Source organism: Talpa occidentalis, unplaced genomic scaffold (genome assembly GCF_014898055.3).
Source record: "Talpa occidentalis isolate TD23 unplaced genomic scaffold, MPIMG_talOcc4v2.1 talOcc4.15, whole genome shotgun sequence".
NCBI lineage: Eukaryota > Metazoa > Chordata > Mammalia > Eulipotyphla > Talpidae > Talpa > Talpa occidentalis.
This window is the reverse complement of record NW_023601543.1, coordinates 2,776,291-3,344,547: the sequence shown is the minus strand read 5'-3', so window position 1 is coordinate 3,344,547 and position 568,257 is coordinate 2,776,291. Positions and strand designations below refer to the sequence as shown.

Here is a 568,257-nt window from a genome sequence, read left to right as displayed (position 1 = left end):
CACAATTTTGAAATGTCATTTTAATAGCAATTTATTTAGTGAATCAGAACAGTGGCACAGAGATGCCAGCTAGCTACACTGTTCTTCACTGTTGCGCTTGCAGTAAAAAGAGCCATTTCACATAAGAATGCCCTTGATGAATCATTAAAAAATTATTAATCGTATTAAATCTTGACCTTTGTCTTTTTAATATTCTGTGTGACAAAATGAGAAGTGCACATAAAAACTCTCCTGCACCCCAAAGTCCAGGGAGTCCCAACTCGGAACTCTGAGACAACTGGCTGCTTTTCTCCTGGAATCACACTTTTACTGGAAAGACTAATTCAGAGATAAACTATTGTTATTCAAATTTTAGTATTTAGGAGCCATTTTTAAAAAAATGTGAACTTATCTCTTCAAGAAAAACAACTCACAGTATCAATATTTATTCCCCATACTAAAATTCCAGCTCTACATTGGAAATTAGAATTTGGGAAAACTTGGATCTGCTACCTTGAATTTGACAGCTTCCAGCTACGGAAGGATTTTTCTAGTGAGCTGGCACTCTGACCCATTCAACCCAGCTGGTGATGGAAGCGAGGTGACAATGGGCTACACCTCAGGGGCTACAGGAGGGCAGAGAAAGGAGAGACGGTTTCCAATTGGGTAAATCTAGGGGGACTCTGCAAAGGGGGTGCATTTCAATCATATATACCACATTACTGGGCGGGGGATGTGGGCCCCAGCACTGCCGCAGTCTTCAGTAAACACCATGCTGCACTGGGCCAGGGCAACACTGGACCCCTCCAGCAGAGACCATCAGAAACACATCCAAGGTCAAAGAAATCAGGGCTATCGTGTGTTGTGATGAGGTCACCACATACTTGGGAGCCATGTGGTGTCACAGGTAGAGGGGGTAGGGAAATCTACATGATTTTGACTTACATTAGGCGATTTAGGGGAGGGTTCCAAGACGTAGGTTCTACTGTGGACTGGACACTGTCAGATAGTGGGGTAAGTCTATGGTCGGGTATATTAAGTTGTATCTAGAAGGGAGAGAAAAGATGAATGAAGAGTGTGATCATCTTGGCTAATGGGAAGTTTGGTCATTTTGGAGCCTGGACAGCATTCTGTTCTTCGCTGGTCTCCAGACTTGAATACAAGTGTCTTGAGCCATCAGCGTAACAGAAGGGCTCTGTCTGAGGTTGATGCTCAGTGACATTGTTTACAATTCGACAGAACACCAAGGTCTGGCTGTGAGCGCCACCCAGCTTCTGGATGTCAAGAGCTGCCTTTTTCTTTTAGCACTTACTTCTGCTCAGACGACTTGAGTGTGTGGGTTTGAGCTAGTCAAAGGCAAGTAGATGCTCTTACTGGGGCAATACATACAAGCATGCCAACCATTTAGAGAACGCCAGGTACCATAGTAAATACTTGGCTTGCTATGATTTATTTTACTCTCACATGACCAAGTGATCTCTGCCAAATATTATCCTTTCCACACTTTTGAAAATTACTGTGGAAAAAAGCACATAACAGAATATACCATCCTAACCATTTTCAGTTTTAACTATATGCACATCTATAGATACGACCTTTTCATCTTGCAAAATTGAGAGTCTCTAACCAGGGAAAACAACTCTTCCTTTTCCCTCTGCCTCCCCCTGGAAACCACCATTCTAAGAGTTTGACTGCCTTAGACACCTCACGGAAGTGGAATCATGAAGTGTTTGTCCTTATGTGACTATTACATACACTTAACATAATGCCTTCAAGGCTCCATGTTAGAGCAAATGACAGGATTTCCCCTTTTGAGACTGAATATAATTCTGTACTGGTCTATATCACGTTCTCTACTCATTCAATACTCAGTCGACACCTGCGTAGCCTTCATATCTTGACTATTGTGAGTAATGTGGCAATAAACATGGAGTTATTTCCATAATTTCTTTTGCTTCTTGTTTGTTATTTGTGTATTAAAAAAGCTATGGATTTTTGTATGTTGATTTTGTAGCCTGCCACTTAGCTTTATTCATTAGTTGTTTCTAGTAATTTTTTTTTTGATGGACTCTAGGCACTTACATATAACGTCATATTGTCTGCAAATAGTGAGTTTCACTTCTTGCTTCGATTCCCTTCATTTCCTGTTTGTCTAATAGCTCTGACCAAATCCTCTAGTACTAAGTTAAACAGAAGTGGTGACAATGAGCATCTTGTCTTGTGCTGGATATTATGGGGAAACCTTTCAGTTTTTCACGATGGAGAATTTTATCAACTGCTGGTTTGTAATTATGCCCTTTATTGTACCGAGATAGGTTCCTTCTATTCCCATCTTGTTTAGAGTTTTTATCACAAGTAGGCTTGAATCTTATCAAATGCTTTCTCTGCTTTTATTGATATTATATAATTTTTATCTTTACGTTTACTGTCTTACATTAACTGATTTACATATAGCAAGCCATCCTTGCCTCCCTGGGGTGAATCCCACTTCTTGTCTCTTTGTCACTAATTACTTTTATTGACTGAAAGTTTATCAGATATGACAATAGCAGTTTCTGCTTTTTTTTTTTTTTTTAGTCTTTTGACCATGATTTAAAATAAGCCAGAAAGAAAAAGAAAAATACCAGATGGTCTCACTCATAGCAGGAATTTAGAAAACCTAAATAAGAGACCAGGAAAAAGACTAATGATAATAAAGTAAAAATCAAAATCAACAAGCAACTATAAACCAGAGACACACTAGGGGGGAGGGGGAAGGAGTAGGATCAAAACAAGGGTGGTGGGAATTGTATGGGGATTGTAACCAAGATGAAAATGCATACATTGTGCAAAAATGAAAAATGATGTAAAAAATATAAAACAAAATAAAGTTATATATATATAATGTAAATGTAATAGAGATCAAAGGATATGAAGGGCAAAATAAGCACTTTTTGTCTTTTTAAAAGCAATTTGCGTGAGGTAGGCATTATCCATTGAAGTTTTGATAAAATTCATTTGTAAAGCCATCTGTCCTGGGCTTTTGTTTTCCAGAAGATTTTTGTCACTATTTCAATTTCTGTGTTTGTGATTGGCTTGTCCTTTACTCTTAGTAGATTGTGTTGATCTAGAAATGTATCCACTTCAAGTTTATTGAATTCATTGACATACAGTTGTTCATAATAATTTCTTATGATCCTTTGTATTTCTGTGCTGTGAAGATTTTTCCTCTTTGATTTGTGATTTGGTTTATTAATGTTTCTTCCTTTTTCCTTTTTTTTTTTTTTTGTTAGCCTAGCTAAGGGTTTATCTATTTTGTTTATCTTTTCTGAGAATGAGCTCTTAGTTTCACTGATTTTCTGTATAGTCTTTTTTATCTCTATTTCACTTATTTCCACTCTTATTTTTATTATATTTCTCCTTCTACTTCCTTGAGGTCTTATTTGTTACTCTTTTTCAAGCTGATTTAGATCTATCAGGTTGTTTATTTGGGATTTTCTTGCTTTTTAATCGGGTACTACAATTTCTTCACTGGTTTCCAGAGTTCTCATAAAGCCATCTTGGGTCATGTGTTTTTTGGTTGGTGTCTCTGCAGCGGGGCGAGGTCTGGGTTTTCTATTTCACCGTCTTCTTGAGCTTCTTGGTAGTGAACATGGAGATTTGGTGCCTTCCCTCACCCCTTCCCCGTGCATCTGTTCCATCGGCTTCTGATCTGTATCTTTGAGCATCCTTTGTGATAAATAGGCGCAATAGAGAGTAAATGGGCTTGCTGAGTTGTGTGCGTCCTTCCAGCAACTTAGCACATGAGGAGGTGCCGGGAGCCTCTGCTTCATAGCTCATTGGTCAGAAGCACAGGTAATACTCTGGGCTTGTGACAGGCACCTGGAGTCTAAAAAGGGGGTCAAGAAACCTCCAATTTGCAGTCAGTTGGTCACCCGGGACTTGTGACTGGCACCTGAAGTGAAGCACAGCCTTGGGAATCTGAGCCCTTAACCTGTGGAATCTGATTCTCTCTCCAGGTAGATGGTGGGAGCATTGAGTTCGCACACAGCCTACTGGAGCCTGAGAATTGCCTGTTGGTGTGGAGAGACCGCCACCAGCCTGTGTTGTAAACGTGTCTCAGGGCACAGCATTATGAATCACAATGTTCAGTTTAAAAATCACTTACTTGACAGGCACTTTGTAGCCTGGTTCCATCACTACCTGCCAATACAGAGTAGTCACATAGCTAGGAAATGGTATTTGTTTAAACTTATCAATTGGTATTATTATTATGAATAGCAGCAAAATAATTCACCTGTGATTCTACCAGTTAAGCAAATCAAAGAGGGTGCTGCAATCAAAAGACAATTTTTGTGCCCTAGGTATGCCACTCCCTAGCAAGTGATCTCTGCTCAGTTTCACTGAGCCTCGCTTGCACACATCTGCAGAAGGAGCATGATAATCATGACAACCTCCTGGGGTTATTGTGAGCATTAAATGAAATAATGTGCATAAAAGCAGCTCATAACTGTAATTTACTGGGTTCTTTCGTTATAATTATTTTTGTCTTTTATATTCTCTTCCAGCTCTTGTCCACAAGCATATAACCTTTTCCCAGCTGTGATAGTCACGCATACAAGTTTATTGCTTGCCCTTTGCTCTTATCATGGACTTGCTTGCTGGCTTCTCTATCATTACGACCATCATTCCTTAAGATAGCATGCCACATGAAGCACATGTCGCACCAAACCATTTCTCCAACATTGGTTGTTCGCTATGCTGGAAGCTTTGCTATAATAGATAACAATGAGCATCTTTTAATGGTTTGTATTTTTTTGAACATCCACAGGAAACTTTAAACTCAAGGTTTCATAAGGTCTAAAGAAGTTCCTCCTCCGAGAGTCTGATGGGCCCGGGTCAGGCGTGCTGCCAGCCAGGCTTTCATGAGCCAGAGTGCTGCAGCCACAAAGACAGCGCCTCAGGACCCATAAAGTGTGCTTTGTGCCCCTGTAAAGACAGGAGACAAAGACAGACAGGGGCCTGGGCAGAGATTGTTTTCAACATAACTGTGTGAATTGCTATGGGTATCGCTGGGAGCACTGATTTAGAGATGGGAGTAGGTGTAAATGCAACTTTCAAGTACCAAAAGCCAAAGTCCTTGCCCAAGGAGGTTACAATTCAAAACATTCTAATTGGACGTGGAAACAAAGAGCAAAGTGGTGCCAGCCAGTTCCAAGGAGTCTGAAGATAGAGTTGGCGCCAGTGAAGGTCCTGCCAGGAGGCAGGTCTGGGGCAGACCAGAGTCAGAGAAGCCATCAGAAGGAAAGGCAGCCAGAGCCAAGCGCCATTCGGGGGAAGGAGAGAGCAGGAGAGCAGAGGCACTGGGGTTCAGCAAGGGGGCTCAGGAGGCAACCACATGGCAACAGGCCTTTTCTAAACTGCCTCACAAGGAGAGGCCAGTAGATGGAGGGAACGGTCTCTCCTGATATTGGCGAAAAGAGCAGATGGTAGTTGGCTGCAGGAAGAGAACATGGGCCTAAAGGCTACAGGGGCCTTGAGTAAAGCCAGGATGAGATCAGAATGGGCCTGCCCCCTACTGTGCCACATGGAAAAGATGAAGGGGCCAAAGCAATGCCAGGCCAATCTGACGGCGTTACCTCCCAAATAAAACCATTCAAAACTGCCTTCTGCTCCTAGGATGCAGCACAATTCCACACCAAGTCTGTGGGAAGTGTCTTCTGGGCCCACAGACTTAAAAGGCCTGGAAGGCTCTGACCACCTCCCACCCTGCAGGCCTTATATCATCCCACCTCATTCGGGCCCTTAAAGGCACCATGTTGTTTCTCATACCCAAGCTTTCCCACATGCTGTTCTTTTTCTTTCAACACTCTCTTCCCAGTTCCCTCACCCAGCTAATTCCTGCTTGTTAACTTAAATGTCTCCTTCCCCAGGAAATGCAGGCTTGTGTACTCCTTGGTAGCCTGTGCATACTCTATAGCAGCATGTGCCCAACTCTTTAGTAACTGGGACTTTCTGTGAGCTCAAGTGGGCACACTCCACAACTATCTTGTTCACTATCGATTCACTAGTGCCTGGCACAGAATAGGTACTTGATAAACATTTTGCATAAAATAAACAGATGAAAGCAAACTGGTGGATTGCTTTCAGTCTACTTACCACTTGGTGAGTGCACACTCCGTGGCAAATTGAGTTCTAAGAGTGATGAGCCAAATAGGTAGATTTTCTGTCTCCATCTGAGCCCAAGGCCTAGTCTAGCAGTGGCACAACTAGGTACATAGAGAATGCTGGCGTAATAAGTACTCTGAGAGTGATACAGAGTACACTAGGGTTGGGGGGGATGCATGCTGAGGAGAAATAGATGGAAAGATTCCAAGGAGAGGAAAGGGTTGGAATTTAGCCTTGGAGGGCCAGTGAGACTTCAGCAGACAAAGGAGCAAGAATGATGTTTCTGGTAAGAGTGAGTCACTAAAGCAAAGTCATGGACTCAGAAAATAATGGCAGATGGTCAAGGGTCAGCAAGCAGGTTGTATGGGTGGCACTGTCAGAGAGAAGTAGTTTTGAATTGAGGTGAGAATGTAAAGTAGGCAACAGCCAAAGCACAGAGGGTTATATGTACCAAACCAAAGAAAATGGGCTTCATTCCATAGTCAATGGGGAGATACGACTAGAGTCGTGCTTTGGTAGATGCACAGGTGCCATGGGGCAATAGCCTGCATAACTGGGAGTCTTTAGTCTATGGGCACCACAGATGGGAGAAGATGGTAAAGAAAACCTTATTATCTGCACTCTAAAATTGTGGAACCTTTTATCAAATTGTAGAGGCAGCTAGAAGGACGTTGGTTGTATCCCGGAATATTCACGTGTGAAAGGTTAGTTTGGGGTCAAACCACTGATCCACATTTAGCTGACATACACCAAGCACCGAGAGCACCGTTGTGGAGGCACAGGTGAGAGCCACCAGGTGCAAGCAGCGCAGAGGGCAGGAAGACAGGTTAGATTTCAATTCCAAGTTTGCTGTGCATCTTGGGTTAACCCCTTTCTGGCCCCAGGGCTCTCTTTTCTCTGCTCAGCCTTTTGTTTTAACATCAGTCTTATGGGCAATGCGAACACACAGTAGAGTTCTGGGGGAGTGCCCACCTAGAGCCTTTGTGAAAATAACAAACAAAGCCATCTCTTCCACGAGGCACCTTACTTCGATAAGTTGGCAATGTGCTCCAAGAAATCCATAACTCTTGGCTGTGCACCAGTGGAGGGAGATGAGGCGTATGGCCTGCAGTGTGTGTGGCGAGCCTGGGCCCTCGGAGAGCTCACGACAGACATCAGAGCTGGAAAGGCCATCAGTCTGGCCCAGTGAGGCAAATCTGACTGGTCCAGGACCAGTGAAGAGGATGTGGCTTTTGAGATGAGTGAGGAAGAGCAGAAGAGTCTGTCATGAAGAACCAGAAGGGCTATCATCAGCACGCGGTAGTGATGCTCCTGCAGCGAAGGTCTCCAAGAGGATCCTGGCCAGGGACTATGGTTCCATGTGGGGCCAGGGCCAATTGCTACAGGAGGAGAAAAGGGATGTTGCTCTGTAATGACCCCTTTGTGGATGACGACAAGCCCTTGAACAGGTTCTCTCAGGCAAGACTTGACCAAGGTCATCTTGAAGGAGCCCTATATTGTGGGAGACACTTTTGACACCTCAGATGTCCAGAGAGAGAGCAACAGTGAAGTGTTGGCACAGGTCTCCCAGATCCTTGGAAGAAGTGGAGTTTTTCCTGCAGAAATGAAACCCTCATAGCACACGACGTGTACATTTAGGGGGGTTGACTTATTTACCATCAGCCAAAATATGGAATTAGCTCATCCGCAATGGCAGTTACATCCTGCCCTGTCCGATGCTTTAATAAATCGTCCCAGTCAAGGAGGCTGGAGGCAGTGGGGGAAGGGACCGCCGGCTTTTCCTAGTCTGGCATTCCACACGAACAATCCTTTTCCTTTCACGGCCTACGATGACCCCCTGAGACCATCTGCATGATCCTATGATTTCTAGTTTCAGGGGGACCGGCCCTGGGTTTGCTTTGGCTGGCCATGACAGGAAACTTTGGTTCACTTTTTTCTGGTTTCAAAATTTAAAGTCCTGGGAATGTTTTAGAAACAGGCCCCTGACCAGGACAATGTTTCCACTGTAAAGAACATAACAGGGACGATTCTCAGGAGCATAATCCTTCTCCTGGCCGAGCCACACTTTTAAAGAGAGCAAAAGAGACGGGGTTTGACTATTCATATTTCTAGCAATTCCCCTGCTGCCGAGAGAAATGTGAGCATGCGTGAAACACTCTCCTCTTGAGTTGACAATCCAGGAGCCCCAGAAAGATGCCATTTTCCTGCCAAAGAGTAAACCCACAAGCTGCTAGAAGGGAGGAGTAGGCGTGGGGCTGCCCTAGGATGACACAGGGGTGCTGGTAGCGATGGTCATGGCAAGGCCAAGGGGGTGTTTTGGGCACAGGGGCTGGGGGAAGACCTCCCTGCTGTAAGTCATAGTGATTCGTGTGGGAAAAGCAGGCAATGTGCAATGTGACCCGCGGCTCCCGCCAGGCGCTCGCCCGCAGCGGCCACTTCTCGCTCTGCGGTGCCAGGGAGCTCCTGGAAGCACAGTCCTGAGCAACGAGACAGATCCAAAAGACACGAAAGTGAAATCTCCTTGGCCTTCGCTGGTTCCTCTCGGGCAGGTGTTGCATTAGCTGAGTCGGAAGCTCCCTATTACGTCTTTGTATGTTCTTCTGCTCGGATGCTTGTCTTTTTTTTTTTTTAAACCAGTGAGCACCCCCGGTGCCAGGATCCGGAAGTGGGGCGGCTCCTCAGTGTCACGATCTTAGAGGGCATCCTTGTTAATTCCAAAAATTAATCAGCAAATCTTTTGTAGTGGCCTCGATAATTATTTCACAAATCAAATCTCTCTCATCTCATCTGAGAGCTGTATGCTTCTTTGCCCAGGCAAGGAAGACATGAGGGAGCTCCAGATGTCACTGCTGGCTTCCGGGCTTACAGTCAAAGTGAGACTGTTACCCCGCATCTCATGCATTTTTCAAAAAAGCTTAATTTTTTTGTGATACATTTAATGGAAATGAAGAGAATGAGATTAGCTTTAGCTTTTTCTCATGAAGTGAAAATCAAAGGAAAACATCAGAGTGCCCGTTGGCGCGAGCGGGCAAGCAAGAGAGAAAGAGGTCTTGCGCCTCAACCGAACCTTTGGTCATGGCAAGGTGGGCTGTGTTTGACATAGGTGGGTGGCGCTGATTGGTGCCAATGGCCAATGTATGGCACCCTTACCCAGAGGCAGCCTGACCCACGACACCCGCTCTCAAAGAGCTATTGGGGGCAACAGATGGCACATCACGCTCCAGGCACCTTCTGAAGTCTCCTGGGCAGTACGTGCTACACCGGGCACGCCTTACCCAGCCCTCTCAAGCTCTTTATGGAAACAACGGAGAAAAACAGAAGCAGAAACAGCCTCTAGCTGATGGTTCATAGTAACCCGATAAAGTAGACACAGTGATTGTTCCCACTCTCCAGTAAGGAAACTGAGGCGGGACAAGCAAGGACTGTCCCCAACAGCACACGGAAACGAGAAAGTCTGTGCTTTTAACTCAAAACCGTGGATGCCAGATTCCATGCTCTATATCTGCTCTTCCCAGAATTACTATGACCGAATTTTTGCAGTGGTATCATTGAATCGTACAGATAACACCCCTGGAAGAAATCACAAGAGATTATCTAACCCACCCATCTCTTCACAAGTGAGAACAGTGAAGTTCAAATTGGGTAAATTATTTGATCGAGGTCGCAGACAAAATGATTAGCGGAGCTGGAATGAGAGAAAAGTTGGCAGGCTCAGCCTGACCCTTCCTGCAAAACTAGCCCTGCTCCCCAGGGCCAGATCCCTCAGAGGGGGGAGAGAAGGAAGCAGCAGCCCAGCGCCACCGCCTGGCCCAGCGTGTCCTCGGCTGCGGGGGGTCTTGACCTATGAACTGGGAACCTGGATTAGACCAAAGTTACAGTGTCGGTGCGCTGACTTCTAAGTAGAATTTAGAATTTCCCCCAGTTAATGAATATAAGTAGTAAGCCCCGGGAACATTAGCAGTTCCTCTTATGTGTTACCAAGAGGTATTTGCAAATCACACCAGAGTTGTTAAAGATAGCTCAAAATATTATTTGTAAGAATGACTCTTAAACTATAGTCGTTGCTCATAACTCCTTGATAAATAAGTACACCTTTGTTTTATAAAACCGATTGTTTACAAAAATATTTTATACCTATATTTCCACATTACTGGTTTCCTTTGGTAACATTTTTTTTTTTTTTTTTTTTAGGCATTGAAAGACTGTCTTCTAATTTAGGCCTATCTCATATAGGCTGTTTTCTAATACTGGCTTCAGGAGACCACCCAGGGGGCCAGGGCACAATCCCGGTTAGGCCTTCCTGCCCCACCAGGCTGCCCTCCAGTTACGTGAGCAGTTCACGTAAACTCATCAGCACAGCAGTACGGCTCAGAGGGGTTCTGACCTAGCAGGCCATCCACAGGCTTGGCTCAAGGACCGAGCAGCAGCAATGTTAAAGGACCTGGAGCCGTGTCGTCAGTCAACACCCAAGCTCAACCCAAAGTTCAGTCCCTTCTAGAAACCGCACAGGCTGTTGGCTACATGATCCCCCGGGGCAGCAGCGGCACCGGCCAGTGTGTATGGGCTTCTGCCCCGTGCGTGGGCCAGGACCAAGCAAGTCTTGACTTTCCATTCTAGCAAGAACTGATTCGCCCTGGATTTGTACAAAAAGTGGCCGATTAAAATGCCTTGCAAACGCACAGCAAGGCACGTCCCGTAAACCCTTAGCACCAACGCTAGCCGTTGAGGGTGGGTGGAGAGCGCGCTGAACCCTGGGCCCTAGAGAACTTTCCTCACTGGGACCATCACCCTGTCCCTGACTGTCCCTCCCTTCCCCTCTGCCGAGTCTGTGCCTCTGCAATTGGCCACACCGGCAGGGAACAGGGAGCGTTGTCCTGAGATGAACTTGAAACTGTGAAATTGTGCTCTCTCGCTGACCTCTACTCATCATCCACTCACTTTCGATCCAAGAAGTAATACTTGGTTCGTGTATGCCATCACGTGTGGATTCCCACATCTGCAACTGCTCCAGGATCGTGTTTACGTACACTAGCTCCTCACCCGGACAGAAAACACTAATTTTCATGAGAGAAACGCCCACAGAGGCTAGGTGCAGCGAGCATCTCTGCAAAGCAAGGGAGCAGCCGCACGGAAGGCCCGGGACAGCGCCCCCTGCTGACACAGCGCTTCACAGCACCGGGTCAGTCAGCGCGGTTGTGGAGGGAGCAGTGTCTCCACTTGACCCAGACAAGGCAACAAGGCCATGCGCCTTGCCCAAGGTCACGCAGGCAGCCAGAAGCAGAGCGAGAGCTTGAACTCAGCCCTCCTCTCGCTCAGATTCTCCACATGACCGCAACAGCCCCATTTATTCGCGTGTTTGAGATGCTACTAGGTGAGAGGACAGCAGCAGCAGCGTCACCACTGATTGTCTGGGTCTTCCAATCCCCCAAATGCATGGCTAGTGACACCCCCCAAGGATGTACCCGGACATCAGTTCTTCCTGTGATTGAGTTTCAGCTTCATCCCCTTTCCCACTTGAACACAGATGGAGGCGCCCTAAGGAGCCTATGCAGGCCAAAGGGCAAGGAGAGAGCCTGCCCCAGCTACAAATCCCTTCAGAAGGCAGAGCACTGGCTCGTCCTCCCCACGGTGCTGATGTGGTTACACCCATCAGCACCGGAGAGCGGGCTCCCAGCCCAAGACTTCCGGGACACACCGTCACTGAGACCTCCGAGGGGCAGAGGTGACCGACCACACAGGATTGCAACTGTGCTTCCAGCTGACCCACCTGGAAGCAGAGAAATGAACAACAGACAAATTAAGGGACACGTCATCTAAAGGGCCCTACTGACGTTTCTGTCTGGATGTGACGACTGGGGTTCCCATAGCAGTCTAATGCCACCGACATCGGGAATACTCATCTGTGGGCGCCATCTTGATGGTCAGCTGACCATCTGCCACTGGGGGACACAACTGCCTAATTGCATCCTTCTCTGAATGTTTGCAGATGTGTTCTACACACACATAAGAGAGGGCCACTTGCGACCACGACCAAGAACCTCATCGCCGTGTTACCCAACCTTCCACAACAGCCGAGAGGAGACCCGTAAGTCAGCAGCTCTCCCCTAGATCTGCCTCCCCCCCACTAGGAGGGGAAGAAGAGTGAGAGAACAAGAGAACAAGCCGTGCTCCCCTCCAGGGGCCCAAGTCAGGTTTATGGGGTGCTCAGCCTCAATCAGGCTGACTTAGGGCAAGAGAAGTGGCCGCAAAGCATCCGGGTGGGAGGGCGGGAGAGGCTAGCATCTCCCCACGCGCTCAGTCCCGGCCCACCACGTGTACAGTGCAGCCGGGCCTGCAGAGCGCCTGCTTCCATTCACAGCGCGTCGCCCTGACGGGGTGTGACCATGGCTCCGAATCGCTAGCTCTCCCCAAACAGTTGCCTGGGAGCCAGTGATATTTACAAAGGCTGGCAAAGCCCAAAGTTTGACTATAACCATCTCCCCTGCCCTTTCATGGCTTCCAAGACAATGGGGGCGGGGGGGCTTCCCTTGCCTGTATCTCTCAAGGCCAGGATCAAGCTTACCTGCTGGTCAGATACTACTATCAAATCAGAGAATAAAGAAACACCCCAGCTGGGGGCCCATGGCAAGCGCACAGATCACCCTCCTTTATTCTGCGGAGGAGGAAGTAGAGGTCGCTGAGCAGCTTTGTCCAAGATCACACAGAAAGTCAGAGGTAGAACCCAGGTTAGGATGCAGGGCCCCTGGCCAAGGGGCCAGGGAACCACCTGCTGGACAATTGCTGTTTAATCGGAAATGCACGCAGAGGACCCCTCAGGTCAGGGGCATGCGCAATGGGTCCTTGACAGAGCTGAGACGTGGCACTTCCAGCTCCGCCCCCCTTTCAAACCTGTCCTGAGGAGCCCTCAGCTGCACCTCAATTCTGATTAATATTTGGCAGATGGAATTTCCTGTACCCACGTTGCCCCAAAGAGTTCTTCAAGTGAATGGCACAGGAAATATGCATAAAGTAAAGGCGGCTGTAGATGGCAGAGCCTCGTGGCAGGAAAGCCATAAACACTGAGAGCAAACAACCCTCCCTAGGTGTACATATAACACTCCTCTGGGAACACAGCCGAAGGAAGCGTGTTTCTGTAACGCAGAGTTAAAATCTAAATTACATTATTCTGATCTATACAAGTGTGGATAATAAATAACACATAAAATAAAACAGCACTTTATGGGGAAGACTCATCCTATATTTCAAGCATTTTCCCCGCTCTTAAATTCATTATTTAATATGGACACTTTCAGCCACAAAATTTCTAGAGTTTATTCAATATCTTTTATGTGCTTTACAAGGTCATTAGAGGATTTATTTGCTCTTTCCCTTACAGATTGGAAGGTGGGCAGTGATATATGAGGTTTCACATTTTATTTATTCACCAAACTGTTCCAGATGTGATCCCATCATTTATCCACTGACACATCAAACCTGCTGAGTGCCCCGCACACTGACCTCCTCCCCGTGCTCGCTTTCATGCTCTTAAAGTTACAGCACTTGCATGAGAAGACGAGAGGATTGCTATTTGGGGAGAGGCCGTGGCGGGAGGGAGGCGATCGAAGTTCAGTAATAAAAAATTTAATTGCTCGGCTACAATTTGAAAATGATATCCAGGTGGAAAGCTGACCCAGTATCACGTCCCCCAAACCACCGCTTCCTGCTCGCCCTCCAAACAGGCTGCGTGTCTCGGGCTGGGAACGTTCGGGATCTGAATAAACGGCACCGAGCAGGCCCTAAATCATTTCCCCTTCTCCTGGTGATTTGTCACCGTGATAAGCATTCTGAGGGTGATAGACCTTTTATTACTACACACTGGTAAGCAGGAAGGAGGCCGCGATGTATTCCTGGTGCTCTTTAGGGAAAATAATTACCCCATGCAGACATTTTTTTCAAAATATCGATTTAACAGAAAGAGTTATTTTTAAACCCAAGTGCTTATTTAGTGCAAAATATGAAACATGGCTACATCCGTGTCGGAGAGGGTAATGGTGACTCATTCCATGACACCCGCTGCCCCCGACATAACATCTGCTTGGGAGCAAAGAGAGGAAGGGGGCCCCCTGGGAGGAGCCCCTCCAGAATGCCGGCTGCACATACCTCGTGTGTCAGTGCTGACGTCACCCTCGACTACTTGAAGAGCAGTTTATGATTTGCCCAACAAGGTCATGAGCATTCAGAGCCCAGTGAGGTCTTTAAGGCTGATGTGATGAACCCCATGTTCTAGAAGAAGAGACTGGTGCCTTCATGTGAGGATGCAGAGAGCACAGAGGTGGACACAACTGCTTAGTTAGTGCGAATTCAAAACCGTGTCACGGACGGCACGGCAGCCAGGATTTCCAAATTTGGCAAAAACACAACAAAAGCGGCCTATTGCACAGGACACATTTATCTGTTGCTTATTTGAAATGCATCTTTAACTGGGCATTCCTCACCGTGTCTGGCGGCCTAGCCCTCTGGCCCCGCCCAAGGAGAAATGCGTAGGTGGGTGAAGAAAGTGTGGGCGACGTGCCCACAGTCCCATGGTGAGTCGCTGCAGAGTGGGGAATTCCAGGCACTTATCCGACTGCTTAGTGGAGCGAGTTTAACCTCTCGCCCTCTCCTCTCCCCCCTGCCACCTTCCACCTGGGGCCACAGAAGGACTGCAGCTCCCTCAGGCCAGCTCAAGTCAGCACAGGGAATGCAGTGTTCGGAGACCACCTCTGGCTGGCGTCCCCACACTTAATTCTGAGGGGTGAAATCTGGACACGACCCAACCCCACAGCCACGGAGCCCAAATGGATGGCTGTATGCTTCGTGTCGCTAACAAATACAGATATGCATGTTGAAATGATGTGATACCATTTTTTGCTCCAAGATTAGCAAAACACAACACCATATTCTACCAGGGGTTGAGGAAGGTGAGGAAAAGCAGCTTCTCCTATAGTGTTGGTGAGAGTGGAAATGGATGCCATCTTTGTCGGGACCTGTGTGGCACCCTCTAGAGTAATTTAAAGCCCATGTACCCTTTGACGCAACAATTAACTCGCTCATAATACCACCTAACCAGAGCTGCCCTCATCCTTGCTCTAGGCCCTGGCCCTCAGGCCTTCCTGGACAAAATCAACAGGATCTCGTTCGTACCATGAATACGCATCCCCATAGCACCAGGCACGGCGCCAAGTTCTCCACTCCCCTCAACTCATTTAATCCCATAAAGGCAATACTGGCACTAACCCCTTTCTGCTCAGATGGGAACTGAGGCTTGAAGAGATTCCACGAGATCACTGCAGAACACCCAACTTGCAAGCGGAGAAGCTGGCACTTGAACCCAAATCCATCTCACACTAAAGCCTGTGCTCCTTCACCTTTTTCCACAGAGCCGCAGCTGAAAGAGTGAGGCGGGGGGCGGGGGGTGCCTGGGGTGATGATGGACCCCCTCAGCAGAGCAGTAAATGTGCCTCTGCCTGCTTGAATTGTGTTATTTTTCTGTTGCGGGTCCACTGTTCAAACTTCAGAAACTACTTGCTAGCAGGCAGAAGGGGTCTGCCCAGAATTCAGGGTCCCACCTGGACCTTCTGGGGTGAAGTGGACGAAGGCATCACTAGTTTATTTCTGCTCACCCAGGGAATTCATTTCTTTAGTTTCAATCAAAATGTATAGCAGGTTTTTTTTTTTTTTTACTTCTGTAGTCATTTCCGCAAAAGCAAATGGCGACTGGATGGTGTAAATGGCAGCGGAGATATTTTGAAGAGCTGACACCACTGTGACATGATCAGGGAAAATCATTTAAAACATGTTCCAGTTATCTGATTAACCCTAACCGCAAGAAAAGTGCAACCTGTTGGGACAGTTTATTCTTTCGTAAAGCAAAAGATGAATAACTTTAATGAGCAAGAATAACTTTAATGAGCAAGCACTGAAACATGTCAACTCTCCTCCCAAGCAAAAAGAAAAATAAAGAGAAAAATGTCCTTGAGTGCTACAGCTTGCAAGGAAGACCCTGCACTAGGTCTATGCCCCCAAGACTGTCACAGCCCCCTCTGTCCTTGGAACTCAGAGACATGTGCCAAGACCAAAAATCAGAGCAACACGGTAGCACGCAAAGGACGTTGGGCTAGTGTTCATATTATAGGTTGACTGGTTGGATCTTGAGCGAGGGCCTTTACCAAACCTCAGTTTCCCAATCTGTAGCCTATGAGTAATGATGTGTGGCTTGCGCCACCTCATGGGGCCGTCAGTCTGTTAAAAGCAGAATTCACAGAGGTGAGGAAGTGCTGATAAAACTGAAAGCACAGCACGGGTGCCCGGACTTGGAGTAGCCGGGCTGTGCTGGAGAGGACAGTAAAGCTGGGTCTCAGGTCTGCACCGGCCTGAAAGAAAATCACCTCACCTGCAGGACCTCCTAGGTGGAAGGAGACTAGAAGGCCCAAGTGTGGCTACTACTCCATTGCAAATAGGTGCAAGACATGAGACATAGACCTTATAAAAATAGCAATTTCAACTTTGAACTCTTAAGTCCACAGAAATTTTTTCTGCAAGCAAAGGTCCTGGGTTTGCAGCTTTATAAGTGGAGGTGGCTCGCATGCGTGGGGGTGCGTGGAGGCGGCAGTGTCCAGTGTCGCTGCTCCTTCTCCATGGCCTCAGTCACTAAAGAGCCCCCAGAGGGCACCTCTTTCGATAAACTATACTCATTTTTTAACGCAAAAAAAATCCTCGAAATGTTGTGATCATTTGCTATTCTAACAACCTCACCTGTGGAGCCGCCTTTCTATGTACATTTCTCCACCATCAGTTTGTATTTCTTTCCCAGTAACCTGCTCCGGAGAGCAGTGTTCTTTGTAGCTGTCTGCTTTGTATTGATCTTTTCATTCATTTTCACTTGGGTTTGGGTAAAATAGAAGCATTTCTGCTTACATCTTTTTCTTCATCTGTCCGCAGGTGTTCACGCGTTTGCCGTCTCTATGACAATAGTTTTGGTCACTGTGCAGTCTTTTCACATCCATGTTGTTTCAGCGACCATTTACAAATGGTGTGCAAGCGCTCACTGAGTTCCCTGGATTCAGAAGGTCTTCTTTAGGAAGAATTTAAGTAACAAATCACTACTATACACACTGAAGAATATATGGATTCGCCTCTTACATTTGAATTTTTTGCTCTATGGATAATATAACGATGACTCTGCGTGCGCCCCACCACTGTCTAGCCAGGCGGTGAGATCACTGGGGGCTGTGTCCCTCTCGGGGCTGTTTGAGTGTCACATACGGCCATGAAAGGACTGTCTCTGGGGCTGTGCAGTGCTGCCCATGTGTGAACAATCATTTTCACCTGCACTGCTCTACAAGCAAGAAGGATCAAACTCCATTTCAGAAGGCCAAAATGGTGCCATCGTAACCCCACCCAGCAGTTAAAAACAGAAATGTGTATGGCCCTCTCAGAACACAGGTGCCGAGATCTGCAAAGGTTTCCCTTGCAGAGCCAGAGGTTGTTGATGAGGTTGACGACCCACCGAGCCATGTGAATGTGACCCAGCCTCCTTTACCCTATACTTGTGGTCCAGATCCATCTCACTTGAAGGCCCATCTCGCATGAGTGGCAATTCAGTGGCTCAAGAGTAACCTGAATCAGACAGTGACTAAGTTGATGGTCTTTTTCTGTTATGATGAAACGCCTTCTCAGCGACTGACACTCTGACACAGAAAGAATGATTCTCTAGGTGAAAAGCAAACGACCTGGAAAACCAGGGTGTAAGTGACTAACTCAACGTAGTCAAAGGTCAGAAAGTTCTCCTCATGCCAGCCAGCCTCCTACCTTCAAGAAGCCCCTTCACTGTAAGCTTTGTTTTCCAAGGACAAGTTATTGCAATATCCGGGTAAGAGACAAACAGGAGAGGAGCAAGATGAGAGCTACTGTGTCAAAAACAGTGGTTGGTTGGTTCGGGGGTCTCAGCCGCCATTTGCATGTTCAAAATTCAAGTAGCCCTGAGCATGTAATTCATTTGGTGGCAAAACCTGACCTAAAGTTGGGAAAGGAAGGATTATTTATCCTACAGGACATGAGCAATTACACATCTCACTGCAGAAGCACCATTTGTTGGGTTATGGGGCGCTGCCCTTGTGCTACTAATGCAGGATATGTCCAAGTATGTAAACATGTTAATGTTTCTAAATTTTGAAAATTTTAAAAATCTGCACCACAGCTGGCATCAAAGGTAAGGGGTGGTGGACATGCATAGCTCTTAAACCAGACTGCCTGGCTCTAATCCCAGCTCCACCACTTAAGAGCTGTTGACCGCTGGGAAGTTACTTCAGCTATCTAACCCCCGGTAGAAATGATGGCACCTACTTCATTGGGTTGTTGCAAAAATCAAGTGAGCAAATACACAGACAGCGGTCAGAAGGCACTCGATGTTTTGAATGAGGATTTGCAAATGATGGTATACACCTGGCCTCCCCAGGAAGCCATGCGACTGTGCCCTGAGAGCTGGCAGCCATTATCAAAGTGGTGATCCTTACAGGGTGACCCTAGTGTGGGAAGAGATCGAAGGGAGGCATTTACTGGTCTAACCACTGCCATCACCTAGGACTGTGTGATGTGTTCATTGGCATCTAGGCTTGACTCTACTACCCAGTCAGCTGTGACTGTGAGCCATTCGCCCTCTCTGAACTTAGAACGTGAAGGGGAACACTGGATGATCCTCGCTGCCCTCCGGCTTGAACACGCTGAGTCCAAGGGAACAGACCTCAGAGGAACAACTCTGATTGGGAACTGGGAAGCCTCTCACCTTCCTGGGGGCTGAAGCAATGCAACCCTTGTTTTTATAACCCAGAGCTGCATCCAGGGCCAGCACAGTGCAGCAGATGGACAGACCCAACTCCTAGATGTTTGTAATTGATCAAGACACACTATAATGAAGTAATTTTCTTGTCTTCATTCTCCATGTCAGCAGGGATCTGTCTGCCACGCAGGAAGGGTGACAGAGTAATCTGAGCTGCAGCTGAAAACCTGCTTTTTCTCCACAGTTATTTAGCCTGCCACGAGCTGCGGCAGGCAGCGGGACAGCGTCCAGACAAGCAGGGGAATTTGGCTGCTCTCAAAATATCATACAGGAACTTTAAAAATTGAACTGATTTATGCTTTGTAATGTTTTCAATAATGTGTAAATTAAGTTAGAATTTGAGTCTCGGCTAAAGGAGAAATGCTATATGTTACCAGCCACGAAAGGGCCAGGGAAAAATCTCATTGTATGATAATGTTCCCTCTGCTGTACCAAGAATTGTGCTTTGCATAAATAATGGGATCTGGGGAAGAATAGGCAACTTGCATTCCTTCCAGTATCAAAGAATGCTCAGAATTACCTGGAGATCAGAGAACTCCTTTGGGGCTTACAAATCTCTGGGCTGAGGCAGAGGCATTGCCATCGCAGACCTGGTTTGCTGGCTCTATGAGCTCAAGGTGCTGCCGCCGGCCCCTGACATAAGCCTCAGTCTGCTCCATAGAGGCCCAGGCACCCCAGGACCGCATCTGCCCTGATCCAGGCTCTTCGTTTGGAGACACAGCACGTTCCCAGTGGCAAACCTCTGTGGAAGATAATGGCCCCCATCCATGAGAGCCATGTTCAAGGTCAAGGCATGTGACACAGAAGCCCTCAAATGTCCTCCACACACCCTTTTTCTAAGCCAGGGACCAATTTTTTCCTCATGCTTTATTATCTGGCACATTTTTTACCTCAGAGATTTTGACAATAGCTAGGCTGGTGTCGAGCAAAAAACTCGACAAAGAGAAACCAGCTGCAGCTGAGGTTGAAACAGAGTCAGGACAGAAAAGCAAGGCAGAGCAGCAGATCTGGACACTGTAGCCCATTGGCTGGTGGACCCCTCTAAGCACAAGCCCTGCTGCCACCCAGAAACCCTGAACACATCACTGCAGGCCGCTCCATTTGCCGTCAGTCTAATCTCAGGCGAACGCCACTAACATCCCGAAGGGCTTTGTGCCTTGCTGGGCAAAATTGTCAGTGCAGCATCATCTGGCCCTGCAGGAACCTCCTACTGGGATCTATCCAACTTCTCAGAAGGCAAGAAGACTGATGTCTGTATTACCAAAAGCCTTCTGTAGAAGTTAGCCTTTTGGCTAGCTCTGAAGGGGACTGTCCATGTTGTTTCACACATGAAGGGGCCCAAGTGAATGCACAGGAGTGTTCCACACCACGCAGCTATCACATGGAAACTGAAATTGCCCAGATTCCTGCAGCTGTAGCTTGACATCACCATATTTAAGTGACAGGGGCAAAGGGAAGAGTGAGCATCACTCAGGACTTGACCCCCACTTCTGGGAAGGGGTCAGTGTGTTTCAGGTTGTTCGGAGGGTAGATGCATTAAGTGATCACTTTCTCTTTATTTGGAAAATAAGTATGGCCGACAAGACAAGTGTGAGTGCCGTGTTCACAAGGTGGGCATGTGATGGCTTCTTCCTTGTGTCAACTTGACTGGGTCAAGAAAGCTGGTTAGACATTATTTCTGGGTGTACCATGAAGCCAAAGAGGTGCATTGGCTGCAGGATGGGCCGGCAATGATGAAGCTGGGGAGAAGGTACCCGTGGCACGGATGGGCCAGAGGGAGTGGCTCTGCCCTGCGTGGGGCCAGTGGTGGGGTAAGCACACTCTGTACGGGAAGGTCAAGGTTGAATGAGCAAGCCCTTGCCAAGAAGTCCTTGCCTGGGGCCCTCAACCCACAGCAACCCTGGCAGACCATCCCAGCTGAGGCCCTGAGGCCCACACCCCACAGCTAGTGGCACGTTTGTACACACAAAGATCCTAGTCACACCACATCAGTCACCAGCTGCTATAGCAGCAACATTACTGGTCACACAAAGCTGGCATAAAGCATTTCTTTCTCCAGGAATTCATTTTTGTCTTCACAGAAAATCGTAGGCAGGTAAGGAGCTATTATCTTCATCTTATAGAGTGAGAGAAGTTTCTTACCTAGGGTTACCCAACCAGTCGAGGACAGAGGAAAGCAGCCGAGGCCCTAGTCTTGGACTATTCCACCAACCACATGTCCCTTCCAAGGACTTAGTGCCACAAAAGCAACCAGGTTCCCACAGGACCTCCAGATCCTACGCTGCTTTGCACCAAGGCCCGTCGTTTTCCAACAGGCCTGTAATTTAAAGAATGGATTCTGATGAGAAGTATCTGGAGCCTGATAAAGGCTAATTACAGTTAAGGAATATGAAAATTAGAAACGGGGAAGAAGATTGGCTTCTACTACTGCCTGGGCAGAATAATCAAGAAATTAGCAGAAAGTGATGGCGACCATAAAGAGGCACTAGAGGATAATTGAAGTATTAAAATTAAAGACATGCCGGCAAGTGGTCTATCCCGGGAGAATCCAGGCCATCTTCTTTGCTATCAGGACATAATACAACTGAAGAGATTTTCAACGAGGCAATGGGGGCTCCATAGAGGTATTGTCTCGTAGGCTGGGGCTGAGCGACGCTGGCTAATGGGCAGGCTTTTCTAGATGATGCCTAGAGACCCTGGCGGGGCCCCATCTTTTAGGGTTGCTCTGACAAAGGAGAGCAAATACCGATAAGATCAATCAGGAGAATGAAGGGCCTGAATTCACAGCATGGGGAAGGCTTAAGGACAGCCAGGGCTTAGCTGGTGAGACAAGGTCTCTAGATGGACACAGGATTTTCAGTTATTTTGCTGGAGCCATCACGAAGAGAAGGGGTTATGAGTGTCACTAGACTGTCAAAGAAAGAGCTAACCTACATGGAAAGCATTTTAAACCAAGTATTGTTGAGCTCCTTCCACCTGCCACACAGTGCGAAGTATATGTCCTCAGCACCATCGGGTGAAGTAGACCCAAGCCTGCAGAAGGAGGTCTCATTGGCCTTCTTTCACCATTGGTAGAACTGAGGCCCAGAGAGACAAGTGACTTGTCAAAAGTCAGATGAGGGAAGACTAAATCTTGACTCCAGTGCTGCCTGGACCATAGCCAGAACTCTTTCCCCTCTATCATACAGCTCTTAAATCATCACTCAGCATGGACAAATATGCTACAGTGGAATCCAATTCTCCCAAGGTGGTAAATTCTCTATCATTTGCGACAATCAAAAAAGCTGGATAAAAACTGTCAAGTATTCAGACATTACGCATGGGTTGGATCACATAACTGCTAATGTCCTTGCCAACACATAGTGGTTTGCACTTGGCCACCTCAAAAGCACATGTTAAGTGGGTGGGGTGCAGGTTGTAAATCTCTGCTTGATCCCTTGTAACTAGAAAGAGGAGAGATCAATGACTCACAAATGATTCCAAAGCCTTCTTTTAGTCTTCTAATCCAGAGGCCATTTAGTACCCACTTCATAAAGCCCACTGATTTGATAGTAGCCTTCTGGTTTTTGCCTGCTAAGGCAGGATAGAAAAAGTCCATAAAGAAAAAGAGGGACGGATGGCCCAACCTGGATACTCAGCTTAGCACTGAGAGCAATGGGGTTTGGGGGGAGTGAAATGGCCCACCTTGGCATAGGACTTATCAACGGTTTCACCAATTGAGCATTTCCCAGAAGGCACAGGATCTTAGTCTAGCCAATAAATCTTAATCTTCACCCTCAAGCTTCATAATAGGGTCCTTATGAAGAATGCCCTTTACTCAAAACCATCTGCCTCACCTTCCTGTCATCCTCCTGAGGAACTGGGCCCCAACATTCACATCTGATCTCTGGCCAACCTTACCTGTGTGAACTCTGAATGTGCTTGCTGAGTAAGCCTTACTGTGAAATCCGCAGCAAATTTCCTTTGGTGATGTGATCGAAGCAGCCACTCTTAACTAGTTAGCCTTGGAACTACAAGAATGGGTGGCGGTACAAGCAGTGTTTTATAAGTTGATACCTCACCAACTTGCCCAGAAGGACTTCAGGTAGCCAAACCATGGCACTATAGTGACAACACAACGAAACCAACAAGAGTAAAAATTAGAAAAGCCAAGCGATCCTGAGGAATTGAGGAGAGGACGATTATGCGGAAAAATCTGGGTCAGAGGTTACAAACTCAGATGCCTACAGGGACCAGGCATGTAGCATAAATATACAGATCAGACCAGGTTTGAGACAACAGGGAGAGAACTAAAGAGTCCATACACAGACAGACAGACATATATGTACATATCCCAAAGTCATGTTATAATTTTCAAACACAAAGCAAGCTGCACACATTTTGTCTTGAAGGCAGTATTTGGGCCCCAACCTGTGCCTCCCAATGCACATGGAGAAATGCCGTTACAAATGAACTATCACTTAACTCTGAGGGTCCTGGTAATCAGACAAAAATGGGCAGATGATGACCTAGAGTATCCTCAGCAGCTCACAAAAGCAAGCAGGCCAGTCTGTCAAGAAAGACAGTCTGCTTCTTATTTCAGAGCTCTAAGAAATATGTGTTGCCTGGGTCTTTGCTTAAGGGACCTTGCGCACTTAATGGATGGTATACTGTACAGGAGTTTTCTCCAAGTAACGTTCCTATGTTCCACATATGGTGTCTATTACGTGGACCCTCAGGAAAACCCAAGTGCATGATGTTAAGCGTTTGTTCTGGGAAGGCAATGCCACGGGGAACACAGTGATAGAGACCAAGTCTATAGCTTCCTGGAGTTCCTGTATGACATAGGAAGAAACTTTTGAAACTTTGGAGAAATTCCCTAAAACTGGCACTTTTGAATATCAGCATCCTCTGTGTTTTTGACAGAAACTGTAATGCAGATAATTAAAACTACAGGTCCTGAGAGACAGCCGGAAAGTAGGGGAGGCTCGCCCACATCAACGAAACAGGATCCATAGCCAGCTCAGCACGGAGGTAGCCAGAACCTCAGGTGCAGGCTGGGCCTGTGTTCGTCTCAACGGGTAGCTTCATTTGGGATGTGTCCTCTTTCCCGGGCAGCCTCTAGCTACAACACAAGTGCGTGTGCCAAAGACAGGGGGTGGTGAGCAGACCCATTCCCAGGGCTTTAAATATCAACTCATGGGCCTCCCCGGCGGCACAGTGGTTGAGCACTGAGCACTGCCTGCAGCCTCTGCAGCGCCAGTTTGATCCCCGGCCACCGGCGAGGGTCCCACATGGCGCGCAGACCTCTCCTGCCACCCGCTGTACCCCTCAGCAGTGTACTTCGTCGGTCTGCCTGTTCTGCTCCCTGCTCTGGCTCTGGTGAATTCTCTCACCCTCCCGCGCTTCTGACTGTACCCAGTGCATGTATAAATAAATAAATCTCAACTCAATGCTTGTGGCTTCCAAATTGCTCTCTCCAGCCTAGATGTCCCCCGAGCTGCAGACGGGTGGTGTCATACTGCTCTCTTCACACCTCCCCTTGGGTGTCTCATAAGTATCTTAAATCTCCACATGGCTAGAACAAAACTCTTGACTCGTTTTCTCCAAATTTGTTCCTCTTCCAGCCTTGTCCATCTCCGTGAACAGCACTGAGCAATCCCAGCTGCTCAGACCAGAAGTTTAGGGACTATGGTCTTGGGTTCCCACTGTTTGAGATCACACGAGGGCATAGAGGGCCCTGGAGTTCATGTTCTGGGTGGCCCCAGGGCCACTTTAATCACTTGTGTGACCCTGAGAGAGCTATTCAAAGACTCTATGACTCAGTTTCCTCATTTGCAAATTAAGAAGAATAATGCACTTATTTGATATGCTTTGGGGAGTACTGAATGATGTTGAGCACAGTGAGCTTTGGGGCCAGCGGCTGGCACTTAGTAGTACATGTTGTAAACGGTCACTGCTACACTTTTTCCTCCCACCCTGTATTCTAGTTCTTAGAATTCTTCTTCCTCTGTAAATTATAGATAATACGGTCTAAGTTATAGAGAGGTTTAGGATTAAATGAGCACATATAGCACTCAAAAGGCAGACCCACAGTAAGTACTAGGTTCTATTAGTGATAATTACTATTTTTGCTGAGTCACCCATTCACAAATTCACAAATTCACTCATTCACAAATTCACTCATTCACAAATTCTGCAAATACTTTTGGAGCATCTACTAAATTTCAGGCATGGTAATAGACGCTGGGCATAGAGTGATGATCAAGACAAAGATAATTGTCATCATGGGACTTTATTTCCAGCAAGGGCTTGGGAAGATGACAAATGTAGCAAATAACTCAATTGCATAGTAAGTGAGTTGGGCAAAAGTAGTATTGGGAAAAATAATGTAGGGAAGGAAAACAGGCATTTGGGGGAAGTGTGTAAGTTTAAACAGAATGGCCAGGAAGGCCTCGCAGAAAAGACAATTGAATAAAAACAAGAAGAAGAGGAGGAGGAGGAAACCAAGTGAAGAAAGAGGAACTCGGGTAGATGAGGGACCAGAATATGGAGGACCTTCTACGTCCTCCTGAGGACTTTAACTTTTACTCAGAGGGAGATGAGGAGTTATGAGAGAATAAACATGATATATTTTGAAAGGTTTCACTCATACATGCAAGATAAATAAACAAAGCAAATGAACAAACAAAACAAAACAAACTCTTAGACTATAAGAACAAAAGGTGGTTACCAGAAGCGGGGGAAAGCAGGTGGGTAAACGGGATTGTATGTATATGGAAAGGGATGGAAACTAGCCTTGTGATGATGGACATAATGTAGCATGTACAGATGTTGATTTATAATTTTGCATACCTGAAGCCTACATGACATCATGAACCAATGTTACTTCAGTCAAAATCTGCAAAACCAAGTTCACTCTCTCATCTATACTGAGACTAGAGTAAAGGGAGCTGGGGTAAGAATGGAAGCAGGGAGTCCAGCCAAGAGGCCATTGCAATGATGGCAGCTTGGAGCAGAGTGGTATGAATGGAGTTGATGAGAAGTGTTCAAAATCTGGATATATTGTGAAGGTAGAGCTCATAGGGTTTCATGAGCGACTATGTGGTACATTAAAAAAAATAGTCAAAGATGATTTCAAGTTTTGGAATCAGAAGGTCTGGTTTGAAATCCTAGATCCAAAACTTATCTTCTGTGCTTGAATCCAAGTGGCAAATTATAAACACTGAAACAGGGCCCCAAGTTCACCCAAAGCCCCACACGAGGAAAATAATCTTCTCCACCTGGAAGAGCTCTGTTTCTAAGGGATCAGGAACTACACAAGACATTAATAACAAAGATATCTGAAAAATCCTCACACTTCTAGAAATAAAATAATGTTATTTTAAAAATCCAATGGCTAAAGAGGAATTCTCAGTAAACATATATGTGTGTGTATGTGTGATATATATATGTGAGATATATATATATATATATATATATATATATATTAGCTGAATAAAAATACCACATGTCAAAACCTGGGCTGCTGCTAAAAGAGTGCATAGAGGATGTTTGTGGCATTTATTGCTTATTGTAGAAAAAAGAAAGATCCCAAATCAATAACCTCAGCTTCCATTTCAAGATAAAGAAAAAAGCAGAAGAAATAAAGATAAAAACATATATGCAGTTTAAAATTAACCATAGAGAAAAGTCAATTAAACCCAAAGTTTATGAAAAGGATCAATAAAATTGATGGCCCCCAAGACTTACAAAGAAAAAGGAGAGAAGGCTCATAATAGTATATATCAATTTTAGGAACAGAACAGGGGATACGCCTACAGACCTGTAGAGAAAATCGATCACATAAACAGCGCTAACAATATAGTCAACAACTTAGATGAAACGGGCCCATTCTTTCAAAACCACATCTACATAATCTAAATAGTTCTATAGCTACTAAAGAAATTCAATCTGTATTTTGAACACTTCCAAAAAAGAAATCAGTACTCCCAGAGGGATTCACTGGTGAATTCTATCAAACACTATTAGAAGATATGACCCGTTTAACATAATCTCTTCCCAAAATTGAAAGAGGAAGGGACACTTATTGTAATGAGCACAAAATCATGACACCAAAATCAAAGTATTTACAAGAAAATTACAGACCAATATTCCTCATGACTACAATGTTCCTCAACAAAATATCAGCAAATAAAATTCAACAATATATAAAAATAATAATGTCACAACCAAGTAGGATTTATCTTAGAATTTTAAGGTTAGTTTATATTCAATAATCAATGGATATAATCCACAATAATAATCTGAAGAAAAAACACATGATCTTTTCAACAAGTGCAGAAGAAGCATTTGACAAACTCCCATGTACAGTTATGACTAAAAAAACAACTTTCTCAACTGATAAGAACATCCGGAAAAAAAAAAAAACAACTCTACAACTAACAATGGTGAAAGAATGATTGGGAACAAGGCCAAAAGATCTGCTTTCACCAACCCTATTCAACATCATACTGAAAACCTTAGTACAATAAAGGGGGAAAATGAACTGAAAGACATGCAGACTGTAAAGGAAGAAATAAAATTATTCTTCTTAACAGATGCCATGACTACTCGTGTAGAAATGTTAAGGAATCTACAAAAATGTCTTCTAGAATAAGTGATTTAATCAAAGGCAGAAGATACAAGGTCAACACACAAGATCCCACCATATTTCCATATGCTAGCAATGAACATCTGGAAACCAAAATTTTGAAAGTATGCCATTTACGATGGTTTACAAAATGAAATACTTAGCTATAAATCTAACAAAATATGTACATGCTATCTATGCTAAAAATGACAAAATACAGACAAAAAATAAAAACAACCTAAACAAATGGAGAGGCAAACTGTGTTTATGGATTCAAAGACTCAGCATACTAACAACATCAATTCTTCCAAAATTGTTTGACAGATTTAATGCAATTCCGATAAAAATCCCAGCAGGATTTTTTTTTTAGATAAAACAAGCTGATTCTAGAACATATATGAAAAGGAAAGGGTACTAGAATAGTCAAAACAATTTTAAAACATTAAAGTTGGAAGACACACACTCCCCAATTTTACAACTTACTGTATAGCTACAGTAATCAAGACAGTGTGTTACTCATGGAGGGACAGATACAGAGATCACTAAAGAGAGTCCAGAAAACCATCCACACAGATGTGCCCAAGTGAATTTTTACAGAGGAATGATAGCTTTTTTAACAAATGGTATTGGAATATTTGGACATGCATAGGTAAAAAAAAAATCTAAAAAAAATCTTACTGTCCCTAACCTCAAATTTTATTTAAAAAAAATTAACTGAATCAAAAATTTAATTGCAAAATGTAATACTATAAAACAGTTAGAAGAGAACATGGAGGGAAGTTTCTGTCACCTGAAATTATGCAATGAGTTCCTAGACATGATTGAGCCATAAAGGAAAAATTCATTATTTGGACTTCATGAAAAAAAACCACTTTTGTTCCACAAAAGATACTGTACAAAAAGGGAAGTCCACCAAAAGACTTAGAAACAATATTCTTCAAATCACATATCTGACAACAGAAGATTTTTTTTTTTGCCTTTTCCTCAAACTTAACCTTTTATTCCAATACCATTTGATTTTGTTTTGTTTTTTGTTTTTTTTTTTAATAAATTTTATTGTTATATTCCCCATACAATTGCAGCCCCCCCATTCTGACCCCAATCCCTCCCCTCCCACCCCCGCCCCCCTAAAAGTGTCTCTGGTTCATAGTTTTTTGTTGATTTTGATTTTCACTTTCTTATAGTTATTCATTTTCCTGGTCCCTTATTTAAGTTTTCTAGATTACTGCTATGAGTGAGACCATCTGGTATTTTTCTTTTTCTTTTTGGCTTATTTCGCTGAGCATGATCCCTTCCAGCGCCATCCATGTTGCTGCAAATTGCATGTGTTTATCTTTTTTGAATGCTGAGTAATATTCCATGGTATATATGTACCACATCTTCTTGATCCAGTCATCTATTTTGGGCATTTGGGTTGTTTCCAAAGCTTAGCTATTGTAAACAGTGCTGCTATAAACATAGGGGTGCAGGTGTTCTTTGGAATTGATGTTTCTGTGTCCTTTGGGTAAATACCTAGGAGTGGAATTGCTGGATCATATGGAAGCTCCATGTTTAGTAGGTCCAGAAATCTCCATACAGCTTTCCACAGTGGTTGGACCAGTTTGCACTCCCACCAACAGTGCAGAAGAGTTCCTTTTTCTCCACACCCTCGCCAACATTTGTTGTTGCTAGTTTTTTTAATATGTGCCATTCTCACTGGTGTAAGATGGTATCTCATGGTAGTTTTGATTTGCATTTCCCTGATGACAAGTGATGTTGAACATTTTTTCATATGCCTGTTGGCCATTTGCATTTCCTCTTCAGAGAAGTTTCTTTTAAGCTCTTCTGCCCATTTTTTGACTGGATTATTTTCTTTGTTGTTGTTGAGTCTCATCAGCTCTTTGCAGATTTTTGTGATCCGTCCTTTATCATTAGTGTTGGGTGCAAAAATGTTCTCCCAGTTGGTGGGGTTTCTCTTTGTTTTTGTTATTGTCTCTTTTGCTGTGCAAAAGCTCTTTAATTTGATGTAGTCCCAGCTGTTTATCTTTGCCTTCACTATCACTGCTTTGGGTGATGTGTCTGTAAAGATGTCTTTGATGTGCAAATCACGTAGTGTTTCGCCTATATTTCCTTCTATATATTTTATGGTTTCAGGTCTTATGTCTAGTTCTTTAATCCATTTTGAGTTGATTTTTGTGTATGGTGTGAGGTGGTGGTCAAGCTTCATTCTTTTGCATGTAGCGACCCAGTTTTCCCAGCACCATTTATTGAACAAACTTTCTTTGCTCCAATGCATAGTCTTTGCTCCTTTGTCAAAGATTAGTTGACCATAAATCTGTGGGTTTATTTCTGGATTTTCTATTCGATTCCATTGGTCTGTATGTCTGTTCTTGTTCCAATACCATGCAGTTTTGATGATTATGGCTTTGTAGTATAGTTTGAAGTCTGGGAGTCTGATGCCTCCATTCCCTTCTTTTTTTTTCAGGAGAGCTTTGGCTATTCGGGGTTTTTGGTGATTCCATATGAATTTCATCAATAATTGTTCTATTTCTTTGAAGAATGACATTGAAATTTTGATTGGAATAGCATTGAATCTGTACATTGCTTTTGGTAGGATGGCCATTTTAATAATGTTTATTCTTCCAATCCATGAGCAGGGGATGTCTCTCCATTTCTTTGTGTCTTCTTCTATTTCTTTTAACAGTGTTTTATAGTTTTCTTTGTATAGGTCCTTTACCTCTTTTGTTAGATTTATTCCCAAATATTTGATTTTTTTTGTTTCAATAACAAAAGGGATGGTCTTTTTGATTTCTTCTTCTTCAGATTTATTGTTTGTGTATAGGAAGGCTACTGACTTTTGCGTGTTGATTTTGTATCCTGCCACTTTACTGAACTGATTGATGAGTTGAATTAGCTTTTCTGTGGAGTTTTTGGGGTTCTCTATGTATAATATCATATCGTCTGCAAATAGTGATAGTTTGACTTCTTCTTTTCCTATTTGGATTCCTTGGATGTCTTTCTCTTGACAACAGAAGATTTAAAAGAACATATGAAGAAGCAACAATAACTGAAGAAGAAATGGGTGAAAGAACTGAACAGACACCTCACCAAGAGGACAGACAGATGACAGATTTGCACAGGGAGAGATGTTCAGTATCACTGGCCATCAGGGAAATGTGAATTAAAACCACAATGAGATGTCATTACACACCTAACAGGATGTGTAGAGTAAAAACACTGACAAATTAAGTATTGATGAACATACTGGACAAAAGTGACTCCTTTGCCTTATTGGAGATGATTCAAATGGCAGTCACTCTGGAAAAGTTTGGCAGTTTTTAAGCAGGCTGAGCATGCACTAAAAATATGGCTCACTAATAGCACTCTTGGGCATTTCTCCCAGAGAAATTAAAAATTATGTCCACACAGAAAGCATATCTATGCTGAAAGCAGATTGTCTCTCAATAGTGAACTAAAAATTGTGGTACAGTGGAATACTACTCAGCAATAAAAAGAAATCAACTGTTGGTACAGGTGTCAACCTGGGTGAATCTTAAAGGCATCACTCATTTATATGACATTCTCCAAAAGGCAAAACATGAGTGATGGAGAACAACACACATGTGTCAAGTTCTAGGTTTGACTGATTACATAGATATATGCACCTCTGCTTACTATTGAACTATTAGCCTCTCAACAACAGCCATATTACATTTACCTTTAAACCTCCAACACCTTGCACTTGTAGGCACTTTTTAAACGTTGCTGGATGGAAAGGGACTGGCCTCCAAATTCACATATGGAGATGCAGGTGGCCAGATTCAGAAACAGAATCCAGGTCATGGCCCTTCACACCCACACCCCCTGTCCAGCTATCAGTGCCCAGTACATGTTCTCTAAGAAGATTAAGTACTCTCGCTTCCCCAATTTATGACTGCTGTGCACAAAAGCCAAGCTCAATGATAACGCCATCACAGAGCTAGGCTTGCTCTAAGTGTTTCAGAATCTTGACAAGCTAAGCTCTTGCTGAGATGGTTAAAGGGACTTTTATTTGTTCATCTGCCTCCTTGACTGGGAAATTTGTGGTAAATTGGCAAGGCATCCTCAACCATATTGCAAATATTTTTTAAAGAGCTGCCAGTGGCAATTTTCAGATGGGTATTCTATCATCTCATATTCTGATGATTTCAGGCCAAATCCTTAGCATAATTTTATAAAAGTCACAGAGTGTCAACTTTGTGAATCTTGGCAAGTCATGTGTTGTTTTCTCTTGGCTTATAAAGTTGGGACGCTTTATGCTTTTGTAAATCAAAAGCCAGGATTCTGCAGTTGTCCATTTGCTCATGTTTAAAAGATTGGTAACTGGTCGTTACACACACACATCACATCAGCATTTGTGGAGATGGTGGCAATCAGATTGTGGTCTTAACACGCCATATCAGACATCAAACTTCATTTGACTATCCAAACCAATTATATGCCCAATAAATTAAAATAGATTCTGGTTCTAGTCTTGTCTGTCGTAAACACAATCAAATGTTCTGAAGGCAAATCACACAAAATTGATTCAGCAAAATAAATCCTTTTGCAATTTAACATTACAAATTCATTATTTACTCACTTAAATAGCTAATCCAGTGGACAAGTGTCTCCACGGATGCACCCGTCAAGGCAATTAACCTGTTGCAGGTACTGTCCAGGAAATCCCACACTTCCACGTCCAGTCTGTGGTCAAAGGCTGAGGTGTATCTGAAGCTTGGTTGTGTCTCTGCCCACGCAGCCAGGCTGGCCAGGTGAGCACTCTGGGACAGTGTCACACACGCCACACCACAAGAGTGATGAACTGAATGAAATGGAGACTATACAAGCTCCCAGGCCATTTGGCAACCTGGCCTGGATCACCTGTCTTGCCTTACTAGCATCTTTAGCTCAGCGGTTCTCAGCCCTGGCTGCACATTAGAATCACTGGGGGAGCTTTTCCAACACACCCATGGCCAGAATCCCCCCAGAACAGTTCATGCTCAACCTCTGGAGGTGAGACCCAGGCATCCATGCAGTAAACCTCTCCAGAAGTTTCCAAGTGTGCAACCACACTTGAGAAGTGTTTCTCTAGATCAAACCACAATCACAGACACTCCAGCTCAGTCTTTGTGTCCCTGCTGTAACTTCAATTTTGTTTGTAACGTTGGGATTCAAGAAGAACTTGGTCCAAATGGATTGATGCTGTGGGAGGAGACTGTCCCTCCAAAGGAACATGCAGTGGCAGAACTGTCTGGGGAGGAGGGGAGAAATTTGTGGTCAAGGTCAGTCCCACAAGCTGTGCACACCTCTTAGGCACAGCTCCTTTCTGTCAGGTGTGGCACAGGAGGTAGGGGTGGGGATGGGCTGGCCTCCAAGTTACATCCTCAAAAATGCTAGGACTGTGGGTAAGTTCCGTGCGGGTATGTGTCTTGTGGGTCTTGGCGACATACCGAGCCCTGGACACACGGGGCCGGAGGTAACTCTATGTTGAATTTTTGAGGGTCTGGCAAACTGATTTCCACAGCTGACGCACATTTTACACTTCCATCAGCCATGTATGAGGGTCCCAGTTTTCCTACATCCTTACCAATATTCCTTTTTCCTTTTTAAAAAATATTATAGCTTTCCTAGTGAGTGCTAAGTAGTTTCAATTTGCATTTTCCTAATGATTAATGAGGTTGAGTATCTTTTCAAGTATTTCTTGGTCACTTGTATATCTCCTTTGAAGAAATGCCTATTAAGGTTCACATGTCCATTTATTAATTTGATTACTTATCTTTTTGTTGTTGAGTTCTATTCTGGATACAAATCCTTTATAAACACCTGCTTTTTAATTAGCTGTTTCTATTCTGTGGGTTGTCTTTTCATTTTCTTGATAATATACTTTGATACACATAAGTTTTATTCTAGATAAAGCCTAATTTATCTAGTTTCAAAATTTTGTTTCTTATACTTTTGGTGTCAAATCTGAGAAATCATCAACTAGTACAAAGTCATTAATATTTTCTCCCAAAACTTTTATACATTAGCTCTTACATTTAGATGTTTGATCCATTTTAAGAGAAATACAGGTACACATTCATGTTTTTGCCTGTGGATATCCAGCTATTTCATTTGTTGAAAAGACTTTTTCCACCACTGAATTTTCTTGCCTCCCTTGTGAAATAGCACACCTTCTGGACTCTCGATTCTATTCCATAGATCTGTATGTCTGTCCTTCTGCTAGTCACACGCTGTCTTGATTTGTAATAAGTTTGTATTGATTTGTGATAAGTTTTGAAACCAGGACATGTGAGTCCTCCAACTTTGGTACTCTTTCACAAAATTGCTTTGGTTATTGAGGGTCCCTTACATTTTTATATGAAGGTTATTATCAGTCAGTCCATTTCTGCAAAAACCACCAGTTTAATAGGGATCGCATTGAATTCATACATCAGCATGGATTCCATCCATCTTAAATATGCCATCTTAACACATTCACTCTTTCAATCCACAAATATTGGTTATCATTCCATTTATTTAGATCTTAAATCACTTTCAACAATGTTTTGTAGTTTCCAGTCAACAAGTCTTCTATTTCTTTGGTGTAATTTTTCTTAAGTATTTTATTCTTTTGTATGCTATTCTAAGTGAAATTATTTTCTTAATTTTATATTCAGATTGTTTATTACTCGTGTATAGAAATACAACTGATTTTTGTAAACTGTTCTGTATCCTACAACTCTGAATTCTCGTCTGAATTCCTTAGAATTTTCTACATAAGACCAAGTCATCCCCAAATGGAGATGTTTCCCATTTCTTCTTTCCAATCCATTAGTTTTCTATTTCTTCATCACCCTTAAATGTCATGGTTCTACTCAGATTTTCTATTTCTTCTAGGATCAGTTTGGACATTTTGTGTCTTTCTAGGAATTTGTCCATTTCACTAGGCTATTTAATTTGTGGATTTACATTGCCCACGCTTTCTGACAGAGTGATCCTTTAATCCTTTCTCATTATAAAATATCCTTCTTTGTCTCTAGTAACCACTTTATTCTTAAAGTCTATTTTTCTGTGATATTAGTATAACCACTCCAGGTCTTTTGCTTAAACTTTGCATAGTTTCTTTCCACCCTTTTACTTTCAACATATTTTTGCTTTTCTTTTTCCTTCTTTTATTATTGAAGTAACTGCTTCATTAAAAATCATCAAGTTTATACTATTTTTTTAAGATTTTATTTTTTTGTAGACGAACTGGGGTGTAGGTCAGAGGTGAGGGGGGTGAGATGATTCACTAGAAACAGAGTGGGGAGCAGAACAGGCAGACTGACTGAAATACACTGCTGAGGGGAGCAGCGGGGAGACAGGAGAGGTCTGCTGCACCATGTGGGTCAGGTCCCTGGCTGAGGATCAAACTCAGGCTGCAATGGCTGGTGATAGCTTGACAGCACTGAGACTTAACCCTTAGGCCACCAGGGAGGCCCAAGTTTATACTATTTTAAGTTCACCACTAAAAATCTAATTCCTTCACTATACAATTTGTGTTTTTAATCTAAAATCAGTCTCTTATTGAAAGTATACAATTGGATAACATTTTTAATACATTATGCTAATATCTCTCTTTTAATTGGAAAGTTTAATCTATTTGCATTCAATGTAAGTGCAAATAAAGAAGGTATTTCTGCATTTTGCTACTTAGTTTCTTGATGTCTTATATCTTTTTTTGCTCCTAATCTCCTCCATTAATGTCTTCTATTGTGGTTAAAAAAAAAAAAAGTATTTTCTAGTGCGCCATGTTATTTCCCTTGTCACTTCTTTTACTATGTTTCTCAGTTATTTCTTACTGTTTTCCCCATGAATTAAAAGTAACACTTTGGTTTAGAATCATTCTGTTGAAATTAATACCAATATACATCAATAGTATTCCAAAGCTTGCTCCTGTACGCCGTGAACTCTGCTGTGGAGAGACTTTGGGCCATTTATTCGGGCACTTGTCACCTCTGCAATTTTCCAGTTGTTAGTATGACTATTGATTACTTATGTCCCCCACAAGAATGCAAGATCCTTGATGACTGGGACCTTGTCTCTCTTTTCACTTCTGTGCCAGTGCCTGATACATCAAAACGATTCAACAAATATTTGTTAATGAATGAATACAGGAAGGAACAGACAACTTATCTTCCTTCTTGGTAAAGGCTGACCTTGGAATTAATCTCCATTTAAGAGGGTAAAGGATTACAAATACAGAGGACGGGTAAAAATAAGTAAGATGCTATGCAGTAAAGAGGGGTATGGAAAGAAAGACTAACACCAATCTGGGTCCAGATTGGTTTTGCCTGAACCACACAGGAGCAGAGGGAAATCTCTTCTGAGAAAAAGAATTCTGAATGCAGAGTAGCTAGGCCTCCTGCCCACTCGCACACATAGGCAAAAGCCACTAATTGCTGTCCTTTGATCTGGGTAAAAGCAGCTGAAATCTGCCAAGCCGCCCTTGCAGAGTCCTCAGATGAACCCCATCTGGAGCTGCAGCCTCTGACTTGGACACAGGGAGAGAACACGGATCTCTAGCTGCCGTGGAGGGAGTGGGGTGTTATGCCCTTAACGGTTTCCCAGGCAAATGGCAGTGCCACCTCCCCATCCACTTCTCTGGGTTCCAGGTACCCTACATGGCCTACTGCGATTGACCCAAATGGGAGCAGAGTCAGAAGAGCTCTAGCTTCAGGCTCCTTTGAGGCACAGAGAAGAGGAAACAGGACTCCCTTTGAGAGAGAAAAAGAAAGATAGGGGTGGAAGAGTCATATTAGGGGCTCCTTAAGGTCAGGAAATGCATCAGCAACATCCCCTCTGGCCATGCTGATCCATGAAAGGTATTTAGGAAATACCTGTGGCATCGAGGAGGTCAGGGCCTCTGTTCCAATGCCAGCTCTCCATCCTAGCAGGAGGCTGCAAAATGACCCATGGTCTGCTTACCATCCACCAAAGCTTCCTTCCCTCCCTCTCAGACCAAAGCTGGAGCTCAGGAGGACCACAGGGAACAGAGAAAGAGTAGACAGATTCAAGAAGCATTTTAGGAGACACATACAACATGACAGATGGGGACAGGAAACAGGGCTGAGTCTCTCCAGTCTTCAGGCCTGAAGGGAGACTGGGGTAGGGTGCAGCAGGGACAGCAAGTTCAGGCCAACAGGAGATCCCAGGAGGCTGGGGCCACCACTGGAGGCAGAGAAGGTGTGGTCTGGGTCACCTCTGTGGAGCACGAGCCAGCTGCCAGCAGTCAGAAGGTGTCAAGAATTTTCTAGAGGAATAGCTGCCTCCTGTGGCTAAGGAACGGGGCTACCAATCACACCATGCAGCTTCCATCCGGCCTGTTCCACTCCAGATGATCTAGAGCCAGCAAGGGGCCAAGACGGACATCTCTCAGGAGTCTTAGTTGGTGGAGATGCAGGCAGAGCAACAGTTCATCAGTGTGAGTGGGGGTGCGTGTGCTTGTGTGTGTGTGTACACTAAATTTTGTACGGTTCAAAGGAAGAAAACCATGAGCTGGAAGGTCTCCATAGCTCTCACGCTGTCGTGGCTCTCCACACACTCATTCCTCTCATCCACCAGCACATGTGTGCTTAGGCTTTGAGTGGCTTTCCTGAGACATGCCCCACCCCATCACAGCTCTGCCTGGGATCCTCTGCAGAAGACACAGCTGGGCGTGAGGGAGGACAGGGGCTGTTTGTAAAAATGGAAGTTGGATGTCATTATGGCCTCAAAATCAGTGGTAGGGAGGGAAAAGAAAGTCAGGGCAAAAGATGTGGGCAAACAACCTGCAGATCTGAGATTGTTTGTGGTCCCAGGGTTGAAAGTCAGACCCACAGAAATGTCCCACGCCCATGGGGTCTCCTGGTGCTGACAATGTCTTCTTCCAAATGCCTCCTTGCAAATCCCAACTCAAATGATAAAAAACAAAGCTGTCAACTCTGATATATTAGGAAGACAATTCAAGCAGCTGCTATTTGTACTTTATTTTTAGATATCTTTTTTTTTCCTTCAGACTGATCACAATTTCTATAATATTATTCCTTCTTCTAGGTCAAACAACATCTGTTGCATCAAAAAGAAAATAAACTAATTCACATTGTCAAGTTTACAACTTCCATTTTTATGGTGCCATGGCAATATCATGCAGTTATTTTATTTCTCCTCCGTAGAAGTCGTTACCATGCTGGTGTCAATACCCCATTGGTGAAGGGGTCCCCTGGAAGACTGTGACATATTGTTGAGCTTTTAGTGTCAATAATCCTTGAGCAGACTCAGGTACAATGCTTGAGCAACTCAAGCTACGATGGCACCGCAGGAGAAGTCCCTGCTTAGCACCAAGAAGGAACTCTGGATCTGCCCAGGGGTGCCTCCAGAATGTTCCCTCTCACCAAATTTGTGTTTCTCCCTGTCTTGGAATCTCTGATAAAAAAAAAAAAAAGAAACACAGAGGAATCATTCCTGCAGCTTGGGCCTTGCAATGAGGAAGGGATGCTATGAAAAGAAATGAATAGGCAACTGGTAGGTTAGTGAGCAGGTTACTATAGCTGAAAATTACCAAGGAATTGGCCCCTGTGGCCTTTGTCACACGCACACGTGCTGTTTGCTCCTTCGGCCTGGCAAGCGCTCCCTGTCCTAGCTAACAACTACTCACCCTTCAGATCTCAGCTCAGCTGCCATCGGCATCCTTGGTTCCATCCCTCACAGAACAGGGCAAACTCTCTAATTCCATACATCTTCATACACGAGCTTGTCTCCCCATTTCCCACAGCTGCAGTTTAGCTCGTGCTCGTGCGAGCTTTCACTTTCAGCCTTGCTCCCACGAAGCTGGCAGTTCTCGAGGGGAGGGTTCATGCCTGATTCGCTCCTCTCACTATGTCCCCGGCTCCCAGCGCCGTCCTTGACAAGCAGTTGATGTTCCTTAATCACTGGACGAAGCATCCACTTCCTGTGTTGATCAGGTCGGGGGGCACTCTGTGCGTGACATGTAACCCCAAATCTCAGTGGTTGAGCACAGCAAAGGTTTCTCGTTCTCGTCTAAATCAAATGTCCATTGGGCGCTTCTCAGTGGTGCTTCTTTTCCATGTGATGCTCCAGAGATCCGAGTTTCTCCCCTGGGTGAGGCTGCAGTCTCCGGGGAAGGCCACAGGCAATGTGGGCAGCTGCGCGGGAGATGTCATGTCCAGGTTTATGTCACTCTTGCCAGAACCTAGTCACATGTCCCACCATGACCACAAGGGTGTCTGGGAAATGCAGTCTTGCTGTGTGCCCACAGAGAAAACAGGATTGGCAAGTATCCAGTCGACCTTGGCCACATTTTCTGCGGTGACTTACGTCTTCCATGACCATGAGTATTGTGCTGCTCGGAGCTCGCCGGAGAAACAGAATAGGATGGATGGATGGGGGGAGGGACAGTGGAGGGGAAGGCAATCACGTGTCACACGATGACAGGAACATGTTCTGTGAAATGGTGAGAAACAACTTGGGGTGGGGGTGTTGTCTCTGTGAGGACCTTGAGTGCCCTCGCAACCTCAGCGGAGTGGCCCTTGCACACCCAGGCCATGTGCTCCAGCCTTTCACCCCCAGGCTGCAAGCCTGGCCAGCAGGTGACCATGCGGATGGCTGTGGACAGTTGCAGACAGTGGTGTTGGCGTGTCTACACAGACCCACACGTAGCGAAGGCCCAGCCACGGTGCGGTATGCCTGCCTTGAACTTGTTAATACCATGGCCTTCATTGCTTTTGTGTCCTGCTTGGCCTGAGTGCCAAGGTTTGAGGAGCGCAGCTCTGTAAACCCTGAGTGACTGTGTATTCTAGAAAGTGCCCAGCAGAGCTGTGTTTTACTCCACGGGACCCCGTGTGAGTTTACTCGGGCAGCCGTAGCCAAGTTCTGCGTCCTGGGTGCCACAAACAAGATTTGTTTTCTCAGAGTTCTGAGGTAAAAAGTCCGAAATCAGAGTGGCAGCAGGGCTGCTCCTTGGGAGGCCTCGCTCCTCAGGTTAGAGACGCCACCTGCTCCCGGCGTCCTCGCGATCACCTCTCTGCACGTGTGTGCCTTGATCTCTCTCCGTGCAAGGACACACGTCATACTGGGGTAGCACCTCATTTTCTCTTAATCGCCTCCTAAAAGGCTACGTCTCCCAACGGAGTCACACTCGGGGCCGTGGGGGCTGAGACTTAAATGCAACCTGGGGGAGCACCATTCAGCCCATAACAGACCCCAAAATAATCTGAACAGCAGGGACAGCCCAGCCCTGCCTGAAGAAAAACGATCGCCCACTGCGTTCACCGCAGGAAACTAACGCCTCGCCACCTCCACCGCTTGGCAGCTTTCAATCCAGAGCGTGCTGACTCGGGGAGCCCGAATGTGCCATCTCCTCCGTGCCCCCCAGGGCTGCTCGGCAAGCTTTTGAGAAAAATTACAATTACACACACACTTTCTGGGCTGAACCTGCCGCCCCCCTATTTGTTGTCTGGAAATGTGCCCTTTCCCCAGAACTCAGTTCAAACGCCAGGCTGGGCTGGGTTCCCGCGCCGCTCCTGCCCCGTGTTCTACGGCAGCCCGAGGGCAGCGCCCGGAACCCGGTCTCCCGGCACCCCCCCCCCCCCCCCCCGCCCCCGCCAGCAGGCAGCAGCTGCTGAGCGGAAACGGGCTGGGGAGCGCCAGCGTGACAATCGCAGGTATCCCGAGCCCCGAGCTCCGGTCTCGGCTCCGGGACGGCTTCAGGGAAATAAGGACGAGCTGTTTGGAGACTGTCTTCACGGGGCACGATGACGTCCCAGAGGTGGGAGTGTGTGGCCAGTGCCCGCCGGTGTCCGCTCCCCACCCCACCCCCAGCCTCCAAAAAAAAAAGAGAGAAGGAGCCGCAGCCTACGATTTGATATTTAGAATTCATTAGAGCCCCAAGTCCCACACCAGCCAGCAGGGTTCTTAATGAGGCCAAGGCATTCATCTTCTCCAGCCGGCTCCTCCAGGCGCCACGCAGCCCACACAGGAGCACGCCGGGCCTGCCGGTGCCCCAGGCGCCCCCGCGCCGCCTCCTCCAGCCCCCACGTCCCCCCAGAAGGTGATGAGCATAGGGATCGTTCTCACCACCTCCTAGATGAGTTTTCAGGGAGGCTGGGTCACTTTCTCAAGGTCACACCACTCGGAAGCACTGGAAACCGGATGTGAACTCAGCCGGCCTCTCCTCCGGCCCCCGCTTCTGCCAGGGCTGCTGTGCTGCAGGCCCAGAAAGGAGCGTGACCACGCCCACGTGGGGGGCCAAAGCGCAGAGCTCCCAGCTGGGCTTGTGGGGAAAAGGGGCCCATCAAACTGGATTATCAGAGGATCACAGAGCAGATTTTTCGTGTATGCCCGGCAGTGACGCTCATCTGTAATGTTACGTGGCTCTTTGTATCTGCCAAGCCAGCCCACGCCATGCTGGGCACCATCCTAACACAGCTGGCTGCACCCCTGGCCTTCTGACTGGCTCAGGGTCCTCCCTGTGCTGTCTAGCATCACCTACCTTCCACTGATAGGCTCCTAGCCTCCCAGTCACATGCTCCCCTCCTCCTGAACACTCCTGTCCCAGTGGGCACCCAGCCCCACAGAGTTGGCAGTTGCTGTGCTGCTCCTATCCAGCCCTTCCCCCCAGCCCTGCCCACCACCACAGTTCCCCCCACCAGACCACAACCCAAGTGCTTCTAGTCACCTCACCTGACCAAAGCACAGGTGTTCTCCTATGCGTAGCCCTCTGGAGACTCCCTAAGCCACTTAGTGTGGCCTTCAAAATCTTCTGTATTAAACTTCAACTTGACAATGCCATGGCCTCCCCCACCCCCCACCCCAGTTGACTATGACCCCTCAGCCCGAACCACATCAAAGAGGCCACGATTATGCTTTGGTTTGCTCTTCCTCTCCTGACTCTACCCCCTGCCATCCCCAGGTCCAGCCAAACCATAGCGACTGAGCAATGACGTAGCTCTGGCCTCGTCCTCGAGGCACACCGTGCAAGCAGAGCAACTGCCATGGGAAGGAACTGGCTTACTCTAAAGCTGATCGCACCGAGGTTTCCGCAAAAGCATCACACAACCAAGTTACACCTTTGACAAGTAAGGCAAAGCTTCACTGAGTGACCCTTGAGAAGGTTAGAGAGGGAAGGGGGACAAGAAGGAAAAACCTACCACAGCATGCAACAGATATCTCCACAGTTTTCTTTCCATTTCGCCACCCAAACCCACTCTCTGTGGTAACTGTTGATCCTACCTCCTTCTCCCTGATCTCAGAGTGGCTCTCCGCTGGCCTCAACGGTACTCCACCCTCGATCCTCCCATCTCCTGGGATTCTGCTTCATTTGTAAGGATTGCTGCAGGCTCTATGGGATGAAATCCTGGCCCTTCTCTTGGCTTCTGTAGTTATAGCTGCAGCCACTAGCTGCACGACAGAGTCTAAGAGAGGCCAATTTTTTTAGATGAATTATTCTCACTATGAAGTCAATGAAATGCCCTATTAAAACCTTCTGGTGGGGGCCTCCCTGGTGGTACAAGGGGTTAAGATTCAACTTATGAAGCAGTCCGCGGCCTCTGCAGCATGAGTTTGATCCCCGGCCGGCCAGGGAGCAACCCACATGGTGCAGCAGCAGACCTCTCCTGTCTCGCCCGCTGCTCCCCTCAGCAGTGTAATTCAGTCAATCCGCCTGTTCTGTTCCCTGCTTTGTCTCTGGTGAATCCTCTCACTACCCCCCACACCTCTGGCCTGTACCCCAGCTCTTGTATGCATAAATAAATAAATCTTAAAAAAAAAAACAACTACTGGACGTGTAGAGGAAAGTCCCCAAAGACGAAAAGGAGTAAGCTGGAATGAAGATGATATTGCCCCTCCATCTTCAGTAGCGCTCTCTCCTCCAAGGCCCCTTGCGGACAGTGGGCTCTTAGGTAGCCTCTTGGGAGGTCTTCATGCCCGCGTGTGCTCCCCTCCTCCGATGTCTGGGCTGGACTTAGTGACTCACTTATACTCAAAGAGAAGGGGCAGAAGTGATCGGATGTCACTTCTGAAGTGAGGTCAGTGAAAGACTCCAGCTTCCATGTCGGTCCTGCTCATTCTTGGGTTGTTCACCCCAGGGGAAGCCAGGTGCCAAGTCCGGGATGCAGCCCCCTGGAAGAGGTCCATGTGGGAAGAGGACGCCTCATGCTGGACGCCTCAGTCCAACCATCCGGCCGTGTCCTTAGGAGACCTTGAGTGAGAAGCCCCAGCTGAGCGCCACCCGGTTCCTGACCCCTACAAACTATGAGATAATAATTGTTTGTTGCTTCAAGCCACTTGTTGTGGGGCGATTTTGTTATGCAGCAGGAAGTAGCTAATGCACGGTCAAAACCCGTGCTTCTCTCTGACTCGGAGCGGCGCCCGTCTTCGGGAGCGCAGCAGCCAGCCAGGTGACCGCAACAGGCGCGCCGTCCTGCTTCACATCCAAATGCCACTTCATACCACTGCAGTCCAAGGCATGAAGCTGCTGGTCCCCAGAGGCGGCTGAGGGAGTTTATGGCTGTTACACATCCTGCTCCATGAATCCCAGACCCACATGCAAATGTGCAGCTCAACCTTTGATCAGCCATTTGATTTCCCTTTTAGTTAATGAAGTGAAAATACACCATTTTACACTAAGATCAAATGGCTAAAATGTTTCGCTCCGGTCCCCAGTTAGTTGTAATTAAAAATAGAACTAGAAGAACAAGAAGAGTCAGCCCTGCTCTCTGTGGGCTGAGGCACGGGAGGGGGAGCGTGCGGTCCTGAGTGGAATGGCGAGTGTGGGAGGGGAGAGCGGGGCGCCCCCCCATTCTACCTAACCTGGCAAACACCGTGCAGGGAAATGCTGCCCGTGCTCTGCGGGGAGGGGCGAGAGATGGCGCTCCCGCTTCTCACCACGACAGGCCACGGCGCTTCTTCACGTCAGGACTTGGGGGATACAGGTAGGTTTCCAGGGACACAGAAGTTCCTGGCATGGGACAAGAACTCGTGCATGAGAAAGCATGCATGTGGGTGATCCCAGTGGCCTTCGCAGCTCTCATGGATTCTGGCACAACTTGTCCCCAGCAGCCCAAGAACCCAGGCAGTCTCTGGAAAACTCCAACCCAGTTGACCACTGGCTCGGGAAGCGAGCCACTGAGTCACCGACAGCAATGACGGCGGAGGACCCCGGCCTTTCCCACCTGAAGCTGGCGCCTGGCTCTGTCCACCAGCCCCCTGGCTTCACTGCGTCTCCACCTCACACCCTAAATCCTGTGTGCACGTAGCCCCTAAAACTGCTCCAAGGACGGTGTTTACGGCGAGGGGTCCGTAGTCCCTCCTCCCACCAAAGCTTCGTGAGCGCCTGCTCGGGGTCGGATGCTGCACAAAGCGCAGGAGAAGAGAGATCCTGGCCCCGGCGCCCTCGGCCGTCCCCTGGGATCGCTCCCGTGACTCCCCTCTCCATGGTTGCCTGAGAACCTCATCCTTGTCCGGAGCCTTTGGCGAAAGTCCAGTCTCCTCGCCAGATGGATGGAAGTCAAGACGGAAGGCAGAGCTCACAGCTGGCCTTTCAGGGGGAGTGTGAGGGACACGGAGACGCGACCCAAAGTGCACACACTCTGCTAACGCACACGGCAGCCAGGGAGCCCCGGCGACACAGCCACACCGCACAGCCGCGGCGCTGGGCACGGCAAGGCGCGTGGGCACGGGGGAGGTGGGCGTGCGGGACGGGCCCACGCAGCTTGCCGGGAGGGCCCCACAGCTGTTCTGCTTGAAAACACCTCATTACCTGGGCACTTGCTAGGCACACAGAACCCCAGCCCAGCGCCCCAGATTCTGATTCAGTTGTGGGGGGAGGGCCCCGGGCAGCCGCATGTGTCGGTGGGTGGAGGGAGCACCCGCAGGATGGGATCGTGGGATTCAGCGGGAAAAGGAGGCACATGAGGTGGAAAGAGGGAGAGGGCCGGCTCAAGCTCACACAGCGCCCCAAGAGGGGGCCACCGCTCAGACGCTGGGCTCCTGCCTACCAGCTGGCACGCAGGCGATGCCAGCAAGACTCCACAAACAGGGCAGGCGCAGGAGAAAGTGCAACTGCATGAATGGTCTTTGCAGTGGCCCCTTCCCAGGCCGTCCCGGGCCTGCAGAATCCCGCCCTGAGGGTGGCCGCTTCACCCTGGTACTGTGCTAGGGGGCAGGGGCTGTCAAAGCCTCTGGAAAAGTAGGGTGCTGCTGGATCTCAACAACTAAAACAAAGGGCAACACAGAAAAGCAAGACCCATGTGGGGAAATCCCAGCTGGAAGCCCAAAATATGGTACCCAGGGATGCCCTTCCCCGGGTGAGGGTGATGGCACAGCCTTGCAGCTGGAATGGGGGGCTGCAAACCTGTGGGCACCAGATGGGCTCGTGGAGGAGCCTGGCTTGGGAGAGAAACTGGGCGTAGCTAGTGGCATTTCACAGGAGAGAGGCTTCAAAGACAGACTTACAAAGGGGCCAAGTGCTATTTTTAATTCAGCCCTCCCAGCATCTAACAGCCTCTCCCGTTACCCTCTGTCACCCACATATCTCAGATGCAGAATGTTGTCAGAGGCCTTTTAAAAATCTAAGCACATGGTAGGCCCTGGGTTCTTTTATCTGCCATGACAGGGAGGTCTTCAAAGAACCTGCGCAGGTTATTTTAAAATGACCTCTAGCTGGGAGCGCCTTTCCAGAGCGTGTGCACTTCAGTACTAGATGGGAGGGGAGGCCCGTGGAGGCCGGGCCAGCAGCCTCCACAGGCCAAGGACGGCGTGGGGGGCCTGCAGTGTTTGGGTGCTTGCTGGGGAGGCCCTGCCTCCACGCGGGGCTGATAGCAAATCCTCACCAGGCAGTGTTCTCGCCTCCGAGGTCAGCGGGAAGCAGGGGCCACCTTTGCCCCTACCCGGCCAACTCCTTCCTTGCTGGACACATGGAACCACTAGCCCAGCAGCAGCTGCCACAAACAATTGCTCAGCAAAGACACCAGCTGGGCCACAAGCCCACCATCTGCTCCTTCTAGGCTCTTCTTCCTGACTGGGAAGCAAGGGTTAATCAGTTCTCAAGCAGCTCAGGATTGAGCAAAAAGATGCTTTAGGCCACCTGAAGTCACCAACCTGCAGGGCTACCTGCAGGGCTCACCTCCCTCCTGGGCCAGGTGAAAGAAAGCATCTCCAGGCCAGTCAGTCTGGTGTCAGCTGTAGCAGCTGTCCCTGCTGGAATTTTCCCATCAGGCACTCTGCTCTACAAGGGGATAGGCTGAACTCCACTCCAGACCTCTCTGGCCTTCCCCAGCCAGCTCCATACATTGGGGTCTCATAGCCATCTCCCCAAGTCTCTCTAGGGCCTGCACCTTCGTGCCCTCTATATTACTGCATGTGTATGCACATTTGTCCATGTGTGGGCCTTGCCCAAAGTCCTCCAAATTGTGGGTGTCCAGAAACATGTGTGTCCCTGTTGCTGAGCAAATTCCTGATGCCCACGCCCACACACAGTAGGCCATGGTGTGGGCTCCCTGCTGACGGCCACATAGTGTTCCCTGGCAGGGGCGGGGGTGGGGGGCAGAGCAGGAAATGTGTGTCCACGTGCCTACGTGCCCAGGGCCAGCACAAGGTCTCAACCCAGACAGTGGCCCCAGGAGTAGGGAGGTTGGTGAAGACATTAAAAATAGACGGACCCTCTGGCCCAGCAATTCCATCCTAGGTCTCTACCAGAAGAAAGCAAAAGTACTAACTCAAGGGGACATCTGCCCACTGCGGTCACTGCAGCACCGAGGACAGCAGCCAAGCTACAAAACAACCTAAGTGCCCCATGACAGGTGAGCGGAGCCGGAGGATTCGGGGCAGACATGATGGAGTACTACTCAGCTATAAAAAATGATGAAGCCTTGCCATTTGTAACAACCTGGATGGAACTGGAGGCGACGGTGCTAAATGACACTGGTCAGAGGAGAAAGACAAGCACTCCTGTGTGGAAGACAAAGGAACAGACAATACGAAATCAAAATTAGTCCAAGAAGCCTCACTGGAGAACGGAGGCCCCCAGCGGGGGAGGGGGGCGTGGCCAGTGGTGAGCTAAATGGGGAGGGGCCGTGGGCCATAGTGGAGGACTAGGGGTGCCTTGGCGGTGGGTGTGAGGTGCTGACATACATCTGAGGAGGGGTGAACCTCTTGCTTGGATTCATATACAGCGTTATGAATGTTACCTCAATAAAAAAATAATACAATAAAAAAGAAAAATACATAAAGCCACTTATGACACACCAGAGAAAGCCGAGGCGAGGGGGCGTTTGGTGATGTGCCCACGAGGGTAGCAATAGGCACAGCTGGGCTGGAAGCCACATTCATGAGGAGTCCGTAGGTCCTCGGGGTAAATCGGGGAGTGGGCACCCAGCTGTGCCCGAGGCCTGCGCGCTCACACTGCCCCTCGAGTGCCCTTTAGTGGTGGCAACGGGTAAGGGAAGGGGCTCGGATCTCCAAAGCATCCCTCTGAAAATTTCAAGTAGAAGAAAGCGAGAGTAGGGGGTGAAAGTCACGAGACAGTCCCCCCAACCCAAGAGCGATTCTCAAACTGGGGTCCAAGGGTGGGCTTCGAGAAAGCTACACACCAGACACAGCCCAAACCACCTCCTGCGTGTAGGTCTGGGTGGGTCTCTTGGGAGAAAGCAGCTATAGCTTTGATTCCAAGGCGCCAAAAAGGGGAGCAGGGGACAGAGTAAGTGCTCAGGATGGCACCGCATGCCACTGGGCATTTGTCCTGAGCTCATGCTTCCCTATCGCTGCCTCGACAGGGCTGTCAGGCCCACTTCTGTGCGGATCAAATTCACAGAGAGACGGCCTTGGAATCGGACAAACTGCTGATGGCAGAACTGGCATACGCTACCTGTGTCACCGCAGCCCTGTTGCTTTCCCTGACGGAGCCTCAGCGGCCACACCTGTACAGTGGATATAACAGCAACAGAGGTGCCAGGAAAGTTCTGTGAGGCAAAGCATCGCTGCTGTCTCCCATGTGGCAGGCCTTAGGTAGCAGCTATTTTCCCTTCCTTTCTCCTCAGTGTAATTACAACCTTCTAAATATTCTTCAGAGTTGGAAGAATCTCAACTCTGAAATGTTTATTATTGCCATTGCTCTCATTTTTGGAGTGTCCTAAACTGTACTTACTCATTTGCTCGCAATCGCCCAGCGGGGAGGTGCTGTTTTCATCTCCGTGTTGCAAATGAAGCAGTGGAGGTGGGCACCCAGCTCGGCCAAGGTCACCGGTGAAGATGGGCCAAAGCTTGGATCCCACCCCCAAATGCTGGCCAGGCAGGTCCATGTAAGCTGTCACATGGGCTGGCTCTCATGACTTAGCATTAAGCGTGTAGGCTGGGCTTCCCACCTTGGCTCTGGCGAGGGCCTTCAGGGTCACAGCGAGACTACCGAGACCGCCCACTCCACCCCAGGCTAGACCCGACCCAGCCCACTGAGCTCAGGAAGTCAGACTCCGATCAATTCCTGCCATTACCACCTCTGCTCCACGCGTTCATGCATCTGGAAATCAGCCTGTGGCGTTATTCATCCATTTGATGTTCCTTTCTCCTTTGTCACTCAACCCCTTTCCTATTATCTGCTCTCCCTGAAGTCCTGGCATTTTCCCGAACGCCCACACTGGACCCTTGCTCTCGTCCTCTGCCGCCCCTGCTCCTGGGGCCTGGAAACCCGACTGCTCCATCTGTTCAAAGGCCGTGGCCTTGTCTGTCAAGACTTAGCTCATGGCAAAGCCTCTTCTGGCTGTCAACTGACCCAGAAGAAGTGACCTTACTCTCTCCTCTGTTGTCCCCATGGTGTCCTGAAGAGACTTTCTTTTTTTTTTTTTTTGGTGGGACCTTCGCCGGCGGCCGGGGAACAAACCAGCACTGCAGAGGCTGCGGGCAGCCTCGCAGCCCAGCGCTCAACCACTGCGCCTCCAGGGGAGGCCCTCCTGAAGAGACTTTCATGCGAGAGCAGCTAAAATATCAGAAGTGACACCCTGTATTTGTCTCCTCCATTCAACTCTGAGGTCCAGGAAACAGGACTTGCCTGCACTGCACCTGGCCGGCACCCTTAGGTACCAAACAAGCATCTGTTGACATGGTAGATGAGGAGGTGCAAGCCAGGACTGGCAGTGGGGAGGAGGGTGTGGTGGGCAGAGCCATTCATGAGTTAGGACTCTCACCCTGCAAGATGGTGGCCATCTTGTTCACAGCCTCACCTCCACTGCCTGCACTGAAGAATGCGCCTGTTCCGAAGCAAGCACTCGAAAAATATTCACAGCACAATCAAGTCCCCTTGATCCAGTGATCCCTGGCCTGGGCCCTGGCCTGACCCCAAGGAATGTTCTCTTCATCAGCCCAGGTCTCCTTGCTGGACCTCAAAGAATCCTGCCATGTGCTTGCTTACTTGAGCTATGGAAATCAAGGTGCTGGACATTTCCTCCTGAGAACCTTCCTGTGGTTTGTGCCTGGTCTTGAGCCAAGGAGCGATGATGTGCACGTGCGCCAGGGGCACATGTGCAGCTTGCAGCTGCTTGTGGGTAAGTGGATGCAGGACCCCCAGTAGGGAGGCCCAAAACATTTCTCTCCCCTAGAGAAAGAGGAGCAGAGGCCAGGACTGGCTCCCTGGAGCACCAGAGGAAGGAGATGTTCCCAGTTCGGGAGCTGCTTGGGTGGGGGTGGGCTGAGCTCCCTCATTCTCCTGTCATCCCAGGCTGGAATGCAGGCTCTGGAGGAAAACCTTCACCCAAAGCCAACTCAAGAGGTAGAAATAAGAGAGAGATGTTCCCCCAGAGGTGCTCTTAGGGACCTGGGGCCCAGGAGCAGGCTAAACTTTAAGGCAAGGCCCTCAGAGCACTTCAGCAAAGGAAGACAGCCCCATACTGAGAGCCCCAGCCACAGGAGGGGTCCTCCGGACAGAACACTGCTTTGTGGGGGCAGGGTGCAGACGCAGGGCAGTGAAGAGTGCGTCTCCTTGGCATCCAGGACTGCACCCATCCACACCCACAAGTCCCAGCCCAAGGGGCGCTTCATTCTAGGCCACGGCGACAGCCTGAACAGAGGCTTTGACAATGCCGAGGGCTAGCAGGAGGGGCTCCGTGGCCTGGAGGAACATAAAGGCAAGGGGGGAGGACTAGGTCCAAGGGGAGGGTGCACGCTTTCTCCTGAGGGTGATTTGAGGGGGCGGGGTGGAGTAGTGACGGAGCCCTGGCAGGCTGCACCTGGCCAGCTTAGCGTCTGTGGGGCTTGTGAAGCACGCCCTGTGGCAGCGTGGACAGCAAACTGGACAGAGGTAGCGGCGATGAACAGACCTTCCTCGACGGTCTTGTTGCTGAGGAAAAGTAGATGAGAACAGGGGAGCGGCGCGGGAGGCAGACTCAGCAGGAGGAAGGCAGTGGCAAGGGGTGGACAGCAGAGCTGGCTGCCGGGGAGATGGTGGGAGTCGCGCACGACACGCTTGATTAAAGAGACTTGAATGTGGGAGGCAGAGCCCAGTCAGAGGTGACTCAGGCTTCACAAAGAGCCAGGAACCGCCCTGGTGGGGAAGAGCGGAGCGGGCTGTTTCTGTGGGTGGAGACGCAGCAGCAGCGCCGAGGCCTGCTAGACCGGGGGTCCCGCCTGCGGCTGAGTGCGAACACCTGGCGGGCAGTGGGGGGCAGAGGTCAGCGCTGGAGACAGCGATGCGACACCGGCCGCCCGGGAGGACTCACCCTCAAGCCGGGCCAGGGCGGCGGCACTGACCCAGAACACGGAGGTTCAGACCGTCGGGCAACCTTGGCCTGCAGCTTGGCACCGGGCGTGTGCCGCGGGGCCTGGCGGCAGGGAGGTCTTCCCCTGGCGTTCCGCCTCCCGTCCGTGCGGCTGGAAGGAGGTGCGTTTAACTTGGGTTTGGAATATCAAATGTTTACATAACCGTTTATTCCATTAGTACATTCACTTCCCACTTCAGAACTAAATGTCTCTACTAATTAAATACATTTATTTTAACTGCAGAAGCATTTATTTCCAAAATAAGGACATGTTAATTATCTACAGAGTGAAATTAACCCCAGGATGCTAATCTATACGTTCATCTGCCGGGATATATATCACCCAGGATGCTGCTCGTGCCGCCAACGGCCCCCAGCTCTGCCCAACACCCTCCTCACACCTGGACCTGCAGCCTCCTGTTCGGCTCTCACTGAGCACACCGTGGCGGTGCAGAACGTGGAATTTTCGTATTACCTTCTCACGCCAGACCTAAGAAGGGGACAGACTAGAAGATTCACAAGCTTGTGCCAATAGAATTCAAGGGCATTTTTGCTGAGAGAGAAGGTAACTGTCTCCAATTACCCTGAGGAGTTTTTTGCTCATGTTTTATGAGAACTGACACCTTAATTCTCCTGTCGCTGACACTTCCTAGACACGGGTACATATCTGTAATTCTCATGATAAGTCATTAGTATTAATTAAGCCACATCAATAGCATAATTTAGCTAGTCAGTCAACATCTTCTGAGAGCTCACAGTGGGGGCAGCCCCAACTAAGAGCACTGGAAAGTTAATAAGGGAAGAAATGCAGCATGGGAAAGAGAGAGTGTTCTAGAAAGGGGCATTTTTGCATCCACAGGCATTGAGGAGAAACCTGACACCCATTTTTCCTCATCTGCAGCAAAGGGGCAGAACTTCACAGGGGATGGAAGGTGGATGGTTCTGCCGGGATTGGGCGACCCTGTGGGGCAATTTCTGCTCTTTGGTCCAACAAGCCTGGTCAGCCACAAGGGAAGGCGAGAGAGCCCTCTTAGCTGACAGGGCCCCTTCCTTCCTCCTTCCCTCCCACCCCGGCCCTCACCGCCCTTCCTCTCTCCTCTCCCGCTCTCTCTGTGGATTTGGCTGGATCCCAGCTGGACACATTTCTCCCTTCCCTCCACCTTTTCTTCCTTCCAGAACACTTACCGGGCACATCCTATGAGCCCAGCCCTGCTAAACGAACAAATGAAAGCTCAGCTCCTCACAAGGCGAGACGTTTATGAATAAATGAGCAAACTCTAGGTCCGATGACGAGACATGCTACACAGAAATATAAAGGATTAGGGCACTAGGTGCGAGAGCAGTGCTATACGAATACTCGCAGCAGCGAGACGCTTGCCGCCGAGGGGTTAGCAGGATGCACGCATCCAGGGAGGCACCGGAGACACCATAAGCCACTGCGGCCACACAGAGGGTAAGCGTCCGCTGGCCCGCAGCAATCTCCCAGGCCCTTTTTGTGTCTGCACCTCCAGTCTCCCCTGGGACGCCCAGAACATCGCAGGGATGGCATGGGTTGGGCCCAGGTGTTGGGTTCCAGAGCGGAACCTTCCCATAGAATGGCCGTGTGTCCGCTGACTGGACAGTCTCCAGGAGGCGGTGAGGGCCGCACAACAGAGGGTATGCCAGACTCAGCAGCTGTGCATGGAGTGATAGCAATGATTAGAATAAATTGTGGGCTTTTCAAACTGCTCGTTGGGTGCTGTTGGAACGACAGACCTCAAACACCCGAATGGCTTTCCCAGCAAGGACCGCGTGCCAGTGCCACAGAAAACAGACACTCACCATTTGCATTCCCCTGCAAGGTGGCCTCCTTGGGAACCCCCTGGCTCCTAGCAGAGGACAGAACAGGACCTGCAAGTCAGAGGAATGTTTCGACTCCCATACGTGAGACATAGGTGGGCTCCAAGTGAGTAAAAGAGGCTCAAACTGAACGGACCGCTGAGTGAGGACAGAGGACCAGCAGCAGCCTCTGAGTATCGACAGCTGTCCACTCACGCGAAAGGTGAGCTGATGGCATCGAAGCGCCTCGCCCTTCTCAGCGGCCATGGGCAGGGTTAATTAAATATGTGAATTATCTGGAAACCTCAAGTCTACATAGACTGCTGTTATATGTCAATGTGTTCATTTCTTTCTGCCCCGCTGCCCCCACAAGAATGAGTGCGCCACGATTGTTTTGTGTGCTTCTGTATCCCCAGCACCTGAATAAAGTCTGGCCCAGAATAGATACTCAACAAATATTTGTTGTATGAATGAATGACATAACTGTTTGCAGCCAGTCTCCGGGAGAACACGAGCTGCAGCCCCTTAAGGCACTAGGCTGCCTGGAGAGGGCTGTTTGTTTTCTTTTATACACTTTTGAGAGTTCTTTATATATTCTGGATATAAGTCCTTTGTCAGATATGTGCTCTGCAAATATTTTCTGTGCCTTGTGTTTTCATTCTTTTAACAGTAGCCTTTCAATATCCTTTCGGAGCAGAAATTCTTCATTTTGATGAAGTTTATCATGTGATTCATTTGGGGTTTGTGCTTTTGGCATCATATCTAAAACATCTTTGTCTAAGTCAAGGTCACAAAGATTTTCTCCTCTGTTTTCTTCTAGAAGTTTTATAGTTTTAGGTTTTACATTTAGGTTTGTGATCCATTTCAAGTTAATTTCCACTGATAGTGAGATTGTAGTAAATGTTCAGATTTTTGCATTTGAATATCCAATTGTTTCAGCACCATTTGTTGAAAAGATTATCCTTTCCCCACAAATGCAGCAATATTTTGTAACAAGACACTTTTGAAAGTAAAAATGGTCATCGATAGGGGACCAGTTAAATCAACTCCAGCACATCTATCCACTGGAAATTTGTGGCAGCATCAGAAACAATGAAACAGCTCTCTACACACTGATTTTGAACAATCTGTATGCTCTATTAAGTAAACACATAAAAATTTTAAATTAAAAGTACATTTCATTTGCATTTCCTTTTCAGTGAATTGACTGTTCATACCTTTTCATCTGATAACTATTCATTTGTCTGGCTCACGTGCCACACACTGTTGTAGGCACTGAGGACATGGCAGTGTGGAAACAGACAATAAACAAGTAGTGCACAGTACACTGTCTGGTTGGGGCTGTGGAGGGCCATGAAGCAGGGTAAGAAAGGCGGTAAGCATGCCATCGAAGGGCTACAATTTTAAATAGCATGGGCATGGGTGTCTTTACCACGAAGGTGATATTGGAGTCAAGTCTTAAAGGAGGTGAAGTGAGCCACGCAGACATCTGGGAAACAAGAATGACAGTCGTGGGGATAGCAGAGCCCTGAGGTGAGAGCTGTTGGAGGAAAGAGAAGAGGTCAGTGTGGCTGAGCAGAGTGAGCAAGTAGAGGGGAGCCAGAGGGCACAGTAGGGATTTTGGCTGAGACTCTGAGAAGGGGAGTAACTGGGGATTGTAGCAGAAGAGAGACAGGTTTAGCTTGTTGATTTGCTAAAACTCTTCACATATAAAAGAAATCATTTCTTCATCAGTCATATATTGTGAAGTTTGTTATCCCCCATTTATCATGTTTCAACTTTGCTTGTAATATTTTTCATGTGAGCCCTCCTTCTAGTTTCCCCTTCCCTCCACCTCTTCATTTTGTACAAGATGCTATTAGTCTTAGTTCTTTTAGTAGGTAACTTTGTATATTTAAATTCATTTGTGCCTTTTAAACTTTAACAGCCACCCTTCGAAAACATCTTTTGACCCTCTATGAAAAATAAGGAAGCCAGCTTGTGTTTACAGTCTCATGTTCTCTTCCCCTTTGCCCCTTAACTTTTGTGGCCCTGTTAGTATTTCTCCATTGTCGTGCTTGACTACATTTACATTTTGTCTTTTAATGGTAATTCCCATAATTGTTTTAACCTTTAACCATAGTTTTAGATATTTTTGCCACAGGTTTTCCCATTCATTTTATGGCTCAATTTCATTTTCTAGCTTCTTCAAAAAAGTGTTCACGGGAGTTATGCTCCCTCAATTCTTGCATACTTGGGAATATTCGCTGCTGCCATTATAGTTGAAAGGCAATTTAGCCAGGCGAGATTTACTGGGTCACGCTGTCTTTTCCCGAAGACTTTGTAAGCATTTCTCTACTATCTTCTAATTTCTGATTTTAAAATTACACCTTTGAATATTTTCTAAGGTTTTTAGGATTGTTCTGCAAGAAGAAAACATTTGTGTTTATGCTGGGTCTGCTTGACTCCCATATCCACAATTTGTCTCAATTTTTAAAAATTTCCATGTCATTGTGCTCAATTTTCTCAAGGCTACCACGTGTACCCTGTTGTCACCAGGGCTGACTATTACGTCAGCTCATCGTAGGATGATCCTGTATCATCAGTTACTGCTCTCTGCAAGGCAGCCCGTCTTCCCGTGATAATTTAGTATTGTTTCACTTTGTGTCCTAGAATCAGCCAGCTCAATTTTAATTTCCTTCTGTGCCTTTCTTGATTCCTTATACCTCTGCATTGAGCTTTTAATTCACCAAGGACTTCTTTTGTTAAGTTCTTTGCATTCTTAGACAAATATTTAGTCGTGATTTTCGGCAGCTCCACCTTGAAATGTCTGTACCAGGGAGGTGCTGCTATTTCCCACCATTCTGTGATATTTCTATATGGATCCCCTGGTTCATTTTTCATTATTCATCATCCTCCAGTGACTAGAAATCTTCTGGACTAGACATCTGAAGGGAACAATGAGGAAGAGGGGCCAGGGCAATGTTCTGGGTTAGCAGAAAATCTTGATTGCTAGTAAAGTCCGTTTTGATTCTGGTTCAGGGGGGAGATGGCAGGGTGGGTTTTGTTGGTGTGCTTTGTGTGTGCGCAGGGGGGGCAAGAGGTGCTTTAACCTGTCTTTCGTTCTTGCTCCCAAAGAATAGCCTCTACAGAACTGCTTAACACCCACCCGTTCTCCTCTACATGTGGCACATTTATGAAGATGGAGTAGCTGTGAGTTTTGTTTTATTGCTCAGTCCCACCTCCCCTGCCATTTTAAAGTATCCAAGGGGGTTCAGGAGGCCCTGCAGGCAAACATGCACCCAGGTCTTACTGTTCCAAGTAAAGGGCTGTTGGATTTCCGCTCAGTGTCAAGCAATTAATTTGGAGAATTTTGTGCTCTGCCAGCTCTCCCCAAGTTCTGGAATGGCATTTATTCTCTACTGGAGCCACGCCAATGTTCACTTGGGTGACATCCCACCTTAGTTCTGTGGGTCACAATTACAGGCGTTTCCTATTTTCAACAAGATTAGAGTTTTCATTTTTGTTCTTCATTTTATATATATACACACACATCTAATATACATACATACGTATGTATACATACAGACGTGTATATACTATTTCATTTCAGAGTGCAGTAAAGACAGTCTTACTCAAGTATCTTAAAATTAATGTCTGAGAAGAACTCAGAACACTCACTTACATCTGCTGTGTTATATGTGGTGTGGCAGAGACTGCTACCAGTTCACAAGAACCTATTTCCTCTTCTTGAATACACAAGAAAACTACATTTCCCAGCCTTGCTTGCAAGTATATGTCACCACACAATTGAGATTTAGCCAGTGGAATTTAAGCAGAAGCAAGGCATGGCAATGTTAAGCCTGGCCCATTTAAAACCCCAGCATGCACTCTTCTATGCTTTTCCCTGTCTGCCTATGTTGGAGATAACCAGGGTGACACTGAGCAGCCACACACTAAAGAAGACAGAGCCTCCTTCAACTTAGATCCCTAAATGACTAAGTATAATAGAGAGAGTCCCTGTCAATCTGGGATGGTCCTGTATTGTTACAAGAGCAAGAAATAAACTTCTACTGTCTTCAGGCATTGGATGTGTGGGTTTATTTATCACTGCACCCTAGCCTAGCCAAAAAATACAGTGGGGGGGGGGGAGGCAAGTCACTGGGGAAGTCTACTCAGTGTGTAGGTGACCTTAGGGATAAGTTATAAATGGTAAAGAAAGGGATCAGAACTGGTTGACCCAACAGACACCAGAGTAAGCTGAGATATGCTGCTAGAACATGCTATGGCCATGAAAGGGGGTTGACCATTCTGACAGAAAGGTTAAGAGCAAAGTACTCAGCCACTGGGATCTTGTGTCAAGGAGGATGGGAACCTCCCGTCTGTGAAATAGACAAAGGAACTGGAATAGGGCAACCATGGACGTAACCAATTGCCTATAGGGGAATTTAAAGGCAGAACTGCCTTAAACTGTTTCACACTGAAGGGACCTGCCAGCTGCTTAACAAACAGGACTGAGTCATTCCAACTTTTTGGAACCCAGACAGGAATTGAACCAGGGAGCCAATGAGTGGGAAGGCAAAGACCCTGCCCACAGATCAGACTTTCTGGACTAGTGTCTTCTCGCCAGCTCATGCCCTCAGGGAATGGAAAAAAGCGGCACCACTTTCAAGCCTCCCCCGCTCCACAAAGTGGTCTTGCATTCCAGACGAACTTCTCGCCCTACTTCGGCTTCTTTTCATGAGACACCCAGACCCTGAGCGTCTGGCAGACGTGAAACATTACACTAGCCACAGGAGCAGAAAAGACAAGGACCCCACACCAACGCTTGAGGAACACAAAGGGATGGCGCCTCCCCAAGGAGCTGGTGGTCTTGGCAGCGACTTTACCCCCCAGGCCAGATGGGCTGTGAAGCAGCAGCCACCTCAGGTGCATTTACTTGGGTGCTAATAAACATTCGGCTCAATGGTCCTTGTTTGTGGGGACCCCTCCCCAGTCTCTGTGCTTGATTTTGTATTTGTAATTTTGGATTCTTCTTTTCAAAGCGGCCCCCCAAATACATAAGCTTCAGGTGCCATAAAGCTGGATCAGAAATAGCTTCCAGGGCCCATGGGGTGCTGGAGCAGTCATGGTTAGATATTTAAATAAAAATGCAAAGAACCTGCAGGTCCTTCAGGCTGAAACCAAGGCTTCTCTGCTGGAGTGGGAACGCCAGAAAACAGAAAGCGGGGCATCTCCATCTGCTGGCCGGAGCGCAAAGCTGCAGCGCCCTGGCTGGACAGCAGACACCGGGCTTTGTTTCCCTTTAAGTGAATAAACAGAATCAATCACGCAAGAGCATATGGAATTAGGAAAATAGACACTCACAACACAGCCATCGCTTCCATTCTGAGGAACCGCTTCCCAGCCCCTCCTTCAGGCATAGTCATTGCACGGATAGAATGGTGTTCTGGAGGGTCCTGCTTTGGAGCAGGCATTTTCCCCAATCGTCGGCATTTTTCACGCTTCTACATCATCTTCGTAGCCAGCTGTTTACACTGCGGTACCATATACCACCGGTGATCAGTCCCGAGTGATTTCAGCAGTCCCCTTAGGTAACTTCCATATACCACTTTTACAAATAATGCTGCAGAGGCTCTTTTGAGTAGAGAACTTTGTGTTTCCCAGTGATTATTTAGGGAAAATGAGGGTGACCAAATCCAACTGCACTGCCCGGCTCCGGGAATGAGGGTTTCCCTGCACAGAGTGGCCTGGCCTCGGTCAGAGCCCAGCTTACACAGCAGGAAGAAATAAGTGAATGTGAGAGTGAATAAGTGAGTCTGTTGGTCAGTGAATGACATGCAAAGTAACACGGAGGCATTTGCTCCAATTTTCACAATCCCTGGAACATTCTAGAGTGTCAGTCTTACCACACTCTCATCTACATTAACAACTATCATTCAGAGGCTTTCGACCAGAAGGCTTTTGACATTCTGCTCTGGAATCTCTGAGTCCCAACTGCGTTAGCAATTTGCCTACTCAGTCAAATGTAGAATCAAGTGAATTATTTATAGCAATTTTGCTCCACATATTGAAAGGGCATCCTACTCTAATCAGTTACAAATTGCCATACATTGCTTTCCAAAAGGTAGACACAGGAAACCCAAAAATGGCCAAGCCCCTTTGCTAGGCACACCCACCGGCCGCCCATAAGCAGCCTGGCCAGGGCGGGCTGGCTGAGGGAGTGAGAAACAGGCAGGGGACTCGTGAACAGGCAGTGACTGGGAGATGGGGCCTGCGGTGGATTTATCCTGTGACCCTGAACAAGTCATGTCTCCTCCTTTTTTTTTTTAAGATTTTATTTATTTATTTATTTATTTATTTATTTATTTATTTATTTATTTATTTATTTATTTATACAAGCACTGGGTACAGTCAGAAGCGCGGGAGGGTGAGAGAATTCACCAGAGCCAGAGCGGGGAGCAGAGCAGGCAGAAGGACCGAAGTACACTGCTAAGGGGAGCAGCGGGCAGCAGGAGAGGTCTGCACGCCATGTGGGACCCTCCTCCGGTGGCCGGGGAGCAGCCAGGGATCGAACTGGCGCCGCAGAGACCGCGGGCAGCTTCGCAACCCAGCGCTCAACAGCTGCGCCACCGGGGAGGCCCATGTCTCCTCCCTTCTCACACTTCTAAACTGAAGGGGTAAAATGACTTGCTTTCTGAGGTCTTTCTAAAGCAAACCATCCCTATAAATATGACTGTAGAACTGTGGGGAAGGATGGGGAGGAGAGAACAAGGCATGTAGGGGGCCCAACAGGCTGTGGGGGAGGACTCTGGGTGCCCTGGTGGTGGGTGTGGTGTAGAGACACACATCTGAGGAGGTGAATCACCACCTCTGAATCATGTACAGTGTTGTAAACCAACCTTACCTCAATAATAAAAATAAGAAAACAAAAACCCAAAAGAACTTGGGTTCTGTATTAGCGTATAGTCACGCGCCGCATGTGCTACGCCCTATGGCCTCCATGTGCAGTAGGCCGAGCCGCCGAGCTTAGGGTAACTACACCCTTTGACATTCACACAATGACATCCCCTGACAATGCTATTTTCAATCAAATTGATATTTCAATGTCTTAGTAGTGTGGGCATATAAGGGGAAAGTTAAATTTTTAGATAAGTTGAGGTTTTATATACCTTAGGTTAATGGGCTTAATTTAGTTCTATGCATGAACGATTGTCTTTCTTACCTCCATGCCTCAGGAATTGTGGTAGCTTCAGTTCTGCAGACCCCAATCTTGATTTTACAGGACATTAGAAAGTACTTCCTTCTCAAAGTCTTCCAGAGCTCTTAGATTATTTTTCCTTATTTTTGTGTTTCTATTTTTCCCTGCGCATTTCTCTGTTTTTTATTTTCCCTCTATTTAATTACTGAGAACTTAGAAACACAATTGAGCTTTTAGTCTTTTTTTCTTACCCTCTCCTTTTCTCCCCACTGCCGAGAACAGCTTTTTGACTATAATGGGCTGGTATTTGTTAAAGAAATGTTTATTGTTTTAATTTTTTTTTATTTTTTACATCATTGGTCATTTTTAAACAATATTTGCTTCCCCCACCCCCTCAGGTGTAGTCCCCATAGAGTTTCCTTCACTAATACACCCGTGCACCATCACCTCAGTCCCCTGTGCTCCTCCCTCCCTCCCTCTGATCCCTCCCCTGCAGTATGTCTCTGATTCATAATAGTCCATTTTTGCTTTGTTGTGTTTTGTACTGTTATTACTTATTACTCTGATGTCTTATTTGGTTCCCCTCTATTCCTGCTATAAGTGAAACCATCTGATATTTTTCTTTTTCCTTCTGGTTTATTTCACTGAGCATAATTCCTTCTAGCTCCATCCATGTTGCTGCGAATGGCATGAGATTATCTTTTTTGATTGCTGAATAAAATTCCATTGTGTATATATGCCACATCTTCTTGATCAGTCATCTATTTTTGGGTATTTGGGTTGTTTCCAGGTTTTACCTATTGTAAATAGTGCTGCAATAAACATAGGTGTACAGACTTTCTTTTGAATCAATGTTTTTGTGTCCTTTGGGTAGATAGATCCCTAGGAGTGGAATTGCCAGGTCATCTGGTAGCTCCATTTTCAGTGGACTGAGGAACCTCCAGACAGCTTTGCATAGTGGTTGGACCCATTTGCACTTCCACCAGCAGCATAGGAGAGTTCCGTTTTCACCATATCCTCGCCAACATTTGTTGTTGCTTGTTTTTTTGATATGTGCCATTCTTACTGGTATAAGGTGGTATCTCAGTGTGGCTTTATAGTAACCGTACTATATAAGGTTACACAGGCTTGGACCTCGTGGAGATCCCCGGGCCTGTGAGGGCCCAGGGTACCCCCATTCCGGGCCAACCAATACAAGTTGAGACTTTAAGACTACCATCGCCAGCCCAGGAAGGAGGGTGCCCTCCCAGGAAAGCAAGTAGCTGAGAGCTGACGTAGGCCAAGGGGGCTGGTTCTACTCTGGGGCCACTCAGGAGTGTCCCCCTTCCTGCCAGACAGGGGGTGGGAAGTACAAAGCCATCAAGGGCCCCTCCATCTGCCGTAGCAAGGCTGCACATTTTCTAAGCCCCACGCTAGGCCAGGCCAGCACCTGGAGACCAGCAGGCATAGCAGGCCAGACGGGCTATTTGTGCCCAGGGAGCTCACAGGTCAGCGGAGAGATGGACCCACAGCTGAGTTAGAAATGTCCAATAGAATTGGTGAGTTCTCAAGACATTACAGGGACAGATTAATTTAGACAGGGCTGGGCAGGGGGAGGGCTGCTGCCAGGAACGGCTTCCTGAGGAGATGTCACCTGCTATGGGTCTTTAAGACAAGTTTCATTTTGACAGAAAGCCACAAGAAGGTTGGAGGTGGCATTGCTGGGCGGCGCAGCGAGAGCAAAGGGCCAGAGGTGGGAAAGCCCAGAGCACGCTCTAGTGACAGTGAAGAAGGTGGTTTGGCCAATATGCAGGACTCATGCACGGGACAGCCTCCCCACCAGCAGCAGACCTCCCTGCGAGCTGGGCGCCCACCGTGCGCGGCCCAGGCCAACAACAGGGCCAGCTGTGGAGCGTGGCTTCCTGGGCCCTAACTTTCCCCTCCCTGGGTGTCGTCCCAGGGCTGTGCCTGACAGAGGCTGAGGGCCAGTCGGGAGCCTCAGCCTTGTCTATCTGCTTTAAGAAGCCACACTGACATAGCAAGCTCTCCCAAGAGAGGGCAGGAGCGGGCCTGTCCCCCAGGAAAAGCAGGCTGCTGCACCCTGCCTCTTCTCACCAGGCAGCAGGGGCCTGGGGTCCCCAGTAGTCTCAGCCTGGTGCCCCTGCTGCCAGGCCTGATGCTTCCCATATGGTCAACTCAGATGTGCAGCACTTCTCGATTTTTATTATTTGCGCAATATAATCATTATGGCTCTCGTTACCCAAAATCATCTAAACACCCGTTTAAGAGTAATATAGAGCTCGTTTTTCTCTTTTATTGGATGAGATCATCTTTCTGGTTGGCTCTTCGGGTGCGAGGGCTGGGCAGCCTCATCACGCTCTGCCCTAGGCCCGCTGTTCTGCCAGGCGCCCCACAAATGTCACCCCTGCTGGCATCTAATGGCGGGGCCAGAGGCTCCGTGGGCACCTGGAATGTCCCCAGCCGGGGTCACAGTTTAGACTAGCGGGCCGCCTGGCTGAGCGCCTGCTTCAGAAATGGCCAACGGGATTCATCTCACTCTCATTCTGATGACTGGGCGTGTCTGTCTGGAGGGCGGTGTTGAGAGGGACCCTGAGGCAGCCACTGGACCCGGAGAGACCGGCTTTCAAGACCTGTGATTTTAGAAAGTATCGGCTTGCAGAAGGTGGAGGGAAGGGATGAACAGCAGCCACCACAGACGGAGCAGCTAGTGTGGGGCACAGCCCAGTCTTCTGGGGGAGCAGCACTCCAGAGAGGGCTGGGCCTCCAGCCGGGACCCCTTTTCTTCTGTTCCCTTCCCGGGCCACATAGGATTTGCTCAAAGGACCTGAGGCTCTGAGGTCTGCTTGAGCTTTGTCCTCCATGCCTAGGGAATGATTCCGGCCCAGCTTTTCCAGAGGAGGGCCCACAGCTCTGGCAGAGCCAGAGAAGCAAGAGCCGTCCCGGTCTTCCTCAAGCCCCATCCAAGCCCACTTGGTGGCTGCATTGACCTGAGCACCTGCTGCCAGTAATAGCACCTGGTGAGTCTATGAGTGACAGGCCCTGGATTCAGCCCTGATCGCATGTGACCTCACTGTGAGTCACCACCGCTGACACATCTGCCAACTCCGAGCACCCCTGGGCGGCGACCAGAATGCCACAGAACTCAACACACTAGGCCAAGGAACGTGCAGACCCCTGTTTTCAAGTGCCCATTAGGGCTGGGCATTCCCCACAGGAGACAGCAGCACCTGCCCTCAAAGGGGGTCTCTGGTTTTCAGTAACAGACTGTATTGTGGGTTCTAGAGGGAGGGATGGACAGGAGGAAAGAACAGGGCTGGGAACACAGCGGCCTGGGACCTCTGCGCCCCCTTCTTTATCTACTAGAATTTCACAAAAAGTAAAACGTCCACTCCCTAAAAATAAGGATAAACATTTTACCAATTAAAATAATATCTCACTTACAAAGTAGGAGGGGCATTGCCCTCGGTCACACAGCCAGTTCCTACTAAGCCCAGACTAGAACATTCTTCCTGAACCACACATTCCCAGCACACTGGCACAAGCCTATCCCAACCCTTGAGAGTTTTGCTGAAGGATAAGTGGTCATGTGACAGCTCAAGGTCACGTGGCAGAGGAGGAAGGCGAGTCTGCTAGTTACAGAAGCCGTCATGACAGAGCACCACGAACGGACCACGTCAACGGCGGGGATGTATTGCCCGGCAGTTCTGGAGGCCGGGGTCTAAGGTCAAGGTGTCAGCACATTTGGCTCCTTGGTCCGTAGAAGCGACATGGCAATATCGGCCTTCACCTGCATAGGGCCTTCTCCTCGTTCACGTGCGGACCCCTGTGTTCAATTCCCCCCTTTTGGAAGGTCACCGGTCATATTGGTTAGGGCTCCCCCCAATTCCTTTGTCTAAACATGACTCCACCTGCAAAGACTAGTTCCTAATAGAGGTGGTGGGGGCCAGGACTTCAACATAGCTACATGGAGGGACAAAATTCAACCCAAACAGCAAATGTAGTCACATGCAGGAAGTCAGCAATGAACAGTGTGAGGTCATGGGATCCCAAAAGGCTTTCTGCGGGCAGCCAGGGAGGGGGTGCTGGAAAGGGTGGGAAAGACTGTCTTAGCCTCTCTCAGCTGTTGGGGGAGAGAAGAAGAAATGTGCTTCCCTGTAAAGCACATGTGACTAGTATAGCTGCAGCAGCCCCGTGGCATATGCCCTAGGCTCTTAAGGCCCACCCCTCTTGCCCATGCAGTCATCAACTCCATAGGCAAGGGAGACAAAAGTAAAAAAAAAAAATCAATGGGATACATCAAACTAAAAAGCTTTCTTTTTTGCACAGAGGTAGAAACCACCACAAAAAAGAAAAAGAAAAAGAAAAGAAAAAGAAAATGTACAACTAAAAGAAGATATTGACTCATGATACATCCAACAAGAGGTTAATGTCCAAAATATATAAAGAGCTTGTTCAAATCAAGAACAAAAATTGAACAACCACTCAAAAAAGGGGCAGAGGATTTGAATAGAGACTTCTCCAAAGAAGATAGACGGCCGATAAGCACATGACAAAACATCTGTCATCCCTTATCATGAGGGAAATGCAAATCAAAACATCACCTCATACCTGTGAGAATGGCCCAGATCAAAAAGACTGGAATCAAGTGTTGGAGAGGGTGCGGCAAAAAAAGGAGCTCTCATTCACTGTCGGTAGGCATGTGGAATGTCAGCCCCTGTGGAAAAAGATATGGAAAGTCCTTAAAAATCTAAAATTGGAAATATCATATGGTCCAGCAATCTCTCTCCTACAGATTGAAAAAAAAAAAAAAAGATGTAACTGCATCACCAGGAACATAAAACCAGAAACCACCTCAGAGATATTAAACTTCCGCAGGCCCTTCCCCTGCACGAGAACAATCCAGGGACTTTAAGGGGCTGCAGAGGCTACGACTCTCCCTTCGGGGCTCTTTGGCTGTCCACAGAGTAATAGCAATCGAGTGTTTTTAAAGCCTGGTTTGCAGGTTTCATGCAATCCTATATGGAGACCCGGTGGCCCTGAGAGAAGAGACATCCCCAAGGGCACACGCTGAGCTAGAGACAGACCTGTCCCTCAACCCCAGTTTCCAGCATCTCATAACTCTGGCTTCATGGGGACCAGCAGACTCAGTTTTCTTTCCACCCTGTTCCTTCCTGCCAGCAGGCCAGCTTGCCCATCATGCTGGGGTAGTTTCCCCCCATGGCAGTAGCCCAAACTTCCTTGCTCCAAGAAGGGATTCCTGGTGGCAGGGCACAGGGTGGGACATTTCCAGTGTTATATTGAGGAAGTGCTGCCACCCACCCCACTGCTGCCACTTCCTACTTTGTTGGCAGATCTGGCCAGCTGGTAGGTAGGCCAAGAAGGAGCCATCAAGCATGTCTGCACCGATGAGGAGATCAGAGAGGCTCTGAATGAGGTCCGCGTGTCCCCCAGCAGCTGGGATGGGGTAGGGGGAGTAGGGGTCTTAGTCTTTTTACTCAACAGATGGTGAGGGAGCTGAATTTGGGACCCAGTGAGGAAGAAGCCATAGAGGGTGGTGGCTGAGCTCTTGAGTTGCCGAGAGCCTGGGGTGCAGTAGGGTAACCCAAGAGACACCTGACAAGGGGCACTCACTGACAGCCCCCAGGGGTGGCGTGTTCTCCACATGCACAGCCCCTACTTCCAGTTGCTGACCCCTGTGCCAAGATGCTTATCATTTAACCGTTTCACTAAACGGCAAACCTTGCACATTTTTTCTAGGTGAGACCACGACACACGATTTGTCAGGGGACACTTGCATTTGTCACCTTCCTAACTGCTGATGATTATCAAAAGCATTAGAATGGACCTAGAGTAGCTATTTCACCATTAACACAGAGCTCACATTTAAGTTGTTCTGGAATAAAGGAAATTGAGAGACCATTGAAATGTGTGGGGTCAAGCACCTAAGTGGGTGGCTGTTCCATTTTTTAAAGCTTCTAACAATCTGCATGTAAGAGATTTTATGCAATAAAATAAATTGAAAAAATGAAGGTGGGAATCATGTTTATCTTCCCTTCCTAAGCCATAGAATGTACCAGAGAGCTGAAATGTCACACTAGCACAATGCATTTTTATAAGCTACCTGTTTTCACACTGGTTTTTAAAGAACACCTCTCCTAGATCCAGCATCACAGATTCCTCAGGGTCAACCTCACTTTAAATCCTCACCAGAAAACACAATTGACCACCCGTTCATTGGCATTCTAGGAACAGTGTCAAGCTGTCCAGCAGGTCCACCCCCGGGCACCTTATACTTTATTATCTGTGCTCTTGGCAACAACCCAATTAGGCCGACACTGACACCATTTTACAAGGGGGACAGCTTATGCCCAGGGAAGTCACGTCACCGATCCCTGGTGGCGCAGTTAGTGAGGGACAGAGGCAGCATTTGAACCATGACCGTGGCCCCCTCTGCTGCTGCCTGTCCAATACGCAACCAGTAATGGCCACGCAGCGCTGGAGAGACCGCCCCAAGGGTTCCTTCGTAGGAGAGGAGGGTCCATTCTCACAGCCATCTCAGTTGTGCGACACCTCTCACACGTCATCCCATTTCTAGTCTCACTGAGAATGAGCCCGCACTGCCTCCCACGTGGGGGTCTGCTAGGCGCTGCTCGGCCTCCAGAAGCATTCTCGCCTCTGGGCGAACGTGTTGGGGTGCCTCGTACCAGGGAGAGCACAATATGTATCTCCCCAATGACTAAATAAGTGAGAGAAGGGGGAAAAATGAATGGATGAAGGGGCTATCAAAGGCCCCCTTACTTCCTATCCTGTGGTGGAAGTTTCTGGAGCTCTCTAGCGCTTCCCAGCTCATAGGCAACAGCATGAGCTGGCATAACAAAGAGGTCAGGGCAAGAGAATGCTGGAAACAGAGACAAGCAAGGAAAATTCAAGAGTCTTTTATGTGAAGACCAGCCCATTTGGGCCCTTGACGCCAGGCTCGGGTGCACCAGCAAGGCCTCTCTCCATTTGTCCTCTAGCTGGTGGCTTTCCCGATGTCTAATTACACAAAATCTTTCCTCTAGCTCGAAAAAGTCTACATAAAATTGTTCCCAGCTTGCACGCAGCCAAGAAACAACACGATGGGAGGGGGCAGGGGAGGGTTTCCACAGCGAGCCGGGTGAGACCTAAATGGGCTGAACGAGTTTTGGGGAGTATGCGGCGCGTGCGGGGCGGGCCCCCAGCCCTGAGGCCCTTGAGAGCAACAGCCTTGGTCGGCCCAGCTTGGCCGAGCGCATGAGTCGTCGTGACTCGGGCGCCACGGGGGAGGCCGCATGTTCTCCCGGCGGGAATGCAGAGCTGCGATTCTCTTTTCTCCCCGTGGGGATGAAACGTTTCGGGAAGAAATGGAAAACATCTGGAGAAAAACGCAGCCCGGTGGTGAACGTCAGATGCCATCCACCAGCTTAACGCCCCAGACACACTTTCTGCGGAGAACAACGCGCCCCTAATGCAATTAGAGGACCACGCGGCAGAGCCTCGAGAGCGGCGGGGTCTGGGCGTCTCCGCGAGTTCTGAGCGGCTGTGCACACTCCACTTTAACTTTCCACCAAGATTCCAGGAGTGTGACATCGGAGCCTATGAATTTAGATAGCTCATTGGTTGTGGGACACTGAGCACGCACGGGAATCAAGTGTGTTTGCCGAGCTCTCAAACACGAGGAGAGTCAGGGCGGAGACGCCCGTGTTCCTGCCCGCTGCAGACTCAGACACGGCGCTGAAGGTGTATCGCCGCCTCATCCACGGCCTTCAGACTTCACTCATTTGGCCAGAATGAGGGCTTGACTTTGGCTTCCTTTTTTTTAAAGGTGGTGCGTGACAAAAAAATGATGCTTTCCATTTGTAAAGCCCCGAACCTACGTGGGAACTTCCCGGCCAGCATGAGCTGTAGACAGTCGCACTGATGGGGCTCATTGCCCTTTGGAAATAATTCACTGCCTCCAGATTGATTCTCCTGGTGTTTTGTCTTTACACAACATTACTGTGTCTCACTCTAATTATTCAATGCTAAGTTCATACTCCGGAAGCAGGAGACGGTAGTCAGAGGAAATGGTGTTTGATTTGTTGCCATGGAAACGTCTTGCTGTAGATGGACTCTAATCCCATGACAACTCTCTCTCTTAAGAACCATTTTTTCTGACATAATAAAAATCTGATCAAGGTCAGATTTAATAACCATCTCAATTCCCCGACTTTCCCCTGTATTTGGTGTCAGAGAGGCATTTTTGACAAAGAGATGCTTAAAAGAACTTTCGCCGGCGTTCTGCCTGAAAGTGCTGCTTATGCCTCTCGACGTGTAAACCCGGCTCCATGTCATATTCATGTGCAGCCGCACCTTTTGTTATGGCAGAATTTCTGCATCAAACGAAAGCTACGTATAATTGTTTGCTCTGCGCTGGCAGATGTTAACATTTTGTGGTGCATTGTTCTTGCTAATCCATATATTAGGGGTATCAATAACGCTTATCGTTTGCCAACAAATGGTGTTTACAGTATTAACAAATGCCACGACCATTTATCTTTCAGTGGGCGTGGAATAAGTCTCTGAACCGATGGCTGTGCCAGCGTGCTGTTCGGTGAGACGGGAACGGCGCGGCGCCACGCAGAAATAAAACATCTTCCGTGGGAGGAACGCCCATGGCGACTTGCCTGCTCTGTGACCTCAACGAGGCCGCCTCTCCCAAGCCCTGTTGGCTCATCTGTCCAGAAGGCTGAGACCCTGATCTCACCAGCCCCATCCTGGGGCGTCTTAGGCTCCAGGCCTCCTGCCTGGCCCTTCCTCTTGAGAATTTCACTGCTCCGTAAGCCTATAATGGAATCTTTTGCACTCGAGAAGGACTTGTACTTGTACAGTACTTGTGCCGTCCCAGACGTCTTTAATTTGCTTCACTTGAGCCTTACACTCATGCCGTGAAGGCGAAAGATGGGATTTTAACTCCAGTTTATAGGCAGAGCCAGAAACTCAGAGAGGTTAAGCCACCTGCTGGGTACCACACAGCTTCTCTTTGCAGAAGCAGGTCTCAACCCGACTACTCTGTGCTGCCAAGAGTCAGGCTAGAAAAACTTTGCTCCAGAATTCAGATGCATTGCACAGCTTTCATGCTCAGGCTTTTGAATCTCCCCTCTGGCTCCTACCACTTATGTGTCCTGGGAGACCATCTAGCCCCTAACTCAGTTTCCTTCTGTGTAAGAAGGGGAAGCTGATATCCCTACCTCACCAAGCTGTCAAATGACTTAAAGGAGATCAGAGCCCAGCACACAGTAGGACACATGCAGCCAACGACTCCGAGTCTTCTCTTTCAGTTTAGAACATAGTAGGTGTTGCTGTCCCTGCGGCCACCCTCGCAGAGCTTCCTCTAAGCTTTCTCTAATGAACAGCCCAGAGCACCTCTCCCCAAGGTCTTGCCACAGTATCGTGCTGTTTCCTACTTTCCAATGTCACTTTGTAGCTGTCCTTCCTTCATCTTGCATGCCAGGCACCCTGTGGCCTCTCAAAGCTAGAGCACAGCTTTCCCAGCCTTTGTGTGCCCACCCCAGTCGGGACTTAGCCCACAGCGGGAACCAAATTAACAAAATAAGACAATGACATAAGTTGACTCACTACTGGAATCTTCGAATGGCCAGGCTGCTTAGACTTCTACTTGCAAAAGGTAAATCTGGAAGCGTGAGTACCCAAGGTACAGGGGTACAAACCATGCGATGTGACTACAAATCTTACAGGAAAACACCAAACATAAAATAAACCAGATGCCTCCGTGCTTAAATCACTCCATTCCTTGACAGTCATTCTGCAAACATGGTTCTGATCTCCCTTCAGACATTAAGGCCCCATGATTTGTGTGACAAATGTAGCAGATGCAAATATTTTTCTTGCCTACTTGCCTGCTTTCCTTCCACCAGCATCAAAGCTTGTTCCACAGGAATCTGTGAAAGTGGAGTCTCTAGGGGGAGAGGCACTGTAAGGCCAGGTCACCAGAGAGCCCATCCATCTGGACAGGGCTGGGGGCGGGGGATTCCTCCCGGAGGATTTGAGTTCTTTTGCAGTTCTGCAAATGACCGAATGTTCTGGTCTGGTGCAAGACTTGGCATGGCGCCAAAGGAAGAGGAATACATTTCCATTTCTTATGAAGAGCCAGGGTCTTCTCCTTGCTGATTACATTCGGTTGTTTCCAAATTAATTTTTATTTAGGGGTTGACCAGAGCCATGGGACACGGGACACCCAATTCTGACTCTGGAGTCCCCATGAACTGCCCATGCAAACACCTCCTTCCAGTTTCCCATTCCACCCCTTTCCAGCACACCCACCTCGCCAGGTGTGCACAGCATGAGATGGGCTTCGTGACCCCCACTGTGCCGCTAGCAGGGGCACGGGTCCCATTGGGGGCCGCAATTCACTGCTCTCCCAACTGCATTCTCAAGAAGTAGCAAACGTGGACTCATGCTTGGCCACTGCTCCTGTAGAACTCTCATTTTCATTTACAAAGAACCAAGGAAGAAATACATTCAACAAGAAATCAGGCATTTTACAGACCTGTGGCCGGGGGTGGGGGTGGGGGTGGGGGTTGTTCTCTGAATGTTAGTGCAAGATCGCCCTGACGTGCAAGCAAGATATTGAGTGGATTGAACTCTCATAAGTGGCCAATGATACCTTCCTCTCTGGTGAGGTTTGAAGTCACTGAGTGCAAGGTGGCCCGGGAGGCTCAGGTAACACGAGAGAGGAGTCGAGAGGCCAGATTCCTGTTTTCCCCCAGATACCAGTCAGCCGCGGCCTCCACCCCGCCGGGGATGATCTATTCTAAGTGGCAAGTCCGTTTGCAAAATACTATTAAAGCAGCCTCCAAGGCGGCCACGTCTCCGCTCCCTGTGCTCCCTGGTCACAACTGCAGCCTCCTCCATCTGTCACTCTCCTTCCCACTCGACCACCAGGGAGATCTCACGAAAGCAGAAATGTCTGGAAAATAAAATACACGTCTTACTGTTTCCCTGTCCTGCTTGATGTCCTCCATCAACCCTCTAGCTCTCAGAAGAAACCCTGAGTTCCGAACCAGCCTGCCTGCTCTGCCCACCAGCTCTGCTCCCTGCTGCTCCCCCTGCTCAGTCCTGCTCTTCTTCCATTTGCCAAGTCATGTCACCCTGACTCGGTTATTGAGTCATTTATTCATTCTCTTTCTCTATTGCTGCTACCCCCACCTCTGACAAAAAGAACTACTTGCATTCATCACATTCCATCTGCGGTGGACGGTCTGCAAGAATGGCTGCTCGTAATCTCCCGCACCCTGTGCACACATGCCATTCCTCTCAAAGTCGAGTTCATGCACCCTTCGCTTAAGTCTGGGTTAGCCTGTGACTTGCTTTCGCCAACAGAATGTGGTAAAGGTGACACTGTGTGACCTCCAGGCTTAGGCCTTGTTGTCACTCCTAGAATACCCTCCCCACCCTGTAAGGAAGCTCGCTCTGGGCAGTGTAACAGGATAACACGGCCAAGAGATAAACGGTCACCCCAGCACCCCAGGGGAGCCCAGCCCCCAGACAATCCACCTGTTAAATATGGCCACATGAGGGGGCCCAAGGCAAGTCTGCAAAAGAATCACAGCCAGGCACAGAATGTGAAAGGAAGACAATACACCTGGGCTGTGTAAGCCACGGGGTTGCAGGTACTTCGTGAGGCTGCAGTAATCGCTGAATTGTCATCTCCGTGCCTGGTAATTCTCCGCTGTGAAAATTATGATCCGGCCCCATCTTTGAAAAACATACAGGGTAGTTATTTTTACCTCTCTCACAGAGACAACAATTAAAGGAAAAGGAAACACTCTCTAATTATGAGGCTGTACATTGTCGCGGAATGTGCCAGAATCTGGGGTCACAGCCGAGCCCAGCTGTGCGACCCTTGGGAGTTCCTCTTCCTGTTCTGGCTCTCAGTTTGCTTCTAGGTTCAAGCTCTGGAGGACATGCCAGCCCCTGAGTTCACCCAAATGTGGCACGCGCTTGGGGGACCAGCTCAGGGTTTGGGAGGTTGTGACACAGTACGATAGCCAGAAGCCCCTCAGCCTATCGCAAATCACTTAACAAGCAGGTACCCGAGTGTCGGGCATTATGCCAGAGGTGGGCACCAGGACACAGCAGTGAGCGCTCGAGCGTCTTCTCACAGTAGGGGCACAGCTAGAGCGGGCTGGAGGCAGGGTAGGGGCCACAGACAACAGAAGTCCTACGAATTCTACCACACACCCCACCTGTGTGAGCTTGAGAAAAGCACACAGCCTCGGTGGGCCTCAGGCCCCCTGACCAGGCAAGTGTGGGAAAGAGTGGCCCTTCCAGCCTCCTGGGGGTGTGGCCAGACTCAGCTGAGACAATGGAAAGCTGCCGCCAGTAAGGGGCGTCCCTGCTGGCTCCTCGAGGACTGAGGTGTGTGGGCAGGTCTCCCAGAGAAGGTGAGACTTGGCCTGAATGCTCAGCACAAATTTCACCAGGTCAAAGGGAAAATAAGGGAGCTCCCTGGTGTCATAAAGTTCAATTCAAGCAAAGATAACCTTGCCTCTGTGAGCAAGGCAGGGACGGCCTGCAGAGTCAAGAGCAGATTATCAGCCAGCCAGCCAGGGCTGCAAAGACCACGAACCATCAAGTAGAGCTGCCAGACCTGCGTATGGCCCCAGCTTCTCGGTCCTGGACCCACCCTGTCAGAAAACCTTCCCAAAGAGGCATGGCAAGAGCCACAACTGGAAGGACCCATTGGAACATGCAGATTGGTTAGGGCAGATGTCGGGGTGCCTTCTATGGTCCAGGGGAGCTGCTGACAGGAGGGGTGGCGGCATGAAGGAGCAGGACCCTCTCCCGTAGCCCAAGCCCAGTACCTCCAGGAGGCTCGGTGTCGGCCTCCCAACCGGGGAGCTCACCGTTCTCATGGAAAGCCCACCAGGCTGGGAGCAGGAGATCCCGGTCCAGCCCTCGGTTTGGCTCCTCCAAGCTAGCGATCTTGGGTGGAGACAATGACCCTCCACACCCACAAGTCTCAGTTTCCTCATCTGTGTGATGGGGTAGATCTCCACCCCATCATAGTCCACAAGCCAATGTGAAGGCTGCAAAGTACTAGACAAATGGAAATGGTTTTTATTATTACATCAAGCCTTGGGATTTACACATTCACAGTCAGCTCTCAAGGTTGAAAATAAAGCTCAAAGGTCAAGTGCAATTCATTAAAACCTAGTTAGAGGACAAATTGTCTTTCATTCAAACATGTGATCCATTCTTTGAAAGTCTTTGTTTTAATTCAAAGCTGCCAGGATCTGTGGAGCAGCTGCTCTGTGCCGGCCTTCTGAGGAGCACACAGAGGAGAGGGCACTGTGCCTGCTTCCCCAAGCTCACAGTCCAAGGAGGACAGAAGCCACAAATAAACAAGAGCCAGAGCATGCTGGGGTGGGTGCAGTGTTAGGCCAGACGCCCCAGGCCACGGTTCCCTTGGGAGCAGTAGTTTCTTCCCATTGGAAAGAAGTCAAGAGAGTTCTCGAAGAAGAGCTTGAAGGTCTCAAAAAGGGAGCATGGGGGCTGGCAGAGATGGGGAACAAAAAGAGGACCAGCAGACAGAAGTGAAGTAGCAGAGGTAGGAGAGTGTGACCGAGTTCCAAGAGCCCCTCAGTCGGCCTGGCCGTGGCAGATGCAGCGTACCGGCAGCTGACGGAGTGAGGCCCGCCGCTGGGAGCCGGGACGACCAGACTGAGGAACTTGACCTCAAGTCAGTTCTCAGAGCAGAGCCGCATGTAGCCGAGGGCTGTGGGCTTTTGTTTTCTTCTGCTGCCTTCAGTGACTCCAAAGGCCTCCTGTGTCCCTGGCTACCCGAATACGGGACTGTGTGTCCTCTGTCTGGCCTCAGTCTGCAATCAGCTGACCTTTTCACTCAGCCGGCCTGTCTTCCGTTCCTTCCATTGTCACCTCTTCAGCACCCTGGCTGCTTTTTCATGTCAACTTGGTTAGGTTCAACTGCAGTTCCCAGTTATTCAAAAAAAAACCGCTACTATAGGTCCTAGAGTGAAGGGGATTTTGCAGGTGTGATTAACTTCCCTAATCAGAGGGTTTAAATTAATCCCAGGGAGATTATCCTGGGGGTACAAATCAACGCATGTTTCACCTTAAACACTGTGTGATAGGTCCACAACCATTCTCCATTAAAGATGGGGAAAAGTAATGTACATAAAATTGGTTTTAAAGATATGGAACATTTCACCCTTGCTTCCCCTTACAGATTCTCATAGATGATGAGAGCTTGCTATTTGTTTTATTAGCATCTAGAAATCTCCATTCCCCGTGCCACACACCAGAGCTCTGGGGACAGCAGGTATCATCCATGCACTCCAGGGACAGTCTCCAGGAGACCTGAAGGACAGAAGTGGGGGAAAATACATGGGACCCCAAGGGGGTCAGTTTCACTGAAAGGGCAGGTTCTCAGATGGAGCGCCATGGTGAGGAGGGAGAGGTGCCCCAAGCAGAGGAAGTCACCCAAGGAAAGACCCAGAGCCTAGCAGTGTTTTGAACTTGGGGTATTTCGTACTGGCTAGAATGTTGGGTGAGAGAGAAGGGCCAAGAGAAAAGTGTGGGACAGATCACTGAAGGCCCATCTGTACTGAGTTAAGGAGGTTGCCACTGAGTCAGTAACTAGAACGTTTTTGTTCTTGATTTTTACCACTTTCCCAACCTTTTTTTTTTTTTAATTTTATATATTTTTAAATCATTTTTTATCTTTGTACAATGTATGCATTTTCACCCTCCTTGTTTTGCTCCTACTCCCTTCTTCCCGCTCTGTAGTGTGTCTCTGGTTTATAGTTACCTATTGATTTTGATTTTACTTTATTATAAAATTAGCCTTTTTCCTGATCCCTTAATTAGGTTTTCTAAATTCTGCTATGAGTGAGACTATCCAGTATTTTTCTTTTTTCTTTCTGGCTTAGTGACTAGAAGTTTTTAACTCTGTACATGAGAGTCACTTGGGGACTTGTAGAAAATGACCAAGACCGTGGAGTCAGGGTCTGAGGTCTGGATGCAGACCAAGAGGGGCACAGGGCAGGGGGCACTGACAAACCGTGGTGAGTGCTCTGGTGGTGGATGTCACATCCATCAGACCCCAGAGGACATTCAGAGTCTTAACAGTCACTTCAGTGCCAACATTATCCATTAAAACCTTTTGAGGTGATGACTGATACTGAGTTAAAAATGCTAACCTGCTTCCTGCCCAAATTCTTTCCTGTGAAGTCATACCAATGCCGCAGGGATGCTCCCCTGTAATTCACCTCAATTGTGGACAGCCTTCACCCTCAACCTCACGAGCCTCTCATTTTTCCATCTTCCTACTTTGTTTGCCAGTACACACGGCAGAGGCCTTCTGTGAGCCCTCCTTCACCACAGCTCAGTCTTCAAGAAGCTGCTTTTGCTCCTTCCAGGAGGGTTGGGAAAAGTGGCTAAGAAGGCAGGACTTAGCCCAAGTTGCTCCAGGGAAGAGGGTGGCAAACTTGACTATGCTGGTCAATTCCTTATCATTGATAAGCAAACAAACCAAGCAACAATCTCATGTTTATGGTGTTTGTGATCCACTCACACACTGGTGCATCCCGTTGGCGCTGCTTCTCTGGAGACCCCAACTAGTGCGAAGACTACTGTCATATGGGGTCTCTTGCCCCTGCCCAGCAGCAGTGAAGGCTGCTCCCCACTCCCTGCCGAAGCCCTGTCTTGGAAGGCCAAGTGCAGAGCCAGGCCCCACCTACCCACTGGGTGTGACTGCCACCTGGGCCTCATCAGTGGAGGCTCAAAACACACTGAGCAGCTCTTTCATTCTAGGAAGTGGAGGCTCAAGGACAAGAAAGGTGTGCCCTGTGCTGGTCCATCAGATTGCCGTAACAAAATACCACAGCCTGGGTAGATTAAGCAATAGAAATATTTTGTCTCACAATTCTGGAAGCTGAAAGTCCAAGATCCAGGAACTGGCATGGTCAAGTTCTGATGGGAGCCCTCTTCCTGGTTTGCAGACGGCTGCCATCTTGCTATGTGCTCATGTGACCTTGCCTCAGTGTGTGCATGTGGAGAGAGAGCAACTCTCAGGCATCTCTTATGTCTCTCTGGGGTCCTTATTATAAGGACACTTCTTATATGGGTCTCACTCTCGTGACCTCCTCTAAACCTAATCACCTCCCAAATGCCCCATCTCCAAAGAGCAGCACGCTAGGGGTTGGGGCCTCAGCAAATGAGCTTGGGAGGGGCTGACACACTTCAGTCCATAGCATGTTCTGTTCTCAAGGAGCTCATAGCCCTTGGCCAGAGATAGATCATTAAAACAAGTGCGATGTGGTGTGGGGCATTCTGGAAGACAGGCAAGGTCAAAATACACAATTACACTGAGGTGCCATTTTTCACCTCCTAGATGGGTGGAAATCTCAGGAGACAGATGTCCAGCAAATCATACCACCAAACTATGCATAATTATGAGCCATGAGAAATGCTATGAAGGGGAGCCAGAGTGCTATTGTATGAGTGTCTCTGGGGGCAGAGACAAACGGAGTTCAGTTTGGACATGATAAGTTAGAGGGTCTGCGAGGCAGCGCCTGCGCTCTGTATTGTGAAGGGATTCTAGTAAGGAATCAAGTCCAACCACGAAGGAGACTTGCTCCTGTCCTGTAACTCTTAACTCCTCACTGCAAGGCGGGTAAGAAAAACATTTGCAAAGGATACAAAATGCCCTTGGGCAATGAGGGCTCCATTTTTTTTTTAAAGATTTATTTATTTATACAAGCACTGGGTACAGTCAGAAGCACAGGAGGGTGAGAGAATTCACCAGAGCCAGAGCAGGGAGCAGAACAGGTGGACTGACGAAGTACACTGCTGAGGGGAGCAGCGGGCGTGGCAGGAGAGGTCTGCGCTCCATGTGGGACCCTTGCTGGTGGCCGGGGATCGAACTGGTGCTGCAGAGGCTGCGGGCAGCTTCACAGCCCACCACTCAACGGCTGCACCACCAGGGAGGCCCAATGAGGACTCCATTTTATGATTTTATGGCTAACGAATCCAGGGCTGTTTTCAGGCTCATAGGCAAGGCTCTCTTGGACATAGCTTCTGAAACGTCTTCATTTATGGCTAGGAAATTCTCAGCCCAGAGACGAGATCTGCTCACGTGGCTGGTTCCTGAGACGTCACGCACTGAGGCTTCCTTCAGTTACTGCATGCACTTGAGCAAGCTCCTTAGGCCCCCTCTACTTCAGTTTCCTCCTCACTAAAGTCAGCAGGGGATGGCAACTACTCCATAGCCATGTTGTGCCACCACAGACGCCTGGGTGGCACCAGGATCTGTGTCCTCTAGCCAGTCACTCCTCGAAAAGTCAGCCAGCCTGCTAAGTAGTTTTTTTAATTATTTGTCATTTGACTCAACATTTCTACTTCCAAGAGTTCACGCTATTAGGTTACTTAGGAAAGTATACCCATTTACAAACACGAGCTCTCAATAGTATTATATTAAAAGGCTAATTAGTTAACTAAACTCTGGCATGTTTATGTGGTAAAATACAACTCAACACTAAAATTATGTTTTAAAAATATACTGTTTGTGACATAGTTAATAAAAAGGATATGATGGGACGTGACCCCAATCTCATGTCTGTATGGACATAAACACCTTGTACATCTTCGTGTGCATACAAAACGATCGGAAGAACATGCAAAGGAATCCAAGGAAGTAGGATTACTTGTGCTTCTTAAATGTTCTTATTCTTCCAAATTTTGTTCAGTGAGTTTGTACCCAGAAGCAGTAGCTATTCAGCTGAACTCCCGTCTCCCAGCCAGGGTGAACTCTCCCCCGAGGCAATCGATGTCGTAGGGAGACTAGTGGAATCTGACACTCCTAGAGGAGTTTCTCTTGTGCGACTAGGAAGGACACTGGAAGTGTGGGAGATTTTCCCAAAACAGAAGGTGGCCAATTCTATAAATCACAGTGCAGTTTAGTGGGTTTAGAACAAATCGAATAACTGCCTGTACACCCCAAATTTTAATGAACCCATGTTAGCTGGAAGGGGCCTCGGGTCTGTGTCATGTAGCCATTTCCAGGCTCGGAGGTAGACGGTGATGGCTGTAGGTGAAACTCACAGACAGCGCGATGCCGGGAGGCCGCCAGCCCGGCTGGGGAGTGTACGGGTGCATTTTTGGAAAGAGCTGCCCAATGGAACTCTGAAGGAGAACCCGAGTGAAGTCAGGGCAAGGCCTGCACTTGGGTCCAAAGACTCAGTGTCTTCAGGGAAGACGCGAATGAGTGGCCCTTATGAGGATGACACTGGCACCAGGCAGCCTGTCTCCTGGGCCCATGGGAGCTAAATGAAGGCAGCACATGGCTCAGAACACAGGAAGTGATGGTCCAGCTCAGCGTTGCCCTGAGGGCCCCACAGCCGAGAGGCCAAGGTCAAGACTGGGCAGCACCCCCTCCCGGAGGGGGCATAGAACCCCTGGACTTGGAACAGACAAACCTGCCATGAGTATTTTTGACTTAAAGATGTTTAGTCCACAGAACAGGTAGCTCAGGAGGGGCTCACGCACTGCATGCCTAAAGGGTTGCCTCAGGGAGTGGGGAGTGGGCTGGCACTGGGTGGTCCCCAAGGGGTTCCAACAGGGCTTGACAGAAGGGATGCCCTTGTAATACGGTATCTGTCCTTCAAGGGACTAACATGCTGAGGGTCACTTAGATAGCACTGAAATCACGTGGCTCTCGGCAGCATTCTGGGGAGCAATTTGCCTGCCAGCGGCCTGCATCCTACCCCGTCGTAGACCCCCTTGTCTAGACCATCTGTAATCCCCAAAACATGGTTGGAAGGAGCGCGCTATTCAAAGGAGCCTCACAAAGCCCTGCCTGTAGTTTTTCCCTAGTCCCCAGAGGTGGAGACATGACAAAGGATAAAGCAGATGGATTCTGGAACACCCAAGAAAGCAGTGCCCACGTCCAGAAGAGCAGCAGAGCGCAGGAAGCACCGCTTCGTAAGCTTTTGCTCAAGTGCACTCTGCATGATTTCTAAAGGTAACTGAAAATTGTTCCACAAAACATAGATGGTGTCAGGCCTGTCACTGGCACAAAATTCTCCACTAGCTCCTCACTGTCTGGAGCCCAGCGTGCACGTCCGCCATAGTCTGCTGCCACACCCACTGCCCCGAGCTCCAGCCCAAGCGCCCCCCCCCAACCCCACACACACATCTGTTTCTGGCACGGCAGCCCACAAGGCCCGTGCCCTGCTTCTCGCCCCCAGACTGATCCCCCATCTTCCTGAAGGCGGAGCCCACTCCTCAGAGATTCAGCCTGTGCCCCTTTGGGCCACTAACCAAGGGTACCAGGCAGCAAATGCTCCCTCCAGGAGGCTGGAGACCCCTCCAATTTGTATCTTGCTCCCCAACATAGACCCTGCTCGAGAGATGCCTGGCAGGGAGGGCACAGACGTGGCCATGTGGATACAGGGACGCGGGGAGGTCATTAAGTAGAATAATATTCCAGAAGGTGTGTGGACTGTTCTGTTCCCTATTATCCTGCTCACTTGTACCTTTCAGGTCCTTGACAATTTATGGTGCAGCCAAGTCCCATTAGAACAGGCCACAAGGTGTGGGAGTGGTGTCACTGCGCTGGAATCTGGGTTGTGGTAGCCAATGCCAAATGAAAGAGCTGCCGGCCGTGGGACTCTGGGGTTTCCATAAGGATGGAATTTGTCTTGTAATGTCATTAAGAGGAACAAGATCTGCCTAGTCTTGAGGCTGCCTGTGGAAAGAAGTGATAAATACCCACGCTAAACGTCTAGCTAGATTTTGTGAGAACCATGCTCTGCGTATGCAGTGAGGGGGTGCGTTCCGCAGCTGAGGAGGCCCGACCGATGGGAGTGTGGCCCCTGATCTCAGGCGCCAGAGCACCGGGCTACACGTGCAGCCCAGAGCCAGCGACTTTTCATGACGTCGCCCGCGATGCTGAGCACTGGCTCTCTATTTGTATTTTGTATATAAACAGGACGGCCCCTCGCCCATGACTCTGAGGAATCTTTGATAATTCACATGCGAAATTAAAGGCATCTTATTCATTCAGTTATTTATTATTCTCCGTAAAATGAGTTAGGAATTTGTCCCCGTGAATAATGTTAGCCATAATAGTTAATTTACTCCTATTCATTGGCAGTAATAAAAATGTACAAGGGGAGGCAGAAACATTATTATTTCTTGCTTGAAGTGTAATTTCATGTGGTGAGAGAAACATGTTAATATGCTGTAAAGCGCTACAGGAATTTAGTTCTCAAAGGAATGGCGGTATTAAATGTATTCTGACAAGAAGGGGCCTCGGAAGGGAAACATTTATCTTCATAAAGTCATTAAATTTACTGAGCAGCATCGCATTCTTCCTGCAATCTGCTCACTCCATTAAAGGCGAGGCTGTGGAACCAGCTTCGCCGCTCTCGGGGCCCTGCCACTCCAAACCGAGGAAGACCGGGGTTCGGCCCCCGAACAACAGGTTTCCTCCACAAAACCATCAAGCTCAAGTCCAGACGCACACATGGGGGCTCGGTTACCACTTTCCAACATAAATAAATGGGGTGCCGACAAGCTGCTTCCTTTCCCCACGGTCAGATGATTCTTCTTGTGTCTAAGAGATAACAGACTTTGCAAACCCGCCTGTTGGACAATTTCAAGAGGCTCTTGGCACAGGGGCGCTGTCCCATCCGCCCGAGATGGAGCCGGTCAGCTCACACAGGTGTGGCTCAGCGTGCTGGCGTGAACCGTTCTGCAGAGTGTGTGTGCGCGTGTCTGTTTCTTAACGGAGGTATCCGTATCCACATGCAATGTCGTGCATCAGTCTTCTTGAAAATCACAGAGGATGAGAGGGCTCTAGCCCGTTGGGCTTGTGTGTTCCCCTCGGCTTTCCATAAGTCAGTGTCTTCCATGAGCTAAAATCACAGAAGTGCAGGCAGAGCGCCAGGGCACCGCGCCAGCTCGCCAGCTCGGCCAGAGGGCAGGCACCGAAAACAAATCGAACTGTTTCCAATGGACTCCACGAGCATTTCCCGCTCGCCTGATACCTTTGCTTCCCAGCACTCTGCAAGTAGCTGCTGTTCTGGGAATGAGAACAACACCTACCTGCATTCGTGTTGAGAAAGAATGCCATTTCAGGGGCAGTTCTGGAGCGTGTGGGGGAACAGAGCACCAGATAATGAGAGCAAATTAAGAAGAGGTGCTATGGATAGTGACTTCAAAATCCCAGTGTCGGTTTCTCTAGAAAAGAAAATGGCTGTGACTGAACCAAGAGAGCCAAGCCTACCTCCACGCCGTGCCACCCATCACAGGTGGCAAGGAGAGTCGAGCCCTTGCTGGGTGACATAAAACCAGGTCATTGAAGGGCGCTGACTGCAAGCTGCAAGCGGTCAGTTCTGGTGCCCAGTTCATAGGTGGTGCCCAGTAGCAAATATTTGGTAAAGAAAAGAAGGAATAAACAGGAGTGTTGCTCGGTTTTGCTCTGGGGTTTGCCAGGCCAGAGGGATGCTTTCCTAACCCTGTCCTCCTGGGGGCATTGGCCTGTCCAAGGGAGACAGTATTTTGTTACGATGGATTTGGAAATGTTCGACCGAGTTGAAAATCTCTCCAGTGGCCAATTCCCAAAGACAAGTCTTTGTTGAGCACGTATCACGGGCTGATTATTTGACCTGTGTTTTTGCTGAGTCCTCAGGACACCTCATTGTACAGCCAAGGAATGTCCAAAAGGTTAATTTGCAGAAGGAACACAAGTAGCCAGTGGAAGAAAAGTACGTTCAGCTCATTCATTTACTTGACAGCTGACCAGTATGAGGCATCCACACACCAGGCCGTGGTTCTTGGCATGGGTTCATCAAGGAAAACAAGAAGAGAGTGGCTTCGACCTCCCTAAGGCCAGTGATCCCCAGGAGGAAACACATTTAACAGTTACTGACCCAATGAGGCCCATGACTGTCCCAGCACCAAGTGCCGGGGAGAGGCGCACAGTGCGATGGAACGAGCCTCGTCTTAAATGAGGCCACAGAGGCTTCCTTGACAAAGCGCCATTTGAGAGCTCTTAGGGGTCAGTGGCAATTCACCAGATAAAAACAGAAGAGGAGGCTATTCCACGCACAAGGGTCCTGCGCCAAGGAAGGCCCAGAAGCAGGAGGGAGTAAATATCTTCTGAAGATCCAAGAGACAGTGTGGGAAGGAAGGGCAGACAGTGGAGTGTGACCCCAGATGAGGCTGCCATCGGCAAAGGCCACCATGTAGCTGTGTTAAGGATTTGGGGGTGCGGCCTAGGAATAAAAAGCCATTCAATTATTTTAAACAAGGAAAAGGGGGCCTAGAAATCCTGCGTTATTCAGAGGCCACTATTGCCAGTGTCTGGAGAACAGATAGAAAGAGAGCATGCGGGAAGCTACACGGCATGCTAGAAATCCAAGGTTGATTGCAGGGGGTGAGGAGAGGTGGACATGGGAGGGAGAGGTGTAGGAGAAGGACTCGATGGGACTGGGTAGTAGATGGGCTGTAGGGACCCGGGGAAGAGGGGTGGCAAGGATGGCTCTCAGTTCCTGGATTGAGCTGAGTGAGGGGTATACTTTTCACCAGGCTAGAGCTTGGCAGAGGGGGGAGGACACGGTGTCTGGCTGGGACCTACTCCCACATGTCCCCGCCGGAATGCCCTTCCAACACAAACGCTGAGCACGTCCATCCTTGGCCTGACTATCTGCGTTCCTTGCAGGGTGAAATGTCATCCCCATCCAGGAAGACATCTGAACTGAACTGGTCGACGGAAGCTCAGATGGCATAACATCGAAGTTACAGAGCAAGAGCTTTTCTATAAATGGGATGCTGCGTTGCTAAGGCACCCCCATCATCACCAACAAGCAGCCCAGACCAGAGCAGCGTTCCTGTAGCTTTACCACCAGGTTTGGCACTGAAGCTCAGTTAATAGAGTATGCACAACAAGACGCCAGTGACAGGCCCGAGCGTTTATCTGAGCCTCAGACGGTCTGTTCAACGATTTTTTAAAAGATCTTTGAAACATTCAAGTGAATAGAGGCATTTCAGAATATCGGGCCTCCGAAACTGCTCTGGCTAACTGCCAGCCCATCTGGAGGCCCACAGACGAGAAGGCAGAAGAGGTTTGAAAAAACAGACTATGAAGGCTCCATGTTCACCAGTGCAATGAGTGTGAGAGGGCCCATGGAGAGAGCAGGCTATGGTCCTTCAAAGAGGTACTTGTTTCCATAAAATAAGATCATTTGTTTTTAGCACTATTTTATTCAGCATTGATCGATGAGTCAAGAATAGAATCAGGGCTGACTCTGAGCATAGATTTTATACTCAGTCAAATTCCTATGTACACAGCATATCTAAATAAATGATAATCATTTATTCAACACACATTTTGCATGAAAGCGTAAACCTAAATGTTCAACAGAATCTTCGTGTGTGAGCAACACGCGCAACACTGCACAGACCCTTCATGGACACAACCACCTGATGCCAGGTGAGGCTCTGTGCCCAGCTCTCACTCGTTGCCTCCAGACCTAGTTTGGCACCCTCTTGGACTGCTTTCTCTGACCCTTGGATTTGGCTTCCCACTTGCATCTTAATCCCAAATACCTTTCCAAGCTCAAAGTTCCACCTGATGGTAAAAGCAAGGCTTCCCCATAATCGTTGGCTTCCTAGAACTCTTCCAACAGGGCCACACCCAAGAACAAGGCCTTAGCAGTCCCCGCGGTGGCCCTTCAGTGCAGCACTACTTATCTAGTAGTGGGTGTCCATAAAACTGACCCGCCCGCAGACACACATGCCTCCCAATCACCTTTGTCACACATCACACATAGGGGAGGCTACTGGCATCTCTCAGATTAAGTTCCCCAGGGAGCAGGGTTGGTGAGGCACCATACTCTCACCAGCTAAGCTGGCTGGAGCCAGATGTCCTCAGGCACCAGGCCCACGGTAATTGCACTTGCTGGGCAGAGTCTTAGGAAGTGAAGAGGCGGTGGCTTGCAAAACAAGAAATATAAATGAGCAGTGAACAGGTTTAAATTAAGCTACATTAATAGTTAAAGAGCCAGAGCAATGCATAGAACATAGAAGTCACCTAAGTGCCCAGTGACAGAGGAATGGAGGAAGACGTGGACTATCCACACTGTGGAATGAATATTCAGCCATGAGGAAAAATGAAATCTGCCAGTTGCAGCAAAATGGAAGGGCCTTCAGGGGATTATGCAAAGAAAAGCCAGACAGAAAGATAAACACTGGATAATTTCACAGATATGAAGAATATAAGAAAACGAAGAGATGAACTGACAAAGCAATATAAAAATGAAGTAGTGGACATGGATAATCGAATTGAGGTTCTCAGAATGAAGAGGGTATTATGTGGGTAAAGGGTAAGGGGGGGTAAAGGAATGGTGGTGGGTACTTTGGTTTTGCTTATTTTCCTTCAAAACTAAGAAGAAAGAAAGGAAAAGCTAGAAATTAAGATGGGAAGTACCATTTTTCAAAGAAAAGCAAACACAACTAAAATATTTTCAATGCGCAGACATCTAGGGAAACTCTCACGAATACAGCTGGAGAGTGTGGAAACTGGCACATTCTTTCTGCAAAGAAATTTAGCAGGAAGTTCCAATAGCCCTCAAAATGCTCCTCCATTTGACCTGACAGCCTGACTTAGGAATCAAATCTAAGCTAAACAAATATCTACATGCAATGAAGTACATTGGGGCATTTTTCCTTAAAATATGGCAAGAGCCTAGACTCTCAACAATGGAAGATTAACGATGCTATCTCTCTACACAAGAAAAACTCTTTCATGATATGTGGAAATTCTCCTGACCAAGCAAGCAGGACACAGACCGGCTGTAACCACATTCTTCCACACATGTGCACACACGGGTGTGTACAAAACATGGGAAAGGCACCGTCATCACTCCTGCAGTGAGATCACGAGCAATTTCCATTCCTTCTTTACACTGGTCTTTAACACATTCTGTACGGTGAGCATAGACTGCTTTTTAAAAAGAAAAAATAATTCAAGTACATTTTGGTTTGCTGCTTGGTTATTCAGGGATGTTAAGAGAAATTCCAGAAACCCAGAAAAGGTGAGAATCCTTTAGAAAAAGTTTCCCTCTTCCTAGGGCATGATTGACAGAGGGTATGGAGTGTGGTTTGGCCTTGATTCCTCCTTCGTGATCACATCTTGTCTGGAGTCAGGGAGGAGAGGAAAAGAGGCTGCCCCAGCAGTGGCTGGTTGTACAGCAACCCTCTTGCCTTCTCCCAGCATCCACCACCTCCTGTCTGCTCAGTGCCTGTCCACCATCTTGGCACAAGGGGTGTTCCATGCGACCTGTTTGGCAGAATGCCAAACTAGGAAGCCTATTCTTGCCTTTGAGTTAGGTTATTAAGTCCTGTCTTTGTTCTGCTGTAGGGCTGGTGCTGGCCTCGGATCTGGGATGTTAGCTGGGTGTTAGCTCTGTGTTGTAGAGATCCAGGGAGCCTATGTCTTGAATGATGTCCCTTACTGTAAAGAGAACACTGTTTTGCTATAGATTCTCTCAGCGAAGAGGTGGCCATTTAACTAGTTGGTAAAGACCCACATTCTGTTTTCAAAATTAACTTTTTCATCTCTCCCAAGGAACCTTCTAGAACAGGCAAAACCTGGGGCCAGGCTGATACTAGGGTGAAGTGGGTGAGGCATCTAGTACCTTCTTGAATAAGATGTTCTAGGTGCTTCATTGTCACACCTCAGCCTAGCCCCTGCCCTGCACAAGGCATAAGAATTACATATATCCCTAACACCGAAGACCTAAAGGTTTCAAGTTAGAGAAAGTGTTGATAGAAGAGAGCCTTTTAATTCCTTTAAATCTTGGTGCATGAGCTATCTTAAGTCAGGCTTATAAAACATTCATTGTGCAATTCAACAATCCTGCATACTACAGGAATATCCACTGTTCAGGATACTTCCACCGGCCACCAGGCTGACTCCACAGGGGTCATGGCATAAAGAAAGATCGAGAAGTCATATTGTTTTGTGCGCCTCTCCCAGAACAGCTGGTACCAAAAGAGTGTGGCTAGTGCAAGACAGAAAAGGCTTGAGTGTCCCGAGTCACAAACTAACCTATGGAAAATTCTTTCCAATCTTACACATTTGAAAAGAGGAAGAGATCATTTTTCCTACATTTGACCAACAATATTACAATTTCAATGAATTGCCAACAGAGCTAAGAAGCTAGGATTAAAAAAACAGGGAGGGGTTTCAAAATTATCAACAAGATGAAATCAACTTAAGCCAGTAAGAAAAACTCTCTTCTGATTCCACAGAAGACATTACAAAGTGTCATATGCAGAAGTGATTAAAAATGTCAAGCACTTGCTTAAAATATTTGTTACATTTCTGGATTTTTGGATGTCTGCAGTATTTGCCAGTCTTCCACATTTGTGATTTCTGTGATTTATTTTGCCTTTCTCAATACATGCTGACTTTTGAACCTAATTTTGAATTTGTAGTTCTGGTTTCTTTTCTTAAAGAGGGTCACACAAATCTGGACCGCTTCTGATAGACGACGAAGGATGGTAGGGATTTGGATATTGCTGTATATATATATATATATATATATGTGTGTGTGTGTGTGTGTGTGTGTGTACGTATGTACGTATGTACGTATGTATGTATATACACATACATATATAGTGATTGGTGTAGATACTTAAAAATAACATTTCTAATAAAATAATGAGTCGTGTCTCAGTCACTCTCACCTGGGGAAGGCCTGCCTGGTGAGCCCCTCAGTCCTGAAGATGAGCCCCAAGAACATGGTCATCCCCACGGGAGTAACAGTGTCCTACCTCGCTGGCATCGGTTTCCAACTACACACACAAAGAATTTTCAACCCCTTCCCCTTGCATGTGGGTTCAAAGTGAAAATATTTATCGAGCAAGCAACGCTCCAGGTAACCTTGGGCTCAAGCCAGGCAAGAGGATGCTGGATAGAGGCCAGGGGGTGACAGGAACACAAGACAGGTGAGGTCACATCTGGAGAGCTCTGCGAAATCTTGAAAAATCAGGCCCATGAGGGCTGAGGTGAACAGATGCTACCCGCAGCAAGGGCTGAGATTTCAGGCCAGGTGACAGGGCTAGAGGGCCCGGGAAGCTTCATCCCTGCTCAGGGGACCCAGTGGATCTGCAGGAGAACGGGGCCAGATAGGCCTTGTGGTAAGGCATAGAAAGCGCAGCAGGACTGGACAAGTGTGGGCGCCTCTACGCAAGACAACCACTGCGAGGCTGGTAGAAACTGCACTGGCCCTAACTGCCTGCACCCCAGCTCCCCCAGACCGGCCCAAGAGAAGCAGCCTACAGTGTAACATCCAGCTCTGGAGACAGACAGCCTAAGGTCAGCTCTACCCTTGTAGCTGTGTGACCTGGAACCAATTATTTCATCTCTGTGCTTCTGTGTTCTCATCAGTACACTGGAGCTGATAATACCCACCTCAAGAGTTTCTGACGAGGATTTATTAAACTAATACCGGCTGTAACTAAGATTTACTCAGGATATACTCTGCACCAGGCACAGCACAAATGGCTGCATTGGTTTGCTTGCCACATTTAATCATAAAAACCATCTTAGGAACATTTCCTCATTATCCCCATTTTACAAAGGAGAAAACAAGCAGAGACACTGAGTGAGCTGCGCAAGAACACACAGCTACTCAAGCAGCAGCGCCCGTGTGTCTGGTCTCCTCCTCCTGCCTCTTACTATGAACACAGGCTACCGGTTTCTAGCTGCATGCGCAGAAGGCTAAATTATAACCATCACCCAGAACAGGAATGCTCTCAGCCTGGCTGGTGGGAATGTGAAGCAGAACCTCACCTTGGAAGAGTGATTTGACAGTATTCAGCAAAAATGTGTGGCGGGTTTACCTTTTGACCTGACACCACCAAATCTAGGAATCTGTCCCACAGATACACTGGCAAAAAATATGAAAACACGTATAAGACACAGATGGATAGTCACACATTAAAAGATGGAAAGATGAACTATAAAATTTTCAAGATGGTGCCTCTAAGGTGAAGAGGAAACAAGACAGAGGAGACAGGGAGCAACTCTAGACTTGCTGGACTTCATCTTGGGTCACCAATTTGGCTTTAGACCACGTGACCACATTACATAATCATAAAAGAACACTAAGAACAGTATAAGACGGCAACTGTCAAAGAGCAAAAGCAAAATGAACGAACCTAATTGTGTACACAGTCGGCGGTAGAGAACATCCCACTGACCGTGGCTCAGTAACTGGCCAGTAGACCCCGTGTGAAGTCGACTTGAAGGACAGGAGGAACTGCAAGGAGTTGTCCGTTGTTTACAGTAATTACAGCGTGGCAGTCATATCAGTGCTGCTATTCTGAGCCATTTCTGTTTACATGATGAGATAAACTGAATAACTATATGATATTTCAATTTTATTGTCCCCAGTCATATTGAAAACTGGGATTCTTGCTGTGGGAGTCAGGTAACATGGATGGAAAGCAGAAGACGAAGATACAGAACGTTGTGACATGCATGACACACCACCCACTGTCGTGCCGAGTTGCAATTGCAAGAATCAGTATGTACTCATGATATATTTTATCTTTAAAAATGTATTTCCTGGACCTCCCCAGTGGCACAGCAGTAGAGCGCTGGGTTGCGAAGCTGCCCGCAGCCTCTGCAGCGCCGGTTCGATCCTCGGCTGCTCCCCGGCCTCCGCGAGGGTCCCACATGGCGCGCAGACCTTTCCTGCCGCCCGCTGCTCCCCTCAGCAGTGTACTTCAGTCCTTCTGCCTGTTCTGCCCCCTGCTCTGGCTCTGGTGAATTCTCTCACCCTCCCGCACTTCTGACTGTACCCGGTGCTTGTGTAAATAAATAAATAAATCTTTTTAAAAAAATGTATTTCCTAGCTCTTCTGTTACAGGGCAGGGAGAGGGGCACCCCAGACCCCCCAAACCTACCTGCTCTAAATAGGTTCTGCCATCTGCCACATCAACACAAAACATATGAGACTTTAATGGGAAGGAACTTTAACACAATTAGGAAACAATACAGGAAAGGCAAAGAATATAGTTTCTAAATCAAGCACCCAAAGTTACCCATCCCCTCGTGGGTAAAAGTCCACCCAAGCAGGATTGGCCCAGAGCAAGGCCCCAAAGCCTGCCACAGGTCTAAGGCATCTTCCAGTGGGGACCCACAGAAAAGGATCAGAAACAACCAGACAAGTCTGGGAGGAAAAGAGCAAAATCAAAATCAAGATAAAAGCTGCCATTGTCCCCTCCCCACGGGTCTCACCCACATCTGTGTCACCCAGTCCATGACCAAAAGGCAAGCACAGTTTCTTCATGTGTCTCTCAGCTCCATGTGCCTCCTCCAAGTCTCCTTCTGGCTCCATCCTGCTTCCTTCCTTCCTCAGTCTCCTCTGCAGCTTCTTCTCCCTGCTCAGCTCCACCCTACCTTTGGGTGGGGCAGGAAACCTGGAACCTCCCCCTTTCCTGGGGACCCCCCTGTTATACTTCCACTGAAAAGCTCTAGAAACAGTAGCAATACACACCCTTAAAATGCAGATTATGGTCTTGAAATATCATTTCCCACTAAAATAAATAAGGGCTGCTTGGAAAAACAGTACAGAGCAGGAAAGGTACCAGGCGAGCTCTGGAGCAGAGAGTGAGGAAACGACCAAAGCTCACTGGGACTGCGGCAGGAGGACGCCAGAGCCAGGGCAGATCTCAAAGCCTGGACCACAAGGGACACCGGCCGACATGAGCTGCCAAAACCAGGAGGTAAGAATTGATCAAGGTTGAGGCTCAACTTGGAGACCTGATGAGTCTACCTCTGCCAGCCAAGGCCACTGGCAAGTTCCATCATCATCCCCAGGGACAACTGTGGCCCCAGAAGAGGACGTCTCATGGCACCTCAGGTTCCAGATCTCTCATGAATAGCTTCTCTAGAAGAGGAGGCTTGCTATTCTCCTGTAGCACCAGCTTCAGACAAACGACGAGCCGGGGTGAGACGAATTGATTGCAAGTTCCTCACACCCTTTCGGCACTAATCTTGGGTCCCTCAACATCCCAGGATGAGTCTCTCCTGTAAGCAAGGAAGCTGCTATGATTGCTAAGATCAGCCTCCTTGGCTCTCCTGCTCCAGGACCTGCCCTGCTGGGCCATCGGTGTCCTCTGGCCACCCTCACTTTTGCGGTCAGTGGCATCCAGCGTGTCAGCAGAAGTTCTTCTTCCTAAAACAATGAAGATAAACTTTCCTAAAAGAGCCCGTCCGTGCAGACTAATCTGAAACACAGCTTAATGCTGCTCTGAGTTTTTAATTATTGTGGCTGTCAGTTGATCTAAATATTTTAATGAATGGTTTTATTATGCTTCTGTCCTGAGGCTTGAAGCACAAAGCACATTGTAAAGCTCAGATGTTCTTGCAACTATATTTCTCCAGCATTGTAATAGTTCACAGAGAATGCCCCCACCGTGGTGACCTGCCACAGCACACGCTGAGCCATGACAGTGGCGCTACTTTCATGGAAAGAACTTTCGACTAGATCGCAGGAGTCCTGGCTTTAAATTCTGCAACTTGCCGGTTAGGGGAGCGTGGGCACGTGTCTGAACCACCGTGAGCCTGTCTCCTCATTTGTAACGTGGAGATGAGGAGCCTAAGCGAATGATGCTCTAGAATCAACGTGACTAACATGTGAACATACTTTCTAAACTCCAAAGGGCAAGGCAGATATAAGACTTACATGGCTTTGTCCAAGTGAGAAAATAGGCAGCTACGTGAGGAGACAAATCACCAGTATTTAATCCATAAAGACATGCGGACAGCATATCGGAGACTGAGGCAGAGCGCCTCACCCCTTACTTTTTAGGCCTGTTCGGGGCAGCTTTTGGAAGCGACACAGGGCAGATGCCGCACTCCCACAGGGCCTGCCCCAGAGACACACTCGCCACACTAGAAGGAGCTGGAATGCTCTGACCCTTTGCCCCATCCAAAGGACACTAAGCCTCCAGTTCTGGGGTCTCTGAACACTGCGACAACCCCGTCTAGACAGATGACATGGTGGCCTGACCTGCTCTGGAGCCCGTGGGCAGCCTCGAAGGCGTCGGACATCACCATCTTGGATGATGGGGTGGCCCACGTGGAAAATCCAGTTACTTTTATAGACTTCAAAGTCCTGCTCCTTTTCGTAGAATTTGGGCCCGGGTCTGGATGAGAGATGCGTAGTTTCTCCCTTCATTTTTAGAAAGACTTGTGATTGCAGCGGGAATGCTGCCGCTTGCCAGGCTTCTTACCCTCGTCAGTTTCATCCAGGCCTGGGCAGCTGTCTGGGCAGTCACAGCCAGACGCATTGACAGATGGGATTATAAGTAAAACTGAACCGGTTCCAGTTTGGGCGAACAACCAACCCAAGGAGTAGCCAAAGGGTCGCACTAGTTTCGGCACCGGGGGACAGGGCAAAGTTCAAGAAAGCCTGAGACAGCCGGTCCTCTGGAGGCGGATGAACAGAAGCCTCTGTGGGGCCCAGGGACCCAAGGGACCCTGAGGTTGTACACTTCTTCACAGGAAAGACTCCGTGTGGGAGTTGGCATAGGAGAGCTAGAACGACCCTTTCTCATGAGTCCAAAGGGCAGGTCTGTCAAGGAAAGAGCAAAGGAAAAGGACGCTTGCAAAGCGTGCGAATGAGTAGCTCTTAAAGCAGGAAGCTGCCTTTTGAAGGGGCAGGACCCGGAGAGAACCGGCACAGACTCAGGGTGCGGGCCCTAGGGCGAGGCCGGCACTTTGGCAGAGCAAGGGGCACCTAACATAGTGTTCTTAGGTCGAATTTCTTACTGTTCTTGGTGGAATTTCTCCCTTTGGAGTGATGCTGACTTCCTGAGAAGACTGTTAAGTGTTTTTACTCCACTTCCAGTTTCCAGCTTTGCCTGCGGATCTTCAACAACGGTGCGAGTCACCCCATCTATCTCCGCCTCAGGCTGGGCCAGGGGACAAGTCATCTAGAAACTGGAGTCCAGGGGTCCCAGCAGGGTGTCAGGAATGCAGCTGGAGCCAGTCAGTGCTTGAGCGAGAGGAAGGGGCACAGAGAAAGCAGCTCAGGGAGTTGTAACAGTTAATTCTCGAGAGGGAATACAATTCACTGGTCAGAGTTCATTCCTGCTTATTCCTAAAGTTTTGTTCTAAGCCTCCATCGCCTTGGTCTTTGCAGGGCTGGCTGTCAGCATTCAGTTCCTATGGCCTCTGCCCTGCTAGGTCCCGAGCCCCACTCCCTAATCATGTTCGAGGTTGGTGTTGGGCTTCCCATTGGCCTGACTTAGAGCGTCAACACACCTCAAAAATAAAATTACATGTAAAGGTATAAAAGGACAAAGAAATAACTACTGTGCGAGTAAAAGGGATTGGTACTATTACTCTCTAGGCAACAGAATTAAGCAGAACAGAGAGATATTAAATAAACAATATTACCCAACAATATAATTTACCCAAAAAAAATTGGTGTCAGCAACGGTAGACGCAGGACACGTGCGCAAGTTTCCTACTCTAGAATGAATGGAAATGATCACAAACCTCAGGACACCCCTCCAGCTCCCAATAATCAAGCTAGATACAGACCAGCTCAGCAACCCTGGCTGTCACAGCAGAAAGGGCTCCCGGAATGCTTGATGGCCCCGTCCACCATGTGACCTCAGCAACAGGCTCATGGCCCAGCCGCACAACTCCTACCCCAACCCAGCACCCGGTCCTCCCATAGCTGCTGAACAAGGCGCCTAGGACACTGGCCTCCCCAGGCAAAGACAGGATTCCTTCCAAAACTCTGTGTTCGGACTGTCCAGGGAAAGTGGCATGGAAGATGGAAGGCCTTAGGGAGTGAGCAGTGACAAAAACCTAAGTTTTGTGACCTTGGGCACATCATGTCCCATCTCTCAGAGCACAAGTATGCCTCTGTAATATGACAACATGGCTTAGCCAACAGGCTGTTGCCAGGGTTAAATGCATCCAGCAGAAGTGGGCACTCAAGAAACAAAAATTATTCTTGCTTTCACTCTGCATTGTAGTCAAGTTAGTCAAGGAAAAGTCTAGAAAGGGAGGCAAAGGGAAGCAATCAGTGAGTCTCTGAGGACTGAAAGGAAATTGCTTGGGTCTGCCCCTCCCCCCACCCCACCCCACCCCACCCCCTCACCCCTTGTCACACAACAACGCATGCTCACACCGGCCTCCCTGGGCTCGCCTGAGGCCCAAGCCAAGCCTCCCTTGGCCTCTCAAGCAGGTGAGGCTCCTAATTGCTCAAAACATCCCCACAGGAGACCAAGCAGAGGTTGAACTCCCCTTCCTGCTGGCCAGACCTGGAGCCTGCATCTCATTTGCATGCTAATTAACTTCGGTGGGAGACCTGTGGGATTTCAGATCCTTGTCGGAGTGGGTTTGCAAGGTATCCCCTGCTAGGTAGGAAAAATTCAACATGCAGCCAAAACGCAAGCTTTCAGCCCACTTGATTGGCTTCCTCCCTGGAGCTGCGCCAGAGAAGGGATGTGTCTGCTGCTGGGAGCCTGCGAGCACCACGGGGGAGTCTCCTGCAGGGACCCAGGTCAATGACCCAGGCCTCCGCTGTGAGTTCAGTGCTCTGCAGCCTCTAAGGCACATCCACTACCGTCATCAACTACCGGAATCCCTGTGAGGTTGGTATGAGTAGACCCATTTTACAGAACAGGCGACTCAGCAAACAGTGCACTCAGCAAAATCCATTCCTCTGCGGTCTCCTCACACACACGCCCTAGTGGTTTTCAAGCCCAAGTTCAAACACAAGTTTGGATTCCGAATTCCCCATTCTCTCGACCCCACTCCACTCACTGCCTCTAATGCCTTCCTTTATTCCTTACTGCTCGGCCAGCTGGTCATCTCGTCACCCCCCAGTTAAGACTCCTTTTCTGGGGCTCCTGCTCACCTAGTTTCAGAGCCACAGTGCAGCAAGCCCTCGGGCCAGAGAGACGAAAGCCTGCAACAGTAACCCTGCGGCTTCTGTTTTTAACAGTTTAATTTCAAAGGAAACGGACCTCACTTAACTAAATTTCCTTTTCTATTTTTTTCTAGCTATTAAAGAACTTGCATATCTAATAAATATTTAATAGGAATTCCCCTCCAGCTGAATTCAGGCCCCTCAGCATCTCATTACCATGTCTTAGAATAGTATCCTCATTGTCACTTGCTTAATTATGCTAAGAAAGAGTTGAATTGTGTGGCTGTTGGGATCAGAAAGCGATTAAATTCACTTGGCAAGACTTTGGATATCTCATTATGATCCTCATTTAGCACTTCTAATGGAGTTATTTTTTTCCCAATACTGACTTGGGAAAGGCATGCTCAGTGTAGCTAAGCATTTCCCTGAGCCTCGCACAACTTTGCACTGTGCCAGGAAAGATCAGAAGTTACTTCACACACCATTTGTGCGCTCAGGAACACCAGCCGCCCACGGAGTGACAGCAAAGCCCTGGAGAGAGCGTTGGGCAGTTCGGCTTGGAGAGACTTTTCAGAGGTTCCCTCTGACCCCCAAATCCCTTGTGCAGTAGTGTCATGAGGGGCTGGTCCTGGCCCTGCTTGGGTTTCTCCAGGGACAGGAAACTCACCTCTCCCCTTTAAGGAGACTCGTTTAAGGACTCAGGAAGTCCTTCCATGCGCTCAGCCCCTGGTCCTGTCCTGTACTCCGGGTTCTGCCTGTTTTGTCTTTTTTTTTTTTTTTGATAACAAAGAAATCTTATCTGTCTTTTATAAGACCCTTTGTCGACTTGGAGATCCCTCCCATGGCCCCTCTGAGTTTTCTCTCTCAATTCTCCACCCCCATCTCCTCCAATCTTCATGGAACGTGACTTCCAGTTCCTTTCTCATCCACATCACGTTCTCTCCTCCTTCCACCCTCTCTTCCCCTCTTCCTTCTTGACCTCAAACAAAAAGCCACCTGTTCCTTCACCAACAAAATGCGTTTATTTAGAAACTACAACAGAAAGGCAGTTTGGGAAGCGCAATTTCCTGGTGTGATATGTGTACTAGAACAAAAGCCCCAACTAACTTCTATAGATTCTAGATAGTGTTGTTGCAACCAGAGAGCCCACTGGAGGAAACTGAGTTTGCTGTGTGATGGCATTCTCTCACTGGCCGAGCTGCTGTGGTGCAAAGAAGAGCCTCCTTCCTTCCTCCACTGGGAAGCAGAAGCAACATCACTTCCTGTTGGAGATGCAAGGCATCTTGGGTCTCGTAGTTTCCTGACTGCATGCGCATGAGGACTTATTTAAATAGGGCATATTAATTCTCAGCCACTCTCTCATCACAGGGCCCCTAGGAAAACAGCTTGCCAACAGAAAGTTGTTTGAGGAATCAAGAGGCAAGGCTGTGGGTGTTTGGTTTCAGCTGCATCTGTCAGGGCCTCGGATGCCTCCTTAGGCACATGGGAAGTTGAACCAGGCCCCTTGGATCTCTCCTTAAGCCCTTAAAATACAAAGACTAACCTATATGTCCCTGCCATATAGATGTGCAAATGACATCCCAAGAGAGCCCTCACGCTCTGACTTGAGCACCCAACGTCCTTCAGCATCTTGCCTCAGGGGCAGCTCCTGCCACTTGGTCACCCCGGGCTCTGCCCCTGGGCTCCATTCAACAGTCTCTGCCTGACCCACTTCTTTCACCCTGGCCTCCCTCTTCCCTGGGTAATAATGACAGCGTGAAAACAACCCTAAGCTCTAAGTTCACTTAGTGCCATCTTAGATCCTGCTGCTGCTGCTTTCAGGAACATGAAATATTTTAACAGCTCTTCTTTTTTTTCACTTTTGTTATTTTATATATTTTTACATCATTTTTCATTTTTGCACAATGTATGTATTTTCATCTTGGTTATCGTCCCCATACAATTCCCACCCCCTTGCTCTGATCCTACTCCCTTCTCCCCCCGCCCCAGTGTGTCTCTGGTGTATAGTCGCTTGTAAATAGCTCTTCTGATCTGAATTGAGTCTTACTAACCAATGGCCCAAACCTCTTAAAACAGGCACAAGGGACAAGCACATGGCCCACAGACTGACACATTTGAAGAGTGACATTGGGTCAGACCCTTTCCCACAGGCTTGCCCGTCCCCACCTCACACTAACAAGGTGAGGCCCAGGGAGTGGGTGACGTGGAGATGGAAGGGCACCACCTGGGAGGCACAGACCAGGATTCCAGTTTGGGTGTTTTCTATGGGATTTGGCACCTTGGGCAGTACATGACCTTGATTAGGTGGATGACCTTGGACAAACCTTTTCCCCTTTCTAAACCTCAGTGTCTATAGCTGCAACATGGTGGAGACAGACTTGGAATGAAAGAAAGTCAAGAGGATAAGAAAGGAAGTTAATTGACAACATAGTGTTTAAGATGTGCCAGGCAATGTGCTAGACCCTCTACAGACACAAACTCATTCCATCTTCATCATGGTCCCCTGAGACCAATCCCATTATTAGTCTCATGTCACTGAAGAGCAAACTAAAGCCAGAGGGGTTAAGTAATTTGCCCGAGGTCATGAGCAGTGGAGCTGGGAATTAAACCCAGCTCATCTAGCTCCTGAATTTGGATGTGTAACCATGATGCTATGCTGAGGGACAAAGGCTATTTCCACTACCTGTGATTTAGAGATTGCTCACGGTCCTGGAATGATGTCCAGTGCTCTTTGCCCCTCCCAAAGCCTGGGAGAACCTGAAGCTCCTCAAGGCCTCAGGCAGATGGAAGGTCCGCACTCCATGTTTGATGCTCCCGTGTAGTCTGATAAGACACTGCCTTCAGGGGTCCAGGATATTGATTCCTCACAGCCAGGTCCTCATGATTATGGTTCCGTAATCAGTAACTACCTCAGCAAGCAGAACTTTGGGCTGTGGTTCATGGAGATGACAACTGATTGAGCTCAGTTTTCCTTCCGGAGGCCAGACTGGTGCCAGGTCCCTATCAGGGAGAAGCCCCAGGCCTCCCACACTTCCCAAAGCCTGGGCTTTGTCCTCAGAATGTGGCACCACAGTTTGAAGCTGTTGCTTGGCTTTCATATAACAACTGTCTGTCTTGGGAGATTAACGGACTTCATTTCCTTTTCCCTCATTTTATGCAGCCTACTTGGCTGACAGGGAGTTTTAATAACAAGAAAAGGAGTTAAAAACACCTTCTTGAAAGCAATACAGAGTTCCCTGCGTCCTCTGCAAGACATTTTCCAGAGCTCTCTCCTCCTCTCTCTCCCCTTCCCAGAGCAGGACTATAAAAGGCAGAGTGTCTTCTGTCAGAATTTGCAGCCTGGCAGATAATTCTCCTGAGACACACACCGAGTCACCCACTCGGAGCGTGCTCCCACCCCTGAAGCTTTAGGACATATTTCCCAGCCTTCTTTGAATTCTCATGTCTGAATACATTCAGGTAATAAAACTACCATAAAACTACAATGACATAGTTAAACAAAAATGCCTGATGGCTTTTTTTTTTTTTTTAAATCCTTCATCTCTGGGAAGGAGAAAGGTGGCGCAGACACTTTCATGAGGGCACCCCCCTTGGGAGCAGGTGCCGCCTACTTCTTGGGCCTCCCACCCAGGACAGATGATTTGAGTCCACAATGCTTCATCACTCAGGCTGCCGCTGTGAGCTGGCTCTGGGGGGGAGAGGCAAGCCTGCAAAGCAGCACATTCTCCTGCCTCACGCCCTTTGTCAGGTCGAAAGGAATGCACATGGCCAGAAATGCGCTTAGGGGCACAGGGCTGGGGAAATACCAGGAGGGAAGGAACGCTCTGGCCAGCTGGCAGGAGAGGGCGATGCTTGCAGTTGCAGGCTAGATAAATAGCCCCATCCAGCGGTCTCCGAGAACGCCCTCAGCTTGGGGCCCTTGACTGCGTTCAGTCAGGGAAATAATGGTTGGAAGAAAAATCACTAGTGACTGTTTCTGCAGGGCTGAGGGCACACTGCTGGCTGCCTCTGTGCTGCTGCCTCACTGACGCTGTGGAAGGCTCCCGTGAGGGAGGTGCTGCCGCCCTTCGTGTACAGATGAGGAAACCAAAGCTCAGAGAGGCAGTGACTTGGCAAGGCCCTAGTGGTGAGGTGGCAGAGCTGGGGTTCAAGCACCGTGACGCATTCTGAGGGAACTGTACGGAGGCATTGTGGGAAATATAGATCATCATTTTGACTGGCAGAAAGTGAAAGCCTTCCTGGGGTGAGAGATCTTTTAGCACACCCTGCCTGCCCACCTAAGGTCTCCGCTGAATGAGGAAGAAAATGCTTCCCAGGGCCTCCATGCAGTGACTATTCTTGGCAAGTATCCTTGGAGTTCCGGCTATTCTGTGACATGTTTCATTCTCTTGGTATTTTCCCAGGGGCCACAAGATAGCTCCTTGGCTCACCTCCATGACTCAGGAATCTTTTGACTACAAGTGATGGAAACCAAAATCACTCTGGCCTAACCCTCTCCCCAAGCCCATATTTTAGATTAAAAAACCCAGGCCCAAAAAGGGGAAGAATCCTTGGAAACAACCAGAACCAGGGATTCAAATACCATCAGATTGCTCACCCATGAGCATATGAAATGCACTTGTGAAATCTCTCTCCTCCCTCCTCCTCCTCCTCTCTCTCTCTTTCTCCCCCCCCCCACCAAAAAAACTTTACAATAGACAGCTTCAGGCCTAACTCTCTTGAGGTCAAATTCAAAACTCCTATAAAAGGGAGTTCATCCAGGTGTCACGTCTACACCATGGCAGTGTTGAGGGAAGTCACATGAAAGGAGACGGACTCAGGAAAGGTCACAAGCCCAGGACCCCGGAAGCCAGCGCCTCAGTTATGAATCAGCCACACCTAGGAGTGCCCACCTAGTCCAGTCAGCTACAGCTGGGAACAGTGAGTTTGTACTGAACATGTGTGACCAGAGTCTGCCCCTGTGCGCGTCTGAAGGTGGGATAAGCACTGTAGTTGAGCTACCCATGCAGTGCCAATGTCAGGCTGTCTCCTCTCTGCACCCTTCCAATCATACGCCTGCCCAGGGCGCTTTAGCAAAAATTGGCAAAATGGGCCCCTACCTCAAGACAGAGTCTTCCATCTGCCAGACAACCGTCCTAATGAACACAGCCATCTGATGCCAACAGTGTGGATGGTTTCCACTGAAATTTGGCACGCGCATTCAGTGCACGGCCTGCACGACTAGACTGAGAAGTCTTGCTCCTTCCAGGGCAGAATGAGCAACTTTTCTGTGCTCCCAAAGTGACGCTTCCGTCTGCCACAGCCCAGGTGCCAAGGTGTCCGGGGCAGGAAGCACGCCGTGATGGTTCGGAATGCCCTCTACAATGGAAGGCAGTCCACACTAGGGCCGAGGCAGTCTGTCAACTCTCAAGTTTGGCCGGTGAGCAGTTGGAGCAGATGGAAAACAGCAGGATCAGACAGTCCGCAGGCACAACCGAGGGCAATGAAGGCTTCTGCTGACATCAGCTCATGGTCAAAGGGGCCCAGAGCACCCCATGGTAGCAAATGGTTTTGATTTGTCAGGAGTAGGGTTACACTTGGAGAGCTACAACCCCGCTTCAAGAAAAGTCAAGAAGACTGAACTAAAATGTGCTGCTGCTCCAGCCTCAACATGCATTTTTCTTTATATTTTCCTGTCTCCTAACACAATAAAATAGCTTCCGCCTGACAGCCATCTTACTTAAATGAAAACATGATTTAATGGAATGACATTTTATGAGTCGTAAACCAAGCAAATATTTGACATGACATGGAACGCAGGGGAAGGAGAGGAAGGGCTGGGAAGACAAAAGAAGGCTGCTGCTGGGAGCACAGCCTCACTTCACGGTCATCACACCTCCACGGAGGGAGCCTGGCTGGTCTCGGGGTGCCGGGGAGGACGAGGGCACGCAGGACGGAGCAGGAGAGGGAAGACAGCCGCCGGCACAGCCAGGCAGTAAGCTCTGCTCAGAGGGGACAGCGGGCCTAGGGCCACCCAGAGAGCCGACAGCCACTAACCAGAGGACGTGGCATGGCCTTTCTCTCCGCAGCCCACACCCACAAGCTGGCTGCGTGCCCAGGCAGCACGGCCACCGCTTAAAGGGAGCTGGCCAGTCAGGGTGGCGCCCTGCCCCTCCAACATCAGGAATCATCTCAAATGAGACAGAAGAGTGACATCCCAAGTCACCTCCCCTTTGACATGGAAAGCGAGCCCCTTGATAGCCTATTCCTTTCACCCACAAACTGCTCAAACGACTCCAGAAACAGACCAAAGGGACTGCTGGGCTCATATCATAGAGACTGGCCCAGCACCAAGTGCCACCAACACGCCAGCCACCTACGGCCATTCACACAAGAGCTGAAGGTGGTGAAAAGCTAGGCCCAAGTGCCTTCCTTAAACGCGGGCTTAGGAAAAGTCAGCTCAGCAGGATAAGCACGGCAGGGTGGCAGCAGGGCCGGGGAGGGCGCCCTGTCACAGAAGCGCCCACCATGACTTTCAGAGTCAACCCAGCACATGCACGGTCGGGATCAGCCTTTCTTGCCAATACTTGTCCCTAACTTCCACAGGCGACCCCTCCAAAGTGCCCAAGTCACCTGTCTGTGACTCTTGTTGCTTTAGAAGATATAGAAGAGCCTTCCAAAGGCTTCCACGATGATGTCCCATTTCCACCCTGCCACTATGCCTGGAGCAAACTGAGGCAGGTCCCAGCGAGCCCACGGCCTCCAGCACAGACGGGCAGGACAGGCTGTCAGCAGACTTGACATTGGGGGTCCATTTCGTGGCCACAAAGTGGCTGCCATACCTCTAAAGAGGAAGTCTATGCCCTGCCTGAATCTCAGTTCCACAAAGAGTCAGAGTTGACAACTAATAATTAACAATGAAGTGTCTCCTGCCCATCCCGCAGACTGGCATTCACCTCTGAAATGATCAACGGTTACACTTCATGATCCCCACAGCTTCCAGTTTAGTGCCTGGGGCGACAGGGCAGATCCCCGCTCAGGACAACTTGGTCAGAGGGGGTGGGTCATGGGGCAGGCACAAGTGACAGCTTTCTAGAAGCAGGTTATAGAAGCTACCTGCAAAAGGAGTAGAAGTTCATGTTACAGAAACTGAGTTCTGAAGTTCATGGTCAGAAGTTCTTTCAGTCACCGCCTCCCCTGCTTTTCTCCTCAGTGCTGATCTCACCATCAGCTCAACTCCACCCAAACTTAGCGCACATCTTGCACATGTAAGCCCGGTGTCTCAGAGATGAACAGGCCCGGCGTCCCAGAGGGCTTGGCCCTTAGCCGGGTTGTGGTCAATGAAGCCACAGAAAATGGTCTCCCTGACTGTCACTGAGCCAGACAGCCCTAGAGACCTTTCGTATTCTCTCCTTTTAAGACATCACTCATCTTGCTGGAAGAGTTATAGACGCAACACACACATCTGGGTAGACCCACCGCACACCGTCCAGGTGACTGATACCCTGAGCTCCCGCCCTGCCCCGCATGGAACCTGGATTTTTCAGGATGGGAGAATGAGGTACTGGGGCCTTTTGTTCAAGTAACTGGGGAGATCCACCGACCATAGCACAGGGTTAAGACATGAACGGCGGCTTCCTGGGTAAGCCTTCCCTACCCGCTTTGGGAAGGTTAAAGGGCCGATGTGCCCCCAAAGCGGATCGCTCTGGAGGATGTTTGCTCCTAAACTGCATTCCCAGCCCCTCAAAAGTACCTGGCCGTGTATGAGGTGCCAGGAAATGTCTGTTACCTGAATGATCTGCTCGGCATCCTACTGTCACTGACATTCCAGAACCCTGTGGAATCATCTCCCCTGACTGCGAATTTACCCTCAGCTAGGCCATCGAATGACCAAATTCTCACTTCAATGGAGATTTTGTTTTAAACCAGGTGACAATCATTCAAGCTTCTCTTTTACTCCTGAAGGCTTTCTGCACCTCCCAGTGGCTCGGCCGAGTCCCCCGGGAGACGGACGCCTTCATGCAGACACTGCTGAGGCCTGTAAACTGAAGGCGAGCAGTAGAGAGGCAAACCTGGGTCCCGTAATCGCCAGGCCAAACAGCACATCACACAACCTCCCGCCAATTCATAGCAGGGAGGAGGAGCAGACAGAGGGATATCAGCGCTGTCAATCTAAAAGCACAGGTTTAAAATTAGTAAAGAGAAAAATATGTCAATCATGACTCAGGCAGCATCAACGGTTACTTTGCATGTTCTCTTCTCCACCGACTGCTTGAAATTCTTCATAGCAAACGTCTGCTGACAAAAATCAGCGCTAAGAGGGTCCGATGTGAATGAAGCAAAACAGAACAAAAACCTAGTCACAGAGGAAGAACCTGAAGGAGAGATTTAGCTCACAGGTTAAACGTGCACTTACAATGACCTTTACCTATTACCAGAAGAGTCTGGATTTATGGGGGAAGTATGGGCCCAAAAATAGTATAAAAAATCGTGAAAGAAGACCGTGGTAAAAGCTGCTGCTGAGGAAGGAGAACTCGGCAGTTTGATGAGACTCAGGTCATTCTTGAGGTCATTCTCCCACCTCTGTTCTCCAAGAGACACATGGAGGCTGAGGGTGCTGAGCCAGGCTGGGGGAGTCACAAGGCCAGACATGAGCCAAGGTGAGAGAGGACCATCCTTACCCGCCCAGGAGGAAATACACTGAGCACAAGCTGAGGCAATGCCAAAGGCTCCGGAGCTGCTCCACACACACACAAACACACAAACACACACACACACACACACACACACAGAGCTTTCTTCTCATTGGCAGAAGTGATATTGCCTTGGAACAGTCTATGAGTCTCAAGTGTGCGTGTCTACACTCATTTCTCCTGTCAGATGCAGCACAAGCATCTAGAATGGAAAGAAATCTGGGGGCTCTGTGTCAGTTCCACCAGGGACCCTGTGTGTTCTTTCTTGGGCAATCCAGTCCCTTTCTGACTTCAGTGTCCCTGAATGGATGCTACCGCACGTATGCAGACCACTGGTGACACGCTGGAGCAGGCTCAGGGCTGGGGAAACACAGGCAAAGCCCCACCTTGGCCTGAGCTGAGAAAAACTGGGGCTGCCTGCTCGCAGCAGAGCCCGAGCGAGGGTTCCCCATGTCTGACTGGCGATGGCCACAGGGCATGACCACCAGCGGCCCAAGCCAGCCCTGGCCTTGGAGACACTGGATGAGCCTGAGCAAGGTGCTCGTTATCCGAGCGACACAAAGACACCTCTGCCTCCCGACCCCAATATTCCAGCTGACAGGCCCTCTGTCACCCGCAGACAGCCTGTCAGCATTACATAATTAGGAAAAAGCTGTTTCTGCCAACATCAAGAAGGTCCGTTTCCCAGAGACAGCCTTCACACACGAGACAGAATTTCAAGTGAAACGATTTCAAATACCAGGATCCAGCTCTGTGGCGAGTCGTGTCCTTACAGCTTGGTCCTAGACGACGCAGCCGCCTCAGACGTGCTGTCCTTCTTCGCTACACAGAATTAGGCCTTCTTTTCCCAGCCCCGGGCCCATTCAACCCTTTAAAGTCAATGTGAGTGAAAAGACCCTTTTGCAAAGGAAAAAATGCTTAATGGAGACCAAGAATGACCTTACTTCCTGGACATGAAATTCCTCCAACTAATATGTGTGCACATGTTCTGACACTGAAAACTTTTTCAATAAACTGCAAGGCTTACTGGTAGAATATTGTTTAGTGGATTTTCTAGAGTCACCATTTTATTAAATAAATAAAAATAAATTTATTAAATAAAAATAAATCACGCATGAGAAGCAAATTATTAAAGGGAACGCGGTCGCTGAAATTGTGACAAGCTTCACCTGCTCCCTCAGGAGACCATTGCCACCCAGTCAGTGACACCTAAAGGCGCTCAAATGGGCACTGGGGACTTCAATGAAAACCAACAAAAGAGCCACAGTGCTTCCTGTCTTTCATTTTTGTTGTGGGACTCGTCATGCAAAGGCCTGAGGGTCACCAGTCAGAGGAGCCCTTCCTTTCCAGTGACGTCTACAGCCACGTGATTTTCCCTGCCAGCTCGAAATGATGACGCACCTTACCCTACGCACTCAACTCCTCGAGTACTAACTGGAGAAAGGAAGCGGAGCAAAGCCGAGCCAACATTACCCAGTCAGACTACGCACAGCCACCATCTTCTTTGTCACCCCACCTTTTCTTACAAGACTCATAGGTGAAGACGTGATCGCTGCCTCCACCAAGCTCTCCAAGTCAAACACCTGAAGGGCTTCGTTCCATTTTCTTCCTTGGCCATCATGCAGCCTACAAACCGGTGAGGCTTCATGCCAATGGAAGAGATGGCACCTTGGTGGGAAAAACTTGGACAAGCACATCTGCGGCATTTCTATTAGATGAACAATAGCTGCTCATTGAAGAAAATCTGGGGGTGAGACAATTGAGTTTCCATCATAAAATAACCTATGTTAGCACTGGCATATTTCTGCCTTTTTGATCCTAAAAGAGTGGCTTGGTTTTGTGTGGGTGTAACTGAGTCACATCTAGGATTGCATGTGCTACTCTCCTCACATACAATAAGCCTCTTCACATGTTCCAGTTCCCATCTCGAGAACATGCAGTGGATGTGAGAGACCAAAAGTGCTTAAGAACATGGGCTTTGGGGTCAAGATGGAGCTGGCGTCAGACTGCGGCTCCCACTGACCCGCTCTGTGGTCTTGCACACGGGATTCAACCTCTAAGCTTTTTCACTCCGATACAATGGGGGAGGGGGTGACAGCATAGGACCCATCACCAGGGTTGTTTTGATGCTTAACAAGATAAGTCATAAGGCACGAAGCATGGCGCTGGCAGTAACTCTTCAGTACATGTTAGCTGACATTATTATTACTGCCATTTTTAACTTATGCAGTCTTTTATTGCTGGCCATTGGACAGCTTCCAGATATACCATCTGGACAACGGTGCACTGTATGCATAGATTGTTTGAATTCTTTTCCTTCTGTTTTCCCAAAGTGAAATTCCTGGACATTCTACGGCTGTTGATGTGTATTGCCAAACGTGTCGCCTGGGGGATTTGGGCCCCACTAGAAATCAGTGTGTCTCAGTGTTAGGGGACCCTGAGGAGGCACATGCCATCAGTCCTCTTCAGATCACCAGTGGGAGACAGCTGCCCATATTGATGACCCTGGCCTTGTTTGAGCTGGGCCCTCCTAGACCACAGGGCAATGTGCATGTGAAGCAGTGAACAGGAAGCACTGAGGGTACCAACGTCATCCATGCCCACGGGCACTCAACTAGCTGCTCCCTGAAAGTCAGTGGCATGTCCTGTGGTGGCCTGAGCAGCAACACTCTGGGCATAACCCCTACTGCCCCCCACCTGGGGTGCTTTTCTACAACGTTGTGAGTGGCCACCTCCTTCTTACCCTTTATGTCTCAGCTTCTATGCCACCTTGTCTGAGAGGCACAGCATCCAGATTTGAGAAGCCACCTCACTCACAATTCTCTACAGATGTGCAAATCCATTTCCTTCAAGAACTCATCATGGCTTGGAACCGTCCTTGTTTGCTCACCTACTTATAATGCTTCTCTCCAGTTAGACTGTTGACCCATGAGGGGCAGCTTCAGTCTTGCTTACTTACGTCCTTAGTCCCCAGCTAGTTGAGGGCCTGACACAGAATGGGCCTTCATGGTGCCTATCTGCTGCTCTGAGCTAGACACTGGGGATGGCGAAACAAAGGCACATATAATGTCTGCCTCTAAGGATCATCCTGTCTTTCCACACAACCATCTAGGCAAGAACTAGGAAGCTCCAACCCAGGCGCGGCCTCTGCAATGCTGAAGAGGCCACCATGATCCGGAATCCACAGACAGAAATCCGTGTCCAGGAAGCTTGTCTCGCCCCCAACATGCTCACTCTCTTGGCATTTGTGTGGGCCTTGTCTCCTTACAAAGCCTTCAGAACCATATTCTTCAGGACACTCTTACAACCTCTCATAAGCCAAGAGCTGAAAGGGCTGGTGTGGCAGAGCAAGGATCATCCATGCCTGTGGAGGGCAGCAGAGGGCAATAGAGGGCAAGAGCCTCAGCTCTGGGCCCAGGTGCCAGTTGTGCCCTTTGTAATACAGGTAAGTCAGACCTGAGCTCCAGATATCCTCTGAAGAGTAGTGGGGAGTAGACTCTTCCCTGCTTCTTGGAAGGCTTCACCAATCATGTATGTAAAAGGCAAGAATGCAACAGGGAGGCCAGCTGGGGAGATGAGTAGCGCGTCAGCTCAGTGCCCCAAAAGGCTCCCTTGGCGGATGTTGATGGTGGAGGTACAGAGACAGCCGCACCCGCATCTACACCGACACTCCCCTGGCCAAGGAATGCCACTTGGGCCTCTTGAAAGAGCCCCCAAGTTGGACCTGCTCCTGAAGGTTCACCCAACAGCTCTAAGAAGCAACTCCTTGTATTCTTCGAGGTAAGTTTTCTCATCAAATAGGCAGTAATGCCACCACAGCCAGAAGGGACCTTTAATTGATAAATGTAAAAGCTGACAAACCACAAAAGCCCTATTCACCATGTCGGTCCTACCGAGGAAGTTGTGGTTCTGACAATTTCCCCGCCATGTACAGCTGCAACACTGGTTTACATTACTAATTACATGCAGTGTGTGTGTCTCGGGTTATAACAGATGGTGTTTGCGATGCATGCAAAAGCTTCAGATAGCCAAATGGTGCAACCATGGAGATTTTCCAAAAGGAAGACAAAAACAACAACAACACAACACTCCCACCAGTGAAAACCTGAAGAGTGTTTATATTACTTCCTGCTGTGGCAAAACAGAGAACACACGATCCCTGTGTCAGCGCCACTTGCCGCACCAACTGGGAGAAAATAGTCCAGTGCAAAGGGTGATGCCACCTGCAGGCCTGACCTGAGGGACACGCGCTCATCCTTCCTAGAAGAGCTGTTACTTCAAAGAGGCGAAAATACACAGCCAGGTGTCTCCATCCTGCCAGTCGGCCCAGTGCTCCCTTCACTCGTCAAGGTGGCCAAGTGTGTGAGTGCGCGTCTCTCCTGGGTAGTAAACTCTGCTCTAATAGAATAGCCAAGATTTCCTCCCTGCAGCTCACATAACCAGAACTATAACCTGGGGGTCATCACTTCAGCCCCTCACTTTCCAACTGAGGCACCTGCAGCCCACACGTAAGAGACTCAGTCAAGGTCACATGGCTACATGACCACACCCCAGCCCTCTGAACAGGTGCACCCCACCAGCTTCCTGACAACAGGATATTGAGCAGAGAGCAACATCCCTGGAGCAACTGTCCCCAATGTGGCTAAGATGTGTCTGGCACGTTCCACTACAGTTACTTCTTAGAGCAACCACGGTGGCTGACGGCCTTACAGCTACAAACTCATGCAGAAGGGATTGTGTTGTGCGAGCCTTGCTCCATTTCATACTTGGCCTCAAGCCCCCTATTCAAAGCATTACAACAGCCGCTCTCACAAATGCATCTACCCGGAAATCTGGCTTCTCCTCCTACACAAGTCCTAGAAAACCAGCAAAGAAAGCTTTTATTTGTTCACTGAGTTTGCACTTTCTTGCTTTATTTCAGGAAATGATGTTTCTGGAAGCACAAAGGAAGAGGTACAGGAACATAATGTCACCCATTAGACCCAGGGAAACACAGTTTTTACATATTTATAAATCCTTTCTGCACACTAATTGATTACTGAGCTTCTGGAGTAAGTGCTAACAGCCCAGATGGCAGTAATCTGAAGGAAGGGCCCTGGTGAATGACTTCAGGCCAAGCGATAATGGAGAGGGACCCACAGACCCACTGGGGTACACATGCAGATGGAAAGAGAAACTTCATTTTTGTGCATTTTTGCAACTATTTTCCCATTCAGAAGCCTTTGCCGAAGCAGCCTACTCGCCTGGTTACAGATCACCCTATTGCATGGACATGGCCCTCGGAGCTATTTAAGAAAACAAAAAAATAAAAGCGGTGCTTAATAAATTCCTGTTGGTCTGGGGATGGAGAACATCCTGACTCCTCCAGGGCTGGTTTCCTGCAGAGGGCAAGGCAGTGCCAGGGCAAACCCGTGACTCTGGCAGGTTCCCAGTGACGCCGGGCACATCGCCAGAGCCGCCCACCTGTGAAAGCCCCGCTGCGTTGGCCAGTGAGTGGAAGGACTAGAGTCGCACCACAATCTTCGGATACTAACGTCTGAGGCCCACCACACACCCAAGATACAAGCTGTAGATCTCTGCTCTCAAGACCCTTAATGAATATTGAACTCCCCTCAAGACAGATGGCAGCCAGCCACGCGAGAGAGGATGGCACGAGTCCTTGCCAAAGAAAGACTACAGATAAAGCAAGCACCTGGCTCCCCTTTTCCAGGACTGTCTTGACATTAAACACCATACTGGATAGTTTCTCTATAAACCCCTCAAATGTCCTGTAAATGCCAATATTTCAGCAAATGGTGACAGAATTGAGTCAGTAATCACATAACAAGTCACAGAGATCATAGATCATGTATCCTCAGTCCTCCATTGATAGTGACAATAAAATGTTCCAGATTTCAGAGAGACATTCCTCTTAGTTTGATTGTCTTCGATTATAAGCAGCTGCAAAGGATTCTGGGTGACAAGCAACCATGAGAATGCATTGTAAGGTTCATAGCACCATAGGAAAAAGAGAGTGCCAGGTTTATAACAGCCAGGAACCAGGGAGCACCTGAGGGTCTGGGGCCAGTCCGCAACTTCACCCAGGCGTAGAGTACCGCTGGGGTGCATTCACTCACCTAGCGCATTTTTACACATACCTGCATGCGCCAGGCACAGTTCTACACGCTAGGAACATGGCAGTAAACAGAACAGACAACATCCCCGTTCTCACTGAGTTTCCCTTCCAGTAGGGAAGGATAAGTTTTAAAAAGTAATTGTCATGACGGTGGTGGTGATAACTTCAACTTTTGAGCATGGGGTGACGCGCAGATCTTTCTCTTGTGGCTGTGGATGGCCTCTCAGCGCTGCTTTCTTGACCTTCAAAGCTTTGGCTTCAGCTTAAGCTTTACGAGGGGCTGGGGCTTCCTTCTTGACCTTCGGTGCCACATTCGTGAAAAGGGTTTGTGGGGCCTCCCCAGTGGCGCAGCGGTTGAGCGCTGGGTTGCGAAGCTGCCCGTGGCCTCTGCGGCGCCCGTTTGATCCCCGGCTGCTCCCCGGCCACGGGGCGAGGGTCCCACGTGGCGCGCAGACCTCTCCTGCCGCCCGCTGCTCCCCTCAGCAGTGTACTTCGGTTCTTCTGCCTGCTCTGCTCCCCGCTCTGGCTCTGGTGAATTCTCTCACCCTCCCGCGCTTCTGACTGTACCCAGTGCATGTATAAACAAAAAACAAACAAACAAACAAATAAATAAATAAAACATGCCTCTATAAAAAAAAAAAAAAAGAAAAAAAAAGAAAAGGGTTTGTGGTCTCTAACACTCATCTCCAGTAAGAGGAAACAAGATTCTTAGGAGAAATGGATGGTTCCAGGGATGAGTCAGGATAATATATAAGATGATTCTGGAGCCCCCTATAGTCCAGTAAGGAAGTGCTCAAAAACACAAGCCCCCTACATACCTGGATAGTGCTGTGTTACATGGTACATGCATCAAGTACAGGAGCTCCTAATAGCCAGAGATGGAATGATGTGAGCTGCAAAATAAATAACCTGACAGGTTATCATCTAAACTACGAAATAAATGTATGAGTCATATTGATAAAATGTACCTATCCTTGATATAAGGTGACGAAAATGGCTATTTAACTCTATGAACTTCCTCCCTAAAACCCATAACCTCAATGTAATCACAAGGAAAATATCAGACATTACACAATTGAGGGTCATTCTAGAAAATTCCTGATCAGTACTCCTCAGAACTGTCAAGGTCATCAAGAGTAAGGAAAGTTGGAGAAACTGCACTACAGCAGAAGAGCCTCCAGGGCATGGCATCTAAGTGTCCTAGGGCGGCCATCCCGGATGGGAGCCTGGAAGAGGAAAGCAGGCATTAGGGAAAAACAAAGTACGTGCCTGCGTACTAACGATGTAGCAGTGCTGGCTTGTTAACTGAGACAAATATACTGAACTCATGTCAAATGTCAGTAATATGGGAAACTGGCGGTGGGATAGAGAGAAACCTGTAGCATCATCGCAAATTTCCTGTAAAACTAAAATTATTCCAAAGTACAATTTCTTTGAAAAGGACATGATGTGCTCTTGGTGGTTCTGAAGTGCCGCCAGTTTAGAGAAGAACTAGATGAGCCTGAGGCTGCGGCCCATGTCTGGACATGTGCCAGGAACTACATGCTCATGGACAACGCCTATTGGTCCATATTTTATCTCACGAGATCATATTTCTTCAACATGTTTCCCCACTTAAGGGATGAAGAAAATATCATTTCACATTATCCTAGATTAAATGGTGCTGTTCAAAAGAGCTGTCTGTGATGACAAGGTTCTCTGTCTACATGGTCCTGCGTGGTAACCACTAGCTCCAGTTCCCAAGAAACATTTGAGGTGTGACTTGGATAACCAAAGAAGTGAACACTTCCTATGATTTAATTCAATTAATTCAAGTGTGCGTAGTAACCAGGCACTGCTGTCCACAGTGCTGGACAGCACTGCTCTGTCAAAACACGATCAGATCCCTAAGAAAAGATTTCTGAATGTTCCTTTTTTTGGATTTGAACTAATTTTTCTCTCACTTCCATTTTCCTTCCTGCCTGTGGGACTCTGCTGTCCGTACACAGGCATGTTTGCCTTAAAACAGCAATGCTGCTAAATGCTACTGTTCCCCCCACACTGGCAGCAGAAGATCGGCACCTTCCCTGCCCACCCCCACCAAGGCCTGCTGCAAGCAGCCATCATGCCCTTGGAGGAGAGCGTCTCCTCTGAGTCCTGATCCCCCTTTTTGGAGTATTTTGGTTCAGTCTGACTCTAATTTCTCAACTGCTCTCTCTGGAGTTACTTTCAAACTCCTGCAGAAGAAAGGCAGTCGGGGTCTCCTGGTGGAAGGCTGCGGATGTTCTGTTATTTGTCTCCGTTCAAAAAATAGCTTCTCCCCAACCCTCCCCCAGATTCACGAATTTCTACTATACCGCAGAGCTAATGACCACATTAAGCATTTGGAAGGTCTGCGTTATTGTATTGCAGATAGCTCAGCGGCAGAATACAATCACACTATAGATTGCTCACGCAGTCTGGGTGATGGGGAGAAACAAACATTCTGGAGGGCAGTATAGACTGAGCTTTATCACACACGACACCCCCGCCTGGCAGCTCCATATCCTGAACATTGAAAGCAAAAGCCAAAGGCAAGATTTTAAGAAATCCTGCTGCAGAACCAGGCCACATGCATGCTTTGTCGTTTACCCATCATGGACGAAGTTCAACTGTCTTTGCTCTTCAATAGATGTACGGTTTTGTGGTTTTAATCAAGCAAAAAGGTGAGAAGGCAACGCAAGTTTTCAAAAGGAGCGGTTTCAGTGGCCACAAGCTGTCCCCAGCTTATTGTGTAGATCAGGAAGATCCAAGTCATTGCGAACAATCAGCAGCAGACAGGAAATAGACATTCGCATTAGATGAGAGATGCAGGGCCTCCCGGGTGGCACAGCGGGTTGAGCACAGCTCTGTGAAGCTGTCCACAGCCTCTGCAGCCGGTTCAATTCCCGGCCTGCCAAGGAGATGCCCACATGGCGCAGCAGACCTCGCCTGTCTTGCCCGCTGCTCCCCTCAGCAGTGTATTTCAGTCCGTCTGCCTGTTCTGCTCCCTGCTCTGTCTCTGGTGAATCCTCTCACCCCTCCACCGCCACATCTCTGGTCTGTACCCCAGCTCTTGTATAAAAATCTTTTTTTTAAAAAAAGATGGGAGACGAACTTGTGAAGTGCCTGGTTTGCAGTATCTCTCTCCCTCTATTTTGCCACACCCCCAGGACTTAGTTCAGGGTCTGTGGTTTTAGGATTTTTTTTTTAAAGAACTTCATTGAGATATGATCTAATACCATACAATTCAGCCATTTTAAGTGCACAATTCAACAATATCCAGTAAATGCAGTTTTAGAACTTTTCTTTCACTGCAATGAGGTCTCTTGTGCCCAGTCACTACCTATTTCCCTCAACCTCCCTCCAAACTAAAACCACCATTGATCTGCTTTCTGTCTCTGTGGATCTGCCTGTTCTGGCCATTTCATGTCAACAGAATCCTCCCCGAAGTAGCATTTTGTGTCTGGCTCTTTTCACTTAGCAACGGGTTGTCAAGGTCCATCCATGATGGAACAGGTGTCAGGATTTCACAGCCAAACAATATCCCATTGTATGGCCAGACCACATTTTGTTCAGCCATTCATCCGTTGGTGGACATTTAAGTTGTTCCCAACTTTTGTTCACCATGAACAACCCTGCAATGGATAGCTACATACAGGTTTGTGTTTGAACAAATATTTTCAATTCTGTTGGGTCTACACCTAGGAGTGGACTTGCTCCATCATATGACAACTCTAAGTTTTTGGGAAATTGCCGAACCTTTTTCCAAAATGGTTACATCTTTTTACATTCCCACTGGCTACAGATGAGGGCTTCATCACTCCACATCCTCTCCAGCAGGTTATTCCCCATTTTTAAAATTATTTCATGCCTGAAAACTAGTGGGGATAAAGCATGCAAACTAGTGGGGATAAAGGTAGTGAACTGGTTTCACTGTTTTGATTACATTTCCCTGGTGATGACTGACGTTGAATACTTTTTCACGTCCTGGTCAGGCATTCCTAAGTATTCTATGTTGCAATTTTAATTGAACCAGTTGGGTTGTCTTCTTATTGAATTATCAGTGTTCTATTAATATTTATATTCTGAACACAAGTTGCCTAGCACACATATCTGCAAATATTATCTCCATTTCTCTAGGTTATCTTTTCATCGTCTTAATGTCTTTTGAAGAGCACAAGTTTTTAATTTTGATAACACAATGTATTACTTCTTTTACAGAATTGTCTTGGCAGTTGTGTTCTTTGCATTTCCATCTAAATTTCAGGATCAGTTTGTCAAAGTCTGCAAAAAAGTGTCATTAGTTTCTGTCAGTAATGTTTTATATCACCTACTAGATAATTCCTGTGCTTCTTTTGTTAAATGTACTCCTGAGAATTTTATTCTTTATAGTAGAAATGAAATTGTTCCTTTATTTCATTTTCAGACTGCTCATTAGTAGCATATAAAAACACAACTTTTTTTTTTTAAAGATTTACTTTATTTATACAAGAGCCGGGGTACAGGCCAGATGCGCGGGAGGGTGAGAGGATTCACCAGAGACAGAGCAGGGAACAGAACAGGCAGAGTGACTGAAATACACTGCTGAGGGGAGCAGCGGGCAAGACAGGAGAGGTCTGCACGCCATGTGGGTTGCTCCGAGGCCAGCAGGGATCAAACCGGCACTGCAGAGGCTGTGGACAGCTTCACAGAGCTGCGCTCAATCGCCTGCGCCACCAGGGAGGCCCCACAACTGCTACTTTTATGCTGAGTTCTCATCCTTGACCTTTACTGAACTCATTTGTAAGTCCTAATCATGTTTTGTGTGTGCCTTTTTCACAATCTTAAACAGAAAATGTTCAGTCTTACTATTAAGTATAATGTTAGTTGTGGGGGGGTTTAGAAGATTCCTCCTAATCCTATTTATTTTCAAATAATCATGTGCATTTTGATTTTCATACAGTTAACCAACTGCGCATTCTTGGAATAAATCCCACTTGGTCATGGTATTATAATTCTTTTTATATACTGATGAATTTGCTAATATCATGTTGAAGATGTTTCATCTATATTTATGAGGGCTATTGTTCTGTGGTTCCATTCCTTATCATTTCTTTGTTTGGCTTTGGTATCAGGATAAAACCGGACTTATAGAATGAGTTGGAAAGTGTTTTCCTCTTTTTCTACTTTTTGGGAAGAAGTTTTATTAACTCATCTTTAACTGATAGGTAGGATTTACCACTAAAGCCATCTGGGCCTACATTTTCTTTGATGGGCTTAAAAAAAATTTGACCAATATGATCTGTTTACTTACAGGCTTAGTCGCATTCTTATGTCCTCTTGAAAATGTCTTTGTACTGTATGTTTTTCTAGGGATTGTCTACTTCACTTAAATTATCTAGTTTGTGGCATTCTTTCATTCATAGTATGCTTTAGCATTCTTTTGATTTCTGTGCATTCATCCGGGTGCTCACACCAACTACTTGCATGTCTCTGGGGAGGAAGGGAGCTTGTGGAGGCTCTGGGAATGGGTGGGCAGCCATTGAGCAGTGAATTTCAGGTTCCTGGGTCTTTACTGTGTGGCCTATAAGGGAGCCAGGACTCTATGTGGTCATATCTCTTCGACTCCTCTGTCTCATCCGCAAAGTAGGGCCTTCTAGAGCACAAGGACCAAAGCAGGGGTTCTTCTGGCATGGGTCAAAGTGTGGCACGAAGCCTGCAAACTCCTCAAGCAGGGGTGGAGCTAGAGCCTGCGTTTCCTGGTCCCAGGGACGTGTCCATAGGAGGCCTGACTCCTCCCTGGACTCCCATCCAACCCTGAGAACAGAAACAGGCAGTCTGGGCAGTTTGTGGCAACAGGACGACCGATTAATCCAGCTCCATGAAGGCAAAGGGGAAAAACCACCTCGGAGGGATGACTCAGTCTTCGCCTTATAAACCTGGGCAACTACTTACCTCCACCTTCATATCTGCTCCTCCTCAATTAGATTTCAACCTGCATCCTGACCATCTCACCCACAGCTCTATGTTTTAACAGAGCCCTGTGGCTGGGGCAGTAGGGCACCCACTCTGGGGTAAGGACTTGCTGCTTCCAGGTCCTGCTCGCCATCTGCGTCCCAAGACGAGGCCCACTGAAATGCGCAGTGAGCGCCAAGGCCGCTGCTCAGTATCTCTTCCTTCAGCTGTACACAGGGCCCAATGTCCCTCCCAGAGCAGAGTTCCGGCACATTCTGGCCTTCACAATGAGCTGCCTGATTTGAGTGGAGACAGCAACTCTGTTTATTCATGCATGACCAAGCTGCGCATAGCGGGCGGGGGCCATGCAAAGCAGGAGACCTTCCGCTCTGGGCCACCTATGACTGAAGGTGCTTATGCATCGCAGCCCCCTGGGTGCAGGTAGGACACATGATACTCATTCACTCAGCACCGAAGGCTGGCCCAGCACACAAGACCAATGCAGCCGCAGCAATCTGTCATCTGTCACACACCTTCTTGTGTTGCCTTGCTCAGCTTGGCTGGAGCCTCTGAGCCATATCCAAGTAACCATTTCAATGAATACCATAGACATGGACCTCTGGTGTGGTGGGAGCTTATAAAGACAGATGCCTCTGAGAAAGGGATGGCAACCAGGTTTTCTGGGGGTTGGTGACACCAGGCAGCACCGGACAGATGGACACAAACTGGGAGGATTTGGAGGGAGAGAAGAATTGGAGTTGACCAGTGAACAGTGATCTGGACAGGGTCTCAGAAATGGAGAACAGGGAGCCGGAGGCTCCTTTAGCACTGCTAGGGGCAGCTTCACCACAGACGCGCAGGGAGAGGCTGGGCCTAAGTGTGAACGTGGAGGGAGAGAGGCGTGCTAGAGCACGGGCACCAGGAGCGTGCCTGGGCCCATTCATAGCACGGGCTCCTGTTTCTGGGCTCCCGGAAGCTCTAGCACTATGACTCCCCAGAACAATTATGTTAAATTCAAGCTCTGAGCTTCCAAATTTTTGCTCTTCTCAGCATTCTGCTCACCACCCATCTTCCTTTCCATCGCTGCGTTAAAAAAAAAAAAATAGCATATGGTGTTGGAAGTTTATTTTAGTATGTTTGGGGGGGTTTTGTAATTATTTGTTCATTTAACAAATACTTCCTGAGGTTTTACTATGTGTTAAGCCATATCCTGGGCGTTGGGACTGTCATAATGAACGGAATAAGTATACTCCCTGATGTCATGGATTTACAGGCCATCAGGGAGGAACGGGAAGGCAGAAGTGAACACAAGCATAGTAGAAATATCACCAAATAATGACAGTGACTATGATGACAAAGTCTATGAAGACTATGAAAGTGACTGTGTAGACAAAGTTGCAAAAGGGCAAGTGACTGGCGCGAGGGTGGGCAGAGACGCAGGCCTCAGAGCAGACACTTGAAGCCACCTTTGGAGTCTGCAGACAATTTACATGTGTGACATGAAGGTGTTGGCAGGGTCCAGCTACAGGCTGCTGGCATCCATTAGCTTGTGGCTGCACCACTCCAACCCTCAAACCTGCCACTTAAAACTTGCTCTGCTCCATCTTCATATCGGCGTCCCCTGTGTGTAAAGTCTACCTCTTCTAAAGACACACATTGGGCCTCCCCTGGTGGCGCAGCGGTTGAGCGCTGGGCTGCGAAGCTGCCCGCAGCCTCTGCAGTGCCGGTTCGATCCCCGGCCACCAGCGAGGGTCCCATATGGTGCGTAGACCTCTCCTGCCGCCCGCTGCTCCCCTCAGTCTGCCTGTTCTGTTCCCCGCTCTGGTGAAGTCTCTCACCCTCCCGCGCTTCTGACTGTACCCAGTGCTTGTATAAATAAATCTTTAAAAAAAAAAAAAGACACATGTGACTGTGTTGGAGCCCATGCAGATAATGCAGGATAACGTCCCCATCTCAGGATACTTAACTTGATCACATCTGCAAAGACCCTTTCTTTAAATAGGGTAACACTTAGAACTTCCAGGGATCAGAAACGCCATTTCTCAGCCTGACACGACATGACATGAGCATCTGAATTCATTAGAGAATTAATCACAAATGTTCTCAAAGACTTTTGTGAATTACTAGACACTTCTATTGTATTTGCCACATTTTAGTAAACTTTAATGGGTGTAAGGGGTATCTGGGCACCGAAGGATTTGCCGACTGATGTGTTGTCATTTTCCGGTCTAGTACGCGGTAGTAGAAGCTAGAAGCCACACTGCCAAGCAGCTATTTTGTCTTTTACAGCCAATTCTTTGTCTGGTGAAAAGCTTGTCACAAAAATATTGCAGTGGAGAACTATCGGTGAATCTGCCAGACCTGATGTGCCCTTATCCTGGCATCCATGAATTTTTTTCTAGGGGCAGCGGGGAGGGGCAGGGGGATTGCCAAGTATTGAGCAGGACCTATTAGGCATCCAATATGCCTCCCAATTCACAGAGGACAGGAATGCTACAAGTGGGGGAAGCAGGGAACAAGAGGCTGTTCTGTCTTTCCACAGGAACACTCCCTCGTTACCTAGAAGAGGTCTTGCCTCCTTATCAGCAAACAGGCAAAAAATGAAAAGACCATGAGCAGAGCTGGCCTGGCAGCAGGTGGAGGAGAAGAAACAGAACAGTCGAGACCCAAAGGAGCACAGCAGTCACTAAGTAGAGAATGTACGAATTGTACTGTGGAGCAGAGGAAATGCCCGGATGCATGCACGGAGCTGTCGAGGCTGGAGTGGATTTCCAGCTCTATTTATATGGAACTAAAGCTACAGTTGTTAGACATCAGCCTAGTTTGCATAAGCAGCTGACATTCCATTTACATCAGCAGTTACGCTGCCACTAGTTACTCTGACGTATGGCACGTCACAACTATCAGGCTTACTTTGACTTTTCATCCTAAAGTTTCCCTGAAAGCTTGTCTAGCACCTGTGGTTAGCTGATCTTTCACATTCCTCAGCAAGGTGGAATTAAGTTCTGCTTCCCCACGAAGTCACAAGATGTGGGTTCAAGTTCTAGCTCTCCGCTGACTCGCTGTAGAACCTGAACAGCAGGGTGGTGTCGGGTTCAGAAGCACACAGGTCTCGGGGAGGCTGAAGCACCCCAGACATCTCCAGAGAGAACGGGTAAGGCCACGCCTGCCTCTGCAAGCGCCGCCAACTGACTGGGGGTGGAGGGAGGTACTGCCCAGGCCACGTCTCAGCTGACCTGAGTTCTGCTACATGGCCAGGGCATCAACGGCCATAATCATCCCAGAATGACTGTAACAGATCCCATTCCTGGCGATTACTGTAGGTGGGAATGAGGAAAAGAGTTGTGATGAACGATAGCTTCTGTGTCGTTTCCAAGAAGCAGAAAATTGCCAAGCTGGACACACCAGAGCAATGGAAGATTCTGGAATGTATAATTTGAAAAGCAGGCCGAGGGCAAGACGATGACAGCCTCCGCGTCCTCCCTGCCCCTCCTTTCCTCTCTCCTGCTTGACCCCTGGGCCCAACGTCAGCAATCTCTTCCCTGGAAACTTAAAACTTTACCACAGCCATTTGTAGTGGGCTGCAGCAAGTATTAATTAGCAAAACCGTCCAGCCAAATGACCAGCTGAATGTGCTCCTGGGGTAGAGAGACTTTAAAGAGACTTGATTCTGTACTGGACAGTGGGGAAAGCACGGGCGTGGAGCCTGCTAAAGTCCGGCGAGAATCCCAGCTCAATGATTTCCTAATTATGTGATTTTGGGAAAATTGTTAACCTTTCTGGGCCCCATTTGCTCGTCTATAAAATCAGTCTCATAATAGCTACTCACTATGCTACGCGGTTTACATCGATTTTCTCTCTGAAACCTCACAGCAGCTGCTGGTTTTGTTGTGAGGATTAAGTGAGATGACTCCAGGAAGCAAGAGGTACAGAGGAGGGTGCTAAAGAAAATGGGGGCCAGTTATTACTGCGTCCACAGCTTTGTACCCCACACTGTAGAGGAAATCAAGGAGCAGCCGAACACTTACTGTGTGTTTCTTTGAAAAAAATGGAGGCAGAGTGTTCCAAGAAAGTTCGTGACTCAGTTACTCCATCTCTTTCTGCTTCTCTTCTTTTGGGGAGGCCGGGGTGGGGGGATTAAATACGCCTTCCAGCCAGATGAGCCCCAAGAGGTGTACGTTTCGCCCTATACTGCCTTGTTTAGACTCAAGACTACACACTGAAGCATAGTCTCCTGGGAGTGGGGGAGGACGTGCGGATGGTGTGGGGTGCAGTAGCAGGGGGTGTGGTGTGGGGAGGCGCATGAGCGGCTTTGCTGACAAGGCTGAATAGAAAGCAAAGCAAAGGCGGGAAAGCTGCGGAGCATTCAAGTGCTCTCTTTGAGAGCAGGCGGGGCTCTCATTCCCTCTGCAGACCCCTTACAGCATGGCCTCCCCCAAGTTGGCCACAGCCCGTAGGCAGCTGTCCCTTCACGACCCCTCCCACGACTTGTCTGTCACATGCTCCTTGCAGAATTTGCCAGGCCCTCATTCTTTGATCTTCTTGGTCTTCAACTTATTTCCTTGGCCTGGCAGAAGAGTCACATGCCCACTGAAATCCAGCTCCTCCTACAAGACGGAATGACCCCTCAAGGGATGGCATGAGGACTGAGAGGCAAGGCCACGTTCCGTGGCATATGGTGAAAATGGCAGCTCTTTATATGACGAGAGCTGACTCAGTCCCATCACAAATGCATGGTTAGTTTTTTAAGTAAAAAGAAGAGTGATATTTATGTTGCATGCATAAACCAATTATGAACATAAATCAATGAATAAAAAGTTATTACTGCACACCAGATGTCAGCTTATCACCAGATGCCAATATTTATACTTGATCTATATCCTACATATACCCTGTTGCACAGATTAACCTATAAACACCTTTGAATTATATGATGATTTATATAATTTATAGGTATATATGAGAAAACACAGTTAACCCTGGGAAAACGATACAAATGAGGCACTGCACAGCCTGAACAACAAAGGAATCCCAAAGAGGAATGTGGTGCCTACAAACATCAGTGACTTAAAGTGAGACACGCAGTGTATAGAGACCCCACACTGAGGTTTTAGGCCATGCCCAAAAGGAAATGCTGGCTCCAATTGCAAATAATAATAACAACAACAACAGCAACAACAATGCTTTTATTCACTTAATTTCACTTAGGCACTGTAGCGGGTGGAATAGTGCACTCCCACATACACACACAGCAAATTCATGAACATGAACTGGAACTTCAGACTATAACATGATTGGAAATAGAGACTTTGCAGTTATGATGAGTCAATGCAATCATTCTGGATTTAGGGTGAGCCCTGAAAGTAATGACTAGTGTCCTTGGAAGGAGAGAAGAGGACAGAGGATGCACAGGGAAAGCCGCGTGGAGCTGGGTGCAGAGGCGCAAGGGCTGCTGCACTGACAGGAGCCAGGAGAAACGCACGGCATGTGTCTCCCTTGGAGTCTCCAGAAGGAGGCCCTTGGGGACACCTTCACTTCATACCTCTGGCTTTTTGAACTGTGAGAATATAAATTTCTGTTGTTTTGAACCACCCAGTTTGTGATCATTTGTTACAACAGCCACAGGAAACAAACACAGCCAACCTTAACTTCAATATCAAAACCTGGCAAGACACCAAACACGAGAACCAAACTCTAATATATTTGAGACCATAGAAGCATAAAATCTAAATAACATATTAGCAAAGTAATTCCTGAAAATAATAAATATGAAAAGACTAGTTCGTTATGACTTGCCAGGTTTTATTTTAAGCACACATAGGTGTTTGATTATTAGAAACCCTATGAATAGCACTCATCACATCAGAATCGAAGCCATACGACTATCTTAATGGGTGTCAGGAGGGCATTTGTTAGAATCCACATGCATACTAATCACTGTTCTTAATAAAGTGTGCTAATAAAGACATTTCCTTACTCGGATACAATATGCATCGGAATGTGCGTGCCTCTCATGTGTGGCATCTTCTTCCTAACTCTAGCCACTAAGAGAACCGGAAGCCCCAATCCTGGTAGCAATGAACACACCTAGGGTCCAGACACTAATTGCTTTACACCATTCTCCTTGGAGAAATGGACAGGGAGGCAAAGGTACAAGATGAGCCTGAAGCATCTTGTACCAGAAAGTAGGAAATGCTCAAAGAATAAAATGATGGGGTCTCATCTAAGAAACTTAAAAGGTAGCAGGAAACTGACTTTTCCTCCCCTCCACCACTAGAAATACCCTATGAATTAGATAACTAAATGTGAAATGTTTAACCATTGGGAGTGAGACTGTATTGTACAAATCTGGGGGGCCACCCCTATGGGGCCCAGTAAGCAAGAGTGCAAAGGCATCTGCATAGACAAAGTCAGCGCTGGCTCCACCCTCTAAGCTCTGCAGGGACCTGTCACCTGGAGATAAACCAGTCTTTGCACCTATAAAGATTTTAACAATAGGTACCTACCATCAGCGGTCAACTCGGTCCCTAGCTCCCAGCAGCCCCTCCATTCAGGAAGTGTGGCTCATGGCATGCTGGGAGTTGTAATCAGATGTTGGCTACACAGAGATGAGGGCTGCAGTTCAGAGCGTCGCCTACCGAGCCCGGCCTACCTCCAACTTAAACACAGACAAGTCACAAGAAAGAAAGAGGGGGGAGAAGGGAAGTAGACAGGAAGACAGGCAGGGAGAGAGGGAGAGAAGAACACAGAGAAGGAAGGGAGAGAAAGAACTGTGACAGAGAAATGCACACAAAATGTTTTCATTTATAAAACTGGCAAAATCTGAGGAATTCTAAAATGTGAACATGGTGAGGATTCAGAGCTAAGGACACACCCATAATATATTGTGGATGATAAGCATGAATACAACTTTTCTGAACAGCAATTTGGCAATGTTACACAAGCCTTAAAGAAATTCATTCACATTATTCATAAGATAATTGGAAACTTCCAGTTATCCCAAGAATGTATGAGAAGTGTTCCCAAGAAAGTATGCATCATATATAGCAGTAGTTAAAGGAGCAAAATATTGAAAATGGTATAAATAGCCAACACTAAGTAAATGGCTAAATAAACCCTGGTCCAGGTGAAATAGCACACAGTCATCAAAAACTTTGACAAAAACATCAGAATGTCAAGAAAAATTCCCCTGAAATGCAATATATTGTTAAGTAAAATACAATATAAGGTAAAGTAATAAAAAGCATTCTATGAAAGAGTACTAAAATATAATCTCAACTTAAATATATAAATACCTCCACCATTTGGTTTACTTGAAATGACAAAGGCTATTTTAAATACAACCTGTTACGAGCAAAAAATTAAAAATCATCATTGAAATTCTGTCAAATTTTAATAATAGAAAATTCAAATGTGTGATTTGCAACCAAATATGTGCATATACATACATATAAATAATTTCATTCACTTACTCAATGAATATTTAGCAGGCACCGATTATGTGGCAGACATTTCTATGAGGCTGTGAAGAAACAGTCATGAGCAAGAATGAACCTGTCCTCAGGCCACTTACACTCTGCTGCAACAGATGTAGTCAACATATATGAGTGCGCCAATAAATAGGTAACTGGATTTCAGTAAGCGCCTGGCCTGAACGTGACAGGTTACTGTTACAGCACATAAAGGTGGGTGCCAAGCATACAAAAAGAAATAAAGGTTTGTTTTCCAAGATGTTAAGAGGAATTGTTATTTAATGGGGTCATTAGTATTCGTGAATTTGTTGTTTTCATCAGTTCTACTTTACTAAATTTCAGCAATGGACACATATTACTTTTACAATCAAAAAAGAATAAGACACTTAGAATACACTTCACCAAGGAGGTGAAAGATAGCAGCTCTCCATGGATGGATTAAAAGAATTAATATTGTTAAATTGGTCATACTAACCAAAGCAAACTACAGATGCAATGCAAACTCTATCAAAATTCCAACAGCACTTTTAACAGAAACAGAAACAGCAATCCTAAAATGTATGTGGAACCACAAAAGGCCTCACACAGCCAAAACAATTTTGAGCAAGAAGAACAAAGCTGGGGACATCTCGTCCTGATTTTATCATATTTATAAGCTACTTTACTCAAAACAGTATGCTACTGGCATGAAAACAAGACATATAAACCAGCGGAACAGAACAGAGAGCCTAGAAATAAATCCACAAATATACGATCAACTGATCTTTCACAGAGTGCCATGAATACATAATTGGGAAAGTATAGTCTCCTCAATAAATGGTGTTTGGAAAACACACAAAAGAATAGCTTCACACAAAAGAATGACATCACAGCCTCATCTTACACCAAACACAGAAATCAACTCAAAATGGATTTAAGATTAAACGTAAAACCTGAAGCTAAAACACCTAGAAGAAAATATAGAGGGAAGAGCTTTTGGAAATGGATCACAACAATGGTTTCTTGGATATGATACCAAAAACACAGGCAACAAAAGCAGAAATAAACAAATGGGGCTACATCAAACTAAAAAGCTTCTGCACAGCAAAGGAAACAATCAATAAAATGAAAAGACAACCTGCAGAATAGGAGAAAGCATTTGCAAATTGTGTATGTGACAAGAAGTCAACATCCAAAATATACAGACTTACAATTCAATGACAAAAAAAAAAAAAAACCCACACAAATGACTCAATCAAAAACTGGGCAAAGGAGTTAAACAGACACTTCTCCAAAGAAGACAAGGCCAACAGGTACATAAAATCTGCTCAACATCATTCATCATCAGGGAAATGCAAATCAAAACAAGGAGATGCCATCTCATACCTGTGAGAAAGGCCCGTATGAAACAAAAACAAGATGGCGCATGTTTTCAAGGATGTGGAGAAAAGGGAACGCACACTGCTTATGGGAATGTATGTTGGTACACCCACTGTGGAGAAAAGTATTGAGGAAAAAAGTATCCTCAATAAATCAAACAGAACAATCACATGATCCAGCAACCCCATGTCTGGATATGTATCCAAAAGAATGGAGATCAAGATTGCTAAGAGATATGTGCACTTCCATGCTCACCGGAGCATTAATCACAATAGCCAAGACACGGAAGCTACCTAACACCTCTAAGCAGATGAACAACGTGCAAAGACAACGTGCTTGGCTTCATCAGCGTAGGCTGCTGTGCCAGCACCACAGACCGGTTGGCTTAATCAGCAAACATTTATTTCTCACAGCTCCGAGGCCTGAAGTCCAAGATCAGGGTTCCATCAAGGTTGCATACTGGTGAGGCCCCTCTTCCAGGTTGCAGACAGTCAACTGCTCCTCAAGTCTTCAGGTGGCAGAAGGAGCAAGGGCGTTATATGGGGTCCTTTGTATGAGGGCCCTAAAGCCTCCATGAAGGCTCCACTCTGATGATCTGACTGGCTGCCAAGGGCCCCAATATCAGCACATTAGGGTTTAGATCTCAATGTATGAATGTCGAAGAGACAGAGATTTTCAGTGCAGAACAGTGGACATACAATGGGGTATTAGTCACTCATTAAAACGGAGACCATTTATAAGAAAATGGATGGGCAGTGATTTCGTCATGCTAGGCCAAATCAGCTCTGCACAGGACACATACTACATACCACGTGCAACGCGGGATCCAATAGTCAAGCCCACAGAGGCAGAGTACAATGGTGGCTGCCAGGGACGGAGGGAAGGAAACAATACCAGGCATTAGTCAAAAGATACAAGTTCTAGAGCTCTGTGGTAAGTGGCGCCTGCAGTTAACATACCACACTGTCTACTTAAAAGTTTGCTAAGAAGATATTACGCTAAATGTTATCATAAAGCATAATAATAAAGAAGGGGCTAGAAACCTCTCAAGGTGCTGGATATATTTATGGCATATATCGTGATACCAGGTTCACACATGCAGAGTTATCAAAAAGTCATCAAATTGTATACATTAATTATGTACAGCTTTCTGTATGTCAGTCATACCTCAATAAAGTGGTTTAGAAAAAAGAAACAGTAAATGTAAAAGAAAAACATAACAAAATTAAAATTAAATGTATATTTAAAATATTACTGCTTTGGGGCCTCCCCGGTGGCGCAGCGCTTGAGCACTGGGTTACGAAGCTGCCTGCAGCCTCTGCGGTGCCGGTTCGATTCCCGGCTGCTCCCTGGCCACCAGAGGAGGGTCCCGCCTGGCGCGCAGACCTCTCCTGCCGCCCGCTGCTCCCCTCAGCAGTGTACTTCGGTCCTTCTGCCTGCTCTGCTCCCAGCTCTGGCTCTGGTGAATCCTCTCACCCTCCTGCGCTTCTGACTGTACCCAGTGCATGTATAAACAAAACAAACAAACAAACAAATAAATAAATAAATAAAACATGCCTCTATTAAAAAAAAAATTTAAAAAAATAATAAAATAAAATATTACTGCTTTGTTTGCCAGTTCTCCAAAAGTCATACTAAGGGAAGAGTGACTTGTTTAAAAAGTATTTTCACATGTGCACATAGGGAAGGGCAAAAATGTAACCCCCCAAAAAATTAAAATAAAAATTAAAAAATAAATTCAAAGGTTACCATGTATGCCTCACTATCAGTAACAGCCTCATCCAAACCTCCTTCATCTTCTAGACTTTAAGTCACGGTGTAAATATCGCCACCATTTGACTAGCCTCAAATGCAAAATGAAAGTCTATTTTGAATATATTAAAACTTTTACAACATAATTGAAATGGAAATACTGTGATAATAACAAAAAGGGAAAAGTCAATTGTATGATTTGAAATCATCTTTGGAGGAAGCGCCAATCAGATGGAAAAGATCCAGAATGATTTGTGTATGGCAGTCCCTCCGCCATTTATAGGAGGTGCACCCAAAAGAGAAATCTGATAGACGCTGAACAGAAGAGAGGCCTGTTCAGATTCTGGTTCTCTTCCTGGGCATACACATGGTAAGACTGAAATTCGTCAACACATTTGTAGAATTTAACTTGAATCTTCCCATTGGCACTGGCCAGTGTTTGCTTTGGCCGATGAAACGTGCGAGGACAGGGAGCAGCGCACGCACGTGGCTGTGATCGCCGAAGGCTGTGGGAAGATGGCGCTCCCACTGAACGTCTCCGGGCATCAAACATGCAGCTGAGCCAGAGATCTGGGGGTTATTTGTACTTCAATCCAAATCCAGGTCATGTTAATCCATACTGTTATTAATCCAAGTTGTTAGTTATCCTGGATCAAATTTATTTCTAGCAAGGGGAATCAGTTACTGATATCTATCTGGTTACAACATGGAACCTGTGGTAACTTTGCTCCGCCAGTGAGTAAGAGTAGCTCATAATTAACAGTGCAGGCTTGAGAGCAGTGACTCTTTCTCATCGGTAGATTGCATAGGAAGAGCCACTGGTTCTCAGGGTTACGTAAGGACAGTGTGAAACAATGGAGGTCAGTGGCTGGAACATGGTGAATGTTCAGTAAATGACTATCAACATCATCATCTTTATTAGGAATTCTCAGTATGTATTTACAAACTTCCTTTTCACATACACTAAGACCAATTACTTCTTAACCTCATGGCTCCCATATATCAGAGATAAACTTTCTTTTGCATGTGAATATGCTATATTTATTGATTCCTCTGTCTCTCCTGAATGGAAGAAGGTACTGCGGGTAGAAATAAAATATCAGCTCCACTTGTACATATACCCAAGATCTTGTAAGTCATTACAATGTGTTTTTGAGAGTTGCCACTTCACTGCTCTATAAAAAGCTTCCTGGAAAAAGTATTAACAGATGGCCTCTTACTCTCTGAGACTGCTAGTAGCACGCCAGATGGCAACCCAAATGAGAAGATTCAACTTAAATTCTCCAAACTGAAGGAAATGTAACACTGGCTTTTCAATAGGTGTGCAGCATTAGAGGTAGCGAAGAAATGATCAGTAAAGAGAAAAACTCATTTTCTCTCCTTATTTCGATGTTGAATACAGTCTTCATTGTCTCACCAACTTGCCAGATAGTTCATAGAAAATGCTGGAAATGGTTGGCCCAACACAAACAGAAATTTTATTTGAAATGACTGACAGATTTATGAGGTGTAAGGCTAGTCCGAAGAATGAAAACACAAGGCAGTGCCCCAGGGACCCGTGCTCTGTGCACAGACACGCCTCTCGCTCCAGGACCAGTCATTGGTTTGCAACATTTTGCTCTTATTGTTGGAAATATTAGCTCAGCTCAACTGTCAAACTTTTGACAGGGAGGTAATAACTGCTCTAAGAGACTTACCATCTTTCCAGATGACTGACTCACAAACTGGTGAATAAGAGCCTGACCTGGCGGTATACAAATTGTATATATACATGGTGTGGATGTACAGTGTAGACGTAGATACAGGTGAGGACACAGATACAAACATACATCTCGTAGCTCCCGTATGAGGTGCCAGTTCTCCCAGGTAGCTTGTTGTTCTAAAACAGCCGGGCCCCTGAGTTCAACAGTCATTATGTTGGCTTAGGAAGGTGTCCTTCTACTGTCTTAGGTTACATAAGTCGATGAGGATGCTTTTGGATATCAGAGAACCCCCAAATATCAGTATTTCAAGAGGCCATGGACCACCCACCCAAAGTTGGCATTCATCTACTGCATTCTGCAGGCCACCTTGAATATTCAAATGTGGAAGCCACATTGTTCAGATGGGTTTTTGGCAAAGAGTCTGGAAATATGGTCTGTGGTATGAACACACATTAAAATAAGCATATATATTCTGCAAATCAGTTGCTTGGGAGAAATGGGGAATCACAGTCTCCCTGGCTATGTAAAAACCCTAGCAGGGGTTAAGCATGGGAATTTGTCAGGCCTCACCATCGCGGGGCTCTCCTGTCTCAAGCACAGCTCTGGTGCAGGGCTGGGGGAGAAAGAAAGGAAACTTGTCTGCCACAAACAACAGCAAATTTCCAGAAGCTCCTTCTAGTTTTCTTTCAAACTCCTAGTACCACAGGAGGCAGTGAAAATCACTCTGGCTACTGGCAGGAGAAAGGCCTAGTCAAATGTAGGTTTTTTAACATTTGACTTTTTCCATCACTGTCTGCTGTTTCAGTTGACCTGAGTATCTCCTTATTTCAGGCACCCCGAGGCAGTTCAAAACCTAAAACCAGATTCCACAGCTGGAGTTCTTAAGCTGGGTTCCATGTTATTTTAAGATTGGTCAATGAAGCAATCTTTTGAGCTTAAAAGTTTTAAGAAGTTCAATGAATTGAAATTGTGTGTATAAATATGTGTGCACGTGCCTATGAGCCCATGGGGGAGGCGAAGTAAACCAAAGGTCATTTCAGTGTCCCAAAGTGACCCATGACCCCAAAAAGCTTCAAAAGCACTTCTCTAGCTTCCCGACTGACTGGTGAGCGCTGGGGGGGAGGGAGGGGTGTAGGCCTGCTGCCCCCGCCCCCAGTGCCTGGCCCTGTGATTGTCTCCCTTTAGCTGTTCCTGAGTTGTATCCTTTATAATAAATCAGCAAGTGTAAGTGATAAAGAAAAAACAGCTCTCTAGAATGTAGTGACCCACGCCAGAAGCTGCCCTTGAGAAAGCCTGCCCAGCACACCCATCCGCCTGGACGGTATCATGCAGCCCTAGAGAGAGATGCTGGGGCCCAGGAGCGTGGCCACTTCTAGTATTCCTGAAGCATCTCAGAAAAGATCTTACCACCTCACTCCTCTCAGTTATCATCCAAACAAAAGCAGGAACACAATAGCAGTCGTGCAGGTAAAATAATTCCATTATTTGCTGCCAGTTCCTCGCCCCACAGGTAAATTTGTGTTTTCTGTCCTGCTGGGTTTTAGTGGGACTGACTCATCTTCCAGAAATGAGAGAAGACGTGTGGTAGAAGGCTAGTTTTTCTCAAACCAGAAAAGCCCAGGGTTTCTTGAGCAGACAACTGATGTATGAGGGCCCCGAAAGCCGCAACATGAACCTCATAGCAATTAGATGAACGCGCTCGCCAATTAACAGCAGAGAACAATGTATGAACCTGTGCACACACAGATGTCCTGTCAGACAAAGGAAGCTTTCTAGAAAGTCAAATGTACTGATAATAGCATCATGTATTTATCATGGTGGTGGATGCCGGCAAAACCCCACAGAGCAAGCCTTCCTCTTGGCCTCAGCGCTGGCTGCCGTCCAAACTTCACAGACTATAAACAATGAAAACTTTTCCATGAAGAACGTTAGGAGTGGAACACACTTGGGGTCCCCAACTTTCTGAGGAAGTGCTGCAGCCATAAGTCAAAGTAACATTTTCATCAGCCCAAGGTGGCAGGCAGGATAAATGACCTGGCCATGAATGCACACGTTGAGAGGGAGCGCTGAGGGGGCCCTCGGGAAATACCTGTGGAATGCTGACCGCCCTCTCAGCGGGCTTGGGCCAGAGAGGAGGCCCGTTGATGGTGTCGCCCCACGGTGGGAAGCCGAGCTCTGCAACCCTGTCTCACTCCAGTGGAACACAACGGCTTCATTGTCGACTTTCTGTTGAAACAAGTTTCTGCTTTTACCAGCAGCCTAATTCGGGGAATGTGCCGGCTGCCCTTTCTGTTCCAGGAAGCCCAGGTTGAAGATGACCCTGAGTCAGGTCACACACACACAAGTCTAAAGATGGCCGAGTCCAGATGACAATTTTCTCGGGCGCATTGCTGCCCCACTTTTTTTACGTTGTTTTCCTGAGGGATTGGCGTTTTCAAACTTTTGAAGATGTAAATTTGTAATGCGCGCACTGAAAAGTACTGTAACAATTCCTTTGAAAATCTAAAAGATACAAGTTTTTTTTTTACAGAAAATGCTTTCCCCTTGAAGGTAACTGGGTTGATTCCACCTCAGACTGGTTGCCACCAAACCTCATGACTAAGAATTTCTAAATATCAAAGTTTCTGGGCATCGAGGGGAAGAGAGAAAAAGCAGGGCTGTGAGGAGGTGGGGGTTCAGGGGGAGCAAGATAACCAGGACTTTCAGCAGCTGGGCCAATGAGGGTCCAGAACCCAAACAAAGAGGCCACTATTGCTGGGAGGCCCAGAACAGTGGTCTCAGAGCCACGAGGAGTTATGGAAATGAACTCTCCTCATTCTATTAGGAATCGGCCAAGAGCTGTGGTCCACGGCCAGTATCTGCTGGGTGTTCTTGGGATAAAGAAGGAAAAGGCACGACAGCCTCTTCAGGGCCCTGGTCTCTCACTCGGGAAGGGTGGAAAATTGGAGGTTCTTTCCCAGGCACCAAACGTCAGTGCCTCCTCAGCATTACAAATGGCAACATGTGGTAGAACAATCACTGGAATCACAAGCACATGATAGATGTGGCTATTATGACATAAGTGGCTGAAACCATGACCACATAACCACATTCAACCAGTGGACTGAGAGCAAATGCCTCCTTGTCTCTCCAGTTGTATGGGGCACGGTTCCTGAAAGATGGTGTCTGCGCAGCCAGTGCACAGGAGTGGCTTTTCAGTGACTAAAAGAATGAATAAAAGGCAAAGCACTACACAGGCATTGCAGGAAAAATAAGCAACTTCCTCTTATCCTCCACATGGAATCAACACTGCTGATTTTATCCCCTCACATTTTTAAAGCCATTCCTCCACCTCTCTGTCACCATCACCTCCGCCCTCTCACTAGCTCGAGTCTGGCTTCTTTGAGAGTCTCCTGACTGGACTCCCTTCTACTGATTTCAACTCCCCTTCCAATTTATGTTCCACCCTGCAGTCAAAGGGAGCTACTGAAAATTCCTACCTGGTCATCATGTCACCCTCCTCCATAAAACACCCCAATGGCGTCGTCACACTTTGGATAAAGACCAAACTCATTAGGGTGGTGTGGTCCGTTAAAGATACATGCAAGTTATTTGCTTAATCCACACCCCTCCCCACGTAGACTCTACTTCCCCTCCCCTTGATTCTCATTTCCCTTGACTTAACCTTTTTGGTTACCTTATCCCTCAAACTGAAATAACACAATTTATTTGTCACATGGGAGTCACGGTAGAGAATACCAAAGATCACGTAGATGAATGTGATTTTCCTTACAAATAGAACATTTTCTAATGAACTGTGGAGTATCTCCTCCAACATGTTCCATAGGGACCTCAAACTCAGTGCACTCAAAACATCATCATCTGGCCCCCTAAAGCTGCTCTTTCCTTTTTCTGTCTTAGAGAATGTCCCCACCATTCACCCAGTGACCCACAGTAAAAAAAAAAAAAAAAGACATAATTCTAGAATCTTCTTCCTGCTCTTCAGGCTGAGAAAAACCAATACACTCCATCCATAGCTGATAACTCTATCAGATCACTTGCCATAACAGGCTGTAGACAAAGGCACATTATGTAAGACTGACAACTCACTGCTCAGACATCTGGGGCTCCTGTGGATGAGATGGAGTCGACTAGGAAAACAGTGGACTATAAAGGAGAAAAAGGCAAATGAACCAAAAAAAAAAAAAAAAAACCCAGAAGAAAAGCATACCCTTCCATCCTGACAACAGAATAGTGGCTACTGGGGAAGGAGGCGGTGGGGGACCAGGGACCGGATAGAGGTGGTAGGTGTGGTGACTGGACATCAGGCAGTGGTTATGGGGTGATATGTAGTTGCTGAGGTGAGAAGCTGTACACCGGAAACCACACAGCATTGTCAACCGAGTTGACCTCAATGAAAAGAAGGAAAAAAGAAATTAGCAAGGATCCCAGTCCCAGGTGTGGCCCCAGATAGCCGAGCAGTTGGTCACTGCGTCTACTGTTTCTCTTTTTCCCCTATTTTATTTTTTATTGAAATAACAGCAGGATAACAGTATGTAATAAATGTGATATACACCATATTAAATGATCTAGGATTCTATTAGAAAAAAATTCATGAATTAATGCTGGTGTGGTGGAGGAGAAAGAGGGGCAGGGAGATCAGATCTGTACCCAACACTTGTCTGCAGCAGAGCTCCAAACCTCTGTCAAGACAGAAAAAAAACACTCAGATCCCTCATTTGAAAACACACATGCAAATAAAACATGGTATCTTCTTCCTCAAATGCTAAAGAAATGCTCTTTCCACCTTCCATTTCCACAGGGCAGAGATGTCAATTTTGGACTTTAACTTCTTCGGACTTTAATTTTTTTAAAAAGATTTATTTATTTATGCATACAAGAGCTGGGGTACGCACCAGAGGTGTGGGGTTGAGAGGATTCATGAGAGACAGAGTGGGAAACAGAACAGGCAGACTGACTGAAACACACTACTGAGGGGAGCAGTGGGCAAGACAGGAGAGGTCTGCTGCACCATGTGGGTAGCTCCCTGGCAGGGGATCAAACTCGTGCTACAGAGGCTACAGACAGCTCCATAGGATTTTAATTTTTAAAAACAAGAGGATATAATGTGGTTTTGTCTTCCAACACTTGGGTCGTCTGCGCAGGCCTCAGAAACATCTAAGTGTTTAAATATGGATGCGCTCGGCAGATTTTTCAAGTTTAAAATACACATTCTCCCCCGGGAAATGTTTCTGTATTTTTACTTTTCTATTTGTTATTGTGATAAAATACACGTAACATAAAACTTACTATCTCAGCTATTTCTGAGCACCTGGTTCTGTGGAATGAGGAGCGACCACACCACCGCACCCCCCCACCCAGAACTGTCCATCTTGGAAATGGAAGCTCTGTTCCCGTTCAACACACATGCCCCAAGACCCCGTCCTTCCTTTGTTTGTTTGGTTTTTATTAGATAGAAATCTCTCAGGTTTCTGTTTTTCATTTTTCTCTGAGGGAACATCAGTTGACAACACCGTACACGACTGAGAGGGTTAAGATCACACCCTTCAGTTTCCTTTTTTTAAAAAAAAATCTTCATTTTTTCCTCAAGCCCCAGCCTCTGGTAACCACCATGCTACCATGTTTCTATGATTTTGACTGTTTTTTCAGATTCCACATATAAATGAGATCATGTGACATTTGTCTTTCTGTCTGGCTTATGTCACTCAGCATAATGTCCTCCAGGGTCGGCATGTTGTCACAAACGGCAGGGTTTCCTTCTTTTTAAAGGCTGAATGATATTCCTCTGCATGTGCACACATGCGTGCGATCACATGCTTTAATCCATTCATTCAACAGACATTAGGTTGTTTCCACCCCTTGCTATTATGAGTAAGACTGCAATGAACACGGGGTGGCGCCATCTCTCAAGAGAGAGACCCCCCTCCTTCATCTGCACACCGCGCCAGGATCGCTGGGTCATGGGAGTTCTAGATGTCATTGTCTGATAACTCTCCTTACTGCTTTCCTAACCACAGTAACCGGCTTACCTCCCCACTGACGGGGCAATGGGTTCCCCGTTGTCCACATCCTGGGCCACTTGTTGGGGTTTGACTTTTTGATGATGGCCACCCTAACAGGTGTGATGTGGTGTCCCAATGTAGTTTGATTTGCATTTCCCTGATGACCCGTGATGGTGGGCTCCTTCCTGTCCACCTATTGGCTATTTGTATTTCTGGAAAAATGTCTATTGGGGTTCTTTGCCCATTTTCAATTAGGTGATTTATTTCTTTGCCATTGATTTGTATGGGTTTTGTACATATTTTAGATATTGACCCCTTTGGCCCCATGCCATCGCGGGACTTCAGTGGCAGCGTGAACAGCCGCCACCCAGTACTCAGTGTACCTACCGCTGCCCTGGTGAGAGTGAGAACAAATGTCCACATGGGACACGCCACCAGCCTGCGTCCCTGTGCGACCGTGAGAAGCAAAGCCCCTGCTGATCAGCAGTGGTGAAGTCGAGTGAATGAGAAATCGAACTCAGGTGTGTTACACCAGTAGCTGTACCACATTGTTGGTTACCATAACATCACCCAGCTCAGACTGACTATCCTTGAGAAGGGATTTTTTGGAAGGAAATGAGCACTGTCAATGTAACTTGCAGAGTCACACAATTGACTTCAGGAAATACTTTCCCTCAAGTGCTCTAGGAAAACCCATTTCCTTATCAACAATCGCCAAGCTGATCAAAAGTCACCATCATCCCTTCATGAAAGCAGTTCCCAAAGACACTTCCTGAACCTGGTGTGAGTGATTACCAATTTACTTTCTATCATTCACCAATTTGTAATAAATCTCAAGAAATATTTCTGCCACATTTCCTTAATTTGGGGACCAAATGTTTATTGAGCACCTACTACATTTCAGGCTGTCTGTAGTTATGTTGGGGTATCTGTTATGGGCAAGAAAGACAGGAGTCCTTCCTTCAGGAAGCTAGGAAATTTTGTCAAGGGAAAGAACTGGCTGCTTTGAGAGGATATAAGTTGGGACCTGGCCCACTCACAGCAGGCAGAGAAGACCTCCTGGGACGTACAACATTCTCAAAACCAGAAAGGTAAACTGGAATTGGGTTGACATGGTACCCACCAGGATGATCTTGATTAAATGTAATATTAAGAACTAGAGTATGTAGGTTAATTAAAAGTTGTAGCTTTGTAATTAAATAATTAATGATACCTCGTTTATAAGGACTAAAATTCTAGTGCTTTCATTTTCGTAGCTTCTCCATTGACAAATTCTCAGTGAGGGACACCGAGAAGGAATTATTCTGTTTTTGTGGACATTTCTGTGTCCACCCACATCGCTTTAGCCCCTACCATTTCCATGACTGGCCTAGCATCGGAGGCCAGTACCTAAGTCTCTGCCCACCGCTTTCTGACCTAGAGTGTCTGCTCATTCACCCCTGGGGCAGGACAACTTGGAGGTACCCAGTGTTCTCCTGAAGGATTAAGCCCTGCAGTCCCCAGCGGCAACTTTCTAGACGGATACATTCTTTTCGGTGGGCTTTCCCTCACGCCTCTCCAGGCGTTTCCTGAGACCGCCTTTGTCACGGCATTTTCCCAGCCAGCCTGGCTAGGCCATGGCGCCTGGCTGTTTGGACAAGCACCAGCCTCCATATTCTAGGAAGGTGTTTTTAGATGTCATTAACTTTTAAATCAGTGGACTTTGAGTGAAGCAGATCACTCTCCTTCTCGGGGGAGGCGACGGGGCTCATCCAATCGGTTGAAGGCCTCAAGAGAAAAAAACTGAGGGCCCCTAAAGAGGAAGGAATTTTGCTGCAGGCTTGAGCCCAACATCCCTCTTCCCTGGTTCTCCCTGCTGCTGGCTGCTCTGTCGATTTCTGACTTGCCCGCCCCCAAGTCCTTACCTCACAGGCCTTTCTCTCTCCCTCCATATACATATACATATACACTCCACACACGTATATACACACAAGTGTACACATACATGCCACATATGACTAAGCAACTTGTTCAAGTGACAAAACTACCTAGAGGCAGAGCTCAGACGAGAAGCCCTGTGTGGTCACTGACACTGTTACAGGATGAAGACGTAGGGAACCTGGCCTCGACCTCCCCTTCCTGGGTCCATGGCAGATCGCGAGAGCTGACTGTTCCAGGCTCGGCGGCACCCTCGGAAACTTTCTCTGCCCGCTGTATCTTGCCGTCAACAGGGCCTGGTGTGCACGAAGAGACCCAGAGCAGGCGTCTGGGGCAGCAGCCAGCGCTCATGCCCTGCCCCCGTGGCCTGGCCTGCTCCCCAAAGCTGCCACGCACTGTGCCTTCCAACCACTCTACCACAGGCACCCAGGCCAGATGACTGCAGGCCCTGCAGAGGCTCCCCCAGAAAAGCCACACCACAGAGCTCGGAGCAAGAACAGAAGTGTCGCACCCAGAGGCCAGGTCTGACGACCCACCCGCAGCTGAGCCTCCAGCATAAGAACAGGCCATGCTGTGCCCAGGACAGGGACAGAGGAAGGAACGGCACCTCTAGGCCCAGTGACCTTTAGGGGAACTGGCCAAAAAGCCAAGAAAAGCCATCAAATATTTGCCGAAGTACTTACGGATGCAGCAACTTCTGTTCTGCTCCAGAACCCAGGTCACCGCTGGGGTGTGCAGTTGCGCGAGATAAACTCGCAGAGCGGGCAAGCGTGGCAGGTAGGGGCAGCTGCGGGGGCTGTGGCCGGGACCCCTTCCAGCTCTCCCGACGCGGGGCGCTGGTCTGGGCAGCGCCGGGGCGGGCGGCCCGCACCAGGAGAGCCGCGCTGCGTACTCCGCCCGGGGCCGCAGCCCGCACAGGTGCAGCACGTCGAGCGCAAGGGAAGCAGGAAGGGGCACCAGGCTGCAAGTTAAGTGGAGAGGGTGGCGCAGACGGCGGAGCCCTCACGAGTGGAAATGCTTTAGCCAACAAGGCCCCTGCACCTCAACCGCGCCTCCGGCCTGCTGTCCTGTCAGGAGGGGGGCACAGGCAAGGCAAGGATGCTGGGAACTAGCAAAGCCTCTGTAGGGTAAGGTAAAAAAAAAGTATCCGGCTTTTCTGCCCTCCCGCCATCAGGATGGATGATGGACCCCTGCGGTCCTGAATGATGCCTGATGGCGGGCACCTGGAGCGGGGTGTGGGCATGTGTAGGTGGATACACCTGGGCTGAGAGACTGGGCTCACAAGGGCGGTGTCACGGGGCCGCCAGGAAGAACAGAGGAGAACGGAACAGCAGAGCGAAAGAACCAGCAGCGGAGAAGCAAGGCCACGAGAGAAGGCCGGGGAGCGCAGAAACACTGAGGACTTGCCAGGGGGCCGGGAGACCTGCCAGGCTCCCGGCCCCCTGACACCCCTGCCTGCCATGTACCTGGTAAATGCCAATAAAAGTCTGCAAGAGCTACTGAGGGCGCCAGGACTCCTCCTTTACCCGTCTGCAGAGGATCGTAGAGATCCCGCCCTGAGCCATGCTGCCACTACAGCCTCCCAGGCACCCAACTCCCTGTGGGAACAGTCGAGCTGCTCGGCTATGAGCACATATTGGCCAAGGTCACTTGGCTGAGGTCATGAGCAGTGAGCCAGGAGCCATCTGGACCGAGGACCAGGAGAGTGGGGTCCGAGTAGCAGCACTGCCGCCGACCCCCCGGGCGGCACTCTCAAGGTCAACAGCTGTCCGTGCAGTGGCACGAGCATCTTCCCGTGCGCCTGGTCTGAGCAGATCCTGAGGACAACCCAGGGAGGTGGGCAGGAGCAATCAGCCCTGGTACCCCTGAGGCGTCAGAGAGGTGACTGCCCTTACCTGAGGCCACACAGCTTGTCAGCGGCAAGTCCAAATTGACCCATCAGAATTGGGCCCACCCTCCGTGTGCCGTGGCTTCTCTCGTGAGTTCTCCAGCAGTATCACAGCGTGAGGCGAGAAATACTTCTCTCAAAATATTGAAAACAGGTCTGCCACGTGAGCCAGCAAGTGCACCCCACGAGCCTGCGGAAGGAGGCAAGAGCAGCCGTGGAGCTGGGCCCCGGCCCCCCGGGTTCCCCGCGGCACCATGTACACAGCGAGCTGTGGAGACAACCTACGCGCCCACCGCGGACGAGTAGATGAAGATCGGGTCGTCTATATAAAAAGATGAAATCTTGCCATTTGCCACGACCTGGGTGCAGCCGCAGGGGTGATGCTCCGTGACGTCAGTCAGGAGGAGAAGGACAAACACTGGATGGTTTTGCTCCCATGTGACATCTAGGAAAAGACAACCAAGGGACACAAAAAACTCAACCAAAGAAACCCCAGAAATGGGGACCAGCGAAACTGAGACCAGCAGCCGGGGAGGCGCAGGGGACGGCCAGGGGCCGCCCAGTGGGCTGCAGGGAGGATTGAGGGCATCTGGGGTGGGGGTGGTGCAGCAGAAACAGAAATGCGCTGGTCCCCCCGCATTCCAGGGCCTGGGGTGTCCCCGGTGGGAGTCTGCGGAGCCGAGCTGGGCTGTTGAGCCGGCCTGCGAGGAAAGTCCCAGAAGCCGGTGCACCGGCTTAGGGTTAGGGCCAGGGCAGGGGCCCAGAGGAGAAAAGCAGACGCTTCCAGGTGCTCCTGGGCAGTGAGCAAGCTCCTTCTTGGGCGCCGCGAAGGGCGCGGTCGTTCCCCATCCACACAGATGGCGCTGGTTACCCCCGCCCACCGCACACCTTGGAGGAAAACTCCAGCAGGCTTCAGCCCTGACCACCCGAACCCGGGGTGCCCCGGCCGCAGCCCACTGCTGGCATGCCCGAGCCCGCCTGCCCCAGCGCCCGGTGAAACAGGGCTTTGTGGTAAACCACGCGCGGTCGTTAGGCACAGCCCATGCCTTTGGGGGGCGCCTTTCCAGGAAGCAGGAGTTCCTGGCCCATGGGCAGCTCCCAGTGAAGCCGGCGTCCCGGGTTTCAGCAGGCCGCCCTAGGCCCCGCCACTCGGTGGCTGGCACCTGCCACCAGTACCGGCTGCTGGAGAAAACAGTGTCACAGCCTGTTTGGCAAAAGTATTTGGGGATAAAGGCTACAGGCTGCGACTGCGGCGTCTCTCCCTCCCGTGATGTTTCTGGGGGGCGTTTCCACCCTCGAGGAAGCGGGGAGGGGGCCTGGATGCACAAAGCAAGCGGTTAGCAAACACCCGCAGGGGACCGGAGACCGCGCTTCAGCTGCCCAGCCTTTTCTTCTCGTTAACTCATAGCGCTGTCTTTAAAATCCCGGAGTAGCCTTCGAGAACAGTCGGTGGGCGCGGGCGACGGTCCTTCCTTTGGGAGACGCCCGCTGCCCAGCTGGGCGGCCCCGCGCATTCTTGGTGCCACAGCGGCCTCCAGTGGCCGCCGGAGGAACCGCGCGCTGGGGCCGGGCCGGGCGAGAGGCGCGCCGAGCGCCGCCAGGGGGCGCGGTGCGGGTCGGAGCGTGGCCTGAGGCACAAGTCCGCGCGCCGCGGGGGAGCCGACGCCTTCCTTCCCGCCCCCCGCCCCCGGCTTCCCCGGGGCGGGCTCCCTTCGTCTTCCACGCCCACGTCCAACAGCTCTGCTGACCCGGCTTTACCGCTGCCCTCTTCCTAATGCACTGCGCTTTGTAAATGTTTTCCTTCGCCTGTCAAGCCCTGGTGATGGAAACAGCGAAAAGGAAAAACCTTCCAGCAGCATGAGCCGGTGTTGGGCCCCAGGTTGATTCTTAAGCCGCCCCTTGGCTCAGCTGACATGGAGCGCGGGGTGCGAGGCGTGTAGGGAAGGTCAAGGGCCTCCCGCCACGCCTTCCCTTGCCTTCTACCTGCAACCCCGCCAGCCTGCGTGTCCAGGACAGGCGGCACCGCCCACGCGCTGTTGAAAACACACGCTCCCCTCACCTTGCTCGTTGGCATGTGTGTGGCTCAGGACCATATTCTGGGGCACACTTTTCCTTGGCGTGCCGAGGCTGCTGTTTCAGCCACACACCCGCGCGCACGCACTGTGCCTTCCAGTTACAGACACAGGCGATTTTCCAAATGGGTGGTCGTCACCAGCCCTTTTCCTCTCACAAGCTCCACTTGGGCGGCTCCGCACTTGTTGGCTCATCTGTGCGTCACTTGGACTGAGATCCACCTCGTGGGTGGGGAGACCCAGGCCGGGTCACTGCCCGGAGAGCAGCCCTTGCAGGGCTGCTAGGGTGCTCCGCACTTGGGGGGCAGTAAGAGACATGGCGGACTTGGGTCTGAGCCTCTTTCAAAGACTTGGCTGGCTGTGAATCCTGGCGGCACGGCCTCTCCTCTGGGTGTCAGCGCCCCCTCGAGAAGGAGCTGTGTGCGGGTCCTCAGGCTCTGCTCTCTGGGCCTAACAATGGTGCCACTGTCTTCCCCAAACTCTTTGAACACATTCTCTTCATTCATTCACGTGGCAAACAAGCACGTGCCTACACTGTGCCCTGGGCCAGAAGCTCGGCACAGCAAGAAGAATAAGGCACCGTCTCTTCCTTAGAACTAGGTCAGCGAAAGTGACAGAAGTACCTGGCCCCTGGGCGCCCTGCCGATGGGAGCAAAACTTTGTGTAAGCTCTTTGGCAGCCAGCTGGGCGCCAGCTTCTGGCCACACACACTCGCTACCTGAGCCGGGAGCTCGAGCTGCTTGGCTGACACCCATGAACTTCAGCAGAAGAGCTGTAGGGATTGTTTTCTAGAGCAGCACCGAGTCACAGGGAAGGCTGCAGTGCTGGCCTCAAGAACAGGCCGGGACAGGGGCCCAGGCGGCGTGCCGCCACCACCCCACCAAAACCACAACACAGAAGGAGCCCGGCAACCATTCGGCCCTGGCCGCTGCCCGCCCGCCGTGCCCGGGAGGCTGGGGCGCCGTGCCTGGCCGCCGCCACTTCACAAAGTCGCAAAGGACGACGCCTGCTGGCTAGGTGAAGGTCACGGGTGTGCTCTTCAGCCCCAAGGACCCACTGGGAAAGCGAGCATCCGCTCACCCAAAATGCGAGCAGGGGGAGCGTCCTAGTGGCCGAAATCACGAGGGGCCTCGCCACGTGGCATGGCCTGGAAATTCCATTTCGACAACTGAACTCTTTGGCGGTGTGTCAATATTTACACAAGGCTGGAGGCCGCCAAAACATCGGCTTAGGGGAACCGCCAGTATAAGGGTTACACTGGGTGCCATGAACATGGGGGAGCTGTTACTGTGCGCTGGGCACGGGGCAGCAGCGGCACAAAAGCAGACTGTCCCGGGGGAACTCGCCAGGGAAAGAGACACAGTGAAGTCATTGCAGAAACAACGATGAGGTTCCACGTTGCTGAGGGGCGAGGACTGGAGAGGGCACCCTGCCGCCGCCCTCGTGGAAGGCCTCAGGGAGCAAGGCCCTGGAAGGGGGGGGGCAAGCTGGCCCTGAAGATGGAGCAGGGCCTGGGTCAAGCACATGGCATGCTGGTTGATGCCAAACCATGAAGCATCTACGCCAGCCTGTGCAGTGAGGTTCAAGGGTGTTCTGATGGGAAACCACAGAAATATGGAGGCAGGGGACATAGGAGCAGAGGGCAGGCGGGCAGGATCAGATTTGCGTTTTGTCAGGACCACGCTAGCCTGCCTGCAGGGAGAGTGGGAGCGCACTTAGCCAGGGGTGCCGTGCCCACGGACGGGATGCCGGCACAGAGGGGACAGGCGGGGACAGACTGGGTGGGCGAGGGCTGGACTGAAAGGGTTGAGGTCCAGGGCCTTGGGGGGTGTCTGCCTCCCATGCAGCGGCAGGGCGCTCCAGGGCCCGAGGCCAGCAGGGTCGGGAGTCGTGAAGGTCAAGGCTGAGAAAAGCAGCCATCTGCTGCTGGCCTTGGCAGGAACAGCCATACGTACTGGCTGTCTTGACAGAGGAAGGAAACGCAGAGGTCTCCGGAAACAGCGTCACATGCTCCCACGGAAATGCTTCCGGTGGATGTGTCACAGAACGTTGGCGCTGGGGAAGCCCTTCTAGAAGCAGGTTGTGCAGTAAGCTCTACAAAACCGAACAGACGTAGAACACAAGCCATGGCGTCTAGAGAGGGGCCAGGTCAACAGTGGTGTCACATTATTTGCTTTGCTTTGTTATTTTTTCCTATTTTTCTGTGAATATGTAAATATGTGCCAATAAGGGAGAAATGCAACATAATTTCTTTCGAAGACTTGACTCCTATAGGAGAGAGCACCCGTGGGAGCGTCTGTGGGTGGGAAGAAAGGAGAAATGCGATCAGGTGCCACTAGAGACGTGCTTGAAAATCTTTATTTGGAAACTCTTTGCCCTCAAAATAGCCAAGATATGTTCGAGGCCACGTGCCAAGCCGCCCGCCCTGCAGAGTCAGCAGCTGCCCTTCGCTGCGCTCCTGTGGCCGCGGACGTCTCAGAGACAACGGGGGTCCCACTGGCTCTTCCCGCCCAGAAAAATGGTCACCTCTGGCACCGCTGCCATTGGGCACACGCTGGGGGTGCTGTCGGGTCCTGTCCCCACTTGATGCCAGTAGCCCCACCCCAAGGTGTGACAACCAAAACTGACTCCAGGCTTTGCCGACTGCCCTCATTCAGAACCACCAGCCTGGGCCATGTGTACTGGCTCGCCTCGGTGACAGGACTCACCACACCTAGGAGAGGCGCTTCCACCCAACAGCCACAGTGAGAAAGTCCAGGCTTCCCAAGTGGCCATCTGTCTCCCTGCAGTGCCAGGCACTGGCTCAGCCCCGGGGTGCATTCCAGAGCACAGGCTTTCTCTCTGGCCTGTGACAGTTGGGCAGAGATTTCCAGAGAGTGCCCCCCGCCCCGAAACCACCTCTTACTGCTCCCAAGTCAAACACCCCTCCTCCAAGGGGCCCTCCCATCTGTGCACGGGACATCCCAGGTCCTCAGCGGGATGTGATCGAGCAGGAGCCAGCTGACCACCCTCCCCCTGCACGTCCATCGACGTGGCCCTGAGGCTATGTCACACTAAGTCCCTTTGCTGAGCTATTGACCGAAAGGCTCAAGGTCTACATATGTGACCCTGCTCCCTTGGGTCACCCCTCCCAGAGCCTCGGAGCTGAGGCCCTCCTGTGCAGCTACATGTATCCGTCTCCAACACATTCCCAAGACAGTGGGCACGGTGTTGGCGTCTGCGGATGGTCGGGACCCGATGAAAGAGAAAGTGATCCTCATTGTGCATGTCTCTGTCTGTGTGCCGCATGTCTCGTCACAATACATAAAGCAGCGAAGAAATACATCGGCCATCTTTTACCTGCTCACACTCACTCACTCCCCCAGCCTGTCCCCGTCCAACGGGAAATGTATGTTTTCCAACAGACTCACTTTTAGCGCGAGCGAGAGACGCGTGCCTCCCAAATCTGCATCCAAAGCCACGCAGGAGGAGAGGAAAGAGACAAGGCCCAACAAGGCCCTGTGAAGTCAGGTACTAAGGGGCAACTTTTCCCATCGGGACCCCAGGAACCCGCCCATTTGCTTTAAGAAAAAGAGTAGGGGGCCTCCCCGGTGGCGCAGCGGTTGAGCGCCGGGTTGCGAAGCTGCCCGCAGCCTCTGCAGCACCGGTTCGATCCCCAGCTGCTCCCCGGCCGCTCCCCGGCCACCGGAGGAGGGTCCCACATGGCGCACAGACCTCTCCTGCCGCCCGCTGCTCCCCTCAGCAGTGTACCTCGGTCCTTCTGCCTGCTCTGCTCCCCGCTCTGGCTCTGGTGAATTCTCTCACCCTCCCGCGCTTCTGACTGTACCCCGTGCTTGTATAAATAAATAAATAAATAAAAATAAAATAAATCTTAAAAAAAAAAAAGAAAAAGAGTAGGCCCTCCTTGAAGTAGGTGCTACCGTTTATCTGGGCTCCATAAACGGAGGCCCACGGGACTGGTCAGCCCACTTCCTCGCCCGTCTCCCTGGGGCTCTCTAACTGCAGGGTGGGCTGAGACGTGGCTCACCGGCCACTAGGGCTTTTCTACAGTCAGTCTGCTCCCTACCATCAAGAATTGGACTCCTGGGCCTCCCCGGTGGCGCAGCGGTTGAGCGCTGGGTTGCGAAGCTGCCCGCAGCCTCTGCAGCGCCGGTTCAATCCCCAGCTGCTCCCGGCCACTGGAGGAGGGTCCCACATGGTGCGCAGACCTCTCCTGCCGCCCGCTGCTCCCCTCAGCAGTGTACTTCGGTCCTTCTACCTGCTCTGCTCCCCGCTCTGGCTCTGGTGAATTCTCTCACCCTCCCGCGCTTCTGACTGTACCCAGTGCTTGTATAAATAAATAAACAAACAAACAAATAAATAAATCTTCAAAAAAAAAAAAAGAGTATCCTTCCTTTAAAAAAAAAAAAAAAAAAGAATTGGACTCCTTTGCTCCCCCACCCCCACCACCCCGAGATGCCAGCCCTGTTCTCCCACCGATGGGAACAGGTTGGGTCCCTTGCAGAGGCAAACCTCAACTGTGGGGTCGGGATCTGCCAAAGGGCTGCACCTGTTGTGAGGCAGCAGCAAGCAGCCCCGACACGGCACTGAGAACGGCCTACGTGACGATGGCGGCGAACTTCGCGATTCACTCACCCAGCAACTCAGGCCGCGCAATACAAACACAAGCGCCTTTCTCAATAGCGTGCAGGAGACGAATTCATAAAACCTGTTAAGTAAATAATAAGTTTTGAATATAAATCACCTGCAAAAGGTTCTCTTCCAAAGCACCCCGAAACGACAATGAATTCGGGCCGAGCTTCTGTAAATGTCAGCCTGGGGCAACTCTGATCTGTCTCACCTGCGTAAATCTCGGTCGTTGACTTTCGGGCAGGAAAAAGCCAAAGCAGTTGACCCGGAGCCTTCCGCCACTCTCCGTGCCCTTACTCTTGATCCCAGCAGGTGCCAGATAGCCTAGCACGAGTCCACGTTGGCTGCTGAAAGTGGGGTGCGGCGCCTCCCACCTGGCCCGTGCTCATCCAGAACCCACCCAGGCAGCCCGGAGTCGCCCTCGTCAGAGCCCGAGGGCCACGACAAGTGGCATCTGCCCACTGCTTGGGCAATGCATTGGCAGGGACACCAGAAGCAGCTTCAGGAGCCTGGGGCAGGGCGGGCTCTTACCCACTAGGGAACACCACGGCTCAGCGGAGAGCACGGACCGATGAGCGCCCCTCGGCTTCAGGTTCTCACGTGCAGAAGACAGAGACCACCCAGGAGAGCGAGAGGAACCAAGTGCCCCGGGGCAGGCAGGGAACCGGCTACAGCAGGCGCAGCCACCACAGGCCACAACTCCGGCCAAAGGAAGACAGTGGGCAGAGGGCCCGGGATGGCTGGATTCGATTTCAACCCAACCCTGGGCCTGGATCCAGGCTCCTCAGAGCTCTAACCTGCCAGGTGGACTTAGGCAAAGAAAAGGGAAACAAGCCCGCTTGGGAATGTGCACCCACATGGCTCCCATGGCGGGGTCCATGCCCTGGGGAACCTGGAGGGCGTCGGTGAGCAGCCCGAGGTAGGCACGAGGCGGCCTTCACCATCATTCAGAGAAAACAAACATGCCGTCTGCAGCCAGACCAGGGCTCGAGGCACCGTGCCTGCTCTCCCCTCACTTTTCAAGTCACTGAAGATGCATGTAGGCTGAGTTTATTCCGCAAATAATTGAAAGCAGAGATTGGAACAGATGTTTGCACACCCACGTCTCCACTCTAGTCAAAGTGTGGAAAGAACTCAAGTGTCCCTCAGGAGATGAGGGGGTAAGCAGAGCATGGCCGGCCATGGCGGGACTGCTGGCCAGTGTCTAAAGGGAAGCAAAATGTGGCACGAGCTGTAACCAGGACAAGCCCCGAGAACACCACGCACAGTGGAATGAGCCAATGGCCAAAAGGCGAACACGCTAAGTCCCACGGCAGCCAGCACAGCCAGAGACAGCAGGTGTCTGGGGGCAGCCAGGGCGGGGCAGTGGGGAGTTGCTGTTTGATGGATGCTGAGCCTCAGTTTTGCCAGATGAAGAAGTTCTGGGCGAGGGGGTGGTGAGCGCTGTAGACAGGGCGAATGGAGCTCCGCCCCAGCACTGCACACTGAACAATGGTCCAATGGTCAATTTATGGTGTGTGTCTCTTACCACGAGTTTGTAAACTGCTAAAGTGCAGTGTGTTACTTAATAAAAAAGCAGAGCGGAGGCAGGGAGGTGCAGCCGTTACAAGTGCTGACAGGACTGCCAGTCACACGAGAAGGATGCGAACGTCGCTGTATCGTAGGAGCAGCCACTGAGGAGGTACAGGTTAGGCTTCAGCTCTGGACCATACAAGGGCCCTTACAAAATAAGATGGCGAGGCACCGAGCCCAAGAAGAAAAATGCCCAGATCTGTGCCCATGTGCATGGGCAGAAGGTGAGCAGAAAGAAACACGCCGTGTCAGCAGTGGCTTTGTTCTGAAGTGCGGCTTCTCTTCCTCCTCCTCATCGCCTGTAATATGCAAGTATTTGCTGTGGTGACAGGTGGAGACACCGGTAAGTTGAGTATAAACCAAACCACAACAAAAGCAAAGGAAAGTGAGTATTTATTCAATTCCAAGTTTGACAAGAAAGGGGGGGTCACATGGAGTGTTTAGGCAGGGGGCCCATCAACACATTCACAATCACGGAGAGAAGAAAGACCAAGGTTTTGAAGCTCTAACAAGATACGGCACCCACCTACTGTGGCCAAGAGGATTGGGTTTATGGTTTTTTATGGTTTCATTTCTATATATGCCTGTTGGTTTTATTTTTTTAGTTTTACTACCCTAAGGCAGCACCAGTGTGGGGAGTCAAACAGAAAAGTTTTTGACAATTTGGCACTGAAAGGCTATCCTAAGGAATCAGCTGAAACAGAAAAATATTTTATGCACAAAGTTGTTCATCACAGAATTATTTGCAATACTGAAAATCTGTACGCAGTCGAAATTTCCAGTAACTGAAGAAAGGTTAAATTATGATAAAGCCACACAAGAAAATCTATCACCACCAGTATAAAGTACCTTTGCAAAAGTCTGTAATAACTGCATACAATGCTGGGGGGAGAACATAAAAGTGCGTGACAAAGCACATGGTGTGAACACGACAACAGACAGGAATTCACACCCCAAAAAAGACAAGATATTATGTGACTATCTCCAGGGTAGAGAACTGATCTGTCTTCTCACCCTTTACTGGGTTTCTCTTCCCATTTTTTTCATCATTACCATATTGATTTTCTATTCAGGAAAAGAGACTTGGCTTACGTCACGTGGCCACAAGGTCCTGGGGCGGCGCCTCGCACGACACTGTCTAGAGTCACAAACGCTTAGCCTCCGGGGGGAGGGGGCGGGGAGTGGGGTGTGAAGAATGGCCGTGACCGCGAACGGGTGAAGAAGAGGAGGGGACGGCCTAGGGGTGGGAGGGAGGACGGACTGGCCAGGAAAGCGAGGGACCAGCTACGCTGGTCAGCCGAGGAAAGGGGCTTTGTGGAGTCAGGGAAGACTCTGACTGCTCAGCGGAGGTCGTGTAGACCCAGTAGTAGGCACTGACGGTGTTGTCAAGGGCAGGATCGCAGAGGGATTCCAGGAAGACACGTGGATTCCTTAAGGGGCAGGGGAGGAAATCGGGGGGGCGGTCAGCTACGGGGGAAGAGGTACGAGGGACCATGGCGATGGAGAGGAGCAGGCGGAGGAGGAGGCCACAAGCCAGAGTGAGCTCCCTGCTGACCCTTAAACCCGACACACTTCGCGCCGCTCCGGACAAGTCTCTGTGGGCAGAGGCAGAGGAAACAGTGCACAGAACGGGCCGGTGCCAACGCGGGGGTGCCCGGCGCAGCGCCGGGCTGGGATCGCTAGTTTTGATGTCAAGGGAACTGTCCAAAGGAATCTGCTCAAGGGCAATGGGGAGGGCCACAGGCAGCGGCCTCTGCTGAAGGCTGTCCAGCTCAGGGGGTCGGAGACAGGTTATGCGAAGCGACAGAGATAACGAAGCTGCTCACTGCGCAGCTGTGTCGCCACAGCCCCTCTGCAGGCTAATGAGTAACAGTCTGTCAGCAATTGGGCTGAACTGAAATAATCTTTTAATATCTTGCCTTTTTCTGCTTACCATTTAACACATTGCAGTCACTTCATCCGATCTGCTGTATTTTTTTCCACAAACATTTACCTTTAAACACAGAAGCAGCACTGGACAGGACGACTAAACATCACTCACGCCGACACAGGACTACGTGCGTTTGGCAAGCGTGACGCTCCAGTGAGTGAGGGTCACAGACCGGCTTCAACAGGCTGTAAATGTGAGTCGTGAAGATTCCACCCCTTTAAGATGACACTGTCTAGGCTTGATCCTACCTTTCTGTTTATTTTCATATTTAGGAAACACAGAAGTACATTCCGGGGGGCTGGAAACTACCTAATATTACACTAATGAAAAATTTCACAACCCTGAACATAATTTAGAAGGCAACAAAAAGCAAAGCTGTCTTTGATCAGCAGTGACAAGCAGAGTATTTTTTGCTTCCTGGATACATGGTTGTCTGCAGCCAACCGTCCCTGAAGGAGAAGAATGCCGCCGCCGCGCAGTCAGGCCCGTGAGCAGTTCGCGCTGTGCGTGACTGCCTTTCCGTACATGGCCTCTGGATTCACTGTCATTATTTGCCACTAACTTAAAATCTCTGGAAACTTCTGGCCGAGTTTCCCACATGTCACGCCTGCCGTTTACTGAACATATTTATTGGACGGAGAAACCGCACATTCATCTTCTCAAGCAATTTTTTTTTTAGATTTTTGAAATGTTGAGGTCTTAGAAAAAAGTATCTTAGATGTTAGAAATAAAATTTAGACTTTTAAGGGCCTTGGCAGCTTGCATGATTGTTTGACTTTACATTTTAAAAAGAAACACGGATTACAGGTTGGCCTTGTATTTTGAATCTACTGGGCCAGAAATCATCACCAAAAGAACCAGGAACTTGGTGTCAAACCTCATTTGCTACGTGGTTACTTTCAGAACTGTACTAAACTCCACAAACACGGAGAGTATTTGCTGAGTATAGCGCTCCGTTTGCTCACGTAGGCTTGCTATCTCAAGAAAGGCAATGTCAGTTTGTTCGTCTGGTACTTACTCATGGTCAATAAGGGAGGGAGGGCTGTTCAAACGAGGGAGAGGCTCAGCCCAGCCCTACATCGGCCAATTGGAAACTAATCAAAAAGTAACTCAATCAAAGGTTCGGCTGTTGCACATCCTGAGGCCGACCCCCCGGGCGGCTTCTGAAACGGGTATTTACAGATCTTCAGCCTAACGCCTCCCACTGGCTGGAAGGGGCTCACCGTATCTGCCGTCTGCGAGGGACACTCAAGGCATCAGTGACGGGGGGAGGGCCCCCCTTGGGAGCCATTATATACATTGTGGTCCTGCCAAGGGTCGGAATCAACAAAATACAGTTCCCCTGCATGGACCTCAGAAAAGTTAGCCAGAAACTCACGGGGGTCGAAGCTAACCCACACGGTGTACCTGTAGTCTATCGTGCGGATGGAATAGCCCATGACCTTGATATCTTTTAAACTCGGCTTGTCCGAGTTCCACTGAGGAGAGTCCGCAGGCCGGGGGTACTGGCTGTAGGCGATCGACTCACGGGGACCACCCAAGAGCCCCGGCTCGACTTCCACACTGGACGATCGGAAATACTTCAGCAGGCTCTGGCCTTCTCTGCACAGCTCGACATGAAAGGAGGGCACAGGGCAGAGGGGCGGCACATGCAGCCCTGCGAGGCCTGCGAGTGTGGGGAAGAGAGCGACGAGTTCCACGGGGTCCAGGACTGACTGGCCTGTAACAGGAAGCCCCCCAACAGAACAGGTTACATCCTGGAAGCATCCTCCGGCCTGCACAGCTACTCTGTTTTTTCTCCTATGCTTAATGTTTGCACAAGAATTGAAGAGCAATGCCAACTGGGCACCTTGACCAATGGCAGGGTGCAAATCAAGATGTCTTCTGCCTGTTAGAACTCTCTGAAAGCATCTGCAACCTGGGAATACCAGTGTAATAGCTGGTTCATGCAAGGGTCGTGGATCAGGCCTGAAGCACTGAGTAAAATGTCTGTTCAGGACAGGGTACGCTGAGTGTCACAGCGTCACCCTGGCGATATCCCTTTTATGCACGTCTGCATTGGTCCATCTTTTTCTCTTCTGTGGAAACTACAGAGAACATCAAGCTCACGGCCCCGAGTTTTCTGAGCATGCGGGTCAGAGGCACGAAGTGTTCACCTCGCTGTACTAACATCGCCACCACCATCCAGCTCTCTGCATCTTGCAAAACCAAAACTCTGTGCCCATTAAACAACTGCTCCCCCGCCCCACTCCTCCCAGCCCCTGCATCCACCATTCCATTTTCTGTCTCTATGAATGTGACTGCTCCAAGGGCCTCCTGTACGTGGAATCACAGAGTATGTGTCCACAGAGTATGTGTCCAACTCTGGCCTATGTCACTCCACATGTCCTCAAGGCCCATCTCTGGTGTAGCAGCCTTAGAGTCTCCTTCCTTTTGAAGACTGAGTAATAGTCCATTCACTGCAGAGAAGGGCCCCATTTCTTATCCTTTCACCTGCCAACACACCCTCAGAGTGCCTGCACCTCCTGTTGATGGCAAATGCGCCGATACAATCACATAATACTGTTTTGGGTTTGAACACCTGCTTTCAGTTCTGTGGGGTCTACACCTCAGAGCGGAACTGCTGACACAGATGGTAATTCTACATCCCATGTTTTGAGGAAGCACGAAGCCACTGTGTGCAGCGGCCATGCTATTTTAGTTTCCACTTCTCCACATCCTGAGCAGCGCTTGATGCTCATCGTCGTCCAATGGCAGCATCTTACGGGGTGACATGCGCTGCCATCGTGGTCGATCCACCTCTCTTGTCCAAGTCCTGCCCTTTGCATTGATTCCTGGTCATATTTACCTTGGACTGAGACTGTCAATCTGGCCTTTCTGAAATCTTTGAAGGTTGGAATTTTATACAGCCCAGTTTTATTTCCTAGATGTTTGATTAGTAAGGGGGAAAAGAGGAAAGGTTTTAAGGAGATACCTTTACCAAGGCAACACCTGGCCAACAAGGCCACCACAGCCAGATGCTCAAGCCTGCAGCACGAATAACAGCAGAGGCCACCAGGAGTGCCCTCCATGATGTGGCCGGAGCCCCCAACCTCACAGGCAGCACGTGAATCAAAATTCACACTGACTCTAGCAACAAGAAAGCTGGCAGATAAATCCCCACTGACAGCCATGGTCCAAGACAGCGGGCCCGGAAGCTTGTGAAAAGATGAGGTGGGAGATGAGGGGACCCAGACAACATGTGGCCTTGTCCTAAGAGTGAGAAGGTAGTGAGGGAGGCACCAGAGCAGGCTGTGACAGGACCAAGCTCAAGTTTTAGAGGATCATTTGAGGAGGACTATCTCTAGGGGGTCAAGGGCACAAGCAAGGAGACTGTAGTGAGCTGCAGTAATCTAGCCAGAGAGGGAGCAGTGTGGCCCAGGGGGTGGCAGTGAGGGGTGAGGAGGAACCTGGACAGATCCTGACTGGAGAGTGCCAGGCTTGCTGACAGTGCATCACAGATGGAGTAGGGGAGACGGAAAGGGTGGGGGCAGCTCCAGACTGTGGCCTGAGGCCTGAGGAGGAAGTGTCAAAGGAAAGGCTCAGGGCATGAGACCAGAAATGCAGCAGGAGGTGTGTGAGACCAGCCACGTGGGCCAGGCTGCAGAAATCCAAGGCCAAAGTTCAGGGGAGGGACCTGAGCCAGAGGCAAAATTTGAAAACAGATGGCAGTGCGATTACATGGTTTTACACCAGGCTGAGCACCTCCCGAAGACATCTCCACACAGATACTCAAGCTGTCAGAAGGCGTCTCCAGTCACCAAATGGCTATAACCACGCTTCAAAACGGGTTAGCCTTTTATTAGTGATGTAGAAGACAGAGTTTACAGTGAACAAAAAGCAAAGGTGCAGAAATAAACTGGGCGCTGTAAAGCAAACTTAGATCCAGAAAGGCCAGAATGATGGGCCAGAACAAAGGATTTAAACAGGAATCAATGTAAGTGCAATACTCGACCCACGGCATGGTGGAACAGAAAGGCTGGAATCACCCTCTCCCTTTGCAACAAATATTAAAGAAGATGAGCATGTGCTCATAGGAAAATCCAGATGCTTCATTGCAGCTATACAGCCCCAGGAAGTCTGAGAACTACGGTTGGGGGCCACTGCAAGGGGAGCATTTCTACTGGGATCAGGAACAAGACAGGGATGTCCACTGTCACCATTATTATTCAACACCGTCCTGGAAGTCCTAGCCAAAGCAATTAGGCAAAAAAAGACATAAAAGGAACCCAAATTGGAAAAGAACAAGTGAAACTGTCACTATTTGCAACCGACATGCTAATATACTTAGAGAAACCAAAAGAGTCTACCAAAAAAAGCTTCTAGAAATAATAAATGAATACAGTAAAGTGGCAGGATATAAAACCAATACACAAAAATCAGTGGCATTTCTATATGTGAGCAATGTATCAGGAGAGAAATAAGGACTATAGTTCCATTTTAAATCACACCAAAAACATGAAACATCTGGAAATAAACAATGAAGGAGGTGAAGGACCTGTACAATGAAAACTATAAAACTGTTAAAGGAAATAAAACACAAAGAAATGGAAAGATATTCTGTGCTCATGAGTAGGAAGAATTAACATCATTAAAATGTTACAGTACCCAAAGCAATTTACAGATTTAATGCAATACCTATTAAACTATCTGTGTCTTTTTTTTAGGAAATGGAACAATTATCAAATTTATATGGAAGCACAAAAGGTCTGGAATGACTAAAATAATCTTCGAAGAAAATGGAGGCATCCTTCTTCCTGACTTCAAACAATATTGCACAGCAACAGTATGGTACTGGACCAAAAACAGAAACTCAGACCAATGAACAGAATTGAAAGCCCAGAGAGTCACGAAGAACCCACACAGGCCACCTGGGTGGAGGAGGGGAGCTTGTCCAGGAGTCTTTGCCAGAGGGCCTTGCTCACACTGGAGCTTTTGGGAAGACAGAGAGCAGGATAAGCAGCCTGCTTGAGAGCCCTTGAGAGGCAGGGCTGAAAGTCTGGAGATTTCATCTGCAGACAAGAGGGTTGTGGTCTTCAAACGCTGGAAGGACAGGCCCGGGAAGTCAAAGGAAACATGCCCTTGACTGTTGGGGAAGGCAGAAGTAGAGTGACTCGGTAACTTAAGGATCTGCTGACAATACCCGCTCACTTTTCCTCCCAGGCCCTCCTCGCTCTCGCACTGAAGCTCTGGTGGAGTGATGCAAGGGCACATGTGGAGGAGTGACCCTATACTCCCCAAATCATATAGTTGTATAAACGATTGACAAATCAACATTCTAGGAAGAAAATAAACTATTCTTAAATGGAAAAAAAATTCCCTGGTAAAATGCTAGACAAGTACACAGGAAACTTGTCTATAAATGGGCTGGTGGGTCATTCAAGAGTCTTTATGGGGCCTCCCCGGTGGCGCAGCAGTTGAGCGCTGGGCTGCGAAGCTGCCCGCAGCCTCTGCAGCGCCAGTTCCATCCCCGGCTGCAGGGCGAGGGTCCCACATGGCGCACAGACCTCTCCTGCCGCCCGCTGCTCCCCTCAGCAGTGTACTTCCGTCCTTCTGCCTGCTCTGCTCCCCGCTCTGGCTCTGGTGAATTCTCTCACCCTCCCGCGCTTCTGACTGTACCCAGTGCTTGTATAAACAAACAAATGAATCTTTAAGATAAAAAAAAAATTTAAGAAGAGTCTTTATAACAATCTCCAGATGCTCCTGTATAGTCTGGCTTTTATAACCACACATACTGATTTTGAAATTTTTAAAAACGAGTAATTTGTCAAAATGAGAATAATAAAAAAGATTTTATATATCTAGTGACCTGCTGGAGTGCTGAGCTGTCGAAAGGGCCACAGACTCCCTCGAAAAGTGCCGAGTTCCAGCCAGCAGTGTGCAGGGGAAGGAGCCGGGCTGAGCGGCCCAGCCTGAGCAGGCCCTCCCCACGCTGGGCTCGCACCTCTCCTCCGGCCTGCCCCTCCACCCTGCCACAGAGCCTGGGAGGCACCCAGGAAGATCCGGTCAGGGTTGGGGGATGGCCAACAGGGGCAGGAGGGCGGGCTGGTAGGCCCCAGGCTGCGGCCTGAGAACGTGGCTTCAACACCAACTGCTGCCATCAAGCGCTGTGACCACAGCGGCGTGCATACCTGGCTCCAGTAATTCCGAGGCGGGAGCAAAAGGGTCGACATAAGGGAACAGCCTCTGGCCTGCCTCTGGAAGTGGAGCCGTCCTTCCAGGCACGTAGAACATCAGGGGCACACGTGTGCTGACGTCAAAATTGCTGTATTTGGCCCATTCTCCATGTTCGCCTAGAGACCACCCTGGTGCAGAAAAGCATAACATAATGACTAAAAATGACGCACACCATGGCAGCCCACTCACCGTAGATGCCGTTTCGTGTCCTGTAGCTAAAACTCGTCCCCTGCAGGGAAGGCAGACTTCCTCTCGAATTGCCACAAAAAGGGTGCTTTCCCCTAAACACTACGTTTTTTTGAAGTAAGGCATTTGTCCTGAGAAAGGAAATCTTCAAAGGCAAAATAAATATCAAGTTCCCAAACTACAAGAAGTGATAAGAACTAACCCCGTGCGTTGAGGCTGGGTGCCAAGGCCCGTGGCCCACGCAGACCCGGGCCCCGTCATCACTGCCCTGTCCTGTGCCCGCCCATCTCCTGCCTCCAGTCCCACAGCTCAGGTTTTCGCCTTTGGGTGTGGGCTGTGAAGCTACACTGCCCACATTTCCAAAAAAAAAAAGACAGGGAGCTCTCGCCCGGTGTTTAAGACACGCCATAGAACAAAAACCCACGATGCCAGGTTCCCCGTCCTCGGCCTTCACTGAAAACCACCCTTACCACTAATTTCCAACACCCTTCACCAAAGACACAAGAAATACTCCAAGTTGGAAATTCACAAATCTTCGGATGTTTGCACACTCTTTTTTGATATAAAAAATGTAAAACACGGAGCATTTTGCGTTACAAAATAGCCAAAGCCACCAAAACCTGCCATGGCGGGTTCGAGAAGGCTTCCGTGGTCTGGCTGCGGAAGAGCCCTCTGGGAAGGGCCACCTGTAAGCAGGTGCACCTGCACGGAGCAAAGAAACCTTGCAAGTGGGTCCTGCCATCACAGGGCACAGCGGTCTGCACTGGCACAGGAGAATGGGCACCGAGCAGAAGGGTCACAGGGAGCGTCAGTTCATTGGGGGAGCAACAAAAAACTGGGACACCTCCAGGTATAACCAACTAACATGGGGGATTGTCTATGCTAAGTGGGAAGAACAAAACAGCACCTGCAGCACAATGGACACTGCCTTGTGCCAGGACTACACGACGCGACACACACAACAGGGCTGCATCACAAGTACAGGCTGGCGGCACCGCTAAGCCCTGGCCAAGTGGGACAAAGGGCAGGGGGCTCAGCCCCCCATCCCATGAGCTGCAGATTCCTTTTCCTCCCAACGAGAGCACACTCAGCTCTAACGTCGATGAGGGTATGGCGTCTGACAACAATGAGGAATCATTTCCCTGCTCCGGGTGTGGTAATGAGCATGTGGTTGTCCTTCAAAAGAGCCACATTTTTAAGATACTTTTTGGAAAACTGAACATTCTGTTTTCCTAAAAAAAAAAAAAAATTCAGGAGTAGCTCAGGATGAGATGAGCAAGACTGACTGGGGAGCTGGGAGACTGGGGGGCAGGGCAAGGAGTGGTATTTCGTTCTCTACTATTGAGCATATTTAAAAATTTTCAAATTAAAACTAATAAAGATATTTCCACTTTTGGAAAAAGGAGGACACAGCCCGAGGAGCGATGGGCAGTGGTAAAACCCGGGGTGTGGGCAGGGCGGTGGGGGAAGGGCATGGTGAAGGCTGAGGGCTGTGCTGACAGCCCTCCAACCCTGGAAATGGCTAGAAGCAGGGTTGAAAGGGGTTCCCCCACTAATGGAAGCTACTGCTGAGTTCACCATGAAAAAACAAGTCCCCATAAGGTTCTCCCCATCAGCATCCATCACCCATACATTTGAGGTGATCCTCAGACCCAGAGGCCTGGCCTCCAGGGGTAGGTCCCAGGGCTAACAGGGTCGTTGTAGTAGCACCCAAAGACCCCAGCCTCGCTGATCCCTAGGAGAGAAGACGCCTGTGTTTAAGAACGCAGAAAGGCTCTGAGGCTGGCAGGCGGTCCCCAACACTCACCGTGATCTGAGGTGAGCACGACCATGGTGCCAGTGGCCAGCTGCAGGTCGTCCAGGGCGCTCAAGAGGCGGCCGACCTGGGTATCCATGTATGAAACTGACGCAAAGTAGCTTTGGCGGATCTTCCGCTACAAATCCAAAACAGGTAACGAAGGTGACTGAGTTCAGTGGCTGAGCTGGCACATCCGCCATGTCCCCTGAGCAGCCCTCCCGGGCAGCCCCCGCTGATGCCTTCGATGGTCTTCTCCACCCGACCCCACTGCTCGCTGCCTCCCCACGCCTGCGCTCCTGTGCAACCCACACGGCCAGAAGTCCCGTTCTTCTTAAAGCAAATCAGTTTTCACTTTAGCACAGAGATCTCAGCAGACGCGGGGCGCCACTGTCCCCCTCCCAGCAGGGCGCGCAGGTCTTCCCAAGCAAGGGCCGGCCGGCACACGGAGCTCTGGTGTGAGTGGCCTAGGGCGCCCGGCATATTCCAGGGACTCAGGTCGCTGCGCTGGACACACACTTGTTTAAAGAACAAATCAAGCCACGCCTGCTGCAGTGGCTTAGGGAGGTGTGCTGAAGGAGCGAGGGGGCAGTGCGGATTTAAGGGGCTTAGGAGATCAAGTAGGAGAGGGGAGCAGGGAGGATGAGGACCACAAGAGCACGCCAGGTGTTTCACTTAGCTGAGGCAGGATCTCAAGGTGAAGCAGCAGCCAGAACAAGCCACACTTCGCTTTCTCCCCCAAGGTCAGGCCGGGTGAGGGGGAGCAGTCCGGGGAGAGGGCAGGGAGCAGGTGTACAGTCTGCAGTGAAGGGCTGGGAAGGAGGGAAGACCCCACTGCAGGGATGGGAAGGGGGCTCGGTTGGCCAAGTTCCTGCTGCTCTTCTGAGACCCAGGGGAAGCCTTGAGCCCGGCGCATGAGAGCGCACACACCCCACACGCGTGCACAGGTACAATTCCAGCTGTTGGTAAGGGAGGCTACCAATAGTAGTGCCCACTTACCACCTACTTGCTGGGTAGCAGCCGATCCTGCAAACCCCCCTATAAGGTAAGTGTCACCACTCCCATCTTACACACGACAACTCAGGCTCAGAGAAGTTAATTAACTTGCCCAGAGACACACAGCTGGCAAGGGGCACAGCCCAAGTGTACCTACATCCATCTTATGCAGTCCCCTCCCTCAGGCTGTCCCCCAGTCTTGGTTTCTGCAACAGGAAGTGTGGCTATAAGTTAAGACGGTGGGCAGAGGGGCAAAGGGGCTGGCAGGCAGTGGGGAGGCTGCAGAGCAGCCTCAGAGGGCAGATCAGAGCCCTGGGGTGGATGGGACTGGAGGTTGGCATGGGTAGCACGGGTTCCCTCTCAGGACTCAAAGCCAGAATGCCAGGAAGCAACACGACTGACCTGGGCATGACCTGGGGCCAGCCGCCGCCCCGCCCCGCCTGGGGTTCCCTCACCTGGACGACAAAAGCAGGTTCTGAGGGCACTGTAAAGAGCTCACAAAGCCGCAGCCTTTTGAGGGGCCATCACTAAGGAGGGGTCGCCCAATCACCCACTGTGCTTCATGCCAATGCAGGCTTGTGGGGATCCAGGGAGCACGCTTTGAAGACACTGCCCTCACCCTCACACTGCGGCCTGCCTGTCAGAATATTCACATGAATCACAGAGATGCAGGGCTCTAGGTGGAATATTCCTGAAGGAACATTATCAGGCAGAGTGGCTACTGAGTCAGTGTAACCATTCTTAACTGCTGAGGCTGCCCCGCCCCCATGTCGTGGCCATTGGACACCAGAGGTCTCAGCTGGACGGCCCTGTGTGGTACCCCGGCTCCGTCTGTGCCAAGGCCCTTCTAGTCAAGCTGTGCCCTAATTTCCCCAAGACGACCCCCTGCCCGGCACATCACCTGACACCCAGCACAGAGAAGGTTCTTAGTGAGACAGGATGGGCAGAGGGGTGACGGCAGAGGGGTGCCCACTGAGAAAAGCAGTGTTGGCTTTAGCACACAAGGGGCTGACGCCTCGCCCAGGTATGTCTCCCATACCTGAAAGTCCACGGGGACCGGGCCATAGGGCACACTGATGTTTAACGCTTGGACGTCCTCCCGCTCCCTGATGTCCATCCAGGGATTGTAGGCCACGGGAGGGAGGCCAGCAGGGACCTGGGGATCAGGAGCCAAGGGGATGTTCTCCAAGGGATACAGCTTCTGAAACTCCTTGGGGGAAGCACACAAAGCCACCACATTGTCACTCTTTACCACAGGTATTTGCCAGCACCTGACAGTCAGGCCTGAGGGCGAGATCAGAGACCAATGGTGTTGACACCATGTGACCTTGGACTCCTACAGATGGGGCAGTAAAGCTCTTTCTACAATCGAGCCCCCCGCCTCCTTGTCTGCACCTCCCTCTAAGAAAATGGGTGGAGGAGCTGTGGGTTCCAAAGTGACCCCTGGAGTGGGCAGTTCCCTGGGGGGATCCCCAGAGCTCAGCACAGTCCTCCTTGTGGCTGAGGGTGATGGTGGTGAAGGGACACCCAACACCATCAGCAAAGGAAAAAGGTGGGGTGGGGGGCAAAGTGTGTGGAGAAACCAGGCACAAGCTTCCAGAGTCTTCTCCCGGTGAAGTCACACAGAACGCGCTTCATTTCCGCAGCACTGGGTGGTATAATAACACTGGCTGGGAAGCTCATTAAAGCCCCAGCACCCAGGCTTTGGGCTGGGGATGGAGCTGAGGCACCCTGCCTGCACAGTCCCATATCCCAGACCCAGGCAGAAACTGAGGCTTGTGTGAACAAACAGTAAGGCATCGTGAGCCCCTCTCAGGCATTCTGAGAAAGGGGGCAACACTTTGAAGATCCAGGGACCAGCCAAGGGCCATCCTTGTGGGTAGGCCTTTCCGAAGGTCCTCCTCAGGCTGGCAAGGTCAACTTTTCTCTGCCCAAGAGGCAGGAGAAGCGAGTCTCCTCCACCACGGGGCTGGAGGCTCCTGCTGAGAAAGCGACAGCCTCTGGGCCATCGAAGCAAACACAGCACAGCAGGGCTGTGGTCTCTAAGGGAGAGGCTGCACAGGCCCAGGAAAGAAACACAACAGGGAAAAACCCCACGAGCTGTTCCAAAGGAAGAGGCTGCATGCTCTAAATGACAGCCCTCGAGCACAGGACCGGAAGTGCCAGCCAGCAGGACGAGGCCCAGTGTTAAGGGGTCTGACCCACAGGCCTTCCCACTGTACCCTAGAATCATATCCCAAGAACTACCTCTTCTTGCACACCTGGCCGGCCAGCTCTGCTCACTTCTCTGTGATGATCTCACCATCCCACCCAACATGAGCTCCCAGAGTTCAAGGACAGGAAATGCAACCCTCCAGGGAAGGGAAGTAGAAAGTCAAGCACTTCCCACAGGGTTCCACACATCCGAAACCTACCTCTTAGCCTCACCTCTGACTCCCATCTTCACATTGCTGGGCATGCTAGTGCCGCCAGGGATCCCTGGTGACGGCGCAGGGTGGGGTAGAAAGTGCCTACCTGCACGTCACAAGCCCTTCCTTCATCCAAGGCTGCAACTGTCATACTGTGCCAACTCTGCCCCCAGTCAGGGCCTCACCTTTGGGTACCTGAAGGGGATGTGCGGCTTATGGTATCCAACAGCCAAGAAGAAAGGCTCGGCCGATGTTTTCATCTTTGTCAGTAATTGTATGGCTTGCTCAGTGCTCTGTTTGTCAGGCAAGGTGCCCTCAGGCACATCTGCCACATCCACGGGGCAAAGCAGGTTGGCATGGAGTTCTCCATCTGGCCCCCGACATGTCTTGCAAAACAAAACATATAAAGTCAGCTTTTCAAGTGCAAGAAATGGAAGTCACGAAGGTCCCGTGGCAGACTCACTGTCCACGGCAGCAGTCACACCTCTCAGCCATCCAGGCTGGACGGGCACAGGGGAGGGGGACGAGACAGGCCCCGCTTCCGCTCCAGGCAGGGGCTGGAAATGCCCCAGCGCTTAGCTTCTGGCTGCTAATCCTGTCTCCAGACCAGAACCCATGAAAGGAAACCTAAGTAAACTGATAACAAACACTGGCTCCAATTCAACAGTAAATAGAACGAATAATCCAGTTTAAAAAATGGGCTGAGGCCCTGAATGAACATTTCAGCACAGGAGACATACAAACGGCCGGCACACGCGTGTGAAGATGCTCGCGCCACGGCTCAACACAGACACGCGCGCCACCCAATCGGCCCACGACCCACCTACCAGGCTATGATTTTAAAAAGTGGGAAAAAATATATTAACTTTCTTCACAGATTCCTTTTCTTCCCATGATGCTTTAAAATGGTAAGATCCCCACCAGAGCTGTGAGCACCTGGACATGTCCATCAGGCCCGAGGCAGACAGACGGACACACAGATGGACGGAAGGCACACCAGGGTCAAAAACGAGCCCTGCGAAGCTCCCCGCCTAACGCGCGGGCGGGAAGTTGCAGGGAACACCTCGCGAACTTTGTGTGCCTGACAGGAGAAGCACTTCTGCTCCCACTCACCTTGGTGTTTTCGTACTTCTCGGAGGAGGGGTGGTAAGGTGGGACTGACCAGCTGTACGGGGAATCGTCGCTGTGATTAGAAGATATTCCTGGGGGGAAGAAACGACATTAAGTGCGGCAGGACCCTCCCCATCCCAAGCTAAAACTGTAAACAATTTGGGGAAGCAGCATGGCCCCTCAGTTTCCTCATCTCCAGGCCAGATGCTGGGGAAGTCCCCACAGAAGCCACCTCTTCAGCTTCCCTCTGAGGACTGAGCATCTGGCCTCCAAGGAAAGTGATCAGCCAGCTGGGAAGGGTGGCACGACCCTGCAAAGCTGGGGCCGGGGCCTCACCCACCCGCTGAAGGAAGCAGCAGAGGCATGGGCACCGCTGTTGTGCCGGGCACCAACCTGGTGCCAACCAGATGCCAGACAAGTGAGCCAGGACTGAAATCTCGCCTGAGAACACCAAGTTCAGCGCTCATTCACAAAGAGAAACCCACCCCAGCCCATAGTTGACAAAGTATCTGGGAAGACAAAACAACATGTGGAAACAAGGAGGGACTGGCTGCCAGCTGCCGAGATGCTGGAGGAAATCCACGTGACAGCCTTCCTCTTGCTGAAACCGCTCAAAGCTCTTGGCCTCACTGCAAAAGCATGTTACTAAAAATCCACTAAGCTCAAAATTGGAAGCTCTCCAAACTGTACCAAATCAACTAGCCCATTCTATTTATTCCAGTCCTGCTACACACATCACATCCTTGGTTGTGACCAACGCAGCAGGCACCTGCCGGATGCAACCCAGGTGCTGGACCCAAATCAGAAGTTTTTGGCCGAGGATCTGCAGCAGTCTCGGGCCACTGTAGCTGATCTGAGGATCCATCCACAAGCTGACTAGGCCCCGGGACTCAGGAAAATGAGGGAAGCGGGCCTGTCTCGGGGATCCTGCACAGATTCTGCCAGCCATGTGTAATATAAGAACCCAGAGGCCCAAAACCTCAAGAGGAAGTTAGTGTCAATTCTTCCCAGTTAAAACAGTTTTAGAGAAAAAAGCTCCACCGTCAAGTGGATGAATGAGTGAATAAATCAGAGAGAGAAAACAGCAGAAGCACTGTGTAAGGGGGGCAGCGCCCAGGCACAGAGGTGACACAGGAACTGGTGAGGCCTGGCAGTGAGGGCTTCTAAAGTCACTGAGGCTGGCAAGGGATGTGAAGGGAAGTGCTGCCTCCAGGGCTGTGCTAGAGGAGCAGCAGCAGCAGGAGCATGTCACAGGCAGGGAGAGGCGCCCTGCACAGAAAAGCATGGGGTGCCGCTGAGGAGAGCCAGCAGGGGCGTCTGGGGCAGGCTTAGCCAGCACAGCTAGCGCAGAGGAGAGAGCAGAGGGGCCTACAGGCCTGGATTCAAATCTTTTTTTTTTAAAGATTTATTTATTTATACAAGCACTGGGTACAGTCAGAAGCGCGGGAGGGTGAGAGAATTCACCAGAGCCAGAGGGGAGAGCAGAGCAGGCAGAAGGACCAAAGTACACTGCTGAGGGGAGCAGCGGGCAACAGGAGAGGTCTGTCACGCCACGTGGGACCTTTGCCAGTGGCCGGGGATGGAACTGGCGCTGCAGAAGCTGCGGGCAGCTTTGCAGCCCAGCGTTCAACCGCTGCGCCACCCAGGAGGCCCCTAGATTCAAATCTTAGCACCGCTCCCTCAGCACCCGGGCCCCTGTAGCCAAGCCACTTGACCTCACCAAGTCTCAACTTCCGCCTCGGGAAATGAGTCGGAGAAGCAGCCACCTTGCTTGCTGTCGAAGGACTTAAGGAAGCGGGCAGCCCAGAGCAGGCACACCCCTGGTACTCAGTGGGGCCACTGTCAGCCACCACACACTGTTCCTACAAGCAGCGCAGGCGAAACCTCTGTTCTCCACTGAAGGCTGGGCCCGAGGAGCCTGCATGCGAAACCTAATCCTGGAGACGAAGGAGGCGACCCCACTAGCTCTGCTTGGCATCTCTTTCCGAAGCACGGTCCCCCTCTCCAGTAGCTACTCCTCTCTCCCAAACACTCCCCTCCAGGCAAGGGAGAGGCCAAGCTGTGGGAAGCGCCTCTGGAGGTGGTGGCGGCTGCACCACAGGATTCTGTTCAGATTCACCTTCAAAATGGACCCAACTCAGCCCAACAGAATGGGACCTCAGCGGGCCCCAGACGGTGGCGAGTGGCCGGTGTCACCGCTGGGCCCAGGGGGAGCTGCTGAACTGGTCAAGTCCTGAGGACAAGACTGACTGTCCCTACAGGGATCAGGTTTTCCTTTCTTTTTTCCCGAGACCCCTAGACCCTTCACAGACGCTGTGGCCACCGACAACACGACCAGCTGGCAGAGATGTTGGAATGCAAGGAAGACGCTCATGAACAAGGAACTCCGAGTCTCTAGCGGTGTCTGAGCAGTCTTCTCAAGCGATTTCAAGTTTGAGGGTTCTTGGCTCACTTCTAAATATTTCAAGAAACATACAGATTCAAACATAATTCATAAAGACTTTGAAGTCGCCACAAATAATTTTGAACATATTTTCCCTAATGACTCAAATTCCTCCCTTCTGCAATGCTCTAACTACCGCTGATGAAACTGTTTTACAGCCAGGATTCACCTCCTGAACCCCTGGACATGGAGACTCCCCAGGTAGCTGTTCAAGGCAGCTCTGATGCCAGCTTCCCAGAGCAGGCACCCAACGCGCAAAGCGGATGAACCATCTGCCCAAGGTCAGCCGCACAGCTAGGAAGTGGCAGAGCTGGAATGGAACCGAGGGACCCGGACTCCCCTGCTCCTGGTGCTGGGCACCCCAGCATATGTGTGACGGCAAAGGCCTGAAGGCAACGTGCACTACGGTGGCGCGTCTCCATGTGAGACTACCAGGCTGTCGCTCGACACGACCTCGCGTGGACAGTCGCTATACGGGAAAAGGTGGAACTGCACTCACCAGGAATCACCAATCAGAAAAAGAATATGCCCAGAATGGCGGGGGGCGGGGACACCCAAATACAGCACTCGGCAGGGTACTGCGATGACAAGTGCTTTCCATTCTTTAGTTTCTTCTTTTTTCCAACTTCGTGTCAATCGTGCAATTCTTCCATAAGTTAAAAAAAAAAAAAAGCTGCATGTTGGCTGTGCCTCAGCCTTCTCGCGTCGACAGGAAAGGCATGTGCCAGGCAGGTGCCCATGCTGGAGGTCGGTGCCAGCTCACGGTCCTCTCTCCGGAGCATGTGGGCAGCCCTCGCCAAACTGCAGCCCTTCACCAGAGAGCAGGGCTGCTGTGTGGATGGTGCTCAGATGTGCTAACCCAGTCCCCACTGGGCGCTGGGGAGCAGAGGGCCAGGCACGCAGCCAGATGCCCCCCAAGATTCCCTCCTCCTGGTGAGTGCCTTCCTTCTACCTGAGGAGCAAAGGGACCCAACAGCAGCAGCGCTCATTGCTGAGAGGGAGAGAAGTTGTCAGGCGCGCTCATGCCAGGTGAGAACGGGAAGCCAAGCACAAAATTCATATTTTGGACCAAGGCGGGAGCCACTCATGAGGGGCCCACCCAGCCCCAAGAGACCTCTGTCTAGCAGCACCAGCACCAGCCCCAGGAGGGGAGCCCCACGCCCAGGGTAAAGCAAGACAAAACCCAGATTCTGGGTATAGGCAGTACCAGGGTGAAAGACTTTTCCAACCGACATGGTCACGTAGCCGTTCTCCTTGAAGTACTGGGGGATGGTGGAGAAGTTCCCAGCGTGCACCCTCCAGTAGGAGTTGAAGTCATAGAGGCGGGTGGTATCAGGCCTCCTCCCAGTGAGGAAGGACACGCGGCTCGGGGCACACACCGCCTGCTGTCAGGGAGCAGAAGCAGAGGTAAGTGTCCTCAGAGGACAGCAAGCCTGGAGCTAATGGTAACCAGGCAACCACTGGAGTCCTTGGCAAATAGCTTGGCAGCTGAGTCATGCAGATCTCAGAGTCAAGTAAGGATTTGGGCCTAACCCACGCACCACAAATAAGGCTTCGGGGGCATAGGAAGGGAGGGATGGCGGGAGGAAACAGCCCCGCAAAGCAGTGGGGGGTTATGGCTGCTGCATGATGGCATCTCACAGGTGCACAAAACAGGCAGTGGGGGTGGGGGTAGCCCCATGAAGGGCTCGGGGAGGAGAGCCACCATGGCAAGTTGGCCAGCACGCCCTTCAGCTGGCAGAGCTGAGGGTGGCATTGTGTAGCCATCATTGCTTCTCACGCCAGAACATTCCCTCTTTGGGGCAAGAAGGTGGGCAGGGCCAGCCTAGGCACAGCCTCCGGCCAAGGAAGAGGGGCCCCTTTGCAGGCAGACACCTCCTCTGCCAGGAAAAACCCCGTTCTAACTGCCTCCTGCAGACAACATGCTTCCCTGGAAGTGAGATGGCAGGCACAAGCAGACCCAGGTAACAACAGCTGAAGGGACAGCCCCTCCCAGCCCCACCCTCAGTGCGCGAGCCACACAGCACTTCCACAGGACCCCACACCTACCTGGGCAAAGGCATTGTAGAAAAGAAGGCTGTGGGAGGCCAGCTGGTCAATGTTTGGGGACTTTGCAAGTCTGTCCCCATAACAGCCCAAGGAGGGGCGCAGGTCGTCCACGATGATTAGGAGGACATTCAGAGCATCTGCACAGGACAGTAGGGGCTGCAGCCAGGTCACCTGCACTGGCACTGAACCGCGCCCCTCCTGAGTGCTGGGGTCTGAAAGGCCCAGGCCTGGCCCCTGCACCTTGACAACCCCACCAGCCAAGCCTGGGAGGGGTGACCTGGGCTGTGCCCCTGGGTGGGGGTGCACAGAGGAAGCCGCAGTCCTGGGTGGCAGGGCTAGGCTTTGGCCAGGGTGTCAAGCTTGGAGGAGAGGGAGGGAGGAACAGGAGGGAGGGACTGGAAAAGAGGACGGGGGGGTGGCAGAGGGGAGGGAGAGGGAGAAGAGAGGGAAGAAATTTAGGGACAAAGGGGGAAGTGCGCACGGAGGCAGGGAAGGAAGGGTGGGGTGGGCCGGAGGGAAGGAAGAAAGGATGATGGGAGGGAGCGGAGGCTGGATGGGAGCAGGCTGGATGGGAGGAGGGCGGGAGCGAGGCGCGAAAGGGCGGTGTGGGCCGGGAACAAGGGAAGAAAGGAGAAGGCGCGGACGTGGGCGGCACCTGTGGTCCAGTTGCCCTGCGTCGCCGACTCGCGGGAGGCGTAGATGGAGCCCAGAACCACGCCGAACCAGAGGAGGCCCTGGCCCGGCAGCGGCATTTCTGCCTCCGCGCGGCCGCGCCGGGGCCACGGCGACAAGCTGCGGCGGAACGGCCACACGGCCGCCCGGCCCCGCGCTGCAAACGGGCGCGGACTGCGCCACGCAGCCCGCCCCTCTGGCTGGGCGCCCGCCCGAGCTCGACTGCGCCTGCGCGAGTCGGTCCCCGCCCCCGCCCGGGGGTGGGGCCAGCCGGAATCCGGGCCTACGGGGGCGGGGCCGCGGGGGGAGCGTATGGGCCTGCCCCGCCCCTCGGCCCCGCCCACCCGCCGAGCCGCTCCCTGCGAGCCCCGCCCAGGTGGGAACGTGGCGCAGGCGACTCGCAGTGGTCTCCGAGGCTTGGCGACGCCCCCACGGTCCAGAAAGACTAGCTGCCTAGTTGCCTTTGCTGGTGCTATGCCTTTCACCTGGAAGCCCTGCCCTCTCCCTCACCGTCCTTTAAAAGTCACACTCCCCTTGCTGACCAGCCCAAATGCCACCGCCTACCGCAATCTGAAAGGATCCTCTTTTTCCAAGCTGGTGGCGGCCCCGGAGTCCCTGTTCCAGGGGCTTGAGGGCAATAAAATCCAAACAAAGCTATAGAATGGCAGTGGGCACGCGACGTTTGGAGAAAAATAAAGGGGGGGGACGGAGATCGCTTGTTATTTTCTGTAGTCACCAGACAAGGCCTCACTGAGTACACTGACATTTCAACAAAAGCTTGAAGGAGAGACGGAAGGCTGGCACGTGGACAGCTGCAAGAAGGGTGCCCCCTCCTGGCCGAGGGTGAGGCCTGCAAGGAGACAGGTGAGGCTGCAGGGATGAGGGTCCTGACTGAGTTGGTCAGAATCCATCTGCCCAGGGCTGAATGTCGGGAAGGATCACACAGTAGCTCTCCACCTCCGACTCACCTCTACCCCCCAACAAAACAGCAAGACCAAGACTAGCCAAATGGAGATTTTTGCCTGCAGGGTGGTATTAATATTCACATTCCCTATGCCCCAGGCAACATGCTAATTTCGCTCCTCCCAGCAACACCATGAGCTAGGTGCTACTGTTACTCCCATTTTACAGATCCAGAACTAAAATTCAAAGAAGCTAAGTCATTTTGTTAGGGGGAAAACGCTGTCCTAAAGCTAATCCCATACAGGCTTTGTGGACGCCACCCCCACCCCAGGCCAAAGCCAAAGACACAGGGAACTCCAAATCCCATCACCACCAAAGGGAAGGTGGCTGGGACCTGAGGGTGTGGTTCAGCAGCCAGGTTGGTATAAAACCAGACACATGGGCTTTGGGGGATTCCCTTTTTTTGGCTCTCCACCAGCTCGCAGCGCTCGGCCAACTCTCGGAGCGCCTTTGGGTTTCCAGGTGGGCGGATCGGGTAGGACACATTAAAGACTTTATTTCCCTATTTTCTCCCTGAGTTGTACATTTTCCTTATTTCCTTTTCCCTTGTAAATAAACCTTTTATGAACCATTTGTGTGTGCCTGTAGTGGAGTATTAATAAGTCCCTTTTAAGCGCGCGGGTGAGGACCCACAGCCAGGCAACCCGTTCAATATCAGGGCTGCCCTATAACAATTTGGCCAAAAACACACAGCCAGGGAGCAGAGGAACAGGGGGTTCTGAGCAGTCCGCCTCCTCAGCAGGGAGGTACAAGCGTGGTCTTGGCTTGCAGGCCCAGCACATGTGGCTGTTCACACAGGAGCCCGGTTGGCATCCCCCTAGGCAGGGCCAGTGTCCCCCTGCACTCCCCAGACCAGAGCACATCGAGTCCCACAGGGTGGGCCAGCCCCATACAAGGGCCCAAGCAGCCAGGTTCCAGGCAGCCCCTCAGGTGTCCCTCTTCATCCCCACATTTCCTTGTACTGGTGGCTGCTCGGGATCTTGGTCCTTCCCTCCCAGAACTATGGCCTCAGGAGACTGAGCCAGGTCAGCAAGGACTCCAGAGGAAGCTTGAAAATTGCTCTTCTTATTTCCTTTTTCCTTGGCATCTGTAATCATTTCTCACAGCAGTAGGTGCCTCCTATGAACTTGCAAAATAAAAAAACTAGTCATATATTTGTCCTTATCAAAAAGCCATTAAGAAAAAATAATTTAGTAAACCCCAGGTTAGCCAAAGAGGGGAATGGGGCAGAAGGCACACCCTGCTCCTGCCTCTCCAGCTGCTGCGGTTCTCTTGTGGACATCTTTCAAGTGGGCCGGTGTTTCCAAGTACCGCCACATCCAGGCCAGGAGGAGGGAAGGGGGCTACATGACGGATAAAGAGGCTGAGCGGTCCTTGCCTGCCCACCCCCAGGGAACAGTCTGTGGGGAGGAGGGACAGCGTATAATCCCATCTCCATCATGCAGGTGAACTTCTGACTTCTGAAAGAAGAGTTTCTCCAGAGGAACAATCTGATGTGAAGACAAATTCGCTCCCTCCCACACGGATTCAAGCCTTCCCACCCCAGGGGCAGCAGGAGAGCCTGTTCTCCTGACAGATGATAGCAACTTGCATTTGAGTATGTGGACTCCTCTCTCTCTTACTGGGAGAGTTTAGGCTTGAATGAAGGTGACAGCATGGGCACAACCACCGTAAGGAGACCTCCCTTTGAATGTCTTCTAACCACTAGAACATGCTGCAAGTGAGGCAGGGTGTCATGCCTGCGATGACTACAGAGGAGTCCAGCTTGCTGGCACACAGTACAGAATATCTATCTCCTGCCCCTGGAGAGGGTCGCGCGGCAGGGAGACAGGGACAGCCTGAGGGTGGCCTCCAGCCACAGCCAAGAAGAAGCCCAAAACTTGGTCCTGGAAGCACAAGGAAATGGATGGCCCACAACAACGTAAACTCAAGCTCCAGAAAGGAATGCAGCCAACCTCTTCCCCCAGCCTGTGAGGTCTGAGCCAAAGACCAGCTAAGCCCCGGCTCCTGACCTCTGGAACTGAACTAATAAGCGCGTGTTGTTCTAAGCTGCTGAGCTGATGGTACAGCTGCACAGCGGGGCGTGTGCCTGCAGTAATTCAAAACCCCGATCTGCAGGAAAGTTCCTTCAGACTTCATGTCTGACATGCCCTGTGACTAACCACTGAACTTCAGCCAAGTCCACATTTCTGTGCCGCACCCTGCTTTTCAGCAATAAAATTTAACTCCTTTGTTCTCAACCCTGATCCCCAAAACCTATAGAACCTCATTCCTGTTCTTAATCAGGGAGGCAGATTTGAGTTTATCTCTTACTTCCTTGTCAATCGATTCACAAAACTGATTTCTTGAACACGTGGTGTCACGATCCGGTCTGTGCATGTCGGGTAGAGCCCCCATGGCTTGGTGATATTAGTAGCCATTTGACCTCAAGGTAAGACCCCTTCCTAGGGCCTCCCCGGTGCTGCAAGGGGTTATGTCTTGGCACTATCAAGCTGTCGGCAGCCACTGCAGCAGCACAAGTTCGATCCCCGGCCAGGGAGCTGACCCACAGGATGCAGCAGACCTCTCCTGTCTCCCTGCTGCTCCCCTCAGCAGTGTATTTCAGTAGATCTGCCTGTTCTGCTCCCCACTCTGTCTCTGGTGAATCTTCTCACCCTCCGCACCTCAGCCTACACCCCTGCTCTTGAATGTATAAATAAATAAATCTTAAAAAAAAAAAACCTTTCTAGATGACCCTAATAAAACTCAGGCAGATATGAATGTGGCTTGTTGTAGCTGTGAAGACTTTGCTGCCAGAAGAGTCTATGAGAGCAGTTTGAATTGTTCTACAGAAATCACACCCCTGAAGAATGATCCACCAGCTCCACCCAGGCATGTGATGGCTACATTATTCTAGAGTGAAAAGATGGCCTCTCTATCTAGCCATGGCCATGCTCAAAGAGCATGAGGGGAAATGCGAGTCCTCTGTGTCCCCACAAAGCCCAAGAGGCCATGGACACAGTTCAGACGGAACTCATGGGACAACCGCAGTGGCTGGAAAGAGGAAATGCAGACACGCAAGGAGGCAGTGATACAGAAGCGAGAGCGAGAGCTGAAGAGTGGCGGCGACGGACACGTAGTCCGTTTTAAGGAACATTTGCCAGAGGAACCCTAGATCTGAACAATTCCCACTACTGAAATGTAGAAGCTGATACTTCCTGCAAGTACTTAAACACCCCAGCAGCCCAGGGTGTGAAAGCGCCTCTTCAGCGTCACCTGCATCACAGTCATTTCAGCTCACGGAGTAGTTCTACGGGGGTGGCCTCGTTCACTACAACTCAAATATTTAGCTGAGAGCATCATAAAATGAAGCCTCCGATTCGCATGTCTAACATGTGAAGACTGGCACCACTCTGTACTGCAGTGCCCACAAGAGATTTCATGGAGCAGCCAGAGCCCCCATCTTTCCATATAAAAGACAGACAAGCAAATTTTAAATAAATTTCTAGAATATTAAAGAAATAATGATGGATTCCACATCCAGTTCAGGTGAATGAACCAGACACGCATTTTTTTGCTTCCTTGCTGGGTGGGCCCCTCGTGAGTCACTGCCACCTCGCTACAAAATGTGACTTCTGCACTGGCTTCCTGTTCTCAGCCCAAGTGAGACTGGCTGGGAGTTTCTCTCCTGCTCAGAAATGAGCGCTGGTGCTGTGGGGTCCCTTCGCTCCTCAGGTGGAAGGAAGGGCACTCACCAGGAGGAGGGACTGCTGGGAGGCACCTTGCTGTGTGCCTGGCCCTCTGCACCCAGGTCCCCGTGGTAAAGCGAAGCCAGAGTTGCCAGGCTACCATGCCCACCGAAGGGCTGCAGCCTAGTCTGTGGATTTGATAGAAAGAGGAATAGAAGCTGGTTTCTAAGTCTCACCTCCAGCGACCACAGCTTTGCCAGAAACAGATGTATCTGCACACACGGGTTTGCCTGGGATAAAATGCACAGCAATTATTCTTCAATAAAAGCAAGTTCATAGGTCCACAGCTTTGGACTGGATGGAAATGTGCACTTAATAAGCATCTCAAGTAGCTCCTAAGGCCCTTGGCTTCCCATGCTGCTTGCTGCTAGGCCTTTCTGACAGGGACAGGCGAGGCTCTGAGCTACCTGGCAAGGTCGTCGGCCTCGTGCCCCTCCTTGTCTCCAGATGGGCACTGCCAGCTCATGGTCTATGCTCTCCTCATCAAGACTGCCTAAACCTCCCTCCCCGGACTCAACACAGTCGAAGCCCCACACAACAGTCCACTGACAGCCACTGACATGTGCTGCGTGCCCCACTAGGGGCCCACAGGCTCACAGTGCGCAGCCACTACACCCCAGAGAGCAGGGCTGGCAGGCCTCCTGGGCCTTTGTGGGCACCCCAGACAGAGCTCTTAGGAGAGCACTGTGGACAAGAGCAGGTACCAGCCCTATTCTGGAGACCACAGGCCTCTTGAAGGCTGGGACTCCACTTCTGGCCTAAATGTTGCCCGCAGGCTGAGCTGGTGAGGGCTGGTGGGGCCATGTGAATTTTAAACGCTGGTAGAGCAGGCCATGGCAAGTAAAACCCACATTGATTGAGATGCCTTCTCACATCCACCCTTGGCAACTTTTTGTGTCTGTGGTTAGTTTTGTAATTCCGGATATTCAATGAATCTCTGCATGCACATATTTCTACCAAAATGGACTTCCATTTCCAGGACGATGGGGCGGAGGTGCCTTCATTGTTCTCCCCACTCAACAAATACCACACAGAACTCGAGATTGAAAGGTAGCAAGAAGGCAGACAGGGTAGGGACCTTGACACCTGAGGAGGTGAGGTTTCCGGGCTTTCACTCTTGCTGCCTCATATACCCCATGTGCTGAAGACCACGGCAACCTGGGAAGGTGCAGACAAAAGGAAAAAAGAAAGCAGCCAAGCTGGAGGACCAGGAAGGGAACATCCTAACAAGATGAACTTTTAGACACTTCTCAGGTCTACCCAGCCCAGTGCGCTAAAAAAGCTTTGACAACCACTTTCATCCACACCCCCAAAGGCCCAGGGCGAAGCTTAGCATGTCGCCCTCAATAAGCTTAGCATGTCACCCTCTATAAACTGTACACTCTGTGTCCACCAGGGTGGGGTCAGCAGGGATGTCCATCTCTACAAGCCCCTCTGATCCTCTGACCTCAGGACCACAGCAGCCCATGGGAGGGTGGGGCAAAAACGAGGCATCCCCAAGCTGCATCCAGGACGTGTGCGCATGAGCTTCTGAACCACTTGACAGGGGCATCCTCCAGCCAGATATCTTCTGATGCAGGTGCTCCATGGGGACTAAGGATTGAAAACCACTATTTTATACCAACTATCTCAGTTTTTAGATGACACCACGTAGCTCCTCCAAGAACCATGCAGGTCTTTGCCAAGATCACACTCCCTCAAAAACTGTCAGGGATCTTTGAAATTAAATAAACTCAGTGTTCGATCTCAATACTTATGATCCCTGAAATTTATGTGTTGAAATCCTCATGCCCAGAGGTGATATTATGGTGGGAGGGGGCTTTGGGAGGTACATACATCATGAGGGTGGACACCCCATAAATGGAACTAGGGCCCTGATGAAGAAGGCTCCAGACAGCTCCCCAGTCAATTAGGCTAAGTGATAACATAGGAACTATTTGACCCAGAAGAGCACCCCCATCCAACCACGCTGGCACCCAATCTCAGAACTTCCAGTTTCCAGAATTGAAAAATAAAATCCTGTGCTTTACACACCACACAGTCTGTGGTATTTTCTATAGCAGCTCCAAAGGACTAAACACACAGGATGAAAGACTCTTCAGAGTCAGCATTGCTAGAACATTCTCCGACCTGCAAATGCAGAAGCACAGAGCTGAGCCCCACCAGAAGGAGGCCGCTGAGCAAGGACATGCTCTGCAACCGCCCTGTGATGCCAGTGGCACTTGTACCCTCGGCTTACAAAAGAGGAGACAGACACACCAAGCCAGTCAATGCCAAGGGCACACAGAGAAAAGCTGACGGGAACCCCAGGGCCCCCAGCCTCCTCACCCAGGCTCTGGGTGCTCATCCCACAAGCTCGAAGTCACTGCTCGCCAGCCGCATTGTGTGCCCTATGCCCCGGCCCAGCCTGCCAGCAACCTGGAATCCGTCCACTCAGAGAAGGGGTTGCTTCCACCCTCAGGGCCTGCTGCATGCAAATGGCAAGCTCCCGGGCCAGTGCCAGGACGCCCCACAGGGGCCCTGCAGGAGGAAGACACCAACTGCGCATGTTAACAGGTTCCCTCTTGACGAGCAGGAGCATCAGGACCTGGGTTGGCTTCACTATGCATCCCCACCCATCTGCCAGCCCTTTGCCTCAGGAGGCTTGAAAGACCAAGAAGGCAGGAAGGGTCAGGGCAAGGAGAGAGAGAAGAGGGACTTTGCAGGGTATGGGCCTATTAGGCCTAGCACCTCTTTTCATGCGCCCCCACGCTGCTTGCAGCTTTCTGCCTTGGAAGGTACCCCCTGATCAGGCCCGTGATGCCCACCACCCCGAATTAAAGGGGAAGCTGCACGAGTGGCCAGCAGATGGCGCCGGTACACGCCGCAGACACAGAGCGGCCCCTCAGCTCCAGCATCTGCCCAGCGGGTGCCACATGCCAAGCCCGCCCTTCCTAGTCCTCCCATCTCCTGGTCTTCCCCACCTGCCGGCCTCCTTCAGGGCAGCTTGTCCACGGGCGTGGGCGGGAGTCACTGCCACACCCCTCCTGTCCCTGGATGCTCCCTGGGCTTGGCCACCAGGGAGCCCACCTGCAAAGCCACTTCCTCCAGGGGTCGGGACGGAGTCAGCTGACTCTCCCCAGGGCCACTATCCCGACTCCCCACAAGACCCGAGCTGCCATCCTCCATCCAGGCGCCCTTCTCAAGGCCTAGGAGGGGGACCCTCAGCACCAGCCTGGAGAACCAGGCGGCCTCCAGCAAAAGGCCCGCGGTGCAGGACAGCCAGGAAAGGACCAACCAAACCCAGGAGGCAATGCGCGCTTCTCAGGAAGAGAAGCAAGAGTTTGCCTGTAAAATCGGCCTCCTGAAACTCCAGGGCAGGTCTGGGCGGCCACAACCCCTGCCCAGCCCACTCCTGGGGCAGCCCCTGCCTCTGCCCTGCTGGGCACAGCCTCCGCCAACCTCCTCTGCCAGCCTCCGCTCCCAGCCTCCACTTCCAGCCTCCTCTGCCAGCCTCTGCCAGTCTCCACTCCCAGCCTCCTCTGCCAGCCTCAACTCCCAGCCTACACTTCCAGCCTCCTCTCCCAGCCTCCTCTGTCAGCCTCCTCGCTGCGCACAGGCACCTGCTCCCGCCTCAGCCCTTCTCTGGGTTCCCTGAATGGGTCTGGCCCTGTCAGGCCTCGCTCCTCCCACTGCCGCCTGAGGAGACCCTTTTTACGTTCAGACCCGCCTCACAGGACCCCTGGCCCTAAAGCCGCCCAGCCCCTTGGCCCTTCAGCGTCCCTTGCTGCCCACCTGGACCTTACCTCCTATGCCACGGTTCAGCCCCGCGGTTTCCAGCTCCTCCAGAAGATGAACTGCCGGCCCTGAGGACTGTGAGGTGCGCGTGCCCTCCAGGGGCCTCTGACAGGCCTGGCGCCCCTGACGGGACCGGCCAGGCCTGATGATGCTCCTGGACCCGGCTCTGCTTGCTTCCTGACCGCTCCCTTAGGGCACTTCTCCCCCTTGGCCCCCACGCGCCAAGCCCCCCCTCCAGTTTGCTTCCCAGAGGACCCAAGCTGCGGTGGCTTCGGGGCGTCAGGAGCAGGCGGTAGATGGGCCTGGGCAGCGCTGGGCCTGGCTACCCCGTTGGGAACCAGGGCCTTCCCGAGGGCCAGGGTGGCAGGTATTCCCGGGCCCGGGCCCCAGCCCCTGTGCCAGAACGGGGCTGGTGGGCGGGCAGCCCTCTCAGGCCGGGGGTGAGAGCTGCTGGGCGAGCCTTGTGGAAATGACCCCACAGGGCACTGGGAAGGGAAGGGGAGTCACTGCCTTGCCTAGATGACCTGCAGGGCAGGGTGGGGCGAATGCAGGCTGATTAACAAAGTGAAAACCAAGGGGACCCGACTGTCCTCGGTGACTGACAAGTAGCCTCACTGAGGCAGTGGACCAGGGTCACAGGCAGGATTTCCCGGGGTGGCTAAAGCAGAAACACCCTGAGAGCTCAAGCAGGGCGGGCCTGTCGCACCCACATCAGAAGCCCAGCGGGGAGAGAAACAAGGACCAGACACAGGGAGAGGGCCTGGGCACCACGGACTCCTCAGACAGGTCTCCACCCTCTGACGCAGCAGCCGCCGCCCGGGCGCCCCAGGGAGACCCAGAGCGCCCAGGCCCGGCCACTAGGGAGCAAGGCACCCCCCAGCTGCACTCCCAGCCTGGAGGTCGGGTAACCCCTTCCTGCTTTACCGCCCCTCCCAAAACTGAACCCAGGCTCCGCCACAGCCCCGCCCCCAGCCAGCTCAGAAGCTGCCCCGAGCCCGGCCCCAGCTCCTCTGAGCCTCTGGCGCTCCTGCCCCAGCCCGCGCCGAGCAGCTCCTAGATGCCCCTGGCCACGCCCCCAGCGGGCGCCCCGCCCCGCCCCAGAGCGCCCAGCCCCGCCCCCGACCGCCTCACAGCCCCGCCTCCTCGCCGAAGCTCCGCCCACGCTCGCCCCGCCCTCCCGGCCCCGCCGGCTGCCCGGCTCCTCCTTCGGGTCCCGCTCCTGGCCGGGCCGTGGCACCCTCGCCCCACCCCGTCAGGGTCGTTGCCCCTCAGCCTCTGCCAGGGCAACCCAGTCGCTTCTCCCGGGGCGCCGCGTGCGGGGTGACGTCATCACGTGGCTGCGTAGCCGCCGGGCGCCTGCCCGCGCAGCCGCCCAGCCGGCACGGTGGGGGTACGCCCCGCCCGCGCCGCGCCAGGTAGGGGCGTCCGTCCGTCCGTCCCTCCGTCCGTCCGTCCGTCCGGGCCGCGCGGCCGCCGCCGTGGTGAGGTGGCCGGAGCCTGGACCTCTGCCCGCCCGCGTCCCGGGGCGGCGGCGCCAGGGCACACACGCCTCGGCCGGCCGGGGGCGCCGTCCCCACGCCCACCTCTGGGCTCCTCGCTGGGGCCGGCAGGAGTGGCCGCGCCGGCCGCAGACGGGGGCACCGCAGCCTGGGGACGGGCCTGTCTGCGGCCGCCGCTGCGCAGGCTCAGCGCCGCCCCGCGCCCGCCCGGGGAGGCGGGAGGTGATCCCGGAGCCAGCGTCCTGCTCCTCTCCCCTCTCCAGCCTGGGGTCGGGCCCGGCTGCCTGCGGACGGTGGAGAGTGGCGCTGGGCGAGGGCTGGGGGGCGCGGGCACCACAGGGGCCCTGGAGGTCAAGGGGGGTCCCAGGGCCAGTCGGCAGACGGACCCCGAGGACGGGTGCTCCGCAGCCCCGGGTCCCGCCTGGGAGACCTGGGACCCTCCGAGCCTTCTTGGTGGCGCCTCAGGGAGCTGACATGGGGCCTGGGAGGAAGCCGAGCCCAGGATGTCCCTGTTGTGCCCGCAGACTGGGCGGGACAGCCGGGGCTCCCTCCTCCGCGGGCCTGGGGCTCGTGGCCTCTGTGGTCCCACGAACCCCAGGCTGTGCCGCCCGCGCCCTTCTCCAGCTGCCGCACCCCCTGGCGAGCGCCCCCAGATTCCTACAGAGGACAGAGTCAGCCCTGCGGCCAGCCCCGTCCACGGCGCTTGCCCCCTGACAGCCTGGTGACAGCGGAGCGGCCAGTGTGGCTCCCTCCACTGCCCAGGCCAGCGGGGTGTCCGGCACAGGGCCTGTCAGGTCCCCCGGCCGCGAGCTGGGGGCCACCGACAGGGGCGCGTTGGGGACCCTGTTGCTGTTTCCCTAGGCCACGTGAGGCCCCCCGGAGCCGCGGGGATGAAGTTCCACTGCCTGTCCTTCCGGCAGCCCTACGCGGGCTTCGTCCTCAATGGGGTCAAGACCCTGGAGACGCGCTGGCGTCCCCTGCTGAGCGGCCATGAGAACGGTACCATCGCCATCCACATTGCCCGCAGGGACTGGGCAGACGCTGCCTGGAGGGAGCTGCTGCTGGAGAGGCTGGGGATGACCCCCGCTCAGGTGCAGGACTTGCTTCGGGAAGGAGACAAGTTTGGCCGCGGAGTCATAGCTGGCAAGTGGCCCTCTGCCCAGCCCTGCCCACCCCTGCAGGGCGACCCCAGGGCCCTGCTCGGGAGTTTGGTGGCCCCTGGTCTTTGGCGCGGGCGGGGCGGGGCTTCCTTGAGAGCAGCTTCCAAGGAGTAGCCAGGGGCCCTGAGGGTGAGGGTGGAGGCCAAGGTTCCCACCCCTGCAAACATTTCCTTGTTGGGCCTCAGGTCCCCCTTGTGATCTGAGAGGCGGGGACCGTTCCCGCTGCATCTGTGCATACATGTGGGCTCCACCGTGTGCGTGTGTGTGCCACAGGCCGTGAGGGAGCACAGGCACGGCGCGGGGTGGGCTAGGGTGGCCTCAGACTCAGCCACCTGGCTGGCTTCACCTTGTCTGCCCGCCCTCCTGCCCGCGGGTCCTGGGAAGCCCCCCGGGGCCTTGGTGGAGGAGGTCTCTGTCAGTTCTGTCACCTGGGAAGTGCTGGGGGACAGGACGGCTCCCGGTGGTGGGGACCTCCGCCTGTGCCTGCTGCCCTCACCTGGCCTGACTTGCACCCGCCCGGGCCCAGGGTGGGTCGTGGAGGACAAGACCCTCTGCTCTTCTGTCTCGCCACCAGCCCGGCCTCGCACACGCCCCATCCCCTGGGAAAGGCTCACTGACAGGGACCACCATCACCCCGTGTCCCTCTGCTGGCCGCCTCTGGGTCCCCAGTGTGGTGACTTTGCAGCCCCTGGTTGGGGGGCTTGGTTTTCTGGGCGGGACAAACATGTGTGCGCCTCTGTTTTCGTGTGCAGGGCTCGTCGATGTCGGGGAGACTTGGCTGTGCCCAGAAAACTTGGCTCCCCCTGAGCTGCGGGAGCTGGAGAGTCAGGCCGTCCTGAGCGGCCTGGGGCAGAAGTACCTGACGGCGCTTTCCAACCCCCGTTGGTTGCTGGAGCCCATCCCGAGGCCCGGCGGGAAGGGCGTCTTCCAGGTGGACATCCCCGAGCACCTGGTCCCTGCTGGCCGCCGGGGTGGGAGGCCTGAGGAGAGGGCTCCTGAGAGGAAGCGACAGAGACTCAGCTGTCAAGCTGTCTCCATCAAGCGACAGAGACCCAGCCACCCGCCGTCGTTCTGAACCGTCTCCCGGCTGCAGAGAGCGCCCCGAGTGCTGGTCACGAGCCCAGCCCTGCACGGGGAGCAGGGCAGGGGACTGGGGAGCGGGCCCCCGGGTGAGCACCTTCCTGCGTCGTTGCCTGAGCTTCCCGGCCTGGGGCCTTTAGGAAGAGGCAGGACCAGTCCTCGTCCGGGTGTGGCCAGCAACTCTGGTCCCCGTCTCCGGGTGGTACCGACAGAGGCGTCTGGGAGAACTCCCAGGACCTCCGAGCGGCGGCAGAGGACCTGGCGGAGAGACTGGCAGCGCCGCTGAGCCAGGGCCTGAGGGACGGCCTGCATGGCCTCCTTCCTGATGGACAGGACGTCAGCTTGGAGCCAGAGCCCCCCTCCGTCCTCCTGACGCCGCTGTCGTCGGTGTGCCCTGCTTCCCGAAGCCTGAGTGTTCAGTGGGTCACACAGCAGCTTCCCGTCCGCGGGCAGGCCCCTCAGTACATCCCTGAGGTCCTTCCGGAGCCCGGTTTCTCCTGGTGCCGCCTCTGAGCACGATGGGCTTTCCCCCAGATGTTGCTGGTAGGGCTTTGCCCCAGATGTTGCCGTCTTCCGGGCAGGCGCAGTGGGCCTGCCTCCCACGCAGAAGGGAGACGCCACTTGGAGGCCGGCCTGCTCGCCAGCCCCTGGGTCTGGGGCTCGGGGTTCTGGACACCGCGGGGTGGCAAGTTCCTGGTATCCTGTCCGCTCCACCCCCCCCCCCCCCCCCGGCAGATGCTGCCGCTTGAGCATCTGTGAATGTGGAGCCCCCGCCCCCCCCAGCTCAGGAGCCAGGCTGCTCTGTTCAGTCAGCAGCCACAGCTCGGGGCCCGACCTCCTGGGCTGGCCTCCCTCCTCCCCGGCCAGACCCTGGGCCCGGGGCACGCGCCACCACCGCTCCAGCAAAGGACAGAGGGGCCGGCAGGTGTGTTGGGCCGGGCGCCGCCTCCCGGCCATCCCGGCCTGGGGCGTGTGTCGTACGAGCTGAGAAAGGCACAGACTCGCGGTCCTGCTGAATTTCTTTATTTCCTCCCTCAGACTTGCATTTCTTTATTAAAACTGAAAAGCTGCACCGTTACTGAGCGGCCGCCTGTACCGGTCAGCGGTGGCCGGGAGATCAGGGGTGCGGGTTGTCCTTGAACTGCTCGCAGAGCGTGCACTTGTAATCCGAGGGGCCCTCCTGCTCATCTTCCCCGTCGGGGTCCTCGTCGGGGGCCATGGCTGACAGCGCAGCCAGCAGGATGGAACAGCAGGTGTTGTACAGGGTCAGCACCGAGGCGTAGCTGGCGCGAGCCGGGGGGCTGCTGGGCAGTTCCCCCGCACCCTCCTGGCCAGCAGGCACCCGGGACGCAAACAGGACATTCCCGGACGTGCCCTCCCCGCGGGGGCCGCCTGGCTCTCCGGGGCAGCCACCTCCCCCGGGGCTCCCCGCCACGCCGCTCGTGGGCCAGGCGCCAGAGAAGAGCGTTGACGGGGCGCCCCCGGGCCCCTGGGCAGCTGGGGCCTCCTGGGTCTTCTTCCAGGCCTCTTTGTTGGCGTTGAGCTGAAGGAGTCTCGGGGAGCGTCTCGTGGCCACCTGCGAAATCTTCCTCCTCTTGGGCGCGGCCCCGCGGAGCCCCCGGTGAGCCATCCTTCCCGCGGGGCCGGCGCTCTCGAAGCTGTCCAGGAGCTCGGGCCTGCCTCTCAGGAAGCGGCTGTTGCTGTAGATCTGGGGAGAAAGGGCCCCTTTCGCCGCGAGCCCTGTCCGCCCCCGCCCGCCCCCGGCCCCTCCTGCGCTCCCCGGACGCGCGGGGGACCGAACCCGGGGCCGGGCGCCGCTGCGTTACCATCAGGCCCTTGTCCCTCAGCGAGCGGATTTTGCTGAATCCGTGCAGGTGCAGCTGCCGGATGAAGGTCTTCAAGCTGTCCGTCTCGAAGATTCTGTCCGGGCCGCTCCGCTGAAGCACCTCTGTCTGGAAGAAGCCCTCGTCGATGACCACGGCGTCTCCGGCGTCGTTCCACTGCACGGACGCCAGGCTGCTGTCCTCCACCATCATCCAGAGCTTCCTGGGGAAGGGGAGCCCCAGAACGTCCTCCCCCAGGCCGGCGGCGCCTGGGTTCGGGTCCTGGGGCTGGGGCGCACCTTGGGGCCCCGGATCCGGTCCCCGATCTGGGTGGCCGTCCTGCCCCGACGCCCGCCCCGGGTCCCCTTCTGGCTCGGGGTATGCTTGCGAGGGGACCGCCGCCGCCAGCCCCGCGGCCGCGGCCAAGGCCCGCTGCCCGTCGCGCGCCTCCTTGGCGCCCGAGCCAGCCATCGAGCTAGTCTCCTTGGGGGTGCGCGCCCCAGGATCCGCCCGCGGTCCTCGTGTGGGAATGCCCTCGGCCCGGGCGGCGTGCCCAATATATGCCGTCCGCAGAGTTCTAGAGTCTCCGTAGGGCAGCAACCGGCTGCGCGAGTCACCACCCCCTCTGCTGGCCATGTGACATCACAAAGGGGCTCCCGGCCATGTTGGAGAAGTCCATGGATCCTGGGGGGGGGGTGCCGCGCCCCCAGCTTCTCTGTCTTCCCAAGGTGTAGACGGTGGCATTGCGGTGCCTGCCCAAGTGCACTGGCGGGCACGCTGTTCCACGGGGCCGGGCCAGGAAGGGTTGAGAAAACAAGAGCCCGCGCCGCTCCCCCCCCCACACAGTCGGGGAGTCCCCGTGCCGGCCCCTGGTTTGCACAGGGGGACAGGGCCTGGCAAGTCCCACCTTGGGTGGCACGAGGACGGCGCGGGTCAGAGGGACCCTGGGTGCCAGTCGCTCCCGGAAGACGGTGGTCCCGGCTGGCTGGCCGGCCTAGTCGAGGTTGGCAGCCCACCCTCCACCCCCGCTGCTCACCGTGGTCTCTTCCAGCTGCTCCCGTGGCTGGTCCTGCTCAGGGGCCCAGACTCCTGTTCTCAGGCCCTGGTGCAAAACCCAAGTCCTCGCCATCTTTCCCATTAGGACAGGAGCCGACGATGGTTTATTGGGGCCACACGTTCTCCAGCTGCTGCAGACAACTGGGTCCTGCCCTTCACTCTGTTGGCCGGCGGGATGTGCACCGTGTGCCCCAACTCTCCCTGCCCCCTTGAACCCCTGGCTCCCTCTGCCCCCCTGGCTCAGGCCTCCTCCTGCTCCTTGCTCACAGCGTCTCCAGAGAAAGCGGGGACGCACCTGGGATCTACGCTGTCGATCTTGATCATAAGCTCCAGGACGTCCATCTTGTCAGTCTCAGCGTGAGCCCTGGGGCCCCGCAGGAACTCGCAGCGGGGGGGGGGGGGGTCACTAGCACACACCTGCCGGTACTTCAGGTACTGCTCCTGCACCCACACTTCCGCGAGGAGCTCCCTGGGCTCCCCAAGGATAAGGTGCGCCATCTCAGCACACACCCCCATCCCCCCTAGCACTCGCCAGATACTCTCCTCGGAGGCACCTCTGTCCTCCAGGAGGGTCTCGCCCAAGACAAACACCAGCAGGCCTGTCTTAGGTATGAGCTGCTCAGGGCTCAGCAGCCCATCGTAGGAGAGGCCCAGGGGGGTGGCCAGGACATGGGTGTCGCCACTGGGCTCTGCTTCGGTCACATCGATGCCGAAGACCCTCTGCAGGCACTCGCAGGCTTGGCTGAAGAGCACAGGGAAGTGCTCCTGGCCCTTACCAAGGACTTCCCTCAGCATTTCCCTCTGGCTGGTCGGCTCCTTGCTGCTCTACTGGAGCAAGAACCACACCAGCTCAGCCAACTTCTCCTGCAGTGCTGCGTTGGGGGGAGTGCGGGGGGCCGGGCTTCTGCTGACTCCTGGGAGCTGCCTGGCCCCTCTGCTTGTTGGGTAATGTCCTCCTCCGGGGTTATGTTGCACAGAGAGGCAAGACAGGCCCTGGAGGGGCGGCTGACACGGCAAGGGACCTGGGAAGCACTGGGCGTCACAAGAGCAGCCTGCTCTGGATTATCCTGGACAGGGTGGCAGTGGAAGGCAGAGGCAGACACGAAGGAGGCCACCTCTTCGTCTTCCCAGCCCCGGGCAGCGTTAGGACAGGGCCATCCTGCAGGCCATGAGCCTCACTGGGCCCCTGAACGTCTTCCTCGAGCTTCAAGGGCTCACTCTTCTGACCCAGAGACATGGTGACACCTGTGGGGAGTTGGCAGGACTGGGAACAGGAGGTGAGGGCAGTGCTGGAGGCGTCAGCTGAGAAACGCCCCCGGTGGCCGTGACAAAGGTGATTTACAGGCTCCTGTTTAGGGGTGCTCTTGGGCCTCACAGAGCTGGCCTCCTGGGTGTGACCCCCAAGAACCTGAAGGAGGGTGTGAGATGACTGCCCAGGGTGTGGCTGCCGCAGCCCCGACATTCAGGGCTGACAGTCGGGTGAGGTCAGGACCTGTGGGGTCCCCTCTTTCTGGGGTCTCAGGTTCCATTTGCACTCACTCTGGCCACACCTGCCCAAGGCTTCTAGGGTCCTAAAGGGGCCTCTAGGTTCCTGGGCCTCACCTGGAGCCCTGCCAGGCCTGACCTGCATCGAGGCCCTGAGACCAAAGCCCTTCCCTCCTGACCTCGGATCTGGAAGTGAGGAGGGCCCGGCCTGATAGCCCTGCCCAGGATTTCCAGGGCTGACAGGAGGGGCAACCCACACTTCCCTGAGCCCCCGTTCTGGTCTGGTCATTGAGATTCCCCGGGTCCTCACCTGGACTCTTGGCAGGACCTGGACTCCTCTCTGGTCACCAGATGTGGCTCCCTGGATGACTTGACGTCTCGGACCAACCAGGTCCTCTCCTCCCTGAGACCTGGAGAGGAACGTGAGGAGGATCCACATCCTCACCCCCACCCTACCCATGACCAGAAGAGACTGTCAGGGTGCAGCCCCTCTGTTCTGGGTTGGGGCGCCCTCAGTCCTGCTGTGGGTTAGTCATCTTTACTCCCATCAGGCCTGGCCTGCCTCCGGCCCCCATCTGGGATGACTTGATGCCCCCCCAAAGCAAGACCTCACCCCCTGAGGCCTCCCCACCTTCCCTCCCATGGTCTATGCGAGCCTGCACTCGGACAACCGCCTCTGGGTCCTTCCAGGCTGAGACAGGCCACAGCTGGACTCTGCGTGCTCCCGCCCTCTCTGGGGTGCGTGGTACCTCCCACTGCACCAAGGGGCTGTCCTCCTGAGGGGCCTCCCCTCCTCCCTCTGCCGGCCTGAGGCCACACTCCACACGCCAAGGCCCTTGACCACCAGCCCCCGCCCTCCCACATACACACCCTGAGGGAGAAGTCAGGAAACACTTCACTGCTCACCTGCCCTGGGGCCTCCCAGACCAAGAACAGGGGCAAAGGGGCTCTCTCTGTTGTGGGACCTCAGTCCTCACTCACTCTGGGTCCCACCTCCACTCCCCATAGGCCTACTGCCTCCCCTCTGCTGCCCCAAGTCCTTGTCCCTCAGCACCCCCAGCCTCCTTGAGATTTCCAGGGGGAGCTCAGAAGCCCCATTGGAGAGTAGCTCCAGAGCCTCCCAGTGCTGACACTGTTCGGGTCCTCTGTCCCTCAGTCCTCGCTGGGGTCCTCACCTTGACTTAGGAAGGACCTGACACCTCTCTGTGCTGACCAAAGGCTCCTTATTCCAGGTGCCCAGTCTCTCTCAGACAGACCCGGATGCAGAAGTCAGGATGCCACGTGCTCTCACCTCTTGCCACCCCAGGTCTGACAGCACTGCAGGTGTTGTGGGGTTCCCTCAGAACTAGGGTTCAGAGTCCCTCAGTCCTCCCACAGGATCCTCACCTTTATTCCTGGTGAAGTCCGTGCCCCACCCCACCCCCAACCTTGCTGACCTGAATTCTTGCTCTATTACGCCAAGCCCAGGATCTCACGGAGACCCGCATGCGGAGGTTAGGAAACAATGTGCTGGGTCCTCCCTCCCGGGGGTCTCCCAGCAATGGTGGCGGGGCCCGCTTGTGCGGGTTCCCTCCTTTCTGGGGCCCACTGGCCCTCTGTCCTCCCCGAGGATCCCCATCTTGACGAGCAGCAAGGTCTGGGCCCTCCACTCTGCGGACTCAAGTTTGCTCGTGTCACACCAGGTCCTTGAATCCCGCGACCCTGAGGACGTGGGGCCTGGGTTGCCGGGACAGTGCTCAGCCTGACCACGCGGCCTGCGGTCTCTCAGTCCTGACGCGGCTGCTGGACTGGATTCCGTGGGTCCCTCCAGTCTCCCTCTCCCTCTCACCTGAACTCAGGCAGGACTGGGTTCTCCCTCCACAGACCTGAATGTGCACCCCCTCAGAACGAGGCTGTGATTTCCCAGGCTCCCTGAGGAAATGTGGGGTACTCCTCTAACCACCCTGCATAGGCCCCTCAAGGATTTTATGGCGTGCATCGGTGGTCCCTTCAGTCCAACCTCAGGGTCCTCACCTTAACTTTGATGGGTCTGGGCTCTCCCTCACCAGCCAGAGTGTGCGCCCCGCAGAGCAAGGCCCTCACATCAGAATTCCAAGAGGAAGTTGGTGGGCGTCACATCCTCCCAGCGTTCTGGCCCCTCCCACCACCCTGTCTGTCTTGAAGTGGGGAGGTGGATCCCATAGTGGTCTCTCTATCCCCCTCGGTCTTCACCTCGATTTGGGCAGGGTGGACCCGTCCTCTGTCACCTGAGTGTGCCACACTCAGACCGAGGCTCTGACTCCCCGAGTTCCCTGAGTTAGAAGGGATGGTCCCCTCAGTCCTCCATCCAATCCTCACCATCATTTAGGCATGAGTGAGCTCTCCTCTGCGGGCGTGAGCGTGTACCTCTCAGAGCAAGGCCTCACTGCAGACCTCCGAGTGTCAGTTAGTGGACGTCACAGCCACTCATAGCTTCTGGCGCCCCCTGCCCCCCCACAATGGCTGTTGTGAGGGGCCGAGATGGATCCTGTGGGGTTTTCTCTTTCCCCCTTGACTCAGACAGGGCAGGCCTCCCCTCTGTCACCTGAGTGTGCGCCCCTCACCAAGGCTCTAACTCCCAAGGTTCCCTGAGGAGGTGGGGGAGGGGTGGGGGTGCTCATGCTGACCACCACGCCCAGCTTCCCTCAGCTATTCCGTAAGTTCACAGGTTACATGATTCCTCTTACAGGAAATGTCCAGAAATATGTACATCCATGGAACGGAAAGCCCGTCAGTGGTTGTCTGGGCTTAGGGAAAGGGAAATGAAGAACGGCTGGATAATGGGCATGGTGCTTCTCTGGGACACAATGAACATGTTCCAAAACTGATTGTGGTGACGGTCCATAATTCCCAGCCCCTGTGCCCTGTCTCTCAACTCTTCCAATCACCCTGGGGACCTCCCAGCAAAAATTGCTCTCTCTTGCTCTTTTTGCTCCTTTTGCACCTCAATCTCATACTCCTCTTCAGTCTGTATGTATTTTCTCTCTCTTATCTTCTAACTTCTTCATAGTGTTTGTTCCTTCTTAGCTCCACAGCCAGTTGAATCCAGGCTCATGTCCTCACTGCTCCACAGAACCAGCTCTCACCAAGATCACCAGTTTCCTCACATTGACAGGCAGTCACCTGTCAGTTCCTGTCAGATTCTACCCTCAGCAGCAGTGTCTTCTGTGTCCTTCTGACCTGCCCTGCAACTGTACGTTTTCTTCTCCTCCTCCTTCTCTGGTGTCCCTTTATTGATGGTGCTCCCTGGCTTTCTGTCCTCTATCCCGGACCCCATGTGGGTAATTGAAGGCCTCCCCTCCACACCACCAAGCCAGTCTAGCCGCTGGGAAGCTCCCTTTCACTGTGACATTTCATGCCTCAGGCTCAGTAGTTTGGAAGAAGAACAAAACCAAGGTCCTCATCTTCTTCCCTCCCTCCCAAACTCCTGTTCCTCTTACTTCCCGCCATTCCTTTGCTTTCTTTCCATCATGAATTCTATATCCAACATACTGCTCTTCTCTAGCCCCTCCTGCTTCCCCCTCTCAGTGTCTGAGTGGTGTTCTGATAGATGTTTAACATTTGCCTCAAAAGAAAAAAAAAACCCTCAATGAATTTTCAACACAGGAAAGTCTCTTCAACACATGGTGTCGAGAAAGCTGGATAGCCAAATGCAAAGAATGAAACTAGATCACCATCTCACATCATACACAAAATCAACTCAAAATGGGTCAAAGACTTGAATGTAAGACCTGAAACCATGAAAGTCCTAGAAGAAAACTTAGCTGGTCAGATCCTTGACATAGTTCTTAGTGATGCTTTTGGTAATCTTAACACTGAAAGCAAAAACAACAAAAGTTTAAATATGTCAAACTAAAAAGCCTCTACAACAAAGGAAACCATGAACAAAATGAAGAGGCAACCTATTGAATGGGAGGAAAAAATTGCAAATCATATGTCTGATTTGCATGTGATTAAGCACTTAAAGTGTTAATATCCAAAATATACAGAACTCATACAACTCAATAGCAAAGAGAAAAACTATCCAATTGAAAAATAGGCAGACCTGAGTAGATATTTTTTCCGCAGAAGACATACAGGTGGCCAGCAAGTATATGAAAAGATGCTCGACATTGCTCAGGAAAAATGCAGATCCAAACTGCAATGAGCTATGGCCACACACCTGTGAGAAGGGCCATGACTCCAAGGACCAGAAACCACGAGGGCTGGAGCGGGTGTGGAGGGGGGGCGCCCTCCTGCACTGCTGGTGGAAAAGTGAATGGTGCAGTCATCGTGGCGAGCAGCGTGGAGATTCTGCAAAAAATCAAAACGAGAAACCCCACACTATCCTGCAACCTCACTTCTGGGTATTTACCCCAAAGATACAAACCCATGAATTCAAAGAGGTAGAAGCACACCCATGTTTACTGCAGCATTGTTTATAAGAGCCAAGAGCTGCAAACATCCTCAGTGTGCGCTGGCAGAGGCATGGAGAAAGAAGATGTGGCAGAGACACACCATGGACTACTGCTCGGCTACGTGACGATGAGAGGCTGCCGTGTGCAACCTGGCGGGACCTGGAGGGGAGTCTGCTTCGTGAAGAAAAGCAAACGGAAAGACGAACATTATATGCGTTCACTCCTGTGCGGTATGTCGAGAATACAAACAAGTAAAATAAATAAAACAAAAATAAACTTTTGAATACGAAGACCAAACTGGTTAGCAGAAAGGAAGGGAGAAGGGGGGTGGCTCAATCTGGAGAGCAGGGACAATGGTGAGGCCAAGGACAGCGCTGGACTTTGAGTGGTGACTGAACGCGGTAGATACCAGGCCGGTCCTCAGCGACGCACACTGGAACATGAGACTCCCCAGTGCGATGCCCTTTCAGCAGAAATACAACAAAAACCAAGGGTACGGGCTAACAGGGCATTTTTTTTCCTGCAAATAATGTAAGTTTCAAACCAGTTTTACTGAGCGACACTTGACAAACAATAAACATCCCAAAATGTACCCTCTGATCGTCTCCCTGCAGGGTGACAGCACAGAGCCGCCCCCACACGGCCAGAGAGCACGGCCAGCGTCTCCACAAGGCCCTCCAAGGCCTTTGTCACTTGACCCCTTTGTCCCCCTCCCTGCACACCCTACTCAAGAAAACCACTGGTTTGCTTTCCGTCCTGGTAGACATGTGCATTTTAGAAGTTTTATACTGATACCTAGAAGCGCCATCGATACGACACGTAACAGGCGTATGTTCAAAGTTTCAAGAAACTGCCGAACTGGCTGTTTTCTCCAGTGCTCCGTGTCCTCAGCAGCGTGGGTCTCGCCGCTCTGTTCAAGGGAACCTCGCCGGTAGCTGCGTGGCGGCACACAACTGGGGACTTCAGGAATTTGCAAATATGTCTGCTCAGAACTTTTTTATTGAGTTGTTTGATTCCTTCTCATTCAGGCTTCAGAAGCTACTAGAGATTCCTGGCATAAGATTTTTATCATGCATGTGACTTGCAGATACATTCTCCAGTGTGTGGCTGATGTTGTAACGCTCTTAACAGGATCACTTCAAGAAAAGTTTGTCATTTTGATGGAGTCCAATTTATTGATCTTTTTGTTAATGGATGGTGACTTTTTTAGTTTATCTAGGAAACAAATGGCAGCTGCATGAATGATCAAAGATGGCCCCGTGCCCGGGGTGGTTATCCCCTATCCACCGTGCCAAACTAGAATTGTCGCACATCCAATTGCTTTCACTAGCATGCAAATCCACAAATTTTTAGCCATTCAGACGCTGCCTAATTTGCATATCCCCCAAAGTGCACCTCATACCTGACAACCACAGATCATACGAAACCTCTGCCCTTTGAGCTCTGGGACCCCAACTCTGCCTTGTTGATCAGCAACATCTCCCTCATATTAGAAGTCCCTTCTCCGGCATCCTCTATCTCCTGGGAAGACCCTGGCCTTATTTCCTTTCTGGGTGATGATCTGAGGCCTGTGTGTCTGGAGGTCTCTTGGGAGGCTGCTCACATGCAGCCCTATTCTAGAGCTGAGCATGGAGCTGGTGGCCTGTGACTGCCTGCGATGGGGGCCACTCCTCCTCTTCCAACCTGTCAATGCTCAAATGAACCACACTACCCGAGGGGGCCCAGATTTGCTCCTGAATATTCTCTAAGAGGCTTTATCATTTTGGTTTTGACATGCAGCTCTCTGGCCCACCGGTGTCGTTCATGGGGAGCAAGGTGTGGATGAAAACGCACGTTTCGCCTGTGGCTCTCCACCCAGTTGCTGAAAAGACAGTATTTTCACCTCTAATCTTTTGTATATTTGCAGTTCTGTGTATCTGCATCTATGTGACAGACTTTTCCTAGATGGTCCCTTCGTTCTACGAATACATCCCTACTGCACTCCGGCCCACACTGTCCACATTAGCGCCACCTTGTAAGTCTCCCACTTCCGTCACTCTTGAAAAGTTATTTTGTCCCTTCCAGGCCCTCTCATTTCCATGTGAAGGGGAACAACAGCCTCTCATTCGTTTTATTTTTTTTTTAAGGTTTTGTTTTAAGATTTATTTATTTATGCATACAAGAGCTGGGGCACAGGCCAGATGTGCGGGAGGGTGAGAGGAGTCACCAGAGACAGAGCGGGGAACAGAACAGGCAGACTGACCAAAATACACTGCTGAGGGGAGCAGCGGGCGAGACAGGAGAGGTCTGCTGCACCATGTGGGTCACCTCCCTGGCCGGCCAGGGATTGAACTCATGCTGCAGAGGCTTCGGATTGCTTCATAGTGCGGCGCTTAACAACTTGCGCCACCAGGGAGGCCCCCTGTCGTTCATTTTAAAAGAAAAAAGTCTTCTGGGGTTTCCATGGGGTTGCCTCACTCCATCAGTGAATTTGGGAGCAACAACATCTATGGGGTCTCTATACTCAGCACCAGGTTGCATTTCCCTTTGCTTAGGTCATCACGTGTTTATCTGCAATGTGTTCTAGACTTTGGTGTCCAAGGCTGTCCATTTTGCCGATTTACATTTCATGATGTCTAATCCTACCTTATTTTTTTTAAAGATTTATTTATTTATTTATACAAGCACTGGGTACAGTCAGAAGCGCGGGAGGGTGAGAAAATTCACCAGAGCCAGACCGGGGAGCAGAGCAGGCAGAAGGACCGAAGTACACTGCTGAGGGGAGCAGCAGGCGCAGCAGAAGAGGTCTGTCACGCCATGTGGGACCAGGGATCGAACTGGCGCTGCAGAGGCTGCAGGCAGCTTCACAGGCCAGCGCTCAACCGCTGTGCTGCCGGGGAGGCCCTCTTATCCTACTTTAAACTGCACTGTTTTCAGCTCAAGTTTCAGGCCGTTGTTGCTGGTACACGAAGTGTAATTTCCTTTTGCCTGTTGATCTTGACTCCTGAGATCTTGCTGATCTCACTTAATTTTAGGAGCATTTTCTGATGGGTAGAATTGTCTGAATAGACTCAAGGTGTGTGAATAAAGGCAGTTCTACTCCCTTTCCAATAGGGAGAACTTCCCCCCTCTGCTGCCCTGGGGAACCCATCAGTGCTAGACTGAAGATCCCTGCATTCAAACCCCAGCATCACTTGCAGCCTGCATGCCCTGCCTTGCCATGGGGCCCCTCTGCCAAGCCAGGCCGGACCCACAGCTGCTGGGCGGTCAGGAGCCCAGAGGCCAAGCCACCTCCTGCAAGTGGCAGAGGGCTATTCACTGCGCAGACAGCCAGGGCGGGATTTCGGGCTGGAGGGAGGGGGGCTGCTGGGGCAAGGAGGTGGGGGCACAGCGCTGGTGTGGTCCAGAGGTGACTGGTCTTCTCGGCGCCTAAAAGCAAGCTGTCGGCGGGGAACGAGGTGACGCAGAGACTCGACTGTGGCCACTTTACCCTGCGTTATGGAAGGTGAACATGGGTAAAGATAGGCCCCCCTTGGGCATGGGGAAGGGTGGGAAAGCAGAGGGGACCGCCCAGAAGGGTGTCTGCCAGGCCAGGCTGGCAGTGTGGCGTGTGACCCAGCAGAATTGACATGGGACATGAGGAGGGTGGCATGTCAGTTTAGAAGACTCTTGAGGGGTCGTCCCTGAAAGTCCCCTTTAAAGAGTCCCCCGAACCCCCCCCCCCCCGCTGTACCTCCCCACTGCGGGCCTGGCCAGCATCTCCCCTGCCCCATGACCTGGGGGATGGACCTTTATGAGGTCAGGGAGGGCCTTGCTGAGCAAACAAAGCCCAAGGGCGGAGCCCCTCACTGTCCAGGGCTGTACATAGAGAGGACGCCCAGGGGCCGGGGGGAGGCCCAGAGCAGACCCAGCGATGGCCAGAGCGAGCAGAGGGCCGCGCGCTCCCCGCGCTGCGAGGAAGCCCCGCCCGGGGCCGGCCAAGGCCCGGAGGAGGAGAAGGGCCCGCCGCCAGCCCCCGCGCCCACGCTCACCCAGGGGCAAGGCGAGCGGACCCCACCCCAGCCCCAGCCCCGCGCGCCGCCTGCCCCTGCCCTGCCCGGCCCGACCCGGCCCTGCTCTGCCCTGTCCAACCCCTGCCCGGTCCACCCCTTGCCCGGTCCACCCCTGCCCTGCCCCGCCCCGCAGCGCGTCCCGGGGCTCACCCGTGGTCTCCGCAGGGCGCCGAGAAGACCGGGGTCCTGCAGACGCCCCTTCCCGGGGCCCCAAGCAGGAAGGCCCGGGAGGACGCCCCGGGCCCCTCCGCGAGAACCCAGGAGGCCAGGCCCGCGCCAAGGCCCAGGCCCGAGTCCCGGCGGGAGCCGGGCCCCGACTCCCACAGCGACTAGAAGGGCGCTGCGGCCCGGGAGCCCCGAGGGCCATGGCCACGCGCCCCCGGGCCCCTGTCGCTCCAGAGTCCGAGCCCCGAGCGAGCGCCCTGCCCCGCGCAGCTCTGGGGACGAGCACAATAAAGTACCCGCCGTGGCACCTGCGTGTCTGCCGTGGTCTGACCGGGGGAGGGAGGCCGGCGCGGGGTGCGGGGTGCGGGGGGCGGGAGGGAGGGGGCGTCCTGGGGCGCTGGAGGTCAGACCAGAAGGTCCACGGTGGCCCCGACGCTGAGATGAGGACCGCGTGAGGCCGGAGCACTGGAGACAAAGGCCCCTTGGAGGGCAGGCGGGGAACGCTGTGTGTCCGGGGCGTGTGCAGGGGTGGGGGCCTCGCTGGGAGAGGCCGGGGCTGGCACGGCGCCCCCGAGAGACACAGAGTCATGGCTCCTGCACGCTGACCTCACAGTGGCGCCTGCCACACCCACCCCACCCTGTCAGCCCTTGAGGGTCCCCACGAGCAGGGAACCTCACCTTGCGAGAGCCCGCGAGGGCTCTGGAACTCTCCGGGAGTGCTGCTCGCACTCCCAGCCCGAGCAGAGCGGGCCAGGCTCCTGCGAAGAAAGGGAGGAGCCGGCTCCCGCCTGGGCGGCTGTGGCTCAGCCCAGGGGAGGCCCGAGGGGGCGGCACCCGCACAGTCATTTACTGCCACCTGCAACTGGGAGACAGGCTAGACTGCCACGCAGGGGTAGCAAAGGGTGCACAGAGCCCCTCCGTGCCCTTGGCCCAGCTCTCCCTGAAGCGGCAAACATCGCGCCAACCCGAGGCGCCGCGGCACAACGGAGATGGGGCTCTGGGGCGGCCAAGGTCCAGACCATTCTACCCCACACAGAGAGCACACCGTGCCCGGTCACAGACCCATCTGCCCGCACCCACCCGCCCCACTCAGTCCTGGCCACCACTGGTCGGGTCCTCATTTGCACAAACTGGCCGTTTCCTGGAAGCTCTACAGGTGGACTCCTGTGGCATGTGCGCCTCGGGGCCGGGCTTCCTTTGCACATAACTGTCCCGAGTCTCATCTAGGTCCTTGCGTGTCTCAGAGGTCAACGGTTTAATGGCTCAGTTGTGCCGCAAACCGTGGCGGCGTCACTGAGCAATGGGCTTCTTAGAGTACCGAGAGGGGACACCGCGGCCCCCCCAAACTTGCACACTCTCAGCGGGCTCCGCCATGTGCTGCGGCCATGCAAAGCATTCTCCCAGAGGGACGGCGCTTCAGCAGCACAGAGCACACAGAGACAGGAGAGGGCAATACCTTCCGGGTGAAACACCCCGGCACCCATCCCCTCGGGGGTAAGTGCCCAGCCGAGCAGGGTTGGCCCAAAGCAGGGCCGCTGAGGTCGGAAAGCCGCCACACGTGCATGGTGCCTTCTGGCGGGACCCACAGGACGGGACAGAACGGGCCAGGCACGTCTGGGACAGAAGGAGCAGAGCCAAACCTGTCTACCTGGCGGACAGCAGGAGGGCGGTGACATCACCCCGGGCGTGCACCGCAGCGCATGTGTGTATTTGAGGCTCAGCTCTTCAGCCACCATCACTGCGAGGCCATCAGGCGTCCAAAGTCGGGGCGTCTGCTGCTGAGGAGCCCCGGGGTGGGGCTCCTGCTCCGACGGCGCCCACCGTCCCGGCAGCCCCACCCGCGCCGTCCTGGGAGCAGCCTCTGCGGGGGCGAGGGAGTGAGGACTGGGGCTGCCGCCGCCCAGGGACCCACAGAACCCAGCTGCGCCCCATAACGGCTCTGAGGGGCCGGGGCGAGCGGTCTGAGGGATCACCCCCACCTGCTCAGAGGATTCGGGAGTCGGTCCTGGTCTGAGGGGCGCACGGTAAGGTCGGCGAACGCAGTACTGCCCCTGTGAGGATCGGAGGGAGGGTGGAAAGGGCCAGAGATGTGCCCCCATGAAACCTCCTGTGGGATCTGGACAGGGGGGCAGGGTTAGCACCCAGATTACCCTAACATGGGCCTGCTGGTTGTCGTCCTGGGCGTGATCCTCCTGGATGGCGACTGCGCCTCTAAGGAGCACATGTGGGAAGCTCTGAGTGTGATGAGGGTGTGTGTGGGGAGAGAGAACTTCATCTTCGGGGAGCCCAAGGAGCTCCTCAACAAAATGTGGGTGCAGGAGCAGTACCAGGAGTACCAAGAGGTGCACGGCAGTGATCCTACCCGCTACGATTTCCTGCGGGCCCTAGGGCTCACGCCACCAAGAGATGGAAGTCCTGGCACGGTTCCTCAAGATCAATACCTTAAATTCCAGTTCCTTCCTCTGCCTCAAGAGGCTGTGAGAGAAGGAAAGAAAGAAAGAAAGAAAGAAAGAAAGAGAGAAAGAGAGAAAGAGAGAAAGAGAGAAGAAGAAAGAGAGAAAAGAGAGAAAGAGAGAAAGAGAGAAAGAGAGAAAGAGAGAAGAGAGAAAGAGAGAAAGAGAGAAAGAGAAAGAAAGAAAAGAAAGAAAGAAAGAAAGAAAGAAAGAAAGAAAGAAAGAAAGAAAGAAAGAAAGAAAGAAAGAAAGAAAAGAGGCTGTGAGCAAGGAGCAGGAGGAGGCCTGAGCCAGGGGGGCAGAGGGAGCCAGGGATCTATGGGGGCCAGGGAGAGTTGGGGCACACGGTGCACAGATCCTCGCGTTCCCCCCCTCTGTGGTGACAGGAAATGGATGTCTGTTTTCTTTAGGAATTTTTCAGCTGTTGTTCCTTGGAGGAAGGTTTATTAGCTTCAGCGTCTCTGCTGTGAACGACCCTGATCACACGAGCTTGTGCTCCCCTGGTCTGAGGAGCGCACGGTCAGGTGGGCGAAGGCAGGACCTGCCCCTGTGAGGATCGGAGGGAGGACGAAGAGGCCAGATGCCCCCCCCATGAAACCTCCCGAGGGACCCGGACAGGGGGCAGGGTTAGCACCCAGCTCACCCCAGGCATCTCGGGGAGTTGGAGCCTTGGTTTCCGGGGTGCAGGCTCAAGTGTGCCAAGAGCCAGGCCGGCCCTGCCTGAGCCAAGGTGAGGGCCAGAACAGGGATGGAGAGACACCCCCCCACCCGGGATCTATCTCCGCCGCTCACGACACCCTTGCGGGGGGGCCCCCAGAAGCGCGCACCGGATGTGACGTCCACCGACTTCCGCTCGAGATTGAGGTGAGGGCCTGGGCCTGAGGGGCGCGCACTCACGTCGGCGGAGGGACAGCTCGGGCGTGCCTGAGTGAGGTGAGGCTCGGAGGGAGGGCCTAGGGCGCCCAGAGATGCTCCCCGGGAAATCCCTGAGGGACCCCGCAGGCTGGTCCCGGAGACCCCCCCCACCTCAGGGAACTTGGGGAGTCACAGCCTCGGTTTGAGGGGCGCAGGCTCAGGGCCGCGGAGGGAGAACCGGGTCCTGCCTGAGCGAGGTGGGACAGGGACATGCTACTGAGGGGCCCCGGACCCCGGAGCAGAGTCAGTCCTGGAGGCCCCAGGGCGGGGAGGGCGCGTGGCCTCCCCACTACCACAGCCGAGTCTGAGAGAAACCGGGGGGCGAGGGTTTTTTTTTTTTGGGGGGAGCAGGGACTCAGGTCCTGTCAGGAGGCAAGGGGTGGACCTTGAGGGTGGATTGAGGGACCCTGGACCCGAGAACCGAGGGGACCCTACAAAACCTTGCCAATGCTCAGAACTGGCTGTGAGGATTGGCCTGCAGGAGCGCATGGCGTCCAGACCACCACACCGGACTCTGAGTGAAACCAGGGGCTTTGCATGAGGAGCAGGGACTCAGTTCTGCAAAGGGAGGGTCCAGGTCCTGTCAGGAGGCAAAGTGAGAACCCTGAGGGACCCTGAACCTTGGAACTGAAGGAACCCTACAAAAGCTCGCCAGTGATTTTGAACGGGGGTGGGGGCGGGAGGACCACGTGGCGGCATGACTCCCGCATTCAGCTGTGAGAGACACTGGGTCTTGGTGTAAGGAGCAGGGTCTCAGTTCAGCAACGGGCGCGCTTAGGTTTTGTCAGGTTGCAAGGTGAGGACCTTGAGGGAGGATTGAGGGACCCTGTAACCTAGGACAGTGGGGAGCCCACAAAAGCTCGCCAGTGCTCAGAAGTGGGGGCGGGGGCGGGAGGACCACGTGGCGTCTTGACTTCCGTGTTGGCGTGTGCGAGAAACTGGGGTGCTCTGTATAAGGAGCAGGGTCTCAGGTCGGCAAGGGGAGGGCCCAGGTCTGTCAGGAGGCAAGGTGAGGACCTTGAGGAACCCTGAACCCTAGAACTGGGGGAACCCCACAAAAGCTCGCCAATGCTTCAGAATGAGGGGGGGGTAGAGGGAGGACCACGTGGCGTCTTGATTTCCGTGTTGGCGTGTGCGAGAAACTGGGGCCTCGATGTAAGTTTCAGGGTCTCAGGTTGGCAGAGGGAGGATCCAGTATCAAGTGAAAATCTTGAGGGAGAACTGAGGTGCAGTGGACCCCAGAACAGAATAAACCCTGGAGGCCCCAGGACGGGAATCGTGTGGTGGGGGGGTCCTGACTACTACAGCCGAGTCTGAGAGAAACCCCCCGGGGCCTGTGTGTAAGGAGCAGGGACACAGGTCCACAAAGGGAGGGTCCAGGTCCTGTCAGGAGGCAAAGTGAGAACCCTGAGGGACCCTGAACCCTGGAACTGAAGGAACCCTACAAAAGCTCGCCAGTGTTTTTGAACGGGGGTGGGGAGGGAGGAGCATGTGGCGTCCTGACTTCTGTGTTCCAGTGTGAGAGAAACTGGGCCTTGATATAAGGAGCAGGGACACAGGTCGGCAACAGGTGGGCCCAGGGCCTGTCAGGAGGCAAGGGGAGACTCCTGCGGGACCCTGAACCCTAGAAGTGAAGGAGCCCCATAAAAGCTCGCCAATGCTTCAAAACTGGGCCGGGGGGAGGAGGGCTGACTGCGCAGCATCCTGACTTTTGCCTCCTCGTCTGGCAGAAACTGGGGAGTTGTTATAAGGAGTAGGGCGCCAGGTCAGCAGAGGGACCGCCCAGGTCCTGCCAGAAATGAAGTGATGGCCTTTATGGAGGACTTCGATCCAGTGGACCCCAGAACAGAGTCCGTCCTGGAGGCCTCAGGGCGGGAGGACCCCCTGACGTCCAGTCTGCATCCGAGTTTGAGGGAAATGCGGGGTTTTGGTGAAGGGGCCGGGACTAGGGTCGGCAGAGGGAGACCCCAGGTCCAGTCACGAGTCAAGGCGAGACCCCTGAGAGAAGACTGAGGGACCCTGAACCCTAGAATTGAGGAGCCTCCACAAAAGCTCCTCGGCGGTCAGACCTGGGCGGTGGGGCAGAGAACCGACCACGTGGCGCCCTGACCTCCGCATCCATGTCTGAGAGAAACTGGGACCTTGGATCGGTAGCAGCCACGGGTCAGCAGAGAGAGCGCCGAGGTCATGTGGGAAGTGGCAGCGGGACTGAAGGAGTACGAGGAACCCTGCGCCTTAAAAATGCGGGGACCCTCTGAAGCTTGCCAATTCCGCCAGACCTCGGGGAGGGGGAGGGGTGAGCACTCGGGGTCCTGACTGCAGCATCCAGGTCTGTGAGGAGCAAGCTCCGGTCCGCAGAGAGGGCTCAGATCTGGTGAGCGCCAAGGTGGAGACCCCGAGTGAGGACTGCGTGTCCCAGGAATGCAGATGGGTGGGGGGCTCCAGAACAGACAGACACCGCAGAAGACGCCGCTGCTGTCAGGCCTGAGCTGCCCCAGGGCCAGAGGACCCCGTGTAGTGTTCCCTGACCAAAGCATTGGGTCTGAGGCTGGGGACTTTATAGAAGGAGCCAGGCATCACCTGGCCGAAGGACGCCCAGGTCCTGACAGGAAGCACGGTGAGGACCCTGACGGAGGGCAAAGGGGGCGGGCCCTGGGAGGCAGTGGACTGCTTGTCCACTCGGTGTCTGGTGGATTCAGCCTGGTCATCCTGAGGGAGGTGTGACTGAGGGAATCGTCCACCGCAGAACTGATGGGGCTCGGGCCCTGCTGTCAGTCTTGTGATAACCTGGGCAGGGGAGGCACGTGGGGTTCCTGCTCACATTTTTCTCCCAGCTCTCAGGGAGGTGAGGTACATACTCTTGGAGGAAAACACCCCATCAGTAAGTGAGCCGCATCTGGTGAGCAGGGATAGGAGTCCCAGGACCTGCAGAGAGTGAGGACTGAAGGGACCCCACCGCAGGACAGAGAGGTGCCCCAGTTTAAGCCTTTTCTGATCATGGGTGTGGTGGGCAGGGCCCTCAGGGAGGAAAGCACCCTGTCTGACATGATGTAAGAAGGTCATCCAGGGAGCCACCCTTATTTATGAGCTTGTCACCTGCGAGAGGAATCCCAGGTCCTTCCAGGAGTCCATATCAGGACCCTGGGATTGTCAATTCTCAGGACAAAGAGGGGGTCCAGGGAAATTTGGACTCTGCCCTCATTTCAGCCCTGGGAATACCAGGGCAGGGCTATCAGTTCGGGCCCTCCTCACTTCTAGATCCGAGGTCAGGAAGGAAGGCCTTGGTCTGAGGGTCTGGACTTGGGTCAGCTGAGGGATCCCAGGTCCTGGCAGGGTTCCACGTGAGGCGCCAGCACTGTCCCCATTCAGGACCCTGGAAGCCCAGGGCCGGTGTGGCCAGATGTGGGGCCCTTGTTGCTTCTGTTCCATCTCAGGAGTGTGGTCCTGTTCTCAGGGTTTTACCTCAGGCCCTCAGAGGAATGGCAGAAGAAAGATGAGGATACTGAGCGAGCATGAAGGAGACATCTCACCAGGAGGAAGGAGAGCCCATAGTTCTGGCACCACCCCAGAGTCAGCCCAGAACCTCAGGATGTGGAACCTGTACCCTGAAGGGCAGTGTCACCTCCTTCAGGCTCCTGGGGAACATTCCCAGAAGGACAGAACCTGTAAGACAAAGAGCACCTCTAATCAGGGACAAAGAGCACCTCTAATCAGCACCTCCACTCTGTCGGAGTCACCGAGGGTGCTTTTCTCAGCGGAGGCGGCTCACACTCACTCTCCTTCAGACTCTTGGGTCCTACCTGCCGGCTTTTGCTGACACTTCTTCCAACTCTCCACAGGTGTCATCATGTCTCTGTGCCAGAAGAGTGAGCTCTTGAATCTCGAGGAAGATATTCAGGAACCAAGAGAGGATGGTTCTTTCCTCCAGGTACCAGGAGATGATGGGTAGGTCAGATCCTCTTCCTCTTCCTCTACCTCCCCTTCCCCCTTGTCTTTCTCCAGGTCATGTCTGAGGAGGACGCCAGTGCTCCCAGTATCCCTCCTGGTGCCAACTCCTCCCCCAGAGCCATGGCTGCCTCACTGTGCAGCAGATCCGAGGCGGGTAACACCAGCAACCGGGAAGCAGAGGGACCGGGCAGCTCCCGGGAGCCAGCGCAAGCCCAGGCCCCCCCCCCAGCAGCACTGCAGGGGAAGATGGCTGCGTTGGTGGAGTTCCTGCTCCTCAAGTATCGTGCCAAGGAGCCGACCAGCAAGGCCGAGATGCTGAGGGAAGTCCTCGGTGATAACCAGGAGCACTTCTCTGGCATCTTCAGTGAAGCCTGCGATTGCCTACAGCTGGTCTTCGGCATCGATGTGACCGAAGCAGAGCCCAATGGCGACACCTATGTCCTGGCCGCCACCCTGGGCCTCTCCTACGATGGGCTGCTGAGCCCTGAGCAGCTCATACCCAAGACGGGCCTGCTGGTTGTCGTCCTGGGCGTGATCCTCTTGGATGGCGACCGCGCCTCTGAGGAGCACATGTGGGAAGCTCTGGGGGCGATGGGAGTGCATGCCGGGATGGAGCACTTCATCTTTGGGGAGCCCAGGGCGCTCCTCACGGAAGCATGGGTGCAGGAGCAGTACCTGGAGTACTGTCAGGTGCCCGGCAGTGATCCCGCCCGCTACGAGTTCCTGTGGGGCCCCAGGGCTCTTGCTGAGACCAGCAAGATGGACGTCCTGGATTTTATACTCAAGGTCAATAGGCGGCAACGCACTGGCTTCCTCGCTTTCTGAAGAGGTTGTGAGCAAGGAGGCCTGAGCCCGGGGGGCAGGGAGAGTTGGGGCACACGGTGCACAGATCCTCGCGTTCCCCCCTCTGTGGTGACAGGAAATGGATGTCTGTTTTCTTTAGGAATTTTTCAGCTGTTGTTCCTTGGAGGAAGGTTTATTAGCTTCAGCGTCTCTGCTGTGAACGACCCTGATCACACGAGCTTGTGCTCCCCCGGTCCGAGAGGACGCGCGTGACTGTTAGTTGGATGATGTTGTGGTGATTTCACTGGAGCAGGGAGCCGTGGGAGTGGGGCGCGCCTTGGCGGTGAAATGGTGGCATCGGAAGTTAGACAAGGAGAAGACACTGAGCATGTGGTTTGTACCCCTTCGCCGCTTACTCTGTAAAATAAAAAGCAGATGTGTCTGTGCTTTGCTCGGGTCATTCAAGAGGGAGAGATGAACGTGGTAAAGAAGCCCCTGCCCGTGGCCGGTCCTGCCCACGCCGGCCCCGAGCCTCTGCCCCTTGGAAGCACTAGGAACGTGGAAGGTCCTGGGGGGACACGAGGCGCACTGCACCCCACAGAGGGCAGGTGTAGGAGCTGCCGTCACAGGAGCAGGGTGGTGAGACGTCCCCCAAGAGACAGAGGCAGGAGGGCAGGGGCGGGGTCCCTGGGGAAAGAAGTCAGGGTAAAGGCCCCTCCCGGGGCAGCTTGTGCCTTGGGGCCTGCAGTCCTGTGGGGTGACTTGTCATGTGCGGGTGACTGCCATCATATGGGGGCGGGAGGCAGAGTCAGGTTTCCTTAGGGGAGAGAAACGCCTGGAATGGAAACATGATGGAAGCTGCCGCTCTTGTTGCAACCTGGGTCCACAGAGGGAGTCTCCCGTGTTGCTCTGGAAGGTGCGCAGGGCTCTTGTGGACACCGGAGAACGGGGGTTCTGTTGTAAACACTGTGTGCCCGACAGGATGAAATGAATTAAAATACTGCCTGGGAGCCAGAGAAGCTGCACAGAGCAGTGGAGTTGGTCTCTGGCATTCTGCAGGCTCTAGTTACACCCTGCTGGGGATGTGCCCCCGAATCCCCTAACATTGAATCATAAGTCCTCCAGGAGAGAAAGGCAGAGGTGATACTTCATTCAGTTTCTGAGTGAGCCGCAAATTCTCAGATCTCTGGAAACAATCATTTGCACAGGCCAGTGGTGGCGGCTGGGGCGCAGCACCACCAGACGCCTCCAGCAGTCACTGAGGTCCCTGGCCGTAGGGCGGGGGCCAGGTGTCTTCAGGCATCTCATGCTTTCCCGCAGGCCCGCACATGGTCAGACCCAAATCTGCCGTTCTGCAGCAGGAGCCAGAACACCTGTTGAAAATAAACTTCTTTCCAGGGCGCTGATTTTATAGTCACAGTTCCCTGAACTTGTCGCCGTGTTGGCTTGAGCTGTTCGAGGCTTTACTACCTGGAAGGGGAGGGCCGGTCCTCTTCTCTTGGTCGGGCCTGGGAAACTGAGGCCTCGTGTGAATGGTGTCCAGTGGAAGGCAGGCAGGTTGAACGCTGAGGGCCTGTTTCCAGGTAATGCCAGGCACAGTGGCATTGGGGTCTGGGTCATTGTGGGGGCTATCCAGGGCCCTGGAGTCTATCTTGGGTGAGCAACACCTTGGCCCCTTGGGCAGACCGTTGCATATTGGACATTACTGTCGAGCACATCTGCCCCAGCTAGACAAGCGCCCGGGGGGAACCATTGCACACGGGTTTAAGTTGAAGTGGTTTTCCAGCAGCAGCCCTTCTGTGGGACTCAAGATCAGCCAAACAGAGCCCCACCGGACGCTGGCCGTGCCTGTGACTGGGTGCGTGAATGGGTACGATTAGCCTCTTCCATGGGGACACTAGCTCTCTGCTCATCTGCCATTCACAGGGCGTGTGCCATTGTGGCAGTAGCACCACAAGCGATGGGGCCCAGGATTCAGGAACAGAGGCCACTGTCAGTCACGCCCAGAGGCCAGGCTCTGGCCTTTGACAAGACACGAAGGCCTTTCTGAAAGAGGGGATGGATTGTCCAAGGGTTGCAATGGAATGCACAAGCTGAGCCCCCACCAGGAACCTGCTTGTGCTGGGGCTTGGGGGTGCATTCCTCTCGCCCCACCCCCAGGAAGAGCTGCCTGAGCGAGGGCCACGCCAGGAGAGAAGCAGAGGCCACGCACATGTTTGTGCAGCAGACAACGGCTGTTTCCAGCACTTTTTATTGACGGCGCTCGGATGGCCGCGACCGCCGTCATCTGGGGTCATCGGCACGGTCCGCGGGCCCGTGGGGAGGCGGACGGTATGCGGGGAAATAACGGGGGCTGGGCCAGCAGAATGGACTCGGCAGATGAGGCACCGCCAAGCCGGGGCCGGCGGGCCCAGGAGACATGATAGGCATGGAGCCCAAGGGGTGGCACCACGTCAGCACGCTGGCCGTGGAGAGCTGAGAGGTGGGCGCGCTGAGGCCTCTGGGACGTCCCCCGGCCAGGCTCCCCACGGGCCAGTAAGGGCTGCTCTGCGGGGCGGGCAAGGTAAAGGGGACGAAGGGGCGCAGGTACAAAGGGGCGGCCTGTGCCCCAGCGGGCCGGGACCCCCGGCGCCCTGGTACTGGCCGGAGGCCCACGGGCCCACTGCAGCGATGGGCCGGGCGGCGGGCTGGGCCGGCCTCCCGGCAGCGGTCGGCAGGACGGGGTCCCTGCGGGCCGGGGCGGCAGCCGCGTCCAGTGGCAGCTCGGCGCGGGCGGGCGTCTGCAGACCTGCCGTCCGGGAGCCCGCGGCTTCGGGCCGCGCGGTGGCTGAGGTGGCGGCCAGGGCGAGCGGCGGGGCCTGCGGCGCGCCCTCCCTCTGCTTGAGCGCAGCCCGGCTGCGGGTCCTCCTCTGCATGCGCGCCAGGAGCTGGGGGCTGTCTCTCCGGAACAAGAGGCTGCAGTAGAACTGTAGCTGCGAGGCAGGGCGCCCCGGGGAGAAGAAACCGCCAGTCACACACCCGCGGCTGCCCCAGCCCCCGGCCTCTGGGCCCCTCGCTGCAGCCGGGGAAGCTGTCCCCTCCTCTGCCGCCTCCAGGTGCCCTAACTCGGGCCTCGCCCTTTCTCCTGGAAGGACAGACGGCCGGTGACGGGCCGCCCGGGGCGGAGGCGAGTCCGGAGAAAGGGGCTTGGCGGCGGCACGGGCAGAGGAGACGGGGCCCTCCCAGGCGGTGTCAGGCGGCCACCGCGGCAGGCACCCCTGGCCTCGAGTCACTGGCCCTGGGCCACCGGGGCCCTCCAGCTTGGGCGGCGGCCCGGGCACCCCACCTTCCACAGCTCCTGGGGCTCCCCCACGACTAGCCAGGGGACACATGGTCTCACAGGAGGGGACCTGGGGCTCCAGAGCCCCGGCTGTCCTCGGTCACCGAAAGCCCAGGGCACGTCTGTCCCCCAGCCGGACACCGGGACGCGGCGCGTGAAGGGCAGCCTGTCTTCCTGGAGACGCCATGGACGCGCGGGCTGTGCCGGTGGCGGGGCGTGGGTGACTCGCCTCCCACGGGCCCTGAAGCAGCAGCCCCGCAGCACACTCCCCCGGGGCCACGCGCGACGCTCGCACCCCCCAGCGCGCCTCCTGGAGGGGGGCCTCCCGCGCCCGTGGGCCTCCCTCCACAGCGGGCCCGTCCGCGCGGCCAGCGGCACTCAGGCTCCTGCTGGCACCGGGCGCCAGGCCCCACCGTGCCCTCAGGGAGCTCTAGTCACTCTCGGGGCGTCGGGAACTGGCACCCCGAGCCCCCGGTCCCAAGAGGGCTCCTGGCATCCCCTCCCCCGCCTCTCCCCCCCAGCCTACCTGCCACCCAGGCCCCCAGCTGAGCCCCTGCTCCTTCACCTTGCTCGGCTCATGGGAGGGCGCCTCCTCTGTGGAAACGTGGTCCAGGCAGACGGGGGTGGACTCGTCCTGCCATATTTTGCTGAACCCGTAGAGGTTCAGCTGGCGGAGGAAGCTCTTCATGCAGTCGGTCTCAAACACCTTGCTGGGCCCTTGCCTGTCCAGGATCTCCTTCTCGAACAGCTTCTGGTTGATGACAATGCAGGTCCCGCTGCTGTGCCAGCGGATGGACTCAAACTGAGGGCTGCTGACAATTTCCCACAGCTTTCGCGGGAAGGGCAGGGAGAGGAGCGAGCCCTGGGCCTCCGACAGCGTGACGCAGGCGGCCCGTGGCCGCTTGCACCCAGGCCGCGGGGTCACCAGCTGGGAGGCAACTGCCCCTGGCGGCGGGCCACCCTCAGGCCCCCCAGCCAGGGCCAGCTGGCGCCGGATGAGCGAGGGGTCCGGTGCAGTGGCTCCCCTCCACAGGCCAGGAGGGGCTGCCCTGGGCTCTGGGGGCAGAGGCCTCCATCCCAGGCCAGGGCTCTGGCCTCTGGGGGGGGTCTTCTCTGCCGCCATTCGGGCGGTGGCCGCCCTTCCTCCTTGTCCACGCGAGAGCCGGCGTGGCCAGTGCCACCCGCGCTGACAGTGCAGCGGCCACGGACGTCACACAGGGGCTCTGGTCCCAGGGGCTGACATCACAACGCCGCCAGCTGGTGAGGTCACAGAGGGCCCACAGAGGCCAGCCCTCTCAGTGACCCGTCGGGCCAGGCCACTTCTGACCCCGCAAGGTCGCTTCCCTGGCAACCATGACACTGCTGCAGGCCTTAAGGTCACATGCCCAGCACGGGGATGGGCTGGGGACCCTCGACTCTCTCGTCCTGAGGCCCCCACTGAGCTGCTGACCCCGGGCCACGCCCACCGTCAGTCCTTCGGCCTGGAGGGCCCAGACAAGACGGTGAGGCTTTTAGAATTGACGTCCAGGGCAGGGCGCGGGTGGCCACCTTTCCTGGGGACCCCCCCAACCAGAGAAGCTATGGCCCTGGCTCCCCCCCCCCTCCATTCCTGTCAGGCCTGTTCTGGCCAAGGGCTTGCCCTTGGAAGTGAGGGAGGTCTGAGGCTCTGAACAATCTCCAATGGGCGGTGGGGGGGTGCGGGCGGGAGGGGATGCTGAGCACGCCTCCCGAGTGTGCTGTGGGCGTGCATTGCTACCTGCAGGTGGTAGTGCCACCTTCATTTCAGGGTCAAGCCCTGACAGTGGGATGACTGGCATCTCAGCTGCAGGCCCGGCAGAATTTTTCTTGCCATGTTCTCTGGACAAGGGCAACAAAAAAGATAAACTCATGCCATTTGCAGCAACATGGATGGCGCTGGAAGGGATCATGCTCAGCGAAATAAACCAGAAAGAAAAAGGAAATACCGGATAATCTCACTCATAGCAGGAATCTAGACAACCTAAATAAGGGGCCAGGAAAAGGACTAATTATAATAAAGTAAAATTCAAAATCAACAAGCAACTATAAACCAGAGACACGCTACGGGGGGGTGGGGGGGCGGGGAGGAGGGATTAGGGTCAAAATAAGGGGGGTGGGAATTGTATGGGGAATATAACCAAGATGAAAACGCATACATTGTGCAAAAATAAAAAATGATGTAAAAAATAAATGAAATAAAATAAAAAATAAAGCATGTTCATGGGAAAAAAAAAAAAAAAGAATGCCTGTTTGGAGGCCGCGTGGCACTTTCTGTGAACTCAGACTGTCCTGAGAGAAACATCCCTGCGTCGGGGTCCACGCTCAAGGGCGCAGTGAGACCGTCCTCTTGGCACCCCTGGAGCCAGGGAGCTGAATCCCCCAGAGAACCCTGAGGCCCCTGCTGTCCTCCGAGGGTGGAGGGCCCACTGCTCAGAGTGGCCGCTGAGCTCCTGCGCCACGGGGCTGAGCAGCCTCAGGAGGAGGGGTGGCTTCTGGCTGCCTCTGGAGCCGCAGAGGCCTCGGACAGGGACACACCCGCAGGCACCTGCGTCCTCTCTAGGGGCCACCTGCCACTTGCCGTCATAGGCGCCCCTTTTCTAAGCCGTGTGCACAGATGGAACTGGCCTGGGCCCCGCGATCCTGCCTTCGGGGTGCAGGGCAGCTGTCAGTCTGTTTGGTGTTCCTTATGGGTTATTCTTTTTTCTCTTGATATTTTTTAATATTGTCAATCTCATTATTTCCCAACAGCTTTATTATTATGCATCTTGGTGCATGTCTGGCAGGTATTATTTTGTTTGGAACTCTTTGGGCCTCTTGGATCACAACTTCTGGTTCATTTCAAGATTGAGACAGTTTTCAGTAATTATTTCTTTTAATAGGTTTTCTATCCCTTTCTCTTTTGTCTTCTGGGATACTCAAGATTGGATAGTATTCTGTGTAAGCTGTCCCAGAGATATGTTACACTTTTTTCATTTTTTAATTGTCTTTTCTCTACCTTGTTCTTTTATGTTGCTCATCAGCCTCTTTTTTTTTAAGCCCTTTTGTTCTCTCCATTGCTTCTGTGTGTCTGCTGTTGAGGCCCTCAACTGTATTTTTCAAATCGGCTATACCGTTTCTTAACTCTATTACTTTGGAATGTAGCTGCCTCATGTCCTTAACTTTCTCCCCTTCCATTTTTATCATCTATTTTTTTTAAGTTCCCAGGGGCTTGAAAATTTAAGCAACAATATATATAATCATTGTACTGAATTATAAGCAACGGAATAAAGAATTTCAGTCTTCTAATTTTTTAACATGACACTCTCTCTTCACTTATTTTGGTCTTTAATTTTCTGAGCAATGTTTTTTAGTTTTAACAGAGGTCTTGAGAAGGTGAAGACTGTGTATGCCCCCCTCTCAGAAAACACTGGAGCACCTGAAGTCAGCTGTCTGGCTGTCCCATCTCAGCCTGGGAAGCCCTGGTCAGCGGTGGTCCAAGTGCAGGCTCCCATGGGCCACAGGCAAGAAGGTAGGGAAGCCGCAGGGAGTGAGCTCTTGCTCTGAGGGGATGTCAGCTCATTAGAGGTGGGGCAGGAGGCTGGGAAGGCCTGGTGGGAGTAAAGAGGACTACCCCACAGCAGGACTGAGGGGACCCCATGCCAGGACAGAGGGGCTACCCTGCTGATAGTCTATTCTGATCACGGGTGGGGTGGATGTGGCGCCTCCACATTTCCTCAGGACCTCAGGAGGAGAGGAGCTAGGTCCGACATGACAATGTCAGGTCATTGAGGGGGCCACATCTGGTCACCAGAGAGCAGAGCCCCAAGACCTGCCAGGACTGACAAAAGGACCCTCACGAGCACAGGGCAACAGTGGTTACCTCCACCAGCCCATGTTCCCAGCCTCCCTTGATCCCAGCCCTGGAAGGCAGGAGTAGCCACTGTGGCCTTGTCGTGCATCTGTCCCAGCAGGAGAGTTCTCACTGAGGTCAGATCGGCGGGGTCAGGCCAGGTGGCCTACTGAGACTGAATTCCACAAAACTCTGGAATCTTACCAGGAGGGGGACATGTTCACTTGAATTAAAAAAAAACCAAACTGCCACCGGTGATAGCATGGATGACCTTGAGGACATTATGTTAAATGAAATAAGTCAGACAGACCAAGTAAATTCTGTATATCACATATGTAGAATCCAAAAAAGCCAAACTCCGGGCCTCCCCGGTGGTGCAGCGGTGGAGCGCTGGGTTGCAAAGCTGCCTGCGGCCTCTGCGGCGCCGGTTCGATCCCCGGCTGCTCCCTGGCCACTGGAGGAGGGTCCCACATGGCGCGCAGACCTCTCCTGCCGCCCGCTGCTCCCCTCAGCAGTGTACTTCGGTCCTTCTGCCTGCTCTGCTCCCCGCTCTGGCTCTGGTGAATTCTCTCGCCCTCCCGCGCTTCTGACTGTACCCAGTGCATGTATAAGCAAAACAAACAAACAAATAAATAAATAAATAAAACATGCCTCTATAAAAAAAAAAACAAAACAAAAAAACAAAAAAGCCAAACTCCTACAAAGAGAGAGTAGTGTGGTGTCCAAGGGCGGGGATGGGGGATGGGGAGTTGTGGTAACACTATCAAAGTACCATTAGAAGATGAATAAGTTCTGCGGACCTAACGTACAGATTATAGCTGGGGAGCACTTTGGAGCCTCTAATATGAGCTACTAATCCCATTCATGAGGGTTCCACATTCATATTTAAGCCCCCCCCAAGGTTCCACTTTCTACTACTACCACAGTGGGCATTAAGCCTTCAGGGGACACAAACATTCAGACCATAGCAAAGGCTGTGTTCTGCTGAAAAGTGGAAGTAAGACTGAACATTAAAAAATATTTCCAGATGTAATTCCCTGAGTTTATAAGTCTGCAGAGAAAAACTTTGAATCACATCAGTGGATACAGAAGAAACTGTTGAAAGATACTCAACACAAATTCATGGTAAAAACTTTTAGCAAATAAGAGGCAAGTTCCCTTTCTTAAATTTGGCAGCAAATATACTGAAATGTGAGATGTTAGAAGTATTCTTCTCAGGGACAGTCACAGACATGCCCTCTCATCTGCTTTTCCAAGCTACACTGAAACAGAAAGAGCCGCGGATAGCAAAGTGAGTAAGTATGTAGACCGAAAAGAGAATATTTGATATTAGAATAGGATCCTCTTTCTAGCATAATCAAAGGAATGGGCTCATGGAATGGTCAAATGAAAGAGACTTCGAAAAATAGTGGGTAGAAAGTCACCACTACAAAATCACCGACTTCGCCATGCAATGGCAATAACATGTCATAGAGCGTACCCCCGTTCACAAGCGCACCAAAACGGAGAGCTGCCTAAGAAAAAACCTAACAAAAATGTACAAGGTCTTTATGGAGGCAATTGTGCCAACTTACTTACCTTCAGGTCAGAGAGTTCCCAAACAGAGCAGTGTCCCAGGGGGCCCAGAATGTTGTACAGATGCCAGTTCGCCCCTTTTACAGATTTACACATTTAGTGTCTTAAGCAGTCAGTCTTGGGCTTCTGTCTTCTGTTTCCAAAGTCAATCCTGGAAAACTATAGAAGAAAGAATGGAATTTTTTTAAAAATGTAAAAGATACAACCACCCGGGAGAAAGTGAAAAAATGCCTTGAGGTGGTACTAAGTTTGGGCCGTGGCAGTGGCAACCTGGGCGCGTGACGCGTACCCAGGATGCAGAGGACAAGAAGTATAGGAAGAGTGTAAGCTTCTGACCAACTTCATGATGGAAATGTAAGGCAGGAGTCCTGGGGTCGTATCACGAAAAGACAGGACAAGTGAGCCAGTGTAGGGCTCAAAATTCTGTGCTCATAAGCCCCTGAAATCACCTTTGTGGGTGAGGACTGACTTTTTTCAAAAGCATCAATTTATCTTAATTGGCATTCTTAATCTTGGTAGAAAATAAATAGGGCCTCCCTGGTGGCACAAAGGGTTAAGACGCAACCTATGAAGCTATCTGTAGCCTCTGCAGCATGAGCTCCATCCCCAGTCAGGGAGCTACCCACATGGCGCAGCACTCTCCTGTCTCCCTGCTGCTCTTCTCAGCAGTGTGTTTCAGTCAATCCGCCTGTTCTGCTCCCCACTCTGTCTGTGGTGAATCCTCTCGCACCCCGCATCTCTGACCTGTACCCCTAACCCTAAATAAAAAAAAGAAAGAATAGATTGGAGGAGTATCCAGCCGCAGAGTGAATCAAGTAGGGTAAGGATGGGCATGGTTTCCCGAGACTTGGTGAGATGTAAAACATATTTTTGATGTTGGATAGGAGAAATGTTGCATGATTGCCAAAGAGCAGGGCCTCCCCCGATGCGATGCTGCGCTCGGCGTTTTGGAACAATGTTTCCAAGGCCTTGGCAACGGGAAGTGCCGCCTCTGACGGCTGCCGCTCCTCTGCCCTCTGGTCGCAGCCCGGGCGGCCCCGCCCGCGTGGCAGCTACGACTGGACTCAGTCCGGGGCCCCAGTCCTTCCCCGCCCGGGTGAGTGCGCGGGGCTGGGCGGGAGGCAGCCTGCCGGGCTAAGGCTTACTCAAGGGCCGCAGCCAAGGGAGGGGGCCCCGAGTGAGGGCCAGGGGGGGCGCCGGCCCCAGCACACCCCAAGGGCCAGCTCCGGCCCTGCTTCTGGCCCGGGAGACCCTGAGAGCGCGTCAGCCGAGCGCCCTGTTTCTGCCTGGGGTTTTCCGCCCAGTCGGGCCTAGGCCTCGGGGGTGGGGGTGCTGGGGTGGAGTAGAAAGGCGTCCCGGGGACCTCGGGAGTCGAGGGAAGGAGCCTGTGCCGGCGCAGGCGGGACCCTGGGCCTCAGAACAGAGGGTCCTGAGCACCCCCCCCCCCCCGCCCCCTGGGTCACTCTGGAGGGTCCCGGGAAGACGCGGCCAGAGCCATGGCCGCAGCCGTGGGGGGGCGGGGCCCCCAGGAGGGGACGGCCTGGGCTGGGAGCTGCCGTCACACGGCAGAGGGGCGCCCAGGCCCGCCAGCGGGCGAGGGGAGGCCCGAGGGCCACCGAGCCTCCAGGACGCAGGCCCCGCGCCAGGCCCCGCGCCGCCCCTGCCGTCCGGGCCGGGAAGCCCCGCGCGGCGGCGCGGCCGGATGTCGCCTTCCCTCACTTCCGCCCGCCGGGCCCGGGGGTGCAACGTGGCTGGCTGGCGGCGCCCCCTCTCCGGCCCACGGGGGGCGGAGTCCGGGGCCTGCCCGGCCTGAAGGTAAGAAAGGCGCCTCGGCCGGGACGGAGGGGCTCCTGAGCCCCAGAACAGAGGAGGCCCCTCAGAAGCCCGTCCGACGTAGCTCCCCGAGGGGGGCTCCTCGCCTTTGCGCTCGGGAGGCCGAAGGCGGTGGGGTTTTACTCCGACGGACACGGAGTGAGGCCGGCAGAGGACACTCAGCGGAGGGAGGACACTCAGGAGTCAGGGAGTGGCCCATGAGGGAGGAATTCGCGGGGCTTCTGCTTCAGAAGAAGCGCCTCACAGAAACGGCCCCACTTCCGCCTGCAGCTCGGAGGCGCCAGGCTGCGCTGTCCAGAAGGCGCCCTCCGTTAGGCCGGGAGGGGTGTCTCAGGAGGCGAGAGCCTCGGATGGCTCAGCAAGGGGGCGCGGGCTCCCCAGACCTTGCCACCTGTTACCGCGAGAATCTGAGGGCGGCCGGGGTGACCCTGAACTCCAGAACGCAGCCAGCCCGTCTTCCCCCCGCCCGTGCTATCTGCTTTGGGAGCCCCTGAGCTTGTGTGGCCTGCGGTAACCCTCGCTTCTGTCTCAGGGGCCTCGGGGGCCAGGAGCCTGGTCTGAGGGGCAGCATTAGCCGAACAGAGGGTGGAGTCCAAGATCTTGCCAGAAGCCTGGGTGAGGACCCCGAGAGAGGCTTAAAGGTATCCCCACCCCAGAACACAGAGGGGGACCACCGAAATCCGCTCCTGCCTCTCTGGCAGAGACCCCAGGAAGGACTTTCAGTCCGAGGCACCCCTTCATTTCCTGGGGGGTGTCAGGGAAATCAAGTCTGAGAGGGCCGACTCAGGTCAGCCCAGCGAGGGTTGTGGGCCTTGCCAGGCACCAAGGTGAGCCCCCGGAGGTAAGACTCCACCCCCACCCACCCCAGAGAAATAAACCTTCTGGAAGGCCCTTGTTGGCCCTGTGAGGCTCCAAGGCATGGCCGCCCGCTGTGTTGAGGGCGTTTCCATTTGAGCTTTCTGGGGGGCAGGGCGGGAGGGCCGGGCACCGGCCCAAGAGAGGCAGCTCAGGGCCGCAGAGGGGGAGTCTCGGGACTCGGGGTATGGACGGAGGGGACTCCTCCCGACAGAGCAGCCGCAGGCTGAATCCCAACTCCGCTTTGCCACCTCGGTCAGCCACGAGAGGACGCGGAACAGGGTGGCAGCGCGCACCCTCCTTCCTCCACTGGTGGTTCATGACGCTTAGATTTTCATGTCAACGAAGGTGGCCCCAGCTCGCCAGAGGGAATTATTTTTGACCCTCTCAGGTAGCAAAGGTGGGACCAAGGGGACGCAACCATTCCAGGACACGTGACCTCCCAGAGTTCAGCCGCATCTTGCTGTCCCCTCTGGGACGCCCTGGGCAGGTGTGACCAGATGTGGGGCCCCCTCACCTCCTGCCGTCTAGTCTCAGGCTGTGCAGTCTTGATCTGAGAGTGTTGCGTCAGGCCAGCGGAGGGCTGGGGCCCAGGCCCTGCCAGGGGAAAGGTGAGAACCCTGAGTGAGCACAGAGAGCAGCACCCGCCCCAGAACAGGGGGACCTCGCAGAGCCTGGCCCATCCCTCCTGTCACCTCTGGAGGCCCAGACATGTGCTTGCTGCCTACATCCCGAGGTGCCTCTTCCTTTCTTCTCCCAGGGGCTCCAGGACCCTGGAGGTGAAGGCCGTGGTCTGAGGCACGCAGCTCAGGTGACAGCAGGTGAAGCCCAGACACCACCGGCGTCAAGGTGAGGTGCCCACCCAAAATGTAGATCTGTGAGTGCCCCCTGCTCAGAACAAAGAGGACCCCACATGTCCAGCCACTCCCCGCCCCACCCTGAGGAGGCGCCATCTCTCATCCTTACTTCTGAGAAGCTTTGGGCTGTTCGGTAGGGCATCGCCCTGTGAGGCCCAAGGGCACCCCTAACAGGAGGCCGTTAAGTCGCCTTTCGGGACCGCCAAGGGAGCGCTTCTCAGCCGGGGCTGCTCGTGTCCTCTCTCCCCCAGGCCCGTGGGACCCGTCGGTCCGCACGCCTGCCGGCTGCTCTGAGGCCACACGCGTCGTCATGCCTCGACCTTCGAAGCGACGGCGCTACCTGCTTGAGGAAGAGCAGTCCCAGAGCCAGGCCCAAGGCCTGGGGGGTGTGCAGGCTCCCGAGGCCGAGGAGGAGGAAGCGTCCTCCTCCTCCACCTGCTCCTCCTCGTTCCCGTCCTCCTCCTCTTCCTCGTGCTACCCTCTCTTCTCTAGCACCCCGGAGGAGATGAGTGCTCCTGGGACACCCAGTCCGTCCCAGAGCCCTCGTGGCGCCTGCCCCGCCACTGCCGCCGCGGCCTCTGCTCTGGAGAGCCCAGCCCAGGAGGTGAGCGCCGCCAGCCAAGGGGAGGAGGGTCCCAGCACCTCGGCGCAGGCCATGCAGGCCGCTGCGGCCACTTCCAAGGATGCGGTTGATGATGAGAAGGTGGCTGACCTGGTGCAGTTCCTGCTCCTCAAGTTTCGCACCCAGGAGCCGACCAGCCAGGCCGAGATGCTGAGGGAAATCCTCGGCGGCGACGAGGAGCACTTCCCTGACATCTTCAGCCACGCCTGCGAGTGCATGCAGCTGGTCTTCGGCCTTGACGTAAAGGAAGTGGACCCCCAAGACCACTCCTACGTCCTGGTCAACACCCTCGGCCTCAGCTATGACACGATGCTGTGTGTTGGGCAGAACGTGCCCAAGACGGGCATCCTGGTTCTTATTTTGAGCATAATCTTCATCGAGGGCAACAGTGCCCCTGAGGAGGAGATCTGGGGAGCCCTGGAGGTAATGGGGGTGTTTGCCGGGGTGGAGCACTTCATCTTTGGGGAACCCAGGGAGCTTCTCACCGAAGTGTGGGTGCAGGAGCGGTACCTGGAGTACCGGCAGGTGCCCGGCAGTGATCCCGCCCGCTACGAGTTCCTGTGGGGCCCCAGGGCTCACACGGAGACCACCAAGATGAAAGTCTTGGAGTTTTTAGCTAGAGTCAATGGGAGTGACCCCAGATCCTTCCCACTGTGGTATGAGGAGGCTTTGAGAGATCAGGAAGTGCGAGATCAGACCAGCATCGCCAGCCCCCCAGATGACCCCGCTGGCATGGCCGGTGCGAGTTCCAGTGCCGGCGCCAGTCCCTGTGCTGGGGCCAGTTCCAGTGCCAGCGCCCGTGCCCGTTCCAGTGCCAGGGCCAGTTCCAGTGCCGGGGCCAGCGGCTTCTCCTGGCCCCAGTGAGTGGGGAGCAGGTCCTCCACGGTGTGGCCCAACTCGACACAGAGGGTCAGCGAGGCTGAGTGAGCCGCGGGGAAGCGTCTTGGGGTTCCTGTTCCATAGGGGTGACTGAGAAATTTATCTTGAGGTTATTTTGTTTTGTATTTTAAAATGTTGTTACTTTTGCTAGAAAGCTGACTGGCTTCCGAACCTGCGTTTATGAGTGACATTGGTCACGCGTTTGTTGCTGCTAATACAGTTTGACTTCGGGAAACCTTCCATTTTATCTGTAGTCTGTGACAAAATAACAAGGCCTTGGATAGTCATTTCCTGGAGATGTGGACGATTTAGCTGTCATGGATGGGGTCTAGAAATAGAGGAATAAAACAGAAGAGAGTTAGTTCTTGGTCTCTTTCCTTTATGTCGTTCTGTAAAAGTAAAGAGCACATGTGTCTGTGCTTTGCTCGGGTCATTCAAGAGGGAGAGATGAACGTGGTAAAGAAGCCCTTGCTCGTGGCCGGTCCTGCCCACGCCGGCCCCGAGCCTCTGCTCCTTGGAAGCACTAGGAACATGGAACGTCCTGGGGGGACATAAGGCGCACTGCACCCCACAGAGGGCAGGTGTGGGAGCTGCCGTCCCAGGAGCAGGGTGGTGAGCCGTCCCTGTGGGGCAGAAGGCGCGGCGCAGGATCTCTCTGACCTCAGCAGACAGGTAGAGCAGAGAGTCCGAGGAGCCCTCGGTGGCTCTTTCAGGCTTTCATTCTGTTTACCAGGTACCCGGCAGGCATCGGGGCCGGGGCCCAGGAGGCTGGCAGGCCCCCTAGCCCCCAGCGAATCTTCACTTTTCTGGGCTCTACGGCGTTCTCTCGTGGCTTCTACTTCTCTGCTCCTTTCGCGCTCCACTGGCGTCCCCGTGACGCCGCCCTTATAAGCCCAGTCTCAGCCCAGGTGAATCCCACCTACGCATGCCCACGCCCTGCTCCAGGTGCCCGCCATCAGGCATGCATGCAGGAACGCAGGGATCCACCATCCGTCCTAATGGTGGGAGGGCAGAAAAGCCTGACACTTGACTTAGCCTACAGTCCCCCAAGAGACAGAGGCAGGAGGGCAGGGGCGGGGCCCTGGGGGAGAGAAGTCAGGGTAAAGGCCCCTCCCGGGGCAGCTTGGGGCCTTGGGGCCTGCAGTCCTCTGGCGGGTGACTGCCCTCATGTGGGGTGACTGCCGCCATGTGGGGGGAGGGGGAGGCTCTCAGATGCCGTGTCTTAGAGATGGAGCAAAACCTCCACAGAAAATCTCGGGCAGCTGCTTTAGGGCGGCGGGGGAATCTGCAGGCGGGGCGGGCCGTGACCGGGCCCCGCACCCTGGTCCAGAGGCGCTGCACAGCCCAGGAGCCCGGTGCTGTGACCCGTCCCCTGCCCGGGCTTCCTGAGAAACGGGGAATCGCCATGAGGGAGGCCCAGAAGTCACAGCCACGCACCCTTCCCCGGGCCTGGGAGAGCCGGAGCTGACGCCACAGCAGCGCGTGTTGAGTCGGTCCCCGGCATGTGATTTAGCTAACGCTAAGCAGTGCTCAGAGGGGGCGTGTGTGTGTGTGTGTGTGTGTGTGTGTGTGTGAAGGAAAGTGGTGGTTTGGGTGGGAGAGCAGCTGGGAGTGAGGGAGCTGGTCCTGGCCTCAAGTTCTGGGAAGTGTGAGATGCCCGCCGCGAGGGACGCCCCCACCTCCCCGTAAGTCCAGGAGCACCTGTGGGAAGGAGAAATCTCGGCGCGTTATGTCCGGGGCAGCATCCTGGACTGACTTGGAGCTCCGGAGCTGCGTCCCCTGAGAGGGCCGGGAGGGCTGGCAGGAAAGGCTCCCGAGGGGAGGGGCGCGGGCCCTTCAGAGGCCAGGCCGCGCGCGGGGGTCACCCGCAGGCCACGCAGCCCTGCCTGCCCCAGCACGGGCTCCCCCGCGTCGCGGAGGAAGAGTGGGAGGCCAAGGAGCAGCTGGTCGGCGTCGCGTGCCCAGGGAGGGGGGAGGCAGGAGCCCCACGCGAGCTCCCACCGGCCCCGGCCTGCCACCGACCTGGACGCGCCACCTCGCCTCCTTTCCCGCCCCGCCCCGGGCCCTCCGCTGCTGCCAGGCGCCTGGTCAGGGCCCCGGCACAGGGCTGCAGGCGGAGGGCGGCGACGCAGATCCAGCGCGGGGCTCCGTCGTCGGGGCTTCACCGGCCAGGACCCTCCCGCCCGAGTCCGGGCCCGCCGGGAGCTGAGTCTGCCCGGGGCCGGCATCTGCGGCCGGGCCCAGGACTTGCCCGAGCTCTGGCGTCCCTGCCCTGGCGTTCCCCAGCGCCCCCGGCCCAGCTCCGGCGCCTGCTGACCAGCGTGCCGCGCTGCTCCCCGGGAGCCTGGGGAGGGCCCGCCCGCCGCAGAAGCCCCTCGTGTCCCAGCCCCCAGCCCCCTCCGGGGCCCCGGCCTCTGAGCTCAGGGCGCAGTGTGGGCAGTTTCCTCGCCTTCCTGGGGCCCTGGGGCAGCGCTGCCCGCCCGCTCGCGCTCAGGAAGGGCCCCTGACCGTCCCCGAGCGGGGGGCTCGCTCCCCGACCTGCCCGGAGGCCGAGGCCAGGCCCGGGCTGGCGAGAGGAGAGAAGCCTCGCTGCAGCGGGCGGGCGAGCAGGCGGGAGGGCAGCTGCACCTGCTCTCTGGCGGAGCGCGGGGGTGAGCTCGTGCGGGGTGTGGGCCCCAGGCTGAGCGCCCAGGCGCTGGGTGCTTCGGGGCAGGGGTGGGCCCGGGCAGGGACGCCGCAGGGGCGCGCAGAGGCTCTGGTCAGGCCCCGGCCCCGGGCTGCGGCGGGGAGCCCGGCTGCTGCTCCCGAGCTCTGCACGCGTCTCCCGGCTCCAGCGCCCTGGGCCTCGCTCGGGCCAGCCCCGCTGAGCCTGCTCGGGTTCCTGCACCTGCCCGCCGGCCACCAGGCTCTGCTTGCGTGACAGTGCCCGTCTCAGAAGAGCTCGGCCCCTCCCGGGCCTGCGCCGGGGGCTTGAGAGCTGCTGAGGAGAGGTCTGCGGGCCATGTGGGACCCGCGCCTGGCAGCCGGGGATCGAACCGGCGCTGCAGAGGCTGCGGGCAGCTTTGCAACCCAGCGCTCAACCGCTGCGCCACCGGGGAGGCCCGAGGTTATGTTTTTAGGGAGATAGATCATTAAGCAATGCATCATTCTTGGATTTTCTGTCTCTCAATTGTTTTCAATTCCAAATAATCAGCACGCCACTTGGGCACAACCTAGGTGAGCTTGTCCTTGGTCCTGACCAATGTATTATATTAATAGAGTAAAGGACAAAAACATGATTACCTCAATAGATACAGAAAAAGCCTTTGGTGAAAGCCAACACCATTTTATGACAATTTGTTTTTTTCAACAAACTAGAGCAGAAGAAAACTTCCTTTCTCTGATAAGGACATCTATGAAAAACTTACAGCAAACATTATACCTAATACTACAGTGCACTGAACTATACAATTCAGATGCGTGAAGAGCAAATTTTCTGGGACATAAAATATGTGTTCATAGAGCTAGTAAGACATTGTTCGTCTTGGCTTCGTGGGTGTGTTTCTCATTGGGAGGGTGGGGGAGAGCAGCTGTCAGGGATTTATCCCTTGCCTGGGCTGGTGAACTTAGTCCAATCACCATCGAATTTTCTTTTCCCCACCTTAGTGGCTGCACTGATGTTCTTAGAACTTTAGAAATGGGAGGAGTGGCAAGTGACTCTCCCTGCCCCATCCACCCCCTCTCGTCCACAGGTATCCACCTCTGCTGGCCCTGGGAGAGCAAGGGCAAGGAAAAGTAGGGGGAGCATGGTGAGGGCAAGCAGGGAAGGAATGTGATCCTGTGGAGAAAAGAAAGATCTGGTGCTTTGGTCCCTGTCATAATGGTCGCCCGCATGTGCCATCAGGAGCTGCCGTGTCAAAATCTGGATATATGGCTGATCTTTTCAAAACATTGGAAGCACTGGCAACACTCGGCCCCTACCCAGCTCATTTTGCTCCTGCCCGTGAGGGTATCTGTGATCCTTTTGCCTGCCCTGGGCCCACGCACTTCAAGTTCTGGCCGCAGCTGACCCTGTCAGGAATTCCCGAATAGGACCGGTCTTCACGCATCTCTGGTTTCACCCACAATGACCTTCCCCTCTGTCCCCTGTTGCTGCTGTCTCCCATCTGCCACTGAAATGCATTCGCTCCCTTGCCTCTCCTGTTTCTCTTTGCAGCACCTCATTTGCACCTGTGCAAGAGAATCCCGTGCTAGAGAATCCCGTGCTGACCCTGCCTCGGGGCAGGGCCCACTACACTCTTTCCTGGCTCTCTTTCAGACAGCTGTACCCTCATCTGCCGTACCCCTCAGTACAGGGCACACAGTAGGTGCTTCATATTTGACATATTGGATTGTCCCAGTAGCCTGGTCTGAGACTGAAGAGGAGAAGTTGCTGTGACACGAGGAAAAGATTGAGTACAGAAAATCAAGATAAACGAATTCAGACAAGCTGTGAGAACCGAAGGAATTCCTCAGCAGAGACGGAGAAGCACTCACACTAGTACTGAGCCAAGCCCGGTCAGAGACACTCACTTTCACAGCTTAGAAATTGCTTTTGACACCCCTCAACATGGTCGGGGTGTTAGTTGTTCCAAAAATAAAGCTTTCCTGGCGGTGGCTGGTAACTGAGGTTGGCAGCTGTAGGAGCAGCAGGTGTCGTGACATGGCAGCCTGCATCTTCAAACCGTGTTTGAAATGTTCTCTGACATTTCCATCTGTAAAATGTCACTTCTCCGTCCCACTAGGCTAGGCCAGGCCACAGGTTGATGTGTGGAGTAGAGAAATCACAAATTATTAATTTGCCTGTTTCCACCTGATAAGCCACCTGGAGAGCAGGAGAAAAATCCATGCCAGAACCATGGGAGCGGGCTCCCCAAAAGGGTTCAGATAGGCTTTTTCTGTGATGTACAGGTGTAGGGTAAGGAAAAAATGCCAGGCTTTTCTGCCCTCCCGCCATCAGGATAGATGATGGATCCCTGCAGTCCTGAACGCACGCCTGATGGCGGGCACCGGGAACAGGGTGTGGGCATAGGTAGATGGGATTCACCTGGGCTAAGACTATGCTTTTAAGGGCGGTGTCACGGGTATGCCAGCAAAAGCTGAGAAGAAGCCAAGAAGGAACAGAAGCTGAGAGAGAGAGCGAGAGAGGGCCGGAGAGCCCAGATAGAGTGGAGACTTGCTGGGGGCTGGGAGGCCTGTCAGCCTCCCGGCCCCCCAGCACCCCTGCCTGCCGAGTACCGGGTAAATCCCAATAAAAGACCTGCAAAACCCCTGAGGGCTCCAGAAGTCCTCCTTTACCCGGTCTGCTGGATCCTAGAAAACCTGCACAGTGTCCTGTCCTGCCTCTACAGCAGGGCAGGCTTTTCTGGTGCGTGTCATCTTTGCTGAGTGGCACTAATGTCACTCAGGGCTTCAAGAGAAACTGTTAGCACAACCTCATAGAAAGAAAGAAGATTGCCTAGATTTAGGGTCTCCTCAAATAACCTTTTGTGGAAGAAAGCTATCTTAAGGCAGGGCCAGCATGTAGAGCATGTGGTGTAGCATCCCTGTCCTCACATGAGCACCTCTGCTGTCTCCCTGATGTTCTAGGCCCCATCCCATTCTCTGATGTAGGAGGTAAACCCTCTGTCTGCCATATTTACTTGAGCGTTACAGGCTTATGGATCCTCCACAGATAAACACTTTTGCTTTTCTACTCATCAGTCTGACAGAGTTTTGTTTGGTTAGAGAAAAACCTAGAGGGGGAATTTTGTCCTGCCACTGGTGCCCCGCAGTGGAGTGCAGAAACCAGCCTGGTGACTACTGACCCCACACAAGCAATTTCATGTCCTTCAGGGCAGGGGGACGGGTTGCTGCAGAGGAGGAAAAAGCGGTTAGTGTAGCCTGGCTTCCTCCAGGCAGATGCTGCGATGTTTCTTCAGAAGGGCAGGATTTGATCACAAGGCCCTGGCCAGGTACCCCGACACTAGGACACTAGGCTCCTCCCTCTCTTAAAGTTGACCTAAGGAGGGGGCCTCCCCTGGTGGCGCAGAAGGTTGATCGCTGGGCTGTGGTGAAGCTGCCCGCAGCCTCTGCAGCGCTGGTTCGATTCCCAGAGGGTTCCCACATGGCGCGCAGACCTCTCCTGCCGCCCGCCGCTCCCCTCAGCAGTGTGCTTCGGTCCTTCTGCCTGCTCTGCTCCCCGCTCTGGCGCTGGCGAATTCTCTCCCCCTCCTGGCTTCTGACTCTACCCAGTGCTTGTATAAATAAATAAATGTTTAAAAAAAAAAAGTTGACCTAAGGGATGGAGACAGGCAGCGAGGAACCAGGGGTCACCGCGTGCAGGAAAATGTTTGTGTGTAACGCGGAGGGGGGGGGCGGGGGCGGGGCTGGCATATGCTCTCCCCTGCAACGTGCTTTACCGAGGGGTCCCCACCGCTCCCCAGAGTTGGGTCCTCAAGGAGACCTGGGGCCACTCTGGAGGTGCCGCGCTGGTGCCGGGACGGTTGTCGCTCAGGCTTCAGCTCCCAAGGACAGAGCTTCCTGGCTGCGGCCCCCGCGAGGAGTCGCGCGCCGAGGGTCGCGGGCACGTCGGCTCCCGCGCACGGGCCAGCCCCGGCGGAGCGCTCCGGCGGCGGCGCACTGCGCAGGCGCGCCCTGCAAGTTTGCTCCCGGCCGGACTCCGCGCGGCGCGCAGGTGGCAGCCCGCGCCCCTCTGCTGGCGCTTCCTTCAGCCCCGCGGCGCCCTCGGCGGGACCATGCAGGCTGTGGTGTCCCCGGTGACCAAGGCCATCTTCGTGGCTTTGTTCCTCTTCGCCATCCTGCTCATCCTCTACGTGATCCTGTGGTACATCTGCCGGGACGTGGACAACGACTACATCTGAGGCAGGTAGAGCGCTGCCCGGCCCCGGGGATCCGTCCGCATCCGCGTCGGGATGGCTCGCGCGCGTTTGCTCTTGAACCTACGCTTCTTCCCAGGAGCCCACCGTGGGGAGGGGGACGGGGGCTGCTGCAGGGCGCCTTCCTTCCTGGCCCCGAAGTCCTCTCCCCTTGGCTCCCAGCTTCTCACTTCCCCGCCTCTACTCCTGCGCCCCCTCCCCCCTGTGCTTATCCAGGACCCCAGACCCTGCCCCCACCACCAGCACGCGTCCTGCCCAGCCCCTCCGCAGATCCAGATCCGCAGATCCGTGCAGGGGCCTCCCAATCCCCTGGCTCAGCACCCACTGCCCTTCCCTCGCTCTGCACCCCCTCTCCTGCAACCCGCTCCCTCCCAGGCCACATCCCTTTCCACACCCCTTGCCTCCCATTGCTCTTCCCCAAGCCAGTGCTCTCCACAGATCCCTCTCTCCAAGCCCCTTCTTCCCCTCTCTGGCCCAGAGGCCCTCTCCCCACCCACTTCTGCTCATCACCCCCTTCCCTCCACCATGACCAGGACCTGACCCCACTGCTCTTCTGAGCCCTGACCACATTTTCTCCAGGAGCCCGCTGCAGCCTGTCCCAGGCCCCTCCCCAGACCCTTCCCATGACCCTGTGCCTGTTCTGACCCTGGGCCCTCCCAGCCCCCCTCAGGCCTTCCTTAATTTCGTGTCCTGGGGGATCCTAGCCTATCCCCCCAACTCTGTCTCCCTGTCCTGGCTCCCCTCCCTAACTTCCAGCAGGTACCCCAGCCAGGCTTAGGGCACTGACCCCCGCCCCCCATCTGCCATTCAGAGTCCATGTCTGAGCAGCAGGTGTCTGCAGGACAGGAGGGACTTTTGGTGGCTACTGAGCCTCCTGTATCCCTGAAGGTGCCCCAGAACCCCCTTATCAGTTCATGGCATCCAAACACCTTCAGCCCTCCAAGAGGCAGGACTCCCGAGTGGCTTGGGCCTACAGATCAGCCCAAGAGTAACAATTTGCCATGACACACCTGTTCCCTGAGTCTCCTTGAATTAGATTTGTTCCCACAAAGAGGCCCCCCAGCATCGGGTGGGGCACTGCCCTGGCGATGAAAGGGTGCTGTGGATGAGCCTTTGGGCATGGAGCAGTAGAAACTGGGCCCCACATATCCAGCTTCCTCTGGTTTTCTCCTTTGGGTGTGGCAGGTCCTTCTGCGGTGAACGGCTAGTTGGGACTGGACCAGCACCTATCTGCCGCATCAGCCAGCGAGTTTGCTTCCGGGGGGCGCCGTGGTTATTGTGGGGGTGGGCAGTGCCATGGTAGAGCCTGAACCTATGGTGGAGCGCGGGCTTGACATGAGTTCACCCCCCAGATTCTCCCCCAGAGAGGTCAAGGGCATCCAGCAGTAGGAACAGCCCCCTGGGACGCAGAGCACCATCTCAAATGGACCATAGTAGAAGGTGTTGACGCAAGATGGGTGAGCCCGACTCACAAAGAGGGGTTTACGTTCCAGACCAGCTGCTTCAGGGCTCTGCCGCGGGGCAGATTACGCTCTGAGCATCTGTTAGTTCATCTGTAGAGTGATGTTGATGACTGTCGAACTCAGTGGGAGGAGCACATGAAAAGGTGTGTTTAACCTGATAAACGGTCTTCCGCGCAGCAAGTCCTGAAGTAGAGATGGCACTTATTTGTGGGCAAGCGGCCATCTTCTATGAACAACCTATTGTTTTACTTACCTGAGACCTGATTTATAGACAGTAAAATTCTCCGTATTTTAAATGTACAGTTCTGAGTTTTGACAGTGAGCTTTGTAACTACACCTCACTCAAGACATAAGTGCCTTCTCTTGGGAACCTATTATTACAAATATCTTCCTATTGAGGTCTTTAAATTTGAGAAAGCCAGCATCTAAAACTTGTTTTGCAAAACAAAAGAAATCCTCAGATTCTAAGGGGGCTGGGCGGAAGTGCACTGGCAGGGGCATCATAATCCAGCATGTGCAGAAGTCGAAATATAAAGCTGCAGGCCCGAAACTTAAAAAAAGGAATAGAAAGAAACAAAACAAATGAATGAACAAAACAACAGGAAAACAAACTCTGATTATGAGAAGACATGGTGTTCAGCAGAGGGGCGGGGCAGGGTGAGGGAGGTAGCTAAGGGGGTTGCAGTGTGGCCGTGGGTGGGGAGGATCTTTAGGTGGTGAGTGAGCCGTAGTGGATACAGACAGCGAATGTCACACTGGCCACCTGACACCTTCATGTTATAAGGCAGGTCACTTCAATACAAGTTAAAAAAGAGAAGTAAGTACAACATTCATTCATATTTATATTCACTTGTAAGTAGACTTGCATTATGTCATGTTTTTGAGGCTGGAGGTTTGTATGCACTGGGGTACTCCCCACCAAGATACTTCACTACTTTTCTTAATTTATTTATGCATACAAGAACTGGGGTACAGGCCACAGGTGTGGGGGGTGAGAGGACTCACCAGAGACAGAGTAGGGAGCAGAACAGGCAGACTGACCAAAGCACACTGCTGAGGGGAGCAGTGGGTGACACAGGAGAGGTCTGCTGCACCATGTGGGTTGCTCCCTGGCTGGCCGGGGATCGAACTCGTGCTGCAGAGGCTGCTGATAGCTTCATAGTGCTGAGACATAGCCCCTTGCACCACCAGGGAGGTCCCACTACTTTTTAATCAATTTACATTGTTTTTTTGACCTTACCCAAACAATAAATAACAACACTTTCTGGCAAAAAGAAAAATCATGCAGCCTGGAAGTGAGTAGAACAGTCTACCCCCAGCCCATTCTCCTCCCTGAAGACCACCACTGTGAAACATTTGGCCCTCTGCTTCCTGCCTCTATTTGCGCCTCTCTCTCTCTCTCATACACACACATACACACACTTTCACACACACAGTGCTGTTCGTTTCCTTCATATTAGTTGTGATTCTACTTTAGATTTCACAGGGCCAGGAGGGAATTCAGAAGCAGAGTGCAGGCCTCTTAAAGAAGCCCAGAGCTTTCTGCCCTGTCTTTTAGCATGCCCCAGGCACTGCTGGGAAGGGGTGCCTAGTCTGCGAGGAGCTGTTGTGAGCGCCAGATCCCCTGATGCGAGGTGTGACAGAAAGTGCAAAGACTATTTTTAAGAGTTAAGTGGAAAAGCACTGGGCATTTGCATCGAGGTCACAGGAGGTAAAAGGCCCACATTTCTGGGTGTTCCACTTCTTTGTCCACTTCTTGGGTGCCCAGCCCTCTAAGGATGGGAGCCAAAAAGGTCCCTGTTGCTGGGCCCCTGGAATGCTGGGTGGAGCGTCAGTATGTCTGCCCAGAGGTACTGCTCCTGTGGGCAGCTGGAGCTGAAGACCTCCTCTCCATGCCTAAAGAGAGCTCAGATCCTGTCTTTGATGGTCCTGTCAGTGCTTCTAGAAAGTTTCCCGTCAGCAGTGTGCAAGATTAGGAAGGTCTGAGAGTGGCGACCTGTTAGAAAGACAAGGAAGGATGAGCGGCATGGGAAGAAGGGGGAGGAGATATTCCAGGCTTGAACTGGGAGGGCTTGGTGACTGGAGGAGTGTGAAGGCACCATCACCAGGGTGGGTAGAGAAGAGGAGTGGGAGGGAAGCGGATACTGTGCTGCCCAGCCCCACCAAGCGGCAGTGACGTCATTAAAGTATCAGTGGCACCTGTTGGACATGGACAGTTTCCTGGGCTGGGATTCCAGGCCCTGCCTGACCTGAAAACACTGCTACCTGGATCTTTCTTTCCTCCCACCAACACCCTGATGTGGACAAATGTCTTCCCAGGGCCTGGATCACAGAAAGAGCTCAAAACATGGTAGCCGGTTTATCTCATGAGGCTCCGCTTGTGGCATGGGCCTCTCTAGAGGCCACTTGGCTTTCTTCTCAACATTGTGCCCTGCTCGCAATTCTTCCAGCCTCTCTAGAAACCTTCCTGCAGAGTTTTTCAGTCTTGTATCTTGAATATTCCTCAAGAGTATTTCTGCCCAACTCCTTCATAGCACCCATTCTTTCCCTCTGGCTCATATTTTCTTTTTCTTCTATCTTCTGTCATTCGCAGCATCTGCCTATTTGCTCCTTAATCCTTTGCGTTGAATGCCTCCACCATACAGAGAAATCTATGTTAATATCCTGGAAAGAATAGATAACAGTAAAATGTAGGAAAATAATAAGGAAGTGATGAGTTTTGTGTATTCATTAACTATGTAATTGTCTCCGTCAACTGTCATGGAACCTTGGTCCAGTAACATAAACTCACTGTTCCTTAGTTTATTTTTCAAATGGATCTAGTGATATTCCCAGAGCCTCTTGGACTTTCTGTGAGGAGTCCTGTTTTTTACCTTCTATTACCAAGCTTGCTTCCCCAGAGGTTGTTTTCTGGAGCTCAGATCTCTGGACCACTCTGATTCCTCTGATTCCTGGCTTCTAGATCCTTCACCAGGGCTAACCTAATATTGTCAGTATTTCAGCTTGTCTCCTCAGCCTCACACCTCTTCGTGTCACGGTTCCTTGGATTCTGATCAGAATTCTTAACACTCCCAGCATCCTGCAATAATCTTCACAAATATTTACAGTGGTGTTTGCCTCTAATCTTCTCACACTGTTCATTTTTTCATCCATTTGGTCAACAGACTCTTCCTAATTGTGGCTAGTCCACACCAGTCACTGTGTGCCAGGCACCGTGCTCAGTGCTTTACATGTTAATTCTTAGAGCATTCCCAGAAGGAATTTTTAAATTTTGGTAGAATTTACTGGAAAAGTTACCTGGTCCTGAGCTTTTCTTTGTGGGAAGGTTTCTTAATTATTAACTCAGTTATTTACTTGTCATAGGTCTATTCCAAATTTCTATTTCTTCTTGAGCCAGTATTGGTACTTTGAGTCTTTCTAGGAATTTCAACATGCTATTCATGTTATCTAACTTTTCAACATACAGTTGTTCCCAGTATTCCCATAAAATCCTTTGTTTCTATAAGGTTAGCAGTAATGCCTCACTTTCATCCCAGATTTGAGTAATTTTAATCCTTTTTTCTTGGACAATCAATCTATAGGTTTGTCACTTTTGTGCCCACATATCAGTAAGTCAGTGGCTGGCAGCCCATCTGAGAAGTGTGTGGCCTTAACTGGCACCCACCTCAGTAGACTGTGACTTTGACACTATAGTAAAAGCATATATAGGCAAAAGATCGATACAAGAACTACAAGATGTCATGAAAGGACTTAGTGACATAAGGAGAGAAAAGGATCTCCCGTGCTCATGGGTGTGGACCATCAATAGCATTAAAATGTCTATCTTGCCTAAAATGACATATCAGCTTAATGCAATGCTCATCAAAATCCCAGCAATATTTTTAAAAGAAACTGAACAAAAATGTATTAAAATTTATATGGAACCACAAAAGGCATCAAATTTCAAAAGCAAAATGCATTCCTGAGAAAAAAGGAGGGAAAGTGAAGGAACACATTACCTGACTTCAAGCCTGACTATACAACAGCAGAACTGAAAACAATATGGTTTTGGCACAGATAGAGATATCAGTACAGAGAATGAGAGAATAGAGTCAAAAGCCCAGAAATCAGACCACATGTTTATCAGTACCTAATCTATGATCAAGCAGCTGTGCCCCTGCTTGGACAGTCTCTCCAACAAACTGTGATGGGAAAATTGGAAAGTCACACAAAAGAATGAAGTTGGACTGCTCTCTATCTCCACACACAAAAATAAACTCCAAATGGATTAACAATTTAGATATAAGAACTAAACAATAAAATAGAGGAAAACATTGGTGATGCATTCAATGATACCAAAGGAAAAAATTTATTTTTTTTTGGTGAGTTGACCCACCCCCTAAGGCAAGAGAAATAAAAACAAAAATAAATATTTAGGATTACCCCAAGTTTCCAAGCTTTTACACATTGAAAGAAAATGCAAGAAGGTTAAAAAGGTACCCTATTAAATCAGAGAAAATATTCACACACACACACACACACACACACACGACAGATAAAAGATTAATATCTAAAATATGCAAAAAGTTCAATTCAACAATAGAAAACAACCTAATTAATTATTGGGCAACAGATATGAACAGATAGTTCAGCAAAAAGGATATCCAGAAGGTCCATAGACACATGAAAAAATGTTCATCGCTGCCTCCAATTAGAGAGAATCATTTCCAAATGACAATGAGACACCGTCTCACACCTGAATGGCACATACTCAGAAGCTACCCAACTAGTGCTGGAGAAGATGTGGAGAAATAGGAGCCCAGTGCAATGTGGGTGGGAACGTAAGCGAGCACAGCCATCGGGAAAGCAATCCGGATTTACCTTAAACAACTAAAAATGGAAATGCCCTAAGACCCAGCAGTCTTGCTTGGAGCATCTATAAATATGAGACCATCAACATAAAAACTACGTGGCCCACAGCATTCACAGCAACATTATTTGCAGTGGGGAGGACATGGGAGAGCCTAAAGGTCCATCAGTAGACAACTGGATCAAGAGGCCACGCTAGGGGGCATGACTCAGCCACAGGACACCTGCAATGCAGTCATTTTCAGCAATATTGAGGAAGGTTTGAGCGAATTGTGTGTAGCAAAGCAAGTCAGAATGATAAAAACAAATAAATACTGGACATTTATATAGCACGTGACTAGATAATTAAAAATTTTACTGCCAGTATACATTGACTCTTCCAGAACCGCAGAGGGAGAACTCTGGTGCCCCCTACACGTCCTACTAGTGCGCGAGCTCCTCGGGGCGAGGGCCACAAGCACGCTGGCACGCCTGCCGCCCACACGGCACTCAGGAGGGCTCAGAAAATGTTGGCTCAGTGACATTTTGCTTGACTTGAAGCTCACAAAGTCCTGTTGGGTCGACTTTCTTTGGCTTCCAACACATGTACCTTGTCGGCACAGCCGTCAACACAAACAGGATCGGCCACGCAAGGGCACGCTCCAGACACCCCTGGGAGAGGTGCCGACTCGCCGCCAACAGCAGGCAGAGCCATTCCAGCCGCCGTGCAACTTTAAAAGGCCCGTTTTTCATGAAAACCAGTGTAGTGCCATGGAAGAGCAAACCGATGGCGAGAGAGAGCTCATGCCAGGGCGAGGGAGCCGGCCCCGGCCGGTGCCAGGCACTGGAAGGACTTGGGAGCGCGGGGAGGGAATAACTGAACTTAGCAGATATATGCAGATGTTGATTTATAGGGACGCACAACCCAAACTTAAATAATGTTATGATGTGCTGTTACTTCAATAATAGATGCTAGCTAGAAAGAATGATAGATGATAGGCAGACAGACAGATGAAATATGTGAACATGTTTCTAAACAGTGTTATTTAGAGGACTCAAACTTGTGTTATAGTATCCAGCAATACCGGTGTTTGAAATCATTCTCTTAAAGAAGATTCCCATCAGTTACATGAAGCTGGCTCTCAGCAGTATTATTTCACAGAACAGACCTTGCATACATAGTATGAAATGTTTATTGGGGGCTCCCTGGTGGCGCAGGGGTTAAAGTCTCAGTGCTATCAAGCTATCACCAGCCACTGTGGCCTGAGTTCGATCCCTGGCCAGGGAGCTACTCACATGGTGCAGCAGACCTCTCCTGCAGTGTATTTCATCAGTCTGCCTGTTCTGCTCCCCTCAGCAGTGTATTTCATCAGTCTGCCTGTTCTGCTCCCCACTCTGTCTCTGGTGAATAATCCTCTCACTCCCCACACTTCTGGCCTAGACCCCAGTTCTTGTATGCATAAATAAATACAATAAATCTTTTAAAAAATAATATAGTATTGTTTCATAGCGTTCTCTAAATGAGATCCTAACAGTTACATGAACACCATCCATCCTAACAGTGAAAGTTCAGACTGGAATTTGTCTCCATAGTATAAATCATTATTAGTGTTTGATGAAGCTCTCTAAATGAGATTCGTAATAGGTACATGAGCACGGTTCTGAACAAGGTGAAAAAATAAATGACTATCCAGTTAAGCTTGAGAGAGGGCGCGAGCAGAGCACGTAACATCATTCTGCTGGCTCCAGAAGTGTGAAATCAAGCCCTTTCCTAAAATATTTCCCAGCCAGCTCAAATTTTTACATATCCAGTTGCTCTAAATGTAGTCTGTCTAAATCAGCTGATTTTTAGTCATTTAGACTCTGCCTGCTTTGCATACCCAGCAAAACTGTACTGAACATCTGTGTGTCATAAGTAAGATAATTTCAGGACTATAAGACTCCAAGAATCTGCTGCCTTTGGAGCTCGGGGCCCAGGGAGCTCCCATTGTGCTGACAAGCGCCATCACCTAGGTGCTAAGCCCACGTTGTGGGTCCCCTGGCCATGTTCCCCTTCTGGCTCGTGAGCCATTTTCTTTGTCCCTACTGGGAGAGACTCTGTCACGCGCCATCCTGTCAAAGCACTGTGGTGAGGATCCAGGCCAGTGTGGGGTGCAAGGGAAGCCCCAGGCAGGGTGCCACAGGGCCAGGCCTCTGAGCCAGGGGAGGGGCTCCCACCATTGTGGCAGCCAGCCCCTTCCACTCTCCTGTGGGATGGCATCGTGCTCCAGCTCGGCAGTCTTCATTCCTACCCAGAGATTTCTCATGCTTGGATTCTGTTGTTGGTATTGTTTTTATTAATTGCATTTTCTCTTCTGTAGTTTTCTGGGGTTCATTCTGGAAGCAGAAGGCAGCAGCCTGCACTTAGCTCTGTCGTGTCCGCAGCTACGGTAAGGTACTGAGTCTGTAAGTGAGTCACGGAAAAGCGGCACCTCACAGCACCTGTTGCCCGTGGACGGCAGGGTGCTCCGCCTGAAGGTGTGTGCTGCTCCGTTTAGTAGGGATTTTTTACCCAAATCTACCAATAACTTTGTGTACTAGTCCCCAGAAAGCCCTTGTGTGTGTGGTTGTTTTGAGACCCATGAGTTTGAAGGAGCAACGCTTTCCACGGGGTCTCATTGTTCTTTCAGGCCCAGCTCCAGCCGGTGGCAGTGGGAGATCATGGCACCAAAGCCAGGAAAGCGCCAAATCTTGAGGAGGAGCTGCGAACGCCAGCCAAGCCCCCGCGCCGTGTGGGGCCAGCTCCCTCACCCAGGCCACGTAGGTGTTGCCTTCCCATTTGAGTTTCTGTCGTAGACTTATTTTTTTGCTTAAGTTGACGTCACTGGCTTGACCTTTCTGTCATTAGAATGGCGGGGTCACAAACCCCATGTCTTAGGTCCCTCTGACTTAAGAATAACAAATGAATCAGCAAATACTTGCGAGACAGGTATTCGCCTCACACGCTCACCTCCCTGTAACAGTGACAGGAGCGAGCGCGGCCTGGCGTGTTACAGCTGAAGGGGCCAGACTGCTGACCCCGCTGGGAGGAGAGCGAAGGCCTCCCTCTTGAACGTCCCGGGGGTGGATTTAGGAAAGCACTTGCTTTTATACTTCTGGTACCCATCAGAACACCAGGCCCCCTAGAAACCTACTTGCCTGCCCATTGTGCCCTTTGTCCCCAAATCGGTCATTCCCTCCCCGCGCTCCCAAGTCCTTCCAGTGCCTGGCACCGGCCGGGGCCGGCTCCCTCGCCCTGGCATGAGCTCTCTCTCGCCATCGGTTTGCTCTTCCATGGCACTACACTGGTTTTCATGAAAAACGGGCCTTTTAAAGTTGCACGGCGGCTGGAATGGCTCTGCCTGCTGTTGGCGGCGAGTCGGCACCTCTCCCAGGGGTGTCTGGAGCGTGCCCTTGCGTGGCCGATCCTGTTTGTGTTGACGGCCGTGCCGACAAGGTACGTGTGTTGGAAGCCAAAGAAAGTCGACCCAACAGGACTTTGTGAGCTTCAAGCAAAATGTCACTGAGCCAACATTTTCTGAGCCCTCCTGAGTGCCGTGTGGGCGGCAGGCGTGCCAGCGTGCTTGTGGCCCTCGCCCCGAGGAGCTCGCGCACTAGTAGGACGTGTAGGGGGCACCAGAGTTCTTCCTCTGTGGTTCTGGAGGCTAAGCACCTTGCTTCCATTCTTCAGGTAGCTCCCAGACAGGGTGGATGAAGGCAGCTCCGAGGGTAAGGTTTGTGGGCTCCCATGTCCCAGGACATAGCTGGGGGGTAGGGCAGGGAGGGAAGCAGGGGCAACTTATATGCCAGGAAACACCCCTACTGTTTTTAAGTTGCCTTTTTATGTTTGCAATGTTCACTTGGTTGCTGCAAACCTTTGACTGTTTTCCAGAGTTCTACGTTGGCTTTGACAATTTCTCTTTGATTTTTTTTTTTGATGGTTCTATGTTTTTTTTTTTTTTTAAGATTTATTTATTATGCACACAAGAGCTGGGGTATAGGCCAAAGGTGCTGAGGGTGAGAGGATTCACCAGAGACAGAGGGGGGAACAGAACAGGTGGATTGACCAAAATACACTGCTGAGGGGAGCAGCGAAGAGACAGGAGAGGTCTGCTGTGCCATGTGGGTAGCTCCCTGGCTGGGGATCAAACTCGTGCTGCAGTGGCTATGGATTGCTTCATAGGTTGTGTCTTAACCCCTTGCGCCACCAGGGAGGCCCTTAATTTGTCTTTTTTTGGTAAGTTTCTTTGTTGAGTTTTGATAGAGTTCTTTATATAGCCTGGATCCTAGATATGTATTGTAGTTATGATTGGCATTTTCACCCAATCTGTGGCTGGTCTTTTCACTTTGATGATGTCCTTTGAAGCACAAGCATTTTAATTTTAATTAAGTCCATATTATTTTTGTCACATGTGTATTGGTGTCTGCTATGGACTGAACTGTGCCCCCCTACGCTAATTCCTACGTTGAAGTTCTACCCTCCAGTGTGATGGTACCTGGATGTGGGCCTTTGGCAGATAATTAGGGTCAGGTCAGGCCATGAGGGTTGAGCTGTCATTATGGGATTGATAACCTTATCAGGAGAGAAAGATCTTTCTCTTTCTTCTTCTCATCCTCATTCTCCCCCCTCCTCTGTGAGGACACAGAAAGCAAGCAGCCAGCTATAAGCCAGGGACAGGGGTCTCACCAAAAGCTGAACGTTGACAGATCTTGTCTTGGATTTTCATTCTCCAGAGCAATGAGAGATACATTTCTATTGTTTAAGGCACCTGGCATGTAGTCTTTTGCCATGGCAGCCAAAGCTCACTAAGACTGTGTTATTTATAATAAGTTATTGCCTGACAAGAGTTCGTGAAGATTTACTTTTGGGTTTTGGTAGCTGTCATTCATAGTTATCTATCACATTTGCATATACTTGAGTCTTGACACTCAGTAATGCTCACGGAGCGCAATAGCAGTAAAGGGACTCTGGGGTCATGGGGGTGAAAGAATTCTCCCGAGACAGTATGGAGAATAGAAAAGTATGGCAGCCCTGCTAGAGAAGCAGGGGGCAAAAGAGAGCCTGTGCAGGGAGGAGAGTTTGAAGCACACTTTATTCTCTGAACCTCTGGGCTTTCTCAGACTTAGGACACAGGCCTGTGCAGGCTGCTACCTACTGTAGTGTCAGGCCTGTGTTTTTAGAATTTACATCAGCTTTGAATGGCCACAGCTGGCTGTGAGGGCCCAGTCTCAGTAACAATCATTTGGTTCCCCTCTCTCCCAAGGTCTAGGGCTTGGTTCCCATGGCAACTCTTTAGTGCCCTGTAACTAAGAGACTGAGTTTTTAACCCTATAAACCCCCACAACTAATGAGACTGTCCTGTGGAAAACAGGTGCAGAACGAGAACGAAGCACTCCAAAGAGAGCCCTCTGGAAAAGGCTCCACTCCGCGAAGTTCTTACCGAGCCCAGCAGATGTCAGGAGCAATATCCACATCTTGTGCCTGCGTGTGATGCGTCCGGTGGTCTGCGCCGGCAGCTGACAACCTGCAGCTGGAAACAAGCAAAGACAGTTATCCCTGTGTTTGAAACAGGATGCTGCCATTGCTTCCTGTATCCAATCAGATATTGAGGTCCCCTCCCTAGATTAAGTGCCATGAAGTGGAATTTCAAAATAAAACAAGCCTGTGGCAACTAGGAGTCCTTCTTTGTCCCTCTCCCCTGTGCTAGAGCTCCAACATGCTAACATGCTCTTGACTCCCCACTGGGGCACGGGTAGGAGGGTGCCAATCTGTCAGGTATCATGGTCCTTTTGTCATGTTAAATGACGATTTCATGGACCTCTACAGGAAAGCAGCAGAGTTCTAGGAAATACATGACAGCCACCCTCTCCTCAGCACAGATCTGCTGGCACTGGTATTTTATTCAGCACAACAGCAGCTGCCAACAATCTGTGGTAGACATGGCAGTTACTATTTTAGAGCTAATTTTTCATGTCCTTAAATGGGGGAGGCAATTTCCTCAAGGTCTCCCTCTGGAGAACGCACTGTGTGGCGTCTCCCACAGCTGGCAGTGGCTGGCAAAAAGGGTTGTGTGGAGGAAAGTGTGAAGAACCCACATGTCTCAGGAGGCAGGTGCGGTCCTTGTCCTGGCTTCTGTGCACTTGAACTTTGGGTTCAATTCTATAGCTGGAGAAATGGGCTGGGGAGCCCAAAGTCGGAGCAAGTGAGTGGGAGCAGAGGACGCATCCACATGAGTAACGAAGCCCCTCCAGAGAGTGTTTCCAGTTCATCTCAAAGATAGCTCAGTCGCTGTAAATATACAAGACACACTACACCTGCGGGCCCTCCACAAGCAGAACTGATCATGTGACATCGGGGGAGGGGGCGGAGTGCTATGGAGATGCTGTTAGTTTTCACCTGTGTGTGCTGCTGTGTTGTAACTTGTGTCACACGGTGCTCACCAAAATCCACTGCGTGGTCATAGTTGTGCACTCCCGTTTCTCTCTGAGCACTGTGGGGAAGAGGTGCACTTTCTGAGTAAATAAACTTTGAACCAGTAAAGCAACTCTAACCAGTAGGCTTCCCCCGGCCCACGAGTCCCTGATAAAGTTTGCCTACTTAAAAAAATGGAAACAACCTGAAGAGGATTATGATCTGCAGGCTAGTTTCCAGGGTGTCATCTGGGGTGCTACGTAAGAGCTGGAAGGAGCACAGGAGGAATGTTTAAAATTTTGTTCACAACGGTGAACTGGTTTTTGTGGAAATCTGGGAATGCGTGTGTGGGCGTGGAACCAGACTTGCAGCTAGGTCGGCTCGACAGAAGGAAAAGCCTCGCTGGCAGGGAGGCATGGAGGCAAGCCAGAACAGCCTCCAACCAGCGTCTGTGGAAGGAGGGTGGTTTCCAAGGAAAGCTAAGCCACACATATGCATGGTCCGCGATAATGCCCTCCCCATTTCCTCGCACCTGTCCTGCTCACACTGTCAGCAACTCACACCTGGACAGATATGTCCTCTTTCTACTGACCAGTTGCTCTGCCTATGGCTGTTCCCTGGCCTCTGCCCTGCAGCTAGGGAGAGTGTCTTGGAGTGGCACGTGATCATTTCAATGGATGCCCAAAAAAGCATTCAATGAGAGTCAACATCCATTTATGATAAAAATTCTCAATAAAAATGGGAATAAACAGAACTTATCTAAACATTATAAAAGTCATTGTGACAAGTTCACAGCCAACATAATACTTAAAGGTGAAAAGCTGAAAGTATTTCCACTAAGATCAGAAACAAGGATGTTCACTGTCATCACTATTGTTCAACATAATATCAGAAGGCCTAGTCAAACCAATTAGGCAAGAAAAAGACATCCAGATTATCTAAAGAAATTTAAATTTCCTAAAATGAATCCAAACTGGAAAAGAAGTAAAACTGTCATTATTTGCAGACCACATGATAATACACAGACACTCCAAAAGGCACTATCAAAACAAACAAACCCACTGTAAGTGATAAATGATTACAGTAAAGAGGCAAAATTCAAAATCAGTACATAAAAATCAGTTGTATTTCTATGTTCAAACAGTGTATCAGAAGACAGGAAAATAAACATTTCCATTTATAAACACACCAAAAAAAGAATGAAATACCTAGGAGTAAACTTAATGAAGGAGGTGAAGTACCTATATATTGAAAAGTATAAGGCTGTTAAAGGAAGTGAAAGAAGACATAAAGAGATGGAAAGATCTACTGTGCTCATGAGTAGGAAGAATTGACATTAAAATGGCCGTGTTGCCTAAAGCAATTTACAGACAGCACAATACCTATCAAAATCCCAATGACTTTTTCAAGGAAATTAAACAAGCAATTATAAGATTGGTATGGAATCACAAAAGACTGAATAGCTAAAGCAATCCTGAGAGAAAAGAAAAAAAAGGAGGCATGACATTCCCTGACTTCAAACTATACCACAGAGCAACAGTAATCAAAACGGTGTGGTTTGGGAACAAAAACAGAAACTCAGACCAATGGAAGAGAAGAGAAAGCCCAGAGATAAACCCACAAAATAGCAACAGTTAAACTTTGACAAAGATCCCACAAACACACAATGGAGAAAAGATAGCCTCTTTAACAGTGTTGGGAAATATGGATAGCCTCATGCAAAAAAAATGAAACTAGAACCATACTTAACTCCATACACAAAAATTAGTTCAAAATGGTTTAAAGATCTGGACATAAGAACCAAAATAAAATACTTGAAACAAAAAATAGGGAATACACTTCAAGACACCTGCCACAGGGCCTCCCCGGTGGCGCAGCGGTTGAGCGCTGGGTTGCGAAGCTGCCCGCAGCCTCTGCGGCGCCGGTTTGATCCCCGGCTGCTCCCCGGCCACCGGAGGAGGGTCCCACATGGCGCGCAGACCTCTCCTGCCGCCCGCTGCTCCCCTCAGCAGTGTACTTCGGTCCTTCTGCCTGCTCTGCTCCCCACTCTGGCTCTGGTGAATTCTCTCACCCTCCCATGCTTCTGACTGTACCCAGTGCATGTAAAAAAAAAAAACAAAACAAACAAATAAAATAAATAAATAAAACATGCCTCTATAAAAAAAAAAAAAAATTTAAAAAAAAAAAAAAAAAAAAAAAGACACCTGCCACAAAGATGTTTTTAGGGACACAACTCCGCCCAGGGAAACAAAAGCAAAAATAAGCAAGTGGGACTACAGCAAACTAAAAAACTTTGTACTTGGAAAGAAACAATCACAAAAACAAAAAGGCAACCTACAGACTGAGAGAAAATATTTGCACATCACACACCTGACAAGGGCTTAATTTCCAAAATATACAGAGTACTTATAAAATCCATAACAAAAAAGACAACCCAATCAAAAAATATATACAAGACCTAAATAAACATGTTTCTAAAGGAAAAAAATCAGATGGCCTACAGACGCAAGAAAAATTGTTCAGTGTCACTTGTTTTTATAAGGGAAATGCAAATCAAAACCTCAATGAGAGTGGCCCACAGCACAAAGACTGCAAATGACAAACATGGGTGAGGATGTGGAGAACAAGGAACACTTACCCCTTGTTGGTGGGAATGCAAAATGCTATGGCCTCTGGGGAAAACAGTGTGGAGATTTTCAAAGAAAATCAAAATAGAAACCCCTTGTGATCAAGCAATACTTCTGCTAGGCATGTCAACCAAATATGCAAACTCTGATATGAAAAGAGGTATGTCCTCCTGTGTTCATGATAGCACCGTCCATGGCCAACTCATAGAACCAACCTCTGCCCATAGACACGTGACTGGAAAAACAAAGTGTGCAATAGAGACTCAGTGGAATACTGTACAGGTCATGAAAAAGATGAGATGGTGCTTTGGGGGTGAATATGGATGGGCTTAAGGTGATTATGCTTAGTGAATTAAATCAGAAAGTGAAAGCCAGATGTCAGTTGGTTTCACTTATCTATGGGATATAAATAACCAAGAAAAATACGCTGGAAAAAATACAGCAAAAACCAATTTTAGACTGAGTGTAAAATGTACTGGGTACCGGAGGGCACGGGGGAGGGAGAGGGGTGGGGGAGATATGCAGCTAGGGTGTGGGCACAGGTGGTTTGGTGGTGAGTGGCACATGCGCATATGGAGGAGCACAAATGTAACCCCCAAATTAGTATAATAAATAAAAATCAATGGCCTTTCATAAGTAAAAATGTGTTACGTTTACAAAATTAAAGTAAAATGAAAATACCTAGCAGGAAGTGAGGAAGGTGGATCACAAATGAGAATTTCTCCCAGGAATACACCTGACGTGTGGACACTCTTTTGTATGTGACTCTCCACTTGCCCAGCTGTACCTTTTTTTTTTTTTTTTTTAAGATTTACTTATTTATACAAGCACTGGGTACAGTCAGAAGTGCGGGAGGGTGAGAGAATTCACCAGAGCGGGGAACAGAACAGGCAGACTGACGAAGTACACTGCTGAGGGGAGCAGCGGGCGGCAGGAGAGGTCTGTCACGCCATGTGGGACCCTCGCTGGCAGCCGGGGATCGAACTGGCACTGCAGAGGCTGCAGGCAGCTTCACAGCCCAGCGCACAACCGCCACCGCCGCGCCACCAGGGGAGACCCATCATTTGTACCATTTTAATGATCACTTCTCCTAGAGTATTTTCAAGATTTTGCTCTAAACTTCAGTAATTCTCAATATACCCCAACATGACACTGAGTGTTCCTTTTCTCATGTTGGTATGACATGCAGCCGGCTTAAAGTGCTGATCTGTTAATTTATGATGGTTCTCCCTGCTTAACATATGACGTTTCCACCTAAAATAGAAAGCTGTTGTCTTCATGGGAAAAAATGCATAAATGAAAGAGAATAGACAAATCTCCCTATGAGAAAAATTCCACTTTAGGTAGCTACTCCAACGTTAGGAAAATGGAGCATAGCTCCCACCACAGGGAATAGACTCCCTGCTTGCAGCAGAGGAGACCCAAGGGGTCTGGACGTAGGAAATGTCCGATGAGGCCCACTCGAGCCTGCGGTCAGGGCTCTGCTCAACTCTGCCACATCTGCTCCCACGTCCCTCCCCGGCCAGCCAGGGCCCTGCACGTGGGGGGTGCTTGGTGCTCCCACTTCCCCTCCTGATGGGCTCATCCTCATCACAGCGGCATCCCTGGGACCCCACAGCCTCGACTGCAGGGGCCTTTCCAAGTCCACATTAGAGTCTGTGGGTGTCTGGAGCCTGGGGAGCAACTGCTCACTTCTGGTTTGGGGGTGCCAGGGTGTGAGCTAGCTCTGCGGGGGCGCTGAGGAGATGCCCTGTCGCACCTCTCTGCCTCCGCCTCCTCAGGCTAACCTCCCAGTCACCTTAGCCAGGACATCGGGTTCATCAAATATCTGGGCAACACGGAGGGAATTATGTGGCTGTTACTCAGAGTCGTAGACACGGGTCACACCCGCACGCGCCGTGACTGCTGTTTACCCGCCGCCAGAGGCTCCGTCACGTCCCGCCAGCTGCACCTGACCGCGACTACCTGGAAAAGCCGTGTCGGGCATGGCCAGTGGAGAGAATCGCAGGGGAACACCCGCCCCGGCTCGCAGTGTGAGCCGCCAGGAAGGGCGAGGTCCGAGGCCGAGCCCGAGCCCAAGGGCGGGTCCTGCAGAGGCCAGAGGCCAAGGAGGGGCAGCGTGGCCAGCGGGGGCTTGGGGCTCCTCCCCGGGGTGGCTGGTCCCCATGAGGGCCACCTGCGGCCCCCCGGACCATGCTGTGCTGCTGCTGGCGCCTCGCCACAGCTCGCCTCAGTGCTGAGGAGGACAGGGTGCGGCTCGGGGGGAGGGGGCAGAGGGACGAGGCCTTCCCGTGCTCAGCACCCTGGGGTGCTCTTGTTTCAAGGCCTGGCCCCAGCACCCAGGGCTTGCAGGTTTAGAACCTGGCACCTCACAAGAAGGGGGCAAGGTGAGTGACTGCAGCGGTGGGTGTGGACAGGCAGGGCTGTGTCCGCAGGGGTCACGACCCTGGAGTAAAGCCTGGCACCTGCGTGGCCCTCTGCAGACATGCCCGCCCATGAGCAGCAGGGTTTCCCCCACAGCGCAGGGCACGGGGTGGCCGCTCACCCAGGGACTCGGCTCAGTGCTCTCAGGCCCCCGGCGCAGGCCCGGGAGGGGCCGAGCTCTTCTGAGACGGGCACTGTCACGCAAGCAGAGCCTGGTGGCCGGCGGGCAGGTGCAGGAACCCGAGCAGGCTCAGCGGGGCTGGCCCGAGCGAGGCCCAGGGCGCTGGAGCCGGGAGACGCGTGCAGAGCTCGGGAGCAGCAGCCGGGCTCCCCGCCGCAGCCCGGGGCCGGGGCCTGACCAGAGCCTCTGCGCGCCCCTGCGGCGTCCCTGCCCGGGCCCACCCCTGCCCCGAAGCACCCAGCGCCTGGGCGCTCAGCCTGGGGCCCACACCCCGCACGAGCTCACCCCCGCGCTCCGCCAGAGAGCAGGTGCAGCTGCCCTCCCGCCTGCTCGCCCGCCCGCTGCAGCGAGGCTTCTCTCCTCTCGCCAGCCCGGGCCTGGCCTCGGCCTCCGGGCAGGTCGGGGAGCGAGCCCCCCGCTCGGGACGGTCAGGGGCCCTTCCTGAGCGCGAGCGGGCGGGCAGCGCTGCCCCAGGGCCCCAGGAAGGCGAGGAAACTGCCCACACTGCGCCCTGAGCTCAGAGGCCGGGGCCCCGGAGGGGGCTGGGGGGCTGGGACACGAGGGGCTTCTGCGGCGGGCGGGCCCTCCCCAGGCTCCCGGGGAGCAGCGCGGCACGCTGGTCAGCAGGCGCCGGAGCTGGGCCGGGGGCGCTGGGGAACGCCAGGGCAGGGACGCCAGAGCTCGGGCAAGTCCTGGGCCCGGCCGCAGATGCCGGCCCCGGGCAGACTCAGCTCCCGGCGGGCCCGGACTCGGCGGGAGGGTCCTGGCCGGTGAAGCCCCGACGACGGAGCCCCGCGCTGGATCTGCGTCGCCGCCCTCCGCCTGCAGCCCTGTGCCGGGGCCCTGACCAGGCGCCTGGCAGCAGCGGAGGGCCCGGGGCGGGGCGGGAAAGGAGGCGAGGTGGCGCGTCCAGGTCGGTGGCAGGCCGGGGCCGGTGGGAGCTCGCGTGGGGCTCCTGCCTCCCCCCTCCCTGGGCACGCGACGCCGACCAGCTGCTCCTTGGCCTCCCACTCTTCCTCCGCGACGCGGGGGAGCCCGTGCTGGGGCAGGCAGGGCTGCGTGGCCTGCGGGTGACCCCCGCGCGCGGCCTGGCCTCTGAAGGGCCCGCGCCCCTCCCCTCGGGAGCCTTTCCTGCCAGCCCTCCCGGCCCTCTCAGGGGACGCAGCTCCGGAGCTCCAAGTCAGTCCAGGATGCTGCCCCGGACATAACGCGCCGAGATTTCTCCTTCCCACAGGTGCTCCTGGACTTACGGGGAGGTGGGGGCGTCCCTCGCGGCGGGCATCTCACACTTCCCAGAACTTGAGGCCAGGACCAGCTCCCTCACTCCCAGCTGCTCTCCCACCCAAACCACCACTTTCCTTCACACACACACACACACACACACACACACACACGCCCCCTCTGAGCACTGCTTAGCGTTAGCTAAATCACATGCCGGGGACCGACTCAACACGCGCTGCTGTGGCGTCAGCTCCGGCTCTCCCAGGCCCGGGGAAGGGTGCGTGGCTGTGACTTCTGGGCCTCCCTCATGGCGATTCCCCGTTTCTCAGGAAGCCCGGGCAGGGGACGGGTCACAGCACCGGGCTCCTGGGCTGTGCAGCGCCTCTGGACCAGGGTGCGGGGCCCGGTCACGGCCCGCCCCGCCTGCAGATTCCCCCGCCGCCCTAAAGCAGCTGCCCGAGATTTTCTGTGGAGGTTTTGCTCCATCTCTAAGACACGGCATCTGAGAGCCTCCCCCTCCCCCCACATGGCGGCAGTCACCCCACATGAGGGCAGTCACCCGCCAGAGGACTGCAGGCCCCAAGGCCCCAAGCTGCCCCGGGAGGGGCCTTTACCCTGACTTCTCTCCCCCAGGGCCCCGCCCCTGCCCTCCTGCCTCTGTCTCTTGGGGGACGTCTCACCACCCTGCTCCTGTGACAGCGGCTCCCACACCTGCCTCTGTGGTGTGGAGTGCGCCTCGTGTCCCCACAGGACCGTCCATGTTCCTAGTGATTCCAAGGGGCAGAGGCTCTGGGCCCGCATGGGCAGGACTGGCCACGAGCAGGGGCTTCTTTACGACGTTCATCTCTCCCTCTTGAATGACCCGAGCAAAGCACAGACCTATCTACACTTTAATTTTATAGAATGACACAGAAGAGATAGGATGCCAAGAATTTGGTATGGTTCAATTTTATTTCTCTGTTTTGACTCTGTCCATTTTCCTGTTAAGTTCTTTTACACAGGCAAGAAAGTTCTTATTTCAGTTAAGAGTGATCGAGGATTGCATCACAAACTAAGATGGAACACCAATTCTTTCACAAAATAGCAGAACTCTTCCCCTTGGACTAGGTAATTACAAACAAGTGTGATCAATGTTAATTCACAAATATAGATGATAAATTTCATAAATATTTTAAAGAAGCATTGTAAAAATTTCTAAAGAATTATCAGTTCTTAAGTCTCCACAGAGAATAATTTTTACACCCTGTTCCATAACTCCCTGCCCTCCCCCCTGATCCCTGGCTGCTCTCTTCAGGCTGGCTCAGGGTTCATTTCTCCCACGGCCCATAGCCGCTTCAGAGAAAGCAAGGAAGCAACTAGCATTCAAGCTATGGATCTTGAGGAATCGATCCAAGACTTCCATCATGCTTGTCTCGGCATGAGCTCTGGGGCCCCACAGAAAAACGTAACGGGCCGGATAGGTGTGGGGAACCTGTCGGTATTCAAGATATTGCTCCTGCACCCAAACTTGGGTGAGGAGCTGACGAGGCTCCCCATATATGAAGTGCTCACTGCCGGCGCATATTCCTATTGCCTCAAGAGCCTCCCACATATGCTCCTCAGATGTGCAGTATCCCTCAAGGAGGATCACGCCTAGGACGATCACCAGCAGACCTGTCTTGGGCATGATCTCCTCGGGGCTCATCAGCCCATCATAGGTGAGGCCCAGAGTGGTGGCCAGCATGTAAGATTGGCTGCTTGGGTCAGCTTCGTTCACATCAAGGCCAAAGACCAGTTGCACACACTCGCAAGCATTGCTAAATATTACGGGGAAGTGCTCCTGGTCGTTGCTGAGCACTTCAATCAGCATCTCGGCCTTGTTTGTTGTTTCTTTGCTGCGATATTTCAGGAGCAAGAACCACACTAAGTCAGCCATTTTCTCATGCAGTGCGTCTTCGTGGGAGGCCTGGGCTCTCGCTGGCTCCTGTGAGACACCTGGCCCGACCTCGACCAGGCTCCTGGCATTTTCCTGGGATTGGCTTCCCAGAGGCTCAGCCAGAGCCCTGGGGTGGGCTCTGGGAGTGGCTCGGAGAGCAATGAGAGGCCAGGAAGCAGCCGCCCCCTCGGGGTAGTCCTCTAACAGGAGAGGCGGGGAGCGGGAGCCAGAGGAAGAGGAGGAGGAGGTGGAAGTGCCCTCCTCCTCTTCCTCCTCAGCCCAGGGCAGCTGAAGGGGATGTTCATCCTCCAGGTCAAAGGACTCTCTTGGCTCCTGACGGTCTTCCTGATGCTTGCAGAGCTCATCCACCTGATCCATGGGCATGATGGCACCTGTTGGGTAATTGTTAGGAGTGTGGGCAGGTGACCCAAGGGACCCACAGGGCCTGTGGGGACAGAGGAAGGGAGAGGTCTGAGCTGAAAATCACACCCTTGACAGTGCTGACAATGGTGACTTACAGTCTCTTACATGCACTGAGAGGTGCTCTGGGGCCTCACACGCTGTCCTCCTGAGGGGTGTCCCCCAAGAACCTGAAAGAGAAAGTGAGATGATTCTTTAGGGAGCAGGTGATATAACCCTGAGGTTCTGGGCTGACTCGGGGGGTCACGAACTGTGGGCTCCCTTTTTTTTGGAGTCACAGGTTCTTTCTGTGCTCATTCAGCATCCTCACCTTTCCCCTGTTACCCCTCTGAGGTCCTGAGGTAAAACCCTTAGAACTGCACAAATATCTGAGGTGGAACAGAAGCAACAAGGGCCCCATATCTGGCCACACCTGCCCTGGGCCTCCAGGGTCCTAAATGGGGGAATGCTAGTGCCTCACCTGGAGCCCCGCCAGGGCCTGGGATCCCTCAGCTGACCTGAGTCCAGATCCTCAGACCAAGGCCCTTCCCTCCTGACCTCGGATCTAGAAGCGAGGAGGGAACCAGCCTGATAGCCTTGCCCCACGTTTCCATGGCTGACAGCAAGGGCAGTCCAAATTTCCCTGGACCCCCACCTTGGCCTGGAATTTGAAACACAGTCACTCCTTCCTCATGGCCCTCACTTGGACTTTTGGCAGGACTTGAGACTCCTGTCTCAGGTGACAAGATGTAGCTCCCCTGATGACCTGACGCTGTCCTCTCAGACAACATAATATGCTCCCTGAGACCATGAAAGGAACATGAGGAGGCACCACATCCCCACCCTCACCCTACCCATGACCAGAAGAGACTGTCAGGATGCAGCCCCTCTGTTCTGAGGTGGGGCGTCCTCAGTCCTGCTGTGGGTTAGTCATCTTTACTCCCATCAGGCCTGCCCTGCCTCCGGCCCCCATCTGGAATGACTTGATGCCCCCCCAAAGCAAGACCTCACCCCCTGAGGCCTCCCCACCTTCCCTCCCATGGTCTATGCGAGCCTGCACTCGGACAACCGCCTCTGGGTCCTTCCAGGCTGAGACAGGCCACAGCTGGACTCTGCGTGCGCCCTCCCTCTCTGGGGTGCATGGTACCTCCCACTGCACCAAGGGGCTGTCCTCCTGAGGGGCCTCCCCTCCTCCCTCTGCCGACCTGAGGCCACACTTCACACGCCAAGGCCCCCTGACCACCAGCCCCCGCCCTCCCACATACACACCCTGCTCACCTGCCCTAGGGCCTCCCAGACCAAGAACAGGGGCAAAGGGGCTCTCTCTGTTGTAAGACCTCAGTCCTCACTCACTCTGGGTCCCACCTCCACTCCCCATAGGCCTACTGCCTCCCCTCTGCTGCCCCAAGTCCTTGTCCCTCAGCACCCCCCCCCACCAGCCCTCCTTGAGATTTCCAGGGGGTGCTCAGAAGCCCCATTGGAGAGTAGCTCCAGGGCCTCCCAGTGCTGACACTGTTCGGGTCCTCTGTCCCTCAGTCCTCGCTGGGGTCCTCACCTTGACTTAGGAAGGACCTGACACCTCTCTGTGCTGACCAAAGGCTCCTTATTCCAGGTGCCCAGTCTCTCTCAGACAGACCTGGATGCAGAAGTCAGGATGCCAGGTATGACATCACTGGTAGACCTTTGTGAAGTCTCTCAGTTCTAGGTTCCAAGGCCCTCCCTCATGTCCTCATCTTCCTCCAAGTGAAGTTTTTGCCCCTCCCTGCCCCCAACTCTGTTGATCTGAGTCCCCTCTCCTTATACCAGGTTCCCAGTCCCTCTTAGTCCCAAATGTAGAAGTTAGAAAACACCACAAGTGGTCATTCTGCCTTGAGTTCTGCCATGACTGACAGTAGGGGCAGGATCTGTGGTCCTGGGTACCTCAATCCTCCCTCAGGATCCTCACATTGACTCTACACAGGACCTGGTCTCCTATATACCCCTTCTGCTGACCAGATTCCCCCACTCCTACCAAGTCCCCAGTATCTCTCAGATCAGAAGTCAGGACTATAACTGGACACTCCAGAACTGACCACAGGGTTGGGAGTTTGTGGGGTATCCGTGGTTCTCAGGTCTATGGTCCTCAATCTTCCTTCAAAGTCCTCAGACCAAGGCTTTGACTCCCTAAGTTTTCTGAGGAGGTGGGTGTTATTGTCACCATGGCAACCCTAATGGGTTCCTCAAGTATTATATGGGGAACATCTGTGGTTCCCCTCTGCCCTTTGTTGGTCTTCACAGGACTCAAATAAGTTTGGGCTCTCCCTTACCTACCTGAAGCTGCCTCCTAGACCAGGGTGCTCACATCTCATCTCACAGACATCCAAGGAGGAAGTTAGTGGGTGTTACATCTGCACAACACATGAGAGTCCCCCCAGGACAGTCACCAGTGTTGGAGATGGGATCCCTGGGGTCTACTCAGTTCTCCCTCAGGGTCCTAATAAGATTCGGTCAGGGCTGGTCCCCAAAGTCTGCCCACCTGCGTCCCGCAGACCAAGGCTCTGACTCTCAGAGCTGAGGATGGGGGAGGTGGGATGGGGAATGCGCACCCCGACCACGCCGTCCGGGTACCTCAGGTACTTAACGTGGCGGTTATCTGTCCTCCCTGTAGTCCTCACCTTGACTGAGTCAGGATAGGGCTATTTCTCTCTCTCTGCCTATTGACCCTCGCCTCTCAGACCAAGGCCGTCAAATCGCTGAGCGGAAGTTAGTGGACGTCACATCCGCTGCAGAACTACTGGGCCCCCCAGGGCTGCCAGCAGGGGCGGAAGTTGGTTCCGTTGGACTTCTCTGTCCTCCTTCAGCCAGGGCCAAGCCTGCCCTCTGTCACCTGAGTGTGCACCTGTGAAACCAAAACTCTGACTCCTAAAGTTCCCTGAAGCGGTGCGGGGTGGGGGAGCAGCGGGGGTTTGAGTATCACCCTGAGCATCCTTCCCTGGGGCCCTCAGAAATTTATCTGGTGGAGCCGGGTTTTGTGGGTTTCCCCTCTTCTGATGATGTAATAACTTCTCGGTAGTCACTCAGTCCTCACTCCCTCGCCAGCCCCGCAGAGAGCGGCTGCGTCCCAGGACAGGTGCTGGGTGGGAGCTGCCATGCCGGGACGGTGGGTGCAGTCAGAGCAGGAGCCCACCTCCCGGGGGGCTCCTCCCCAGGTGACTCCCCGGCTTTGGACGCCTGGTGTCCCCACAGTGATTATCACTCAAGAGGTGCGCAGCGGGGCTGGGAGGCCGCGCTTCTGAGGGGACCTGATAATGCGCCATGGCGGACCGTGAGGTTCACTTTCTGGCGCCTTCCACATCTCCACCTAGTGTGTGCTCAGAGTGCACATGGAGACGCCACAACCTGTCTTGGCAGTATTTCTGAAATGACCCTAAAATTAAATCCAAAACGACCCTAAAATTAAAAGTTCGTTTTAAAAAGGCACTGTAAAGAGTAAGGGAGAAACCCAGAGATGGGAGAAATATTTGACCTCCGGTATCTGATAAAGGACGCCCGTCCCAAATGAGGAAAGCACTTTGGCAAAAATGTGGAAACACAATGAAAGTAGGTCACCTGCTCATGTGCCCTAGCACCTCCCAGAACCAGCACAGGGGCAAAGGGTCTTGTTTTAAGGTCTTATGCCCTCAGTCCTCACTCACTCTGGGTCCCACCCCCAATCCTGACAGGGCCTAGTGCTTTTCTAACTGCCCTGTATCGTTGTCCCTCAGACCCACCTGACATTCCTTGAGTTTTCTGGGGCATTTCAGGAGAAGCCTCATTGGAGTGTAGCTCCAAGGTCAACCTCAGGTTCCTCACTTTAACTCAGGGAGGCCCTGGAAACTTTCTCTGCCAACCTGAGGCTCTTCATACCAAGTCTGCAGTGACTCTCAGATCAGAACGCTGGGAGGCCATGGGGTCAACACTCCTCTCTAACAAGAAAGGCAGGCTGTCGTGGGTTCCCTCTGTCCTGGAGTTCATTGTCTTCAACCCTCCCTCAGGATGTACACCTTGACAGAGGAAGCATCTGGCCTTACCTCCTTCTGTAGACCTGATTTTGCTACCCTTAGAGCCAGTCCCTGCCTCTGGAGTCCCACATGAAGGAAGTGGGTCCCTTCAACACTCTCTCAGAGTCTTCACCTTGAATGCAGGTGAAATCTATGCTCCTTCCTCAGCAACTAGAGGCTCTGCTCCTTATACTGAGTCCATAATCTCTCTGAGACCCAGACGGGGGAGTTCAGGTGCCATACAGCCTTCCCTGCACTCTAACAGCAGCAGGGTCCTCTCTGTTCCTGATTCCACTATCCTTGGTCCTCCCTCATGGTCCTCACCTTGACTTCAGTCAGTGTATAGCCCCACCTTTCTCGGGGGACCTGACTAGGCCAGCCTACACCCTGTGCTTACACCCAGATGCCCTGGAAAGGCAGCAGGGGCCATCTGTCCTCCCTCGAGATCCTCATCTGTTCTAGGCAGAGCTTGGGATCTTTTCCTCTGACCACCTGAATCTGCCTCTCACACTGAGGACCTCACTTCTCCAGACTACAGAGATTGATGTCAGTGGATCTCACACCCATCACCATGTCCTGTGGTCCCCCAGAACTGTCATTTGGTTTAGAACTGGATTCTTTGAATACAATGGGGAAAGTGTACTCTTTAGCCCTCTCTCCCGATGCCTTCATCTTGGCTCTTGACTCTTTCATTAAATGTTGGTTGGTAGGGCCTCCCTGGTGGCGCAACGGTTAAGTGCTGGGTTGCGAAGCTGTCCGCAGCCTCTGTAGCACCGGTTCGATCCCTGGCTGCCGGGTCAAGGTCCCACATGGTGTGCAGACCTCTCCTGCTGCCCGCTGCTCCTCTCAGCAGTGTACTTCATCACTCTGCCTGTTCTACTCTCCACTCTGACTCTGGTGAATTCTCTCACCCTCCCGTGCTTCTGACTGTACCCAGTGCTTGTATAAATAAATAAATAAATCTTTAAAAAAAAAATGTTGGTTGGTATAGGCCTCCTGTCACCTCTGCCCATTTGATCAGCTAAAACCCTATAATAATACTGTTTTCTATAATGGCTGTACCAATTTACATTCCCACTCACAGTGCACAAGAGGTCCCTTTTCTCCACATCCTCACCAGCCAACACTTTCGTCTCTTGTACTTTTGATGATAGCCCTTCCATCAGGTATGAGGTGCTCTCTCATTGTGATTTTCATCTGCATTTCCCTGATAATGATGGAAATTGAGCACCTTTTCACGTTGGCTTATATGTTTATTTAGTTCCTCTGCTTATTTCTAAATGTGATTTGAGAAGTATTGGTAATGTTGAATAGAGATTATCTGCAAAACCACCTGGTCCAGAGTGTTTCTTTGTTGGATGGTTTTATTACTGGTATTACCAATCTCCTTACTTGTTGTTGGTCTAGTTTCTAGAAACTTAACAATTTCTTATAATTGCTAGGTGTATAAACATTCATAATAGCCTTATATGATCCTTTGTATTTCTATGTTATCAATTGTAATATGTCTTCTCTCATTTCTGATTTTATTTATTTGAATATTTTTCTTAGTCTAGAAAAAGTTTTGTTCATTTTTATTTATTTTTTAAAACCTCTTCTTTTTTTTTAGATTTATTTATTTATTTATACAAGAACCGGGGTACAGACCAGATGTGCGGGAGGGTAAGAGGATTCACCAGAGACAGAGCGGGGAACAGAACAGGCAGACTGATGAAATACACTGCTGAGGGGAGCAGCGGGAGAGACAGGCGAGGTCTACTGCGCCATGTGGGATTCTCGCTGCCCGGCCGGGATCGAACTGATGCTGCAGAGGCCTGGATAACTTCACAGCGATGTGCTCAACCCCCTGTGCCACCAGGGAGGCCCTAAAACCTCTTCTTAGTGCTGTTGATCTTTCCTGTTTTTCGGCTATTTCATTTATTCTCTAACCTTTATTGTTTTCTTCCTTCTGCTACTGTTGGGTATAATTTGTTCTTTTTCTAGTTCTTTGAGGTGTAAAGTTAGGTTATTTCAGATTTTTCTTTTTTTCTTAATGTAGGTGTTTACCTCCACAAACATTCCTCTTAGAACTGCATTTACAACATCCCATATGTTCGAGTATGCTGTGCTTCCATTTTTGTTTATTTCAAGAATTTTAAAACTCATATTTCCTTTTGATTTCTTCTTTTACTTGTTGTTGGATAAGAACATTAAGTAACTATGCGTAATGGACAACTACAGGACCCAACACCCCAAACCAGAGGAATTCATATCCTTACCAAGTACACATGAAAGCTCTCCAGGATAGAAACTATGTAAGGTCACAAAACAAATGCCAATAACTTTAAAGAAATTGTAATTGCATGAAGTATTTTCTGTGTCTACAATGGAATGAAATAAGAAATCAGTAACAGATAAATTTTAGAAATTCATAAATTTGTTGAAATTAAAGATCATACTCTTAAACAATGAATAAATGAAAGAATTCATAAAAGAAATGATAAAACACTTCAAATAAATGAAAATTAAAATATATGTACACATGTGTACATGCAAGTATGCATAAACACAAGATTATTAATAACAAGGCTCACTTGTACTAGCCTGAATTGTTGATTGCAAAGTTTTAGAAATACATGGTAATGCCCCTATTTTGCTACTTCCCACAAACATATATACTGTTCACTTAACCAAACCCCACTGATTTATAAGTCATGCAAAGATGTATCTCTTCTGAGCTTATGGCTACACATATCTAAACTAAACTAGATACAACACCTTAGAGACTCTACCTGTGTCTGAACAGACTAAGTCAAACACAGAAAATAATTACCTCAAAATTTGAACATTCTTGCCACTTGGGGATAGGTGATTAGGTTTCCTTCTGAGGTACGGAAATCAGTCCTTTTATATGTGTGCTCATAAGGCTAAGCCATAGATTATAAGGCAGTCAGGACAACCGAATCAGTGATTACAAGATCCTCTCAAGAAAGAACTTGCTGCCCAACTTCAAAGAGTAGAATTAATCAATAGTCACAATTAGTTCTTTGCAGCCACTGTCACAATTTTCTAGGGGTGACCACTAGTCAATAACAGGCAGTGCAGTTGTGCTCAAAGCCACATCTCAGGGAGGTCATTGGCCAATGACTCAACAGGTTGGGAGTACAATGGCTTAAAATGGCCACAAAAATGATCCTTCTAACAGGCAATCTTTACTTCAGAGCTCATCATTGGACTAGTAGAGATTCTGTGATCTTTACCTAAAAGATGAGAGGGAGAAATTGGGAATTCTATTTTCAGGTTCTTTCTTCCACAAAATGTGAAGCAATATACTATTGGAAGGCAGGCTGTGATGAATTAACCATTACATTGTACACTGTAGGATACCTACAAAATAATTTAGAAAAGTGGATGTACAACAAGCCAACAACAAAGATAAAAATGGAATAGTAAAAAAATATTCAGTGCCAACCAATATGAGTAGAAAAAGAAGAAAAAGGGGAAAATTAATACATAGGACAAATAGAAAATTAATAGATAGATGGTAGTTTTTATTCCAGCGATTCAGTAATTTTGTTAAATATGAGGGATTTAACTGTTAAATATGAGGGATCTAACAATACCAGTTCAATGGCAGAAATTTTCAGATTGAGTGATAAAGCAGAAACAAACTAGACACTATACACAAGATACCTACATTAAATATGAAGAAATAGATATGGTAAAAATAAATGATTGAGAAAATATACATGCTAAGCCTGATTGAAAGGAAGCTATAGTGAATATACTGAAATCACACAAAGTAGTTTTTTGAGCAAAGGATTGTCAGAATTGGCCTTTCTATGAAGACAGTTTTATTATCTTAAGTAATTATTGCTCAGCTTTTCCAGCTATTCAGAGAAGTTATATCAATATAGTGATTCTTTGTTTTCCTGCCCACAGTTTGCTCTTAGTACCAAGGCAGTCATTTCTCCAGCTACTGAAAATCGATAGGTTATTGACTGAAGGATCGAGTAGGAGTCTGCCTCCAAGAAATGTCCCTTTTGGTAGGAAGCTAACTCAGTCTCTCCGCAGGGAAAACCTGCATCCAGGGATGTGTCAGTGAGGGGTACAGGCAAGGTTAACTTCCACTCTGGGCCACCCTAAAGGACCATCTCAGTTCTAGAACTCACTAAGGGAATGGCTGTAACAACCGCGGACAATTCTTCCTCTATTCCTAGAAAATAAAATAAATCCAAAGTAAATTTAAGGATGGCAATAATGAAGTTAAGATATCAATAACATTACAGAAATAGAGAAAATCAATGAAAATGAGAGTTCTTTCAAAAGATCAATGAAGTATTGATTTTTTAGCTGGACGGACAAATAAAATAAGAAAAATTACTAATAACGAATAAAAGGGGCGATATCACTATAGATGTTGTGGATAACAAAAGGAAGGGAATATTTTTAATAAATTTAGGCCTATAAATTCAAAACTTACATGAAATGGAAAAAAATTGACAGATACAAATTACTTAAAAAGAGAGAGAACCTGAATAGGCCTTTTTCTATTAAAGAAATTTGATTTGTATTTTAATTGTTCCCACAAAGAAAATCCCAGGTCCAGTTGGATTCAGTGGTAAATTCTACCCTTTTTTAAAAAGATTTATTTATTTATTTATTTATGCAAGAACCAGGGTACAGGCCAGATGCGTGGGAGGGTGAGATGATTCACCAGAGACAGAGTGGGGAGCAGAACAGGCAGACTGACTGCTGAGGGGAGCAGCAGGCACGACAGGAGAGGTCTGCCACACCATATGGGATCGTCGCCGGCTGGCCGGGCGGGATCAAATGAGCGCTGCAGAGGCTGCGGACAGCTTCACAGCACTGGGCTCAACTGCCTGCGCCACCAGGGGAGGCCCAAATTCTACCCTTTTAAGGAAACAATAATAGCAATTGTACACAAATGATTCCAGAAAGCTAAAGCTTAAAGAATTGATCAGAATTCATTCTATGAAACGAGCATTAATAATTCAAACACAGATAAAGAAATTAAAAGGAAATAAAACTACAGTAGAGACCAATATGCCCCAAGAACATAAATGTAAACATTCTAAATACAATATTCACAAATCAAATACATTGATATTTATATGCATATATACGTATATATACATAAAGAGAGAGTAAGTTATTAAGTGGGATTTCTACAATTAATGGTATCAACAAATGAAAGAAAAAATGAGTTTATATTCAATAATGATCCATGATGAAAACTCTGAGTAAACTAGAATCAGAAAAGAAATCCTTCAAGCTGATATAGGATGTACTAAGAAAAAGAAATAACCCTACAGTGAACATCATAAAATGGTGAAAACTGAATTTACCTCTAAGATTGGGAAAAGGCCATTTTCCAAACAACATTTAGAGCAGTCCAGACCAATGTGATAAACCAAAAAAGAAATGAAAGTATATAAGTAGGAAACGATTATCCGTGGCTCTCAAGTGGCTCTCCACCCAGTTGCTGAAAAGACAGTAATTCACCTCTAATATTTGTATATATGCAGGGAATCAGTTCTGTGTATCTGCATCTATGTGGCAGACTTTTCCTAGATGGTCCCTTCGTTCTACGAATACATCCCTACTGCACATCGGCCCACACTGTCCACATTAGCGCCACCTTGTAAGTCTCCCACTTCCGTCACTCTTGAAAAGTTATTTTGTCCCTTCCAGGCCCTCTCATTTCCATGTGAAGGGGAACAACAGCCTCTCATTCGTTTTATTTTTTTTTAAGGTTTTGTTTTAAGATTTATTTATTTATGCATACAAGAGCTGGGGCACAGGCCAGATGTGCGGGAGGGTGAGAGGAGTCACCAGAGACAGAGCGGGGAACAGAACAGGCAGACTGACCAAAATACACTGCTGAGGGGAGCAGCGGGCGAGACAGGAGAGGTCTGCTGCACCATGTGGGTCACCTCCCTGGCCGGCCAGGGATTGAACTCATGCTGCAGAGGCTTCGGATTGCTTCATAGTGCGGCGCTTAACAACTTGCGCCACCAGGGAGGCCCCCTGTCGTTCATTTTAAAAGAAAAAAGTCTTCTGGGGTTTCCATGGGGTTGCCTCACTCCATCAGTGAATTTGGGAGCAACAACATCTGACTATGGGGTCTCTATACTCAGCACCAGGTTGCATTTCCCTTTGCTTAGGTCATCACGTGTTTATCTGCAATGTGTTCTAGACTTTGGTGTCCAAGGCTGTCCATTTTGCCGATTTACATTTCATGATGTCTAATCCTACCTTATTTTTTTTAAAGATTTATTTATTTATTTATACAAGCACTGGGTACAGTCAGAAGCGCGGGAGGGTGAGAAAATTCACCAGAGCCAGACCGGGGAGCAGAGCAGGCAGAAGGACCGAAGTACACTGCTGAGGGGAGCAGCAGGCGCAGCACAGAAGAGGTCTGTCACGCCATGTGGGACCAGGGATCGAACTGGCGCTGCAGAGGCTGCAGGCAGCTTCACAGGCCAGCGCTCAACCGCTGTGCTGCCGGGGAGGCCCTCTTATCCTACTTTAAACTGCACTGTTTTCAGCTCAAGTTTCAGGCCGTTGTTGCTGGTACACGAAGTGTAATTTCCTTTTGCCTGTTGATCTTGACTCCTGAGATCTTGCTGATCTCACTTAATTTTAGGAGCATTTTCTGATGGGTAGAATTGTCTGAATAGACTCAAGGTGTGTGAATAAAGGCAGTTCTACTCCCTTTCCAATAGGGAGAACTTCCCCCCTCTGCTGCCCTGGGGAACCCATCAGTGCTAGACTGAAGATCCCTGCATTCAAACCCCAGCATCACTTGCAGCCTGCATGCCCTGCCTTGCCATGGGGCCCCTCTGCCAAGCCAGGCCGGACCCACAGCTGCTGGGCGGTCAGGAGCCCAGAGGCCAGCCACCTCCTGCAAGTGGCAGAGGGCTATTCACTGCGCAGACAGCCAGGGCGGATTTCGGGCTGGAGGGAGGGGGGCTGCTGGGGCAAGGAGGTGGGGGCACAGCGCTGGTGTGGTCCAGAGGTGACTGGTCTTCTCGGCGCCTAAAAGCAAGCTGTCGGCGGGGAACGAGGTGACGCAGAGACTCGACTGTGGCCACTTTACCCTGCGTTATGGAAGGTGAACATGGGTAAAGATAGGCCCCCTTGGGCATGGGGAAGGTGGGAAAGCAGAGGGGACCGCCCAGAAGGGTGTCTGCCAGGCCAGGCTGGCAGTGTGGCGTGTGACCCAGCAGAATTGACATGGGACATGAGGAGGGTGGCATGTCAGTTTGGAAGACTCTTGAGGGGTCGTCCCTGAAAGTCCCCTTTAAAGAGTCCCCCGAACCCCCCCCCCCCCCCGCTGTACCTCCCCACTGCGGGCCTGGCCAGCATCTCCCCTGCCCCATGACCTGGGGGATGGACCTTTATGAGGTCAGGGAGGGCCTTGCTGAGCAAACAAAGCCCAAGGGCGGAGCCCCTCACTGTCCAGGGCTGTACATAGAGAGGACGCCCAGGGGCCGGGGGGAGGCCCAGAGCAGACCCAGCGATGGCCAGAGCGAGCAGAGGGCCGCGCGCTCCCCGCGCTGCGAGGAAGCCCCGCCCGGGGCCGGCCAAGGCCCGGAGGAGGAGAAGGGCCCGCCGCCAGCCCCGCGCCGCACGCTCACCCAGGGGCAAGGCGAGCGGACCCACCCCACCCCAGCCCCAGCCCCGCGCGCCGCCTGCCCCTGCCCTGCCCGGCCCGACCCGGCCCTGCTCTGCCCTGTCCAACCCTGCCCGGTCCACCCTTGCCCGGTCCACCCCTGCCCTGCCCCGCCCCGCAGCGCGTCCCGGGGCTCACCCGTGGTCTCCGCAGGGCGCCGAGAAGACCGGGGTCCTGCAGACGCCCCTTCCCGGGGCCCCAAGCAGGAAGGCCCGGGAGGACGCCCCGGGCCCCTCCGCGAGAACCCAGGAGGCCAGGCCCGCGCCAAGGCCCAGGCCCGAGTCCCGGCGGGAGCCGGGCCCCGACTCCCACAGCGACTAGAAGGGCGCTGCGGCCCGGGAGCCCCGAGGGCCATGGCCACGCGCCCCCGGGCCCCTGTCGCTCCAGAGTCCGAGCCCCGAGCGAGCGCCCTGCCCCGCGCAGCTCTGGGGACGAGCACAATAAAGTACCCGCCGTGGCACCTGCGTGTCTGCCGTGGTCTGACCGGGGGAGGGAGGCCGGCGCGGGGTGCGGGGGCGGGAGGGAGGGGGCGTCCTGGGGCGCGCTGGAGGTCAGACCAGAAGGTCCACGGTGGCCCCGACGCTGAGATGAGGACCGCGTGAGGCCGGAGCACTGGAGACAAAGGCCCCTTGGAGGGCAGGCGGGGAACGCTGTGTGTCCCGGGGTGTGCAGGGGTGGGGGCCTCGCTGGGAGAGGCCGGGGCTGGCACGGCGCCCCCCGAGAGACACAGAGTCATGGCTCCTGCACGCTGACCTCACAGTGGCGCCTGCCACACCCACCCCACCCTGTCAGCCCTTGAGGGTCCCCACGAGCAGGGAACCTCACCTTGCGAGAGCCCGCGAGGGCTCTGGAACTCTCCGGGAGTGCTGCTCGCACTCCCAGCCCGAGCAGAGCGGGCCAGGCTCCTGCGAAGAAAGGGAGGAGCCGGCTCCCGCCTGGGCGGCTGTGGCTCAGCCCAGGGGAGGCCCGAGGGGGCGGCACCCGCACAGTCATTTACTGCCACCTGCAACTGGGAGACAGGCTAGACTGCCACGCAGGGGTAGCAAAGGGTGCACAGAGCCCCTCCGTGCCCTTGGCCCAGCTCTCCCTGAAGCGGCAAACATCGCGCCAACCCGAGGCGCCGCGGCACAACGGAGATGGGGCTCTGGGGCGGCCAAGGTCCAGACCATTCTACCCCACACAGAGAGCACACCGTGCCCGGTCACAGACCCATCTGCCCGCACCCACCCGCCCCACTCAGTCCTGGCCACCACTGGTCGGGTCCTCATTTGCACAAACTGGCCGTTTCCTGGAAGCTCTACAGGTGGACTCCTGTGGCATGTGCGCCTCGGGGCCGGGCTTCCTTTGCACATAACTGTCCGAGTCAGTCTCATCTAGGTCTTGCGTGTCTCAGAGGTCAACGGTTTAATGGCTCAGTTGTGCCGCAAACCGTGGCGGCGTCACTGAGCAATGGGCTTCTTAGAGTACCGAGAGGGGACACCGCGGCCCCCCCAAACTTGCACACTCTCAGCGGGCTCCGCCATGTGCTGCGGCCATGCAAAGCATTCTCCCAGAGGGACGGCGCTTCAGCAGCACAGAGCACACAGAGACAGGAGAGGGCAATACCTTCCGGGTGAAACACCCCGGCACCCATCCCCTCGGGGGCAAGTGCCCAGCCGAGCAGGGTTGGCCCAAAGCAGGGCCGCTGAGGTCGGAAAGCCGCCACACGTGCATGGTGCCTTCTGGCGGGACCCACAGGACGGGACAGAACGGGCCAGGCACGTCTGGGACAGAAGGAGCAGAGCCAAACCTGTCTACCTGGCGGACAGCAGGAGGGCGGTGACATCACCCCCGGGCGTGCACCGCAGCGCATGTGTGTATTTGAGGCTCAGCTCTTCAGCCACCATCACTGCGAGGCCATCAGGCGTCCAAAGTCGGGGCGTCTGCTGCTGAGGAGCCCCGGGGTGGGGGCTCCTGCTCCGACGGCGCCCACCGTCCCGGCAGCCCCACCCGCGCCGTCCTGGGAGCAGCCTCTGCGGGGGCGAGGGAGTGAGGACTGGGCTGCCGCCGCCCAGGGACCCACAGAACCCAGCTGCGCCCCATAACGGCTCTGAGGGGCCGGGGCGAGCGGTCTGAGGGATCACCCCCACCTGCTCAGAGGACTCGGGAGTCGGTCCTGGTCTGAGGGGCGCACGGTACTGTCGGCGAACGCAGTACCTGCCCCTGTGAGGATCGGAGGGAGGGTGGAAAGGGCCAGAGATGTGCCCCCATGAAACCTCCTGTGGGATCTGGACAGGGGGCAGGGTTAGCACCCAGATTACCCTAACATGGGCCTGCTGGTTGTCGTCCTGGGCGTGATCCTCCTGGATGGCGACTGCGCCTCTAAGGAGCACATGTGGGAAGCTCTGAGTGTGATGAGGGTGTGTGTGGGGAGAGAGAACTTCATCTTCGGGGAGCCCAAGGAGCTCCTCAACAAAATGTGGGTGCAGGAGCAGTACCAGGAGTACCAAGAGGTGCACGGCAGTGATCCTACCCGCTACGATTTCCTGCGGGCCCTAGGGCTCACGCCACCAAGAGATGGAAGTCCTGGCACGGTTCCTCAAGATCAATACCTTAAATTCCAGTTCCTTCCTCTGCCTCAAGAGGCTGTGAGAAAAAAAAAAAAGAAAAGAAAGAAAGAAAGAAAGAAAGAAAGAAAGAAAGAAAGAAAGAAAGAAAGAAAGAAAGAAGAAAGAAAGAAAGAAAGAAAGAAAGAAAGAAAGAAAGAAAGAAAGAAAGAAAGAAAGAAAAGAGGCTGTGAGCAAGGAGCAGGAGGAGGCCTGAGCCAGGGGGGCAGAGGGAGCCAGGGATCTATGGGGGCCAGGGAGAGTTGGGGCACACGGTGCACAGATCCTCGCGTTCCCCCCCTCTGTGGTGACAGGAAATGGATGTCTGTTTTCTTTAGGAATTTTTCAGCTGTTGTTCCTTGGAGGAAGGTTTATTAGCTTCAGCGTCTCTGCTGTGAACGACCCTGATCACACGAGCTTGTGCTCCCCCGGTCCGAGAGGACGCGCGTGACTGTTAGTTGGATGATGTTGTGGTGATTTCACTGGAGCAGGGAGCCGTGGGAGTGGGGCGCGCCTTGGCGGTGAAATGGTGGCATCGGAAGTTAGACAAGGAGACACCAAACATGTGGTTTGTACCCCTTCCCCGCTTACTCTGTAAGTGGGAGCACCAAGCACCCCCCACGTGCAGGGCCCTGGCTGGCCGGGGAGGGACGTGGGAGCAGATGTGGCAGAGTTGAGCAGAGCCCTGAGCGCAGGCTCGAGTGGGCCTCACAGGATATTGGATGAACAGTGGATGAACAGATGCAGGAACATAATAAAGATAGGAAAACCTGAAATTTCCCCAAACAGAATTAACCCTTTAAACAAATACCATAACTTAGGTAAAATATGAGGGCCTCAATAGTAGACAAATGCAAGTAGCTGTATAATCGGGGAGACTAGACATGGAATAGTGGAAAACAGTGGTGAGCAGCAAAGAAGAAAACGGAATCAAAGAGTAACGTGACTCTCTAGGAGGATTCAAGATGGTGCAGCTTCTGTTACCTGAATGGAAGACAAAAACAAAAACTGGAAAATCTTCAAACACGGAGATTAAGCAACATGCTAGCCAGCAAGCATTGGGAGGAAGGGGATTTGAAGCAGAAATTAATAAAGAAGTAGAGACTAATGAAAGCAAAGACACAAAGGTATCAGTACTTGTGGGATGGGCAAAAGTGTTTTAAGAGGGACGTTAATTATGGGCCTCCCCAGGGTCGCAGCAGGTTGAGTGCAGCACTATGAAGCTGTCCGCAGCCTCTGCAGTGCGGCAGACCTCTCCTGTCTCACCCACTGCTCCCCTCAGCAGTGGATTTCGGGCGTCTGTGTATTCTGCTGCCCGCTCTGTCTCTGGTGAATCCTCTCACCCTCCTGCGCCTCTGGCCTGTATCTCAGCTCTTGTATAAATAAATAAATCTTAAAAAAAGAGAGACGTTAATTATATTTAGAAGCAAAATATCCCAAATTAATTATCCAATGTTACACCTAAAAAAAAAGAAAAGTCGAAAAAGAAGAATCACCAAAACCTAAAGTTAGTAGAAGGGGAAAAAAAAAAAAAACAGAAAAATTAGGCCCCAGGGAGGCAAGGAAGTAGGAAAAAGCTCACAGGCTCCTGAATATGTCCAAAGGGCACAGCAGCCCGAGTGTCCCATCCCACTGTAATTAGCCAGGGCTGGGAGGGCATGCTGGTCCTCACGCGGTCACAGGATCCCAGAGAGACTGGACACTGTGACAAAGCGATCTACCCGTGTCACACATGTGTGGGGCCACCTCACAGAAGTGCTGCTTCCCTTACCTGTCCTGAGTGCTGTTTGCACAGAGTCTGGCCAGCATCCCCTTCTGTTCCAGGGGCCAGTGTGGGGAAAGCATTTTGTGATGAGCTTTCAGAAGCTGGACTAGAAAGACCGGCCTGAAAAGTGGCTGCTTCAGCGTCTCCCCTGAGAATGAGTCCCCATGTCAGTTTTCCCAGGGAAGAGTCCCTGCCTCCCCACACGGACCTCTGCCCCCTTGCGAGGGCTGCTCCCTCTGCCCAGAACCCCCGTTTTCTGGGATCCTTTTAGATTGAACTCGACGGTTCTCACATCCCCGTGGTTTATTCCACACTGCATTGGATTTTGCTTATTTAAAATACAATAGGGCCTCCCCGGTGGCGCAGCGGTTGAGTGCTGGGTTGCAAAGCTGCCCGCAGCCTCTGCAGCACCAGTTCGATCCCAGGCTGCTCCCCGGACACCGCAGGAGGGTCCCCCATGGCGCGCAGACCTCTCCTGCCGCCCGCTGCTCCCCTCAGCAGTGTACTTAGGTCCTTCTAACTGCTCTGCTCCCCGCTCTGGCTCTGGAGAATTCTCTCACCCTCCCGCGCTTCTGACTGTACCCAGTGCTTGTATAAATAATAAATAAATAAATCTAAAAAATAAAAATAAATAAGTAAAATACAATATCCTGTACAGTGCACTGTGCTCTGCAGTGCCACGGCAGACGTGCTGGAAACGTGCTGGATGAAGGCAATGGAAGAGTGAAGGTCATGGACTGGCCCAGCTGGAAAGCTGTGTTAGAAGGCATGGGGAGGAAAAGGCGTCTGACTAGCCAGGGCAGAGTGTCCCAGAGGAAGTCCACAGTCAGCGTGGGTGCAGTCAGGGCAAAAGGCGTGCAATGAGTGACACTCAGCACCCAGAGCAGGGCCAGGCTAGGGGGAGAGGGGAGTTGCTTAGGCAGCTGATGGCACCTCTGGCGCATGTGTTCTCTCCTGTCTGCCCCGTAGGTCTGGCCATATGAACTTGATCTGGGTGTTGCAGGAACATCTTACAGGAGAAGGGAAACCCTGGAAGCTCCCTGTCCACCCAGGAAGACTACCTGGAGGCCCTGGTGGCAGGAGAGGTCGATAGGATAAGAGGACACCCAGCCCCAGGCTCCCTACTCTGCCTGCCAACAGGAAATAGCTACTGCTCCCTTCAGGGGAAAGCTTGCTCCGGGAGGGATGCGGCTGGTGCCTGGCTCCCAGAGCCACCCTCCGTGACAAGACGGCCAGTGGGGCTTGGGGCCTGCGTGCCCTCTTATCTCTTAGCAGTCATACTGGGCAAAATCTGAGAAAGTGTCCCCGGAAGGGGTGACTCCTCAGTCCCTGCCATTGCCCCCCTACTCCCATGTCTCCTCCCTAAGTCCCTCAAGACCCCAAATCCAGCCCTGTATTCTACTGAACCCTGGTCTAGACCCCACCCAGCTTCTGAGAGAGCTCAGGAACAGAAAGATGTGCACAAGCCATAACAAAGTTGCCAGAAACAAAGAGCCCTCTTTGAAGCGGGGAGATTGCATTTGGCAATAGGACTAAACCCAGGAAACTCTAGTGATTCCCTCATTGATGGCATTTGGGGTGTGGACTTTTGGGAACTTGGGGTGGAGAATTTCAGGTGGACAGAGGGCCAGCCTCGGAGCTGGCACTTCATACTTCTGGGTGAAGGATTTGTCAAGCTGATACCCCAGGAACTCTGTGGGAGGTTCCCTAACCTTGCCCAGGACTGCGCTCCAGCTGTCCCTTCCTCACCTTGGAGCACCGGGGAAGCTGGTCTAGCTCTTCTCATTCCAAGCTCTCTCCACTCTGCTGCTGCAGCCCAAGGGAGGCACCCTGGTCGTATGGGGAGCTGGGTCGAAGCCTCTTTCTTCCCCAGATGCAGGTTCTGTGTCACTCAAGTGTCTGAATGCACCAGGGCCCTACCTGCTCTTCAGAAGCCTGCCCTCCACCCCATCAAGCCAGAGCAAAAGTGAAAGTGGAATTGGAAAAGCTACCAACTTATCAGAAAGGTGGCACAAATCCTAGGGTGCCTTTATGGCCACTCTCCAGGTGTACATCAATGCTTCTGGAGCGCTGAAACGTGTCTACTCCAGAGTCACGTGCGTGTGCTTGCCCGCTTATTTGGGGATCGTGTTTACTCAATGCAGAGCCACTTCATGCCCATGTGTGAAAATGTTGGGAGCCTCTAATAAGATGGCCCTGAAATTCATTGGTAAGTCAAAGCCAAAGTTTGCTAGAGATGATGAAGGTGCCACCTTGCGAATGACTCAGGGTCTTTCCCCAACGTATGGGTCACTCACTGGTCTGTCCACACAGGCCAGTGGAGCTTAGGGCCTCTTCTCAGGATGGGGCACCGAAGGAGGGGGTCTCAGGTGGGCAAGTGATTGCCAGCAGGGTCTTTATTCTTGCTAGAGAGAGGGCGAGACGGACACCTGCAGATTCTGACTCTCATTTCCCTTAGAGCACCAGTGGGGCACAGGGCTGAGCCTACAATGAAGCTGAGGTGATCCAGGTATATCCAGTTCCCCAAGAGTGGGGATGCGGGGCCCCTGGGTTAGTGCCATTCTTCCTATTTGTCTTCATGGACAGACCCATGTGCTTCCCTGGGGCCAGCCAGCTCACCATCTGGCTTATTAGGGTCATGTTCCCTGGGCGAGGCAGCCCTACAGCTTGCTTATCTCTGGGGGGGCTGTGGATCTGCAGAACAGGTGTTTAGCTCTGGGATTTGCTAGGGTTTCATCAAATCAGTGCCTGCCATGAGGCTCTGGACTCTGCGCTGCCCACTGGGTCTCTGTCTGTGAAGCTCTTGAGAGAGCAACAGTGCTTGCAGTTTAAGTGTCTTTATTGACAGTCTCACTCAACGCCTATTTGGGGTGAGGCTGCCTGGAATTAAGAGGACGCTGACCAGTCTGGCTCCTGGAAGTATTTCTTTTTTGCAAACTCCAGCCAGACCCAAAGTTGCGTGTTTGCTCCTACACCCTTAGTAGCTGGATGGCTCAGGGCATGTCATACACCCTTCTCTGCCTCAGCTTCCTCTCCTGGGTTTAAATGCTCACCAGGCAGCACCTCCTTAGGGTTAGAGAGTTGACTCCACCTGAAGAGTTGAAGCAAAAGGTCTGAGACAGGGTCCTGGTGCTCTAATGCTGACAAACTTGATTTGGGTTACTCATCCTGCAAACCAACCCATTTAATAATAGCCATTCCCCAGTGGGGTTGGAAAGCCTAATTAGCACTTGTGAAATGTTTTTAGGTTCTCAGAAGAAAGGTGATACATCATGGCAAAGACTGACTGTCATACTTGTGATCTTCTCAAGCACCCCCCAGGGTTAAATCTCATAAAATTGCCATTGGTAGAACTCTGCTATTATAACAAAGTATGACTAGTATCCATAATGATACTGGACAAATGTGTAAGGTATTGCTGTGCTCATGGAGAACTCTTAAATCAGCCAGAAGTGAAGAAGGTAGACTGGGTCACCTGCTGTGAGCTTGCCCAGCTCTTCATTTGCAAAGTAAAAGGATTCCTTGAGAAGGAGCTGAAAGAATACAGAGCAACAGCATTCTTTGAGCATCCCGCTGCCAGTTAGTGTGTTATGCACACTAACTCACTGAATCTTTCCAAGGAGTTTAGGAAGTGTGTTTGTTGTCTCCATTTTGCAGAGGAGACGCAAAGATGTTGACTTGCCCAAGGAAGATAACTTCGGAGGTCACAAGCAGGATGGCCTGGCGTCGGGGAAGGAGCCAGAGTTAGGCGGTCATGAAATCCAGCAGAGCCAAGGGGTCTCTGAAGTAGGTTAGCAAAGTGGGAAAGACGCCCAGATTTCCAGTCTCAGCACACCCCCTTCCCCTAAAGGGCCTGCTGCCAACAACAGAGGCAACCGAGGGAGGAAAGGCAATTGGTGGAGAGCAGGCTGATTTTGAGACGGCCAGCGTATCTGCACGTGCTGGCCTGCGACTTGGGAGGGCAGTTAAGACACACACTTTGGAGACAGCGACAGATCTGACGGGTGAAGCGTGTCGTGAGATCGCCAAAATGCAACGAGTTGCCTTTGGCCAACCGCCCCCAAGGCTCAGCGTTCTCAGGAAATCCCCGAGAGGCAGCACGGCGCAGGTCACAGGTGTCATCGAGGACCTCGCCGCAGAACCCCTGGGTGACGCGCTTCCTGCCTCAGGCCCCCCTGTCAGCGTCCCAGCTGGGCTCTCCGGATCCTGCCCCGGGTTCCCGGGTCTGTCCCGACCTCCACCCCCCGCGCTCCCCGCGAGCCTCGCCGAGACCCGGGTCTCCAGGAGACCGCCAACCGGGGGCGTGGCTCGCCGAGCGGGTGGGCGTGGCTTCGCCGGGGCTTGGGGCGCATGCGCGGCCGCCCTACGGAAGCCCAGAGGGAGGGGCGGGAGGCGGCGGCGCGCTTTGCTCCGGCGGCGGCGGCGGCGGGGACGAGGCGGGCGCTGACACCATGGAGCCGCTGTAACGCACAGGCTGCGCGGCGCGCGGGGAGGGGGCGGAGGAGGACGCCGCGGCCAAGTTCTCCGCCATGAACCTGAGGGGCCTCTTCCAGGACTTCAACCCGAGGTGAGGCGCCGCGGGCCCGGGCTCCGGGGAGGCGCGGCGGGCGTGATGCTGCGGCCCCGGCCTCCGCCCCAGCCTCCCTGCGAGCGCCAGCGCCTCCCCGGCCGGCCCGCTGCCCTCGCCCCCGTCTCGAAAAGGCCGGCCTGGCCCCGCGCCGCCCCTGTCTTGTCTTGCCCCCGGGCCTCTCGGCTGCTGCCCCAACTTCCCCCTGGTTTCCAGCTTCTCCCACCCGGCTGCCTGCCCTCCATTCCCGGCGCCGGGATCATCTCACTTGACCCAGCGCTCCTACCTCCCTCCCCCGCGCCAGCTGTTTCCTCCAGTTCCTCCCAGCCCTTGAGGTTTCCCTCGGATGTGTGCCCACCCCTCGCTTGTTGGCTTCTTTGTCGAACTGATAATCTGAAACACTGTTGAATCCTCGGAGTGGGTGTCGGGCTCTGGCAGCGCCTTACATAATGCCTTTGAGGGTGAACCTGACAGTTTTCCCTATGCGTTTCCTCATCAGTCTTCAGCTCCAAGTTTATTTGCAGGAAGTAGCTTTTGCCGGCCTATTTCCCGGATGGGCACTGTCCAGTGACAGTGGGGAGAACGCTGGCTAAGGAGTCAAGCATCTCCCCTTGCTCTTGCCTCCGCTCTCAAGCTCTCTTCCCTCCCACAGGCTGTGAGCTCTCTGAAGCCAAGATCACATTCTGCTCAGCTCACTCTCCCTGCCACCTCCCACTGTGTCTGACACACAGTAGGCCCTTAAAAAAATGGTTGTGGGCCTAACCTGAGCCAAAACCCCTGAACTGGAAATTAGACCATATGAAACTGCTCATCTGAACAAGGACTTGGTCTACTTGATCTCTTAAGTCCACTCTCCTGTGAAGGGGGTATCTGCTTCCCTCAGTTGCTGGTGAGCAGCCTTGCGCTCAGTAAACCTTTTGTATGCTAAGTCCTAGTCTCCGGGCTTCAGATGCTTCAGATGCGGGAGAGGTCCTGGTTTGTGGGTGGAGCTGGGAGTCCAGCGGAGACCATTATCTGGGCTGCTTGTGGGGGATAGAAGGAAGTCTTGGTGGGGGGGTGTTTGTGTGTGTGTGTGTTGGAGTCCATACTTGTCAGGAACAGTGACATTTCATGGTGACAAACCATGGTGACTTCCTAGGTGTTCTTATTCATCTTTGAGGTCTACCAAATTCCTATTCTAGTCTAGAGTGCCACTGTCCTAATCACAGGGCGGTCATTATCATAATTGCCTCGAAGGCACTCTGCATAGAGAAGATGGTTGCGAGCAGGCACAGGGGAACTAACCACAGTAGTGCCTTTCTCTGCTGCTCCTGGGAGTTAGGATTGGTCTGCAGGGTGTCTCCACTTTTGGTGGGGATGGTAATAAACTTAAGTAAAAGCTCCATTGGTTTGTGTTCTTGGGCCACCCACTTACCTGTTTTATCTGCACAGCGACTATAATATCCCAGGGCAGGGAGGACGAGTTTAATGGTTGATCACAGAGTACTTTACAAAGAGTCCCCCAGGACTCTTCTTTCAAGGTGACAAATAATTCCGAAGCCACCAAGAAACTGCCTCAGGTGATCTGACTGGCTAATGGAGTTGCCAAAGAAACATCCTTAACCACTTTTACCTTCAGTTTCCTCCCCCCCCCCTTAGATGTGAAAATTACAATGACTCATTAGGTACCTAAACAGCATTAGGTACCTAAACAGTTTTATACTCATCAGCCTATTTCTCAGCACCTTCATTCTAGTAGGATTGAAGTTCAAAGATGAAAGCTAGACGTGTACAGCTCTGCTAGAGGGCGCCCCTTTCCTGGCTCAGGGTCCAGTCAGTGGGGGTGAGCACTTAACAGGGATGACTGCTAAGACTGCAGGTGATATTGGCGAGTCTGATTTTTCAGCTAGTGCTGGGTGCGTCAAGCCCCCTGGGCATGTGGAATTTTGCACATTGTTTTTAGTCTTGTTCCATGCCGAGGAGGGTCGTGCTGCAGCTGGAGAGCAAGTGAGAGCGCAGAGAGGAAGTTGCTTTGTGTGGAGGCCTCTGGTCCCGCTGCTGTCTGACTTCCTGCCTTTAATCCAGAGCCAGCTCAGCATGGTCGCCCTCCTAGCCGAGGACCTTGGCACGTACTTGTTGTCTTTGCCACCACTGGTTCCCTCCATTTCTCCTCACCTAGTTTATTCCAGTTAATCCTTGAGCCTTCAGCTCACTTGTTGCTTGCTGATGGCCTTCCCCGAGCAGATCACTGCTCCCTCTGTGCGGTGGCTGCAGCACACCGTCCTCCTGCGTCGTGGCGTGCAGGACGTGGCGTCGTGGCATGCAGGACGTCCTTCTGCCTTGTACCTGTGTGGTGATGCCCGTCTCCTCCTAAACAGTAAGCTCCGTGGGCCATGGATCTGTGCTTCGCTTTTGCACCTCGCATGCCAGCAGTGGTTCCTGGTTCAATAAATACTTGTGAAAGCAACACCTAGGCTTTGTTAGAAACACAGTGGTTCCCAGAAGGGCAGGGGAGGAGAGGGCGGGAAGGGAAGAGGGCGTCAGCCTGACAGCGGCATGGGCGCTAGACTGTTGGTGTGGGTGAGGTGAAGCTTATACACACAAGGGGAAAATGTACCCCCCAAATTTATATAGTTTTGTACATCAATAAACATTTTAAAATCCTAAAAAAATAAATATTTGTGAAATGAATGACTGACTCGCCAGAACTCTCCAGGTGAATCTAGAGCTGCTTCTTCAGTCACTCCTTTCTGGTAATCTGCAGCCTGGTTCTCTCCTCACTCCCCTCCTTCAGAATGCAGCCATTCCATTGGGAAGCTGGGAAGACCGCAGTGCTCAGACTGAATGTGACCACTTTGCCTTTGCACATCATGTCTTTGCCAGAAATACTGTCGTGGTTTGGTGGGTCCCAAGGCATGGGCCATGGCTCCAGATCCTTTCCACCCTGTGAGCCTGGTGAGTCTGACCCTGCTGATATGTTGCAAAGGGTCTGGAAAACTACAGTGACAGAGAATGATTCACCAGTGTCAACAGAGAGGTACAGGGCTGCCAGCTGACCCTCTACCTTGCTTGGAACTGGTTGATCATGAATTTCTTTTTAGTTACACAGGTTAAACCTTGCTGAAACAAACACACTCGAGTGCCCCGCCACATCCTTGAATGCCCCGGGGCGACCTGACAGCTGGGGAGCCCTAGTCACTGAATAGGCAAACTATTAGAGCTAGTCAGAATTGGCAAACTGATTCCAAGCTATTCCTAGGAGGCAGGGATCTGGAAGTAGCTGGCTTTCAGCCAGCACCCTGCCCACACCATGTAGCCTTGGGATTTTCTACCACTGTGGAGTTGCTGGCTCAGAAAGCCCTTCAGCCCTGGGAGCCAGGCAGCGCTGGCTAGGCCTTCTGAGTCATCCACACGAAGCTCCCGACAGAGCTCGCGATAGTGTGGTTCACCCCAGGGGTGTGCTGACTTGGACAAAGGCTGCCCAGGCTTCCATCTGTGGCCACGGGGTACACCGAGGTCTGTAACCTTTACATTGCAACTTCCAAAGCCATTCTCAAGTCTATGTAAGTTATCTCTTATTTGAAGTCAAGAAAAATGAATGGTTGCTGGTAACTTAACAAAAGGCAGCTAACTACCTGACCTATAACAGTTGTTTGCAAAGTATATTTAAAGCATTTGTTTGTCCAACATCTCCTGAATTCCTACTGTGTGCCAAGGGATGCTCTATAGTATGCTAGTAGCACTATGTGCCCAAGCCCAGTGGAAGAAGCAGAAATGGAGAGAAATCACAGTCCATCATAGGATGGGGCACTCCGGAGACAGGAACCACGTGCTGTGGTAGTACAGGGGCCAGAGCCACTGATTCTGTCTGGAGCAAGTAGGGAAGGTTGCACAAAACCATGGGGTTTTGTCAGATCAGAGGGCAGGAACGGCATTTTAGGAGGGATGAGGTATTCAAAGGTGCATGGTCGTGGCAGGGTTATGTTCAGACAGGAGTGGGAGGTTGATGCTAGGAGCCCCACACAGGACATGTGCCATGTAGTTGAAAAATGCTGAAGAGAGTGATAACAATTACTACAAATAAAATGCATGGAATATTTTTAAAATGTAGGCTCCAGGTTCACCAGTAATGAGTGTATGTTGGTTGTATTAATGAATGAACTGCTTGCTACCCAAATGTCTGTTCTTCTGAAGCTACTTAAAGAAAATCCTTTTGGTTATACTGAGTTTTTTTTGTTAATAGCAGCTGTCACTTATGGGGCACAATGTCTCTGCTTTTTATCCATTACCTCAACTCCTCACGATAACCCCTCATCAGCTTGCTCATACGTGAAAGCACTGTGGAATGGATCGATTTGACCTATTTCAGCTGCACTAGTTATATAGAAAAGTGTCAACTACCTCATTTAGCAATCATTTTTCTCCCTGTGAGTTACCAGTCTATTTTGCAGAGTCTTAGAGACCTTGTGACTCTTCTGAAGTCGCACAGGCCAGGTGGGCCAGCGGGATTCTAGCACAGTGGGTCTCCTAAAGTCTTCGTTCTCTCCTGCATGCCTCTCTAGTTCAGTGACGGCCCCCCCAGCCTCCATCATCACACAGTCGATGCAGTACACTGAGGAGCCTGTTAGTGATGAAACAAATCTTACATTCACACTTACACATCCAATGGGCGTTATCCTTCAAAGAAGTTACTTAAAGAAAAGAAACGCCTGTCTATGCATGACATAGACATATATACTTCCTGTGTGCACCTCTATCTATTACACTGCTCGCACGCGTTACACATCTGCAATTCCCTTTGGAAGCAGATTGTACGAATCCTATAAAATCCATCTCAATGCTTTATGAGTGTATCAGTTTTGATCCAAAAGAATGCCACCTGGTTTAATCACACCTCTTACTCACTGAACTTGGCTCTGGCTTTTGGCCTATTCCAAAAATCGAACTCGCTCTCGGTGAAGATTTGGCACTCTCGGGATATTCAGCGGAGCAGGCTGTCGGCGCGCCGCGCGAACCCGGGAGGGCACCCGGAGAGGGCCGAGCGTGCAGTGGACCCAGCGCCCGGCTTCCCAGAGGGACTTTTTAGAAGAGATGAGTCTCATTTGAATTTATAATTTCTGGTTTTAAATGTATCATTCCCATGACTTGGTAATTACACACATAACATTTTTCTTGGCCATGAGCTCCCGGAGGCCGGATGTTGGCACATTCAGTAGATGTGCTGCATGAGTCCATGTTGAGGTACAAATAGACCCCGTACCTTTGGAGACTCTGTTGTAGGGGAGACAGTAGATTGGCATTCTAGATGGTTTCCCAGCACTCTGGGAATTAAAGCTTCCCAATACTGAGCTTGGGGTTTCTAATTGCTCTGTCTTATCAGGCCATGCCTGTACAAGGTGACTCTAAGGGGAAAGTCTCGACTTGAAGGAGACAGCTCTTCATAACTGATGATTCATGCTTTGTCATCTGTGAGCTAACAGGGAGAAAAACGAGGTAGTTGAAATGAGGTAGTTGAAACTTTTCTATAGGAGTGCAGCTGAAATAGATCAAATCGGTCAATTCCACAGTGCTTTCAGGTATGAGCAAGCTGATGAGGAGACAGGCTTAGAGAGCATGATAGGTAGTGATTGAGTGATGTGTTATTATTTGGCTCTCTTGCTTTCTTATGCTCTTAAACCTTTCTCATCTTAATAAAACCAGTTGAAATCACCACTAAAAGACTGCATTTTGTTAGAAAGGCTCTGCTCCGTGTAAGAGGCGCGGTTCCTTTAACAGCTCAGGAGGCGGTCAGTTAGCAGGTTATCTGATTGAGGTCATTCCCAGAAGAGAAAGAGGAGCTCATGGGCTGAGCCTCTCAGTGACGCGCATGCAGGTGGGTGCAGGTGGATCTCTGCTCTGCTTAAGCCAGTGGCTTTCGCTGGGGAAAACGGATGGATTTAAAGAGTCCATTCTTTTGACTTGCAGAAAACAGATACTAGAACTTTTGCACTCAGGATCTTGTCTTTCCTCAGTATATTCCCTCTGCCCTCACTAAGTCCCTTTGCCTTCCCCACCAAAGTGGAGAGAGGGAACTTGAGTCTGGAGCAGAAAGCGCCATATAAATTTGAGAGCAAATACTTGTTTGTAGTTTGACCCAGGTGACACTATTCAGTGACCGTGAACTTGCCTCACAGCTCCAGATGAAAGTGGAATAAATCCAGTTTAAAGGAGGACTTGGAAACGGTGAATTAGGAAGTCAGAGTGGATGCCAGAATATCCAGTGGAACCCCCAGTTGCTGGCTTTGGGGAATGTAGGGTAAGGAAAAATGTCAGGCTTTTCTGCCCTCCCACCATTAGGAGTGATGATGGATCCCTGCGGTCCTGAGCGCATGCCTGATGGCGGGCACCGGGAATGGGGTGTGGGCACAGGTAGATGGGATTCACCTGGGCTAAGACTGGGCTTTTTAAGGGTGGCGTCACGGGGACGCCAGCAGAAGCTGAAAGAGAAGCAGAGAGAAGGCCAGAGAGCCCAGCTAGAGGGAAGATTTGCTGGGGGCTGGGAGGCCTGCCAGCCTCCCGGCCCACCAGCACCCCTGCCTGCCGTATGCCTGGTGAACCCCAATAAAAGACCTGCAAAAGCCACTAAGGACTCTGACTCCTCCTTTACCCGGTCTGCTGGATCATAGGAAACCTGCCCTGTGCACGTTCCTGCCACTACAGGGAATTAAGCCAAGTTTGTTTCCTACTTGGACTCTGGTCTCAAAGATCGAAGTTGTATTTTAAATATTCTGTAATAATGTTCCGTTTCACCCTTGAGTCCGTAATTATTTAAGGAAGGAAACTAAATTTATTGAGTATTACCTGCCGGGCACCAAGCCCTGTAGGAAGTGCTTTCTGACGGGTTGCCTAATCCTCGCCCCACGCTGCCTGGTCAGGGGAGTGCCTGGTCCGGGGAGTGTTCTCCATGCTTTGCTGATGAGGAATCTGAGGCGCAATTTTAGTAATGCAGATAATTTCTTCAATTCTGTTCTGCTTAACAAGTGATTATTGGAAAAGATCTACATGGTCACCCAATTTTTAGTGTATGATGAGTTGTGGAGAATGTCTGCCTCCAGGCTGCCAGTTACAGTATACCTTGCACACTCTTACAGTCTGCCTGCTGACACGCTTCTCGTAAATCTGCAGTGGCTCCCTATTGCCAATTAATAAATTCCAAGAACTTTACCTGGGTGTTCAAATCTCTCCCTACTTTCTCACCAGCTTACCTTTCCCTTATTTCCTCGGGTGCCTTCCCCCCCCCCCCAGACTGTCATAGGATGTTTTCCATAAGTTCCAGGCTCCTGGCATATGAAAGACTGCCTCACACTTTTAAAGCCTTGTCCCTTTTATCTGGAATTTGCTTTCCCCAACCTACTGCCCAGACCCCGCTGCCCTTCCCAGGAGAGTGATCTTCCCCCTCCCCTGCCCATGGTGCAAGCCCCGGTGAGCGTCCCTCTCCGCTCCTGCTGTTCTGTGAGCATCTTCAGGCAGGACAGTTTCCCCCACGCTGCGGCACTCAAGCACTTTTTTGGTGGTTAACTTAGATTTGCGTTTATTGTTTAACAGTGTCCTATGGTTCTTTTTAATTTTTATCTCTGGAAGAATCTGTATGTACTTAGGAAAGCAAATTTTTTTTTTCATCCTGTTACTTAATCTTCCCACTCTAACCATGCTATTGTCGTCTACTCTGGTGTTGATTTCTATGGTTTCTTTTTTTTATTATTTATCCAAGAGCTGGGGTACAGGCCAGAGTCGCGGGAGGGTGAGAGGACCCACCAGAGATAGAGCGGGGAGCAGAACAGGCAGATGGACCGAAAGCACTCTGAGGGGAGCAGCGGGGAGACAGGAGAGGTCTGCCTCACCACGTGGGATGCTCCCTGGCCAGCCGAGAATCGAACCGGCGCTGCGGAGGCTGCAGACAGCTTCACAGTGCCACGCTCAACCTGCAGCGCCACCAGGGGAGGCGCCATTAATACGGTTTCTGTAGGAACTTTTTCTACTTTATCTGTCCTGATGTAATAGTAGCATGTAGAAGTCCACAATCAAAAGAACTGTACAGTCTTAAAAGTGTCTTAATTGCATATTCTTTGGCCTTATTATTTGGATTTCATTATTTAGATTTTCCTTATTAGCATTTTAGTGTTTTAATAAATTTGATTTTGAAATCTAATTTATGAAGTCACTGTACTTGTCACCCGCTTCTCTTGTCTCACCCAGGGGTGATAAACCTGTGTCATCTCCTCCTGTCATGTGGTTGCTTTGACTTTCAACATTGGTTCCAAGAGTGACTCTTGAATGCAACAGATTTATATTTGGTTTTGTAATCCATTAAGTGGCCTCCTTTTTATAGACCTTCATAGGTTGAATAATGACCCAATACCCCCATGTTCTAATCCTTGGAACCTGGGAATACCTAGGTTCTGCTGCAAAGAGGAATTAAGGTCGCTGATGGAATTAAGGTTGTTCATCAGCTGGCCTTAAAATCGGGAATATTCTGGAGTCTCTGGCAGGTCCCAGCAACACATCTTACATGTGGAAGGGGGAGGTAGAAGAGGAGGTCAGAGTGAGTTAATGGCAGAAGGACCGGCCTTTCTGCTGCTGGCTTTGAAGTTGGAGCAGGGGGTGTGAGCCAAGGGGCTCTGTGGTGACGTCTAGAAGCTGGTAAGAGGGGGAAACAGGTTCTCTTTTAGAGGCTCCAGAAGGCTCACATCCCTGGTGCCACCTTGATCTTGGCCCAGTGACAGCCATACTGCACTTCTTACCTTCAGTGGAATGGCAGTGAGTTTGCTTTCAAAGCCACCAGGCTGGCGGTGATTGTGCATGGCCGCAGAAGGACACGTCACCCTATTTATAGTTTTCCAACCCAGTATGTGCACGAGGAGTTGTATTTCCGTACCATTATTTGTCCTCTTGTGAGTTCATCTTGCTTCCTAGGTTTTCATTTTTCATGTACTAGACCCAGAACTGTTCATTTCTGCCGGGACCAGCCCTGGTGAGCAGGGTTGAGGAGAGGAATCCAGAAGAACCAAGAAATAAAGAACTGACAGAAACAAAATAGAGTTTAAGAGAAGCGGGACCCGGGGACACAAGGTTTCTCAGTCCAAGCGCAAGCGTCCCGAGCGCCCGGTGCGACGCATTGTTAGTGATGCAGGCCACCCCTCCCCTCCTTGTTAGTTACTGCACGACGAATCTTTCTCTCAGTGTTTAGCCTCGTCTGCGCACACGGCCACCGCCAAGGTTCTGCATTATCAGGTATATTCTCTTCCCTCTCTAATCTCGCCTGTTTCTCGGGCTTAGCTTTGCTAAGAAAGGACACAAGAAGGGACGTCGTGGTCTGGACATGGGCCAGTCTTCCAGCCACGACCCTGACCTTCTCCCCGCCTCAGCACTTCATGCCTTAGGGGTTTCCAACAAATTTCCCTATAAATTAGGTTAAAAATCATACAATCATCACTTTTCCTGCATTTAAAATGCTTTGGTACTTATAGTTTTCTGTTAAGTAAGAAAACTTTTAGGGAGGAGATGAATGTAATGTACATGGTGTACTCTCTGCTCCGCATCTCTTTTTGGTTTATAATCTGAAATTTCTTTAGAAAACAGTTTACCTCTCCATATTATCTCATTTATTTGCACCCCAAGTTTATCATTATCTTTGCATTTGTTTATGTTGTGGTTTGTTGATTCCTTTAAATGTCCCGTCTGCTTTCCAGTGCTCTGTTCCCGGCACCGGTGTGTGCAGCCCGGGCTTTGGTCAGCACGTTACTCCTGATTTTCTAGACTCTGCTGCACCCCCTGTGCTTTCAGAGAGAACGTCATCTCGGCTGGTTGCTTGTTCTATTCATTTCTGTTAGCTTGAAACCCCCTTCAGGCCCCCTTTTCTCCAGAGTATAGGGGTGAAGTCATTCTTGGCGGTTTTGGGTCTGAGCCCTTTCTCTGCAGCAGCTTGTAGACCTCCTTGGTTTTGAGCGTTAAGAATCATAATCAATGGCTGCCAGCCCTGGGGGACCTGACAGGCTTCCCAGGGGTCTGTGAGGGCCAGACTATTTTTACAATAACGCTAAGACCTGTTTTGCCCCTCTCTGGATTGATTTTGTACAGATGAGCTGGGGACATGAAACCACGCTAGTGGTACCAGTAGTATCAGCAGTACCGGTGGGAGTGCTGGTAGGAGTGATAGTGTCATCAGCTTCGTCCCTGCTGCTTCACCACGGGTTTGCACTCAAGACAGAAAGCCAGCTTCACCTAAGAATGTCCTTGACCAAGCAGGCAAAAGCTGCCGAGCCCATTAACTCTTGCCCCTGGAGCACACCTCTCTTTTAATTTTCTCTATGAGGAGTCAGGAAGAGCGTGTAAAGGCCATCGACCATCTGCTGATGCTGAGCTACAGTGTTGGCTCAAGGGGAGAGGCCACAGGCCTGGTCACTCCTGCCGTAGCAACCTCACCCCCTCCGTAATTTACGCTCTTGGAGGTTGACTTCTGATTAAGTGGGTTTCACCGCACAGCCTCCCCCTTTTTCCCAAGAAACACTTGTCATGGTGTGTTTCATAGCACAAAAGCAGGATGTGCACCTTTGCGCACAAATAAACCGAAGAGTGTGAAGAATGCCCTCCCTCCTCCCTGCGGAGATCGCCGGCAGCGCCTCAGTGCGTGCCTGTCCTGCTGCTGGGCCGGGCAGGCAGTTACCAGGACCGTGGGGGTCGCATTGAACGCAGTTTAAAGGACATTGCAGTCACACAGATCTTGGCTTGAACCTCAGCTCTGCCAGCTGCGGGCTGCTTGGGCAAGTTACTTAGCACCTAAACCACTGCTCCTCACCTGTCAAATGGCGATAGGGAGCGTGCCGGGGAGGGAGGGCTGTGCGAGGCTTGCGTGAGCTGATGGCTGAAAAACAGCAGTGTCTGACCGCTGTGAACATTGGGTAAATGTGAGCTGTTGGTGGTGTGTGTGTCGATAGGTCAATGCCTATGCCAGGTTTACTGAGGTCTGTTTTACATGCAGCAGTAAACGCTACTTTTCAGTTCACAGCTCTAAATTTTTGGTAAATCCACATTCTTATGTAACCACCACCCAAAGATACAGGCGCAGAACAGTTCCTCGCTGCAGAAAATCCCCTCATGCCCGTTGGTAGCCAGTTTTTCCTCCAACACACCCACTAGTAGCTACACTGAGCTGTTTTCTCTCTCTCTACTTTTGCCTCTGCCAGAACATCGAGTAAGTGGAGCCTCTAAGTATGTTGTGTTTCCAGTTTTAATTACCTCACCTAGCACAGTGCGTCAAGGTTCATTCCTGTTGCCACATGATCCCGAGTTTGTTCCTGGGTCGGGCGGATGTGTCACAATCGCTTTAACCATTTACCAGTTTGTGGACGTTTGCTTGTTTCCAGTGGCTGCTCGGGATAAATACAACCGTCAGATACACACCTTGGTGTGGACACATGTTCTTCCTTTTGCCTGCGTAATACCGAGGCATGGGATTGCTGGGTCCTGAGCACGTACACAGCCTGACAGGAGCGTGCCGAGGCCTTTCCTCTGCTCCACGGCCTGCGCCGCCACGGTCATGCTTGGTCATATTAATTTCAGCCCCTGGAGCGGGTGTGGACTTTTATCACGTTCTAATTTGCATTTCCTCACTGACGGAAACTATTATTTTTTCATGTGTTCATTTGCCTTTTGTACCACTTCCTGGACAGTGTCTGCTTTTTTGTTGCCATTTTAAATCAGGCTGTTTTCTTATGTTATAAAAATCCTTTATATATTCCAGATGCAGGTCGTTTTCAGAATATGTCCAGTTTCTGACTTGGCTTTTCATATTCTTAGTTGTGTCATTCAGAGAGTAAGAGTTTGTCATTTCGAACAAGTCCAATTTTGTACTCCCTCTCCATAATCTTGGCCTACCCCTGGCTGTCAAGTATTTTACACCCTGTTTCCTAGACGTTTCATAGATCTGACCGTTACCGTCAGTCCTGTGATCCAGCTCATGTGAATCGGTGCGTATCAGGCGCGTTTCCCCCCCGCCCCGTAGTTGCAGCGCTGTTCATCAAAACAGTCCTTTCTGTGTTGACTACCTTGGCGCCTTGGTCAGAAACGGGCTGACCAGCACGCGGGGCTGTTGTGGACTCTCCGCGCCTGCATTTCTCTCCTGATGCTCACGCCACACGCCACATCGTCTCGGAATTGTGGCTTGACGTAGGAAACCTCAGCGCGCACAGTGGGCCTGCTCACACCTTGGGTGTAACTCAGGGAAGCCCATTTTGGACCTCTGGCCTCCAGAGCTGTGTGGGAATGAGTGGGCGCTGTTTGAAGCCACTGTCGGGTAGGTGGCGTGGTCAGGCTTGTTTCTGCCTCCCCGTTGTGAGCTTCTAGAGCCGCCACCTGTGGCCCATGCACGCAGCGCTTGGGCGTGTGAGCACGGGGCACACGAGCCTGCAATTACTGACACTTGGGCCCAAAGAGCATGGGCGTGTGCGTGTGTAAACACTCCCACCTGTGCCAAGAGGCGAGTGAGGAAGGCAGCAGCAGCAGGGAGGACCGCTCTGAGGCGAGGACACAAGACTGAGAATGCCAGAGAGGCCAGACAAAGAGCACAAAGATTTGTGGGGAGGGCTGGGAGGCAATTGCCTGCCTGCGTCCCAGCCCGGGCCTGCCTCCTTGCATGCCAGCCTCCCTGCCTGGTGTGCCTGTGTACCTGAGTTGGCATGAAAGGTGTGTGAAATCTATCAAGGGCTCTAGGACCCCGTCTGCCTGAAACCACAGCGCACCTGCAGGTTTAGGGCACGCCGGCCCTACAGCTGCCAAGTTGGTAGTACACGCAGTTACCATAGCAAGGGAATGCTGGGGGCATGTACGTCTTACCAGGGTTGAATTTTGTAATATAAACATGAGCAACTCCATCTGGAGCTTTGCTTTGCCTTGGCGTCTGGTAGGCTTCAGCGCGCTCTCTCCCTTGTTTGCTGCGTTTCTCTCAAATATTTCTTATTTCCATGCGATTGTAAATGGTAGCTGTTTCATAAACTTTGATTTTTTATTGAGATAGCATTGGTTTACAAACACCGCATGTGATGTAGAGGTTTAGGGTCACACCCTGCAGGCGTTGTTAGCGCACAGTTCCCATCCTCAAGACACCCTCAGTCTTTACACTTTACAATAGTCTGAGCTACAGGAAAGTGACAGCAAGTGATAGTTGTTTTTTCTGTGTCTGTTTGCTGATTGCTTCTATTGGATGGAAATGCAATTTTTTTTTGGACTTTTATCTATATCCTACAACTTTGCTCAATTCACTTATTGGAGATAGTAGCCTTTGTTGTTAGGATTTTCTACATGGTCTGCTTTGCAGATATCAGCTTACTCCTCTCAGCTCTGCCTTTTCTTTGCTAGTATTGTGGCTGGGCCTTCAGTGCGATGCTGAATAAATGTATTGAGGGGGACGCATCTGCCTTGTTTCTGACTTAGGGGGAAGGTATTTAGTCTTTTCATCATTAAGTACTGTAACTAGATTTTGCATCGATGCCCTTCTGTTCCTAATTTGTGGAGAGCTTTGGTCTTAAATGGGTAGTGAATTATGTCAGTGCTTTTCCTAGAACTATTGAGGTAATTGTGTTTTTTTCTTTTTCATTCTGGTAAAACAGTGAACTACATTGATGTATTAATATTGCCCTCAAAAATAAATTGGAGGATGCCTCCCTCACTGTTTTCTGCAAGAGTTTGTGAAAAATTGGTGGCGTTTCTTCCTTATGTGTTTGGTAGATTTTGCCAGCACCTGACATTTTCTGAAAGGATTTTAACTATGACTTCAGTTTCTTTAATAGATGTAGGGATATTGTAGGGTAAAAGGTATCAGGCTTTTCTGCCCTCCCGCCATCAGGATAGATGATGGATCCCTGCGGTCCTGAACGCATGCCTGAGGGCGGCACCTGGAGCAGGGTGTGGGCCTAGGGAGATGGGATTCACCTGGGCTAAGACTGGGCTTTTAAGGGAGGTGTCACGGGGACACCAGCAGAGGCCGAGAGAAGAGGCGCAGAGAAGCTGAAGCAGAAGCAGAACCACGAGAGAGCAAAGAAGCAGAAATAACGCCAGAGAGCCCAGAAAGAGTGAAGACTTGCTGGGGGCCCGGAGGCTGGCCCTGCCTGCTGTGTAGCTGGTAATCCCAATAAAAGCCTGCAAACGCCACTGAGGACTCTGACTCCTCCTTGACCCGGTCTGCTGGGTCAGAAAACCTGCTCAGTGCCCCGTTCCTGCCCTTACCGATGTGAAAGTGTTTCTTTTCATATGAACTTCGATAATGTCTCTCAGGAGATCTACTTGCATACAATTTTCTCATCTCTGAAAGGCGGTAGACTCTGCAGTGGGGCCCTTGCTGTCCTTTCAGTGTGGGTGACTTCTGCCCGCTATTTGTTTCCTGGTCACTCTGGCTGGAGCCAGGAGGCAGCCTCGGCCTCCAGAGGTCCGCTGCCTGCCTTGGCTCCCTTCCTGCGTCTTCAGAGCCAGCAAGGGCAGGCAGAGTCCACGCATGTTTGGAATCTTTCTAACTTCCTGTAGGGTAAAGAAAATATCAGGCTTTTCTGCCCTCCCGCCATCAGGAGAGATGATGGATCCTTGTCCAGAATGCATGCCTGATGGCGGGCACCTGGAATAGGGTGTGGGCATAGGTAGATGGGATTCAGCTGAGCTAAGACTGTGCTTTTAAGGGTGGCGTCACGGGGGGACGCCAGCAGCAGCAGCAGCAGCAGCAGCAGCAGCAGCAGCAGCAGCAGCAGCAGCAGCAGCAGCAGCAGCAGCAGCAGCAGCCGAAAGAGAAGCCGAGATCACCAGAGAGCCCAGATAGAGTGAGGATTTGCTGGGGGCTGGGAGGCCTGCCAGCCTCCCGGCCCCCCAACACCCCTGCCTGCCATATGCCTGGTGAACCCCAATAAAAGACCTGCAAAAAACCTACTGAGGACTCTGACTCCTCCTTTACCCGGTCTGCATGGGATCAGAAAACCTGCACCGCGTCCAGTCCTGCCCTTACACTTCCCTCTCTGCCTCACCTCACCTGTCCCACCACCTCTCCTTGACTTGCTCTTGTGCTGTTAAGGGCTCACGTGATTACGATGGGCCCACCTCGATAATCTGGGCTACTGCCTCAGTAATGTGAACCCCATCTTCAGAATGCTTTCGTGCCAGTATCTAGATTAGTGTTTGATTAAATAACCAGGGAGCAGGAATCTTGGGGAATACCTTTAGAATTTTGACTACCACCGTTGCGGACTTTCAGACAGGAATAGTAGTGTCAGTCATCCAGGTGCACCCAGGCTCATCACGGGAACTCTTAAAAACAGAACTTGCTCTGGGAGCAGGAACAGTCAGAAATTTCAAGAGTAACAGTCAATGTGCTGTTGCTGACTTTGAGAGGCACCTCCAGGATCTGAGGGGACAGTCGAGCAAAGCCCCTGGGCCCTCAGTCAAACAAACAGGAAGCCGATTGCCAGCACCCTAGCGAGTGTGGAAGAAGAGCCCTCCCAGAGCCCCCTGAGAAGAGCCCAGGCAACTGGCATCTTGGTCTTAAGAGACTCCAAGCAGAGAAATTAACCAAACCTCCTGGACTGGCACACGCAACTGAGAGATAATACATTTCCGTATTGTTTTAAGCTGCTAAGTTTGTGGTAAATATTTCTACAGCAGCAACAGAAAACTGAAACATAATAAGTCACTCAACTTCCAGTTAGTGTTTGCTTGCTGTAACTTTTTCTGTTTTACTTTATTTTTTTTTATTTTTTACATCATTGTTCATTTTTCAACAATGTTTGCTTCCCCCACACCCTCAGGTGCAGTCCCCATAGAGTCTCCTTCCCCAGGGCGCCCGTGCACCCTCACCTCAGCCCCCGGGGCTCCTCCCTCCCTCCCTCTCACCCCCTCCCTCCTCCTCCCCTGCAGGATGTCTCTGGTTTATCATTGTCTGTTTTTGCTTTTGCGTGTTTTGTATGGCTATTGTTTTTTTTTTTTTTTACACGGATGTCTTATTGGGTTCCCCTATACTCCTCCTATAAGTGTTTTTACTTTTAATCTGTGACCTTATAGAGAAGTGTGTTGCTTATAGATAGCATATAATTGCCTTGCCTTTTTTTTAATCCAATCTAACACTCTGTCTTTTAATTGGTGTTTAAGCCATTTGCACTTAATGTAAATGCCAGTAGGTTAGAGGTCCACTGCCTCCTTGCTGCGCCCTGTGCACTGGCCCTGCAGTAGGCTGGGGCTGCAGTAGAGGCACGGCCTTTGTTTTCTTTCTCTGTGTCACCTTCCTCCCCTGCCTGGTATCCAGTGTCAAAAAATATTTTAGCCAGTTTCTTCTTTAAAGTGGGAAGGAAAATTCCCACTTCTCTTATCACATCAAAGCTGGAAGCAGACGTGCTCAACAATGTAATCTCTAATTACTATTTTAAGGCCATCCTCTTCAAGAAGTCCTCTGTGTGTGTGTGCGCACATGCGTGTGTGATTCAGTCAAAAAAAAATACAGTGCATGTACTGAGATGCTAGTACCTGTGAACGTGGCCGATGACTCGATGACTGCCTTTTAAAACATAGAATCCACTAATTAGTCAGTGACAGGGTGTGACCTTGTCCTAAACGGGCTAGTTCGGCTGCTTGGAGTGTGGCCCCGTCTCATATCCTCGCCTACCTGGCTGCTGTTCACACATCCTTCAGAACCAGCTCCAGAGTCATCACCTCCTGCTTCCCAGAACCCATGGACAGAATTGGTATTTCCTCTTCTGGGTGCTGTTGCACTCGGCCTGCAGCGCCGTCCTGTTACAATGAGGTGTTTGGCACCGTTTCCCGCCTACAGGCAGTCCTGGAAAACCAGACACTCCTTTCAGTCTTCTTACTAGTTCTTTTCTTTTTTTCTTTTTTTGGTGGGACCCTCGCTGGCGGCCGGGAAACAAACTGGCGCTGCAGAGGCTGCGGGCAGCCTCGCAACCCAGCGCTCAACCGCTGCGCCACCAGGGGAGGCCCCCTAGTTCTTCTCTTAATGAACAAGTGTTAAATTAGAGACTCTTCACATTCTGAAAAATGCCGCTGTTGTTACTGTTCCACTGTCACATATTGGTAACAGTGAATCCTCTTTAATCATTTTTCTCTTCTAGCAAATTCCTCATCTACGCCTGTCTGCTGCTGTTCTCTGTGCTGCTGGCCCTTCGTCTGGATGGCGTCATTCAGTGGAGTTACTGGGCTGTCTTTGCTCCCATATGGCTGTGGAAGCTAATGGTCATTGTTGGAGCCTCCGTCGGAACTGGAGTCTGGGCACGCAACCCCCAATATCGGTAACACTGCCCTGTATAACCCCCTCGGTCTCTTCCTGCGGAAGCAATATCTTAATTTATTTTTCACTTTTGATAAAGTAAGGATTCCTTCCTGTCTGGGGATTTATAGGAACGATAATATAGGCAAACTGAGTTCTAGTCTATGTTTTTGAAAATTGGGTGTTTGCTATGCATTTTCTTAGAAAACCAAGATTGTTTTGAGTTTTAACGTTCCTAGCCAGCTTACAAACCTCTGTGTAATCTCAAATGCACCCCACACACAGAGCTGTCACCCCATGCTGGGCGAGGACGCGTGAAGCCGTCATGGTGGGGGGGGCAGTTCTGCAAACCTACATGGTAGTTTTGGGTTTCAGGCACGTGTCCTTCTCTACTTCAGACTTACGGCTGGGGCTCCCCTTGTCCCGGTCTCCAAGTTTGGAGGTGTTGGTACTCACAGTGGTGTGGGGGAGGTAGCTTGTCCTGAAGATGGAGACAGGGGACTCTTAGGGGGCGCCTCTTCCTGGCTGCCTCAGCCCACTGGCTCCGTGTGCTGCTGGCCTGCGAGAGGCTCCTGTCCCTGCGACGGGAACGTCCGAGAGAGAAGGGGGGACTTAAGAAGTGTAGAAACTGGTGTGCCCCCGCTTGTTGCCTTTTGGTTAACAATTTGAAAAGCAAGATTTAAATTGTGTCAAGTCTGTTACCACGTATGTACATGAGAACTGTAAAATGGCTGCACAGGAGCCTTAGCAGGTGGAGGCCGGTCATGGGTCGCCATGTTCAAGTCCTGAGGCTTGTGTGTAAAGATTACCTGTGCGGCTGCGACTCTTGCCACTTGCGTGAGATATTTTCAGACATTTCATATTTGCTACTCAAGAGTGAAAAGCTAAATAAACATTTTAGTTTCCACTAATTGAGATTTACAAACTGTTGGGCTTTGTTGGTATAATTTAAAATTTTTTGAGCAAGAGAAGTTCATTCATGGTGCTTAAGCAGCTAGTTAACTGGGCTCCTTGGCGCTTCTTTGTCATGTGCAGGTATTAATTCATCCTACTGGACTAGAAAGGACAATAAAAAGGCATCCTTGTTATTTATTTGCCTTTTAAAATAACACCTAACAAGTTACCATATTTTCTTGAAATATAACCCATACTTACTCATAGAGCTAGAATTCTTTCTGTATTATTGCATGAAATGTGATTTACGTGGCTTTTAAGTTGTGGAGAGGGGAGAACCGTGAGCTTTAAGGGATTTGTCAGTTTTTAGCAGTAGAAACAGTCGGCTTGAATGATCTTGGGAGTAGCTGAATTTGAAATTCCACACAAAAGAATTTATTGCGTGCGCTGTCAGGAGATAATAACTGACTGTTACTTCTGAGACTTTCCTCACAGTCTAAATTTTTAAGTCTGGTTTACTGGCCAAGTTCATATGTGTCCTGTTGTGCGGTCGTTCTGTGACCTGTTAGAGATTACGTTCAAATTAGCTTTTGACTTGATTTCCCTTGCATCGGATTTACAATTCACAGCGTCAGCAAAAGTTGGTGTCGGCCCTGAACTGCTTGCTCCTTCCCAAGCATCCGAACTGAAAATGTTTTTTCTTCTGTCCCCTTTCAGAGCAGAAGGAGAAACGTGTGTGGAGTTCAAAGCCATGTTGATCGCCGTGGGTATCCACTTGCTGCTGCTGATGTTTGAAGTCCTGGTCTGTGACAGGATCGAGAGAGGGAGCCACTTCTGGCTGCTGGTCTTCATGCCGCTCTTCTTCGTGTCCCCGGTGTCTGTCGCAGCCTGTGTCTGGGGCTTTCGACATGACAGGTCGCTGGAGGTGAGATGTCACTACAGTTCGTGCTCCAGAGGGTGAAATCTTTTGGTCAGCTCTTCTGATGTCGATTTCTTGCCCTTTGCTAGGAAGAGATGGGTCATTAACCGCAGAGCAAGGTACATGCAGGAACCAGGGATGGTGGCATCTTCCTCCTTGACTCAGATCCCAGCTTTTCCCCCAGACCATCAGCCTTCTTTCCCTTCAGGCCTCCTCCTTGGCCCTGTATCTTCAGGCTTCTCCTGAGAAACAGCCCTAGAGGTTGGGGTACACGCAGCTGTCAGGAGGCTGCTATGAAGGTGCTGGCCCCTGTGATTGGGGGGCTGCAAGTCTGAAGTATGCGGGGCTGGGGGGCCGAGGTGCTGGAGACACAGAGAAGCCAGTGCTGCAGCCTGTAGACAGCATTCCGCCCCCGCTTCTCCTCTCAAGGATAAGAGGCCCCACGTTACCAAGGTCATATCCTTAAAGTCGGGCCCTTCACAGCAGTACCTGACGAGCGCTCGGCTAAATCACCAGCCACATTTACGTGAACTCACCACCTCCGCCCCAGCAGCATTCGGCCCCACTCTCTGGTAGCCTCGGGCCCTCCCTGCTTGGCCGCGCTGGACACATGCAGATGGAAGAGCAGCGCCGGCAGTGTCGCTGCTGGTGGTGATGACGTTTAGCGAGCACTTTCCGTGTGCTAGGCTCTGCGTAGGGCTCCCGTCTGCAGCAGGATCTCAGGAAAGCGTCACACCAACCTGGAGGCAGGCATGTCCTGTGTCCTGCAGGGGAATTGATCTGTGCCTGGAACTAATCTGGCAGAGCGAGATTCCCATGCGTCAGCCTGGCGTGAGAGCCCACCTCGCCACTGGTCTGCACTGACCCTCGCCTGCTCCCACCAGGGTGGGCCGTTAGGAAAAGCACCTGCAAGGACTCCTTGGGCCTGGACAGTGATGGAAGGAGGTAGAGAGGCACCGGCTAGACCCTCCTGGCCCCGTGCTGTCTAGTGCCAACATGCGCAGCCATGACCTGCCAGGCACTGCCTGGCTGCCCCTCCCTGCTCTGTTCCCAGATGTAGCTTAAGGCCTGTGCGTGTGTGCATGCATGTGTGCAGAGAAGCCTGTGTCGAGGGCTCTGGAGAGCATCACCATTTAAGGGGAGAGAAGGGAGGCTGGGGAGGGTGAGTGTGCAGCAGCCTCCTGGAGCCCAGCAGCAGAGGAGGAAGGAGGGAGGCGCGTCAGCACCCTTTGGTGCTGCACATGTGCCCTGGTGAGCGTGAGCTGGAATGTTGGATAGCAGGGAGGTCAGAGGGCCTGGCCTGTCTAGGGACCCTCACTCAGCATGGCAGTAACAGAGAGAGGGGCTCAAAGGGGATACTACAGTGGGTATCCCCTTTGAGGGGTGGGTTCATTGGTCTTGGGGTTTTGTCTTTTAATGGGAATGAGCTGCACTTGTTTTTGCACTTGGAGGAAAGAGCAGTCGCATAGGTGGGGAAACAGCACGTACATACATAACTGACATGTTGATGTTGGCGGGTCCTCCAGGAGCCGGAAAGGAATGGGCTGCAGGGCTCGGTCCTGGGTCCTGGGTCCAGAAGAAATACAGTGAGGGCTGTGGATGGAGATGTCTGTGAGCACAGGGCCAAGAAGGAGGCTGGGGGGCACAGTGCATTGATATCTCTGCGCTGGGCGACCCCAGAAGCAAGGCCATTGCCTGGGGGGCACAGGGCGAGGCCGCCCCGCCCCAGAGGGGAGTGGGGCGGCAGGAGGCCAGCAGGCCTCTCTCACAGCGCTGCTTTGCTCCTCTGGTGCTGAGCTTCAGAAGGTTCAAGCTTCCCTTGATGGACCTCCGGCGCTGGAGCCCGCCTTCCTCTCATGTGCTGACCGAGGAACTGCAGGACTGAAAACAGGGTTCACGGTGTTTAACTGCTGCTTCTCTTCGTTTCCAGTTAGAAATCCTGTGTTCTGTCAACATTCTCCAGTTTATATTCATTGCCTTAAGACTGGACAAGATCATCCACTGGCCCTGGCTTGTATGTAATTTTTAAAATTCTTTAATAAACTTTTTTATTGTACAAGTAATTTGTATTCGTTGTAGGAAACTAGGAAAAGACAGACAGAGGTAATAGAATAAGCTCTGAAATCCACTGGGGAATGGCATGGTTACTGGTTTTGTTTCCTTGTTTTGAGGTTTAGTGTTTCATAAAAATAGTGGAGATTATACCACATGTGTTTGTATGCTGCTTTTTTTGTCTAATGTGCTGTAAGCATTTTTTCATGTCAGTCAGAGGTCTTTATAAATATAATTGTTAAAGTTTAATTGATGCAAAATAGTCTTTGAATGTGTTTCTACCCCTCCCCCCAGTTTCCAAATATTTATTCCCAGTGCTTTGGGATTATAAATCATCCTGCAGTGTGTATTTTTGGGCGCAAAAGAGCTTTGCCTCATTTTTCATGTTTTCTTAGGAAAGACTCCAAAAACAGTATTACTGGGCCAGAGGGGAGGAACTTTTTCAGATTTTGAAAGACAGGCTGCACTGCCAGCTTGCTTTTCAGAAAGGCTGTGCCAGTTTGCACTCCTTCCAGGAGTGAGTTCAAAGTTATGCTTAGAACCTGTGGCTTCAGCTAATAGACCGTGCATAGACCTAGACGGGGCGGCGGAGGGGGTTGGAGGGAGGTGGGCACAGCACCTATCGGGAACCGCACACCCTCTTGATTCAAGTCCCAGGTCCAGAAACCAAGTGTAACAAAAACATACTGGTAGAAGAAAACATAGAAGAAAACCATGGGGAACCTGGGGTTAGGTGAGGGGTTCTAGAAGTGACACCAACATGGTCCATACAAGCAACTGAAAATAAAATGAAGTGAATGAAAAGACAGGCCAGATTAGTAGAAAATATTTGCAAAGCACTGATCCAGCCAGGAACTTGTATCCAAAAAAAACTCAAGATTCACAAATAATAAAATAACCTAATGAAAAAAATGAAACAGTTGAACGCACAATTCACAAAGAGGCTGGCGGCCATAGGCCTGAGTCTCTGTCAGGGAAAGACCAAGAAGCAAGAGAGGGTGCTGCCGGGCACCCATCCTGGTGGCCAAGGAGTCAGCACTGACGAGGCCAAGTGCTGGAGGGGACACAGGCTCAGGACACTGGCACAGCATGGCTGGCTATGCCAAACTGTTTCGGTGCTCTGGAAAGCAGTCTGGTGATTTCTAGAAAGTTAAACACAGAGCAAGCATGTGACACAGCAGTCACCATCTTAGCTCTTTGCCCCCAAGAAACAAAGATGTCTGGCTACACAAAAGCCCACAGTAGGCAGCACCCCAGCCTCCTTCCCGGGTGAGCAGCTGCTCAGACTGCGGGGCATCCAGGTGAAGGAAGCCCACTCAGCACTAGCCAGGTTCAGACAGGACACGGTTGCAGCACCAGCACCGTGCGGACGGAGAGAAGGCGGTCTCTGAAGGGGACATGCTGCGTGAGTCCAGTATGTCGCCCTGAGAAGACGAGAGTAGTGACAGCCGGCCGGATGACAGCGGGGGAGGGTTTGACACCTTGCAGGGACAGTGCAGGGAGTCTTGGGATGGCAGGGCATGGCCCTCGTCCTGCCTGGGGTGGTGCAGATGTGCACGTGTGTGCTGTTCCCCAAGAGAAAGCTCTGAGAAGGAATGAGACATGGACTAACTGCCCTTGGCCCTGGGCAGCACAGGAGGGAGGACAGGTCACTGGGAGCCCGGCCCGCTGAGGCCTCCGGGATCGTGGGGGACGAGGCGTGAAGCAGTCTTTCTGGTAGGACAGCCGCCCATTACGCGCTCCCTGGGCCAGGTGGCGGGACCTGAGCTGGAGCCACCGGGGCATTGTTAGTGCCCTGGCCTGTGGCTCTAAGCAGCCTGGATGCCAGGGAGCATGGACCCCCCCGAAGTCTCCCGCCAGGGCACCTCCAAGGACTGTGCCTGCACAGAGGGTATAGCAGAGTGGGGTTCAGCTGGGAGGGGCACAGCGCAGGGCTCGGGCATGTGCCTTGGGAGAAGCAGCCTGCAGGGTCTCGCCCTGAAGGCCCTCACCATGGTCAGGCTGTCCCCACGGCGGTCCTCTGCTCGCTCAGGCCACGCTGAGGCCAGCACGAGGTTGGCGGTGCCCCCGTGGAGGCGGGGCCCAGTGCTGAGGCACTTGTCTCCTCCTGTGCAGGTCGTGTGCGTGCCCCTGTGGATCCTCATGTCCTTTCTGTGCCTGGTGGTCCTGTACTACATCGTGTGGTCCGTGCTGTTCCTGCGCTCCATGGACGTGATCGCAGAGCAGCGGAGGACGCACATCACCATGGCGCTGAGCTGGATGACCATCGTTGTGCCTCTCCTTACTTTTGAGGTGAGCCATGCGCAGGTGTCTGCGGGCCCTCGTGAAGCCCCTTCCCGGGACGGGCACCTGCATGCCTCTGTTCCTGGAAACCGCCCAGTGGGTGCCTGGAGAGTGGGTCTGCAGGCAATGTTCAGTTTTGCCATGTTTTCCTTGGGGGAGGGGGGGGCGCTAGGGATTGCAATAAGGGGCCAGGCCACGATGTGTCTGCACAGGTCCAGTGTCCAGCTATCTCTTGGAAGAGAGAGCCGCCTGTGCAGCTCTGCGGTGAAGCTGTGGCGAGTGAGGGGATGGGCGGGGCACCTCCTTAGAACCAACAGCAGCAGGCTGTCCCAGAGAGCCTGGCAGTGTACATGGGAGGGACGGGAGCTCAGGCCTCGTCCTCCCCAGAACAGGGGTTGCTGAAGTCACGCCTGAGACCAGAGTCCTGACGGGGAGGGCGGGGGTAGGGGGCGCACACAGTCGTGTTCCTGGGCTGCCTCCACAAGACATGGTGCTTTCTCCTCAGATTCTGCTGGTTCACAAGCTGGACGGCCACAACGCCTTCTCGTGTGTGCCCATATTTGTCCCCCTCTGGCTGTCCTTGATCACGCTGATGGCAACCACATTTGGACAGAAGGGAGGAAATCACTGTATGTACTCTACCGCAGAAGCCCTGGCCCCGTGTGTCTCTGTGTGTGGGTGTGTGTCTCTGTGTACATGTGTTCTGTATGTGTTGTGTCTGTGGGTGTAGAGGTAGGTGTGCATCTTGTGTGTCACAGTGGGTAGATGTCTGTGTCTCTAGGTGCATGTGTGCATCTGCGCATGTCTCTCGGGGGAATGTGTGCTGCATGTGTTTACACATGACCCTGCTCTGTCAGGATAAGCCCAAGGGCCCCAACTAAGGAGTTTGGGTGGGAAAGCAAGCTAGGGGTGAGGAAGGTCTGGATCTTCCATGGCAAGGCTTTCCCGGCCTGCACCCCATCTCCCTGCAGGGACTCTGCCACGACAGTTAGGACTCACGTAGCAGGGACCCTTGACCCCTCCCCTCTGCTGCAGCGTGGGCATCAAGATACCTCCTTCCCAAGGCTCCCAAGGGTTCCACGCCCCGACATGTCACCCACAGAACCCCAGAGTCCCCTAGCTTGTTTCCTCCTCATTCACCCCATCTTGTCGGGGGCCCTTGCTACTCTGTCGCCAGCCACAGGCCATGATATCCTTTGGAGGCCATCTCTGGAAATGTAGCCAGACCAGGAGCTGTGAGGTGGCCCCTGGGTTCCTGGCCTGGACCAGCACTTAGCACCTGTCTGCCATCCTCTCAGATCCCAGGGGATGATGCAGCTCCTTTCCTTGGGAGACGACCTTGGGGTGCATGAGTTGGCCAGGACCGAGGATGAGAGGATAGAGCATCTCCTAGGAGCCGCAGGTGCTTGACCCTTAGTGCTGGTCAGGATCCCCTGGAGGGCCTGTGTCCCTGCAGCTCCTGATCCAGGTCTGGGCTGAGCGCATGGTGGCCCTTACAGGCCCTGGGCACCCTGTCCCACACACTGGCGCTGCTTGGAGAACCACGGAGCTAGGGCTCCCTTCTGCCGCCTGGGCACGCAGGCCTTGCTCGGGCTTGGAATGAAGGTGTCGGCACAGAGCAGGACGCTTAGAGTAGGAGTTCCCACGCCCACAGGACATCAAGGAGAAGGCCAGTGTTTGCAAAGTGATCTCTTCTTTTTCAGGGTGGTTTGGGATTCGCAAGGACTTCTGCCAGTTTCTGCTAGAAATCTTCCCATTTTTGAGAGAATACGGGAACATCTCCTACGATCTCCATCACGAAGACAGCGAGGAAAGCGAAGACACCCCTGTTCCGGAGCCTCCTAAAATCGCCCCCATGTTCCGAAAGAAGACCAGGGTCGTCATCACCCAGAGTCCTGGAAAGTATGTCCTCCCACCTCCCAAATTAAACATCGAGATGCCAGATTAGAGACCACGTCCTGGACAGACCTGGTGGACCGGCGCTCCTCCCCACCCTGCCCTGCCTCGTGCTCACCTCCCAGAAGCGGCCCTGGAGCCTGAGCTGGCTCCGGGCACCTCCATCTCATGCCTTGTTTGCACTCAATGCCTAGCGGGGACTCGCCCCCAAGGACAGACCGCTGGGGGTCCCGGGTGGGCGGTGGCCGCACACGTGGAGGATGGCGGGCAAGTGCCTGCAGGAAAGGCCTCTCCCTGGGGCCAGGCTTCCCAACCAGCAGCCCATTCCCAGTGGCAGGGCGCAGGAGCCATGGAAGGATGGCCACGCACTGTGGGCCCCTGCGCCCAGCTTCACATCCGCCTCGTCTGTTCTGGGACCCAGTGATGACTAGGTGCCAGCCTGGCACGGGGCTGTTCCGGGTAATCCGGAGGAACTCACTGCTCAGGGGCTCCCTAGGGGCTCCCATTCAGGCCTTGGTGGCTGCACGGGGCTGGCCGCTGACAGCACTTTCCAGGGGCCCCTTGGCAAAACTGCAGGGGGTGACTCGTGCCTGTACAGTATTTATACGACTCTTTTAGCATTGTAATATACGGTGTTCCTTCCCGGTTCTGTGCAGCCTCTTCTGTGGGACTGTTTTCACTGGCGGTACGGGAGACAGCTCTTCTGTGGCAGAGGACCCAGATGGCACGCCTGCCCCACCCCCGTGCCCCCTTCATGGGACATGGCCTGTCCCCCTTGAATTTCTGCACATACCTGGTAGCTGCTGCCGCCAGCACAGCCACGACCTTCAGAGGGTTTGGGCTTTTTGACATTGTGGGAACACCGACTGTGCCAGAAAACATTATGACAGGGCTGGAGGAGGGTGCCGGACAGAGTGGCCGAGACCAGAAATGGCCAGAGGTGGTCTGTGTGTGGAGCTGGACCCCAGGTGGGGTTCACACTCTGAACTGGGTCACCCACACTCCCAGAGCTGCCAGTACAGCCAGGAACCCCAGGGGTCCATGGTGGACCCACAGGACAGTGGCCGCCACCTGACATGCTTTGCTGCTACTCTGAGTGCGAGGGTGGGAGCACCTGCCTGCTCACCCAGGAGAAGCATCTGGGTCTAGTGGGCACGTGGACCTGTCTCAGCCTGGCCCCATCACCCCGAGTCTTGCCGCTGGCCAGCCCTCTGGCAGCCCCATAGGGCGGGGGGGTGGGGGGCAGTGGTTCCGACATGTGGAACGCTGTCACCTGTCCTCGGCGTGTGGCAAAGGGACCTCCAGACATGCCTCCTCTCCCTGTAGCTGGTCCATAAAACAGGCTGTGCCTTTTCCGGGACCCCGACAGTCAGGCCCTCCTGGTCGGGGAGCAGGAGTGGTTCTCAGTGAGCCTGAGGATCCCTGGAGTTGCCCCCAGGTGGGGCGTGCAGGGCAGCGGCATCCTCTAACACGACTGCAGCTGTCACGGGTCGGGCGGAACACAGGGGTCAGGGAGAGTCTCCCACGGCCTGAGGACCCCAGCAGCTGCTGGCCTGGCCTGGTGACTCGACAGGTGTGTTGTCAGCTTTCAACACCATCTCGCCCTGAAGTCTGCTCTTCGGTGGTCCCTGGGCGATGCCCACTCATGTCTGTGGCTCGGTGTTGCTTTCCTTTAAATAAAATGCTATGAGTCCTGGCCGCCGCCCTAGCGTCTCTGCCTTGATGTGTGCACCTACTCGGTGGCCTTGTGGCCCAAGGCAGGCAGCAATTGAGGAGCAAGGGCACTGCGGGGGGCACAGAATGACTCCTGTGGCAGCCACGGGCCTCAGAACCCTTTGGTCTGCTCCGTAGATTGCGCACAGGTCTCAGGCAGCACCATGTATGGGACCGAGGCTTAGTGCCCTGGGAGCCTCATGGCCCAGGAAGCAGGTGCTGCCGCTAGTATCCCCCAAGCCCTGAACAGGCTCAGAGAGGTGACAGGGCCCAAAGTCACGCAGCTACGAAACAGCAGGACTGCGCGGCCATGTCCCCAGCCTGCGCACAGGGGCCTGGCTCCCGCCCGCTGCCAGGTGCAGGCCCTGGGCTGACCCGCTGAGGGCAGCCCCCGTGTGCAGGCATTTCTGCTTCCTGGACACGTCTGGAAGATGGCTGAGTTCCGGGCACTCCGAAGGACTGGGGGGAGTGGGTGGAGGAGGCCTGTCTGTGGGAAGAAAGTGCCAGAAGGCGGCTGTGCAGGGCCGCCTCTTCCCTGACAGCCGCCCTGCACCCCGAAGGCAGGATCACGGGGCCCAGGCCAGTTCCGTCTGTGCACACGGCTTAGGAAAGGGGCGCCTGTGACGGCAAGTGGCAGGTGGACTCCAGGGGGGACGCGGGTGCCTGCAGGTGTGTTCACAGCCTTAGACCTCCCTCGCTTCCAAGGGCAAGCCCTTGGCCAGAACAGGCCTGACGGGAATGGGGGGGGGGAAGCCATGGCCATAGCTTCTCGGGTTGGGGGGTCCCCAGGAAAGGTGGCCACCCGCGCCCTGCCCTGGACGTCAATTCTAAAAGCCTCACCGTCTTGTCTGGGCCCTCCAGGCCGAAGGACTGACGGTGGGCGTGGCCCGGGGTCAGCAGCTCAGTGGGGGCCTCAGGACGAGAGAGTCGAGGGTCCCCAGCCCATCCCCGTGCTGGGCATGTGACCTTAAGGCCTGCAGCAGTGTCATGGTTGCCAGGGAAGCGACCTTGCGGGGTCAGAAGTGGCCTGGCCCGACGGGTCACTGAGAGGGCTGGCCTCTGTGGGCCCTCTGTGACCTCACCAGCTGGCGGCGTTGTGATGTCAGCCCCTGGGACCAGAGCCCCTGTGTGACGTCCGTGGCCGCTGCACTGTCAGCGCGGGTGGCACTGGCCACGCCGGCTCTCGCGTGGACAAGGAGGAAGGGCGGCCACCGCCCGAATGGCGGCAGAGAAGACCCCCCCCAGAGGCCAGAGCCCTGGCCTGGGATGGAGGCCTCTGCCCCCAGAGCCCAGGGCAGCCCCTCCTGGCCTGTGGAGGGGAGCCACTGCACCGGACCCCTCGCTCATCCGGCGCCAGCTGGCCCTGGCTGGGGGCCTGAGGGTGGCCCGCCGCCAGGGGCAGTTGCCTCCCAGCTGGTGACCCCGCGGCCTGGGTGCAAGCGGCCACGGGCCGCCTGCGTCACGCTGTCGGAGGCCCAGGGCTCGCTCCTCTCCCTGCCCTTCCCGCGAAAGCTGTGGGAAATTGTCAGCAGCCCTCAGTTTGAGTCCATCCGCTGGCACAGCAGCGGGACCTGCATTGTCATCAACCAGAAGCTGTTCGAGAAGGAGATCCTGGACAGGCAAGGGCCCAGCAAGGTGTTTGAGACCGACTGCATGAAGAGCTTCCTCCGCCAGCTGAACCTCTACGGGTTCAGCAAAATATGGCAGGACGAGTCCACCCCCGTCTGCCTGGACCACGTTTCCACAGAGGAGGCGCCCTCCCATGAGCCGAGCAAGGTGAAGGAGCAGGGGCTCAGCTGGGGGCCTGGGTGGCAGGTAGGCTGGGGGGGGAGAGGCGGGGGAGGGATGCCAGGAGCCCTCTTGGGACCGGGGGCTCGGGGTGCCAGTTCCCGACGGCCCCGAGAGTGACTAGAGCTCCCTGAGGGCACGGTGGGGCCTGGCGCCCGGTGCCAGCAGGAGCCTGAGTGCCGCTGGCCGCGCGGACGGGCCCGCTGTGGAGGGAGGCCCACGGGCGCGGGAGGCCCCCCTCCAGGAGGCGCGCTGGGGGGTGCGAGCGTCGCGCGTGGCCCCGGGGGAGTGTGCTGCGGGGCTGCTGCTTCAGGGCCCGTGGGAGGCGAGTCACCCACGCCCCGCCACCGGCACAGCCCGCGCGTCCATGGCGTCTCCAGGAAGACAGGCTGCCCTTCACGCGCCGCGTCCCGGTGTCCGGCTGGGGGACAGACGTGCCCTGGGCTTTCGGTGACCGAGGACAGCCGGGGCTCTGGAGCCCCAGGTCCCCTCCTGTGAGACCATGTGTCCCCTGGCTAGTCGTGGGGGAGCCCCAGGAGCTGTGGAAGGTGGGGTGCCCGGGCCGCCGCCCAAGCTGGAGGGCCCCGGTGGCCCAGGGCCAGTGACTCGAGGCCAGGGGTGCCTGCCGCGGTGGCCGCCTGACACCGCCTGGGAGGGCCCCGTCTCCTCTGCCCGTGCCGCCGCCAAGCCCCTTTCTCCGGACTCGCCTCCGCCCCGGGCGGCCCGTCACCGGCCGTCTGTCCTTCCAGGAGAAAGGGCGAGGCCCGAGTTAGGGCACCTGGAGGCGGCAGAGGAGGGGACAGCTTCCCCGGCTGCAGCGAGGGGCCCAGAGGCCGGGGGCTGGGGCAGCCGCGGGTGTGTGACTGGCGGTTTCTTCTCCCCGGGGCGCCCTGCCTCGCAGCTACAGTTCTACTGCAGCCTCTTGTTCCGGAGAGACAGCCCCCAGCTCCTGGCGCGCATGCAGAGGAGGACCCGCAGCCGGGCTGCGCTCAAGCAGAGGGAGGGCGCGCCGCAGGCCCCGCCGCTCGCCCTGGCCGCCACCTCAGCCACCGCGCGGCCCGAAGCCGCGGGCTCCCGGACGGCAGGTCTGCAGACGCCCGCCCGCGCCGAGCTGCCACTGGACGCGGCTGCCGCCCCGGCCCGCAGGGACCCCGTCCTGCCGACCGCTGCCGGGAGGCCGGCCCAGCCCGCCGCCCGGCCCATCGCTGCAGTGGGCCCGTGGGCCTCCGGCCAGTACCAGGGCGCCGGGGTCCCGGCCCGCTGGGGGCACAGGCCGCCCCTTTGTACCTGCGCCCCTTCGTCCCCTTTACCTTGCCCGCCCCGCAGAGCAGCCCTTACTGGCCCGTGGGGAGCCTGGCCGGGGGACGTCCCAGAGGCCTCAGCGCGCCCACCTCTCAGCTCTCCACGGCCAGCGTGCTGACGTGGTGCCACCCCTTGGGCTCCATGCCTATCATGTCTCCTGGGCCCGCCGGCCCCGGCTTGGCGGTGCCTCATCTGCCGAGTCCATTCTGCTGGCCCAGCCCCCGTTATTTCCCCGCATACCGTCCGCCTCCCCACGGGCCCGCGGACCGTGCCGATGACCCCAGATGACGGCGGTCGCGGCCATCCGAGCGCCGTCAATAAAAAGTGCTGGAAACAGCCGTTGTCTGCTGCACAAACATGTGCGTGGCCTCTGCTTCTCTCCTGGCGTGGCCCTCGCTCAGGCAGCTCTTCCTGGGGGTGGGGCGAGAGGAATGCACCCCCAAGCCCCTGCACAAGCGGGTTTCTGTTGTGTGTAGTGTAGCTTTGTTGCAGTTTATATTTGTATTTTTCTTTAGACAAAATGATGCTAAATGTCCTTTTATAAGCCGCCTTTGTGACTGCATCTCCTCCGGGGTGAAATGTCTTCAATTTGCTGGCTTCATTTTTCATTGTGTTTCCACATTTTTGCCAAAGTGCTTTCCTCATTTGGGACGGGCGTCCTTTATCAGATACCGGAGGTCAAATATTTCTCCCATCTCTGGGTTTCTCCCTTACTCTTTACAGTGCCTTTTTAAAACGAACTTTTAATTTTAGGGTCGTTTTGGATTTAATTTTAGGGTCATTTCAGAAATACTGCCAAGACAGGTTGTGGCGTCTCCATGTGCACTCTGAGCACACACTAGGTGGAGATGTGGAAGGCGCTTCTCCCCCGCATGGAGGCCAGAAAGTGAACCTCACGGTCCGCCATGGCGCATTATCAGGTCCCCTCAGAAGCGCGGCCTCCCAGCCCCGCTGCACACCTCTTGAGTGATAATCACTGTGGGGACACCAGGCGTCCAAAGCCGGGGAGTCACCTGGTGAGGAGCCCCCCGGGAGGTGGGCTCCTGCTCTGACTGCACCCATCGTCCTGGCATGGCAGCCCCCACCCAGCACCTGTCCTGGGACGCAGCCGCTCTCTGCAGGGGCTGGCGAGGGAGTGAGGACTGAGGGCTGCAGCCACTCAGGGGATCCACAGAACCTAGTTGCACCCTGATGAAAGCTCTGAAGGACCCCAGGGAGAGTGGTCAGCAATCTCGAGGAGTCAGAGCCTTAGTGTGAGGGGAGCGCACTCAGATGACAGAGGGTCGGCACAGCCCTGCTCGAGTCAAGGTGAGGACCAAAGGGAATAGAGCGACCCTCACGGGATTCATCTCTGCCTCTCAGGAAAGCCTTGGGAGGGCCCCAGAGTCATTGGGCCAATGTGACGTCCACCGACTTCCACTCGGAGGTTTGAAGTAGGGGCCTTGGTCTGAGGGTTGCACGATTCTGCCCGAGTCAAGGTGAGAATCAAAGGGAAGACTGAGGGGTCCCACCCATCCCTCCCCCTCCCCCATGGTGTCCATGAGGGACCCAGGCATGGTTTCAAGGAGGAGCTCCCATCCACCTGCTCAGGCAACTCGGGAGTCAGAGACTGGATCTGGGTGGACTAGGCTCAGGTATGCTGACTAGCCTGCCTGAGTTCAGGTGAGATGGAGAGGGAGACTGGAGGGACCCACGGAATCCAGTCCAGCAGCCGCGTCAGGACTGAGAGACCGCAGGCCGCGTGGTCAGGCTGAGCACTGTCCCGGCAACCCAGGCCCCACGTCCTCAGGGTCGCGGGATTCAAGGACCTGGTGTGACACGAGCAAACTTGAGTCCGCAGAGTGGAGGGCCCAGACCTTGCTGCTCGTCAAGATGGGGATCCTCGGGGAGGACAGAGGGCCAGTGGGCCCCAGAAAGGAGGGAACCCGCACAAGCGGGCCCCGCCACCATTGCTGGGAGACCCCCGGGAGGGAGGACCCAGCACATTGTTTCCTAACCTCCGCATGCGGGTCTCCGTGAGATCCTGGGCTTGGCGTAATAGAGCAAGAATTCAGGTCAGCAAGGTTGGGGTGGGGTGGGGCACGGACTTCACCAGGAATAAAGGTGAGGATCCTGTGGGAGGACTGAGGGACTCTGAACCCTAGTTCTGAGGGAACCCCACAACACCTGCAGTGCTGTCAGACCTGGGGTGGCAAGAGGTGAGAGCACGTGGCATCCTGACTTCTGCATCCGGGTCTGTCTGAGAGAGACTGGGCACCTGGAATAAGGAGCCTTTGGTCAGCACAGAGAGGTGTCAGGTCCTTCCTAAGTCAAGGTGAGGACCCCAGCGAGGACTGAGGGACAGAGGACCCGAACAGTGTCAGCACTGGGAGGCTCTGGAGCTACTCTCCAATGGGGCTTCTGAGCTCCCCCTGGAAATCTCAAGGAGGCTGGGGGTGCTGAGGGACAAGGACTTGGGGCAGCAGAGGGGAGGCAGTAGGCCTATGGGGAGTGGAGGTGGGACCCAGAGTGAGTGAGGACTGAGGTCCCACAACAGAGAGAGCCCCTTTGCCCCTGTTCTTGGTCTGGGAGGCCCCAGGGCAGGTGAGCAGTGAAGTGTTTCCTGACTTCTCCCTCAGGGTGTGTATGTGGGAGGGCGGGGGCTGGTGGTCAAGGGGCCTTGGCGTGTGGAGTGTGGCCTCAGGCCGGCAGAGGGAGGAGGGGAGGCCCCTCAGGAGGACAGCCCCTTGGTGCAGTGGGAGGTACCACGCACCCCAGAGAGGGCGGGAGCACGCAGAGTCCAGCTGTGGCCTGTCTCAGCCTGGAAGGACCCAGAGGCGGTTGTCCGAGTGCAGGCTCGCATAGACCATGGGAGGGAAGGTGGGGAGGCCTCAGGGGGTGAGGTCTTGCTTTGGGGGGGCATCAAGTCATCCCAGATGGGGGCCGGAGGCAGGCCAGGCCTGATGGGAGTAAAGATGACTAACCCACAGCAGGACTGAGGGCGCCCCAACCCAGAACAGAGGGGCTGCACCCTGACAGTCTCTTCTGGTCATGGGTAGGGTGGGGGTGAGGATGTGGATCCTCCTCACGTTCCTCTCCAGGTCTCAGGGAGGAGAGGACCTGGTTGGTCCGAGACGTCAAGTCATCCAGGGAGCCACATCTGGTGACCAGAGAGGAGTCCAGGTCCTGCCAAGAGTCCAGGTGAGGACCCGGGGAATCTCAATGACCAGACCAGAACGGGGGCTCAGGGAAGTGTGGGTTGCCCCTCCTGTCAGCCCTGGAAATCCTGGGCAGGGCTATCAGGCCGGGCCCTCCTCACTTCCAGATCCGAGGTCAGGAGGGAAGGGCTTTGGTCTCAGGGCCTCGATGCAGGTCAGGCCTGGCAGGGCTCCAGGTGAGGCCCAGGAACCTAGAGGCCCCTTTAGGACCCTAGAAGCCTTGGGCAGGTGTGGCCAGAGTGAGTGCAAATGGAACCTGAGACCCCAGAAAGAGGGGACCCCACAGGTCCTGACCTCACCCGACTGTCAGCCCTGAATGTCGGGGCTGCGGCAGCCACACCCTGGGCAGTCATCTCACACCCTCCTTCAGGTTCTTGGGGGTCACACCCAGGAGGCCAGCTCTGTGAGGCCCAAGAGCACCCCTAAACAGGAGCCTGTAAATCACCTTTGTCACGGCCACCGGGGGCGTTTCTCAGCTGACGCCTCCAGCACTGCCCTCACCTCCTGTTCCCAGTCCTGCCAACTCCCCACAGGTGTCACCATGTCTCTGGGTCAGAAGAGTGAGCCCTTGAAGCTCGAGGAAGACGTTCAGGGGCCCAGTGAGGCTCATGGCCTGCAGGATGGCCCTGTCCTAACGCTGCCCGGGGCTGGGAAGACGAAGAGGTGGCCTCCTTCGTGTCTGCCTCTGCCTTCCACTGCCACCCTGTCCAGGATAATCCAGAGCAGGCTGCTCTTGTGACGCCCAGTGCTTCCCAGGTCCCTTGCCGTGTCAGCCGCCCCTCCAGGGCCTGTCTTGCCTCTCTGTGCAACATAACCCCGGAGGAGGACATTACCCAACAAGCAGAGGGGCCAGGCAGCTCCCAGGAGTCAGCAGAAGCCCGGCCCCCCGCACTCCCCCCAACGCAGCACTGCAGGAGAAGTTGGCTGAGCTGGTGTGGTTCTTGCTCCAGTAGAGCAGCAAGGAGCCGACCAGCCAGAGGGAAATGCTGAGGGAAGTCCTTGGTAAGGGCCAGGAGCACTTCCCTGTGCTCTTCAGCCAAGCCTGCGAGTGCCTGCAGAGGGTCTTCGGCATCGATGTGACCGAAGCAGAGCCCAGTGGCGACACCCATGTCCTGGCCACCCCCCTGGGCCTCTCCTACGATGGGCTGCTGAGCCCTGAGCAGCTCATACCTAAGACAGGCCTGCTGGTGTTTGTCTTGGGCGAGACCCTCCTGGAGGACAGAGGTGCCTCCGAGGAGAGTATCTGGCGAGTGCTAGGGGGGATGGGGGTGTGTGCTGAGATGGCGCACCTTATCCTTGGGGAGCCCAGGGAGCTCCTCGCGGAAGTGTGGGTGCAGGAGCAGTACCTGAAGTACCGGCAGGTGTGTGCTAGTGACCCCCCCCCCCCCCGCTGCGAGTTCCTGCGGGGCCCCAGGGCTCACGCTGAGACTGACAAGATGGACGTCCTGGAGCTTATGATCAAGATCGACAGCGTAGATCCCAGGTGCGTCCCCGCTTTCTCTGGAGACGCTGTGAGCAAGGAGCAGGAGGAGGCCTGAGCCAGGGGGGCAGAGGGAGCCAGGGGTTCAAGGGGGCAGGGAGAGTTGGGGCACACGGTGCACATCCCGCCGGCCAACAGAGTGAAGGGCAGGACCCAGTTGTCTGCAGCAGCTGGAGAACGTGTGGCCCCAATAAACCATCGTCGGCTCCTGTCCTAATGGGAAAGATGGCGAGGACTTGGGTTTTGCACCAGGGCCTGAGAACAGGAGTCTGGGCCCCTGAGCAGGACCAGCCACGGGAGCAGCTGGAAGAGACCACGGTGAGCAGCGGGGGTGGAGGGTGGGCTGCCAACCTCGACTAGGCCGGCCAGCCAGCCGGGACCACCGTCTTCCGGGAGCGACTGGCACCCAGGGTCCCTCTGACCCGCGCCGTCCTCGTGCCACCCAAGGTGGGACTTGCCAGGCCCTGTCCCCCTGTGCAAACCAGGGGCCGGCACGGGGACTCCCCGACTGTGTGGGGGGGGAGCGGCGCGGGCTCTTGTTTTCTCAACCCTTCCTGGCCCGGCCCCGTGGAACAGCGTGCCCGCCAGTGCACTTGGGCAGGCACCGCAATGCCACCGTCTACACCTTGGGAAGACAGAGAAGCTGGGGGCGCGGCACCCCCCCCCCCAGGATCCATGGACTTCTCCAACATGGCCGGGAGCCCCTTTGTGATGTCACATGGCCAGCAGAGGGGGTGGTGACTCGCGCAGCCGGTTGCTGCCCTACGGAGACTCTAGAACTCTGCGGACGGCATATATTGGGCACGCCGCCCGGGCCGAGGGCATTCCCACACGAGGACCGCGGGCGGATCCTGGGGCGCGCACCCCCAAGGAGACTAGCTCGATGGCTGGCTCGGGCGCCAAGGAGGCGCGCGACGGGCAGCGGGCCTTGGCCGCGGCCGCGGGGCTGGCGGCGGCGGTCCCCTCGCAAGCATACCCCGAGCCAGAAGGGGACCCGGGGCGGGCGTCGGGGCAGGACGGCCACCCAGATCGGGGACCGGATCCGGGGCCCCAAGGTGCGCCCCAGCCCCAGGACCCGAACCCAGGCGCCGCCGGCCTGGGGGAGGACGTTCTGGGGCTCCCCTTCCCCAGGAAGCTCTGGATGATGGTGGAGGACAGCAGCCTGGCGTCCGTGCAGTGGAACGACGCCGGAGACGCCGTGGTCATCGACGAGGGCTTCTTCCAGACAGAGGTGCTTCAGCGGAGCGGCCCGGACAGAATCTTCGAGACGGACAGCTTGAAGACCTTCATCCGGCAGCTGCACCTGCACGGATTCAGCAAAATCCGCTCGCTGAGGGACAAGGGCCTGATGGTAACGCAGCGGCGCCCGGCCCCGGGTTCGGTCCCCCGCGCGTCCGGGGAGCGCAGGAGGGGCCGGGGGCGGGCGGGGGCGGACAGGGCTCGCGGCGAAAGGGGCCCTTTCTCCCCAGATCTACAGCAACAGCCGCTTCCTGAGAGGCAGGCCCGAGCTCCTGGACAGCTTCGAGAGCGCCGGCCCCGCGGGAAGGATGGCTCACCGGGGGCTCCGCGGGCCGCGCCCAAGAGGAGGAAGATTTCGCAGGTGGCCACGAGACGCTCCCCGAGACTCCTTCAGCTCAACGCCAACAAAGAGGCCTGGAAGAAGACCCAGGAGGCCCCAGCTGCCCAGGGGCCCGGGGGCGCCCCGTCAACGCTCTTCTCTGGCGCCTGGCCCACGAGCGGCGTGGCGGGGAGCCCCGGGGGAGGTGGCTGCCCCGGAGAGCCAGGCGGCCCCCGCGGGGAGGGCACGTCCGGGAATGTCCTGTTTGCGTCCCGGGTGCCTGCTGGCCAGGAGGGTGCGGGGGAACTGCCCAGCAGCCCCCCGGCTCGCGCCAGCTACGCCTCGGTGCTGACCCTGTACAACACCTGCTGTTCCATCCTGCTGGCTGCGCTGTCAGCCATGGCCCCCGACGAGGACCCCGACGGGGAAGATGAGCAGGAGGGCCCCTCGGATTACAAGTGCACGCTCTGCGAGCAGTTCAAGGACAACCCGCACCCCTGATCTCCCGGCCACCGCTGACCGGTACAGGCGGCCGCTCAGTAACGGTGCAGCTTTTCAGTTTTAATAAAGAAATGCAAGTCTGAGGGAGGAAATAAAGAAATTCAGCAGGACCGCGAGTCTGTGCCTTTCTCAGCTCGTACGACACACGCCCCAGGCCGGGATGGCCGGGAGGCGGCGCCCGGCCCAACACACCTGCCGGCCCCTCTGTCCTTTGCTGGAGCGGTGGTGGCGCGTGCCCCGGGCCCAGGGTCTGGCCGGGGAGGAGGGAGGCCAGCCCAGGAGGTCGGGCCCCGAGCTGTGGCTGCTGACTGAACAGAGCAGCCTGGCTCCTGAGCTGGGGGGGGCGGGGGCTCCACATTCACAGATGCTCAAGCGGCAGCATCTGCCGGGGGGGGGGGGGGGGTGGAGCGGACAGGATACCAGGAACTTGCCACCCCGCGGTGTCCAGAACCCCGAGCCCCAGACCCAGGGGCTGGCGAGCAGGCCGGCCTCCAAGTGGCGTCTCCCTTCTGCGTGGGAGGCAGGCCCACTGCGCCTGCCCGGAAGACGGCAACATCTGGGGCAAAGCCCTACCAGCAACATCTGGGGGAAAGCCCATCGTGCTCAGAGGCGGCACCAGGAGAAACCGGGCTCCGGAAGGACCTCAGGGATGTACTGAGGGGCCTGCCCGCGGACGGGAAGCTGCTGTGTGACCCACTGAACACTCAGGCTTCGGGAAGCAGGGCACACCGACGACAGCGGCGTCAGGAGGACGGAGGGGGGCTCTGGCTCCAAGCTGACGTCCTGTCCATCAGGAAGGAGGCCATGCAGGCCGTCCCTCAGGCCCTGGCTCAGCGGCGCTGCCAGTCTCTCCGCCAGGTCCTCTGCCGCCGCTCGGAGGTCCTGGGAGTTCTCCCAGACGCCTCTGTCGGTACCACCCGGAGACGGGGACCAGAGTTGCTGGCCACACCCGGACGAGGACTGGTCCTGCCTCTTCCTAAAGGCCCCAGGCCGGGAAGCTCAGGCAACGACGCAGGAAGGTGCTCACCCGGGGGCCCGCTCCCCAGTCCCCTGCCCTGCTCCCCGTGCAGGGCTGGGCTCGTGACCAGCACTCGGGGCGCTCTCTGCAGCCGGGAGACGGTTCAGAACGACGGCGGGTGGCTGGGTCTCTGTCGCTTGATGGAGACAGCTTGACAGCTGAGTCTCTGTCGCTTCCTCTCAGGAGCCCTCTCCTCAGGCCTCCCACCCCGGCGGCCAGCAGGGACCAGGTGCTCGGGGATGTCCACCTGGAAGACGCCCTTCCCGCCGGGCCTCGGGATGGGCTCCAGCAACCAACGGGGGTTGGAAAGCGCCGTCAGGTACTTCTGCCCCAGGCCGCTCAGGACGGCCTGACTCTCCAGCTCCCGCAGCTCAGGGGGAGCCAAGTTTTCTGGGCACAGCCAAGTCTCCCCGACATCGACGAGCCCTGCACACGAAAACAGAGGCGCACACATGTTTGTCCCGCCCAGAAAACCAAGCCCCCCAACCAGGGGCTGCAAAGTCACCACACTGGGGACCCAGAGGCGGCCAGCAGAGGGACACGGGGTGATGGTGGTCCCTGTCAGTGAGCCTTTCCCAGGGGATGGGGCGTGTGCGAGGCCGGGCTGGTGGCGAGACAGAAGAGCAGAGGGTCTTGTCCTCCACGACCCACCCTGGGCCCGGGCGGGTGCAAGTCAGGCCAGGTGAGGGCAGCAGGCACAGGCGGAGGTCCCCACCACCGGGAGCCGTCCTGTCCCCCAGCACTTCCCAGGTGACAGAACTGACAGAGACCTCCTCCACCAAGGCCCCGGGGGGCTTCCCAGGACCCGCGGGCAGGAGGGCGGGCAGACAAGGTGAAGCCAGCCAGGTGGCTGAGTCTGAGGCCACCCTAGCCCACCCCGCGCCGTGCCTGTGCTCCCTCACGGCCTGTGGCACACACACGCACACGGTGGAGCCCACATGTATGCACAGATGCAGCGGGAACGGTCCCCGCCTCTCAGATCACAAGGGGGACCTGAGGCCCAACAAGGAAATGTTTGCAGGGGTGGGAACCTTGGCCTCCACCCTCACCCTCAGGGCCCCTGGCTACTCCTTGGAAGCTGCTCTCAAGGAAGCCCCGCCCCGCCCGCGCCAAAGACCAGGGGCCACCAAACTCCCGAGCAGGGCCCTGGGGTCGCCCTGCAGGGGTGGGCAGGGCTGGGCAGAGGGCCACTTGCCAGCTATGACTCCGCGGCCAAACTTGTCTCCTTCCCGAAGCAAGTCCTGCACCTGAGCGGGGGTCATCCCCAGCCTCTCCAGCAGCAGCTCCCTCCAGGCAGCGTCTGCCCAGTCCCTGCGGGCAATGTGGATGGCGATGGTACCGTTCTCATGGCCGCTCAGCAGGGGACGCCAGCGCGTCTCCAGGGTCTTGACCCCATTGAGGACGAAGCCCGCGTAGGGCTGCCGGAAGGACAGGCAGTGGAACTTCATCCCCGCGGCTCCGGGGGGCCTCACGTGGCCTAGGGAAACAGCAACAGGGTCCCCAACGCGCCCCTGTCGGTGGCCCCCAGCTCGCGGCCGGGGGACCTGACAGGCCCTGTGCCGGACACCCCGCTGGCCTGGGCAGTGGAGGGAGCCACACTGGCCGCTCCGCTGTCACCAGGCTGTCAGGGGGCAAGCGCCGTGGACGGGGCTGGCCGCAGGGCTGACTCTGTCCTCTGTAGGAATCTGGGGGCGCTCGCCAGGGGGTGCGGCAGCTGGAGAAGGGCGCGGGCGGCACAGCCTGGGGTTCGTGGGACCACAGAGGCCACGAGCCCCAGGCCCGCGGAGGAGGGAGCCCCGGCTGTCCCGCCCAGTCTGCGGGCACAACAGGGACATCCTGGGCTCGGCTTCCTCCCAGGCCCCATGTCAGCTCCCTGAGGCGCCACCAAGAAGGCTCGGAGGGTCCCAGGTCTCCCAGGCGGGACCCGGGGCTGCGGAGCACCCGTCCTCGGGGTCCGTCTGCCGACTGGCCCTGGGACCCCCCTTGACCTCCAGGGCCCCTGTGGTGCCCGCGCCCCCCAGCCCTCGCCCAGCGCCACTCTCCACCGTCCGCAGGCAGCCGGGCCCGACCCCAGGCTGGAGAGGGGAGAGGAGCAGGACGCTGGCTCCGGGATCACCTCCCGCCTCCCCGGGCGGGCGCGGGGCGGCGCTGAGCCTGCGCAGCGGCGGCCGCAGACAGGCCCGTCCCCAGGCTGCGGTGCCCCCGTCTGCGGCCGGCGCGGCCACTCCTGCCGGCCCCAGCGAGGAGCCCAGAGGTGGGCGTGGGGACGGCGCCCCCGGCCGGCCGAGGCGTGTGTGCCCTGGCGCCGCCGCCCCGGGACGCGGGCGGGCAGAGGTCCAGGCTCCGGCCACCTCACCACGGCGGCGGCCGCGCGGCCCGGACGGACGGACGGACGGAGGGACGGACGGACGGACGCCCCTACCTGGCGCGGCGCGGGCGGGGCGTACCCCCACCGTGCCGGCTGGGCGGCTGCGCGGGCAGGCGCCCGGCGGCTACGCAGCCACGTGATGACGTCACCCCGCACGCGGCGCCCCGGGAGAAGCGACTGGGTTGCCCTGGCAGAGGCTGAGGGGCAACGACCCTGACGGGGTGGGGCGAGGGTGCCACGGCCCGGCCAGGAGCGGGACCCGAAGGAGGAGCCGGGCAGCCGGCGGGGCCGGGAGGGCGGGGCGAGCGTGGGCGGAGCTTCGGCGAGGAGGCGGGGCTGTGAGGCGGTCGGGGGCGGGGCTGGGCGCTCTGGGGCGGGGCGGGGCGCCCGCTGGGGGCGTGGCCAGGGGCATCTAGGAGCTGCTCGGCGCGGGCTGGGGCAGGAGCGCCAGAGGCTCAGAGGAGCTGGGGCCGGGCTCGGGGCAGCTTCTGAGCTGGCTGGGGGCGGGGCTGTGGCGGAGCCTGGGTTCAGTTTTGGGAGGGGCGGTAAAGCAGGAAGGGGTTACCCGACCTCCAGGCTGGGAGTGCAGCTGGGGGGTGCCTTGCTCCCTAGTGGCCGGGCCTGGGCGCTCTGGGTCTCCCTGGGGCGCCCGGGCGGCGGCTGCTGCGTCAGAGGGTGGAGACCTGTCTGAGGAGTCCGTGGTGCCCAGGCCCTCTCCCTGTGTCTGGTCCTTGTTTCTCTCCCCGCTGGGCTTCTGATGTGGGTGCGACAGGCCCGCCCTGCTTGAGCTCTCAGGGTGTTTCTGCTTTAGCCACCCCGGGAAATCCTGCCTGTGACCCTGGTCCACTGCCTCAGTGAGGCTACTTGTCAGTCACCGAGGACAGTCGGGTCCCCTTGGTTTTCACTTTGTTAATCAGCCTGCATTCGCCCCACCCTGCCCTGCAGGTCATCTAGGCAAGGCAGTGACTCCCCTTCCCTTCCCAGTGCCCTGTGGGGTCATTTCCACAAGGCTCGCCCAGCAGCTCTCACCCCCGGCCTGAGAGGGCTGCCCGCCCACCAGCCCCGTTCTGGCACAGGGGCTGGGGCCCGGGCCCGGGAATACCTGCCACCCTGGCCCTCGGGAAGGCCCTGGTTCCCAACGGGGTAGCCAGGCCCAGCGCTGCCCAGGCCCATCTACCGCCTGCTCCTGACGCCCCGAAGCCACCGCAGCTTGGGTCCTCTGGGAAGCAAACTGGAGGGGGGGCTTGGCGCGTGGGGGCCAAGGGGGAGAAGTGCCCTAAGGGAGCGGTCAGGAAGCAAGCAGAGCCGGGTCCAGGAGCATCATCAGGCCTGGCCGGTCCCGTCAGGGGCGCCAGGCCTGTCAGAGGCCCCTGGAGGGCACGCGCACCTCACAGTCCTCAGGGCCGGCAGTTCATCTTCTGGAGGAGCTGGAAACCGCGGGGCTGAACCGTGGCATAGGAGGTAAGGTCCAGGTGGGCAGCAAGGGACGCTGAAGGGCCAAGGGGCTGGGCGGCTTTAGGGCCAGGGGTCCTGTGAGGCGGGTCTGAACGTAAAAAGGGTCTCCTCAGGCGGCAGTGGGAGGAGCGAGGCCTGACAGGGCCAGACCCATTCAGGGAACCCAGAGAAGGGCTGAGGCGGGAGCAGGTGCCTGTGCGCAGCGAGGAGGCTGACAGAGGAGGCTGGGAGAGGAGGCTGGAAGTGTAGGCTGGGAGTTGAGGCTGGCAGAGGAGGCTGGGAGTGGAGACTGGCAGAGGCTGGCAGAGGAGGCTGGAAGTGGAGGCTGGGAGCGGAGGCTGGCAGAGGAGGTTGGTGGAGGCTGTGCCCAGCAGGGCAGAGGCAGGGGCTGCCCCAGGAGTGGGCTGGGCAGGGGTTGTGGCCGCCCAGACCTGCCCTGGAGTTTCAGGAGGCCGATTTTACAGGCAAACTCTTGCTTCTCTTCCTGAGAAGCGCGCATTGCCTCCTGGGTTTGGTTGGTCCTTTCCTGGCTGTCCTGCACCGCGGGCCTTTTGCTGGAGGCCGCCTGGTTCTCCAGGCTGGTGCTGAGGGTCCCCCTCCTGGGCCTTGAGAAGGGCGCCTGGATGGAGGATGGCAGCTCGGGTCTTGTGGGGAGTCGGGATAGTGGCCCTGGGGAGAGTCAGCTGACTCCGTCCCGACCCCTGGAGGAAGTGGCTTTGCAGGTGGGCTCCCTGGTGGCCAAGCCCAGGGAGCGTCCAGGGACAGGAGGGGTGTGGCAGTGACTCCCGCCCACGCCCGTGGACAAGCTGCCCTGAAGGAGGCCGGCAGGTGGGGAAGACCAGGAGATGGGAGGACTAGGAAGGGCGGGCTTGGCATGTGGCACCCGCTGGGCAGATGCTGGAGCTGAGGGGCCGCTCTGTGTCTGCGGCGTGTACCGGCGCCATCTGCTGGCCACTCGTGCAGCTTCCCCTTTAATTCGGGGTGGTGGGCATCAGGGGCCTGATCAGGGGGTACCTTCCAAGGCAGAAAGCTGCAAGCAGCGTGGGGGCGCATGAAAAGAGGTGCTAGGCCTAATAGGCCCATACCCTGCAAAGTCCCTCTTCTCTCTCTCCTTGCCCTGACCCTTCCTGCCTTCTTGGTCTTTCAAGCCTCCCGAGGCAAAGGGCTGGCAGATGGGTGGGGATGCATAGTGAAGCCAACCCAGGTCCTGATGCTCCTGCTCGTCAAGAGGGAACCTGTTAACATGCGCAGTTGGTGTCTTCCTCCTGCAGGGCCCCTGTGGGGCGTCCTGGCACTGGCCCGGGAGCCTGTCATTTGCATGCAGCAGGCCCTGAGGGTGGAAGCAACCCCTTCTCTGAGTGGACGGATTCCAGGGAGCTGGCAGGCTGGGCCGGGGCATAGGGCACACAATGGGGCTGGCGAGCAGTGACTGCGAGCTTGTGGGATGAGCACCCAGAGCCTGGGTGAGGAGGCTGGGGGCCCTGGGGTTCCCGTCAGCTCTTCTCTGTGTGCCCTTGGCATTGACTGGCTCGGTGTGTCTGTCTCCTCTCTTGTAAGCTGGGGGTACAAGTGCCACTGGCATCACAGGGCTGTTGCAGAGCACGTCCTTGCTCAGCGGCCTCCTTCTGGTGGGGCTCAGCTCTGTGCTTCTGCATTTGCAGGTCGGAGAATGTTCTAGCAATGCTGACTCTGAAGAATCTTCTTGATTTCCAATCTTTGTAAATTTCAGTTTTCTATCAATACTCAGGGAATGAGATGTGATCATGGTAAAACCTCTTCTGTTCTTTGGAGGATCTCTCTCGTGCCATGTAAAAATGCAGTGGTTTATCTAGAATCATGGTTCTTTGTGGCCATTGAGCCATTAGTCTGTCTGGAGGTTCATATGTAAACCACATCAAAAGCAGCATGCCTCCTGAAGGCAAGGTCTGCTCCCCACACCCCTCCCCAAATTTTCTTGGCCCCTTCCTCATAGAGGTCCAGAAAGCTCACCACAGAACACAGTTTGAAAACCAGTGAATTCAAGCAATGTTTCTCAATCTGGAATGTGCTTCCAGGTCCCTCAGTGATCTTGTCAGGTGCATCCTCTGGTCCTTGATTTCTGGGGAGCCACCGAGACTCTGCCTTTATCACCAGCTCCTGGTGGTGGTGAGGTGGCTGCTCCGTGGCTGGTGAGGGAAAAGCACGAGTCTGATCACCGACTACCAGTCACCTTTCACAGCCCTTGATTTTGTCTTTATTTGCAGATACTCTGATTCTACATAAATTGAAATTTTGTGTCGAAAGAATTTTTACTGAGGGCAAAGTCTTGATGTGGAAACTAACTTTCTGGAACATGAAAGAGTCAACAAGTATTTGTTTCCCTCCCAACTCTGAGTGTATGAAGCATCTGTAAACTATTTTGTAAAGAGCGCGATGTGCCCTAAGGAGCTGTTGAGTTATCTACGCAATTAGGAAGAGCTGCACTTTGGTGTGGGGACAGTGTGGATCCTACGGAGTCCTCACTACGTGAGTTCATGGGCAGTTTTTCAAGGGAGCTTCTGGCAGAAACACGTGATCTGCTTTCAGACGCTGGCCAAGGCCTGTCTCCATGTTCTGAGTCTCCGTGAGGGTTTAGAATGGTGGATAGCTCTAGGTGCTTCTGGCATCATGTGCTTTCTTGATAACTTTAGCCACGTGGCACCTAGGAAGAAGCCGTCATGTAAATGACCTCCAGCCTTGTGGCCAGTGCTGAGTCAGGTGCCCCAGGTTCAGTGCTCATAGAGCACCCTCCCTTCTGCATTCCTTGCTGGGACTCCCGTGTGCCTCCAGAAGACCAGCCGAGACAAGGAAACCAGTAGCTGGAGTGGTCAGTATGGTTTTTATTTGTTTGCTTGCGTTCATTTATTTTTTAAAAAAAAGTTGTAATATTACTTTATGACATTCAAGTTTCAGATTTATAAATTTCTTGATATAGATATAGATATATAGATATATAGAATGCTAGATATAGATATATAGAATGCTGAGTCAACAGTCAGCATTATAAGTCCACATCTGTATGTGCTACGTCATGTTTACCACTGCACGTCTCGCTTCTACCCTTCACCACCCCACTGTCCGCTCCCCCTGTGTCGTGTCCCAGCTCAGGTCGTCTTTCCACGCCTAGGCCACAGCCCTGTCCTTGTTCCTGGCCACTTTGCACTATTTGGCACTCGTCTCGGTGTCCTTACTGGCTTCTGCTGTGCATCTCCTCCTGTCTGCCCTATTAACTGGATCCCCAACCTTTTATCAGTGTTTGGTTTCTCTTCTGGAATTCTCTAAACCAGACACAGATGCACAGTGAAACTAATGAAGTTTAAGATTAAGATTCAAGGTCACTGGCTCACACAGGCCGGTGGAAGGAGCCCCAGCATTATGGCTTTTGCTAGTCGTATAATTTGTAAACTCTACAGAAGATATCTTGGTTGGTTCGGGACACCCGTCTCGCCGCTCTGCTCTCTCCATCACTCTTGCTCTGGGTTGTGGCGGCAGTGCAGCGGTCACGGGCTTTTGGCACTCTGGCTAAGGGGACGTTAAACTGGGGTGCCTTTAGTTTGCATTTGGAGAGATGTATTTTAGGGGCTGCCAACAATTCCGTGCATGGTCAGTTCCTTGCCAGCTTCCCTGTTTTTGCACTCACTTCCGGGAGTGCACACGCTTCCTGTGCCAAGGCACTGGTATACGGACAAGAGGCGTGAGGCTGGAGGGGCCATTGTGCTGTTGCGGTGTCCTCTGGCACTCCATGCCGGAAGTGGAGGACAACTCAGGTTCACAATTTAAGGAGCCGGAAGCTAGTCTGCAGGACCGTCTTCTGGGCATGCATCAGGTATGCAAACTAGACAAGCAGGCGAGGAGAGAGCAGCAGGAAGTCTGCACAGGGATTCTTCCAGGCCCCGCCTGTCTCCTCCTAGTCACCACCCGTGTGTCCTGGCTGAGTTGCTGTCATCCCTCATAGCTGAGAGCCCAGCTCTGTGCTGCCCGCGCTGATTCCCGGGACCCTCGGGCTGTAACAGACAAGAAGAGTAGGAATAACACATTACAGCAGTGCGCCAGGCACTTCGTGAATTGAAAGTGGCTTTACTGATTGCGGTATTTTTTTCGGAATTTGAGCTATGTAACGTTTGGCTGCTTCTTCAAATGTGTGTTCTGTTGTACTTTGCATTTTTAATACGTATTTACTTTGGCTCCCAATTTTGTGTTCTTATCCTCAAGGAGGGTCCCAAGTGTTATAAGCCACAAAACCCAGGTCTGCCTCTGACTTGGTTCCAAGACTTCCTACCCTCTTGTTGAATTTGTTATTGTCACCCTATATTTCACAGGCGAGGAAACTAGAACCCAAGGAGGGAAATCCGACATAGGTGGCCAGGTTGGGATCCAGGCCTTCCACCGCCCAATTTAATGTTCTTTGCCCCCTGTTTCATAGGTGTTGTGATGATTTGTAGGTGATTATTCTGGCGCATTGGACATATGCTGGGTGATACTTAGAAAACTGAAGTTCTAATTCCTTCTTTCAGTAGATGGGTAACCTTGGATAAGTCCTTTCCCTTCTGGGGCACATTTCCCCTTTTATAAAACAAAGGGCTCAACTCCATGCTCTTTAGAGGCCCTCGCTCTCTAATGTTCCCTGACTTTGTCATTCTAGAAATGTTGGAGTCACACAGCCCTAGTTGAGTTGAGGATGTGTATCATCTCGGGTGTGAGTTGCTTCCATCCTTCTGTCCAATTAGGAACAAAGGTTTTCAGGTACAGTTCTCAGACCTCCCCCTTGGAATCAGAGAATCTTGGATCAGCAAACCTAAATTTTAAGAAGAAAAGGAACTGAAATTATCTATCTATCTGTCTATGCAAATATATGGATAGATATTCTGTTTTAAAAACTTGTAAAATGGAAGTATAATTTGCAAACAGGAAAAAATGCACAAATATTAACAGAACATATTAATGAATCAGCTCTTATAAGAAGTAGAATATTGTTTGAAGGCCTTTGTGATCCCCTCCGAGTCTCTACTTCTGCCCAAGGTAAGCACTGTTTTCACTTGTAACATCTTTAACCACTTTGCATAAGTGGAATCCTACATTATGTTCTCTTATTATGCCTGGGTTTGTAGACTTATGTTTGTGAGATTCATCCATGTTCTCAGGGGAACATGATTTCCTTTGTTTTTGTTGCCTTCCGCGTCCCATGCTATGCCTATACCCTGATTGATTTGTCATCCCGCTGCATGTGGGTACTGGCTTGCCTTCCAGGTTTTTGCTACTACAAAGAAAGCTGCTATGAACACCCTTGTGTTTGCTCTTTAGTAAATACGTGTTTTAGTTGCATGTATGTCAGAGGTGGAATTGATGACTTACAGGATGTGCTTGTTTAATTTTAGCAGATATTGCCAAATAATTTTCCAAAGTGGTTGTAACGCACACCCTCAGTGTGTGAGTTCTAGTCTCATCCTTCACAGCACCAACTGTCACTTATGTGGGCGTGTAGGGGGATCTTACTTGGGGGTGTTAGTTTATTTATTTACCAGAGAGCAAGCATCTGTGGTATACAGTTTCGTGATTCAGCTAATGCACAGAGCTGTATACCCAGCGCAGCAAGACAGGGGAGAATCTGCTCACCCTCCAGCCTGCCTGCCCCCTTCCTCAAGCCCGGCACTCTGATCTGATCTCCTTCCCTATACTTTCACCTTGTCCAGATTGTCAAGCAAATGGAATCAGTATGTTATGCAGTCTTTTGGATCTGGCTTCTTTTACCAAAACACCTTCGAGATTCTTCCTTGTGCTGGCTGTGTGTTAGTAGTTCCCTCCTCTTCATTGCTGAGTGGGGTCCATTTGTGTGGTTGTACTGTCTTTGCTTATTAATTCCGCAGTTGTAGGGCATTTGGTGGTTTCCAGTTTTGTCTGTTGTCAATAAAGTTGTTATAAATGTTTGAATACAAGTTTTTGTGTGAACATGGGCTTTCATTTCTTTGGAGTAAATATCCAGGAGTGGGATTGCTGGGTTATGAGAACCTGCCAAACTTCCTTGTTCTTTCATTTATTTTTGCTTCACATACCCCATTTTATTCCTCTTTTAGCCCTTAAAATTTAATTCTCTTGGTTTTGTGTCGTGCATTCCATACTTTTTTTCTTATACTTGAGAAAGATCCCTATTTCTCTCCCCCTCCCCAATATCCTTGTGCCCCTTTGGACCATTTCTCCGTCCTGACTCCCTGTTGACCTCAGAAGCCTCACTTCATTTCTTAGTGTCTGCTGGTGTTTATATGTATTTTGCTTTGGCAGATCATAAGCTGAGCAAACATCCAGTATTTGTCCTTATCACTCGGACTGGCTTCACTACACATCGCTTCCTCCAACTCCTTCCATGTTGCTGTCACTGCTAGCACTTCCTCTTTCCTCATGAACCTGCCAGAATTTGCCGAGTGGCTCTCCCATTTTGCAACCCCACCAGCCTTTTAGTAGCGGTTCAGACCCCACATCCTTGCCAGCCTGTGCTACTGCGACTTGCTTTTTGTTTTGTTCTGTCTTTAGGCCCTGGGGTGGGGGGCAGTACCTCAGTGTCGCTTTAACTGGTATTTCTGTGAGTCTTTCTGGTATTTCTAACTGGTATTTCTGTCTAACTGGTATTTCTGTGAGTATTTCTGTGAGTGAGTCATGATTTCGAGCCTCTTCCCATATGTTGATTTGCCATTCATATAACTGCTTTGGTGAGTTTTCTCACCAAAAGATGCAAAAGTTTGCATCTTTTGCCCATTTAAAACTTGGGGTGTTTGTTTTTATTGATATTTAAAACAATCTTTTTATTTTGAAATGATTGTATCAGTAGATTCAGAAGAAGTCGCAAAGAAATCTACAGGCGGTTCCAGTGCGCTTCTCTCAGCTTCCCTGAATGTTTATCCCTTCACACATTTTGGTAGTTTCAAGATTTGGGCTATTATGAATTAAACTGCTGTGCCATTCACGTAGAGGTTTCTGTACTAACGCAAGTTTTCATTTCTCTGGGATAAATGCCCAAGAAAGCAATCGCTATGTCGCACGGTAAGTCCATGTTTGGTTTTGAAGAAATTGTCTGTTTTTCAGAATGGCCATAGTATTTTATGTCTCAAACATGAATGTGTTAAGTATCTATTTTCTTGGCATCCTCGCTAGCATTTGGTGTTGTCACAAATTTTTGTTTTAGTCACTTTGATAGACTTGTGGGAGTATCTCACTGTGGTTTGAACCTGCATTTCCTTGACAGTTAATGAAGTTCGCTATCTTTTCATGTGCTTATTTACATTTGTGAATCCTTAGGTTAAATAGCTCCTCATCTCTTTTGCCCCTATTCTAATGGGATTGTTTGGAGTTTTTTTGTTGTCGGACTTTTTTAAATGTTCAGTTTTCAGAGTTCTTTATTTTAGGACATGTCTTTCATGGGATATAAAATGTACAAAAAGTTCTCCCAGTCTATAATATTTCTTTTGATCTCCCTACAGTCTTTCAGAGAGCAAAAGATTTTCAATTTGATGAGGTTCCACTTGCTAATTTTTGCTTTCATGGGTCATGCTTTAGATTGATGGCACATCTTCATGTGGATCTATTTCTGTCTAATCTATTGTCCTTTCTGAAAGCACCCAGTAGGGCTCACAGAGACAGATCCTGCAAAAGGGACAGACTGTCCTGGTTTCTGACCCTCAGAGCCTTCACGCCGCCCTGTGAGTCTAACATGTTACCTCACCAATTCGTCATATTTATAGCTGAATCATGTTTCTTCTTACAGGTTATTGGTAACCCTATCTCAAATAAGTGAGTGCTCACATGTCCTCTCCTGCAAAGACTGCGTCTCCTCAGATTTGGGGCCAATTTGTTGCTCTGTAACCTCAGCTCTCCGATAAGATTAGAAAACAGTTCATGAATTTGAAATTGTTTTCTTTGTGTGTTTGTGTTAACTACGGAGATGATTTTTTCCAGCTTAGTGCATTCCAGAGCGGAAGCTCTCTGTTGGCTGACCATCTTTTAGGTTTCCTCAAGTCCATACCGCTCAGATCTTTAGACGCTGATAATTACTCACATGCTTCTTTCTTGAGACCGTTGTTCTCAAACATTCTGCTGTGCTTTGCTGTGAATACACGTTGATGCTTTTGGAGTACTCTTATTTTTAAGCATTTCAGAGACTCCCATTTATTCCTTCTGCTGCTTCTTAGTAGATGCTGATGCTGCAGTGTCTGGTGGCTGTTTATGGATTGTCTCCACCCAGTCACCTTCTGGGTTTCACTGGGATATCCTGTCACCTAGTTTTGTGGTAAATGTTATCTATGTGCTTTCATTTTACTAGTCTGGGTGGTTTACATGGGTGATTTAGAGCAATTCAAGAAGTGAGGCCACTGCTACCACTTTCTCCCTAAACGCTTGCTTTCCTTTTTTAAAAGGTATTTTTGCTACGTATAAAATTGTAGTTTGACAGTCATCTTCTTAGTTGTTTGACTAATGCAGTTTAAGAACTCGTAAATACCCTGAGGGAAAAACCAGAAAAATTTTGGCCTCAGTTCCTTTCATTCTTCTCACCAGAATTCTGGGTCTTCATGTCTCTAATTGTTTCCTGTCTTCAAGAGACCACCCAAAGTTATTCAGGTGTCTCTCCACTTAGTAGAAGATCTCAGTCCAGGCCCTTACTTATAGTCCCTCCCACTTGTCTCAATCAACAAACATCCTGAGGAAAAGAATGGCTGTAGAGTGTCACCACCTTTTTCTCCCAAAGTTTGGGTTGCCTCATCATTGCTCTAGTGCCTTTAAACACATGTTTTAAAGTGTTTATCTCACTTTCCTAGTTATTCTAAGTGGAAGTATTAGTCTGCTACAAGCTACTCCATCCTATTCATAATCAAAAGTCCTACACATTAAATATTTGCAAACTAAATATCTTCTTCATGAACTGCAGAAATTGATGAAGGGAGACACTTAGGAGATTCCTTTTCAGAGATATTCATCACTGCTCCCCAGGAAGAAACACTCTCAAAGAGGAACAAAATTGGCTGAGACTGAGGAAGATTTAGATTATTACATCCTCTCCCTCATCTTTGTTTTAGTGTAGAAAAGGTGAGGAATTATCTAGGCTAGAACCAGATTAATTGGACTAGAAAGCTTGTTTTTCATTGACAAAAGCAAAGAGATTTCAGTCCTAACTTCTGCACTTTTAGGGTGTGAATGAACAAGGCAGTGCCTCTCTCTGGTCATTATAAATCCCATAATAGTGCTGCTACTCAAAATTGTTTCTTTTTAGTGTGCAATTATTCTAGTAAAACACAAATAATCATCTCCTTATATTTTAAAGACTCAGACATAGGTATGCACAACAGATCACAGGTGCAATGTGTCTCTTTAGAAATAGAGAGCTCTGTGTGAAGGACTTGACCAGGGAAGAGGAACTCCCTTGAGAGTGGAATTTACTCTGCTAATTATCACGCTTCCTGCCACAATGTCTTAGATATCCTTGACCGTATATATGCCACAGCTGTACGGAAAGTTTCTAGAGAAGATGGATTGTATCTTTTGCAAGGTCTTCATCCTGGAAGCCTTTCAGAAAGGGTGATAGGGTTGCAGAAAAACTGAAAACTATCTTCTGTTCATGGCCCCTGTACTGTCATGAAAGGAATGTTTGGGTCTTAGTTCTACTCTTTACCAGCTTTTCACACAGCATGGGCCACTGACTCGCCTCTCATGCCTAAATTTCCTCATCTCTAAAATCATCCTTAACATCAATTTCAAAAGACTGTTGCACCGGTCTACTGCAATAATAGGGGAGAAAATCATTTATAAATTTCAAAGTGCAATAAATGAGTCAGGGACTGGTGTCATCATTGTTTCACCCCTCACCCCCTTAGTGCTCCTGGGGTGCCAAGGGCTGGAAGAGGTTTACTTCTACATTTCATCCAATGCAGTAAAATTCTTTTCAGTGTCCCAGACAGATATCTTTTCGCTTCTGCCTGCAGAGCTCTTTCAGAGATTGGAGATAGTTTTTAACCTTCCTTTGTCAGCACATATGCTGACGAGACATCTCCCAGATCCTGGAAAGGGAGCATTTTGTTTACTTCCCAGCCTCTCCTCCCGGTGCTTCATTTCTAATCTCTCTGCAGAAAGAAACACTTCGCCAGAGAACCAAGCAGAGATTGAGAAGAGTTGTCTTCTCAAAGTCCTGAATTCTCATCCTTCCCTCAGAAGGAACGCCTCTGCTCACAGAAGTTAAAGCCCGAAGGCCTTCCTTCCCAAGGGCAAATCTGTTTGGATGTTGGACACACACCTCCCCAAGCATGTGGTCTCTGAGTGTAAGTTCAGTAGCATGTACGTCTGTCTGCAACCTGAAAGAACTTTATATGTTTGTGTTATTGACAAATGTGATACTGCCTCATTGCTTTGGTAACATTTAGCATTTTATTATCATATGGGGATTTTGGAATTTGGTTAAATTGTTTTGTCTGGATTATATATGACTCCGTCATCCTGGGGAAAACTAAACTCTCTACAATGTACTCTCATCATATCCAGACTGAAAGACTTCAGAGAGAGCAGAGCAACATTATCTTGTTCTGCAGGTGGAAACAACAAAACATGCAGTAGGCAAGTATATTTCCCAGGACAGTGAATCTCAATTCTGATTTTGAGACATTTCACAGTGTCTCGTAGAGTTTCAAAATGCCTCAAATTCAGTTTAATTGACTTTAATTATTTATACTATTTAGGGCGTTGGAGCAGGTGAATTATGCAAAAATAATAATAATAAAAAAAACAAATAGAAGCAATGAAATTTCAAAACTCCAAACGTCTTTGGGCAGCAGTGGACAAGTCAGTACTGGAACAAGGACCAGTGTAACCCAGGGCAGGTGCTGAGAGACATCAGCTGAGCATTTGTCTTCCATGGATCTGTATTTCCAAAGGCAGCGTTACATGTGATGGCCCCTTTGAAGAGACGTCTCTTCTGGAAGGACTGTTTACAGCAGTTGGGAGTCACGCACATGACAGTAAAGCATAGACTCATGATGGAGAATTAGGTCAAATATGCTTGGTGAGGTAGTTTGGAGCCATATTTTTGAGGACCTTGAACAATATGCTGAGGTGTTTTAACTATATTCAGTAGGTACATTGAACGTATTGACGGTTTTTTAAATGGGTGAAATATTGTGTTGTAATATTTGCTTTCTGTCCTCAGTCCCTGAAATCACTTCCCAGCCAGAAGGGTGAAGCGGGGGTCAGGTTATCCATCACAAGCGCCTTTCCACCCCAGCGGAGCTGATGTTCACAAAGGTGACTTTTGAAAGGCAGAGAAGGGGTGGGGGCTGGTTGCCAGGGAAACCGACCAAGAATAGGGAGATGGGCTTTGAATCCCACCCACCCTAATTTCCAGGCAGGGGAGAGGGGCTGGAGGTTGAATCAATCACCAACGGCCAATGAGTATGTCAGTCATGGCTGTGGCATGAAGCCTCCATAAGCCCCCTGAGGAGTTGGGTTTGGAGAGTTTCCAGGTTGGGGACCAGAACACGGTCCTGTTTCACCATGCTGGGCCCCACCTCCAGGTATCAGATGCTCCTTTGCTTGGGATCTTGTCCTGTGTATCTCTTCATCTGGCTGTTGGTTTGTATCCTTCAGTATCATCTATGATAGATCCGTCACCTAGTGAGTGAATGGGTTTCCTGAGTTCTGTGAGCCTTTCTAGCAAATTCATCTAACCCAAGGAGGGGATTGTGGTTGGAAATGGGTCCACGAACACTTCCACAGGGGTTGGAATGTGACTAGAATATGTAGGTTTGGCCAAATTGGGAAAAATGAAGACGGTTCAGTCAGAAACTTGCCACCGTCAGGGTGAAAGGCCTATGGAGGTGCTCCAGCGTCGTCGTGTGCTCTGGTTCTCTAGTGTTTAGAAGTGGGTGAGGTGTTACATTTTGAATTCCACAGACTTTCTAGTTAGGCTGCTAAGATTTCTCCTGGCTCAACTTAAAAGAAAAAATAGATCCTTTGCCTGTCTTTCAAAGGTACTTGTTGAGAACGGGCTTCTCAAGCTGTGTGGAGCACTCTCGCACCAGAGGTCTGCGTGTTCTAGGAAGCTCCCAGTGTAGACCCACCGCCTCCTATTGATTGCGTAGAAAGAGAGGCCATCACTTCACACAGAACAAGTCTGAGGTGTTTAACCCACACGTGCTTCAGACTTGTTATGTGTGAGTTGAGCAGTGAGGCCTCATTCCATTCAGATTTAGAGGAAGTGAAGGGATTTCCCTGTGCTCAGCTTGACAGCCACTGTTTGGCTTGTATTTGATGGGGGAAATACAAGGGCTATGCAGTTTCGATCTGCAAATTTTTCTGCACGTAAAAGTTTTTTTCTGTGAACGCCAGTCAAACTAAGGACACCAGCAAATATTTAAAAGATTAGTTTGTTTTAATGGAAAGGAGTTATTTTTCCATATCTTCCATTATATGAGATTTTAGCAAAGGGGATTTCTCCCTTCATATCCTTTTTAAATCAAGTTTTATTGATTTGTCAGTTGTTTAGATAATTGTATGACTTGGGGGGTACAGCTTCACCCCTGCACATGTGCACCTGCCTCAGTCGCCCTCCACCAGAGCTCTGGTGCTGGTGTCTGACCATATTTCCTCCCAGCCCCTCCTGGGATACGCTGATGGTAGACAAATTCCATCATCCCGCCCCCAGCTAAGTGAAATAACGCTGAAAAGCAGTAGACTAATTGTAAAGTTGGGGAGCATCCATAGGAACCTGAGTGGATACCCTGAACCTCATGCCGCACCTCTAGAGATGGGATGTGCTCCTCCTGTCTGAAGGAAGGAGACCTAGGGCGTCGGGATAGGTTCACACACTGACCAGACAGGTCACCTGCTCCCTGCTTTCCACTTACTGTGATTTGTATATTTTCATTTCAAAGACATTTTGTTTAAACCATCTATTTCCCTTTTGACCTGCTTCCATCCCTGCCCATGCCGGCCCCATTCCACTAGGTGGCATTCTTACCCGTGAGAAGGCCACAGCCCTGCACACTGCTGAAGTGGCCAAGCGGTGGTGGTGGTGGTGGTGGTGGTGGTGGTGGTGGTGGTGATGGGAGGGGGGGGGCTGTGTCCTTTCCCTGTGAGGTGATCTGCGTCTGGGTAGGCGGTATCCTGGCCCTGACTCCAAGCTGCGCGCCGAGGTGCTGTCTCAGACTGCCTGCCTTTCCGAGTTTCGCAGATGTTAGCCAGACATCTGTCCTGTGCAGGTGCGAGCCCTCCAGGAGTCACAGCGCGGGGTGGGGCACGGGGCCTAAGAGCTGGTGTAGAGGGTCGTGGCGGTGGGGTGAATGCTTTGAAGGTCTGAGGGCTTAGAGGCCCATGATTCTGGGGCTGTTGGCCTAGGATGGGGGATCCCCAGCATGTGAGGGGCGAAAGCCTGGTGTGGTTGTGTTACTTCACTGGGAGCACCCTCTGTCCAGCCCCAGAGACTAGAAATGCTGCCTTCCTGACTGGGCGGTCCCACGGCCTCAGAAATAGATCAATGTGTCCACCGCTCCAGACCAGCGAGTGGAAAAGATCTGTAGCTCTCTCATTTGGTTTTGTTATCTTATTGTTTATTTTTGGAAAATAAAATAATAGAAAATCACACCCGCCAGAGTAGCCATCGCCCATGTCCCTGACAACGGGAAATAACCATCCTCAAACATCTGATATATCGGTTTCCAGCCTTCTGTGTTCATACTTTAAAAACTTGCACGTACAGCGTATTAATACTTCGCCTCCTTTCTCATTTGCTTTAATCTATGTTCTTCCCCTGCACGCAGGAGCAATGCCTGGGCTCGGTCATGTGCTGTCCGCGTGCTCTGCCCAAACACCTCACAGTGTGATGCCAACAGAGCCGACTACCATGTTTTTCTACTTTTTCTCTGTCTTTGCTCCTTCAATGCAAACGTAATTTTTTTCTGGGGTTTAAAACGACATTGTAGAAAAAGTGTCAAATGCAGACAGATGAAAATAAACTAATCACCTATAGTCCCACCTCTTCGAGGGAACTGGTGTTGTTTATTGGGGTGCAGTTTCTTCCAGTCGTTTGTTACCTAGTTTTTAAAAAAATCAGCTTTGTGTTGTATTTCATATTTTGCAGTCTGCCCTTTTCCCTGCATTTTCATTGTATTTAAATATTCTTCTACTTCATGATTTTTAACAGTGGCCAGTATTCCCTCCTATAGCCCTAACGTGCTTTATAATCCCCACGGCTAGACATTTAGTTGGGCTACTCTTGTTGCTATTATAATGAGGTGTGTTCCTGTGCATAAATCTTGATGTGACTGTCTGATTATCAGGATACATTTCTTGAAATGAAATTCCTCGGGTGGGGAGTATGAGTAGGATCAGGCACTCTTGTATTCTTTCTCTAGTGAAGGAATATACGTCTATTATGTACCACGTAGAAAACACAGACGTACAAAAAGGAGAAGGTAAAAGTCACCCACATTCTCACCATTTACAGCCATTCAGTCTTTTCTTTATATTCCACATACTCTTTCATAAGCTTTTTACTTAATGTACTCTGAATATTCTTTTGAGTTCATTATTCTCCACCTTGAGTGGTTGCAGAGCATTCCATTGTATAAAAGTACCATGATTTAGTTGACCAACTCTGCCGTTGTGCATTTATTTCTTTTTTTTTTTTCCTACTGTAAATAATGCAGAGGTACATGTTCTGTGACTGGGTCAATGTAAAAATCTTTGGTTGCTTCCTTTGAATTAATTCCTCGGTGTGCAAATGTTGGTTCCACATGTATGCACAATTTTCAGGCTTTTGGTGGGTACTTTTGGTCAGAATTCTTGATATTTCTGAGGGGTTTTTTTTGTTAATTTGACTGTATAGAATTAGTATATCTTTAAATTTACATTTATTTGATTACTAGCGAAGCCGAACATGTTTCTTCTTTACTCGTACTTTGCCCAATTTTCTGTTCTGATGTTGATATTGTTCTTATTTTCTTAAGACCTTTAAAAATAAATTTAAGATATTCATTTTTTTGCACTCATGCAGACTTTGTCCTTTGAATAATCGTTATGAACTATATGTCTAGGTTTCCTAATATTAAATCGCTCTCCTGGAGTAATCCCTTCGCTTTCAGAGTAGTATTTTTGTTATGTCAGCTTTTCTACATTTTCTTTCTACATTTTATGTAGATTTTTTGCATCTATATTGGTAACGTATTTGGAAATAGTTTCTAGTTACGTTGGTTGTCAGCTTGCTTTCTCTGGGTGTATGTATGTGGACATCGGCTTTTGTGAACAGGGTAACTTTACTTTTGTAAAAGCAACGGGAATTATTGCTTTCTTTTCCTTTATCCTGGAAGCCACTTTTAGAGCATGGAAATTATCTTTTCCCTCTCAGTTGGAAAGAAGTTGCTCATAAAACTCGTTTGTCAGCGGAGGAAATGTTTTTAAGCAGCACAGGTTTTTCCCATGTTTTCTACTTCTTTGTGATTCCAGTTTGCTAGGTTTCCTAGAAATTCACTCCTTTGATAGTGATTTTCAAATTCATTAGCATTTTTCAAGGTTTACTGAGACATTTACAGTGCCTCCTAGTGTACTCACGGGGCTGTGCAACTAGCACCACAATCACCACAGTGAATGTGAGAACGTTTTCACTCCCCCGGAAGAAACTCATGGCCATTAGCAGTCATTCTCCATTCCCTCAAATGACCTGACTCTTTCTTGACCATCCTCTTCTGCAGCAATATATGCCTTATGCTTCAGTTCTCTTCATGGAGGCCCAAGTTTCAAACTATCACTCACGTACTTACAACTCCCAGATACGTATTTCTAGTCCTGACATTTCTTGAGAACTTCAGACACATCAACCCAGCCATCCTCAGACTTCTCAGACGCGGTGTGGCCAAAGTGAGTTCTTGCCATCCCAGCGGTGCCTCTCATGTTTCCAGGCGAAGTCGACAGTGTCCACCTGTGATGTGAAGACCAGAACTCCGGCCTCATTCCTCCTCTCTCCTCCCCCAAATCCAAATAGTCTACTCTGGCCTGAAATTCTCTTGAATCTGCTCTTTCACCCCTACTCTAGTCTTCGTTCAAGGTTTTGTTCTCTCTCGTTGAGAGTAATTCGCTGACCTTCAATCTTATCTTCCTGTCCCTCATCTCTCACAGTGCTCCCTCACTCCCCTTCCACAGGCCTCCAGCACCAAGTGATTTTCCAAGTTAGTCAGGCTGCTTCACTGCATAGAACAAGCAAAAACACGATCAACAATAACAAGAAAATAAAAACAGGAAACTGTTTAGAGTCTGCCTGGTGACGCCTCACTTTTGTAAAGGCTGCAGTTTCCGCTCCTCGGCCTGGTATGGAAGGGTGCTTCCTACCTGCCGTGTTAGTTTCATTTCTCGTTATTCCCCACCCCATCTTATCTCAGGTCCAGCAGTATTCTTTGGAGACGTGTAACATGTTCCCTCTGCTCAGACTCCACTTCCTGCCTTGTCTGCCTTCATTCTTAAAACCACTTGCCACATGTCGCCTCCTCGAGAAAGCCTTCTCTGAGGCTGATACATAATGAACTATATCCCATTCTGGGATTCTTCTGTACTTCATACAACATCATATTGCAACTCCTTTATTTCCAAGGATAGATTGTGGCTGATTTCCCCCCCACAATTTCCCACCTCATAGGTGCTCAGTGAATATTTATTTATTTATTTTTAAAAGATTTATTTATTTATACAAGCACTGGGTACAGTCAGAAGCGCGGGAGAGTGAGAGAATTCACCAGAGCCAGAGCGGGGAGCAGAGCAGGCAGAAGGACCGAAGTACACTGCTGAAGGGAGCAGTGGGCGGCAGGAGAGGTCTGCGCGCCATGTGGGACCCTCCTCCGGTAGCCGGGGAGCAGCCGGGGATCGAACCAGCACTGCAGAGGCTGTGGGCAGCTTTGCAACCCAGCGCTCAACCGCTGCGCCACCGGGGAGGCCCCTCAGTGAATATTTATTGAATGAATAAGATGTTTCATGGGACCTGGAGTGTAACTCTCTGTGGCCTTGAGTGTGAATAACATGACACAGATGTCAGCTCTTATTGTCTTTCCTACTCAAAGACCTCAAATTCTGGGATCTCCTGGAGGCAGGTATCATCACCAGGCTGGTATCCAGAGGGAAGGGTCTATAAGAACCTGCTTCAGTGAATGTGGACATATACTTTGGGGGGGGGTACATAGAAGAATTGCTTTCATCCCTTTTGTCTGGCTCTTGGCTCAACTTTTGAGGGCTCCACCACTCTAGAAGTTATTTCTGGACTAATGAGAAATAAGCTTCCTTTAGGGGAATGGGCACTCTGTCCCACAATGCCATTGCTAGATACCTGCAGGCCTTGGGGTTCTGAGAAGCAATCTGGACTGAATCTTTCCCTTAGAAGATGAACAGCTCAATGGGAGAGAGTGGGAGCTTAGAACAGACCCAAGAAACTCTAGTCCAAGGACTTTGGGGAGTTTATGGTCCCCTTTGGGACAAGCATGCAGTTCCTCAGGGCCAGCAAATCAATTTGGTTTCCCTGGTCTCTGCGGAACTGAAGGTTAAGACTGCCACCCCTGGGAGTGACATCCTCAGGGGAAAACCTCAGGGAACCCAGTCCTCGCCTGAGTAGGCAGGCTTCGGAAAGACTTGGGTGAGTCTTAAGAAGTCAGGTTGTTAAGTCTGGCCTCACCTGGTGCAGCCAGCTCCGGGCCCTTAACCCTGGAAACCTGAGCACAGGATTGGGCCTCAGTGATGCTCAGTTGTGAAGCCCATGCCCTTGGGAGGTTAGCAGTGGCCCCGTTAGAGCGCGTTTTCACTGTTATGTTTTCCAGTATATACCTCCCATCCTGATGCGTCCTGTGCACATCCCTATGGGCTAAGTGGTCCCCTGGCTCTGCTTCCATGGCCACCCTAACGGAGACTCAAGCTTAGTAGCCTTTGTTTTGTGGCATTAAGTTGTTGTTTCTAGAGTTCAGAAAGACTAAGCCAACACTCAAATTGCAGAAGTATCTTTGTGATTCCTCACGACCCCCAGTGCTTGCACAGGCACATGTTTGCTGTACCAGCAAACGGGGACTCGCTATCCTGTTTTACGGATGTGGGAAATGAGGCCCAAGCAAGTGAAGTGAGTTTCCTAAAATTCATATCTGCCATTACTCAATGTAGAGCCTGGAGCTGGAATAAGGCTCTCTTCAGGCCAACATTTACTGAGCACCTGTTATTTGAGAGGCACTTGCCAGTGATGAATAAACATGTTCCTTGGTTTTGAGATGCTTAAAAGCTTGTCAGGGAGTCAGATACTCAAGCACCTAATTTCAGCACAGTCCACCAGCTGCTGTGCTAGAGAACTGCATGTGGTGCTGCAGGGCCACAGAAGCGGGCCCCTAACCCAGTCTGATGAGGTCACTAAAAGTATCTGAAAGAAGCGGCACTTAATTAAGATTTGAAGGTTCAGTGGAAGTTGGCCAAGGGCAGAAAGAACTTTCTGGGCAACGAGGTCAGCCTCAAGTGAGAGCCAGAATGGCATTTCTAGGGTTTGGGGAATGGTCATTGCCAAGGCGAAGTGGCAGGAATGATGACTGGAGAGGTGGGCAGGAGTCCTATCAAGAGGGTGACACCCTCTTGGCATACAGCATTGCCTTGTATGCCACTAATTCAAGTCACCTGGGGAACTTAAGCATGATAATGATGCCCCGCCCACACACTGCTTTAAAAAAATATTTTAATTTTGGGGTTACATTTTTGCTTTTCCATATGCACATGTGTTCTACTCACCCTCCCCCAAACCACCTGTGCCTCTACCACCTCTGCCTCCAGTGTTTTCTTGGGCAGCGGGGCTGGAGGAGCCCTTATGCAGGGAGAGACATAGGCTATCACACTGGATCACTCCCCTGGCGATCTGTCTGGAGGCAGGTTGACTCGAGAGGGATGCTGCTGGACACAGAGAGGGCGGCAGCAGCCTGTTAGATCTGTCTCAATGAAATTTCTCTGTGGCTGAAATAAGACAATAGCAGAAGGAATGTAGAGTGAAAGGCAGGTCAAAAAAGATTTCAAAGTGATAAAATCTTTATGATGGGGGGGGCTGAGTGAGGGAAGGAGAAGTGTCTAGAATGATTCTCCAGGCCTCTGGCATGGCTGCCAGGGTAGAGGGTGATATTTCTAACCAAGATCAGGAATGGAGGGTGGGCAGAGAATGGAGACCAATTGACCCATTGATAAATTCAACTTGGAACCTGCTGAATTTGAGGAACTGTGGGACATTCAGATAGGAGGGGAGCTGTTTTGTTCTGGAACTTAGGATAAGTGTCTTGGCTGGAGATACACATCTGGGTCCCTCCGTGTTGGGGGGAGGGGTGAATGGCGGGTGGGGAGGGTGCTGAAGTTATCTGAGTAGCAGAAATAGCTCTGGGAGAGTGTTATTAAGCACCTTCAATCATGCTACCTTCAAAGGTGTCCTCATGGGGAGGCAAAAGTAGCTTATTTTTAAGAAATATTTTCAACATGTCAGCAAGACAGGGTGGAAGGTGATGCTGGCATAAAAACCCAAGTTTGGGAACCTGAGTTGCAACCCCGCCTCTGCCGCTTGGCTGAGCTGCCTCCTTGAGCAGTAGCTGAGCCTTTTAGCCTCCGTGGCTTCATCTCTAAATGAGGGGACTAGAAATAACTGCCTCATGGGGTTATTGAGACGGTCCAGTGAGAACATGTTTGTGAAAAGTGCTTCTACAAGACCATAAAAACTTTCGACTTCTTACCCCCCAACCCGAATCTTGGCCCGATATGTAGGAATTGTGGGGGGTGGGGGTTGGCCCAGTGCAAGGAAACACTGTCTCATGCCTTGAGCTGCTGGGTGCAGGGCAGGGCTTTGGGAGATGGGAGACTCTGAGGCTCTGGAGGTCTCTGAGCAGACGCCGGGTTGCTAGACTTGTGCTGAGGATTTTGTTGCGAGGGGAGGAGTTGCCGGATGCACTGAGCTGGTTTCATGACTCAACGCTTGGATTACTAGGATACTCTACCCCTTTCCTGAAATCCTTTACTAAGATTTTTTAATTTTTGGTCAAAGAATACAAGTGCTGGGTTGTTTCTTTTCCTTTAAAATCTCTTGAGATCCTGGGCATTTGGGGTCCTACATGGAGTCTTGGTTTATTAACCCCCTAATAATCAGGCAAACTGCTGCAGGTGTCCGTGCGTAGGGCCCTTAAACACATTTTTTAACTGCTATTTAGTGGGAACTCGGTGGATGTTAAGTGTGCCTGTGGGGTGTAACCAGGCCTGTCTAACATAGACGGGGGTGGGGGATAGACACTCTGATGTGTGACAAATCCAAATTATAGGTTACTTTAAAGTGATTGATTGCAAACAGAAATGTTATTATAAACAGCTAACAAAATACCGTCCAGTAGAGACCTTGATGGAGTATGGGCTGATGAGCAGGTAACAATCTTCTAAAATCAGCATACTGATTATGTATACACAAATGAACGTTGTCAGAGAACTAGGAAACGGGTTGTTCTGTGAACTGGGTTAAACGCCCCCTTAAGAGCTCATGTTGAGACACTTCGTTTACTCAGAAACCTGTGGTTGCTGTTTTGAGTTGGTAAAGGTAAAATATGCCAGATCCTGACTGAATTGTCACAGTTACCAATAATCTGAGTTGTTTATATTTTTATGTATTTTTCCACTTTTACTGGGAAATAGTTGGCGCCCATCCCTGCATACGTTGAAGGCATGCGCGTGACGTGGCTGCCACACATCGTGACACGATGACACAGCAGGTCCAGCCACTACCCATTTGCTCATATGGACACAGTGGAAAGAAAAGGACAAGTTTTCTCCTTGTGATGAGGGTTTGTTCTCAACTCTGAGGGTTTGTTCTCAACAACTTTCCTATCTGCCCCACAGCAGCGGTAGCCGGAGTCCTCTGTTGTACGTTACATCCCTCGTGCTTATTTTATTTACCTCATAAGAAGTTTGTACCTTTTCACCACCTTCCTCCAATCCCCCTCCCCCTCCCCTACACATGTGGTCACCATAAGTCTAATGAGTTATTTTTGAGATTCCACATGTAAGCGAGACCATACAGTATTTGTCTTTCTCCGACTTATTTTACTTAGCATATTGTCTTCCAAGTCCAACCATGTGATTGTAAATGGTAGGATTTCCTTGGTTTTGCATGGCTGAATAATACTCCATTCTGTATCTACCGCAGCTCTACCCTTTCATGCATCGATGCACACAGGTTGTTTCCACAGCTTGGCTAGTGCGAGTAATAATGCTGCCGTGAACATGGGGGTGCGGACATTTTTTCAAGTTTTTCATGTTTGTTTTCTTTGGATTATATAACCAGGAGTGAAACTGCTGGATCATATGGTAGCTTTAATTTCATCTTTTCATTCAGTAGGCCCTTCATGATCTTTGCAAAGCCTTGGGTCAGCTTTGACGATCTTTTTTCACTGCACTGGAGCCATGCCAAGGGGCTCTTGGGAGAAACTTCTAGCTGATATTTTGGGAAAAAGAGTGGTTAAATACTCTTGTCTGCCCCACCTCACTCTCTGCCCCGTTCTCCTTTTGCAGGAACTTGTGGACCAAGAGAGAAGGAGGGCCTGCCTATGTGGCCTTCGCTTCCTGGGATGGCAGGGTTGGGTGGGGCAGCAGTAGGGGTAGAAGAGTCAAAAACAAGCGAATATGGTATCAAGAAAGTTGGGAGGAAAAGCAAGAGTCTATGAAAGAGCCAAGTGGGCAGCCAAGGTGTGTTAGGTCATGAGCCAGACCACAGGGAAGAGGGCCAGAGTTAGGGGTACTGGACGCAAGGCACGATGGGACATAGTCCAAGTGTGAGCCCGTCAAACCCTCTTGGGCCATGGTTCCCACCTCTCTGTGGCACCTCAGTGTCGCTCTTAATGCTGGTGGGTGCTGGTGGGTGTCCTTAAGCTGGTGGGTGTTGGTCTGGCTGCAGGGCAGGCTGGGCAGCTTGCTACCCAGCCCCTTCTGTGCGAACCCGAGCACACATTCACTTCTAACCTCAGAGATTTCTCTTTACACCAGCAAATCACTGCAAACGGCTCACTGCTTGGACACGGGCGAGCAGGCACAGTTGAGGGGTGATGTGTAGAATACTGGTGAGGGCAGACGGGGGCAAACACTTGGGTTTTCCTTGGTACTCAGGCACTAATTGGCCACGAAACATTAGGTGAACCATTGTAACTTTCCGAGCCTCAGTTTTTTCAGATACAAAATGAGGATGGAGGAGGGAAAGCGAGCTTGTTGGCCCATCAAGTGTGAGTTCTAAATCATAGAAACAAGTTCTGCGGCCCCTGGCTTGCCTTGACTTGAGGGGAATGAGTACGCCCTTGAACACAACATTTGAGGAGGACCTGTGGAAAGCCTGAAAGTCCAAATCAAACCATTGTCAATTCCTTTACCCAGCCTGTCAGGGCCAGGGGCATGGAAGCCAGTCTGGGTGCCATCAGGCATTTGTAGAAATGGCACAAAGCAAATGGAGAATATAGGAGCTTGCGCTCCTTGGCCAGTGCAGGTGCAATCACTTCCAGGCAAGAAGCGAGGCAGAGGCCTGCTGATAGGCCCCACCAGCAAGCCCGCGACCTTCAGTCCTCTGCCAAAGTCACACAAGGCACCTGAGCTGAGGGCCGCGGTAGGGCCGAGGGCCTCTGCTGTTGCTCCCGCCCCCTCAGTCCTGCCGGAGTGAGACACGAGACTTAAGGGCTGCAGCAGACTCGAAGATTTAAAAAATAGCCCTTAATTGTAAAAAAAAATGGCCTTAATTATAGCTCACCACAGGCTGGCCACCCATTTTCCAAAGGAGGGAGTAAGGGAGCAGTTGCTGAGTGCTGCTGACTTCATTTGCCTGGCTGTCCCACACCCAACTTCTTGCAGATTATGAGCGCTACCAATTACCACTCTGTTAATTTCCTGTTTAATTGCACTACCAAAGGAGTATTTTTGTCTTTTGGCCTTTGTGACAGAGGCTTCATCTTGAAAGCAGACACACTTCCACGTAGCCAAATCTGTGTCTATCACAAACAAAGCTGATTTTCATTTTCCTCACCCAGCCAGCTAAGATTTCTACATTAATTATTCAACGGATGCATCTTAAACATCCTTGTTAAAGCACACACCGCTGGCCAGGAATTGTTCAGCCCTGGGCACACTTGTTTGCCCGTAAGGAATAAACACTTCAAACTGCAAATGGGTGAACGCAGCCTTTGCAGGTGGCTAGGTCAGCGGGACTCAGGGCGAACACACAAAGGACAGAGAACTGATGATTACTGAGATGCAGGTAAGTGATTTCTCAGGCATTTTAGCTGTCACGCTGTGGAATAATTGTCAACCCACCAGGAAGGAATTGTGACACACCACCTTTCTCCGGTGGCTACGGAGACTTTTTTTTCTGTTCTACAGTTTGTGCAACCCAGTATTTAATCATTAAAGGGAGTGTTATTTTAAGTATTGCTTCCTGGATAACAGTGTTTCGCTGAAATCCTACAGAATGGTGACTTTGCCCAGAGTTCAGCTTCAATACCCTGGTGTGATTTGAGGCAATCAGAGCTCTTAGTGATGGAAGGCAGAGCTCTGGAGCAATTTTATTCAAGGTTTTGTTTAAGTTAATATTACATCTGACTAATGCAGCCATCAGATCTAGCCCATCAATGACCACGTAAAATTGTTCAACACCATTTATAGGCATCAAGTGCTTTGGCTTTGCGATCATCTCATGATCTTGCCTTACTGTGCTACTTTGTTATTATCATTTAAATATCAGTAACAGCAGCAGCTGATATTCTACACATACCACAGAACCCAAGGTCGTGGGTGCTCCAGCTTTGTGACTAGATGCCTCCTGCTTGTAGCTCTTCACATACTCCCTTCCCTTGCCCAGGAATAAATACCCTTCAAGTCTTGCTTTGAGGGCTTTTTTGAGAGTTTGTCCACCCACCCCCCTCTCATCCTCATCACTGTCCCCATCTGTTTCCTTCTCAACATCTATTACAATTCAAAATGACACCTTTACCTTTTTTCTTGTTAGTTGTCTCCCCTACTGGAAGGTCTACAAGGGCAGAGACCATGTCTGCTTTATTTATAGATGTTCTGCCTTGCCCAGCAAAATAAGTGGGGACTCTAAACTTTTGGAGGGGGGAACCCCAGATATTTCAATGAGTAAATGAGACTGTAGAGTGAAATGTATGTTGAGGATTTCCAGATTACTCTCATGGTGGCATTGAGCCCTGCCTGGACGGTGGCCTTTTCATGCCAGCTTACCCGCATGCTTGCTGGGCGTTTCTGCCCGAGACCCACGGACATCTTCTGACCTGCTTCATCCCGCCGCTCAAGTGTCTCTGTCCTCTCAGTCGTAGCTTGGGTCATGGCACTGTCGTCTGTGCCGTCACCCAAGTAAGACACCTGAGAGTCATTCCCCTCCGCCTCCTTACCCCCAGCACCTGTTCCTGACTGTGTGCTCGTGACACGGTGGGTCTGTCTTCTCCTTCCCTCTCCATTGGCATGACTTCAGTCGGGGCCTTCCCATCTTCTCTTTGGACTACTGACAGAGCTTCCGGGCGGTCTTCCTGCCTTCCGGTTTTATCCCCAAAGATGCCCCCTAAAGCCAAACGCTATTTTCTCTCCCCCATCCAGAAATCAAGGGCTGGCAGTGGCACAAGGAACGGGAACCTTACTGAGCCTGAGATAGTCAAAGATCGCAGTCACATGATTTCTTCAAGATTAATTCCCTTTTTGTTTTTCTGCTACAGAGCCAATGGAATAAGCTATTAAAATACTCTGGTGGGCCTCCCCGGTGGCGCAGCGGTTGAACGCTGGGTTGCGAAGCTGTCCGTCAGCCTCTGCAGCGCCGGTTCGATCCCCGGCTGCTCCCTGGCCACCAGAGGAGGGTCCCACATGGTGCGCAGACCCCTCCTGCCGCCCGCTGCTCCCCTCAGCGGTGTACTTCGGTCCCTCTGCCTGCTCTGCTCCCCGCTCTGGCTCTGGTGAATTCTCTCACCCTCCCGCGCTTCTGACTGTACCCAGTGCTTGCATGAATGTATGTATAAATCAATCAATCAATCAATAAATCTTTAAAAAAAATAAAATAAAATACTCTGGGCTTCTGAACAAAAGCCCAGAGCGGTGCCGGCAGGACACGTGCAGGCTTCCTTTCTCGGCTTTCCTCTAGCTTCTGTCTGTGATGGATGAGATGACCAGGGGTCTTCTCTTTTTTTTTTTTTTTTTTTTTTTTTTTTTTTTTTATAGAGGCATGCTTTATTTATTTTATTTATTTTACTTGTTTGTTTATACATGCACTGGGTACAGTCAGAAGCGCGGGAGGGTGAGAGAATTCACCAGAGCCAGAGCGGGGTGCAGAGCAGGCAGAAGGACCGAAGTACACTGCTGAGGGGAGCAGCGGGCGGCAGGAGAGGTCTGCGCGCCATGTGGGACCCTCCTCCGGTGGCTGGGGAGCAGCCGGGGATTGAACCGGCACCGCAGAGGCCGCGGGCAGCTTCGCAACCCAGCGCTCTACCGCTGCGCCACCGGGGAGGCCCCAGGGGTCTTCTCTTAAACACAGAATGCTGAGATATCGTGAACTCCCCGAGCCTCAGAGCTGGACAGAAGCTGTCTGGGCCCTGTGTCTGAGGCGCAAAGAAGGGAAGACCTTACTTTAAGGTCACAGAGAGGGTTTTGTAGCCTTGGGGCTCACACCTAGTTCTCTGCATTCCTCACATGGACGTGAGATGTCATTGGGGTGCAGAGTAAAACCGGGTCTAAGAGTGAACCTAAGGGGCCCAAAATATCCACATGGAAGGGCTGGGCCATGTTTGCAGTTCCTCGAGGTAGTGCTGGTGCCAGACAGCTGTGGGGGCTACAGCTGGTGGCGCCATTGCTGCTGTAAGAGGGAATCCAAGTGAACTGTTCTAAGCAAACTTCGGGGGCTGCAGAGACAGAGCCTCTCTGTGGGAGGAAGGCAGCGAAGGTGCCTCCGTTAGCACCCAATGGCCTTTCAGTCAAGCCAGCTGTGGGCCTCAAGCAGGAACCTGTCAAATGAGGTTGGCAAGCGCTTTCAGCTGCCTCCAGCCCCAGGCTATGGCAGTTTTCCTTGGTGAGGGAAAGCAGTGGCTGGTGTGGTTTGGAGGGAGGTGGCCAGTGGTGTGCCCCTTTGTGTCAGGACTACCTCGGTGATGCCATAGTTGAGGGGAGAAGCAGGTCTGAAATGAAGTCCGCTAGGTTGCTTTTCCAGTGATCACACTCAGCTGCTTCATGTGTCACATGCACCAAGTGGCCCCTGCCCCATCTGGCTGTCAGGTGGCTCCGTGAAACGATGTGGCGGGGCTTTGCGACCCGTGAGGCGTAGCATGTGAGGAAAAGCAACGAGCAGCCTCGTCCCGCTGGCTTTTCTTTGTGAATGTGTCTTCAGTTGCACACAAGTGCGAGATTTAGGGCCTCCTGTTAGCAATGCACCAGGCTCCCCACAGAGCCGTCTCTGCCCAACGCCTTCCAGCCCCTTCCATGCAGATACATTGCTCTGACCCTCGCTTTTGAGTTCAACAGGCGGGGGAGGGTGATTTCGTGTTGGCAAACATTTCTGAAGAGACAAATAATTGCCTGGAAAGAGAATTGTTTTCTGTTCCAAAATTTCATATGTGCTGCTTTAAATTGATGTGACTTTATTTTTTTGGCTTGCACACCGCAGTCTTGCACCGAGTGGTGAGTATTCCTTTGGTGTTGCAGGAGTTTGCTAAGAGGAGAGAACTAAATCTAAAAGAGTGAATCTGTCTGGTGCATGTGTTGAAGCTCTCTCGAGGCCACCGACACTGAAATTCGACTGCTAAATTTTTATCTACTGGTATCATTTAGATATTGATATAATGGGAGCCGATGCCCAGGTCGCTGAACCAAAGCTGCATTTATTCCCTTACATTGCACTGGGTGCCTGCACCGTGGCCAACGCCCGATGGTGAGATGACCCCGCATTCTAGTCCTGTCATCGTCAGACCCTGGCAGTCCCGGCTCCAGTCCGGTGTAGTCACCGAGGGTCAGCAGCCCGGAGGCTCAGTGACTCCTAGTACCTGAAGCATCAAGAGCTAAGTTTGGCCAGATGATGGCCGCCAGCCCGCCCCATCCACCCCCTGGCCACATACACCAGTAGGTGACATCTGAAATTAGCCCAGCACCTCAAAGATTAAGTGACTCTGAGTCCCACAGGGGCTCATTAATCTGCAGCCTTCCCTTTGGCATCATGGTGTGGCTGGAGTTGGGGTGCGTTACAGGGAACCACTGCGAGCTATCCAGTTTGGCTTGGGCTCTGACATCCAGGCTAAGCTTCGCTAGGTCTTTCCTGGGGTGCTTGGCTCTGTCTGTGCCTGGCTGCCACATGAGGTCCAATCCAAGCTCAACCCACAGCAACTCGGCACCACTGTCTCACTGGGTGTCTCCGGCAATGAGCAGCTGGCATCTGGGGTGGCTTTTTGCTCTTTGTAAGTTGGAGGGCGAGTCAGGCCCCTTAGGAAACAAGTCTTTGGCCCTCCAAGTTCTGACTCTGCTGGATTTGTCTCCTCCTCCTGCTTTCCAGGCACAAGGGTCTTCGGAGCCCCCACTGTAGAGTCGCTCCACACTGCATTCCCTTCTCTAGTGCACTTATATGTTCTTGGGGAGCAGTTCACTGGGGACTGGCCCACTCATCTCCTGCCTGCTCTCTTGAGGGAGATGTTCACCAAAGAACCACAGGGGGATTTGCCAGGCCCCTAAGGAATGGAATGCCAGGCAGTCCCAAATACCTGACTATCCAGATTTATTAGCAAAATCTGGCTGTTCTAGCTTTTGGACAATTTTCTTTCCTCTGTAGTCCAGAGTGAAATAGCCTCTCTGGAGTGAACTCTCATTGGAAGGAATTTGGAGCTACTGAATGTCATCGGTACATGGCTGCAGAGAAGCCAACCAGGGGATCAGCGTGGTTTCCCACCAGCTGCTAGGAAGGGTTGTTGATAATTGCTCACATACCTTCCACCTTGATCACAGGATACTGAGATCATTAAACACTCCCCTGTGTCATCTTCAAGAGCTTTCTTTTTTCTGTTTTCTTAATTGCCGTTGTGTCCAGGCTGCTCTTCAGAGCCCAAAGGTGATGCTTCTTTCTTCACCCGTAGAACTTGTCCTTGACATCTGGCCCATGGATTTGAATTGCTACTGCTTCTGCTAGCTGGCAGCTGGGTGTGCTGCAAGGTCAGGGGCAAGGCTAGACAAGTCCAGTTCTACAAATCATCATTGACTGCCGTCAACTGCTGCTCCTCCCTCTGCTGCTCCGTGTGGAGGGTGGCAGTGGCATTTTTCTCAGAATGGCATGCCCTAGGGTAAAAATGATATCAAAAGGAATGGGTCAGCAGACTCTTCGGTAACATCGAAAGTTGAGTGGCATTTGATCTGTATAATGATCAGCTCTCCTGTCATCTGTAGATCATCCACAGTGCAGTCATTTCAAAATTCTTAATGTCATCGACTCTGCTTGAACCTCAAACCAACCCATTGCTGGGGGGGGGGGGGAGCAGGGCAGTATGGGGAAGCTATCATCGCTTTTCTGCCCTGTGGGGTAGTAAATGTGGCTCCTGTTAGGTGCTGTGGGGGAACCACCTGGACTCCTGGGCCACCCTTTCATGCTGGGGGGAGGGGCATATTTTGTTTACTCTTATTCTGTATTTGTTTCAACACAGCAAACATTTGCAGATTCACTAATTAAGAACAGTTGGCTATGTTTTCCCCGCCACATTTCTGATTTCTCAACACCCAGGTAAGAAACAGAATCCTATCTAGAGTCGAGTCATTTGCTGCCGGCTCAGAGCATATGGAGGGCCCGGAAACAGAGCTGGTGCTTTTGTTTTGAAGTTGAAAGACGTGCGGGGCTCCTCGTGCCTGCACTTCCAGTGTGGGGTAAATACCATGGTGGGGCAGTATTTTGTAGAGTAGTTTTCCTTTTTTTTTTAATGATAGAATCTGAGATCATTCCAGTTCAGTGATTGGTTTATTACGGTTCTTTATCTCCTGTGTGGGGTAGGCCAACCTTGACACTGACCATTTTGAAGCATCATATAAATTAGTCTGCTTCAGCAGGCACACTTATTAAAAATCAGCCTACAATTGGTGTACTGTAAAAATAAGCAAAATGGTTTGTGATGCCTTTTAAATTGTATTGAACACATATTTACTAAGTGCCTCTTACAGGCCAGGTGCCGTGCTGGGTGCCAGGAATGCACAGAATGGGGAGGCCCAACCCCCTGATCTCAGCTGTCTCATCTGGTGGGAGAACGAGACACCCCAACCAGTGGCTGTAACACCGCAGAGCTGGGCAGAAGGTTCAGGTCACGGCGCTGCCCTGAGCGGAAAACACACAATTCTCTCGGGGAATCACAAGTCATGCGCTGTTGTGGCCGGTGGCGTGGATGTTGGCCGGAAGCTATTGGAGAGAAAGTTGGAAGGTAGATTCAGGTCAGATTTTTAAAAGCTGAAAGTTTCAGCTCTCAGCAGTCGACAATGGTATCCAAGAAGTGACGTTGATATCAAGATGCGGGCACAAGCTAGCAATTCTGTTGACATTCTCAGAACTTTAGTTCAGCAGGAGGTAGAAGAAAAAGCTATTAAAGTGACCCACAGCCTGAGGGACTGTGTGAATCAGAGGTTCAAGTTTGGCTTGAGACGTGAGGGGCCGCCTCTCGCCGAGGGAAGGGAGAGAAGCTGCGGTCAGGGTGGAAGGGCTGGGAAGGTATGACAGCAAAGCCGGAGAGCGTCGTGAGTCCTCCCCAGTCAGAAGGTTATGCTCTGATTTCATTACTGTCTTGTCCCAGAACATGCGGGCTCCGTGTTTATAAGTGAGCACGAACACCTCCCAGCCAATTCAGATGTCAAGGACCAATGTGGTTTCTTTGTGTGGTTCCGCATCACAAGAGCTACCAGCAAATGACTAGATTTGCAAGAGCAAAGATGAAGCTGTTCCTGGGCGCGCACTGGGCCTGGCAGTCAGGAGTGCTGGTCTCGGGCGCCCTGATGCCAGTGCCTGGAGGCTCACCCCCGGCACAGGGTGCGAGCACCATCCTACGCTCAGCCCGCCATCTTCCGAAGGGGCGCAGGGGGTCTAACGTGGGGCCACGTGGCCGTGTGGGGAAACCACTTTCCCTCGAGGCCCCTCTCCGGGTGTTTTGGAAGTTAGTCCTCTTCTAGGTGAGGAAAGGGGCTTCACCGCGGGGCGCCAACCCTTTTCTTTGTCTCTGAGTTGCTTTGCTGGGAAATGGGCGGGCTCTTTCTAGGCTGTTCTCCCTCTTTTTGTCTTGGGGGCTTGGGCCAGTGTGGATCCTTTAATGGAGCACAGCACAAATTCTTCCAAATATGAGCGGAGAAACTCTCTGAGGAAGAAAAATCTCCGCAGGGAGTGTCAAGGTGCCCTTGGGCGGGCGTCCCCTTGTCACAAAGCTGCTCCCGACGATGCCGTTTCTGCTCAGCCAGGGGAGACATGTGTGCCTTCCTGGCGTCAGCATGGCTGCTCTCTAAGGCAGTCCCCAAGCCCTTCCTACAGACTGATTTTCTGTGTCCCTGATTACTTACTGTAAGAATTCTCCATTCATTCATTTCTACTATTTTTTATCATTGCTGCTTTGGGTATTTATGATCTTACATGTAAAAGTCCTACAAAATGTCTAGAGTTAGCATTTAATCTGGAGGAACCTGTCTGAAGGGTCAGGTGGTAGTTGAGTTTCTCTATTCACAACAATGTAGGAGCCCTGAGCGCCCGGAGGCAACTCACACTACAGCCTGGCTACGTGTCTTGTCCTTACATCCTCACGCTGGACTCCACCAGCAGGTGCACGTATAGAATTGTTTTTTATCAATGTAGCAGTACAGATCATTTTCTAAATGAAACTTAAAACAACACCAACCACAAAAACAGACCAGTAGGACTCCTCTCAAGCTTGCTCCCTGGAGTAACCCCTTTTAATTGTTTAGCTATTGCTAAAACTTCATCTTGGACATTATATGCTTATGCTGTGACTATTTGACTCTTTGTTTTAGATGTTGTTTGTTTACTCCCAGCAAGGATACATGAGGATGTGGTTGTCTCGTAGCCCGTTATCCTCAGGTTTCGCTCGCTTACGCTACAGACAAACTGCTCCTAATTAGCAGCGACTTTACACAACAGGAGTGTCTCTTGCTGGTGCTACGTGTTCAACAGAGATGGGCAGGCAGCCTCTGGCTCCTGTTAGTCCCCAAGAGACCCAGGCTGATGAAAGCTCATCTCAACACCTGATTCCATAATCTTTGCAATAGGGTCAAATGAAGGTACAAAACTTCTGCCCACATAGGATATAAGTCAGTTTCACGCACATTTTATTCATCAAAGTAAATCATATATTTAGGCTGCACTTAATGTGAAGGGAGACTGAGAAGTGCCATCCTAGCACTTCTGGAAAAAGACACCTAGAATAATATCTGTGAATGACCTTAGTGACAGCCACCTAGCACCTTCCGTTTTCCCACCCCTATTTTCTTAAGACAAGTAAGTCACATTTTTTTTTCAAAATCAGCTTTCAATGTTTACATTATAGGTTTGCAAATATTGTCACTATCAAGCCTATGCATTGTGTTTACATGTCCTTTTTCAAATAATATTGCATTGTCCCCAGAGTCAGTAATTGCCAAGGTTTTTGTTTGCCTAATTTTCTATTCATTCCCTATTTTTCTCCACATCTAGTGGATTTGTCAAATAGTCCTCAGTGTTATTTTTAAAATATTCCAAAGTATCAGATCATCTATCTATTTTGTCCTAGAGTCTCCCAGAGTCCTGCTTTAGTCTGGGGAAGTTGATCCCAGCTGCATCAGAGGTGTTATCCTGGGACTTCTGAGTTAGAAAACACAGACCTAGTTTTCTCTGTCTCATGTCCCCTTCTATGTGTACCTGGAGCACATTCTTTAATAGATTCCTAAGTAAAGCTGTGTGAGAAGTTTTTTAGTTAATTTTTTAGTAGCTTTTGCTGTGGTCGTAAATGACTGTAAAACCTGAATAACTTACACAACCAGTTTCTTTCTTAGTCATGTCCTATGTCTTCATGGGTCAACTTTAGCTCTGTTCAGGCCTTTTAGAGTCTGGAACCCAGGCTGAGGGAGAAGCTACTTTCTGAGAAAAGCAGTTCTTTTGGCTGAGAAAAAAAGAGTGCTGACAAAATCACCAATGACCTTCTCAAAGCTTTTGCTCAGCCAACATGGCTGACCTGTTGTTTTTGTTCATATTCTAATGATCAAATCAAATCTCATTGCCAAGCCTGATGTCGATGAGCATGGAGAATTCCTATAGCAATGTCAGACGCTCACCACAGGAAGTGCATAGTTTGACCACATATAAAATTTTAGGTTGATTTTCCCCCCTCAGAATTGTGAAGGCTCCATTGTGTCCCAGTGCTCAGTATCGTTTTTTTAAAAGTCTCATATCAATGTGGCTCCTATTCATTCTTTTGTATAGGATTTCTTTTTTTTTTCTAGAAACTTTTAGGGTTTTCTTTTAACCCCTATTATTCACAAATTTTATAATGTTGTCACATGGTGTACCTCTTTATGCGTTCACTTTGCTGATTGTTCCTTGTGCCCTAAGATTTATTTATTTATACAAGAACTGGGGTACAGGTCAGAGGTGCAGAGGGTGAAAGAATTCACCAGAGAGAGCAGGGAGCAGAACAGGCAGATGGACTGAAGACACTGCTGAGGGGAGCAGCAGCTGAGGTAGGAGAGGTCTGCCACACCATGTGGGTTTCTCCCTGGCTGGCCAGGAATCGAACCCGTGCTGCGGAGGCTGCGGACAGCTTTACGGTGCAGCGCTCAACCCGCTGTGCCACCCGGGAGGCCCTGCCCTTTCTTTTTTTCATTTTAAGATTTATTTATTTATGCATACAAGAGCTGGGGTGTAGGCCAGAGGTGCGGGCATGAGAGATTCACCAGAGACAGAGTGGGGAACAGAACAGGTAGATTGACTGAAACACACTGCTGAGTGGAGCAGCGGGGAGACAGGAGAGGTCTGCTGCGCCATGTGCGTCACCTCCCTGGCCAGGGATTGAACCCGTGCTGCAGTAGCTACGAATTGCTTCATAGTGCTGAGAATTAACCCCTTGCTCCACCAGGGAGGCCCCTTTCCTTGTGCCCTTTCAATGTAGAAATGTCTTTGTTTCTGAGGACTTTTCTTATATTACTTTGATAATTTTTCTCCTCTGTGTTTCTTTCTGAAATTTCAACTATTTGCCTGGTAGACCATCTTGATTGATCCTCTACTTATCCTTTTTCTCTCCAGGTGTTTATGTTCTAGTTGTTGGAAATTTTCCATATTTTAATCATCCTAATCCCCTCCTTTGCATTTTGACTATTATATTTTCAATATCCATCAAATTTGTTGGGTTTCCTCTTTCTTTTTTCAAGAAGAAGCCTATGCCGTTGACCCTTAAACAATGTGTGGATTGGAGTCCCCAGCTGTCACCTCCACTTCCCCAGCTCCAGTTGAAAACTCAATTATAACTTATTTGAGTCTGCCCCCCACATGCATGGGTTCAGCATTCATGGATAGAAAATAATTCACATAGAGGTGGGACTTCACAATTCAAACTTGTGCTGTTCAAGGGTCTATTCTACGTAATACCCTTTTCTGGTTTGTTTGATTTGGCCTCTCATTTAGAGGCTTTCCTCAGGTGTATGTGATCCTAGACTCTTCATATTTAAGTGTGGTGCACTCAGAAGTTGATTAGAAGTGATGGATGGAAAGACAGAGCTTGTCATCCAATGGGCTTCCCTGTAGAATGATTGAGCAGCAGTGACTTTTTGGTGGAGCACATCCAAATGCCAGTGCAGCTGTTTTTGGATTGGAGGTGGGCTGACTGGGTTCCCACTATTTCATATACAGTCTTTCACTTAACCCCTCCATTTTCTGACATGTGTCTCATCCCGACCTCTACTGTATCTGATGTCCCTAGGCCCTCAGTGTGTCTGACCCAGTGTCTTCAGTGAATATATCTCTAGTTTCCTGGGATCAAAAGTGGTAGATGGAACAGTTGCCTGGCTGGCTGCATGGAAGACAGAAACATAGGAGACTGTGTTCCATATGTAGGTTTCCAATTCCTGTTTTCCTGTATCATGCCTCTAACTTCTGTGGTACCTGGGATCTCTAAGTCCTCTGCCTTCCCAGGATTCTCTGGGGCTAATTGGATCAGTTTTAATTGGTATCTCCTTCCACAGGCACATGTTATGTATCCCTCCAGTCTCCTAAATTGATAGGCATTCCTTCGTCCTCTTCCCAAATTCAAAAAAATGTATGGATGTTTCCCAACCACTAAGATCTTCTTTCCTATTCTCTTCCTATTTCTTATTTCCTGTTTTTTCTTTCTCTGAGATAAATATATATATATATATAATATATATATTATATATATATAGTTTTAGATCCTTGGCTAGAGGAAAGAAAAAGAGAAACACATGTCATCAGTCTGTCATGTTTAACTGGAAGACAAGGTATGGGGGAATTTTAAAATGTAGTTTTCTTTATTTCATGCTGAATTAAACATGACCCTAAAAATATGTCCTTGAACTTGTAACTAAAATTATCATTATACATGGATAGGCAATAGGCTTCCACAACCAGATTTTAAAGACCAGACTTGAATGTTGATGGAAATTAAAATATATTTAGTGCTTTATAATACTGAACATAGTAAATGAGTGAGTCAAGGAGAAGAAATAAAGATGCCCTAATGGACAGCTCCAGTTGTCTCCTTTGCATCTCCTCCTTGCCCTTGTCTATCTCACTGTGGGCTTCTGGAGACGGACTTCTAGGGGCGGCCATGTCCTGGTTTCTTTGTCTTCTGGCTGACGGTTGAGTTTGACCAACTGGCGGGGGCGGAGCAGGGGTGGGCTACCAGTGGGGCAGGAAGGAAGAGGAACAGGGAGACAGAGAGGCGGAGTGTTTGTCTCTCCAGCTCCCTCTCCCAGATTCCCATCTGGCAGTGGCTTTGTTCATCTACCTTATGCCACCGTTTCTGTCGGGTTGCCTCTGGCAGTTTTATCTTTTGCCAGGCTCTGGAACCTTCCCACTCGGGTCTAAGGATGGTAACAAAGCCTTCCTGCTGCTGCTCTGGGCCTGCTGCACAGTCCCTCTTTGGCCCCGTCAGCTTGCTTGAGCCTTCAGTTCACCTTTTGAATGTGCTGCTTCCTGCCAGGAGCCTGGCTGACCCCGGTAACGTGGAACCACCCCGTCACCATCCAGGTACTTTTGGACAAAGTGCTTCAGTTTAGGGACCTTGGTTGCTACATGTGAAAGTGATGGGATGGTGAAGGGTGTCCTGGTCTTCTGTCCGGGAGCCCCTCTAGCCCCTCACGCGGTGCTCCTGTGTGAGGCAGCGGCAGTCAGGAAACTGGCTTGGCTCTGCTTCTCTCCTTCGACGCCACACCATGGCAGAGCACCCTGAGCAGTGTGTGGCCACTAGAGTCTTTCTCCCCCAGGAGACAGTTTGCTGGAGTGAACACAGTACAGACATTGGAGTCAGACCAGGGCTCAAATCACTCTTTCACTTTCTGACTGACTCACTTTCTGACTGACTCACTTTCTGACTGACTGACCTCTCTGTTTCTTCATCTTAGGATGAAAATATGTGATGGACACTGTTAGTTACTTATCCAATTACCATTTGCCCCTTTGTTAAAAGAATGCTGATCTCCACAAGGAACGTAGCTGAGCATTTAGCTGCGTGTTTTGGTATCTGACCTGTGGTAGCCACTCCTAGTGTTCATTCCCTCTGAAAACTGGAAAGATTAAGTTCCAGTCCCCTTAGTTAGGCAAGGCTGTGCGATTAAGCCTGGCCAATGAGCTGTCAGGGAGAATGGCCCCTGTAACCTCTGAGCAATGAGGGGAAAGCAAGTGTACCTTCTGTCTGTCCTCCCTGCCAGGGCCGCTGGCAGGTTCCTCCATCCTTCAAAACCTAAGCAACCTGGCGCATGAGCGAGAAGTGAACTATTGTATTAAGTCCACAGCAGCGTTCTGGGGCTAATTTGTTAGTTGATCTACACCTAAAAGCACCCCCGTGGGCACAGGGCATTATCTTCCTTGGAAGATCCTGGCGTGGACCAGACTTTTTGGATTGGTTACTTATTAACTTGAATGACCTTGGTCAAGTTACTTCACTTTCCTATGCCTTGGTTTCCTCATCTGTAGCATGAGGTTAATAATACCTCCCCCTCCCAGAGCCAGGGCGGGCACTGAAGAAATTAATGTATGCAAAGCGCTTAGAACCACGCCTGGCAGACGGTAGGTGCTACGCGGCTTTTGCGGAATGCAGAGTAAAGAGGACGTGGGCATGACAGCGAAGCCTTAACTAAGCAAGGAAGACAGTCGTTGGAAGTGGTATGACCCATAAGCTCGAAGGCAAAACGACCCACAGAAAAGCTGTATTCGTGAGAATTCACTCTTGGGTCACGAAGATTCGGCTGCTCTTGTCACTTGGAGTCTTCAGCACTGCCCTGCCCTTCATGTTGCAGACGAGGAAACCCAGCCCATGGCGGAACAGGGGAGCCCAGCTTCCGTGACTCCGAGTTCACTGCTAGGCAGAAAAAGCCAGGTTTGGTTTTATAACGTGTGCCATTAGGAAACTAACCCTGGGCAACCAGAACCCCAGAGCGGATAGAAAATTCAAGCAAGTCTTTCTGCTCCGCCCTCTGCACACTCTCCGCCTCGTCTGTTGTGCTGATTAGCTCACGCCTTTGAATACAGCAGAAGAGGCTTGATTTTCCTCTTCCCTTTGCTGTCTATTCATCTGCTGTACGAGTGTCCTGTTCTGGTTTTTGGATGGACTCCCCGGAATCACCACAGACTTTGTTTCTTAGCCAACTAGCGGATGGCAGAAACGAAAGCGGCCAGTGCGTTTCCTTGTGTGTTTCCTTGGACACAAACACAGGAGGGCGTTTCTATGGAGCTGCTGGTCTCCCCCCCCCCATTTTGGATTTTGCTGAGGCAGGTAGTTGAACTCTTGGAGGAAGTCAGGGTTTTCTCTGTCTCGGGAAATTACTGATAACATCTGAGCCAGAAGGTGAGTAAAATGGAAAAGAAAATTCGTAAGAGTCACGCCAAGATCCAAATTTCTAGTCCCACCCAATTTCCCCCCAGCTCTCCTTTCAGCTGTGACTTGCTGCCAGGAAGCAGAAAACAATAGTCTACTGATTGGATTTCTGTCTAAACTTTAAGCAATTAAAGGTGAGGGAAGTAAAACGCAGAGAACCAGCACCACACAGCTCCATGGGGAGGCGCAATCTGCGTAGCCTTTGCAAAGTGGGTCTGGTTCCGAAGCCAAACTTGGAAGTGCATTCATGTGGTGATTATTTTCTTGCTCAAAGTTTCTAGCTGAGCTTTTTGGAGTTAATCACTTCCAGGAAAGCGCCCGGGTCTTACAGTGAAGAAAAGGCAAAGCATGTTAATTGTACCTGGACCGAGTCCATTCCACGGGAGCCAGAGAACACAGAATCTTGGGATAGAGAGAAAGCCAGTGCACAGCCGAAGTCCTTCTGGCAGGGAATGTGGGGTGCTCAGTTGTTTCCCCCTAACCTCTCCTACCCCAGGAGAACTGACTATCCACCTGGTGTGGCTTCTCAGAGTAGGTGCCGTAGTAGTCAGAAAAATCTACGTGTTTATCTGAAGTTCTCACAACATATACCAAGTGCCACTTGTCAGTCATCTCTATCTTTTTCTCCTCTCCTCTCCAGCACACAATCCTTCTAGGACAAATGACTTGTATTAGAAGTTGACTGTGTCAGCAGTGACCCAGACGGTGTTCCTCTCACGTGTGGCTGTGCAGTAAATCACCTGCACCCGAGCTCTTCTATGCATAAATAAATAAAATAAAATAAGCAAGTAAAATGAAAGTGTGCTCAGTGAAATGTAAGCCCCCTCCTCGATCCCGTGCTCCCCAACTCTCTCCTCCAGAGGCAACTGCTAGAACCACCTCCATGTGAGTCCCTCCACAGCCAATCTGCACCCACAGAAGCGGAAGTGTATTTGCATCATCTTGGCGCTTCCCGTCAGGCTTTGCCCACCAGTCTGTCCACTCTTTTGCTTTCTTTTCATTTCTCTGGAACCAGCTACCCTGTGTGGTTTCATCATTTTCTACTTCTCACCTGCCTTCCACCTGCTATGCTGACCTGGGAAGGCCCTTATCTGGAACAGGAAGGAGTAGAATTCATCATTTGGAAAGAGGGAAGCGTTTCTCGTTTCTGTTGCTATTCTATATTGTTTAATCCCGCAAAATTAAATTAGTACTGTTCATGTGTCACTGACTAACTGTATCCATTTGCACTTTTCTTCACAACAACATCTTTTTCCCCAGGATGCTGTGGCAACTAATGTTTTAAGAGTCTCAGAAAAAGTCATAATAATAAAGCTTTTCCGTCCTAAGCATCTAAAAATTGAGTTGAGGCCAAAGCATGGAGAAGTATTATGGAAGAAGCTAAATAGTTTACAAACTCAGCAATGCCACATTGAAGATTAGATCCAGTAGATCGTGGATTCATTTATGGCACATTTGCATGTTGTGTTTCCAGACGTAACTATGTACCCGGTTTACCAAATGCATCATCACAGAGTAAGATGTATGAAGGTAGTCAGCAAACGGCAGCATCACACAGACAAGCGAGCAGTTCTATCTGGGGAAGTAACAAAACCTTATGGAACAATGGGTTAGACTTTGAAGGCCAACTGGAGTTTTTTTCAGGTGGACAAGAGAAAAATGAGAAGAGTGCAGAATGGCAAGCATGCCCCAGGATAGCCTGACGTCGGCAGGCAGTCCACTTTGACAAGGGAGGGGGGCCATTTGGTTGGAAAGATAGGCTATGACAAGCTCATTCCACATTAAGAAATTTGAATTTTCCCCCTGAAAACATAATAGCAGGGCACCAGAGAGCTTTAAGTATGGAATTTATATCACCGTTTTTTTAAATTTTAGGTTATGACGGCAGCAATGTGGAAATTGGATGGAAGGAGAGAGAAGGGAGGCTGGGGCAACAGTGGCCAGCTGCACCATTAACCCCAAGTGAAAAAGAATGGGGGCTTGAACTAGGGTAGGCGTGGAAGGGAGAAGCACGTGTAGATGGCCTGTCTGCCTGATGACCATTCGGGGTGGATGGGGAAGGCAAGGGAAGGAAATGAGCGAGGATGGAGTGAGGGGAGCGAGAGAGGAAATGAGCCCCTAGAATTTCCGAAGCGAAAGCATCCTCAGAGATCAGCTAGGCTAAGGTAAGTGGCTCTGGCTGCACCCCTGCAAGCGGTGGGCTCGCCCCTGCTGGAACACCTTCAGCGACAGAGCGCTCATCATAACTCAAGCAGGTGGCTCCATCTCCAGGTCACTCTATTAGAAAATTCTTTAGGCTGCATCTAAGTCCATCAACTGATATGTCTTCTACTTAGTCCAGATTCATGTCCTTGGGGCCACACAGCAAGTCAAATCCTTGCCAAAGCGTAAGTTATTCACATGTTTAAGAGCAATTCTCATGCATGGCTGTAGACGTAGACGTCTGTTGTCTAGAGGAAAAAGACTTCCTATGGCGTAAAATACATCGCTTGCTTCTTTTGTGACTTTTTATTGTTGCAGATAAGCTCAAATGAGGTATATGAAAGGAACTCCAATTAAAAGCAACTTAGAAAGGAATCAGATAGGGAAATATTTGAGAATGAGGTAATTAAGGTCTGGTCTGATAAAACCAATTTCAGAGCTCGATCCTCGAATCGGTTAGGGCTGCTAGTGAGTCCATTAACGTGGACATCAGAAAATTGGAGGTGACCCTCACCATGATTTGCAGAATGGGAATGTTAGGAAAGCAAGACCCTGGAGCAGGAAAGGCCATTAGATATGAGCTGGTCCAAGTCCAAGTTTTGAACTTGCCTGAACAGCAGTGAAGATAGGCCCCGTTATTCCACAGGACTCGTACCCTGAGTGTTTTGATGACATGGGAATGCTGACAAGGCATCTGAAAGTAGGACTGGAAATTCTGGCTGATAATTCATCTTACTATATGATGATTGCAACATCAGTGCAAATAGACGTTCAAGATAGCAGAAGTCCTGACATATCAGCAGTGTAGAGGTGTTTTCTAAGACTGGAAATGAGGAGTTGTTGTGAAGATTCCGGGACACTAGAAAAATGGCACACACACACTCTGAAGGCCCCCATGGATCATTTTTATTGAGAAAAATAAGTGCCAATCTCCAGATTTCCTGTTTATGTAGTCCCCCAAAAGGTGATAGCGGTGGACCTCCCCCGCACTACCCCCCCTCCCAATGAATCTAGTTCCATTTCAAGCTGAGGGCTTCTGGGTGGAATCTACACTGCAAGTGAGTAGCCACTGGTCTTGTGTCAAGATGACACAAGCCTGGTTCTATCTCTGTGACGGGCGAACGTCCCAGCGTGACATCCCAGGTAGTCTTTGCACTTAGAGGCAGAAACACTTAGGACCATCTGCCACCTCAGACTGAATGAAGGAAGCAGCTGCTCTAGTCATTTCACCAGAAACCAGTGCCTGATCAGGCAGTTGCCTCGTGTCCCACAGTGATCAGAGAAAGGAGGGACCACAATTCCTTTACTTGAAGTCCCACCAGTTTCTGTAGACATCAGTGGAGCAATCTCAGTAGGTCTGTATGAATGATTTTTTGAAAAGTCCATTTAAACTCAGATGTAGATCTTATTTTCCAGAATATAGCAAATTTGAAGAGAAAATTAACATTTGGAGAAAGGATTAGAGAAAGTCCACTGAAAGCACTTTTAAAGTTGTGCCTAGCTCTACATTCCAACCCTGTGTGATAGCCCGCCACTACAAATCCATGTCATAATTTATACAACGCTTATTTTATTGTCACAACTTTGGAAATACTCTGTCATGTCTATTTATGATGGCCCATAAGTGTTCAGAATAATATTTGGAGGCCAAGTCACTGTTCGGAGTCAAGGACGTAGAGGGCTATGCAGAGAAGTTAGAGGCCAGGCAGGCCCAGGGTGTAGGCCTAAGAAATCTGCATAAGACAACTTTTCTTGAGAAGCAAGTAAAAGAAATCCTCAAATAGTAACAGTTCAAATAGAAAATTTAGAAGTGGAAAGCTATGTAGCCCCAAGTGATGTCTCCTTTTGAAAGCCCCTGTTTTGTTCTGTCCAGTCATCCTCAAACGTTTGGGAAAAGAATTGACGCCCAAGCACCCAGCTCTATGAGGTGGCACATGATCTGGCTGAAGAGACCACCACCTTGGCGTGTTAGCTTGTCCTGAACACATAGCTCCCGATTGGAGACCTGGAGTTGCCGATGTCACCCAGTCAGTACCCTGGACTCTCAGCTCACTGCCGTGGTGCCAGCTGGGCAGTCCGTGTGTTGTCTAACCCCAATTAGCCTTTTCTCCTGGGAGGGAGTGGAAGAGAAAGTGACTGTTTTGCTCCCATTTTCCTTGTCCTGCATTAAAAACAAAGCACAAAGTTGGCTGGGATCAGTGTTAGTGTTGCTCACAGCTGCTGAACTCTGATTTAACCAGATGCCATAACTATAGCAACAGGGAAATATTGAAGTTTTGAGATTAACGGGCTACTGAAATTTGCTAAATATAGCAGACTTTGTGGTGGGGTGCATAGTGTAGGTATTTCCTTTATTTTTCAAATGAAAAAGTCAGGCTTTGGAAGGAGAGTTCATTTATTATAGTTGGTGCTTGTGAAAGTCTCCTACTCCCTTGATCGATAGCTGTCAATGGGTTTTGAAATCAAATAGGAGAAGCAGCATGCTTGCCCAAGGCAGGGTGTCGAAGAGCTAGCCTCAGATTAGTGTGGGTCTGGGGTACTCGGCTTTTGGTTTAGTGGAAAGAACCTCAGGTTGAGAGGAAACTCAGTCCTAGTCTATATTATGAAACCATTCTGTGCTCTCAGGCAGGTCTCCAAAGTGAGTCTGGGTCTCAAGTTCTCCATATTTTTAGTGCTGGAGGCTGAGCTCTCCTGACTGTCTCATTCTGGGATTCTGGAATATTCAGGGTTATGTTTCTCCCTGCTTTGGCTCTGGATGATACTGTAAGGAAATTGATTATTGCTTCCATGCCCCCTCAGTACCCCTTTTCCCTACAGCTGGGTCTGTATGGCCTTCCGACACAGGCCTGGCACCTCACTCCACGCCCCCTCAGCAAGACTGAGCACAGTCCTGTCCAGTCATGGGATATTCAAAGGACCCGGGTCACTGAGACAGCGCGGGTACAAGTTCGTGCCTGGTGTGCCTCAGTCTTAATACCGCCTTCCTGTGGCCAACGCCTTGCCTCCGCGCTACCTGCGGGCACTTGTTCTCTTCCATCAACCTCTCTTACCAGGAGCCTGGTTCCCATCTAAGTTTCATACTTGGCACCCATGTCCTGTGAGAGCTGAAGCCCAGTTATTCTTTTCAGTCTTCTTGAATCTGACCTTGGCCACTGCCAGAACCTTCTGGCTTTTCCTATCAGCCTGTCTGTAGAGATCTGTGTCCCGGACAGCTCCCTGCACTGACTCTGGCCTGCACTGCAGCTGCTGCCCACCTGACTGGGCCCCTACCTGCTGCCTGTCACCAGGCCCTCCTGTGTTCCACCCACTTTGTGGTGACATTGCTCTGTTACTCACTGTCAACACTTCCCGACACTGACCATGGCCTGTGCTTCTCATATCTCGTTGGAGACCTACCCTCAAAACCCTGTGGGCCTGCATGGTCTCTGGGTTCTGGAACTCCCAGGCTGGTGTGTCCTGACCCTGGCCTGTTTCCAGATCTAGACTACAAAGATTATGCGGGTGTTCCTTGGGCCGAGTTGTCGAACATGGAGTCATCCCTCACAATGGAAGCTGCTGGACCTAGACTCTCACTACTTCTGGTTCATCAACACTTTGTTTACTTTTCAGTCAATGATTTTGTAGGCTAAATTCAAGTTTAAATTCTGAGATGAGAGAATGTATTTCTGAAACCTGAGGTAGGGGGGAAGGGATGATGTTGGGAATGTTTGAGGAGTAAGAAATAATTGGGTGAAAGGTGAAAATGCCTTTGTGATCTTTTTGGAAGCAAAGTTGCATGTAAATCTAAGGGAACATTGTTGTGGTTATCAGCAGTCAGCCTAGTAGTACTCAGCTTCTGGCCAAGGGGCCTTTGGCTTGATGAGGGGGCACAGAGCCCCGGCCTCCACAGCTGAGGCTTGTGTGCTAGAGGCCCCGTGCTGCCTTGCTCTCGACTAACTCTTTCTGAGACTGCATTTCCTCATCTGTCAAAAAGGGCTTTGTGGAGATGATATCTTTGCTCAGGTGGCATCAGTGATATCATTCAGTGGACAGTGGATGTGGACGTGTTCGAAAAACTGTAACAAATCCTACAGGTTACCCCATCTTCCTTCCCACATGGGCGGCAGCCACAGACATGGAACCCCGGGCCCGATGTGGTGCTGGAATCAGTTTCCTGACAGAACAGTAGGTCAGAAATAAGGCAAAGCGGCCTGACCCGGAGCCAACGAGACGAGGGAGACAGGACACCAAGCCAAGTGCTTCGGGGAGCCAGCAGAGCCGATGCTTGGGGAAGTTTGAAGGAGAGGAATTTCCTGAGCGGAGAGGAATTTCCTGAACTAAAGCACGGGGCCTGCTGACTTCTCCCCTTTCAGTGCTGCTGTGGCTGGCCTAGCAGTTGAGACTGAAGTTATTTTGGAAGCAGTTAATAGCGCAGGAGAAGAGGAGCTCAAATGTGAGGGACGGTTCTTGCATAAGACGTGGCAGAATTTACAGACCAGGCCAAGGGCAGAAGGCCAGTATCAGTGTGTAAACCCAGTCAAAGGTAAGTGGCTGAGGTGAGGTGCAGAGAGAGACATATGTCATTATGAGCACGACATTAATTTGGGGTCAACTTGTCTAGGTGATGGCATCCAGTTGTTGGGTCACACACTAGTCTGGATATTGCTATGAGGGTAGTTCTTTAGATGTGACTGACATTTATTTATTTTTTAAAAAAGATTTATTTATTTATGCATACAAGATCTGGGGTACAGGCCAGAATTGCAGGGGGTGAGAGGATTCACCAGAGACAGAGTGGGGAACAGAACAGGCAGACTGACTGAAATACACTGCTGAGGGGAGCAGCAGGCGAGTCAGGAGAGGTCTGCTGCGCCATGTGGGTTGCTCCCTGGTGGAGGATTGAACTCGTGTTGCAGAGGCTGCTGACAGCTTCATAGGTTGCAACTTAAACCTTATGCCACCAGAGAGGCCCCATGACTAACATTTAAATCGGTTGACTCTGAGGAAAACAATTTGCCCTCCATGATGTGGGCGAGTTTCATCTAATCAGCTTGAAGGCCTTAAGATCAAGGACCAAGGTTTCCCAAAGAGAAGGAATTCGGCCTCAAGACTAACATAGAAACCCTGCCTGACGTTCCAGCTTGTCTGGCTTCTCTGGGCCTGGACTCAAGACTGCAACATCAATTCTTACCTGAATGTCTAGACTTTCAGCCAGCACTGCAAATTTCAGACCTGTCAACTCCTACAATTGTGTTCCTTCATATTTCTCTCTCTCTCTCTTTAAGATACACACACATATATATACATATTTAAGCATATAAATGCACACACATGCATTTATATGCTTAAATATGTGTATATGTGTATTCATGTGTGTGCATGTATGTATATACACACATCTATGTGCCTATACCTCTATGTGTATCCCATTGGTTCTGTTTCTCTGGAGAACCCGGACTAGAACAGACATCATGAAGATGGCAGTGTAGCTTGGGGCGGAGACGATTACAGCAACACAGAGAACTTTGAGTGACTTGTCCTTTAAGTTCTTTGACCAAAGTTGTCAATCACAAAGCCCTCATTGAACCTCTAGTATGTCTGCTGCGTATCTACCGGGACATAGAGGCTGGTTGGCACATTCTTATTGCCTCAGATCCATGAGAGGAGCCAGAGCCTGAGTAGAAGGCCCTCCTCACCTTTATGTCAGCAGATTTACTCCCGTGAGGAGAACACTGGACAGCCTCCACGAGGGAACAGGGATCTGACTAGAGAGGGCCTCCAGCTCCAGGAGGGTTGATCATGGGGTCAGGAAGGATTCAGACTTAACAGAGTCAGTGCATCAGAAGATGGCACACGTTTGGTCTGGGTCTTCATTGTACAGAACAGGAGAGTAAGCCTGAGTGTGCAGGAGCCACTGCCCCAGGCCGCACAGCGATCGGTGGCACAGTCAGGCCTAGCATTCAGGTCCCCAGACAATGACTAAGGGAGAGAAAAAAGGAGAAGGGAAGAAAAAGACTATTTGAAAAAGGGAAGTCTGGATCCCCATTGTGCTTTTTCTATGGGTCATTTGATGAGTAATTGTCCCCCAAGTTAGGAAGTGTCCTATTTTTCACAGCTGGATAGAAAGGAAGGAAGATAGAAGAGGCTGAAAAGTAAAGTGAAATAAAATAGAAAATATATTTAAAAGTGCTCTCACTGCTAAGTCACAAAATTGGAAATGATCGGTATGAATGGGTTTCACTGGGAGAACAAATTAACTTTCTCATGGACTTATCCGCTGGCAGAAAAGACACTGCATGGGCCTGACCACCTTACCGCATTGGCCAGGAGTGTTTGCCCTTCTTCAAATAAGGGCACACTTTGATTTGCTCCTCATATTTGTTCAGGAATTTGTTTATCGCCCATGAGCCTACGGGATGGAGTCCATCAGTGCAACTGGCATATGTGTTCATTTCCTTTAACTTGACTCTGATGGCTTCGTCCATTAAACTTTCAATGAAGTTGTAATTCTTTTTAAAAATAGAAATTAAAAAAACTTGCTGGCAATTCATAATCACGTTGGAATGTGTCAAGATGAACCAGTAAAGGTGACTCTCTTTGCTTTGCGTGCACATTGCTATTTGGTGTCTGTTTTCCGTTGAGGATTTATTAGCGTAAATCCCCCTTATCTATCATTGAAAGCACTAGGATTTACGTGGCGGGTTTTAGTCTGTGTTAGGGCCTCTAGGAAACAGCAGGTGACCTAGTACAGTCTTCTACCTTTATTTTCTAGTGTTCTCCATGGAAAAGCATTTCATAGTTGGGAGAGCAGCGTTCTGGAAAGATCATATATTCCCGTCAATATGGGCTGTGCTGCTGCACATTCCATGGAGCCCCTGGGCTCCTAACGGAGACGCGTCCTCAGGGCAAAGCATCTTTCCCGGCCAGGAGGAGGACATTGACCTCAACTCCTTCCCGGTTTGGCGCACAACACAGCGTTGATGGTTCCTGAAAGAGCCTTCTGTTTACACCGTCTCAGGGATCGACAGACAGCCCTTGCAAAGCACATCGGCATCTTGGCCAACAGGGGCCCCTGGGGTGGGGAAGGGAGTCATCTGCTTTGTCCTTTGGGGACTTTCCTTCTAGTTTTATTTCTTTTGAGGTAGTGAAAACTGCTCCAAGATGTTTCTGGTTTCTGTCTTTTCACTTCTTTAGATACCGTTTTCTCTCTCCTCACAGCCCGCTGATGGGGCAGCTGAGTGACTTTCATGCATTCATTCAAGTGTTTCCTGATGCCTACTTGGAGTTTTCGGTTATTCTCTTCCAGTGGCGTTCCTTTTGAAGTGATAAGAGTAGTAAATATTCATGGTAAAAATAAAAATAGTACAAAAGAATGTAAAATGAAGAGTCCTTTCAAGCCCCTAGTCTCCCTTCTTCGGCATGATCATCAATAACAATTTCTTGTGTATCCTTCCAGAAATTTTCTATGCATATGAAAGGGTGTTTGAATGGATATATGTTGGCACATTTTCCCCCCCAGGAAGCACTGATTGGAACAGGCTAAAACAGTTTTGTGAATCCACTTCCATGTATCTCTGTCTATGCTCCCACGTCTGCACCCGCAGTCCTACTGATTGGTCCCCTTGAGGGCCACGGAACTTCGACAGGAAAAGCGCTGAGGTTTTGATGAGTTTTCTAAAGAGGGCACTAACGGGGCCAATATTGAATTCATAAACTCAGTTTTCATTCACTCTCCTCAGGTTTCTTTTACTTTTTCTCCCTACTGAGGGTGATACTCAATTATGCATCCTGACACAGGATCCCAGCGACTTACTGAGGCTTCAGGGAGATTAAACTTACCTTGACCAGCTTCCTTCGGGAACACCACAGATCCACTCTGGCCTTGGTCTCTGCCCAGATCGCACCTAGGCCAGCATCTAGAACTTGTCTCAACCCTTGATGACACTTGCTTTTCTCCTTCTCATAAATGTGTTCTCCTACATTGCTCATGTGTTTTCTGGCCTGGCCTCATCAACTAGAAAGTTCTTGCTTATTCGCACATGTTCTGTGCTCACTCATTCTCACGTGCCTGTGCACAATGTGACTTCTCCCTCAAAGAGCTGCGAACTCTCGCTGAGCTTCTGTGAGCAGTCACTATCTGTCCTTTCCTGTACCCTGGGTAGCAAACACCCACGGGAGGTGCAATAATTATCTCCAAACAGCAGATGAGGCACAGAAAGGTTGAGGATGTTGTCCAAAGTCACACAGCTAGTAGGTGGGAGAGTGGGAGTTTGGACCCAGGTTTATCTGATCCTAGAAACTGTGCATGTACTCAGTACAAGTGCTTCCTCCTTCCAGCTGGCAGGTGTTTCTCCTCTGGCCCGTCATGCACAACACAGGCCCCAGTCTGTCTGTGAGCCTGAGAGTCAAAAGTCCCACGGTCAGTCCCTGAGTCCACGCTGCCTGCTCGGCTCTGTGTAAGAGTGAGCCGCAGAGCTCTTGCGCGAGGATTGCATTTGTGTCCAGATAAACCATGGGTGGGACCTTGGGTGGGAAGAGTACTCCCTACTTATCATTCAAGCTAGCACAGGATCCCCACAGTCGGAGCCCCACGGGCCTCCCTCCCGCCACCACAAGCCTCCTGCGTGCCACTGTTACAAAGCCCTCAGGCAGACGCAGAAGCTATTGGGCATCTCAGCAAAATCTCGTCATACTCCACCTCTAGGTGCAGACTTGCAACCCTTACTTTGACGTCCAACACCAATTTGCAAGAGGGAACCGTCTTTGATTTTACTTTCCAGTCACATTTCCCAAGTTTCCCTATGAGTCTGCCATCATGGACGTTGCCCCGGGAGTTTGAATTTCTCTGAATGATGTCTCGAAGGCCCGTGGTCACGAGGAGGTGACTTCCACCCAGACATCCCCTCTGCGTGGCCTCCGATCTGGATTCTCCAACTGCCTTGCCTTCGTGCTGTGGGGTGGGAAGTAGGATGTGGTCATGGCTCCATCATTGAATTGGGCATCGCAAAATCCCATGGTGTCCAAAAGAAAGGTCATTCTAGATGTCACGTAAATGCCTTTTATTTCTTCGCTGTCTGGTAGAAAGTGAATGGCTGAAAGAGTGCTTTTTTATTTATTTACTTACCTGTTTTCAGCTCTTTAGTTTTATTATGTTTTAGTTTATTCCTAGCACCAGAAAATAAGCCTGAAAATCTGGAAAGGGAAAGGCCAGACCCATAGCAATTGCCCTGCAATTGTGGGGCTGCTCAGTAATAAATATGTAGGTGCTGTGTTTTTTCCAGTTGCACTCCAATTCAATTCAACAAATGTTTCTTGAATACCTGCCGTGAGAAAAATAACGAGTGAATAAGACATGGCACACACCCTCCAGGAGTTCAAAGCCTAACAGGGAAATCAACATGTACACTGCTAATTCTCATACAAGGAAGACAATAATAAAGGGCTATAGAGAGCTTTAGCTAGGTGCTAATGGGAATATTGGAAGCGTGAGAAATTAAATATAGTTAGAGAATCAGGACAGATTCTGTTTGAATCCAGAAGTTTTTGAGCTTGGTCTTAAGGGATGGATGAGACAGGAAGACATTGAGGTGAAAGAGAGGAAGGCCCAAGGGCACACACGTGCCACAGGTGTGAAAAAGCCCAGAGAATGGAGGTCGGTCTGGCGAGGTGGAGAGCAATAGGAATACACCTGGGCAAGTGAATCCCAACCAAGTCTGAACACCCTCGACCTTAGGCTGAAACATCTGCACTTACTCTGTTGGCTAAAGGAAGTTTCACATTACTAAACGCCTCCCCCCAGTCGTGGAGAAATCTCTTCCGATCATCACAGCCCCGGGCTCTTTCTCACTGGCCTCTGTGCAGACAGATACCTGCCACTTACATGTGATTCAATTCATGAAGACTTTCCATGCAAGAAATACTTCACTTTAAAGAACATGCCACTTGGGGTTGATTTAAACAACCTCAATAGATCAGTAGTGCATTTAATTTATTTCTCTCCCCAGTGGTGCATGTAACTACATGTGCTTTGATTATATTGTTAGGATAACAATCCATGTTGATATAACCCAAGAGTTACTCATGATCTGGGTGGTCTTGTCTTGGAAATTTATTACACTAGCATCAGCTCCACTGGCTTTGAGCATATACCAACCCAGTTCCAGCCACTCCTTTAAGTTCCTCTCCTCTATTTATTGTCTTTTCCTGGGATTCCTACAAGAGTGTCACATGAAATTAGGTGAGTTCCTTCTCTCGCTAAGATATGTTCCCTGTGCCAGTCCTGTTTCACCATCCGGCTTGTCATCCGGTCAGGACTGGGAATTAGCTTCTTTTGTTGTGATTTGTGTTTGAAGAATCCATATTGACTATTGTTTATCACTCAGGTTTCCCCTGGGTACCCATAAATGACTGCCTTAATAATTGTCCTCACAGCTTACCAGATATTGAAATTAAATTTATGAGTTTAATTCCCTGAGTTCCCTGGGGATTTCTTTTTTAAGAAAAATGGAAAAGGCAGTTACATGACTCACAGCGACTCTCATAACACCCAGTGTGGATAAAGAAAACATTTTTGCAGGGAATCAGATTTCAATTTTAGCCTCTCAAATTATTATCAAAATTAACAAATAATAAGATTTTTTGGAAATACTAAAAGACATTCTGTTTTAAAGCTATTTATTTATTGCACTCACACGTATTTTTAAGGATCGTAGCAGATGCTTAGAAAATGTTGTTCCACTAGTTATAATCCTTCCTTTGTGCTGGCAGCTGGAAATTCAGTCTTTTTATATTCAAACTGTTGCACACTGAAAAATAGCCCAATAATGGCACTTTTAAAAGGTTATTTTGTAAGTACTATTGGTCGGACATGCGCTAAAGTACTGTTTCAGGTTGCTGAGGCAACCTGCCTGTCAGAGCTGTGGTTAACCATTTACAACTTAGCGACCATGTGCCTGCCTGGGGCCTGAGTCTTCCCTTCACTGTGTGCAGCGCCGATCCGCCCTAGGTGGGCTGTGGATGGACCCTAGCTCACTCTCAGTCATTGCAATTAATGGGCAAGGGGTTGATGCCCATTTGATAGCAAATAGCAGGATGCCTCGAGAGGAAGCATGCATAAAGTGCTGCCAAGCACCAAGGGCTTTGCTTGTGTTTGGCTTTCTGTGGCGGCCCAGCCGAGGCTCCGGCCTGCTGGAAAAGCTAGGCACGTGTGGCGTGACCGGTGACGGCAGTCATGGTAGGGGACTCATCATTTTTTCTCTTGGGACACAGTGAATGAGCAACAAGTCGATCTAAGAGTCCTTCCTCCTGATGTTCCTGGAAGAGCGGTAAGAAGTCCTTCCCTTTGGGAGCTGGTGCCAGCCCCTTTCCAATGGCTGGGCCTAGAGGCAGTGATGCTTAGGAGCGCCTTCAGGGCGACATCATTTTCAATAGATGTGACCGGTATTCTAGAAGCTGGCTCTGGTGTCCGGCAGGACTGTCATGCACAGATGTTGACTCATTTGCATGAATGTTTTTATTTCAAAGGCTGACGTCCAGGACCTGGCAGCAGCCGAGCAGGGACAAAATACCCCACCGCACACTTGGGTCTGGGGTCATATTTAGGATGAGAAAGTTTGCACGACTTACTATGAGCCTCTTCGAGTTTGTTGGTGGGAGGAAATCCTTGGATTTCAGGGGGAAAGTATGTGGATGGTAGACCTCCCTGGTGGCACGGGGGTTGAGTCTCAGCATTCTGAAGCTATCGGCAGCCACTGCAGCATGAGTTCGATCCCTGGCCAGGGAGCTGACCCACAGGGTGCAACAGACCTCTCCTGTCTCCCTGCTGCTCCCCTCAGCAGTGTATTTCAGTTGATCTGCCTATTCTGCTCCCCACTCTGTCTCTGGTGAGTCCTCTCACCCCCCGCACCTCTGGCCTGTACCCCAGCTCTTGGATGCATAAATGAAAAAAATGTATGTGGATGGCATGTGAAGAGGTCATTCCATTTTTGATAGAGTAGAAAAGTCTGCTTCTGTGCCTGGGGTCCGTTCTTTTATCTGGATGAGCACAGTGAGTGTGTTTCTCATGTTTTTCTGATATTTATTCCGCAAATCAGCCGCCTCAGCCCTGCCACTCTCCTGAATAAGCTTCCAGGCATTACCTGCGTGCTGTGTTCCTGTGGAGGGATGGCAGTAATCTCTGCTGAGATAAACTGGAACTTCTGTGGATGAAGCGTAAATGCAGTGAAGTGTGTGGGGCTGTACGATTTAATGCTTCTACAGGTAATTTTTTTGGAGGGAGGATCTGGCATTTAATCAAATCCAGAGTCATTATGTAAATTTAATCACCTTGCAACACACTAGTAACTTTATTATCTCCTCCCCATTTGACAGTGCTTAGCTACAAGTTGAGCTTGGAATTCCAGAGGTAGAACACTGTTGGTGAGAGGTATATTAAGGACAATGTACTGTGGAAATGAGATAAAACCTTTATTCTTGCTATTGTTTTGTTGTCTTTCTGTGCGCACAGGTGTCCAGTAAAGGAGTTTTAGAAGAAAGCGTGTCTGTTTCGAGTTCTCCCGGTTTCTTACACTCTCAACAGATCGCAAAGAACCTGTTTTGACTGGGTATTCCAATGGGAAACCTTTACCCTGAATGAGCTGTGCGCTTCGCCCTGGTTACTGTCAGACTTCGGGTTACGTAAGCCATAAAGTTGAAGACTAGTTCCAGTCATCAGCACCAGTTTTGCTAGTGTTCAAAGGTGCGATGGGGCCGAAGATGTTGGGTAGAGCGATTATCCACCTCCCCACATCGCTGTGCATATTGTGAGGCCGAGGAAGACAACATCTGGTGGCGCTCAATTTCCCAGAAGGCAAATGGGCTTTTGGACCCCATGAATCATACTATCAATGAAATCTAGTGAAAGTAAAGAAACTATTTTAGCTGCGATCTAAAGAGAGAGATTGAAAAGGAAGCAGGAGGAAGAACACGAGCGTGTGTTCAACTGACCTTGCTGAGGCGGAAGAAATCGCGGGGGTCTTCTCCTTTGTCGGCCTCTCTGTTCTTCCCCCATTTCCTCCTCATCAGAAAGGAGTGCTTGTCAGTACCCCTTCTTCTGGAGAGGAAGACCGCCAGCCCCCCCTTATGTTAGGCGTGGAGGCTCCGGGTCAGTGAGGAAGGCTTTCCTTTCCCCGCCCACTGCCCCCTCCACCCCCGTGTCTCACCGACATGGGCGCCAACCACTTGGGCAAATGTCTCTAGTTGAGGTTCGAGTCAGATGACCAGTCTTCCCTGCCTTGCGTGCAGCTACCTATGCTGGCGAAACTGATCTTGCCTTCCCCCCGTTATCACAAGGCTCCCTGTCTCTTCCCTTAGTTGATGGGCAGCAGACTTGCCTCGTCTTCAGCGCAGGTCAGTATTTTCTCAAAATTCTTCCCACACCACCCCCCTATACCCCGCGGCCCTCTCTTCCCCTCCCTTAACCTCAGAAACCTCACTTCCTTTATGAGTGTCTGCTGAAAACTTCTCTTCCTTCCCCAAACCCCAACTTTGTGAACCACAGCAAGGCTTCATAAGGGAAACCAATCTTAATCCATCTGGGATTAAGACCGAGCTGCTTTGCTACCGGGTTCCCGTCACTCGTGCTGCTTGCCACTGGTGCCTCCGTTTCTTCCTCCGAAAGTGGAGATGATAATCACTGGCTGCTCTAAGAGCTGACCGAAGACTCCGGTGACGCACCACGCATGACAGTGCAAGGTCTGGCCAGAGCGCGTGCAGGGCTGTGATCCAGGGTCTGCGTGCAGCCCAACACAGAGCTCTGGCTTAGGTGTCTGCATCCGTGGGTAACAGCTGGTAAAATAGTCCTCTTTGGTGACAGATTACACAGGAGCAGGTCACACATACCCACACGCGCATGGGGTGGAAGAGGATGGATACTGGAAAAATGATGAGATTACTATTTGGGGATGTTTTCATTTGGCTTAAAACATGTGTGACTTTAGAGAAAGTACCTACCCTCTCTGTGTCTGTTTCTCTTTCTGTCTGTCTGTCTGTCTATCTATCTATCTATCTATCTATTCATTTGCCCAGCCAACCATCCATCTATCCATGCGTTCATTCAGTAACCACTCATAAAATACACCCTACACCACGCTGCATACTGTGTTATCAAGATGAAAATTATGTTCTCCATCTTCTTAAGGGGCTTATAGTCTACTTGGAAAGATGGGCAAGCGGACACACAGTCATAAAACACTACTGTATTGTGACAGAAGCATGTGAGGGCATTGTGGGGAGAGAGAGTTATTTTTTCTTGAATTATGTTTATCGGGATAGTTTGAGTTACAGCATTATTTGCTTCACATCTCTACAAATGCACGTTATCACACCACGCCCACTACCAAGCCCCCAGAACCCTCCACCGGGCGGCTGAGTGAGACCCCTCTGCCCTCTGGTTTCCCCACCGCCCGTTCTGAAACCAGTTCTGCAGTTAGATTTCAAGAGCTTGTTTTGTTTTGTTTTTGCGTGTTCCTTTGCTTTGTTTTTTATATTCCATGTCCGTGAATCGATCTGGTATTTGTTTTTCTCCTTTTGACTTATTTGATCTAGCATAATCCCCTTCAGTTCCACCCATGTTGTTCAAGTGGCAAGATTTTAGCTTTTATTATTATTTTTAGCTGAGTAGTATTCCACTGCGTGTGTGCACACACACAGAGCACCGGAGTACATATGTCCCTTCAAATTAGAATATTTGAATCCTCTGGGTAGCCTCCGGGAGGCGGGATCGCTGGGCTATCTGTCTTTACTACTTTGAGAAAGCGCCGTACTGTTTTCCACAGAGCTGGACCAGTCTACATTCTCACTGGTAGTGTACAGGGGCCCCTTTTTCTCCACGCCCTCTCCAACAGTACCTGTTTCTGGTGTTTTTGACCAGGTCTGAGGTGGGATCTCACTGTGGTTTGATGGGCATCTCCCTGGTGAGAAGTGATGATGAGCGTTTTTTCATGTGCCTGTTGGCGTCTGCGTGTCTTCTTTGGAGAAGTGTCTACTTAGCTCTTCTGTCCATTTTTAAAATTAGGTTCTTTGTTTTCTTTTTCTGGTGTTACGTGAGTTCTTCATTTTTAATCTTTTAATTTTTTTCTTTTTTTTAAATTGAGGTAACATTGGCTGACATTGTTGTTGGCATTCTGGAAGTATGGGGGCCCCCCTCTCGGGTATTGCTGGCATAGTGCCCTGTTCCTCAAGTCCCCCCAACTCCACCACCACAGTCCACTGTTCTCCCTCCCCTTCCCCTCTGGATGCTTCAGTTTTATGGTCAATTTCAAGGGTTAGTTTTTAAGTTTGTCTTTACCTGCCCTTAATTTAGTGTGTCGTGTGAGTTCTTTGTAGATCTTGGATATCAGCCCTTGTTAGATAAATGATGTGCAAATATTTTCTCCCATTTGGTCGGGGGTCTTTTTGTTTTAATAATAGTTTATCTCGTTGATCAGAGAAGGTTCTTCCCCAGCACAGAACAGGAGCGAGGGGTCAAGGAGACTTCAGCAATAGGTGTTGACGTGGTGATATAAGTAGAGAAGGGACGGTCCCTTTCCGTATCATCTGGCGCTGACAAGAGTTCTGACCAGGTAGACGTGAATGTTGATGCATCTTCTCCTTATAGTGATTCAACAGGCAGACAGGAGAGTGTAGACCCGGCTTTTCTTTGCAGCCTTTGCAGTCAGATGTTTAGAAGACTGGACGACTGCATGCTTGAATGCTCTGTGAAGGGCTGGAGAGTAGATATTTTAGTCTTTAAGGGCCATAACTTCTCTGTTGCAGCTACTCAACTACGCAGTGCTATCTCATCGTGCTTTTCATTTGCATTTCCTTAATGGCTAATGATGTTGAAAATATTTTCCTGTGCTTATTTTCCATCCTTGAGAAATGTCTCTTCATGTACTTGGCCCATTTTCTAATTGGATTTTTTTTCTTACTGTTAAACTTTTGACAGTTCCTTATATGTTGCAGGCACAAATCCTTTGTCAGATATATGGTCTGAAAATATTTTCTCCCAGCGTGTAACTGTCTTTTCATTCTCTTTCCAGTGTCTTTCACAGAGTGAATTTTTAAATTTTGGCCAAGTCTGATTGATCAACTTCTTAATAGATTGTGCTTGTCTAAGAACTCTTTGCCATGAAGATTTTTTACCCCAAAGTCATGAAGATTTTCTCCTATTTTTAAATAATTTTATGTTTTACATTTAGATCAATTATCCACCTTGGTATAATTTATATATAAGGTGTGAAGTTTAGGTTCAAGATTAGATATTTTTAAATATGGGTATAAAATTGTTTTAGCAATGTTTGTTGAAAAGACACTCTTTCCCCCTTGAAATTGCTTTTGCACCTTTGTCAAAAATCAATTTGCTATATTTATGTGAATCAATTAGCTATATTTACCCTGTTATATTTCATTGATCTATGTTTACTTTCTTTTGCCAATACCTTGCTTTCTTGATTATGGTAGATTTACAGTAACACTTAAAATCAGATACTATTCCTCCAACTTTGTTTTTCTTTTATAAAACTGTTTTAGCTACTTCAGTTCCTTTGCTTTTCAAATAAATTTTGCAATCTAATTACATGAAAATACAAAAAACGTTTGTTGGAATATTGATTGGAGTTGCATTAAATCTGGAGATCAGTTTGGGAAAAATTGACATTTTGCTATGCTCTTTCCTTCAATGCATGAAATAATATCAATATATTTAGATTTTAAAAATTTATTTCATCAGCATTTTATGGTTTTCAACATACAAAATCTGTATATGTTTTGTTAGAACTACCTAAATATTTAATTTAATTTAATTTAATTTTTTTTTTCTTTGCTGAGCTGGGTGGGGTACAGGCCAGAGTCGCAGGAGGGTGAGAGGATTCACCGGAGACAGAACAGGGAGCAGAACAGGCAGATGACAGAAATACACTGCTGAGGGGAGCCACGGGCTAGACAGGAGAGGTCTGCCGCGCGATGTGGATTCTCGCCAGCTGGCGGGGATAGATGGAACCTGCACTGCAGAGGCTGCGGACAGCTTCACAGCGTGACGCACAACCCGCTGCGCCACCAGGGAGGCCCTTAATTTATTTTTTAAAGTTGTATTCATTTTGCATACAAGAGCTGGGGTGTAGGCCAGAGGTGCAGGGTGGTGAGAGGATTCACCAGAGACAGAGTGGGGAGCAGAACAGCCAGATCTACTGAAATACACTGCTGAGGGGAGCAGCGGGCGAAACAGGAGAGGTCTGCTGCGCCATGTGGGTCAGCTCCCTGGCCTGGGATCAAACTCGTGCTGCAGTGGCTGCTGATAGCCACACAGTGCCGAGACCCAACCCCTTGCGCCACCAGGAAGGCCCTCCACCTAAGTATCTTATTTTGTTTACACCAATGTAAAGGAGGGGAGAGAGAAAGAGTGAAAGAGAGAGAGTGTGTGTGTCTTTGTCTTTGGTTCCCAATGGTACATTGGGAGTATATAGAAATGTGAATTTTTTATAAAAAGATTTGTTTGTTTATTTATTGCATAGAGGAACTGGGGTGTAGGCCAGAGTTGCAGGGGGTGAGAGGATTCACCAGAGACAGAGTGAGGAGCAGAGCAGGCAGATTTACTGAAACACACTGCTGAGGGGAGCAGCAGGCAAGACAGGAGAGGTCCGCTGCGCCATATGTGGGTCAGCTCCCTGACTGGGGATCAAATTCAGGCTGTAGCGGTGATAGCGCTGAGACAACCCCTAGGCCACCAGGGAAGCCCAGAGATGTGAATTTGTTTATGTTGACCTTGTACCTACCACTTTTATACACATTTATTATTTCTAGGAAGTTCTTTTTGGTAGACTACTTGGATTTTCTGTGTGGACAATTATGTTGTCTGTAAATAGAATTCTACTTTCTTTCTTTCCAATACTTATATCTTTTATTTATTGTCTTATTGCATTCCAGAAGATGCAAAACACCCTCTGTCACTACCAAGTCAACATCATACTAGTCTTTTCAATTAAATGTGATTTTTATATTGGTTCTATTGAGCCACACTTGAGTAGCTTGATGAATTTCTCTTGTAGTCCTAGTTTGTTGAGAATTTTTGTCATTAATTGATGCTCGCTTTTCTCAAATGACTTTTTCTACAACAATTGATATACTTATGTAGTTTTCCTTCTTTAGACTATTGATATGGTGGATTACTTTGATTGATTTTTCTATCACTGAGCCAACCTTCTAATCATATGATGAAACCCACTTGATTGTGTGACATGTCTTTTTATATTGCTGGATTTGATATAATACTTGTTGAGAATTTCTATATCTACATTTGTGAAGGATATTTGTCTTTATGGTGGAGAAACATGAAGGAAATCTCTTTAATCAAGTGACCAAAACTGATATCACCAGTATGTTATGTTGACATCACGTACCCCTTGATCCTACATGATGAGACAGGCACTTCACCTGGGTGCCATCCTTCCCCAAAATCCAAAGTCCCAATCTAATCATGAGAAAACATCAGACAAACCCACATTTGTGGGGCATTCTACAAAGAAGCTGACAGGTAATCTGAAATTGTTAAGGTCATGAAAGCAAGGGAACATTGAGAAATTGCCGTAGATTGGAGAAACTAGGAAGACATGATGACAAATGGCAGCATCGTGTTCTGACTTCAATACTGGAACAGAAAAAGGATGTTGGTAGAAAAATCTGTGAGGCACATTATACAAACAAACTGATTGGTGCTCTTCCAAATGTCAAGACCACGAAACACATGGAGAGACTGATGAACGAACGTCCCTACACTGAGGACTAAGGAAAGCTGAGGACCACATACAGACCATTAGTGTGGTCTCCTGAATTTGATCGTGAGACAGAACATGGGCAGTGGTGGAAAAACTGATGAAATACAAGTAAAATCTATAGTTGAGTGAACAGAATTGCACCAAGGTTAATTTCTTAATTTTATAGCTGTATCATGGTTATGTAAAATGTTGACACAGGAAATGCTGAATGAAGTGTGTGCAGCAGCTGCCTGTGCAGTTTTTGCAACTTTTACATAATTTTAACTTTATTTCAAAATAAACTTAAAAAACAAATATCCCGTCCCTCCCCTCCTCTACCCCCATTCTAATCTGTAGCCAGGGCTGAGAACCCCAGCTAACTGGTCCATTTGATCCTGCCTCATGGATTTCCACTGTTTTCTCCTATTCTCTAGCCTGCCCTCCTCCATCAAAATTACCCTCATCTGGAAGCATTTGTTCTCAACTGGCTGCCAGCCATTAGGATGAGGCAAAAAAAAAAAAAAAAGTTTCTATCATTATCCCAGTGGGAAACTCATTCCAAAGTTACTAGTATGTGGGCACTATCCTACCACTCTAGCCAGGTGCCATTATATAGTAAGAATTTCCACCTCAGAAATTCTGTCCTTTGCATAAAACATTATTATACCATCCTTTCTCCAGCAGCACTTATGGATGTTGGAACATGAGTTCAGTAAGAATTGTGACTCATGTGAATTGGTGTCTCAGGGCTTTCTCTGCAACATCACAAAACACTGGGTGTCTGGAGGAGAGAGCTAAATTTGTCTAGAGCTCAATCCATTTTAACTCTCTAAATAGAGAAGGCCAGCCCTTGGTGGGAGTCAGGAGACTGGCATTGTGTGTGGCTAGAGCTTGCTGATTCAAGTTAGTGAAAAGCAAGGATGGCCTGAGAGGGTGGTGCTGTGGTCTTAGACAAGGAACTGCCTTGGGTAGAGATAGTCTACATCTTCGACAGCAAACTCCTGTTGCTATGACAGCTTCCAAGAGCACACTTATCTCATCAGAGCCTGGGGCTTATTCCGTTGGCTCCACCCTCTTCCTGGAGTGCTCTGTTTATTAAAAGGGCCCTGCCCTTTATTTTGCTAGGATTAGTCACTATGGGTTGGTGAACTGCCCTTTCTCCCCCTCCACCCCAGCTTTTCATCTGCACCCTAGAAGGGAGGGCTGTGTCTTTGGGCCTGCTGAGAGTCCTTAAAGAGAGCTGATCTGAGAGAAAATTAAGAACAGTTGGGGGTAAACACAATGACATCATATGCCTCTAGCATAAAAGGCAGCTCAGAAACTCCTGACTCAAGGAGAGAAAAATAATGGGAATTGGAGAAAGGGGCTGAGACTTCGGAACTATGCAAATGCTGATTACTGAGGAAGGACAAGAGAGAAGATTAAGCTGAGGGCACAAGAGCTCGCTGAGATATTAGAGCTGTTAGTAAGAACCTGTTAATCTAGCATTTAGCACTTGGAGTCTATAGACAGAACAGCTAAAACTTCTGGGACAGACTGGTGAAAGCTGTGAAAATGCCCTGAGGCAGCACATAGTTAAAAGTAAGATTAACAAGAGAAATGGTTAGAAACTGAGCTGTATGGCAGGTAAGTTGTAGTGTGGACCCTTCTATATAGATTTACAAGATTACATATAAAACTTTACATGTAAAAATAAATTTACATTTTTTTAATGTTTGTTCTAAAATATATTCCTCTACATAAAATACTGATGTTTGTTGGAGTGGTATATCCTCATGAAACTGAGTGATAAACTTGTACAACTTGAAGGGATATTCACGATGATTTAGTTCCAACCATATTTTAACAAATGAGGAAACTGAAGCCTAGAGTTAGGTGATGTGTTCAAGTCACACGGCTATTGTATGACAGTTGTATTTGAAGCTTGGTTCTATCAATTCCCAGTAAAGTGCTGCTTCACTTAGTTTAGTCAATGCCCAAAGAGAGTCCAAACTTCTTTTTTTTTTAAAAGATGTATTTATTTATGTGTACAAGAACTGGGGTACAGGCCAGAGGTGTGGGGGGGTGAGAGGATTCACCAGAGATAGAGTGGGGAGCAAAACAGGCAGATCTACTGAAATACACTGCTGAGGGGAGCAGCAGGGAGACAGGAGAGGTCTGCTGCACCATGTGGGTCAGCTCCCTGGCTGGGGATCAAACTCATGCTGCAGTGGCTGTGGATAGCTTCATAGTGTGGCACTTAACCCCTTGCACCACCAGAGAGGCCCTGAGAGTCCAAACTTCTATCCCATATTACCATTAGCCATTTTTAGTGGCTATCACAGGTAAAAAGTGGACTAGCTGGGGTGAATCAAACTGCCTCTACTACCTTAACATATAAAGCTTGATGTGAAAACGTCACAATGAGAAACAAAATACCAAGATGGACTGTATTTGGCATTTATTTTATTAAATGTTTTTCTCTATGTGTCATCCTTAAATATGGTGATGTTAGTGTGTTTAGTAGTTTTGAAACATTATATTATAAAGTTTAATTAGCAATATCTGGCAATATATAGTTACATTGCCTATTTCAAACAACCACATACAGAACAGATACTATTACTTCAAGCTGTGCACCAGTTACTACCAGTTACTTCCATACTACCACTTGTTGATACCTTATCTTAATTGCAAGTTTGTCTCTTTGAGGGGTGAATGAATCTCTGAAAGGATGAATGTACAACATAAACCCATAGAATAAAACTAGAATTAGGAACATTAGCCAGACAGCCCAGGTGGTCTGTTCAATCAAAAAAACTGCTATGTTGAACTCAGAAGTTACCAAACATTGGTCTTCTTAAATAACATGACTCATAAGAGTTACAACTATTCCAAAAGAAAGACAACAAACTTAACAGAACTTACCAGACAAAGTATACTGAAACAATCTAAAATATCATTGATGAGCTGAGGAAACATTAGTAATGTGAAGCAGGAATAAACAGTTATAAAGAAGAATCATTCATAATGTTGGCTGTGAAAAATGAGTTGACATAAAAAACTTGATGGGGGAAATAAGGAAATGGATACAGATGACGAATATATTAATAAGCTGGAATATCTGGTTGAATAACTTCCCTAGGAGGCATGAGAAGAGGTTACATACTTGGAAGTACAGGGAAAAAAGCTTTAGAGATGTAGAGGATGGAACAAGTGTCAAATCATTATATGAAGAGCCCAAGAAATAGAGGGAAAAAAGTAAGTGGAGGGAAGATAAATATTTGAAGAAAGAAAGAAAAGATGAGGAATTCCCCAGTCTTAGTGGAGTATGGATAACCTCAATTTAAAAGGATTCAGTGTTTACCAAACAGGATATATTAGATAAAACTTAAGTCTGGACACATAGTAAAAGTTTTAAAATATCAAAGGCAAGAAAAATAAGATCACCTTCAAAATTAAAAAAAAATGAATTCATGTCCCAATTCTTAACATACAAGAAGACAGTGGAGGGCTCGTTTTCAAAGGATTGAGGGAGGAAGACTTAGAAACTAGAATTTTATACCCAGCTAACTATCATTAAAATATAAGGATGAAATATTCTCAGTCCAGACCTCAGAAAGTTTACCACCCAGTCTCACTGAAATAAACCCAGTAAAACTACTTAAAATGAATACAAGTGGGTGAACTTCCCCAGAAAACTCCCAAATCTCTCTTTAATTTCTCACATCTATCAATCTTCCTATTACTTTGACATCATCTTCAGGGGTGAATTCTTTGGAGGGGACCAGTGACTGGAGTCTGTATACAATTTTGTAGGAATCTCAAATGGTTCATTTCTGCTTTTGTTATAGTTTTATCTTTCCTGTTAAGCTTACAAACTAACTGAGGACACAATAGTATTCATTTCCATATTCCCAGTGGAGTTTGTCATAAAACTTTGTACATGGTAGGCATTAATTAAATAACTATTCAGGGAAGGAAGGGGGAAGAAAGGGAGGAAATTTTGAGTCTGGACTATGAAGCTGAAATTGCTTTCATTCAAGGGAATAGTTGTTCTCTTTTTTGTGACATCCTAATATGTGTCAATATTTTGCACAGCAGTGGGCCGCATTTCCTATGTTAAGTCTGACTATGAGTGACCTCAAGATAATTGAGCATTATTAATTTCACTACCAAAATAGTCAAGGCAACCTGCTTACTTTCACTCCACTTGAACTGCTCATTTGCTTGATTTTCCATGACCCTGAAACTCCCTCTGAATTATTAATGATGGAAAGTGATACGCTTGCATGCCAGTAAACATTCCCAAGTCAGAAATAAGAAGGAAAAGAAATCCACAAGGGTTTTGTTTTGTCTGGAATTTATCAATTCCTCTCCACAGAGCTGGTGAAAATCTCTCTTCCCCCCTCTTTAGTGAGACAGTTCTTTTTGCTCAGAATTCATACTGTAATCAGACATTTTTACCTCTCAGGGAAGAGCTGGCTGGGTGATTAGTGTTCATGCTTTTCTTCCCCCGTGACATTATTTGTTTGTGTTTGGAGGCAGCAGAGCAATAGATACCAAGGCCAAAAGGGGCATGAGGATTATTCCTTTGTGCCCTTGCTATAGGCAGATGCCTTTTCTGTCCATCTAAAAAGCATTTGTGTGTGTTTCAGATATTTACCTGTGAACTATTTTTCAAACTTTCTACAGTTACCATTTTGTTAAAAATTCCAAAGAAAAGGGGCAGGACATCAGGGAAAATGAGAGTGGTTGTTCTTGCAAACACACGCATGACATGTGCACACCTTGGAGGCCAGCATCACCATCAGAGCAAATGCCAGCAGACCCCTCCCCACCACCCTCTGCTCAGTGCCTTCTCAACCCCAATTCAGTTCTTGGTCATGTGTTTTTATCATTGAGTCGAGGTTGTCAGCAAAAACTGTGGCATCTGGAATGAATTGAGTTATTGCTCACGTACTTGGAATTCTTACTAAAAATTCTAAGAAATCACATAACATTTGGGCACTACATGGACTTACTTCAGGAAATGGTCATGGAGCAGCAGCTCAGTACAAGTTCAGCCCTGGGCACCTGGAGGCCTACATGTGAGCTGGAGGTTTAAAGCAGGAATAGAATAGAATAGAATAGAATAGAATAGAATAGAATAGAATAGAATAGAATAGAATAGAATAGAATAGAATAGAATAGAATAGAATAGAACAGAATAGAGCAGGTCCTCAGATAACACCATTCTGTTCAATGTAGAATCTCTGTAACATAAATGGGGAAAAAACAATGCCAACTTTGCTGAATGTTGACGTGTCCAAGAACCTATTGATGACATTGAGGACTTACTGTGTATCCTGGTGGAATTAAAGGAAAGATTTTGTGAGAAGGTTGAGAAAGAGGCCTTAAATAATGGATAGAATTTCTATAGGCAGAGGCATCCCAGGAAGCAAGACATGCTTGAGCAAAAGTACAAAGGTGGGATATCGTAGGGTCTACTCAGGGCTAGTAATTGTCCTCATGTACTGAGTCATCAGTTTGTGCCAAGCATAGTATTGAATGCTCTCACAATGCGTCTTGATGAATTGTCACCCTCAGGGATCCCATTAGAGACAGTTTCATCCCTACTGTACAAACCAGAAGATGTGGGCTCACAAAAATTAAATGCCAAGGTCACCTTCCAAGAGATGACAACAGGGAATTCAACTATATTTTTTATTTCCTTCCGTTTTTTTTCCAGTTTTATGGAGCTATGATAGACATAGAACACTCTGTAAGTTAAGTACACAGAACAGTGATTTGATATACTGCATGTATACTTGGGAGAATGGTTACACAATGAGCTCAGCTGACATCCATCTCCTCATCACCATGCTCTACGCCCAGAGGAAAGGTTAGGGCCTGCCTTGGAGAGCGTGAGGTGCTAAGTGAAGGATCTTAAACTCAGGGTGGCTGATTGTAAAGTTAAGGGGGAAAGATTTTCCTCTAACAAGAGATGAACAGTTAAGAGGGATCATCAGTTCAGAGAGCAACAAACAGTTCCACAACTTCTCTTATCTCCTCTCAGACTCCATCCCTGCTTGGGAGGAGAACGCACTGAGTAGGAAACAAACCTTCCTCTCTCTTCAGACCTTTGTGTAGAATTCCACCTTTTTTTGGTCTGCTTTGCTCTGCCCAATTTCTTGCCATTGCACACGGTCTTACCTCTGGTAAGGGCAGGTCAGTCTGAGTTTCTTTGTCTCACTGGGAAAGAGGATTGCTTCAATTGCAGTCCATATTGTTATCTTGGATTACCAAAGCCCCGTTATCTTTTTGATCATTCTTAAGATTAATTTGGGTCTTTTACTAGCATTTCCTCAGTCATAAAAAGACAATAGTTAATTGCCGGTGGATATAATCTTCCTTTTCAGTCTTTACCCAGACACTGGAAGCTTCTTTTGCCCTCACTTTGTAGTTAGCTACCTCTTTTACCAACCTTAGTATGGGGTCCTGAAGAAGCAAGGGATGGGGTCTTTAGACTCTTCAAGCTGCTCTTCAGATTTTGACTGTCCACGTGAGAGAGCCTGAGAGGTCCTGAATAAAACTGATGTTAGTTCAGGCAGAAACTTTTGAAGACATTTTATTTGGAAATAATTTTAGACTTAACAAAAATGTTGCAAATATAGCTCACTTTATTCAGCCTCACCAAATGTTAACACCTTCCATAATCATAGTAAAACTTCAAAACAGTTACAATATTATTAACTAGTTTACAGATCTCATTCAATTTTTTTCTTGTTTTATTAATGTCCTTTATCTCTTTAGAAGACTCTAATCCATGACCTCTTTCTAATCTGGGACCGTTCCTCAGTCTTTGGCTTTTATGTCCTTGGCACTTTATTTTTTTTAATTTTTTACATCATTGTTCATTTTTAAACAATGTTTGCTTCCCCCACCCCACCTCAGGTGCAGTCCCCATAGAATTTCCTTCCCCAAGGCGCCCGCGCACCATCACCTCAGTCCCCGGGGCTCCTCCCTCCCTCCCTCTCACCCCCTCTCCCTCCTCCTCCCCTGCAGGATGTCTCTGGTTTATAATTGTCTGATTTTTGTTTTGTTGTGTTTTGTCCTGTTATTATTTTTTTACACTGATGTCTTATTGGGTCCCCCTATATTCCTGCTATAGGTGAAACCATCTTGACACTTTTGAAAAGTACTTATCTGTTATTTTATAGAGTGTCCTTCAGTTTGAGCTTATCTGGTGTTTTCTGATGATTTTATTGAGTTTATGCTTTTCTGGTAAGAACACCACTGAGTTGTGTGCGTGCCTGTCACGTCATTTCTAAGGGTTCAGATCTATGTGTCTCATTATTGGCGAGATCTTTGATCCTTCGTTAGAGGATGTCTGCCAGGTTGCTCCACTATCAAGTTACTGCATTCCCCAACTGTAATTGAGAAGAAACTCGTGGAGAACCACTTTGACACTATGTAAATGCCCTATTCATAATTATACTTTTGCCACCTAATTTCTGCATCTCTTCATCTATCTTAAAAACCATGAGTTTATACTGATACCTCTAATTCCAATTTAACAGCACGGGGTTCGTTCTAATCTTCCTCCCTTTCTTATTTTTAACTGTTCTCTCCAACAGTGAGAAAGCTAACACTCATTATCTACAATATATTCACAGATTTGATCACCCCTAATATTCAGCGTTCGCACCTCCCTTTCTTCCCCCGTTCCTGCCCACCCCCTGTAGGTAAGCAGGCTCATTTCTGCTTTATCACTTCTGTATTTCTTTCTGCACAAATGAGCAAATTGCATGTGCATTTTCTTGTATTCCATCCATTCCCACATGAAGGACAGCATGCCATGCAATTTGCTTTTTCTCACTTAACAGCATATTCTGGAAATCACTGCATGTCCATTCATAGAGCTCTTCCTTATTCTTTTGTTACATCGGCATTAGAGCTCCATTATGTGGAGCTCCATTTATTCAGATGTTCTCCAGTTTTCCAATATTTGGAAATGTCAAACAATGCGACAATAAAAAATCATCTGGCACACACGTGTTTTGTGTTGTTGAAGGTGTATCTTCACGGTTAATTCTTGGAAGTAGGATTACTGGGTCAAAAGCTCAGTGCCTGTGAGTTTTGTTAGCTGATGGCAAATTCTCTTCCATGAAAATTGTCACAATGTGAACTACCACCAGTGTGTGCGACAGTGCCTCTTTCTCCGCAGTCTTGCTAATGAAACATGTTCTTATACTTTTCAACTTTCATCAAGCTGATAGGTGAAAAACAGCCTCTTGGTGCTCGTTTAATATGCATTTCTCTAATTTTGAGTGAGTTGGAACATTCTTTCATGTGACATGATTCATTCATATATATGATCAATGTGGTGATATTGCTTGTTGAGCAGTTTTTTAAAGATTCTATTGTCCAGTTTATTTTTTTTATAAACATTTTTTTTTAAAGAGGCACGTATTTTATTTATTTATTTATTTATTTATTTATTTATTTATTTATTTGTTTATTTATACATGCACTGGGTACAGTCAGAAGCGTGGGAGGGTGAGAGAATCCACCAGAGCCAGAGCGGGGAGCAGAGCAGGCAGAAGGACCGAAGCACACTGCTGAGGGGAGCAGCGGGCGGCAGAAGAGGTCTGCGCGCCATGTGGGACCCTCCTCCGGTGGGCGGGGAGCAGCCGGGGATTGAACCGGCGCCGCAGGGGAGCAGCCGCGCCGCAGAGGCTGCAGGGAGCTTCACAACCCAGCGCTCAACTGCTGCGCCACCGGGGAGGCCCTCTATTGTCCAGTTTAAACTAATATCTGGTGCTACACAGTCGTCCTGTCAGATTCAAGCAGACGATTGTCTATTTTAAATGTATCTTACATATATTTATACCAGACTTGCAAATTATCTGTTCACGTCATCCCTCCTTTTTTCTACCATTGTCCCCTCGATTTTTGCGTTTTTCCTATTTTAGGAAACTAGCCTTTGCTCTATGCTACACGTACTGTCTCCACTCTATCAATTGCCCTTTGATGTTATTTTTAGTGTATTTTTGTTGTTGTGCAAAGACTATGGGTTCTACTCAGCCTGAGTTGTCAGTCTTTTCTTCCTTCACTCCATTTGGAGTCACAGTCTTTCCCTGTGCCCGATAAAGAGGAAATCAATGATCATATTCTTACATTTAGATTTCCCTCCACTTTTTAAAGATTATTCTCATATGATGGCAGGTATGAGTCTTACTTTAGAGTTTTCCAATTGTCCCTGAAACTTTTATTTACAAGAGACTTGAGATGCCACTTGTATACCAAATTCCCATACATACTTGGGTCTATTCCTCAGTATCCCTTAAACAGATGATGTTTACACCCGCCTTGCTCATTCCTGGTGTGTTGCAAGTATCCTGCAACTAAGAGTTTTCATAAGGCAGAATGTGTAAGAACTAGAAAGCCAGAATAGAAGGAAAGTACAGTCAGTGCTAAATCTGACAGTCTGATGGTGGGAGCGTCAATCCCTGCCTTTCAGGCCTTAATCCAGAATCTGCCCCGGCCGTGGACTGGGCTGAGTGGTAGTCTGGCAGCGGACAGACGCTGGAGGCTTTGGGGAGACTGAGGCAAGCTTGCTTTGGGTCTGCTTCGCCTCGCATTCCTGCAGTTTGCCCAACTGCTGCTTTTGGTTGGTTTCCTTTTCTGTTAAAAATACTAGGTGTTGGCACATAGGGACAGCAGATCCTGCAAGTGGGCCGCTTAGAGAGGAAATATCCCGCCATTCTATGGGAGAAGATTTTATTCTGTCTTTATTGCCTTTGGGAAAATGCACAGTGCAGTAACTGCAAAGACGGATACTGAGCACTCCAACACCAAAAACCCCACCAGCAACTGCATGTGTATTAATCACAGATTTCATTTCCTACATTTGTGATATTTTGACATCTGGGGGTTTTGAGGAGGGACAGCTACTCCTGGAATTAGATAATCCTCGAGATAACAGCTTGCCTGCAGCCTGTGCTTCCTATGTAAGCCACCCAACCCCAAGTCCATGCTGTACTCTCCTCTGAGCAAGCGTCTTTGGCCCAGGACTATCACCCTGCCACAAATCACCCAGACAACTGGGAACCGTCCCTGTAGCTCCAGAGTCTGCCAAGCTTACTCCAGCTAGCAACACCTCACCTTCTCAGTTTCTGCGACCTGTTCCTCCCGTTCCTAATCTTGGAAGATCACAATAAAGGCTTTTGCCCATGTTTCCCCCTCACTTCTTCTGCTTCCCAACTGATGCTAGTGCTTCCTTGTGTCATCCTGCTTGGTGTGACTTGTAGTTAACTATCTTTTCAGTCTCAGTAGCCTCCTATCTGTTAGCTTCGCTATGCCTGAAATGATAAAATCCACATTTTAAAACACCATAACCACACAATCAACCAAATCCGTGTGGGGGGACTCCTACAGGACAATTTACTTGAATTTTCATTATTGTTGCAATTCTGCAGTCTTTGATTATTAGTGAGACTAAATTTTCTACATTTGTTTAGCAATTGCATTTCTTCCTGCAAAGAAGTAAATTGCGGAAACTTATCCGACGACCATTTTGATCAGAATGTGTTTTAAAGCAAACTTGATCGAAGTGGTATGTGGATATAATGTGAAATGGAAAAGAAAAACTTTTAGGGGAAAACTTAGAGAAAAAATTTCTAAATCTGGGCTTGGTGAAAAGTTCTTAGACCTGATAGCAAAAGCAAGACCCAGAAAAGAAAATATTTATAAACTGTAACTCACTGAAATTAAACTTTTAATAAATTAAAATTACAAAAAACTGAAATCCTTTTACTTTGTGAAAGACCCTGTTCAAAGAATAAAAGACAAAGTACAGACTAAGAGAAAATATTTTCACGGAACATAGGCAACAAGGAACTAGTATCTCGGGTAGATAAAGAACTCTCAAAATTCAACAAGAAAAAAAAAAAGAGCTACACAATCCAGCTAGAAAATGAACAAATTCATGAAGGGGCATTTCACTGAAGGGGATTCCGAGATGGCACATGAAAGACATCCAACATCATTGCGTATCGGGGAATGCAAGCTAAAATCAAAATGAGATATTACTACTTACCTATTACAATGGCTAAAATAAAAAATAGTGATAATATGAAATGCTGGTGAGGATGTAAAGAAATTAAAAATCTAGCACAGTATTCATGGGAATGTACAATGGTACAGTCACTATGGAGAAAAATATGATAATTTCTCATAAAACTGAACATGTAATTACTGTAAAATCTAGCACTTGCACCCTGGGACATGTGTCCTGGATAAATGAAAACTCATGCACATGTAAAAATGCGGGTACAAATGTCACAGTAAGTTTATGCATAATAAATTCATTCCACTGACAAATAATTTGAAAAGAAGTCAAGTGTCCTTAAATGGGTGATAAACAACTCTAGTAATTCACCCTATATAATACTGGATGGGTATTAAGGATGTGATGCTTAGTGAAAAAAGCCAATCATAAGAGAGCTAATGAATTATATAACCTTGAAATGATAAAAAATACAGAGAGAGACTATATCAGTAGTTGTTAAGGGACAAGGATGGGGTGAGGGGTGAGTGTGACTATGAAGGAATAGCAAGAAGGACCGTCTTTGTGGGGTGCTATAGTCTTTGTGACTATGATTGTGTGACTCTATACACATGATAAAATTACATTAAGCTACAGCCCTCTCACACTCTTTTTATATGAGTGAATACAAAAAGTAGTGAAAGGTGAATGACTGTAGTCTAACTGAATTTTTAATTTTTTTCTGTTCTTTATTTTATTTTATTTTATATAATTCTTACATCATTTTTCATTTTTGCACAATGTATGCATTTTCATTTTGGTTATATTCCCCATACAATTCCCACCCCATCCCACCCCACCCCATCCTTATTTTGACCCTATGTCACCATTGGGGAAAGATAGAGAAGCAGTATATCAACACTATGAACTATTTTGTAACCTCCTGTTAGTCTATCAAGAGAAAAAGTTTTAAAAAGCAATGTTACTCCTGCACTGTTGGTGGGAGTGCAAACTGGTCCAACCACTATGGAGAGCTGTGTGGAGATTTCTGGACCTACTAAACATACAGCTTCCATAGGATCCAGCAATTCCACTCCTAGGTATTTACCCAAAGGACACAGAAACATCAATTCCAAAGAGCACCTGCACCCCTATGTTTATAGCAGCACTATTTACAATAGCTAAGCTTTGGAAACAACCCAAATGCCCCAAAATAGATGACTGGATCAAGAAGATGTGGTCCATATACACCATGGAATATTACTCAGCATTCAAAATAGATAAACACATGCAATTTGCAGCAACATGGATGGCGCTGGAAGGGATCATGCTCAGCGAAATAAGCCAGAAAGAAAAAGAAAAATACTGGATGGTCTCACTCATAGCAGGAATCTAGAAAACTTAAATAAGGGACCAGGAAAATGAATAACTATAAGAAAGTGAAAATCAAAATCAACAAAAAACTATGAACCAGAGACACTCTGTGGGGGGTGGGGGGCGGGGAGGGGAGGGATTGGGGTCAAAATAAGGGGGTTGCAATTGTATGGAGAATATAAAAATAAAATTTATATAATAAATGAAAGAAAGAAAGAAAGAAAGAAAGAAAGAAAGAAAGAAAGAAAGAAAGAAAGAAAGAAGAAAGAAAGAAAGAAAGAAAGCAAGCAAGCAATGTTAGTGTTTGGTTGATCTCTTTTCACAATGCTGGATTTGTAACTGGAATAGCATTGATATCAGTCATATTTTAAACTTCCTTCCTCCACTGTATAACATTTTTTCTGGCTGCTTTTATGATTTTCTAATTACATTTAGTTTTCAGCAGTTTGAGATATTCCCAGTTTTGTTTTTCATCCTCTTTGGATTTGCTGAGTTTCTTGAATCTTAAAGTTTATGTTTTTCTTTAAATTTGTTATTGAACATTCAATAATTTTTTTCTGTCCTACTTCTGCTCCTCCTCCCAGTAGAACCTAGTTCCATGTTTGTTAGACCATTGGAGTTGTTCCATATGTCCCTGAGGCTCTGTTCATGTTTTCATTTCCTAATATAGTTTCCTCTCTATTCTTCACATTAGATACTTCTGTTGTTCTATATTAAGTTTGCTGAAACTTTCTGTTTCATGTCCATTCTGCTGTTGAACATATCCAGTGATTTTTTTTAAAAAATAATGAGATACTATTTTTTCCAATTCTTGAATTTTTTTTCTTTCTTTGCCCAATGGTTGTCATTTCTCTGTTGTGATTTTCTATCTCTTCATTCATGTTGCACATATTTTCTTTTACTCTCCTGAGCATAGTTATGATAATTTCTTTAAAATCCTTGTCTGTTACAGTTTCACTAATGAGTTCTACCAAACCTTCAAAGATGAACTAATACCTATCCTTCTCAAATTCTTCTCCAAAACTGGAAAGAGGTAAAGCTTCCAAACACATTCTATGATGCTAACATCACCCTGATACCAAAGCCAGACAAAGGCATCACAAAAAATAAAATTATAGACCAATATCCCTTATGAACAAAGATGCAGAAATCTTCAACAATATCATAGCAAACAGAATTCAACAATACGTCAAAAGAATCATACGTCATAACCAGGTGGGATTTATTCCATGGACACAAGGATGGTTCAACATCTGAAAAACAATCAATGTAATTCACCACATCAACAAAAGGAAAGAAAAAATCATATGATCATATCAGTAGATGCAGAGAAAGCATTTGGTAAGATTCAACATCCATTTATGAAAAAACTCTCAAAGAACTGAGGATAGGTGAGGCATTCCTCAACATAATAAAGGTTATATATTGCAGACCCACAGCTAACATCATACTCAATGGTGAAAGATTAGAAACTTTTTCTTTGAAGATCTGATACAAGAAAAGGTAGTCTACTTTCACCACTTTCAACATAGTATTAGAAGCAATAGCTGCAGCAATTAGGAATCTAAAATTAGAAAGAAGACATAAAACTATTACTACTTGCAAATGCCATGATAACATGCATAGAAAACCTTAAAGACTCCACTAAAAAATTAATTGAAATAATAAATCAATACAGTAAAGTGGGAGGTTCAAAATCAATTTACAAAAATCAGTTGGATTTCTATATGTGAACAAGATAGAAGAGAAAGAAGAAATCAAGAAAACAATCCCATTCACAATGCACCAAATAAAAAAAATTAATACCTAGGAGTAAAAATAACACAGGAGGTAAAGGATCTATACTTTGAAAACTAGAACACATTAAAAGAAAAAGAATACACAAAGAAGTGGAAAGATATTCCCTGATCATGGATTAGAAGACTTAACACTGTTAAAACGACCATGTTACCCAAAGCAATATATAGATTCAATGCAATCCCTATCAAGGCTCCAGTGGCATTCTTCAAAGATAAAGAACAAACAGTACTGAAATTCATGTGGAACCACAAAAGACCCTGAATAACCAAAGCAATCCTGACCAAAAAAAGAGGAAGAATGGTGGTATTACATGCCCAGACTTCAAGCTATACTACAAAGGTCTGGGAATGAAAACTTACAATACTGGAACAAAAACAGACACACGCACACCAATGCAATAGTGTTCAGAGCCCAGAAATAAACCTGCACATCATGATGGATAGTTATTCTATGACAAAGGAGCCAAGAATATACACTGGACAAAGGGGAGTCTCCTCAACAAATGGTGTTCAGAAATCCTGACAGCCACATGCAAAAGAGTGAAACTATATCACTATTTCACACCTTCCACAAAAATGAACTCAACATGGGTTAAAACATGAATGTAAGACCTGAAGCCATAAAATGCATCAAAGAAAACATAGGCAAAACACTCCACAATATCGGCTTCAATGATGTTCTTGTGGATTCATCTCCAGCGGCAAGAGAAACAAAAGTAAATATAAACAAATGGGACTACACCAAAGAAAAACGTTTCTTCATAGCAAAAGAAACTATCATTCAAGCAAAAAGACCCCCTACTGAATGGGAGAAAATATTTGCACACCATACATCTGACAAGGGGCTGATAGCTAAGATTTATAAAGATTTCATAACAACAAAAATAAAGCAAATAACACAGTGAAAAAATGGGCAGAAGAGCTAAATAGACAGCTCTTTTATGGAGTTTTATGGAGAAAATATGCCTCCAGGGAGAAAGCCTCTAGTGTTACAGATGGTTACTCAGTGTTGGCATTGCTTTTCTTCTAGAGAAGCCGCTATCAGCGGCAGTCCTTTATGTTTGAGGGCACTGGTACCTGGATGCAAGACTTAAGGGCCAGCCAACCCACATTGCACCTGTTTGTCCAGCCAGACCAGACTTGCACCACAAACTTAGCCTGCCATCTCTCGGCACTGGTCTAACAGCAGCATGCCTCCCAGTGGCAAACGGACATAAAAATGGTCTTTCAGGGCAGTAAGAAGGAGGGGAAAGGAGCAGATTTTAGAACATTCACCCACCAGTCCTTTGTCCTTTCCTTCTTTGGGGGCTGTCTTTCCCCCAGTCCTACTCTCTCAGCTCCCAGCTTGTTTTCCTAGAAGTTCCTTCCCTGTCTTTTCTGCTGTTTTGACAGACCGTCTGTGTCTGGATTCCATGCCCAGGGCTGGATTCAGAGAGAGCACCAGTTTGTAATTTTATAATTTCAATAAGAACTGGGATGACTACCTCTTTTTCTAAAAAAAAAAAAAAAAGAAAGAAAGAAAGAAAAAGAAAATACTTAAAGTTCTTTAAGTATCTCAGGACACTGGAAGTTAATGATAAATCTCTTCTGAACCGCAGAAGACCCTCAAGAATTTCAGACATGAAGAATCGGTGACCGAAAGCTTCAGGTGTTTCCCCTGTCAGTGATACAGACACATCGTCGGTGTTCAGGGTGGAGGTGTAAGATGCGTCTTTACTGAAACATGTTCTACCAGTCCAGTGGACAATCTTTGCTTTTATAAAATGCCTCATCGAGAGGCTGGAAAGCAATGAGGTGCTTGTCCTGTGGTTTTATCAGCTGGACAGAGGACTGGGGTTGCACTGTGTGTTATCTCATAAGCTAACGATGTCTGATTAGTTATATTCTAATTTGCTTATGGGCTTTTGCTTAAAATCTCTTGAAGGTTAATTATAATTTATAGCTTTTAAGGAGATTAGGTTGATAGAAATTTGGATGAAAAAAAGCCATATCAAACTCTCCTGGTTCTTGATTTTGTCTGAGCTATTGAACCCCAGCTAGACACAGTCAAAATTCCTGTTCTCTAGAAGCTTCAGCAGTCTTGCAAATGCATGCTAACTCAGTGATGGAGTCCTGCTCTTTCTACTCCGTGCGGCTTTTTGCAATAGGCATTGCGTCATTTTAACAACAAGCGTGTTGTTAAATACCCATTCACAGTGAGGAGGTAGCTCCAAGCCTTCACATCCAGCGACCCCAGCTCCCGAGGCTCGGGGTGTATGAGGCGTGAGCCAGCTTCTTTCCTCTTACGTCTTCTCTCTCCTTCCTGCGCCGCCGGCCGCCCCGCCGCTCGAGGCACGGTGCACGATTCCGGGGCCAGCAGCAAATCGCATCGAGCCCCATGGTCGGCAAACCACAGCGTTTGGCTTCCCATTTCATTCCCCTCTCTGGCGTGGCCCGAGCGCAGAGCCTGGCCTGTGAGAGACTGGTAGGCGGAGGCAGGGAGAGTAACCTTAACTCTGAAATTCTCTCGGCTTCTGGAGGTTGGCCGCAAAGACGGGGCTTTCGGAAAAGCCTCTCTCCTTTACAGCCAAAAGCCCAGCAGACATGCTAACGGGGGCGGGCCGGGGCCGTGGGTACCCCGAGCCGCGGGCACCGACACGCTGGCGTTGGCCGAGCCGGTGGATGCGGCCTCACCTTGCTTCTGCTGGAGGGAGTCGGGCAAGGGCCTCCGGCTGTGCGTGCCGGGCCAGGGCAGTCCGTGGGCACCGAGACAGGCCGCCCCAGCAGTCACGGGCTTCTGCCGCCGCCACAGCCTCACGGTGCAGCGGGCATAAGAAACGTGTTTTGGTGATATTTTCAAGGGAAAAGCCTGTCTTTAGAACCCAGGGTGTTGATTTGCTGGAAAACATCCTTTCATCCCATGTCATCAGAAACCCTTTGGATTTGGAAACCTTTTAACTTAGAAGTAGCAGGGATCTTTTTACTTACATTAATGAGTGAAATAGTCAGCTCTGCCGCCCCCTCTCCCGACTTTCTTCATTTGAGGCGAACACAACGCTCATGTAGCTTTTGCATCTTCACATTAACTGCAAGTGCAGCAGCCTAATGCATCGCCCCAGTGTTGGCGTTTAAATTCCGAGGACAGGGCCTCCCTGGTGGCGCAGCGGTTGAGCGCTGGGTTGCGAAGCTGCCCGCAGCCTCTGCAGCGCCGGTTCGATCCCCGGCTGCTCCCCGGCCACCGGAGGAGGGTCCCACATGGCGCGCAGACCCCTCCTGCCGCCCGCTGCTCCCCTCAGCAGTGTCCTTCGGTCCTTCTGCCTGCTCTGCTCCCCGCTCTGGCTCTGGTGAATTCTCTCACCCTCCCGCGCTTCTGGCTGTGCCCAGTGCTTGTATAAATAAATAAACAAATAAAACTTTAAAAAAAAAATTAAAAAAAAAACAACAAAAAACCTAAATTCCGAGGACATCACCTTTTGTTTTCAAACGAATCTGACTTCCAGGAAGAACAGCAAACCAAGCAGTAATGCTGGCCTTCTCTGTTTTGCCAAGGATCTCTTTCTAGAAAAGATCTTGCGGATGGGGGCCCGTGGGCTGTGGGGGAGGACTCTGGGTGCCTTGGTGGTGGGTGTGGTGTGGGGACATACACCTGAGAAGGGGTGATCCTCCACCTCTGACTCATAATCAAGGTTGTGAACCAGCATTACCTCAATGCAAAATAATAAAATTTTTAAAAAGAAAAGAAAGAGCCTGTGGAATTTGGCTCCATTTCCCGCAGCCGTGGCATAAGGGTTGCATGTAAACAATAATATCCTGTGCTCCTTGGGCCTCATGAAACTGTCTTTGTTGCTTTAGAAGGAACTGCCAAGTGGGGTGTTTCTCAGAGCTCATGCCTGACATTCCAGAAATACTGGAGGTCCACTTCAAAGATGGCGCACTCTTGAACACCAGTGGCCTTGACTTTAACACATGCTTTCAAATTACAGCAGCAGCACATCTCAGGACGACCCTGGTACTCTGAGGGTGGGCCTGTCATCTCAGGAGGCCTTTACACTCATCACTCAGACGTTTTCCTAGAACGCTGTGGTAGCTGTGAGCCTCGGATGCCCGTGTTTGCTGCATTGGGAACAGAGAGACAATTTCGCGAGGGAATCTGCCATGTTGCCGACAGGGTGCTAAGCTGGGAGGCAGGACACCAGGCCGTGCTCCACAGCGGGCTTGCTCTTTGACCTTGTGAGACATCCTGGGTTTCTCTGGCCTCCGTTTTTGAACTCTGAAAGGATGGGATTGTACTTGATGATGTCTAAGTTCTTTTCTGGCCCTAGATCTGAGTGAACACCAGAAACAGAAGCGCCCAGTGCAGACTCTGCTGCGCCCTCCCTGGGGCCTGGGACAAGTCGCTGAGCCCATCCTCAGGTAGCCTTCTCTGGGGAGACCAGCATTTTCTCTGCCTGCCTCGCCTGAAGATAAGGAGACTCCCCACTCAGCGCTCGCTGAGCCACTCTGGGGCAGCAGCCGGAAGGGTGGTGAGGATGGCCAGGTGAGTAGATGATCTCTCTCCCTACCAAGGGCTCTTCTGGTCGCCAGTCACTTAGCTACAATCTCCCATCCAGTCCCCAGTTCATGGATGAGGAAATCAATGTTCAAAGAGGTTGAGCAAGTTGCTCAGGGTCGGGTAACTAGGCAGAGCTGCAGCTGACATTTGGACAGGGGTTCTGTTCCTTATTTGAAAAGTTGAAAACATTTCACCTCTGTCAAGGAGCTTGTGTTGCTATTATTACTTCCTTTCTGGGCCATAGTGCCCGAATCCCAGGGCCTAGAGGCTACATGCTGGGAGTGGGGGAGGCAGGAGAGGAGCCTGGCCTGGCTCGGCTTCAGAAGTTCCCTTCCCAGAGGCGACAAGAGCAGTGCCAAGACCTGAGGGCAGACCGAGTGCTTAGTCCTGTCTGGCTCAGACTGAGGGACCCAATACGAAGGCATCTGGCGACAGAGGCAGGGGTGAGGAGACTGTACCCAGACTATTCTCAGACAGCAGGGCAGATGAGAGCGAGCCCAATGGGTCACCAGCCAGTAGGAAGGTCTTTGGGCCTGTTGCCCAGGGGAGGTATGATTTGAGGCTAGTTTTGAAGTTCACGGCTAGTGTGTGACTAGGTCAACTCCATCTAAAGAGCCAAGCAGAAGACAGAGCAAGCTCCCATTTCCTCACCTGTAGAAGAAAGGCAGCTCTGAGGAGATGCCCCAAGCCCCTGTTGGACACTGTCCAAGTTGGCAGGTCAGCAGAGCTGGGTTCCTCGGGGCTCTGGACAGCAAGCCCATCTTCTCGCTCAACCATTGTTGTCTCTCAGAATATGACCCTGAGCCTCTGAGATGGCTGGATTCTGTTTAGATTATGTCAGGAGCTGCATTGGCTGGACCCCTGCCCCCACGAAGCAAACAGCGCTGCTGTCTTCCTGTTCTCTGCGCCACCTCCCCGGGGGGGCTCTACCTTCAGGGGAAGTGGTCTTTCCGGCCTTTGGAAGGTTGTCCAGCCACACCTAGTTCCCAGGAACACAGGCCTGCTTTACTTCTCCAGGCCTGCTGTGCGCCCAGCCCATCCTGGTGCCTCCCCACAGCTCTACACTCCCGGGACTGCCCAGCCCAGGAGGAACTGCCCTCACATGGGACTCTGCGCCTGGCCAGGCAGGGGGGAGGGGAGCTAAACCCTGGTCCTGGATGCTGGGTGCGGTCACTGGGCCAGGGCAAATGCTAGGACAGGCAGAGGCAAGCAAGTGTCTGAGAATAGTCTGCAGGCAGGCCCAGGTACCTCCGTGGCATTCTGGGAAATGGTCAGCCCTAAGAACCCCAGGGTAACTCAATGATAATAACCAAGGCAAGAGCAGATACTTACATGAACACTTCACATAGCTTCCCTTAAAACTTTCCCAGCAATTCTGTGAGGGGGCAGTGCCCTCTTCTCACTTTTCAAATGAAGAAAGCAAGAGACGAGAAGGTAAAATCTTTGCAGATGACACAGCCATGGGGCAGGCCTGTGGGTATTGCTGGATTTTCAGCCAGTTGTGCAGTCTTCATCTAAAAGACCTCTCTTTAGTGGCCAAACCTGCCCTGGGGCCAAGGACCCAGTTCTAGAGAGAAGGGTGGGCAGGAACAAGGCAGCGCACTCTGAGGACCCCTCTGTGCCAGGTACTGGGCACGTGACCAGGTACCGTCTCCTGCAGACCACGGCTTCAGTGCCAAGGGAACTGAGATAGCAGGCAGGACCACGTGCATGATGGGAATCAAGGCAGAGGCTGGCTGTCCAGACAGCCAGTGTTGAGGCGGGCACAGAGGCACCCTAGTTCTCCCAGGCAGGTAGCCCCAGAGCTAAGGTTTGCCTTGACCCCGTGCCGTGGCTGGTTGGTCTGGTGACTGGGCTGGATGTGAGTCGCTAGGTGGAAGGCCCACTGGGTGGGGGGCTAGCTGAGCAGGGCCTGCGAACCATTTTCCTTCTACTGCTCCTCAGCAGTGTTGACCCTGGCCGTGCTGGCACTGGTGACGAGGTGGAGCCAGGAGATCTGGGCCCCATATGTTAGCAAAAACTGTGATATCTGAGCATTCTTTTTGAAATAACTGAAATTCTTCATAGAAATTCCAGAAAGACCAGTGGACATCTGGAAAATATATGTGCATGGAAGTGGAGAGACATGCTTAATCTTCCGGGGAAAATCTCTGTGATCAAGAAGTGTCTTTTTTTCCCCGCCAATTGTTTTCCCCAAAGTGGCATGTCAACCAAGTGAAAGACTTTGTAAAAGTTGCAGACCCCCCCCCCCAGGCCTTGTAGCATCTTATGAGGGGCCAGTGACCCCAGTAGTTCGCAGGACATGCTCCTACCCACCCCAGAGAAGAGGGGGCCTCTTCTCTGCCCCCCTGCAGAATCATCTGGAGCACATTCTTACTTGTCTGCTGAGCTCACGAGTCTCCCTGCAGGCTGGCTTCAGGTTGGTGTAGGACAGAGAGGTCAGAGCCCCTGGCCCCTGGCCAGCCCCCCAGTAAGACCCCGAGACCAGTAAAGTATAGTGGAGTAGAGCCCCGGGGGGGACATACAAATCCTGACTCTGTGACCTCAAAAAGTTACTCAGTGGCTCTGGGAAACATCTGTCAAGCGGGGGTTCATATTCGCACCTGCCTCCCAGCGTGGTCGTGAGGAACCGGCCGGGGCCTGGCCCACCATCAGCAGGCAAAGGTCAGCCAGCTCTGTCCTCCCTCCTCTCCCCTCCCCTCATCTCCCTTTCCTCTGGCCTCCCCCTCCTCTGTCCTCTTTGTCCTCCCTCCCCATCGTCAAGGGCCCAGCCCAGCCTTACACCAAGGCTTTGACAGACTCTGGCTCTGGCTTGGCAGCCCAGTTGGAGCCCTAGGTCTGGGCCCGAACCCCTGCCTCCAAGCCCAAGCCCCCTAGGGTTGGGACTCCACTTGGCCCTTGCCTGCTCTTCTCAGGGCTCCCTGATGCCAACTCTTCTTTGTAACAGGGGCCCAGAGCAGGATCCTCACCTGGGTATGGGGCCTGGGTGTCCTCCCTGCCACGCCCCCCAGTGGCCCCAGTGGCCCCACACAGGGCCACACTCACCCCCAGTGAACCGAGGGACCTTTCCCAGGCTCTGTGACACTGTGTGGCTCATTTCTCCCTTCTGCAGACACTTGGTGGGCACCTACTTACTCTGTGCCCCTGGAGGTGCAGCCTGTGGCGCAGTGGGGCGGGGGGGCTCTTGAAGAAGCCGGCAGGCAGTATGTCAGAGTGCGTGGGATCTGGACTCCCCAGTCTCAGAGACCCACCCTTGAACTCCGCTTGGCCACTCATGGCCTGAGACAAGCCACCTCGCTTCCCTGCACCTCAGTTTCCTTGTATGGAGAACGGGCGACGAAGCCCCACCTCACAGGCTGCCTTGCAAGCCCCTCGCCTGCTCTGTGCCCTCACACGATCGGTACCTTCTTTTCTAGTTCCTCTCAATGTGTTTTGTCTGCCTCCCAGCTATATTTTGAGCTCCAGGGTGCAGGTGTGTGCGTGTGATGGTGGGGGGAGGGTGCATGGGTGGCCGTGTGTGTGCGTGTGGGTGTGTAACCACTTGTTTATGTTTCTATCTCTTGTCCTCCCAGGGTCTGGCCCAGGAGGCAGTCACTAAGTCGTTGCTGAAGAGTGAAAGCTGTGTTGTAATTCTTTTTCCAGGTCTGTCTTCCTCATTTAGTGCAGGCTTGTGGAGGGCAGCTGCTTATTTGCCTCAGAACTGCAGAAGGAGCGGGGCTGTGGCTGGGAGCAGGGTCTCGGTGGCCGTTGTTAAGTGAGTGACTGAACTGGTGGGTGAGCGAAGGAAGGGACAAATGCAGGAACAGAGGGAGGCTGGTGTCAGTTCTGTTCGGGCTCACGGTTATTTCTGAGGTCATTGTCAGCTGGAAATTAATTTGGACCCACGTAGGAACGTAGGGATCGCTCCATTTTCAGAGGCCTGATCCTCTTCCATCTTGTCCCAACGCTTCGCACTGTTGACCACTCTCCTTCACACTCTTTCCTTCTTAGCCTCTGTGAGGCCAGACTATTTTTGGTTTCCTTAGGCCTTCCCGACTGTCTCTCTTTCCTCTGTTGGGCTTGACTTTCTTTTTCCTCTTGCTTCCTCACCACCACCTCTGCCACCTGCGCCCCCAACACCTCAGTGATGTAAACATTCCCTGACGTTTAGACTCGGCCCTGTCTTCTCCTTTCCCGGTGAATTAACCTAATCCCAAGACTTTGCTTTCTAATTAATTTTTTTTCTATGACTTATTTATTGTTTTATTAAAGTAACAGTGCAGGATAACATTGCGTAAATTCCAGGTGTACATGGCTCACAATCATCACATGTCGGCCACGTTCCATTCACTGCTCAAGGTCCAGTGCTCTCCTTCATCATGCACTTGACTCCATTTTACTCAATGTACCACCCACCCCCGTGCTTTGCATCTGTAATCCGCTCCCAAATCTCACCCAGCTCAGACATTTTATCAGAGCTCCCAGCCTGACCCTCCCACTGCCTGCTGTGTATCCATCCCTTGCTTGTCCTTTGTCTTCTAGAACTTCACGTGCACAAACGATCAGACTCTTTCCCAAAATGGGCTTCTCTCCCCATCTTACCTCTTCTCATTAGCAGTAGTGGCTTTTCATTTTAACTCACAAGGAAACCCTGTATGTATACATATATATGCATATATGCCACCGTATGTATATATTTGTGTACATGTATTTACTAAGCCATTATCACATCAAACAAAATTAACAAAAATTCATTAATATCATTTAATACTCAATCCATGGCCAGTGTTCCCTGATTTTCTCAAAGGCATCATTTTATAATTGATTTGTTGGCATTAGAATCCAAACAAGGCACACGTGCTGCATTTAAATTTGTCTCAAGTCTTTCGCTGCTGGTGAGTTGTTGGAGCTACTGTGTCATATGCTGTGAAGAATGTGCCATGTTCTCCCTTTATTTGTTTCCTCGTGTTGTCACAGAACTTGTTTCTTGTCCCCTGGTAGTTACATCTAGAGACTCCTCTGATCGGATTCAGGTTGAAATCTGGGGTCAGAATACTTCACAGCCATTGCCGTGAACTTTATATCATGTCGCCTCACAAGACAAATAGCATCTGGTAGCTCCATGATGAGTGACACTAAGATTGATCAGTAGTTTCAAATGGTATCACCTCAAGCCCTCCTTTAAAAAGGTCCCTAGCAACCCTTCACTTAATGCTTTTAATAACCATGGCTGATGACAGCTAATATCCATTCTTTCATTAAGAGTTGCAAAACGGCTTTTTTTCTAATTCTGGCATTACTTCTACATTCATTCGTTGGGATTTTTCTATCAAGAATTTTATTCATCAACCATTTAGTTACCTTGAATAACAGTGTGTACAAAAAAGGCAGGATAAATGTTTGATACCTTCTCTTTAAAAACATCAATTTTCAAAATGAGTTGGTATCCTAGCAACTTCCAATGGTGACCAATCAAGTCTTTTAAGTATTGTTATGAACTCATGGATTTTTATATATTTAATGTGTTTTGATCCATTGTAGTCATTATTCATTTTGTTACTAAAACTGTCTCATCTTGGGCCAGCGGGGGTCCTTTCAAGTTAGCTTCTGTTTCCTTTTGTCCTGATGGATTTCTTGATTTTTGGCTTGCTGAGATGTTGCAGGCTCATCTTGCACTGTTCTAAACCCAGACCTGGAGTCAAGCATTCTCCAAGGAGCTCTAGTTCCTCTTGAAGGTATTAAAAGAGCACAGTGTGAAGGCTGTGTTTCCTCACTGCTACTCAGTTATTGGGTCCTTTCTTTTTAGTGAAAGAGCTAGAAAACACATATTTTTTTAAAAAGAAAAATGATGAGCTCCTATTGATATTTCAAAGTTGAATTTCACAGTGTAAGGCTTTTACTTAACATCTTTGATTTTGTAACTTCATCTCTTTCCTCCGACTCTGAAAATCTTGGTTCCTATAACATTAACATAATTACTTGCATGACCCTAAGTTAGATCTGTAACAGTCTCAAAGGAACAATTCCAGGGTGAGTAGGAAGACTGCTGAATGCAGTCGTAAGATTTGTCTGCTCCCTTTTGCCCTTAGAATGAGTCTTACTAGGGAGGTAGTTGAAGTATTGTGTTTAAAGTCACTTGAAGAAATTTCTCTCTGTGTATGGTTATGTTACCAACCTGATGCACAATTTGATTAATTTGCTTCATTTTTTTTCAGTTTTAGGGATTGAATTTCTTTCCCATTTTAAAATTTAATTTTACTTTTTTTTAATTTATATAAAGCACTTACATGGTTCCGAGTCAAAATCCTATGAACAAAAGATACTCTAAAAGCCTTGCTTCCATTCTGCTCACCCTGCCCCCATCTTGAGAGCCTCCCTTTATGGTAATCATGGTTATTGGGCTTGGGTGTATCTGTCCATTGCGTGTTTGAATATTCAACAAATGGAAAAAGAGTTGTACTCCACGTGGCTATCTTACACAAATGTAGCGTGTGCTTTAAACGCTGCTCTGCTGCCTTTGTTCACTTAATATGTCCACGTCAACGTGTGGAGATCTCCCTTGCTTCTCTGTGATAGCTCCACAATATGCCATCTCGAAGAGGAACTGTAGTTTGTTCCATCTGCCAGGCAATATCTGTTCGTAGATATTTTGGTTGGTTCTGTCTTTTGCTACCAAAAAAGACTGCCTCATGGCCCGCCTTGCTCCGCGACCCGGCGGAGCTCACCTCCCCTTCGGCCTGCTTTTGTGTGTGTAACCACTCCTGAACCCTGCGGAGTCCCCCTGGTACTCTTTGCTCCCGTCTGTCTAGGCTGCTTTCCCCCAATTTCAGACACTCGTCGTCTTTGTCTGGTTTGTAGCGCTAACGGTGGGATCGTATTTTCCAACCCAACCCAGGTTGTGTTGCACACCACGGCCACATTTGTCTCCCCAAAAATTAGTCCATCATGATCTCTTCTCATCCTACCCTCAAATATTTAATACCAGCACAAGAGCCAGATTGCGCAGTTTGGCCTTCGGGGCCTCCATGAACTGACCCTGGTCTCCTTCCCGATGTGCCCTCCCTCTGCTTTGTTCCAAAGGCACCGCTGCGCGAGCCGGGCGCGGGGGGCTGCTGCAACTTTCTATTAGATTATTTGACCAGCACATAAGATGAAAAGCCCACAGAGTCTAAACTGCCTGAAGATTCCTTTCAGAAGGCTGACGGGCTTGATCGTCTCAGCAGAGTCTCTTGGCCTGTTCGTCCGGTCACATCGCAGTGGGTCTCTGCGTCTTTGGCTCGGCACCAGATGAAGACAGGAGTGTGGTTAGGAGCTATGTTGGGAAATAGCCTCCACTCGAAACGCCGGAGTCCCAGTGAGGCGCTGCTTCTGTGAGAGGCGCCTCGCCCTCCTTCTGTTCGCTCCAGGGCGCCGTTTCAGTGGCTGTCTTTTGTCTGCCTCAACTCTCTCTCCTCTTTGTCTCTCTCTCCGTCTCTGTCTCTCTCCACCTCCCTTTCTGTTCTCTCCTCGCTGTATGTTGAGTGCCTATGTTTGAATTTGTCTATGGTTTGAGTCCACGCTATCGCCATAGGATCAATTCTAAGCAGTGGGATGTATATGCATCTTTATATCTTATGTGTTTATTATATAGTTGTATCTTTTTATTGTGAAAAATGTCCATCACATACAAAACAAGATATAGTTATAGGACAGGAACCCCATCCTCATCCCCCATTCTCCTCACCCACTCTCGTTTCACCCACACCACACCTCCGTTCCCTCTTTCTGGAAGCAAACTGAAACACCATGACATTTCACCTGTGAACAGTTCAGTATGTATTTCTAAAAAGTTAGACACTTATTAAAATCAAATCCACAATAAAATTATCACACCTCAAAACAAGCAAAACCTCTTTAGAAGAAACAAGTATCTACTCAGTGTTCCAGTTTCCAATTAACTGATCATTGGGATAAATGGATTTTTGCTTGTTTGAGTGAAGCTCTAAGTGGGACTAGATACTGTAATTGGTTGATACAGACTTTCAGTCTCCCTCAGTCTCCAGGTTCCCCCTCGATCTTTTCTTCTTACAATTTATTTTTTGAAGAAAATGGATTGTTTTCACTGGAGTATTTCCCACATTCTGGATTTTGCTGATTGCACTCCCATTGTTCTGTTTAATTCTGGTCTACCCTCTACCTTGCCCCAGACTTCTGTGTTTTCCCTAAATTGGTAGTTCATCTAGAGGCCTAATCAGACTCAGGTTTCAGTTTTTGCTTTTTGTTTTACTTTTGGTGAGGCCACCTCGTACATGGCCTTGCATTCTCTTTGAGAGACACGTGCTGTCTGCTTGTGTCTGTTTCGTGTGAGCAGCCACTGATGAGCAAGTCTGGAGTCACTCATTCACTAAAGGGTCACAACTGGTGATGTTCGTATTGCATTATCCCTTCTTTATGTCTTACCTGGAATATTTATGTGCATCTATTACTTTGTTTAAGAAGGCAGTATAAATGCCTGATTCAAAAATAATGCACTGGTTTGCTAGCATCCATTAATAAAATCAACATGTGATGAGTTTTTAAAATATAATTACAAACTCATGGATTTAAACGTATTTGACGTGTTTAACCCACTGTTCTCATTCATACTGAGGCTTTTGTGGGCCATTGAGACCCTCTTTGAGTTGGCTCCTGAGTCCTTCTCACGTGGCGCTAGTAGTCTTTGCAAACGTCCTTCCTAGGGATAAGGTAATACAAGGTCATCATGTCTGTTTGCCACCCTAGACTGGAAAAGCTGGATTTTTCGAGATCAACAGAGTGCAGTAAAAAGACCACAGTCTTGGAATCAGAGAGACCAGGCTTGATCTTGGCCTTACCTTATAGGTCATGAACAGTCTACTTGGTATCTACCCACTTCAAGTTTCTTCACTTTTAAAATCAGCGGATAACACCTATCTACAGTGACTCTCAGGAGAATTGCAGTTCTTTATGTGCAATTCAGCATGAAGCTAGCGTAGAGCTGGGAACGTAATAGCTGCTCAGAAATTCAGGGTCCTTCTCCATTTCTTGTTACCTTCTTACTCAGGTGACAGTGTGGCATCTTCTGTGCTTGCTTGGGCTTCTGCGTTTACAGCATGGAGTGTTCTTTTTCATCTTACTAGACACTCAATGCACACTTTACAAATTGGCATTGCAGATGATGCCATCAAATGAGGATGTGAACACGTTAGGCTCTGCAGAAGGAGATATTGTCTCTGTGCAGTTGGTTTTTTTAAAAACCTTGTTCTTTTCTTTTTCAGAGTACCCATTCACCAACAATAGTCAATCGATCCCTTCTCACCATCTCTGCCACACTCCCCAGCACGGAGACGTGACAGTGATGCCAGCTTCCAGTTGTGTTACAGAAAGAAGAGAAATGTGGATAATTCAAACGGATAATCCATAGTGGTGAGTCATCCCAAAGTTACTCGTTTCATTTTGAATAATATGCTTTGCTATAGGTCCAGGAGATTTCCCTTCTTAACCCAGCCTTAGTTACACTATGAAATAGCTTTTCACACCTTCAGGTCACAGAGGCTGAAGGTAATAAATCCAAACTGTACTGAACAAGTCACAGCCTTTGGGCTGAGATATTTACCCTCAATACTCTGCCCTGACACTCCAGTGTCGCTCTGGCGCTGTCCTCAACTTAGGATCAGAATTTGGAAATTATCAGGCAGCCTCCATGTTCCCACTCTGACAGCTGGGGGAGCAGCAGCTCTGCAAAGAGCTGGTCCTCTTGTCAATGAACTAAAAGACCCTGCATGAAGGTGAGGAAGAGTCACCTCAATTAATCAGTGTCCTGCAGTGGCCCTCAGTTTAGCGTCTGTTCTAGGGTGAACTGGGAATCTGAGAAATCCCTCTGGAGAACTCTTGGCTGTGGCTGCTTCTCCCAAAGTAGCCCGTGAGTAGTCAGAGCTCCATGTCATTCTGCTGACATCCTCGCCCGTGCTCATGCCGACACACCGTCTACTTCATCTTGTCTGAGTCCCGGTACTTTGGGAGTTTGGAGGAGTTGAAGCATTTCTTCCAAATTTAGATGTCAGTATCTAAAATAAAATTTTATTGGAACACTTCTATGCTTCATTCAAATACCGTCTGAGGTTGCTCTTGCACTAAAACAGCAGAGTAGAGTATTTGGAATAGCAACTATGAGCCTTAAAATATTTACTTAACTATTTGCTCCTTGAAGAAAAAGTTTACTCAGGAGGTGCTGACTTTTCACCACCTGCCATAGGGCACAGCCTCCCAGCTGCTCGTACTACAGCGGGTTACAGGCCACTTACTGACGTGTCCAGAAAGCCCAGTTGTCTTTCCGTGCAAGGAGCTCTGGGGCTACATCTTGGGCTGGCTACCCAGGATGCCTTTTCCTATAAGCCCCAGGAGTAGGCTCCTCACAAGCATAAGGACTTGCTCCGTGCCAGAGCTTTTTGGGACTTCTCCCAGCATCCTGTCATGGAACCCTCATGTCGATTGTGGCATAGTGGGTATTAGAGACACATCTGATAGACAATAAGTGGAACGTTCAGAGAGACTCAATGATATGCCACAGGTGCTTATCTTACCCTGCTTTGCCCCGGCTATTCTTGCCCCCCCAGTTTGCCATCCTGGCTGACACTGCCTTCATTTTTAGGGATTTCACTGCCCATCAGCCCCTGAATAGAAGAGGAGAGTGAGGGTGGTGAATGGGTGGAGGTGGCCCACATTCTTGAAGCCTTACACAGACGTCTTCTCCCCTTCACTCCCTTTCCCAGCTCCACTGGCTAGATCTGAAGTCTCCTCATTTTGAAGGTAAAATTCTAGACCTATCATCAATAAGATCAAATGTATTTGGGGCCCAATCAACAAAGCGAACCATTGGAAGTGGGCCTGTCCTAGGAGATCTGGCATTCTTGATAACATAGTTTTGATGCTGCCTTCATGTCACTTATTCCAGAGACCTCCCAGGGATAGCAAGGTGGCCCCCAAGACTCAGAGGTACAGTGTGGTGGGGCTGCTAGCTGAGCCCTGGACAAACTGCACCTGGAGTCCACATTGTTCTAACCAGCTGAGCCACCTATTACATGATCATGATAGAACAAAAAGATGTGTCTTCATGGAAGGTTGTAGTCAAACAGAGAAGGAAACAACATTTACATATGAACTGTTTAATCTGAGAAACAACAAGCTAATCAGACTCGTGGAAGCAGTCTGCCATTTCAATTAACTGTTAGGAGTAGAATTACTTAAGTACATGCTCAATATATTTAGTATTTTTCTTGTTTATTTTACTTTGCGGTTAAGGATTACAAATAATGAGAAAAAATGAGAAGGAAAAATGCTACTGAGGTTTTATGTTGTCTCAGAAGAGTATTTTTTTTTTATCAAAGGACATCTTTAAAATAGATAATAACCGTTATTAAATACAACATTTTTTGCAAGAATCCAGTTAGTAAACATTTTCCTTGGATATAATATTTATCATTGTATTTAAAAAGTACTCCTTCTCTTGCTTTCAGACTGCTTGCTCATGGCTGGTTTCCGTTGGAACAAGTAGAGGTGTACTAGATCATGTTCTCCTAATAGCGTTACTCTTTTTATTCTTTCATATTTTTCTAACCACTTTAGATTATAATGCTTTGGTCCTCTGTGTGCATGGTTTAGCATAAGGACCAGATATTTTGGAATTATATTTAATTCATTGTCTTTGAAACCTGGAAGTTCCACAGATCTGGGTGTTTCTATTCCAAGCCCCCCACCTTGCCAGAAGCCCTATGAAATGTCAAAGGGGTGTCTGTTCATCTTTCCATATATATAGTCTTTGACATTTTTTATACTACTTGATCATTCTCTGCTTGAGCCAACGTAACACCTTATCCGTCAGGAGAAAAAGTATAGTTTCCTTAAAGTATATATATATATTTATATTATTAAGCATTTTGTGTTTGTAAGAAATATAAAAAATAATATAATGTGGAACTTCACTTTCTAGCTGTGATGGAATAACAGGGACTGCTTACTTCCTGTCTTAAACAACTAGAAAACCAGATAAACTATGAAGGAATGGCTTTCAGACATTGGACAGGCAGTACGGAAGTGGAAAATGTTGATTCCTGACAGAGGGAAAACAAGTAAGGTGAGCCTTGCTATTGTCATAGCTTATTTCCTGGAGTCATTATGTGGGCTGAAGTGAGGAAGGGGAACTCAAAACAATCCTAGAGATCTTGCTCAATAGGAGAGACAAAATAAGTTCATGTAAACCAAGAAGTTTGGAAATTGCAAGGAACAATACTGGAGAGAGATAGGATATGCAGAGTGAGAGAAAGAGAGAGAGAGAGCTTCAGAGACATTCAGAGGTCCCCTTGAGTCTTTGACTGAATTCTGATCTGCATAAACATGAGGAAAAAAACTATCCATGATTAGTAAAAGAACCACCAGAAAGAAGTAGACTGAACAGTTATCACAGCTTGCACAGGAATGGCACTAATTCATGTTTTCTCCAACCAGTGGGGAAAGACTTCTAATACCTAGGAAATCAAATAGAGTACTCAAAAAGACATTTTCTTAGTGGTAGGCTTAAATTATCCCTACACTAAAGCCTGCTCTAAACCTGACCTAACAAAGCTTACAAACAAGACTTGAAAGAATCGAATGAATTCCAAATAACTGCAGACTTCCATAACAAAATCCAAAAAGAGTTAAAAGAATACAACAAAATCGTGGTCTTTGTGAGCTTCCACCATGACGTACTGCGGCCAGGGTCAGAAAGTGCAGAAGGTGATGGTGCAGCCCATCAACCTCATCTTCAGATACTTGCAAAATCGATCTCGGATTCAGGTGTGGCTTTATGAGCAAGTGAATATGTGGATAGAGGGCTGTATCGTTGGTTTTGATGAGTATATGTACCTCGTATATGTACCTCGAAGAGATTCATTCTAAAACAAAGTCAAGAAAACAACTGGGTCGGATCATGCTGAAAGGCAAAAACATTTCTCTGCTCCAAAGTGTCTCCAACTAGAAATGATCAATCAAGTGAAGAATGGTTGAGAAGATAATGCAGTTAGCTTTTTTTAACCTGTTCTTTGTTAGGAGGATAGTTCTGAAACATTTGTTCCTATTGTTTTGATTACCCTTATGTTATTACCAGATGGCAATAAATTCTGTGGAATTGTTTTTATTTAAAATTTTTTTAAAAAGAATACAACAAAATCCAGCACCCAACTAAAATACTAGTGTTCAGTTTCCAATCAAATAGTATTGACCATACAAAAAAATAAAGCATGAAAATATGATTCAGAACAAGGGAAATACCAATCAATAGAAATAGACTCTTAGAAATGATAGAATTAACAGCCAAGAGTATTGACACAGCTATCAAAAATACAGTATGAGTACAGAGAGAAAAAACTGGGGAAAAAATAAATATGACATCAGTGACCTGTGGATAACATAAGTGATTGAACATATGCACAACTGGACTGAGCAGAGAAATATTTGAAAAAAAAAAAAAAAAACAAAGGTTGAAAAATTTTTAAGCTTTATGAAGAAGTATCCAGGCAGGGGTTCCTTGCCGGGGAGATTAAGCTAAATCCAAGGTGGAATGACTTCTCAAGGTCTAAGAAAAGATTTTAAAGAAATTAGAAAGTGTTTTGAAATAAATGAAAATGTAAACACAACATTGCAAAATTTGTGGGTTGCAACTGAAACCGTATTGAGTGCTTAATTTAGTGAAGAAGAAAGGAGTAAAGAGAATCCACTCCCAGCAATTGTTTAAGCAGTTGTCTACTAAGCATTGTTAGGTTGGTCTCCAAAGTGCTAATGCCTGTTTATGCTTCCAGAAAGGTATGTGTTCAAATCATCAACCCATTCCTGATATTGTTAGTTTAATATTTTGCCAAAAAGACGGGTGTGAAATGTATCTTCTTGCTTTAGCTAGTATTTCCCTGCTTATTGGGGAGGTGACTCACTTTTCATGTATTTAAAGGTGTTTTCAGTTGCACCCTCTGTGCAAAGGCTATTCATGTTTTTCCCCCATTTTAATTGGACTGTTTGTCTTTTGCTTTTTGATCTGGGGAATTTTTAAGATATTATAAATGCAAATATTTGCCTTTATACGGTTGAATATATCATCTCCCAGTCTGTAGCTATCTTTGAATTTCATGTTGTCTGTTTCATCTGAATGTTTTAATTAAAAAAGGTCCAATTTATTAATATTTTTAATTATGGCTTCTATTTTTTCTTTAGGAATCCCACTTTATCAAAACATAGTCTCCTATATTTTCTTTTAATTTTTTTTTTTAATTGGGAGGGAGTATGAGGAGTTCTCATGGGATGCTGGTAATGTTCTATTTCTAGACCTGAGTTTTTATTACACATTTCCCTTAAGAAAAACCACTGACCTAAACATGTTTGCTTTTTTCCTTTAATTTTTTTACTGTTTTACATATTGCTTTGTAATTCATCTGGAACTTATTTTGCATAGGGATTTGCGTTTATTAAATAGTCTACCCTTTCCCTGCTTCTCTGCTATCCTGCCATTGTCATATCTCAAGATTCCTGACATTTGTGGGTCATTTTCTGAGCTTTCTATTTTGTTTTCACTGCTCTGCTTTCTTTTTGTTCCTATGCTAATAACACGTGGTTTTATTACTGTAAGCTTGTAATAAATAACGCTGCATAGTAGCATAACTGCTGCTCATAGCTTCATTCTTTTTCATGATTTGCTTTAATTATCCCTAGCCCCTTGTTCTTCCATATAAATTTCATGGCCAGCTTGTCAAGTTTGATTTTCAAAATCTTTTAGAATGGTGGGTACTGGAAGGGAAGGAGAGGGCAAGAGAGGGTAGAGGGGACCAACTGTTTGGTTGTAGATGCTGAATACACGTTTGGCGGAGGGTGTGTTGTGATACGTGCAGTTGGTGAGGGGAGAAATTTTACATGTATACGGTGTTGTAAACTACTGTTTCACCTCTGTAAAAAAAAATCTGTTAGGATTTTTGTTGGCATTGAAATGAATGTATGCATTAATTTGAAAAGAATTGGCATTGTTGTGAAGCCAAGACTTCACACTCATGAAAAGAATTGTTTTTTGAGGAATCTTTGGAACTACCTAAAGTGGGCCCACCTCTAGAGCTGTAGCTCTACAGAGGTAGGAGCTAATGATACTCACACTGAAATACGTTGAACTGTGTGGAGGATTTAGTCTACGTGGATGTTCCCTAATTGTCGATTGTACGTGTAAGATTAACCCAGTGGTGTCTGCCCACTGCGTGCTTTTGTGTTTTAATTGTCATATCTGTTTGTTTGCTCCATGTTTCAGGCTCTTGAGGACTTAGTACAAAAATCTAGGCTGGGGAAGAACAATAAGAGTCTAAAGAGTTCCACTTCTTGGTATATATCCACACCTACCTAGAGTGGAAAAGTCACAGGGATTAATGCTATTGCTCTAGATTGAAAGGGAACATTTTAAAGTGCTTTGACAACTGCAGAATAGCAATTATCCTGTGAGTCTTGAACTTGTTTTGCTTTTTCCATTTTCATGTGGTTCTGGGGCTGTTGCTTAGACAACATACAAACTATCACAGAGGACCATGACTCTAGGGTGTCTGTGTAAGGATTCACCTTCTGGGGTTCAGAGTATTTATGCCTCACCTGGTGCTGGCAGAAGCCCCCTCACTACTCCCCTTTACTCCAAGGTGTCCCCGGCACTGCCCCTGGTGTGAAGGACATTGTTCTGTAAGGATATCTGGAAGTATGTAGGTATGAAGCCAGATGGTCAGTGTTCACCTGTGCTGATATGGACATTTAGACAGGGCTTGGGTCTAATGTGCATTTGCCTCTGTTGGTTGTGGAACAGAAACCACCTTCCAGTCTTGCACTGCTTTTTTCCATACCTGGACACTTAGGGCGGCTATTTTATGACTTTAATTTATAGACTGTTTTTTTTTAAAGATTTATTTATTTATACAAGCACTGGGGTACAGGCCAGAGGTGCTGGAAGGTAAGAGAATTCACCAGAGACAGAGCAGGGAGCAGAGCAAGCAGATGGACCAAAAACACTGCTGAGGGAAGCAGCGGGTGAAACAGGAGAGGCCTGCCGCGCCATGTGGGTATCTCCCTGGCCGGGAATCGATTCAGCACTGCAGAGGCTGCGGACAGCTTCGCAGCGTTGTGCTCAACCCGCTGCGCCACCAGGGAGGCCCTATAGGCTTTGTTTTTTATAACAATTTTAGGTTTACAGAAAAATTGAGCAGAAAGTATGGAGAGTTCCCATGTACTCCCTCAGTTTATCCTACTATTAGCATGTTATATTGGTGTGTGTGCTGGTTACAATTGATAAACTGATATTGATACATTTGCATCCACCACTACAGAATCATACAAAGTAGCCTCGCTACCCTAAATGTCCCCTGTACACCACCCCTGCATTACTCCATTTTCCTCAAATTCCTGGTAACCACTGATCTTTTTTGTTGTTGTTCTTCATAGTTCTGCCTTTTCCAGAATATCATATACATTCAACTAAGCAACAGGTAGCCTTTTCAAACTGACTTCTTAGCAATCACTCAGCAACACGCACTTGAGGTTCCTCCACGTCTTTTCGTGTCTTGATGGCTCATTTCTTCTTAGCTGAATACTTTTCCATGCCATGTAGGCCTATTCTTAATCTGACGCTCTTTGATGAACTATTTCACTGTGACAGACGACCCCTGATTTTAAATCTCAAAGCCTTCCATGCCCAACCATCGCCAGGGACCTATTTGAATACCCAGTCCATTTAGACTCGTGTCCTGGTCATTGAAAACATCAATTAAGCAGATTAATGTTTTGACTTGACCAGACAACTCTATTAACATGGTCAAACTGGTTAGATGATGGGCCTGGCTGTGTGGCCCAGTGAAAGGGATCTGGGCCCAGGTTGTACTCACAGCCTCCCACCAGCTGTGAAGCTCCCCCTCTCCCAGACCTCAGTGTTTCATGGCCTCACCTTCTCTACTGAGCACAGATTCCTGAGGAGCTATAAGTCTTCCCTTATCGATCGGCCCCCTACTCGGTGGCACGCCATGCACTACGTGTCCTAGGGCCACAGGACCTAGGATTCCGAGACACATCCTTTGTCCCATGGACATCTTGTGGAGACTTCTTGCCAGGGGACAGGCCCTTGCTGCCTTGAAGGCTTCGCAGAACATCCACAGAGTGGAGCTTGTCGTCCATGCTCGTCCTGGCGCCTGTTAGAGATGGGCGGAGGGAGACACTCTGAGGCAGACTTTTTGCTTGGCCCCGAAAAAGCCTTTCCTTCCTGTATTCTTAGGCCAAAGGAGATGCAAAGCCGTGGACAATTAATGCTGCTAGATGGAGCTGCTTCACTTTAGCTGAGCTCCCTCAGCTTGACTGCATGAAGCTCCTCTTCACCATCATGGACTGACTTCCAGGGGTGATTCTGAAGTGTGGGGTATAAATATTAACCACTTTTTGCAATGAAGTCTCCCTGCTTCTCATTCCCTGTGTCTTTTGTGCAGCTGAAGAGCTTTCTATAGTGTTAAAACAGAAACTTAACATTCGTTCTTGCAAATTAATGTGCTCCAGAGACTAGACACTGCACTCCGTGGTGCTCTTTGGGTTGAGTTTGGCACTGGGTTCCATGGAGAAAACGGAAGTGGCTCTGACCCTGGGGAGCACACAGGCAGGGCTGGGCAGTTGTCGTTGTTGGCCAGGAGGGCTGCCATATCCCCAGCTGCCCAGTAGAAACCCCTCGCCCTCCTTCGGCCTCCACTTGCCATTCACCTTCTGGGATTCAGATTACTTATGTCTCACCTGGGTGTTGGCAAAAGCCCATTGCTTGTCCCCTTTGCTCCACGTTGTCCCCTGCACTGCTCCTGGTATGAAGGACATTGTTCTGTTTGCAAACTCATGACTCCCACCCAGAAGGCCTGGCTCTCCACTGGCTTCAGAATGAGCCCCCATCCTAAGCCTGGTGTTCAGGGCCCTCGGGGGGCAAACACCTGGGTTTGCGTCCTAACTGCCGCATGCTGTTGGTGAGACCAAGGGGAGCTAGTTGAGCTCCCAGAGCCTCAGTTTCATTGTCAATTAAATGGGGACAGTCCCCCTCCCACAACCAGAGTCAGGGTCACTGGGAACATTAAACAGGGAGGGGAACATGTCAGGAAATGCTTTGTAAAGTGTACTTTCCACAAGTCCACCCCCAGAGCTCTCAGAGCTCAGTCAGTTTCTCCCTTCAAAGTCCCTTTTGGGTTATCAGCAGCTAGTTCCATCACATTCATTCTCTCTGTCTCTCTGTCTCTCTCTGTCTCTTTCACACACACATACTACGAGGGTAGGCCAAGTCTGCCACTCATTCCAAGCTCTCCTCTGGAATGCTGATGGCTGGAGCTCTATGTGGGTACATCAGACCCAAGGAAAGGCCAGTTGAGTGAAGCCGAGTAGTGAAGGGCCAGTGCAGGGGACAGTGCTTGTCAGCAGACGGCCTGGGATGTTCTCATTGCTGCCCTCTGCTAGAGACTACCTCCTGAACCCTGCGCAGGGGCTCCCTCAGGATCAGCAGCCAGAAGTCAGGAATGTCACTGAGAGTCCACCCCGCCCTGTGACCCAAGTCATGGGAGACAGCCAGGAGTGAGGAGACACGGCCTGAGCCCAGCTAGGCCTTGCCTTGCTCTTACTTTGGCACAAGTTCCTGCCCTCTCAGGCCTCAGCTCCTCCCCCTCCCTGAGGGGAATTGACCCACCCCATCTCTGGACTTCCTTCACCCTCAAATCTCCCAGCATCCAGGCTTGTAATTCCAGCTCTGTCATGGGGAAGCTAAAAAGCCTCTGGCCTAGGGAGGCCTTGTTATCCAGCCCAACAAAGGTTTTGTGTGGGTCCTGCTGCCTGCCCTGTGCCTACGCCAGCCATGTCCTCAGCCCCGAGCTGACACCCGTTCATTGTCCTCAAAGCTAAATTCCGGGTGGCAAAAGTCTCATGCTTTTAAGAGCCCAGCAGTGAGGCTCAAACCTATTTCTTCACAGTGTCCACCTCCTGGCTTACCTGCCCTGGGCAACCTGAAGCCCAGCAAAGACAGCGGGTGTGGCAGTGCTGGGTCTGAAACTAAGGCCGCCTCAGAAGTGTCTAGTCCACCTTGAGTGCCCCCCTCCATGCAGCTCCGTCCTCAGTGGCCCTAACCGCTTCCCACAGATGCTGGGCCCCCAAAAAGTGAACATTTCAGCAGCTAGCACTCTCGCTGCACTCCTCTCTTCGTGTTGAATCCAGTTTAACAAGGAGAGTTATCACATTCCTGCATAGCCGTTCCCCACCAGACTGAGTGGGTGACAGGCCGGGAAACTGAAGAGGAAATGCCTGTGATATTTAGCTAATGCGGTCATCATATTTGATTTGGCTGCATCTCCCCAAATGCAAATACAAATGTCCCACTTTATTTGCATGTGAATTGTTCTTCCACAGAGGGACGGGGTAGTGCCAAGCCGAGTGAGACCTCAGCTGAGACTTAGAGCCTTGGGGCCGGGTGTGGTGTCTAGGAAGCCTCTGAGGGACCAAGGTGACCCCAACACTCTATCTTCACTGAGAGCAGCTAGGAAAACAACCCAGTTGGGTTCAGCGGAAATTGGTTGACAGAGCAGCCCACAGGGAAGGCCGCGGGAATGGCAAGAGCACTGGGCTTTGAATAGAAATCCTCAATTCAAGGTTGAATCCGACCACTTGACCTTGGTGAGTTTCTTAGCTCCTTGGAGCCTCAGGTTTCTCCTTGGTAAAAACTGAGTAAAAATAGAGTAAAAATTCCTGCCTGCCACACGGGGCTGTGGTGAGGAGCGCGGGAGAAAGTGAATGTGTGAGCTTTTGTCAACTGCCTTCGAAACACGACATATTACTATTACTATTGCACGAAACCAGACGGCACTTCTGTTTTTAGCTGTGTTGGACTCAAAAAAAACTCCTCCAAAGGAAGACACTGGAAACATGGAGAATTGCTATTAAGAACTTCCAAGCCCTGGAGTTATAGGCCAGAGAAAAGCTAAACACATTGTGTGATGGGGGGGCGGGGAATGGGGGCTGCTGGCACCCTGGACCATGTGGGCTTAGACCTTTCTCGTCCAAGGCAGCCGCCCTGTGGTGCCAATTGATGACACTTTCCAGAACGCTCACCTTTCACTGGGCTAGTTCTACAGAAACTTCACCTGGGGTCTCACCGTCATTACCTCTGCTGTGGAGTTTGACTTTTTGGAAGGCTTCCACTCCTCATACTCCCCCATCCTGATAGAATCCAGACTCTAAGGTGCTGCCCAAATCCCAGCTCTAGGGCAGTTAGAGCAGCCGCCTTGCTGACAGCGGGGCTCTCCCACTCTTTAACTTCACTCTCCAGCTTCCCATCACCTCCCAGGGCATCTCCACCAGCCGACATTTCAGGCCTTCCGGAATTCATCCCTTCCGTGTAGAGCAGTGGGGACAACAGTTGGCTTTGGGTCCAAGCAGATCTGCGTTTGAATGCCAGCTCTATCTTGTATGCGACCTTGGATAATTCCTGTATTTTTCTTTCTGAGCCCCTGTTTTTCCATCTGTCAAGGGGAGATAATAACGTCTCTTGGAGCTGTTGTGAGGCTTGAGGAGAGAATAACAAATGCAGAGCAGCTGGCCCAGCAAGCAACCCATCATGGCGGCGAGTTGTCGGGGGCAGTGAACACTGTGATTCCGTGTCTCGATGTGGCTCCAGCCTCCCTCCGGCCTGTGCTCCGCGGCTCCCCACACGGCCTGTGCTCAGCCACATTTTGTCCTTGCTAAATCCTGAGAGTGGCTGGGCCTTTGGTTTGGCTTCATGCTTTTGCTGCCTGGACATCTTCTTCGCCCATCTAAAATGAGACCGGCACTCAAGACCCGGCGCCAGCCCGCCGCAGCGAAGCTATGCCCGCCTCTCCTCAGGACGGGGCGTCAGCAAGCACGGCCTTCCCAGGGTGCAGCGCGGGACCCTCGGCTCCTCGCTGGGCGTGGTCGATTGCATTCTCACAGCCGGAAGCAGGACGTGAGCGCGGACTCGCAGAAAGGTAAGGATGAGTCAAAGACCCGTCTGTGTTTGCGGTTGGCAAGGGCAGGGCGAGCGAGCGCCTTGGGGTGGTAAAGCAGAAATGACCATCTGCCCTTGGGACCCAGGAGTTTTGTCTAAGTTGGCAGCAAAACCTCACGGGACAGGGCAAGTCCCGGGGAGGCCTCTGCATGGGGGCGTTTTCCCATGGACGTGGGTAGATTTCTCTTCCATCGGTCCAGGAACTAGGATTTTGTTCTGAAATGGGAAGGAGCGTGGCTTGTTGGGGACTGAGAAGGGGGGGCAGTGGGTGCGCTCAGGAGGGAGGGGTGCAGGCGGGTTTCTGTCATTAGGGTGACTGGGCACCCAGGAAATGCCCCTTCCTCTCCTCCTTGAGAGGGTGGTTACAGCACAGGCAAAACCATCAAAGGCAGCCAGAGAAACCACTAGTGAGAACGGCTGGCTGTGCTTCAGAGCACCTGTCGACAGGTGTGTCAGGGAGAAAGTCATGCTGCACCAGGACTCGCGGCTCAGGAAAGAGGAGGCGGCTCTCAGCGGGCTTTCTGGCCTCCTTCCTTCCCAAAATGCCCTGTTTTCCTCCACCGGATAAGCAAATGCGCTGCCCCCCCCCCCCCAGCTCCCTTGGTTCCGGTTTCCTAAACCGTGGTGAGACGCCGCACGTGCGCCGCTGTGCCGCCTGCTCTGCCGCGGCTGCTTCACACCCGCCCAGCTCCGCCACCTCGGCTCCAGGGTGCTGGTGCCACCTCCGCCCTGGGCACTGCTGTCATTTGTGGGACCCCATGCGCAGAACACACGATTGCTGGTCCTAGCGCAGAGCAGGCGTCTCACAATCCGTCCGCGGCCAACCTTCTTGCTGCCGCCGTCACTGTGCAAGTTGCAGCTTTTACAGATGGGCAGAGGGAAGCCTGAGATCAGGACGACCAGGGTCCCGAAGGCTCTGGAATCACACGGTTATCGAGTCCAGAGCAACGCACCAGGCTCTGGGGCAGACTCAGCCCTGCTTTTCCCAAGTTCACACTGAGAATCGGGACAAAGTAGATGATCAGAAAATGACTTTAAACCTGTAAGAAATGCCTATAAAGTAGTGGGGTGTCTTCGTGATCATCCTGGAATAGCAGAAAGAGAGACCTTTGGAGGCAGAAAGCCCTTCTGCCACGGACCTGCTGTGTGAGCGTGCTACAGCTGCTCACCCTCTGCGTTGCTCGGTTGTCACATTGGCCAGTCTTCTTCAGGACAAGCGAGGTAAGGGATCTGGTAGTGCTGGCGCGTGGTAGTGGGCTCGCCGTCCCTGAAGTGTGGCTTCATCCCCAGGGGGTGGGCGGTAAGTGGGTATTCAGAGCATCTAGGAGACTTGTCGGGGGCATCCGCCTTCAGAGGGGGCAGGCCGCTCGTGGAACAGCTCTTTGTCATTTGAAGGCAGCGGTGCTCGCTAGTGGCTCAAAAGACTTTCTGAGGGGACATGTAGAAGGTGGAAGGTGAAGCCGGGAAGGCTGGGTTTGGCTCCCAAGGGTGGTGTGCGCCATGTTGCCTTCACAGGCACCTGCAAGACCCCGTGGGGCTCGAGCAACAGCAGCTGGGAGAAAGCTCCCCGGGATGCCTTGGATGGGAGACATTTCCTCGATGATGTCAGTGCCGCTCCGGGCCTTAAACCTGTCTCGTTACCGTGCTCGGCCTGTACTCAGAGCACTTGTCCATGGCTAGTCAGTTCCACCCTGGGAGCCCCCATTGCTCTTTCCACCGAAGGTTTTGGGGGTTTTGATGGTATCTAGTCAGCTGCGGCTCTGCTTTGGAGAGGGGGTTTGCACACCAGCAACGCTTGCAGGGACACCGAGAGGAGTAGCAAACACTTAGCTTTACTCTTCCCAGGGTGTAGGTGCTGGAACCCATTTTACAGATGAGGAGACTGAGGCACGGAGGGGTGAAGTGGTTTGCCTGGGGTCCCCTAGCAACTGGGAAGTGGCTGAGCTGGAGCACAACTCAGGGAGCCTGAGCACACAGCTCTGCTGGCAGGGGCCCATGACCCCAGCCGTCCACGGTGCCCTCACCCCACAGAAGTGGTGAGAACGCCAGGTGGCCGGGCCAGGGCCTCCGTGAGGGTGCCAACTGGCTTTTGAAAGCAATAGCTCTGAGGTCTGAGGGGTACAGTGCATGGAATGGTGTCCCCACAAAGAGAATGTCCACCCAAAGGAATGTGAGCTTTTGGGGGAAAAAGGTCTTGCAGATGGAATTAAGGCTCTCAAGATAAGGTCATCCTGGATTGAGGCCCTACTTCCTGTGGCAGGTGTCTTTGTGAAGACAGAAGACACGCAGAGGAGACCACGTAAAATTGGAGGCGGAAGTGGGAGCAGTGTGGTTGCGGAGCAGGGAAGGCATGGTGGGCGGTCACCGGCAGCGGGAGAAGCCATGGGATGCGCGACTCTGCTGAGACCTTGATTGGGGACTTCTGGCCTCCACAGATTCATTTCCGTGCCTTTTAGCCGCCCTGTTTGTGGCAATTTGCAAGGCCGCCCAAGGAAAAGAATTATCAGGAGTGAGTTCCCCTGGAAGGGTCTTGCTGCAGCATCGTGGTTCAAAGGCATCTAGGGGTGCAGGAGCATAGGCGGGCATGGGTACCCCTGACCCTTTGGAAGTATCTGGGGAAGGGGTAGAGGAAGCAGCTCCTTCCGGGCCCACAGCCCTCTCCACCCAAAGGCTTCCAGCCCAGCGCTCAGACACCATCACGAGTGCCAGAACCATCTGCCTGCTGAGCACTCAAGAGGCCCTGGTTCCCAGCGGTATCCAGGAAACCCCGAGAGTGGCCAGTCATAATGGCCCTCGAGAGGGCTCCTGCATTCTGCTTCATTTACCTCTTAGCTCACCGCAGCTGACTTCATCCCTTCTGGCGTGTTTTGTAGCTGATAAATGGGATGGGAGCGGCGGGGGGAGGCGGGGAGAGAAGGGTGTTTGTTTGTTTGCTGAACATTTTGACATTATTGGCATTGGCATCACTCTTGTCCTGGGGACATTTTGGGAACAAGTGTCTTCCACTGACGTTCTCCAGACTTGAGGAGCCAGAAAATAGTCTGGCCACCTGCTCCGTCAAGCCCTCCTTCCAGGCTGCACCCACGGCTGCTGCTGTACGGTGGGCAGCAGTGCGAGGTGGCCGCGGGCCCGGGGACATAAAGCCTGGAAGTCCAGGCCCGGGCCTGGCTCAGCGTCCTGGGCATGCCTACAGGGCTGTAGCTCCCACTTGAGAAAACAGGCCGGGGGGAGGCAGGGAGTCCGGCAGTCTGCACGGCGTGAGGCTGGGCTGGGGGGCAGGACGTCCCGCCGGGTTGTCGGGCAGGCTCAGCTCCCCTTTAGGGTCACCACGTGAGCCCGGGTCACGCAACCGTTCCTACGTCTGCTCCTAGAGTCGAGTCTTCTGTCCCTCTGGGAACCTTCAGCCCACTGTCCTGCTGTTGCAGGGACACCGTGACCAGGTTCCAGTTGACAGTTCAGGTTCTGGCCTCATCGCCTCTGCCAGCCCGCAAGGCTCAAGGCCACGATGTAGACCCGACGTGCGTGTGCGCTTCCCACTCCTTGCAGGGCCGGTCGGGTCCGGCGTGGGCTAGGAGCTCCGTGCACGCCGGTCAGCGAGCGAGCGAGCGAAAGCAATGGGTTTGGCGATAGCGAGAAGGCTTTGTGCTAAAGTACATTTGAAGAGTGAATTTAAATAGACTCATTTTTATATTAAATTGCGTGAGGATTACAATACAGTTCTGATCTTACCTTTCTCGCTCCTTGCTGATGGCTAACGCCCAAGACTGTGAGGAGAAACAATAACCTAAGGTAGTTGTCCTGTTTTTCTCTCCTTGTCTTTGCTTCACACAGCTGGGAGACCTGCCTGGAAATGCAGCTTCTAGCATTTCAAGTCTCTTAGGCTCATCCAGAAAATGAACTCCCAACCTTCTTTTTCTGTCTTTTTTTCTTTGCTCTGCTTTGTGTGATCAAAGCAGGCTCTTACCTTATTTGAAAAACAAGTTTTGAAATGATCCGAGCCCCACACGTGGCTGCCCTGCTCGCTGTGTGGACACGTGTGTGTGAGAAGCCAGCAGGGTGAGCGGGGCCCGGGGATCAGGGCGACTGGGCCTGGCAGCCCTGGCCGTGGCAGGTCGGCTATGGGAGAACCGTCACCGGAACCAGAGGCAGAAAGTCACCTGGGCAGGGCCAGTGGGGCCCGAATCTCTCCTGAGAGAGAATCTCAGGAGACATTCGGGTCTGGACTGCCTGCATCATTGTAAAAGCAGTTCCGTCGGCAAGCTGGTCATTGGAGAGGCAATAGTGGGGGGCATTGCCACAGATGCGGTTTGGAGGTGGGCCCTGGAGCCCCATGTTCTCTAGCCAGCGGATTGCAGGCAAGTTACTCAGCGCACCTCTCTTCCTCTTCTGCGGATTGGAGACAGTGGCATCCTGCCACACAGGACTGCCGCTTCTGTGCCAGGTGTCCCATGCCAGCCCCCCTTGAGGCACAGCCCGTGGTGGGGACAGTGGTAGCTGGGCGGCGTGCTTGCCCCGGATGGTTAAAGCAGCTTCTTGTCTCCGTGCGGGGCAGGCAATGTTGGCGCCCTCGGAAACCTTGAGGAAACAGACTCAGGAGAGGTGGGTGACCTGGTTGGGTCCCACAGCCCCCTCGCAGGACTGTCTCGAAGGTCCAACGAGGCTGCAAGGCCTCCAAAAGCAGGTGCCCTTGCTCAGTCCTGCCTCTTCCAGGCTGTTTTGAAGAGCAGCATGAAGACAAGCGGGCCCCATGCTTCTCAGCTGACCTGGAATCTCACCGGAGACTGAGGGGGAGTTTCCCTCAGAACGGACGCCCCAGGCTGTCAGTGAGCTATGTGGACTGAGGGCAGCCAGCAAGATGTCACTGCCGGGGCTGTGAATTGTGTTTGCTTGGAGGAAACTTCAACTGGCAGGCATCTAATGTCAGATTGACTGGAACCAGCCCAGGGCTCACTTTCCACCTCTTCCCCCACACTAGCCTTCCTGTAGGAAGGGCTTTAGGAGCATTTTCTAGAAAATGCTCTTTCTGGTTTTTTTCTAGAAAAAACTAGGAGGGAAGGTGAGGGGTGCAACCCTGGCATGAGGGGAATCAGAGTTTGTGACTTCCAAATTTCAGTTAGGTTACAGCGCATGCATCCTCCAGAGCCCAGTCAGGATTTGTCTGGTATTTAAGGTGGGGTTTCTCTGAGGAGACAACTCAGGCAGGTTGAAAGTGCGGGAGGAGGACCTGGTGGGAGGGATGCTGTGCTGTCAGCCCAGCGAGAGATTTAACCTCTCGCGTGCTATGGTTTTGTGGGCTGTTTCAAGCAGGAATGGGTCACAGTTTGGGCAACCTACCATCCTCCTCCTCACTCTGGTATGTTCTCTACCATGCCTCAGTTTCCTCATCTGCAAAGTGGACTAAATTCAGTGTCTATGGTTCTTCCTGAGGCTGGAAGAAAGCAAGGAAGGCCTTGGTTCAGGACAGCCCTGCTTGGCCACAAAGTTAACCTGAGGGGCAGGAAGTTTGTCACCCAAGCATGTAGAAATGATGGGGAAGTTGGGCCAGGTAAGGCACCTGACTTGTCCTGCTGGTGCATCAACCTTAACGTTCCCTTGTCCTCCATCCTCCCTCCAGTAAAGGCCCTCTGTCCATGGCACTTGCCAGCATTTGCCAGTGCTGCAGAGATCAGTGCCCATTAGGGCCAGTCTGGTAACCTCTCCTTTTTAATTCTGACAAGTGCTGAGGAATGGTTTGGTGGGGATAGCCACACGCCTCAGGCCTCACGATCCTGTGTGTTCTCTCTGCTCTTGTGTGTGAGGGGCTGGCATAGATTGGCCCCTGGACTGGCACATGTTTCTCTCAAGTCCAGATGTGGGAGGACACTGACCCACTCCCTCTTCCCAGAGCTGCAGAAGGTCTCTATGCACTCTGGGGGCGAATAAGACCCCTCCCAAATGAGGACATAATCGGAATCCAAAGAACAAAGCTGGTGCAGCCACTAAATCACACCTGCAGCTTATTAAGTTGAATAAGGGTAGGCAGAACTCCGGGTTGAGGCAGGCATTGGCCTGGAGGCTGAGGCTTCCATGTGAGAGCTCCCTGGGGTGCAGGGAGAAGCTGCACATACTCCTTGGGTCTGAGAGTGTCCCGGGGAATTAACATCCCTGATCTGAGTGCAGGCTCAGACGTCCCTGGGGAGTGGGCCCGACAGGTGGCACAGGGCCTGAAGCGTGGCAGCCATGTTGGGGTTGGAATGAAAGAATTTCCTTATGTGCCCAGAGCTTGGTCTGAGCAGACGCTCTGTGAATGCTAGTGCCTGCTATTCCATCCGAAAGACCACGCAACGGAGGCCCAATGAGGTTTGCAGTGACCTAAGATCACAGAGGAACTTCACAGCAGAACTTGTGTTTTTGCCCAGGTGGCGCCAGTTTGCAACACGCACTGTGCCTCACGCCATTTGGCTCTGTGTTACTTTTGCCTGCTTCTGAAATAAGAAAAAAAAAATCTCTTGTTTAAGTTAAAGATCTGCACTATCATTAATTTTCAAAAGTATGTGTAGCTCCTGAGAGCAGTTCCCCAAGAGAAGCTTGTCTTTGCTGCCCTGGCCTCTGAAGGCTGATGCCTGCCTGGGGTCAGGCTTCTGGGTAAAATAGACAGACACACGTGAAAGCATGCCCCCGGCCCTGCCCCTGCCTTCTCTCAGTGGACAGTGATCTACTTATTAGCTGACATGTTCTGCCTGTGGCCAAGGTGGCTGGCCTGGCATGGGGGAGTGCCAATTCCTATCCTGCTCCTTTCTTTTGCTCCTGGGTGGAAACTGATGCTGATGGCTCCCTTCTTCCTGAGGGACATCATTGTTTGTTCTAAGCCCAGCTATGGCTCTTGTCAGGCAGCCACAAGTGACAGTGGGGAGAAGTGTGCCCAGGCCATGGGGCGAGGGGTTAGACCTCAGCTCTGTCACCAACTTCTCCGTTTTCCAAAGTGGTTCTACCATCTGACATTACATCAACAATGTGTAAGAGTTCTTATTGCTCTATATCCTCTCCACCACTTGGTACTTTCATTCGATTTGATTTTAGCCATTCAGGTGGACATGAACATTTCTTATCATGACTTTGATTTGCATTTACCGAATGACTAGTGATACTGAGCATTTTTCACACTTATTAGTCACTTGTATATCTTCTTTCATGAAGTATTTGTTTAAATACTGTTAATGACTTGTTTGTCCTTTTATGATTTAGTTTTAGGAGGGCTTTTTCTTTCTTCTTAAATATCAGGTCACTAGTCCTTTGTCAGATAGATATTTTGCAAACACTTTCTCACTTTCTCCTAGTCAGTGACTTGGCTCTACGGTTTCTTAATGATGTCTTTTTAAAAATGCGTTTTATTATTAGAGTGTCTTTAGATTGATGTAAAAAAATTGAGAAGGTTGTGTAGAGAATGCGCACATGCCTATCACCCAGTTTCCTCTCCTGTTAACATCTTACAGTAATATGGTACCTTTGTGACAATTAAAACACCTTGATTGATACATTATTAGTGAAAATGCGCACTTCATAAATAATGTTTTGTTAGTTTTTACCTAACGTTGCTTTCCTGTTCCGTCATTCCAGCAAGGACGTCATGTCACACTTAGTGGTCCTGTCTCCTTTGACTCCTCTTGGCTGTGACAGTTTCTCAGCCTTTTTTTCTTTTGAATGGCCTGCCCCGTTTTGAGGAAGAATGGTCACGTGGTAATGTTTACAATTTTAATAACCTATTTTATTGAACTCAATATATTCAAAATATGATCATTTCAACAAGCAGTCAATATAAATTAATAGTCAATATAAATTCATTTATATTCCTTTCTTCACACCGCATTTTTGAAATCCAGTGTGGGATTTTATACTTGCACCACATCTCAGTTTAGACTTGCCATATTTTTTAAGATCGTAATATTTCCTTACTGAAGTAACATTGGTTTGTAATACTGTATATGATTTATAGCTATAGGTTGACACCTCTCAGGTGTGGGTTTCATTTGACAAGATTCAACATCCATTTATGATTAAAAACTCTCCAAAAAATGGAGATAGAAGGAACATATCTCAACATCATAAAGGTCATGTAGGACAAATCCATAGCTAACATCACACTAATAAGACTGAAGTTTTTCCTCTAAGTTCAGGTAAATTGACAAGGATGTCCACTCTCACCACTACTATTCAACATAGTGTCAGAAGGCCTAGTTAGAGCACCTCGGCAAGAGAAAAATTTCAAATGAATCCAAATTGGAAAAGAAGAAGCCAAACTATCGTGATTTACAGATGACATGATAATTTACATAGAAAACCCTAAAGACGCCACTACAAAGCCATTAGAAACAATAAATCATTACAGTGGAGTTGCAGACTGCAAAATCAATATGCCAAACCCAGTGTGTTCCTATAACAAAGAACTAGAAAAGCAAGCAAGCAAGCAAGCAATCCCACTTACTATCACATTACAAATAATTAAATGCCTAGGAATAAACTTAACCAAGACCTGTACTTTATGGGTCAGCTGTTGTGTGGGATGCTCCCTGCTGAAATTGCCTGGCATTTTTCTCACAAGGAGACTGAGTTTATGGGTTGATGGCAGACCTCAGAATATAGCACCATTTGCATCAGATCAACATGACTTATCACTGTTGATGTTGACCTTGATTCGGGCTGAGGTCGTGTTTGTCAGATTTCTGCAATGTGAAGTTACTCTTTCTTTCCCCGTTCCATGTTGTCTTCTTTGGAAGGAAGTCACCCTGAGCAGCCCACACTTCAGGGAGTGAGGAGTTTCGCTCTCCCTCCTTTGGGTCAGAGTTCTTACGTAAATTATTCGGGATCAGTCGGCACAGATGTTAATGATGTCATTTGATGTGCGGTAATATTTAATTTTATGGTTATTACTTTCTGTGCCCTAAGGAACCTTTGCTTACCCACAGTCATGCAGCTATTCTTGACCCGTACCCACATCATACATAAAATTTTAATTTAAGATGCTTCACAGAACTAAACATAAAAGCTAAAACTGTGACGCTTTTGGAAGGAAAATACAGGTCCTCTCCTCTGCTTTCTGAAAGTATTTCAGTGAGATTGTTATTTCTGTCTTAAATGTTTGATAGACTACACCAGTGAAACCATTTGACTCTGGAGCTTCCCTTACGGAAGTGTGTTTCGATAATAAATTTTATTTCTTTAATAGATATGGAATGTGTATTTTCTGTTTTGTCTTGGGGTCATTGCAGTAGGTTATTTTCAATATTTTATCTAAATTATCAAGCTTGTTGGCATGAAGATGCTCATATTTCATTATTATTCTTTTAATGTTATAGTATCTGTAGTAATGTGCCCTCTTTTATCTTGATATTGCTAATTTCTGCTATTTGTCTTTTTTTCTTGATTAATCTGACTTGGGGGTTATCAATTTTTTTTATTAATATATTTTCCATTTTTTCCTATTTTACTGACCTTTGCTGTTCTCTATTATTTCATGACTTACTTTGGGCTTACTCTACCCACCTATCTTTACCTTCTTATTGTGGAGTCCTGGTGATTGATCTTAAACCACTCTTCTTTTTTAATGAAAGTATTTAGAGTTATAATCTTTTCTCGAAACACCTCTTCACTTCTGTCCCACTCATTTTATTATGTTGTGTTTTATTGCCATGGAGTTCCAAATAGTTTCTAATTCTCCTGATGATTTTTTCTTTGAGCCATGATATTTAGACATTCATTGTTTCATTTTCAAATATTTCAGATTTTTTGACTATCTTATTGTTATTGACTTCTTAATGAGTTTCATTGTGATCTGAAAACATCCACTGTATGTGTTCATTTCTGTCAACTTAATCATGATTTATGCCCTGCATACAGTCTTTCTTGGTGAATATACCATATATGTGTATACTTCTGTTTGATGGTGTAGTGTTTTATAAATAAATATTAGTGAGATCAAGGTGGTTGATAAAGTTATTCAGATCATGTCTTAATTAATTTTGTGTAGTTATTTTATCTGTTGCTGAGAACAGCCTGTTCAAATCTCCAGCTATGGATTCTTTCTTAAATTCTGCCAATTTTCACTTTATTTTGAAGTTCTGTTATTAGGCACATACACATTTATGAACTATCTTTCTGATAAATTAGTTCATTATGAAATGTCTCTCTTTGTCCTTGGCAATAATACCCTTTTAGTGGAAGTTTGCTTTATCTGGTATTTGGCCAGCGCAGCCTTCTTCTTACTTACTGTTACATGGTGCATATCATTTTGCACACATTTACTTTCCATCCATCTTTATAGTTAAAATGTCTCTTTCCCCAAGAAAATACAGTAGTGCCTTAATCTTTTAATCCATTCTGATTTTCTGCTTTTTGATTTAAGTGTTTAGTCTGTTAACACTTGTTATTAAGCCTGCTTGGGCTGCCATAACAAAACACCACAGACCCAGTGGTTCAAATAACCCGACTTTATTTGCTCACAGTTTTGGAGGCTCAGAAGTCCAAGAGCCAGGGGTCAGCAGGTCTGCTTTCTCATGGGCCTCTCTTTGGTTTACAGATGGCCACCCTCTACCTGATCAGCTCATGTGGTCTTTCATCTATGCATGCACATGCCTAGTGTCTTTCTGTGTGCTCGTATTTCCTCCTCTATAAGAACAAGTCAGATTGGATTAGGGACTATATTAATTAATATTTATTAATTAATGGCCTCATTTTATTTAATCAGCTCTTCAAAGGCTCTATTTCCAAATGTAATCACATTTTGAGGTATTGGGGATTAAGGCTTCATGATATGAGATTGGAAGTGGGTGAAACAATTCAGCTCATAACAATATTTAGCATAGTTATTGATAAATTTAGATTTAATTCATTTTTATTTGTATGATTTGTTCTCCTATTTCCCCCTTCCCATTTATCTAATATTCTTTCTGTTTCTCTTGGATTATTTGAATGTCTTCCAGATTTTCCATTAATTTATTCAATTTTTAGATATTTCATTGTCTTTTTTAGCGTTGTTCTAGGGATTATGTTCTATCTTCGTAACTTTTCTCATTCTACTTAGAGATAATACCGTATCACTTCCTGTCAAACGCGGGAAAGATTGCCACTATATGTCTACCCTCTCCCAACTTCTGTGCTATAATTGTCATATGTATTACATCTTACTTACATTATAGTCTACAATATAATTTTTCTTTAAACAATTGTGTGTATTTTTAAGAAATAAAGGAAAAACATCCTTCACATTTATTCGTATGTTTACCATTTACAGTGTTCTTTTATCTTTTTTTTTTTTTAAAGATTTATTTATTTATTTATTTATACAAGCACTGGGTACAGTCAGAAGTGCGGGAGGGTGAGAGATCTCACCAGAGCCAGAGCGGGGAACAGAACAGGCAGACTGACGAAGTACACTGCTGAGGGGAGCAGCGGGCGGCAGGAGAGGTCTGTGCGCCATGTGGGACCCTCGCCTGGTGGCCGGGGATCTAACTGGTGCTGCAGAGGCTGCAGGCAGCTTCGCAACCCAGCGCTCAACCACTGCACCACCGGGGAGGCCCCTTTTATCTTTTAAAAATACATTTATTTCACCTTCGTTCTTGATTTTTGCTGCTTAAAGAATTATTCGTTTTTTTCAGCACCTTAAAGATTTTAGCCCACTGTCTTCAAGCCCCCATTGTGTTTCATGGGTTGAGAGCTGTCATTTGCATGTGGTTTCTCTGTATGTCATTTTCTCCTGCTGCTTTGAGATTTTTAATTGTATTATTTTTTATTGAAGCAACAGCTTACAACACTGTATATGATATAAAGGTTTATAGGCTTTAATATTTTGTTTGTTTTAACTGTGCTGTGCTAGGTGTGATTTTCTTTTTGTTCATTTTGCTTGGGATTCACTGGGTTTCTTGAATCTGTGATTTTATGTCCTTGTCCAAGTTGGGGAAGCTTACTACTCTCGCTTTTTTTTTTTTCCAAATAAATAAATGTTTCTGCTTCAATCACTCTCTTCCTCTTCTGGGACTCCACTGTATATACTTTGGTATTCTTACAATACCTTACAGGTTCCTAAGAGTATGGGTTTTTTCTTTAATATTTTCTCTCTGTTCTTCAGAATAGATAATTTCTATTAATGTATTTTCATTTTTTTCTGACTCTTTCATCACCTCTACTCTTGTTAAGCCTACTCAGTAAATTTTTATTTCATCCGTCATATGCTTCAGTTCTAAAGTTTCCATTGCTTTTTATTATAATGTGTATTACCTTGCTGACAGTTTCTGTCTTTTCATTCATTACAAGCATACTTTCCTTTATGTCCTCTAGCATAACTATAATAGCTGCTTTTAAAATTCTTGCTAATTCCAACATCTGGATCATCTCAGTTGATTGTGTTTTCTCTTGAGTTTTTCTGGTTCTTCTTGTGTGTGGAAATGCTGCTGCTTTCCATTTCCATGATGAATGTCAATTTTTATATCTTAGGTGCAGGAGTAATGAAATGGAAGGAGTGAGTTGGCTTTTGCAAGTGATAGTGACCTTGGTTATCATGAACTCATTGTGCTCTGAAAGCAACATTTGGCAAGACCTGACAGCAAGGTGGAAATCAGACAGACCTTCTGAAAGGATGCCCAGCCCTGCTCAGACACAGCCAACTCTGGTGCCTGTCCAGCTTTCCATGGCTCTTAAAGGTCTCTAGCTCCTCCAGTGTGATATTCAAGGCCACAGCACCTGGCCCCGGTCCATCTCCAGTCTTCTGTGTTGCCCTTTACTCCAACACCATGCACCCCACGCATGGGCCACATTCAATCACTTCCCTTCCCGGCAGTTCCCCACTGTGGGCACCTCGTCACAGTGTTCCTGTAGCCAGGCATCTCTTCCTGCCCTCCTCTCCCAGTCACGTGTTCGGCAAGTTCATATTGAGTATCCCATGCTGCCACACTTCGGGTGTCTTGCAACTTTGAAGGGTTCAGGACACTCTGCCCTTCAGGACCAGGGGTACCGTCCTCTGAAGGGACTTTTGGGAGGAAAGGAGAAAGCACACACATTCACCTGAGGGAAATCTCTTCTTCCTCCAAGTTTCCTCAACCCCTACTCAGACTCCAGTGTGCTATCACAGGACATTTCATCCTGCCAATTGGATAGGATTTGTCTGTTCTTTAAGTCCACTCAGCATCTTGTATTTCTCTTATGCCTACTCTGCTTATCTGGAGGAGGTGCTATTTGAGTGGGAACCTTAAAAAAGGGTGAGGTTTAAAGGGTGAACTCTTTAGAGGCCTAAACTGAGTTCCCCGGCCTGTTGCTTTTATTCCCACTCCAGAATGGACCCTTTCTTGCATCCCTGCACTACAACTTCCATCCGCTGCAGTCACCTCCAGGGTCTTGGTCCGCAGCCTAATCCTCTTCCCGGAAAGCAAAATGCTTGTTGGTTATCTATACTGAACATTCCATAGCCACTAGAGTGGATGGCTTCACCTGCATCCCCAACCTAGCCCAACCAGCATGGTACCAGCGTCTACCCGGTCACCCAGGCCAGACTTCTCAGCATCAGCCTTAACTCTTCTCCCCACTTAATCAGCAACCACATCCACCAATTTACCTCCTAATGTATCTCCTCAAAAGTCCTCCCACGGCCTAGCTTGGGTCTCTATCATCTGTCATCTGGATTACTCTCATTTTCCCTCTGTGGTTTCCCTCTGTTGCCCCTCTACACAGAAGCTAGAGTGATTTACTAAAGCTGTGGATTTAACAACCTCACCCCCAAGCTTTAAACCCTACACTTGCTCCCCAATATGAACAACTGGGGACTTTGGAGACTTCCCTTTTGGGGCTATGGCCCTGCCACAGACCCCACAAGTGAGTTCAGGTAGGTCAGTTCTTTTCCTTCCCTGCACATCTCTTTATGTAAAATTGAAAAGGGCAGCATCGTTCTGTTCCAGTGTGTGTTGTATGGCCTGCTGGCCTTGTGCCATGCTTCTTCCACATGGACTGAAGCCCAGCATGTTTGGGGGTGCTGCCTTCTCCAGCCCCCACTAGAGGGTCATGGTACACCTTGCCATGCCACCGGCTCTGGGAAACCTGATAAACAAGAAAGCTTGTTAACTCCCTCACACTTTGGTCCCCACAGGGCCCTTTTGGAGCTGAGCATCTGTGAGAAGCTTGTGGATCCCACACGCTTCGGGAAATGCTGGGGAGGGTGATAACCCCCATTGCTCTAAGAGCTGGTGATTCACCAAAGTTAGTACTTGAGGGAGAAGGATAACATCTGTCTCGGGTCTGCATCTGCAGGTGCTCAGACAATGGGGTTTAAACAGGGTGTGTAACAAGAAGCAGGTAAATTGGATTGAGAGCACAGCTAGTGTGGGTGCAGACAATACATTCCCAGCCAGAGAAGAGCAGATTGTTTCCAGAAAGAAATGAGTACCAGGCCTAATGGGGAGAATATGGTAACCAGAGTAGTGACGGCCACTTCTGTGGTCCGTGTGCCTGTGCTGCCGGCCATGTCAGTTCAAGGCCCTTGACAAGGCCCTGGGAAAGTTGACCCAGGGACTCTGGGGTGGCAGAAAGAGAAGTTACCCCACTCATGTTCTTTTTTATTTGTTTTAAAGATTTATTTATTTATTTATACAAGCACTGGGTACAGTCAGAAGCGCGGGAGGGTGAGAGGATTCACCAGAGCCAGAGCGGGGAACAGAACAGGCAGACTGACGAAACACACTGCTGAGGGGAGCAGCGGGCGTGGCAGGAGAGGTCTGCGAGCCATGTGGGACCCTCGCTGGTGGCCGGGGATCGAACCGGCGCTGCAGAGACTGCGGACAGCCCTGCAGCCCAGCGCTCAACCGCTGCGCCACCAGGGGAGGCCCCCCACTCATGTTCTTTTCATGGCACTTCAGGCATGGCTGGCCCTTGGACATGTTGACTCTAAGTAGCTCTGCTATTAAGTCCGTTCTTTTCTATCTCTGGACCGTGTCCTGTGCGAGGCAGAAGGCTTCGTGGCACTGGGCGTGGGCCTGGCCTGCTGTATCCTCAGCTGGGCCTTACATTAGCGCTGATTGCTGGCAAGGCTGTCGGCCCAGGCTGTGTTTTTCTAATCAAGGAGGCCAATTTAGTACTCGGGAAAGACTAGTCAGCTGAGCCAGGTTACTTTCCCTTCCTGGTAGAAATAACATAGGCAGAGACAGTGGAAGCTTCTGCGAATGGTTTTTCAGGCAGCCTCAAGCCACTAGAGTCTTGTCCTCTCCAGTCACTTCAAGGCTGCGCACTGGACTTCAACCCCTGTCTTGGGGTCTCCTGCCTACTGGGGTCACCCAGCACCTCTCACTGCTGGAGGGCGGCGGGGCAAATAGCATTTCCCAGTCCCCCAGGCAGGAGAACCAGGGTTTTGTTTACTCTATCAGAGTCCTTCTTTGGAAATATTTCACTTTCTACCTCATTTAGTAATACGATACCACTAATAGTAGCTGAGGTTTATTGGACATTTTCTTTCCTACATGCCAAGCGCTGGACTGCCTGCTCTCCATGTGCTGGCTTATTAACTCCTCCAAATAACCCAACATGGGTCAGAGGGAAGATTACCCCTATTTTGTAGATGGTGGATCCAAGACAAAAAAAGAAAGCTATACATGACATTGCTGAAGGCCAGGCAGCAAGGAGATAGCAAAACTGGGGCCCAACCCAAGTCTGCTGGGTTTGCAAGGCACCTGCTCTTGACCCTGACCCCACGTTGAATCCCTGTAAGTTGCTGACCTGTTTGGCACCCCCTGCAGTGGTGGGAGTTTTGAGGGTCAGCGCTGTGACGGATTCATGGACCGCCCCGCACGGAGTGGGTGCTGGGGGGAGCCGGGTGGGCAAAGCCATTCACGTCATAGCCATGTGGTTCCCTTGTCAAGTTCCGTGCCATGGAGGCTCAGAGAAAAAAGCACATCTGCTCCGTACTCCCCAAGGCTGGCACCCCCAAAGCTAATTACTGTGCTCTCAGCTGTTGGAGCTGGGAGCCTGTTCCACATCGGCTCGGTCTGTTTCCCAAAACAAGGTTGCATTGTTTTGAAACCATGGTGCAGGGCGTGCGGAGGGCAAATGGAAGCTGATCCCCACACAACGGGCAGTAACTAAGGCACCAAATATGAGTGGACAGCTTCGGGGGGCTGAAAAGAAGGCTGCCTCGTGTGGGCACAGTCACATTTCAGAAAGGGGCCCACCCCCACCAGAAGGCAGGCCTGTCGGCAGAGGCAGAGCACTATGTCTACCCTTCAGCCCAGCAAGTCACCCGCCTGAGATTCCGTCCCTCAGGGAACACTTCAGCGGCTTGAGAAGCTACACGCAGGGAGGGGCGCATCACGAGATTGGTGGTAGTGCCACAACACTGGGAACAAGCGAATTCCCCAACAGGACAGGGAGGTTAATCCCATTGCATATTATGAGGCCACTTAATATGCTCATTGCGAGGTCTGCGGCAGCCCGAGGAACCCATGGAGGAAGAGATCTTGTGAAGGAAAGGCACCATCATACTCACATGGTGATCTTGCAACTTCTGAACGTTCTCTGCACAGCAAATGCCCAAATCTGAAAAGTTCAGTTAAGGTGATGGGATGTGGTCTTCATCATTATATTGTTTTCACATTGCCCAATGGGCGTGCGTGCGCGTGTGTGTGTGTGTGTGTGTGTGTGTGTGTGTGTGTGTTGGAGGAATGGGAACAAGAAGAAAACAGGTGCTGGTGCCACTTGATGCAGGCCCAAGCCCATGTGTGTTATTAACAAGAAGCCTGGGCCCTTCCTGGGGCAGCTGCTGTTCATGAACCGTTGACATGGCTCAGGCTGCAGTGACCGGCCGTGGTTGCCACTCCTCTGCCGTCAGCGGCCCCCATCTTAAGTCCTTCCTTAGCAAATGGCTCCTGCCTGTCACTGAGCAGGGCTGAGCCCAGAGCCTTGCCCTCGGGGGAACAAAACAAAGTGGGCTCCTGTCCCCGAGCAGGAGAGCGGAGCTTCTCCCAGTTGCCAAGCTCAAGTGTCCATTGGTCTTACAGGGACACCTGTGCGCAGAGAGCTCCTACCCCCCACTACCAGACAGGGTCCCCTGAACCCCAGAGGTAGCAGGGTGCATGGCAAAGAAGCTTTGGAGGCAGGGGTAGTGGCCGCCCCCTCATGCACCCACCCTGCCCCTCAGTACTGCTCGCCCCCAAAGCCTGACACGCAGATCACCACAGCTCGGGAGTGTGGGCGGTGCCTGTTAGCAGAGGGTTGAAGTTTGGCCTTCGCAGTGCCACATTCCCCTATTCCTGCTGACCCCCCATAGCCGGTGCCTTTTCAGCTTGGAATATCTGCCCCACGCCGTGCTGACCCGCCGAGAGGCCGTCATTGTCCCTACTTCAAGATTTCACTGCTCTGGCTCTTAAAAACTGGGTTTGGGAGCAGAAGGATCCACATGTAGAGATTGGTCCACTGCCCTCAAGCCAGAGCCGGTGATAAGGAAACTTGAGCTCAAAAGCAGTCAGCTATTCCAGCAACAAAAAGGCTTATATGGAAACAAAAGGCCAGAAGATGGGGCGGACTGGGGCGTGTGTTCGCGGGGAGGCCTTCATGCACTCGCCCAAGTCCAAGACTAACAGTTCCCCAGAGAGCTACTGGAAGAGCCCCCCTCAGTTCTGCAGGAGGAGGAAACAGCCTCATTTCTGGAAGAGACGCAAGGCATGCTGGGTCCTGTGGTTTGCTGATTTATATGGTGTGGGCACCCTTTAGCTTCCTCAGCTCATTTAGGTCAGAACCTCGGTGGGATTTTGAGTATTCAGGGTCATGGAAACAATGCTGAGAGGTGAAATGACCCGTCCCAGGTCATGGAGTTAAAGGTGACGTAGGTGCCTTAGCCCAGCCCCCTTACCTTCAGGCCTCATGCTTTTTGGTGGGTGTCCCCGCACAAGTGGCAGGCGGGTCTGCGCCCTGCCCTGCCCTGGCCTGAGTGTGCAGTGGGGCCGCCCGCACCCACTCCCACAAGGCTCAACGGTTGCCCTGGAAAGACTTCCCAGGCCCCATCCACAGTCCCCACTGCGTGCTCTGAGCAGCAGTCAACTCCGTGACTTCACCCCTCTACCAGCCTCGCCCTGCCTTTCTGTTACCATTTTTTCCTCCTCTTTGATTTTGTTTTGCTGGCTTCCATTTCAACAACTTTAGTGGTAAAATATAATACACCAGCAAAAAGGTACATCACCAAAATGCCACAAGTTAACAAATTGCTAAAAAGCAAACATTCACTCCATCACGCAGATGGAGAAAGCGAACGTTGCAGGCACCCCAGACACGCACGGCGCCCCTGCTCCCCACTAAGGACACTGGCTTTTGCAGTAATCACGTCCCTGCTTATCTTCTTAGCCTCACCACGTAAGTATAGATGTCTGAACACCCTCGTCTAGTTTTGTCTATGTTTTTGAACTTAATGTAAATGAAATCATGCAATATATATTCTTTTGTGCACGGCTTCCTCCCATTGTTTGCAAGATGGGCCTTGTTGTTGATAGAGAACATTTCCATTACCTCAAAAAGCTCCTTCGTACCCTTTGGCAGTCAAGCACCCCCACCCCAGCCCCTGGCAAACACTGACCTGCTTTCTTTCACGACAGAGAAGTCTTGCCTTTTGCAGACTTTCATGTCCATGGATAGCACAGTGTGTGCTCTTGTCCCAGGCTTCTTTTGCTCATCACAATTTTTTTTTTTTAGTTCATTCATGCCTGTATGTATCAGTATTTTGTTTTTCCCCAATGCTGTGTAGAATTCTATGTTGTGGATATATTGCAACTTGTTTATCCTTTCAGTTATTGATTGCACTTGGGTTGTTTCTAGTTCTTAACTACTACAAATAGAGCTGCAGTGAACATTTTGTGTACAAATATCTGTGTGAGCAAAAGTAGTTATTTCTCTTGGCTGATATTTAGTAGTGAAATTGCAGGACTGTATGGTTAGAATACATTAAACTTTATAAGAAGCTATCAAAGGGTCTTCTCACATGATCCTATTGTTTTGCATTCTTACAATGCAAAGTTTAAGAGACCCAGTTGCTATACATCCTTGCTAACACTTCTTATCGGCCAGCTTTTTAATTTGTACCACTCAAGTGGGTATGAAGTGGTAGCTCTTTGTGTTTCAGTTTGCATTTCCCTGATGTCAAATGATTGGTGAGTATATTTTCATGCACGTTTTAGCCATTTGTATGTTTTCTGTTGTGAAGTACCTGTTTAAATTGTTTGCCCATTTTTAAATTGGGTTGCTAATCTTTTTATTAAATTGTAGATGTGATTTACATATTCTGGATATAAGTTCTTTTGCAGACACATGGTCTGCAGTTATACCGTGTGATTTTCCTAGTGATTCTCTCAGCATTATTTGATGAGATCCAATGTATCGTTGCTTTTTCTTACATGGTTTATCCTTTTTTGTGTCTTATTAAGCAAATGTTTAATATCTTTAGCCATCAAGGGAATGCAAATTAAAACCACAATAAGATAGTGCTAGAAACCTATCATAATAATGTAAACAAAAAGTGGTGATAACACCAATGCTGGGGAGGATGCCAAGAAACTGGCACACTCATACTTTGTTGGTGAGAATGCGAAATGGTTCGGACATTCTGGAAAATAGTTGGGCAGTTTCTTTAAAAACCAAACATGCAACAGCCATCCATCCTAGCAGTTGCACTCTTGGCATTTATTCCAGAAAAATAAAAACTTAGGTCCACATAAACCCAGTGCACAAATGTCAGAGCAGCTTTTTTCATAATAGCCCCAAATTGGAAATGATCCAGATATCCTTCAACAAGTTACTGGTTAAACAAACTATGAGACATCCATACCATGCGATATGATTAATCAATAAAGGAAAGAATTAGCAATGCATGCAAGCATCTGAATTAATCTCCAGAGAATTATGCTAAGTGAAACTGCAAATTCCATTTTTGATTGGCTTTTTATAAGTATGATTCCATTTATGTAACATTCTTGAAATGACAAAATTATACAAATGGAGAACAGATTAGTGGTTACCAGAGTTAAGGGGGGGGGGAAGGAAGGAAGTAGATGTAACTGTGAAGGAGTGACCTGAGGGAGTGGTGTGGTGATTTTTTTTTTTTTTTACTGTCCAAGTGTTAAGCACCACTCACTGCAAAGACTATCCTGCCTTCCTTGAATTGTATTTGCAACTTTGTCAAAAACCGATTGGCCACGTTTATGGGTTGATTCTATAACTATTCTGTTTTATTTATCTCTGTGTCTATAATTTCATCAATGCCACAGTCTTTATTGTAACTTTGAGGTAAGTCTTGATTTAGGCTTTCTTTGGTCTTTTTTTTCCTCCAAGGTTTTTTTTTTTTAATAGTTTTTTTATTTCTTTCTTTATACAAGAGCTGAGGTACAGGCCAGAGATGCAGGAGGGTGAGAGGATTCACCAGAGACAGAGCGGGGAACAGAACAGGCAGATGACCAAAATACACTGCTGAGGGGAGCAGCGGGTGAGACAGGAGAGGTCTGCCGCGCCATGTGGGAATCTCTCTGGCCGGCCGGGGATCGAACCCCTACTGCAGAGGCTGCGGACAGCTTCACGGTGCTGCGCTCAACCTGCTGCGCCACCAGGGAGGCCCTCCTCCAAGGTTTTTAAGGTGGGAAATTAAATTATTAATTTGAGATTTTCTTTTTCTAATATAGACATTTTATCATTAAGTCCTTTTTAGGCACTGCTTTAGCTGCATTTCGCAAGTTTGGATTACCTTCTTTTTTTTAATGTTACACCAATCTTGCATTCTTGGACTCTCCACAGTAGTCACATACTATCCTTTCATTATGTTGCTGAATTCTCTATGCTCGTGGGCTGTTAAGGACTTTTCCATGTTTATTTACAAGAGACAGTAGTTAAGCCCTTGAAATTTAGAGTTTAGAGTTTCTTTCTTTATATTTATTGAGGTGATTGGTTTACTGCTCTGTATATGACTGAGGGGAATAGGCTCACAACTTTCAGAAGTACATCATATTAGTCTGTGATTTTTCCTCTTAGAATTTCTTCTTCTGGTTTTGGTCTCATAATGCTACTGACTTAATAATAAAGTGGGAAAATAGAGGGGAAGGTTTCTGCTGTGGTGTCCTGACAAACTTGTACTTCTCCACTTAGGCCATGTAGCTGAGATTTAACTGCTATCTGATTAGAGATTCTTTAGAATTCCCTGTGATTCTTCCTGGAACAAGGGGATATAAGAAATCTGGTGCAGAGCTTTCATGAGGAAGTTTCTCACTCAACTCCCTCTCATCAGAAACTTCCACAAGACTATTCATCACCCATCTTTCTAGTTCCAGCTGAACACAGGACATGCTACCTCATTCCTTCTTAGCACGTGACCACAGGCTTCTGTGTCTGCCTGCAAGTACAGAGTCAGTTCTACTGCCACGCTGTCTGTCATTGAGCACTCTGGTTCATTTTTTTCCTGTGGGGATGGGGTTGTGGAAAACTGACGCCAGGCTGGTCTTTTGCTGTCTCTTTAAATAATAAAATATTTTGCTCTTTGGGGGCTTATTGTCTCCTTACCAGAAAAATCTATGGAATTGTGGCAAGCCAGCCTGGTAGCTGCTAGTGCTTAGAATCTGGTTGCTTGGCAAAGAGGTGTTTCTTCCTCTTCTTTTTTCTTGAAAGATTTTTTTCTAGGATTGGTGTTATTTATTCCTTAGCATTCAATAGAATTCACCAATGAATTTGTCTGGCCCTAGAATGTCCCTTGTGCTAAGTTTTTTAATTACAAAGTCAATTTCCTTAGTAGATGTAAGGCTATTCATGATTTTCTATTTCATTGGAAGTATCAGATGTGGTAATTTTTATCTTTTAAGGAATTTATCCATTTTGCCTAAGAAATCAAATATATTGTCATAAAAGTGTTATATATACACCCTTGTCTTTTTAATGTATGTAGGATCTGTAGTGGTATCCCCTCTTCTGTTCTTAATGTCATAAGACATTAATATAGTCTCTCTTTGTTTCTTAATCAGTCTTGGTAGAGAATTACCAATTCTTGGATCTTTTCAATAAATGACTTTTGTTTTCATTATTTTTTTGTTTGTCTATATCTAATTTTGATTTTTGTTATTATTTCTTTCCTACAACTTACTTAGGGTTTGATTTATTCATCTTTTTCTGATTTCTTAAAGTTGAAGTTCATTTAACTGATTTGACTTGCTTTATTTTCTAATATAGCTAGTTAAAGCTATAAATCTCTGAAGAAGTAGTTGATGCATCCTCAAATTTTGATATGTTGTATTTTCATTATCATTCAATGCAAAATATTTTCTAACTTCCTTTGTGATTTATTCTTTGTCTACTCATATAGCATTCTGGGTATTTCTAGATGTCTCATAGCTATTGGTCTCTAATCTATTTTTATTATGGATGGACAGTATATTCTGGAAGATGTCTATATTTTGAAATCTATAAATGTTAGTTTTATGCCTCTGTTTATGGTATTTTTGGTGAATATTCCAAAAGTTATTGAAAAATTGTTTATTCTGTCATCATTGATTTTATTATTCTGTAAATGTCAATAAGACTAAGGTACTTGAAAATATCATTCAGATCATATATATTCCTACTAATTTTTTTCTAGTTGTTCTATCAGTTACTGAGGAAAGAGGGTTAAAATAGCCAACTGTGATGGTGGGTTTGTATTTTTACTTCTGTATCTTTTTTTCATGTATTTTGACGATCTGTTATTAGACACATACACATATATGTGTATGTATAATATATTATACATATATATATTAGATAATATAATATATATTATATATTATATATGTATATATAATATATGTGTAATATATTATACATACGAAATATAGTATTCTGGATGCAGTACCCCTTTATCCTTCTTAAATATTCTTATTTATACTTCATCATACTCTTATTGAAGGCTACACTTTCTGATATAAATCTAGCAATGTCAGCTTTCTTATGATTACTGTTGTATGGTATTTCTTTTTCTATCCTTTATTTTCAACAGTTTGTGTTTATACTTAAAGTGTGTCTTATACAGAGCATGTTTTGGGTCTCCTTTTTGTATCTTACCTGAAAATGTTTGTCTTTTAATTGAAGTTTAAGGTTCATTTATACTTGGTAGGATCATTTATAATGGTAATTTTATGTCTACCATCTTAATATTTTTTTCCACTTCTTTTGTCTCTCATTTGTTCCCTTCTCAATTTTTTTTTGTTCATTATATGTTTCTTTTTGGTATATATTTTTAAGTATTCCATTTTTTAGTTATACCTCTTATTATTTTTTGTGTTTTCTAGGGTTAACAATATGCATGCTTAGCTTATCAAATTCTATTTAGAGAGAAAAGGCTCTCTGCCAGTTTCTAGTCCAGCATGTAAGAAACTTGGAAGTTACCATTCTGTCCTAACAACAAGTAAAAAGCTAAACAAACAGTAAAATCAACAATTCTTCTTAGATTCATAAGAGAAGTGAGGTCACAGGGCGAATTGCTGCCATCGAAATTGGAAAACTGACAGGCAAATACAAATAATCACAATTTACCAGAACATAAACCCATGAGCAAAACCACTGCAGGAAACAGTGAAAGGACAGGAAAACCTGGGCCATAATGGATGGATTGCTGGAGGCCCAGAGGAGACAAGTTTGAGAGATAAAAACTCCAAGTTTTTATTAGTTAAAAACTAGATATTGTCCCTCCTTTTGTGAATTCTGCCACAATAGCTCCACAAGTTTCTCACATTGAATATCAGAGAAAAATCCCCTCGTATTTCTGGCAGGGTGAGTAGAAAAGGAGCCATTTTGAAATGTACTACACCATTCTTTTTTTTTTTCTTTCTTTTTTTTTTCTTTCTTTCTTTTTTTTTTTCTTTTTTTTTTTTTTTTTTTTTCTTTTTTTTTTTTAAGAAGACCTGCCCTCAGAAACTCTTCAACCAGAGTATAACCTGCTGGGGTTTTATCAGAGTCCAACCACTGGGAGGAAAGAAGAGAAATAACCCAACTGCAGTCACCTCTAGCCTCCCATGTGGGGGGAAGGGCAATACTCAACTTGAGCCCACTGCAACTTTTGTGTCCTACCTAAGGAGCGGAAAGTTACTGAGAAATATAAGTGAAGTTCACAATCAAGAGGTTTAGTAATGGGACTATGAAATGCTTCCACTCCCTCTATACTTTGTCAAGCCATCACTAAATGATGATATACAGAGCTTCCTTTTACCCAGTACATCATATATGACTATCAAGAAAAATCACAAAATAAAATAACAGGTTAAAAAAAAAGCAGTTTGAAGGGGAAGAACAAGCATTATAAGCAGACTCAGATGCAGGGATGTTGGAATTATAAGAGGGGGCTATGACTAAAATGCTGAGCACTCTAATGGATAAAGTAAACAAAATGGAAGAATAGATAGGCAATGTAAGCAAAGAGGTGGAAATAAGAACAAAAAGAAATGCTGGAGATAAAAAATACTGTAAGAGCAATGAAGAATGCTTTTGATGGGCTTATAGTAGATTAGACAGGGCTGAGGAAAGAATCTCTGAACTTGAATCTCTGTCTCAATAGAACCCACACATACTGGAGAGCAAACAAAAATGACTGACAAAAAAATGGACAAAATATTCATGGATGGCAGGATAATTGCCAAAGATATAGTATAACTGTGATGGAAATAGCAGAAGGAAAAAAAAATCATGTCAGAATCCAAAGCACCAGTCCAGAAAGCCCAGAGAACACCAAGAAGGACAAATGCCAGAAGAAAACACATATGGATATATTGTTTCAAACTAGAAAAGGTCAAAGATAAAGAAAAGATCCTGAAAGAAAGGGGGGTAGGGAATACCAAGAGGAGAGGAGCAAAGATAAGAAAAACTAGCAACCGCAAGGATGTGAGAAAAAGGAACTCTTCTGCACTGCTGGTGGGAGTGCAAACTGGTCCAACCACTATGGAGAGCTGAGTGGAGATTCCTCAACCTGCTAAAGATGGAGCTTCCATACAATCCAGCAATTCCACTCCTAGGTATTTACCCAAAGGACACAGAAACATTAATTCAAAAGGGCACCTGCACCCCTATGTTTATAGCAGCACTATTCACAATAGCTAAGCTTTGGAAACAACCCAAATGCCCAAAAACAGATGACTGGATCAAGAAGATGTGGTCCATATACACCATGGAATATTAACTCAGCAATCAAAAAAGATAAACTCATGCAATTTGCAGCAACATGGATGGAGCTGGAAGGGATCATCCTCGGTGAAATAAGCCAGAAAGAAAAAGAAAAATACCGGATGGTCTCACTCGTAGCAGGAATTTAGAAAACCTAAATAAGGGACCAGGAAAAAGACTAATTATAATAAAGTAAAAATCAAAATCAACAAGCAACTATAAACCAGAGACACACTGTGGGGGGAGGAGGGATTACAGTCAAAATAAGGGGGGTCGAATTGTATGGGGACTATAATCAAGATGAAAATGCATACATTGTGCAAAAATGAAAAATGATGTAAAAATATATAAAATTAAAAATAATAATAAATTTAAAAAGAAGAAGAATTACATCTGACTTCTCCTCAGAATCCATGCAGAGTGAAGTATTTAAAGTATTAAGAGGAAAAAAGCCCCATGAACCTGTAGCTTGTGAAATTACCCTTCATAAGTGCAGGAAAAATAAAGGCTTTCTCAGATGAACAAAAATTGAAGAAATTTGTTGCCAGTAGGCGTATCTTGCTAGAAATGCTAAAATATGTTCTTTAGACAGAAGGAAAATGTTAGAAAGTTAGATCTACATAAACAAAGGAAGAACAGAAGAGAAGGAATAAGCAAAAGTAAAATAAATGTTTTTTTATTGCTCTCATCCCTAATTGATCTAGTGTGTAATAATGTGTTCAAAATAGTAACAGCAATGTATTATTCTATTTCTATATCTAGGTACACATAAATACACTTTATATATATATATACATGTACATATATATACATGCCTTGCATGTATTTATCTGTGTGTGTGAAGTCAATGATACAACGACATAAGGCTGAAAGGGAGGAATAGAGTCATTTTGTTGTGGGAAAGTGTCTGTGCTGTCATAAGCCCCTGTGAGATGCTGTAGTGTTATTTGAAATGGACTTGGTGAGGTGTAAAAGTGATTGAAAACTCTAGGTCAGTCACTGAAAATAATCTTTAAAAAGTACAGCTACCTGCACCCCTATGTTTACTGCAGCACTATTTACAATAGGCAAAACCTGGAAACAACCCAAATGCCCAAAAATAGATGACGGGATCAAGAAGATGTGGTCCATGTACACCATGGAATATTACTCAGCATTCAAAAAAGATAAACTCATGCCATTTGCAGCAACGTGAAATAAGCCAGAAGGAAAAGGAAAAATATAGGATGGTTTCCCTTACAGCAGGAATGTAGGGGAACCCAATAAGACATCAGTACAAAAACACAACAAAGCAAAAACCGACAATGATAAACCAGAGACATCCTGCAGGGGAGGAGGAGGGAGGGGGTGAGAGGGAGGGAGGGAGGAGCCCCGGGGACTGAGGTGATGGTGCACGGGCACCTTGGGGAAGGAGACTCTGGGGACTGCACCTGAGGGGGTGGGGGGAAGCAAACATTGTTTAAAAATGAGCAACAGTGGAAAAAAAATAAAAAATTTAAAAAGTACAGCTGTTATGCTAAGAAGGAAGAGAAAATGGAATCACAGAAATGCTCATTTAAAACCACAAAGGGGAGATAAAGAGTGGGGGACAAAAGTGGGAACAAAGGACTAGAGTGGGGAACAAAAGCAGCAACAGATATGGTCGCTCTCTGGGCCCTCTCAGGGTCGATTTCAATTGGCTGCTTATCTCACAAGCTCAGGGTTCTCTGCACATTTCCTAACCTTGTGCAGTGCACACGCAGCATCACAGGCGCTAGCTTGCCTTCCCCTTCACGGACCATACTCGGCCAAGGACTTTCCAGGGACCTCAGATGGACTCATATATTGAATTAGGTTCCCTCCAAATTCAGAAGCTGAAGTCCTAGCCCTCAGTACCTCACAGTGTGACTTGACGTGGAGGTAGGGTGTGTATAGAAGGAATCGAATTAAAGTACAGTCTTTGGGGGTCTTTACACTATGACTGGCATCTTTAATCGGAAAAGGAGAGTTGAGCACTGAGACACCAGTAGAGGGAAGGTGATGTAAAGAAATATACAGAGAAGACAACCACCTACAAACCCAGGAGAGAGGCCTGAAACAGATCCTTCCCCAACAGGCCTCAGAAAGAAACAGCCCTACCAACCCCTTAATGTTGGACTTCTAGCCTCCAGAAATGTGAAACTAATATATAAACTTTGGTGCTTCCTGGCACATTACCCTCAGATACAAGCAGTTTTGCTTTGCCAAGCTCTGATCTCTTGCTCTCGGTGGCACTAGTATGTGTGGATTCCAGCTCACTCCCGCGGGCAGAGAACTGGAGCAGTTATGGGGCTCGCCCCTTGTCCCCAGAGACTGAAGTCTTGTGCTATGCGTCACCTAAGGTCTAATGCTAATTTCTCATGCCTGAAAGTAATTGCCACATATTTTTTTGTCCATTTTTATGAGGGTTTGCCACAGCGGGATTACTCTGGCATTGATTATTCCATCACTTCTTGCAGTGGAAGTTCTTCCCTGTCTGTTCAATACTATTGCATCCTGTCAAAGTAAGTCCCAAACAGCATATAATTGAATTCTGACAGCATTTGATATTTTCCATTTGGCTTTTATTTCAGGGATGTGTCTCAGTGTGGTTTTCTCTGAATACATTTTTGTTGCCATGCATAGACCTCTTGAATCTGTAGTTCGATGCCTTTTATCAGGTTTTGGAAACTCATTAGCTACCAGCTCTTCAAATAGTTCTTCTCTCTCTCTCCCCCTTGGCTGCCAGTTATGCATAGTTTAGAACTTATTCTATCCTCTATGTGCCTTTCTGTCCCCTCTTTCTCTGGGCATATTCTAGCCATTTTTTTCGATAACTTGTTTTCCAGGTCACTAATTCTTTCTTCAGAAAATCATTCAAAGTTTGTTTCTATTGCTTACAACTAAATTTGTTTCTGTTGCTTAAAGAGGACAGACTCGTCAATCCCCAGAGAGCCTGGAATCTGTCCTTCTCTGTTCTCTCCACAGCCCAGTCATCTTTTGAGGCATATCACAAGTTTCCTCTGTCCTAAGAACCATGCCTGACAGCATTTCCTGCATACCTGGTGAGCCACACACTTTTCTGAGGATGTAGAGATAAACTGGACGTTGTTCATGTCATCAGAGTTCCAATTATCATGATAAGCCCACAAAGGAAAAGAAATTTGATGAGGGCTGAAGGGCTGAGTGCTGGTCATGACCTCCTGATCGTGATGGGGATCGGATTTGAAAAGTTGAGGATTCCACTGTTGCTGATAAGGGTTAGCCTTCCCACTAAAAAGAAATAAAAATTCCAATTAAAACATTAAAAAGCAGTCTCCAAAATATCAAAAATCTAGCAAGAAAATAAGGACTAAGGGCCTCCCTGGTGGCGCAGCAGTTGAGTGCTGGGCTGCGAAGCTGCCCGAAGCCTCTGCAGCGCCGGTTCGATCCCCGGCTGCTGGCGAGGGTCCCACATGGCGCACAGACCTCTCCTGCCGCCCGCTGCTCCCCTCAGCAGTGTGCTTCGTCTGCCTGCTGTGCTCTCAGTCTGCCTGCTCTGCTCTCCGCTCTGACTCTGGTGGATTCTCTCACCCTCCCGCGCTTCTGACTGTACCCAATGCTTGTATAAATAAATAAATCTTTAAAAAAAAAAAGAAAAAAAAAGAAAAGAAAAGAAGGACTATGGGGTAAGAGAGCTGAAGATGAGGAGTCAGAAAAATGATATCCAGGGCCTTTAAATTGGATATCCCCAAGAATTGCTAAGAGGGCTAGAGAAACCAGGCTTGTGGGCCATGTGGCCAGATTCGCAGACAACCTGGTGGCACAGGTTAGTCAGGGGTGAACACCTCCACTGAGACCACTGAGCAGTAGATGCTATAGTTTGTCACCCACATAACCTCTGGCACCCCGGCCCCGCTGCTGTCAGTGTGCCAGGAAATAAGGTGTTGTGGCACCAGCTTCTCTCCAGCATCAGCACTGACCCATATCCAAATTTCCTGGGCCTCAGTACTTACAAAGGCAGGTGAAAACCGGTGCTTTCGGCCTCCTTAATCCTGGGAAGAGAGTTGAGATGCTGGGTAGACAAAGAGAGACAGCTATCGGCTGCAAACTCAAATCAGGATTGTGTGGCATTGGTGCAACTAGCTAGCAGGCGAAAGCTGGGGATAGGCCTGAATGGGAGCCCAGACAGGCCCTACCCAGCCATGGGCCCACTTTAGGCTCCCTGACTCCCACCTGAGTGTGTGCGCGCTTTGGGACTAAGCAGCCAGCTCGCCTCCAGACCTAAGCAGAGCCCCTCACCCATGACATGAGTCCCAGCCACACCCGTGCCTTTTTGCTGCTAGCACACACACTGCCCTCCGGGTGCTCTCTGGTATCAAAGGTTGAAGCCGGGAGGTCACGCCTAGTCCTGCAAGGAGAGCGGTCGTCTTTGGCAGAGTCACGGAGATGTGCAGAGCAGGCTCAGGCCCGTGCCGCCCCCCCCCCCCCCATCGTAAACCATTGTAGCCAACTAGGGGCTTCGGTGTTGACCGTGATGTTTATGTGGTGATTTGGTTTCTTGGCATCCACACCCCTCATTAATACACAGTTGCACCTCCCTGGGGAAATAAAGGCGTGTGTTCTGTGTGCGGGCTCCAGTTCTTTATTTAGCCTGGCACCTGCCTTCTTCCTCAGCATGTCAGCTTAGCATCCATGCTGCTCCCTCGCAAACCTCCAGAGCTCACAGTTCTTAGAGGGAATGATTTCTTTCTCTCTAGGAAGATCTCTCTTGCCCCTGAACTATCCATGGGGGCTAATTCCTTGCATCGCAGGTGGGTGAGCTGTGCCACCAGGTCCAGCAGGTGGGGCCACTGAGCGCCCCCCTGGCCTCCGTCACCAGCTCTATCAAATCCCCTCAGCAGAGGGAGGCGTCGCAGGCCAGAGTGCTGTCTCCATGGACCCTCTGTGTCAAGTCCGGAAAGGTTCCAAGGATGACTCACTTGCAAGGGTTCCTGTCACCTGTGCTGGGCAACGCTTTCTGCCAGCTCGGCTCCAGGCCAGCTCTGGCCAAGGGGGAGGTTGTCACTGGAGCATTCCTGGGTGGTTGCTGTTCACCAGCCCCAAAGAACTGGCCCTCAGCTTCAGGGGGAGAGTAGGAGAGTGTCTCTAAATAGCCTCCAGGAGCTGGGCCCCGAGCCAGGGGACTTCCTGTGTGGATTACTGGCCTTCCAACTGGGCGATAAGCGTTCAAGGCCATTTCTCACAAGCATCCATGGGGGCGGGGCGGGAATGCGCCGGCAACAGGTTGTCCTCACCACTTGCTCAAGTCGTCATCGCTGCACGAGACCCAGAGGGGACAACCCTGGATGATTGTGTCAAAGCGGGCTCTGAGGTCTGCCAGCCTGGCCCCACTCGCCTCTGCCCTTGGGCAGGTTGCCTCCCTTACCTTGGTTTCTGTCCCCTCAGTTAGAAAAGGGAAGGCTTCGAATGCAGCCCCGTGAGCAGTGTCTGCTGATGGGAGGTGCTCAGTTGCCAAAAGTTGTTTTAAAAATAACACTGGGCTCGAAGACTGGGATTTGAGCCCCAGCTACCTCAGCAGAGATTTAGAGATACTTCTCCCCTCTCCGCCTCAACGGGAAGGAAAACCCAGCACACGGCTTGCCCCCCTCAAGTCTCTGTGAGTTGATGACGTAAAGAACGTGAGAGAGCTTTGATCCCGCCAAGCGCTGCCCAGTGGGCGAGAGGATCGCCCCAGGATTAAGTTAGGAAGAGGAGTGGAGCCCGTGGAAAGCAAGATCTGGTCAGGTGACCAAACCACCCGTCGTCGGGCGCAGGCACAGCACCAGGCTTGCTGGGGACGTTCAGGACAAATGCTCTGAAGCCCAGTGGTGATGTCCTAAGCAGCGGGTCCACAGCCACGGCAGATGGCTGCACCTCGCCTCGAGCTTCCCGGCCAGGAGGCAGCCCCCCACCTGCCCTCTGCTGCACACCTGGGAGAGCGGCGCCCCCACCGGTGTTGATGGTCTCAGGCAAGCCTGTGAACGTGCCTCTAGTCTCTGGAACCGTGTGGGAAGGCAGGGCTGGTGTTTATAATGCATTTGCATCAACATCAAACATAAACAGGAACTTGGTTTCAACCCAGTTGTTGTTCTGCACACGCAGCCCCTGCTGTCCGCTGCTCCTGGAGAAATGTGTCTGCTCCATGTTGTTGACCTGGAAAAGGGAGTTTGTACCTATTGTGTGTGTGCTGCTGTCCAGAGAATCACACACGAGGAGGCTTAAACAACTGAGATTTACTCTCTCGCAATTCTGGAAGGTTGGAGTCTGAAATCCAGGTGTCACAGGGTTGGTTTCTTCTGGGGGCAGTGAGGGAACATCTGTTACAGTCTCTCTCCTGCTTCTGCTGGCCTGCTGGCCATCGTTGGCTCTCCTTGGCTTCTAGAAGCTTCCACCATCTCTGCCTCCCTCGCTAACTCCGTGGGCGTCTACGTATCCAAACTTCCATGTCCTACAAGGACGCCATGTTGGACTAGGGCCCACCTACTGGTGTGACTGCATCATTACATTTAATTATATCTGCAACAGGCCAATTTCCAAAGAAGATCACGCTCTGAGGCACTGGGGGTCAGGACTTCGACATGACTTCATCACCAGGAGAGTGGCTTGCTGAAGCATTGTCTCTAAAGGACACCCGCCTTCCTGTTTCCCCAGCCATTGGGGCCTCTGCTATCTCCCAACCACACAGTCTTTTCTTACCCACAGTGCCCTGGCCTGGCCACAGGTGAAGAGATCTTGGGGCTCCATCCAGGGACAGGAGGCTGAGGGAAGGGGCACATGGAGAGGTCAAGAAGTGCCAAGCCTCATGGCCCCACAAGCCTGCCTGCCTGATTGCCATGCTGCTGAAGCCGGCCACCCCTGAAGGATCACTTTCCAGCTCTTTGGCTGCTGCAATCCTGCTGGCCTGGCCTGGCCTGGCCTGTCACATACCTCCCCCAAAATGGGTTCTTGCCAAGGACAGCTGGTGTGACCCCACCGCCTCTGAGGTCTGCCTTACTGTGGCATCTCAGGGTGGGGCCTTTGGGCATGTGGGGTCCTCCCTTCCCTGAGTGTAGCCCAGCCAGGGCGCAGCCTTAGCACCGGTGTGGCCCTGCTCCCCACCCACCCTCTGCCATCCCTGGTTACTTCCTGATGCAGAAACTTTCCTATTGATGATGCTGGTCAGAATCTGGCCCCTTGTCCTGTGCTCTGGCAGCCAAGAGGCTGAGAGCCAAGTGTATTTTGGGCCCAATGATCTCACCCCTGGGTCTCTGTGAAATGACCCCTCTTCTTTCTCTGGATGTTTCTGGCCTCTCTCTCAAAGGTTTAGCGGCACTGCCCTCTTTAATCCGTGTTTTTATCGTAAGCCACCTCAGAACTTTAGAGAAATATGTTCAATAATGATGTTTTTCCTCACTAGAACTTAGCTTTTTTGAAAGGGGCGTTTCCTTGAGTTTATAAATCAGTGAGGTGGGTGAGCAAGCGGAGGTCTTCACACCACGGGTCGATCGATCTGTGGCAAGGGCGCTAGACAGAATCTAGAGATCAGGGATGGATTCCCAGCTCTGGCACTGAGGCGCCATTTAAAATCCAACAAATCACTGGGTTTGTCAAGCCTCAATTTTCTGAGCTGTGAAATGGGCTAATGATCTGGTTCTCGCTTCAGGAGGCTCTTGTCGGTGGTGATAAGATTAAAATGAGAAAAAGTAATGACACTACAGTGTGTGCCAGGTCCTGATCTAAATGAAAGTATCATGTCTCCAGACCCCACAGCAGCCCTTGATGACGCTCAGAGGGATTAAGAGACTGGCCCCCGCTCACACAGCGAGTAAGCTTCCAACTCAAGGGCTCCGGCCCCTGGCTACCTGCCTTTCAGGGGGCAAGTCAAGTTCAAGTCATGAAAGGAGGTTGGACATGACAAGATCTGATCACAATGCAAAGGGCATTTCCTGATTTCCACCCAGTGACTTCCTGGATTTTATTTGCTGCACGCCCATTTATTCTGGGACTCAGCGCCCTTGTCCTGAGCGTGCAGAAGTTGGCCTCAAGGTCCCTGACTCTTCCCTCTCTGACCAGCTCTCAGTTTGCATGTGCCCTGGGAAATACACGGAAAAGAAATACATAAATGTTATTTATAGCACTTTGTAAATGATTATATTTGTTAACAGGGTAAAGTGATACTCGTGTTAGGAGTTGGCACGCTGTTGGTATTTTTGGTTGCATGATTTGATGATGAGACAAAAATTACAAAATAGCTTGGGCCCCGACCAGAACATTCTAGATCTGCGTGAGACCCATTCCCCAGCAACTTATCATCAAAGGTCTTGGCTCTCCCAGCCCATAAAAACATGTGTTGCTACCAAAGAACAAGAGTTTATGCCATGTCAGCATTCACGCCAAACCTCTTGAGGAGACCAGCGCTGCTGCCTGCCTCGCAAGGCCAGTGCTGGCCAGCAAAGATGGAGCACCTGGCCCAGGGGCAGGGGAAGACAGGTCCCCAGAATGACCTGTCTTTAGCTGCCCGATGGGAAAGCCTGAGAGGAGAGTGCATTTCTAAAAAGTTGGCCTTTTTAGAGAAGGGAAAAAGGTTAAAGGGCTTACTGTTCATCCTCAGAATCTTCTAGAGCCTCAAGCACTGCCAGGCTCCCAGCCTTTTCAGCCTTACCCTACAGGCTGCTCCACATGCTTGTCCAGGCTTTTAAACCCTCTCAAGTCACTTGCACATAACTCTTAGCTTGTTGTGACATGGGGCTTCCAGTCCTAAGGCCCTGGGCTGGGCCTTCAGTCAGCCACTTAGGAGGCCAGAGCCCAGTGGGCAGAGATTCGAGGGCTCAGCAAGAGCAGAGAGCCTCTGGTGGGACATGGGGCAGAAAGTGGGGCAGAGTCTGGCCTGGGACCCAGTACTTGAACGTGCTCCTTGCTTTCCTGGCTGCCTGCCCCGTGCAGCCTCCGGCCACCTGTGTCTCCCTGCAGTGCACGCCCAGTCTGCTGAGCACCCCACCTTGGGGTCTCCCTAGCCCTGAGCCTCTGAAGAATGAGGCCATGCCGTGTTCTCTAGAGGTAAATTCTCTGAACTTTCCACAGCGGCTCCAGAGAGGACCCTACTTGCCCCAAGCCTGTCAGGGCAGGAGCCGGTGCCTGCGCCCTCTTTGGCGTCCTGTACTTGCAAGGTCCTCCCAGGCCTGCCTTTCAAGGGAGCCATCGCAGTCAGCGTGGGAGCTGCGGAGCCATCTCCTCCAGGCTGGGAAGCGCGGGCAGCTGACTGGGGCTGCTTTTCTGCCAAGTCGCCTGGTGGTGCCAGCGTCCCTCCGGCTGACCATGCAGCCACAGAGCAGGCCCCGCTCGGCTCCTCTTCCCTGGGAGTTTCGCAGGGCTTTGAATTCCCAGGGCTTCTCCCCGGGCAGCCTGGCCGAATGAGCCATTCGACCCCCTTCCTGACTTTGCAGCACAACTCGGACCCGCGCCTCCCTCCCCTGCGCACGTCCCGCTGCGGCTCCCCACACCCTGGAGGCTGTGCTCCAAAGCTGGGAGCCGCTGCCGAAGGCCCGTGTGATCTGTGTTCAGCCCGCACACCCAGCCTCCCCTCTCACGACGCCCCAGTGGTGGCCTCGGCCTCTCTCCGCTCTGGCCTCGTCCCTCTGCTGGGTCCAAGGCAGCTGCCTTCCTTCTTCCGGGGTTCGGGAAACTCTGTGATGAGGTCTGGTACGTCCAGGTATGGACCAGGTGCTTTTCATATAACCATGTATCCAACCCTCTGGGCCAGCCCTCAAACCTGCACCGTTCCTGTGTTGCAGCTGACAGATGAGGAAACTGAGGCACAGAAAGGTTAGTTTCACAGCCTCCGCTCATGCGCAGCCCAGATGCAATTCCCACTCAAATCTCACGCCTGATTCCCTCCTCCCCCCACTCCGCTCTCCGTCCACCCATCAGGAGCCCCTCCCGCCTCCTCTTCCCCCATGGCCCTGAGTCAGGCCCTGGGGACCAGCTTTCCGGGTCTCTCTTTCCCTCACGCATTCCCCCAGCGCCCGACCCAGGCTCGGCGGGGTCCAGGCAGAGCTGAGGACTGCGGCGGGGAATAGCGGGTCTCCTTCGGCTCCCCGGAGGGTGGGGGCCCGGGTTGGAAATGGGCGCACCCACCCCCCTCCCTCCAGCATGGCCTGAAGGGCGACATCCCCGCCAGCGCTGTCCCAGGCCTGCCCCGCCCCCCTCGCCCCTGCCTGCCGCCTCCATCGAGGTCTTTCTCTCGGATGCCGGGTGTGCGCGTGCAAGAGCACGCCCCCCCCCTTCAGTGCTCTGGTTTCCTGGCCCATCGTGTTTCCTTGCAGGTCTCGGGGCAGCCTGAACGCAGCACACAAGGCCCGTGCACTGGCCAGGGCCCGTGGGGTCCGGCGCCGGCAGCGCTCACGCCCCGCTGCGGGGAGGGAACTGCCCACACTTCTGCGCCTCACTCAGGGAGGAGGACGAGGCCGAAAGCGGGACGAGACTGCCCAGGTCAGCAGCCCGTTGGCTCCTTCAGCCAAGCGGCGAGCGCAGACGGGGAGGAGCCGCGGCCCCGGCCCGTCCTGGGTGCCGCCCGGCATCCCGCAGTGCCGAGCGGCCCGCGTGGAAAGCTACGGTGGTGGCACGCGGCGGAACTGCCCCTCGGCCGCCAGCCGCCTACCCCACGGGGCTGGGCCTTCACCCCAGGGACAAGCTCCCTACTCGGTGCGCGCGCCCACAGTCGTGCAGCAGCAAGCTCCTTTGCTGTGTTTCTACAAAGATTGTTTTGTCTGCGCCTCCCTTTCACCTTGGGGACCCGAGGGCGGGGCCTGGGGTGCATTTATCTGGGAAAATATGCACAGCCCGGCCAGGTCTAGCGGAGCCATTTGTTGAAGGAAAATAGAGCAACTTCAAGTCGCTGGTCACAGCCAAGTTCCCTTCAAAGCTCAGGCCCCCCGGGGACTGGTGACTTGGCAGGGGGGCCACAGTGCCAGGGCAGGCCCTGCTGCTCTGCCCGGCATCGAGGCTGGAAGGTGCTTGGGTGCCGCTCAGAGGGCAAGTTGCATACCTTCCCTTCTGCCCTGAGGGTAGGCAGATGGGGACCCTCTCTGCAGTGAAATGGCCCTGGTCTGGCTCCCAGGAAGCAGAGGCCGCCCTGCTGCCTCAGAGGCCTCGGCACTGGCAGGGACAAGGCGCTCTCCGGCCGCCAGTGGAGCCGCAGCCTCTGGGCCTCTGGTGGGGAAGCAGCAGGAAGGGCGCTTTCCTCTGTAGGGTCAAAGTAGCCAAAGCAGCATCCTCCACAGAGGCCAACACGCTGTCACCCATCCCTACGGGCCGCCACCCCCTGGCTAGTTGTTCAATTGACAGTAAGAAGCCCCTGCAGTAGCCACAGCATACATGCATGTCTCTCACTGTGCTCCAAAGCCTCCCCTCCTCATGCCACACAGGGGGTCCCCAAAGAGGAGTCCTGAACTCTGCGTCTTGGTCCGGTAGGCTGAGTGCTGGGTGGGATGGATCCAGGGAGGGCTGCTTGCGTGGCCAGGGACGGCAACCTTGGAGGATGCAGAGCAGGAGAGCAGAATGTTGCCGCGTGCAGAGGCTGTGTGTGCCCAGGCTGGGGAAGGACGTGGGGGGTAAGGTGGGTTATCGAGCCCAGATGTGCCTGGGAGGGTAGAGAACTGTAAGGTCCAAGTGCCAGGAGCCAGGCTAGGGTGATGGCCCGGGCAGACCTGGGCCCGGGCCTCCTCTTGGAGGTCCTCAGGTTTTGGGCACCCCACAGTGGCAGAAGTGACACCCCTGAATGAATGGTGCGGGCTGCCGAGGCCTGTGCTCGCCAGACCTGGAGATCCCCAGTGTCAGGGGTTGTACCCACCAGTCTCGGGTGCGTGGGAGATGGATGAAGTCCTTCCAGTCCATGGAGTTCTTTCTGGACTGGGAGGCTCACAGCGAGATCAAGGCAGTGTGTTCCTAGTTTAAGGGCCTTGAATCCATAGTGGGGCTTTTAAAAGCAAAGCTTCTTGGTTAGAGAGTGAATATCCCTTCAGGGCCTGGGAACGGATGATAAACTGCTTATGTTGACTCTGAATGTTCAAAGAAATCTGCAGGAACATCTCCTGCCGACGTGCAGCCTGAAAGACAAGGTGACCAGGAGCGCGGGCTACACTGCCCAGCTGGGGTAGAGGCTGGCCCCCGCACCCCAGGCCAGGCACACCACCCACCTCCTGCCTGGTGGGCTGGCAAGCCTGTCTGCTCCCAGCAGTGCTGGGTGGTGGCCTGTGAGCACCAGTCTCTCAGTTCGCCTGGACCCCAGCATCACAGTGGGAGCTGCAGAGCCCCCAAAAGGCAATGGGCCACAGGGCTGGTATCCCCAGGAAGATAGATCCTAGCACCTTGCCTTTAGCCTCTCCTCTCTGGCAGATGGGGCCCAGTCTTTGCTTGAACTTTTCCTTACGCAGGGGAATTCCTCTCCGAGGGGCATGATAAGCCTCCATTTGTCAGCAAGGGGCCCCTAGACTCGAGCAGATGTAGTCTACTCCCACGCCCTCCACATGAAAAGCCTCTGGCTGTTCAAAGCCCGTTTCAGGACCTGCCCCCATCGCCCCTCCAAATCCATACACATTTCCTGAGTTGAAGCCATGGGCAAACAGGGAAAGACCAAGGTGGTGGGCACTGCTGTGGCTGAACCAGTGCTGGGGGTCTCTTCAGCCGTGTCTTACAGTCAGTAGGCATTGCCCTGGCTGGCACCTAGGGAGAGGACGAGTGGCTCCTCGCCCCCATTTCGTCTTCCTTTTCCAGGGGTGCATACATGATTCAAACCCACAGACTGCAGTAGAACTGACCACAGAGGAAGAGGAAATCAGCAAAACTTGGAGGCGAGCAGGTCAGCACACCCCAATATGGCTCGTGGGGCATGTGGCGCGAGGGCCAGCACCTTCCTGTCACCACGAGGCTGCTGGGCCTGAGCTTACAGTCTGGCTTGTGCGTGCTGAGTACATCGGCTGATTTCTCGAGACAATCTGATGTTAGTTGGGGCCTTTGGGTATGGCACCCTCCAGCCTTAACTTGGCCAAGTGCCTGCTTTGCCCAGGTCTGAGCACCTGCTCCGGAGAGCTATCTCCCAGGGACTTCGTTGGGTCAGTGACCAAGAGTGGGCCAGACAGAGCACTGTCACCTGGGAGGGAGGGAGTCCTGTGGTGGGGAGTGCTTGCCCCAGCTGTGCCTGCAGTCAGAGGGCGAGATTCTGGCAGCTGGGGTTTGCTTAACTAGCCAGGAAAGCATAAAGGGACAGGCCTGGTGATGCCTTAGGAGAAGGCGAGCTGAGTGGGGCTGGCAGTCTCTGGAGAGGCAGGAAATGTGTGTTGAAGTGACCTGATTCTCTCGGCCGCAGCAGGCCGTCTGTAGGGGGCGGGCAGTTGGGTTAGCTGGTTTGCCCTTGGTGGTCAGTGGCGTGTCCATGCTTCCAAAGGGCAAGCCCCTGCCCAGCAGTGGCTTCTGAGTGGTCAGTGAACAACCTGACTGCCAGGCCCTTGTGGTTAGGAGCCTCCTGTGCCCGCTCTGCCTCCTCCCTTGCATTTTCTTTTCACAACCCCGCCGCTAGCGCTATATTAGAACGATTTCCCCAATTTAGAAGGAAAGTGAGAACTCTGCATCCAAGTGGCTGCACAGTCTATTTTTGTGTCAGTGGAGAATTCTGTGGAAAGTCACAGGAGAGCCCTGTGGGCTTCATCACGCCCCCTCCCCCCACACAGGAGGAGCAGGAGGGTGGTTGGAAAGATCCAGCATTCTGAGCAGTTAGGATTCTGCTGACAAGCACGCATGCGGGGGCGGGGGGCGGGGGGGGTGTGTGCGCGGGTGCGTGCGCGCGCCCCCACCCCACTGGCCAGGGCCCAGGATCATGAACCTGACAGGTGAACGTGCGGAAGGAGACACAGAGCACGAGCGCTCAGTGGAGACTGGCCATGCGGGAATTAGACATCAACTCGGGGTAGCGTTCTTCAGCCCCTGAGTCAGGGACCCCTGTCCGCTTCGGGAAACGCAGGGGGGCCGCAGTGCGCCGTGCTTCTCTTCTCAAAGCCTCAGTTTCCCCAGCTACAAAATAAGGGCGGACAAGTATTAGCTAGGGCGCCACAGCCTGGCTCACGGGGGAGGATACATTTAGCCTCGTCCCGAGTCAACTGGCCCCCGGCCCCAAGCTGCGCGCCCCCTCCGCCCCCGCCCAGGGAAGTGGTCAGATGAGTCCACCAACAACTCTCTCTTTGCGGAAATACCGCAGGCCTCATGCCTTTGCTCGGGAGGGTCCGAGCCTGCGTCCTAGGGAATACGAGGCAAAGAGGAGCCTGGAGGAGCTGCTCGCGTTAGCCGGGAGGAGCCGCAAGCAGGTGCCCGCAGGCTGCGCACGGAGAGGCTGCTCAGAGCGGCTCAGCAGAGGCGGCGGCAGCCTCCCCTCTCCACACCCCCTCCAGGGACAGCACCAGGCAGTCCCCGCCCCCTGCCTTCTGGCGACCTACTGTGTGTCCTGTCCAGACCCCTCCCAAGGGAAGAGCTGCCCTCCCTACTCCCCCCCCCAAGCCACACTTGGGGGGGCAAGGCGGGAGAGCAGCCCCATGCAGACTGCCTGCAGAATCAGCTGGAAAAAAGCCATCTTTGCCACCAGAAGCTTCAGCTAGACATTTAGTGCTGATGACTCACTTCCTCAAATGTGGACTTTCTTTATTCCTTTCCAAGTAAAAGCTTCTCTCCTTTTTAATGCCACCTGGCTGGGGAGGAGGGAGCAGCCCCTCAGTAGCCATGGCGCCCGCGGCTGGCCTGTGGCCCAGCAGCCAGAGCTGTCGGCAGCGGGTCCCTTCAAAGCCTCCAGGATCCAGGGTGACAAAGGCCCAGAGACAGAAACCTCCCGACTGGGAGCTCTGCCCATTGACCAAGCCGACACCCTCCAGGGAGCCACCAGGGCGTGGCAAGGCATTTCTGGAAATGGACTGGTGCGTGGCCTCATTTGCCCACTTCCTGGAGGGTTTCTAGCTCCGTGGGCTTCAGCTAAGTCTGCGGCCTCTCAGTCACCAAATGCTACCACAGCTCTTGACACCCTGTGAGCTGGGGCAGTGGCCTGGGCCCGGCAGGGAAGCTGATCCGGCACCTTCTACAACTGAGCCGGGCCCCTCTGTTGCCTCACTTCACCCTCGCAGCACAGCGGAGCATGGCACAGAAACCCCCATCCCACAGGTGAGGAGCTGAGGCAGCTGTCTGTGGAGTCCCAATCTGCCGGGCTCCCCAAGTTGGGAGTGTGCTCCCACATCCTCTGGGGGATGGGGCTGTTGTCCCCAAAGCCTGCACAGCCTCCTGTCCTCCTGTTCCTTGCTCTGACTTTCCCGAGCTTGTGAGGCCTTGGTCTTCTCTCCTGTTGGGCAACACCCCGGTAGTGAGACCCAGCAGCCGCCAGTGCTGGGGCACAGGCCGGGGACGGTCGCGGCCGGGAAGCGAGCCAAAGGCCGGAGGCGGAGGGCCAGGGTCAACCGTGCCCCAGAAACGGCGATGGAGAGGCCCAAGGGGGCCCGCACGAACCACCCCAAGGACGCAGAAGCCGCCGTCCGGACATCACTGGCTGTGGGAGCGAAGTCACCGGGAGACACCTGAGAGGACTGCGGCTCCTAATTCGGGCCGCTGGGTAGCTCGTGGCGCCATTTTGTAAGCAAGGGAGACGGGAAGGGGCCGTGTGGAGAGGCCACCATTTAATTTGAACTAATTTTAATTTTACAAAACTGAGTGACTACACACTGCCAGTCAGCGATGCTTATGTTGTTTAAAATACAGGTTTTCAGAATTTTGAAATAAAAAAAGACCGAGTACATGTGTCTAGGATGATGAAGACGTTGTAGTTTGTGTCCATAGGCGTCATGGGAGTTTGTCAGTTTGGGTTGTTTTTTTTTTTTTAAATTATTTTTATTTATTTTTGCATACAAGAACTGGGGTGTAGGTCAGAGGTCGGGGGCAGGGTGAGAGGATTCACCAGAGACAGAGTGGGGAGCAGAGCAGACTTAGCTTAATGGCGCTGTGCCACCAGGGAGGCCTGTGAATAGTCAGGGTTTTTTTTTTTTTCGTCTTTCTAACCTCTACTGTGCTCTCTCTCCCACCCGCCCTTTCTCTCCTTTACTTCCTTATTTCCCCCCCTTCTTTCTGGATCGCCCTAGCTAGAACCTCCAGTATAATGTTTGACACTGTGGATGTTCTTTGTGAGTTCCCAGCTTCAAGGAGAAAGTCTTCTCTCTCTTCTTTGCCAATAAGTTCTATGTTAGCTGTAGGCTTTTCATAGCTATCTTCATCAGGTTGAAGAAGTTTCATTCTATTCAAAGTTGTTAAAATCATTATCAATATGTTGGCTTTTGTCAAATACGTTTTTTGATATTCATTGCAATGATAACATGATTTTCTTTTTTTAATTTGTTAATAGGGTAAGTTAAATTGATTTTCAAATGTTGGACCGAATTTGAATTCATTCCTGAGACAAATCCTACTTAGTCATTATGTATTATTCATTCTTTGCGTTGTTGGGTTTGCTTTGTTTTTCTGGAGTGGTTTTAATAGTTAGTTTTATTTAATCCTTACATGTTTGATGGAATTCACCAGTGAAGCCATCTGATCCTGTATTTTTCTGTGTGGGAAAGTTTTTAACAACAAAATTCAACTTACTGAATAGCTCTGGGATTACTCGTGTTATTTTCTAGCCTCAGGAGCCAGCTTTGGTAGTTTGTCTTTCAGTGAATGGGTCTGTTTTATCAAGTCAACAAATGTATTGCTATAAAGTTATCCTTTTAATATCTGTAGACTAGGTAGCAACACCTCAGATCCCCAGTGTCAGTAATTTGTGTTGTATGTCTTTTTTCCCTCATTGGAAAGACTAGAAATTTATCAATTTCACTGATCTTCTCAAAGAGCCAGTTTTGGCTGCAATGATTTTTTCTATTGTTTTGGTTTTCTCTATTACTGATTTCTGCTCTGCTCTTTATTTTTCCTTTATTCCACTCACTCTGGGATTTCTCATTTCTTAAGGTAAAAGCTGAGGTCATTGATTTAAGGAGTTTCTTCTTTTCTAAGTAGGCATTTAGTGCCATAAAATTTCCCTTACGTTTAGCAGGATCCACCAGATTGTTATACACTTGGTTTCTTTAAAAAAAAAAAAAAGTTTTATTTGTGCATACAAAATCAGGGTGCAGGCCAGAGGTTGGGGGGGTGGGGGATTCACTAGAGACAGAGTGGGGAGCAGAACAGGCAGTCGGAGTGAAATACACTGCTGAGGGGAGCAGCGGGGAGACAGGAGAGGTCTGTTGTACCCTGTGGGTCAGCTCCCTGGCAGGGGATCAAACTTGTGCTTCAGTGGCTGTGGATAGCTTCACAGGTTGTGTCTTAACCCCTTGCGCCACCAGGGAGGCCCTATACACTTGGTTTCTATTTTCTTTCCATCAAAAAACTTTCTAGTTTTCTATATTTCCTCCTTTGTATATGGATTATTTAGAACTGTGTTATTTGGTTTCAAATAATTGAGAATTTTCCAGAGCTCTCACTGTTGTGGCCTTCTAATCTAAGTTCATTTTTCTCAGAGAACATACTTAGTATGGTTTGACTCCTCTTAATTTTATTGAAACTTGTTTTAAAGTTTAAAATATTATCTACCTTGGTAAGTGTTCCATGTAGTTTTTAAAAGAACATATATTCTGCCGTAGTTGGGGGGAATGTTTTTCGAAAGGTCAAATAGATCAAGTTTGTTTACAGTATTGTTCGGATCTTCTAGATCTTTAATGATTTTATATGCACTTGTTCTATCAATTATTGAGAGAAGGGCATTGAAATCTGCAACTATAATTATGTTATTTGTTTATTCATGCTTGTGTCAGTTTTTGCCTCACGTAATGTGAAGCTCTGTCTAGGTTTGTGAACTTATATATTCTTGGGAAATTGACCCCTTTATCATTATGGAATGACCTTCCTTATCCCTGGTAACATTCTTTATTTCAAAATCTACTTTGTCTGATGTTGACATAGCCACTCCAGATTTCTTTTGATTACTGTAGACATGAGACTTTTTATCCTTTTTCCTTGAATCTGTTTGTGTCATATTTAAAATGTATTTTTTGCAGGGAATATACAGTCAGGTTTTATTTTTTAATTCAATTTGACAATCTCTGCCTTCTTACTGTAGTGTTTGGACTTGATCTTATAGGACTATTAATGTTCTTAGACATAAGTCTGTTATCCTGTTTTTCATTTGTTCCATGTATTCTGTGTTCACCTCTTCCTCTTTTTTAAATCTTCCTTAGGATTAATTGAGTACTTTCTAGAGTCTTCCTTAGTTGAGTTTTTAGCAATCACTCTTTGTTATTTCTATTGGTTGATTTACAGTTTACACTGTACATCATTAACTTATCACAGCCTGCCTTTAAGAGGTGTCATACCACGTCCTATATAAGATGCCCCAACGGTATATTCCTCCATTCCCACTTCTGTCTTTTGTGCTATTACCATATCGTTTACTTTTGCTCTTGTTATAAACCCCACACTTGTTCTTATTTTTTGTTTAAATAGTCAATTTTCTTTTAAGGAAATCTGAATAATAAGAAAAATCTTATATAATTTACCATGTTCAGTGCTCTCCATTCTTTTGTGGACGTCGGTGAATCCATGTGGGATCATTCCCTTCTGTCTTAAGAACTTCTTGTCACATTCCCTACAGCTGGTGAATTCCTTCAGCATCTGTCCATCAGAAAGAGTCTATTTCACTTTTCGGAGATAATTTCATTTTTCGAAGATAATTTCACTGGCTATAGAATGTGAGGTTGACGTGTTTTGTTTGTTTTTCTCATCCAGTGCTTTAAAGATGTTGACATACTCTCTTATTTGCTTTAGTTCTCACAAGAAATCTGTTGTGATTCTTATCTTTATTTCTTTGTATGTCACATCTCTTCTTCTGCTTGCTTTTAAGATCTTTATCTTTATCACTAGTTTTGAGCAATATAATTGTGGTCTGCCTTGGTAGAGTTTGTTCGGTTTATTTTGCCTGGGACTCGTTGAAATTCTTGAATCTACGGGTTTATAGTATTCATCAAATTTTACACGCAATATCTTCAAATATGTTTTCTGATATTCTCTTTCAGGGACTCCAACTGCACGTATATTAATGTGTTGAAGTTCCACAGCTTAATATTGTCCTGTTCGTTCTCTGTATATTCTTTCTCTCTGTTGTATTTGTGTGGCCTCTATTGCTGTATCTTCACATCCACTCATCTTCTATCCTACAACGTCTCTCTTCCCTCATTTCCATCTAGTGAGCTTTTTGCCTCAAATGTGATAGTTTTTTCTCCCTAGAAGTTCAATTTAGGTCTTTTTTATGCCCCAAGGGTCTCTACGTAACTTTTTGAATATATGGAATACAGTAACAATCGCCGTCATGCTGTTTGAGCCTAGTCATCTCATGTCTGGTTTGGTTTGGGATGGGCTTCCGTTGATTGATGCACCTCCTTATTGCACCTCATATTTTCTATTGGATGCCAAACATTGTGGACTTTACCTTTTAGGTGCTGGATAGTTTTGTATTCTTATAAATATCCTTGAACTTTGCTATGGGACACAGTTCAGAGACTTGGCAATAGTTTAGACCTTTTGGTTTGCTTTTATGATTTGTTCGGCAAGACTAGAGCAGTCTTCAATCTAGGACTAAACAGTCCCCGACAATGAGGCAAGACCCACTTGTGTGGTCTACCTAGTGTCCTCTGAATCTGCCATTTTCTGGACTGGCAGGTGGGAGTAGGCATAGTAGCCAGAGTGGAGTAAGTGCCAGGAATGGCTTCTTCTCATTATTTGGGATGGTTCTTTCCTAGGCCTCAGCAATTCCCTCGCATGAGCTGACAGTGCTCTGCTGAGCTCAACGGGGGTCCTGGGCAGATCCTTGGACGCTCTGCCTGTTCAGCTCTCTTGTGCTCTGTCCTGTGAAATTTAGCCTCCTTGCCTTCCTGGGGCCCTAGCTGCTTCCTGAACTCAGGGACAATGCTAAGTTCTTGCCTGGTTTTCCCTCCCTTGTTCTACAACCTAGAGTCTCCAGACGATGAGTTGGGTTTGTGTGCGTGCTTGGTGGGCCGCAGGCTGAAAACAGCAGTGGTGACTTGCCTGGTCAGGAAGATCATTTCTCTCCCTGATGTATGGCCTATTGCCTTCTCCGCTTCAAAATGAATATACGGACAGCCTGCCCACCTTCTGCCACTACAATGCCAATTCCACATAGGCATATGATTGCTGAATAAAATATAGGATGCACAGTTAAATTCACAACAAATTTTCTTTGGTATAGCTCTGCTCCAAATATTGCAATGTGTTAAGTTACACTAAAGGTTGGTCATTATTTAAGATACTAATTTAACTGGGTTCCTTTTTTAAAATTTTGTTAATCAAACAGCCGCACACAGCACAACACACAGAGCAATGTGACCTGCAGTTCAGTCTCAGGCCTCTAGGACTGGTTCAAAATGGCCATGTCATTTCTGTCATGGAATAGCTGCGTGCCACTGGATAAGTCACTTGTCCTCTGAGGTCCAGTGCAGATGATTTGTGTATATTCCCTAACTTGGTACGTGTCTCCCAGTAGCTGCTCCGTGAACAAGATCTAGTGGCAAAGTCAGAAGTGGATGCTACTTCACAGATTAGGGATCACTCACTTATCCTCTGTCACACCTGGGCATCCTGTCTCTATTCGGCAGCTGGCGAGGATATCTGCTTTACAGATGGGGAAAAGTAAGCTCAGAAAAGCAACCAAAGTCGAGCAGCATGTGTAGGTGCTGAGTGACCCATAGGAGAGGGTTTAGCTGCTCACCCCAGTTCTGCCCCTGACCACCTGGGTACCCGCCTCTCCACGCCCACTCTCCCCGTGTCAGAAGCCCAGGAGATATACCATCTGGGTGACAAAATCATAATGAGGACAGTGGACCCCCGGTATCCTGACCAGTCCTTTGCTTAGCGGGAAACCCCTAGTGCCTGGGGTCTCTAAGGAAGTTCAGGCTGGGCACTTAAAGAGTAGTGGGCATGTTTGTTACAATTCTGGATCTGTCACTCCCCACCTGGGGGGCCCACTTAGTATGAAAAGAGCTCAAAGAAGCAAGATGTCAGGGCTCCAGCCCCATGGCAGCTGCTGAGTCACTCAGAGCTCCACATCCTTCTCTGCCTCAGTCACTGTGTTACTTTCTTCATCTCTAAAATGGAGATCGGTTTTTTTTTAGTCAGAAAATGACTTTGAAAATATCCAAAGTGTTATGAAAGTGTGTACCAGATTCTGAACAGAAATATGACCTCGATATCAGAACCCGTACGCTAGCCCCTCTGCAGCACCAGCTCCTCGCCCATCTGTTTGCTCAGACACTGACTGAAATGATAGCAGGGCAGGGAGGAGATGAGGACAGGGTGGAGAGCAGGGAATAAGACTGTCCTTCTCCCTCTGAAAGCCTCTAAGTATTTTTCAAAGGGTAGAGAACATAGAGCTGTGCCCAACTCTTTGCAGTACTTGTGAGAGCTGAGCTTGGGGGCTTACTGGCCCTGGACCCACGAGAAGGGTGAGCTACCCATTTGTGCAAGCTGCCTACAGCCTTGAGAGACTTAAGAGTTTGCAGAAAGTAGGTCAGAGGTAAAGTGAATAAGAGCTGGTCACATTTGCCTACTATCCTAAAGCCTGCAGCTGTATTGCTGACTCATTCTGCATCCCATGGAGCTGAGGAGTCATGCTTATTAGCAGTCTTTCAGCAGGAACAGAAGACATGTTTGTATTTTGTGCTACTGTTTCTGAAAATGGGGAAAAGACAGGAAACTACAAGCATTCTCTGATGCTGAGTAAATGAATGTGAAAAAGACTAACATCTAGAGTAAAATCAGTGAGACGCTAGCACAGGAAGCCCTATGCCTTCCTTCCCCTCACAGAGAACAGTCTATAAAAACACACTTTAAGGCCTCCCTGGTGGCACAGGGGTTAAAGTCTCACCTATCAAGCTGTCACCAGGCACTACAGCACAAGTTCGATCCCCAGCCGGGGAGGAGACCCGCAGCAGACCTCTCCTGTCTCCCCGCTGCTCCCCTCAGCAGTGGATTTCAATACATCTGCCTGTTCTGCTCCCCACTCTGTCTCTGGTGAATCCTCTCACCGCCCCCCACCTCTGGCCTACACCCCAGTTCTTGTATGCATAAATAAATAAATCTTTTTTAAAAATATACTTTAGATTTAAAGACACACATAGGCTGAAAGTGAAAGAATGGGAAAAATATATTTCATGTAAATGATAAAGAAAGAACAGGACTGTCTATACTTTTATTAGCACAAATAGAGTTTAAGTACAAAATTATGAGATGAGACAAGGACAATATATAATGATAAATGGGTCAACTCACTAGGAAGATTTAACAATCATAAATACATGGGATCTGACACCAGAATAACAAAATATTTAAAGCAAATATTGACATAACTGGAGGGAGAAATAGACAGCAATATAGTAACAAAAGGAAGAGACTTCAGTACCCACTTTTAAAAATAAATAGACCACCCAGACGGAAATCACAAGAGCATAAAAGACTACTATGAACAATTATATGCCAACAAACTGGATAGACTAAAAGAAACAAACTAGAAACAACCTATTGAAACTAAATCTTGAAGAAATAGAAAGCTTGAACAGACCTATGACTAGTATGGAGATTGAATCAAAACTCAAAAATGCCCCAGGAAAGAAAAGTTTCACAGGTGGATTCTGCCAAACATTTAAAGACAAATTAATGTCAATCCTTCCCAAAACACTTCCAAGAAATTGAAGAAGAGGGAACATTTGCAAACTCATTTTCTGAGGGCAGTATTATCCTGATACCAAAGTCAGACGTAGACATCATAAGAAAAGAAAACTACAGGCCAATATACCTAATGAATATGGATGCAAAAACATTCAACAAAATACTAGCGAATCAAATGCAACAGAACAGTAAAAGGATGGCACATCATGCCCACACAGGCTTTACCCCTGATGCAAGGGTGGTTCCCCATACACAAATCAACGGACATAAAGTTTCAATTAAGCAAGATGAGTAAGGTCTGGAAATCTGTTGTGCAACCTTATACCTATAGTCAGCAATAATGTAGAGTACACTTTAAAAATGTTGAGAGGGTAGGGCCTCCCCTGGTGGCACAGCGGTTGAGCGCTGGGCTGCGAGGCTGCCCGCAGCCTCTGCAGCTCCGGTTCGATTCCCCGGCGAGGGTCCTACATGGCGCGCAGACCTCTCTTGCCGTGCCCACTGCTCCCCTCAGCAGTGTACTTCGGTCCTTCTGCCTGTTCTGTTCCCCACTCTGGCTCTGGTGGATTCTCTCACCCTCCCACGCTTCTGACTGTACCCAGTGCTTGTATAAATAAATAAATAAATCTTTAAAAAAAATGTTGAGAGGGGGTAGTTCTCATTACAAGTGTTCTTACCACAATCAAATAAAATAACACGACTGACAGGTAATAATATGAGAGCTAGGCTGCCACTGAGTACCTGTAATGTTTTTACCACTTTGTCTTAATACCCAAAAAGCATCCCCGCAAGGCACACACTGCTGTCATTCACGTTTTACAGACATTTAAATCAAGATCATATCAATTAAGTGATTTCTCCCAAGTTATAAAACTAGTAAGTGGTCAGAGTGGGGATTAGAACTTATGTCTGGCAGGTTCTGAAGCCCTTCATTCCAGCACGCTATACTGCCTGTGATGTCCCCAGAACTTTCCCGCTCTAATGCCTAGAGCCTAGCCTCTGGATCCCTGGCTTTGCCCTGGGCATCTTGGAGGAAACCAAGGCGGGACTGAAGTAAGGCTGGCAGTTGTGCTGGCTTCAGCCTCACCACACTGACCTTGCCAGGGGTCCAGCGGCAGAGATGGATGCCTGGGTCCAAATTTAAAGCGCGTGAATTCTGCACATTTCAAAGAGTAGGGTCTACAGAGTGCAGTGAAAGTTCAGCCATGTCAAGGGCACTTGCACTGATGACCTGAGAGAATCAGAGAGTCATCAACCTCAGAAAGGCCTCTGAAGAACTGAAATAGTCCCAGGTCTCGTGCGCATCCCTCACCAGATTGCCCTGCAGGTTTTGCATGGGTCTGTGGCTCTCATGTCCACATGTCTAGTAAGTTCTGTGCCAGGTCTCACAGCATGTAGCACATAGAAGCAGCAGATTAGAAAGAGAGGACCAGAGCTACTAGAAATGAGTGTGCTAGACATTAGAAATGGCTGCTGGCAGGGTGGGAGGAGGTAACCACACTGAACAAAGCAGGTTCAAAGGCATGAGGTTCAGCCACTTGGGGTCATTTATTGTGGAACAAAGAGTCCAGCACTCCTAGAAATTCGAGGTGTTTCTGGATTCCTTTGCTAACTGAATTCCCAGGTTACCTCCTGAAAGAACTGAGCTCGTTCTGCACCTGAGAACTTTGCTCAAGACTCAGAAATATTAGGAAACAGAGGAGCAGAAATCATTTGTGTCTTTCTCCGTGGAGATTATCCTAATAATCCTGTTAGAAGGACAATAAACTCCAAGTTTCTGATGGCAGCAAGGCTGGGCGATGGCTTCACGTGCCTTAATCCAGTCCCACTTTTGAATACGCTGTTTAATGGGGAACCAAATGGCCTTGGCTCGAGCCGGGAATCAAGACATGAGCCAAGCATCTCCTTGCCTCGGGCAGGAGCAGTGCTTGCCGCTCGGGGTACAGCCTAGCATGCTGGTTGAATAGTGACCCCCCCAAAAAAAAAATTCATATCTGCCTTAACCCTTTAAATGTGGTCTTATTTGGAAAGAGGGTCTTTGCGAATGTAATTGGTTAAGGTGAGCTCAGAGTGGAGCCCAGTGGGCTGTACGCCAGTGACTAGTGTTCTGCGAAGAGGTGACAGCGACAGAGACAGGGAGGTGCTGTGCGGAGGTGGAGCCCGAGGCTGGGATGTGTGTTTACCAGCACCCGCCAGAAGCTAGGAGGAGGCGAGGAAACACTCTCATGCCCAACACCTGACGCAGCGCCTGCACGGTGTAAGCACTTCTTATGCGATGTCCGTGGTGGCAGTTCTCCAATGTGACCTGCACCCAAATCCTCCAGGGACTCATTAAGACCCAAAGTGCTGGGTTCTACCCGCAGAGATTCAGAGGCAGTGAGTCTGGGGTGGGGGCTGGGAATCTGCATTGCTGGCGCGTTTCCAGGTAACGGTGATGCTGCTGGTCGTGGAGCACATGGGAGAAGCCCTGGAGAGCAGAGGACAGCCAGAGTCTCGCCTTCCCTTGCTCTGGTTGGGTGTGCTGTCCTGGTCGAAGTGGTTGAAGGAAGTCTAGCCACACATGGCGGCCGTTGCAGGTCAAGTGCGCTCATGGTCCGGTGACGTTGGTGGCCTGAGTTACGCAGCTTCCTGATGACCCATTTCCTCTGACCACATCAGAAAATCACCTCCTATCTCACTGGGCAAAGTCTCAAGTATTGGGAAGCTGTCGAACTCAGTGGTGGATGTGAGCTGCTCAAAATTCTAATTTTTGCTTTAAAGCTGGAATTCTGTCACTGGCAAAAAATACCAGCAGTTGTTTTCCTTGAACTAACGGGCTCACTTCGTTCATTTACAAGAAAATGTCTGCCAAATATCTAAATCTGAGTAACATTAGTCATTCTTTCTAGAAAATACGATGTTCTATGAAAAATCGGCCAGTTCAGCTCACAACGCAAAGCCAGCAGCTGCACGAGCACTTTGCCTTGAGTCAACCCTTGCACTTTGGTTTCCAATAGAAGCGCTTTAAGCTTCGCCGCCATTTGGTCACACAGAGCTTTTAAAGACTGGGTTCGGAAGGGTCAGTATTTACTCGTCCTAACTAGTAGCACTTCACTGACGTTCCAAAGCGAGGCTGCCTTTTTGGTTTTAACTGTAAGCGCAGGTGGGAAGCACCCAGTGACCACTTCTGCCGTGGCGCTCACCCTGGTTCACACGCTGGCAGGCCCCTGCTGTTTTACCCACCACTGCTTTTGCTCCCTAAGTGCCAGTGTCTCCCCAGTAGAAAAGTCAAAGAATATTTTGGTGTCGTGAAAATAGTTTTGACCTCATGGATCTCCTAAAAGGGCCTTTGGTACCTACGTGGCTTCCACAGCTTGCACTCTGCGGACAGCGGCACGCGCCCCTCCCCTGACCAGGGCCTTTGAGGGCTTCCTGATGTCTGCAGAATCAGGCCTGACCTCGACTCCTGCTGTCGGTCAGGACACACAGCTCCAGCCAAATGGGCCACTCTTGCCATTTTCTTTTTTTTTTTTTTTTTTAAGATTTAGTTTATTTATACAAGAACCGGGGTACAGGCCAGATGTGCGGGAGGGTGAGAGGATCCACCAGAGACAGAGCGGGGAACAGAACAGGCAGACGGAACAAAGACACTGCTGAGGGGAGCAGCAGGCGAGCCAGGAGAGGTCTGCTGCGCCATGTGGGCTTTTCACCGGCCAGCCAGGATCGAACCCACACTGCAGAGGCTGCGGACAGCTTCACAGTGCGGCGCTCAACCGCCTGCGCCACCAGGGAGGCCCCCACTCTTGCCATTTTCCAAATCTATATCCGTCCGCGCCATTGCCCACGCTCCCCTCCCCTCACCACCATCTCTGACTTTTGCAATGTAACTTTTCCTCCAAGGCCCGGGTAAACCTCTGCCTCTTCCAGGAAGCCTCCCAAGGTTTTTAAGTAAAAATGTTTGTGTTTTCCTTCAACCGCTCAGAATAGCTGTAGCCCTTAGCAGGCTGGGTGTGACGTCTGAAGGAGGCGTTCCCTCCACTTCACTGCAGTGCAGACCGCTTCATCTCTGGGGTGTGGGGCATTTGTTGACTTGCTCTGCATTGCAAGGATCAGCTTCCACTGGCCAGAATTAAGACTCAGAAAAGCCTCAAGGCTGCGGGTATAGGCGCCACGAAGGCTCGAGACTCAAGGATGTTACTGTGACTCTGTTGAGTCCCCACGGAGCTCCACCTCTGCTGTTGATATTTGTCCCTACTTCTCAAAAGTGATCTTATTTCAAGAATGGGGCAAACAGGTCACCTTTTTGAGGTACTCCAACCCCAGGAATCCAGCTCCCAGGGCAGGAAGAATTTGTGAGAGGGAAAAAGGCCCCTGGCCCCAGGCCCCAGTGACGGTGTGAGCCTGTGCCCCTGTGCTGTGCCCTGGGTAGAATCTGAGGCCCCGTGTGCCCTGCTAGTCCCCGCCATGGCTTGTGACCGAAACCAGATCTCGCTGGCGGCCCCATCCGTGGGCCTGCACTCGGCCCCCGCCCGCCGGGTCCGCCGGGGCTGGAGACTTGATCTCATTTAGAGCTCGCCCTGGAACCTTGCAGAATCACAGCTGATGCCTGCAGAGATGCACTTGTTTGTTTCAAAGGCCGATTTAATTTTGACGCCTTTGGCCTCAATAGTTGTTTCCTGATTTCCAGGAATTGCTCTCAATTTAGCAGTCGCCAGCTCACAGCTCTGCGCGCCAGCCCTTTGCCCGCCCACTGTGCTCCGACTTCTCTCTTCTCGGTGATCACGCTGGCTGGCAGGGGCACGGGAGGGGGCGCGGGGGGAGGTGCACGGGCGGAGCTCAGCTCACCTGGAAGAGAGGGGCTGGGCAGTGGGGAGAGCCCAGGCCAGAGAACCCGCAGGGCAAGACAGGGACGCGGGCAAGGAGAACAGCCAGCCAGCCAGTGTGAAGTGGCGCCATGATGGGTGACCAGCTGCGCCATCAGAGCCTCGGGCTGTGGCACCAGGGCCAAAGTACCCAAGCAGGGAGGTGAGTGCGCTGCTCCTGGCCTTGCCCACGGGTGTGCATATTCCGGGGCCAGCTGTGAAAGTAGACTTGGACCCTCCCACTTCCGTCCCTGTGACTTTGGCAGATTCCTCAACCACTCTGCTGCTCAGGGGGTCTCTTTCACCTCTTCAGCGGCTACAGTGTAGGAACTAACGCAGGGGCCGGTGAGCCCAGGTGGCACATGCAGGCAGAGTGGGTGAGTACTGCCCGCTCGGGGCGGACCCCACCCACGCTCGGAGGGGTCTGACACCAGCCCTCGGCCACGGGAGGGAAGGCCGCGGCGGAATCACCCCTGCCCGGGGAAGGGGGCGTGTCCTGACGTGGCTGGCAAAGGCTCTTGACGACCAGCAGAAGTGATGGTGGTGCAAGTTGTGGTACAAAAAGTGAGAGTCACGTGAGGCTTCATGCTCTGGAGGTGGGGAGGTTGAGCTTCCTTTTGGTGGCGGCAAACCAGAAGACACAGCTGGCCGCGGGGCAGATGCGGTGCTCCCAGGAGAGGGAGCGCGCCAATGGCAGCCCGGCCCAGCCTCGGGGTGTGCAGACGGCAGCTTCCTTCTGTCTCCACTCCAGGCCTCAAGCTCCAAAACTTTCTGCTACGGCACGGCTAATACTAAGGCTACGGGCCAGCCGAGGGTATCCCCGTGGGCTCTGCATGCCATAAGCAGCTGGGGTGTGGCGGGCCCCAGGGTGTTCCTGTCATAGCTGCTCAGCAGCCACACCAAGAGCAACGGGCCACCGTGGCTTCCTGGGCAGCCAAGGGCATGCGAGATGGGGTCATTGGGAGGTGGTTAGGGTTGGATGGGGCTGTGAGGTGGGGCAGGGCTGACAATGGAATGCTGTCCTTTGAAGAAGACACCAGAACTTCCTCTTTCCAAGCGTGAGCACAGAGGAAAGGCCCTGAAGCACGAGCCAGGAAGCAAACTCTCACCTGGGACCCATCTGCGACCTTGATCTTGGACTCCTGGCCTCCTCAACAGTGAGAGAGAAATGTCTGCGGATTAAGCTACCCGGTCTCTGCTCTTGTTAGGGGCAGCCCACACTAAGTCACTGGCCCAGGGGCTGCTGGGAAATGGCCAACCCAGTCCGAAAAAGCATAGCAGACATTGTGTAGCCATCTAGGTTCCCAAAAGTGGGGAGCCTCCTGGCCTGGAACTCGTTCCTGTGGGAGGTTCACCTTGAATCCTCTGTCGGGCAGGGGCTGGCGAGACAGGGAGGTTACCAGCGAGCTTCGGGCCCTGCTGGCTGTGCCTGAAGGGCCCCATCTCTCTGTACCACACCTACTCAGGGAGTGTCTACTGTGGCCTGGGCTACACTCGGCCCGCAGCGAGGGGGCTCGGGGAGAGCAGGCAGAGGGAGTAGCCCCTCCTGGGCCTTTGGGAGCAATGGGCTGTTTCCTCTCTCCTGACCACATTCACGGCTCTTTGTCTCTGAGCGCAGCGGCGCAGATGGCAGAGGTGCTGCGGTCCCTGTGGCGCTGAGGGATGCGTGGATGGTAGCAGCGCCTTGAGGGAAGCCTGGGGAAAGCCCCTTCACTAGGTTTACTGGCTCCTTTCATGTGGTCTGGACACGTCCTGGGAAGTGGCCGCCTGTCCCTGAGGGTGGAGGCAAAGGAGGCCAAAGCCACCTTTTTGAACTCCGAGTGAGCTGCCCTCCGCCTCTGGGGGATGCTGGAGGCGCCGGTCCCCGGAGAGCCGACAGGCCGTCTGGAAACCGAGCAGTGCTGCCGTCCTTTTCCCGGGGCTCCTGGGAGCAGGAAGCCATCTGGGAAAGGTGCTGGGAGCCTGGGCTCTGGCCTTGGACCGGCCTCAGGGTGAGCGGGGTGCTGAGAACAGGGACCCTTTTCCCAGGCCACTCCCTGAAGCTCAGGACTTGGGTGCCAGGGCCCGGAGGGGGCTCCAGCTGCCACCACTGCTTGAAGACAAGGCCACATTTTTCTGTCTTGTGTGGCTGCTCTCTGCTCCATCCTCTAAATACCTTTGTCACACAGCGAGACCCCGGGGTTGGAAGGGAGCACTGAAAGGAGCTTTTGTCTGCTGCTTTTAGACTTTTGGGCAGGCGGTGGGAGGATGGCTTCCACCCGGAAGCGTGGGGGGCACTGTCTGCACCAGCAAAGCAGGAGTTACGTCAAGACTTGGGGTCCAGGTCCAAGGTTCAGGCTGGAGGGAGGGGCAGGCCAGGAGAGGTCGCTGCTGCTGCCACAGCAACCCCCTTGGGCCTCTTTGAGGTGACCAGGCCTGTAAGCTTGCCCCTGGCATAGGCTACCTGCCACAGTAGATGCTCCCAAGCTGCTACTCTCGGCTGGCCTGTCGTGGGACATGGAGACACACTCCCAAGAAGAGGAAGGACCCAACCTGGGCTCACCCAACCAGCGGCAGAGCAGGGGCAGAGCCAGCCCTCCTCACTGCAGGCCTCTCTAGGCCTTTGTGGCCACACCGCTGTGGGAGAACAGGCTTGAGTCCCGGTGGGGTAGGAGGGCAGGATTGGGGACACACTTCTGCTGCCACGTAACAGCACAGACAACACGCTCTTGTACCATGCGCCGTATTATTCAGGAGCGGAGACGGAGACGGAGGGAGAGTTATTTTAAAGAACTGGCTCCTGCGATTGTGGGGGGGCGGGCGGCTGCCAAGTCTGACATCAGCAGGCGGGGCAGCAGGCTACGGGCTCCGGCAGGAATCAATGCTGCCGTCTCAATTGCAAAGGGTGGAAACTCAGGCCGGGTTTCAGGGCTGCAGTTGGCGGGCAGCATGCCTGCTCTGGGGACCCTCTCTGTCTGCTCTCAAGGCCCTCAACTGAGTCTCATCACCCATGTCAGAGAGGCTTATTTGCTTTTCTCGAAGTTAGTCACGCCTACAAGATCCCTTGCAGCAACATCTAGAATGGTGTGGGGCAAACCCCTGGGCACCATGGCCTGGCCAAGTTCACATGAAACTGACCGTCACATCTGCATCTCCTCGGCCCCAGCCCAGGGAAGCCACCTTTGGTTTGGGCCCAGTGGGTTGACAGCCAGGGCGGGAGAGGAGAGGGTGACAGGCAGGGAGGGGTGCAGAGGGGCAGGGCTCCGCTGGAGGCGGCCCCCAGGGGAGCAGGACGCAGCGGCAGCTGCTGTGTCCAGGAGGCAGGGCCGTCCTTTGGCGAGCCATTCCCAAGTGACCCCAGCGTCGAACGTTGCGGGCTCCTCAGTGTGGTCGGGGGGCGCGTGTGGGGGAGGCGCGTGTGAAGCAAAAGGCCAACAAGCGAACAAAAAGGGGCCCACGCCACTGGTCACTGGAGAGATGCCAATCAAACCCGAAAGAGCGCCCACTCCCAAGAGAAAGCAAAAGAGAAAAAACCAAGTGTCGGCAAAGAGGCGGCGGAGGGGGAATGCTTGCCCACGGCCGGCGCGGGCGTGTCGGGGTTTGGGCAAACACCAGGGCCTTTCTCTCCACGGCAAGCAACGTTGCCGGACAAACGCTCCTCGGCGCGGCCCATCCCTTCTGCCCTCCGCATCCGCGTCCCTTTAAACCTGACCTCAGTTCAGATGGGAGAAGGGGGTGTTCCAGAACTGCACCTGCTGCTGCGCGGGCCAGCAGTGTTCACGTGTGCAAACTGCGACCCGAGTTCACTTCTGCTCATGATGGGCCACGATGTGGGGCGCAGGGCAAGGAGGTCAGACTTCCCGGGCGGAGTGGGGCAGGCGTAGGGAGAGGGCGAGAGCCAGGCCACAAGTGTCGTGAAGGCCTCTTTGGGGACTCAAGGGACCCGCCTCTTTGGGGATGGCAGGAAACGGCCCCTTTCTCGGCTCCTGCTACATGGAGGGCCTGCGCTCCTGTCGGGGTGCGGGGAGAGGTTACAACGACCCTCAGGCTGCTGTGACCTCTACTGGAAGAACATCGGCCTCAGCTGTACCCGGTGTGGTCCCAGAAGACATGGGACTTCCTCGGGGGGTGGGGGTCCTCTCGAGTGGGTCCTGACACACAGCTGTTTGTCCAGTAGATTCTCACATCCAAGTCAAGGGTCACCCTTCCAGGTGGCGGGCAACCTTAAGAAACCGCTTTGGGCAGATGGTGGGCAGCAGTGACGCTGATGGCAACCAGGGCCCAGCAGCGTTCCCAGAGGTTCTGTCCAAGGCCCGGGGCTACATACCCCCCAAGTGGCAAATGGTAATCCCTAAAGCACAAGGCTGGGGTGGATGTCACAGTGCCTCTGGCACAGCACCCCAGTTTTCCTTGTCCTGCCTGTTTCGTTCCCCGCCCCCCCATGCCCTCCCAGTGCGCCCAGGGCTGTGCTTGTTGAGTCCGAATTCCCCCAAGCTGCCTGCTCCCGAGGTCTGGCCCCGCTGCGCCCCGAGCCCTGGGGGATGCTCCCCTCCCCCATTTGATTGAGGTGTAATTGACAAATAAAAAACTGCCGTATACTAAAGTGTACAATGTGATGATTTGATAGATGTTCACATTGTGGAAGGCGTCCCACGAGCGACTTAATTAACACATCCATCCCCTCACATATTGAGGGGTTTTTTGGAGAGCACTTCATTTCCCAGTCACACTCTGCAATGTTATCAACCATATTTACCAAGTCACACGTCAGATCGGGAGGCCTCATCCATCATTCCCGCTGTGACTGAAGTCTGTACCCTTTCGCCAGTGGCTCCCCATGCCCCCCTCCCTCCCCAGCTAATTCCCACCGCGCTCTCTGTTTCTGCAGATATGAGTTCCATTCTTTTTTATGTTGTAGATTCCACATGTAAGCGATGCCAATGCCGTATTTGTCTCTTTCTGTCTGGCTTATCTAGGTTCGAACCCTCCAGGTCCGCCCGGGCTGCTGCGAGTGGCAGGCTTTCCTTCTTTTTCCCAGGTGAATAATACCCCGCTTACGTCCATTCATCAGGAACGGACATGGGTTGTTTCTGCATCTTGGCTCTTATGAAAAATGCTGCCGTCGACGCGGGTGTACAGAACTACGGCTCCAAGTTCCCGCTTTCATTGACTTTGGATAAATATCTAGAAGCGGAGTTGCCAGATCACATGGCAGGTCGACGTTTCATTTCTGGAGGCGCCCCTAGGCTGCTTTCCTTAGCGGCTGCCCCAATTTCCATCCCGGCCACGTGCTCAGGAGCCCCTCCCCTCCCCGCCGCGTCTCCCGGGCTGTCGGACAGCAGTCGCCCTGGCAGGTGTGCGTTTGAGTCGCCTTTGCCTGGTGGTGAGCGATGTTCTCGTAGACCCGCCGACCTTGCGCGCCTTCTTTGCGACGAGACTCTTTCAGATCCTTTGTCTGTTTGTAATTATTTTTCTTTGTTTTCGTGTTTGCTGCCGGGTTAGGAGCTCCTGGTGTGTTTCAGGTAGGAGCCCCTGATCAGACGTGGTTTACGATGTTCTCTCCCCATCCACAAACTGCTTGTCCACGTTGTCGATCGTGTCCTTCCCGGTGCAGAGCCTGGCAGTCCGGCGCGGTCCCGCCTGTTTATGTGCCCTCTTCGTTGCCCTTGCTTTTTGCTGTTAGATCCAAAAACTCACCGTGGGGACAGCGTCAAGGAGCTCGCTCTCCGCGCTTTCTCCTGCAAGTGCTGTGGTTTCGGGCCTTATCCTCCAGTCCACAGTCCACTTCGAGGTCTGTGTGTGTGGTGTAAGAGAGCCAGCTCTGTTCTTTTCTCATGTGGCTATCCAGTTTCCCAGCACCATTTATTGAAGAGACGATCCTTTCCCCTAATGGGGAAGCTTCTAACTGTTCAAAATATTCCCGAAGGAGCCTTCACACAGATGACTTTAATTAAATTTAATTATTGTGTAATATAGCACACAAAGTGCTTAAGACACAAATTAACAAATTGTTGTCAACATTTGTGTAAGCATCACCCAGACCAAGACACGTGCCATTGCGGGCTCCCACAGGGGCCCCCAGTGCCCTCTAGTCACTATGCGACCCCCCCCCCCGCCGCCGCAACGAACCTGACTTCACTGTGCTAAATACTCCATGCCCTTTTTTATATTTTACCACCTAAGGGTACATCCTGGAACACCATTAATTACTCTTGCCAGATTTGAAGTTTATGAAAATGGAATCATACCATACATAATCTATTTTAAATTAATATTGTAAAAGCTTTTTTTTGAAATCATAGATTTACAGAAAATTACAAAATTAGTACTGGGAGGTGCCGGGTACTCTTCACCTAGTTTCACCCCAAAGTACTGCCTTGCATAAGCCCAAGGACTCCATCCCAAGCGGGAGATGACCATTGGGAGGGTCCACAGAACTTTCCCACATTTCACCTTGCACACGCGTGTGCATGCACATGAGCTTCTAGGCTGCATACACATTCTTTGTTATCTGACTTCTTACATTCAATGTCGCAAATGTTGTGAAATGTGATTCCTCCGTGTTCACTCTCACGGCAGCTTCCCCTGTGAAGGCACCGCTCCCCGCTTACCTGTTCTGCTGCAGGGGCCCGCTGGCGGGTTCTGGGTGTGGACACTGTAAGCATCCTTGTCACTCCAGGCTGCCACATCGCCCCAGCGCTTGCTAATTTTAGCCATTGTGATGGGCAAGTTGTGGCTCTCCTGGTGGTGAGCGCTGACATTTCCCTTGTTACCAGGAACTCAAGCGCCATTTCACACGCGCACCAGCCTCTCGCCTCTCCTGCCTCGTCAGTGACCTGTCCTGTGTTTTGCCGGTTTTTCTTTGAGGTCATCTGTCTTTTCTCAGAGGGTTTTAAAAAATACGCTCTGGGTATATGTACACTCCGTGGCCACTTTCTGTCTTCCAGAAACCTTTCTCCTTGCGTGTGGCCTGTGTTTTCACTCTCTTCATGCTCCTTTTTGAAAAACATGAACTTTCCACTTTGATGTAATCCAAACTGTCCATCTTTTCCTTACGCTTGGTGTTTTTCATGCCATGTTTAGGACACCTCTCCTTACCTTTGGGTCACGAAGAGATTCTCCTTTATGAACTTCTGAGAGCTGTAATGCTTTACCTTTCACATTGAAGTCCTCAGTCCAGCTGGATTTGATTGGCACAAGTGATGTGAAGTAGGATCCCCGTTTCCTGTTTTCTCCATATAGATTCCCAGGTGTCTCTGCACCACTGACATGACTGTCCCCTCCTCACTGCTGTGCAATGTCTCCCGTCGCCAGTCAGGCTTTAGATATGCCCTGCGCTGTCTCTGGGCTCATCCTGCTATGCCATCCGTCTGTTTGTTCAGCCTTATACCCAAACCACAGCAGGCTGATGTCTCACAACACCTACTGACTCGTGCTGTCCTCACTAGGGGTTAGAAGGCTCAAAGTTTGAGAGTGCCGGATGAGGAAGGATGCTGAAAATCAATTTTAAAAACCTGGACTGGACCAGGGGAGCAAAGGAGTTCCCCAGGATGTCAGGTAACAGAAGAAATTAATTCAGATGAGCATCTTAGGGCGATAAATGTAGGCGTCAAGTCCACTCTCATGTGGGGACAGGGGCTGAGCAAAGAATTGGAGGGCCCGGGAGTGTTCCAGGCTGAGATCACAAGGGCCTAGATGCAGGAGGGGGCAGTGCAAACAGAGGGAAGGGGTGCCTCCAAGAGACATTTGAGAGGACGTTGAGAGAATGGCGCTTTGCCATGAGTCCGTGGAGGGAGACTGTTGGAGACTGAAGAATGTGCCTAGAAACTAAGAGATGATTCTAGTTTGATATGAGAGACCCAGAAAGTAGTTGTGTGTGTGTGTGTGTATGTGTGTGTGGGGGGGTGTTTTCCACTACTCGATCCTAAAAGTTCAATACATGCTCCAGAGATTCAATCCGAGTAGCCCTGATTATAGCGCCTCAGCCAGGCGGTCAAGCAGCCACACATCGCCCATGGCTTTGAACTTTTGGGAGTTGAAGCAAGACTTTGAGCCACACTCAGGCCCCGTGGGCATTGCTGATTAGATGTGCTTTGCATTCCGAACCCAGCTCCATAATAAGGACATCCTAAAGCACACCACTGGCTAAGGAAACAGCGGCCTTTCTGGTGGCCAAGGCCACCCCAGCAAAAAAATAGTGACAGCAAAAAGGGCGACCAAAAGCTAACAGAAAACAGGCAGCTCACCCTAGGCTACTTCATGGAACCCCGCGGAACGTACCTAAAAGATGTACAAAACACCTATGAACACGTGTGAACGTTCTTTTTTTCTGTGGGCTGAGTATGTTCACATGCAGGTAGCAGCCTTCCAGGTTTCCTGCCCATGCTGCTGTACGCTCAGGGACTTGGGGCGAATATTGTCACCAAGAAGCTGAGCACATGCACACAGAGGCTGCTGTGTAGAGAGCACAGATAAACCGAGTCTCTTGAGAAAATAAACTCCCATAGCAGACTATGTTGTGAAAAGACCAAGTAGTGTTCACAACTTAATTAACCACCAATTAGATGTTTTTGAAGAGACCTTTCACATTTGAGGTCACAAAGTCATGCCCTTAATCACTTAATCATCCAATAAAATTAAGATTTAAGATCAGTCCCGCTTAGTTAAAAATGGTATCAAAGTCTTTGGCAAATAATTGAAAGCGATTTTGGCAACATAAGCCAGGTAATTGCACGTGTGTCTCCTAAAGAACGCGTTGCAGGAGAGGCTGAGGTTTCCTTTCATTTACCTATTTATTTTACTAGCTGAGGATACAAAAGCCTCTCATGCTACTGCTGATGTTTGCAGGAGAAATCACAGCTGCTGTGAGAGCAGGCCCATCTCCGTGGGGGCTGGATCCGCAAGAGGAGGCTCCTGGGAACGTCTATGGAAAGACAGCCAGCACCATGGTCAGAGTTGGGTCAAGAGAGCTTGGGCCGTGAAGCGGCCATCTTGAGTTTCTGCAGCCACCTTCCATTTGCTCTGTGGTGGGAGCACCAAGGCTGCCTTTCCTCCTGGGACCCCGAAATCCTGCGCTCAGTCAGTCCATCCACACTTCAAATGCGAAAGACTTGTCTCAGGGAAGTTAAAACAGACGCGTGTTCTGCGCCTGGATATTCAGCTCTGTCCTTCATTCACTCGGTCATTCATCCATCCATCCACAGGCACCCGCATGCACTCGCTCATACACGGGCCACTTACCTGCTCAGTCAGCCCTTTGCTCTCTCCTCTTTCTCCCACTCATCCATTCGCTCCCACATTCTTCCCTCGCCCACTGATCCATTCATTGTCTCATCCCTTCATTCATCCATTCACTCACTCACTCACTCACTCACCCACTCATTCACATGCACACTCCACAGTCACTCATTCACTCAACCATCCGTGCACCCTCGTATCCATTCCCGTACTCACTCACTCACTCACTTGCGCACTCACGTATTCACTCTTTTCACAAACATTTCTGAGTGTTTGTTGTATGCTTAGTGCTGAGGGGGCTGCAGAGCAGACCAGGCCTTGGCCCCTACTCTCAGGGAACTCATCCCCTAGTGAGAGACAGGAGTACAAAGAAACCAGAGGAAAATCAGGGCAACATGGAGGTAAGAAGATCCAGAGTGTACAAAAAGGAGTTCATTCTACCTCGAAGTTTCTACTTAACTTACATCTTTCCGCAGTTGCCTCTCTTCCCCACTAGAATGCCAACTCCCTGGGGCAGGGGTCTTCATCAGCCTCATTCACTTCTCTGTCCCTCAGGCCTAGGGCAGTGCCTGGTGCTCAGCGGGTGCCCGCAATGCTATCTGTTGACTACATGAGTGAACTGTGAGAGGACGGAGAATTTGGATGGAGCTCCCTGGAAATGCTTGACAGCAGAGAGACTCCTGGACGTGGGCCTCGCCAGAAGAGATGGGTCCTGGTAGACAGCCAGGATTCAGTAGCTGCTGAGAAGTGGCAAGGAAGGGAGGACACAGAAGTTCGGACAGGACTTCCAAGCACACCCCACGCCACGTGGAAGTACTGTGTTCTCCTACAAGGGCCGGTGTCCAGAGAAAGGAACCTGACATTCACTCACTGAGAAGCCAGCCTACCTGGCAGCCCGGAGTCTCCCGCCAGGACGCTGCAGAAGAGCATGGCTTCATTCCCCAAGTGCCCACTGAGCGCCCACTGTCTGTAAGAAAAAGACTAGCACAATGGAAGGAACTAGAAGCAGAAGCTGTGGCAAGAAGAGCCCCTGAGGGGAGGGACTCGGGGTGGGGCCCCAGCTTGGGCTCCCAGGCTGGCCGTCAGCCCCGTGATGGGGATAGGCCAGCTGATCCCCAGGGCCCTGCAGCCCTGCCACTCTGGGACTCTAATTATAGAAGCCAGTGTCATTCCGGGGAGCTGGGGAAATCCTAGGATCCCACTTCCCCTCCCAGTCCTTGCAGTTCAGCTGGCACTGAGGTGGTTAAAAAGGAATGGAATGGAATCCGGAGGGCCCACGTCAGCCTAATCGGCTGTCAGCAGACTTCTAGATGCTTCTCGATGTCAGCAACTCTCTCAGGAATGCAGGACACCGGTCTTTTCACAGACAAGGGCCTGGGGTTTGGTTCCTGTGCTTTTCTTTTCGTATTGTGAAGAGGCTGGGTCATAGAGGCCAAGAGGAAATCCAAGGCCAGGTTCCTTCCAAACCTCGTTCCCAAGGAAGCAAATAAAAAGGGTCGAGGCGTTGTCAGATGGACAGGCCCATTCTTTCCATAAACAAGTCTCGGTTTTCACAAAGTCGACCCTCCAGGCAGCTGAGAGGGATGCCCCCGCGCCACCGGGCTCAGCTGTGCCAGTCGGGCCGGGGAGGCTGCCGCATGGAGAGGCCGAGGGGCTGGATCAGACCAATGGTTACTAGAAAATCACCTCTAGGCGTGAAAACAGAACCCGCTCCAATGGGTTATTTCCATGGTGTGACTCACTCCCCCCACCTCTCAGCCCCCCATCTTGTGGGAAAAGTGTGACTGTGCTTAGACCAAAATGGAGGCCAAACACAGAGACCGGCCAAGCCATTCAGCGCTACCTGGACCGTGTCTGGGGAGGAACCTGAAGAATTCTTTAGATTCTAAACTACCACCTTTTTAGTTTGGGGTCAAGACAAGGAGGAGTGGAAACAGTGAAACTGTAGCCTGGACCCCAACTCTGGAGCAGAGGGCCCAAGGGCTGGCGATCCAGTGCCAGGAGCCCACGGGAGGTCTGCCACCTCCCTCACCACCGCCGCCTCCTTGCCACCGTGTCTCCGTGGCCACCAGGTCCATGCAGCAGTTTCAAGTTCAACCAAACCCTTCTGGATCCCCCAAACCCTGTACCTGGGGCTGTGGGCCCCACTGCCACCCCCAGGGGGCTTCTCTGGGGCCCCAGCTGCCTGCCCCTCTTTCTGCCCACTGGCCTCCATCCTCAGGCTGGTCCTGTGGAGTCTTGCTCCCCCAGGCCTGCCCTCTGGCCCGTGGCTCCTGCTCCCAGAATGGCCAGGCCACCAGCTGGGGAGAGAACCTGGGCTGCGGCGGCCTCTCCACGGTGCAGTCCCGCTGTGCTGGGGACTCAGCCGCCTCTGCCGTGATGGGCTGGGTTCTGCCGCTACAGCCGCAGGTGCATGGAAGCCCGGGCCGCATAGCCGGGATGGGGCCTGCGTGGGGGGCCAGGGATCTAGGGCTGAGGCCCTGGGATGGCCTGGGCAGGGGCGGGTAGGAGGGCATCCCTGGCTTCCCTGGGCACCGAGGGAAAGGGCCCATCAGCAGCACCAGGGCCAACCCAGACCAGGGAGGCATGTCATGGGACCTCGGGACTGGGTGGATCCACCTTCAGCAGGTGACCAGAGTCCCCTGACCAGGCCCACAGAGGCCCCAAGGGGAAGAGCCCCCACCGGACCCTGGCAGCTGCCAGTTAGTCCTGGTGACCTTGGCTGGGGCTGGGGATCATCAGAGCCCATGCACCTGGGGAGACCCTGCCAGAGCCCTGGCCCCGGACGTGGGTGCCCCAGGCTGGGCCTGACTTGCCTGCCCCCTTGGGGCCACCGGCTCAGAGGTGGTGTGCCAGGGCCCCTGGCCGCCCTGGGTCAGCTTCAGTTGCCCACTGCATGGGGATGGGAGGCCACGCCAGCCTTGGGCCTCTAGGTCCACACCCCTGCGGCCCCGTCCAGCTGGGGAGACAGGTGCTCCCCTGACCATGAGGTGACAAGGCCCACCCCCCAGACTACCCTGGCGGGCTCCTAGGGCTGTGGGTTGGTCCCCGGGCCGGCAGGGCCCTTTGTCTGGGCGATGGCTGCCGGTTTCCTGTCTCTTGTTCATTTTATTTTTAGTCCCGCTCTGCAGACTGAGAGCGTGCCCAGAGAAGCCGGTGGGCACATTAGCGCGGCGGCGGCCAGGCGGGTCCACTGAGGGGCCGCGAGGCCAGCTGAGAAATTGTTTGCTTAGCTTCATCTATTTATTAGCATGCTTGGAAACTGCTATTTATATTTTAACCCTCCAGGGACAGCATGCATCCCTGGATAAATAGAGTTGGTGTAATTCCAGCCTTGAAAGTAAAAAATAATCAGTAGTCATAGACTTCACCAAGACGACAGCCAGCGGGGGAGCAGCACAGAGCTCCTGAGAGCTGGGACCTGCTAGGGAAGGTGGGCACTGCCGGGTGCTGTGCCCGCCCCCACCCCCATCTCTCCTATGCACCACCCCCCCCACCACCCCCCCCCCCCCCCCCGCCCCGCACTGGCCAGGTCTGTGTTCTCAGGTGTTAATTGGGGCTGTCACTTGTGAGGATCAATATTAGCGAAGGACAGGAAAGGCCCATGAAACATGTGGTGGGAAAATTGCCAAAGGATTTCACACCTGGGAGATGGAGGCCCCACCTCGCCCCGCCCCCACTGCCAGCAGCTGCAGAAGGTGCAGAGGTCCTGGGCTGCTGGGGCCAGGCGCTGGTATGGGACCTAGACGTACCCTCTACCCTTGACCCCACCCTGGGAAGCATCCATGGGGAGGGGGGCTCTGCATCCTACCTCTGAGCAGGAGGCCCCTGGAGATGGGGTAGATGGCTGTCTCCCTGGGGGTAGATGGCTGTCTCCCTGGTCCTGCCACAGCTTCCCCCCAAAGCAACTGACAGGTGGCACTGAGGCCACAGCAGGGTCAGGCGGGCTGGCGGCAGTGGGGGAGACCAGACTCTGGCCTCCAGCTCCGCTCAGGCTCAGGGCCTAGGTCCTATGTCTGAACCCAGTTTTTTTGAAGCAAACGGAGAAACTTCTGAATAGCAAAAAGTTTCCACTGCCAGCATGGGCATGTCAGACGTCCTTGTATTTAGTCTGCTATGATATTCGGGGCCTTATCAATAAGCGTGTCAACAATCCACCCGGAGGCTTGTGGTTTTAGGAGCCCTGCCTCCGGGTCTCTGCCGGTTACCAGTGGGAGACAGTTTAAGGACACATGGAGACACAACTGAATTCTTGCTCGCAGCGATCTGAGAAGCTACTGGAGAAAAGGACCCGGGCCTGGCGCCCCGCCCAAGAGGCCTCCGGCCTTGCTAATGGGACCCCACCTGGCACAGCTCAGTTCCCGGCGGGGGGTCCAGGGAGTCTGACAACTCTAATGGTGTTGTTTGCCACATTCACAGGGCACAGGCGCTCCGACTCCTCCGTCCACGTGGGCGAGGGTGCTATGAGGGGCAGGAAGCCCCCCAGGGCCCCCTACCCCTGGCTGCCCCACACCCTCCAGGCCCATCGCGCCTGGCGCCAGTGGTGCTGATTTAGCTCAATTAGCATCATGAGCCCATAGTCAATGGCTAAAGCTCTGGAGCTCCTAATCTAAAGGCAAACATTTGCCTTTGCTAGCCCTGATGTATGCGTAGAATCAGTTTACTGTTCACGTCTTAATGATTATTTTTTGAATAGCTCCGCGGCAGAAAAATCAAAGCCTGCTGAGTTTCATATTATACTCTGCAACTTATTTTCTTGTTTTTTTTTTTTTTAACGTAAAACATCTAATTAATCCATGTAATCTGGACACTTTATATTTAAAGCTTTCAAGCTCATAAAACAAACTGAATGAAAATGTAGCCACTTTGTATAGAAACTCCCCCTTTATTTTTCCCTTATTTTTTTTCCTCAGACACATCAGCAAACACAGGATGAGAACCAAAGTCTGTGAAACAAAAAATAGGGTGAAATTCCAAGCAGAGGTCTGTGAGAAGCGCTCGCCCTCCCCCCGCCCCGCGAGAATGTGAACAGCCTCAGAGAGAAGCTCAGTTAGTCGGGTGCCGGGGCGGGGTGGGGGTGGGGGCGGGGTGGGGGGCGCACCTTTCTTCTTCAGCCTTCCTTTCAGAAAGCGTTTACCTGATCGGGCCCCTGTGCCCCACCACGACCGGGTGAAGGCCCAGCGGCCAGGCAGCACCAGTCCAAGCCCCGGGTCGCAGACCCATGCCCGCCTTCCCAGCCTCTCCTCTCTTTAGCCGAGCCTCCTGCCAACTGCCCGGGCCGCTCAGCTCAGGGAGGAAGCCAGATCCTTGGCTGGTGGCCCCTGTGGCTCAAGAAAGCTCAGTCTTAAGCTTAAAGCCCCTCGAGGTACCTCAGGGGCGGGGGGAGGGCGCTGCTGGCCAAGGGTGGCGGCTGAGCAGCCACGTCCAGGTCCCACCACCTCTAGACTTTGCAGCCATATCTCAATCTGGCACCCTCTCCCCTTCCTGAGACTCAGCCCCGTCCTCCCCAGGCCCTGCCTTGGCTGTGGACCCAAATCCCCAGAAACAAAGAGGCCATTTAGGTGCAAATATCGCTGGTGAATAAAGAAAGGAGATTCACTTGCCAGATTATTTAAAGTGAGTTGTCTAAGCCTTTTCTCTTTCGCCAGCCCGCTGGCCCAGGGCAGCTCCCCACATGCCTCCGCTACCTGCAAGAGTAACTGACCAGCAAACTGCAGCCTGAGGCAGAGCCTCAGCTGCCTCCAAAGAGGGTGGGCAAGCCTGGTTCACACGAGCAAGCCTGGTTTCTCGAGCAGGTCTGTTCGACTGTCCCTCCCAGCAGAGATTATAAACCTGCTTTGGGGATGCAGCCTCCTGACAAGACTTCTTCCCTGGCTGGCCTCTGACTGGCCACAACTGGTGGTGTAGCAGGCGGGATGCCTGCAAGTCCCCCCCCCCCACACACACACACTGCCCCCGCTGCCTGCCCAGTGGCCTCCGGCTAAGAGTGGCCATGGGTCGAGAGCAACTGCGCTTTGCCAGCAAGGCCTCAAAGCAGGCTGTGGCAAGTGGTGGGATCCCCGAGCTGGGGGTGTCCTCATATGCCAGTTTCACCTCGGCTCCAGAATCACAGCGTCTCCCAGGCTCCTCGCGCTGCGATGCTCTCGTTATCTGCGGGCCGAGGAACGCCAACGCCACAGGCCGAGGAAAGCGCAGCCGGGACTGTGCAGGACATGCATGCGGCGCAGCAGGCGCTGCCAGAGGTCCCGGCTCCCGCCAGGCCACCCCCTCTGCCACCTCGCCAGAGCCCTGGGCACAGACGCGGAAGTCAGGCTACCCTGCCCCAGGCGGGTGTCTGTCAGGTGCCCCCAAGATCCCTTGCTCTTTGCTTCCTGCCTTGAGCGAAGATGAGCTCCTCCTTTCGGCAACTCTGGCTGCAGGGGAAGCGAGCACCACGCCCGCGGCCAGCTGCCATGCCCAGTCCCCACTAGACAGCACCCTGCAGTCTGTTCCAGGTGCCCACAACTGCTCCCTGGGAAACATCAGCCCTGAGTTTGTGACCCAGCTCTGCCTTTTACTGTGGTGAGCTCTCGGAGTGTGCGTCCAGGGACTTCATTTTCTTCACTCACTCCATTAAAGACCTTTGTGCAGCGCCTGCTGGGAGCCAGCCTACTATGTGCCGCTGGCTCCAGGAGAGACAGGCAGAATTCCCTGCCCTCCAGGAGCTCGCCCTCTTGGTCTTCCAAGGAGCCGGCCATGTGAATAAGCATAATTAGCAGGAGATGAATTAGGGGGAGGTAATTCATACTGATGCCCCTACCCCCATGTTGGGCTCCAATGTGGAGCTGAGCTCCTAAAAATGCCCCTGTCAACATCATATTATAAACACAAAGTGAAGGCCTAGGGACTAGAGAATTCTAGACTTGCAATAAGAAAGTAATTTTTGCTGCAAGGATTTCATAAGATTTTTTTGAACTAGTTTGGGGTGGCAGTGTCTGGCCACCGCAAGCTGAGGACAGTCACCCACTGCAAGGGGTGCCCTCGGGCCAGAGAGAGCCAAAGGACTTTCAAACCCAAGTCCTGTGTCCACAGTATTAAGATGGGGTGGTTGATAAGATGAGATGATTTGATAATAGTTTTCCAGGAAGAAATACAGCAGCAGGAAGGGCAAGATGCCCCCGCGCGCAGTGCCAACCATCGCAGCACTCACGTGTGAGACCAGGCAGGGCTCTGAACGTCCTCAGGCCCGCGGGGAAGCCAGCCGCTCCGCTTCACCTGCCAGTCACAGTCGCAGGTGACAATTCCTCCCCGCCCCACCCCCACCCAGCTCCCAACTCGGGTCCTGTCCTCACTGCAAGCGCTTCTTGCAACTCTGTCCCAGGGCCGCTTTGCTGTCCCAGCAGGAGAAACGCTTGTATGCAAAGGGGCCCCAAGGAACAGGAGCAGGCGCACCCCCTCCTGAGGGGCGCCAGGGCCCCGCCCCCAGTGATGGCCCGGCGAGGTGGGAAATATTTAGGATGAATACGCAGGCTTTGTTTGGAGAAGAGAATGGAAGGGCTGGGGGGTGCTCAGGTTTCTGGCCCATTTGCATCCCAGAAGAGAAAAAAATGTGCTTGGGGAAGGCAACCCCAGAACTGCATTCCCCAGCACCGAGTGTGCCTCAGACTCCACTTCTTGGTGGAAAGTTCTCTGGTCATGCAGTCTGATCGTGGCGATGGCTGGTCATGTGCCATCCCTGGGGGCCAACTCCAGGGCCACCTCCCTCAGAGCCCTGGGGGCATCGTTGTGGCTTAAACCCTCTCAGAAAGTTCATCTGCAGACAGGGACCTGCAAGTGACCTCTAACCCCTGTCACTCCCCCCACCCCAACAGCCAGGCAGACCCGAGGTCCCCCTGCCAGGGCTCCGGGTGCCAGGGGCCACAGTGGTGGTTCCCTGGGATGGGTCCAGGGTCCCTGGCACCCAGTACAGAGGCTGCCTGGCCTCTGGGTAGGACCTGAGTAAGAATTAGCTTTACCGCTAGTGGTTTACTCTCCTCCCTTGCCCCTCCTTGTTCTCCCCGGCGTCCTTCTCCCTCTCCTTGGTGTTGTTGCTGTGACCCCCATTAGCAAATTACCACCAATCGGTAACTTAAAATAGAAATGTACTCATTTATGCAGAATTGTGTGTGTGTGTGTGTTCTCTCACAGACAGGCACCCAAAATCTGAAATCAGGGTGTCAGCATGGCCACACTCGCTCTGAGCTCCAAGAGCTGCCTCTTCCAGCTTCTCGTGGCCCCAGGTGTTCCTTGGCTTGTGGCCACGTATCTGCCTCCACCTTCTCATCACCTCGCCGTGTGCGGCCAGCCTCCTGTCACAAGAATACCGCTGTGGGATGTGAGACCCACCTGGAGGATCCTGAGCATCGAGACCCTTACTACATGACATCTGCAAAGACCTTGCTTCAAGTAAGGTCTCATTCCTAGCTTCTGGGTGGACATCTTTTAGGTGCCACCATTCAATCCGCTACAGTGTGATGATTATGATTTCCCATTACCCTCAGTGTGTCCCCACAGGAGGCTAAGTTCTCATCTCTGCAACAGGGGACAGGGCCAAGATGTCAGAGGACACCTTCTGTGGGCCTGGCCAGCGTTTGCTGCTGTCCAGTGGGGCAGCCCCAGGTCTCTGCTGCTCCTCCCCAGGGGCCATCCAGACTTCAGCAAAGGGGTGCAAAGAGGCTCCCCCATTGCTCTGTGTCGGGACAGGAGACACAGGCCAGCCCGAGCGCAGGCCCTGACTACCACCTCAGTCACTCTGGCACTTCGTCCAGGTGAAATGGCAGTGGGGGGCCTGACTGGGCTGTGGAGCCCACGCAGAGGGGGAGGGGGTGTCTGTAGCCGCCAAGGGGCCTGCCAGAGGCTTTGCGGCTATGCCTGCCAGGCTCCCACCTGAGAGGCCTGTGTGAGAAGCTCCTTCCCTGCGTCAGGACAAACATTGCCCCTTGTGCTGGGAGCGGCGGGGGGGGGGGGGGGGAGGGACACCCGTGCACAGCTTGGCCCCTGACATTTCCCAGAATGCACTGAGGGAACAGAATAAGAGAAAGACTATGTCTTTCGCCAAAGGGGGAGGGGGCATCCTAGTGACCAATTTGGGTGATTATCTGCAAGAAGAGGGCCCTTTATTCCAGGCGTGTGCATGCCTGTTAATTTCCTCTCGCGGGCTCCAGTGGGGGCTCAGTAACCATGCGATTGGTATTCCTTGCCAGCCTTGGAGGATGCGGGCACTCTCTTCAGAGAGGGCTCCAGGTGGTACAGGTGCCACCTGCACTCCCCGCTTCCCGTTAACTAACTGCTCGGCACCAACCTCCAAGAGGCGGGGCAGGCCAGGGCGGGAACGGGTCTGCCCGGGCCTGGTGGGTCTTCTCCGGCCTGGAGGCAGCCAGTGGCCAAGACATTCCTGAGGTCCCGGTTAACCTTGGCACCTTCCCTGCTTTAAGGGAAACAAAATGAAAACGCAAGATGGTGACAGAGGGACCTGGCCCCCTTAAGTGAGGAAGGCACAGAAGTTACAAACCAGGCCAATTAGGGGGTGGTGATTTGCATGACAAGAAGACCCTTAGCTTCTTAAAAGCAGTTCTCACGGGGCTGCCATAGATGGAACCCCAGGGGGTTAAAGATTCAATTTACAAAACAGTGACTTGCCAGCAGCATCTCTGTGGCAGCTCTGCGGGCTCAAGTCGGCGCTTCCGGACTGACTTCTGCCCAGCCTCCCTGCCCTGAGGTTTCTTGTCTCTCAGAAGACACAAACGGTCCTCCTACAAGCACGCACGTGGCCCGGGCATCCCGCAATCTGAGGAGCCTGTGCCCTTTTGGGGGCCTTTAGTGTCCACATTTCTAGAACAAGGCAGGGTTGGCACAGTAATCTCCAAACTTCACCACTTTCAATTTCACCATCCCAGGAGCTCCACTCCAGGGCCTCACTGGGTGACCCTGGGGGTGCCCTTGGCCTGAAAGTGGGGATAGGGACATTGCCCTGGTAATGCCCAGAATGATGACGAGGCGGAAATCAAACATGCTTGCGAAAATACTTCAGAAATGGTGTTAGGGGGAAAAGGATGTTATTCGGGGCTGCCCTATAACAATGGTACCATTTTACAGGTGGTATTTCAGAGGGGCAGCCTCTGTGCCCCAGAAAGGGCACTAAATTCACCTTAGTCCGTCTGACGCGGTGGGAGCACGCGCGCTGCGCGCTGAGGTGTTGCAGGAAGCAGCTGGGCAGGCTCCATGGAGCTTTCAATCTGATCTATGCTTAAAGGAAGGAAACTTCTCCACATTGTCACACTTACAGAGTAGTAGAAACCTAGAAAGAAAAGTTTGAGTTTCACAGAACTTAACTGGACCGAAGTCTGGAATATAGTAGAAACTTCAGGAAATTACTTAGAAGTGCCCATAGAAATAGTTTTCAAAATAAAACTAAATTTTTCGAACTTGCCCAGACTCTGGAGCTCACAAAGGCACTGGGATTTCCTGGGAGCGTGAGCAGTCCCCACAAAACTTGGTGACGCTGACAGCTAGAAGCCCCCACAGTTGCTCAAACAGAGGAGGAATTTGTTGAGACCTTAAGGATTCAAAGTGGCTTTTAAAGGGTCTGAAGTCCAAGCCTCAGGCAGAGAGTCGTTCTCAGAGCTAGGAAGTTTGTGGAAATTGAAATGAGCCAGGGGAAAAAAAAAACAACAGGAGAAGAGGAAGAGCAGGAGGTGTTGGGTGGGGGAGGGGATGGGGCTCAAAGCAAGGGGGTGGGGAAGGAGAGAGGAGAAAGAATGCCAGCATTTCCTGGGGATTTTAATTTTCACATTACAAAACACCACACGTCTGTCAACCATTGCATTTTCCCGTGCCGCCCACTGCGACCACAGGGAGGTACCTCAGGGAGGAAGAATGCAGAGCTCTGTCCTTCTCGCTGGTGCCTCAACCTGATCTGCCTACTGCTGTTTGGCCACAAAGGAGGGAAGAGCCCCTGAGAGCTGCCCAGGCTCTTCTCTCTCCAGGGAAGGGCACTGCTCACCTCCACCCCCTTCCCGATTGTACCTGCTTCCTGTCGCAGGAGTCTGGAGCAGCACGGAGGCCACCTAGGTTATGTTGTCGTTTTTTGGAGTCTGTGGGCTCGGAGTGCAGGGTCCTTGGGTACACTCCGGGAAAGGTGTCCCCAGAGCTCCCCTTTCAGTGACACGTGGCGAGTTTCCCAGGCGAGTTTCTCCACGAGACAGAGATGGTCGTTATATTTAAAGGGCAGGCTTATTAGGGAAAGGGATGGAAGAGTAAAAGACACGTGCATGGACACAGCAGGCAGGAAGGGCTGCCCCAAAAGGGACCGGTTGCTGAGAGAGGCCTGCGTGGTTGCAGGCGGTGGGGGGACTTGAGGGGAGCGGCCTCTGCTGAGGGAGGTCAGTGAGAAGTCCCGGCAGCTACAGGTCACAGGCAGGCAGGAAGCTGCTGCCCAGCGGAGGGAGAGAGTTGGTGAAAAGAAGGACCTGCATGGGCACAGGTGGGCACAGGGAGTGCTGCCCCAAGCCTGTGCAGAGACTGCACTGATACAATCTTCTTCTCTGTGGGAGGGGCGCACTCCTTGTGAGCCTTGGTTGCTGCTGATTTGGGTAACTGCAGAATCTGAAAGGGAAGGAGATTTCACAATGGGCTCGATCTCCATATCTTTACCCTTGGGGGTCTGTTGGGCTCCATCTCCGTATCTTTGCCCTTGGGCCTGTGCTCTAGACACTCCCTACAGCAGTCTGATACCTGCTTGGATCTTAAGCTTTGTAATTTGGGCGTTGGCGCCTAAGGATCTTGGTGTCCATAGCTGGGACAATGGCTGTGCTAAAGCGGTCCACCCCCACCACCAGCTCTTGGCATTTTGTGAGCCTGTGCCAGCACCACCCCACATCCCTCTGGGTTCTTCTAGGCTGGCAGATAAACAACCATCACACAGATTGATAAGAGGAGGAAAGCAGCTTAACAATCACATGTCTACCTCCTGCGAAAGACCTGGCCTGAGAGTGACCCACACACAAGGCTTCGGACACCAGCTACACGGCTGCGCTAAGACGAGGGGATGGGGGAAGAGAGGGAAGGCCAGTTAGGGGGTTACCAGAGAAGGCACAGCAGACAAAGATATGCACAGTAAGCTCTGGCGGCTCCATCAGCAAGAGACAAGTCGATGAGGTCTTCCTGAGAGAGGCCCTCACGGAGGGCGGCTCCCTTCGGGGCCCACCCTGAGTTAAACTCCAGGCCCCTCCAGGTAAGTACTCTTTCTCCAAGTTGGCTTGTCCCTAAGCTGACAGACCGTGGAGGGTGGCAAGACCTTGGGTGGGGGGTGACCCTTCTGACTGAAACAAGCAACTAGCCTGCATTTCCCTTCCCATGCTGCCCTGTCGTGGTTCTGTTAGGGGGAAAAGGATACATTGTTGGATTCTGATAGCTAAAATTTTATTGAGGATTTTTGCATCAGTGTTCATGAGCGAGATTGGCCTGTAGTTTTCTTTTTTTGTGTTGTCCTTGTTCGGTTTTGGTATTAGTGTAATTTGTGTGTGTGGCTGTAGTGGAGTATTCATAAGTCCCTTTTAAGCGCGCGGGTGAGGACCCACAGCCAGGCAACCCGTTTTATGTCGGGGCTGCTCCGTAACAGTTCCAGTGAGATCCATGTACCAACAGGATCCCGGCTATAAAGCCCTCAGCACAGGGCTTGGCACAGAGCTCATGGCCCTGGGGCGTTATTCTCTAGAGAGCAGTTAAAGAAGTCTGTACTTGTTTACCCTTTGCTGCTTCTGGAACCCTCCTTTGCGTCCTCTATAAGATACCATATGATCCCTCCAGCAGCCACAGCAACAAGGCTTGAGTGCCCCTTGACATTGGCAACATCCTGGCCCTCTGCCAGGTGCTGTCCACGGTCATTTTGGGGATCAGGACCTATTGTCAGCCTCGGCTGGCCAGCCTACCTGGGGACAGGTCACAGTTTGTCCAGCAACTGATAGGAGGTTGGGACAGCAAAAGCTTCTATGGAGATGCAAAACCGCCTGGCCACTTGGCCAGAGCTGGCTCCGGGGCTTGGCAGAGATACCACCTTAGCAGGGGCTGGGGGTGGGAGCTTCAGCTAAGCTTGTAAGAAGCTGAGAACAGAAAGCCCCTGCCCCAGCGCCCATCATGCCAGAGCGGAGATAGGATTCACTGGGAGCAGAGAGGACTGGGTTGGGGGAACTTGGCCATCAGTGCCTAAGATGGCCAGAGACTGTAGCTTTCAGTCCTGCTCTGCGGCCTCTTCCGGAGGGGTCTTGACATCTTCAGGGTCCACCAGCATTTCCACAGCCTTCTCTGACCCGCTCCACTGCCGAGGTGCCTCTGGGCCAGCAAAAGAACAAGGCTGTGACCCTCTCCGTTTTATAGATGGGGGCACAGAGGCAGGGGAATTAACCCACCCTGGACACGCCCATACAGACCTGACAGCGACTCCCTCCTGTCCAAACCTCAGCCTCCTGGGGCTGCGGTCCCGCACAGGGAAGTGCCGCCCAGGCCGAGGACGCCTGTGACTGTCACTGCCTCCGCCCCGAGCAGCTGCTGGTGAGAAGACCCACTCCACTCGGTGCACCAGCTTCCCTCGGGCACCCCGCTTCTCTACTGAGAAACTGAACACACCTTCTGCCTATTTGCTCGCTCATGTCTATCGGGTTTTTGTGTCTTTATGAACTTGGCACCGATTCCAGATCCCGAGTTAGTAAGTGGACATGGTCATCTGTGTGGCCTCGCTCTGATGCAGAGAAGGATTCTGGAAATAAAAGAACTCACTTCTCTCAGGATTTGGGCATGGGGAAGCCGCCCCCTCCCCCAAAATCTCAAGCATCACTGCGTTGGAGGGGGTTCAGCTGGTCCAGGACGAGACCTGGAGTGGGGGCTGGGCATGCGCTCTGCTGTCACTTGCTCCAGGGGAGGGCAGTCCCGGTTATTCCAGGGGCGGTTGGCACAGTGTGGCCCAAGGGCACCTGAGTGTCCCCGAGACCCATTCTGGGGCCCAGGAGATGAAAACTCTTTTCCTAGTGACACCAAGATGTGTCTGCCTTTCCCGCTCTACCTCACAATTGCACAGTGAATATTTCTAAAGACAACACAGCATGTGATATCACAACAGACCGAAGCAGATACAAGAATCCAGCTGTCTTCTATTAAGCCTGACACTGAATAGATTTGCAAAAAATGTAAAACGATGTCATTCTTGTCACTGATAATTTTTGTTTGGGAAAATATAGTTATTTATGTCCATGTGTAATGGGCTTATGAGTGTTATTCTTAAATGGATTAGTAAGTAAACATTTTAAAAGTTTTCTCAGTTTAAATTCCTAAAATTGAAAATATCAATCGGGATACCTTGCACAACCAAGAGCTTTTTGGGGTCCCTCATAATTGCTAAGAGTGGAAAGCTCTAGAAAAGCTGGAGGCAGACCATCAGACACTCAGGGACACCATGCAGGGCAGGACAGCTCCTAGGGCCATGCAGCCACTTAACGGTAAAAATGGGACTTCACTCCAACTCTCCTGCGTGCCCAAGTTGCTACCTCCAGAGTATGTTCATCTAAAGCTTCAGGGACTTGGTTCTGGGGTAAAGGAAATGAAATGAACCAAAAGTGCCCAACTTCTCCCAGCTACCCAATCCTTGCACCCCTAGTGAGTTCAAGGTCTCCATCCACCTACCACCTTGAAGAATGACAGTGATGGAGAGAGGAGACAAGGCAGTGGCCCAGCAGAACCAGGAGCTGAGCTTGCAAGCCCTGGGCAGCAGCCATCCTCTCTGCTCAGGCCAAAGACTGACCGTGGCGCTGGGGACTCTGGTCAGCGAAAGACCCTTCCTGGGCCAATACAAAAGATTGAAATTGACCAAGGTTTTATCATTAAATTCTGTCGACTCTTGCAAAGGCTGATGCCTCTCCCCTGCTCTATCCAGAAGGTATTTCAGTTACTTCTTCCCTCCTGGTCCTGCATCCTGCATCCCAGGCATGGACATTTATTAGACACCTGCACCTACATTGTTCTTTCGTCAGTTTCCATGCTACCACTGTAACCTGTGTGCACCGATGGTTAAAAAGTGCCACTCTGTGTTCTGCAGGAGTGCCAAACAAACCCCATTTGATTTTGATTGCACCAGTGCCCTCACCTTATTCAAGACATCCCACTGTCTGAGCTGCAGAATTCACACTCACCTTCTTTATGAATTGTTCCCAAAAGCTGAGCTGGGAGGGATTATGACTTGGGAACTACTAATGGTTGGTGTTAGTAGTGTTAGCAATGAATTTCTGGCAACGGATTCATCAAACCCTGTGATTTGGTGGTGACTTGGGGAGCACTTGGCATTGCAGGGAAGCATTGGCAGAGGCATAAATAAGAGCAGACTCTGGAGGAGGGGGGGAGCTGATAAAATCTACACGTACCATTGGCTATTAACCGGGAATCATTATTTCTATGGATTTGTCACATTGGCCTTCTACAACTGACGTCCTTGGTGCTGTGCTATCCATATGTGCTCCAAGGCACATTTGTGAATGCCAATCATTTATTTCCAATATACATAGTCACGGAGGTCTGTTGATAACATGGAAATACTTTAGAGTCAATGCATTAGCATTTGCCTCCAGATCACCTTGTGGTCTTGACTTGACAACTCCATTCCTATCACAAATAAACTTGACCTTTTGCATGCCTGGAACAGGCAGGGAAACTGGCTACATCTCTGCAAGTGTCCTTTATCTCAGATGACATACCAAGTTAGATGTTCTCTTGTGCTTGGAAGTTTCTTTTTCTTACAGTAAAAAACAAAATCGATACAACTTCCAAAGCTGACAGAAGAAAAAACAGAAAATTTGAGTAGCCCACTGGATATTAGAGAGATTGAATATTCATGAAAAACTATCCCAAAGAACCCGCAGACCCAAATGGATTCACTTGCAAATACTTCCAAACATTTAATGAAGAAATGACACTAACTTGGCATAAGCTCTTGCAGAGAGTAGAAAAAGAGGGAGCATTTCCTTTTGTATTAGTTCACCATAACCTTGATTGCAAAACCTGACAAGAATATTACAAGAAAGGAACAACATAAATCAATTTCTCCCATGAACAAATCTTTAACACAAATCTTTAACAACATATTAGCCAATATTTGTAAATGCAAAGCCAATATATCTATAGATAGATAGATAGATAGATAGATAGATAGATAGATAGATAGATAGATAGATTTCTATACACACATAAATATATGCATATAGCCCCGGCTCCATTCAAATTCCATTTGTATATATGCCCGTGCATCCACATTTATGTATATTTCTTGCCCAACTACACACACACACACACACACATACACATACACACAGAGGGAGAGGAAGAGCTGGTCATATTCACATTCCTTCTGGGGTTTTCAGAAGTCATCTTCTAAATAACTTACTTGTACTGTAATTCTTGACCTAGTATCTGTTTCTGGGGAAACACAATCTAATTCAACATCCAATCGAGGTTTATTACAGGCATGTGAAGGTGGTTTAATATTAAAAAAATCAATCAACGTGATTAATAAAATTAACAGAGAAAAAGGGAGAAATCATACAATGATTTAAATTGATGCAGACATAAATTTGGCAACATTCTACAGCCATTCTCCATTAAAAAAATCTCACAGCCAAGAAGGAACAGAGGCAACTTTGTAATCTGATAAAAAGAAGTAACTGAAAACTACAGCAACCATCACAGTATGCAGTGCAATATTAAAATCTTTATCCATAGATTGGGAATGAGAAAAAGTTGCCATAATCATCACTTACACCATTGGTCCAATCTAGCTCAGTTATATAAGCAAAGCTGGTGGGAAAGGATGATTACAAAAGAGTAAACAAGTTTATTATTCACAGAGTACATGATTGGACATAAAACAAATCCCATCAAATCTACAAACTACTAGAATCCTTAAAGTAGCAGGATGCAAAGTCAATACATAAAAACCAGCTACATTTTTTTATCTGCAATGAATAAATAGAAAATAAAATAAAATAAAATACCATTTATAATCCTACCAAAAAACATCAAACACCTACCAATAAATCCAGTGAAAGGTACACAAAACTTCTTCACTGATAATAAGAAAACATTGGGAGAAATGAAGAAGATGTAAATAAAAGGTGGGATGAGCCAGTAATGGGTTAGAAGACTACTGTAAACATCTATCAAATTTTTCCACATTAATGCATTGATTTGACTCAATCCCCATTACCGCATGATGTATCTAAGACTGGGTGATATTTGTGCAAGGATACTCAAAAGACAGTTTGAAAAGGTAGCCAAAAAAAGAGTCCAGAAACACACCCATACATCATTACATGGCTATGAAAAAACTGTCTATTCAACAAATTGCTATGGGCTGAATGAACATCATATAGAAAAAATACATTGTGACTCCTCCCTCACACCATATACCCAAACCAACTCTAGGCAGAATATAAAAGGTAAAAAATATTTTAGAGGAATGTAGAATATCTTCAACCTCAGTGTAGGTAAAGATAGCTTCCATGGGACATTAAGTGCAATAACCATATAAAAAATTAATTACATGACATTAAAATCAATAACTTTCAGGAGTCTCCCTGGTGAAGCTGTCCATAGCCACTGCCGCCTGAGTTCGATCCCAGGCCAGGGAGCTGACCCACATGACACAGCAGACCTCTCCTGTCTACCCCCGCTGCTCCCCTCAGCAGTGTATTTCAGTAGATCTGCCTGTTCTGTTCCTCTGTCTCTGGTGAATCCTCTCACCCTCTGTACCTCTGGCCTACACCCCAGTTCTTGTATGCATAAAAATAAATAAATCTTTAAAAAATAAAATTGGTAACTTTTGTTTAACAAACAAACATTGAGTGGAAAGAGGCCAACCTCAGAGAGGGAAGAAGATATTTGGTATACAGAGAGATCGAGCTGGACATTAGATATAGATGTATAAATAAATGTATATTCAGGCTCCTTGTCAAAATTTTCTATTGAAAAGCCTGTCTTTTTCACAGTGATTTTTAGGGTTTCTTTATGCAGTATATGTTACAGCTGGTTCTTTGAGATACATGTCCAAGATGTATATCCAAAGAACTATGTAGAACCTATAAAGAATTCCTACTAATCTATAAGAACAAGACAGACATCCTAATGGAAACTTTGGCAAAGGACCCAAGTAATCACTTCACCAGGGTCTACACAAAAGGCCAAAGGAGTCATCAGGGAAATGCAAATGACAGCCCCCCACATCATGTGTCTGTAGTGGACTCCAGTGTGTGTCCCGCCTCCTGCTGCCCTCTCCAGCACTGAAGCGGCCTGCCCCCAGTGCTGAGGGAGCTCCGGACCTGCCCCCAGTGCTGAGGGAGCTCCGGACCTGCCCCCAGTGCTGAGGGAGCTGACATTCACAACCGAGTCCCCGGGGAGTCCCCCTCCCGGGGAAGCGTGAGCGGTGAGCCGGCCCCAGGGGCCAGGGCCTCAGGCTCGCCGCAACGCATCCTGGCATCTGGGCCCGGGCAGCAGGACAGCCGGGCTGGAGGGCGGGGGGACACTCGAACCAAACCAGGTTTCACACTCACCTGCCTTGGCCTATTCGCGGGCAGCGCGGGGGTGGGCAGGGGGTTTGTCATTACCGAGCGGGGGGCGGCTTGGGAGGGAGACAATTCTCCCTGATGACTCAGTCGGGATGCAAGCAGGGCACTTGGTGTTGATGAAAATAAAAAGGCCTGCCTATTGGAAAGGTTCAGCTCTTTGATAAATGGTCACAGTAATGAAATTCACACTCTTTAATCACAAGGGCTATAACTTAATTAAAAACACATCGAGGATTGATTTGGGTTGGAGAGCTCTCCCGGTTCCCGGCGTTATTAAATTCGGTGTTGCTTTGCTCGGCTTCATCTGCCATGCTTAGGTACGGAAGTCGATGGCTGAGGAGCCGTCATTGTCCTGATGGGGTGACCCCAGCATGGGGGCCCCGCACAGACCAGACCAAGCGAGGAGGGGGCCAGGGTGTCCAGAAAGGAACGGCGCCTGCCTTGACCGGCAGCGCCTTCGAGGCAGACTCTGGAGTGAGTCTTCACAACCCTGGTCCCAGGAGGCCTCTCCTTGTGCGCGCAGCTTGGGCACCCCAGAAGACAGCTGCTGCTGGAGAGCGCGGCCAGGAACAGCGGCCACAGAGACAGAGGCGGCCAGCGCAGCTGCAGGTGCCAGCACCTCAGTCCCGGGGGAGGGGGCGACCCCCACTCGCCCGCCGCCTGCTGCAAACCAACTCCTGGGAATGGCGTGGACTGGGGCTGCTCCCACCTGCACGTGAGAAAGGCCAGGAAAGAGAAAGAGGGGCACCCCCAGCGCACCCTTCCCTGCGCCCACTCCACACTTCCCCGCCTGTGCAGACGCTCCTGGGTGCAAATGCACGTCCACGTTCCCATCTGCACGCCCAACACACACACACACACACACACACACTGTGCAGAAGCATTCAGATATGAACACACCCCTACACACTCAACTGCACACCCAACACACGCATGCACTGAAATACACACACCTTCACACACCCAAACAAACCTGCACAGATATACCCGGATGTAGGCTCACACCCACACATGCACACACCCACGTTCTCGAACCTCCTCCCCACGTCCACATGGACAAAAGTCTACACGGCACAGATGCTCACCCCCGCACAACAGCACCCTGTCAGACACACCCACATACAGACACAACCCTGTGCTCCCACAGCCCCAAACATACACACCTAAACACACACACACAGTTGCACACCTGTGTAAGTAAACTGTCACACATACTCAGATGTTCACTCTGTTCACACATCCATACACATGCCTACAGGCATGACACACACGTTTACACTCCTGTACCTACACGTCTAGAAGCAGGCACACAGACAACACACGGATACATGTGTGTGCAGGTGTGTGCGCATGTTCAATTACCCACACAGAGTTATGCTCACATACCCAGACACACACGAACAATGGACACACATGTACCCCCAAACACGTGCACACTCATATCCATTCACTTCCTTAGATAGTGCCAAGCACGATGAGCACTTTCTAGAAACGTGTAGCTGGAGGAGAATCCTGAGAAGCCAGGTCCCGTTAGCAATGCCACAAGCTCTCTGCCCAGTGCTACCCTGGCAGCCTTGGTGGTGACCCGGCTTAGAGGCTGGTAGGTGTAGCATCCCCCCTCTCCAGAGAACGCAGTGGGAGCAGGGGTGTCCTTGCAGCAGCGAGGAGCCGTTGAAGAGTTGGAAGTGGGGGGAGGCGTGTGTGGCCTTTATGAGCATCAGAAGGGCACTGGGAAGAGCCAGATGGATGTCCCGGAGAGGCGGGCAGGGCCCTTGAAAGTATTGGCGCGGGCAGGATGACAGGACAGGGATAGCAGGGTGGGGTGGGCAGTCCCTGCCCACCTCCTCCAGGCAGCTCACCATGACTGTACATACCAGGGGGCCTGTTAGGCTCTACTTGGTGGCTCAGAGTCTGAGATCAAGGTGCTGGCAGTGCTGGCTCCTTCTGGGGGTGACGGAATCTATCCCAGACCCCTTCCTGCTTCCAGCAGCCTTGAGTGCTCTGCACATAGGTGGTTTCTCCCCGGGTCTTCAGAGAGTCCTCCTTGTCTGGGCCTGTATCTCCCCTCTTTGCAAGGACACGGTCACGAGGGAGCGGGCCCAGCCTCACAACCTTCTCTCAACTTGACGGCCTCTGTAAAGGGCCCATGTCCAAATAAGGTCACGTTCCCAGGGGGCCAGGGGCTAGGACCTCAACATGTCTGGGGAGGACCCTCATCGCACCCTGTGCAGGAGCTCACCTGTGAGCTCACCTGTGAGCAGGAGCAGGCCCCTCCCGGTGGGCCCAGCAGCAGTGGAGGCCGGGCCTGGGAACCTGCGCAGGGCAGTCCTCCAGAAGGCGAGCACGGAGGCAGCCCTGGGAGGGGGGACAGGCTGTGCCAGCCACCTGCCCAGAGACGCCAAGAGCGGGCAGCACGGAATCCATGCAGTTAGCCAAGAGCTGGGGAGCAGGGCTTACGTTGGGGGGTGACCCAGCAGTGGGGGGGATACATGTGTGGCAACAGGGCCATGATCGAGGCGGCATTTATGACTGTCCCGCTGTGGAGCAGGGACACAAAGGCTGACACCATGTCCCGGGCCTTTTGGGAAGGAAAATGGGGCACAGGTGCTGGGAATGGACATTTCAAGACCAGAGGGCAAAGGGTTCTGGCAAAAGGAAGCCTAGGCAAGGCATCCAGCACAGCTGGTTGATCCATGTCGTGACCTGGGCACCCCTGGGGGGTAAAGGACAAGCACCTGGGGGCTTGTGTATGTGAGCGTGGGGGCACAGGTGGTAAGGAAAGCTTGCCCGGGGAGCTGCACCAGAGCTACAGCTGAGCTTGGCTTTAAACTCCTCATGGAGTATCAGGTGACTGCCCGTGTTGCCCCTCAGTCATCGTATTCCCTCCCTGTCCCCAGCCCCTAGCACCTCAGGTCTCCTAGCTGTGGTTGCCCTGCAGGCAGCTGTGCCCGGCAGAAAACTGCTGGGCCCCTCACTGCCAGCGCGTGTTGTTGCTAAGCCTTCCCGGGCCACGCGTCCATCGGACACAGCTAGAAGCGTATTTGTTTTTTGTTTTTGCTTTTCTCGCTCTGGCGGCAAATCTCCACATGCTCATTGGAACAGAGGTTACCTGGGGCCAACAGAGTCCTGGGGTCTAGCGGAGAGTCAGCCCCGAGGCTCGACCCCAACTGGGGCTGGCTGCATGCACCGCTGCATCCTGGGGGCTTTCAGTCAGGTGGGGACGGCGCAGGCTGACACCTGTCAGAAGTGACAGTCAGAGAGGAAGGCGGGAGGGAACAGAAGGTGGACACTTTAGCAGAAGCAATCGATGCCCTAGCACCGAGCAAGCACAGTGCTCTTGGGCTGGAGGCCTTGGGGCATCTCTTAGGGGTCCATGCTTTTCTCCCCCACTCCTCGTCGCTTCTCTCCTCCATCGCAATCACATGGCGGGACAGGGCCACACAATCATGGGGGCCAGGTTCTGCCTCTAGGAGTGAGACCGACCACCGTGGCACCAGATGCAGCTTTTCCCTCCTTGGAACCGCTAATCTAAAGACAGAATCACAACTGACAAGGGTGGAGGAGAGAGAATGGAATAATAAAAAAAAACTATCAAAAAGTAGGCAAGAGGGCCTCCCTGGTGGTGCAGGGGGTTGAGACGCAACCTATGACGCTGTCCGCAGCCTCTGCAGCACGAGTTCGATCCCCGGCCAGGGAGAACACACATGGCACAGCAGACTTCTACTGGCTTCCCGCTGCTCCCCTCAGCACTGTATTTCAGTCTGTCTGCCTTTTCTGCTCCCCATTCTGTCTCTGCTGGGTCCTCTCACCCACCACGCCTCTGGCCTGTACCCCAGTTCTTGTATGTGGAAATAAATACATCTTTAAAAAACAAGCAGGCAAGAGAGAAGAAGCAGTTGTAGGACTTCTTTATATTTTTAAGATACAAATTCTTTATCAAATAAATGATTTGCAAATATTTTCTTCCAGCTTATGCCCCGTCTTTGTCACTTTGAGCCTTCTGGCCTTCAGACCAGGACACATCACTGGTTCTCCCTCGTTTTTCAAGCTTGGACTTGAACTACGCCTTGGTCGGCAGCTTGCGACTCACCCTGTAGATCATATCAAATAGACAGACAGATGGATAGATCGATCGATCAATACATTGACAGGTGCAGCTGTATTTGTGTACACGTGTATATGTACACACATAAAGCAGATATACATATAAAACAGATGAATACCCTGTTAGTTCTGTTTCTGGAGAAATCTGACTATTACAGCATTACATGCCAACACAGAGAACGTTTGTTTTTTGAAAAGGAACTACTTTCTAAGCAAAAAATGTAATGAGAAGAAAGGTATTGTTTTCCTTTTTGTGAGACTCTTGAATGTCCGCGCTCCGAAAGGGGCCGGGTTCTCATCCGCGCTGCTGCCTTCCGTCGGGTGAGCCGTCACCCGCCGCACAGCCCCTGGGAAATGGCACTGTCCACTTGTGAGGCGGGGCGTGGGCGGGAGGGGGCCCACATCTCCGTGTTGTGAAAGCAGTTTTCATCTTTCAGATCCTTGGAAAAGGTCTTGGAACCCTCCGGGATCCCCAGACAAGCGTTTGGGAGCCTCCGCCCCAGGGATCGCGCGGTCCTCGTCGACCCACCGAGGCTGATGTGGATGGGCCCCTCCCTCTCTTTACAGACGGCGCGCAGACGTGCGTGCTTCCCGCCTTCCCACGGACATTCCTGGGTGTGTTTTCATTTTAGATTTTAAAGAGATCATTTTTATTGGTTTAAGCAGCCTCGCAGCCCGGCGCTCAACCGCTGCGCCACCAGGGGAGGCCCCATAGATTTACCCTTTTTACTCAGCTTTTCTACTTGTTTTCATTGAAAAGAGCGTTCCAAATGACCTAGTGCACCATTTTCACAACTAGAAATCAATAAAGCTTTGGGTATGCTGTTCCTTTGACTTGGAATGCTGTTCCCCCACTTAGCATTTGTCAGTCAAGCCTTCAAAGCCTTTTTATTCACCACGTCACAGAGAGGAGCCGAGAGTGAGCTCCGTGATGGCCAGAGGTCCCACGTTCCCTGCCCCACGTAATGGAGGGTGGAGCTGAGCAGCAAGATGAGGAGGCTTTGGAGAAGACCTGGGGGAGCCACGGGGAGCAGAGACACGCGCAGAAGAGGGGCGCAGGCGCACTCGCTCTGGTCTTTGGACTTGGACCGGGGACCTGGGGCCCATGGAAGGAGACACATGGAGTCGAAACATGTAGAGACACACAGAAGAGGGCTTGAGGACGCACGCGGGGCTGGGGCCGACGTCCATTGGCTTCCCCTCCACCGAGCCCATGTGTTTCTCGCGGCCTCCCTCTGGCCTTGCTGCTGGTCACGAGGCCGCAAGCTGCAGGCGGCTCACGGACCCGGGGAAACTCACCGCACCTGTTCAAAGGCGCAGGCCTGAGTCAGAGCCGGGCCTTGCCAGGAGAAAGGATTGCGAAGGACGAGAGGTGTGTTCCTTCTGTTTTTCCTGGTTTGAACTTTCAGGCTTTCTTGTAGGTGTAGCCTTGGACACGGAAAATTGCTTGTGATCTGGGAGGCAGCTCCAGGGCTGTCTCTCAGGGTAGGGAAGGGCTATGGAGGCCGCTCCTGCAGCTCCTCCCTGAGACCTTCCTCCTGTTGGCAACCTGCTGCTGCTAGGCCTCCCCAGGGCGAAGCTGGGCCAGGTGCAGAAGGAGGTGGTGTAAGCAGTGGGGCGTTTCACTCGGGGCCGTGCTCATTCAAGCCGGGGATGGGATGCAGTGCCCTCTGGAAAGGACTACGTCAAACTGTGGGAGAAACACCCCTACAGAAAATAGGAAACCCGACTTGAAAATCTGTGAGTCGGAGGAGGACAAGAACAGCTTGTGGTTTGTGAAAGTTTATGGCTTGCCTCCCTCCCCCACCTCGGAGTCCCCCCCACCAACCGGGGCCTACTGTGGCCTCTACACTTGGTGCTCCCCACCTTCCCCACTCACTTGCCTCCGGGGGGTGGTGTGTTGTCCAGTTCGGAGCCAAGAACAGGTGTTTGGGGGCTGAGACGACAAGCTCCTGAAAAGGCGGGGCAGGAGCGTCACTCCTCACACACACCTGGGCTGAGAACGTGCTGGAGACCAGGGGAGGGCACAGCTGCTGACCTGAAGGGCTTTCCAGCTGGCAGGGAGTCCCCCAAATACCAGCATGGCGTGTGGTGGCCACAGCCCAGGAACCCCGCACAGAGAAGTGCCATAACGGTAGTTTAGTCTCTTCCACTTATCACCAGGTCCCCAGTACAGAGCAGGGCCTCGGTGAGCACTTGAAAAGGCAAAATCCCAAAAGAGGTGGGCCTTGAAGGTCAAGAAGCCAGGCTCTGACAAGGTCAAGGTGGCAAAAGTGCACGCACTCCCTGCCCAGCACCCCCTACAACTCTTGTCCTCACAGCTTCCTCCTTCCACATTCAACGAAAGAGACCCCCACCGGGACACCAGTGCACACAGGTTCCCGTCCAACAGTCCAACTCAGGCGCCACACACCCCGCCCAGAGGGCATCACTATCCTTCCCTGCCTTCCTCCGGAGCCTCTGAGCCACCCAGCTCGGCACCGGGTATTATGCCCGCTTTGCTGAGAGAACTAAGCCTCATGGAGGTTGGTTCCTTCACCCCCGTCACACAGCCAGGAGGGGCTGGGATTTGAACCCACGTTCAGCTAGTCCAGAGCCTGCCTCAGTCACAGGAGAAACATAAGGCCAGAGGAAACAGAAGGGTGGGGTGCTGCCAGGCTGCCGTCAGGGGCATCTAGGATGGCCCTTCTCTGCTGGGGGTGGGTACCACTGCCATCCAATCCCCTGGGGGCAGCCAGAGTCCTGGGAGGGCCCTGCAAGTGCCAAGTGAACAGGCACAGAGCTGGGTAGTTCCTGGGGAGGGGACTGCGGTGGAGGGAGGTGGAAGGGCTGACCTCTGCTCACTGCTCTCTGTGCCCAGTGTTCAGTGCCCACCTCTGCTCACTGCTCATCAGAACCAGTCATCCAGTTACTTCTTTGGGTGAGAAGCTGAGTCATTGGGGGCCTCTCGCTCCTGCTGAAGAACAAGGGTGTGACTCCCCAGACCTCGCCTTATTCAGGGAAGTCCAGGGTGAGACCCAGTTTGGAGCTGAGCATCGCAAGGTCACACCCCTGGATGGAGCAGTGAACCCACATCTTCGGGGGCAGTGCTTCGGGCACCCACCTCCCGGCTGCGTGACCAGGGCAAGAGCTGCAGAATGTCCCTAGTCTCGGCTCGGTCTGTGGCCCTGCTCCCGGGGAATGGCGTTCGTTCTGTTTGGGTTCTCAGATTCCTAAAGAAGAGAAGTCAGATTCCGCTTCCTGCTCTGCCAGCCCCCAACCTCGGCCGAGCGCTCTGGCGCTCCCCTCTGCTGTGCCTGGCACGCTTTGGGCCTCTGAGGCCGAGTCTTAGGGCAGGGGTAACTGCCCTGTCCAGCACAGCAGACTTCCCAATGGGAGAAGCCTTTCCTCACCCCAGGGATATGCAGCTCCCTGAGCCTGTGAGTGCAGGGGGCAGGGAAGGAAAGCACCCCAAGATTTGCCTCTTTGGCAGAAGGATTTGTAGAGCCGGTTATTTTTAACAAACAGCTTACGCAGGGAAGCTCTCAAAACCCAACAGTGTAGAAGTTTTCCTTTGTAACGGGCATTTACATGTATAAGGGAAATCTCCATCTGTAAGGGAGTCTCCCTCTCTGTACAGGGAAAGGTGGAGGATTTAATCGCTAGAAACTCTTCACAATGGAGAAAGCTGGAGCCTAAATCTGCATAACAACCAGGCCCTGCCAGGCTGAGGCTCGCTAGCCTTCCACAGACACGCCCCTGCCCCCAACATTTTCTTTTGTCTTTAGCTGAGAAAAATATTTAAGGTGGTGGCCTGGGCTATTTTGAGAAGTCACTCATTTCCCTGGGCCTCCGCCATGGATACAAGAGGTAGACATGTTGTTAAAAAACAAAATTCACCAATTTAGGGATTTAATAGACTTCATGAGAGAATTCATCAATCAGGCAGCATCCAGTCTAGATACTGCTAGGGGCTTACAAAAAGGAGGGTATTTATAGACAGAAGTGGGGGGCGAAGTTATGAGCAAAAGAGAAGATTTCAGATAAAGCCACGGTCCCCCAGGGGCGGCAGGGAGGCCTTAGCATGCAGATTCGTCACTGCTGCTAGTTAGCACTGGTTGGCTTTGGGTTACACTTGGGTGAGAGCGAAGCTGCCCAATGGGTTTTTATTAAAGATTTATTTATTTATGCGTACAAGAACCGGGGTACGGGCCAGAGGTGTGGGGGTGAGAGGATTCAAGAGAAAGTGGGGAACAGATCAGGCAGATCCACTGTCTGCTGCGCCATGTGTGTAGCTCCCTGGCCGGCGAGGGATCAAACTCGTGCTGCAGTGGCTGGCGGTAGCTTGATAGCGCTGTGTCTTTAACCACCGCGCCACCAGGGAGGCCCTGCAGTAGTTATTAATTCTGAGTGTGGCCCACCAAGAAGGACTCCACTTGGGGCTTGTTTTTTTCTATTTTTGAACAATGTTTTTGAATTTCTGTTCTGTCTTTTATTATAGGGGGTCACTCGGCCCAAAACCTAGAAAGGTAGAGGGAAAAGGCAGCAGGCAGGAGCCCGAGGACTTCCTGGGAGGCTCCCTCCCGTCCTCTCTTAGCCCCAGCTTCTGGGGTGCTGCCTCTATATATATTCTGGGCCAAACCCTGACTAAGGTGTAGGGGCCGTCTGGCTTTTCAGCCTCTCGTTTTATTTGTATTGCAAAGGTTTCCTTCATGGGTCCTGATAGAGAGTCCAAGCGAGCGTGGCTGTAAAGGGACATGTGGTTTGCAAGCAGGAGCAAGACATGCTGAGGGGGAGCGCCAACCTGGGGTCCTAGGCTGCTGGTCGGTGACAGAGCTCGGCGTGGGTTGCTTAGGGCATGTCACGAAGCAAGGGACTGGTTTTTGGAACATGGCTGACACATCGCACTTCCAGGAGGCCCTGTCCTGTGAATGATGAGTGTTGCACAGCACTTCAGCCAGTCGTTTCTCCAGGCCAGGCAAAGTGCTTCTTTGCCACCCTTGGATTTAGTCAATCCGAGAACCAGGAAACTGTTGTTAGGTGGCAAATGCTCATTTACAGACACGGTATGATTTTGGAGGTCTGAGCTTCTGCCTTCCTTATCGGGGGTTGCTGCAAATAAGGGCTGAGTCCCCACAGTGGTCGGTTTGCAGCTCCGTGGTGCGTGGTGATGATTCAGTGCTGCTTTCCTCATCTCTGGTTGTGACATTGACTTTGCTATCAATGAGTTTGCTTCAGTGTGGACACCCGCAGCTGACCAGGCCATCAGCCTTGAGGCTGAAGGGATGAGCCTCATGAATTAATGAGATGCCAGACACTTTTCACTTTTCAAAGGTCAGTGAAATCACTTATACAAAACACAATTGTTCTCTTTGCTTGACCACAACTTGCTGCATGTAGCAAATCAGTTCTTTTTATTTGTCTTGGATAAATGGTGATCGTGAGTATTTTAGGGATTCCCTCTGAAAAAGCTGACATCTGTGCAGCCTTAAAAATGGAACTGGGGAGGGCCACCCCTGGTGGTGCAGGCGGTTGAGCAACCCGCTGTGAAGCTGTCTGCAGCCTCTGCAGCTTGTTTGGTCCTGGCCAGCCAGCGAGGGTCCTACTTGGCGCAGCAGACCTTTCCTGCCTTGCCCGCTGCTCCCCTCAGCAGTGTATTTCGTTAGTCTGTCTGCTCTGTTCCCCACTCTGTCTCTGGTGAATCCGCTCACCCTCCCTCGTATCTGGCCTATACCGCGTTCTTGTATAAATAAATTAAATAAATCTTTAAAAAAAGAAAAGGAACTGGGGAGCCGTTACTGAGAACTTGCATTACCTGTCTCCTTTGACCTGGGTCAAAGATCCCTGGACTGGGACAAAAGCAACTGTTTGAAATAAAAAAAAAAATCGGGGGCCTCCCTGGTGGCACAAGGAGTTAAGTCTGAGCACTATGAAGCTATCACCAGCCTCTGCAGCATGAGTCCTGGCCAGGGAGCTACCCACATGGCGCAGCAGAGCTCTCCTGTCTCCCTGCTGCTCCCCTCAGCAGTGTATTTCAGTTAATCTGCCTGTTCTGCTCCCCGCTCTGTCCTGGTGAATCCTCACCTCCCCCTTTCCCCACCCTCCAACCCACCGTCCACTTGCCTCTCGCAGCCCACCTGGTCTGCGGACACGGCGATGGCCCATCTGCCTCTTTGCAGGCCTGCTGCGGAGGAGCCTCGGCTTCTAGTCCTCTGCCTCCCCCGCCTCTCTGCCCTTCCATTTCTACTACCACCTGCTTGGAGGGGCTGATGTCATCCCACACGTCCCTGGCCACTGTCATTGGGTCCTGTAGTGCCGCGGGGCACCCAGTGCTGCTGGGAAGGCTCCAGGCCACACCCCCAGCCTTGTGGCTTGTTGCCCAGGCAGTTGGCTGGCAGTGCGCCCCGCCGCTGCCTACCAAGGGAAGCCCAGCGGAGCAGCAGCTGAGCAATTGCTGAAGCACTGTGTCACCCCAAGAATGTACTTGACATGCACAGTTGAACCCCTGACTCTTGGTCCTTTCCTTTCTGTGACTTGGAAAAACCTTTCCGTTTCCAGGCCGTGCGTTCTCTGGCCTTCTTCGCGAGGCATAACCTGGCCTGGATTTGGGGCTTTTGTTTGGTTTCATTGGTTTGAGTTTTTTTCTAACCTCACAGGAACATCCTCTGCTTTTCTGGTACTTTGGGGGACAAGTCGGTGCGGCCCAGCTCCATGGCCAGGACTGAGTCTGACGGTCACATGTTGGAAGGTAAGCGGGTGACAGGCAGTCACGGTGCCCAGGGCTCCTGAAGGACAGAGCAACGCTTTGGGGAGCAAATCAGCTGAGCAGTGAGTCACGCCGAGTTTGGGGCTGTCCGTGAGCCTTAAGGCGCTCACTTGAGGCGAAGCAACTGGGTTTGGGGTATGACCTTGTGGAATCCATAGTCCTGCTCTGCCATGCAGAAAGGGGCCCGTTGGGTTGGGGAGCACAACATCTAGCCCTTACTTGGCTCAAAGAAACCCCGCGACTTTCCAAACTTGCAACTGTTTTTTTTTTTTTTTTTTGTGGATCCTTATGGAAGGCCCCCTAATAGCACAGAGCCCCCAGGTCCTCTGAAAAGGCTCAGATTTTCTTCTCATCAACATGAATGAGGAGAGGGGATGGAAGCGCCTTATCATGAGCTGTGGGGGTGGGAGTGGGGCCCACAAGCCATAGTGGCTGAGGGCCAGGTATTTGCTAGGCCCTCTAGAAAGAAAGGTGCTTGTTCTTCCCATGACCACCAGTAGTCCCAGTTGACCTCGGCGTTGACCTAAAGCCGGGCTTTGGGCACAGCTGGGTGGTGTCTTGCTCTCATCGGCAGGCCAGCGTGGTTTCTGCACTCAGAGGCAGGTTGGCAAGGGGTCTCCAGTGCAGGGCCTTCTGCTTTGCAGCAGATCCCAGCACAGCCAGCTGTTCCTGTAACAGGACAGGAGCTCCCCCCCAGGCACCGCAGTGTCCTGCCTGGGCTTACTGCTTACAAGCCATGGAAAGCAGCCCCCAGGACACCCAACCCGGGTGGACACCCCAGCTGCACCCAATGCTCTGTTTAAGTGGCCTAAGCTAATTCGTTGGGGACTTGGTCGTGATTGAATGTGTTTTCGATGAGATTTCATTTTAATTTAAATCTCCTTTGCAATGTCTCACGGGGATAAGCCTTTCCAAGCCGAGCAGGTGAACGCGGTGGTTCATACCCCACGAGAGGAGAGGGCTTGCTGCGAGTGTTGCAGACTTGGGTGGGTTGTTGGTTGGAGGCGACGGTCTCTGGCTCTGTGCGCAGAAACCCTGTGTCAATGCGGCCGGGGAGCTAGAAGAGGGCTCCCGGGAAACCGCAATCAGCCAACGACAGGACCCAAGGGGCTGGCACCATCCCTAGGAAGAGATGTTGCCCCCCGCCATGAGAAGAAAAAGGCTGGACACCCAGTCATTCCTCCAGAGGATACAGTCATGCCTCCCGAACAACCGGGATCGGTTCTGAGAAATACGTCACTGCCGGGCGCAGGTCGCGGAGCGCACGTACACAAACCAAAATGGCGGAGCCAGACCCCGCCCCCGGGCTCGAGGGTTCAGCCGACGGCCCCCGCCGTTCACGCAGCCTGGCGTTCAGCGAGGCATGATGGTGGGTGGGGGTCTGGCCTTTGATGGGAGCGTGCGCGTGCGTCTTGACACGACCCCACGCCCACTCGGCAAACTGCCCTCTGTTGTTGCCAATAGATCCATCTTGTTGGTGAAATAACTGATTGCTTTCTGTTTGAGGTCAACGGCTTAAATCTATTTTCCATAGCAGATTGGGGAGAGGTGACTTTTGACTAAAAATGCTTTTTAAGAGCAAATTGCTTTTGCTATTAGTCTCTGCCCTCTTTCCACCTGGTTGCCATGACAGCAACCATTCTTCTCCAAGGGGCATTCAGGTGCAGGGGGTCAAGAGATGGGAGATACTGGGTGCTCTTGCTTTACCTCAATTGTTGTGTGTAATCTTACTTCAAAAAATAAAGACAAATTAACCTAATAGGCTGCTGGGCTGTGGCAGAGGAAACACTAGAGGCCATAAGGAGGCCATAGCTCTGTGGGTGAAGGAAGGGCTCCCACTGGCAAGGCTTCCCTGGGAATAGTGATGTGAGTGCCCTTGTTCCTGCTGGGGACACAATGGCCTGACTCTCCCATGATGCCCCAGGAAGAGCCATGGGCCAGTCCTTCAGCTTCAAAACCTGATAGATGCCTGACCCTGGGGAGGATTTGCCTGTGCCAAGTGGGAGCCAGCTACAGGCAGACAGAACTGGGCTTTGGGGTGTCCCACACTGGGCTTCAGAATCATCTGGAGCATCCACAAGAAAAGCAATAAAGGAGGGTCAAAATCGATTGCTTGAAGCCTCTCCTACCCTCAGTGTTCGCTTTCAGCCACCTGCAAGCCCTCTGTGGAGTAACTTCCTGCCAGGAAGTAACAACTCCAAGCCCCATCATGTCTGTTTTGCTTCAGAACAGATTAGTTTCCTTGCTGTCCTGGCAACATGGCCAGTTACAATCTGCACTGCCCAGTCCTGTGTGCCCTCAAATGTCCGTCTCTTGCAAAGGAGGGTTTGTGTCCCCCACAAATTCCTGTTGAAGTCCCAACCCCCATAGGGTGGTGCCACAGAGTGAATGTTTGTGCCCCCCAGAAAAAGTGATATATTGAAATCTTAACCCCCACTATGATGGTGGTAGGAGGTGGAGTTTTGGGGAGGTGATTAGGTCATGAGGGTGGAAAGCCCTTGAGTGGGATTAGTGCCTTCAAAGAAAAGACACCCTGATCTGTCTCTGCGATGTGAGGACACAGCAAGATGGGGGCCATCTGCAAGCCAGGGAGGTACCTCGGTCTGGGACTTCCACTCTCCAGAACCATGAGAAATGAATATGTGTAGCTCAGGCCACCTAGTCCGTCACAGATGTTAGAGCTGTCCAAACTAGGACGTTGGAAAACAAATTAACAACCAAAATCCCTGTAGGCCACAACTGCAATAAGGGCCTTGAAGACTTACGATCAACACAGAGGGTGTTTAGCAAATCCATTTCTTTCTTTCTTTTTCTGTATCCAGAAGGGCAGCTTTGTTGTGTAAGAAGATGGAAGGGACGGGAAGGATGCTTGCACAGACACAAACCGGCAGACAGAGCTGCCTCTGAGAGGGACAGGTTTGTGAGAAGAAACCCCTGCAAGGTCACAGGCGGCAGGAGAGCTGCCCCGTTATTTCTTGTGGTGCGGACTCGGGTGGGAGAGTGGGGCCCGCAGGGACTGCGCGAAGGTAATTGTGGCGTCCGCTCTGCCGCCACGGAAAGGGCCTGGCTCGGGACCATCACTGTCTCCTCCTGCCGATGCGCTGGCTCACGCTGCGATGGGGACAAGTGGCTGTTTCCCTTGGTTGCCTCCCCGTGGGTACAATGCTCTTAGGTGAGTGAAGGAGTTCCCAAAGCCGGGGCCTGTGCTGGAGATGGGGTTTACGCGAAAGAGACTTTTTTTTTAAGATTTATTTATTTATACAAGAACTGGGGTACAGGTCAGAGGCGCGGGAGGGTGAGAGAATTCACCAGAGAGAGCGGGGAGCAGAACAGGCAGATGGACGGAAGACACTGTTGAGAGGAGCAGTGGGCGAGACAGGAGAGGTCTGCCGCGCCATGTGGGTTTCTCCCTGGTCGGCCGGGAATCGAACCTGCGCTGAAGAGGCTGTGGACAGCTTCACAGTGCAGTGCTCCACCCGCTGCGCCACCGGGGAGGCCCAAAAGAGACAAGTTATTAACAGTCAGCCAGACACACAGTGATAAAGGCGGTCCCAGGTCGGCTGCTTCTCAGTTTCCTGACGGCAGTGAGGACATTGCAGGTTGGTGCCGCTTGTTTGCAATACTCTTCCCAACTTTGCACATTTCCTTTTCATTGAACAGAAAGTAGGCCTCAGGCTTCGACCAGCCAGACACCAGGCCCTCACTAGGATTACTTGCTAGGATTTAATGTCGTGTTTTACTTTTTATTGGGTGTATTTTCACGGCAAGTGATACTGGTGCCTCTATTTACACAATGATGGGCAATTTCCTTTTTTTTTTTTTTAAGATTTATTTATTTATTTATGAAAGCACTGGGTACAGTCAGAAGCGCGAGAGGGTGAGAGAATTCACCAGAGCCAGAGCGGGGAGCAGAGCAGGCAGAAGGACCGAAGGACACTGCTGAGGGGAGCAGGGGGCGGCAGGAGAGGTCTGCGCGCCATGTGGGACCCTCACCCGGTGGCCGGGAAGCAGCCGGGGATCGAACCGGCGCTGCCGAGGCTGCGGGCAGCTTTGAAAGCCAACGCTCAACCACTGCGCCACCGGGAAGGCCCGGGAATTTCCTTTTAAAATAAATTTTGGTGAAAATAGTGAGTCAACTTAAAGAAAATCTGCAAATAAATTACAGCACAGGTGCATGCACGTGAAACCACAAAATTGGAGGCTCTGGACCAAGTGATCTGGGGATCCTTTCAGCTCTGAGGTTCCTGAACTGTTGGAGCCAAAGTTAGTGGGAGAAAATATTTGCCAATCACATTTGATAGAGGACTTATATCCAGAAATTATAAAGACTTCGACAATAAAAAGACAAATAACCCAATTAAAAATGTACGAGTGACCTGAAGATATTTCCCAGCGACGTGTGCCAGTGAGCACACAAAGAGATGCTCAGCATCACCAGTCATCAGGCAAACGCCGGACACAAGGCCAAGCCCCGCCACCAGGGTGGCTGTCATTTTCAAAGAAGGAAGATCAGCGATGTGAGGATGTGGAGAAGCTGGAGCCCTCACAGATTGCTGCTGGAATGTGAAATGGTGCAGCCACTTAGAGAAAGTCTGCAGTTTCTCAAAAAGTTAACCCTAGAGTAACTATACGACCCAGAAATTCCACTCCTGGGAATAGACCCAAGAGAACTGAAAACATATGTCCACACAAAAACTTGTACACAAATGTTCACAACAGCATTATTTATAACAGCAAATTGTGGAAGGAGCTAAAATTCCATGAACAAATGAATATAAGCAAAATATGGCATCCCATAACATTCTGGTATAAGTGCCATGTGTGATATGATTCCAGTGGCAAATCCCTGGAGACAGAAAGCAGATCTGTGGCCACAAGGGGCTGGGGGTACTGGGAAGCATCTGCTAATGGGTTTCTGTTTGGCTTGATGGAAATGCTCTGGAATTATATAGTGGCCGTGGTTTTACAACCATGTGAATATACTGAAATCTGTACACTTTCAAAGGGTGATTTTACAGTTTGTAAGTTACATCTCACTTTTTAAAAATAAAATAAACAAAGTAGAAAAACAAAGGTCAATTAGGATCCTCAGTGCCTGCCAGAGAAATGCTTATGTAGTATTTATTATCTTTGCTGAGAGCCAGGAATCAGCACCCTTTGGCCTCTGTTTTTCCCAGCTTCTAGAACTTGCTTCTTTTCTTTTAATTTTTTTAAAAAGATTTATTTATTTATTTATATAAGCACTGGGTACAGTCAGAAGCGCAGGAGGATGAGAGAATTCACCAGAGCCAGAGCAGGGAACAGAACAGGCAGACTGACAAAGTACACTGCTGAGGGGAGCAGCGGGCCAGACAGGAGAGGTCTGTCCAGCCATGTGGGACCCTCGCCGGCGGCCGGGGATCGAATCGGCGCTTCAGAGGCTGCGGGCAGCTTCGCAGCCCAGTGCTCAACCGCTGCACCATCAGGGGAGGCCCTAGAACTTGCTTCTTAAGGCCTCTTTGATCTTGATTTCTATGCTAAGCTGGGAATGTGTAGAGGGAGACATAATAGACTAGGCCTCAATTTGCCATTCTCAAGGAGGTGCAGTGCTGAGGGAAACATCTGTCAGGAATTCTGGAGAGGCTAACTTTATGGGTGAGAATACATATTCTAAAGCTAAGCAGTCAAGGCTGGGATTCCAGCGCCCTACACCCTGGCTGCGTGACTCCAGCGAGTCGGGATCTTTGAGGCACCGTGTCTGTTTGTCTGAAATCAGGGTAAGCCCAGCTCTGACCTTCCCAGGATTGTTGTGAGAATTAAGGTCCTATAAAACCCTTTGCACCGTACCTGGTGTGTGATTAGTACATCAGTCCTCACTTAATGTGGTCAGTAGGTTCTTGGAAACTGCGACTTTAACTGAAACTATGTAGAACGAAATCTGCTTGACCATAACCTAATTGGTACAAGCAAAACTTCAGTTCCAATGGCAGATTTCCAGTCACAGAAACACCAGACCTCCTCCCTGTAAATTAAAGACCCAGCACACTTCCAGTATGAAACGATTGTTTGTGTCCATCCATCCACTCGTCTTCCAACCTGCTTACTCCAGTCCAAAGTCTCAGGTGACCGGAGCCTAATCCTGGCAGCTCAGGGTCTATCTAGGTGGCGTGACCCAGCCTCGGACAGGACGCCCTTCCACAGCCATCATGGCACACTCATAGCCACAGCCACGCTCGCTCTGACATGCCCAGGAACATGCCCAGGAACATGCCCAGGACATGCCCAGGAACCTCCTTTTGTGCATCTTCGGGATGTGGGGGGCACCACAGAACCTGGACCAAGAGATGTGGGGAGACTGTGCCATTCCATGGAGACAGGGGCCCCGCCAGAATCCAGTGTTTTTTCTTATCAACGTTCTGAGGAAACAATATCTTATAAAATGACGTTTCTTCAAGGACCTGCTGTACTATTAATAGATGGTTGCCACCAAATGACTGGGTTGGGGGAAGATACCACTGTGGCTAGCAAATCAGAGCTCTTGAATTAGGGGTGCCGGTCCTTCCTCCAGCTCTACGACCTTGGGCCATCCCTTCCCTCCATGAGCCTCCGTTTCTTCATCTGCTCTGCACCTGTGTCACAGTACCGGCAAAAAGTCTGTCTACTCTGGGGGGAGGAGGTCTCTGTGTCAGAGAACTCAGTTCCATAGGCCTCAAAACGGCACCTCCTGGCTCAGCAGCTGCCCACTTTTCCAGCCACACTCTGCCGGAGCAGCCCAGTGTGGCCCAAATGGCAGGTGGGGTGCCCAGGCCCAGAGTGGCAGCCTCGCAGTGTAGACGAGGGGCCCACAGACTCAGCACTCTTGGCTGGGTCTCCACCTTCCTGTCTGCTGAGAGAAGAGGCCGGACTCTTTGGGATGTGCCGGTGCTTTCCTGCCCCCTCCCCACAAGGACAGCAGACTGAGGGCCTGGCCTAGGCTTTCTGCCCCAGCCTCATGGGTGCTTTTTGCTCCAGTGCGTGAAGAGGCGCCCACTTGTGTGGCTCTCATCTGGGAGCTCACATCCCCGCCGCGCTGAATCCTCTGTACACGGTCCAAGAGGGCCGGTCGCCCGCTCAGAGTGCTTTCAGAGAAAAGGCATCCCTGGCTGGAGTGAGTGGGATGGGGGGGGGGTGACCTAAATAGGATCTGATTTTCAAGCCCTTCCTTCTTGCCTGCAAGCAGCTCCAAATGGGGATCTTTCATGACCGTCGTTTATTGTGGTAAAATAGACACAACATAAAATTCTCCATTTAAACTATTTGTAAATGCCCAGTTTTGTGGCATTAGTACAATCATGGGGCTGGGCAGCTGTCACCACTGCCCTTCATCCGCCTCCAGAACTTTCTCACCTTTGCCCACTGAATCTGTCCCCATTAAACATAACCCCCCTCTTGTTCCCCCACTCCCTAACCCCTGGCCTCCATTCTTCGACTTCCTGTCTCGATGATTTTGATACCTCTAGGGACCTCATAGAAGTGGAATCCTACAGTATTTTATCTTTTTCTGACTGGCTTCTTTCACTTAATACAATGTCTTGGAGGTTCCTCCACGTTGTAGCATGTGTCAGAATTTTTGTCCTTTTAAAGGGTGAATAATCGTCCACCATATAGATAATCAAGTGTCACCGACGACCAGGATCCGGTCTGAGAAATGCACCATTAAGCATTGTCTGAACGTCATGGAGTTCGGACGCCTGGGTAGTCCGGCCCCCTACACACGAGGCTGGGTGGTGTAGACCATGGGGCCACCGTCGTCTGTTCGGTCTGTCGTTGATCAAAAGGTCATTAAGTGACACACGAGGGAAAACAGAGACGGCCTTTGGGAGAGAAGGACCCTAGGCAAGGTGAGGGGCCTTTCCTACCTCTCCCCCGGAAGGCAGCGGTGACCCCCGGGGGCCTCGCTGAAACAGAGCTGCTGTCATCCCCCTGTCTCAGAAGTGAGTCCAACAAAGCCGCCTTTCAGCCTCGATCTGGGAAGCTTCGAGAAGAGTGGCCTGCCCACCAATCTGACAGCCCCCACGTGCATCGGTGTTCGCAAAGGCCGTCAGTGCCTGGCGAGCTGCCGGACCAACGCTGAGGCGAAAAGGAAGAGAACACTGGTCCGGGGTGTAAGTGCGTGTTGCGCACAGTCACAGCCACGCCACAGTTCGCAATGGATCTTAAAAGTAGCCCATTGGCCAAAGCTTCAATATCTCGTTGTATCCATCTTTTTGGAAAGGCAGCCTCCTCTAAAATGACTTGCCCAGACTCTTGAATACACACACATTCACTAGTTTTCTGATAAAGCCACCCATGTTGGAGCTCCCCTAGCGCTCAGAGCCCCTCACGGAGTTCCTGAAGTTGACCATGCTTGAGGAAGAAGGGTCAAGACATGAATTTCAGAAACCTAGGCTGGGGGGACCTATGGTAATAAAAAGCCAAATGCTTCTCTTCTTCAGAGAAAATGTTCCACCCACATGCCCATGGCTGGTGGTTCAGAAGGCTTGGTGTCCTCCAGGGAAGGACAAAAGAGGTACAGAGGGCTAAGGGTCAGACAGCCAGGCCTCAGGACATGCTGCATAAGGAGGTGAATCTTTTAATTCAATAGTCTTTCCTGAGACCCTACAGTGGGTCCAGCACCATGATGGAATTATGGGAGACAAGGCCACCATGATGGACTGGATGATTGGGAAATAGACTGGCAGATGGTTGAGTGAGGCAGGCACGGCGACACCGTAGCAGGCCAGGGACTCTGACGAGGGCTGCAGGCAGCCCAAAGATGGTGACAGGAGTCCTGGACATTTGACTCAGACTTGTTCTTGGAGGCCGGCCACTTTCTGGTCCAGTGCCAGGCCAGGACAGCGATGGGCGACAGGATTGTGGCCTGCTGTGGGGAGTCTCTCTGCAGCCAGGGGAGCCTGGTCCCCACTCCATGCTTCACCTTTTCTCTCCCCACCTGCTGAGCAGGACTTTTTTTTTTTTTAATAGGCGCCTGAATCAAGATGACATCGGGCAGCAAGCCTGCAAGGTGGGCTCCCACTTCCTGCCACTCCCCAGGGAGGCTGCAGGAGAAGGGCAGGCTGGGAGAGAGGGTGAGGAAATGAACTTCAATGGCTCCTCCCTCTGAGTCTTTTAAAAAATGGAGATCTGTCGGGACGTGCTAGGAGGGGCTACAGGTTGGATAGGCCAGGCAGGAAAGAGGACCCCTAAACGGAGTAAAAAACCACTTCGTTAGGCTAAAATGTAAGTACAAGCCTTTGCATTAATAAAACACTCAATGAGATGAATAATTCAGTCCAGTGTGCCTTTTGTTTTGAGCCTAAGTGGGAAGACTGACTGCATTTAACAAATGGCCCCATGACTTCCTCCGCGGCCAGGACATGCCCTAAGTGCTGGACTCAGCCCCCACCCAAGCCAACTGCATTCCCAATTAACACTTCTCAAAATGAAATTTAGGGTGCTTCCCCCCCTTCTTCCTAATGAGGTTTCTTCCTTCCCTGCTGTCTTGCTACAAAGCTTGATGCCGTCTGAGTGTGTTCATATGGTGCTCGAGTGCGTTATCTGACCTTGATTGGTGTTTGGGGAGCCGGTTAAATAGATTACATGGGGGTTACCTTGGCAACTGTCTTCGCTGATTTAGCAATGCGGTTCATTCTTGGACACAGGACTCGCGGCAACTCTGCGATCCCACTGCTGTGCGTTAATCATTAACACCAAGTTCGACGTGGACTCTGCAGGCAGCAGCGAGGAGGCGGCGGCTGGGGAAGGGCCCGGCAGTCTTTTTAGCTGCACTGAGGTGGTCCCCGCTGGAGGCCCTGAATGTGGGGCCACAGGAAGAGGGAGTGGCTGGGACCCCTCCTGAGATCTGTCTGTCCCTTTGCCGAGGTTCCTCAGTGGGGGTCGAGCTACAGAGGGGCTGGTCTGGAGATGCGCCCAGGTCACTTCCTCCGTCTGCAGGGCAACTGTGCCTGGTGGCACCTGTCACCAGCTTGCCCCTCCTCCAGCCCCAGGCCTTCACACAAGAGGAGACTGTAGAGGCTTGGAGCCATGGCGGAGACGCTGGTCCTACTCCCCTGACTTGCGGTTGACTTTGGAGAAGTCACTGCACTCCCTCCCCCGCCCTGATCCTCAGTTCTTTTTCCACATTTAACGGGGCGCCAGAGCAGTGCCCCCCTCCCAGAGCCAGCAGGGCCACAAAGCACCTGGTCCCGCCCCTGCTAGCGTCGTCGCCCGGCTCGCGGCTGGCAGAGTGGCTGCCTGGTCACCGTGTGTTGAAATCGCTGTGACGGCTTCATGGGAAGCCCAAAGGCGCCCTGCACCAAAGGAGTGATGAGGTCGTCTGTGGCTGAGGCGGAGGCCTCAGGGGCCGATGGGGAAGAGGCAAAGCTCGGGTTAGAACTCCAGCCCGTTGATCCCTGCCTTGGGCTCCAGAGGGACATGTGCCCAGAGCAGTCAGGTTTCAGGGCCAGAGGCACCCATGGCTCCCCCAGCGGCACAACAGTTCTCTAGTTGGTGATTTGAGGCCCGCCAGGTCCTCGGGCTCTGTAAACTGACAAATGGCGGATGACAAGCGACAGCGTCACCACATATCTAGAGCTGTTCAGCGTCACAGAGTCTGTAGGGGACTTGTCTACTCAGCACTAACAGGGCACCAAGAGGGCCCTGCCTAGTGCCCCAAGTGCAAGGCAGGTGCATGCCCACCTTTCTCGTGGGGAGGAGAGGGGGCGCGCAGGGACTCAACTTCCCGCGTCATTCACGGGAAACTGAGGGCCGGAGAGGCTGGCTCCTTGACGTCTGCAGCTGCGCTCACTCCCTTGTTTTATGAATAGTCGGTGCCTCCATACAAGAGCTGAAAATGGGCCTCAAGGAGGACGAGACTCGATTGCTCACATTTCAAACATCCTGGAGCCGGTGGAGAGTTGAAGTCAGCCATTATGTACACAGCAGGAAAGCGACAGTTTGAGGTGAACCAACGATTTACGCCGTGAAGGCCGCCGAGGGCCGCCAGCAATTCTCTGGCCCTGCTGCGGCACCTGTGCCGTGCAGCGGCCGGGGCCATGAGTCCTGGTCTCGCAGCCAGGTGCCACAAGATGCCTTGCTCGAAACTAGGAGGTGAGGGGATTGGGTCACCCCTCTGGCCTGAGCCCTCGAGGGACACCCTTCGTGCTGATTTGCGGCCCTGCCCAGCCATCCAGAGAATTCCCACTTGTGCCAACTCTCAGACTGAGTCACAGCAGGAAGGGACTCTCCAGCATGAGGCTGCATCCTGGAAGAGGAGAAACCCTTCAGCAGCAGCTCCAGGGAGGAGCGCTCCGGGATGGGGAACCCCGGGCCGTGAAAGACACCATTTAAGAGGGAGACCGGGCGCCACAGAAATAGGTGTATTATTCGCCGGCCATCATCTTATTTGGAAAAGCAAAATGAATTGGGGATTTGCAGGCTCAGGGAGTGAAAGGAGTTACAGAGAAGACAGTTTCTGCTGTTCACCCTTAAATAAATAGCTGCTGTTCTTGCTTGTTAAAATGTAAAATTTCCAGATCTAAATGTCAGAGAATTCTAGGAAAAATTGCAAAACCATTACTTCATAAACATGTAATTGTGCTATTACTGCTAAATGTGATGACATTCTATAAATATCATAGTTCAGGCCGCGTAGTCTATAAATAGACTCAGTTAATCACCGGAAATATATTTTATTTCTTGAATTATAATGGAGTAAATGACAGAGTCTCCATTTTCCAGGGGCGGTTTTGGTGGTATCTGTCCCTCTGCTGAGGCTCCTCTGCTGTAAATAGTCTCCTGCAGCATCAGGACAAGGGCAGTGGGGGAAGGGGTTTGGGCCACTAGCCAGAGCCACAGTCTAGAACCCTGGGAAGTGTTTAGACTAAGCTGCCAGGCCTGTCGCCCAACACTGGGACCGCGGGGCTTTGGCACACCAGCGGCACCGCCGTGCACTCCGAGCGGAAGGAAGGGTGCTCTGGGATGCCTTCTGGTCGGCGCCGAGCCAGCCTGGAGGCGGACTGGGGCAGGACTCCCAGGTGGTTGAAGGTGAAGGCCCTAAATTGGTTGTTGATGCTTTTCCCAAACCCCCTGCTCGTATCTGCCTACTGTAAACACCTCTCTAGGCCACAGATTTGGCTATTCTGTAGCTTGAACCCTGCCCCCGCACACATGGCGGAGAACACAGCAGAACGGCTCCTTCCTCCCTGTCCCTCGCAAGCCACGGCGCCGAGGGCCTAGCTCAAGAAGAGGCACTTCCTTTGTGGTCTTGGGGAGTCTGGCCATGAACTCATCATCAGCTACTTCTTTCTTCTGGGCCTCAGTTTCCCCATTTGTGAAGTTGGAGGGCAGCGCTGTGGTGAGATATAGCCATACCTGAGCCAGAGACACTCACTCCAACTCTGACATCACGCTGGGTCATAACCTTGAGCGAGTCTCCTCCCTTCTCTTGGGCTCAATTTTCCAACTGTGTTGAGGGGAAAAAAAACAGTGTTGGGGTAATCTTGGTACTTTCACAATGTTTGAGGCCTGCATGGTGGCTTAATCAGTCAGCCCCTCTCCTAAGGGAACCCCTGGAATTCCACCCTCCAATCCTACAACGGGTTATGACTATTGTTCTAGAAAGATTTTGTATACCCCTATTCTGACTCTATGAAGGGTTGGGGCAGGATGAGCACTGTCCTTCATGAACGAAACAGGGATACCTGAGGAAAAGTAAAGAATTATGGGAGAATGGAAGACAAAACCTGGTCATTCCAATAGTTAACATATTTGGGGGGACTAAACATAAAATTTAACCAGGAGCTTGCCGGCAGCTAGAGCGAAAAAAGAAAGAAACCCATCGCACTCCAGACTTCGTCATCAGAAAAAAGAGCATGTTTTTATCTTGAAGGACAGATTTTTCCACAATGATCTCAAATTCAGGAAGAAAAAGCATCTCTTTACCCCCCTTTTTTTAAAACCTGGGGCTCTAGTATTGAGACTCCGCGCAGCACGAGTCAAGAATTTCAAAACTGATTCAGAGGGCAGCCAAGGCTGAAGACCGACTTTATCTTTGTGGCCGGTCACGTTTCGAGCACAACGTGCTGGGCGCCAGGGCCTGAATCGGCCGTCTTCGAAGGGCTCCCCGCTAGGGCCCCCCACTAGGGCTCCCCGCCAGCGCTGTTACCTCCGCCTCACCTTAGTTGCTAATCAGCAGCCATTGGTCTCAGTGACCAGAGTCTGTCTGCGTTTAAAGGGGTCATCCCCCAGCTCGGTCCTCTGGGATGGGACACGCGGGGTCTGGCTTCAAGGAAAGAGGACTTCTACCGGGGAGCCCCCGAGGTGTGCCAATGGCGCCGGTCCCTGGGAGACAGAGCCAGCTCTCCGCCTAATGTGGCCCGAGCCAGAGGGGAACGCAAGGGCGAGCAGACATGAATGCCACCCACATGCTGGTGAGCAGGGCCCGGCAGAGGCTCCCAGGCCAGGGAGGCCAGCGCCCGCATGTGTGGAAGGCTTCAAGCAGGGTGCCCTCAGGGGTGGCTGCATCTTCCATGGGGCACTCACAGGGTCGGGAGCCCAGGCTCTGGGTCTCTGGATTCCGTGTGTCTCAGGGAGGCCCCGGGTCCCCTGGGTGGGTGAGATGAGGTGAACAGCAAGGCTCTTGGTGACATGGGCCTGTCACGGACTCTCTTCCTGGGTCACTCAATCCACGTCCGCCTGGAGGCCTAGTCCCTGAGACTGTTCTGTTTCCGCAGCAGGCACCACAGGTGTCACGGCACCAGTCACTGCCCTTGGCTTCCCTCGTCTGATGGGAGGTGCAGCCATGGGAACAGGGGATGCCAACAGTGGTGGCAACGTGAGAGGAACCCCGCAGAAAGAGAGGGAGTGGGTGCCTTGGTGGCGGGAGTTGCCCTGGACCCTGCTGTGCCTTGTAGACCATTCCCAGGGACCGTGGGAGCCCAGGGGAGGGCTGGGCACAAGCGAGAGACCCAGCCGGAGACGGGGCTATGCTGGTGGGACAGAGGACAGTGCAGTCCCCACGGCTCAAACATGGCGATGGAGTCCTGTGGCCCATGGACAGGCTCTTCTGTCCCCCAGATGTGCCCAGCCCCCCTCACGGGGGAATTACAGAGCTGGGGAAGGTTGCACTGGGTGACTTTGAAGCCGAGCTCGGGGCTCATGGGGTCAGGGGAAGGGATGGCAGAGGCAGGGTGCGCTTCTGACTCTCCCGGCCCCGGGCCACTGGGGTCAGCCCCCGACATGGGATGTGCCTGTGAACCCAGAAAAGCTGGGACGGGCTTACTTAGAAAACCAACAGCTCTTAGAGGGCACAAGCCAGGTCTCCTCACTCTGCTAGTGGTGCCCCTGCGGGTCTCCTCTCGTGCCCTCCCCCATGATGCTGGGTGTGTTTACTCTCATCCAACCTGGTGCGCTTTCAGTCAGAATACAAGTGTCCCCGGAGGCCCAGCTGCCTCTTTGTTCTCTTTGTTTGGAAATTAGTTTAGAGATAGCAGCCAGCAGATTAAAAAGCCTCTATCAGATCTGCTAAAATCTCTTCCCTTCAGAGTTCATTTCTGCTCCTTCAGGAAATTTCTGCTGTTTTTTTAGATTGATAGATTTTCTTCCTGTTCAACTCCAGCAGGAGATGGCTCTCCTTGCAGAGGGGGTGTGCAGGGGCTCAGCGCTGGGCAGGGGGCTGGGCAGGATTTGCCCTATGCTTGCGGTGCCCCCCAACATCTGTGACCTGCTGCATCCCCTCCTACTCCAGCTCCCTGGTCTGTTAGTTCCCCTGGAGCCACCCTGGAAGCTGCCCCTTCCTCCCATCTCCAGCCCCAGGAAGCTCTCCAGGCAGCACAGGGCTCCGCTTTGCACCTCACATGTGAGAGGTGAGAGGCAAGAGACGTCTGCTGGGTGCAACATGGCGTCCGGGCCAGGAGATGGGACGCGATGCTGCTGCCGAGGCTTGGATTTGAACAAACTCGCTTCACGGTGCTCCCCTAGCCCACCCACCCCTCCACCCCAGCACGCAGGGAACTGTCCGAGGCGAGAGACTGGGATGTCCCGCCCCTCTCTCCAGGGACTGCACTTTCCCAACATCTGGACCTTCCCTTTCATTCATCTGAAATCATCGGATCTAGTCAGAACTTCAAGATTATGTATTCAGGAGCTAAACACTTCAGCTTAAACAAAATTGCACTTCTCAGCAGCCACGGGCAAGAAGAGAGGCAGATGGGGCTACTACGGACCCTCCTGACCTTGCCTCTCACCAAGATGCACTGTCTCCTCCTGCCATTGTCCAGGTGCGCTCAGCCCAAGCCCCGATGCCTGGTGCTCAAGGCCCTCCGTGAGTTGCCCCTGCCCGCCTCTCCAGCTCCATCTTAGAAGGCAACACACTACTTCATATACACACATACTTCATACACATACTTTCATATGGGCTAACTGTTTTTATTATTACTATTATTTTAATACAATATAAAGAGTCCCTGCTCCGGCCATGATGGAATGCCCCATCCTCCTAGTCCTCTCCGTGGCAGCCAAGGAACCCTGGGCCTAAGGCGACGACTGAGCACAGGAAGGCTCCGAAGTGTGGGAGAAGACAGAGCGCAGTCTAGGGGCTTGTGGATGATGCAGTGGTGCGCCCCCTGAGTTTCTTTATGCCTCTCATATCCCAGACAAAAGCCTCTAACCTAGACCATCAACAGGCGCAAACAAAACAAGTTCAGGAAAGTTTTCTCCTTCTAGAACTGTGGGGAGAGTGATGGAGTACAATGGAAATCGTTTTGATCCTACTCCAATCACAAAATAAAGGAAGAACTAGTTCCTCTCCTTAGTGTTTCACAAGGTGAAGACCAGAATTCTGTCCCCACCCTAATAACAGGGGGGTGGGGTGCAGCAAGGAGAGGCCTAGTCAGCAGCGCACTGTCACAGACATGCAGTGTCAGCAGGGCCAGCAGGAAGGCGATGGCGCCAAGTCAGTGCAGCGTGGTGTGACTTGGCAGCCTGCCTTTGGCAGGGCAGTATTACTGGAGCCTAGTGAGGAGCACCCGCCACCACCGGGACCTGCATGCTACCTCTCAACAGAGTGACCAACTGCACAAATGGAGACTAAATAGCATCCCAAACTTCACAGCATGATACCAAAATTGTCCTGCATATGTTCAAAAATCACTTGTCATACCTAGAACCAGGAAAAATCACAACTTGAATGAGAAAAGACAATCACCAGATGTCCACCCCTAGCTGCAAGATGCAGCAACTGAAATAAAAATCTCAGCAGATGTGCTCAACAGAGGAGGGGACACAAGAAAGAATCAGTGACTTTGAACAACAGAGAGAAGCAGATTGGAGGGAAATGAAACATGTGGGATCTAGTATTCACATCACCAGAATCCCAGAGGATGGGGAGAGGGTGAGAGCCCTGAAAGTATTTGAAGAAATCTGGGATGAAAAGTCCCATGTTTGGTGAAAGACATAAACTTACAGATTCAGCACTGGGCAAAACCCAAGAAGGATAAATTCAAAGTCCATGCCAAGACACATCATAGCCAAACTTCAGAAAACTAAAGAAAATAAAAATTTCAAAAAACTAAAGACAATGAATAATTTTTAATTAATTAAAAATAATTAAGGAGAAACGACTCATTATCTATAAAGATGAAACAAACAAATTATGAGATGAAAGGAAACTAAGAGAGTATTTCCCCAGAAACTTACCCTAAAAACTGGCTAAAGGAAGTTCTCTAAAGAGGAAATAAATGAGGGCCTCCCTGATGGTTCAGGGGTTAAGTGTCAAAACTATCAAGCTATTGCCAGCCAGCCAGAACTGCGGCATAAGTTCCATCCCCGGCCAGCGAGCTACCCACATGGCGCAGCAGACCTCTCCTGTCTCCCCGCTGCTCCCCTCAGCAGTGTATTTCAGTAGATCTGCCTGTTCTGCTCCCCACTCTGTCTCTGGGGAATCCTCTCACCCTCCTCCCCTGCACCTCTGGTCTGTACCCCAGTTCTTGTATGCACAAATAAATACAATAAATCTTTTAAAGAAAGAGGAAATAAATGATAAAATAAGACAACTTGGAGCATCAGGAAAGAAGAGCAACAGAAAGAATAACAATAGAGATAAATAACAGTAGACTTGTCCTCTTAGTTTTCTATGTTTTGTTAGATGGCTGAACCAACTGCTGTGATATTGTCTGATGGAATTCCAAATGTATATAGAGAAAATATCTAGGACAATTATGCAAAAAGTGAAGGAAAGCAATAAAGTCAAGATTTCTACCTTTCACTCAAATTGGCAAAATGTCTATCAGCAGACTGTGATACAACCACTAAGAAAACTATAGGAATAGATATGATAGAAAATACCACAGATATTTAAAAAAAAAAAAAAGTAAATACCACAGATAAATCAAAATGGAATTCTGAAAAAAAAAAAAAAAAGATATTAGCAGAGTCGATGGTAACACACGACCCAACTATGTGTTGTCTACAAGAAATTCCTTTCAATATAATAATATAAGCAGGTTGGAAATAAAAGGAAGAAAAACAGTATCTTGTGAACATTTATGAAAGGAAAGTAAGAGCGCCTATGCTAATATCAGATAAAGTAGACATCAGAGCAGAGAAAATTACCAGAGACAGGGAAATATTGTACAATGATGGAAACATCAATCCAGCAAAAAAGACATTGCAGTCCTAAGTGGGTACACATCAAACAGCACTGCGAAATATGTGATGAAAAATATGTGATGCAGCTAAGAAGAGAAATAGACAAATCCATGATTATAATTGAAGACTCCAACATCTCTTTCTCAATAGTTGATAGAACAACGAGGCAGCACATCAGCAAGGATGTAGGCGAAATCAACAATACCCTCATCCCCTCATTCAGCAGGAGCCAACTGAGTTCTAGAACATTCCCCCCAACAACATCAAGATAGGCTTTCTTTTCAAGTGCCTACAGAATATGCACCAGGATAGACTGTATCCTGGGCTATAGAAACAACATAAACAAATTTAAAAGAATGGAAAATATACAGATAATGTTCTGATTCCAAGTGGTATCAAAGTAGCAATCAAATATATCAAAATCTGTGAGACACAGCAAAAGCAGTGCTAAGAAGGTCTTTTATAGCACTAAATGCTGACATGAAAGGAAAGAAAGAGGTTCAAATAAATAGGTAAGTTCTCACTTTAAGAACCTAAAAAAGTAGAGCAAAATTAAAAAATAAACCCAAAATAAGCAGAAGGGAAGTGATAATTAACAATGAAATTGAAAACAAAAAACAAGACAAAATCAATGAAACAAAAAGCTAGTTTTCTGAAAAGATCAATAAGATTGATAAATGTCTGGCAATACTGACAAAGGAAAAAAAGGACAAGACACAATTCACCAATATATGGAATGAAACAGGGACTATCACTACAGATCCCACAGTTATTCCAAAGAATAACACAGGAATATTATGAACAACTCCACACACATAAATATGAAAATTTAGATATAACAGTTAAGTCTTCGGAAAGTAGAAACTGCCAAAAATTACCCAATATTTTAAAAAGTTAACATGAGCAGCCAGATGAACCATTAAATAAATCAAAACCATAGTTTAAAAAATACCAACTCCGAGAAAGAAATCTCCAGACCTAAATGGTTTAATTGACTCGTTCTACCAAAGGTTTAAAGAAGCATTAACACCAATTTTATGCAGTCCCTTACAGAAAAGAAATTCCAAACTCACTTCTAAAGAGCAATCTTGCATGGATATCAAGCCAGACAAAGACACTGCAAAAAAGAAAATGAAAGAAAGAAACAACACACCAATATCCCTTGTGAATATGATACATTCTTTACAAATGTACTAGCAATTGAATTTAGCAATATTTGAAGATATTTATACACCATGACTAAGTGGGGTTTATTCCGGGTATTCTGGCTCGATTATTTGTAGTCGATGGAATCCATTATATCAATGTGCTAAATAGGAAAAATCATATAGACAGGTACAAAAAAAGCATGTGGCAAAATCTAACAGCCAGTCATGATTTTCAAAAATTTAGAACTAGAGGGGATTATGGAGTGAATTATGTCCTCCAAAAATTCATTCCGTCTGAAGCCTTAACCCCCCAATGTGACTGTATTTGGGGACTGGACCTTTAAGGAGATACCTAAGGGTAAATGAGGTCACAAGGGTGGGGCCCTCATCCAATAGGACTGGTGTCCTTATAAAAAGGGAGGTTACCAGAGACCCCCCACTTTCCAGCATGCACACAGCAGTCCATGTGAGGACACAGTAAGAAGGTCGTAGCATCTGAAGCCCAAGATGAGAGCTCCCGGCAGACACCAACCCCCTGGCACCTTGACCTTGGACTTGCCGTTTCCAGAACAGTGAGATAACACATTTCTGTTGTGTAACCCGCCCAGCCTGTGGTCTTCTGTTTTGGCGAGCCACGCTGATTGTGATCGAAGGGAACTTCCTCAACTTAATGAAGAGCAACTGCAAAAAAAACCTACAGCTAATATCCTACCTACAAGTGAAAGAAGGAATACTTAGCCTTTATGATCAGGAACAAGTCAAGTCTTCCTCACATAGTACTGGAAGTGCCAGGCAGCTCAGAGAGGCAAGAAAAGAAAGCACCAGGAATCTGGGTTGGGAAGGAAGAAATAAAACTGTCCCTATTTGCAGATGGCGTGAGTGTCTATTTTAAAAAAGGTAATACAAAATGAGGAATGAGTTCAGCAACGTTGCGTGATTTAGCATCGGCACACAAGCCTCGGTCCCACTTTTATATAGTAGCAACAAGCAAGTGAAAGCTATAATTAAAAACACAATACCGTTTACAATCACTCCCGAAAAGAAACACTTCTCTATAAATTGAATGACACAAGTACAGCACTTTCATGCCGAAAACTGCCTAATGCTGATGACAGACATCAAAGCAGATCCAAATAAACAGAGAGACAGACCATGTTCAGAGATTAAAAGACTCGGCAGCATAAAGATGTCAGTTCTTCCCAAACTGATGTACAGGTCAAAGGCAACGCCTATCAAAAATCCCAGCAATAGGACTGGGATCCTCATAACTGTAGAAAACATTATTCTTAAAGTTATGTGGAAAGGGGAAGGAACAAGAATAGGTAAGACAATTTTTAAACAGAAGAAAAAAGTAAGAGGAATTACTCTGCTGGCGATAAAGGCTTATTGTACAACCGCAGTCACTGGGACAGACTTACAGATCGACGGGACAGAACAGGAAACACAGGGTGGACCCATACAAATGTGTCCAAGAGATTGTTGACCAAGTTGCAGTGACAATCCAGCGAGGCAGGTTCGCTTCTTCAAGTGGTGCTGCAGCAACTGGACATCCGTAGGCACCAAACAATGGGAAGGGAAGGGAGAAAGGCAGGAGGAGGGGGAGGGAGGGAAAAATCTAGACGTAATCTCCAGACCTTACGCAAAAATGAATACAAAACGGGTCACAGGCCTTAACGTAGAACATGTAACTGTAAAACTTTCAGAGAAAAGCATAAGAGAAAATGTTTGGAACCTGGGCTTGGTGAAGATTTCTTAGCCTTAATAACAAAACTGTAATCCATAAAAGAGAAAACAGATTAATCGAATCACATCAAAACTAACTACTTGGCATGTAAAAGAGCCTGTTAAGAGGATGAAAAGTCACGTTATAGGCTGGCAGAAAATAATACAAGCCGTATGTCTGATGAAGGACTTGTATCTAGAATATATAAAGAGTTTTCAAATAAAATAACAGTTAAAGAAACAAAGTCCCATAGAAAACAGGCAAAAGACATGAGGAGACGTCTCACGGAAGGGAAGCCATGGATGGCAAACAAGCACATGGAAAACATGGCGAGGACATGCAATGTCAGCAGCTTGGGGGGACGCACAGAGCTGGCGCCGCACCCCTCTCAGAACGTTGGGAGCATAAGATGACAAGGACACCAGAGAGAGGGGCAGAGGTCGCTGGAGAGGGTGCTGGCGAACTGGGTCTCTCATACACTGGTGCTGAGCACGCAAAATGGCGCAGCCCTCTGGAGAATAGTCGAGGGGTTTCCTATAAAACGATGCACCACTGCTGCTGACCCCAGCCGACCCCCTTGGGCGCTCCTCCCAGAGAAAGCACTTTCTCACACACGAAAGCTATACCTGGATAGTCCCAGCAGTTTCATTTGTAACGAGCAGCCACCGCCACTGTTCAGCGGGGGAGGCGCTAAACCAACCGTGGTCCTTCCATACCCAGAATGCTGCTCGGCAATAATCCGGAGTGAACGGAGCTCGCATACCACCACTTGGATGGACCCCAAGGGCATTATGTTGAGTGAAAAAAGCCTATCTATTTACATAACATTTTCAAAATGAAAAAATTATGGAGATAGAGAACAGATTAGTGGTTGCCAAGGGTTAGGGCTGCTGGGAGGGCTGGCGAGCGTGCCTGCCTGCCGCCTGCATGTGCCCACAGAGGAGCAGACAAGGAGGGTCTTTGTGGGATGACATCGCTGCTGTCCGGGGGGTGGTGGTGGTGACGGGAGTGACCACTGAGGTGACGTGTGATAATGTGACAGAAGTAGACACGCGTTATACCACTATCAACTTCCTGATGTTGTTTTTGCGCCGTAGTTAAGTGAAATGTAGCAGCTGGGGGAGACCGGGTGAAGCGCTGCACGGAACCTGACCATCGTACCTCTGCAACTTCCTGTGGGCCTGTGATGATTTCTGAATGTCGTTACGAAAAATAAAGCGGGCCGCAAACGTGAGCTGCCCCTGCAAAGCGCACCGGCCTGGAGGTTAACCTGTCCTGCTCGGCAGCTTGGCGCCGCTCCTCCCCGGCCGGGTGTGAACTCCAGCAGGTTGCTTCTGTGAACCTTGGCTCCCTGCCCTGCAGAGCCGGGAGCGAGAGGGCGGCTCCACAGGATTTGGGAGCGGATCCTGGCTGGTCATAGATGCTCAGTGAAAGGAGGGACCTAGCGTTAGCGTCATTCCTTAGGACCTGGCTCTTGTCTTGTTGGTCTTGGTGTGAAAGGGATCAGGTCGCTGGGCCACTTCACACTCCCCTGCCCCCCGCACAGACCCCCTGCCCCCCGCCCCAACAAGAAGTGTCTTAGGTGTTGACTGTGCCTGCCCCTGCCACAGCCAATGGGGACCTGGATTGTGTGCACCACAGAGGACGCCTACCCCAAGGCCCACGCTGCAGCCTGTGCCAAGTACCCTTGGCATCTGCGGCCCATGCTGGACCCCTTTGTCATGGCGGAGTTTCAGAAAGAAAAAAAAAAATGCCACTTTTCCCTCAAAAGCCCTTCCTCGGGCCTACCAGGTCCTCCCCAATGAGGCTCACACCTGCCGCCCTCCCTTTCTCTCAGGCCTATCCTATCCCCTCTGGACAGAAGCAACTGCTCCTTTCCTGCCAGTTCACCTCCAGGCCTTTGCCTTGGCCCATCCCCGGGTGGCTTTCCCGCGCCACTCTTCACATACCTGAACCTTGCTGCTCTTTTAGGCCCTTCTCTAACAGCCCTTCCCTCCGCCCCCAAATCTAGTTTGCCTGTACCTGCCCTGAGCATCCCAGCCCACCTAGCTGTGCTGAGGGACCCTCAGGCCACCCTCAGACCTGCCACCAGAGCTGGTGAGCCCCTGGGCACCTAGTGGTTTCTCAGTTAATGTTTGCTGGGCCAGTGCCCAGTGCCCACGGCTTGCACACAATGAAGAGTGGCCCAAGCCCTGCCAGCCGGCAACTGTGCTCGCAGTGTCCCCTCTTACGTTGTGGAGGATGGAGACTTTCCAGGCAACAAGAAGGGGGAGCAAAGGCCGGAGAGTGTGAGCTCTGTCATGGGCTTGGCAGTTACCCAGCATGCCCCTGGCCAGGAGGTGGCTAGGCAAGCCCGGGCTCACAGACGGCCATTGAGCAGGCCTCATAAAGGGGGTCTGTGTCCACAGGCCGGACACATCTGGGCCGGGTGCTCGCAAAGGCAGTTGATATGCTGGATGGCACAGGCAGTTTCCTGTGAGTTGTCGTGGCCCAGGACTGGCCCCCCCGCCCCCGCCCCCTCAAGCTTCAGGCAGACTCACAGATCCTCTGTTAGGCTGCTGTGGGCTGAGAGGCAGCAGATGGGGAAAGAGCACTAGACTGGGAGTCCAAAGCCCTGGGTTCAGAATGCAGCCACAACGGAGAAAGACTTCAGGACCCGTATGTGGTTTCCTCACTCCCGAGCATCCATCCTACAGGAATGAGAAGTCACGGTCATGAATGTTTGTGGCACTTGGGTTTGTGAACACCCCAAACGGGAACCAGCTGGCAGGCCGTCCACGGGCGTGCTGAAACAGGCGCCACCCTCCACGGCGGGAACCCGGCTCAGAGAGCGCGGAGCCCTGGCGCGGCCGATGGGGATGCGTCTCCGGAGAACCGCGCCGAGGCAGTGGCTGAGCGTTCAAGGTTCTGTTCGCCGGGACTCCGTTTGTATAACACTTTTGAAGTGACGAATTCTTGGAAATGGAGGACAGATTGGTAGTTGGCAGACGTTAGGACGGGTGTGGGAGTGGGCGGGAGGGGGCCGGGAGCGCTTCCGCGGGAGTCCCTGAGGTGACAGGGTGGTCCAGCACCATGACGGGGGTGGCGGCTGCAGCAGCCTGCACAGGTGACGGATGAGGATTATGTGGAATTGAATCCCCACATCTGCTCAGGAGTGAAGACGGGCAAGACCTAAGGAGTGGGGAGAAGATCCCCTCAGTAGCCATCATTTCATCGGGGTTGAAAACTGCTATTTCCACTTCCCCCCTTCCGTCTTCGTTTAGGAGCCTGAATCCTTCCAGGAAAAGAATCTTCCCCTCACCCACTATTTGGTTATCTTGAAGTACAGTCTCCACAGGAGCGGCAGGAGACACTTCTTTTCTTCCTTAGGGTAAATCCACTCCTGGGTGCTCAGCCAAATCACTGACTCTGCAGTCACTTGGAATAGTGCCTCCACCCAAAGTCGTGTTACTTCTGATTTTCATTTTTCATTTAACTTTTGGTTTTTAGGGACTGTTTGTGATGTACTTAAAATGATTTCCTAATTTGCATAAAACCAGTCCTAGCAGGTTTGGCCTCTCTGTGGTGACAATCACAGCCCCATAAGGAAGCCTGGTTCCTTTGGTTTATTGCAATTGCTTGTGAACTCATTGGCATCGCCCACTGGGCTGCCAGCTCCAGGAGGCAGGAGTAACAGGTGTCTTGCCCACATCTGTATCCCCCTGGCTGACGTAAACTCTGGTGCAGAGCGTCGTACTCAGTGAACAGTGCTGAACGAACTTGGACTGAATGAACTTGGAGTGAATGCCCCCCGGGACCGGAGTAGAAATACTCCTGATGATAACAGCTAAGACCTCCCTCCTAGTGTCCCAGCAAGACCCAGGCCCCCAGCCCTCTCTTAGCTGAAGGAGCATTTCTGCCTAATCCCCCCACCCTCAGCCATATTCTCGAAGCTTCTAAATGCCAGCATAACAGAGGCCCAAATGTCAGTCTCGATGTTTCTCTCGAGAGGCCTAGAAGCCCTTAGGGGAATAGAACTCTAGGTGGCAAATGTGACACCCTAGATTTTCCAGGGTGGACCTGCAGATTAGGCTTCCGACAGTGAACACACAATTAAAACATAATCCTCTATTCCAAAATTTCTGGTCATTTCTATAGAGAACATATCCTAGAAATGCTTATTGATACACAGCTTTACATTGGGAGGTAGAAGTAAGACTGCCTGGCTTTTCTGGTGGTTGGCTTTTAGATGGATTCTACTTGTTTCACATACAAAAGTAGGGAGACATGAATAGATCTCCCTAAGCTGGGCATGGGTCCAAGATGCTGATTCAATCCCAGGGACAGCAGCAGCGTCTAGTGCAGTGGAAAGACTGGGGGATCAGCGGCCGGGAGCCCGGCTCTGGCCTGCCCTGGCTCACTGGTCCCACGAGGAGAAGGAGGGCTCTCCAGGGCCTTCCTGTCCTCTGTCAGGTTCGCCGAGGTGTCTGTGGTGGCCTACTCCCACTGTAAAATCCACAAGTGAGCACCGGCACTTGTTATCTGGGGGCTCCATCAACAAGCTTCCCTGTTCTGCAGCTGGGCAGGATCCGGGCAGCCTGCCCCGGGGGCAAGCTAACCCTAAGTTCTTCAAGATCCTTGTGTTTTCTCCAACGCCTTGCACTACTAAAGCCAATGGGTGTCCCTGCCCACCCTGCAAAAAAGGTATTATTTATCCTGAAAAGTGTTCTCTTCCCTCCCACAGGGACTGCCCAGGTAGGTGTGGAGCTGCAGTCAGGGAAATTAAAATATGCAAATGAAAAATGCAAATGAAAAAAGCTAGGCATTGCTCGCCATGGTGTTCCCAGGGTTTTCTTGAATAGCAACAAATTAAAGAAATGCTATGTAATCAAAGTTTATATCAAGCCTTAAGAAAGAAAAACTCCATTATCTCTAAATATAGCGGCGGGCTCAGTGTGTGCCTTTGCATCTTGTAATTGTGTATGCCTCGTCGAGCGGCGCACACAGCCCTAGGTTTCCACGGAATGTGGGGTGGGGGACCCTCTCCTTTTTCTACCTTTTTTTTGAATGTAATTAACAGATTACAATTAGCAGAGAAATGTAATTTGCACTGCAAACCCTTTTGGCCCAGATTTGTTCCTGGTTTTTCTACTGTGCAACGTGGCTCGCCAGCTTGCCGAGGCCCAGTTTAAATTCCAATCAGAGGGAGGGACTGGGGCAGGAGCAGGGCCCTCCAGGAGCTGGACCCCCTCCACTGGGTCCTTGCCCGGCAGGGGTGGGTTCAGGGCCACCTTCCTGGGACCACCTGGGCTGCGGATTTGCAGGTGCTGCATTGCACAAGGCTTGCATTTCACTCACACCCTGACGCCAGGTCAGCCGAGATTCCCCTCTCCAGCGAGCGAGCGAGCATCTAGATAAGAGACGGAGCCCCAAAAGGCTGAGCTGCAGCCAAGCTCAGCATGAGTTCACCCTTGAGGTAAGCGTTTGCTCTGGGCACTGGGCACCGCCTGGTATAAACAACGTTGATGTTTTGACTAGGACTTGAAGTGTCGCCGAGGCGAGGTCTTTCAATGCTGCACTGTTAGGAGGAGCTTTGCACACAAGAGGATGGAGGGGGACCCCATGCTTGGGAGCAGGGAAAGGGCTGGCAGCCACAGACCCACGTGTTAAGCAAAGGAAGGTTGGAGACAGGGAGCGTTCACCCCTATGTCTCCACGGGTCCTGAGGATGCCGCAGCTCTCTGATTTTCAGACCAAACGCAGGCGTCTGCCTGCTGCTGATCAGGAAAGCAGGTTTCGCCGCTGCCTCTTCAAATTCAGGGAGAAACAAGTCCTATCATTGATCGATATTTTATTTCGGCAACACATCTGTAGCTCTTACGGCGTGCCCAGTGTTGCCCTGAGCCCCTTCTTTCCTACGAGCCCACGAAGGCGGCACGCTGGCATCTGGCCCTGCAGAGGGGAGCCGGCCACTCACTCGGCTGGTCGGCACATGAATGGCCGTGCACACCCGCTACCTCAGCCCCAGGCACTGCTCAGTACTCAAGAGAAACACGGGCTGGATACATACATGGCCTGATGGCTCCCCAGGGATTCACGCTGAGTGGAAAGAGCCAGTCCCTGCACGTTACCTGCGGCGTGACGCCCCTTAGGTGATGTCTCGAGACCGTGAAATGCTAACAACACAGATGAGTGGTTGCTGGGGTGAGCCTGGGGTGGGGGGCAGGGAAGTGGCATGGCCCCCACCAAAGGCAGCAAGTTCTGTGTCTGTGTCAGGGCCACTGTCCTGCGTGGCCAATGGTCCCCTATGGTGTTGCCATCCCGGTCAGCTGCGCCAAGGGCCCACGGATCCCACTTCCTGTGCGTGACTCTACAGACCTCAAAATTTTAATTTTAAGGGAAAAAATGTCATCTCAAGTGTTTTCTCTTCCACAAATCTTACCCATGCACACAAGCACCCCTCACTCCCCTCCCTATTTAACCCTTACTTTGTCCCTCTGCGCCTCAGTAAACACATCTGCTTAATGGGGCGTTTGTAGGATCAGCGTCAGAGGAATGGCTTCTTCCTTGAATTCTGACAGGTGGGAACGAGCTGTGGTCCTCCAGCCCTGGCCTGGCCTCTCTCCTGGCTGTGCGGTCTTTCCTGAAACAGGAAGTGAGGGGTTGCTAGTCTGCCATCTTCCAAGCCGCCCCTCCCTTGAGGGCCGGCTCCTGGTATTGCTCTTGAGAAGCCCAAAGATCCTCTGATTCAAGATCATTGGCAGCTGACCTTTGCTTCCCCCTTGGGAAGTCTCTGGAATCTTCTGTTTGTTCCTGAGGTGTTGCAATATCTCGATGATGTTCCTTTATGTAAAATGTTCTCTTTGATTCATTGCACCGGTCACTTGCTGGAAGCCCCTGTGCTTTAGTTCCAGGAAACTTCCTGGTGTGATTTCTTCTTCAATAATTTTCACTCCCTCTTCCCCCTGTGTGGGATTCTCATGAGGCGAATTCTGGACCTTCCTGGATTGACTGAAATATCTTACCTTTTCCTCCAGTGGCCCATCTCTTTGTCATTTTGTTCTACATTCTGGGATATTTCCTCAGTTCTATCGCCATCCTGCCTATCGATCTATTTCTAAATTTTCTTCTATTGTACCTTTATTTTCCAAGAGCCCTGTCAGTGCACTTGGGCTGCCGTGGCAAAACACCACAGGTTGGGCCGCATGTAACGGACAGATACCAGGGATCTGGAGGCTGGAAGTCTGAGCTCAGGCTCCCTGCAGGGTTGGGTGAGAGCCTCTTTCGGGCCACACTTCGCTTCTCTCAGACCCTCACAAGGCACAGGGGCAGGGGAGGTTGTGGGGCCTCTTTTATAAAGGCACTAATCCCATTCACGAGGGCTCTGCCCTCAAGGCCTAATTGCTTCCTAAGGCCCCTTGCTAATACCACGGCTCTGGGCAGTGGGATTTCAAGTTTGCAGAGGACGTCAACATGGAGGCCTAATGAAGCCATTTCTTGTCCTCTCATTTGCTTCTTTTCCATACCATCTTATCAATTTTTTAATAGACTTTATATTTTTAAAAGCCATTTTATACTCACAACAAAATTAAGTGGAAAGCAGTGAGAGTCCTCACATACCCCCGCCCCCTGTACGCCCTGCCGCCCGACTACGCACATCTCCCCGGGTCGGTGGGTCCGTTGGTGTTGATGAGCTTCCGCCGACTTGTCATCGTCACCCACAGCCAGCAGTTTGAGTTGGGTTCTCTCTCCGTGTGACACAAACGCATAATGACGTATCCTACAGAGCAGCTTCACAGCCCTGAAAATCGTGTCCTCTGCCCACTCACCCCTCCCTACCCTCACCCCCTGACAACCAGTGATGTTTTTACTGTCGCCATAGTTTTGCCCTTTTCCAGAATGTCATCGAGAAGGAATCACACAGTATGAAGCTGTTTTCGACATAATATCCAGTTTCTCAAGGATATTAATTTTAATCTTTTTGAAGTTTTCTTTGGCTCCCCATGTTGATTTTGCCTCTTTTAATTCCCTTTTGCTTGTTTGTTTGGTTTTTCTCTCTGTATGTGCTGTGAAGGGCTTTCCTCGATTGTCAGGTGGCCCTCGCCTGTCTACTCCTGGTGGGAACGGCGTGTCGCCGCCGTCTTAGGAGCGTGTCCAGGAAGAACTAATCACTCGGTGGCTTCACTCTCGGGAGGTCATTCATTCATGGGGAGCTCCCAAGAGTCAGTTTCCGCCTTCGCTCAGCTGGCCAGTTCCCTCAGAGGCGTCCTCCTGTCTTTGGCCTGGAGGAATGCAGACCTGGCTGCGTGCGGGACAGGTTGGGGACGTCTCACCGTCGGTTCTGAGCTTCCAGAACTGACGTGCTCACATGGGCGCGTCTCCTCAGAGTCAGCCTCCTATCTTCCGCCGGGGTCTTGTGCCCGCTTCAGGCAGTTAGAGGGCCAAGTGCTCCTTATCTGGATTCCGTACCAGTTTTGTCCTCAGCCCTGCTTTTAAGACCCTGGTGCCTCCTTCACCCCTTTTGTCTTTATTACTTTAGTGTTATCTGAGCAGGGTATGGGGAGGCGTCAGAGAAGAACCTGGGTGTTCAACGCACTATATTTGACCAGCCATCAGAAAGAGACCAACAGTTTGTCTAGAAAGGGAAACTTTGGCCTCCACAACAGCTCCTGCTTCCACAAGATACCCCCATGTCCCTTTTTTCTTTTTTCCTTAAATTAAATGTTTATTGAGGTACCATTGCTTTAAAACACCATAGATGTTTCGGGAGCACAGCTCCCCACCTCACATGTATAGAGACCCCACAGCCCCACCTCCAAAGTTCTGGTGCCTGTCCACTGTCACAGTGACCCCTGCCCAGTCCTCCCGTCCCATCCCCTCCCCCTCCTGTAGTCACCATATTTTTCTCAGCCTAAGAGTTATTTTTGTTTTGGGTTTGTTTTTTTTTTTTAAAGAGGCATGTATTTTATTTATTTATTTGTTTGTTTGTTTGTTTGTTTGTTTATACAAGCACTGGGTACAGTCAGAAGCGCGGGAGGGTGAGAGAATTCACCAGAGCCAGAGCGGGGAGCAGAGCAGGCAGAAGGGCTGAGGTACACTGCTGAGGGGAGCAGCGGGCGGCAGGAGAGGTCTGCGCGCCATGTGGGACCCTCCTCCGGTGGCCGGGAAGCAGCCGGGGATCGAACCGGCGCTGCAGAGGCTGCGGGCAGCTTCGCAACCCAGTGCTCAACTGCTGCGCCACCGGGGAGGCCCCTAAGAGTTATTTTTGTTGTGATTTTCTAGTTCATTTGCTTTGCATATTTATCTTCCACATATGAGCAAAACCATCTGGTTTTACTTTGTGACATCTTTTTAACAGCTGAGTAGTATTCCATCGAGAATATGCACCTCAGTTTCTCCATCCCGTCATGGGTCGATGGGCACTTAGCTCGGTTCCATGGCTTGGCGGTTGGGAATAGCACTCTGTCAACCTAGGGGTGCAGATCTTGCCACATCAGTGTGTCATACCTTTGGGTAAATACCTAGCAGCAATATTGCTGGCTCCTATGGGATTTCTACTTTTAGTTTTTTAAGGACCCTCCATACCAGGTCCCATTAAGGCCACGCCCAGTTACGTTCCCACACACAGGGGACAAGGGCTCCCTTTTTTGCACCCCTTGCAAGCACTTGTTTTTGGTCTTTCTGACTTGGCCCTCCTCATCCCTCTTGATGGAATGCAGCACATTCAGGTCAGGCTGGTTACTTAAAGGTGTCCAGCACCTCTGGGACCTCCTAGGCCCCAAATCTGACTGATACAGCGGAATGAGCGGGCTAGCAACCAGCAGCGGCAGCCCCTGAGAGGCTTTTGATCAGGACAAACAATGGTTTCTCTCCCGAGGGGTATTGATCCTCTTTCAATTCTAAGAAATAACTTTGACCTCAGTTGCTATGAAGACGGAGGCCACAGGGGATACGGTAAGAATCACATCTTATTGTGGTAACTCGGTTTTCTTCCCGGCAGAAAAATGCAAGCCCTCTTGCCTGGTGTCACTGTGCCTTTGGGGCCCAGAGCCACCGCTGCCATAGCGATGAAAACATAGCCCCATCTGGCATTTTTGGAAGCAAAGAGATTGCTGGTAAACACCTGTCTCCCACTTCCTCCACCACATAGTGAATATAGCTGGGGAAATATTGGGGGGGGGGCAACATTGGGGGTATATGTTGACCTGATCTGAAAAAGCCGATACATTTTTTAAGCCAAACGTTGTGATATTCCCTTCTTTTTCCTCCTTGAAATGCCTTCACCTCCCTGCAAATCCCCACACCACGGATGACAGGAGCCTGAAACTCACCGCCACTGCTTCCCTGCCAGCCTGGGGGGCTGCACTGGTCAATCACAAGCTTATCTCACTGAGCCCATGCTCGGCTCCTCCAGTCTGCCAACGTCGGAACAGCAGCAGAAACCTCACCCTGCCACCTGAAGGACTCGGTGGTCGAGGATCTGACCCTGTTGGCAGGCACAGGTGCCGCCACGGGCTCTGTCAGCCCACACGCCTTAAGGCTGCACTGCCCAGAGCCAGACCACTGCCAAGGTCAAATGGGAGGGCCTAAGACAGGCCTAAGATAGGCTGTTCTCTTCCCTGCTCTGTCCTCCGTCCTCTGGGCACCTTAAAGTCTGGGTGGGGTGGAGAGAAAGAATGCAGAGCCCGGCCAGGGGTCAGAACTGCTCTGTGCCCTCAAGGAGCTCGACAGTACGTGGGGGAGAGAGGCCATCTCCCACCTGGAAATGCCCAGCGCCCGCTGGCTGCAGTCCCATCACGTGTCACAGCGATGAGTCCTCTCTTCCTCGGCCAGGCTGGCTGATCTCTGGATGTCACTGCTTGCCCCGAGTATGGGCAGACTTCCCCAGGTCCTGTGGTGGCCCCGAGAGGGTCACCAGCAGTTCCCTGGCTGGTGTGGCGGGTGCTCTCTGACGGTGGATGGCACTCCTCGGAGGGTGTTTGTGGCACCTCTTTCTCTGGAGATGAGTAACACCTACCTGGGGAGGAGAGACGGCCCCAGCCAGAGGTCAGGCTGAGAAATGAGAGGAGACAGCCACACCTTATTTCTTGAAGTCTGCTCCCCATCCTCTCTATCATCCTTCTACCCACTCCGGTCCGCTGCCTGCTCCACTGTCCTCTCACCCCTCCACTTCCCAGACCACCTGAAGGCAGGTGTACAGAGGCGCACAGCTTTCACGCCAGGCACTCTGGGAGCTCATGTCCTGCAGTCTGCACATGCCCTACCTCCCCACAGACAGTGGGCGCCAGCAGACAGAAACCCCAGGCCCCACCAGCCTGGCGTATGTTAGAGCTACAGATACCAGGCCAGAAATACCAGAGCAGCGAGAGGCCCCACGCCAGCGGGCATCAACAAGCTGCCCAGCCAGGCCACCCAAGCTTCTCCCTGCCTTCAGAGCCAGGGACGCAGCTGGAGAGAGCCCAGGGCCGCAGCTGAGCCACGACAGGCCAGGCCGAGCTGAAGCATCAGCTTGGGCCCTGAGGTTTCTTTGGTGGCATGGCCTCCCAGCCACCCTCCTGGCAGGTTCTGGTCCCCAGCTCCTCACAAGCATCCCTCACGACCAGAGTTCCCAGTGACGAAGAGTTCCCCGGTGGGTGTGTAGCTTGGGATCCCCAGCACAAGGCCTGATGTTGGAGACATCCATGTTCCTCGGCGCTCCTTGCCCAGAGCAGCCCTTGCCCCTGTGCCTGGGCTGACTGGGGACCCATCTGTGCCCTCAGGAATCCTGTCACGTCAGCCTTCGTGAGACAAATTAGAGTCAGACCAGAGAGGAAAGACACTGCCGGCTGGTGAGGTCGGACTTGGGCACCAGGAGAGTAGGCAGGGCAGAGGGCACCGGTATCTTTTCCATTTCCTGTGTGTGCTCAGGGCTCTGGGTGGTTTTATTTTTTTATTTTTTTTAAGATTATTTATTTATTCATTTATTTACTCAAGAACCGGGGTGCAGGCCACATTCGCGGGAGGGTGAGAGGATTCACCAGAGACAGAGCAGAGAGCAGAACAGGCAGACTGACGAAGTACACTGCTGAGGGGAGCAGCGGGCGAGACAGGAGAGGTCTGCTGCGCCATGTGGGACCTTCGCAGGCCGGCCGGGATCAAACCGGTGCGCAGAGACTGCAGACAGCTTCACAGTGCTGTGCTCAACTGCCTGTGCCACCAGGGGAGGCCCTCTGGGTGGTTTTAATTGATTACATCAACTGTGCTCATTTCCCTGGACAAACTGGTCTTTACACAGAAGAGGCAACTACCTGGGCTTGTCCCACCCTGATCGGCAGGGCAGGCCTGAGCCGCTTCAGGACCCACACACGATTATCTGTAAAGACTCTGAGATTCGAAATGAGGGCAATTATTTCAGCCTTATAACCCTTTTTGTTTGCCTACAAATGCCTGGCACTAGTGCAGGTCCTTTTGGGCTTTGGCTGGTGGCCAGGGATGATGTGGGCAAGCAGTGGTTCTGGGGAGGAAAGGAAGGAGGGTGAAGAAATAGGGCAAGTGAAGGACTAGCTTCAGTCCCCAGCTCTGCCCTCTGTAGGCTATGTGGTCTTGGACAAGCTGCTCACCCTCTCTGAGCCTCAGCTGCCTGATCTAGGACACATGGTGGAGGTTCTTTTCCTTGCTCCCTTTATGAGAAGGCTTCAGGGCATTGTGGGACCATGGGAGTCCGTGTGGTTTGGGAGGGTGGCCCGGGCAGCCAGGGGCATCTGTAGGAGCAAAAGGCAGGCCCCAGGTCTGATGGAGGAATGCTCACTAGGGAAGTCACTGGAATGTGGGTCTGGGATGGGGGCTAGGGTGAGGCCCCAAGGCAAGGTTGCACAGCTGCAGGGTCCATACCCAAGAGTTGTGCCTTAAGAGAACTTGCACCCCAGGCCCCTCAGTGGCCTCACCCTGCACCCAGCTCTGTAGTGGCTTCGTTTTCAGCCATCCAGCCAGGCAGGGCTGGAGCTGAGATCAATATGGACACTTTGCTTTGGATCCTGATTGTTCTAGAAGGCCTTCTGAGGGGAGAGGGTGTTGGTGTCTCCAGACTGAGTAGACATGGCCCCTAGGAAATAACGTAGCACAAGCCCTGGGCCTGGAGATGGAGGCTGGCTTCCAGGTCATCCTGGCTTCTAGGTCATCCTGCCACTGGCTTCTAGGAAAACGTGGCCAAGTCCATGCCCGATCTGCAGGGCTACCACACTGCTAGGTCTGGAAGGTCATTCCTAGCTCTGACATTTTCAAAGTGAAGACCTTGAGGGTGGCAAAAAGTCATACCCCATAGGCCCCGGCCTGGTGTGGGCTGGCCCACAGGCAGGGTGGGGCATGGTGGAACCCAACTCTGAACCCTGGCTGCCCGGCCGGGGAAAACTTTGCACAGGCCCAGGTGGAATTGGTGTTTTTATTCTGGCCAAGTGGAATCCGGAGCAGAGGCGACATCTGGGGCCTGGGATTTTCAGGCTCTCCAAGCCAGCACCTGATGAGCAAGTTGTTGCCCACTTTTCCTTTTGGAAATCCAAGCTTCCTTATTGAAAGCCAAGTGTCTGAGACGGCCGTTCACGCGCTCTCCTCAGATGTACTCGAGGACTCAGCCACGGGGGCACTTGTTTCCAAGAAGCTTCTGCAGTCACAGCCAAGTGCCATGAGTAGGCCCCTTGGACCTAGCTTCTCGTGGAACTTAGAAACCTGGGGGGCACAGGGCGCTAAGCCAAGTCTAACCTGCCTTAAGGGGGTGGGGTGGCAAGTGGAGCCGGGACTGGGCTCCCTTAAAGGGGGCAAGCTGAGAGGCAGCAACGACTGGGAATGCAGAGGCCTTCCACAGCACCCCACTGGTCCTGCTTCCACTTTCTCCTTCCAATGCGCTTCCCATCCCGCCGCCGCAAGCTCTTGCTGGTGTTTCTTTTTTTTTTTTTAAATGTATTTTTTTTTTTAAGATTTATTTATTTATACAAGCACTGGGTACAGTCAGAAGCGCAGAAGGTGAGAGAATTCACCAGAGCCAGAGAGGGGAGCAGAACAGGCAGACTGAGGAAGTACACTGCTGAGGGGAGCAGCGGGTGGCAGGAGAGGTCTGCGCGCCATGTGGGACCCTCACCCGGCAGCTGGGGATCGAACCGGCACTGCAGAGGCTGCAGGCAGCTTTGCAGCCCAGCGCTCAACGGCTGCGCCACCAGGGGAGGCCCGCTTGCTGGTCTTTCTGACACGGCCATCCTCATCCCTCTTGATTGAACGCAGCACATTCAGGTCAGGCTGGTTAGTTGAAGGTGTCCCACGCCTTTGACACACAAGGGATGAGGACACTGAGTCTGGGGAGAGGGGTGCTGTTAGTCTGCACCCTCCACCCCGCCCGTGGGCTGGGAATGCTGGTGCCGCAGAGCAGTCGGCCGCTCTCTTAGCCGCCCTGGGCTGACAAAACAAAACACGTAGACAGGTGGGTGTTTCCACAGACACCGAAGCTGGAGACCAGGCCAGCACGGCGGGTCCTGGCTCTGTTCCTGTGTCCTCATGGGCAGAGAGAGGACAAGAGCAAGCTCTCTGGCCTCTTCTCAGAAGAACGCTAAGCCCATCATGAGGACCACAGCTTCGTGGCCTCATCTCACCCCAATTTTTCCCCAGGAGCCCCATCTCCAAATACCATCACATAGGAAGGCTTAGGGCTTCACCATCTGAACTGGGGAGGGGGAAAAATCCAGCCCACAGCGGCCCGCAATTACATTAGCTGCAGCCTCGGGAGGCCCAGGAGGGCAAGAGCCGGGCCTGCGCCAGTGCAGCAACGGGTAAACAGAGGCCAGTGGCTCCCGCAGGCAGCAGGCTGGCTTCTCGAGGTGAAGCATCAAGGAGCAGGTTCCTGGCCTGGCTGAGGTGGAATGAGCTGGGCTGGGCTTCGGGAATGGCCCTGGGCTCTGTGGGGTGCACCAGTTTCTGAGAGGCTGTACCTGCAGGTCGGGGGCAAGCTGCCCCAGAAGTGGGCGAGGAGAGAATCAAGGGCTGGGAGACAGTCAGGGCCTGATCTTGTCTCATTCTTTGCCCAAAAGAATTGCTGCTGTGTCTAATTTGGGCATGATTACACTTGAGAAAGGTCGCTCTAGTCCTCAGTCAAGTCCATTTTGCCATCACTTAGTGAATACCTGCTGCATTCCAGCCCTTGAGCTGGCTGGAGGGATTGCACCGAGGAGGCAGGCTTGGTTTCTGCCCTTCAGCTTGCAGAAGAAGGAGAATCAACACACACGACTACACAGAAGCAATTTGTTGAGGGTCTTAATGAATGAAAATAGATTCTAAAGCAACCAGGAAAGGCTTCCTGGACAAGGCTGCTCCAAGAAAGACTGGGAAAGGATTTGACTCTGCAGAGCAGAAGACATCCACGTGAGAGGACAACAGGCACAAAGGCTCAGAGGTGAGGTGAGCACAGCGTTGCCTAGAAGACGTCGAGCTGCCATCTGACCGTTGTGCAGGAGTGGGGTGTCAAAGACCTGGGACAATTGGACTGATCTGCCGAGGCAGACAGGCTGACCCCACAGTGCTGTCAGGCTTCACCCTTCACCCAGCACACCCCTCCCCCCTCCCCCCTCCCCCACTGCCCTGAGTGCCTACGGGTCCACAACAGGGCATTGACAGCCAGTGTCTAATTAGATTGTGGGTCCCCAGGCTTCAGGTCTAAGCAGCTTTACCTGCTGGGCAGTTGCAGGGGCTTCCCAGGTGACCCGCAGACTGTGGAAGATCAGGAGGAGCACTTTCCACAAGACAGGGACGCGGATCCCCGAGAGCAGAGACATAGGCCGCATCTGCGCCATCTGCCAGCGGCGGGCAGGACCAGGAAGCCTGACTCTGGCCCGGGTTGAACAGGTGCGTGAGGGTGCAGGGCAGTGCGGAGTTGACTGGGACAGGACAGGGAGGGGCCAGAGTTTCGCGCCTTCATCTGCACAGCGGCAGAGAGCATTGCACTATCTGGGCGTGATGAATGTGATCACTTCCCTCCTCGCACCAAAGACACCGTGTGAGGATGGAGCAGAGAGTGAGGGGCACAGCCACAAGCCAACAAAGTCTGGGGCTGCCCGGAGCCGGAAGAGGCCAGGAAGCACTCCCGCCTAGAGCCTTCAGGAGCATTATCCCGCTGACACCCTGATTTCAGTGTTCTGGCCCCCAGAACTCCGAGATACGTCTCTATTGTGAGTGCCCCAGCTGGTGGTACTTCATTGTAAGAGCTACAGGAAAATAACAAAATGTGGGCAGTTCATGTACTTTGCAGACAACTTTGCTCCCCTCCAGATCTGGTGGGGAGGGGGCTTGCAGGTCTATGTTCCTTTAGGGTTATCACGTAGCATGTGCATTTGGGGTTTGGAACACGTATCAGTGTTTGGGGGAGTGGAACCTTAGTCCAGAGGCAGATAGAGAAAATATGACTGTCCAGAGGGAAGTGAGAGGGGCAGTCAGGGTGTCCAATTCTAACCCCAGGAGTCCAGGGCCTCGGCAGCAGGGAAAAAGTTGCAGCTAGGAAAGCCATGGGGCACATTAATAGAGGTGGAGTCTGCAGAATGAAGGAGGTAAGCGTAATGGGGGGATGATGTTTCAGTTCATTCTTGGTGCCAAACCGGACAAGAGGCTAAGGGACAAATGGCAGCACCCTGGGGAAATAGGCCACAGTCGTGAAAGGACACGAGCCCACAGCACTTGGGGCTAGCTGGGGGTCGTGAGTGGAGTCCTCAGAGCTCCAGAGGGCTCGCCTGGCACTGAGAGCCTGGTTCTGTACCACGAGGACTCTGGGACTAGAAGTAAGTTCCAGAAGCAAATCAGCACTTTCCACGGCAAGTGCCTCACAGCAGCAGAGGTACTAAAGGGTGAAAAGTTCTGCCAGCTTCTGAGTCACTCTTAAGGCCAAGGTAGACATGAGGTTTCGTCATGTTTGGGAGGTACTTTGGGAGGTAGAGAGGAACCACAGCATTATTGGGTTTGGTGTCTTGTTAGAAGCCCCCGCACTGGCAGATGGGTGACCGGAGGAGCTTGGAAGGGAGGAGGAGCTTGGAGCCCCTGCTGTGCCCTTGGGAAAGTGACTCCTCAGGACCAGCCTGGCATCTCCGGAGCCATGAGTGGGTGTCCCTACAGCTGTCCTGTCACCCTCAGGGGCTCCTCATGGAATCTGGGTGTCAGGTGACAGCGTGCCTTTTGAACATTCAGGAAGCTCATCCGAAGGTTTCAAAGTGAGTGGGTGAGGGTCAGTTTGGGCATGAGGACACGGTGAAGGTCACCTTTAGGATGGAGATTCTGGCCTTGGTTTTTCTAGAGACTGACTTGCTGGAATCCAGAGAGGCAGGATGCCCATCCGTGACGGCAGGGCTGGGATATTTCCTGATAAATGACATTTATTTTTAAATGGGCAGAGGTTTCCTTTTCCATCTATTCCTGGGGACACATAAAGGCCGGCTGGCACGGTGCTGGGTGGGGACAATGCTGAGAACATGGTGTGGGAGAAGTGGGGGTGCTCATGGTGTCGGACTGGGGATCCCTGGGGTCAGCTGTCCGCAGAATTCCGGTTCTACGGCAGGCTGCTGTTAGCGGGGGGGGGGGGGGGGCTGCCAGGTGGTGAGGCGACAGGGAGAGTGCCAGCCCATCTTTCCTGGTATCTGGGCTGGGAAGTACTAGAAAGACTTCAGCCTCCAAAATGGGGGACTGGCCTCAGCACCTGCTGGCTCAGGATCACACGCTCCTTTCAAGCTGTGGACAGCTGCCACCTTTTGCACATTTGGTGTTAATGCCAATGTCATTTGGTTGTGCTCCTGTGGCAAGAACGAAACTGCCTGTGGGAAAGCAACAGCCAGTTAAAAGGCCAGTGGTCTGGGGGCTGGTGAACTGGCGACCTGGAGGCCCGCAGGAGTCCAGAGAGCCGGAACCGGAGGCCAGAAAAGCTGGGGACTCTGAGCTGCAAAGCTAGGAAGACACTGATGTGGGAGAACCACAGGCAGAAGGGGGTTCCCTGGGAGAGGAAAAAAAGAGTGGGCAGCTCCACCCCCAGCCACCCCAGGATGCAGGAGGCTGAAGCTGGCCTCAGCTGGCCACCACCCTTGGTGGCCCCTTAGTCAGGCCCTGTCCCTTCTTAGGCCTCGGTTTTGTCATCATCAAGCAGCTTGATCCAGATGACTATTTGGATACTTCCAGAACGGTCCATTCATGATCTTCCCTCCTTTTCTCAGAGAAGGGCATCGCATCAGTGCACATGTGTTCATTTTCTTCAGCTACGGTGAGAATATATCACAACTGGGGGCCTTAAAACAGAAAGTTGTTGTGTCCCAGTTCTGGAGGCCAGAAGTCCAAGATCACTCTCACCACACTGAAAGCAGGCACCGGCAAGGTTGTGCTCCTTCCAGAGGCTCTAGGGGAGATTCCCTGCCTTGCCTCTTCAGCTCCTGGTGGCTGCTGGGTCTGCCTGGACTCTGGCCTGGCCCCTGTGGTCTCTCGCTGTCCTCACGCCGCCTTCTTCTGTGTCTGCGGCCAGTCGCCCGCTCCTCCTGTTGGATGAGGACACTTGTGAAAGCTCTTAGGTCCACCTGGCTACTGCAGCGTGCTCTCTTGTCTCATAGCACTCAACCCATCTACAAAGCCCTTTCTGCCATGTAAGGTAACACAGCTTCTGGGGATCATGGCTGGATAACTTCTGGGGTACACGTCTCAGTCCACCGTACCACCATTTGGCCTTTCTTGGTTATTTCTATAGCCCTCCCATGTTATCTCAACTGTTTTCACAGGATTCACTTGCTCTCAGCTGTCAGAAGTCAGCGGGAAAACACCCGGAGCTCCTCCCTCCACCCAGCACTCAGCAGTGTCAGCTATATTAAGACTCGAGTCCCCTGGGGCCCACTTTAGACCTCGCCCCGTGGAATGCACCCTCCCACTGGAACCCAGCTCGCTGCACCTGTCACCAAATCTGTGTCCAAACACTCAGAAAGCCTTACAACATTCTTTATGGCATTTGTCGAGGCCTCTTAAGTGTGTGTGTGCGTGTGTGCGTGTGTGCATGTGTGCATGTGCATGTGTCAGTGTGTGTGCACAAGTTGCATAGGAGGACAGTGACCTAAAGACACAGCTTTGAGGACTCTGAGCTTCTGGGTGTCCATCGGCCTCCTGGGCAGCGCTGTCTAGGCCCCGAGCTGGCACGTGTGACTACAGCTACACCACATGCCACGGCTAAAATCCTGGCACAGAGTTGAGCAAGGCGGTGGGTACACCCGATGAGTGCTGCCAAGGGCCAGAGACCAAGAGATGTGAGAAAGTGCAGAGGGTAAAACACAGAGCGTGTTGGCCGGCCCACCCTGTGCTCCACCCATGGCCCGGCCCAGCCCTAGGGAGAAGGTGGTCAGGGCATGAAGCGTAAAGTGTGAGCAAGCCATGCAGAGTCCAGCCTCTGCCTGTTTGAGGAGCTGGCTTGGAGGACACAAAAGATGTTGTCACCGTCTCATTTCTGAAGAGCAGCATCCAGGCCCCGGAACGGGCTCTTTGGTGGGGGGCACAGAGGCGGGTCCCACAGGAACCCGTACCTGAGAGCGGGGCACAGTCTCGCTGCCCCCTGCCCCGCTCTGGCCCCTCTGCTTCAGAGTGCCCAACCACTCGCAGGTCTGCCATGCCTCTGCCCGGAAGCCAGCCCACACCTCACCCCTACAGAGCAGGCCGTCATCGCCCCATATGGCAGGTTGAAAAATGAGCTCCAAAGACATGAGACCCTAGTTTGTAGAACCTGGAAGTGCTCCTTCGTATGGCCCTCCAAAAATGTGATAAATTTTAGGGCCTTGGGAACAGGAGATGATCCTGGAGGCTGGAGGGGCAGCAAGTGAGCGTGTCCTCAACAGGCAGGTCTGACACACACAGAGGAGGCGACATGTCCACAGATGCAGCAATGTGGCCACCAGCCAGGGGAGGTCTGAAGCCTGCAGAAGCTGGAAAGGGTGAGGCTCCCCTAGAGCCTCCGGGGGCCTGGGACCCTGCCAACACCCCAGGCTTTGGACCGCTGGCCTCCAAACTGCGTGAAAATCAACTTCTGTTGTTGTAAACCACCAAATTCGAGGTCATTTGTTATAAGAAGACCAATGTGGCCCGGCAGGCTGGTTAGGACGCATGGCAAGGACCTGGTGTTTCTGTGCAGGCTCCGGCCTGTGGGCTGTGCCCACAGACGGTGACACCTGGGCGCTCGAGAGCTCGCCGGGTCAAGCGGCTACATATTGAAAATCCAATCAAGAATTGCTAACTCCCCAGCTTCCGCTGGCCTGGTTAGACAGAAGCCCTCCTTGTTCTCTGAGGGGAATTGAGAGACAAAATTGACTGGAGGCACAGGTGAAGGTTTTATTCCTTCCGAGAACACCACTTGCGCCTCTCCTCAGGGCCAGCGCTCGCGTAGCGATGGCTTCGTCTTTGGTTACACGGATGGAGTGCCTTGGGGGCAGCCCTCCCAGCACACAGTGAGGCGTCATTGGAAAGTCAACAGTGGACATGGAAGTGAGGTAGACTTGGGACATGAGAGCCCTCCTGCTGTCTCAGAGTCGGCTGCCCCTCTCCTTCAGGCTTCCCCTCACAAGGCTCCCTGAGGAAGGGGTTCCAGAACCCACAAGGCTATAGGCCTGGCCAGTTTATCCCAACCTACCCCTTGGCAGACCCAGAGCATAAGGACAACCAGGCTATGAGATCATCTCAGCCTCCCCTGCCACCCCACCAGTCTGACCTGCCCTCACGGTATTCCTGGGCCCTGTTTCTAGAGTCCCGGCCCCGGTAGATGAGCACAAGGAAAAATGAGGCCCTGGGGCTTCGGGCCAGGTTAGCAGGCCTGCCCACACTAACAAGCTTCCGTGGTCATTCAGTGAGGACAGCCCCCTCCTCAGCACAGCGGCACTCGCCGACCGAGGCCACTGGGAACGCAGCACCCCACTGTCATTCCCCAATACTGCGCATCAGCGCCCCTCCTGTCTGGACACGGGAAAAAACAGCATCCGAGAGTGGCTGTGAACGTGTATGTGCACGTGTGTGTGTGCATGTGTGCCTGTGGGTGCCAGCATGTGCAGGTGTGTGCAGGTGTGTGTGCGCACGTGCCTGTATCCTGGGATACTGGATACAGCTCACTGGGGAAGAGTCCAGTGACTCCTCCTCCTCCAGTCTCCTGGCAACTCCCCGCCCAGACCCAGCGGCCGGTTATTGTGCATCTTGCCCGACAGCAATATTTCTCTCGAGCACCACGTCCGCACGCTCGGCGTGGGCCAAGATGCGCCATGAGATATGTGTGCTCAGCCGCTGTCTGAGACCCTGTAATTGAAGCCTTGTAATTAATATGAAGTCACCAGCTTGGTGCCCCTCGAAGGGCATTGGGTGGGGAGTGGAAGGGGGGTCGCTAAAGGCTCATCTACAGGAAGCATTTCCTCGACATTGGGGAGAGGCAGCAAAAGACCCCTCACTGCCAGTGTGCCTCCTCCTCTGCCAGCCCTGCCTTTGGGCTGACGCCACACGTGAGCCATCCATCCCTTCATCCCTCTCGGATGGGGGCCAGGGGGCAGCAAGCCCCAAGGTCCAAAGGGCTGGTTGTTATAGGTTAGCCCCCACTTTTGCCCTCTACCTACATCCTAACCTGGCATAAATGAGAGCTGGGGTTTCCTAGTGGGATTGCCCAACCTGGACCCTGCCCACAGCTGAGCCAGGGTCGCAGAGCCACAGAAAGCAGTTCTGCCTCAGCTCCGTGCCGGGCACTGAACCCCATGCCGGTGACTGTAACTCGGGGTGCGTTCTCTCCACAAGGGGGCTTCTCAGTCATCAGGGAGCCAGCTGCACACGCCTATGGGAGCGAGAGAACCCGGGGCGGGCCACTTCAGCTCCCTGGAGCTCAGCATCCTCGCCTGTGAGCTTGGGTAAGAGTAACGGAGTGGAGTTTCCAGGAGCACAGAAATGAGCGAGCGCGTCCAGGGGCCAGAACAGACCGCGAGCAGCAAGCCGCTCCGTTTCCCACTGTTCCCCACGGCGCCGAGGAACATGGGCAGGCCCAGGGCCGCAGTCACACCCCTGGGCCTTGGGCGCTCCTGAAGGGCTTGGCTTGGCTTGGCTTGCAACCTGCTGCTCTAACAAGACTCTGTGAAACGATGGGTTACTCGTGGGGGAGGGCACGGGTTGTGTGGCAGGTGGTGGTGCTGGGGTGCTGGTGTGGGGGAGTGAGGCGCGAGTGCCTGTCGAGGTGTGACATGTATTCACAAATGATCTAGTCTTGTAAACGAACAGCAAATCAATAAAATTTGACTTAAAGATGAATTCTAGCTGGGGCAAGACGGAGTAGACATACGTGTCCCTATTCCTCTCGCTATATATGGCACATGTCCCTGGACATTATACAGCAAACAAATTAAGAAGACTCTGGAAGGTGGAGAGCAGTTCACCAGCTAGAGGCTGGGTGACCTGGAGAGCAGCGTGGTCGCCAGGTCCCCACGTCGGCCCTGTATGTCCCAAACTTGAAATCAAAGAAAGTCAACAGCGCAGAAACAGCTAGGGGGACAGATAAGAAGCCCTGACAAAAGCCTGTTCTCCAGCCAAGGGACTCGGGAAAGGGAACGCACCCCAAGACAGAAAAGTCAGGGAAAAGCTGCTCTCTCCCGACCAAACATCACAGAAAACACCATGACCCGCCCTTCCTCCCAATCAGCAAAAACAGTGGTAAGCCTGTATTGCACCCTCGGCAGTCCACAACAGGTCACCCCGACCTCCCCCCCAGGGTGGTATCACAAAAGATAAAGTGAGGAGCTGGGATCTTCTTCCCCCCAGCACTCAGGAAACCGCCACGCCTCAGGTCAAGGAGGCCAAGTGGGGAGCAGTAGAGAAGAGCCCCTCCCCCTTTCAGCCAGGGAGGTATCATTGCAGTCCTCACTCCCACTGCAGTGGCAAGAGTCCCTTCCCCACCCAATGGGGTGTCAAAGGAGAGTGAGTGGGGACCCTGCACTTCCTATCCCACTTGGCAATAATCGGGGAGCACACCCTTCAGTGGCGGAGCGCTGTCAGATAAGGGCTGCGATTACAGAAGATTTTGATAAAACCCAGAGACTCACAGCATGAAACCTGAAGTGTCCAGGGTACCATCTATATCACTTGCCATACCAATACCTAGAAAAATCACAACCTTGGTGAGGAAAGATGCCAACGCCAAGCCAAATCTGATGTTGGGATGATCTGACAAGCACTGTAAGTGAGCTGTCATAAAAGTGCTTCAGCAATCAGTTGCAAACATGCTCGGAACAAATAGAAAATAGCAACATCTTAGCAAAGAAATAGAAGATCTAGGGCCTCCCTGGTGGTGCAGGGGGTTAAGCACAGCACTACAAAGCTGTCCGCAGCCTCTGCAGCCTGAGTTCGATCCCCGGCCAGGGAGAAACCTACGTGACACAGCAGACCTCTCCTGCCGCGCCCACTGCTCCCCTCAGCAGTGTACTTTGTTCAGTCTGCCTGTTCTGCTCCCCACTCTGTATCTGGTGAATCCTCTCACCCTCCCGCATCTCTGGCTGTACCCCGGTTCTTGAAGGCATGAATAAATAAATCTTAAAAAAAAAAAGAAATGAAATTAAAAAAAAAAGAAAAAGAAATAGAAGATCTGAAAAAGAGTGAAATAAAATTTTAGATCTGAAAAATACAATAACTGAAATAAACATCTCCCAGGATGGACTCGGTAGCAGGTTGGCAATGACAGACGATTGTTCATCCACGAACTTGAAGACAGAACAACAGACCTTACTCAAGCTGAGCATCAGCGTTGACTGGGGGGAAAATGAACAGAGCCTCGGACTACAACGAGACTATAATGAAAGTTCATTATGATGAAATATCTTTAAAGAGTTTTGCCATTAGTGTCCCAGGAGGAAAGGGGAAAAATGAGTATGAGTCTGAAAAAGAATTTGAAGAAATAACAGAGAATTTCTCAAGATTCAAGAAGCTGAGTGAACCCCCAACAGGATAAATTCAAAGAATTCTATGCCGAGACACATCACTCCTAAAGGATAAAGACAAAGGGAAAATCTTGAATGCAGTGACAAGAATGACACCTTCCTTGTAGGCGAATAACTACTGGAATGACAGCAGAATCCTCATCCAAAACCGTGGACGCCAGAGGAAATGATGCAGCAGTTTTCAAGAACTGTCAATCCAGGATCTAAATCCAGAATAAATATTTTTCTGAGGGAAAATGAACTTGTCACCAGCAGACCTACCTTACAAGAATGGCTAAAGGAAGCTTTCTAAGTAAAGAGGAAATGATAAAAGAAGGGATTTTGGAACGTTGGGAAGGAAAAGGCAACAGAAAGTCACGGTGTGGGTAAATATACTGGATTTCCCGCCTCTTGAGTCTTCTGAGTGATGATGATGGTGGCAGCAAAAATTGAACGCTCTCTGACATGCTCACTGTTTGTGGACAAAGCGGTTAAGGCAATCATTTTAAATGGGGAAGGGTAAAGAAGCAAGCATATTGTCAATACCAGCAGACTACCAATTAATTACACATCTATAAAGTTTGCTTTTTGGGCTAAAAAGAAAAGGTCCTTCCACATAGTAATGGAGCATCATTGGCAGACAGTGGTCACGTTGTTACTGTTTGTAAAGATAGACGACAGCAGCTTGGGGCTGGGGCCTGAGGAGACTGGGTTAAATCTCACCAAGGCCTGCCCTTAGGGAGATTACAATCCAGCGGGAACAAAAGAGTCTGAAACAAAGGCCTTTATTCAGTTGACGTCTGACGAGGGAAATCATCTACTGTACGACAATGTGTTTTGGAGGGAATCATAGGCTGAATTGTGCTCCATTGCCAAATTTATATGTTGATGTCCCAAACCCTTGTACCTCAGAATGACTATTTCTGGAGATGGAACCTTTTAAAAAGGCGATTAAAGTAACAAGGAACCCCTCAGGGTGGGCCCTAATTCTATGTGACTGGCATCCTTAATCCCATCTGACTGGTGACCTTATGAGAAGAGGAACAGACACCAGGGATGCAAACTCACAGAGAACAGACAACATGAGCACATGGAAGAAGGCGGCCATCTTCAAAGCAAGGAGAGAGGCCTCAGGAGAAACCAACCTGCCAACAGCTTGATCTTGGACTCAGCCTCCAGAACCGTGGGGCAGCGGCTCGGCTGTTAAAGCGCTGCGGCCCGTGCTGCTTTGCTGTGGCAGCCCAAGTGACCAAGGAGTGTCATCACGGCATCCTTACAAGAAAACACTGCTAGGACCCATAACTGCTGTATCCACACACTGGAACCTCATGCAGCCATTAAAAGGAACCATTTTAGAATATTTTTAAAGACGTGGAGAGATACATCAGATCCTGGGCCAGCGGGGGCGGGTGGTTTACACGCATCTGACGCCCCATGACACATCCCCTCTGGTCTCACGATGCTCCTGAGTGAACTCTGCCAGCACCTCCCCAGCACGGGCCTCATGGTTTCACTGTTAGCCCTGAGCCTTCCCCGAAGCACAGGAATCAGCCCACCCACAAGCACATCCAGGACAGGCTGGCAGCGACCCCAGGAACCACTCTTAGCTGTGGGCCAGAGCTAACAACTGGGTCACTACTCCAGCTTTCCACCCTGCAGTTGGGAGGGCAGCCTGAGGCGTTCTAGGCGCTCCCCGAGAGGGTCTGCACCACCCACAGCCAACCCCTCATCACACACCCTGACCTGAGCATCCGCCTTTGCTGGCTGCTGCACCCTGTGCCTTCACAACTGCTTCCTGTGACCGCCCCCTATACTCAGGGTGCTCCAGAGAACCAGAACCAGTGGGGCGTGAGTGTCTGGAGATTTCCTTTCAGGAGCTGGCTCACATACTTGTGGAGGCCGGCAAGTCCAGTGTTTGCAGGGCCGGCCAGCAGGCTGCAGTCAGGGAGGGAGGCTGTCCACTGGAGGAGGTTCCCGGAACGGGATGGGGATGGGATCTGAGGGGGCCCAAGGGACTGTGGTGGAGGACTATGGGAAGGGGGCTTTGCTGTTGTGAGTGGTGTGGTAACACATATCTGAGGTGTGAACCTATTCGCCTAAACCGTGTACCATGTTGTAAGCAACCTTACCTCAACAAATATCATTTCAAAGAGAAAAAGAAAGTTCATCTCCTGGCAGATTCCTTCTTGCTCAGATGAGGTCACAGAAGCATCTAGAGACATGTTTACCCAAATAAATGGGCAGTGTCCCAGTCAAGTTGATGCCTAAAAGGAACCATCATGCTTCCCACATGCCTGACCTGCACCAAGTAGTGTCCTGGCTCCACTTTTGGGCGCCAGAACAAATGTAAATGAAAACAAGCAGGCTAGAAAATTGCCTGTAGACCAAGGGATCTATGTATGCAAACATAACTGGAAAGAAATGTGGCCAGAATCCTACCCGCGTTGTTTCTGGAAGCGGGATTCGTGGCTGGTTTTCTCCTCATCTGCTTTGTGGATGTTTTCTAGTTTTGGCTGAATTGTCTTCATAAGCTTGCTTGGGTAGTCAGAAAAGATAGTCGGAATGCACACGGAACAATGAAGACTTAAATTAGATCAAAGCAAATTGCTCCTAGAGAATAGACAGGGGAGTGAGTTATTGCCCTTGGGGGAGTCTAGAAGGACTTCATGAAAGAGGTGGCATTGGATGTGCCACCTGGAAGGGTGGATGGGGTGAAGAGGGTTGGTAGAACACGCCACATTGGAGAAATGGTGTGAGGGAGAAAATGAAGGTGAGAAAATGGAGACCAGGATGCAGTTGTCCAAAGTGACCAGCTGGTGAGGCTGAAAAGGCCTCAGGTGAGTCCAACGATTCCCAGAAGGGTTCCAAAAGGGGTTCCAATATTGGCAGGCCCCAAAGTCAAAGGCAAAGTGTGTGTGAGGTTTGCAGACTAGGAGGCCTGAGGACAAGGGCGTCTCTCCCGAGTAGGGGCTCCTGCCCCATGGGCCCCTGGGACTTCGCTCCTCGTGTGAGAGGGGTCCTCCCTTATCTCCGCACATTTCCTTCCTCCTTCCTTCCTTTTCTCCTGAGAGTGTGGCTGCGCTCTGGGGGAGGATGAGAAACAACTCAATTGTTCTCCCCATCTGCTCTCCCAGCAGCAAGCGCGCGTTCTCTGCTCTCCCTACCTCTCTCCACACCAGCGCCGAGCAGTTCGCAGAAGACTTACCTCTGCACAGCACGCATGTCTGTCTGTTTCTCACTGGGTGTGTGTACGTCTGCATCTACCTGTGTGTGTGTGTGTGTGTGTGTGTGTGTGTGTGTGTGTTCCTCTGTGTCTCTCCGTGCTCTGAAGATGGTCTGGAAGAGGCACATACCAGAATCGAGTGGGAAAATGTGAAAGGAGTCAGATTAGAGAAAAAGCACCCAAAGGCCCATGAGGCCGGCAGCAAGGTCAAAAGAATTGGGGCTCAGGGACTGGAATTGGTGTGATGGCAGGGGGGCCAGCCTAGCCCTTGTCCTGAAGCAGGTGGTCTCTCTGCTAGGGGTTCGTTTTGCAAAGGCTCCCGAACAGCACAGTCAAGAGGGAGGCTTCTGGGGGGCTGGGCTGGCGCCTGCGCCTCATGACAAGCTGCTCCCGTCTGCTGAAAAAGAAAGCCAACCCCCTAAAAAATCACTCAGCCGAGCTGCCTTTGCAAAGAGTCCAGAATAGTCGCTGCTTCAGGGAGGCTTTGAGTTGGGGCCAGAGAGCAATCGAGGAGGCGAAGGCCTCTAAGTCAGCCCAGAGGAACAGAAGTGAACCACCAGGGCGTGTGGCCGCCTTGAGAATGTGCCTCACAGACTCCCAGCTGCAAGGGGTGCCCTTGACTTGGGGCCTCAGCTCTGTGCTCTGAAATCCACTTGGCCAGGGCCTGCTCCCCACGTGCCTGAGCTGGCAGGGATACTAACACCTCCTTCCTGGAGGAGCGGGGCTTCTCTGGTCGTCAGCTCTTGCTGTATGACTCCCTGATGGCTTTGCCCAGCCTGCCTCAGACAGCAGCCCTGCCCTCTCCTCTTCCCTCAGGGTCAGCCTTGAGCCATGGCCAGACAGGTCTCCAGGCCTCTCCCTCCCCCCCACTTTTTCTCCCAGGTGTTTCCTCTAATAAAATCCTTAGCGCTTCATCCAAGACAGGCCCGTGCTTCTTGAAGGAGCACAGCCAACAGCAGGAGCGCTTCCAGCACGCTGTTCCATCAGCTGGTCTCAGGCTACTGGGCCACAGCCTCCCACTGCCCCGCAGGGTGTCTGTCCAGGATGGGCTTTCAGGAGAAACAGGCCCCTGGGAGAGAAGCAGGTGCGGTCTGAACCCTCGGGTGGGCGGACACCACCGCCCCCCTACCCTACAATCTCCGCTACCATTTTTTGTAAGACGCTGGAAAATGTTCCAGCACATTCTGTGTCACAGGTGGCTCTGCGATGGTGTAGCGGGACCAGGCTTTGGGGTTCAGTTGCTGGTCTACCCTTATGGCTGTGTGACCAGACTGACTGCGCTTCGCGGGCCAGTCCTTCCTCCCTCTGTGCCTTCTCCCTCCCTGTAGGGTAAAGAGAATGTCAGGCTTTTCTGCCCTTCCGCCATCAGGAGAGATGATGGATCCTTGTCCAGAATGCATGCCTGATGGCGGGCACCTGGAATAGGGTGTGGGCATAGGTAGATGGGATTCAGCTGAGCTAAGACTGTGCTTTTAAGGGCGGCGTCACGGGGGGACGCCAGCAGCCCCAGCCAGCAGCAGTAGAACCTGAAGGAGAAGCCGACGCAGAAGCAGAGAAGGCCAGAGAGCCCAGATAGAGTAAAGATTTGCTGGGGGCTGGGAGGCCTGCCAGCCTCCCAGCCCCCCAGCCAGCACCCCTGCCTGCCATATGCCTGGTGAACCCCAATAAAAGACCTGCAAAACCACTGAGGACTCTGACTCCTCCTTTACCCGGTCTGCATGGGATCAGAAAACCTGCACCGTGTCCAAGTCCTGACTTTACACTCCCCATCTCCCCTGCCTCCCTCCCCCTCCCCCTTCCCTCAGCAGTCACTGAGCACCAACTCTTCCCCGAATCAGCTGGGGCTCATGAGTGGCAGGCGCAGCACCTGCTCCTAACCCTTTGACTGGGGTCAAACTCCTGGGAAGGAAGGCATGGAGGCAAGGGTCGTGCAGGAGAATGTGGGGAGCCGGCAGGGGCCTGCCTGCCTGGGGGTCAAAAGAGGCTTTGCCACAACGCAACTTTTAAACTGAGACCCGAAAAAAGACCAGCTTTCCGGAGGCTGAGGAAGGTAAGAAACGGGCGGGGCGGAGGGCAGCTTGGGGCGGCCTGCAGGCCGCGCTTGCTCCTGCGCTGTTTTCTCAGAGCACAGAGCTCCCTCAGAGCCTGCGTCCTCTGTCTCTCCGTCTGGCCATCTTGTCTTTCTATCTCTCTGTCTCTGTCTCTCTGTGTCTCTGTCTCTTGGTTTTCAGACTAACGATCAAATCAGGTTCAAGGTCATGTATCATCACGTTTCTCTCCGGGCACTGAGGTGTGTGGTGTCACCGACCCTCCTTCCACAGCAGGGTCTCACCCTGATGGCAGGTGGGGCCTGTCAGTCCTGGAGGCAAGGGGCACGGCCCCTGGTGTGTGTGTGGGGTGGCCAGAACCCCAGCCTCCTGGCAGCCTGCAAAGCATCAAGGGACTTCCATGGGATGTTCACGTACCCCCCACAGGGCCCGAGGGCTCCCGCAGCCTGAAGCCCCCTGTGAAGGCAGCCGGGAGCTGCTCCTCGACAGACTCAGGAAAGCAGCTTCCTGGGTCGTCCACCTTCCTCAGCTCGGGAACTGGACTGGACTGGTCATCTGGGGGATCTAGGCGGGGCTTCCTGTTTCCAGCCATTGTCAGGGGCCTCGAGGGGGGGGGTGTGGAAGGGGAGCTGGCTCCTGGTGTCTCCCAACTTCTGGCTTCGGTGCCTGGAGCGTCTGGAGCAGCTGCCAACCCCCTGCCCCCCACGCAGCGATTCCCCTGCAGCAGGAAGGTGGAGCTCCCACCAGCAAATGCTCCCCCAGCCTCCTCCACCCTGCTACGGGCCAGGCGGTTTGTATACTTAATAGTATGACTAAGTGACAATGACGGAAGATCCCGCCCGAAGCAGAGGGAGAAGCTGTTATGGCGGCGGCACTTTCACTTCGTGCTTTCCCAGGCACCCGGGCGTCCACGTGTGAGCGCGCTCACGCTATTTTGGGCTGATGCTTCATGAATAAAACAGAATCTCTGCCAAATCCAGGGCATACCTTTTCTCATCTCCATCCTCTCCCGATCCCCCAAATCAGCACTGGGCCCCGCCCCGACAGAGAGCAGTAAGGCCCTGCGCCAACCGTTTCGTGGCTCCTAAATTCCCCTGAAGCTGGGGCAGAGAACACACTTCCCTCGATGACAGGCGATCTGCACGCTGAGAGCAGGACTTCCTGCCTGCCGCCTCTCCAGCCTCCTCCTGGGCACCAAGCGGGCACCAGCCTGCACTGTCAGGTGGTGCCCACGGCCCCTGCTGGCTCCTTTGGCTTGGGAAGTAAGTGATGTCAGGAGGGACGTGTCCTCTGCAGGCACGGGTCTGCTTTACACTGCTGTCCTTGACACTGGACCTCCTGGTGACGCCCTTCCAGGAATGTCAGCTCCTCTTTGAAAAGGATCCAACACCCACAATCAGCCATCCTTCCACTCTGCCCACCCTGGCTGTGAGGAACAGGGTAGAGGCTGGGGAAGGCCCAACTGGTCCCCAAGGAGCTGATGTGGAGGCCACCCCAGCCCACCACGGGGCAGGGCACTTCCAGCCTTGGAGGGTGGGCAGTCTTGGGCTCCCTGTGTCATGAGGATCAGAACTGCCATGAGAGCAGGGCCATATTTTTTCCTGGCTGCCGGGTGCCATTAAGTGCTAGCGCAGGGAGGGGTGAAAAGTCATGGAGGAGAATATCACCTATTCATCCGAGAATGCAGGGATTATTGACCCGGATTTCCAGACTTGCACGCACCAAGATCGTCAAGCAGACGGCACAGTCAAAGCAAGAGGGGCTAGGATCAAAGATGGCCGTCCAGGGACGAGGCCATTGCAAACAAGCGCTGTTTGCTCCAAGGACGTGACTGCACGGCCAGCGCTTGCGAACACGTGTTGAAGGCGAGAACTCGGCGCGCGCTTGGATGTCGACGGGCTCAGAGGCGAGCTTGAATCCCGACCCCTCTGCTTGGCCAGTGCCTCTGGGTAAGGAGTGGGTCTTTCTCTTTCCGTTTTCCTTTCCATCTTTCTGCATTTCCTAAATTTTCTTTAACTTCTCAGAGCAGCAGCGCTCATTCCTGAACCGCCTGGGGAGTCACTTGCAGAGCTTGGGCCTGCAGAGCCCGTGTGTGACCAGCGCGAAGTTCTTAAGAACTTTTGAAAAAGGGACCTGGCATTTTAATGTAGCAGGAGCTCTCACAAATTATGCAGGCAGCTCTGGTTGGGCCCTGCCCCCAGAATGTCAGCTTCAAGGGGCTCCGGCCCCACCAGAACCTGAGAATTTGCATTTCCAAGAGGCTGCAAAGTGCCCCCTGAAACTGCTGTATTGGAATGATAAAGATTGCACTGATGAAATAGCTCCCAGGTGCCTTCCAGAATGTGTTTACAGCTCATGAACCACTTTGGAACGAGAAGACATATTGAAGATCAATCAGAAATAAAGATGCTGTGGTTCCCAAAGGAGAATGGAGATCAATGAGACTCCCCGCTCGGACCTCGTGAGCCCTGGGGGCGCGGGACCAGCTCCGTTCCTGCTGCGCGCGGCAGGCCGGGTGCCTCGCGGGCCTCAGTCTCCCGCTTGCTATTTGGGAGCTGAGATGACAAGGTCCCCCTCACAGAGCTTTGCATGATGGTTGAAAGCCTTGAGGCCCCGGCTCATGATTCTTGCAGACACTCGTTCCTGGGGGTGCCGCTGCTCCCCTGTGTCTCCTCCACTAGACTGAGTTCTCACTGGGAGATCTGGCTCTCGATGCCTTTGGTCTGGGGTTACTCAGAGGCCCCTGACATGGAGCCGGGACCCTGGAGGGGAGGAGGGTTTGCCTAGGGGAGAGACTGTGGGGTCCCCCAAGAGCCAGAGCAGGGAAAACAGGAGTACTCCCAGCTCTTCGTGCTGCTGCCCACAGAGTGCCAGGCCCATCGCTGGCAGTGCCCGAAAGGGGAGTCCTGGCACAGGACAGAAAATAGACATGGGGTCTATGGGCTGCACCCTGGCAAACACCCAGGACTGGAGTCTGGTGAAATAGAAGCAGGTGCAGCTCTCCTCGGCTCTGCCTGCTCCCCCCGGGGTATCACGGAAAGGCAAAGATGACACAGTGCGGCATGTGCGCCAGGACGCCGCCAGCACTGGACAGTCACCAGGGTAATGCAAGCAGCCGGGAAGCGAGGCCTCCTGGATCGATGCTAACACCTTCGTGTGTTGCGCAAACAGCTCTTGCACAGGCTGGTGAAGAGACTCTCTCTGGCCCCCGGGCTGCTGTGCCAGTGGGTAATTGGGCAGTGCGGGTGTGTGTTCCTGAATCGAGTCTCTTTGGCCTATGACTCAGGGCCAGTGATCATGATGACCAGAAAGGAGTGAGCGCTGGCAGTCAGAAACCTGCGGCTCTGCTGCAAGTTGACATTGACCCAATTTGGGTGACCTTTGGCAAAGGCTCTGTCCCTCTCTGAGACTCGGCGTCCCGTCATCCAGGCTTCAGAGCACAGATGTTCGCAGGACATGATGGAGCGAGAAGAGGGGCTCAGCCGCAGTAGTGGCTGCCTCACCAATCTGCGGGCTCGCTGCCCTGCAGGCATCTGGCCCAAACTCGCCGTCTGCACTCAGGCCTGGGCGTCCAAAAGGGCATGGCGGCTGGGAAGGACCCTGCCGGTTCCGCCAGCCCCGGGATTGTGGGGGAGCCAGCGAGGGATAGCAAGTTCGCGTGATCTGGGATGGAGGTTGGGATGTACCTTCCCGGGCGAGCCCCGCAGCCGGGGGCCGTCCGGCTTCCAGGTCCCTGCTGGGGGAGCTGGGCAGGCCATGTCCCCAGGAGCCCCCTCTGTGAAATGAGTGCTGCAGTCAGGCTGCCCGCGCCCCCAGGAGTCAAGCTGTGAGTCAGAGGAGACACCATTCAGATGGGCAGGAGTCCCGGGGAGCTAGGGGGCCGCAGGGGGGCAAGGGCTGGGAGCGCGCCCCCCCCCCACCGCTGTAACAAATGGCCAGCAGCAACCCCATGGCTGACAAGGGCAGCACTGGCGCGCGTACTTACGCGCTTCCTTCTGGAGCCCCGAGGTCTGACCCGGGGCTCGCTGGGCTCAAACCCGGTAGGGGAAGACTGTGCTGCAGCGGGAAGCCGCGGGGGAGAGAGCGTCTTGCCTTCTCTGGTCCGTGGCCCTCCCTCCTGTCGCTCCCGCCGCTCGCCTCCTTATCCCTGTCCTGCCACTGACTCTGCTCACGTGTAAGAATCCTGGTCACCCTGAGGGGCCACCGGCGCCATCCGGGGAATCTCCTACCTCCAGATCCTGGCTCCGCTCCCACAGGCACAGGCCCTTCTGTCACAGAAGGTCATATGCCCAGCTTCTGGGACTTGGAGGTCGCTCTCTGGGGCAAAGGTGGGCATGACCGCCCACCGGTGCCCCCCCGGGGCAGAGCCACTCTGCGGGCACCTGCATATCGCTGTGCCTGGACGCCGGGACCCTGCCCAGACCACCCCTGCTCCTCCGAGCTCGGAGGGGGGCAACTGTTTTATCTATTTCTTTTTAACAAGTGCCTAGGGCGGGGCACCTGAGGCCCAGAGAGGGCATGGGCTTGCCCCAAACCGCACAGGGGTGGAACTGGCGGCAGTCCAGGTGAGCAGAGCTCCAGGTCAGCTTCTTCCCACGGGCCTGGGGACCGGCCGTCGGAACTCGGGGGCTGCCCCAGTGAGGGGCCCGCCCTCAGGAAAAGAGGCCCCGGGCGTCCTGCCAGGAAGCCCCCTTCACCTCCCAGCACCTTCACGCCTCCCTTCCTGGGACACAGGATAACAGAGAAGGAGGGCACACCACTCACCTGCCTGCTCGCTGTGCCCCCCAACCCCCCCTGACCTGCAGCCCCTCTCATGGTGCCTGAGGTACCACGGCATCGTCACGACCCCCCTGGGCTGCTCACCCCAGGACTCAGGTTGCAGGGTCCAAGTGAGGACTTCCATACACACCAGGACATGTGATGCGTGTGCACAGTGGTACGTGTGTGTGTGCACAGTGGTAGCATGTGTGTGCCCAGAGGCAGCATGTGCAGGCCCTCTGACAGACTCACACAGTGCACAGTCATGTGCATGCACACATAATGCATACTCCTATATGTTCACACCTGCACACTTACACCCGTAAATTATATAGCACCACACACGCTCACATGCACACATATGGTTGTGTGTGCACGCCCACATGTGTGTACACACGTGCCCACACATTCACACACGTGCACCACACTCATACATGCACACCCACACGTGTGTGAACAGCCATAAATAATCTCACATAGCCCACATTCTGCTCACCGCCAGTCTCAAGGCTGCCTGGCCTGCCCTCCCCCAGCACTCCAGTCACTGCGTCCTCTGCCTGCCACCACGTGCCCCCTCTCTGGCACTCTGGTGGGGACCAGTGGGGATGGGGAGGTGCAAGCCAAAATAAAGGAAGGGGTTGGACCCTCCCTCGGGGCCTGCCATCTCACCAAGGCGTCCTGGGGCAGGGGCCTCCACACCTCTCTGACAGGGTCACTCAGAGCCCTGCCTGTGGAGTGAATGGGACACTGAGGCTCTGTTCCAGCCTTGGTTTCTGTTCACAGAGTGGAGCCTTTTGGCTATATCCTGGGGAATAGAGGTCTGGGGTGCTGTAGAATTGGGGGTCAGCATGCTGTGGACATGCACCCTTGAGCATGCTTCCAGATGCAGCACATGACTCCATGAGGGCACGTCTGGGTGTGCATGTGTACATGTGTGCCCGCCCTGAGTAGGCCATGCGCAAGTGTGTGTGTGCACCTGTGTGTGCACTGGTAGGCTGTGTGCATGTGTCTGTGCATGCCTGTGTGAGTGCTTGCATGTGAAAGCTTGGGCTACTTGAACAAACTCTCACAGCTGGGTGGCTTAAGCAACAGACATATATTTCCCACAGATCTGGAAGCTTCGAATCCAATACCAAGTCGCTCTCAAACTTGGTCCCTGGTCCTCGTCTCTCTTCCTGGTTGTAGACAGAGGCCTTCTCACTATGTCCTTACACGGCGGAGACAGCACTGTGGATTTTCTTCGTTTATCTACAAGGACGTTAATCACCCTGGGGGGGGGAGCACCCCCTCCACGCCTCATCTAAATATAATCACCCCCCAAAGCTCCTGCCTCTGAATAGCATCACATCATGGGGTTCAACTTGTGAGTTGGGAGAACTCAACCATTCAGTCCATAACTACCCTGTGTGTGTGTTCATATGTGCCCACACATGTGTGTCCCTGTGTGCACAGGCTGCATACATATGTGCGTGTGCCACACAAGTGCATTTCCTGAGTGAGAGTGCCCTGACCTTCTCCAGCTTGTCCTCCACAATCGCCCCTCTTCGTCACCCGCCTTGGGTGGGCGTCTGGATAGTAAACAGGAGCAGGGTTGAAGGCACCCCAGGACCTGTGGGGGCCTCCAGGCCCTGTCAGCCTCCAGGCCCATCCTCTCCGTTCCTCCTCCTGGGGGCCACAGTGCCCCCTCCCTGGAAGCCGTGCTCGTCTGCTTCTGCAGACAGGCTTAGTCACTGCTTTGCCTGAGTTCCCACAGTGCTTTGCACACATCGTTCTTACAGCGCTTGCCAAGTGGTACTTTAGGTATTTCTGTCTCCACAGTTACCAAGGCTGAGTCTGGTGCTGGTTCGCTTTGCTGTGCCCAGCGCCCACTTGTTGAGTGACTGAGAATGCCTGCTGTTGCCCCATGAAGACCGAGGGCCCGTGGCCAGGGGACACCGCTTTCTGGTGAGGCCCTCTCACTGCTTACAAAGCCCTGCCCCAGTGTCTCTCCATTAAGGCCAGCCCACCCGCTGGCAGAAACGGGCACAGAGGCAATCCAGGCAGGGCTTGAGGATGGGCAACTCCATGTCCTCCCAGATGGAGCCCCTCCCCACCTGGGCCCAGAGGCCTGCAATGCCATCAGCACTGACCCAAAGACTGCCGGTGGGGACACCAAGGCCCCAGAGGACACGACCTGACCAGGGTGTCCCGGCAGGGCGATGACAAAGCTGGGCTTCCAACCTGGGGTGAACCCAGGCCACAGCCCTGTCCTGCTGCCAGGGAGCCAAGGCTGCAGGCCCTTCCCCGCCTGCCGGATACCCAGGCAGCAAATGGACAGGGCAACCAGGTCTGAGATTCTGGAAGAGCAGCGGCAGCTCAGAGTACTGCCGCCTGCCCAGTGGGCAAGGTTAAGGAGCTTGGCGGCCACACCCCCGACTTCTCTGAACTGAATCAGCAGGAATGAGACGGTGCCTGTCACTCCCACCTCCTCGAAAGCCCCACGCTGAGTGGCCTGTGCTGGGCTGTAATGTCCCTCCCCGCTGCCGGCACCCTTGAGCCTGCAAGCTGCCGATGTCAGCAAACACGGGGACCTTCCAGTGCCCACTGCTGGACAGGCGACAGAGCCCGGGGTCCCAGCTAACCCCTGGCACGGGGGCGGAGCCGAGAGGCAGCCGGAGCAGAAATGGCAGGGCCGGGTGGGGGCGGGGGAAGGAGTCTGTGGAGGTTTTATTACTTTTTGCCTTGTGATGACTGGCTCTGAGCCCACACATTTCTTGAATACATAATGGGGAGTTGGGCGAGACCGCAGAAATAAATTTTATTAGCACACAATCACTGCAGCCCCAGACAGGGCCTTCTTTCACCAGGTCGGGTCAATTAGCAGGATAATGCCAGGCAGGTTTTCGGTTTTAAAGGGTTTAATTAAAGTTTGGGTACAATGAACATGCAAGCCACCAATCTGCTCGCAGGGCATGGATTATCTGGAAATTGATTGTAACTTATGCTCATTTCTAGAAATGTAATTCCCTGGAAGATGTTGAAGGCATCCCTCCTCTGCCCCTCCCACCGCATAGGAGCCGACCCTGCCCAAGTCTTCAGCTCAGGCTTGGTGAGTTCCAGGGTTCCTCGGGGAAGGGGCGCAGCCATCAGGATCTCATATGCGCACTGGGGTGGTGCTGGGACACAGCGTTGGTTTGTCCCTTCACTTACAAAACTGGGGGCTCTCTAAACTGCGACACAGAGGGGGCCCAGCTCCACAAAGCAGCCCCTGCTGACTGAGGCAACAGACTTGGGGTTGTAGCTGGGATGAGTGGGGATCCCCCTGCAGAAGGTGCCCCCTTGCTGTGGACGCAGGCTCAGGGCAGGTGTACACGGGGCCAGCTCCCTGTCCACAGGGTGGGGCCTCTGTTCGCCGCTCTTGAGAAGTGTTGACTGGAAGGCACCCTTGCTCCTGTGTGGTGCTGGGTGCTGGGGTACTGTGGGGTCCTATAGGGCCTGGGCTTCCAGTGATCTCAGAGCATGGCCTGGGGGGATGAAGGGTCCTGTTGTCATCCCTGCAGGGCACCGTGTGACCAGCAGCCACCACTTTCTCATCTATACATTGGAAACCCCAGGACCCACTTCTTATGGCTGTTGTGAGGATTCCAGGGTGTGATGACTCGTGTGAACATCAGCCCAAGCTTGAGGGATCCGTCCCAGTCTCTGTGGCTCCATTCAGCACTGGATCCTGGTCAGCCTCTGAGCTCAACCAGCCCTATGAGGACCCCCAGCACCACCACTGCCCACTGTGGCACAGCCGGCCTGCAGAGTGGAGGGCCACCCTGTCTCTGCAGCCGGAGGGGGCTGCAGGGGTGGGGACCTAGGAGCCCAAGGCTGGCGTGGCCTCCCAAACCCTCCCAGGGGGCAACTAGAGCTGACCCAGGGCAGCCAAGGGGGCAGGACTGGACCCAAGGTCACAGGCAAGACAGGGCCAGCCTTGGGCGCCCGTGTCCTGGGCCTGAACTCTGGCAGAGCCTCCCCAGATACATGGGCTCTGAGGCCCTTCCTCTTGGGGCCTCTGTGGGCCTGTTCGGGGGACTCTGGTCATCTGCTGAAGGTGGACCTACCCGGCCCCCGCTCCTGAGGTCCCGGTCCTCGCACAGGCCCCATCCCGGGGCATCAGAGTGGAGGGGCCTGGGGCCCACCTTGAGCAGGAGCGAGCTGGTGAGTACAGCGGCAGGACTGTGGCAGGATGCCTGCCGAGGAGGACGGTGGACAGCAAGGCAGGCTGCTGAGGGAAGGGGATCAGGGCGGTAGCAAAGGGAGCCGGTGGCTTCATGAGGGAGCCGTCACAGAGTTGCAGATATTTCTGTGAAATTCCAGGGAACATGACTCAGCTGGCATGAGCCACACCCCCACTCTGCAGAAAAGCACAGGCGCAGAGCCTCAGCATCAGGCAGAGGGGTAGCAGGTGACAACAGCCAAGTGGGCATCTGTGAGCGTGTGGCACAGACCTAGACAGGGCAGCAGGGCAGGCTGCCAAAGGCCTTGACCACCACACCAAAATGTCAAAGGTGAACAAACAGGCAGTGAGGGCAAAGGGAGAGAAGCAGCAGGCACGGTGTGTGACTTTGACCCCTGCAGGCCTGAGAAGTGTCAGACCCACACCTGGAGAAGCCTGCTGGCCGTGCTTCCGCAGAGCTACCTGGCCCAGGCCCGGCCTGCCCTCCCTTCTCCCTTCTGACCCTCTGATGCCCTCAGGGTGCCCCTGTGCTAGGCACAGGCAGCTCATGTCCTCTTCCCCGTGAAGGCCCAGAGCGGTGCAGCACCTGGTCAGCTAGCGCCTGGGGAACAACGCAGCACCGCGCCTTTGCATCGTTTCACGGACATGTCATCTCCCCATTTAAGCTTCAGCTTCCCTCCCCGCAAGTACAGGCTATTGTGCAGAGGAGGAGCCCAAAGCTGTGCTTCCGGCTTCGTCCTACGCAAAGCCATGCACAAGCGTCCCCACCAGGGCAGCCAATTTCCTCTACTGTGCCTCTTCGGGGCCCGCCAGCCCAGTGCTGTGCCCAGGCATCAGAAGGCCCAGGGCCAAGACGGGCCCTGCCGGTGAGGATAGGCCACAAGTAGGGTCGGTGAGCTTTCTGGGTGCCCAGCTTGGCCTTCCCTCCATGTGGCTGAGAGCGTCTGGTTCAGAGTAAAGCAGAGCAGGACCTTGTCTTCGGCTGAGCTCGTCGCACGGGTGGCAGTGAGGGACAATCCAATTAGAAAAGCTAGGGGAGGGCAGCAGGAAGGTGTGCAGGGGCCCTGAGCTGGGAAAGCAGGACACTGGGAACCCCGTGTACCCACGGTCGTGCAGTATTGAGTGTGGCACTACCCACCCCTTCGGGAGCTGCTGTCACCATCGGAGCCCTTGAAACAGGCACCTGCCTCAAAATCCTTTGCAGGTTGTCTCACTTCTGTGCTGGGTGGCAGGCCTCAGGAGGGCAGCGACGTGGTGGCACCCACTCAGCACTCAGCACATGGCAAATGTGTAGTGGGCAGAGGAATGAACAGAGGACCGGAGCGATGGCAGAGCCAGGGAGGCGCTTGGCCTCTGTGAAGACCTGCGCGCGCCGGCGCCCTGCCTCTGTCCGCAGCTGGGGACCCATGGCAAGGGCAAGAACTCGGGCTACTAGGCTCTGGGCTGGGCCAAGACTTCCTTCTAAACGTGCGGTTGGTCAGGACTGCCTTCCAGAGAGCCACCTGCATTCCAGGCCATGAGAGCCGCGGCCCACAGACCAGCCACCAAGGGGCCCCGAGGAGGGGAGACGCAGGCCAGCGGCACGCCCATCTGCCTAGGGGACGAGCCGCCACTGCGGATCTGGGGCCCCAAGGTCAGAGCATTTGTACTGCTTCCCGGAATCCTGGCATTTTTGTCTCGGAATAATGGGGGAGTGTGTGGTAAGCATGTGGGGGAGGTGGGAAGAATGCTGCCCCCTCCCCAGGCGAAGCAGGAGAGCGTGCCTGCGATCTGTGTTCAGCTGTTCCAGCTGACCTATGCCTGGGTCAGATGACAGCCAGCCAGCAAGCCAGTGCGCAGGCAAGACAGGGCGGGAGGGAAGCAGGAATCTTTGAGGCTGCATCTCCTAAAGTTCCCCATTCCTCCCAAGTCACGCTTGTCCTGAGGCTGCCTCCGCCAGTCTAGCATGGGGCGCCGGACTAGAGGACGTTTGTGCTTGTTTGTTGGTTTATGCAAGTGTGACACAAGCAATGCCTAGCCATTAGCCGCCTGTAGCCTGCTCTTCAGACCCAAGTCCAAAACACAGAGTCCTCAATAGAGCCTTCTGGAATGCCTCTATATCTGCCCGAGAAAGAGCGGGAAGCAGCTTTATGATGGAGAGCACCCTAAGCATCATTCTGCTCTCCCCTTTCATCATACAGGGGAATTGCTGAGGCTGGAGAGGGCGGGCTTCTTCCAAAGTTGCCATGTCCGGGCCCAAGGGTCAGCCCCTGCTCAGGCCCCCGGCCCTGGCCTCCTCCGTATTCAGATCCCATCAGACGAGGAGACCTGCAGTATAGCCCACAGCCAGCCCGGAAGACTCTTCTGGATCTTTTGCTGTAGCATGCCCATTTGGGAAATTTGTAGCCCATGGTCCTGGTTTGGGGTCCCCACTGGGCATGTACTGGGCCCTGAGCCTGCAGTTTCTGACTTTGAGTTGGCTCCTGAGCAGCGCTAGAGGCCCAGAGTGGTGAAGATCATAGGCCAGCCCACCCCCGCAGGCCTGAGCTCACACGCCCAGGAAACAGAACCCCGAGACACTTCCAAACAAACATGCAGGCAAATAAAACCTGCAGGCCTAGCCCAGACAGGTGCCAAGCTTCTACTGCTTCTGTGGGAGCATCTCATGTCCTTGGAAAATCTTGGGGAAGGAGGTGAATCCCAGAGCACTCGGCCTGAGACTAGCTGGCTTCAGGCCTCCACCCCCAAGGCCTAACCTGAGACTTGTGACATTGGGTCAGCAGGCCCTGCCAATTTCAGACTTGTGTGTAGTTGGGGACTTTGGGGAGTAGGCCAACGTCAAGATGCCTGTGACAGTCAATTACAGGAGTCAACTTGGCTAGGCCGCAGTGCCCAGGTGTTTGGTCAAACCCCAGAGTAGATGTTGCTGCGAAGGAAGTTTCTAGATGTGATCAGCATTTCAATCAGTTGACCTGGAGTGCAGGAAGTGGCCCTCCATAATGTGGATAGGCCCCACCCAGTCAATAGAATCATGAGCAAAGCTTCATGGAAAGAAAGGAATGCAGCTTCCAGACTGCAATAGAGAAACCCTCCGAGCTCCCAGACTTCAGCTCCAAGACCTGAACCCAGACTTGCCAGCCCACACTGCCACGTGAGCCCATGCCTTCTCTGTCTACGTTGAGCTGGCTCTGTTTCTCCAGAGAACCTGATACACTGAGTACCAGGAGCATGTGCGTGCGGGGGATCTGGACATGGGGAGGGCTGCAAGAGTGGCCTGGTATGCACCAGGCAGCATGGCCTCGGGTGGGGCGGGGAGTGACTTTTGAGGGGGTGGGGATCGGCTGAGCTTGGAGGCCACTGTGGGTGGAAAGCCTCAACACACAAATGCACACACACACACACACACACACACACATACATGTGACCACCCCAACTCGTCTCCAAGGAAGCACGCATGCCCCCAGAAGTGTCCAATTGAGTACGGGATGAACACAGCTTGCCGAATCTCACAAAATGGTTTCCAATCCAAAACCAGTCAACTGTGATTCTGCCAGACATTCTGCAAGTGAATTTCACAGGACTTTAAAGAGTTGGGCAACCCTATCTGCCTCCTGAAAATTCAAGCGGGACTGAAGTCTCTGAGAAGTCCAGCTAGAAAGAGAACCTGCTTAACCTCACTGAACCCAGTCTCTCCCAACCTTTTTTGATGCCAGAATCCTTTTTTCCTTAGGCTCTCCTATTGGCATCTGGGCAAATTCATGTTCCAGAGAACACATTTCTGGAAATTTTGGACTCGATGGCCTTTAATTGGCCTTCCAGCTCCAACAGGTTAGGCTTTTTTAAAATTTCCGCAAGACTCATAAACCTGTTTGGTTCTCTATTAATTGTCATCCGTTTATTGGGATGTTATGACTCACATGCTGGATTCTGGCTGAGTGTAAATATCTGTGGCCACAACACCCTTGGCTGTGACCCAGCACTTGGCAGCAGCAGCCATTTGACTGTCTGACTTGGATGCTGACTGCAGATGCACGGGGCACTGATGCCTCTCAGTTCCTCACTCAGAGTGGGGGTACAGGCTGTGTCCTCCACAAAAGGTGGAGGGCAGTGGTTCTGGGCTGTTGGGAATTTGTCCATGTCTTCAAAGAGCTGACAGAAACACAAATGCGAATGGAACTTTCTACATCTGAGTTTAAGGGTCTTGTCGGTAACCTGGAGCCTCCCTGGACTTCCGGGGGTGGGGGGTGTCTGCATTTGGCTTAAGAACCTCGAGAATGATCTTGGGTCTGCTTGGTGGCATGCACCTCTGACCTCTAAGGAAGTCTGGAGACTTCTTAGTGGTCTAGGTGTAAACTGAGGTGACCGGGAGAGTCAGCCCTGCCCTTCAGAGCTGATTGCAAAGGGACCCCGAGACAGGCCCTTCTTGGCTCTTGTCCCTGGTTAAATTCGGAAAGCAGCAGGAATTAGAGGGGCTCGTGGGGCAAGAGGGTCGTTCTGGGGCTTCTACGGACGGGTTTGAGAATGGTCGGTATTAATCACAAACATAGTTTCTTAGAGGTGGGGCACTGAGCTACGATTTGAAGAATGTGGGTTGTGGCTTGGGGGATCTAAGACCAGTTGTTGCTTGTGCGAGGGACAGCTCAGGCAAAGGTTTGGGTTGGGAAGAGGGGTGCACTTGAGAAACAAGGGGTGGCAGTAACCAGCATGGGTCAAGTGGGGAGGGGTAAGAACGAACCCACAGCAATCCAGGCCTCCTGTGGCAAACCCACTTTTCATCAGCAGGCACCACAGGCCCACCTCGGTGCAGGTAGGGCAGGCTGTGCCCCCTCCGTCAACTCAATCCCTCTGGAATTCCCCACAGCAGCTGTCTCGCCTGAGCCACCAGCCTCCTCAGCCCCAGCCCCACCCTGGCTCGGCCAGCAGCAGGCTCAGCTCTAGCTCCCGAAGAAGGCCAAAGCCATCTTACTAGGGGCTCCGGCACCTTCACCACCTGCAATCACGCACGTCTCCCTTCTTTCTAGCAAGAGAGGACAAGGGTCGCTCCTCCCCTGTGGGTAGCTGGCCTATTCCCCCGGGACCCAGAGCCCCTCTTGTCCTATCTCCTCTGGGGCCTCACTTCTAGAAAGAGTGCTCAGCTTCAGTTGCTCCCACTGTCTCCACACCCCACAACCACCTCTACTTGTGAAGCTGAAATATCCAGTGATCCTCTGTGCACCCCCTTATCCCCTCACCCAGCAAAAGCACTTCTCCCACAAAAACGCCGGCCCACACCCCTTGCTCCTGAGGAACCTTCTACTAACGCTCTTATATCAGTGGCAACTTAGGGGGAGGCCTGCTGAGCTGCTCCCCCTGACAACTGAAGGTTCCTGTGATCTCCTGCAGGTGTGCTGGAGAAGGTGCTCCCCGGCATGGGACACGTGGGTGGGGCCAGGTAGAGGAACGTGCGGTGTCTGTCCCTCGGACCAGCCTGGAAACCCCGTGAGGGCAGGTGTGTGCTCTGCCTACCCCGGGCCAGGACAAAGGCTTATGTGTGAGCATTTTCTGAGAGAGAGGACTTGAGGGAGTGAGATGAGGGGCTGGAGGAGCAACGCGGGGTGGAGGGAGAGTCAGCGCCACACGTATTTGCATGCTGGCCTCCTAAGAAGCCACAGGCGAGGGATCTTGAGGTCACTCTGGTGGGAGGAAAAGGCAATTTGTTCTTTCATGGGGTGTTAACGGCCCTGGTGCCAGAGTGCACAGGCCTGCTGCTGAGTGCCCACAACAACCCACCCCTTGGCACCAGTGGGAAGGCCATAGAACTGTGGGCTGCAGCCATGGCTGGAGTCAGAGATGGGTGAAGCCAGAGCATCTTTGGTGAGGCATGGCAAGTGTGCGGTGCCCACGTGCCACCCCCATGCCTCTCAGCTCTGCCCCTGCCCTGCTCGGGCCCAACTCCATATATCAACATGGGTCTCTATTTTTGAGAAAACTAAATGTTCTCCTTTCTTTCCTCAAGACACGTGAAGTCCACGACCAGTCTCTCGAGAGGCCCCTTCAAGGTGGTGATCAGCTGCAACCCTCCCAGTGACTTCTTGCAAAGCGTTGGTGAGTCAGTGAAGGTCCCTGGGGCTGCTGCAGAACCCTAGGCCATCTTTAAGGTCCCTCATCCTCCCCACTCAGTTCTAGCAGTGCTAGAACTCCCTAGACCAGCACTCTGGCTGCTCTGCTTCGCTTGTCTGGTGGGGTGACTCGGGCCTGTATCCCCAAGTTGTAAGGCTTTAATTGTCATGCCCTTGTTGGGTCATGATCCCCATACTCTCCCATTCACCTTTTATTACCAGACATAGAAGCATCTAGAAAATGGCCACCACCATTGAATTCCCTGGGCTGTCAATGTATTCCTTCCCTGCCCCCATTGCTTGGCAACAACCTTAGAGTTGCTTTCTTGTCCTGCTGGTTTGCTGGCCTGAGAAACCCACGCTGACCAGATGGTCATTGCAGCCTCAAGTTCAATGGAATCTTTGCTGTGACCCCTGGTGGAAACATTCTGTCCATTAAACCAGAACTTCCTAATCTGGCAGAGACTGAGATTCCAGGCACAGGAAGCCAAGTTGCACAAATGGGAGTGATGGGCAGGAGGCCCACCCGCGGGGATGTCCACCCTCCGTCTCCAGATCTGCGGGTTTTGACTACTGTGGGCCATACACCAGCCGTTGGGTCCATGCACACGCTGCATCCTGGCGGTCAGCGCCTCAACCCCCAGTGTGTGGTCCCCACGCTGGCATCTTAGATAAGCCACCGAGAGGGTGCTCTGTTAGGCCTGCTGCCACCGAGTGATTGAGCGCGTAATCATCCCGTTCCCCACCTGGCCGTTGTCGTGCCTCCTTTGCTGTGAATATGATTTTCAAAGCATGTTCCTTCCAGGCTCCTGGCCAAGCAGTGTATTGATTTGGTCTTCCGTCTTCATATAATTCTTTGCCCAAATCTCCCTTTTTTGCAGTAATGTCCTCATATCTGATTAGGGCTAACCTACTTCAGTATGACCTCATCTTCACTAATTACATCGACAACAGCCGTAGTTTCAAATAAGGCCACAATCAGGGCCTCCCTGGTGGTGCAGGGGTTAGGCAGAGCACTATCAAGCTATCGCCAGCCACTGCAGCACGAGTTTGATCCCTGGCCAGGGAGGTGACTCACATGGTACAGCAGACCTCTCCTGTCTCCCCGCTGCTCCCCTCAGCAGTGTATTTCAGTAGATCCACCTGTTCTGCTCCCCACTGTCTCTGGTGAATCCTCTAACCCCCGCCCCCCTACCCCACCCCGTACCTCTGGCCTACACCCCAGTTCTTGCATGCCTGAATAAAAAAAATCTTTAAAAAAAAAATAAGGCCACAATCAAATAAGTTACCAGGAGTCAGGACTGCAACCTATCAATTTGGGATGGGAACAAAATTCAACCCATGACAACCAGCTAGACCCACTGTCACTGCCCAGCGCTCCACCTCTCCTCCACACTGACTTGATGACTAACTCTACCACTTGCAATTGCGCCGCCAGCGTCCCTTTACCACGGTCCTTTCTGCCAGCACTGGCAGGTTGGAATGTAGCAATGGTCCATTTCCTTTTCAGCTTTTGTCAACACATTGTGCCAGCCCATGGAGAGCCAGGCCCCAATAATTTTATCCTCTGTCAGTTGGTCTTAAGCAGGTTACATAAAGCCACGGTGCGAGTTAAGGGAAAGGTGTGGCCAACGCAACAGATGCAGATGACACAGGAGTCCTATCCCTCCAGCTGTGGACATACCTTCTTGGATCCAAAGTCAAATTATTATTTCCATCCCACCAAGGATGTCTCTGCCTGACCGTATAACTTCATGGACTCGATAATACCTTGCTCGGGGTAGGTGACTACTCGGGGTAAGTGACTACTCAGGGTTCCATGGTCAAGCGCTCACTCTCTACCAAGGCCCAATAGTCCTGCAGCAACTGCTTTATAAAAGGAGACCCATTGTCTGTGACAGGAGGCGTGACCTTGCTCTAGCCCCAAGGAGCCCACCACGTACCTTTGCTGTGAGAGTGGAATGAAGCCGGCACGGTATCCTCACCTCCCGCTGACACTTCTGTCGCCCTTGGAGCGGATGCATCACTAAGCACGAGAGGTGGAGCAGCTGTAGTTCAGCCTGGACCCGCTGCAGAGCCCCCTTTTCTAAATCCCGCTCAAACCTGGCAACTTCTGAACAAGCCAATCAATATCTTGGGGCAAAATTCCCAAGTGCATTCTATGCTGTCCTCCAAATTCCCAAAGTACTGTGTCCCTTCCTTAAAGGTAGGTGGCTCGAGGTCAGAAAATTTGTCCTTCTTCTTAGAGGAGCTGTCATGGCAAAGTTTCACTCATGTGCCAGGCCCTTCCTTGTATCTCTTGTGTCTTACAAGGACTTCTGAGGAACTTGTCACTTGATGCCCCCCGGGCCCACTTAGCATGGCATCAATACTTCCATCAGTGTGTTGGGCAGAGTGATGCTCAATGAAATGTCCACAAAAGGAAGACTACATTGTGACAGAGCAGAGAGCAGAGGCTCCCCCAGCCCTGGGATGAAGTCATGAACGTGTGGTGTGCTGCTGGTCTCCTCGTGCGAAGGTCAGCTGCTTGTACCCCCACTTATTGATGGGAGTTAAAATAATGCATTCTCCAGACCAGCAGCTCTACACACCAAGTGCCAAAGCACGTTCTGGACTGCTTTAGAAAAGACGGCACATCCAGCAGAGCCAGCTACCTAGTTAAGTTTGGAGTAAGCAAGCCCCCATCATCGGGTTCTTGCTGGAGCCGTATTGGTGAGAAGACGGGGGAGACCCTACCCTTGCACCATTTGTCTTGAACTCACCTCTGCAATGCCTCTCAATGCTGCTTCTGATCTACTATCTTCACTTAGGGGCTCACTGTTTCTCACTTGATTCTTCCCGTCAAAATAGTTCTCACTCCACAAGGCAGGGCACCAATGCAAGGGTTCTTCTAGTCACTGAAGTCACCGATCCAAATTATACCCCAGGGAGCCATGGAAATGACCACAGGGTGAGTCCCAAGACCCATTGGCCAATGGGCCAGAACTCCGGCCACCACCTGATTTCTTCTTTAAGAAGAAAACCACAATGGCATTTTGGGTTTCCTGACATGGTTTAAGTTCAGATCCAATATCCAAGTATGGATGTTGTGAAAGGTAAAAGTCGCTCCTTTTGCCCAGCTCAGTTGTCCTCATCCATGTCCTCAGGTCCCTTTGGGGATTGGGAGAATAGTCACCCCTGGACTTGTGGCAGCACTGTAGGTTCTCCCACCAGGAGAAGGGTCCCTTTCTATCTAGGAGCTTTTTCATCATGGTGGCTAACAAGCTCGCCTTCTGCTCATAAACTTTAGATTATTTTTTGGGTAGTATGCTGCTTAAGTGATTCCTAGTTATCTGTCCAACTATCTGTGCTTGGAACACAATGGTCTCTGGGTCATCGCACACATACCTCCATGTCTGGCCAACCGCTACCTGGCCTCGCTCCTTAGCAATGATAGATAAGTGTTGTCACCTGGTCTCTGTCATTCTAGAGCCTCATTGTCTCCACTTATGTCAGGGAACCCCATTCCATAGAAGTATCTTGTCCTGGAAAACTCAACCTACCAAGGACTGCTACCACCTTCTCCAAGATGCCAGTGACCATTCACCCGAAGGCTACAGCTCAGTGGTAGGCTTTCTGGCAGCACACATAAGTCTTATCTAACACCTCCGTGAATACTGTGATTCCTTCCTCAACTCTATACCAAGAAAATTACAGCAGCTCCGTCTCATTTGCGTGGGCTATTGTTATGTCCAAGTGCCAAGGAGTCATCCCAGCAGAGTATTAACACCCATTCTTATTGCCTTTGTCAGAATGTCTAATCCCCGGGCACCAGTGACGCCACTATGTCAAGAAGTTCTCCCTTGTCTGGATTCAACGCCTCAGAATTCAACTCCCACAAGGGTTCTCACAAGTCTTGCTAGCATATGTGACCCAGTCCCTGTATTTGTGTCTGCATGCAAGTGATCTCCTTACAGAACAAGAACCCTGGTTATAAGCCTGGAGCCAATGAGAGCCAGTAGTGCTGGGTCTTGAGGAGGAAAAGCATCCTCCTGCTAAAGGAAAGAGGCTTCCAGCCTGGAGGGTTCTGGAAGTGATGGGAGTTCAAGGATCTTAGGCTTTCCCACCCAAATGTACCCCCATCCAGGTCTCAAATTCCCACTTTTCCCATTGAGACCTTGACATAGAAAACTACTGAGTCAATCTGCTTTGCGACACTCTAGGCTACACTTGGGTGACAGCTCTGATTGTCATCATGGCCCGCCCAGATGCTGCAGAAGAGAAGGGTCCCTTCGAATGCCCCCAGAGGGGCACTCCCGCTTCCGTGGGGCGTTTAAGTCGGGTGGTTGCCTGAGCCGAGCCCCTCATTTTTGTTGCAAGCGTCTGCAGTCACCGAAGCCGCACAGCCCCCAAGCCCCTGAGGACTTCCCCTCAGTGCTGTTGGAGCCCTCAGCCTGCTCCACGTCAGGGGTTCTCACCCCTTTTCCCACCAGAAGTAGGGTCCTTATGATATTGACTGGGACGAGATCCAGCTCCCACCCACACTTGGGAATTCCAGGTCTTCCCAATACCAAGTGCCCGGCTCCCCAGGGGGTGGAGCCGAAGACAGAGACACACCAGGAAGCAGCTTTCCTGGGCACTGTGGTCCCAGAGAACAGGACGAGGGGCAGGGGGTCGGGGGGTCAAACTAAGGAAGGAGGAAGAACCAGAACAAGGGGTTGATATCTAGTGAGACTTCAAAATGGGGGACTGGCCCCTTGATGCCATATGGCCCCGGAGAAGGTGGGGTGGAGGCACATGGTGTAAGCCTGAGGCCAGGTCCGTTCAAGCGCCACCTGCCTGAGGATCGTGGGGCGCCAGGCAGAGAACTGCAGGTGCCCCCGAGCAACACAGGTCTGAGGTGCTCGGCTGCACTTCTATGTGGCTTTTCCCGCCAGTAGACAGTGCGGACGTAGGCTCCATGCGGCAGAGCCGTGCTTCAGTCTATTTTCTATTCTTCCGACTTCGTAACTCTGTTTTCTCTTGCTGACTTTAATGTGAGAATAAAACTATATAAACTCTACAAAACTATATAAACTCTATAAAACTCAGAACCTGCAAAATATCTGTTTATCGGTTGTTTATGTCATCGCTAAGGCTTCTGGCCAACAGCAGGCTCAGTTTTAGGGAGTTCAAAAGTTCCATGTGGATTTTCAGTTGTGCAGGGCCTTGGCGCCGCCGCCTGCACGGTTCAGGGGCCCGCCGCAGGCGCTTCAGAGGTCGCTGGAGTCAGAGACAGGCGGCTGCGTGGGTCTCCCAGGGCATCTAAGACGTGCCCAGAGCCATCCTGCCTGGACAGCTCTTTCCCCCACGCCCAGGGTGGGGCCGAGCCCAAGGCAGGGGAACAGCCGGGAGAAAGCGTGTGCGCCCCCCCTCCTCAGGTTGGAGAAGAAGCTGGGCCTTGGCTTTAGCATTCCTTCCAGGCCCAGGACCCTCCTCCCAAGGGGTGGGAGACCCAGGCCACAGGGCCTTCCAGACTATTGGCCCACAGCCTTTGCTTCCGGCCCGCCAGGGCAGAGGCCACCCCTTCCCCAGGCGCGGGGCAAGGCGGCGTCGGGAAGAGATGGGAATCCTTCGTGAGGGAGTAAAGGAGGCCAGGGGTAGGGGGTCCTGAGAAGGGGGACGAGGATCCCCTTGGCCATGAAGACAGCCCCACCTGCTTCGGGGCGTGGCTGGGTCTCCGAGAAAGCGGATGTGGGTCGCGGTCTCCTCAGATGTGGGTCGCGGTCTCCTCAGGTGACGGCGCTGAAGATGCAGGAGCAGCAGCCCGGCCGCCTCGCGGGTGCTTTTGGTGCCTGAGCCCCACAGCCTCGAGCAAATGGATGGAGACCCGCAGGCTGGACGCCTTCGATTTGCTCCATCCCACAGTCCCAGGAAACCACAATTGAAAATCAATAATCACTAATAAATGGCTAAGTAATGTTACACCGGCAAAACGGCCAATTCATTAGCAGGAACAAGCCCTGAGCGGAGAGCAAGAGGAGCTGGTGTGGGGCTCGTGACAGTGAGTTCCGGCCGCCATCAGGGGTAGGGAATGTTCTCTTTGCTGTTCATCCTGCTATAGAGAAACGTGGTCCCTCAGGGCCGCAGCTTCTTAGGGCTCCAGGAGCTTCTCGAGGCCTCTGCTCTGATTTCTCCTGTCCACCGAGCCTGCGGAAGCGCGGTGGGGGCAGGCGGGGTGGGGGGGGGGCGGCGAACCACATTTGTTCTGTGGGGCCGAGGAGCCTGCGTGTGTCTGTGCCTTCACAGACAGGACGTGACCACTGCTGGGTCGGTGGCATGTGTGCAGCCTGCTTAGAACCCCACAGCTCTAAAGCAGTGCCCCGCAGCCCTCCTGGCCGGGCACGCATGCACTGCCAGGTCTGGGGCCCTGGTTACATCAGCTGCATGTTTTGCTGCTGATGCCACGTGACGCGAGTCCAGACAAGCTCGGAGCATCATGTTGCCGGCACGTGGAGAGGAGCTGGAAATTTGGCTGCACCAAAGCCACCGATTTTGCCTCTTCTCTGAATCTCCTTTCTCTGAACAGCAGGGACATTTCAGTCCCTTGCGAAGCACACAGTCTTCCTCCTGGCGCCTGCCCAGTACCGTAATTCCCCGTGTAGTGCCACCTTCAAGAGTCGTGGGCAGCCTCTTGGGGGCCAGAAGACAGCTCCACGGGCAAGGTCTGTGGCACCTTAGGGAGTGTCGAGGTGCCCGGGGAGAAGGCACTTGGGCAGCACAGCATCTTCTGGCCTCACTTACCTTTGAGCTCGGGAGAAAAGGCCAGGGAGATACACGCCCCTGCTCACAGGGAAGAGGGCAGCGCTGAGGGAGAGGAGTGTGCCACACTGCAGCCATGGCAGGGCTGGGTCAAGAACCCGGCTGTGCCTCCCAGCTCAGCTCTGCTATCTGCAGGTGGCCACCGTGACCCGACAGCCAGCGCTACTTTGCCATGTCACCTGCTGGTACAGGAGCGATTTTATACGCAGGGCAGGTATACCACCACTTGCCCCATTTTACAGATGAGGAAACAGAGGGGACAAGCTGCCCTAAGCCACACGGTCGGTGAGTGGCGAAGCTTGGGGGCGGGAGCCACTGGGCTCCGTTGCGGGCCCTGACCCTACGCGCCGTGGTCTCCATAGGGTCGCTGTGAGCATCCAGGTGGCATCCCCGACTCTCCAGTGCTGTCTGTCATCTTATGAGCATGGGGTGGGTCACTCTTGCCCCCAAAGGGTGTGTCACCCACGTCCCACACTCTGCACTCCACAGGTGTGCAGAAAGGCTCTTCGGTGCGTCCCGTGCCGCAGATTCACGGGTCTTTGGCGCTGCCCGCCATGTGCCCAGGAGGCATGCTGCACCACAGCTGGGCCTGAGATCCAGTCAGGCTGGGTCTGGGGGAGAGGCGAGGGCAGCTTAGTTTCTTCTTCCCGCACGGGGAGGGGTCTACGGAGACTCAGAATCACAAACTAAGGCTGCAAAGGAGGCCCCAAGGAAGTGGATCAGGAGGGCCCTCTGAGGGGCCCCGCGTGTAGCGGGCAGGTATGGCAGGACAACACATCTCGGAACAAGCGGGTGTTTGCCGTGTCCAGTGTGGATCTGTCTCCGTGGAGGCTCAGGGCAAGCCTGGGTCAGACCGTGGCGCCAGCGGATTATCTCGAGCCTTTGGATGCTGTGGACTTCGCCCTCCTTGGTCGCAAGCTTTCTCAAGACCTGCAAACCCTTCTTCCTTCTGATGATTCCCTTTGGGATGGGGGGTGTACCCTATGCTGTTCAGTGTGTTAGAGAAACAAAACCAGTGAGGGGTGGGGGGAGAGGAATGGAGAGAGAGAGAGAGCTAGCTAGCTAGACAGACAGACAGACAGAGACAGATGACAGATGGAGAAAGAGATGAAAGACAGAGAGATGAATGGAGAGGCAATAGAAAAATAGTAACAAATAGATGATATTAGATGGATAGTTAGATGATAGATGGAGGCAGATGATGGATGGAGAGAGAGATGAGAGAGAGAAGGAGAGATTATGGAGACTGAGAGGCCCCAAGGGCCACCGTGTATAAGCCAAAGAAGCAGGAAAGCCTGTGGAATAAGTCAGTCTGAGAACCAAGGGACCAGTGGTTCTAGTCCTGAAATCTGAAGGTTCTGGACCCAGGAACTCCAATGTCAATGTCCAAGGGTGGGAAAAGGCTTAGAAGCAGTCCCAGAGGAGACAGTGACTTCCTGTTGCACTCAGGCGCTCTGCGGATTGGCTCGGTCAGCCCACTGATTCAAATCCCCATCTCTTCCACAAATGGCCTGCGGACACATCCAGAACTAAGATTTTACCAGCTACCTGAGCCACCCCTTAGTCCAGTCAAGTGGTGTAAAAATAACCACCACACCCCCCATTACAGTTGGACGCAGGTAACTCACTTGGTTCCACAGGTCCACAGATAGAGAGGAATTGTGTCCCGAGACAATTATACCTCAGGTCTCATCCACACCTGATTTAGGTGGCACTTGTGTGACATTAGACTGAGGTCTGTTGGGGGGTGTTGGGATGGGATGAGTGTATTTTGCAAGTGAGAAAGACACATGAACTTCCGGGGGCCAGAGGGCAGGCTGTGGTGGGTTAAATTGCCTCATAGAAAATGTATATGTTGAGGTTCTAACTCTTAGTACCTCAGCACGTGACCTTAATTGCAACGAAGGTCAGTGCAGAGAGCTTCATTAAGTTAAGGGGGGTCACACAGGTGTAGGCTGGGCCCTAATCCGACAAGACCGGTATCCTGATCAAAAGCAGGGTTTTGGACAGAGGTGTGCACTGAGGGAAGGCCAGTGATGAGACCCGGGGCAAGACGGCCACCTGCACACCCAGGAGAGAGGGGCTTTCCTCGTGGCCTCAGAAAAATCCCACCCCGCTCGCTCCTCTATCTCCCACTTCCAGCCTCCAGGGTTGGGGAGCATTCCAGTTTTTTATATTTAAGTCCCCCATCTGTGGCACTTTGTCTGGCAGCCCAAGCTGCCTTATCAGATATTGGCGTTCTGGAGCAAGGGACATGTTTGAAGGAGGGGAAGAGGTAAGGTCTGTGTTCTAGAATTGACCCTAGTGGCTGTGTGGAGGTTGATTTGGATGAACAAGGCCGGGCCCGGAAGGCTACTTGGGACATGCAGCCGTGCTCCAGATGAGAGCGCAGGCCGCCTCTCCTAACAAGCAGTCCTGCTCATCACCACGGTAGCGGGCACAGCTGGGATGGCCTCTCGCAGCACTAACCAACCGCCCATGCCGCGCTTGGCACGGCCAAGCACACCGAGCATTCCCAGCGCGCCAGGATGTGGCCTGTGGGTCATCTCCGGCCCCTGAAGAACTTCGCCCCCGGCCCTGCCATAGGTGCCAGGGCAGGATTTGAAGTTGGCCACGTGGCTCGGACACCTGCAGGCAACCGTGCGCCTGAGGTTGCTTACCCACCAGCCCTGATTAGCAGTCTTTGCCCATTTCTGAGGTGTAGCTGTTCCCACCAGGGCCAATTCCAAGTTACCCAGAAGACATCAACAGGTTCAGAAATGTTCTGAAAATGCGACAGTCCTTTCCCATGAGCCAGTGCCAGCCAGCCGGCTACAAAACACCAGGCACAGAGCTGGCAACGTGCGAGCTTTGTGTTTATGGGACTCCGTCCAGGCTGAGGAGCTCCAGGCCCTGAGATCTTGGATCCGCCAGTGAGTAACTGACCGCAGACAAGCTGCTTCACCTCTCTGAGCCCCGGCTTGCTCAGCTCGGAAATTCCTTCTTGTGAAGCTTCATTGAGCTGGTGGCCATTAGCATGGTGCCTGGAGCGTGGTAGGTGCTCCCCAAGCTTTATCTGCTTCTACTGTGAACATGCGTAGGTTTTTCAGACCCAGAAAAGCAGGAGGACGTGTCTGGGTGTTCTCCAGAAGTCTGTGTAGTTGTTTCGCCTGGCTGACACTGAGCCCGGGGAAGGCCCCCCAGCATTAGGTCGTATGAACCTTCTGAATGGTTGTGGGGATGGGGTGACAGTAGTCTGGCTGGTCGCTAGCACAGTCACAGGCCAAGGTTTTCGTGTGTGTGTGTGTGTGTGTGTGTGTGTGTTTAAATCACAACTGCAAATAGTTTGAAGGGGCCTAGAACAGTGGATGGAGCCTCCTCCCATGTGGGGCTTGAGTTGTGTCTGTGCTGTTGGGAAAAAATGTCATTGCATGAAGAGTAATAATTAGCGAGCCATCTGCATACTTTTTTCTATATAAAAGCTTTGACAATGTCTTTCAGTTGGATGTAAGTACGGGGCAAGAGGAAAATTGGCAGCCATCTGGATTTACGTTAATTCCCTAAATTATTTATCCCTCTCTGTTTAAATAACCACTGCCCATCCTTATCTGCGCTTTGATGATATGGCCTATGGCATCTGGAAAGTGGTGTTCATGGGAAGCAAGGAGCTGGGGGCAATTGACTTGTAGCCACGGTTCTCTGGCTTCATGGTGAAATCAATGCACGCCATCCGACAGTGCCTTAATTAACTGCTCGCTTGCTAATGAGGGGCTTTTTTTCTTTAAGGTTCCTATTTTTTCAGCCAGCAAAGTCGCCAAGAAATTACAATCAATACTTTAACAATTTCCCATTTGTTTCCATTGTGATTCTTAAAAATGCTAAGTGCCACCAATGTCCCTGTGAAAGCTGAAATTGTTTAAGCACATGAAGAGAAACAATTCAACTGGTTCCCCAGAAGCTCTCGCCCCACCGGGGAAAATGCCCATGTCCTCTGCAACTGCCCCATCTGGCTCCTCACCTCTGTAGGACAGACCAAAGACCCACCGTCGGCCCGGTATCATAAGGCGAAGGGACTGGGGCTTCCATCCTAGCGTACTTCCAGTAGGATTGACACCTCCTGTCTCTGCTGTGCTGGGATAATAATCATAAGAGCAGTCTCTTCTCTGAGGACTGAGGACTGGGCTGGTCCCATGCACAGGACCTTGACTGCCCTGCAGTAAGGCAGGGACTACTAGACCCCCATTTTGAAAATGCCACATCGAAGGAGACTCTGAAGCTGAGACAGGAGGCAGCGGACCCTGCAGCCTGCAGCCTGCGGCCCACCCACCAGACCCCCGACTTGGATTGGGATGCACTTCTTCAGCATAGGGCAGCTGCCACCCATGCTTCCCCTCCGGCACGTGTCTGTCCTGGCCCTGCGCCCCAGGGCCGCCAGTCTGCTGTGGTCAGAAAACGCAGGCACCACCAGGGCCAGGGCAGTGCAGAGGAGGCGGCGACAAGCCCTGATGAGCGCTCCAGGAGTCCAGAGCACCAAGCCTGGGAGCTCAGGCTCCGCCTATGGGCTCCGGGGTGTTGCCTCTGCATGGATGGGGCCTGGCTTTACGGGGAAGGAGGCAGAGGGGGTGACCTCCAGGCGGACATGGCCAATAGTGTCTGTGAGCACCTTGTGGAGGGAAGAGATGCTGGAGCCCATGCCAAGCCCAGCACATCCACCCCCCAGCACCCATTCTGAACCCAGATACTGCCATCCAGAGGGCTCTCTGAACCTGCCATAGGTTGATGTGTTCTTCAGGGAGGCTTTAGGGGTGCCCCAGAAGTCTCCGGTGAAACAGTGTAGCTAGAGCTGGGGGTAGGAGCTGGAGTCTCCTAAGTGCAGAAATGGCTGGGAGACCCGGGCTGGTTGAGGGGGGGGGTTGTCGGCTGTGCGGAGGTGGGTACAGACTACACAGGGGCCGCTTGCCCTTACACATGGAGCTCAAGTGGGATCTGGGCAGGATAGCTGCTCCTCCAGGCAACGGAAATGCACGAGCCACAGTGGGGAGCTGGGAGAACCAGGACCTGTTTGGTGTCCACTCAGTGGTGCAGGCGGGCAGGGGACCCTGGTTCAGTTACAAGGGCTCCAGGAGATGAACCTGGGAATGGAGGCTTCAAATGCCAGGGAGCGGAGCTGGGACTCAGTGCTGTCTGCAGTGGGGAACCATGGGAGGCTTTGGAGCAAGAGAGGAACAATCGCCAGAGTAAATGGACTCTTGCTTCTATGTTCTTCGCAGACTCCTGCCTGTGCGGGCTGCACACCAAATCCCAGTCACATCCCCAGCGTTTGTCATGTAAGTCAGGGGATGTTGCATGTGTGCATGGGAATATGACAGGTGACCGCTGATGGTTTTCACATCCCTTAAGCTCCAGGTTTGGGCCAGACCAAAGGTAGGACCCACATTGGCCCGTGGCACAGTGCCTTTGAACCC

General features: G+C 51.1%; 12 protein-coding genes, 3 long non-coding RNA genes and 1 pseudogene across 24 annotated transcripts; 10 read left to right on the top strand and 6 right to left on the bottom strand.

The window, feature by feature from the left end:
* Window positions 1-144,817: 144,817 nt before the first annotated feature.
* Window positions 144,818-164,373, bottom strand: IDS (iduronate 2-sulfatase). 3 transcript variants are annotated; one of them, XM_037511842.2, is made up of 9 exons: window positions 164,243-164,373; window positions 163,588-163,724; window positions 162,746-162,923; window positions 159,099-159,187; window positions 158,171-158,371; window positions 156,617-156,787; window positions 154,594-154,720; window positions 152,555-152,728; window positions 144,818-148,104 (listed from the first exon to the last, which is right to left on the bottom strand). In XM_037511842.2, the coding sequence occupies exons 1-9, from the start codon at window positions 164,337-164,339 to the stop codon at window positions 147,641-147,643; spliced, it is 1,638 nt and encodes a 545-aa protein (XP_037367739.1). In that variant the 5' UTR covers window positions 164,340-164,373; the 3' UTR covers window positions 144,818-147,640. The 3 variants fall into 3 exon arrangements, with proteins under 3 accessions (XP_037367739.1, XP_054551488.1, XP_037367740.1); XM_054695513.1 differs by having other exon boundaries at window positions 162,746-162,920; XM_037511843.2 differs by lacking the exon at window positions 156,617-156,787.
* A 9,736-nt stretch (window positions 164,374-174,109) lies between these two features.
* Window positions 174,110-177,186, top strand: LOC119245841 (protein EOLA1-like). Its single transcript, XM_037511841.2, has 3 exons — window positions 174,110-174,142; window positions 175,088-175,369; window positions 176,139-177,186. The coding sequence occupies exons 2-3, from the start codon at window positions 175,117-175,119 to the stop codon at window positions 176,459-176,461; spliced, it is 576 nt and encodes a 191-aa protein (XP_037367738.1). The 5' UTR covers window positions 174,110-174,142; window positions 175,088-175,116; the 3' UTR covers window positions 176,462-177,186.
* Window positions 177,187-177,476: 290 nt separating this feature from the next.
* LOC129144628 (heat shock transcription factor, X-linked member 3-like) lies at window positions 177,477-178,925 on the bottom strand. The gene is made up of 2 exons (XM_054695953.1): window positions 178,293-178,925; window positions 177,477-178,174 (listed from the first exon to the last, which is right to left on the bottom strand). Exons 1-2 carry the CDS (start codon window positions 178,923-178,925, stop codon window positions 177,584-177,586), a joined length of 1,224 nt encoding a protein of 407 aa, XP_054551928.1. The 3' UTR covers window positions 177,477-177,583.
* Window positions 178,926-179,843: 918 nt separating this feature from the next.
* LOC119245840 (uncharacterized) lies at window positions 179,844-181,543 on the bottom strand. Its single transcript, XR_008551954.1, has 3 exons — window positions 181,462-181,543; window positions 181,141-181,240; window positions 179,844-180,590 (listed from the first exon to the last, which is right to left on the bottom strand). It is a non-coding gene; the product is annotated as an uncharacterized LOC119245840 (long non-coding RNA).
* An 11,169-nt stretch (window positions 181,544-192,712) lies between these two features.
* Window positions 192,713-198,013, top strand: LOC119246495 (melanoma-associated antigen 8-like). 2 transcript variants are annotated; one of them, XM_037512865.2, is made up of 4 exons: window positions 192,713-192,827; window positions 196,264-196,474; window positions 196,649-196,737; window positions 196,812-198,013. In XM_037512865.2, the coding sequence occupies exons 2-4, from the start codon at window positions 196,303-196,305 to the stop codon at window positions 197,580-197,582; spliced, it is 1,032 nt and encodes a 343-aa protein (XP_037368762.1). In that variant the 5' UTR covers window positions 192,713-192,827; window positions 196,264-196,302; the 3' UTR covers window positions 197,583-198,013. The 2 variants fall into 2 exon arrangements, with proteins under 2 accessions (XP_037368762.1, XP_037368763.1); XM_037512866.2 differs by lacking the exon at window positions 196,264-196,474.
* Window positions 198,014-199,823: 1,810 nt separating this feature from the next.
* Window positions 199,824-201,982, bottom strand: LOC119246426 (heat shock transcription factor, X-linked-like). The gene is made up of 3 exons (XM_037512789.1): window positions 201,425-201,982; window positions 200,204-200,512; window positions 199,824-200,087 (listed from the first exon to the last, which is right to left on the bottom strand). Exons 1-3 carry the CDS (start codon window positions 201,980-201,982, stop codon window positions 199,824-199,826), a joined length of 1,131 nt encoding a protein of 376 aa, XP_037368686.1.
* Window positions 201,983-207,357: 5,375 nt separating this feature from the next.
* On the top strand, window positions 207,358-211,694 carry LOC119246494 (melanoma-associated antigen 10-like). Of its 3 annotated transcripts, none has more exons than XM_037512863.2 (4): window positions 207,358-207,377; window positions 208,647-208,729; window positions 209,730-209,818; window positions 210,078-211,694. In XM_037512863.2, the coding sequence occupies exon 4, from the start codon at window positions 210,137-210,139 to the stop codon at window positions 211,310-211,312; it is 1,176 nt and encodes a 391-aa protein (XP_037368760.1). In that variant the 5' UTR covers window positions 207,358-207,377; window positions 208,647-208,729; window positions 209,730-209,818; window positions 210,078-210,136; the 3' UTR covers window positions 211,313-211,694. The 3 variants fall into 3 exon arrangements, with proteins under 3 accessions (XP_037368760.1, XP_054551887.1, XP_037368761.1); XM_054695912.1 differs by lacking the exon at window positions 207,358-207,377 and adding an exon at window positions 208,055-208,096; XM_037512864.2 differs by lacking the exons at window positions 207,358-207,377; window positions 208,647-208,729 and adding an exon at window positions 208,055-208,096.
* Window positions 211,695-216,405: 4,711 nt separating this feature from the next.
* Window positions 216,406-230,194, top strand: LOC119246425 (translation initiation factor IF-2-like). Its single transcript, XM_037512788.1, has 5 exons — window positions 216,406-216,429; window positions 217,842-218,213; window positions 226,874-226,942; window positions 227,183-227,312; window positions 229,904-230,194. The coding sequence occupies exons 1-5, from the start codon at window positions 216,406-216,408 to the stop codon at window positions 230,050-230,052; spliced, it is 744 nt and encodes a 247-aa protein (XP_037368685.1). The 3' UTR covers window positions 230,053-230,194.
* An 8,134-nt stretch (window positions 230,195-238,328) lies between these two features.
* LOC119246493 (melanoma-associated antigen 8-like) lies at window positions 238,329-242,472 on the bottom strand. Of its 5 annotated transcripts, none has more exons than XM_054695909.1 (4): window positions 242,365-242,472; window positions 242,021-242,097; window positions 239,830-239,901; window positions 238,329-239,703 (listed from the first exon to the last, which is right to left on the bottom strand). In XM_054695909.1, exon 4 carries the CDS (start codon window positions 239,693-239,695, stop codon window positions 238,697-238,699), a length of 999 nt encoding a protein of 332 aa, XP_054551884.1. In that variant the 5' UTR covers window positions 239,696-239,703; window positions 239,830-239,901; window positions 242,021-242,097; window positions 242,365-242,472; the 3' UTR covers window positions 238,329-238,696. The 5 variants fall into 5 exon arrangements, with proteins under 5 accessions (XP_054551884.1, XP_054551885.1, XP_054551882.1 ...); XM_054695910.1 differs by lacking the exon at window positions 242,365-242,472 and adding an exon at window positions 242,318-242,335; XM_054695907.1 differs by lacking the exon at window positions 242,021-242,097.
* Window positions 242,473-260,170: 17,698 nt separating this feature from the next.
* On the top strand, window positions 260,171-287,377 carry TMEM185A (transmembrane protein 185A). Its single transcript, XM_037511838.1, has 7 exons — window positions 260,171-260,324; window positions 277,436-277,612; window positions 279,202-279,409; window positions 281,334-281,417; window positions 283,571-283,747; window positions 284,244-284,367; window positions 285,442-287,377. Exons 1-7 carry the CDS (start codon window positions 260,287-260,289, stop codon window positions 285,684-285,686), a joined length of 1,053 nt encoding a protein of 350 aa, XP_037367735.1. The 5' UTR covers window positions 260,171-260,286; the 3' UTR covers window positions 285,687-287,377.
* A 1,236-nt stretch (window positions 287,378-288,613) lies between these two features.
* LOC119246423 (heat shock transcription factor, X-linked-like) lies at window positions 288,614-290,725 on the top strand. The gene is made up of 3 exons (XM_037512786.1): window positions 288,614-289,123; window positions 290,037-290,345; window positions 290,462-290,725. The coding sequence occupies exons 1-3, from the start codon at window positions 288,614-288,616 to the stop codon at window positions 290,723-290,725; spliced, it is 1,083 nt and encodes a 360-aa protein (XP_037368683.1).
* A 2,489-nt stretch (window positions 290,726-293,214) lies between these two features.
* On the top strand, window positions 293,215-294,914 carry LOC119245838 (uncharacterized). Its single transcript, XR_005125408.2, has 3 exons — window positions 293,215-293,296; window positions 293,518-293,617; window positions 294,168-294,914. It is a non-coding gene; the product is annotated as an uncharacterized LOC119245838 (long non-coding RNA).
* Window positions 294,915-295,832: 918 nt separating this feature from the next.
* LOC119246422 (heat shock transcription factor, X-linked member 3) lies at window positions 295,833-297,280 on the top strand. The gene is given in 3 exon segments (XM_037512785.2): window positions 295,833-296,465; window positions 296,584-296,683; window positions 296,686-297,280. Coding segments are annotated over 3 exon segments (1,221 nt in total). The 3' UTR covers window positions 297,174-297,280.
* A 289-nt stretch (window positions 297,281-297,569) lies between these two features.
* On the bottom strand, window positions 297,570-300,646 carry EOLA2 (endothelium and lymphocyte associated ASCH domain 2). The gene is made up of 3 exons (XM_037511837.2): window positions 300,614-300,646; window positions 299,387-299,668; window positions 297,570-298,617 (listed from the first exon to the last, which is right to left on the bottom strand). Exons 2-3 carry the CDS (start codon window positions 299,637-299,639, stop codon window positions 298,295-298,297), a joined length of 576 nt encoding a protein of 191 aa, XP_037367734.1. The 5' UTR covers window positions 299,640-299,668; window positions 300,614-300,646; the 3' UTR covers window positions 297,570-298,294.
* A 482-nt stretch (window positions 300,647-301,128) lies between these two features.
* LOC119245835 (small nuclear ribonucleoprotein E-like) lies at window positions 301,129-391,933 on the top strand (annotated as a pseudogene).
* A 76,135-nt stretch (window positions 391,934-468,068) lies between these two features.
* Window positions 468,069-476,084, top strand: LOC129145850 (uncharacterized). The gene is made up of 3 exons (XR_008551953.1): window positions 468,069-469,099; window positions 469,993-470,250; window positions 473,741-476,084. It is a non-coding gene; the product is annotated as an uncharacterized LOC129145850 (long non-coding RNA).
* Window positions 476,085-568,257: the final 92,173 nt, after the last annotated feature.

Bases quoted from the DNA above. Each gene is read 5' to 3' on its own strand.
- LOC119246423 (XM_037512786.1), top strand. From the start codon at position 288,614: ATGGAGGCCTCTGCCCCCAGAGCCCAGGGCAGCCCCTCCTGGCCTGTG. The intron at 289,124-290,036 runs GTGAAGGAGCAG...CCTGCCTCGCAG, and splicing joins CCTCCCATGAGCCGAGCAAG to CTACAGTTCTACTGCAGCCT. The intron at 290,346-290,461 runs GTGGGCCCGTGG...CCCGCCCCGCAG, and splicing joins CCGCCCGGCCCATCGCTGCA to AGCAGCCCTTACTGGCCCGT.
- LOC119246425 (XM_037512788.1), top strand. From the start codon at position 216,406: ATGCTTTTAAGGGCGGTGTCACGG. The intron at 216,430-217,841 runs GTATGCCAGCAA...GTTGTCGCTCAG, and splicing joins TTTTAAGGGCGGTGTCACGG to GCTTCAGCTCCCAAGGACAG. The intron at 227,313-229,903 runs GTAGGTGTTGCC...TGTGGAAAACAG, and splicing joins AGCTCCCTCACCCAGGCCAC to GTGCAGAACGAGAACGAAGC.
- LOC119245841 (XM_037511841.2), top strand. From the start codon at position 175,117: ATGAAGTTCCACTGCCTGTCCTTCCGGCAGCCCTACGCGGGCTTCGTC. The intron at 175,370-176,138 runs GCAAGTGGCCCT...TTTCGTGTGCAG, and splicing joins TGGCCGCGGAGTCATAGCTG to GGCTCGTCGATGTCGGGGAG.
- LOC119246495 (XM_037512865.2), top strand. From the start codon at position 196,303: ATGAGGATACTGAGCGAGCATGAAGGAGACATCTCACCAGGAGGAAGG. The intron at 196,475-196,648 runs GTAAGACAAAGA...AACTCTCCACAG, and splicing joins TTCCCAGAAGGACAGAACCT to GTGTCATCATGTCTCTGTGC. The intron at 196,738-196,811 runs GTACCAGGAGAT...GTCTTTCTCCAG, and splicing joins AGGATGGTTCTTTCCTCCAG to GTCATGTCTGAGGAGGACGC.
- LOC119246494 (XM_037512863.2), top strand. From the start codon at position 210,137: ATGCCTCGACCTTCGAAGCGACGGCGCTACCTGCTTGAGGAAGAGCAG.
- LOC129144628 (XM_054695953.1), bottom strand. From the start codon at position 178,925: ATGGCCAGCAGAGGGGGTGGTGACTCGCGCAGCCGGTTGCTGCCCTAC. The intron at 178,175-178,292 runs GTAACGCAGCGG...CTTTCTCCCCAG, and splicing joins TGAGGGACAAGGGCCTGATG to ATCTACAGCAACAGCCGCTT.
- LOC119246426 (XM_037512789.1), bottom strand. From the start codon at position 201,982: ATGGCGGCAGAGAAGACCCCCCCCAGAGGCCAGAGCCCTGGCCTGGGA. The intron at 200,513-201,424 runs GTGAAGGAGCAG...CCTGCCTCGCAG, and splicing joins CCTCCCATGAGCCGAGCAAG to CTACAGTTCTACTGCAGCCT. The intron at 200,088-200,203 runs GTGGGCCCGTGG...CCCGCCCCGCAG, and splicing joins CCGCCCGGCCCATCGCTGCA to AGCAGCCCTTACTGGCCCGT.
- IDS (XM_037511842.2), bottom strand. From the start codon at position 164,339: ATGCCGCTGCCGGGCCAGGGCCTCCTCTGGTTCGGCGTGGTTCTGGGC. The intron at 163,725-164,242 runs GTGCCGCCCACG...TGTCCTGTGCAG, and splicing joins GCAGGGCAACTGGACCACAG to ATGCTCTGAATGTCCTCCTA. The intron at 148,105-152,554 runs GTATGCACGCCG...TTCCTGTTACAG, and splicing joins CTCGGAATTACTGGAGCCAG to GCCAGTCAGTCCTGGACCCC.
- TMEM185A (XM_037511838.1), top strand. From the start codon at position 260,287: ATGAACCTGAGGGGCCTCTTCCAGGACTTCAACCCGAG. The intron at 283,748-284,243 runs GTGAGCCATGCG...CTTTCTCCTCAG, and splicing joins TGCCTCTCCTTACTTTTGAG to ATTCTGCTGGTTCACAAGCT. The intron at 284,368-285,441 runs GTATGTACTCTA...CTTCTTTTTCAG, and splicing joins ACAGAAGGGAGGAAATCACT to GGTGGTTTGGGATTCGCAAG.
- EOLA2 (XM_037511837.2), bottom strand. From the start codon at position 299,639: ATGAAGTTCCACTGCCTGTCCTTCCGGCAGCCCTACGCGGGCTTCGTC. The intron at 298,618-299,386 runs GCAAGTGGCCCT...TTTCGTGTGCAG, and splicing joins TGGCCGCGGAGTCATAGCTG to GGCTCGTCGATGTCGGGGAG.
- LOC119246493 (XM_054695909.1), bottom strand. From the start codon at position 239,695: ATGCCCATGGATCAGGTGGATGAGCTCTGCAAGCATCAGGAAGACCGT.